This window comes from Mustelus asterias, chromosome 5, assembly GCF_964213995.1.
Source record: "Mustelus asterias chromosome 5, sMusAst1.hap1.1, whole genome shotgun sequence".
NCBI lineage: Eukaryota > Metazoa > Chordata > Chondrichthyes > Carcharhiniformes > Triakidae > Mustelus > Mustelus asterias.
Window position 1 is genome coordinate 126,899,225 of NC_135805.1, and position 576,716 is coordinate 127,475,940.

A 576,716-nucleotide genomic window follows, 5' to 3' on the forward strand; every position below is an offset into this window, starting at 1 on the left:
CTACTCTTGCAACTCGGCCAACGTTGTCTACCTGATACGCTGCAGGAAAGGATGTCCCGAGGCATGGTACATTGGGGAAACCATGCAGACGCTATGACAACGGATGAATGAACACCGCTCGACAATCACCAGGCAAGACTGTTCTCTTCCTGTGGGGGAGCACTTCAGCAGTCACGGGCATTCAGCCTTGGATCTTCAGGTAAGCGTTCTCCAAGGCGGCCTTCACGACACACGACAACGCAGAGTCGCTGAGCAGAAACTGATAGCCAAGTTCCGCACACGAGGACGGCCTAAACCGGGATGTTGGATTTATGTCACATTATCAGTAACCCCCACAGCTTTCCCCCTGATCTTGCAGAATCACACTAGCTGTTCTGTCTGGAGACAATACACATCTCTTTGACCTGTGTTGAATGCTCCCTCCACCCACATTGTCTGTACCTTTAAGACCTGGCTGGCTGTAGAGATTTGCATTCTAATTAGTATTCTGTAACCTGATTTCTGTGTCTGTGCACTGTTGGAGAACAGATATCCACTCCATCTGACGAAGGAGCTGTGCTCCGAAAGCTTATGGTATTTGCTCCCAAATAAACCTGTTGGACTTTAACCTGGTGTTATGAGACTTCTTACTGTGCTTACCCCAGTCCAACGCCGGCATCTCCACATCATGACTACCATCCCCATGGACAGTGAGGACCCAAAGATCAAAGCCAAAGGCTCTGCAATCTCATCCCTTGCCTCCCAAAGAATCCTAGGATACATTTCATCAGGCCCAGGGGACTTATCGACCTTCAGTTTATCCAAAACTGCCAGTACATCCTCCCTCCGAACATCTATTTCCTCCAGCCTATTAGCCTGTAACACCTTCTCTTCCTCAAAAACATGGCCCCTCTCCTTGGTGAACACTGAAGAAAAGTATTCATTCATCACCTCGCCTATCTCTACTGACTCCATACACAAGTTCCCACTACTGTCCTTGACCGGCCCTAACCTCACCCTGGTCATTCTTTTATTCCTCACATAAGAGTAAAAAGCCTTGGGGTTTTCCTTGATCCGACCCGCCAAGGACTTCTCATGTCCCCTCCTAGCTCTCCTAAGCCCCTTTTTCAGCTCATTCCTTGCTAACTTGTAACCCTCAATCGAGCCATCTGAACCTTGTTTCCTCATCCCTACATAAGCTTCCCTCTTCCTTTTCACAAGACATTCCACCTCTTTCGTGAACCATGGTTCCCTCACTCGGCCATTTCCTCCCTGCCTGACAGGGACATACCTATCAAGGACACCCAGTATTTGTTCCTTGAAAAAGTTCCACTTTTCATTAGTGCCTTTCCCTGACAGTTTCTGTTCCCATCTTATGCCCCCTAATTCTTGCATGATGAGTAGGCATGATGTAGTGTGCCGAATTTGGATCCAGTGCCGAAAACAGTTCAATGATCTTCTGCAAGGGTAAGTAATAACCAGGCATAGAACCGAGTATAGATATCTTAGTGGATGGGCATAAGTCATGGCATTCAGAGGTGAGAGATGCAAGGGGAACATATCCCTCTGCATGAAAAGGCTAGATGATTTGGCCGTTCACTTTCTGTATATGGAAAGGTGAGGAGACCCAGTCTGATGGGTACTTGAAGCCGGTTCTTCCAGGGGTAGGTTTGCGAGGCTGGAATGGTGCAGAGTAAAGGCCAGAGTAACAAATGCATTCGTTCACATTCAGAAGACGAGAAGACACAACACGCTGGAGTGCACATTATCAAGTGACGGGGTGCCCAACATCCTGATCCTGCCCATGCTTGAGATGGATGCCCTAGACTAGGAAGGCAAGTGAAGAGCAAGGTGAGGTATTGGTGAGGCAGGGTTGTTGGAGGACGGCAAAAATCCAGTAGGCAGATGAGAGACAGGGGGAATGTGAAAGTGGGGCTGGGTTGTGGCATCTCTTTGTGATCGGACAAATCCAGAGTTCCCATAAACTGGCCACTGACAGTGCCTCTTGAGGCACGTGTCTGTTTAAACAAACTACCATCTTGTTTACACAGTCAATTAGTCAGAATGTTCTTATCTGTTTCTCCCTCAGAAGCACCATCCTCAAGATACGCCAATGCACTTGTGTCACAAATGCTCTCTGCACAGACACAGAGACTTCGGTGGGCTATAGTGCGTCACTCTGATGAGGGCATCACACTCACTGGAGCACCTGCCAGAGGCAGAGATTGCCCATGGTGCCAGCAGTTGGAACACTGCAGGAGACTAGGACCATGCTGAGTCTGAGGCAGATGGCGAGCCTTTGGAGTTGTCTGTCAGGTGGAAGATGCTGGATGTCCAGTGGGATGCACGGGATGATCTGGCGGAGATCTCTGAGGGTCTATATGCTATGCTATCTGTTATGAGAAGTGCCGACAAAGCTTGAGCACTGCACTGACCCCGAGTACTGCGCACACAGCATTCTCCACTGAGAGAGTGGCGACTCTCATGGAGAGAAAATTCTTGGCGTAGCATCAGACATTCTTAGGGTTGCACTTCGACCGACAAGCTCACACACATGGTCGTTGCCTCCTATGAGGGGTGGATGAGGTGGCTAGTCTCTCTGCTCGGTGCCCATCCATTATTGGTGAGCAGGGAGGTTCAAACGTATCTCGGACCGGCGGATAGGAGGGGTGGGCATGTGCAAGTTCAAAGCAACATGACCACAGGATGCGTTTTCAGGGGTGACTTTTGTTCATTTCATCAAAATAATGTTTTGTTTCTTTGTAATTGTGCCGACATTTTACATTCTGTTCTGTTATCAAGTTCGCTAAAGATACAAATAAGTATTGTGTTGCAATGAACTGAATGAGCTTCATGTTTTTCATAGGTACTGGCCTTAAAGTGCCTCATGAGAGACAGCAGGAGCAGCAAACTTTATTACAGAGATAGTGAGATGACAGTGGGATCACAGCATTTTATTGTCTGAAATGTATGTGAAGGAGGCAGTGCCCTCGCACTGAGATGGAAGACAAGCCTTGGCAGCCTAGCTGAAGATGCATTGAATCAAGGTCGCGTGGCCTCCTCTCCCTTCCAGCCCTCTCTCCCTCCTCAGAGGAGGTTCTCCCAGCGGCATGAACAATTCCCATCTGCTGTAATGCAGTGCCCTGTGCCCTGAAGGCTGCAATGGGTAGAAATGCTCCAATAGAGTTAGCAAAAAAGAGTCCTCGCAACAAGGTTACCAATGCAAATACCTCAGGAGAAACCAGATGAAAAGGTTTGAAATCTCAACGGTAACATTACAGCAAACTTTCACCTGAACTCCTTACAAATGACATAGCAAGAGCTCCTGCCCACTTTCGTCCTGCCCTTGGATGAGAAAACTGAAAACAAACAACAGGCTAGCCAATCTGGTGGTGTTGTCTGTGCGCCAACCTAAAGATTGCACTGCAGGCAACATAAAATTCCAGTCAACTGGACTTTTAATTTCCTTAACTGGCTGCTTAATTGTTGGCGGGCGCAAAGCTGACACTCACTCATGCCCGCTGTCCCGAATAGCGCGTAAATGCTCAGTGATATCAGGATGCATGCTCAACGTCTTTATACATAATGTCACATGTTTCTGGGTCAGGTGTACGCCTGCACAATCGAAGTATAATTCTAGCTCAGCAGTCATACTTTAAGACACAAGGTTGGCCTTTTATAACTGAGATGAGGAGAAATTACTTCAGTCAGAGGTTTATGAATTTTTGGAATTCTCTCTCTCAAAGTGCTGTGGATAATAAGTCGATAAATAGTCAAAACTGGGTTTTTAATCACAAAGGGAATCAAAGGATATGGAATAGGAATATGGAAATAATTTCAAGGTTCTGCCATGATCTTACTGAATGGTAGGATACGGCCTACTCCTCGCTGCTCCTATTTCTAATTGGCATCTTGCTGACTATCTTGTGCTCGTGTCCTTGAGTTTTGAACCATTCACAGGTGGAAATGTCATTTCCATGAGCACCCTATAAAACTCCTTCAAGAATTCTCAAGACCTCGACCAGTCACATTCCATTTACACCTGAATCAATGCATCTCTAACTCAATTGAATTTTCTGATCAGAAGACAGCAGCCGAACTCGATGGGACGACTGGAAAGTGTTCCTTTTTACACTTTTGCTTAACAACTTTGTGATCAAGCATTTACATGTCCTTTTTCCTCTTCAAAGAGACTCTGTGGCCCTCAGATATTGTCTTTGTACACAGAAGCTGAATTCTTTTAAAGTCCCAGTGAAGGTGCAACTTGCATTTTGAGTCCAGTGCGCAATACCATTATTTTAAAAACAAGAGCGCTTTCAATACAAATATTTTTTTTGCCATGTCCATCAAGAGAAAAGTCCAGACAACAAAAAAAGGTGCCATTCCCAGGGGGCATCGGGAGAGGGCAGGCAAGGTACTAGAAAAGCAAAAAGTATACTTCTGCGGATCTAATAAACTCTGTAGTTTTAAGAATCAAATAACACAGATTATTAAAGCTCCACGCAAATTTATTGGTCCACTGTTGCTTTGAAAGTTTGAAAATCCTTCAAACTCTAAATGTAGCATTTTACTTCACCACTGAATCGACTGCTTAATTCTAACTGGTCACAAAAGCATTCCTTGAAATTAAGTCCCTATGTAACATGTCAAGGGTCAAATTTAATCACATAAGCATTGAAATACTTCATCAGTTGAGCCAAATGAACACAGAAAGTCCTATTTACAGCAAGTAGTCTTTCATTAGAAATGCTGCCCAACCCATGTGGTTAATAATTAAAGAAGATACTACATTAGGAACCATTGGGTACTTGTACCTGCTTCACAATTTTCTCCTCTTTGCGATGATGAGCAGTGACATGTCACTTTCCCAATATTCAAATCCTCACAGGTCGCCCCATTTGGGCAGGGATCATCTGCACAAGACACCATCATTGCTGTGGAGACAGTTGTCAGGGAGATGGCAGGGGCATGTAGAGAGGAGGGAGTAATTGATGACCAGACATCTGGAACAAAAGAAAAAGTGAGTTAGGTGTCAAACATGACAGCACAAAAAAATGGGACCTGCCATCAAACAATGTCGCATTGTAAGATCACTAAACGGAAACATATTTTAGGATGATATATCTGTGAGAAAATATAATAAAAATGAATAGCCTCTTGTAAGTTCCTCTATTAATCATTATGTCCTGTCTCTGACTTACAGTCATCTTCATTTGAGTGATTTATCACAAGGTGGAAAGAATATTGCAGCAAAATGAGAACAGATTAGATTAAATTAGCTTTCTTGCTGCTTCTGGTTTTGGATATCTTCCTTCACAAAGCAATTATAAGTAAATATTAGAAATCCAGATATAAATGTTCTCTTCTATTTATACATAATTGCTGCAAATGTGCACCAGTAAAAAGTCAGACAAGATTGAAAGCAACTTCCGAGAACAGCTGGCAGGAATGAGGGAAGAGATTTGTTTTTGCAAGGACAGTGAGCGAAGCAGATAAACTCAATTATTATAAAACAAAATCAGTTCCACGTTTTGTGAATCCTTCATCCATGAAACATAAAACAGCTTGATTGATCAGACCCAGTCATCCCATTTCTATTAACCTTATGATTGATAATTCAGAAGAATACATAAATATTACATGAAGAAATTACGAGTGTCAGGTAGGTAAGTGCATTGGAATGGGGTGAGGCAGGGGTAGAACGATCCAAAAAGGACGGCAATGCGGAAAGGATGAGTGGGAAAGGAGAGGAGATACCCATGACATGGAAAGCACAATGCTGCCAGGTGTGAGGAGATGCGCTCATCCTGCTCCATGCGGGAAAATGGAAAGCAGCTTCGCTGGTACACCTTCTGCAGATGTTCCGCTCATGGCTGGCATTGCATGTCAAACACTGGGTTGTTTATTAAAATCTCATCATGGCCAGATTCACTTTATCCTCACTAACTTCTGAATATTCTCCATGCCCTTTGACAAGCTGCTGTTGTTTTATTTTGTGTGAAAATTGATAATTGAGTTTACCAACATGTCTGCTTCAAGAATTAATTCAATGAATGTGAATCATAGAATCCCCACAGTGCAGAAGGAGGCCATTCGGCCCATTGAATCTGCACCTACCACAATCCCACCCGGACCCTATTCCTGTGACCCTGCATATTTACCCTGCTAATTCCCCTTACACTAGGGTCAGTTTAGCATAGCCAATCAACCTAGCCCGCACATCTTTGGACTGTGGGAGGAAACCCACGCAGACACGGGCAGACTCCACACAGTCACCCGAGGCCATAATTGAACTCGGATCCCTGGCGCTGTGAGGCAGCAGTGTAAACCACTGTGCCACCTTCTTATATTGATTCTTATAGTGAACCACTATATGACGGGATGGTTGTGCTATCAGCTACCTGGACCTGCCTAGAATGCTCTGGCATTCACTCCCTAAACCTCTCGACATCTCTCCCTTCCCTTTGTACATTCTTTGGGTGTGGGCTTCTCTCGCTAGGCCAGCATTTGTTCCCCATCCTCCGTTGCCCTGAAAAGATAGGAGTGAGGCACATTCTTGAACCATGGCTGCCCATGTGGTGTTGGTACACTCAAAGTGTTATTAGCAAGGGAGCTCCAGGATCTTTCCCCAGTGACAGTGAAGGAAAGATGATATATTTCCAAGTCAGGATGGTGTGTGGCTTGGTGGGAAGCTTTCAGGTGGTGATGTTCCCATGTGTCTGCTGCCCTTGTCCTTCTAGATGGTAGAGGTCATTGGTTTCTAAGGTGCTGTCAAAGGAGCCTTGGTGAGTGGCTACAGTGTGTTTTGTAGATGGTACACATTGCTGCCACTGTGCATGGGTGATATGGGAGTGAATGTTTAAGGTGGTGGATGGAGTGCCAATCAAGAGGCTGCTTTGACACAAAAACAGAAAATGCTGGAAAATCTCAGCAGGTCTGACAGCATCTGTGGGGAGATTCTATTCTCTCCCCGCAAATGCTGTTAATTCTGCTGAGATTTTCCAGCATTTTCTATTTTTGTTTCAGATTCCACAATCTGCAGTATTTTGCTTTTATGTAAGCGGCTGCTTTGTCCTGGATGGTTTTGAGCTTTTTGAGTGTTGTTGGCCTCATCCAAGCAAGTGAAGAATATTCAATCATACTGCTGACTTATGGTTGACAGGCTTTGCGGAATCAGGAGGTGAGTTATTTGCCACAGGATTCCGGTCTTGGTCCTGGAGCTACAGTATTTATGTGGCTCCTTTACTCTCTCTCTTCCTCTTAGGTTGTTCCTTAAAATCTGCCACTTTGACCATGCTTTCAGCCAATTGACCTAATATCTCCTTATGGCACTCAATGGGCAGGATTTCCCGGCCGTGCTCGCCGCAAGATTCCCGTGGTGGGCAGGATGGGAAAATTCCACTCAATATCTCAGAATAGAAACGTAAGAAACAGGAACAATTGTAGGCCGTAGAGCACCTCGGGTCTGCTTCACCTTTCAACAAGAATATGACTGATCTTCCATCTCAACTTTACTTTCCAGCATTATCCCCAAATCCCTTAATTTCATTAATATCCAAAATAACGCATCAGTGAAGAACCTTGAAGTTTTTGCCACATGAAAGATGCAATATTAATGCAAGTTACTGTTGTTTCATCTCAAAAGAGATGTCAGCTGCCACCAGCACAAGTAGCAATTTTCAGTGCATGCTCCCCATCACAGAAACAAAATAAATGGATTCCTCAGGTACACCAGCCTCAGGCAGGCAGAAACAATACAAGTCTTAACTTGCCTTCAACTGTCACAACAGTATCATTGTTTTCAAATTTATTAACAGTAAATTGTCACAAAGAAAATACAGCTGACAAAAATAAATCGAATTTTGTATTCAGAACATCACCAACATAATTTACTGGAGATTACAGTGTATAAATTTACTGGGCCTATATTATTACACCTCCAAATATTGTGTTTTTGCAATACTTGGTGACCCTCCTTTTCAGTAACAGGATACTATACTTGCATTAGTAGTCATCCTCAATTTTTCACACTACAAATGCATGTTTGACTTCACTTATAACTGGGTGCAAGGGATCAAACAGATAAAAGAGGCTGTGTTGCGAAATTGTACCAGAGTTTCAGGTGCACCCAAACACCTCTGCAGTGAACACATTCCTTGTAGAGTCAAGGGCAAGGCTGGTAGAAGTCGGGAATCCTCGATGACTCGGGCATTGAGGCCCTGGTAAAGAAGAAGAAGGAGGCACATGACATAGGCAGCTGGGATCAAGTGGATCCCTTGAAGAGTATAGAGGGTGTCAGAGTAGAGTTAAGAAATCAGGAGGGCAAAAAGGGGACACAAGATTGCTTCGGCAGATAAGGCAAGGGAGAATAAAAAGAGCATCTACAAATATATAAGGGGCAAAAGAGTAACTAGAGAGAGAGTAGGGCCTCTTAAGGATCAACAAGGTCATCTATGGGTGGATCCACAAGAGATGGGTGAGATCCTAAATGAATATTTCTCATCAGTATTTACTGTTGAGAAAGGCATGGATGTTAGGGAACTTGGGGAAATAAATAGTGATGTCCTGAGGAGTGGTGCTGGAAGTCTTAAAGTGCATCAAGGTAAATAAATCCCCAGGACCTGATGAAGTCTACTCCAGGGCGTTGTGGGAGGCTAGGGAGGAAATTGCGGGTCCCAAGCAGAGATATTTGAATGGATAGCCACAGGTGAGGTGCCTGAAGATTGGCAGGTAGCAAATGTTATCTAGGATTGCAATGGGATCTTGATCAATTGGGCCAGTGGGCTGATGAATGGAAGATGGAGTTTAATTTAGATAATTGCGAGGTGATGCATTTTGGTAGATCAAACCAGGACAGGACTTACTCAGTTAATGGTAGGGTGTCAGAGAGAGTTATAGAACAAAGAGATCGAGGGGTTAAAAGTTCATAGCTCAAAGCGGAGTCACAGGTGGACAGGGTGGTGAAGAAGGCATTCGGCATGCTTGGTTTCATTTCTCAGAATATTGAATACAGGATGAAGGAGGAAAAATATACAGATGGGTACGCATAAGATGGTGGCCTGGCACACAAACAGTCACCTGGGAAAGAGACATTAAACGGACACTGACTCTTAGCCCAGACAATTACTTAGGATTAAAGACACCCAGACAACTACTTGTAAATTAAAATATGCAGGAATTAGATACTGCAGGAAGCCGGTGGAAATAGGGACAAAAGGGTCTGGTAAAGAGATTAGCTACAGGTGGGATCGGGAATACAAAATGCAGGAAAACCAATTACTGTAAACTACTGTATGAATAGACCGAAACTCAAGTCATTGACAGTCACTGACGTAGGAAATGTATCCATTCATAGAACAATGCGATGTTAACATGCTTATATCTGTATCTGTCTGTATTTGTCTATAATGATGTGTTTAACGATCGATCCACCTACTTGATTACAACGATGTAAGAATGGCTTGATGTCCGGTCCATCTATTGTGTAAGGGGTATAAAGATGGACCACTCCTATTGTCTCATTGAGAGAAGGTTTTGCTGCTTGTTAGTGCCTTTTCTCCACGAAGCTTCGTTTAATAAAACTGTATTGTTGAAACCTTCAAGTCTGACTCACAAGTGGTATTTGTCCCACAACACAGGAGTTGAGATGTCTTATTGAAGTTGTCTAAGACATTGGTAAGGCCACACTTAGAAGATTGTGTACAGTTCTGGTCACTATTATAGAAAGGATATTATTAAACTAGAAACAATGCAGAAAAGATTTACTCGGATGCTACCGGGACTTGATGGTTTGAGTTATAAGGAGAGGCTGGATTGACTGGGACATTTTTTCCTGGAGCATAGGAGGCTGAAGGGTGATCTTATAGAGGTCAATAAAATAATGAGGGGTATATATAAGGCTTACCAAGAATTTATTTACCTCTGTCTTTATGTTATTCAGAGACTCTGCCTCAGCCATTTTTGGAGGAACAGAGTTCCAAAGTCTCACAAATCCCTGAAAGAAGAAGTCCTCATCTCTGTCTTAAATGGGTGCTTTAAAGTTTATTAGTGTCACAAGTAGGCTTACATTAACACTGCAATGAAGTTACTGTGAAAATCCCCTAGTCGCCACACTCTGGCACCTGTTCGGGTACACCGAGGGAGAATTTAACATGGCCAAAGCACCTAACCAGCACGTCTTTTGGACTGTGGGAAGAAACCAAAAGAGCCGGAGGAAACCTCCGCAGGCACGAGGAAAACGTGCAGAATCCGCACAGACAGTGATCCAAGCCAGGAATCGAACCCAGGTCCCTGGTGCTGAGAGGCAGCAGTGCTAGCCACTGCGCCACCATGCTGCCCCAAGAGTGACTGCTGATTCTAGATTCCCCCAAAACAGGAAATGTCCTCTCCGCATCCACCCTGCCAAGACTCCTCAGGACTTTATATTTCGATCAAATTACCTCTTATTCTTCCAACTCCAATGGATATTAGTCCTGCCTGTCCAGCCTTTCTTCATGAGGCAACCACCCATTCTAGGCATTAATCTAGTAAACCTTCTCAGAACTGTTTCCAACATATTTGCATCCTTCTTTAAATAAGGAGACCAATACTGTACACAATGCTCCAGAGGTGGTCTCACTAATGCCCTGTATAACTGAAGTATATCCTCCCTACTTGTGCAATCAGTTCCTCTTTTAATAAACAATGACTTTTTATTAGTTTTCCAGATTACTTACTGTACCTGCTTATGAACCTTTTGTGATTCATGCACGAGGACATCGAGGTCCCTCTGCATCTCAGAGTTCTATAGTGTCTCAACATTGAGATAATATGCTTTTTTTCATTCATCCTGCCAAAATGGACAGGCTCTCAGTTTCAAATACTATACTCCATATGCCAGATCTTTGCCCAGTCACTGAACCGATCTGGAGCTTTTTGTAGCCTCGTTTTGTCTTCTTCACAACTTATTTTCTGACCTATCTTTGTGCCATCAACAAATTTAGCATTCATACCTTCAGTCCCTCCATCCAAATCATAGAATCCTTACAGTGCAGAATGAGATTATTTGGCCCATCAAGTCTCCACTAACTCTCCGACTGAGCATCTTGCCCAAGCACACCCCCTGCCCTATCTCCATAACGCCATACATTTATCCCACTAATTCCCCTAACCTACACATCTTTAGATTGTAAGGGCCAATTTAGCATGGCTAATCCAACTAAGCTGCACATCTTTGGAAATGTAAGTACAGAACATCCACCGGTTCCCCTTTATCCATAGCACCTGTCACTTCTTCAAATAACTCTAATAAATTGGTTAAACATGATTTCCCGTTCACAAAATCATGTTGACTCTGCTTGATTGACTAGAATTTTTCCAAATGTCCTGCTATAACATTTTTAATAATAGCTTCTAGCATTTTCTTTATGACAGATATTGAGCTAACTGGCCTGTTGTTTCCTTTCTCCTTCCATGTTTGAATAAAGGAATTACATTTGCTATTTTCCAATCGAATGGAAGCTTCTCTGATTCAGAATGAATTCAATGAACTCTGACAACGGACCAACCAGACTGGAAACGTTAGCTTTGTTTTCTCTCCACAATATTGTCAGACCTGCTAAGATTTTCCAGCATTTCCAGGATGCTGAAAACAATGAATTTGATGGGCTTCAAAACACTTTCATCATGGTTCAAGGTAGCCTTCTAGAATTAATTAATTCAAAATATAATGTTGCATTAATTTATTATGAATTACTGGCGTTAAGTTTTTTTTCCCCCACATTTCAAAATGGTGACCACCCACCCCAGTGGTTCGCATTTTGTACTGTGTATCGGTGGAATGATTTTTGGAAGCTTCAAGCATTGACTTCTACACCTTCATCTATCATCCACATGAGCAATGCCATGATGCTGGGTAGTACAGAATACTTGAAATTTTAATATTTTTAATGGCAGAACAGGGATGAGGGGAGCTGAAGTGGTTCAGCGAGCAGCTTTCCTATCTCTGAGCCATACGGCCTGGGTTCAATTCCCACCCCAGGACTTGTTGGCCATAAAAGAATGCAGTCTCTGGTGTGAACAAGCCAGTGTGTATCAGTGCTGGTCCCAAATGGAGAGGTTTAGTGGCAGGAAGGACATCCGGCTGTAAAAACACCCATCAAATCCATGAAAGACGGTTAATATGAAAGAGTGATCAACACAGCATTGTGATGACCCCATTTAAAATGGAGAAAAGCCAATCAATTGGAATGGTGGGCGATATCAAATATGATCAGAAAACAATTGTGAACATATAAAGAACAAAGAAAATTACAGCACAGGAACAGGCCCTTCAGCCCTCCAAGCCTGCACTGACCATGCTGCCCGACTTAACTAAAACCCCCTACGCTGTATAATATATAGTGAAGTTTAACCAAAAATGTTGAAACTGTTTGAGAATTTGCCTTTTAAACTAAAGGATGCCAAGGATGTGGAATATATTCCAAGAAGAAAGAGCAGGCCATCTGGATAAGAATGGTTCAATCAAGCAGATGCAGCATGGATTCATGAGAGGAAAGTCGTGTTTGACAAACTTACTGGAGTTTTATGAAGATGTGACTAGTGCGTTTGACGGAGGGGAACCGGTAGATGTGGTGTTTTTGGATTTCCAAAAGGCATTCGATAAGGTGCCTCACAAAAGGTTGCTGCAGAAGATTGGGGCACACGGAGTTGGGGGTAGGGTGTTAGCGTGGATTGGAGATTGGTTATCCAACAGGAAGCAGAGAGTTGGAATAAATGGGTGCTTTTCTGGTTGGCAGATGGTGACTCGTGGCGTGCCGCAGGGATCGGTACTGGGGCCTCAACTGTTTACTATTTACATAGATGATCTGGAGGAGGGGACGGATAGGGTATCAAAGTTTGCTGACGACACGAAGATAAGTGGGAAAGTGAATTGCGTGGAGGAAGCGGAAGGTCTGCAGAGAGATTTGGATAGGCTGAGTGAGTGGGCGAGGATCTGGCAGATGGAGTATAACGTTGGCAAATGCGAGGTTATTCACTTTGGAAGAAGGAGGGGACGGATAGGGTATCAAAGTTTGCTGACGACACGAAGATAAGTGGGAAAGTGAATTGCGTGGAGGAAGCGGAAGGTCTGCAGAGAGATTTGGATAGGCTGAGTAAGTGGGCGAGGATCTGGCAGATGGAGTATAACGTTGGCAAATGCGAGGTTATTCACAACAGGTGATCAAGAAGGCAAATGGGATGTTGGCATTTATCGCGAGGGGGATAGCATATAAAAACAGAGAAGTCTTGCTGCATCTGTACAAGGCATTGGTGAGGCCGCAGCTGGAATACTGTGTGCAGTTTTGGGCCCCCTACTTGCGAAAGGATATATTGGCTTTGGAGGGAGTGCAGAGAAGGTTCACCAGGTTGATACTGGAGATGAGGGGTGTAGATTATGAGGAGGGATTGAGCAGATTAGGTTTGTACTCGTTGGAGTTTAGAAGGCTGAGGGGTGATCCTATAGCGGCACGGTAGCACAGTGGTTAGCACTGCTGCTTCACAGCTCCAGGGTCCCGGGTTCGATTCCCGGCTCGGGTCACTGTCTGTGTGGAGTTTGCACATTCTCCTCGTGTCTGCATGGGTTTCCTCCGGGTGCTCCGGTTTCCTCCCACAGTCCAAAGATGTGCGGGTTAGGTTGATTGGCCAGGTTAAAAAAAATTGCCCCTTAGAGTCCTGAGATGCGTAGGTTAGTGGGATTAGTGGGTAAATATGTGGGGGTAGGGCCTGGGTGGGATTGTGGTCGGTGCAGACTCGATGGGCCGAATGGCCTCCTTCTGCACTGTAGGGTTTCTATGGTTTTTCTATGGAAGGGGCTGGATAGGGTAGAAGTGGAGAGATTCTTTCCACTTAGAAAGGAAACCAGAACTAGAGGGCACAGCCTCAAACTAAAGGGGGGTCAGTTTAGGACAGAGTTGAGGAGGAACTTCTTCTCTCAGAGGGTGGTGAATCTCTGGAATTCTCTGCCCACTGAAGTGGTGGAGGCTACCTTGTTGAATATGTTTAAGTCACGGATAGATGGATTTCTGATCGGTAAGGGAATTAAGGATTATGGGGAGCAGGCGGGTAAGTGGAACTAATTCACTTCAGATCAGCCATGATCTTATTGAATGGCGGGGCAGGCTCGAGGGGCTAGATGGCCTACTCCTGCTCCTATTTCTTATGTTCTTATGTTAATATACTGGAATAAGAAACTTTGAGTTTCAAGGGACTAGATGGTTACTTGCCAAGAAGTTGGACTTGGGGTTATTTTGAATTATACTATTGGAACATAGGCCCCGATTTTACCATTGCGTCGTGCCATTTTTCGGGCACGAAAAAGTGGTAAAGTCGGGCGTGAGGCCATTAATGCGATCTGTGCCCGCGTCCGCGCAGATGGCCACTTTACCGAGGCTGCAATCCGATTCACACCCGAAACGGGCGCAACGGTGATTTAAATGCATTTGTATGCATTTGAATTGAATTAATGAACTGCCCGCCCAACGTCATCAGCATTTCCCCCTTTACCACCGCGTTCGCCAATCTGGAATCGGGCCGAAATGGACATGCCAAATTAAAGTCTGTTTCAGGTGCACCAGCTGCTCAAGAGGTAAGTTCAGAGCTTCCTATGGCTCTCTGACTCAGATCGGTGGTGGGGGGTGGGTGATCATTCTCTGGTGAGGGGGCTGAGGGAGGAGAGAGGCCCGATCATTGTCTTTGGGGCGGGGGGGGGAATGAGTAGGGGGGGGGGGGGGGGGGGAAGATCTGCGGGCTATCAGTGGGGGGGGGAAGGGGGCAGGGGTTTCGCGATCGGTCTGGGTAGTGGGGGGGTTGGATAAGGGGGACAGTGATGTCTTTGGGGGCCATCACTCCCGCTTTTCGCTCCCAGGCCGCTTTCTCCGCTGTTTGAGGCCCAGGAGCGATCTGACATGGGTGCACTTTTTCAAATTTTTTTCTAACTGTGCATGTGCAGTTCAGAGCTCCGATCGTTTCAGGCGCACGAAGCCCCGCCCACAGCGCGATTCAGACTCGCAATTTTTTTTTCAAGCTAAGTGCTAATGGGGGTGCCTGAAAGCAGATTTCCAAGTCGGATCTGAATTATGCCCATATTCAGCACTTAGAAATGGTAAAACCGGGCCCACAGTGGACTGAATAGCCATATGGACTGAAAGATTTCCCCCCCCCCCCCCCCCACTACTTCAATGTGTTTGTTACTGAGAAAACCTGTATAATAATAGTGAAGAAAGTAAGAACGAAGTGAAAATTGCACTAAAAGTCTTTTGTATCTCACTCTAATCATGAGAAGATAACAAAGCAATTAGTTGAAAAGAAAATTCCTCATCCTAGAATCATAGAAACCCTACAGTGCAGAAAGAGGCCATTTGGCCCATCGAGTCTGCACCGACCACAATCCCACCCAGGCCCTACCCCCATATCCCTACATATTTACCTGCTAATCCCTCTAACCTACGCATCTCAGGACACTAAGGGGCAATTTTAGCATGGCCAATCAACCTAACCCACACATCTTTGGACTGTGGGAGAAAACTGGAGCACCCGGAGGAAATCCACGCAGACACGAGGAGAATGTGCAAACTCCACACAGACAGTGACCCAAGCTGGGAATCGAACCCAGGTCCCTGGAGCTGTGAAACAGCAGTGCTAACCACTGTGCTACCGTGCCGCCATGGTTAAAAGTATTCCAGACTTGCTTGTGGAAGTGCAGGCGAGTGTTGACCTCTCTCACAGATCTTCCATTGTCACACAAAGGGAAAGATCTTGAACATCTGGACAGCACTGACACCTCCATTGCTACGTGGTAGCAAAGTCAAAGAGGCTGCCAGACCCAAAAAGGGAATTCAATGAATACTTCCAGCGAAAAAAACACAAACATGGCTTTCATTATTATACCAGTTTTACTACAGGAAACATTTCCAGGTCAAACTAGCACATCCTTCCCAGAGTACAAACTATTACTTCCTTCCAGTTACCAGAGTACAATATCCAGCTATCGTTAGCTATGAGGAGAGATTGAATGAACTGGAATTTTTCTCCCTGCGAAGATGGAGGCTGAGGGAAGACCTGTTGGAAGCTTTTCCCCAGGACAGAAATGACAATTACAAGGGGGCACAAGTTCACGGTAAGCGGGGAAAGGTTCAGTAGAGATGTGCAGGGGAAGTTTTTTTATACAGATGGGGGCCTGGAATGCACTGGCAAGTGAGGTTGTTGAGGCAGACAGGTTAGTGACATTTAAGACTTATCTGGATAGACGCATGAACAGGCGGGGAATAGAAGGATATGGGTGGTTGGTTCAGTTGGACAACGCAGGCCAATGGGGAAGCGATGGCCGAGTGGTATTATTGCTAGACTATGAATCCAGAAACTCAGCTAATGCTCTGGGGACCCGGGTTCGAATCCCACCATAGCAGATGGTGAAATTTGAATTCAATAAAAAAAATAACTGGAATTAACAACCTACTGATGACCATGAAACCATTGACGAAAGTCAGAAAAATCCATCTGGTTCACTAATGTCCTTGAGGGAAGGAAATCTGCCATCCTTACCCGGTCTGGCCTACATGTGACCCCAAAGCCACAGCAATGTGGTTGACTCTCAACTGCCCTCAGGCAACTAGGGATGGGCAATAAATGTTGGCCAGTCAGCGATACCCACATCCCACAAATGAATTTTTTAAAAAGGCTTGGTGGGCCGAAGGGCCTGTTCCTGTGCTGTACTTTTCTTTGTCCTGCATCCAGCTTGACCTAATTATAGCCTGGATCCTCCATAAATAGCAATTATTTTCACCACCAAATTTATAAATTCAGTCCTTGCAGAAGGAAAACCAGTTCAAACTAGCTTAAAATTGCCAAAAGCCAATATTGCTGGCACCAGTATTATTTTCAGGTACTCAAGACCAACTATGTGATCATGTCCTGATGGTTAGGATCAAATCATCCATGTGCAGATGACCCAAAAATGTCAACTCAGTTATTACCATGCAATGAATCCTTTCCTTCACTCCAATGTTTTTCTGCTTTACATGTACCAGTTTGCCGACCACGAGTGGTCTCAGGTTCACTAGTCCTGGCTCACGCTGAGTCAAATGCACTGGCCAAATTCAGCTTGTAAGCTGAAGTAGGTCCGCAGCCAGTGCTTTCAAAACAATTAGAGAAAGAACATCCCACAGACGATGTTGTGATGTATCAATAGAAATGTTACTACCCAGCTCGAATGTTTTGATGGATGATAAAGTGCGTCTGCTACTGCATGAGGCAGAAATTGAGCTGAATAACTCACCACATATAATTGGATGTGGCTTGAAAGGATGTAGTGACTTAAACATTTAATGTAACCTGAAGTCATTCCGGAGTGTGAGGTCTCTACTCGATCGACCTCTCGTTGTCAGCTGTGGCTCAGTTGGTAGTTTGAGAGTCAGAGGTTTGTGGAATCTAGTCCCACTCCACAGACTGGAACACCAAACCAGGTCTGAGACACCGACTGAAGGGGTGCTGCACTGTCAGAGATTTCTGGTTGAGCTGAGACCCTGTCTCCTCTTCCTAGGTGGATGTAAAAAAAACAAACCTCAGGGTATTATTTCATAGAAGAGCAGGGGAGTTCCCTGATGTTGTGGCCAACTAACATCACAAAAATAGATGATCACATTGTAGTTTGTGGGAGCTTGCTATTGGTTGTCATGTTATTTACACTACAATACACTTTGAAAAATTGCATTGGCTGTTTAGTATTTTAGGACATCCTGAGGTCACGAAACATGTTATATAAAAGCATGTCTTTCTTTAAGATGTAACACTTTGTGTGAAGTAAAAACAGATCTCAATACGTGCTCTGGAAGGGCTGGACAGATAGGTACAAGTCATTGGGTAACACTGGATACTCAAGGGACGGTTTAGACTTGCCTTTCTTGTTCCCTCACGGGAGGCGAGCAGCACGTTTGCAGCTAGTTGGGAAAGGACTTCTCAAGCTATCCACAAAAAAAACAAGACGATTACTGGAAAATACAACTTGAAATTCAGATCCCCAAATTAGTGGCTTACAAGCAAACTGCTGATGGAACAATAAAGTCAGCAAAGAAACATTTTCCGATTTAAAAACAGGGTCTGGAAGCTTTGAAAAGCCTGTCTGATGATTCTCCATGTTGAGAGATCAGTTTCAAATGGGGGAAACAATACTGCTTCTCTGGAGGGCTAAAAAGGTGCAAGGCCCAGGAACAAACAACTGAAATAACCTTTGGGGACACTGGATGAGCAATGCACTGGCTGTTAGGTACAACCTGAATAATGGCAGCATGTTTGCCTGGGCTTGGTGAATATTCATAATGCCAAACCTCTCACCCTATTTCCTGCTCTGCCTTACATAGGGCTACACAACACCGAGATCAATTCTATCTCGAGTACTGAGTTCAGCTCTGTGTACCTGGATGGATATATTGGATTTGGAATGGCACAGTGCAGATTTACCAGAGAGGTACCAGGCCTCAAAGTCAAATCACAAGGACTGGCTGCATACATTAGGCTCGTAACCCCTTGACTTTGGAACACTAAGGGGTGATCTAAATTAGGTGTTTAGGATAACTAAACAATTTGATAGGAAGAATTTTGTTTTCTTTTTATTCTTTCATGGGATGTGGATGTCGCTGGCAAGGCCAGCATTTGTTGCCTATCCCGAACTGCCCTTGAACTGAGTGGCCTCCCAGGCCATTTCAGAGTGCAGTTAAGATTCAACCACATTGCTGTGGGTCTGGAGTCACATGCAGGCCCAGACTGGGTAAGGAGGGCAGATTTCTTTCCCGAAAGGACATTAGTGAATCACATCGGTATTTATCATAATTGATGATAGTAAATGGTGACCACAAAACTGAGACTGCTTTATATTCCGGATTTTATTAATTGAATTTAAATTCCACAAGCTGCCAAGGTGGGATTTGAACCCGTGTCCCCTGAGCATGAGCCTGGGTCGCTAGGTTACTGGAACTAGCCCAGTGACATTAACACTTTGCAACCCAATTTTTCCTCCAGTGGGAGGAATGCAAAACAAGGGGGTTAATTTTTAAAATAGGGCCATGCTGTTTGGGGGTAACGTGTGGAAACACTTTGTTGCATAAAGTTTGGAAAAATCTGGAACCCTCTTGTCCAAAAGTGGAGATGTCGATTAAAATTTTCAAAACTGAGACTGAGGACATTTTGTTGAATAAAGGTGGTTACGGAGCAAGAGCAGGTAGATGGAGTTAAGATACAGAGCAGCCATGATCTAATTTAATGGCCAAAACAGGTCTCTGGAGCTGAATGACCTCCTCCCATTCCTAAATTCCTACTAATAGAGGTTCCTGAATTAGGCTTTTGTGTTTGATTTGTTTCTTCATGTGGTATCTCACATCATTAAATTTTCATCATCTAAAGTACCCTTTCCAAAAAAAAATCTTAATGGAGATTGTATCTGAGGATGCTTCTCAACCAACACTCCACTTTGAAGGGGCAATTTATTTTCTTCTGACTAACGGTCAGTAAACTTGGGATTTGCTGACAGTTACTTGTTGATATTTGACATTTCCACAGCTTGCGCAATTTCGCAAGCAAAAATCAAATGTCTCCCTGACGGGTAGCTGCTTCTGAGGGGATTTAGCTCTCGGCCTGCAAAGAAAAACTAATTCAACAGCATCATTTATGAAAATTCCAAACTCGCAATAAGTTGGCTCTGTTAAAGCTCTTTCTCTGTCTAGGCCCAGGTCAGGCAAAAGTGCCAATCTAAGCATTCCCTGCAAGGCCTCAATTATTTGGTCTATATATATATATATATATATGTGTAACCCCCTGCTGATCACTATATGGGGCTACTATTTAACTGTTCGAGTTACAGGATCCTGAATTCCTAGCAGTTGATGGTGAGCTGGCTAAATTTCCTCTTTACCCATAAATGCCAGTCCAGGCTTGCATGAAAAGGATTTGAGTATGTTTAGCACGGTGCCTCCAAAAATGTTATTGAGATAAACCTTATAATGAGAAAAGGTTCGGAACAACAAGGTAAACGGAATAACAAAAAAGATTAATGACAAATATAATTAGCAGATATAAACAAGTAAAGAATCCCAACTGAAGATTTTCCAATTAACAGTTTCAACCTGAGAAATGTTCAGAATATCACCAAGCACTTTGAATTTTAAACGTTGGGGTCCATCCGTTGGTGCACATCTGAAGAAAACCACATTCTGTTACCGTTCCTGTCTGATAGTACTCACTTAACCCCGACACACACACAGTCCAGGCGGGTCTACGAGAGGGAAGATGATGGAGCAAGCACACGAGGCAGAGGTGCCGCAAGCTATCTGTGTAGTAACGCAGATCCAGTGCGCTGAAGGCTGTCCTCCTCGGCAGTCATGAAAAACCAAGCAGTTCTACCTGAGAAAGATTCACTTTGAACTGAGTTTTTACTGCCTCTGAAAAGCTTCTCTCCAAAAACGTGGCTGTCCCTCTTCTGCACACTCCCTCCTCAGCTCTGCAGCTGCTTCACTTCCTGGCGCCTTTTTTTCCTCCCACCCCCAGAGCAATCCCATTGGCCCAGCCCACATCACTCAACCAACAGCATCCTGTTCACAGCACCCGCCCGGCAAACAGGACACTGAAACCCACAAAGGACAAAGAACACTGGTAAATATCTTCCCCACAAATTTTCCTCAGTCCCTTACATATAAATATATATATATTATATATATATATATATATATATATATATCACACAATAGCTGATTGCCCAATTTGGCATGTGTGTTTTCTGGTGGATTGGAAGGATTAGAAGACAGAAATAGTGAACCCACTGGAAAAGCCAACCCAGTGGTATGAGGACCTTAACCATTCTGTGCTTACAAATCAGCTGTACTGTTGGCACCAATATTCCATGAAGTTGCCAACAGTGGTTTTGTGAAGAAATGTTTTAATCCCAGTTCTGTTTCAGATGAAAAAGAAAGGACTTGGATTCTGGCTTGTTCGTAGAGGTTGCACATTTGATCAGAAAGTTTGAGTAGGCTGGCTGCAAGGAGTGAAGTCTACTCTCAGTGATAACCCTGGATGCAAAGTAGGTTGAAATCAGCTTCCTGCAGTGGGAACAGTCTCCTCTTAATTTTGATTACATTTGCAATCTGAACCATTCCCCAATCACAAGATGCTCCAGTTGAAAAACACTGTCCCTCCTTCCTTAACTGATATCATGGAGACCTGTCCAGTGTTAGCATGAAAAAGCAGAATCCCTACAGTGCACAAGGAGGCCATTTGGCCCATTGAGTCTGCACCAACTCTTCAAAGGAGCATTTTACCCAGGCCCTCTACCTTCTCACCTCGCACCATCCCCTGTGCATTTACTATGGCTAATCTAACTAACACATCTTTGGACATTAAGGGGCAATCTAGCATGGCCAATCCATCTAACCTGCACATCTTTGGACTTTGGGAGGAAATCGGAGCACACGGAGGAAACCCATGCAAACACAGGGAGAGCGTGCAAACTCCACACAGTTACCGAGGGCCAGAATTGAACCCAGGTCCCTGGCATTGTGAGGCAGCAGTGCGAACCACTGTGCCACCTTCTTGCCCTTTCAAGTTCAAAACCTTCTTTAGCTGCATCACACTTAACCCAATGTGTAACATTTTCTTGAAGACCAATTTTCCGCACACGAGAGATTCTATAGTATGTTTATTCTATCCCCATTCATATCTTTGATTCTTACATGGACACTTACATCAGAATACACATTACCTTGCTTCTGAATGTTGAATCATCCCATAAACTTTGCTACCCTATTTTTTCTACTCCATAATGTTTCCAGCCCAAAGCAGCACTGTAACCCAGATTACAAAGGGCATTTTACCTCCGGCCACTCGGTGGCAATAACTATGACCCAGCATTACTTTTCAGGAGGTAGAGTAACAGAAATAGATGCTTTGGATTTTTTCTGTGCCTTATCTCTCATCCCTGGTTGGCCAATGATTGTGCAGACCGTCCAGCTTCGGCGCAAAACAGACATGCTCAGCAAAGGTCTGTTTCGGGCATTCCAGCTTCTGAAGAGGTAAGTTCAGAGCTTCCAGTGGCTCTCTAACTCAGATTGGTGGTGGTGGAGGAGCGTGAGGGGTGGGGGGGGAGGTGGGCCAGATCATTCTCTGGTGAGGGGCGGGGGAAGGAGGGAGGCCAGATGGGTCTCTGGTGGGGAGCGGTGGGGGGGGGACAGGAGGGAGGCCCAATCGTTCTCTGGTTGGGAGGGGGCCCGATCATTCTCTGGTGGGGGGGCCGAGGGGGACCGCTGCCACTCTGCGGGTGATCGGTGGGGGGGGGGGGGAAGGGGGGCAGAGGGTTGTGATCGGTCTGCGTAGCGGGAGAGGTGGTGGATAAGGGGGACAGTCATGCTGTGGGGTGGGGGGATGTCTGTGGGGGCCATCGCTCCTGCTTTTCGCTCCCGGGCCGTTTTATCCACTTTTTGCAGCCCGGGAGCGATGTGACAGTGGCGCTTTTTAAAAAAAGAATTCTCATTGCGTATGTGCAGTTCAAAGCTCCGATCAGACCAGCAGCGTTTTGGGCGCAATAAGCCCCACCCACAGCGCAATTCAGACTCACAATTTTTTTTAGTCTAAGTGAGTACGGGGGCGCCTGAAAACAGGTTTCCAAGTCGGATCTGAATTGCGCAGATTCAGCACTTAGAATCAAAATGGTAAAATCAGGCCCATCATCTCCCAGCAATCAGCTTCCTGATCTTTGCACTAGATCTATATTTACTGCCTAACTCATCTTCTGAAAGCCCTTGTGTGGCTGGTGACTAAGGCTGTGAAAGCTGGACCATCAAGAAGCGTGACAAGGCTCGAATAAAAATATTTTAAATGAAAGGATCCAGATGGATATTCCCTGTGTCATAGGCGGTCAAGTGGATAACTGAGTGAGTGCTGGAGAAAGCTGGTGTTAGGTGGAACTTATTTGAGGCAGTAATATCAAGGAAATTCACATATATTCGACATAGAATCATTGAATCCCTACAGTGCAGAAGGAGGACATTTAGCCCATCGATTCACTGACAGACCATCTCACTGAGGCCCACCCCCTGCCCTATCCCCATAACCCCACGCCAATCCATAACCACCTTGCTAATCCCACGAATATACACATCTTGGGGCACCAAGGGGCAAACCTAACCCAACTTTGGACTGGAGTAGGAAACCAAAGCACCCAGAGGAAACATACACTGACACAGGGAGAACGTGCAAACTCCACACAGTCACCCAAAGCTGAATTGAATGTGAGTCCCTGGTGCTGTGAGGCAGCAGTGCTAACCACTGTGCCACCCATGTGATATGAACAGGAGGAGAGTATTTGGAAAAAAAGGTAATGCGAGGCAAAACATCCAAAAACCATGCACATTAAAAACAATATTGAGGAAAGATATTAGCATAGAAGATATGGAATCTGTCTGGGTCAAGTTAGGAAACAACAAGGGGCAAAAAACAGACCACGAAACTGTAGCGGTAATGTTGGGAAAAGCATTAGACATAAAATCAGAAAAGGAATATCTGTGATAATGGGCAACTTTAATCTGCATACAGATTGGGAGAGTCAAATTAGTCACAATACAATAAGGAGGAATTTCTGGAGTGCATACGGGGGTGGTTTTCTGGAGCAATACGTTGAGGAATCAACAAATGCAATGTTAGCATTCATGTCCAGAGGGCTAGAATACAAGAGCAGGAATGTGCTTCTGTATAAGGCTCTGGTCAGATCCCATTTGGACTATTGTGAGCAGTATTGTGAGGGGCGGCACGGTAGCACAGTGGTTTCACAGCTCCAGGATGTTCTCAAGTCATGACTGGGATTATATAAATTCAGGCTTCAATAGAAACTGTAGCCTTACTCTTGAAAGATTTTTCTTAAATGCTGAGAAATTACAGGCGGTACGGTAGCACAGTGGTTAGCACTGCTGCTTCACAGCTCCAGGGACCTGGGTTCGATTCCCGGCTTGGGTCACTGTCTGTGTAGAGTTTGCACATTCTCCTCGTGTCTGCGTGGGTTTCCTCCGGGTGCTCCGGTTTCCTCCCACAGTCCAAAGATGTGCGGGTTAGGTTGATTGGCCATGCTAAAATTGCCCCTTAGTGTCCTGAGATGCGTAGGTTAGAGGGATTAGTGGGTAAATGTGTAGGGATATGGGAGTAGGGCCTGGGTGGGATTGTGATCGGTGCAGACTTGATGGCCCGAATGGCCTGTTTCTGCACTGGAGAGTTTCTATGATTTTGGGCCCCATATCTAAGGAATGATGTGCTGGCCTTAGAAAGGGTCCAGAGGAGGTTTACAAGAATGATCTCTGGAATGAAGAGCTTGTCGTATGAGAAACGGTTGAGGAATCTGGGTCTGTCTTTGTTGGAGTTTAGAAGGATGAGGGGGGATCTCATTGAAACTTGCTGGATATTGCAAGGCCCGGATAGAGTGGATGTGGAGAGCATGTTTCCACTAGTAGGAAAAACTAGAACCAGAGGGCACAAGGGATGATCCTTTAAAACAGAGATGAGGAGGAATTTCTTCAGCCAGAGTGTGGTGAATCTGTGGAAATGTTTGCCACAGAAGGCTGTGGAGGCCAGGTTATTGAGTGTCTTTAAGACAGAGATAGATAGGTTCTTGATTAATAAGGGGATCAGGGGTTATGGGGAGAAGGCAAGAGAATAGGGATGAGAAAAGTATCAGCCATGATTGAATGGCGGAGCAGACTCGATGGGCTGAGTGGCCTAATTCTGCTCCTCATAGAATCATAGAAACCCTACAGTGCAGAAGGAGGCCATTCGGCCCATCGAGTCTGCACCGACCACAATCCCACCCCACATATTTTACCCGCTAATCCCTCTAACCTACGCATCCCAGGACTCTAAGGGGCAATTTTTAACCTGGCCAATCAACCTAACCCGCACATCTTTGGACTGTGGGAGGAAACCGGAGCACCCGGAGGAAACCCACGCAGACACGAGGAGAATGTGCAAACTCCACACAGACAGTGACCCGAGCCGGGAATCGAACCCGGGACCCTGGAGCTGTGAAGCAGCAGTGCTAACCACTGTGCTACCGTGCCGCCATAAAAAAACAGTATTTACTCCTATGTCTTATGGTCTAAGGGAGCAGGTCATCTTGGACTGGGTGTTGTGCAATGACAAAGGAATAGTTTGCAATCTAATTGTGAGAGAACCCTTGGGGACAAGCAACCATAATATAGTAGAATTCTTTGTCAAGGTGGATAGTGCTGCAGTTCATTCTGAGGCGAGGGTCCTGAATCTCAATAAAGGTAACTATGATGGTTTCAGGCATGAATTGGCCAGGATGGACTGGAAAACATTACTGAAAAGAAAGACAGTAGGTAGGCAATGGCAGGCATTTAAAGCACAAATAGGTGAACTCCAGAAGTTGTTTAATCCTGTTTGGCGCAAGAATGGCAAGGGAATTGTGGCCAAACCATGGCTTACAAGGGAAATTAGAGATAGTATCAGATTCAAGGAAGAAGGGTACAAATTGGCAAGAAAAAGCAATTGGCCTGAGGATTGGGAGCAGTTTAAAATTCAGGAAAGGTGGACCAAGGGATTGATTAAGAAGAGAAAAAAGCGTATGAAAGTGAACTAGTGGGGAACATAAAAACTGACTGTAAAGTTTCTATAGATATGTAAAGAGAAAAAGATTGACAAAAACGAATGTAGGCCCCTCACAGTCAGAAACGGGAGAATTCATAAAGGGGAATAAAGAAATGGCTGAGGAATCAAATTTGCACTTTGCTTCGGTCTTCACAAAAGAAGACATGAATGATGTACCAGAAGTTCTGAGAGAAACAAGTTTTAGTGAGGAGCTGAAGGAAATTGGCATTAGTAGAGGAATTGCTTTGGGGAAATTGATGGGATTGAAGGTGTGATGCGCTATTCAAACACGAGGCTTGAAGCTCAGTAAATTAAAGGCTTTTATTTACTGTAACGAAGCTACCAGAACTTATATACACTATCCCAGACTGAAGGGGTCCTGGCCAGAGCAGGGACTCTTATACCTCTCCCAGGAGGCGGAGCCCGACTGGGATGTGCCACAACACTACAGTACAAAGGTGTAACAACCCCACCCTAACCCCAACAGCAACAATAGCACAACCCAACAGTAACATATGTACATCCTTGTAGTACTGGCCAGCCCCTGGCTCAGACCTATCCAGTGGGAACCAACGATGGTTCACCACTCGGTGGAGGACGTCAGGTCAGTAACAAGGAGCTGTCGGGTTTGCGCGGAATGCAAACCACACTTTTACCGACCTGACCGGGCACATTTAGTCAAGGCCACTCGTCCCTTCGAGAGACTGAGTGTCGATTTTAAGGGCCCCCTTCCCTCAACAGATCGGAATGTGTACTTCCTCAATATCATTGACGAGTACTCTCGGTTCCCTTTTGTTGTTCCCTGCTCTGATACATCCGCTGCCACGGTTATCAAGGCATTCCGTGATCTCTTTACCCTGTTCGGGTACCCCGGCTACATCCATAGCGACAGGGGCTCGTCGTTCATGAGCGATGACTTGAGGCAATTCCTGCTCTCCTACGGGATTGCCTCTAGTAGGACCACGAGCTACAACCCTAGGGGTAATGGACAGGTGGAACGTGAGAATGCTACAGTCTGGAAGGCTGTCTTACTGGCGTTGAAGTCAAAAGGTCTTCCAGTCTCCCGTTGGCAAGAGGTGCTCCCTGATGCGCTCCATTCTATTCGCTCCCTCCTGTGTACGGCAACCAATGCTACTCCCCACGAGAGGATGTTCTCATTCCCTCGGAAGTCTTCCTCGGGGACCTCATTACCGTCTTGGTTGACGTACTCACCCCTCCTTTGAGAACAAAGGCCGGCGGGGTACAAAAAACAGAATAAAGTGTCAGCAGTCTATAAGTTCAGACGGTCAGGGGGACCGCACCATCGTTGTGACCTCCTCAATACCGGCGGTGACACCGGAGTAGGCACTTGCGGTGGCGTTCTCCCCAAGGCGGCGTCCAGTTGTTCTTCCACGGACTCACAGGCCGGTTGACCCTGAGGTGACGGTAGTCCATGGGATCCTGACACGCCCTGCGGTGGCGACCATCTTCTGGGCTCAGGCAAGCTGTACATGGGAGTAAAATGGTTAAGCAATGGTCCCGATGCTGCCCGCGCCGTGTCCGGGGAAGAAACAAGAGATAAAGGGTTCGTTACAGGGGGTATGGGAGTGACAGGGGTTGCTACGTCCCCTGCTGGCGCCAGGTCTCGGATCGAGACCGTGTCCTCTCGCCCGTCAGGGTATGCCACATAGGCATACTGAGGGTTGGCGTGGAGGAGATGGACCTGTTCGACCAACGGGTCGGACTTGCGGGCCCTTACATGTCGCCGCAGGAGGACGGGTCCTGAGTACGTCAACCAAGATGGTAATGAGGTCCCCGAGGAAGACTTCCGAGGGAATGAGAACATCCTCTCGTGGGGAGTAGCATTGGTTGCCGTACACAGGAGGGAGCGAATAGAATGGAGTGCATCAGGGAGCACCTCTTGCCAATGGGAGACGGGATGACCTTTTGACTTCAACGCCAGTAAGACAGCCTTCCAGACTGTAGCATTCTCGCGTTCCACCTAGGGTTGTAGCTCGTGGTCCTACTAGAGGCAATCCCGTAGGAGAGCAGGAATTGCCTCAAGTCATCGCTCATGAACGACGAGCCCCTGTCGCTATGGATGTAGCCGGGGTACCCGAACAGGGTAAAGAGATCACGGAATGCCTTGATAACCGTGGCAGCGGATGTATCAGAGCAGGGAACAACAAAAGGGAACCGAGAGTACTCGTCAATGATATTGAGGAAGTACACGTTCCGATCTGTTGAGGGAAGGGGGCCCTTAAAATCGACACTCAGTCTCTCAAAGGGACGAGTGGCCTTGACTAAATGTGCCCGGTCAGGTCGGTAAAAGTGCGGTTTGCATTCCGCGGAAACCCGACAGCTCCTTGTTACTGACCTGAGGTCCTCCACCGAGTAAGGCAGGTTGCGGGCTTTTATAAAGTGGTAGAGCCGAGTGACCCCAGGATGGCACAGGTCATTATGGAGGGCGTGCAAACGGTCCTCCTGTATACTAGCGCATGTTCCACGCAAGAGGGCATCCGAGGGCTCATTGAGTTTCCCTGGACGGTACATGATGTCGTAGTTCTAGGTGGAGAGTTCAATTCTCCACCGCAAGATCTTGTCATTCTTGATCTTGCCCCTCTGCGTGTTGTTAAACATGAACGCCACGGACCGCTGGTCCGTGATCAGGGTGAACCGTTTTCCCGCCAAGTAATGGCGCCAGTGCCTGACGGCCTCCACAATGGCCTGGGCCTCCTTTTCCACCGCGGAATGACGAATTTCGGGGCCTTGGAGGGTGCGGGAAAAAAATGCGACGGGCCTGCCCGCCTGGTTAAGTGTGGCGGCCAGGGCGAAATCAGATGCATCACTCTCCACCTGAAAGGGGATGGACTCGTCTACAGCGTGCATCGTAGCTTTCGCGATGTCGGCTTTCAATTTATCGAAGGCCAATCGGGCCTCTGGCGTTAAGGGAAAAGTCGTGGACTTAATGAGCGGACGGGCTTTATCCGCGTAGTTGGGAACCCACTGCGCATAATAAGAGAAGAAGCCTAAGCATCTTCTCAGTGCTTTTGCACTAGCAGGTAAAGGAAGTTCAGAAAGGGGGCGCATACGGTCTGGATCAGGGCCAATGACCCCGTTTTCCACCACGTATCCTAGGATGGCTAAACGGCGCATACGAAACACACACTTCTCCCTGTTGTAGGTCAAGTTCAGGCGAGATGCAGTGCGTAGGAAGTTCAGGAGATTCGTGTCGTGGTCCTGCTGGTCATGGCCGCAGATGGTGACATTATCCAGGTACGGGAAGGTAGCCCGCAGCCCGTTCTGGTCCACCATTCGGTCCATAGCACGCTGGAAGACCGAGACCCCATTGGTGACACCAAAGGGAACCCTGAGAAAGTGATACAAGCGACCATCCGCCTCAAAAGCCGTGTATTGTCGGTCCTCTGGGCGAATGGGGAGTTGGTGGTCGGCAGACTTGAGGTCTATGGTGGAGAACACCCGGTACTGCGCAATCTGATTGACCATATCAGATATGCACGGGAGGGGATACGCATCCAGCTGCGTATATCGGTTAATGGTCTGACTGTAGTCAATGACCATCCGGGGTTTGTTCCCGCTCTTGACCACCACGACCTGCGCTCTCCACGGACGAGCACTGGGTTGTATGATCCTTTCTTTGAGGAGCCGCTGAACCTCAGATCTAATGAAGATCCGATCCTCAGTGCTGTAACGCCTACTTTTAGTCGTGATGGGCTTGCAGCCTGGCACAAGATTCTGGAACAAGGAGGGTGTGGTGATCTTGTGTCGAGAGGCTGCAGGCGGGGCGCGTTGGGCAATTTAGAGGCTGCTGCTGTTTTCCCACTGCCAGTGAAGGGAGTGGCCCACCGTACTGTAGGATTACGTTCCTCAAGTGGACCATGAAGTTTAGTCCGAGAAGTGTTGGCGCGCAAAGATACGGCAACACAAGGAGCTTGAAATGCTAGTAAACTGTGCCTTGCACCTTCAAGGTTACCACGCAACTCCCTAGCACGGCAACAGACCGGAACCTTGATGCCGTAGAGATTGTCTGTTTGGCAGGTTGAATCTGGAGTCCACACCGCTTCACAGTGTCTGGGTGGATAAAGCTCTCAGTGCTCCCGCTGTCAAACAGACAATAAATCACGTGGTCATTTACCTGGATATTCATCATAGATTTGTCAAGTCTATGAGGCTTGGCCTGGTCCAGGATGATCGACGCCACCGTTGGTTCATGAGCGCCACTGCAGGCAGCTGAAGTCGATGAGGAGGACCCCTGCTGGTCGTTCGTGGTCAGTGTCGACCAACATGGCTGCCCCCATGAGTCGCACGTGGGGGAGGGCGCCAAACTCAGCGACTCCTGGTGGTCATACTCCTCCGACTCCGTCGACCGTAATGGCGTCGTCCTGGTCTCACACGTGGACGAACCCCGTGATGACTTCGACGACAAAGACCCGAGCTCTGAAGAATCGCAGGCCGCACTGCCGTTCCTGGGTTTAGATCGGCACACTTTTGAATAATGCCCTTTTTTACCGCATGCGGTGCACAACACAGCTTTAGCGGGACACTTTTGCCGAGTATGCTTCGCTCCTCCACAGAAATAGCACCGCGGGCCGCCCGGGGCTGCTGCCGTCGTCTGGCCCGAATGGGAGCACGCCATTACGCAGCATTTCGAACCCGAGGGACGAGGAGGGATTAGCGACTGCTCCTGCCACGTTGTCTCCACATGGTCCTCCGGATATAATACTAAGCTTTTGGAGGCCGTCTCAAGCATCTCTGCCAACTCGATGGCCTGGGTAAGATTAAGGTTACCCTTCTCCAACAGTTTAAGTCGAATGTACGACGATCCGACCCCAGCCACAAACGCATCTCGGGCGAGGCCATACATGCTCTGCTCAGCCGACACAGCTTTGCAGTCACAGCCCCTGGCTAGCTGTAGGAGCTCGTTCGCATATTCCTCCATCGTTTCGCCAGACTGCCGTCGTCGAGTGGCTAGGAGGTAACGAGCGTGTATCTCATTAGGTGGTTTGGTATAGCGCTTCTTTAGAAGCTCGAGGGCCTTAGTATAATCGGTGGCCGCACGGATCGCGAGGTAGACAGTGTCGCTTACCCTCGCATGGAGGACCCGGAGTCTGTCATCATCTGTGGTGACCGCTGCGGAGGCTGCCAGGTAGTCTTCGAAACACTTCAGCCAGTGGTTGAAGGTGTTAGAAGCGCCCACCGCACGTGGATCTAGCGTAAGGCGTTCCGGCTTCAGAATTTGCTCCATACTCTCTCTCTTTTTTTTTCTCGACGAGAGTTTAACGACAGTAAATAAAATTGATGCGCTATTCAAACACGAGGCTTGAAGCTCAGTAAATGAAAGGCTTTTATTTACTGTAATGAAGCTACCAGAACTTATATACACTATCCCAGACTGAAGGGGTCCCGGCCAGAGCAGGGACTCTTATACCTCTCCCAGGAGGCGGAGCCCGACTGGGATGTGCCACAACACTACAGTACAAAGGTGTAACAACCCCACCCTAACCCCAACAGCAACAATAGCACAACCCAACAGTAACATATGTACATCCTTGTAGTACTGGCCAGCCCCTGGCTCAGTACTATCCAGTGGGAACCAACGATGGTTCACCACAAGGTGGAAAAATCTCCAGGTCCTGATAATCTTCATCCCAGAGTTTTAAAGGAAGTGGCCCTGGAAATAGTAGATCCATTGTAGTTATTTTCCAAAATTCTTTGGACTCTGGAATAGTTCCTACAAATTGAAGGGTCGCTAATGGAAGCCTGCTATTCAAAAAGGGAGGGACTGGGAAAAAAACAGGAACCATAGAGCCTAACATCGGTACTGGGAACTTGCTGGAGTCTATTATCAAGGATTTCATAACTTGGCATTTGGAGGGCAGTGGTATAATCAGAAAAAGTCAGCATGGATTTACAAAAGGGAAATCATGCTTGGCAAATCTATTGGAATTCATTGAGGATTCATAGTCCAAAAATGTGCTGGCTAGATTAATTGGCCATGCGAAATTGTCTCTTAGCGTCCCAAGATAGGAGAATCAGTGTGGGTAAATATGTAGGGTTACGGGGATAGGGCCTGGGTAAGATGCACTGTTGGGGAGTCGGTACAGACTGTAAGGATTCTATGAATTCTATTCTGTGGATTCTATGTAACCAGTAGAGTTGACTGAGGAGAATTAGTGGATGTGGTTTACTTAGATTTTCAGAAAGCTTTCGACAAGGCCTCACATAACAGACCATTGTGTAAAGTTAAAGCACATGAGATTACGGGTAATGTCTTGAGATGGATAGGAAGCTGATTAGCAGATAGGAAAGCAAAGAATTGGCATAAACGGGTCTTTTTCTGATTGGCAGACAGTGACGATGGGATTTCCCAGGGATCTGTGCTAGGACCCTAACTGTTCACATTATATATTAATGATTTAGAAGAGGCACAGTGGCGAGCACTGCTGCCTCACAGCACCAGGGACCCGGGTTCAATTCCAGCCTTGGGTCACTATCTGTGTGGAGTTGCAACTCGGCCAACATTGTCTATCTGATACACTGCAGGAAAGGATGTCCCGAGGCATGGTACTTTGGGGAAACCATGCAGACGCTATGACAACGGATGAATGAACACCGCTCGACAATCACCAGGCAAAACTGTTCTCTTCCTGTTGGGGAGCACTTCAGCGGTCACGGGCATTTGGCCTCTGATATTCGGGTAAGCATTCTCCAAGGCGGCCTTCACAACACACGACAGCGCAGAGTCACTGAGCAGAGACTGATAGTCAGGTTCCGCACACATGAGGACGGCCTCAACCGGGATCTTGGGTTCATGTCACACTATCTGTAACTCCCACAAGTTGCCTGGACTTGCAAAGTCTCACTGGCTGTCCTGTCTGGAGACAATACACATCTCTTTAACCTGTGCTAATGCTCTCTCCACTCACATTGTCTGTACCTTTAAGACTTGATTAGCTGTAAAGACTCGCATTCCAATCATTATTCATTATTCTGTTAATTGAGTTTGTGTCTTTATATGCCCTGTTTGCTGTTTATGAGCAGGTCTGATGAAGGAGCAGCACTCCGAAAGCTAGTGGCGTTTGCTACCAAATAAACCTGTTAGACTTTAACCTGGTGTTAGAACCATAGAACATTACAGCTCAGAAACAGGCCTTTTGGCCCTTCTTGTCTGTGCCGAACCATTTTTTGCCTCGTCCCACTGACCTGCACTTGGACCATATCCCTCCACACCCCTCTCATCCATGAACCCGTCCAAGATTTTCTTACATGTTAAAAATGTCCCCGCATTTACCAGTTTATCTGGCAGCTCATTCCACACTCCCACCACTCTCTGCGTGAAGAAGCCCCCCCTAATATTCCCTTTAAACTTTTCTCCTTTCACCCTTAACCCATGCCCTCTGGTTTTTTCCTCCCCTCGCCTCAGTGGAAAAAGCCTGCTTGCATTTACTCTATCTATACCCATCAAAATCTTATACACCTCTATCAAATCTCCCCTCATTCTTCTACGCTCCAGGGAATAAAGTCCTAACCTATTCAATCTCTCTCTGTAACTCAGCTTCTCCAGTCCCGGCAACATCCTTGTGAACCTTCTCTGCACTCTTTCAACCTTATTTACATCCTTCCTGTAACTAGGTGACCAAAACTGTACACAATACTCTAAATTCAGCCTCACCAATGCCTTATATAACCTTACCATAACACTCCAACTTTTATACTCAATACTCCGATTTATCAAGGCCAATGTACCAAAGGCACTCTTTACGGCCCTATCCACATGTGACGTCACTTTTAGGGAATTCTGTACCTGTATTCCCAGATCTCTCTGTTCAACTGCACTCTTCAGAATCCTACCATTTACCCTGTACGTTCTACTTTGGTTTGTCCTTCCTGTTGTTAGACTCTTTACTGTGTGGAGTTTACACATTCTCCCCGTGTCTGCATGGGTTTCCTCCGTGTGCTCCGGTTTCCTCCCACAGACCAAAGATTTGCGGGTTAGGTTGATTGGCCATGCTAAATTGACCCTAGTGTCAGGGAGATTAGCAGGGTACACATGTAGACTTAAGGGAATAGGGCCTGGGTGGGATTGTGGTCGGTGCAAATTCGATGGGCCGAATTGCCTCCTTCTGCATTGTAGTGATTCTAAAAGGGAACTGAATGTATTAACTCCAATTTGCAGATGATACAAAGATGGGTGGGTGGGTGAGCTGTGAGAAGAATGCAGGGATGTTTCAGTGTGATTTGGACAAGCTGAGTGTCTGGACACGTGCATGGTAAATGGAGTATAATGTGGATGAATGTGAGGTTATCCACTTTGGTAGCAATAAAAGGAAAATTAAGAGAGAGGTGGATACTCAATGAGACCTTGGAATCCTTGTGCATCAGTTGCTGAAAGTAAGCACGCAGGTATAGCGGGCAGTAAAGAAGGCAAATGGTATGTTGGCCTTCATCGCAAGAGGATTTGAGTGTAGGGATAGGGATGTTTTGCTGCAATTGTATAGGGTGTTGGTGAGGCTACACCTGGAGTATTGTGTGCAGTTTTGGTGTCTTTACCTGAGGAAGGATGTCCTTGCTATAGAGGGAGTACAACAAAGGTTTACCAGGCTGATTCCTTAGGATGGCAGGTCTGTCATGTGAGGAGAGACTAAGTTCTCTCTGGTGTGTAGAAGAGCGAGAGGGGATCTCATAGAAACTTATAAAATTCAAACAGGGTTAGACAGGGTAGATTCAGAAAGAATGTTCCCAATGGTGGGGTAGTCCAGAACTAGGGGTCATAGTTTGAGGATAAGGGGTAAACCTTTTAAAACTGAGGTGAGGAGAAATTTCTTCACCCAGAGGGTGGTGTATGTGTGGAATTCACTACCCAGAATGTAGTTGAGGCCAAAACGTCGTGTGATTTCAAAAATAAATTAGATGTAGCTCTTCGGGCTAAAGGGATCAAGGGGGATATAGGGGAAAGGAGGGTCAGGATATTAAATTCGATGATCAGCCATGATAAAAATGAGTAACTTCAGAGTGTGGACTGGCCTCTCGATGGGACAGGTAGTGAGGGCAGTGAAGAAGAGAAATCAGTGAAGGATTGTTCACAGTGTGGCCAACTCTCAAAATGAGGACGGACAAAAGAAAAGACTGCTGAACTGATCACAATGACTTTCCCACAATTTACTTCTTTCTCTTTGTGTCCATACTACCACATTTCCCTGAGCATATTTAGTACGTTATGATTGAAGAGCTACCACTCTATTCATCCATCCAACGCACCTCTCATGAAATTCTGTTTTTTTATATATATAAAAATAAGAAATGTAAATTGCAGTTCAAGCTTGAATGGGAATATAATTACGTCTCTTAGTTATTTAACAGGAAACCATATTAATATTTCAGTAAATTGATTGAATAAAGACCAATGCTTTAAATAAGCAAACAAACGCTGTGGTTTTAAAGCTAATTATCGTACTGCAGTCATTATTTTTCTGCTTCAGCCGCCTTTTCTCAAAACTTGTATATACTAATCATGTTTCTGTAGAATTTACTGTCTTTGATAATTACTGTGGCAAGATATATTCAGTTTTAAGTGACATATCGGAAATATTTATGAACTACCTTGAAGTATAAACATTCTCTGCCATATATTTTAAAGATAAATGCATTTTATTACTCCAAAATTGCTAACACTTGTAATTTCATTACCGATTTATTGATTATGCATCATTGTTTTAAGGAATAAGCTTCATGAGGTGTAAGATTTTTTTTCTCTCTCCAGCTTTTTTCCCAGTGAATTTTACACATTAAAATTATCATTGTAAAATCACTAAATCATAAAGTTAATTGTAAGTACTGGCAGTGCTTGGAATATTTTTTTCCGCCTCACTTACTGTGAATCTGAGAAAAAAATATCTAGTTTAGTAGAGATCAGGCGTTTCAAATGATGTGAAATAATGTGGTTTACTAACCTCGTAGACATTTACGATATGTGATTAAAATGTATATAAATACACACCTTCCCAAAATAAACACATGAAATTGTTTGCATGCTTTCTTGTGTTAGCATTGTGCAGAACCTCAAAATGGCTAAGAAATTCAGCTTGTAAAAATAAATTGGGCAGTCAGGTGATTAAAGCTTCAATCGACTTTCATTGCAACTTTCCTCTAATTATAAATTTAGTTTTACAATATTAATATTCAATTTAAAATCTTTTGGATGAGAAGTTAAAGCAAGGCCTTATCTTCCCCCGAGGTTGGATGTGAAAGGCCCCATGGCACTATTTCAGACTTTTACCAGTTTATGGGCCAATATTTATCACTCAAATACTTAAAAAGAGATTTACCCAGTCAATATCTCATTGCTGTTTCCGCGCGGGACCTTGCTGTATGCTGATTGGCTGCCATATTTCCTGAAGACCCTCGGCCATATTGGATGACTGGCAACCCTAATGGCATGCAAGTGTTGATGGCTAGGCCAGCATTTATTGCTTATCCCTAATTGCCCTTTCGGAGGCTGTTGTGAGATACTTTCTTGCACCACTAGTGTTCGTCCAGCATAAGTACACCCATGGTGCTGTTAGGAAGGGTGTCAATCATGCCCAGTGATTGCAACTTCATCCAACATCGGCATTCACGGCATTCCCAGCAAAGGGTAGTAAATTGCCCTTTAAAAAAGTCAATGTTTTGGCATGTTGGTACTCATCTGAGAGCGATTCACAGACACTGACTTTCCTGATCAGTGCGCGCGCACACGCACAGAATCTCATAGTGAAGAGGAGACCCTTTGGTCAATTGAGTCTGCAATGACACGAGAAACATCTGACCTCCCTACCTAATCCCATTTACCAAGGCCATAGCCTTGAATGTTATGACCTGCCAAATGCTCTTCCAGGTATTTTTTAAATGATGTGAGGCAACCCACCTCTGCCACCCTCCCAGGTAGTGCATTCCAGACCGTCACCACCCTCTGGGTAAAAAAAGTGAAAATATTTTCCTCACATCCCACCAAACCTCCTGCCCTTCACCTTGAACCCATGTCCTCTCGTGACTGACCCATCAACAAAGGGGAACAGATGCTCCTTATCCACTCAATCTTATAAACCTCAGTTAGGTAGCCCCTCAGTCTTCTCTGCTCCAACGAAAACAGCTCAAGTCTATCCAAACTCTCTTCATAACTTAAATTCTCTATCCCAGGCAACATCCTGATGTGAATGTCTTCTGCAGTTCAACCTATGATGCAGCTCAGCACTTGGCATGACATAAAAGCCAAGTGCTGGTACATGGAATTAGGTGGGAGGTCAGGTGTTTCTCGCATGTCAGTGCAGACCCAATGGGCTGAAGGGTCTCTTCTGCATTGTATGATTCAATGATACTGCACTGCATTTTGTTAAATGACATCCCTCGTTAAAAGAAGCTTATTGGAAGTTGTAATAGTTCTGCTAAAGCCTGTCTTCTATCACCAAGAAACCCTTTATTCTTGACAAAAAGGAAAAGCCACACCTACTGCTTACAACCTACAGTCTGTACCAGGGGACCTACTGTAACAGTCCAGGTTGAAGGAACGAGCTTTAACCTCTCCGCTGCTTGCTCAATAAGGGAGTTCATACTCCACGGAGAAATCTATTGCCAATCCCAGTGTCCTTCGTGGCCATTGTAACAGATGTCAAGATATTCTTTAATGAATCATGTTTCACCTGCGAAATGTGGTTTTAGTTCCACTGTTCTTCTTCTGTAAGTAATTTGTTGAGAACGCTGCCCTCATGTAACTACAAGCCACTGAAACAGAGATAATGCTAGAAAGAATTTCATCATAGAAATCATAGAAACCCTACAGTACAGAAAGAGGCCGGCCCATTGAGTCTGCACCACCCACAATCCCACCCAGGCCCTACCCCCATATCCCTACAGATTTACCCACTAATCCCTCTAACCTATGCATCTCAGGACACTAAGGGCAATTTTTAGCATGGCCAATCAACCTAACCCGCATATCTTTGGACTGTGGGAAGAAACCGGAGCACCCGGAAGAAACCCACGGAGACACGAGGAGAATGTGCAAACTCCACACAGACAGTGACCCAAGCCGGGAATCGAACCCAGGTCCCTGGAGCTGTGAAGCAGCAGTGCTAACCACTGTGCTATCGTGCCGCCTGTAATTTCTCAGCATTTAAGAAAAATCTTTCAAGAGTAAGGCTACAGTTTCTATTGAAGCCTGAATTTATCTAATCCCAGTCATGACTTGAGAACATCCAAAAGCATTTCCCACCAATGTAACCGCTGCCCTAATATAATAAGCATAATACTCAATTTGCACAAAATCCAGGCTCAATACCTGGTGGGAAAGATTGAGGGATAAACATTGGCAGGGTATCGGGTGAGCTTTCTTGCTCCTTTCCATAAAGTACCACGGAGTGGAAATGGTCAGAAGCTTTAAATTTCTAGGCGTCTAGATCACCAACAACCTGTCCTGGTCCCTCCACACCAACGTTATAGGTAAGAAAGCCCACCAACACCTCTGCTTTCTCAGAAGGCGAAGGAAATTTGGCATGTCTGCTACGATGCACTCTATGCACATGAATATTTATTTAGCCTCTTTCCTAACTTCAGGACATAATGCATTTTACAGCTGTCAGGAAAACAGATACTTTTAAGGGATTTATATTTGTATTATTAAATATTAAAAATAAGGTGTAGATTTAAATGGGTTTAATTTAGTGGTTCTGTGCAAGAGGAGTAAAACTCTAGTTAGATTCATGCTCGTAAAGGTGTCTGCATATGTGAGGGTTTTGTCAGTTCAAACTGTGCTTAGAGAGGGTTCTGGCATGACAAGTAAACAAACTTGGAGAAATCAAAGGTTACCAGCAACTAAGTACACCTTTACGGTAGGAAGGCTTTTTGCATTTAGTGTTTGCTGAATTATTAGCAGCTTGTGACAGGCAACTAAAGAGGGAAAATCTTTCTCAGCTCCGCTCGAAGAAAAGTTATACAATGGAGAAATGTTTAAGAAATCCAGTGCCAGGAAACTTAAAGAATAGCTAGTTAAGGAAACTAGAGAAGTAAAGATAAGTTTTCAAGAAGTGTGAAGTAAAGGAACAGAGGAAACTAGAACAAGAACATGATACAGTTTAAAAGCTGAAAAGAAGTTGACTCGTGAGAGGCCAAGAAGATATTTGGAGTGGCTCTAAAGTTTGTAAGATTTTACTAGCTTGTGAGACATTATTTGAAATAATTGTAGAAATTGGTGGGCTGGATGTCAGAGTTTGTGGAAAAGCAGTTAAGATGAAGGAAGCCTGGAAGAAGAGGTGGAAAACCTGGAGCTGGTTTCTTTATCAAAACAGTTGAGTGGAAGCTTTGTTTGAAAGGATAGTTAGAAAACCTGGAGCTGGATGCTTAATGAAAACAGCTGATGTAAAGCATTGGTTGGAAGAAGATTTTAAAGCCTGACTTTTAGAAAGTGGAATTTGAAAACACTCATGTGGCAATGATCTGGAGGGATTTTGAGAAGAAATCCATGAAAGATCAGTGGAATGGCATCGCCATTTAGTTTCAGAATGGGGTGTTATTTTTGAAAACTGCATCCACTTGTGAAGCTAAGGAGAAGTAAAGGAGTAACGTATTAGAATCAAACTTTTCATGTTTAATAAATGTTGTTTTTTTCTTGGTTCAGAACTAATTAGCTGTCCTTTGAATCTGTTCCCCTACCTTTTCTTTAAAGCCTAAAACATCTCCTGAGCCAGGATTCCATTCTGGGACCTCTTGTCCAGCAGTAACACCAACTGGGACCTTAACACATTAAAGTTCAATGACGGGATGTGGGCATTGCTGGCTGGGGAAGCATTTAAGTATCCCTAACTGCCCTCCGTTTCAGAGATTTCAGAGTCAACCATATTCCTGTGATCTGGAGTCACATGTGGGCCAGACCAAGTAAGGGTGGCAGATTTCCTTCCAGAAAGGATATCAATGAACCAGATGTCATGGTTTCATGGTCATCATTAGATTTTTAATTCCAGATTTTTTTTCTTGAATTCAAATTTCACCAATTCCCGTGGTGGAATTTGATTGTGTGTCCCCAGATCTTGCTCTGGGTCTCTGGATTACTAGTCCAGGATCAATACCACTCACCCACTCTCTCCCCTTGTGTCATGCAAGAAACACAGCAGCCAATTTGCACACAGCAAGCTTCCACAAATAACAATGTGATAATGAGCAGATAATCTATTTTAGTGATGTTGGCTAAACAATAAGTACTGATCAGGCCACTGGCGAGAGCTTCCCTGCTCTGCTACCAAATCTTTTACCGCTGGGATCTTTTACCTCTCCTTGAGCTGGCAGATGCAGCTTCGGTTTAAATGCCTCATCCATGGGACAAATTCTTTGACAGCGCAACACTCCCTGAGTCAGCCTAGATTTTCAAACCTCAGCAGTTGGACTTGAATCCACAAATTTCTGAATCAGGGACGGAAGTTTTACCCTCTTAGTTGTGGCTACTACCTCCAGATGGTGCATTTAAAATCAAAACTCCCTAATATTTGGTAAATTACTTTTGAAATGTCTTTTCATGAAAAACAGCTAGTTTTTTGAAAGTTTACTGGCGCTTCAGTGCATCATCCCAACTTTTAAACTCAATCACATTTCCAGGCTGCAGACATTCCAAAAAAGCAAAGCAATCACAGGAAAGATAGATAAAGTTTAACAGCTGTAAATCCACAGCTCTGGTCTAATCAGTGCTGAATTGTGTAATAATGACAGGTACAGCTCAGTCCCCAAAGGAGATGCCAGTAGAAGACAGCTAAATTATAATTATGAGACCCCGGACACCACCAATTTACTTATCTTCTGATGCACCTGAAGACATATCTGGGAATGCATGAGCAACCCTTTGAGAAACCCACAGTCAGAGTAAGGAAACGATTCCATGACTGGCAAAATTGAAGAGGAAAATGAACCATAAAAACAACGTCTTGTGATGGTAGCTGATGAAGCACAGAATTGAGAATGCTGCATGACGTTAACATGGTTAAAAAACAGATGATAAGAACAGACTGATTCTACAAAGAAGCAGCCTGTACTGGTGGACTTGCCGAATCATAGAATCCTACAATGCAGAAAGAGGCCATTCGGCCCATCGAGTCTGCACCAACCACAATCCCACCCAGGCCCTATCCACATATCCCTACATATTTACCCACTAACCCCTCTAACCTATGCATCCCGGGACTCTAAGGGGCAATTTAGAATGGCAAATCAACCTAGCCCACACATCTTTGGACTGTGGGAGGAAACCGGAGCACCCGGAGGAAACCCACGCAGACACAGGGAGAATGTGCAAACTCCACACAGACAGCGACCCGAGTCGGGATTTGAACCCAGGTCCCTGGAGCTGTGAAGCAGCAGTGCTAACCACTGTGCTACCGTGCCGCCCCAAGGTCATGAAGGATCAGGTCTGAGGTGACAGTGCAGGGCTATGAGCAGATGGGGAGGGAAACGTGCTGATAATTATAGTAGAGATGGCAGGTAACCACGGGAACTCTTCCAGCCCCAGCGAGAAAGATGGCTGTTTCGAAAGAGAGCTGTTAAAGGGTGTTAAAGCTGTCAAATCAACTATCAAAGGTTACAAATAGAGTTAAGCAGCATCTGTGGGACAAGGAGGCCACCTCTGCATCATGGTAATGCATGAAAGACGCGCATTTGCTCCAATATTGGCACAAAAATATCTTGAATCAGACTTGGAAAATGGTAGAAATGGATTCTTGAGATAGTGGTGCCGTTTCTCAAATGTGACAAATGATCAGTTCTTATTCAGGCTAATATGGAGCAAGCAGGTCCAACCTATACTAGTTCCTATATTCCTCTACTCAGGAACAATGTAACACTATCCATGCTGCACTGAACTCTGTGTGCACATTACCTCTACACATATACAACAACCATATGTGCTTGTCATGATGTGGAGATACCAGCGTTGGACTGGAGTAGGCACAGTAAGAAGTCTCACAACACCAGGTTAAATAAAGTCCAACAGGTTTATTTGGTAGCATGAGCTTTCACAGCGCTGCCCCTTCATCACCTGATGAAGGGGCAGCGGTCCGAAAGCTTGTGCTACCAAATAAACCTGTTGGACTTTAACCTGGTGTTGTGAGACTTCTTAATACGTGCTTGCAGCAGACCTCTGCAACATGTATAGTTTTACACATATGGGAAATTTGAACGTTAATGAACTATAAAAGTGAACTGTAAATACTGAATACCAGAAAAGAGGGATTTGGACTGATGCGGTGCTGAAGTAGGCACGAGGAAAGGTGCCATGGTCCTGCAGGGGAAGGCAGGGGGTGGTAGGAGAACCTCAGGAACCTTCCCCAGAAGAGTCTGAGCAAATGACTGTTAAGGTCAACCTCTGGAATGTAGTCCTAAGACATCAGTGCCATGCCAACCTGATTAGCATTGCAAATTTTACCTAAGAAATAGATTATGCCCTGACACTTCATTGGATAAGCCAGCGCCATATAAATGTTGTACACCTTCCAGAGCAGCAAGTTACTAAAGTGCCAGCTGTGACTCCATGGATAGCAGTCTCACTTCTGAGTGCCAGAGGTTGTACTTTAAAGTTCCATTTTCGAGCACATAATCCTCCCAATGCATTGCTGAGGGAGTGCTACACTGGCAGAGAGTGCCATCCTGGGGGCATTTGGATAGGTTGGGCAGGCTTGACTTCTTTCCCCCCTGGAATTCAGAAGAATGAGAGAGGTGACTTGATTAGGACTCTTATAATGCTGGTTTGAAGGGAAGTAGGGGAGATATCAATCTTCATCCCTCAAAAATCTAACTGGCTATCTAACAGAAGACAGAGGGTGGTGGTGGGTGGAAAATTTTCGGACTGGAAACCGGTTACCAGCGGAGTGCCACAGGGATCAGTGCTTGGTCCTCTGCTATTTGTCATTTTTATTAATGACTTAGAGGAGGGGGCTGAAGGGTGGATCAGTAAATTTGCTGATGACACCAAGATTGGTGGAGTAGTGGATGAGGTGGAGGGCTGTTGTAGGCTGCAAAGAGATATAGATAGGATGCAGAGCTGGGCTGAAAAATGGCAAATGGAGTTTAACCCTGACAAATGCGAGGTGATTCATTTTGGTAGGACAAATTTAAATGTGGATTACAGGGTCAAAGGTAGGGTTCTGAAGAATGTGGAGGAACAGAGAGATCTTGGGGTTCATGTCCATAAATCTCTGAAGGTTGCCACTCAAGTGGATAGAGCCGTGAAGAAGGCCTATAGTGTGTTGGCGTTCATTAACAGGGGCTTTGAGTTTAAGAGCCGTGGGGTTATGCTGCAACTGTACAGGACCTTGGTGAGACCACATTTGGAATATTGTGTGCAGTTCTGGTCACCTCACTACAAGAAGGATGTGGAGACACTGGAAAGAGTGCAAAGGAGATTTACCAGGATGCTGCCTGGTTTGGAGGGTAGGTCTTATGAGGAAAGGTTGAGGGAACTTGGGCTTTCCTCTTTGGAGCGGAGGAGGTTGAGGGGAGACTTGATAGAGGTTTATAAGATGATGAGAGGGATAGATAGAGTGAACGTTCAAAGACTATTTCCTCGGGTGAATGGAGCGGTAACTAGGGGGCATAACTATGGGGTTCATGGTGGGAGATATAGGAAGAATGTCCGAGGTAGGTTTTTTACTCAGCGAGTGGTTGGGGTGTGGAATGGACTGCCTGCAGGGATAGTGGAGTCAGAAACTTTAGGAACATTTAAGAAGCTATTGGATAGGCACATGGAGTACTTCGGGATGATAGGGAGGAAATAGCTTGATCTGGGTTTCAGACAAAGCTCGGCACAACATCGTGGGCCGAAGGGCCTGTTCTGTGCTGTACTGTTCTATGTTCTATAAATAAAGATTATCTGATTGGTTTATTGCATTGTGATCAATGCGACTTTGGCCAGAATTTTTGCTCCTGATGCCAGCTGCACAGATTTATGAAGTTTTCTCAACAATGCATATGCCTCAGGAAAACGTACTCCAGATTACAGGGGAAGGGGGTGTGGGAGGGCAGAAGGGGAAAGTACGTGATGGAATGAGGCCTGTCACCCCAAAACAGGCTGAGTGAGTGGGCATATGCATGGGAGATGCAGTATAATGTGGATAAATGTGACGTTATCCAGTTTGGTCACAAAAATAGGAAGGTAGATGGTTATTTGAATGGGTATAAATTGAAAGAAATGGATACTCAACAAGACCTTGGTGACCTCGTGCATCAGTCGCTGAAAGTAAGTGTGCAGGTACAGCAGACAAATAGAAAGCAAATGGAATATTGACCTTCACAGCAAGAGGATTTAAGTTTAGGAATTGAGATGTTTTACTGCAATTGTACAGGGCATTGGTGAGGCCACACCCCTGGAGTATTGTGTGCAGTTTTGGTGTTAATATTTGAGGAAGGATGTCATTGCAATAGAGAGTGCAGCAAAGGTTTACCAGGTTGATTCGTGGGATGGCAGGTCTGTCATATGAGGAGAGACTAAGTTGGTTAGGATTGTCGTCATTGTAGTTGAAAAGAGTGTGAGGGGATAGAAACGTATAAAATTCTAACAGGATTAGAGGGGTTAGATTTCGAAAGAATGTTTCCAATGGTGGGGGAGTCCAGAACGAGGGGTCATAGTGCAAGGATAAGGACAGAGGTGAGGAAAAATTTCTTCACCCAAGGAGTGGTGAATCTGTGGAACTCACTATCACAGAAAGTAGTTGAGGCCAAAACAGTGTAAGAGGGAGGTCGTGGCTTACAAATTTGGTGGAGTTTTTTGAGGAAGTGACAAAAACGGTTGACGAAGGAAGGGCCGTGGATGTCGTCTATATGGATTTCAGTAAGGCATTTGACAAAGTCCCTCATGGCAGGTTGGTTAAGAAGGTTAAGGCTCATGGGATACAAGGAGAGGTGGTTAGATGGGTAGAAAACTGTCTTGGCCACAGGAGACAGAGGGTAGCAGTCAAAGGGTCTTTTTCCGGATGGAGGTCTGTGACCAGTGGTGTTCCGCAGGGCTCTGTACTGGGACCTCTGCTATTTGTGATATATATAAAAATGATTTGGAAGAAGGTGTAACTGGTGTTACCAACAAGTTTGCAGATGACACGAAGATGGCTGGACTTGCGGATAGCGATGAACATTGTCGGACAATACAGCAGGATATCGATAGGCTGGAAAATTGGGCAGAGAAATGGCAGATGGTATTTAATCCAGAAAAATGCGAAGTGATGCATTTTGGAAGAACTGATGTAGGGGGGAGTTATACAATAAATGGCAGAGCCATCAAGAGTATAGAAACACAGAGGGACCTAGGTGTGCAAGTCCACAAATCCTTGAAGGTGGCAGCACAGGTGGAGAAGGTGGTGAAGAAGGCATATGGTTTGCTTGCCTTTATAGGACGGGGTATCGAGTATAAAAGCTGGAGTCTGATGTTGCAGCTGTATAGAACGCTGGTTAGGCCACATTTGGAGTACTGCGTCCAGTTCTGGTCGCCGCACTATCAGAAGGACATGGAGGCTTTAGAGAGAGTGCAGAGAAGGTTTACCAGGATGTTGCCTGGTATGGAGGGTCTTAGCTATGAGGAGAGATTGGGTGAACTGGGCTTGTTCTCCCTGGAAAGACGGAGAATGAAGGGAGACCTAATAGAGGTGTACAAAATTATGAAGGGTATAGATAGGGTGAACAGTGGGAAGCTTTTTCCCAGGTCGGAGGTGACGATCACGAGGGGTCACGGGCTCAAGGTGAGAGGGGCGAGGTATAACTCAGATATCAGATGGACGTTTTATACACAGAGAGTGGTGGGGGCCTGGAATGCGCTGCCAAGTAGGGTGGTGGAGGCAGACACGCTGACATCGTTTAAGACTTACCTGGATAGTCACATGAGCAGTCTGGGAATGGAGGGATACAAACGAATGGTCTAGTTGGGCCAATGAGCGGCACAGGCTTGGAGGGCCGAAGGGCCTGTTTCCTGTGCTGTACTGTTCTTTGTTCTTTGTTCAGTGTGTGATTTCAAGAATAAATTAGATATAGGTCATAGGGCTAAAGGGATTGAAGGATATGGGGAGAAGGCAGGATCAAGATATTGATTTTGATGATCAACCATGATCAAAAAGAATGGCAGACCAGGCTCAAAAGGCCAAATGGCCTACTCCTGCTTCTATTTTCTTTGTTTCTATGTTAAAAGCATATCAGAGGTACCATGAGGGCTACCAATTGACAAGGTGGGAGAGATTAAAAGGCTTGTCTCAGTTCTTTGGAACTTTGACCGAGTTGTATTATTCAATATTAGGCCTTCTTGCCCTTGACGCTCCCTTACCCACTCTCCATTCCCCATCCATTCCACTTCATATCAACCCATGGCCCTCAACCCATACCAATGACCCCTTACAGTCCCTGTGCCCACTCATGACCAACCTTTACACCCTCAGTGCCAACACATCCAGTATCCAGCATCCAGTTCTCAGGAGCCAAGCTGAGAAGAACTAAAATAACAGTCTAACATTCTCATTCAATACACTTAAATCCCCTCAAGTAATTAATACATTAAAAAATAAATATTTGTATTCATAATTCCAGATCAAAGGCTCTAAAAATATACCCGCTCCCCCCGCCCCCCCACTCACCCACCCACTGTGGCAGTGATAGGTTGTGAAAGCAGTCAAGCAGTAACACTGCAATAATATCCCTTGCGGTTATGTCAGTAAATCACTATTGAAACTGAAAGCACCATTTTTTTTCAACTTGGAGACACGGGTAGGTTTTTTTAAAAATCAAACTTTAATGAGCAGAGGAATTAAATAACCTTGCCATTTGACAGTTCCACAGACCTGATCTGCCATTCTTTTATGAGCATTTATATCTGCTTTAAAGAATCGTAATGCACTCACTATGGGATTAGGCCCTCCCTCTAGTGAAATTGGAGTTTGTTTGAACTCGAGCACTGACTTTTCCTTTTGCCCTTGTGTAAGTCATGATGCACTCCCGTTCCCTTGCTGGCGAAAATCGATTTGTCGGAAATGGGGTGGAGCTTCTGGATCTGTGATCCTGGCGCCATTTTGGATAAGGTACGGAATCTCCATGCCGCTGTGAAAATATCAGACCTTTGTGTACAAATTGGTTGAGATGTTATCCTACATTAAATGTGCTGCCAAGTCGGGTGGTGGAGGCAGGCACGCTGACATCGTTTAAGACTTACCTGGATAGTCACATGAGCAGCCTGGGAATGGAGGGATACAAACGATTGGTCTAGTTGGACCAAGGAGCGGCACAGGCTTGGAGGGCCGAAGGGCCTGTTTCCTGTGCTGTACTGTTCTTTGTTCTTTGTTCTTATGACAATGACTACCCTTTAAAAGTACTTCATTGGATGTGAAGTGCCTTGCAGTCATTAAAGCACACTATGTAGAAAAATAGAAACTCGGAGCAGGAGTAAGCCATTTGATCCTTTGAGCCCACTCCACCATTCAATAGGATCATAGCTGATCCTCAGTCTCAATGCCATATTCCTGCTTTCTCCCCATACGCCATAAAAATCTAAAATATTATCTCTCTCTTTCTTGGATACATTCAATGACTTGCCCTCCACGGCCTGCTGTGGTACAGAATTCCACAGATTCACCACTCTTTGAGTGAAGAAATGTTTCCTCATCTCAGTCCTAAATGGTCTACCCCGTATCCTGAGACTGTGTCTCCTGGTTCTAGATTTGCCAACCAGGAAAAAAAACATCCTCCCTGCATCTAATCCATCCAGGCCTGTTAGAATTTTATACATTTCAATCAGATCATCATAGAAATCATAGAAACCCTACAGTGCGGAAGGAGGCCATTCGGCCCATCGAGTCTGCACCGACCACAATCCCACCCAGGCCATATCACCACATATTTACTTGCTAATCCCTCTAACCTACGCATCTCAGGACTCTAAGGGGCAATTTTGAACCTGGCCAATCAACCTAACCCGCACATCTTTGGACAGATCTCCTACCATCCTCCTAAACTCCAGTGAATACAGGCCCAGTGGTACTAATGTCTTCTCAATGGACCGTCCCGCCAACCCCGGTATCAGAGGAATGAACCTCCACTGCACTCCCTTGATGGCAAGTATATCCTTTCTTAGGTAGGGAGACCAAAATTGCACTCCAGGTGTGGTCTCACCAAGGCCCTGTAGAGCTGCAGTAGGACATCTCTACTTCTGAACTAAAATCCTCTTGCAATGAAGGCCAACATACCATTTGCCCTCCTAATTGCATGCTGCAACTGCCTCATCACTTTCATTGACTGGTGTACAAGGACACCCAGATTCCTTTGTACATCCACACTTTCCATGATATATATCACCACTTAATTAACACTTTTCCATTCTGTTTTTCACACCAATGTGTATAACTTCACATTTATCTATGCTGTACTGTATATGCCATGTGTTTGTCCACTCACTCAAATTGTCTAAATTAACTTGGATAAATCCATGCTGGCTTTGTCCAATCCTGCTAATGCTTTGTTATCTTGTCTTTTATAATAAATTTTAGCATCTTCCCCACTCCTTATGTCAGGCTAACTGGTTTGTATTTCTCCATTTTTTTTCTCTCCTCCCCTTTTAAAAATTGTGGTTACATTTGCCACCCTCCAATCTGTAGGAACTACTCCAGAGTCGACAGAATTTTGGAAGAGGACCCACCAATGCATCCAATATTTCCAGGACCACTTCCTCTAATAGTCTGGGATGCAGATTATCAGGCCCTGGTGATTGGTCCGCCTTTAACCCTGTTAATTTCCCTAGCATCATTTTGTCACTAATACTGATTTCTTTCAATTCTGCTCTTTCACTGGACCCTTGGTTCCCTAACATTTCTGGAAGGTATGTGCATTTAGAACGGAACAATCTCATTAGTGACAGACAGCATGGTTTTGTAAGAGGGAGGTCGTGCCTTACAAATATGGAGGAGTTTTTTGAGGAAGTGACAAAAACGGTTGATGAAGGAAGGGCCGTGGATGTCGTTTATATGGATTTCAGTAAGGCATTTGACAAAGTCCCACATGGCAGGTTGGTTAAGAAGGTTAAGGCTCATGGGATACAAGGAGAAGTGGCTAGATGGGTGGAGAACTGGCTTGGCCATAGGAGACAGAGGGTAGTGGTCGAAGGGTCTTTTTCCGGCTGGAGGTCTGTGACCAGTGGTGTTCCGCAGGGCTCTGCTATTTGTGATATATATAAATGATTTGGAAGAAGGTGTAACTGGTGTAATCAGCAAGTTTGCGGATGACACGAAGATGGCTGGACTTGCGGATAGCGAAGAGCATTGTCGGGCAATAGAGCAGGATATAGATAGGCTGGAAAATTGGGCGGAGAGGTGGCAGATGGAGTTTAATCCAGATAAATGCGAAGTGATGCATTTTGGAAGAAATAATGTAGGGAGGAGTTATACAATAAATGGCAGAGTCATCAGGAGTATAGAAACACAGAGGGACCTAGGTGTGCAAGTCCACAAATCCTTGAAGGTGACAACACAGGTGGAGAAGGTGGTGAAGAAGGCATATGGTATGCTTGCCTTTATAGGACGGGGTATAGAGTATAAAAGCTGGAGTCTGATGATGCAGCTGTATAGAACGCTGGTTAGGCCACATTTGGAGTACTGCGTCCAGTTCTGGTCGCCGCACTACCAGAAGGACGTGGAGGCATTAGAGAGAGTGCAGAGAAGGTTTACCAGGATGTTGCCTGGTATGGAGGGTCTTAGCTATGAGGAGAGATTGGGTAGACTGGGGTTGTTCTCCTTGGAAAGACGGAGAATGAGGGGAGATCTAATAGAGGTATACAAGATTATGAAGGGTATAGATAGGGTGAACAGTGGGAAGCTTTTTCCCAGGTCGGAGGTGACGATCACGAGGGGTCACGGGCTCAAGCTGAGAGGGGCGAAGTATAACTCAGATATCAGAGGGACGTTTTTACACAGAGGGTGGTGGGGGCCTGGAATGCGCTGCCAAGTAGGGTGGTGGAGGCAGGCACGCTGACATCGTTTAAGACTTACCTGGATAGTCACATGAGCAGCCTGGGAATGGAGGGATACAAACGATTGGTCTAGTTGGGCCAAGGAGCGGCACAGGCTTGGAGGGCCGAAGGGCCTGTTTCCTGAGCTGTACTGTTCTTTGTTTTTGTACCTTCTTTTGTGAAGAAGAACTAAAGTATGTGTTCAATTCTTCTGCCATTTCTCTGTTCCCCATGATAATTTCCCTGGCTCCTGACCTATATTTGTCTTTGCTTATCTTTTTGTCTTTACATATTTATAAAAGCTTTTACGGTGAGTTTCTATGTTCCCTGTAATTTTACTCTCATTCTCTATTTTCCCCCTCTTGATCAAATTTTTTGTCCTTTTTTGCTGAATTCTAAAATGCTCCTGATATGAATGCAAGTTTTTCCTTTTCTTTGACTGGTATCTCAGTGTCCTTAAATGCTGATTATTCTTTACTATTCAATGAAGTGAGAACACTAGTTTAAGCACAGATTTGAATAAAATGATCGTCAATTTGAAATTCGACTGCATAAAACAGAAGTAGGAGTCGGCCATTTGGCACCTCAAGCCTGCTTTGCCATTCAAAACGATCATGGCTGATCAGTTTGTATTTCTAATTCCACGTTCCTGTCTACTCCTGTTAACCTTTGATCTTGTTGCCTAACGAGAATCCATCAGATATGAGATCTGAAATACCATGTACACTTTCTAGAGACAATTAACCTTGAAATGAATACAGTGCAGATTCACCAGAATGGTACTAAAGTTAGATTATGAGAAGCACTTACATAAACTAGGCTTGTATTGCCTGGAATATAGAAGGTTAAGGGGTGATTTGATTGAGCTTTCAGGATTTTGAATGAATTGCCAGGGTAGATCAAGAAAAATGCTGGTGAGACATAACCTTAAAATCAGAACCAATCTCTTCAGGATTGATATTAGGACTAGGATTTTTCAGCTTTTCTTAATGGTGGGATCTTCCTGTCCCCACCAAAGATGACCCTGTGGTGGGCTCCCTGGTGGCAGGATGGACGAACCAGGTGAAATGCCATATATATCAACGGGACCGGATCCTTCCAACAACCAATGGTGAGCCGTAAAACCCATTGCGTGGGAAGTGGAAAATCCTGCCGTCAGAAACACTTGCAAAGTATTTTGGAACTCTCTCCCACATGAATAAACAGCAAACGTTATCTCAATTAAGGATTAAGGCAGAGGTTGATGGATTCTTGTTAGGCAACAGGATCAAAGGTTATCAGAAGTAGACAGGAACGTGGAATTAGAAACACAAACTGATCAGCCATGATCGTATTGAATGGCAGAACAGGCTCAAGGTGCCAAATGGCCGACTCCTACTCCTGTTTTGTACAGTTGTATTTCAAATTGACGATCATTAGACTATCATTTACTCTTATGTGAGGAAGAAAAGAATGACCAGGGTGAGGTTAGGGCTGGTCAAGGACAGTAGTGGGAACTTGTGTATGGAGTCAGTGGAGATAGGCGAGGTGATGAATGAATACTTTTCTTCAGTGTTCACCAAGGAGAGGGGCCATGTTTTTGAGGAAGAGAAGGTGTTACAGGCTAATAGGCTGGAGGAAATAGATGTTCGGAGGGAGGATGTCCTGACAGTTTTGAATAAACTGAAGGTCGATAAGTCCCCTGGGCCTGATGAAATATATCCTAGGATTCTTTGGGAGGCAAGGGATGAGATTGCAGAGCCTTTGGCTTTGATCTTTGGGTCCTCGCTGTCCACGGGGATGGTGCCAGAGGACTGGAGAATGGTGAATGTTGTTCCTCTGTTTAAGAAAGGGAATAGAAATGACCCTGGTAATTATAGACCGGTTAGTCTTACTTCGGTGGTTGGTAAATTGATGGAAAAGGTCCTTAGGGATGGGATTTACGACCATTTAGAAAGATGCGGATTAATCCGGGATAGTCAGCACGGATTCGTGAAGGGCAAGTCGTGCCTCACAAATTTGATTGAATTTTTTGAGGAAGTGTGTTGATGAAGGTAGGGCAGTTGATGTCATATACATGGATTTTAGTAAGGCGTTTGATAAGGTCCCCCATGGTTGGCTTATGATGAAAGCGAGGAGGTGTGGGATAGAGGGAAAGTTGGCCGATTGGATAGGTAACTGGCTATCTGATCGAAGACAGAGGGTGGTGGTGGATGGAAAATTTTCAGATTGGAGGCAGGTTGCTAGCGGAGTGCCGCAGGGATCAGTCCTTGGTCCTCTGCTCTTTGTGATTTTTATTAATGACTTAGAGGAGGGGGCTGAAGGGTGGATCAGTAAATTTGCTGATGACACCAAGATTGGTGGAGTAGTGGATGAGGTGGAGGGCTGTTGTAGGCTGCAAAGAGACATAGATAGGATGCAAAGCTGGGCTGAAAAATGGCAAATGGAGTTTAATCCTGATAAATATGAGGTGATTCATTTTGGTAGGACTAATTTAAATGTGGATTACAGGGTCAAAGGTAGGGTTCTGAAGACTGTGGAGAAACAGAGAAATCTTGGGGTCCATATCCACAGACCTCTAAAGGTTGCCACTCAAGTGGATAGAGCTGTGAAGAAGGCCTATGGTGTGTTAGCTTTTATTAACAGGGGGTTGGAGTTTAAGAGCCGTGGGGCTATGCTGCAACTGTACAGGACCTTGGTGAGACCACATTTGGAATATTGTGTGCAGTTCTGGTCACCTCACTGTAAGAAGGATGTGGAAGCGCTGGAAAGAGTGCAGAGGAGATTTACCAGGATGCTGCGTGGTTTGGAGGGTAGGTCTTATGAGGAAAGGTTGAGGGAGCTAGGGCTGTTCTCTCTGGAGCGGAGGAGGCTGAGGGGAGACTTAATAGAGGTTTATAAAATGATGAAGGGGATAGATAGAGTGAACGTTCAAAGACTATTTCCTCGGGTGGATGGAGCTATTACAAGGGGGCATAACTATAGGGTTCGTGGTGGGAGATATAGGAAGGATATCAGAGGTAGCTTCTTTACACAGAGAGTGGTTGGGGTGCGGAATGGACTGCCTGCAGTGATAGTGGAGTCAGACACTTTAGGAACATTTAAGCGGTTATTGGATAGGCACATGGAGCACACCAGGATGATAGGGAGTGGGATAGCTTGATCTTGGTTTCAGATAAAGCTCGGCACAACATCGTGGGCCGAAGGGCCTGTCCTGTGCTGTACTGTTCTATCTATGTTCTATCACTAGCCAAGGAAATTGAGGGATATGGATGGAGTTAGGATGCAGATCAGCCACAACCTCACTGAGTGGTGAAGGAGGCCCAAGTGCCTGATTGGCCTTCTCCAGTTCCTGTGCACCTTCAATTCTGGAAGCTGGGGTTTGAAACTTCCGAAACTGTGTCTGACTTTTTAATGTTTATCGGCTATCTCCATGGATGACATCTGACTCCCCGCTGCAAAGGTTACCCTGGCATAAAGAAAAGCTGAGGGGCAGAGAAATCCATGATTGTGTTCTCGTGCAAGCATGGACATTTCATTCGTTCGCCAACCTCCGCTTGCGTGAAGGAGAGAAATCCAGGATGAACTCGATAAACAGTGGCCAGCTCCTGCTGAATGAGGAAGGCCGAAAAGATGGTGGATGTTCTTCAGTGTCATCATGGGACATACCTGTAGGAGATAAAGGGGCAGTGGCACAGTGGTTAGCACTGCTGCCTCACAGCTCCAGGGACCTGGGTTCGATTCCCGGCTTGGGTCACTGTCTGTGCAGAGTTTGCACGTTCTCCCCGTGTCTGCATTGGTTTCCTCCGGGTGCTCCAGTTTCCTCCCATAGTCCAAAAGACGTGCTGGTCAGGTAGATTGGTCAGACTAAATTCTCCCTCAGTGTACCCAAACAGGTGCTGGAGTGTGGCAACTAGGGGATTTTCACAGTAACTTCATTGCAGTATTAATCTAAGTCTACATGTGACACTAAAAAAATAAAGGGGAATCAGCAGGAGTGAGCAAGCTGCTCATTAGCAGAATCAAGTACAGAATTAAGAGAAAAAGGAGTTGTGAAGAAGAGTCACGTAGACTCGAAACTTTAACTCCATTTCTCTCTCTGCCAGACCTGTTGAGATTTTCCAGCATTTTCTTGTTTTTATTTCAGATCTCCAGTATCCGCAGTGTTTTGCTTTTAAGATAAAGTTGAAGTCTAATTGAGCTGAAGCAATTTATCCTGTGCATCGGAGACATGGGCATTATTAGAAATAGGAATAAAAGATTAGGTTAGGTGCATTGACCCAAACAGGCGCCGGTCTGTGGCGACAAGGGGATTTTCACAGTAACTTCATTGCAGTATTAATGTAAGCCTTACTTGTGACGAATAAATAAACTTTAACTTTAAAAAAGATGTCAGACTGCTCTGTAACCGAAAGGAGCGACAGTGAGGCAGATTCATCGAAGGCGCAGTTACACTGTGGTAACATTGATATTTAATAAATGCTTTTCAAGGTGAATCCTGATCCTGGCAGAGTCACTGGGAAACAATACAAGGACTGATGGAGACATGCTAGCCCTGACAATGAAGAGCGACTGATAACCATGCACTATACCAACAGACGTGTCCTGGGGAAGGTGGTCTCTGCGTTCTGCTTCTGGATGATGCACTGCTGGCTATTTCACTGCGCATGGAGGTTGTCAGAAAGTGCTGGTTGGATAATTCTGTTATTTCTGGAGCATTTTTAAAAAAATAAAGGAATTGGGGTGCTGGTGGAGCGGGTCTATTTTTCAGTTACAGATGAACAATTCTTTGCTCTGGGCTGGTTTTTAAGATTACAGCAAATCGTACTGCCAACAGAAAGCATTAGTCCTCTCATTGGTAAAAAGGGACTGCAGAACAGACAAATCCTACTCAGTAAATCATATTCTTAATAAAAGTGCAATTTTCGCAACCTCAAGAGCTTAGCAAATGTAAACCCTGCAATTATTCATAGTCTGCGTGAGGCCATTACTTAGAACAAAGGGCACTGATCAAGTAAAGAGTATTACATTTTCTAAATCAAATGCACTTCTCCAAATCAATATAAAATACATGAATTACAAGTCTGTATCCCTGAATTCTTTTGAGAGCATTTTACATTCAGAATTAGAAGTTACCACCGTAATTAAATTTCCTAATTAAATCTCATACAATTTGCTTATCTCTGTCAGGAAGGAATAGAACCCCAACAGGAACTTATGACAAATACCACAAAGTGTATCCATTACTTTAAAATAGTCTATTTTAATGCCACTGATTGACTTTAAAAGAAAGAATTTATGCTCCCTGCATCTAATGAATATCGTTCTATAGTCAATCACTTCTATTGAATTGGGAGGAAGTTATCTTTAAAGCTGAGAATCGGAAATAAGCAATTTATTATGCCACAGAGTACAAAAGCAAAGAAGTTCTGTTAAACATATATTGAACACTGATTTGACCCCAGCTACAGTATTCTGTTCAATGTTTGGGATACATTTCAGCAAGGATGTCAGGGCCTTTGAGTGAATACAGATGAGGTTCTCTCAAATAGTGCCAGGGATATGGAACATCAGTAAAATGAAGGGATCGGAGAAGCTGGCAATGTTCTGCTGAGAGGAGATCAAGAGATTTGATTGTTCAGAATCTTGAATGTTTCTGTTTGAGTAAAGAATGAAAAGCTGTTTCTAATGGCATAAAAGTCAGTAACCAGAGAAAACAGAGTGAAGCCTCAAGTGTACAACCATTGTTCCTGTGCCGAAGCAATCGAATGTGATGAGCCTGAATGACTACTGCTCTATTGCATTCATCCCCATTATAATGAAGTGCTTCGAGAAATTGGCCCTGACTCACCTAAAAGCCCATGTCCCTGCCAACCTTGATCAGCACCAGTTTGCCTATCGCACAAACAGGTCAATGAAGATGCAATTTCTACTATTCTTCACTCCGCTCTGACCCATTTGGAAGGCAAGGACACTGCTGTTTGTTGACTACAGCTCAGTATTTAACACCATCATCCCCACCAAGCTTGTCCATAAACTCCATACCCTAAGAGTCAACACCTCCCTCTGTAACTGGACCCTGGACTTCCTAACCAACAGGCTCCAGTCTGTTAGATTAGGTAACCTCACATCCACACTCTAACCCTGAGCACTGGGGCTCCACAAGGATGCGCATTGAGCCCCGTTCTCTACTCGCTCTTCAGCTATGACTGTGTGCCTGTCCGTGACACCAATACCATCATCAAGTTCATGGACGACACTACGGTGGTGGGCCTGATCACTAATAACAACGAGTCAGCCGACAGGGAAGAGGTCCAACATCTGGTGATGTGGAGTGCTGGAAACAACCTGGCCCTCAACACTAAGAAGACCAAAGAACTCATTGTGGACTTCACGAAGTCCAGAGGCAGCACACACACCCCCGGTTACATCAATAGGGTAAAGGTGGAAAGGCTCTGCAGCTTCAAATTCCTGGGCGTCCACATCATGGAGGACTTGTCATGGTCCCTCAACTCCTCCCCCGAGTGAAAAAAGGCTCAGCAGTGCCTATACTCCCCGAGGAGGCTAAAGAGAGTAAGAGTTTTAACAACACCAGGTTAAAGTCCAATTTGGTAGCAAATGCCATTCGCTTTCGGAGCGCTGCTCCTTCGTCAGATGGAGTGGATATCTGCAGACCTGGTGTTGTTAAAACTCTTACTGTGTTTACCCCAGTCCAACGCCGGCATCTCCACATCGAGGCTAAAGTGAGCCAAGCTGTCCCCCAGCTTCTCTCAAACTTCTACTGGTGCACAACACAGAACAGTTTGTCGAGCTGCATTACGGTGTGGTACGGCAGTTGCTCCACTTCTGACCGGAAAGCTCTGCAGCGGGTGTTAAAACTACCCAATACATCATCGGCACACAGCTACCAGCCATCCAGGACATTTCTCACAAACGCTGTCTCTGGAGATCTTTCAGCATTACTAGAGATCCCACCCATAGACTGTTTGCCCCCCTGCCATCTGGGAGGCGCTACAGATGCATTCAAGTCCGCACGACCAGGCTCAGGAACAGCTTCTTCCCTAGAGCTGTTACCCAGCTGAACTTCAGCCTTTAACATATGTACAGGTGATGGGTATTGTGCAATATGCATGTATACACTTAATGACTATTGGCATGACTACTTGCATTTGCTTTTTCTTTGCATCTTGGGAGCCTCCAAGTTCACTTTTTGTTGTATTTGTATTTGTGCACTATACAATGACAATAAAGTTGAATTGAATTGAATTGAAGGTAATTGGCAAAAGAGAAAATAATGAGAACTATTTTACACAGCAAATTGATGTGATCTGGAATGCATTACCTATAGTGGAGAAGCAGATTTGTCACCATGCTGTGACGGGTGCATGGATGATATGGATCTTTTAATTTCATCAAATAGAATACTGAATTGCCTTAAAGAGACTTTTAAAAAGCGAGCAATGGACATTAACTTAAGACTACTGTCAAAGGTCACCTGATGTCTGGTATTCCAAGTTGGCCAGGAGGTTCCAATGTTTATTACAATTAAGACATATCAAGGTCACCTCCTATAGAATTTCACATGTGCTGATGTTAACATAGAACATAGAACAGTACAGCACAGAACAGGCCCTTCGGCCCACGATGTTGTGCCGAGCTTTATCTGAAACCAAGATCAAGCTATCCCACTCCCTATCATCCTGGTGTGCTCCATGTGCCTATCCAATAACCGCTTAAATGTTCCTAAAGTGTCTGACTCCACTATCACTGCAGGCAGTCCATTCCACACCCCAACCACTCTCTGCATAAAGAACCTACATCTGATATCCTTCCTATGTCTCCCACCATGAACGTTATAGTTATGCCCCCTTGTAATAGCTCCATCCACCCGAGGAAATAGTCTTTGAACGTTCACTCTATCTATCCCCTTCATCATTTTATAAATCTCTATTAAGTCTCCCCTCAGCCTCCTCCGCTCCAGAGAGAACAGCCCTCGCTCCCAATTTACTGAAACTCTACTGGTCTTCGTTATTTGCATTTCTACAAAGCCACTTTTCAAATGACTAATCTTTCATAAATTTTGCTTTTTATCAGTGAATTTTAAATTGCTCTTACTGGAGAACTGGTAATTTTGCACATGTATGTATGTGTTGCAAAGATCAGGATGTTGGTGTTAGTTTACATCTTTACCCGAGTGGGTTTTTAGTTCAATAAAAACTGAACCCTTTTGTTTAAACTCAAGAAAGCCTATGAAGCTGGTTTCTTTGCAATCAGCATATCATTGGTTATGCATGGGTATTGAATTAATACCTTCATCCTTACAAATGATAGTGAACCATGTTGCAATCAATCAAGGAGTGGGAAAGCAAGAGCAAGTCCTGACACGTGTCCTCGCTGGTCCATAGAACCATAGAAAATTACAGCTCAGAAACAGGCCTTTTGGCCCTTCTTGTCTGTGCCGAACCATTTTTTGCCGAGTCCCACTGACCTGCACTTGGACCATATCCCTCCACACCCCTCTCATCCATGAACCCGTCCAAGTTTTTCTTAAATGTTATTGACCACTTTATCCGGCAGCTCATTCCACACTCCCACCACTCTCTGCGTGAAGAAGCCCCCCCCATATATTCCCTTTAAACTTTTCTCCTTTCACCTTTAACCCATGCCCTCTGGTTTTTTCCTCCCCTAGCCTCAGCGGAAAAAGCCTGCTTGCATTCACTCTATCTATACCCATCAAAATCTTATACACCTCTATCAAATCTCCCCTCAATCTTCTACGCTCCAGGAAATAAAGTCCCAACCTATTCAATCTCTCTCTCTAACTCAGCTTCTCAAGTCCCGGCAACATCCTTGCGAACCTTCTCTGCACTCTTTCAACCTTATTTACATCCTTCCTGTAACTAGGTGACCAAAACTGTACACAATACTCCAAATTCGGCCTCACCAATGCCTTATATAACCTTACCATAACACTCCAACTTTTATACTCGATACTCCGATTTATAAAGGCCAATGTACCATAAAAGGCCAATGGTCATAAAAGATTCAATAGTAACTTTCAAAAGTGGATAAATAATGAAAAATGGAAACATGGCAGAGCAATGGGGAAAGAAGAGGGACATTAAGTTGCCCTAGTCGGGTAACTCTGACAGACAGCTGGCACTGGCTTACTGTGCTGCTTCATTCTATTACAAAAGTGAAGTGATTGGTCACTATTAGCACTGCACTGTGCCAATCATATGGTCGGACCTTACCATTAGGAAAACCAATCGGAGCTCTGTCCCACTTGATAATTTAAATGTTTCTATGTTGGGAGAAATAAACGCCAGTCAAATGGCAATTTGAACAAATGCCTATAGTCAAACCGATACAGAGTTTGAGACAAAATCTTGTTGAGGAAAAGGGTAATACAGATGTGCTACATAAAAGGTTGGGGAGGTTCACACAGTTCCCGAGGGGTAACAGGAAACCTCCCACATGACTGACTAAACACACTGAGTTAAGATGGAAGAGGCTCGGACGTCATTGCTCACTGTTTAGTCAGCGTTATGTGGGACGTTTCCTTTTGCTCCTTGGGAACTGTATGAACCCACCACACTTTTGGCAGAGCTGCTTCCAAAGGAGCTACACATGGCAGAACAAATTGCTCAGGTCGACAGAGCAAAATAAATTGTGGAAAGGCATTCTTTTTGTGTCGTTGCGGTTCTCTGCTGGGAAGGAACTTCTGCTTCCAGCACAATCCAACAAGACCCTTCATTCTCAGAAGTGACACATCCTAAGTCCTTTCCCAAGGTAATAGCTGAACCAAAGAGGCTGAAATCCTCCAAACAGGGTTGGCCTGCGGTCGCTAGAAATTGAAGATTACTCTGCAGAACAACCTTCTGCAAGGAAACAAGGTAAAAAATCATAGGGGCCATCAAGAAAACTGTTTTTCCCCTCCTATTTTACTCAATAAACACTGATTTATTTTTTCTGAAAATGGGGGGCTGTTGCCGAAGCAGCCAAGTTGAATCCAGTTGGACAGCAAAGATTGCATTCCCTTTCCAATTGACCTTGAGGTGGTGGTGGTATGTCTGGAGGATAGACCAATGGCAGGAGTATGAGGATGGAGCAGAGCGGGGCAGGTCACATGTTGAAAACGCTAGGGATAGACACGACGAACATTGGCAACCCTGAGCCCAAGATGGCTGGCAAATGCTTCAAATTTGTCCCATGGTCATATTGGAAAATTGATCACGCAAGAAGAACAAAAACAGATGGAAATAAATTTAGGAATAACAAACAAAAAAGTCATTAACCATTGGATATAAATGATCTGTTATACTGTAACTGAAGCTTGAATTACAGCTTTGGGTCCTCTAAATATAAAAAAGGTATGGAATTCAGCAAAGGGTATCTTCATTCTCTGAAAATTATTGCAGAATAAAGCATTCGGGCTGTAATTCATAACACCAAAGCTTTGTGCACAGCAAGGACTGCTTGGTCACAGTGCACTGGGTTCAGATCCACAAGATTAAATGCTCTCTCTTCCCAACTCTTATTTATTCTTTTCTTCTCTCTTTGAAGGGAGACTTTAAATTATAGGAAGTAAACATGCTCTTAGGCACATTATAAAGTCTAAATAATATAGAGATACACCTAGCTTATCTATCTAAGGTCCACACCAGAATATCTCAATGATAGAAAAATTACATTGACCTTGCAAAAGCCGTGGAATGGAATAAAAATGTGTTATGCACACAGAGTATAAAAAGGAGACCACTCATCTCATCAAATCTGTGCCACCCTTACTTAGAACAATCCAAAACAAATGCTGTGGCCCTCCTCTCTCCCTGCTCCCTGCCTGCATCCCTTGGCACTGCCTGAGGGGCAAGGTGCCAGTGCCCTGGGGGCCCCTTGGCACTGCCCATCGGGCAAGGGGCAAGGCTAGGGGGCCAATCAGTGGGGATGGGGGGTCTGCTGGCACTCTGCAGTCAGGATTAGTGGGGGAAGGAGGGAGGACAGCAAACGGTGGGAGGAGGGGGGGATGCTGGAGATCACAATGGATGGGGCAGGGGGGTTGGAGCTTAGCCCAGGAATGGTCAGGGTGGGCTGTGATTGGGCAGTGGGGGGGCACTGAGCCGACACTGCATGGTTCACGGGGCTGGCCAGCGATCAGGAGGCCGGCAGTGCGGGGCCACTGCGCATGTGCCGATCTTGGCACTGACAGTGCATGCGCAGTAGCCCACTCAGCACACTGATTTCAGCCTCTCCATTGGGAATAGGCCCGCCCCCTGAAATTTAATGATATTCACGCTGGTGGCCTCTGCAGTGCATAGAGTGAGAGAGATTCTTCTGTGAAGTCCCACTGAAAAAAGCTAGCGTGAATTACTCCAGTTTTCATGCGAATTCGACACTTAGAATTTTTTTGGGAGAATTCCACCCATCAGGTTTGACAAACCGACTGGAGTTTTTTTGGGAGAATAAGTGATAGATAAGTGAGAACCAGTGAAGTGGTGCATTTAGATTTTCAGAAACCTTTTGGTAAAAATCCTACGTAAAAGGTTAATGTGCAAAATTAAAGTACATGGGATTGGTGATAACGTATTGACTTCAGAATTGGTTAGCAGACAGGAAACAGAATAGGAATAAATGGGTTTTTTAGAAGTGACAGATAGTGACTAGTGGGATTCCCCCAGGGATCAGTGCTTGGTCCCCAGCTATTCACAACACAAATAAATTATTTGGATGAGGGAACAAAATGTAGTACTTCTAAGTTCGCTAATGACACAAAATTCGGAGGGAATGTAAATGATGAGGAATTAAGAGTTTCAAGGTGATTTAACATAATTAAGGACCACACACACCCCGGACATTCTCTCTTCCACCTTTTTCCGTCAGGAAAAAGAAACAAAAGTCTGAGGTCATGCACCAACTGACTCAAGAACAGCTTCTTCCCTGCTGCTGTCAGACTTTTGAATGGACCGACCCAATATTAATTTGATCTTTCTCCATATCCTAGCTATGACTATAACACTACATTCTGCACTCTCTCCTTTCCTTCTCTATGAACGGTATGCTTTGTCTGTATAGCGCGCAAGAAACAATGCTTTTCACTGTATACTAACACGTGACAATAATAAATCAAATCAAACAAGTAGATTACTTGAATGGGTGTAAATTGAGAGAGGTGGATACTCAATGAGAACTTGGAGTCCTCGTGCATCAGTTGCTGAAAGTAAGCATGCAGGTACAGCAGGCAGTAAGGACGACAAATGGTATGTTGTCCTTCATTTGAAAGTAGGAATAGGGATATTTTGCTACAATTGTATAGAACATTGGCGAGGCCACATCTGGTATCGTGTGTGCAGTTTTGGTGTCCTTATCTGAGGAGGAATGTCCTTGCTATAGAGGGAATACAGCGAAGGTTTACCAGGCTGATTCCTGAGATGATAGGTCTGTCATAGGAGGAGAGGTTATGATTATATTCACTGGAGTTTAGAAAAGTGAGAGGGGATCTCATACAAACTTATAAAATTCTAAAGGGTTACACAGGGTAGATTCAGAAAGAACGTTCCCAATGGTGGGGGAGTCCAGAACTCAGGGTCATAGTTTGAGGATAAGGGGTAAACCTTTTAGGACTGAGGTGAGTAGAAGCTTCTTCACCCAGAGGGTGGTGAATGTGTGGAATTCAGTACCACAGAATGTAGTTGAGGCCAAAATGTTGTCTGATTTCAAAAAGAAATTAGATATAGCTCTTGGGGCTAAAGAGATCAAGGGATATGGGAGGAAGGGGAGGATCAGGATATTGCATTCGATGACCGGCTATAATCAAAATGAATGGCAGAGCAGGCTCAAAGGGCCGAATGGCATACTCTTGCTTCTAGTTTCTATCAGTTGAGTAACTGGACAAATACATGGCAAGCGCAATATAATATGAATAATTGTGGAATCAAGGACTTTGGACGGAGAAACAGAATAGTGGATAGATCAAATGGTGATAAATTCGGAATTGTTGATGTACAAACGGACCTGATGTCCTAGTACACCAGTCACTGAAAGTACTCAGGTACAGTAAGCATTTAGAAAGGCAAAGGGTATGCTGGCCTTCATTGTGGGAGACTTGAGGTCAGGAGCAAGGATGCCTTACTACAGCTGTACAGGGCCTTGGTGAGATCACACCTGGAGTACTGTGTACAGTTTTAGACATCTTATCTAAATGAGGAAGTTGTCACAGAGGTAGTACAGTGGAGGTTCACCGGACTGATTCCTGGGATGGCAGGATTGTTGTATATGAGGAGAGATTGGGTCAACTGAGCCTGTATTCACTAGAATTTAGAAGAATGAGAGGGCATTTCTTTGAAATGTATAAAATTCTGATAAGGTTGGACAGACTGGTTGCAGGGATGTTGTTTCCTCTGGTTGAGGGTCTAGAACAAGGGATCCCAGGCTCAGGATATGGGGTAGAGATGAGGAGAAATGAGGATAGTGAACCTGTTGAATTCGCTATTTCAGAAACCTGCAGAGACTAAGTCACTGAATATGCTTAAGAAAGAAATAGATTTCTAGACACTAAAGGTGTCAAGGGGTGAGATATTAAGGGGTTAATATCTCATGCAACTACGAGCTTTTGCAAAAAACCTGCTAAAACAGAAGTTGGATATCGAAGGCATAAATAATTTTAGCTGTCCAGAGTGCGGTTAAGTGCAGTTAACCACACTCATTTCTGCTGTGAGCTGATTTCGAAATGACAAGCTTAAGACATATGTGACTAACGAACTTCTCCAGAAACAGTTCTCTTACTTTCAACATAACCATATTAGGACTTTAGATAAGTTTGACCTGACTGGAACAAAGGGTGACTTGTAATTAGCTATATTGCATCAGACCGCATATGACCATGAGAATTGTAAAGCAACATAAAGGGGGACTGTCCCATTGTTCAGCGCGCTTTTGCTAACCGACTCCCAGCACTGAGTGGAAGTTACGTAGCAAAGGTTTGCCAGCTTGCATATATGTAAGACAAATAAAGAACTTTTGAATCGGGCGACAGTTGGTGTTTGCCTTTGTATCAAGGACGGAAGAGTCTCCCGATAACGAACTTAACAGGGGTATGGGGAGAGGTTTGGGGTATGATGCTGATATAGAGGAACAATCATGAACATATCGAGTGGAGGAGCAGTCTTGAAGAACTGAATGGTCGACTCCTGCTCCGAGTTTCTATGTTTCTAACTTTAACGTTACATTCCTTGTTCTGGGTTTCCCCCAAGAGGAAAAAGTTTCTCTCTACCTGCTCAGATTCTTTAATCATCTTGGACACCTCAGTTAGATAATCCCTTAATCTTTTAAAGTCAAGTGAATACAAACATTGGACTGAATTCTCCCATCTGGGACTAAGTCAGGGGGCGTGATGTTTCCCTTTGTGGAGCCACAATGTGAAACCACACAATAATTTCTGTCCCTGGTGTAATTAATTATGCATCGGGGTGCTTTACGCCGTCTTACGTGGCAGGGTGGACTTGATGGTGCCACGATCTTTGGATGCCATATTTAAAAGGCGCCCAACACCACTGACCCTGCTTTGAAGAAAGAATATGGATCTCCAGAAAGACTCTGAGGCTGGAAGATGATCCTCCTCGAAGACACTGAAGCTGGATGATCCACCTGATGGATGCTACACCCACCCACTGCTGTGATGTTCCAGGGTCACTGGCAGCCTCCATCCTAAATTCCAGAGGCAGCTCCAGGCCTTCTTCAGGTAGGTCCTGACTTTCGCATACCACGTTGGTCCAGGCGTGTTTTTGAATGGCATGTTTTCCTGTTGGTATCATGGAGAATGGGTGTTGTGGAGGAGGGAGGGGTGGAAGGTTCTGGTCAGGCCTTCATCTGCATCCCATTAGTGGGACTCAAATCATTCTCACACTGGCCTCCTCCAATCCTGGCCCCTTGCATATCTACAACTTTATTCACTCCACCTTTGCTGTCCATGCAATTGTTTAGGCCCTAAGCTCTGAAATTCCTTCCCTAAATCATTCCCTCTCCCATTAAAAATAACCTACTTGACTAAGCTTTTGGTTACATGGCCTAACTCCTTTGATTCACTAACAATTTTTGGCTCATCATGTTCCCAGAAAAAAAGGCAATTCAGCATTCTTATTTCCCCATTTTACTGGTGTTTCATTTTAAAGTATAAAAGTATACAAAACCAGTTCAGACCAGTATTCTTATTTCCCTGGTATACTGGTGTTCCATTTTAAAGTGTACAAAACCAGTTCAGACCAGTAGTCTTATTTCCCTGGTTTACTGTTTTTTTCCTTCGGGGCTGCTATGAAACACAGAGGTTTTACCACGTTAAAGGTGCTACATAAATCCAAATAGCTGTTCTTTACTGGCAATCATGTGACAATTTAGTTGACAATGAGTTCAAAGCTCCAATTGTATGAACAAAGCCCAGAGGTTCATGCTGTCATGATCAGCATTGCAAGACAGGAGGAGTGCAGAAACTGTAAATGATCATTAGGTTTTGGTATAAAATCCAAAATTATCATGAAGTGAACTCCATCAAACAACTCAAAATGTGATCATGGTGGCAATGGCGAGGAATAAGGGATTTTAAAAACAAAAAATTCTCCGATGGATTTGCAGAGGTTTTTGGCAACTTTCACTCACCTGCAAGGTCCAATGAATCACTTTGAGATTCTTTGTCCTCTTCACTGACGACACTCCATGAATAAGCGGGCACCACAGTAGGTGTGGGATGGAAAATTCCAGCAGCTGTTGCTGTAACAGAGCTTTTTCTGCTGGTGGTGAGTTCAGCAGGTAGACAAGCGACATTGTTTAAGCCGTCAACACATTCCGAGCCCGCTGGACAAGCATAGATAAAGCAATCATTGTAATTCTGCTCGCAGTTTGCTCCCTGAAAAGGAAAAACAGAGAAAAAAATTCTCAATTGCAGATTCACGGATATGTTACAACACAGAGGATTTTGAAAGCAAGGACAGCAATTTTAAAAGGGATGGGTGGCTTTACTGTGAACCATGTAGGTCAACAAGCACAGGGATGGTGGGTGAGCAGGGATTTCAGCAGCAGAATTTTGGACGGCCAAATAAATGGAAGGTAGAAGGTGGGAAGGCAGCCAAGAATAATCAAGACTAGAGGTCACAAAAGATTCCAGAGTCCACATTCTTGGACCACACTTCAAAATCCTTCATTGGTTGGAAAGCACTGTGGGATGTCCTGCTATGTGTTCTTCCAACACAAAAGGGTTTCAAGTAACACAATTTATTATATTTATCAGAGTCACAAGTAGGCTTACATTAACACTGCATTGATGTTACTGTGAAAATTCCTGAGTTGCCATACTCTGGCACCGATCTGAGTACACTGAAGGAGAATTTAGCATGGCCAATGCACCAAACCAGCACTTCTTTCAGACTGTGGGAGGAAACCGGAGCACCTGGAGGAAACCGGAGCACCCGGAGGAAACCCATGCAGACATGAGGGGTTGTGCAGCTGAAGAGCTGTGGCTGGGACAGAATTGGGGGATGGAGCTGAGGTAGAAAGAAAGTAGATGGTCAAGTTGTAGCACAGATCTGTGGTCAGAAGCTCAGGATCAATTATGACACCAAGATTGTGTGTGTTCTGATCAGCCTCAGACATCTGTCAGCAAGAGAAATTCTGAGATTCAGGGTTTGTGACAGGGTCCAAAGAGAGGTCATCCAGGACTGGATATTGGGTAAATAGTTTAGCAATTTAGAAATAGTGGGTTCAAGGGTGAGGTAGCGGTGAACTGTGATTGTAAATGTAATGAGCATCATGCAGGATTGGAAGAAACAGATGAGGTTCAATGTGAACATTGAACCTGATGCTGTGATTACATCTCTGATCAAGTAGTTGTGAGTCGCACTCCAGAAACTTGAACACAAAATCCAGGCTGACTGTAAGGGGAAAATACAAGGGGGCACACTTTAAAATGGCAGCACAAGAAAGCACACTCTGAAATGGCTGCCTGGCACACACAGGGTTAACTGGGAAAGAAGCCAGAAAAACAGCCACAGGCTCCCGCTGTTCAGAAATAACGTCAAGCCAGAATCCTGACAGACAAACCACTTACAAAGTACAGACAGTGACTCATAGCAAACAAACACCTCAGGAAGCCAAAGCCAAGGGTCGAAACATCTTTAAGATAAGGAAACCCCTAAACAAAGAGCTTAGATTAATGTTAGAGGAAGGCGGGAAATATGAATGCGAGGGAACCGATTAGCACCCGCACAAGACGAAACTAGCCATTGATAGACCCATTCATAAAATGTTAAATGTCTATACCTGTTTGTATTCTTGTAAACATGGGGAAATGTACCCATTCATGAAATGTTAAATACTTGTACTCACTCAAACAATGTGATAATCTTCGAATCACCGGTCTACCCATTGTGTAAAGGGTATAAAATTGAACCGCTCCCGGCATACAATTGAGAGAAGGTTTGCTACAGACCAATGTGCCTTGTCTCCATGGAGCTCCATTTAATAAATCGTATTTTCTGAATCTCGAAATCTGACTACTAGTGGATTTTTCCCACAACAATGGCGTAGTCGGCTAGGATCCTATTACTGGTGAGACCGATTGGCCACGGTCGCAACCGGGGTAGAGATCACGGAATCTGTGACAGTCGGACTGGATCAGAAAATACGGTTTATAAGGGGGAAATATTTGTACTGTGTATTTGTGATAGTATTTGTTATAGTGATAAGTACTAACTGCTGATAGGAATAAATAACTGTGATTTGTGCTGATCGACAAAAAGGACAAGGTAGTGCCTGTCTCAAAAGCTCTGCCTTAGACTGGCTATTAAGAGCAGAAATCTGCCACGTGAAGGTCAGGAATTGAAGTGAGTGAGAGACACCAAGGGCACTAAAGGATTGTGAAGCACAAAAGGGCAGAAGTCGGTTTAACATCACCCTCTGTAGTGACGAACAGACGCAGAGGTGCCAGCTGATTGCATGAAAGTTATTGAAAAGTTGGAAACTGTACTGTCAATGTGGTGAAAAGCGGGGCGGAACAGGAGTTTGATCAACTCTGACCTAAACCGAAATCTGGTGGAGAAGCACATTGCCGAAGTGGTAATCGTGGAAGCCGTGAGTATAACTTAAAACCCTGTAACGGCAGTAAAACACGGTGTGAGAATAGCAATAGTGGCCGGGGGTAGTGAAGTCCCTACGGTAGTTAGCACACTTTACTAAAGAATAATCGTGGCCGGGGTTAGTGAAATCTGCGAAATGGCAGATAGTGAAGTTAAAAGGGGATCTGCAGGTTCCCTGATTGAAATCTACATGACAGACAGGAAGGAGTTAATAAAGAGAATGCAAAAGGATGGCTGGGATACTTCTCAAACCTTAGAGCAGCAGAGAAAGTGGATAAAGTAAAAAGAAACAGAACGAAGAAAATAGGAATAATATTAACACATCAGTTAGCAGGTCTAATTGAACAAACAATTGCCTCTACAAGGAAATGGAGAGAGGACAAAGAAAGAATTAGAGAACTAGAATCCCAAGTGAGGGAATTGGAAAAATGAAATCAGGTTTTAGAAAGGCAAGGGGGAGGAGAAACTGATCCTCTACCTTCTTATGAGTCTACCCAGCAAGGACCAACCGCACCCTCAGGAGAGTGGGAACAGCTGGAACATAACTTAGCGCCCATAACTAGAGGGGGGACAGCAGCGCGACCCAAGGCAAATTATAAACCCTTTACCCCAGGGGAAAGACAGCAGATAATGGCTTCCCTGGGCAAATTACAAACCAGAAGCGCGAACACCACATTCTGGGAGGAATTAGACACAATCTGGGTAGGACATCAATTACACCTAAGAGACATACACCAACTGGTCAGGGCAGCCTGTCCAGCGGATAAATGGAGACAGGTAGTAGGTGGACCCGCTTCCCCTATAGCGCAGGATTATAGTGGGGGACGGTGGACACATGTAATCCCCCTAACAGCAGAAATAGATACCCAACAACCACCCTTCTTACGGTTTAAGGAAGAAATTCAGAGGGTCTTAGGGAATGCCCCCACTAATTGGAGCAGAATCACCACCACAAAGCAGCTTAAAGGGGAAGGAGCCTCTGAGTACGGGGAACGATTGTTCCGAATATACCAAGAGTGCTCAGGACAAGTGGACCCGGGGCGAGGAGATCGAGCATTCATCCAAGCTTTTAAGGATGGACTCTCTAGTGCCCACCAGATCATCCTAAAAATGGGAGTGATCATGTCCCAAAATTACGATGAGCTGGTGGAGTGGGCTGGCGGCGTCCCAGCGGAAGAGAAACCACAGGCAAGAGCAAGGTTAGAAAGGGTAGCAGCCTACAGTCATGAGAGTGAAACAAAACCCAGATTGATCTGCCACAATTGTGGACGACAGGGGCACTTTGCGAGGGATTGCGGGACTCCACGGAGAAAGAGCAAAACTAGGAACAGTGGTAAGCATTGCAGCCACTGTAAAAGACACGGACATACGGAAGCCGTATGTTGGCATAAGCATGGGAGACCCCCAGCCCAATCCACGTCCCCAGCTGAACCCCAGGAACAAAAGGACACCCAGGGTCAGCAAGATTGACGGTCTGCAGCCCCCGTCCACAAGGGTAAAAAGGAGGGAAGGATTTATGTGTCAGCACTGGTAGGGGGCAGACAATGCGAGATGCTAGTGGACACAGGGGCATCCATATCCGTTACCGACCTACCCTTACCCACTACGAATAAAATGATTTATCTGACCGGGATAGGAGGGAACAAAACTCCCGCCTACCTTAGCGAGACCACGTTAGTAGAAATAAACAATCTATATATCCCAATGAAGTTCTATGTGTGCAGAAATAACGAGGGAACCATAATGGGGAATGATTTAATGAAAGAATATGAGATCCTGATAGATTGTGGGAAGGGAGAATTGATTTGGCCAAGACAGGACGGTCGAAAAATTAAAATAGGGAAACTCACAAGCCACCTCGAGACCATTAAGGTGGCCACAGTCACCACCAGAAAATGGGAGTTAGAGACAGGAGGGTTCGGAGCCATTTGTGCTTCCGTTCCCGGAGTATGGGCTGAGACAAAGTTAGATACCGGGTTAACCAAAACAGACCCAATAAAGGTACCGGGACCAGAGCATAAGCCACACAGGCAGTACCCAATTAAACCAGAAGCAGAGAAAGCTGTAGTAGAGATTGTGAAAGGGTTAGTGAAAAAGGGGATCCTGAGAGAAGCCACGAGCACCACTAACTCCCCAACATGGCCAGTGAGTAAACCTGACGGGAGTTATAGGCTCACGATAGATTACACTGGACTTAATAAAGTCACGTCCAAACTGCACCCCATTGTAGCAAGCCCTTCGACAATCCTGAATGGACTGTCACAGGAGCATAAAATATTTACAGTACTGGACATAGCTAATGGATTCTGGTCCTTACCCTTGGATCCTGAATCCCAAGACAAATTTGCATTTACAGTAGGGGACAAGCAGTACACCTGGACCCGTTTACCACAGGGATTCCACAACAGCCCCGCTATATTCCATCGAGTGATGAGTGACATCCTAAATAGGGTAGAACTGCCAGAGGGTAACACGACCTTACAATATGTAGACGACATCCTAATAGCTTCAGAGTCCAAGTCAGGACATCAAGAAGCCCTATACCTAGTACTGAGCGAATTAAAAGCCGCAGGGTTAAAAGTCAGCCCCAAAAAGGCGCAGATCGGGAAGTCACAGGTCCTATACCTAGGGCACCTTATATCCCAAGGACTTAAAGAAATGCCGGCGGACAGGAAAGAGGCAATACAACAGATGCCGCGGCCGGTTAATATAAGAGGGGTTAGAAAGGTGCTAGGACTATTCAACTACAGTCGGAGTTTCATCCCAGGGTTCACAAAACTCGCAGAACCCATACAAAGACTCGTCAAAGGGGGGAAGCCAGCTTTAGACCCCGTAGAGTGGGGACCCGAGCAAGAAGAAGCTTACACTAAATTAAAAACAGAACTAATATCAGCCCCTGGACAAGGCTTACCCGATCTTAACAGAGACTTCCACATTTATTGTAATAATGAGGAAGGGTTCTACTCCGCAATAGTGACACAGGACCATGGCGACAGAAGGAGACCCATAGGGTATTATTCCACCGCAGAGGGGCTGGTAGTCACTGGACTGCCAAGGTGCATAGCCGCCTTGGATTGCGCCGCATGGGCTGTAAAGGTGAGCGAACCAGTAATCATGACAGGGAACATAATCCTCCACACCAAACACACCTTGGTGGAAATGTTAAACACAGGAAAACTAAAGTCAGTCTCCAACATGAGAAGGGCTAAATGGGAAGCTGTCCTCTTACCTCCCAGTAAGTCCGTAACAATAATAAGGGATACGGGAAATAACCCAGCAGAAGGAATCTTAGATGGAGGAGAACCCCACAATTGTGGGGATGTGGATGCAGGAGAAGGAGAAGGAAGGATAAAGGACATGCCCCTGGTAACAGCGGAAGAGACCCTCTTTGTGGATGGGTCACGTAAATATGTGGAGGGATCACCCCGAACAGGATGGGCAGTCGTAAATAGTAAGCTAGAAACAGTGAGGTCAGGAAGAATTGACGGAGGCTTATCCGCACAAGTGGCAGAACTGGTGGCACTCACCCAGGCACTTGAGTTGCCCGAAGGTAAAGCGGTAAACATTTATTCAGATAGCCGCTATGCCTTCGGAGTCATACATGATTATATGACAGCTTGGGGAAGGAGGGGGTTCATAACGAGAGGGGGAACCCCTATCAAGCACCAACAGAGAATTGAGGCGTTATTAAGAGCTAGCGAGAGACCTAGAGAAGCCGCAGTAATAAAAATTAAAGCGCACCAGAAGGAACCCGGAAGAGATAGCCCCGACTGGCTAAATTTCAAAGGAAACCAAACCGCAGATAGGGCAGCACAGATAGCCCGAGAGCAGGAAACGATTGATGAATTACCCATAGCAACAATAGAACCAACAGAAGCCGAAGTAGACATTCAGGGTTTACATGAGGATACCCCAAAGGAAGAAAAAGAGAAGTGGGAAGCGCAGGGAGCAGTCAAGGGGACAGATAACATTTGGAGACGAGAAGATAAGGTAATAGCACCAGAGTGCATACAAAACACCCTATTGGGATTACATCATGGACTCTCACATGTGGGTAGAGAGGCCATGATCACTAATATCAGAAAGGAGTGGTGGTGGAAGGGAATGGGAAAGGATATTGCCCGACACTGTCACCGATGCGTGACGTGCGCGCAACACAACCCTGGCAGACCCATAAAAATTAAAATGGGACACCAGCCGAGACCCAAGGGACCCTGGGAACATCTACAACTGGATTTTACAGGACCACTGCCACAGTCCCATGGCAAAACTTACTGTCTGGTCATCATAGACCAATTCACCCGGTGGGTGGAAGCATTCCCAACTTCAAACTGCACGGCCACCACATTGGCCAGAATATTGGCAGAAGAGGTAATCCCAAGATGGGGGGTACCCCTACAAATTGATTCGGACCAGGGAACGCACTTCACTGGAAAGGTAATAAAAACAGTGTGCCAATTAATGGGGATAAAACAAAAATTTCACATCCCCTACCACCCGCAGAGCTCTGGAATGGTAGAACGTATGAACAGAACACTAAAAAATGCACTTGCTAAGGCCATGCAGACATCAGGAAGAAGGTGGACAGAGGTATTGCCCACCATACTAATGAAATTAAGGGCGACCACGAACCGGACCACCGGATTAGCCCCTTATGAACTAATGACAGGACGGGCGATGCAGTTACCAGAAAGCATCATAACAGGTGGGACCGATGTCGGTCCACTAAAAGATAAAATCAAGAGATACGTTCTGGACCTGAGCACCCAGCTAAAAGGGATGCGCAAATTGGTAAAAGACAATCAGGAAATAAGAGACGCAGAGAGCTGGAAATGCTCCCTGACGTCCCAACAGTGGGAAGTCGCGTCCTAGTGAAAACACTACCCGACAAACCAGGGTTTGCACCAAAGTGGAATGGGCCACATGAAATTATAATTAGTGGGGACACCTGTGCCTGTATAGACATAAGAGGGAAAGGTGTCTGGAAGCACTGGACGCAGCTGAAATTATACAAAGGAGATAAGTAGCTAAATTGATGAACTAACAGAACTGCTTTCCTCAACACAGGCAAAGACTGCAAGCAAGAGCTGGCGTGCGCGGGTTAATAAATGAAATAACTGTAAAAAATTGAATTGTAGTGTTAAGTTTTATAACTGTTGCGAATATGTATGTAATCGCGTATGTAATTGCATTATTTTGTGTTGTGGTAACCGTAAATCTGACTGGGCTAGAAGACAACTTGTTTTACAAAGCCCACATACATTTACATGGGAATCGAACTGTATGTTACCCATTAACACAATCTGTAGAAGCCCTATTTCTAGCCACCCCTGGGTGGACCCCTCATGACTTATATACTGTAGATACATCAGAGACACCCTGTAAGGGACAAATTGGCAAATATAAAAGAGGTTTACAGGGGAGATGTGTGGGACTTGTAAACCCCACAAATCCTACATGCAAGGGGTCCCAACAGGAGGGAGGAAAAGCTTGCCTAGACACTGCAAGCTATCCGCTTTGTTTCACGGGGCAGGGATGGGGATGTGCCTATGCCTTAGTCCCTAAGAATGATTCTTGTGTACAGACACAGTGTGTCCGTCAACATTGTCGGATCAACAAGGGACGGATTATTTGTATTTGTGACGAACGAAAAAGTTTAAATATAACCGCGGGAAGACAGCTTATTTGCGGGCAATGTAATGGGACTCACGTAAGCTCAGCCAAATGGACATACCCCTTTGATACTTACCAGGTGGTGGGATCAAACGGGAAGCTAAGTGAACTGAACAATTGGCAGTATGAGCAAACTCACAATCGGGACACTAAATGTTACCGGGCTAAGAAGGGGTATGTATTCCTCTTCAATGGTACCTACATGACAGAAACTCCAAACCTCCCAAACCGTTTTGCGGTCGGAACAATCGGGCCACTGACTGTTCCATGCCCTCAGAAGGGGTACATTTGGAGGAGAATAGTAACCCGGGCTATTAGCAGGGAATTCTGCGCTGACTGGGAAGCCCCGGGTACACTAGGATCCTCACTGGGGTATGGGTTCCTCGGAGCTTTATCTCTCGGAGGGTCAGCCGGGGTAATTGGAGCAAAGAATAGAAACCATATTGTTTGTGGGCTAACAATCCTGGGAAACAGCACTTCAAAAGCATTGGAGGCTGTCAACCAAGAAATGGCTGAGTTAAGATTGTATGCTCAGCAGACACGATACGCAGTGGACTACCAGTTAGCACAACAAGGGGGAGTATGTGTAATCATAGGCAACAAATGCATAACCCATGTCACAGATGAGTCTTACAATATTACACAGGTCATCAATGACATCAGGACGCAACTTGATAACTTTAGACAGGGACCCAGGAGAGGAAGTAGTTGGCTGGCATGGCTGGTGGGAGAATCCTGGGAATCGTACCTGTTACATGGGTTGATTATACTCATTGTCATTATACTTGTCTGTTGTCTGACTGTGGGATGCCTTAAAGCCTGTTTTAAAATAATGTTGACAAGAATTGTGCCAGGAGCCAGTGTGTACATCGAAGAAGAACCCCTAATGAAGATCCCCGAAGACGTCAGAAGAAATGAAGATACTGGAAGAAATAAAGACATCAAAAGAAGCAAAGAAGGAGAGAAGAAAGAGAACCTGTATATGTGAATGTATGATTGGTGGTCTGAGGATTGTCCAAGCTATAATCCGACCAACAGGAGGGACTGTAAGGGGAAAATACAAGGGGGGCACACTTTAAAATGGCAGCACAAGAAAGCACACTCTGAAATGGCTGCCTGGCACACACAGGGTTAACTGGGAAAGAAGCCAGAAAAACAGCCACAGGCTCCCGCTGTTCAGAAATAACGTCAAGCCAGAATCCTGACAGACAAACCACTTACAAAGTACAGACAGTGACTCATAGCAAACAAACACCTCAGGAAGCCAAAGCCAAGGGTCGAAACATCTTTAAGATAAGGAAACCCCTAAACAAAGAGCTTAGATTAATGTTAGAGGAAGGCGGGAAATATGAATGCGAGGGAACCGATTAGCACCCGCACAAGACGAAACTAGCCATTGATAGACCCATTCATAAAATGTTAAATGTCTATACCTGTTTGTATTCTTGTAAACATGGGGAAATGTACCCATTCATGAAATGTTAAATACTTGTACTCACTCAAACAATGTGATAATCTTCGAATCACCGGTCTACCCATTGTGTAAAGGGTATAAAATTGAACCGCTCCCGGCATACAATTGAGAGAAGGTTTGCTACAGACCAATGTGCCTTGTCTCCATGGAGCTCCATTTAATAAATCGTATTTTCTGAATCTCGAAATCTGACTACTAGTGGATTTTTCCCACAACACTGACACTTCAGTGCAATACTGAGGGAGTGCTGCACTGTCAGAGGTGCCGTCTTTCAAAGGCGTTGTTAAATCATACCCCTTCTGCCATTTCACATGGATGGATCAGAGCCTATGGTACTACAAAAGAAGAGCTCCAAGGTCTTCACGAATATCTATCCTGCAACCAACACCTAAAACAGATTTGTAACCCTTTGGGTTTGTTTTAATGGCCTTATTCGTCTGCATCACAACTTTTAGTATATTTGTACCTCCAGATCCCTTTAATCTCCTACCTCATTTATATACTTATTATCCAAGCTTTGTGACCTTCTTATTTTTCCTCAATTACAGAAATAGTGATTCATTATTGCCAGCTGTACACCCATTCTCCAATCTTTGTTCATGTCTTCTTGAATTTTCTTTGCAGTCTTAAATGTACCACACATTTTGGTGTCATCCACAAATTTTGGAATTGTGCTTCTGATTCCAGAGTCCACATTCTTGGATGACACTTCAAAGCTCTTCCTTAGTTGGAAAGCACTGTAGGATGTCCTGTCCTTGGTGTCTTTTGGATGGCAGGTGTTGGTAATAATTACACTTCATATTTAACACTGGCCATGTTGTCTTGTAAAATAGAAGGATTTGTTTGAACTGCTTCTGTTACACACCTTGTGACTCTCTAGTGCAACCATGAAAAGTAACCCTCCTGCTCCTGCAAAACAGTTGCACATAGGAATTAGTTCCCAGCTAATTAGTTCCTAGCTCTTTGCAGATAATGCAACATGTCCTCAGGTAGTTAAATAAATGAAATTTCTTTCTTTCCAGTGTTCAATTTTTTCACCCATTCAATGAGGACAGGTAGACTTTAAATGAATCCTGAGATAATAATGCTGTTATTGAGGTACATGAGGTTATGTTTGTCGGAACAGTGGAGATGTGAATTTGAAAGAAGGGTTTAAACTAGAATAGGTCGGAATAGATAATTTTTAGCATCCAGATTGCAGGGAGAATGCTTAATTTATTTTTACACAAATGGCTTATGAGGCTGTCAAATACATAACCAGAGTTAGGGATTGAAGCAGAGATTAGGTCAATATTTAAGAAGAGCTTAGATAGGCAGGTGAATAATTAAGGTTCATGAGAATTAAGTACAAGAGGTATATGTGATCAAGTCTACTGCTTGTGGGAGTACAAACATCAACATATATACATGTAGATTGTTGCGAGTTAGCATGGTTAGTTAAGGTTACATCACAGAATTAGAGCATCACACAGTGTAGGAGAGGCCATTCAGCCCATTCTGTATATGTTGCCTTTTAAAGTGAACTATTTAGTTGCATTACCTTACTCTTACTCCATCATCCTCCAAATTCTCTCCCGAGTGTAATTCAATTCCTTTCTGAAGTAACTATGGAATCTGCCGACACCGTCCTTTCAGGCAGCACGTTGCAAATCACAATTACTCTTGGAATAAAAATAATTCTCATTATCTCAGTTTTGTTCTTTTGCCAATTATCTTAAATCTGTATCTCTGGTTACTGACCCTTCTGCAAGTGGAAATGGTTTTGCCTTATTTATTCTGTCAAAACCAACATGTGTTTGTGTTTTTAACAGATGGAGATTTTCCACTAGCTTTTGAAGAGCAAGGATAGCAGAAACCATAATAGTTCGAGTTAAGTAAGGAGGAAGACGATGTTTAAAAATTTATATTAATGACTTGGATACAAGGATAGTTAGTACCACAGCCAGATTTTCAGATGTCACTAACATAGGTCGGATAGGGAGTTGCGATGATGAAAGAAGAAATTTAGATATGGATAGGTAAAGTAAACAGGTCAAAATTTGGCAGATGGAGTTTAATGAGGATAAGTGTGTGGTTACCTATTTTGGTAGGAAAAATACAAAAGGTAAATGTAATAACCCCAAGACTTAGATGGGGAATCCCTGATTGATCTCTAAGTGGGACTCATAGATACAAGTTTCCGTGGTGATAGATAATTAACGAAACAGGAACTCTTATCCCGAGGCCATTATAAAGTGGGCCCCTCAGCAAGTCCATTGATTCTATTCGACCATCCAGGACTGGATATTGTGTACATGCACGACAAGCTTGTGGTTTAACTTTTGCTTTGAAAATAAAACAGTTCTTTTCCAGTTGGCTTCCAGTAAATTATCTAAATGGTGAGAAATGGTGCTTCAGTGCAGAGGGATCTGCCTGTTCTCATGCATGAATAGTAGAAAGTTAGTATGCAGGTACAGCAGGTGATAAGGAAGGCAAATTGAATCTTGGCATTTATTGCTAATGAAATAAAATATAAAAGTAGTGAATTGTTGCTGCATTAGTGAGACTATACTTAGAATATTGTGCACAGTTTTGTTCCCCTTACTTGATGAGAGATGTAGTTGCATTGCAGGCAGCTCAGAAGAAGTTCACTAGATCGATTCCAGAGATGAGGGGTTTGATTTATGAAGAGTGATTGGGCAGTTTAGGCATATAATCCCTGGAGTTTAGAAGAATGAAAAGAGGTCTAAATGAAAAGAAGAATGAAAAGAGGTGTACAAGATGAGAAGAGGGGCTGACAAAGTAGACGTGGAGAGGATGTTTCCTCTTGTAGAGCAAACTAGAACAAGAGGTCATTTAGGATAAGATGTATCAGATTTAAAATAGAGATGACGAGAAATTACTTCTCTCAAAGGGTTGTAAGTCTGTGGAATTCACTACCCGAGAGTATGGTGGATACTGGGACTTTGAGTAAATTTAAGGAGATAGACAAGATTTTGAATTAGTAAGGGCTGTGGTAAATGGGCAGGTAAGTGAAGTTGAGCCCGAGATTAGATGAATAATGATCATACTGAATAGCGGAGCAGGCTTGAGGGGGTGAATTGTTTACTCCTGCTCCTAGATGTTATGTTCTTATGATTTAATGAAGCTGCTTGAGAAAGTGGAAACAGAGGAAGAGAGACCTCACTCACATAATGGTCTAATAAAAGCCTTGAGAGACAAAAGAGATTGTGACCTCAGGAGGAGCCAAAAAGGAGACAGAAAAAAATGTAGGTAAGAACAGAATTAAAAATACTGATTGAAGGTGCAAACGAACTATTCTGGATTTAGCAATGCTCTGTGAACCTCTTGCAAAATGAGATCACAACCTTATAGATTTATTAAGTATACAAAACATGCAACAGTACTCAAACATACACTTCAGCAGCGACTGCCTCCAGGTGCTGCCTCACTAATGCTTTATGCAGTAGCAGCAACACTTTCTTTTTATACTTGATTCCTTCAGCAATAAATACCAAAATTCTATTTTCCTTTCTTATTACCCGCTGTACCTGCATACTAGTTTTCTGCAATTCATGCATGAGGACACCCAGATCCCTCTGCACTGAAACACTCTGAGGTTTCTTTTGATTTAGATAATAAATTGGCTTTGAATAATCTCATTCATTTCAAAGATCTCACTGTCATTTGTACATTGGCCATCATGTAGAGTGCATGTCACACTGAGTCGGCCAAAAAAGAACACATTGTGTGGAGATTCCACGCTCTCCTCATGACTGCCTGGGTTTCCTCCGGTGATCCAGTTTCCTCCCAGATTGTAAAGGTGTGTATGTTAGATGGATTGGCCGTGCTAAATTGCCCCTTAGTGTCCAAAGATTAGGTGAATTAGCTGTGGTGGTTGTGCAGGATTACGGAGATGGGAGAGGAGGGTGCTCGTTTTCTGAGAGGTGGTGCTGACTCGGTGTCCCAAAATAGCCTCCTTTTGCACTTAGTTATTCTATGAATATTTTGATGGACTTAAGCAATTGAAGTTAAATCAACAAATGAAATGTAATGGAATTGGATTCATCGTGTTCAATTTGAATAGCACACTCAGAACTAAAAGTTATTTGCATTCCTTCATTATCATGTGTGATTGTGTACTTTCTCCGATGAAGTATATGTTTGAGTACTGTTGCTTTTTTTGGAAACTTAATAAATCTATAGGGTTGTGGTTCATTTTGCAAGAGGTTCGCAGAGCATTGCTAAATCCACCTTCTACCAGTATTATTAAAAATTGTTATTGGGATATGTGCATCACTGACTCGACCAGCATTTATTGCCCATCCTTGATTGCCCTTGAGAAGGTGGCGGAAAGCTGCCTTCTTGAACTGCTGCGGTCCATGTAGTGTAGGTACACCCACAGTGCTGTTAGGCAGGAGTTCCAAGATTTTAACCCAGTCACAATGAAGGAATGGTGATATATTTCCAAGTCAGGATAGTGAGTGAATTCGAGGGGAACTTGCAGGTGGTGGTATTCCCATGTCTCTACTGCTCTTGTCCTTCTGGTTGGTAGAAGTCATGTGTTTGGAAGATGCTGTTGAAGGAGCCCCTGTGAATTGCTACACTGCATCTTGTAGATGGTGTACACAGCTGCCACTGCTCATTGGTGGTGGAGGGATTGAATATTTGTAGATGGGTTGCCAATCAACTGAACTGCTTTGTCCTGGATGGTGTCGAGCTTCTTGAATGTTGTTGGAGCTGCACTCATCCAAGCAAGTGGAGAGTATTATCACATTACTGATTTGTGCCTTGTCAATGGTGGACAGGCTTTGAGGAGGTGACTTATTCTCCACGAGATTCCTAGCCTCTGACCTTCTCTGGTCATTCACAGTATTTATATGGCGAGTCCAGTTCAGTTTCTGGTCAATGGTAACCCCAGGATTTTGATCAAAGAACAAAGAACAAAGAACAGTACAGCACAGGAAACAGGCCCTTCGGCCCTCCAAGCCTGTGCCGCTCATTGGCACAACTAGACCATTCGTTTGTATCCCTCCATTCCCAGACTGCTCATGTGACTATCCAGGTAAGTCTTAAACAATGCCAGCGTGTCTGCCTCCACCACCCTACTTGGCAGCGCATTCCAGGCCCCCACCACTCTCTGTGTAAAAAACGTCCCTCTGATATCTGAGTTATACCTCGCCCCTCTCACCTTGAGCCCGTGACCCCTCGTGATCGTCACCTCCGACCTGGGAAAAAGCTTCCCACTGTTTACCCTATCTATACCCTTCATAATTTTGTACACCTCTGTTAGGTCTCCCCTCATTCTCCATTTTTCCAGGGAGAACAAGCCCAGTTTACCCAATCTCTCCTCATAGCTAAGACCCTCCATACCAGGCAACATCCTGGTAAACCTTCTCTGCACTCTCTCTAAAGCCTCCACGTCCTTCTGGTAGTGCGGCAACCAGAACTGGACGCAGTACTCCAAATGTGGCCTAACCAGCGTTCTATACAGCTGCAACATCAGACTCCAGCTTTTATACTCTTTACCCCGTCCTATAAAGGCAAGCATAACATATGCCTTCTTCACCACCTTCTCCACCTGTGCTGCCACCTTCAAGGATTTGTGGACTTGCACACCAAGGTCCCTCTGTGTTTCTATACTCTTGATGGCTCTGCCATTTATTGTATAACTCCCCCCTACATTAGTTCTTCCAAAATGCATCACTTCGCATTTATCTGGATTAAATTCCATCTGCCATTTCTCCGCCCAATTTTCCAGCCTATCTATATCCTGCTGTATTGTCTGACAATGTTCATCGCTATCCGCAAGTCCAGCCATCTTCGTGTCATCCGCAAACTTGCTGATAACACCAGTTACACTTTCTTCCAAATCATTTATATATATCACAAATAGCAGAGGTCCCAGTTCAGAGCCCTGCGGAACACCACTGGTCACAGACCTCCATCCGGAAAAAGACCCTTCGATTGCTACCCTCTGTCTCCAAGCCAGTTTTCTACCCATTGAGCCACCTCTCCTTGTATCCCATGAGCCTTAACCTTCTTAACCAACCTGCCATGAGGGACTTTGTCAAATGCCTTACTGAAATCCATATAGACGACATCCACGGCCCTTCCTTCGTCAACCGTTTTTGTCACTTCCTCAAAAAACTCCACCAAATTTGTAAGGCATGACCTCCCTCTTACAAAACCATGCTGTCTGTCACTAATGAGATTGTTCCATCCTAAATACGCATACATCCTGTCTCTAAGAATCCTCTCCAACAACTTCCCGACCACGGACGTCAAGCTCACTGACCTATAATTACCCGGGTTATCCCTGCTACCCTTCTTAAATAACGGTACCACATTTGCTATCCTCCAATCCTCAGGGACCTCACCTGTGTCCAATGAAGAGACAAAGATTTCCGTCAGAGGCCCAGCAATTACATCGCTTGTCTCCCTGAGCAGTCTAGGATAGATGCCATCAGGCCCTGGGGATTTGTCAGTTTTAATGTTACCTAACAAAACTAACACTTCCTCCCTTGTAATGGAGATTCTCTCTAACGGGTCAACACCTCCCTCTGAGACACTCCCAGTCAACATGTCCCTCTCCTTTGTGAATACCGATGCAAAGTATTCATTTAGGATCTCCCCTATTCCCTTGGGTTCTAAGCATAATTCCCCTCTATCCCTGAGAGGTCTGACTTTTTCCCTGACAACTCTTTTGTTCCTAACATATGAATGAAATGCCTTAGGATTCTCCTTAATCCTGTCTGCCAAGAACATTTCGTAACCTCTTTTTGCCCTTCTAACTCCCCGTTTGAGTTCTTTCCTACTCTCTCTGTATTCCTCCAGAGCTCCATCTGTTTTCAGTTGCCTGGACCTAACGTACGCCTCTCTTTTCTTTTTGATCAGATCCTCAATTTCCCTGGTTATCCACGGCTCTCGAATCCTACCTTTCCTATCCTTCCTTTTTACAGGCACATGCCTGTCCTGCAGCCTTATCAATAGTTCCTTAAAAGACTCCCACATGCCAGACGTGGACTTACCCCCGAACAGCCTCTCCCAATCAACGGCCACCAATTCCTGCCTAATCCAGCTATAGTTAGCCTTCCCCCAATTTAGCACCCTACCCTTAGGACAACACTCGTCCTTGTCCATTACTATCCTAAAGTTAACAGAGTTGTGGTCACTATTTGCCACATGTTCCCCTACTGAGACTTTGACAACCTGACCGGGCTCATTTCCCAGAACTAGATCCAGTATAGCCCCCTCTCTAGTTGGGCTATCTACATACTGTTCCAAAGAACCTTCCAGTACGCATTTTACAAATTCCTCCCCGGCCAGACCCCCAGCCCTAAGCACTTTCCAGTCTATACCAGGGAAATTGAAGTCTCCCACTACAACAACCCTATTTTTTCTGCACATATCCAGAATCTCCTGACATATCCGTTCCCCCACTTCCCGTGGGCTGTTGGGTGGCCTGTTGTATACTCCCAGCATAGTGATTGCACCTTTCCTGTTTCTGAGCTCCACCCACAGCGACTCATTACATGACCCCTCTAAATTGTCCACCCTCTGCACCGCTGTAATATGCTCCCTAACTAATACCACTACTCCCCCACCTTTTTTAGCCCCTCTTCTGTCTCGCCTCAAACACTTATACCCCGGAATATTCAGCTGCCAGTCCTGTCCTTCTTTTAACCATGTCTCCATCACCGCAACCACATCCAAATTCCGCGTAAGCATTAAGGCACTAAGTTCGTCTGTCTTACTCATTACACTCCTCGCATTGAAGCAGATGCACTCCAGACCTCCAGGCCCACTCAGGTCATCCTGCTCCAGAATCGTGGGGGATTCAGTGATGGTAATGCCATTGAATGTCAAGGGACAAAGGTTAAATGCTCTCTTGTTGGAGATGGTCATTACCTGACACTTCTGTGGCACGAATATAACTTACCACTTGTCAGCCCAAGCTTGGATATTTTCCAGGTCTTGCTGTGTTTGGACCTGGACTGCTTCAGTATCTGGGGAGTCTCAAACGGTGCTGAATAATGTGCAATTAAGTTCTGGGCAGCAAGACCACCGTGCTGCCAATACAGACCCTTGAATGGTTCTTCAGTGACCATTAAAGGGCCTCATCCTACCACTGGGATTAACCCTGTTATAAGTGGACCAGTCACCATGTGGCATGCACAGCAGACAAAACTCTGCTGGCAGCTTGTCACCTCAGACCAGTAGGCAGGCGAGCATCTCAATCAAAGGTGCTCCATGCCTGATCAAGGTGACCACACATCCCTTAATTCTGATCTTGCACCACCACCTGACTCTTCCCATGACCATCATCTACGAGAACCACCCCCCCCCACCAACCTGTGGCATGAGTGGATCCATGATCCTGCGATTTCAGGGCACAGTGGGGTATTCTTCCAGCAGCAGCCACATCCCCACTCTCTGATGCTGCTGAGCAAAAGAGCTACTAACCTCTGATTTGCTCGGCTGTTTTGCTCGGCCAGACTTCTGGCTCCGGGATCTTGATTCCAGGGGAAAGGCCTATCTGTGGTCTCACCAGAGCTTGGCTGTCTTGTAGCTCTCAGGGTCTTTCCCAGCAGAAGGCAACACAGGTCTCCTGGCAACTCCCCAACTGACATACGTCTCTGCTGCTCTCGTCCTTCTAGGTGGGAGAGGTCATACGTTTGGAAGGTGCTGTTGAAGGAGCCTTGGTGAGTTGTTGCACTTCATCTTGTAGATGTTAACCCCCATATCTTACCAAGATTCTACCCAAGATGTATGGGGTGGACAAGCAAATTTCTAGCGATTAATGCAGATTATTATCTTCAGTAAATCAGTCCATTCTGGTTTGAACATAGAACATAGAAAAAATACAGCACAAACAGGCCCTTTGGCCCACAAGTTGCGCCGGTTATGTCCCTACCTACCTAGGCGTATATATAGGCTTACCTATAACCCTCAATCCTATTAAATTCCATGTACTCATCCAGAAGTCTCTTAAAAAACCCAATCGAGTTTGCCTCCACCACGACTGACGGCAGCCGATTCCACTCACCCACCACCCTCTGAGTGAAAAACTTACCCCTGACATCTCCTCTGTACCTACTCCCCAGCACCTTAAACCTGTGTCCTCTCATAGCAGCCATTTCAGCCCTGGGAAAAAGCCACCGAGAATCCACCCGATCTATACCTCTCAACATCTTGTACACCTCTATCAGGTCACCTCTCATCCCTCGTCTCTCCAAGCAGAAAAGACCGAGCTCCCTCAACCTATCCTCATAATGCATGCCAACTAATCCAGGCAACATCCTTGTAAATCTTCTCTGCACCCTTTCAATAATTTCCACATCCCTCCTGTAATGAGGCGACCAGAACTGAGCACAGTACTCTAAGTGGGGTCTGACGAGGGTCTTATAAAGCTGCATCATTATCTCCCGACTCCTAAACTCAATCCCTCGATTGATGAAGGCCAGCACACCATACGCCTTCTTAACCACCTCCTCTACCTGCGAGGCCGATTTAAGAGTCCTATGGACCCGGACCCCAAGGTCCTTCTGATCCTCGACACTGCTAAGAGTCTTACCCTTGATATTATACTCCTTCATCCCATTTGACCTGCCAAAATGGACCACTACACATTTATCCGGGGTGAAGTCCATCTGCCACTTCTCCGCCCAGTCTTGCATCCTATCTATGTCACGCTGCAGCTTCTGACATCCCTCCAAACTATCCACAACACCACCAACCTTCGTGTCGTCGGCAAACTTACCAACCCATCCCTCCACTTCCTCATCCAGGTCATTTATGAAAATGACAAACAGCAAGGGTCCCAGAACAGATCCCTGGGGCATTCCTCTGGTGACCGACCTCCGTTCAAAAAAAGACCCATCTACAACCACTCTCTGCCTTCTGCAGGCAAGCCAGTTCTGGATCCACAAGGCAGCAGCCCCTTGGATCCCATGCCCTCTCACTTTCTCGAGAAGTCTTGCATGGGGGACCTTATCGAACGCCTTGCTAAAGTCCATGTAAACCACATCTATCGCTTTTCCTTCGTCAATGTGTTTAGTCACATTTTCAAAGAACTCCACCAGGCTCGTAAGGCACGATTTGCCTTTGACAAAGCCGTGATGACTACGTTTGAGCATACTAAACTTCTCTAAATATTCATAAATCCTGTCCCTCAGGATCTTCTCCATCAACTTACCAACCACTGAGGTTAGACTCACCGGTCGGTAATTTCTTGGGCTATCCCTATTCCCTTTCTTGAATAGAGGAACCACATCCGCAATCCTCCAATCCTCCGGAACCTCTCCCGTCTCCATCGACGACGCAAAGATCATCGCCAGAGGCTCTGCAATCTCTTCCCTCGCCTCCCACAATAACCTGGGGTACATCCCATCCGGTCCCGGTGACTTATCTATCTTGATGCCAACACATCCTCTTTCTTGATGTCCACATACTCAATCTTTTCAGTCCACCTCAATCCTGTAGTACAACCACCCGGGTCTTTTTCCACCGTGAATACTGAGGTAAAATATTCATTAAGCACCTCTGCTATTTCTTCCGGTTCTGTACAGACTTTCTCACCTTCACATTTTATAGGTCCTATTCCTTCACATCTCATCCTTTTACTCTTCATATATTTATAGAACGCCTTAGGGTTCTCCTTAATCTTACCTGCCAAGGCCTTCTCGTGACCCCTTCTGGCTCTTCTAATTTCTTTGTTAAGTCTCTTTCTACAAGCCTGGGTGGCACAGTGGTTAGCACTGCTCCTTCACAGCTCCAGGGACCTGGGTTCGATTCCCAGCTTGGGTCACTGTCTGTGTGGAGTTTGCATGTTCTCCCCGTGTCTGCGTGGGTTTCCTCCGGGTGCTCCGCTTTCCTCCCACCATCCAAAGATGTGCGGGTTAGGTTGATTGGCCGTGCTAAAATTGCCCATTAGTGTCCTGAGATGCGTAGGTTAGAGGGATTCGTGTGTAAATATGTAGGGATATGGGGGTAGGGCCTGGGTGGGATTGTGGTCGGTGCAGACTCGATGGGCCGAATGGCCTCTTTCTGCACTGTAGGGTTTCTATGATTCCGTATACTCATCTAGATCCCTATCATCGCCTAGCTCTCTGAACCTTTTGTACGCTTTCCTTTCCTTTTTGACTGGGTTCAGCGCAGCTTTCGTGCACCACGGTTCCCGGTAACCTACCAAAACCTCCCTGTCTCATCGGAACGTTGTCATGCAGAACTCCAGACAAACATTCCTTGAAAATCTGCCACCTTACTTCGGTACTTTTCCTCGAGAATACCTCCTTCCAATTTACGCCTCTAATCTCCTGCTTGATGGCTTCATATTTCCCCTTACTCCAGATAAACACTTTCCTAGCTTGCCTGATTTTATCTCTTTCCAATGCTAGCGTAAAGGAGATAGAGTTATGATCACTATCCCCAAGATGCTCCTCCACTGAGAGATCCGACACCTGTCCAGGCTCATTAGTCAGTACCAGATCGAGTACAGCCTCTCCTCTTGTAGGCTTATCCACATGCTGTGTCAGGAAACCCTCCTGAACACACCTAACAAACTGGGATGGCAAATGCCAGTTATTTTATTTTGAGCACCTCTGTTTATTACAAAGAAAATCAAACTCCAGTCTTCCTCTCCACTCATCAGAAAATAAGATACCCTTGTATTTCTCTTGAACCTTCAAGACCTTAGGATATCCTGAAGCACTTTAAAACCAATTAAGTACTTTTGAATTTTAGTCATTGTTGTAATGAGGGAATCACAGCAACAAATTTACACACAGCAAGCTCCCAAAAACATCAATGTGGTAATGACCAGCTAATCTGTTTTAGTGGTGTTGACTGAGGCATGAGTATAGGCTAGCCTGCTTTACGTCACTTCTTATTCAGAGAATCACTATGGGCTGAATGGCCTCCTTCTGCACTGTAGAGTCTGCATCGACCACAATCCACCCAGGCCCTAACCCCATGTATTTACCCTGCTCGTCTCCCTGACATTATGGGCAATTTACCGTGTCCTAACACACACATCTTTGGGCGGTGGGAGGGAACCGGACCACTCGGAGGAAATTCACGCAGACAAGGGGAGAACATGCAAACTCCACAGAGACAGTGACCCGAGGTCGGAATTGAACCGGGTCTCTGGCGCTGTGAGGCAGCAGTGCTAACCACTGTGCCATTGTGCTGCCCCTAGAACTCTATTATTATTTTCAAAGGGATTTTGCTGGAAGCCATGGTCTTTTGATCAAAACACTTATTTACCTATTAACAAAGGTTAAATAAGACTGTGACATAGCTGGAGGTACTCTCTGCGACACTTCACATTCATATCCTCTCAGTGAGTGGCATCACTGTGGCACAGATCCTTAAGCACATGCTCAGTAGCAATCATTCGAGTTAACCTTCTACAACTCAGACACAGGGCAGAAATCTCCTGCTCTTTGAAATACTGCTTTGGTTAGCGCTGTTGCCTCACAGGGACCTGGGTTCGATTCCGGCCTTGGGTGACTGTCAGTGTGGAGTTTGCCCATTCTCCGCATGTCTGCGTGGGTTTCCTCCAGGTGCTCTAGTTTCCTCCCACAGCCCGAAGATGTGCAGATTAGGTGTATTGGTCATGATAAATTGCCCCTTAGTATCCAAGATGTGCAGGTTAGGTGGATTGGCCATGTTCAATTGCGCCTTAGTGTCCCAAGATGTATAGGTTAGATAGATTAGCCACGGTAATTGGGGTTACACAAATAGGGCAGGAGACAGGGCCTCGGTAAGATACTCAGTCAGAGAGTCAATGCAGACTCGATGGGCTGAATGGCCTCAATCTGTGGGGATTCTATGATTCTATAATGGCGTCACGGTAGCACAGTGGTTAGCACTGCTGCTTCACAGCTCCAGGGACCTGGGTTCGATTCCCGGCTTGGGTCACTGTCTGTGGGGAGTTTGCACATTCTCCTCGTGTCTGCGTGGGTTTCCTCCGGGTGCTCCGGTTTCCTCCCACAGTCCAAAGATGTGCGGGTTAGGTTGATTGGTCATGCTAAAATTGCCCCTTAGTGTCCTGGGATGCGTAGATTAGAGGGATTAGTGGGTAAAATATGTAGGGACATGGGGGGAGGGCCTGGGTGGGATTGTGGTCGGTGCAGACTCGATGGGCCGAATGGCCTCTTTCTGTAGTGGAGGGTTTCTATGTTCTATGTTTCTATGTTCTAACTGAGAGAGGCAGACAATAGGCCTCAATTAAATGCCTAAGCTCAAAGATTGCTCCACCAACAGTGCAACACACCTTCAGTACTGATGCGCTGAGATGTCAACCTAGATGACATGCTAAAGTTTTTGGCATGGAATTTGAACCAACAACCTTTGGACTCAGTGGCAAGAGTGGCACGGACTGAGCCAAAGTGACACTGTGGGCGATGATCCGGTAACAAAGTTCAAAAAGGCAGGGGAGGGCATTAAGTATTGTTCGAAAAAGCCAGGTTCAAGAGAATGATTATGTTAATGAAATTGTAGGAATGTGGAACTCATTCAGTATTTATAAAGAAATTGCACAGTACACTATGTTCTAGCTTGCCTCATGCTGCTCCCTTACTAGAACTATTTGCAAACGTGACTTCCATTACTTGGTGTGTTAAGATGCAGATATTTCCCCAGGGTAAATACCCAGCGGCCAATAATTCTTTTTATCTTTCAACCTCCCTGAGCAAATCTTCCAAAGCAGGTTAAAATCTCATAACAGATTGCTTTGTGGTTGTGTTGCATCTCCCCAAGCTCACCATTTTGAAAATTAACCTACATTGGTTTATTCCCCAGGCTCCTAAGGAGTAAATTAATATCCCACAGCTCGCCATGCTGATTATACATCCCAAATCCTGGAGGAAAGTTTCCACATATTGGCTGACTTCACTCCTCTGTCAAACCTCAGCAGATTTCACAGCTGCCCTGCCTGAATCGCAACGTTTTTGTGTAGTCCTGACTTTCGAGCCTTCACCACATGTGGACACTACAGTACAGGCACTCTAATGACTTGTAAAACAAAGCTGCATTATACGCAAGTTATCAAAATCCTTTCCATTTATTACGGGGCACAAGATCAAATTTCACAGATGTCACCCAATGTGCGAGTGCAATAAACAGTGAAGCAAATAGTAATCAAAAAAATAAGAACATTGACAGGCTGGGATTTGTTCCCTGTTCAACCTGGTAACACAGAACTTCCCGGTAAAATTGACGAGCCACACATGGACATGCACAAGAACATAGAAAACTAATCTGCACAGAATATAGGGTGCTATATAGAGAATAACAATGTTAGACTTCAGCCAGCCCATTCCCAGTTTTTAAAAAATTCATTCATGGGACATGGGTGTTGCTGGCTGGGCCAGCATTTATTGTCCATTCCTAGTTGCCCTTGAAACTGAATGGCTTGCTGGGCCATTACAGAGGGCAGTTGAGACTGGAGTCACTTGTAGGCCAGACCAGGTAAGGATGGCAGATTTCCTGCCCTAAAGAACATTAGTGAACCAGATGGTGAACCAGTTAAATCACAAGTGGACACAACAATGTTGACTGACAGAATGGGCATCAACTGGGTTCCAGTTGGATTTTCCAGTTGTTCCAATTCACATGTTGCGTACTAGTTATTCCAGTTAGCAGCTGGTCACATAGTTGCAATTTTCACCTGGTTTTTCCGACTGGGATGGATGGACACATGGCAGATGAGATTTAACACAACAAAATGTGAAGTAGGAAGAATGAGGAAAGATGAGACAAACTAAACTAAAAGGGGGGAGACCTGCAGTAGTTACGTCCAAATCTTTAAAAGGGGCAGAATAGGTTAACAAAGCAATTAATAAAACATCTGTGATAGGTGGCCTTATAAATGTGGGCATTGAATCCAAAAGTCCAGAATGTCACACTAAACCGACATGAAATATGAGTTTGGTCCAAGTTGGAATACTGTCCAACTTATGGATGACACGGTGGCACAATGGTTAGCACTGTTGCCTCACAGTGCCAGGGACCCAGGTTCGATTCCGGCCTTGAGTCACTGTCTGTGCGGAGTCTGCATGTTCTCCTCATGTCTGTGTGGGTTTCCTCCGGGTGCTCCGGTTTCCATCCACAGTCTGAAAGACATGATGGATAGGGGCGCTAACCATGCTAAATTACCCCTTTATTAACCCGAACAGGTGCAGGAGTATGGCGACGAGGAGATTTTCACAGTAACTTCATTGCAATGTTAATGTAAACCTACTTGTTGACACTGATAAATAAACTTTAAATGTTTAAACTTTTTCTATACAGGGTGGCACGGTAGCATAGTGGTTAGCACTAGTGCTTCACAGCACCAGGGACCCAGGTTCAATTCTGGCCTTGGGTCTGTGAGGAGTTTGTACATTCTTCCCACGTCTGCGTGGGTTTCCTCTGGGTGCTCCGGTTTCCTCCCACAGTAAAAGAAGTGCTGGTTAGGTGCAGTGGCCATACTAAATTGAACCTGGTGTTAGGGGAATTAGCAGGGTAAATAGGTGGGGTGACGGGAATAGGGCCTGGGTGGGATTGTGGTTGATGGGCTGAATGGCCTCCTTCTGCACTGTAGGGATTTTATGATTCTATCCACCAGCCTTTTGTTCCATGTACCTTGATAACCTGACCCAAATTCCAGAAAACCTGAATCAATAAGATTCTGGCTGACAGAGTCCCAGATTTCTATTATCCTTTGTGTGAAGTGTTTCTTGATTGTGCTCCTCAAGAGGCCAGTTCTAATTTTAAGATCATGTTCCTTTGTTTGAGATTCCTCAACCACAGGTAGTTTCTCAATATCTACCCCACCAAATCATTTTATACACCTCCAGCAGAGTGCCCTTCAAATTCCTACGCCCAAGCGAATATACAGCCCACTTAGATAACTTAATTTATTGGATACTGTGCAATGATGAACCTTGTGGACCTTAGTACCTTGCCCTCAGGGGAATAAAAATGAATCACTCTGATTCCTGTTCACACTTGCCTGAGATGTTTGAATGTGGTGTCAGAACTCCACTCCATTGTCATCGGGTGGAATTTTCCAACCGTTCATGCCCTGCCGCCATTGCCAGCGAGAATGGAGAATTTGGCACTCAGCCAAATCTTCATTCACTGCAGAGCGGGACTGGAGAGTCCCAGTTGAGGGCATGGTTGGAGAATTGGGCTCATCATCTCACTGTTATTACACTGCAACTGATAGCTGCTTGCCTCAAGACCCAGATCTCCTCTTTGGATCGAGTGACTGTCTATAGTTGTGGATGGATGGAACTAATCCACGCATTGCAAATGCTGTCATTATGGAAAGAAAAGAAAGTTAAGGAATGATCTCGGACAGAGGTCTTTAAGATTCTAACAGGGTTTGATCGAATTGATGTAGAGGAGGTGGCAAGGTAACCACCTTCCAAACCCCTGACCTCCACCATCCCAAAGACAAGGGCAGCAGACACATGGGAATGACACCACCTGCAAGCTCCCCGCCAAGTCACACACCATCCTGATTTGGAAAGATATCGCCTTTCCTTCACTGTTGCTGGGTTAAAATCCTGGAACTCCCTTCCTAACAGCACTGTGAGTGTACTTACACTGCATGGACTCAAGAAGATAGCTCACCAGCACCTTCTCAAGGGAATTATAGATGGGAAATAAATGCTGGCCTACACAGTGATGCACACATCTCATTAATTTAAAATTCATTTAAGTGCAGGACTTATTCATGTGACCCTAGCCACGCAACAATATTGACCCTCCCTTGGGTGGCACGGTGGCACAGTGGTTAGCACAGCTGCCTCACTGCGCCAGTGACCCGGGTTCAATTCCGGCCTCGGGTCACTGTCTCTGTGGAGTTTGCATGTTCTCCCTGTGTCTGCGTGGGTTTACTCCGGGTGCTCAGGTTTCCTCCCACAGTCCAAAGATGTGCAGGTTAGGTGGATTGGCCATGCTAAATTGCCCCTTAGTGTCGGGGACGAGCTGGGGTAAATGCATGGGGTTATGGGGATAGGGCCTGGGTGAGATTGTGATCGATGTGAACTCGATGGGCCAAATGGCCTCCTTCTGCACTGTAGGGTTCTATGATTCTACTGATGAACAGCATGGTGAGCACTGTTTAAACACAGAGCAAAATTAAGTATGCAGGTAACATGGAGATAGTGTGCTACCTGCATTGCAGTGGATTGGCACAGGTTAATTGCACATTGTGATCCCTGTGTCAGTTTTTGGAAGCTAGCCAATTTAGCCTCCATTTTTACTTGTGAAGCCCAAAAACTAATGGCCTTAAATATATGATGGGCATTAATAAATGTCTTACAGTGCAGAAGGAGGCCATTCGGCTCATCGAGTCTGCGTCAACCACAATCCTACCCAGGTCCTATTCCCGTCACCCCACATATTTACCCTGCTAATTCCTCTAACGTTCGGGTCAATTTAACCTGGCCAATGCACCTAACCTGCACATCTTTGGACAGTGGGAAGAAACTGGAGCACCCGGATGAAACCCAGAACATGCAAACTCCAAAAAGACAGTGACCTGAGGCCAGAATTGAACCCGGTCCGTGGTGCTGTGAGGCAGCAGTGCTAACCACTGTGTCAATTCTATTAATAAATGTCACAGGGAATTCAGTATAAACCTCTTTGTCCAGCGTGTGTATCTCGCTACCATAGGGAAATTGTTGAGGTGAATAGTTCAGGTGAATACCGCAGATTACTTTTAGAAGTAGTTCACGAGGGAACAAGGTATAGAAAGCTCTGCTTTGTTATTTCCAATTGCTAGTTCTTAGTGGCATCAATCCACTGAAAAATATTTTGGAGGGATTAATATATTTTAACTGGCATTGCCAGAGTTGATGTCTTTTACTTGTGGCCAAACGGGCCATCTAAAACGGCGATGTGTAAAGCACTCTGGGACCATTGGGCAAGAACTAAAACGACAGGCTGCAGCCTAAAAGACAGAGATAAACAGGCTGCAACCCAGACAAGTGAATACACAGGATATGGGCTATCTCCAGGACAAAAGAGACTTTCTGGTCAAACTGGGTTGTTTACCAGACATAAGGGCGCCGTAACACCTTATTTGGGAGGGAGGTGTGAACCCTACGTGTCCCCAGCACCTGCAGACATGGCCGTTGGGGACACACCCAGAGACTGGTGTGGCAGCACCCGATTGGACTTTATCGATCAGGTTGATCAAGTCCTGATCGATTGATTGGCAATGGCCAAAAGGAGCGCGAAACCCAATGGGGTGTAAAGGGTGCTGCGCAACCAAGAATCTCTCTCTCTCTCTCTGACCCCACGAACGAGCTACAACGGTAACCGTCGCCAGCGACGACCAGCACGAGGAGAGCCACCACACCCGAGAAGGAAGGAAGACCAGAGCCAAAGTGCCAGACCAGACCAAAGGACCAGACTAGGCAGAGGATGACCGAGACCAGCGCACAGATAAAGGCCAATATTTGCTTGGGTACTTGCCAGTCACGGAAAGTTAAGTCAAGGTCTTGTCAAGGACTTGAACTCTAATATTTTCTGTAAGATAACTTATTGTTGGTTGGGTGGGTGATTATTGATTGTGTGTCTTAAATAAATATTGGTTGTACTAACACGACGTCTACTCGCAGTTATTTGTCCACCGTATAAGGGTTAAAACAGACTGTGCGGCAGGCACAACATACTGAAAGATCAAACTGTGGTCCTATTTGCTTGCTTGGTGCATAGTTAAGATCCCATTGGTATGACTCTATGGGTCACACTCTCATCTCTGAATCAGAGGGTCACAGGGTCAAGCTCCACTCCTTTCAGTTGAGCACACATAATCAAGGTTGACATTTCACCATAGTTGCATTGTTGAATATGTCGTTATTAGGTGAAGTATTAAACTGAAAGTCTGTTCTCTAAGTTGGAAGTAAAATATCCCCATGGAAATGTTAGAAGAAGAACAAAGGATTTCTCAATGATGTCCAAACCAATATTTATCCATCAAACAACACTGAAGCAGGTTACCTGATCATTATCACATTGCTGACTGTGGCAGCTTGTGTGCTAATTGGCTGCTGCGTTACAAGCATGACTTCAAAGAACAAAGAACAGTACAGCACAGGAAACAGGCCGTTTGGCCCTCCAAGCCTGTGCCGCTCATTGGTCCAACTAGACCATTCGTTTGCAACACACCATTCCCAGACTGCTCATGTAACTATCCAGGTAAGTCTTAAACGATGTCAGCGTGTCTGCCTCCACCACCCTACTTGGCAGCGCATTCCAGGCCCCACCACTCTCTGTGTAAAAAACGTCCCTCTGATATCTGAGTTATACCTCGCCCGTCTCACCTTGAGCCCGTGACCCCTCATAATCGTCACCTCCGACCTGGGAAAAAGCTTCCCACTGTTCATCCTATCTATACCCTTCATAATTTTGTACACCTCTATTAGGTCTCCCCTCATTCTCCATCTTTCCAGGGAGAACAAGCCCAGTTTACCCAATCTCTCCTCATAGCTAAGACCCTCCATACCAGGCAACATCCTGGTAAACCTTCTCTGCACTCTCTCTAAAGCCTCCACGTCCTTCTGGTAGTGCGGCGACCAGAACTGGACGCAGTGCTCCAAATGTGGCCTAACCAGCGTTCTATACAGCTGCATCAGACTCCAGCTTTTATACTCTATACCCCGTCCTATAAAGGCAAGCATACCATATGCCTTCTTCACCACCTTCTCCACCTGTGCTGCCACCTTCAAGGATTTGTGGACTTGAGCACCGAGGCCCCTCTGTGTTTCTATACTCTTGATGGCTCTGCCATTTATTGTATAACTCCCCCCTACATTAGTTCTTCCAAAATGCATCACTTCGCATTTATCTGGATTAAATTCCATCTGCCATTTCTCCACCCAATTTTCTAGCCTATCTATATCCTGCTGTATTGTCCGACAATGTTCATCGCTATCCGCAAGTCCAGCCATCTTCGTGTCATCCGCAAACTTGCTGATAACACCAGTTGCACTTTCTTCCAAATCATTTATATATATCACAAATAGCAGAGGTCCCAGTACAGAGCCCTGCGGAACACCACTGGTCACAGACCTCCATCCGGAAAAAGACCCTTCGACTGCTACCCTCTGTCTCCTGTGGTCAAGCCAGTTTTCTACCCATCGAGCCACCTCTCCTTGTATCCCATGAGCCTTAACCTTCTTAACCAACCTGCCATGAGGGACTTTGTCAAATGCCTTACTGAAATCCATATAGACGACATCCACGGCCCTTCCTTCGTCAACCGTTTTTGTCACTTCCTCAAAAAACTCCACCAAATTTGTAAGGCACGACCTCCCTCTTACAAAACCATGCTGTCTGTCACTAATGAGATTGTTCCGTTCTAAATGCGCATACATCCTGTCTCTAAGAATCCTCTCCAACAACTTCCCTACCACGGACGTCAAGCTCACTGGCCTATAATTATCCGGGTTATCCCTGCTACCCTTCTTAAATAACGGTACCATATTTGCTATCCTCCAATCCTCAGGGACCTCATCTGTGTCCAATGAAGAGACAAAGATTTCTGTCAGAGGCCCAGCAATTTCATCTCTTGTCTCCCTGAGCAGTCGAGGATAGATGCCATCAGGCCCTGGGGATTTGTCAGTTTTAATGTTACCTAACAAAACTAACACTTCCTCCCTTGTAATAGAGATTCTCTCTAACGGGTCAACACCTCCCTCTGAGACACTCCCAGTCAACATGTCCCTCTCCTTTGTGAATACCAATGCAAAGTATTCATTTAGGATCTCCCCTATTCCCTTGGGTTCTAAGCATAATTCCCCTCCTTTGTCCCTGAGAGGTCCGACTTTTTCCCTGACAAGTCTTTTGCTCCTAACATATGAATAAAATGCCTTAGGATTCTCCTTAATCCTGTCTGCCAAGAACATTTCGTAACCTCTTTTTGCCCTTCTAACTCCCCGTTTGAGTTCTTTCCTATTCTCTCTGTATTCCTCCAGAGCCCCATCTGTTTTCAGTTGCCTGGACCTAACGTACACCTCTCTTTTCTTTTTGATCAGATCCTCAATTGTACTAAGTGGCTGTAAAGGACTTTGGGATGTTCTGAGATTGCAAGAGATGCGAGTAGAAATGCAAGTCTTGCTTTCTTTCTTACTGCACTATTTCAAGTAGACTGCAAGGTTTTCTGAGAGTTCTGGAAAACATTTTCCCTGAATCAAGAATATTTTAATAGGCCATTCATCTAATTTCTTGCCTGTGGAATCTAAGTGTGCAAAATTGGCTGCCTGCCATCTCTGCCTATGCAAGAACAGTGGCGACACTTCATCAGAAGTGTTGATCCATTGAATGTTTGATGGGGAGTGTTCGGATCTGTTAGGCATTAATTGTCGCACAAATCAAAATCCAAAGGGAACTTAGCCGACATATCACAGCTACTTTCTTTTTGTATTTTGATGACGTGAAGATACGTTTACTGAATTCAGAAGCCACAAATCCCAGTAACACTTTTAGGATTATAAACATTAACCAAACAAAATAAATCCTAAAAACACAAAGTTTTACACAGCTAAAATTAGTCTTACAGAACATTTCTCTCAAAAGACTTGCTCCTTGGTTAGACTCACAAATTAAAACCTCATTAGGCAACAGTCCCTTACGTTTAACTATAAACATCCAGTCATATTACTACCAGGCAACCCAGCTGCTGCAGTAGGACATGTATATTTCAGGATTTCTCTCTCTCACTTCTACTCTTCATCATAGAATCAGCACAGTGCAGAAGGAGGCCATTCGGCCCATCGAGTCTGCAGTGACCACAATCTCACCCAGGTCCTATTCCCGCAACCCCACATATTTACCCTGGTAATCCCCTGACACTCGCGTCAATTTCGCATGGCCAATCAATCTAACCTGCATATCTTTGAACTGTGTGAGAAAACCGGAACACCCGGAGGAAACCCACACAAACAGTGACCCAAGGCCGGAATTGAACCCGGGTCTCTGGTGCTGTGAGGCAGCAGTGCTAACCACTGTGCCACCTTGCCGCCCCGTCTTGTGGAAATTCAAGGAACTTCAAACTCCTGACTAACTTTATGCGGCCTCATGACTTTTCTGTCTTAACTGGGTGACTGATTTCACTTTGCCTTTTCCTTATCCATATCTTTAAATTACTGACCGATGAGTCTAACCTCAGTGGTTGGTAAGTAGATGGAGAAGATCCTGAGGGACAAGATTTATGAGCATTTAGAGAGGTTTAGTATACTCAAGAATACTCAGCATGGCTTTGTCAAAGGCAGATCGTGCCTTACGAGCCTGGTGGAGTTCTTCGAAAATGTGACTAAACACATTGATGAAGGGAAAGCGGTAGATGTGGTTTATATGGATTTTAGCAAGGCGTTCGATAAGGTCCCCCATGCAAGGCTTCTAGAAAAAGTGAGAGGGCATGGGATCCAAGGGGCTGCTGCCCTGTGGATCCAGAACTGGCTTGCCCAAAGGAGGCAGAGAGTGGGTATAGATGGGTCTTTTTCAAATGGAGGTCGGTCACCAGTGGTGTGCCCCAGGGATCTGTTCTGGGACCCTTGCTGTTTGTCATTTTCATAACTGACCTGGATGAGGAAGTGGAGGGATGGGTTGGTAAGTTTGCCGACGACACGAAGGTTGGTGGTGTTGTGGATAGTCTGGAGGGATGTCAGAAGTTACAGAGGGACATAGATAGGATGCAAGACTGGGCGGAGAAATGGCAGATGGACTTCAACCCAGATAAATGCGTAGTGGTCCATTTTGGCAGGTCAAATGGGATGAAGGAGTACAATATAAAGGGAAAGACTCTTAGTACTGTAGAGGATCAGAAGGACCTTGGGGTCCGGGTCCATAGGACTCTGAAATCGGCCCCGCAGGTGGAGGAGGTGGTTAAGAAGGCGTATGGTGTGCGCATTTATCAATCGAGGGATTGAGTTTAGGAGTCCGGGGATAATGATGCAGCTATATAAGACCCTCGTCAGACCCCACTTGGAGTACTGTGCTCAGTTCTGGTCACCTCATTACAGGAAGGATGTGGAAAAGATTGAAAGGGTGCAGAGGAGATTTGCAAGGATGTTGCCTGGATTGAGTGGCATGCCTTATGAGGATAGGCTGAGGGAGCTCGGTCTATTCTCCTTGGAGAGACGTAGGATGAGAGGAGACCTAATAGAGGTATATCAGATGTTGAGAGGCATAGATCGGGTGGACTCTCAGAGACTTTTTCCCAGGGTGGAAATGGCTGCTACGAGAGGACACAGGTTTAAGGTGCTGGGGGGTAGGTACAGGGGAAATGTTGGGGGGAAGTTTTTCACACAGAGGGTGGTGGGCGAGTGGAATCGGCTGCCGTCAGTGGTGGTGGAGGCAAACTCAATAGGGTCTTTTAAGAGACTCCTGGATGAGTACATGGGACTTAATAGGATGGAGGGTTATAGGTAGGCCTAAAAGGTAGGGATATGTTCGGCACAACTTGTGGGGCTGAAGGGCGTGTTTTGTGCTGTAGTTTTTTCTATGTTTCTATGTTTATCCTTCTTTGAAACTTAATTTACCCCAAAATGTAAAAATCTTTCATGTTCACTCCTCTGCCCCTAATTCCTGGTCAAAGAAAATAAATAAGGTAAAGTTATTAATGCCTTCTTCCATCTTGCTAACCCGTGTTACTCCCTTTGAAATTTAACAACTAAAAATCCAAATCTTCCCTTATCTACTGATGCAACTTTCTATCAATGGTTTATTTACTTATAGAAAATTCAACTTGGCCGTATTTATTTCAGGTGTGCCTTTCACAGCTACATTTCTTTGATGTCCTCAATCTTCTGGTCAATCAATCCCCAGCATGCATACACACGCATGCACACAGTCTGCTTCAAATAAATATCACAGTAGACAGCAAAATATTAAAAATATCTTTCTTCACACAAAAAATGGCGTAGTGGTAATTTCATTAGATTAATAATCCAGAGGCATAGATTAATGCTCTGTGGACATGGGTTCAAATCTCACCAGCTGGTAGAATTTAAATGAATGAATAAATCTGGAATTGAAAGCTGGGCTCTGTAATGGTCAGCTTAAAATAGTCAGCAATTGAAGTAAAAACCCATCTGGTTCACGAATGTCCTTCAGGAAAGTAAACCTGCTGACCTTACTTGGTTTGGTCTAAATATAACTCCAAAGTCATCTTATCTGCTCTCTGAAATGCCTAAGAAGCCATTCATTGTATTGAATCAGCACCTTTGATGAAATTTGAAGACAGTTCACCACCACCTTCTCAAGAATTAAGGATGGGTAACAAATGTAGACCTTGCCAGTGATGCCCACATCCCATGAAAGAATAAATAAAAAGACCAAGACTCACCTAACTCCTCTTCTACCATCTTGTTAATCAAATGATACAATGATAGCAGAATTATTGATTGATGAATCAATCTTTACAAGTTAGTCTATAACAGACCCAGCCATGAAGTAAGGACACTCTCAGTGATGGAGAGTATGAGATCCACAGGACCAAAGTCACTTTTTCCTCCCAAGCACACTGCATTTAACAATTACCCACATACTCTATCCCAAAATGGTACTTTCTAAAAGGAATCAGAAGTGTGAAATGTTTTGAGATGTTCAGATGCTTTATAAATGGAAGCTCTTTCTCTTGAGAATCTCCAATGTGTCAAGTCCAAAGAGGGACATAAGAACATAAGAAATAGGAGCAGGAGTAGGCCATCTAGCCCCTCGAGCCTGCCCCGCCATTCAATAAGATCATGGCTGATCTGACGTGGATCAGTACCACTTACCCGCCTGATCCCCATAACCCTTAATTCCCTTACCGATCAGGAATCCATCCATCCGCGCTTTAAACATATTCAGCGAGGTAGCCTCCACCACCTCAGTGGGCAGAGAATTCCAGAGATTCACCACCCTCTGGGAGAAGAAGTTCCTCCTCAACTCTGTCTTAAACCGACCCCCCTTTATTTTGAGGCTGTGTCCTCTAGTTTTAACTTCCTTACTAAGTGGAAAGAATCTCTCCGCCTCCACCCTATCCAGCCCCCGCATTATCTTATAAGTCTCCATAAGATCCCCCCTCATCCTTCTAAACTCCAACGAGTACAAACCCAATCTCCTCAGCCTCTCCTCATAATCCAAACCCCTCATCTCCGGTATCAACCTGGTGAACCTTCTCTGCACTCCCTCCAATGCCAATATATCCTTCCTCATATAAGGGGACCAATACTGCACACAGTATTCCAGCTGCGGCCTCACCAATGCCCTGTACAGGTGCATCAAGACATCCCTGCTTTTATATTCTATCCCCTTCGCAATATAGGCCAACATCCCATTTGCCTTCTTGATCACCTGTTGTACCTGCAGACTGGGCTTTTGCGTCTCATGCACAAGGACCCCCAGGTCCCTTTGCACGGTAGCATGTTTTAATTTGTTTCCATTGAGATAGTAATCCCATTTGTTATTATTTCCTCCAAAGTGTATAACCTCGCATTTATCAACGTTATACTCCATTTGCCATATCCTCGCCCACTCACTCAGCCTGTCCAAATCTCTCTGCAGATCTTCTCCGTCCTCCACACGATTCACTTTTCCACTTATCTTTGTGTCGTCTGCAAACTTCGTTACCCTACACTCCGTCCCCTCCTCCAGATCATCTATATAAATGGTAAACAGTTGCGGCCCGAGTACCGATCCCTGCGGCACGCCACTAGTTACCTTCCTCCAACCGGAAAAACACCCATTTATTCCGACTCTTTGCTTCCTGTCGGATAGCCAGTCCCCAATCCACTTTAACACACTACCCCCAACTCCGTGTGCCCTAATCTTCTTCAGCAGCCTTTTATGGGGCACCTTATCAAACGCCTTTTGGAAATCCAAAAACACCGCATCCACCGGTTCTCCTCCATCAACCGCCCTAGTCACATCTTCATAAAAATCCAACATGTTCGTCAAGCACGACTTTCCCCTCATGAATCCATGCTGCGTCTGATTGATCGAACCATTTCTATCCAGATGCCCTGCTATCTCCTCTTTAATAATGGATTCCAGCATTTTCCCTACTACAGACGTTAAGCTGACCGGCCTATAGTTACCCGCCTTTTGTCTCCTTCCTTTTTTAAACAGCGGCGTAACATTAGCCGTTTTCCAATCAACCGGCACTACCCCAGAATGCAACGGGTTTTGATAAATAATCACTAACGCATCCACTATTACCTCTGACATTTCTTTCAATACCCTGGGATGCATTCCATCCGGACCCGGGGACTTGTCCACCTTCAGTCCCATTAGTCTACCCAGCACTGCCTCTCTGGTAACATTAATTGTATTAAGTATTTCTCCTGCTGCCAACCCTCTATCGTTAATATTTGGCAAACTATTTGTGTCCTCCACCGTGAAGACCGACACAAAAAACTTATTTAAAGACTCAGCCATATCCTCATTTCCCACTATTAACTCCCCCCTCTTGTCCTCCAAGGGTCCAACATTCACTCTAGCCACTCTATTCCTTTTTATATATTTATAAAAACTTTTACTATCATTTTTTATATTAATTGCTAGCCTAGCTTCATAGTCTATCCTTCCTTTCTTTATCGCTTTCTTAGTCTCTCTTTGTTGTTTCTTAAATTTTTCCCAATCTCTTGGGACAGAATGCAATGAACCTTTGGCAATGTGTGTCACCACCTACAGTGCCTCATTGGACAAACAACTCCTTGCTGGTCGTTCTTCCTTCTTTGACTGCTTGTTACTTCCTCCTTGAACTTACTTTGATGGTGGGAATAATTTAGTTTTGGGCAAGTGCTTCAGCATTTTGGGAAAAAGACAACAAAAATCAAATTTTGAGATTATTATTACTGCTTTTCCCACAATAAAGACAATTCCCCCCAAATACAACCACAACTTGCACTTAATACAGTACATTATCAGAGAACACCTGACACCAAGGTCAACCCCAGAGAGCTTCAGGAACCATTTTAAGTATAAGTTGGTTGAATATAGCATTGTGAGTTACATTATTTTGTTTCTCATTAAAGCAGGCAAGGTTAAGCGGAGATGTAATAGAAATGTTCAAAATCATGGAGAGTTTTGAGAGATTAAATAAGGAGAAATTGTTTTCAGTGACAGAAGAATTGGCAACCAGAAGACACAGATTTAAGGTGATTGGCAAAAGGAACCAGAGGGGAGATAATAAAGATTTTTTGAAGCAGTGAGTTGACATGACTGGAATGTGTTGCCTGAAAGAGTCGTGGAAGAGATTCAATTCTAACTTTCAAAAGGAAACTGGAGAAATATTTAAAGGGGAGGAACTTTGCAGAGCCTGAAGGAAAGTGCAGGATAGTTGGATTAATTGGGTAGCTCTTCCAAAGAGCCAGCCCAGACACAAAAGGCCAAATTTCTTCCGTGTTCTAGAGCTCGACAAAGTTTTAGTGAGCTTCTCTGATTGATTCTGGTTATCTCTCTCCCTCACCTTCTCATCTGAAGGCCCCATCCCCACTCGTACCATTGCTAAGTGGTCATTCTTCAAATAAAATGTGTCCTCAGTCTTTTCATTTGTAAGGTCCATCATAATGGATCCAACCTGACATCAACACATGGGCATGGACCAGTAGGGGAATGTGATTGGTAGAGTGAAATTTGATAGGTGTTTCTTATCACTGGTCATTGACACCATAAATCTGGATGAGATCAAAGAGAAGCTCCAAAGGCCGGGACCATTATTGCTTAAATCACACATTCCAGTCTTACATTCACATAATAAATATATATAATATGTATTGTATGGACGCTTAGAGTGCAGTACCATTCGACAAAAATAAGATAAGTTTTTGCTTTTCTGATGCTGACGGGTCTGTGGTGTTATTTCATAGTTTTTGTATTGAAGGACCAGTTTGAGCTGGTTCCATTACGCATTACACCAGGCTCCAGTGCAGCCGTGAAATGCAGTCCCTGGAACACTGTCACACAACTGTCGCTTTACAGATATTTAGAGATATTACAGCAATACATAACAAATATTCCATGATGACCCAAAAACAACTACAACAGACTTAAGTAGTTCTGTAAAACTGTAAAGGTTCATTTGGTAATTTTTTGATTGGACTGTCCTAATTTGCACCTATTGGCTGAAACTATTTTAAACAATTAAATTCAGCAAGATAATTTCAGTGGAAATATCAAACTAGCACAGATTCAATAATATAGTACGAGAGCTTTGAAGCACAGCACAACAAAGGCTATGAACCTGAGCACATTGTCCTTCTCATTACGTTCACTTACATTCCCTGCTTAACACTTTTTTGGGGGGATTAAACATCGAAACCAGGAGGAGGCCATTTGGTGCATTGAGCCTGCCCCACCATTCATTATAATTATGGCTGACCATCCAACTCAATCGCCTGATCCCACATTCCCCCATATATTTTGATTCCCTTCACCTCAAGTGTTGTATCTAACTGCTTCTTGAAAACATTCAATGTTTTGGCCTCAAGTATTTTCTGTGGTAGTGAATTCTATAGGCTGACCACTTTCTGGGTGAAGAAATATCTCCTCATCTCTGTCCTAAATGATCTACTCTGTATTCTCAGACTGTAACCCCTGGTTTTTGATTTGATTTATTATCACATATATTTGGATACAGTGAAGAGCATGGTTTCTTGTCCGGTACACAGATAATATATACCGTCATAGAGTATGATCATAATATAGTTGAATTTCTGATACAGATGGAGGGTGAGAAAGTAGGGTCCCAAACCAGTGTCCTCTGCTTGAAAAGAGGGGAGTATGATAGGATGAGGGTGGAATTGGCTAATGTAGACTGGGCGAGCAGACTGGTAGGTAGGACAGCTGAGGAACAGTGGAGGATTTTTAAGGAGATTTTTTTAAGTACTCAGCAAAAATATATTCCGGTGATAAAGAAGGACTGTAAGAAAAAGGATAACTGGACGTGGATAACGAAGGAAATAAAGGAGAGTATTAAAATAAAATCAGATGCGTACAGAGTGGCCAAAAATAGTGGAGAATTAGTGGATTGGGAAAGCTTTAAAGAAAAACAAAGAACGACTAAGAAAGCGATTAAGAAAGGAAAGATAGATTATAAGAACATAAGAACATAAGAAATAGGAGCAGGAGTAGGCCATCTAGCCCCTCGAGCCTGCCCCGCCATTCAATAAGATCATGGCTGATCTGACGTGGATCAGTACCACTTACCCGCCTGATCCCCATAACCCTTAATTCCCTTACCGATCAGGAATCCATCCATCCGCGCTTTAAACATATTCAGCGAGGTAGCCTCTTGATTATGAAACTAAATCTCTTGATTATGAAACTAAACTAGCTCAAAATATAAAAAATGATAGTAAAAGTTTTTACAAGTATATAAAAAGGAATAGAGTGGCTAGAGTGAATGTTGGACCCATGGAAGATGAGAGGGGGGATTTAATAGTGGAAAACGAGGAAATGGCTGAGACTTTAAATAAGTTCTTTGTGTCGGTCTTCACGGTGGAAGACACAAATAGTTTGCCGAATATTAGAGATCGAGAGTTGGTGGGAGGGGAGGTCCTTAATACAATTACTGTTACTAAGGAGGTTGTGCTTGGTAGACTAATAGGACTGAAGGTAGACAAGTCCCCGGGCCCGGATGGAATGCATCCCAGGGTACTGAAAGAAATGGCTGAGGTAATAGCAGATGCGTTAGTAGTAATTTATCAAAATTCGCTGGACTCTGGGGTAGTGCCGGCTGACTGGAAAACAGCTACTGTTACGCCACTGTTTAAAAAAGGAAGTTATCAAAAGGCGGGTAACTACAGGCCGGTTAGCTTAACGTCCGTAGTTGGGAAGATGCTAGAGTCCATTATTAAAGAGGAAATAACAGAGCACCTGAATAAGAATGGTTCGATCAAGCAGACGCAGCATGGATTCATGAAGGGAAAGTCGTGTTTGACGAATCTACTGGACTTTTATGAAGATGTCACTAGTGAGGTTGACAGAGGGGAACCGGTGGATGTGGTGTTTTTAGACTTCCAGAAGGCGTTCGATAAGGTGCCTCACAAAAGGTTGCTGCAGAAGATTGGGGTACACGGAGTTAGGGGTAAGGTGTTGGCGTGGATTGGGGATTGGCTATCTAACAGGAAGCAGAGAGTTGGGATAAATGGGTGCTTTTCTGGTTGGCAGTTGGTGACTAGTGGCGTGCCGCAGGGATCGGTGCTGGGGCCTCAATTGTTTACCATTTACATAGATGATCTGGAGGAGGGGACTGAATCTAGGGTATTCAAGTTTGCTGATGACACGAAGGTGAGTGGGAAAGCAAATTGCGTGGAGGACGCGGAAAGTCTGCAGAGTGATTTGGATAGGCTGAGCGAGTGGGCGAGGATCTGGCAGATGGAATATAACGTTAGCAAATGTGAGGTTATCCACTTTGGAAGAAATAATAGTAAATTGGAGTATTATTTAAATGGAGAAAAATTACATCGTGCGACTGTGCAGAGGGACCTGGGGGTCCTTGTGCACGAATCGCAAAAACTCAGTCTGCAGGTGCAGCAGGTGATCAAGAAGGCGAATGGAATGTTGGCCTTTATCGCGAGGAGGATAGAATATAAAAGCAGGGAGGTCTTGCTGCAACTGTACAAGGCACTGGTGAGGCCGCAACTGGAGTACTGTGTGCAGTTTTGGTCCCCTTATTTGCGAAAGGATATACTGGCCTTGGAGGGAGTGCAGAGAAGGTTCACCAGGTTGATACCGGAGATGAGGGGTGTAGCTTATGAGGAGAGATTAAACAGATTGGGTCTGTACTCGTTGGAGTTTAGAAGGATGAGGGGTGATCTTATAGAGACATATAAAATAATGAAGGGGCTGGATAGGGTAGAGGTGGAGAGATTCTTTCCACTTAGAAGGGAAACCAGAACTAGAGGGCACAGCCTCAAAATAAGGGGGGGGTGGTTCAGAACAGAGTTGAGGGGGAACTTCTTCTCTCAGAGGGTAGTGAATCTCTGGAATTCTCTGCCCATTGAAGTGGTGGAGGCTTCCTCGTTGAATATGTTTAAATCACGGGTAGATAGTTTTCTGATCGATAAGGGAATTAGGGGATATGGGGAGCAGGCGGGCAAGTGGAACTGATTCGCTTCAGATCAGCCATGATCTTGTTGAATGGCGGGCAGGCTCGAAGGGCCAGATGGCCTACTCCTGCTCCTATTTCTTATGTTCTTATGTCATAGAGTATATAAGGGAGAAGGAAAGGAGAGGGTGCAGAGTATAATGCTACTGTTACAGATAGGGTGAAAAGAAAGATCAGCTCAATATATGATAGGTCCATTCAAAAGTCTGACGGCAGCAGGGAAGAAGCTGTTCTCGAGTTGGTTGGTACATGTTCTCAGACTTTTGTACCTTTCTCCTGATGGAAGAAGATGGAAGAGGGTATGTTCGGGTGCATGGGATCCTTGATTATGCTGGCTGCTTTTCCAAGTAGAGCTCCTTCTACTTTCCAAGTAGTGGGAGGCTAATTTGCGTGATGGACTGGGCTACATTCATAAACCTTTGTCGTTTCTTGCAGTCATGGTCAAAGCAGGAGCCATACCAAGCTGTGATACATCTGGAAAAGATGCTTTCTATCATGCATCTGTAAAAATTGATGAGAGTCGTGGTGGACTTTTCAAATTTAGTGAAATTCTGAGAAAGTAGAGACATTGGTAGGCTTTCTTAACTATAGCATCAGCGTGGGCAGATTGTTGGCGATCTGAACACCTAGAAACCTGAAGCTCTTGACTATTTCCATTTCATCACCGTTGATGTAGACAGGGGCATGTCCTCCACCATGTTTCCTGAAGTCGATGACTATCTCCTTTGTTTTACTGACATTGAGGATTTTTGCTATCACACCAGTTCACCAGATTCTCCATCTCTTTCCTGTACTCTGTCTCATCATTATTTGAGATCTGACCCACCATGGTGGTGTCATCAGAAAACTTGAAAATGGAGTTGGAGTGGAATTTGACCATGCAGTCATAAGTGTATAAGGAGTATAGTAAGGGCCTGAGGACACAGCCTTGCAGATCACCGGTATTGAGGATAATCGTAGAGGTGGTGTCATTACCTCTCCTTTTTGATTGCAGTTCTGCACACCCCAGCATTGGGAACATCCTTCTTGCATCTTGTCTGTCAAGTCCTGTTAGAATTTTAGAGATTTCTCGGAGATCCCCCTCATTCTTCTGAACTCCAGTGAATACAAGCCTAACCGACTCAATCTCTCCTCATATGTCAGTCCCGCCATCCTTGGTAAACCTTCTCTGCATTCCCTTTAGAACAAGAACATCTTTCCTCAGATAAGGAGACGAAATTGCACACAGTGGGGGTGAATCTCCCATCCCAGCCTGCAACTTTTCTGACAGGTCGGAGTGGGAGATGTGTGTTGTCGGCCTTGTTCCGGGATTTGCGCATGCGCATCTCCCAGATCTGGTGAACAGTCGGACCCAAGACCATGCTTGAAACCGGCGGGAAGACAGGCAAGTCATTTGAATCTTTTTTTAATGTATTCTAAATGTATTTTACATTTCATTATCGGGAACCTACCGGTCCCGATTCGATCTCCCACCCAGCCAGGCGTACTTCATTCCGGTGGGGTTTAGTGTAGCTCCCCACATTCGGGGAACTAGCGGGAGGCCCCGCCAGAATGAAGGGGGACAATCGGGGCCCCCCCAGCGGGTCAGGGGATGGGTGGTAGTGCCCCCTAGGCATGGGCACCCTGGCAGTGCCAGCCTGTGGCCCCGGCACTTCCCAAGAGGCAAAGTGCCCATGCCAGGGGGCACCTTAGCACTGCACACCAGGCATCGGGCAGTGCCAAGGGGGTGGGGCCTATTGTGAGCAGGGCCTAAGGGCAATTGGTGGGGGCTGACATTCTTCATGGCGATCAGTCTGGGGTGGAGGGAGGGCAGCAATTGGGGCAGGCCGGGGGGGCTGCTTGCCGTGGGAGGGGCCTGACCCCCACGTGGGGGTGGGTGGGGAGGGGTCTGCCGGGGTGAGGGGTGTGGGGGGATCGTCACTGCTAGGTGCGAGGGGCTGGACATTATTCCCGCTCCAGGCCGGGGTGGGGAGTCAGAGCTGGCCCGGCAATTGTTGTGGGGGCCATGATCCGGCCGTGGGGGGAGGGGGTGGCTGGAGAGGCAGCACTGCGGGGGTCCCGGGTCAATCGAGCGATTGAGCTGCCCAGCAAACGGGAGACTGACAGATCGGGACCACTGCGCATGTGCAGAGTTCCAGAACTGTCAAACTCCGGCGTGAATAGGCCCCGCCCCCCTGAGTTTTTAATGATATTCATGATTGGGCCTCTGCAGTGCACAGAGTGGGGAGATTCGAGTGGAATGTTGAACTGACAAAACAATCGTGATCTAGAACAGTTTTTTGCCAATTCAGTGCTTTTGGGAAAATCACCCCCCAATATTCCAGGTGTGGCCTTTATAATTGCATCAAGACATCCCTGCTCCTGTACTCAAATCGTTTCATGATGAAGGCCAAAATACAATTTGCCTTCTTTACTGCCTGCTGCACTTGCATGCTTACCTTCAGTGACTGGTGCATGAAGACATCCAAGTCTTGGTGCGCGTTCCCCTCTCCTAATTTATGGCCATTCACATAGAAACCTGCCTTCCTGTGTTTGGTACCAAAGTGTATAACCTCACATTTCACCAAATTATACTGCACCTGCCAATCTTTTACCTACTCACTCAACTTGTCCAAATCACACTGAAGGATCTCTGCATTCTCCTCACAGCTCAACTCCCACTCAGCAACGTGTCATCTGCAAATTTGGAGATATTACATTTAATTCCCTTATCCAAATCATTTATATATGTAGTGAATAGCTGGGATCCCAGCACTGATCCATGTGGTACCCGACTAGTCACTGCCTGCTACTTGGAAAAGAAACCATTTATTCTGACACTGTTTCCTGTCTGCAACCAGTTTTCTGTCTGTCTCAATGCATTACCTCCTTTGCCCAAGGATATTTTAATTTCAGATGATATTCTCGTCTCGAAGCTATTGGAATATGATGTGCACAAATATAAATGCATAATCTATGAAATCAAATCTTATAGTTCTCAGAGGAGGATTATATATATACATACTATACTGGTGTTTATATATCATCATCATCAGAATATAAGAAATAGGAGCTGGAGTAGGCCATTCAGTCCATTGGACCGCTCCACCATTCAGAAAGATTATGGTCAATCTGCAGTATCTTAACTCCACTTTCCTGCCCGTCCCTCCATAACCTTTGACTCCCTTGTCAATCGAAAATCTAACTCAGCCTTAAACATATTCAGTGACCCAGCTCGCTGCAAGAGAGAATTCCAAACACTAACGACCTACTGAGTAAAATAAATTCCCTCTCGTCTCCCATCTTAAATGGGAGACCCCTTATTTTGAAACTATGCCCGTTTATTCTAGATAGCCCCATGAGGGGAAACATCCTCTCAGCATTTAGCCTGTCAATCCTCCTCAGAATCATATCAATTTCAATAAGATCACTTCTAATTTTTCTAAACACTAATGGGTGACATTACATCCTCGTTCGTTTCCCAAACCATAAAATCCCCCCCAGCTCAACTGACCTTTCCATGGTCTAGCCCTCGTCCTCTCCGATTCCCGTGGCAGGCGGGACGGTAAAATATCGGCCACTAAGTATACTCCGAGCGATTATTCATCTCAGGAATCCATTTTGATATTGAGTGCTTTTGATTAGGAGCTTTGCTGGGAGGAGGGGTCAGGATATCAGGCCACAACAGACAGCAAATTGCAGGGAGCCACATGGCACCAAGTTACTAATGGTCCAGAAGATGCTGGAGATGCATATTTTGTGTCATGCCCTGTTAGTCAGACCTCTTCCATCAAATTTCAGCTGAAACGTTTTTTTACCTGAAGTGTGAACTGAAAATGGTGAGGGCGGCACGGTAGCACAGTGGTTAGCACTGCTGCTTCACAGTTCCAGGGACCTGGGTTCGATTCCCGGCTTGGGTCACTGTCTGTGTGGAGTTTGCACATTCTCCTCGTGTCTGCATGGGTTTCCTCCGGGTGCTCCGGTTTCCTCCCACAGTCCAAAGATGTGCGGGTTAGGTTGATTGGCCATGCTAAAAATTGCCCTTAGTGTCCTGAGATGCGTAGGTTAGAGGGATTAGTGGGTAAATCTGTAGGGATATGGGGGTAGGGCCTGGGTGGGATTGTGGTCGGTGCAGACTCGATGGGCCGAATGGCCTCTTTCTGTACTGTTGGGTTTCTATGATTTCTATGATTCTATGAAATGAGCTATTTGGGACCTTGTGAACAACAAGATCAGGGTCTAGTATCTTAACCAGTGAAGTTAAGAATTACACAGAAATTGAGGGATAATTGTGAAGAAAATAAGGTGAATTTGAGTCAAATCAGATATAGAAAGAGAAATAAAGAAAAGGGAAGGAAGAATGAGTCAGGGGAGAAAAGAGAGCAAAGAGATGAAAAACATTAAAAAAATTAAATGTAAAATATTTTAAATGTCCAGTAACAATTTACTACCTGTAGAAATGAGATATCACAGTTTATGTTGCTCCCGTTCTGGTGCGAAATGTTAATAAATGTTGCACTCATCATTACTTAATCTTTACAACTTTCTGTTGGATAACTAATATGCAAATATAGAAACTTAATCAAACAGCTGGAGAGGGTGAGCTACTGTTTTCGGGAGGCTAATGTTGAAGCAGCGCAACCCATCCAGCAATCTGTGGCGTGTGGCAATTCAACTTCCTCACTGTGGGCTGTTGGATGATTTACATTTTAATAACAATGACCGTGATACACTCATCATTATTTTCCCAGCAAGTTCTGGGTCACTATACTCTGCCAGCAGCTATAGATCAAAAGTGGTCCTCAAGTGTCAAGACTAAGCCCCAAGTGTTGGGTTATCTGGCTGTAGAAAGTACCAAAGGCAAATCAGAAGTTGGCCATAGCAACTTCACATTGGTGAACATGCCAATAAACAGAAACAAAAAGCCTGGAATATATTTCATTGCATTCTCTTCTACCGTACAGCTTTTATTCCTTTTGTGTCTCAGAGCACAACATATATCATATTGAGCCGTGTGTATGGTTCAGACCATGATGCGCTCATTAGTCATTCCCAAAGACACCTCCATTAATGGAAAGAGAGTGTGATAGCTGGCAAGGGAAAAGGTAAAGAAAGTGCAAAGTCACATCACCTTGAGCGTGGCTAAACTCACAGACATCAAATAGGTTTTAATCATCTCAGTCTAATTGCCTTGTGAAAGTGCAGTTGACAATGTTTGACAAGCAGTTCAGGCATCTAATGCAAATCTGAGTCCAATGCTTACCTCTGCTATTCAGTCTGACCTTCTCAAATTAAGCTGTTTGAAAGTAAAAGCCCGCAACCATCCAGGTCACAAAATCCAGGTCTCTGTTATTTTTACTCAACACCAATGTACATTTAGCATTGCAAAGCCTGTTCTCTAAAACAGGAAGCTCCATAGAAAGTTAGCAAAATTAATCTTGATTTACTAAATCACGAGATAAATTAGTGGTGTTCCTCACAATCAGTTCAACAATTAACCATTTCGGTATTGAACGAGCACTGCACTTTTAGAGGTGCTGTTAAAACTCGCTCAGGTCGATGTGAAGGATTCCAAGGCCCTACTTTAAGGAAAGATTCCTCAGTGCCTTGGTGAACCATTATCTCATCTCGCTGAAACAGATGATCGGTTCATTATCATATTGCTGTTTGTGGGAGCTTGCTGTGTACAAATTGGCCACTGTGACTCCTAAATTACAGTAAGAATTTTAACAACACCAGGTTAAAGTCCAACAGGTTTATTTGGTAGCAAATGCCATTAGCTTTCGGAGCGCTGCTCCTTCGTCAGTGAGCAGATTTCCACTCCATCTGGCGAAGGAGCAGCGCTCCGAAAGCTAATGGCATTTGCTACCAAATAAACCTGTTGGACTTTAACCTGGTGTTGTTAAAACTCTTACTGTGTTTACCCCAGTCCAATGCCGGCATCTCCACATCCTAAATTACAACAGTGACTACATTTCAACTATACTTCATTGATAGGCTTTTGGGAAGTCCCTGAGATTATGAAAGGTGCAGGCTCCTGTGCAGCATAAAATTTGGCAGGGATCAGATGGCTGAACAGTCTGATTCTGTGCCGTTTCTCCAGTGTAAAGCCTTGAAGAGAATACAGAGAAGTTTTGTTGGGATGATAACAGCCATGAGGTTATTAAGGAGAGGGACTGGGATTGTTCTCCGAAGGGCAGAGAGGGTTAAGGAGGAGATTGAATAAGAACATTCAAAAATCATGAAGAGTTTTGACAGTAGAGAGGGAAACTGTACACAGAGGCAGCAGAGCTGACAACCAGTGGAATACAGAATTAAGATAACTGGCAAAAGAACCAGAGGAGGTGATGAAGGGAATTGTTTCCGTACAGTGGGTTGAGGCCCAGAATGTACTGCCAGAGAGAGTGATGGAAGCAGATTTAATCATGGCTTTCAGGAGGGAATTGAGGGGGCTAAGCAGTGTTGTGGATAGTCTGGAGGGATGTCAGAAGTTACAGAGGGACATAGATAGGATGCAAGACTGGGCGGAGAAGTGGCAGATGGACTTCAACCCAGATAAATGCGTAGTGGTCCATTTTGGCAGGTCAAATGGGATGAAGAAGTACAATATAAAGGGAAAGACTCTCAGTACTGTGGAGGATCAGAAGGACCTTGGGGTCCGGGTCCATAGGACTCTAAAATCGGCCCTGCAGGTGGAGGAGGTGGTTAAGAAGGCGTATGGTGTGCTGGCCTTTATCAATCGAGGGATTGAGTTTAGGAGTCCGGGAATAATGATGCAGCTATATAAGACCCTCGTCAGACCCCACTTGGAGTACTGTGCCCAGTTCTGGTCACCTCATTACAGGAAGGATGTGGAAAAGATTGAAAGGGTGCAGAGGAGATTTACAAGGATGTTGCCTGGATTGAGTGGCATGCCTTATGAGGATAGGCTGAGGGAGCTCGGTCTATTCTCCTTGGAGAGACGTAGGATGAGAGGAGACCTAATAGAGGTATATAAGATGTTGAGAGGCATAGATTGGGTGGACTCTCAGAGGCTTTTTCCCAGGGTGGAAATGGCTGCTACGAGAGGACACAGGTTTAAGGTGCTGGGGGGTAGGTACAGGGGAAATGTTAGGGGGAAGTTTTTCACACAGAGGGTGGTGGGCGAGTGGAATCGGCTGCCGTCAGTGGTGGTGGAGGCAAACTCAATAGGGTCTTTTAAGAGACTCCTGGATGAGTACATGGGACTTAATAGGATGGAGGGTTATAGGTAGGCCTAAAAGGTCGGGATATGTTCGGCACAACTTATGGGGCCGAAGGGCCAGTTTTGTGCTGTTCTTTGCAGAGAGCGAGCAGTGACATGACAAGTGAATGGCCTCTGAAGTAGGCAATTTTCCAAAAGCCATATTGGCACCATTCATAACGTGCCTACAATGCAGAGGGGAACACCCGGATGGATATTCGTTCAAACCCCCTCTGCACAGCTGAGAGACCTTTAAATTTCAAAGCCAACGAAAGATCCTTATTCTGCCCAGCAACAGCGCAAAGCTGCATTTTAAACTGGCCTTTGGCCAAGGAAGATCGGGATATCTGCGAGTCAAGACCGAGAGTGGGCTATATGGCATAACCAGACTATCAATAAAATATTACAGGAATAAAATGGCCAAGGCAGGCAAAGAAACTTAACAAACTAGGGTAAAAGGAATAAAAGATTAGATTAAATCTCCCTACACACAGCAGGACAAAATGACATTAACACCTAATCTCGCAAGCAGGGAACACAGACACAAAACAATGAGGTCAATTCAGATACGGGGACACATAGAGGGGATAATGGGAAACACATTAAAACACCGGGGCAAGAACAGGTGGTCCCATTAACACAAACACACACCATACAAATGCAAATTGACAAGCCTCCCAGAGAACTTCCTGACCCGACAGACCACTTTATACATATTGTAAAAATGCATAATCAAATGTTCCCGCTCGAATTTGGATCCCTATAAAGATCCAGAGCTGATGTGAAAGGATTGAGATCAACGTGGCCAAGCCACTGTTTCGGAGCTGGTTACGTTGGTTCTCCCTGGGTTCCCAGTAATTGTACAATAAAGAAAAACACTTTGAACGTTGCCTTGCGACTCGACCTCTTTGAATGCACTGGTACAAGGGATTTTTCCCTACAACAGCCTCCTTCTGTGCAGTAATCATTCTAAGAATCTTTGCTATATAAATGCAAATTTTGTCCTTCTTTCTAATTGGCTGGGTTGCACAAACCACAGGGTTCTGTCGATAAAAGCAAGTTACTGCCGATGCTGGAACCTAAAACAAAAACAGAAAATGCTGGAAAATCTTAGCAGGTCTGACAGCATCTGTGGAGAGAGAACAGAGCCAATGTTTAGAGTCTGGATGACCCTTTGTTAGAGCTTTGACATCCAAACTTAAAACTTTAGCTCTATTCTCTCTCCACAGATGCTGTCAGACCTGCTGACATTTCCCAGAATTTTCCATTTCATTCTGTTTGCTGATTTTATATTTGCTTTTAAAGCGTAAGCAAAAAAGGTTGACAACCAGAGCTGTCGCATAGCTAGGGAATTGTTAGGGCTCACCACAAATCCTGGGACGCAGAAGCAGCTGTGACCAGGGGGTGGAGTATTCTGGACACAAATGCCATGGACACAAGGATTTGGTTGGCACTCATCAATGTCCACTTGGCAAGATGTTCCTGTCCAACCTACCAAAAACAAAAGAGAGCACGGATTCAAAACGGTTGCATGTATCAAGCTTTCAAAGCAACAACACAGACAGAGAAAGGAAGCAAGTTCTGGAGGGTTGCAGGCAATTGTCTGAGAGTAGGTAGCTGGTAGAGGTTGAAACTAGCTTGCAGAGAGCCACAGCTAACTTGAGCTGTCCAGACGCTGCTACAGGGATCCTAACTCATGCCAGGTCCCATTCACCCATCAGCAATGCTGATCAACATTGGATCCTGCTCTGGCAATGCCTCAATTTTAAAACTCTTCTCATTTTCAAATCTACCCATGGCCTCGCCGTTCCCCATCTCTGTGATCACCTCCAGCCCTACCCTGTCCAGCTCCAAATCCTCAAGGATCTCTGAGCTCTTCCAGTTCTGGCCCAGGCCCTAACACATCCAAAATTTTCATGGCTCCACTACTCCTGGCCTTGCCTTCAGCCGCCAAGACTTCAATTTATAGAACATTACAGCGCAGTACAGGCCCTTCGGCCCTCAATGTTGCACTGACCTGTGAAACCAATATAAAGCCCATCTAACCTACACTATTCCAATATCATCCATATGTTTATCCAATGACCATTTGAATGCCCTTAATGTTGGCGAGTCCACTGCTGCTATAATTCTTCCCCGAAATCCCTTTCTCTATCTCTCTCCTTCTTTAACCTACCTCTGACCAAGTCACTGGTCCTTATATCTCTTTTTGTAACTTGATGTCAAATTTGTTTGGTAATGTTCCTGTGAAGCACCATTGTGGAGTTTTGCTGCGTTAAAGGTACGAATTGTTGCTGTGTAGGGGATCAGTCTTTTAGATGAGAATTGCAGGTAGTATTTATTAACAATATATAAGATCAGTGAAAAGATACAAGACTGCAGTTAAAAAATAAATAAAACAAAGCTGCTGAAATGATGGTTCCATCATGTGGAAGAAATGATAAAAATGCTTTGAAACCAAGACATAAATATAAAAGGCCTATGAAAAATAAAATGCATTATTAAAGCGGCTTTCATAGAAAAGATGGCAGAACTTAGAAAGCTGCCTGATATATTAGGAAATGCACTTTGAATCTCTAAGAGATTGAACAAGATTGTACTTTGTAGGAAACTGATTTTTAATGAGCTAGTGGAATCCGGTTATGCAGAAAGGTCACAATGGATAACAAATTCAAATCACACTTGAGCTACATTTTTATGTTCTTTCCACGTTTCCAATATTGTCCCCAATTCAATAGTAAACTGTTTCCTGTGTCATTTTGGAGAGACCACATCCCTCAGGTGTAACCCTGACAATGTATTTTCTTTCCTGTATATATTTGGTTTATGAAAAGAACACATGGTAAATTTTAAGTCATGACCCTCACTTCAAACTATTGGAGTCTGGTTCAGTCAGAGGTTACGGGTTCAAGTCTCTCTCCAGAGAGCACAAATTCTCAGCTGACACCCGCAGTGCAATGAGTGCAGCTTTATGTAACATGCCTTTCTGAGCTCAGAATATCCCAATGCACTTCACTGAAGTACTGTGAAAGGTAGTCACTGCTGCAGTATAGGAAATGCATCAGCAAGCTTTGAATCATAGATCATAGAATCCTGACAGTACAGAAAGAGGCCATTCGGCCCATCGAGTCTGCACCGACCACAATCCCACCCAGGCCCTACCCCCATATCCCTACATATTTACCCACTAATCCCTCTAGCCTACGCATCTCAGGGCACTAAGGGCAATTTTAGCATGGCCAATCAACCTAACCCACACATCTTTGGACTGTGGGAGGAAACCGGAGCACCCGGAGGAAACCCACGCAGACACGAGGAGAATGTGCAAACTCCACACGGACAGTGACCCAAGCTGGGAATCGAACCCAGGTCCTTGGAGCTGTGAAGCAGCAGTGCTAACCACTGTGCTACCGTGCCACCCAGATTTTTTGAATCTGCTCAAGGGATGTAGGCATCATTGGTTGGGCCTGCATTTTGTTGCCCATTCCTAACTGCCCTTAAACTGAGTGGTTTGCTAGGTCATTTAAGAGTCAACTGGAGCAGCATGGTGGCACAGTCATTAACAGTGCTGCCTCACAGCGCCAGGGACCCATGTTCGATTCTGGCCTTGGGTGACTATCTGTGTGGAGTTTGCACCGGTTGCTCTGGTTTCCTCCCACAGTCCAAAGATTTAGTTTAAAGTTTTAGTTTAAAGTTTATTTATTACTGTCACAAGTAGGCTTACATTAACATTGCAATGAAGTTACTGTGAAAAGTCCTTAAGTCATTACACTCCGGCACCTGTTCGGTGAGGGAGAATTTAGCATGGCAAATGTACCTAAGCAGCACGTCTTTCAGACTGTGGGAAGAAACCAGAGCACCCGGTGCAGACACGGGGAGAACGTGCAGACTCCGTATGGACAGCGACCCAAGCAGGGAATCGAACCCAGGTCCTTGGCGCTGTGAGGCAGTAGTGCTAACCACTGTGCCGGTTAGGTGGATTAGCCATGGTTAATGTGTGGGGCTAAGGAGATGGAACATTGGGGAGGTCCTGGCTGGAATGAACTTTCAGAGAGTCAGCAGAGAATGGATGGGCTGAATGCTCTCTTTCTGCACATAGGGATTTAATGGTTTTATTGATGTGGGTCTGGAGTCACTTGTAAACCAGACCAGCTAAGGGCAGCAGATTTCCTTCCCTAAAGGGCATTAGTGAAGCAGATAGTTTTTATGACAATTCATTAGACTTTTAATTCCAGATTTGTATTGAATTCAAATTTCACCATCTGCCATTGAAGGATTCAACCTCCGGCCCCCAGATTATTACCCTGGTTATCTGGATTACTAGTCTATGATGCCACTGCCTCTCCTTTGAAAAACAGCAGTATGAAAATGACCAGATAGTAGTCAGTTTTTAATCTGATTGATGGATAAATATTGACCAGGACACCAAGGAGAACTCCCCTGCTTTTCTTCAAAATAGTGACATAGGGTCTCTTACCTGACAGGACAGAGAGCGCTGAATTTTACAGTCCTGCCCGCCACCAGAATCATAGCATGCAAGACTAGTAGGCTACTGAAAAAGGTTGGATCTCATGGGATAAAGGGGGAGGTGGCTAGATGGGTGGAGAACTGGCTTGGTCATAGAAGACAGAGGGTGGTAGTGGAAGGGTCTTTTTCCGGCTGGATGCCTGTGACTAGTGGTGTTCCGCAGGGCTCTGTATTGGGACCTTTGCTGTTTGTGATTTATATAAATGATCTGGAAGAAGGAGTAACTGGGGTGATCAGTAAGTTTGCGGACGACACAAAACTGGCAGGACTTGCAGATAGTGAGGAACATTGTCAGAGGCTACAGAAGGATATAGATAGGCTGGAAATTTGGGCAAAGAAATGGCAGATGGAGTTGAATCCTGATAAATGCGAAGTGATGCATTTTGGTGGGAATAATGTAGGGAGGAGCTACACGATAAATGGAAGAACCATAAAGGGTGTAGAGACGCAGAGGGACCTGGGTGTGCAAGTCCACAGATCTTTGAAGGTGACGTCACAGGTGGAGAAGGTGGTGAAGAAGGCATATGGCATGCTTGCCTTTATAGGACGGGGCATAGAGTATAAAAGTTGGGGTCTGATGTTGCAGATGTATAGAACGTTGGTTCGGCTGCATTTGGAATACTGCGTCCAGTTCTGGTCGCCACACTACCAGAAGGACGTGGAGGCTTTGGAGAGAGTACAGAGGAGGTTTACCAGGATGTTGCCTGGTATGGAGGGGCTTGGTTATGAGGAGAGATTGGGGAAACTGGGGTTGTTCTCCTTGGAAAGACGGAGGATGAGGGGAGACTTAATAGAGGTGTATAAAATTATGAAAGGCATAGATAGGGTGAACGGTGGGAAGCTTTTCCCCGGGTCGGTGGTGACGTTCACGAGGGGTCATAGGTTCAAGGTGAAGGGGGGGAGGTTTAACACAGATATCAGACGGACATATTTTACACAGACGGTCGTGGGGGCCTGGAATGTGTTGCTGGGCAAGGTGGTGGAGGCGGACACACTGGGAACGTTTAAGACTTATCTAGACAGCTATATGAACGGAGTGGGAAGGGAGGGATACAAAAGAGTGGTCTAGTTTGGACCAGGGAGCGGCGCGGGCTAATTGTTCTTTGTTTCTCGTTTCAAGGCTTCATTCTATGATCATCTTGCTGGTGCCAGTACAGAGCGAGACTGCGGATAGTTGGGAACCTGTCTCGGGGGCAGGGAATTCAGATGGTGTTCGTAAAGCAGAAGTGGAAATGAATAGGGTTGGGAAGCATTTTGTGATCAGGGCCAGTGTGATCTCCTGGACTCGTTTCGATCGCCTCAGGGGGTCGGAGAGGAATTTCCCAGATTTTTTTCCCCCATATTGGCCCTGGGGTTTTCACTCTGGGTTTTCGCCTCTCCCTGGAGATCACATGGTCTGGAATGGGGGGGTGGGGGTGAGTTAATAGGTTGTGATGAACAAAGCATCGTAGCTGTGAGGGACAGCTCGGTGGATAGGATATTAGGATGTAGATAGGCTGGAAAATTGGGCGGGGATCCTGGATTCAGGATTCAATCCTGGACCGGGGAGCGGCGCGGGCTTGGAGGGCCGAAGGGCCTGTTCCTGTGCTGTATTGTTCTTTGTTCTTTAAGACACGGACCATGCAAAGGTCCACTGACCTTGGGCAGGATCTACCAGCTTTGGGACAAGCATGGCCAAAAAGTCCCAGTAAGAAGTTTAACAACACCAGGTTAAAGTCCAACAGGTTTATTTGGTAGCAAAAGCCACAAGCTTTTGGAGCCTTAAGCTCCTTCTTCAGGTGAGTGGGAATTCTGTTTGTGCCGCCCCATATGCCTGCTGTTCCATGTCTGCTCATCCATGCCTTCATTACTTCTGGATTCTACTTTTCCAATATACTCCTGCATGGCCTCCCATATTCTATCATCCATTAGAAACATAGAAAAACTACAGCACAAAACAGGCCCTTCGGCCCCACAAGTTGTGCCGAATATATCCCTACCTTCTAGGCCTACATTAGCTTGCAGCCATCCAAACTCTGCTGCCTTAACATGTCTCAACTCACACCAAGCTCCATCCAGCCATCACCCCTGTACTTGCTGACTTACCTTGACTCCCAGTTAAGCAAAATTCCCAACCTTGTTTTCAAATACCTTCTGAGTCTTGATCCTCTCTATCTATCTCTCTATCACTTGACCATCCCTCCTCCCCCCCACCTATTTATTCTACAAATACTGGCTGAGCTGGCAACATGGTAGCACAGTGGTTAGCACAGTGAGGGCGGCATGGTAGCACAGTGGTTAGCACTGCTGCTTCACAGCTCCAGGGTCCCGGGTTCGATTCCCGGCTCGGGTCACTGTCTGTGTGGAGTTTGCACATTCTCCTCGTGTCTGCGTGGGTTTCCTCCGGGTGCTCCGGTTTCCTCCCACAGTCCAAAGATGTGCGGGTTAGGTTGATTGGCCAGGTTAAAAATTGCCCCTTAGAGTCCTGAGATGCTTAGGTTAGTGGGATTAGCGGGTAAATATGTGGGGGTAGGGCCTGGGTGGGATTGTGGTCGGTGCAGACTCGATGGGCCGAATGGCCTCCTTCTGCACTGTAGGGTTTCTATGATTTCTATGATCCCATGAAAGAGTTTTTAAAAAATCTGTCTGCCTCTAGCCCCACAATCCACTGAGATGTCTGTGCTTATCTGATGATGGCCTCTTGAACATCCCAATTTTAAATGCTTCTCCCCTCCCTCCCCCACAGCTGCCTAGGCCCCAAGCTCTGGCATTCCTCCTCTTTCATCTCACATGGAATTCCTTAAAGTCAACCTCTTTGGCCCACCACTGGGATTATCCAGACACACTTAAAGTCAATGAACTTTGCTGGGCCAAGTTCATTGACTTGGATTTGGCTGGGCTGCCAAATCTCCCGCAGTGGGTCCCACCACGACGGGACTGGAAAATCCTGGCCCACGTCTGCTCTAATATCATCCCATGTGGCTCAGCATCTAATTGTGTTTTATATTGCTCCTGCGAATTGCTTTGGGGTGTTTTATTATATTAAGATGCTATGGAAAAGCAAGTTATTGCTGTTGACTGATGCTCATTGATTGGTTGCAGAAGGCCCTGTTATGTCAAAATCCAGATGTTCAGATTTTCAGAAGAAAAAGCTGAAAATCTTTTATTTTGCATCTTACATGACGTGAAGATTCTGGAGTGGAATTTGAACTCAACCCTGCTCAGACATTTGAAGCTTGACACCATATGTTGGGGGGTATCACGGTGGCATGGGAGGAAATAAATGTAATCACTGGAGAAAAAGTACAAGGTGGCATCGTGGCACAGTGGTTAGAACTGTTAAACATAGAAACATAGAAAACTACAGTACAAAACTGGCCCTTCGGCCCCACAAGCTGTGCCGAACATATTCCTGTTGTTTCATGATGCCAGGGACTTGGGTTCGTTTCCAGCTTTGGGTGACTGTCTGTGTGGAGTTTGCATGTTCTTTCCACGTACGCATGGATTTCCTTCAGGTGCTCTGGTTCCCTTTCATAGCCCAAAGATGTGCAGGTTGGGTGGATTGGCCATGCTAAATTGCCCCTTGGTGTCCAAAGACGTACAGGTTAGATTGATTAGTCATGATGAATGTACAGGGTTATGGGGAAAGGACAGGGATGAGCCTGGGTAAGGTGCTCTTTCAGCAAGTTGGGCTGACAAGTGGCAAGTAACATTTGTCCCACACAGTTGCCAGGCAATAACTATCTCCAATAAGAGAGAATGTAACCATTCTTCCCTTGAATTTCAACATCATTATTTTCACTGAATTCTCGATTTTCAATATCCTGGGCATTACCATTAACCAGAAACTGAACTGGATCAGCCATATAAATACTGTGGCTACAGCAGCTGGTCAGAGGTTATGAATCCTGCGAAAAATAACTTACTTCCCACTTGCGTGGATGAGTGCAGTTCCAACAACACTCAAGAAACTCAACACTATCCAGGACAAAGCAGCCCGCTTGATTGGCACCCCATCAACAAACATTCACTCCTTCCACCACTGATACACAGTGGCAGCAGTTTTGTACCATCTGCAAGATGCACTGCAGCAACTCACCAAGGCTCCTTAGACAGCATCTTCCAAATCTGCAACCACTACCATCTAGAAGGACAAGAGCAGCAGATACCTGAGAACACCACCACCTCCAAGTTCCTTGGAGTTCCCTCCAAGCCACCCATCATCCTGACTTGGAAGAATATTACCATTCCTTGACTGTCCCTGGGTCAAACTCCTGAATCTACCTTCCTAACAGCACTGTGGTTACACGTACACCACACAGACTGCAGCTGTTCAAGAAGGCAGCACACTACCACCTTCTCACGGGCAATGGGGGATGGACAATAATTTCTGGCCGAGCCAGGAACACCCACATCCCATGAGAATATTAAAACATATTTTGTGAGAAGAATAGAGAGGTAATTTATTCCTGGGAAAGTGCATGTCTAGGTTGGGTAGATGAACCAAGGAATCTCAGAGTACAATGTATGAATTGCTACATGTTGTGCCATAGGTTAGCAAGGCCACAAAGAAAGCAAACCAATCGTCAGACCCTATTTTAAGAGGGTTAGAGTTGAAAAGCAGGGAAGTCATGCTAAACATTCATCAAATCTCTGTTGGACCACACTTAGAATATTCTGCACATTTCTGGTCATCATATTATAAAAAGGATGCAGAGGCACTGGGGACAGTGCAGAGAAGATTTACAAGGGTAATATCAGAATTGTGTGGGTAAACATAACAGGAATTGATTGAGAGGCTGGGTCTCTTTCTCTTGAAAAAAAAGAGGGTGATCTGTGGCCAAACAGGCCACCTAAAATGGCGATCTATAAAGCACTCTGGGACAATTGGGCAAGGACTAAACAGCAGGCTGCAGCCTAAAATACAGAGATAAACAGGCTGCAGCTCAGATGACTGAATACACAGGATACGGGCCATCACCAGACAAAGGGGACTTTCTGGTCAAACTGGGTTGTTTACCATAGGGGCGCGTTAACACCTTATTTGGGAGGGAGGTGTGTATCCTACGTGCCTCCAGCACCTACAGACATAGCCGTTGGGGACACACCCAGAGATTGGTGTGGCAGCACTCGATTGGACTTTATCAATCAGGCTGATCAAGTCCTGATCGATTGATTGGCAATGGCCAAAAGGGGCACAAAAACCAACGGGGTATGAAGGGTGCTGCACAACTAAGAATCGCTCTCTCTCTCTGACCCCACGAATGAGCTACAACAACGCTGACCATCGCCAGCAACGACCAGCACGAGGAGAGCCACCACACCCGAGAAGGAAGGAAGACCAGAGCCGGAGTGTCAGACCAGAACAAAGGACCAGACTACGCAGAGGACAACCGAGACCAGCGCACAGATAAAGGCCAATATCTGCTTGGGTACTTGCCAGTCACGGAAAGTTAAGTCAAGATCTAGTATTGGACTTGAACTTTAGTATTTCTGTAAGATAACTTATTGTTGATTGGGTGGGTGATTATTGATTGTGTGTTTAAATAAATATTGTTGTACTAACAAGAAGTCGACTCACAATTCTTTGTCTACTGTATAAGGGTTAAAACAGACTTTATGGCAGACACAACAGGCCAAATCAAGAACTTTAAAATGATGACATGATGGGGTGGATAGGGAGAAAATATTTCCTTCATGGGGAAGACATCATCAATATTAGATAGTCCCCAAGAAATCATAGAAATCATAGAAACCCTACAGTACAGAAAGAGGCCATTCGGCCCATCGAGTCTGCACCGACCACGATCCCACCCAGGCCCTACCCCCATATCCCTACATATTTTACCCGCTAATCCCTCTAATCTACGCATCCCAGGACACTAAGGGGCAATTTTAGCATGGCCAATCAACCTAACCCGCACATCTTTGGATCCAACAGGGAATTCAGAAAAAAACATCTTCACCCAGAGAGTGGGGGGAATGTGGAACTCACTACAACAGGGAGTGGTTGAAGCACGTAGTATTTACATTTAAAAGGAAACCAGTTGAGTATATGAAGGAGCCAAAAGAGAAAATGCTGGAAAATCTCAGCAGGTCTGGCATCATCTGTAAGGAGAGAAAAGAGCTGACGTTTCGAGTCCAGATGACCCTTTGCCAAAGCTAAAAGGCATAGAAAGTGGGAGATATTTATACTGTAGGGTGAAGGAATGAAAGACGAGCCCTCGCCACAAAAACAAGGGGAAAGGCTGCTAGTGGCAGTCCATGTAGAGGATAGAAGATTTGAAAGGCCAAACAGCAAAGAAGCTGAAATCAGAGGGTAAATTGTGACAGATGAAGATGTGGGGGAGGGGAGGGAGGTGCGTGGGAGAGAGAGGTAATTTGAAAAAAGGGGGAAAAGGGAAGCAAAGGGGGAGAAAAGATAAGAAAAGGGAGGATAAAAGAGTGGGGGCGGAGAAAGAAAAATGAAAAAAAAAAGAAACAAAAAGGTAGAGAACAGTTAAAAATTAAGTAAAATGAAAACAAAGGGTTGAGGTGGGGTAGAGCTGATCATCTGAAGTTGTTGAATTCAATGTTGAGACCAGAAGGCTGTAATGTGCCGAGCCGGAAGATGAGATATGCTGTTCATCTCATTGAGCTTCACTGGAACATTGCAGCAGGGCATGGGGCATGGGGCATGGGGCATGTGGGCATGGGAGCAGGACCGTGTGCTAAAATTGCAAGCAACCGGAAGGTCAGGGTCCTGATTGCACAAAGACCAAAGGTGCTCAGCAAAGCGATCACCCAGTCAACGTTTGGTCTTTCCGACATAGAGAAGACCACATTGGGAGCAGCGAATGCAATAGACCAAATTGAAAGAGGTGCAAGTGAAATACTACTTAACCGGGAATGAGTGTTTTACACCTAGGATGGTAAGCATGGAAGAAGAAAAGGGGCAGGTGTTATACCTTCTGCGATTGTATGGGAAGGTGCCATGGGTGATGGGAGAAGTGTTGGTAGAGTGGAGGAGTGGACTAGGTTATCCCGGAGGGAACGAGAACTGAAGCATACGAAGGAGAAAGGAATAGTTGGTTACAACAGTAGATTTAGATGCAGAAATATGGGAGAACCTCAAGTGGACCATAAACACGAGAATAAAGAATTGTGACTGGTTAGGCTGAATGGCCTGTTTTTGTGCCATATATCCTGTTAATGCTCAAAAGGACAAGGGCATGTTAGTCGGGTGGTGAAAAAGGCATTTGGGCAAGTGCCTTTATCAATCAAGGCATAGATTATAAAAGCAGGAAAGTCATATTGGAGTTGTGTAGAACTTTGGTGAGGCTACGGCTGGAGTAGTGTGTGCAGTTCTGGTCACCATATTACAGGAAGGATGTGACTGCACTGGGGGGGGGGGATGCAGATGAAATTCACCAGGATGCTGCCTGGGACTGAACATTTCAGTTATGAAGTGAGGTTGAATAGGCTTGGTTTGTTTTTGTTGGAGGAGAGAAGACTGAGGGGCGATCTGATTGAGGTAATAGAACATAGAACATAGAACAGTACATCACAGAACAGGCCCTTCGGCCCACGATGTTGTGCCGAGCTTTATCTGAAACCAAGATCAAGCTATCCCACTCCCTATCATCCTGGTGTGCTCCATGTGCCTATCCAATAACCGCTTAAATGTTCCTAAAGTGTCTGACTCCACTATCACTGCAGGCAGTCCATTCCACACCCCAACCACTCTCTGCGTAAAGAACCTACCTCTGATATCCTTCCTATATCTCCCACCATGAACCCTATAGTTATGCCCCCTTGTAATAGCTCCATCCACCCGAGGAAATAGTCTTTGAACGTTCACTCTATCTATCCCCTTCATCATTTTATAAACCTCTATTAAGTCTCCCCTCAGCCTCCTCCGTTCCAGAGAGAACAGCCCTAGCTCCCTCAACCTTTCCTCATAAGACTTACCCTCCAAACCAGGCAGCATCCTGGTAAATCTCCTCTGCACTCTTTCCAGCGCTTCCACATCCTTCTTATAGTGTGGTGACCAGAACTGCACACAATATTCCAAATGTGGTCTCACCAAGGTCCTGTACAGTTGCAGCATAGCCCCACGGCTCTTAAACTCCAACCCCCTGTTAATAAAAGCTAACACACTATAGGCCTTCTTCACAGCTCTATCCACTTGAGTGGCAACCTTTAGAGATCTGTGGATATGGACCCCAAGATCTCTCTGTTCCTCCACAGTCTTCAGAACCCTACCTTTGACCCTGTAATCCACATTTAAATTAGTCCTACCAAAATGAATCACCTCACATTTATCAGGGTTAAACTCCATCTGCCATTTTTCAGCCCAGCTTTGAATCCTATCTATGTCTCTTTGCAGCCTACAACAGCCCTCCACCTCATCCACTATTCCACCAATCTTGGTGTCATCAGCAAATTTACTGATCCACCCTTCAGCCCCCTCCTCTAAGTCATTAATAAAAATCACAAAGAGCAGAGGACCAAGCACTGATCCCTGCGGCACTCCGCTAGCAACCTGCCTCCAGTCCGAAAATTTTCCATCCACCACCACCCTCTGTCTTCGATCAGATAGCCAGTTACCTATCCAATCGGCCAACTTTCCCTCTATCCCACACCTCCTTACTTTCATCATAAGCTGACCATGGGGACCTTATCAAACGCCTTACTAAAATCCATGTATATGACATCAACTGCCCTACCTTCATCAACACACTTAGTTACCTCCTCAAAAAATTCAATCAAATTTGTGAGGCACGACTTGCCCTTCACGAATCCGTGCTGACTATCCCGGATTAATCCGCATCTTTCTAAATGGTCGTAAATCCCATCCCTAAGGACCTTTTCCATCAATTTACCAACCACCGAAGTAAGACTGGTTAGTCTATAATTACCAGGGTCATTTCTATTCCTTTTCTTAAACAGAGGAACAACATTCGCCACTCCCCAGTCCTCTGGCACCATCCCCGTGGACAGTGAGGACCCAAAGATCAAAGCCAAAGGCTCTGCAATCTCATCCCTTGCCCCCCAAAGAATCCTGAGATACATTTCATCATGAGGGGATTCATGAGGGGAAAGTCGTGCTTGACGAACATGTTGGATTTTTATGAAGATGTGACTAGGGCGGTTGATGGAGGAGAACCGGTGGATGCGGTGTTTTTGGATTTCCAAAAGGCGTTTGATAAGGTGCCCCATAAAAGGCTGCTGAAGAAGATTAGGGCACACGGAGTTGGGGGTAGTGTGTTAAAGTGGATTGGGGACTGGCTATCCGACAGGAAGCAAAGAGTCGGAATAAATGGGTGTTTTTCCGGTTGGAGGAAGGTAACTAGTGGCGTGCCGCAGGGATCGGTACTCGGGCCGCAACTATTTACCATTTATATAGATGATCTGGAGGAGGGGACGGAGTGTAGGGTAACGAAATTTGCAGACGACACAAAGATAAGTGGAAAAGTGAATCGTGTGGAGGACGGAGAAGATCTGCAGAGAGATTTGGACAGGCTGAGTGAGTGGGCGAGGATATGGCAAATGGAGTATAACGTTGATAAATGCGAGGTTATACACTTTGGAGGAAATAATAACAAATGGGATTACTATCTCAATGGAAACAAATTAAAACATGCTACCGTGCAAAGGGACCTGGGGGTCCTTGTGCATGAGACGCAAAAGCCCAGTCTGCAGGTACAACAGGTGATCAAGAAGGCAAATGGGATGTTGGCCTATATCGCGAGGGGGATAGAATATAAAAGCAGGGATGTCTTGATGCACCTGTACAGGGCATTGGTGAGGCCGCAGCTGGAATACTGTGTGCAGTATTGGTCCCCTTATATGAGGAAGGATATATTGGCATTGGAGGGAGTGCAGAGAAGGTTCACCAGGTTGATACCGGAGATGAGGGGTTTGGATTATGAGGCGAGGCTGAGGAGATTGGGTTTGTACTCGTTGGAGTTTAGAAGGATGAGGGGGGATCTTATGGAGACTTATAAGATAATGCGGGGGCTGGATAGGGTGGAGGCGGAGAGATTCTTTCCACTTAGTAAGGAAGTTAAAACTAGAGGACACAGCCTCAAAATAAAGGGGGGTCGGTTTAAGACAGAGTTGAGGAGGAACCTCTTCTCCCAGAGGGTGGTGAATCTCTGGAATTCTCTGCCCACTGAGGTGGTGGAGGCTACCTCGCTGAATATGTTTAAAGCGCGGATGGATGGATTCCTGATCGGTAAGGGAATTAAGGGTTATGGGGATCAGGCGGGTAAGTGGTACTGATCCACGTCAGATCAGCCATGATCTTATTGAATGGTGGGGCAGGCTCGAGGGGCTAGATGGCCTACTCCTGCTCCTATTTCTTATGTTCTTATGTTATCAGGCCCAGGGGACTTATCGACCTTCAGTTTATTCAAATCTGCCAGTACATCCTCCCTCCGAACAACTATTTCCTCCAGCCTATTAGCCTGTAACACCTTCTCTTCCTCAAAAACATGACCCCTCTCCTTGGTGAACACCGAAGAAAAGTATTCATTCATCACCTCGCCTATCTCTACTGACTCCATACACAAGTTCCCACTACTGTCCTTGACCGGCCCTAACCTCACCCTGGTCATTCTTTTATTCCTCACATAAGAGTAAAAAGGCTTGGGGTTTTCCTTGATCCGACCCGCCAAGGACTTCTCATGTCCCCTCCTAGCTCTCCTAAGCCCCTTTTTCAGCTCATTCCTTGCTAACTTGTAACCCTCAATCGAGCCATCTGAACCTTGTTTCCTCATCTCTACATAAGCTTCCCTCTTCCTTTTCACAAGACATTCCACCTCTTTCGTGAACCATGGTTCCCTCACTCAGGTGTGCAAGATTATGAGGAACATGGACAGAGTGGATAAAGAGCAGCTGTTGCCCTTAGTTGAAGGATCAGTCATGACAGACATAGGTTCAAGGTGAGGAGCAGGAGATTTAGGGGGATGTGAAGAAAAAACATTTTTACCCAGAGGTGGTAATGGTCTGGAATGCACTGCCTGGAAGAGTGGTAGAGGCAGGTTGCATCACATCCTCTAAAAATCATAGAAATCATAGAAACCCTACAGTACAGAAAGAGGCCATTCGGCCCATCGAGTCTGCACCGACCACAATCCCACCCAGGCTCTACCCCCATATCCCTACATATTTTACCCACTAATCCCTCTAATCTATGCATCCCAGGACACTAAGGGGCAATTTTAACATGGCCAATCAACTTAACCCGCACATCTTTGGACTGTGGGAGGAAACCGGAGCACCCGGAGGAAACCCACGCAGACACGAGGAGAATGTGCAAACTCCACACAGACAGTGACCCAAGCCGGGAATCGAACCCAGGTCCCTGGAGCTGTGAAGCAGCAGTGCTAACCACTGTGCTACCGTGCCTGGATGAGCACTTGGCACATCATAACATTCAAGGCTATGGGCCAAGTGCTGGTAAATGAGATTAGGAGGGTGCTTCTCATGTGTCGGTGCAGACTCAATGGGCCGAAGGGCCTCTTCTGCACTGTATGATTCTAAATTGTTGGAGATTAGCAAAAGGCCAATTAGCTGGAGGAGCAGTTGGCAGAGAGTTCATATGATGAAAACTCCAGGAATAAGGGCAATCATTTCAATGGACAGAAACTATTGGGAAGTGTGTCTGAGATTTCCCAATGTGTGCTGGTTGTACATAAGGCACAGTAAGAAGTCTCACAACACCAGGTTAAAGTCCAACAGGTTTATTTGGCAGCACTAGCTTTCGGAGCCCCAAGCCCCTTCTTCAGGTGAGTAAGCTAGTGCTGCCAAGTAAACCTGTCCAACGCCAGCATCTCCACATCATGTACATAAGGCAACATTATTATAAGGGCAACATATTACAATTATCTTTAACGCTGAAACAAGCACATAACAGTGAATAAAATGACAGGGAATACAATTGAGTAGGGGGATGGGGAAAAGGAACATACAGTGAATTTGGAATATCTGAGCTCCAGCTTTTGTAAAAGATTCACATCACATTACGGGAAATATAGAACAGCAGTATAATTGTTTTGAAAGGGGCTATATTGGGAGTCTTGTCTTTACCAATTTCCATGACTGCAACTGTTCTTTTCTTGGAAGTATTTTTCACGGTACTAAAGGAAACTTTGAAGCTTCAATGACATAAACTGATATAGAACAACACTCTCCTTATTTAATTGTAATGAACGTTGAGTGTACATTTGTTCAAAAATGTCGACATTACATTGATGGAGTCAAATTGATAAGTCACACACGGAACAGCATTGTGTCACTGAAACAATTAGAAAATTCATGCACGGTACTTACCTTGTGCACATGTGCAGGAATACCCATTAACATAGTCCTGGCAGAGTCCATAATTGAGGCAAGGTCCAGATCTACACTCATCAATGTCTTCCTCACAAAACTGCCCAGAGAAACCTGGAAGGCACCTGTGGGGAAAGAGCAAAACTTCCTGAAAGTCACATCATGAAGTTAATGTTTAAACATTGCCCTGTGTTGAGCACTAATAGTAGAATATAAGGGATATAAACTATCTTTAACATAGACTGGCTATGTAGGCTACTTTTGTATTTCCTTTGCTAAGGAAGATTAATTTAGAATCTAATTAAGATGATTGAAGTATTTGAGAGGGTGGATCGAGAGAACATGTTTCTTCTGGTGGGATAATCCAGAACCGGAGAACATAACCTTAAAATTGAAGCTAGGTAGTTCAAAGGTAATGTCAGGAAGCACACAAATAGGAGAGCAGAAATATTGAACCTTCTCCCCAATAACACTAGGAACCAATACAAAATTTCAAAACTGAGATTTAGAGATTTTTGTTCGGCAAAGTTACTAATCATTACAGGGCCAATGGTGTTGGGATACAGAACAACTAAGATTCAACTGAATTGCAAGGGGCTAAATGGTCTCATTCTGTTTCTATGTATCATGCATGTGACAATCCCTAAGGGACAGTGACCATTTAATGGAGCTCTGAGATTTTTCACATATTTTCCTCAAAGGTTTCATCTTGTTTCTCAAGAAGGATCTGACTATAATTGTTGGCGTGTGCCCTATTTCATGCTTCCCTGATCAGCTGCTCGATCATCTGTTGGATAGATTGAGATTGGTCTCATCAGACCAACTGGGATTTGTAAAGGGCTGAGGGAGAGGGTGGTGAGAGCACTCTAGGAAGAATTGCTTATTTGATTCAGTGCACTGAAAGGAATCCTGTTCAAGCTTGTATTATCTCATTTGGCTTTGGGAAAAGCTTTCAGTGGCTTTGAATTACTTTTCGTCTTTGAAGTTGTACCTGAGAGTGAATTTGAGGTTTAGTTTCTGAAGTAGCTTAGAGTTCTCTGGATGGATTTTGAAGCTTGCATTGTTGACAAAACTGATTTATCCAGTAGCTGTTACACCTGCTGCAGATAGACACAAGGATATCTTTCTCTTCCCTTCTTATTGTGCTGTCTTTGTTAATTTGAATGAAGGACTTAAAGGGTTTCAGATGACTGGTCCTGAATTAAACTTAATCTCACAATGCCTATGTTCCTTATTTTGCCCAGAGATCCTCAGAAGCTTCATGAGCCTTCCTTTGGTTCGAAGCTGGCGAATAGGAGATGGGTCTGGATAGGAGAAGTGCTTTCAAAGCAATCTGCCCCAACTCTGTTGACGTAAAAGTCTAAATCTTTATACCTATGAACAGCAGTGACAACAGAAGCTTCGGTCACCACCATAATTCAAAATGCCAAAACTGCTCGGCAAAGTGGATGAAGAAGTAGGAGACTTTATGGGGATTTGGCACCACTTGTTGTCCTCAAAGCTTCCAAAGCAGTCAACTCTAGCCTTGGAATGAAATGGCATACCCTGTTTCGAAATGATACTCCCTGTTTCTCGCTGAGAATCCATTGTGTGCTCTTGGTCTCAGTCAAAGGCCATTTAAGAAAGGATTATATTACACTGAGTCACACCATATATTCTCTAAATATTATCAAGAGAAATTTCTTGAGTGTCAGTCATGATGCAGTGGTCGACACTCGCCTCTGAGGCAAAAGATTTTAGGTTCAAGCCCTCCTCTGGTGACTGTAACTGGACTAACACTTCAGTGCTGTGTTGAGGGAGTGCTGTGCTGTCGGAGGTGTCATCTTTTGACACCAGATGTTAACCACCCACCCTCTCAGGTGGATGTAAAATATTCCATCGCACTCTTTCAAAGAACAACCAAGGAGTTCTCCTCAGCACCTGGCCAATGTTTATCTCTCAGCCAACATGAAGTGGAAAAAACCCCAGATTATTTAAGCATTTATTTCATTGCTGTTTGTGGGAACTTGCTGTGCAAAAATTGACTGCTGTGTTCTCAACAATGACTATACTTCAAAAGTATTTCTGTTGTTGTAAGAACTGAGGTTGTGAGCGGAGCCAAGTACAAAGAACAAAGAACAATACAGCACAGGAACAGGCCCTTCGGCCCTCCAAGCCTGCGCCGCTCCCTGGTCCAAACTAGACCATTCTTTTGTATCCCTCCATTCCCACTCTGTTCATGTGGCTATCTAGATAAGTCTTTAACGTTCCCAGTACGTCCGCCTCCACCACCTTGCCTGGCAGCGCATTCCAGGCCCCCACCACCCTCTGTGTAAAATACGTCCTTCTGATATCCGTGTTAAACCTCCCCCCCCTCACCTTGATCCTATGACCCCTCGTGAACGTCACCACCGACCTGGGAAAAAGCTTCCCACCGTTCACCCTATCTATGCCTTTCATAATTTTATACACCTCTATCAGATCTCCCCTCATTCTTCTACGCTCCAGGGAATAAAGTCCCAACCTATTCAATCTCTCTCTGTAACTCAGCTTCTCAAGTCCCGGCAACATCCTTGTGAACCTTCTCTGCACTCTTTCAACCTTATTTACATCCTTCCTGTAACTAGGTGACCAAAACTGTACACAATACTCTAAATTCGGCCTCACCAATGCCTTATATAACCTTACCATAACACTCCAACTTTCATACTCAATACTCCGATTTATAAAGGCCAATGTACCAAAGGCACTCTTTACGACCCATTCACTGTAAAGCACTACAGGAAATTCAGAAGTCATGAAAATCATAGAATCCCGACAGTGCAGAAAAAGGCCTCTGGGGTATTGTGGGGGAGGCAGATGAGCTGAAGGCATGGATAGACACATGGAAATATGACATTATAGCCATTAGTGAAACTTGGCTACAGGAGGGGCAGGACTGGCAGCTCAATGTTCCAGGGTGCCAATGGGATAGAGGCAGAGGGATAAAAGGTGGGGGGTGGCATTGTTGATCAGGGAAAATGTTACAGCGGTACTCAGGCAGGATAGATTAGGGAGCTTGTCTACAGAGGCCCTATGGGTTAAGCTGAGAAACAGGAAAGGTATGACCACATCAATGGGGTTGTATTATCGACCACTCAATAGTCAGCGAGAATTGGAGGAGCAAATCAGCAGAGAGATAGCTGACAACTGCAAGAAACACAAAGTTGTGATAGTAGGGGATTTTAATTTTCCACATATAGATTGGGACTCGCATACTGTTAAAGGTTTAGACGGGGTAGAGTTTGTAAAATGTGTTCAGGAGAATTTTCTACATCAGTGTATAGAGGTGCCAACTAGAGAGGATGCAATATTGGATCTCCTATTGGGAAATGAGTTAGGGCAGGTGATGGATGTGAGTGTGAGGGAACACTTTGGATCCAGTGATCATAATGCCATTAGTTTCAACCTGATCATGGATAAGGAGAGATCTGGTCCTCGGGTTGAAGTTCTGAACTGGAAAAAGGCCAATTTGATGAAATGAGAAGGGATCTGGGAAGTGTGGATTGGCACAGGCTGTTCTCTGGTAAGGATGTAAATGGAAAGTGGGAGGCCTTCAAAGGAGAAATTTTGAGAGTGCAGAGTTTGTATGTTCCTGTCAGAATTAAAGGCAAAGTAAATAGGAATAAGGAACCTTGGTTCTCAAGGGAGATTGTAACACTGATTAAGAGGAAGAGAGAGTTGTATGAAATGTACAGGCAGCAAGGAACACATCAGATGCTCAAGGAGTATAAAAAGTGCAAGAAGCTACTTAAGAGGGAAATCAGGAGGGCTAAAAGAAGACATGAGGTTGCTTTGGCAGACAGAGTGAAGGAAAATCCAAAGAGCTTCTATAGGTATGTTAGGAGCAAAAAGATAGTGAGGGATAAAATTGGTCCTCTTGAAGACCAGAGTGGTAGACTGTGTATGGAACCAAAAGAGATGGGGGAGATACTAAATGGTTTTTTTGCATCCGTATTTACTGAGGAAACGGGCATGGAGTCTACGGAAATAGGGCAAACAGGTAGGGAGGTCTTGGAACCTTTACAGATTAAAGGGGAGGAGGTGCTCGCTGTCTTGAGGCAAATCAGAGTGGATAAATCCCCAGGACCAGACAGGGTATTTCCACGGACCTTGAGGGAAGCTAGTGTTGAACTTGCAGGGGCCCTGGCAGACATATTTAAAATGTCAGTATTCACGGAGGAGGTGCCGGATGGTTGGAGGGTGGCTCATGTTGTTCCGTTGCTTAAAAAAGGTTCCAAAAGAAATCCGGGAAATTATAGGCCAGTAAGTTTGACGTCGGTGGTGGGCAAGTTATTCAGGGAGTCAGGGTGGAAACTGAGGGCTCGAACAAACAGAGTTGTTATCTCTGGTTTGTTACCCGTGCCACGTGATAGTGAGGAGAGGAATAGGGAGAGAAAGCAATTGAACACGTGGCTACAGGGATGGTGCAGGAGGGAGGGATTCAGATACCTGGACAATTGGGGCTCATTCTGGGGTAGGTGGGACCTCTACAAACGGGATGGTCTGCACCTGAACCAGAGGGGTACCAATATCCTGGGGGTAAATTTGTTAATGCTCTTTGGGAGGGTTTAAACTAATTCAGCAGGGGGATGGGAACCTGAGTTGTAGCTCCAGTGTACAGGAGGTTGAGAGTAGTGAGGTCATGGATAAGGTTTCAACATCGCAGGAGTGTACTGGCAAGCAGGAAAGTGGTTTGAAGTGTGTATATTTCAATGCCAGGAGCATCCGGAATAAGGTGGGTGAACTTGCAGCATGGGTTGGTACCTGGGACTTCGATGTTGTGGCCATCTCAGAGACATGGATAGAGGAGGGACAGGAATGGTTGTTGCAGGTTCCGGGGTTTAGATGTTTCAGTAAGAGCAGGGAAGGTGGTAAAAGAGGTGGAGGTGTGGCATTGTTAGTCAAGGACAGTATTACGGTGGCAGAAAGGATGTTTGATGAGGACTCGTCTACTGAGGGAGTATGGGCTGAGGTTAGAAACAGGAAAGGAGAGGTCACCCTGTAGGGAGTTTTCTATAGGCCTCCGAAAAGTTCCAGAGATGTCGAGGAAAGGATTGCAAAGATGATTCTGGATAGGAGCGAAAGTAACAGGGTAGTTGTTATGGGGGACTTTAACTTTACAAATATTGACTGGAAAAGCTATAGTTCGAGTACTTCAGAGGGGTCAGTTTTTGTCCAATGTGATAGGCCAACAAGAGGCGAGGCCACATTGGATTTGGTACTGGGTAATGAACCAGACCAGGTGTTAGATTTGGAGGTAGGTGAGCACTTTGGTGATAGTGACCACAATTCGGTTACGTTTACTTTCGCGATGGAAAGGGATAGGTATATACCGCAGGGCAAGAGTTATAGCTGGGGGAAAGGAAATTATGATGCGATTAGGCGAGATTTAGGATGCATAGTTTGGGAAAAGAAACTGCAGGGGATGGGCACAATTGAAATGTGGAGCTTGTTCAAGGAACAGCTACTGACTGTCCTTGATAAGAATGTACCTGTCAGGCAGGGAGGAAGTGGTCGAGCGAGGGAACTGTGGTTTACTAAAGAAGTTGAATCTCTTGTGAAGAGGAAGAAGGAGACTTTTGTAAAGATGAGACGTGAAGGCTCAGTTAGGGCGCTTGAGAGTTACAAGTTAGCCAGGTAGGACCTAAAGAGAGAGTTAAGAAGAGCCAGGAGGGGACATGAGAAGTCCTTGGCAGGTAGGATCAAGGAAAACCCTAAAGCTTTCTATAGGTATGTCAGGAATAAAAGAATGACGAGGGTAAGATTAGGGCCAGTCAAGGACAGTAGTGGGAAGTTGTGTGTGGAGTCTGAAGAGATAGGAGAGACGCTAAATGAATATTTTTCGTCAGTGTTCACGCAGGAAAAAGACAATGTTGTCGAGGAGAATACTGAGATACAGGCTATTGGACTAGACGGGATTGAGGTTAATAAGGAGTTATAATAATTAGCAATTCTGGAAAGGGTAAAAATAGATAAGTCCCCTGGGCCGGATGGGATTTATCCTAGGATTCTCTGGGAGGCTAGGGAGGAGATTGCAGAGCCTTTGGCTTTGATCTTTATGTCGTCATTGTCTACAGGAATAGTGCCAGAAGACTGGAGGATAGCAAATGTTATCCCCTTGTTCAAGGAGGGGAGTAGAGACAATCCTGGTAATTATAGACCAGTGAGCCTTACTTCTGTTGTGGGCAAAGTTTTGGAAAGGATTATAAGAGATAGGATTTATAATCATCGAGAAAGGAATAATTTGATTAGGGACAGTCAACACGGTTTTGTGAAGGGTAGGTCGTGCCTCACAAACCTCATTGAGTTCTTTGAGAAGGTGACCAAAGAGGTGGATGAGGGTAAAGCAGTTGATGTAGTGTATATGGATTTCAGTAAAGCGTTTGATAAGGTTCCCCATGGTAAGCTATTGCAGAAAATACGGATGCATGGGATTGAGGGTGATTTAGTGGTTTGGATCAGGAATTGGCTAGCTGTAAGAAGACAGAGGGTGGTGGTTGATCTGAAATGTTCATCCTGGAGTTTAGTTACTAGTGGTGTACGGCAAGGATCTGTTTTGGGGCCACTGCTGTTTGTCATTTCTATAAATGACCTGGATGATGGCGTAGAAGGATGGTTTAGTAAATTTGCGGATGACACTAAAGTCGGTGGCGTTGTGGATAGTGCGGAAGGTTTTGCAGGTTACAAAGGGACATAGATAAGCGGCAGAGCTGGGCTGAGAGATGACAAATGGAGTTCAATGTGGAAAAGTGTGAGGTGATTCACTTTGGAAGGAGTAACAGGATTACAGAGTACTGGGCTAATGGTAAGATACTTGGTAGTGTGGATGAGCAGAGAGATCTCGGTGTCCATGTGCATAGATCCCTGAAAGTTGGCACCCAGGTTGATAGGGTTGTTAAGAAGGCATACGGTGTGTGAGCTTTTATTGGTAGAGGGTTTCGGAGCCAGGAGGTCATGTTGCAGCTGTACAAAACTCTGGTGTGGCCGCACTTGGAGTATTGCATACAGTTCTGGTCGCTGCATTATAGGAAGGATGTGGAAGCATTGGAAAGGGTGCAGAGGAGATTTACTAGGGTGTTGCCTGGTATGGTGGGAAGGTCTTATGAGGAAAGGCTGAGGGACTTGAGGTTGTTTTCGTTAGAGAGAAGAAGGTTAAGAGGTGACCTAATAGAGATGCCTCAAGATGATCAGAGGATTAGATAGGGTGGATAGTGAGAGCCTTTTTCCTCGGATCGTGATAGCTAGTATGAGGGGACATAGCTTTAAATTGAGGGGTGATAGATATAGGACAGATGTCAGAGGTAGATTCTTCACTCAGAGAGTAGTAAGGGCCTGGAATGCCCTGCCTGCAGCAGTAGTGGACTCGCCAACATTAAGGGCATTTAAATGGTCATTGGATAAACATATGGATGATATCGGTTAGATGGGCTTTAGATTGGTTTCACTGGTCGGCGCAACATAGAGAGTCGAAGGGCCTTTACTGCGCTGTAATGATCTATGTTCCAAGTTGTAACGCTTACCCGAAGATCAGAGGCCAAATGCTCGTGCCCGCTGAAGTGTTCCCCAACAGGAAGAGAACATTCTTGCCTGATGATTGTCGAGCGGTGTTCATTCATCCATTGCTGTAGCATCTGCATGGTCTCCCCAATGTACCGGGCCTCGGGACATCCTTTCCTGCAGCGTATCAGGTAGACAACTTTGGCCGAGTTGCAAGTGTATGTACTGTATACCTGGTGGATGATGTTCTCATGTGAGATGATGGCATCCGTGTTGATGATCCGGCACGTCTTGCAGAGGTTGCTGTGGCAGGGTTGTGTGGTGTCGTGGTCACTATTCTCCTGAAGGCTGGCTGGTTTGCTGTGGACAATGGTCTGTGTGAGGTTGTGTGGTTGTTTGAAGGCAAGAAGTGGGGGTGTGGGGATGGCCTTGGTGAAATGTTCGTCTTCATTAATGACATGTTGAAGGCTCCGGAGAAGATGTTGTAGCTTCTCCGCTCCAGGGAAGTACTGGACGACGAAGGGTACTCGTCCGCCGTGTCCTGTGTTTGTCTTCTGAGGAGGTCGGTGCGGTTTTTCGCTGTGGTGCGTCGGAACTGTCGATCGATGAGTTGAGCACCAAATCCTGTTGTTATGAGGGCATCTTTCAGCGTCTGGAGGTGTCTGTTACGATCCTCCTCATCTGAGCAGATCCTGTGTATACAGAGGGCTTGACCATAGGGGATGGCTTCTTGAACGTGTTTCGGGTGGAAGCTGGAGAAGTGGAGCATCGTGAGGTTATCCGTGAGCTTGCGGTACAGTGAAGTGCTGGGGTGACCGTCCTTGATGGAGATGTGCGTGTCCAAGAATGCAACCGATTCCGGAGAGTAGTCCATGGTGAGTCTGATGGTGGGATAGAACTTGTTGATGTCATCATATAGTTGTTTCAGTGATTGTTCGCCATGAGTCCAAATGAAGAAAATGTCATCGATGTATCTAGTGTATTGGTCCTGTGCGGTCAAGAGGTCTTGTTCGAACCTGTGCATAAAGATGTTGGCATATTGAGATGCGAATTTGGTCCCCATGGCTGTTCCGTGTGTCTGGATGAAGAACTGGTTGTTGAAGGTGAAGACATTGTGGTCCAGGATGAAGCAGATGAGTTGTAAAATTGCATCTGGAGATTGGCAGTTGCGGCGTTGAGTACTGAGGCAGTTGCAGCAATGCCATCGTCGTGGGGGATGTTGGTGTAGACATCCATTGTGACAAGGAGTGTTTCTGGTTCAACTGCTCCATGTGTGCTGAGTTTCTGTAGGAAGTCCGTAGTGTGGTGACAAAAGCTGGGGGTTCTTTGTACAATGGGTTTCAGGATGCCGTTGTTGTAGCCGGACAGGGTCCCATTGCCTGATATGATGGGACGGCAACACACATCTCTTTAGCCTGTGCTTAACCCTCTCTCCACTCACATTGTCTGTACCTTCAAGACTTGATTACGTGGAAAGACTCACATTCCAACCATTATCTTGTAAATTTAATTTGTATCTATATATGCCCTGTTTGCGAACAGAACTCCCACTCACCTGATGAAGGGGCAGCGCTGCAAAAGCTAGTGGCTTGTGCTACCAAATAAACCTGTTGGGCTTTAACCTGGTGTTGTGAGACTTCTTACTATGTTCGAATGTAACCAGTGAAAAATTTGTGTTGTATGTAATGTGACCAATGGGAACAAGATGTAATAGTCAGCTGACCAACTGATCCACTTTAAATAAGAAACTATGTAGAATTGTGGGAAGCTTGGAGTGGCCCAGGGTGAGGCCCAAGTTTGGAGTAATGATGTTTCTTTATTCAACCTTTCTTTGATTTATAAGTTGGAGTAAGTTTTGTTGTTGTTTCATTTGCTGCATTTTGAAGAGTTCCTTCTGAAGAAACATGGCACTCCCTCAGTACTACACCGACAAACCTGTAAAACACATGAGCTTTCATGTCGGAAAAGGTAAGTTAATCTGAGTGTTGCAGTTTATAAAATCTGGTTAATGCAATATAGCCTTTCTACAAATAAACATGATCCACTGAGAGAATTTTCTTTCAAATTAACTATAATCATATTTAAAACATTTGAATTTGTTTTAGGTCTTGAGTTGCTTCGGGAAATGATTTCAATGGCAGTTTCTGATATTCATTTTATGACCCAAAAGTTACATTTCTGATACCCCAAATGTAGTTTACATCTTTCACCTCCTGATTAATTGAGGCTCTGTATCAGTTATAAATCAAAGTGAAAATCCTTTATTTGTGCAGCCATCATCAATTACTGAAAGAACAATTTGAATATTCTTGGATTGAAAGACAGTTTCTATTTAGCTTAATCACATTTCTTGGCCAAATATGCATTTTATTTTTCTGCTCTCGAATATTAATCTAGTTTACTGCCTGGTTTTCACTGCAAGAGTTTTAACAACACCAGGTTGAAGTCCAACAGGTTAATTTGGTAGCAAATGCCATTAGCTTTCGGAGCGCTGCTCCTTCATCAGATGGAGTGGAAATCTGCTCTTAAACAGGGCACAGAGACACAAAGTCAAGTGACAGAATATTGATTAGAATGCGAATCTCTACAGCCAACCAGATTCGCATTCTAATCAGTATTCTGTAACTTGATTTTGTGTCTCTGTGCCCTGTTGAGAGCAGATTTCCACTCCATCTGACGAAGGAACAGCGCTCCGAAAGCTAATGGCATTTGCTACCAAATAAACCTGCTGGACTTCAACCTGGTGTTGTTAAAACTCTCACTGTGTTTACCCCAGTCCAACGCCGGCATCTCCACATCATGGTTTTCACTGTGTCAGGGTCATTTTCTTCAGTTTATATTTTGGACAGCTATACATTATTGAAGAGACACAAAAGAAGTCAGAGGGGATGTGTCACTGAAGGGGTGAAGTATGGCTGATGTATTTGCATACAGTTTTGCTTTAATCATCAACAGTAGAAGGTGTCCTGACATTAGGAATGAACATTTTAACATTTAACCCCTCTTCTGATCGCCCCTCCATTACCACACTGCCGTTCTTCAGCTAAGTTGTCTTTCAATTATTAAATTAAAAAAAGACTGATGTATCAATCACCTTGATTTTTATCCAACATTTAGAGAATTCAGAGGCAGTTTTTCATATGCCTCACAGCTCACAATCACATCGTTAGAACTGTAATTTTTTCGATTGCATCATTAATGTAGCTGCTTGATTTTTTAATGATTTCTTTTTTCATACAGAGGGTGGTGAGTGTCTGGAACAAGCTGCCAGAGGTAGTAGTAGAGGCGGGTATAATTTGATCTTTTAAAAAGCATTTAGATAGTTACATGGGTACGATGGGTATAGAGGGATATGGGCCAATTGGGATTAGCTTAGGGGTTTTAAAAAAAAATAAGGATGGCATGGACAAGTTGGGCCGAAGGGCCTGTTTCCATGCTGTAAACCTCGATGACTCTAAGATTCTAAGACAAACATATATTTTTACAGAGCGACAGAGGGAAGAGATGCAAGGCATAAGCTTTGCAGTGCTCTGCATTCATTGCAGGGGTATGGTTTTAAGATGTTGGAATTTCTCAGATGAAGACGTGTTGCTTTATTCAAGATTTAAAGGTAGTTTAATTGATCAGGAATGACTCCCAGACTGGAAAGAGAAAAAGGAAATAGTTCAATTATGAGGTGGTTTGAGAGGCAAGAGCTGAGAGCGAGAAAAGTTTTACTGTTGTTTTTCTCCCTGCACTTTTAGACACAACTATAGTGGGGTTCTCTTAAATATTAAAGCTTTTGTCCAATTGACTGGATCCTGGACATACTTCTCTGTGTCACAGTACACACAGGGATAGCCTTTCCATTACCCATAGGTTGAATTTCATAGAATCATAAAACAGAATCCCTACACTGCAGAAGAAATATATTTGGCCCTGCACTGACTCCCCGACAGAACATCTTACGCAGGCCCTATCCCCATAACCCCATGCATTTACCCGCTAATTTCTCCTGCGCATCTTGGGACACTGAGGGCCAATGGCTAATCCACCTAACTTGCACACCTTTGGACTGTGGGAGGAAACTGGAGCACCCGGAGGAAATCCATGTAGACACAGGGAGAACATGCAAACTCCACACAGACAGACAGGCAAGGCCAGAATCGAACCTGGGTTCCTGGTGCTGAGACAGCAGTGCTAACTACTGTGCCACCGCCCTAAATTTCTTGACACAATGAGCCTGAAATCAGCATAACACCAGCAAAAAAATTGCAGAACTTTATTGCACAGTGTAAATTTGGCACAGCTCAAGCTTTTGAGACATCTTCCATTTTAAAAATGGAATTTTCCAAAAAAAGTGCCAGTGTCTTTTCTGGCTTGAAAATCCCATTGGCCCTGGCAATGTGATCTGAATCGGAATATTTAGATACTTAGAAATATCTTTCTTTCCCCACGTGAAAAATGCTACACCTGAAGCGCAAAGCATCTGGTTCGCTTCCTCGGGGTTCATCCAAGCACATCAATGAAGGGGTGCCATGTTTAAACGCCTCAAAAGCACTCACTCTCATTCAAGCCAGGAGAATGGCAACAGAAAAAAACAGCTGCCAGATTCTCATAGGGAGTCCTCACTCGATTGCTGGACGCTATGGAGGAGAGGCGGGCCACAATTCACTCTCCGGTTGTAGGAGCACAATGTTCGCATGGGTGAAGTTAGGCTCAGATAGTTGTGGGATCTTTATCAAATGTCACAATAGCACTTGTCACTATATTAAAATTTCTTGTTGGTCACAACCTTAAGGCCTCACTCTGACACTCCTCTCACTGGCATAGTTGGACACAGCTTGTATTACAGCCCCTCAATGTAAGGGTAATGGTGAGGCCCACTCAAACTGTGAGTAAATACATCCTAGAAGGACTCCAGCATTGATCAGTGAACCCTAGATGCCCACCCCTAATCCCCCTCTCGAGCCAAAGGGATGTGGACCCGACCTTCACTCACACAGGGAGTCAGCAGGCAGACAAACATAAGCAGTAGCTGAGGAACACCAGTGCTTTCCTCATTGCGAGTGATCATCACCCTCCTACATTGAAAGTTAAAGTTTATTTATTAGTCACAAGTAAGGCTTACATTAACACTGCAATGAAGTTACTGCGAAATTCCCCTAGTCACCACACTCTGGCGCCTGTTTGGGTCAATGCCTCTAACCAGCACGTATTTCAGACTGTCGGAGGAAACCAGAGCACCCGAAGGAAACCCACGCAGATACGGGGAGAACGTGCAAACTCCACACAGACAGTGACCCAAGCCGGGAATTGAAGCCGGGTCCCTGGCGCTGTGAGGCAGCAGTGCTAACCACCGTGCTGTCCCTGACTGGCTAAGCAAGCAGAAGGACTCCCTAGGCATCGTACCCTGAGGACTTGTTTTTCATGAAGACCTCATTTCCTTGATCACGGGGGGGCCACAACATTTTTGGGGGAAGGAGGAAGGTTTAGAGCTGTTGGACAATATGATGGTCTTACTGTGTAAAGCAGGAAGCAATGAAGGCATCCCTCAACTTTCTGCCCATGCAAATCCTCCCCCCGCCCCCAACCTGGCCTCCATCCTGTCTCCTCCAGCCTCTCCCTCCATTCCCTTCTAGACAGTCTCCTCATCAGACATTCGGTTCATCCTGGTCTTCATCATCAAGGGTATCGCCCTGTTATTATGCTGTTTTGGAGGGCACAGCAGACGATGCAGGAGACCCTGTGGGGATGGTACTGCAGGGCCCCGTCGGACTAACCAGGCAGTGGAAGCCTAATGAACCACTTTGTCACAGACCAGGTGACACTGTGACCTTGTTGTAAAGCGCCCCTGCTTCAGTCTCAGCTCTTGCACAGGCAACAGCCAAGATCTCAGCTGGTATCCTTTGACCCCTTCAAACCATCTCTGCAGCCTGGGGTGACCCTTGAATATCCCAGTGATTTGAGACTGCCCAAGGATGAAGCTATCATGCGCAGTCTCTGGAAAACGTGCACGCGTGTGCATGATCTTTACACACCAGCTGGACATTAGGGAGTGGAATCCCTTCCTGTTAATATGCAGGACTCCCTGATGTCACAGAGCGTGTGGAGTCACATGATTGCCATGTTGTCCAACAGCTCAAAGGAGGACTTCTGGGTCCTGTAAACCCTCGGTCCCCTTCCTCTTCTCCCTCAAATACCCTGTCCAGCCTGTGCTGTGGTGAGCTCTTGAGCCTGTCCTGCGGCCCCATTGACTCCTGGTGCTGGGTACTCCCTGGGTGCGGCCTCTCATTGCTGCTGAATTCTGTGCTCTTCCAGTGCAGTTGCCAGCTTCACTGGCTCCGTCCCAAGATCTCTCAGAACCCGGAGAGGGATGACGGAGAGAGATACTGAGACAGTCAGGTTCGTGTTTCAATGCCTTCAGACTCTCCCAACACCCTTTGTCCTCCTGGTCCTGGAATCTGTCATTTGTACCTTATCATGTGGCTTGCACTCACTCTCACATCTGGTACCCATTCAACTTCATTCACCTCTGACCTCCTGTCTGGATGTTCCCTCCCTTAATCTCTCAATAACAGGGGGTTCTGACAGAATGTTTCAATGGTCAACCATCCCACATGGGCAGGGTCAACTGGACAGCTATGTATACATTGAGGGCTACTGTTTCCTTTATGGCTGGCGCTGGAGTCTGGCAATTATGCTCACATATTTCATTTTGTGGCGATGCCAGCATTGAATGGGGTGGGCACAGCAAGAAGTCTCACAACACCAGGTTAAAGTCCAACAGTTTTATTTGAAATCACCGAGCTTTTGGAGCGTGCTCCGAAAGCTCGTGATTCCAAATAAACCTGTTGGCCTTCAACCTGGTGTTGTGAGACTTTTTGCATTTAATTTTGATCCCCTGTGCCTACTCTTCAATCCTTGCCTATTCATGTATCTGTCAAGATGTCTCTTAAATGTTGCAATTGTTTCTGCTTCTACTGCCTCCTCTGGCAGTGCATTCCAGGCACTTATCACCCTCTGTGTAAAAAAAAACTTGTCTCTCACATCTCCTTTAAACTTTCCCCCTTTTACCTTAAACCCATGTCCCCTAGTAATTGACATTTCTATCCTGGGAAAAAGGCTTCAACTATCCATTCTAGCCATGCCTCTCATAATTGTGTAAACTTCTATGAGAGAATAAATTTGCAGCTATGATAATTCCTGTTTAAGACTGTTCATTGTGTGCATGTGTGAATAAGTTAATGAACTGACTGACTGACTGCATGGAGGTAGAAAAGTGGCCATACTTTGGCTTCCGAGCTTACTGACAGGTTGACAAAGAGTGAGCATTTCCCCTTTTCGACTGAGTCATTTATTGGCACCACTTGAAGCAAAATAATGTGTTCCTGACTATCCTTGCTCCTGATCAACAAGAAATGTTTTTTTTCATTCAATTACCGCTTTTCTTTCTCCCCGGGAATGAATAACTCTATATTTCTAATCTAGGACACTTTATCTCTCTCCTGCCAATGCAATGCATCATTTGTATGTTGTGATATTTGTTCACTATGAATTATCTTTTAATTGTATCAGCAATATATCAGTTACTGAACTGCAGTGCAGCTCAGAGGGAAATGCTAAAAAATCATGACATTTTAGGCAACTCTTTGCTTCTAATGTTGACCTCATTGAGCTAATGGTTGTTTGCAGTAATTACATCCTGGATTTCTGTCCAACTTAAGCCAACTAAATAGCTGAAGGCCACCCAGGGACTATTTACAAGCCCACTTAAATCATATAAAGATTGCCGCATGCACAAGGAGGAGAAAATAATGAGCAGTCTCACAACCGCAAAAAATGTCAACTCCACTGGCAAGGCAAAGCTTGAATAATGCAAAGGGGCTGAATCAGCACTAAATATACTCCATGATTTACACACCATCATTACAGAATCAGTGAAATATATGATTGCAAGGCAATTAGCGTGATAAGAAGGAGGCAGAGCGACCAACATGGACTTGCTGACATAAGATACTGATCATAAACTCTGGGTGGATATTGTTTAATTAGTACGTCCAGAGCCACATTAAAAAGCATGGATCAATAGGAAATAAATTGCAAAGTGTGCTATTTTAGAGGGAGAGGTGCATACCCTTCTCTTAGTGTCAGATATGAGTTATCTGGCAGCATTTGTGCCTCTGAATCAGAAGTTTGTGGGTTCAAAACCGAGTGAGTGCTGCACTGTCAAGAGTGCCATGTTTTTGAATGAGATAGTAAGTGGTGGTCTTTCTTGCCCTCTCGCAAGGATTGTTAAAGATGCCACAGCAATATTTTTGAAGAGCAAGGGAGTTTGCCCCAGTGAGTAGAATAGCAAGCCCCTTTTTCTCGCTCTCCGTAAATAGTTATAATAATTAATAAATAATTTTGTTGTTACTCCTCTTGGTGGTCACCACTCCTTCTACTATTTTAGTGTCCTTACCTACATTTTATTCCGAGGGTTTTTGATGTTGAATAATGACATTTATGGAAATGGATTTATTGAGTTTTACAATTAATGGAGAAGGTAAATACAGGAAAATTATTTCAAACTAAGGTACAAGAGTGAGATAATAGATTACAGTTGCAAGCTAGTAAAAGGCAATGTTAGAGCTGATAGCAGGAGGTTAATTTTCACAAAAAGAATGATTGGTGTGTGCAATGGACATACAGAAAGAGCATTATTGAAGGAGAAAGCCCTGGAAGCTGATAGTTTAATTTTTTGTTCACACTACATTCCCATTATAATTCATTTTCTTGGTGCCAAAGGAATAGTGGGAGTACACTATAGCCTCATTGGAGGATTTTCCACTATCCTCCTGGGACATGACCACCTTGAAGAAATTAGGTAGGTTAGTCAGGCATGAAATTCCCATTCTGATGTAACAGTGATGTTGTTTACCAGTATATTATTGTTGATGAAGGTAGGGCAGTTGATGTACATGGATTTTAGTAAGGCGTTTGATAAGGTCCCCCATGGTCGGCTTATGATGAAAGTGAGGAGGTGTGGGATAGAGGGAAAGTTGGCCGATTGGATAGGTAACTGGCTGTCTGATCGAAGACAGAGGGTGGTGGTGGATGGAAAATTTTCAGATTGGAGGCATGTTGCTAGCGGAGTGCCACAGGGATCAGTGCTTGGTCCTCTGCTCTTTGTGATTTTTATTAATGACTTAGAGGAGTAGGCTGAAGGGTGGATCAGTAAATTTGCTGATGACACCAAGATTGGTGGAGTAGTGGATGAGGTGGAGGGCTGTTGTAGGCTGCAAAGAGACATAGATAGGATGCAAAGCTGGGCTGAAAAATGGCAAATGGAGTTTAACCCTGATAAATGTGAGGTGATTCATTTTGGTAGGACTAATTTAAATGTGGATTACAGGGTCAAAGGTAGGGTTCTGAAGACTGTGGAGGAACAGAGAGATCTTGGGGTCCATATCCACAGATCTCTAAAGGTTGTCACTCAAGTGGATAGAACTGTGAAGAAGGCCTATAGTGTGTTAGCTTTTATTAACAGGGGGTTGGAGTTTAAGAGCCGTGGGGTTATGCTGCAACTGTACAGGACCTTGGTGAGACCACATTTGGAATATTGTGTGCAGTTCTGGTCACCTCACTATAAGAAGGATGTGGAAGCGCTGGAAAGAGTACAGAGGAGATTTACCAGGATGCTGCCTGGTTTGGAGGGTAGGTCTTATGAGGAAAGGTTGAGGGAGCTAGGGCTGTTCGCTCTGGAGCGGAGGAGGCTGAGGGGAGACGTAATAGAGGTTTATAAAATGATGAAGGGGATAGATAGAGTGAATGTTCAAAGACTATTTCCTCGGGTGGATGGAGCTATTACAAGGGGGCATAACTATAGGGTTTGTGGTGGGAGATATAGGAAGGATATCAGAGGTAGGTTCTTTACGCAGAGAGTGGTTGGGGTGTGGAATGGACTGCCTGCAGTGATAGTGGAGTCAGACACTTTAGGAACATTTAAGCGATTATTGGATAGGCACATGGAGCACACCAGGATGATAGGGAGTGGGATAGCTTGATCTTGATTTCAGATAAAGCTCGGCACAACATCGTGGGCCGAAGGGCCTGTTCTGTGCTGTACTGTTCTATTACTGTAACAGGCATCCCTCAATTTTCTTCCTCATCATCATCCATGTGCTCACTGACCTAGATTGCCTCCAACTTCAACAATGCCCAGACTAGAAAATTCTCAACCTTATTTTCAACTCTCTCCATGACTTTCCCTGCCTTATCTCTGTACCCTCCTCCAGATCTATGTAACTATCTCCGTAACCTCCTGCAGCCCTACAAAACTCAATGTTCTCTGCACTCATCCAATTCTGATCTCTTGGCTATCTTTGGTTTTCTTTGCTCCATCGTTGGTGGTCCTCGCCACATTCAACCCATTGAGTCTGCACCGACTCTCAGATTGACCATGCTAAATTGCCCTTTAGTTTCCATAGATGTGTAGTTTAGGTAGATTGGCCATGGTAAATGTGCGGAGTTATGGGAATAGGATAAGCTGTTCCTTCAGAGAGATGATGCAGAATCGATGGGCCAAATGGTCTCCTTCACTGTAAGGATTCTCTGGTTCTATGGGTCAAATAAACAGATACATACACATCCACAAGAAAATTTAAACGAGCTTCTGCTTGGTTATGTTGGCATAACCTGATATATGTGCAATAGGCAGCAGAGGTGACTGGAGGTCAATGATCATGAGTATATTTGTGGGACCTAGAGGACCATTGCTCCTGACTCCACAAAGGAAGGCTTTCCTTGGACAAGTTTCCTCTGTCTGTCTGCTTCAGCCCTGAAGGAAGAATCATGAAGATTCACTCAGGTCTCATTTTCATTCATTTCAGGGCTCTTTTGACATAACTTTACCCTGATTTCTATCAATTTACAATGGGACAAATGGAATTAGAATGGATAGGTGCTTGATGGTTTGATGGTTGATGCAGACACGATGGGCCGAAGGTGATGTGCTGTAAAACATTATGACTCTTTGACCTACCCCCCCTCCCACCTATCCTAGTTAAGCAGATGTCTCATCTACTTACAAAACCTGACAAGGTTAGAGTGGGAGAATTGGCAGAAAAGGGATCGAAGTGGAAAGATAACCCACTCCCCACTCCATCTTAACTGGTCAGCCACCCAATTCTGGCCAGGCAGCTAAGGTTAAACTTCAACCTCATGGGGTCAGACTACAGAAAATGCATCCACACTTCTGTTACCTTTACAGCGTATAAACTGATTGCACTGACTGAGGAACAAGATCACTACCATGTGTTTAATGTTTTTTAAAAAATGTATTGTCTTCATCATTTTGCATTGCTTTTAAATACCTGGCATGGTACCTTCATGATGTGGAAATGCCGGCGTTGGACTGGGGTAAACACAGTAAGGAGTCTAACAACACCAGGTTAAAGTCCAACAGGTTTATTTGGTAGCAAATGCCACTCGCTTTCGGAGCGCTGCTCCTTCAAGGAGCAGCGCTCCGAAAGGAGCTCCTTCAAGGAGCAGCGCTCCGAAAGCTAGTGTCGTTTGCTACCAAATAAACCAGTTGGACTTTAACCTGGTGTTGTTAGACTCCTGACTATGGTACCTTCAGCCAGCAGAACATTCATCCAACATGAAACGTGCATATAGATTGGGCAAGTCAAATTAGTCACAATACAGTCGAGGAGAAATTTCTGGAGTGCAAATGGGATGGTTTTCTCGAGCAATACGCTGAGGAACTAACAAGAGAACAGGCCACCTTGGATTGGGTGTTGTGCAATGAGAAAGGATTAGTTGGCAATCTCGTTGTGAGAGAACTCTTGCGGACAAGTGACCATAATATGGTAGAATTCTTTGTCAAGGTGGATGGTGACGTAGTTGATTCTGAGACCAGGGTCCTGAATTTCAATAAAGGTAGCTTTGATGATATGAGGTATGAATTTGCCATGATGGACTGGGAAACATTACTGAAAGGAAAGACAGTGGACAGGCAATGGTAGGCATTTAAAGAACAAATAAGTGAACTCCAGAAGTTATTTGTTCCTGTTTGGTGCAAGAGTGGTACGGGAATTGTGGCCAAACCATGGCTTACAACGGAAATTATGATAGAATCAGATTAAAGGAAGAAGCATACAAATTGGCAACAAAAAGCAATAAGCCTGAGGATAGGGAGCAGCTTAAAATTCAGCAAAGGTGGACCAAAGGATTGGTTAAGAAGGGAAAAATAAAGTAGCGGGGAACATAAAAATTGACTGTAAATTTTCCATAGGTATGTAAAGAGAAAAAGATTGACAAAAACAAGAAATGGGAGATTTCATAATGGGGAATAAATTCGTACTTTGCTTTGCTTCAGTATTCACAAAGGAAGACATGAATAATGTATCAGATGTTCTGAGAGAAACGAGGTTTAGTGAGGAGCTGAAGGAAATCAGCATTAGTAGAGAAATGGTTTTGGGGAAATTGATGGGATTGAAGTTGGATAAATCTCCAGGTCCTTGTTCCCTTCCACCTTCTTCCTTTGGGAAAAAGATACAAAAGTCTGAGGTCACGTACCAACCGATTCAAGAACAGCTTCTTCCCTGCTGCCATCAGGCTTTTGAATGGACCTACCCAATATTAAGATGATCTTTCTCTACACCCTTGCTATGATTGCAGCACTACATTCTGCAGGATTAGAAGAGTAGATTCTGAAAGAATGTTCTTAATGGTGGGGCTATCCAGAGCTAGGGGTCATAGTTTGAGGATAAGGGGTAAACCTTTTAGAACTGAGGTGAGGAGAAATTCTTTCATCCAGAGGGTGGTGAATGTGTGGAATTCAGTACCACAGGATGTAGTTGAGTCCAAAAGGTTGTGTGATTTCAAGAAGAAATTAGATACAGTTCTTAGGGATAAAGGGATCAAGGGATATGAGGGGAAGGGGGGCCAGGACATTGAATTTAATGATCAGCCATGATCAAAATGAATGGTGGAGCAGGCTCAAAGGGCTGAATGGCCTACTCCTGATTCTAGTTTCTATGACCATTTGGAAAGATGCAGCTTTATCCGGGATAGTCAACACGGATTCGTGAAGGGTAAGTCTTGCCTCACAAATTTGATTGAATTCTTTGAGGAGGTAACTAAGTGTGTAGATGAAGGTAGAGCAGTTGATGTCGTATGCATGGATTTTAGTAAGGTGTTTGATAAGGTTCCCCATGGTCGGCTCATGAAGAAAGTAAGGAGGTGTGGGATAGAGGGAAATTTGGCCGATTGGATAAGTAACTGGGTATCTCATAGAAGTGGAGATGCCGGCGTTGGACTGGGGTAAGCACAGTAAGAAGTCTCACAACACCAGGTTAAAGTCCAACAGGTTTATTTGGTAGCAAATACCATTTGGACTGGGGTAAGCACAGTAAGAAGTCTCACAACACCAGGTTAAAGTCCAACAGGTTTATTTGGTAGCAAATACCATCAATCAAATTTGCTACCAAATAAACCTGTTGGACTTTAACCTGGTGTTGTGAGACTTCTTACTGTATCTCATAGAAGACAGAGGGTGGTGGTGGATGGAAAATTTTCAGACTGGAGACCAGTTACCAGCGGTGTACCTCAGGGATCAGTGCTGGGTCCTCTGCTATTTGTGATTTTTATCAATGACTTGGAGGGGGGGGCTGGAGGGTGGGTCAGTAAATTTGCTGACGACACCAAGATTGGTGGAGTAGTGGATGAGGTGGAGGTCTGTTGTAGGCTGCAAAGAGACATGGATAGGATGCAGAGCTGGGCCACAAAATGGCAGATGGAGTTTAACCCTGATAAGTGCGAGGTGATTCATTTTGGTAGGACAAATTTGAATGCGGATTACAGGGTCAACGGCAGGGTTCTGAGGAATGTGGAGGAACAGAGAGATCTTGGGGTTCATATCCACAGATCTCTGAAGGTTGCCACTCAAGTGGATAGAGCCGTGAAGAAGGCCTATAGTGTGTTAGCGTTTATTGACAGGGGGTTGGAGTTTAAGAGCTGTGGGGTTATGCTGCAACTGTACAGGACCTTGGTGAGACCACATTTGGAATATTGTGTGCAGTTCTGGTCACCTCACTATCAGAAGGATGTGGAAGCATTGGAGAGAGTGCAGAGGAGATTTACCAGGATGCTGCCTGGTTTGGAGGGTAGGTCTTATGAGGAAAGGTTGAGGGAGCTAGGGCTGTTCTCTTTAGAGCGGAGGAGGATGAGAGGCGACTTAATAGAGGTTTATTAGATGATAAGGAGGATAGATAGAGTGGACGTTCAGGGACTATTTCCTTGGGTGGATGTAGCTGTTACTGGGGGGCATAACATAGAAACATAGAAACCCTACAGTACAGAAAGAGGCCATTCGGCCCATCGAGTCTGCACCGACCACAAACCCACCCTGACCCTACCCCCATATCCCTCCATACTTTACCCACTAATCCCTCTAACCTACGCATCTCAGGACACTAAGGGCAATTTTTTTAGCATGGCCAATCAACCTAACCCGCACATCTTTGGACTGTGGGAGGAAACCGGAGCACCCGGAGGAAACCCACGCAGACACGAGGAGAATGTGCAAACTCCACACAGACAGTGACGCAAGCCGGGAATCGAACCAAGGTCCCTGGAGCTGTGAAGCAGCAGTGCTAACCCTGTGCTACCCTAACTATAACTATAAGGTTCATGGTGGGAGATATTGGAGGGATGTCCAAGGTAGGTTCTTTACTCAGAGAGTGGTTGGGGTGTGGAATGGACTGCCTGCTGTGATAGTGGAGTCGGACACTTTAGGAACTTTCAAGCGGTTATTGGATAGGCACTTGGAGCACACCAGAATGATAGGGATTGGGATAGCTTGATCTTGGTTTCGGACAAAGCTCGGCACAACATCGAGGGCTGAAGGGCCTGTATTGTGCTGTACTGTTCTATGTTTGGTGCTGCCTCCAACTCCCTCTATCAGCAGAAACCAGGAGGTGCCACCAACAATCAGTCCCCAATCAGTTTTCCCTGACACCCATCAATTCATGTCTTCCCATTCCACACAAATCAAGCTAAAATGCAAGTTTGCACCCATAGCAGTGGGCAACACAGGAAAGTAGTGTAAAGTATTGTTTTAATAATGTGATTCTGTTAAAGGGTGGAAACTTAACAATGTATCATTTCCGCACTCACTCATGTGCATTCCCTTGGTGCTTGTCGAAGTATTTCTATTTCCCTTAACCACCATTCCTGCCTGATAGAACACTCTGGCTTTGTGGACTGCCCAGACCTCTGCCCGGACTGCCCAGACCTCTGCCCAAACAGCCCAGACCTCTGCCCGGACTGCCCAGACCTCTGCCCGGACTGCCCAGACCTCTGCCCAAACAGCCCAGACCTCTGCCCGGACCTCTGCCCAGACTGCCCAGACCTCTGCCCAAACAGCCCAGACCTCTGCCCAAACAGCCCAGACCTCTGCCCGGACTGCTCAGACCTCTGCCCGGACTGCTCAGACCTCTGTCCGGACTGCTCAGACCTCTGCCCGGACTGCTCAGACCTCTGCCCGGACTGCTCAGACCTCTGCCCGGACTGCTCAGACCTCTGTCCGGACTGCTCAGATCTCTGCCTGGACTATTCAGACCTCTGCCCGGACTGCTCAGACCTCTGTCCGGACTGCTCAGATCTCTGCCTGGACTATTCAGATACTTTTGATTGACATCCTCTGGGTTTTGGAGCCTGTGAATGCCCCAGAGAAGACTGCCCCACCTACACCACAGTGACAGGGGGGAGCATGTTAGATACGAAGTGAAATAAATGGGATAAGTGCTTTAAGTTGTCTCCATTATTCTCATAGCCCAGCCACATTTCAATGTGGATTTCAATTTCAATTGCGAGAGTTCTTCCACTCTTGCTTTGAACTCCCAACTTTTCCAAATTTAAACTAATACTAGAGTTTATTATTGCCTTAAGTCTACTGATGATCAAGCAACCCAGAACCAGAAGTCAAATGATAATGGGTGGCTACATTAAAACAAATCTGAGTGAATAAAAGGATAATTGTATTTCTTCATTCTCTTGTGGGATGTGAGCATTGCTGGCAAGGCCGGCATTCATTTCCCATCCCTATTTGCCTTTGAACTGATCTCGCTCAGCTATTGCAGGAAGCAATTATGAGTCAGCCATATTGCTGTGGGTCTGGAGTCAAATGTAGGTCAGAGCGGGTAAGGATGGCAGATTTCCATCAGTGAGCCAGATGGGTTTTTACAATCAATGATAGTTTCATGGTCACCATTACTGAGACTAACTTTATGTTCCAGATCAAATTCCACCAGCTGCTTTGTTGAGATTTGAACCCATGTCGCCAGAGCATGAACCTGTGTGCCGAAATTACAAGAACCGTAACATGATCACTACACCACCAGATAATCTCTGAGAAGAAAAGGCAGCATGGTGGCACAGTGGTTAGCACTGCTGCCTCACAGCTCCAGGGATCTGAGTTCATAGAAATCATAGAATCATAGAAACCCTACAGTACAGAAAGAGGCCATTCGGCCCATCGAGTCTGCACCGACCACAATCCCACCCAGGCCTTACCCCCATATCCCTACATATTTTACCCACTAATCCCTCTAATCTACGCAAGCCAGGACATTAAGGGGCAATTTTAGCATGGCCAATCAACCTAACCCACACATCTTTGGACTGTGGGAGGAAACCAGAGCACCCGGAGGAAACCCACGCAGACACGAGGAGAATGTGCAAACTCCACACAGACAGTGACCCAAGCCGGGAATCGAACCCAGGTCCCTGGAGCTGTGAAACAGCAGTGCTAACCACTGTGCTACCGTGCCGCCCCTATAGTTCGATTCCCGGCTTGGGTCACTGTCTGTGTGGAGTTTGCACGTTCTCCCCATGCCTGCGTGGATTTCCTCTGGGTGCTCTGGTTTCCATCCACAGTCCAGAGATGTGTGGGTTAGGTTGATTGGCCATGCTAAATTGCCCCTTAGTGTCCCGGGATGCATAGGTTAGAGGATTAACGGGGTAAATATGTGGGGGTACAGGGACAGGGCTTGGGTGGGATTGTGGTCGGTGCAGACACAATGGCTGAATGGCCTTCTTCTGCACTGTAGGGATTGTATGATTCTATGAAAGCAGAACAGTTGGCTCCTGATCGAGTGACAAAGAACTTTATTTACAGGCGTCTTCTGACCAATGTGCTTGACTACATATAAGGCAGAAATTAGATGTTGGGTGTGTCTTGAAGCAGAATTAGACATACCCGAGGCAAGGTCTCTTTGAGACAGTAATATGGCCATTGTGAGCCAACAGCTCATTCAGTCTTTCACCAGATTCTTCATCTTGTATGTCACAGACCATATCTGATACAAAAACTTTCATTATAGCTTTGTTTACTGTTAACAACAACTGACATTAATATAGCACCTGTAACATCGTAAAATGTCCCAAGGTGCTTCACACGGGCAATATCAAACAAAATTTGACATTAAATACCAGGGTGATATGAGGTCAGATGACCTTGGTCAAAGAGGCAGATTTTCAGTAGTATATTAAAACAGACAGAAAGAGAGGCAGAGAGATGGTGAGGTTTAAAAAATGCTAAAACACTGGAGTCAGCAGCTATTTATAATAACGGAACAACTAATCCTCTGGAGCATGTCGACTGTCAGGAAATAGCAGTCTCAATAAACAAAAGCAGAACAAAGCAACACAATAGTTGAATATTTATGTAACATCAGCAGAACTTATAGATACGTAGAAAGAGAGAGAAGCATACCCTTTTAAATTAGTAAGAAGATAGAGATAGTGAACCTCTCCTCATGCAATGTCTTAAAGGGGAAGAGTTAAACTGCTGAGAGTATCTCAGTGGAGTTGAGGTCTGGACTCAGGACAAAGATGAGGATGGATTATTTGTTTCCTCTGTTCTGGGCCCTATTTCACAGTTGTATAATGTTAAAGAGTTGCTTCTTTTCCAATCAAATGAAGTGTTCAGCAATCTTGACACACATTGTCAGACATCGGGCTGAGAAAAAGGTGGCCCAAAATGCAAAAATCTTGGGATTCAATTCTCAGAGTTCTGTTGGTGCCATGTACAGCCCAGAATATCTCCTGATAAACAATACAATTTTAAAAAAAGGTTTCCTATACCTGCATTTTTCTTTTTTCTTTCTAAATGAAGAACAAAGAAAAGTACAGCACAGGAACAGGCCCTTACGGCCCTCCAAACCTGTGCTGATCATGATACCCTAACTAAAAAAAAACCTTCTCCCCTCACTCGGTCTGTATTTCTCTATTTCATCCCTATTCATGTACCCATTCAGATGCCTCTTAAACCTTGCAAATGTACCTGCTTCCACCACCTTCTCTGACAGTGCGTTCCAGGCACCTACATCTCTCTGCGTGAAAAACTTGCCCCGCACATCTCCCTTAAACTTTTCCCCTCTCACTTTGAACCTCTGCCTCCTTGTAATTGACACTTCCACCTTGGAAAAAGCTTCTGACTATCCAACCTGTCTACGTCTCTTGTAATTTTGTGGACCTCTATCAGGTCTCCCCTCAGCCTCCGTCTTTCCAGTGAAAACAATTCTAGTTTATTCAACCTCTCCTCATAGCCAACACCCTCGAGACCAGGCAACATCCTGGTGAACATTCTTTGCACTCTCTCTAAAGCTTTCACGTCTTTCTGATAATGTGGTGACCTGAACTTCATGCAATACTCCAAATGTGGCCTAACCAAGGTTTTATATAGCTGCAACATGATTTCCCAACTCCTGAACTCAATGCCCTGGCTGATAAAGGCAAGTACGCCTATGTTGCCACTTTCAGGGAACTGTGGACCTGCACACCCAGATCCCTCTGTATGTTAATGTTCCTAAGGTTCTGTCATTTACAGTATAATTTATACCTAAATTTGATCCTCCAAAATGCATCACTTCGCATTTGTCCAGATTAAACTCCATCTCCATTTCTGTGCCCAAGTCTCCAATCTATCTATATCCTGTTGTATCCTCTGACAATCCTTGGCACTATCAACAATTCTGCCAATCCTCGTGTCATCCGCAAATTTACTAATCAGGCAACCCACATTTTCCTCCAGATCATTTATATATACGACAAACAGAGGTCCCAGCACTGGCTAGAAATAGGAGGATAGTGCAGCTTAACACATGGCTAAACAGCTAGTGTAAGAGGGAGGGTTTCAGATATCTGGACCATTGGGATCTCTTCTGGGGCAGGTGGGACCTGTATAAGAAGGGCAGGTTGCATCTAAACTGGAGGGACATAAATATTTTGGCCGGGAGCTTAGCTCATGCCACATGGCAGGATTTAAACTAGTTTGGCAGGAGGTTGGGAATCAAAGCAAAGGTGAATTAACTGAAGGGGAACGAGAGAGTCGGGCCAGTAAGACTCAGAGAAAGAGCAGGCAGGGTGTGGTTGCTAATCAAAGAGGGTCTGGTGGACTGAAGTGCATTTGTTTCAATGCAAGAAGTGTAACAGGTAAGGCAGATGAACTTAGAACTTGGATTAGTACTTGGAATTATGATTTTTTGCCATTACAGAGACTTGGTTCAGGGAAGGCCATGATTGGCAGCTTAACGTTCCAGGATACAGATATTTTAAACGGGATGGGGGGGATGTAAAAGGGTTGGGGGAGTTGCACTACTGGTTAAGGAGAATACGGGAGGACACCTTGGAGGGCTCATATAGCGAGACAATATGGATAGAGCTCAGGAATAGGAGGGTGAAGTCACAATGTTGGGGGTTTACTATAGGCCTCCCAACAGCCAGCAGGAGATGGAGGAACAGGTCTGAAGGTAGATTTTGGCAAGGTGTAGAAGTAACAGGGTTTTAGTGGTGAGAGATTTTAACTTCCCCTATATTGACTGGGACTCAATTAGTGCTAGGGGTGTGGATGGGGCAGAGTTTGTAAGGAGCATCGAGGAGGGCTTCTTGAAACAGTATGTAAATAGTCCAACGAGGGAAGGAGCCGTACTGGACCTGATATTGGGGAATGAGCCCGGCCAGGTGGTTGACGTTTCAGTAGGGGAACAGCTCAGGAACAGTGACCACAATTCAGCAAGCTTTGAGGTACTGATGGATAAAGATAAGTGTAGTCCTCAAGTGAAGGTGCTAAATTGGGGGGAGGCTAATTACTGAAGAATGTAGACTAGGGGCCGATGTTTGAGGGCTAATCAACATCTGGCATGTGGGAGGCTTTCAAGTGTAAGTTGATAGGAATTCAGGACTAGCACATTCCTGAAAGGATGAAGGATAAGTATGGCAAGTTTGGGAACCTTGGATAACGAGAGATATTGTGAGCCGAGTCAAAGAGAAAAAGGAAGCATTTGTCAAAGCTAGGAGGCTGGGAACACACGAAGCAAGTGTGGAATACAAGGAAAGTAGAAAGAAACTTAAGCAAGGAGTCAGGAGGGCTAAAAGGGGTCACAAAATATCATTGGTCAGCAGGATTAAGGAAAATCCCAAAGCTTTTTCTACATATATGAAGAGCAAGAGGGTAGCCAGGGAGAGGGTTCGCCCATTCAAGGACAGGGGAGGGAATCTATGCGTGGAGCCAGAGGAAATGGGCGAGGTATTAAATGAGTACTTTGCGTCAGTATTCACCAAAGGGAAGGACTTGGTGGATGATGAGTCTTGGGAATGGTGCGTAGATAGTTTGAGTCACATTGAGATCAAAAAGGAGGAGGTATTGGGGTTCTTGAGAAACATTAAGGTAAACATGTCCCCAGGGCCTGATGGGATATACCCCAGAATACTGAGAGAGGCAAGGGAGGAAATTGCTGGGGCCTTGAGAGAAATCTTTGTATCCTCACTGGCTACAGATCCCAGAGGATTGGAGGATAGCCAATGTTGTTCTGTTGGTTAAGAAGGTTAGCAAGGATAATCCAGATAATTACAGGCCGGTGAGCCTTACGTCAGTGGTAGGGAAATTATTGGAGAGAATTCTTCGAGACAGGATTTACTCCCACTTGGAAATAAGTGGGTATATCAGCGCGAGGCAACATGGTTTTGTGAAGGGGAAGTCGTGTCTCACTAACTTGATCGGGTTTTTCAAGGAAGTGATGAAAATGATTGATGAGGGTAGGGCAGTGGGTGTTATCTACATGGACTTCAGTAAAGCCTTGACAAGGTCCCTCATGGCAGACTGGTACAGAAAGCGAAGTACCAGAGGTGAGCTGGCAAGATGGATACAGAACTGGTTCGGTCATAGAAGACAGAGGGTAGCAGTGGAAGGGTGTGTTTCTGAATGGAGAGCTGTGACAAGTGGCATTCCTCAGGGATCAGTGCTGGGACCTTTGCTGTTTGTAACATATATAAATGATTTGGAGGAAAATGTAACTGGTTTGATCAGTAAGTTTGCGAACGACACAAAGGTTGGTGTAATTGCGGTTAGCAATGAGAACCGTCAGATACAGCAGGATGTAGATCAGTTGGAGACTTGGGCAGAGAATTAGCAGATGGAGTTTAATCGGGACAAATGTGAGATAATGCATTTTGGAAGGGCTCATACAGATGGGACTTATACAGTAAATGGCAGAACCCTTAAGAGTATTGATAGACAGAGGGATCTGGGTGTACATGTATACAGATCACTGAAAGTGTCAATGCAGGTGGAGAAGGTAGCCAAGAAACCATACGGCATGCTTGTCTTCATTGGCAGGGGCACTGAGTTTAAAATTGGCAAATCATGTTGCAGCTTAATAGAACCTTAGTTAGGCCGCACTTGGAATATAGTGTTCAATTCTGGTCGCCACACTACCAGAAGGATGTGGAAGCTTTGGAGAGGGCACAGAAAAGATTTACCAGGATGTTGCCTGGTATGGAGGGCATTAGCTATGAGGAGATTGGAAAACAGCTAATGTGACGCCACTGTTTAAAAAAGGAGGTAGACAAAAGGCAGGTAACTACAGGCCGGTTAGCTTAACGTCCGTCGTTGGGAAATTGCTGGAATCCATCATTAAAGAAGAAATAGCAGGACACCTGGAAAAAAATGGTTCGATCAAGCAGACGCAGCATGGATTCATGAAGGGAAAGTCGTGTTTGACAAATTTACTGGATTTTTATGAAGATGTAACGAGTGCAGTTGACAGAGGGGAACCGGTGGATGTGGGGTTTTTCCAGAAGGCGTTCGATAAGGTGCCTCACAAAAGGTTGCTGCAGAAGATTAGGGTACACGGAGTTGGGGGTAAAGTGTTAGCGTGGATTGAGGATTGGCTATCTAACAGGAAGCAGAGAGTTGGAATAAATGGGTGCTTTTCTGGTTGGCAGTTGGTGACTAGTGGCGTGCCGCAGGGATCGGTGCTGGGGCCTCAACTGTTTACCATGTACATAGACGATCCAGAGGAGGGGACCGAGTGCAGGGTAACAAAGTTTGCGGATGACACAAAGATGAGTGGGAAAGTGAATTGCGTGGAGGATGAGGAAAGTCTGCAGAGAGATTTGGATAGGCTAAGTGAGTGGGCGAGGATCTGGCAGATGGAGTATAACGTTGACAAGTGTGAGGTTATCCACTTTGGAAGGAATAATAGTAAAATGGACTATTATTTAAATGGTGAAAAATTACAACATGCTACTGTGCAGAGGGACCTGGGGGTCCTTGTGCATGAATTGCAAAAACTCAGTTTGCAGGTGCAGTAGGTGATCAAGAAGGCAAATGGAATGTTGGCCTTTATCGCGAAGGGGATGGAGTATAAAAGCAGGGAGGTCTTGCTGCAATTGTACAAGGTACTGGTGAGGCCGCAACTAGAGTACTGTGTGCAATTTTGGTCCCCTTATTTGCGGAAGGATAGGCCTTGGAGGGAGTACAGAGAAGGTTCACCAGGTTGATACCGGAGATGAGGGGGTTAGCTTATGAGGAGAGATTGAGTAGATTGGGCCTATACTCGTTGGAGTTTAGAAGGCTGAGGGGACATCTTATAGAGACATATAAGATAATGAAGGGGCTCGACAGGGTAGAGGCAGAGAGATTCTTTCCACTTAGAAAGGAAACAAGAACTAGAGGACACAGCCTCAAAATAAGGGGGAGTCAGTTTAACATAGAGTTGAGGAGGAACTTCTTCTCTCAGAGGGTAGTGAATCTCTGGAATTCTCTGCCCATTGAAGCAGTGGAGGCTACCCCATTAAATATGTTTAAGTCACAGGTAGATAGATTTCTGATCAATAAGGGAATTAAGGGTTATGAGGAGCGGGCGGGTAAGTGGAACCTGGGGATGTACCCCAGGTTACTGTGGGAGGCGAGGGAGGAGATTGCGGAGCCTTTGGCGATGATCTTTGCATCGTCGATGGAGACGGGAGAGGTTCCGGAGGATTGGAGGATTGCAGATGTGGTCCCTATATTCAAGAAAGGGAACAGGGACAGCCCGGGAAATTACCGACCGGTGAGTCTAACCTCAGTGGTTGGTAAGTTGATGGAGAGGATCCTGAGAGACAGGATTTATGATCATCTAGAGAAGTTTAGTATGATCAAAAGTAGTCAGCACGGCTTTGTCAAGGGCAGGTCGTGCCTTACGAGCCTGGTTGAGTTCTTTGAAAATGTGACCAAACACATTGACGAAGGAAGAGCGGTGGATGTGGTCTATATGGACTTCAGCAAGGCGTTCGATAAGGTCCCCCATGCAAGACTTCTTGAGAAAGTGAGAGGGCATGGGATCCAAGGGGCTGTTGCCTTGTGGATCCAGAACTGGCTTGCCTGCAGAAGGCAGAGAGTGGCTGTGGAGGGGTCTTTCTCTGAATGGAGGTCAGTGACCAGTGGAGTGCCCCAGGGATCTGTTCTGGGACCCTTGCTGTTTGTCATTTTCATAAATGACCTGGATGAGGAAGTGGAGGGATGGGTTGGTAAGTTTGCTGACGACACCAAGGTAGGTGGTGTTGTGGATAGTTTGGAGGGATGTCAGAAGTTGCAGCGAGACATAGATAGAATGCAAGACTGGGCGGAGAAGTGGCAGATGGACTTCAACCCGGATAAGTGTGTAGTGATCCATTTTGGCAGATCCAATGGGATGAAGCAGCAGTATAATATGAAGGGTACCATTCTTAGCAGTGTAGAGGATCAGAAGGACCTTGGGGTCCGGGTCCATAGGACTCTTAAATCGGCCTCGCAGGTGGAGGATGCGGTCAAGAAGGCGTACGGCGTACTAGCCTTCATTAATCGAGGGATTGAGTTTAGGAGTCGGGAGATAATGCTGCAGCTTTATAGGACCCTGGTTAGACCCCACTTGGAGTACTGCGCGCAGTTCTGGTCACCTCATTACAGGAAAGATGTTGAAGCCATTGAAAGGGTGCAGAGGAGATTTACAAGGATGTTGCCTGGATTGGAGGGCATGCCTTATGAGGATAGGTTGAGGGAGCTTGGTCTCTTCTCCCTGGAGAGACGAAGGATGAGAGGTGACCTGATAGAGGTTTACAAGATGTTGAGAGGTCTGGATAGGGTGGACTCTCAGAGGCTATTTCCAAGGGCTGAAATGGTTGCTACGAGAGGACACAGGTTTAAGGTGCTGGGGGGTAGGTACAGAGGAGATGTCAGGGGTAAGTTTTTCACTCAGAGGGTGGTGGGTGAGTGGAATCGGCTGACGTCGGTGGTGGTGGAGGCAAACTCGTTGGGGTCTTTTAAGAGACTTCTGGATGAGTACATGGGATTTAATGGGATTGAGGGCTATAGATAGGCCTAGAGGTAGGGATATGATCAGCGCAACTTGTGGGCCGAAGGGCCTGTTTGTGCTGTGGCTTTCTATGTTCTATGTTCTAAACCACTATCAGATCAGCCATGATCTTATTGAATGGCGGGGCAGGCTCGAGGGGCTAGATGGCCTACTCCTGCTCCTATTTCTTATGTTCTTATGTTCTTATGAGAGGTTGGAGAAACTTGGTTTGTTCTCACTGGAAAGACGGAGGTTGAGGGGAGACATGATAGAGGGCTACAAGATTATGAGGGGTATGGACAGAGTGGATAGTTAGAAGCTTTTTCCCAGGGTGGAAGAGTCAATTACTTGGGGGCATGGGTTTAAGGTGCAAGGTTAAAAGGAGATGTACGAGGCAAGTGTTTTACCCAGAGGGTGGTGGGTGCCTGGAATCTACTGCCGGGGGAGGTAGTGGGAGCAGGTACAATAATGACTTATAAGGGTCGTCTTGACAAAGACATGAATAGGATGGGAATAGAGGGAAATGGTCCCTGGAAGAGTAGGGGGTTTTAATTCAGTCGGTGCAATTTAGGATACTTAACACTTCCTCCTTTGATATATTGATATTTTTTCGAGCGTTCACACACCTATCCCTGACCTCAACATCCGTCATGTCCTTCTACAAAGTAATCGTTCAGGATTTCACCCACTTCCTGTGGTTCCATGCATAATTTCCCTCCATTGTCCCTGAGTGGGCCTACTCCTTCTCTTGCTATCCTCTTGCTCCTAATATGTGCATAAAAAGATTTGGGATTCCCCTTGACCCTGTTTGCTAAAGGATGACCGGTAACAACCTGGTAAACCTTCGCTGCACGCCCTCGAGAGCAAGAATATCCTTCCTCATAAAAGGAGACCAAAACTGCACACAATACTCTAGATGTGGCCTCACCAAGGCTCTGTACAATTGCAACAACACATCTCTGCTCCTGTACTCAAAACCTCTCGCAATGAAGGCCAACATGCCATTTGCCTTCTTTACCGCCTGCTGCACCTGCATGCTTACCTTCAGTGACTGGTGCACAAGGACACCCAGGTCCCTCTTCACACTCCATTCTCCCAATTTACAGCCATTCAGGTAGTAATCTGCCTTCTTGTCTTTGCTTTCAAAGTGAATAACCTCACATTTATCCAAATTATACTGCATCTGCCAGTGATTTGACACTCACACAACCTGTCCAGAACATACTGAAGGATCTCTGCATCCTCGACACAGTTCACCCTCCCACCCAACTTGGTATCATCTGCAAACTTAGAGATGTTACATTTTGTTCCCTAATCCAAATCATTAATCTATATTTTGATTAGTTGGGGTCCCAGCACTGATCCCTGTGGCACCCCACTCGTTACTGTCTGCCAATTTGAAAAGCACCCATTCATTCCTACTTTTTATTTCCTCTCTACCAACCAGTTTTCTATCCATCTCAATACACTTCCCACAATCCCATGCGCTTTAATTTTGCACGATAAGATCTTATGCAGGACTTTGTCAAACGCTTTCTGAAAGTCCAAATATACCATATCGACTTGTCAACTCTACCAGTTGCATCTTCAAAGAATTCCAACAGATTTGTCAAGCATGATTTTCCCCTTCATAAATCCATGCTCAGTCTGATCCTGCCACTGCTTTCTAAATGCTTGCTATAAAGTCCTTGATAATGGATTTGAGAATTTTCCCCACTACCGATGTTAAGCTTACCGGTCTATAATTCCCTGTTTCCTCTCTCCCTCCCTTTTGAATTTTGGAGTGACATTAGCTACTCTCCAATCTGCAGGGACTGTTCCAGAGTCAATAGAATCCTGGAAGATGACCACCAATGCATTCACTATTTCAAGAGCCACTTCCTTAAGTACTCTGGGGTGCAGATTATCAGGCCCTGGGGATTTATCCACCTGTAATGCCATCAATTTTCCAAGCACAATTTCTCTACTAATATTGATCTCCCTCAGTTCTTCCCTCTTACTAAATCTTGCATTCTCCAACATTTCTGACATCTGATTTGTGTCCTACTTCAATCAACTGACCTTTAAAAGCCTCCCACATGTCAGACATGGATTTGCCCTCAAATAGCCACTGCCAAATCACATTCCCCAGTTCCTGTCTAATTTGGATGTAATTGCCCTCACCCAATTAAACACCCGAGGGCCACTCTTGTCCTTATCCAGGACTACCCAAAGTCTTACGGAATAATGGTCGCTAAGGTCCAAATGCTCCCCCAACTGAAACATCCATCACCTGGCCTGGCTCATTCCCCAACACCAAGCCTATTATGGCCCCTTCCCAGGTTGGATTGTCAACATACTATATCAAAAAGCCCTCCTAGACACATCTAACAAATTGCTCTCCATGGGGGAAGTTAAAGTCACCCATCACAATTACCCTGCTTTTTTCTGTTTCTGACTACACAACTGCTCCTCTGTCTCCTGAAGGCAGTTGGGAGAACAAAGAACAAAGAAAATTACAGCACAGGAAAAGGCCCTTCGGCCCTCCAAGCCTGCACCGAAATTGCTGCCCGACTGAACTAAAACCCCCTACCCTTCCAGGGACCAGGTCCCTTTATTCCCATCCTATTCATGTATTTGTCAAGATGCCCCTTAAAAGTCATAATCGTATCTGCTTCCACTACATCCCCCAGCAGCGAGTTCCAGGCACCCAACACCTGTGTAAAAAAAACTTGCCTCGTTCATCTCCTTTAAACCTTGCACCTCGCACCTTAAACCTGTGCCCCCTCGTAATTGACTCTTCCACCCTGGCAAAAAGTTATGAGGAGAGATTGGGTAAACTGGGGTTGTTCTCACTGGAAAGACGGAGGATGAGGGGTGACCTAATAGAGGTGTATAAAATTATGAAAGGCATAGATAGGGTGAACGGTGGGAAGCTTTTTCCCAGGTCGGTGGTAACATTCACAAGGGGTCATAGGTTCAAGGTGAGGGGGGGGAGGTTTAACACGGATATCAGAAGGACGTATTTTACACAGAGGGTGGTGGGGGCCTGGAATGCGCTGCCGGGCAAGGTGGTGGAGGCAGACACACTGGGAACGTTTAAGACTTATCTAGATAGCCACATGAACAGAGTGGGAATGGAGGGATACAAAAGAATGGTCGAGTTGGGACCAGGGAGCGGCGCAGGCTTGGAGGGTCGAAGGGCCTGTTCCTGTGCTGTATTGTTCTTTGTTCTTTGAAAAAGCTTCTGACTATCCACTCATAATCTTGTAGACTTCTATCAGGTCGCTCCTCAGCCTCTGTCGTTCCAGTGAGAACAAACCAAGTTTCTCCTACCTCTCCTCATAGCTAATGCCTTCCATACCATGCAACATCCTGGTAAATCTTTTCTGTACCCTCACCAAAGCCTCCACATCCTTCTGGTAGTGTGGCGACCAGAATTGAACACTATATTCCAAGTGGGGTCTAACTAAGGTTCTATAAAGCTGCAACATGATTTGCCAATTTTTAAACTCAATTCCCCGGCCAATGAAGGTCATAGAGTCATAGAGGTTTACAGCATGGAAACAGGCCCTTCGGCCCAACTTGTCCATGCCGCCCTTTGTTTTGAAACCCCTAAGCTAATCCCAATTGCCCACATTTGGCCCATATCCCTCGATACCCATCGTACCCATGTAACTATCTAAATGCTTTTTAAAAGATAAAATTGTACCTTCCTCTACTACTACCTCTGGCAGCTTGTTCCAGACACTCACCGCCCTGTGTGTGAAAAAATTGCCCCTCTGGACACTTTTGTATCTCTCCCCTCTCACCTTAAACCTATGCCCTCTAGTTTTAGACTCCCCTACATTGGGAAAAGATATTGACTATCTACCTTGTCTATACCCCTCATTATTTTATAGACCTCTATAAGGTCACCCCTCAGCCTCCTAGGCTCCAGAGAAAAAAGTCCCAGTCTATTCAGCCTCTCCTTATAACTCAATCCATCAAGTCCCGGTAGCATCCTAGGAAATCTTTTCTGCGCTCTTTCTAGTTTAATAATATCCTTTATATAAGAGAGTGCAACCAGAGTTGCACACAGTATTCCAAGTGTGGCCTTACCAATGTCTTGTACAACTTCAACAAGACGTCCCAACTCCTGTATTCAATGTTCTGACTGATGAAATCAAGCATGCCGAATGCCTTCTTCACCACTCTGTCCACCTGTGACTCCACTTTCAAGGAGCTATGAACACGTACCCCTAGATCTCTTTGTTCTGTAACTCTCCCCAACGCCCTACCATTAACTGAGTAAGTCCTGCCCTGGTTCAATCTACCAAAATGCATCACCTCGCATTTGTCGAAATTAAACTCCATCTGCCATTCATCAGCCCACTGGCCCAATTGATCAAGATCCCGTTGCAATTGGAGATAACTTTCTTCACTGTCCACTATGCCACCAATCTTGGTGTCATCTGCAAACTTACTAACTATGCCCCCTATATTCTCATCCAAATCATTAATATAAATGACAAATAACAGTGGGCCCAGCACTGATCCCTGAGGCACACCGCTGGTCACAGGCCTCCAGTTTGAAAAATAACTCTCTCCAACCACCCTCTGGCTTCTGTCAAGAAGTCAATTTTGTATCCATTTAGATACCTCACCCTGATCACGTGAGATTTAACTTTATGCAACAACCTACCATGTGGTACCTTATCAAAGGCCTTGTTAAAGTCCATGTAGACAACATGGACTAGAGAAGGTACGCCTTGTTGAATACCTTCTCCACCTGCGTTGCCACTTTCAGTGACCTGTGTACATGTACACCCAGATCCCTCTGCCTATCAATACACTTAAGGGTTCTGCCATTTACTGTATATTTCCTATCTTTATTAGACCTTCCAAAATGCATTACCTCACATTTGTCAGGATTAAACTCCATGTCCGATCTCTCCGCCCAAGCCTCCAACCGATCTATATCCTGCTGTCTCCTCTGATGGTCCTCATCGCTATCTGCAAATCCACCAACCTTTGTGTCATCTGCAACTTACTAATCAAACCAGTTACATTTTCTTCCAAATCATTTATATATATATTACGAACAGCAATGGTCCCAGCACTGATCCCTGAGGAACGTCACTTGTCACAGCCCTCCATTCAGAAACACACCCTTCCACTGCTACCTTCTGTCTTCTATGACCGAGCCAGTTCTGTATCCACCTTGCCAGCTCACCTCTGATCCCATGCAACTTCAGCTTCTGCACCAGTCTGCCATGAGGGAGCTTGTCAAAGACTTTACTGAAGTCCATGTTGACGACATCTACTGCCCTACCCTCATCAATCATCTTCGTCACTTCCTCAACAAACTCGATCAAGTTAATGAGACATGACCTCCCCTTAACAAAACCATGTTGCCTCTCGCTAATATGTCCACTTATTTCCAAATGGGAGTAAACACTGTCTCAAAGAATTCTCTCCAATAATTTCCTGACCACTGATGTAAGGCTCACCAGCCTGTAATTACCTGGATTATTCTTGCGACACTTCTTAAACAACAGAACAACATTGGCTATTCTCCAATCCTCTGGGATCTCCCCTGTGCAGTAAGAGTTTGAACAACACCAGGTTGAAGTCCAACAGGTTTATTTGGTAGCAAATGCCATTTGCTACCAAATAAACCTGTTGGACTTTAACCTGGTGTTGTTAAAAGTCTTACTGTGTTTACCCCAGTCCAACGCCGGCATCTCCACATCATGACCTCCCCTGTAGCCAGTGAGGATACAAAGATTTCTCAAGGCCCCAGCAATTTCCCCCCTTGCCTCTCTCAGTATTTTGGGTATATCCCATGAGGCCCTGGGGACTTGACTACCTTAATGTTTCTCAATAGCCCCAATACCTCCTACTTTTTGATCTCAACATGACTCAAACTCTTTCCCAAACTCATCATCCACCAAGTCCTTCTCTTTGGTGAATACTGATGCAAAGTACTCATTTAATACCTCGCCCATTTCCTCTGGCTCCAAGCATAGATTCCCTCCCCTGTCCTTGAGTGGGCCAACCCTCTCCCTGGCTATCCTCTTGCTCTTTATATATGTATAAAAAGCCTTGGGATTTTCCTTAATCCTGCTGGCCAATGATTTTTCATGACCCCTTTTCGTTCTCCTTACTCCTTGCTTAAGTTTATTTCTAATTTCCTTGTATTCCACACTTGCTTCGTGTGTTCCCAGTCTCCTAGCCTTGACAAATGCTTTCTTTTTCTCTTTGACTGGGATCACAATATCTCTCATTCTCCACGGTTCCGAAACTTGCCATACTTATCCTTCATCCTTACAGGAATGTGCCAGTCCTGAATCCCTATCAACTTGTGCTTGAAAGCCTCCCACATGCCAGATGTTGATTTGCCCTCGAACATCTGCCCCCAATCTGCATTCTTCAGTTCCTGCCTAGTGTTGTTGTAATTAGCCTTACCCATCAGTACCTTAAAGCTTACTGAATTGTGGTCACTGTTCCCGAGCTGCTCCCCTCCTGAAACATTGGCACCTGGCCAGGCTCATTCCCCAATACCAGGTCCAGTATGGCCCCTTCCCTAGTTGGACTATCTACATACTGTTTCAAGAAGCCCTCCTGGATGCTCCTTGCAAACTCTGCCCCATTCATGCCCCTAGCACTAAGTGAGTCCCAGTCAATATAGGGGAAGTTAAAATCTCCCACCACAACAACCCTGTTACTTTTACACCTTGCCAAAATCTGCCTACATATCTGTTCCTCTATCTGTTGCTGGCCGTTGGGCGGCCTAAAGTAAACCCCCAATATTGTGACTACACCCTTCCTATTCTTGAGCTCTACCCATATTGCCTCACTGTATGTGCACTCCAAGGTATCCTCCCGCAGTACAGCTGTGATATTCTCCTTAACCGGTAGTGCAACTCCCTCACTCCTTTTACATCCCCCTCTATCCTGCCTGAAACATTTGTATCCTATATTAGGAGGTCTATAGTACATTCCCAACATTGTGATTTCACACTTCCCATTCCTGAGCTCCACTCATAATGCCTCATGACAAATTCATTGCAATGTGTTCTCCCTCAACACAGTTGTGATATGCTCCCGAATCAGCAGTGCAACTCCCCCACCTCTTTTTTTTTTCTCCTTCTGCCCCGTCTAAAACAACAATATCCCAGAATGTTAAGCTGCCAGTCCTATCCCTCCATTACTGGAAAATTGTTACTGGAAAAATATAATGTCAGTAATTTGTCACTAAAATTCAGAATGTGATCGACGTAGTGGCTACAACACGGATACAGGCCACTCGGCCCAACTGGTCCATGCTGTGGTTTAATGGTCTACATAAACCACTTCCCACTCCTCGTCTTTTCACCCTATCAGCAAAACCTTCTATTCCTTGCTCCTTCATATGTTTGTTTCGCTTCCCCATGAATGCATCCATGTTGTTCACATCAACTACTCCATGCAGTGCCAATCCCACATTCTCATCACTGTCTGGATAAAAAGGTCGCACCTGAATTCACGTTTGGATGTATTAGTTACCATGGACGGGATCTTCCAAATTCTTTTTTGCTGGTCCATCAAATTTTCCATCCTATGTGACGATTTCCACGGCACGCAGGATTGGAATATTCAGGCCTATGGCCGGAAGTCTCCCAACACATGCCTGCCACGGGAATTGTAGCTAGCGCGTAAGGGGGGGGGGGGAGGGGGGGGGGGAGAGAGAGAGAGATGGTGGCATGCAAAGGTCCATTGTTCTCGGTGAGATTCTCCAGGTTTGAGGCGAGCGCGACCAGAGAATCCCGCCCTATATCTTATATTAATGATTCCTGGTTTTAGTCTACCCCTCAAGCAAATCTTCCCTATGACAATGCTATTAAATCCTTTCATACTTATTAAGTTTCCTCTCTCATGGGTAAAAGAACCTCAAACTATTCAGTTGTTCCCCTAACCCCTCAGTCTTGCCTTCATCTTTGGAATAAAAAAATATTAGTGCAATAAATACTCTTTTAAAATCTGTTGGAAGAATTTGAATAAACCATTGATGCAATAGCTTGACAGTCCGACAATAAAGTTAAGACAGATTAATCACTGAATCATTTGATTGTATCAGTGACCTTCATTTTTATTAATACATACTTAGCACCAGGTAAAATATGTAAAAATCAGAAAATTAGCAAGAAGTTTTTGTGTGGGATAACGATTAACAGGCTTTTATTAGCCATATCATAGAAATCATAGAAACCCTACAGTGCTGAAGGAGGCCATTCGGCCCATCGAGTCTGTGGTACCATGCCGCCATAGATTTATAATAATAGCCCATCGAGTCTGTGCTACCGTGCCGCCATAGATTTATAATAATTTGTTTTACAGGAAAGAACTTTCATTAAAATCATTTTTTGCTAAATGGGACATCATTGCCTTTTCTTACTTCCTCTCGATCACAGTTTTCTCTGTTATTTCTTCTCCCTCCCTTTTCACTGAACTGCATTCACTCCATGTCCATTCGCAGGAGCGCCACTGAATCGCAGGATCAAGGCTCAATTAGCCATTCATAGAATCATAGAATCCTACAGTGCAAAAGGAGGCCATTTGGCCCATCGAGCCTGCACCGACCACAATCCCACCCAGGCCCTATCCCCATAACCCCACATATTTGCCCCGCTAATCCCTCTAACTGATGCTAAGGGGCAATTAGAAGTATTTGATAAGGTTTGCATGCTTGTTTGTCCAACACATCGGCAACTTAAGGAGATTTGAATTTTTGAATAGGTTTCATGAATGAGATTTTTTTCAGTATCAAGTGTGTTTGATGAGACCTCTATTATATTGTAAGCAGTTGGTTTTTTCATCTCCACTTGGCACTTGGGTATGCCTATTGTGGATACTAGGTAAATAGAACAAAGAACAAAGAACAGTACAGCACAGGAAACAGGCCCTTCGGCCCTCCAAGCCTGTGCCACTCCTTGGTCCAACTAGACCAATCGTTTGTATTCCTCCATTCCCAGGCTGCTCATGTGACTATCCAGGTAAGTCTTAAACGATGTCAGTGTGCCTGCCTCCACCACCCTACTTGGCAGCGCATTCCAGGCCCCCACCACCCTCTGTGTAAAAAACATCCCTCTGATATCTGAGTTATACTTCGCCCCTCTCACCTTGAGCCCATGACCCCTCGTGATCGTCACCTCCGACCTGGGAAAAAGCTTCCCACTGTTCACCCTATCTATCCCCTTCATAATCTTGTACACCTCTATTAGATCTCCCCTCATTCTCCGTCTTTCCAGGGAGAACAACCCCAGTTTACCCAATCTCTCCTCATAGCTAAGACCCTCCATACCAGGCAACATCCTGGTAAACCTTCTCTGCACTCTCTCTAACACCTCCATGTCCTTCTGGTAGTGCGGCGACCAGAACTGGACGCAGTACTCCAAATGTGGCCTAACCAGCGTTCTATACAGCTGCATCATCAGACTCCAGCTTTTATACTCGATACCCCATCCTATAAAGGCAAGCATACCATATGCCTTCTTCACCGCCTTCTCCACCTGTGTTGCCACCTTCAAGGATTTGTGGACTTGCACACCTAGGTCCCTCTGTGTTTCTATACTCCTGATGACTCTGCCATTTATTGTATAACTCCTCCCTACATTATTTCTTCCAAAATGCATCACTTCACATTTATCCGGATTAAACTCCATCTGCCACCTCTCCGCCCAATTTTCCAGCCTATCTATATCCTGCTGTATTGCCCGACAATGCTCTTCGCTATCCGCAAGTCCAGCCATCTTCGTGTCATCCGCAAACTTGCTGATTACACCAGTTACACCTTCTTCCAAATCGTTTATATATATCACAAATAGCAGAGGCCCCAGTACAGAGCCCTGCGGAACACCGCTGGTCACAGACCTCCAGCCGGAAAAAGACCCTTCGACCACTACCCTCTGTCTCCTATGGCCAAGCCAGTTCTCCACCCATCTAGCCACTTCTCCTTGTATCCCATGAGCCTTAACCTTCTTAACCAACCTGCCATGTGGGACTTTGTCAAATGCCTTACTGAAATCCATATAGACGACATCCACGGCCCTTCCTTCATCAACCGTTTTTGTCACTTCCTCAAAAAACTCCACCAAATTTGTAAGGCACGACCTCAAATAGGTGGATACATGGAAGGCATGGTGGCATTTTGGAGATACTGGAGGCAGGGGGGATATATGGAGTCATGGAGTGGTGTTGGGCAGTGAGGAGTGTGTGCAAGTTGAAGGTTTGAAGGCCTAACAGCCTTTCATGCAATTGTGCCAATGTCCCAGACGTACCTCCGTTGCTGCTTCCAAACAACTTCAAAATCTATAATGATGTACAAACTGATTGTGCCTGGAACCAATTGTGCAGGGGACTCTAGGCACCCATTAAGCTACACTCAGTCAGCATGAGTGAGATTGTGCCCAACATTTACCTGCGCTATTTATTGATTGCACACCTATCTGGGAATGCAGGAGGAAGGCAAGCTATAGAGCATCTGATGTCGCTGAATGACAGCAAAAACTAATTAAAGGGCAGGTGCATGCTGGCTGCAGAAGTAAAATGGATGCGACAGTGCTGAGGGGACAGCAAGGTTTTCTGAAACTGCCCTGGTTCAGCCAGCAGGCAGGAATGTAAGCATCTTTCCAACCCTCATCCCCTACCAACCCCACACACAGATGTTAAGTCAGGAGACAGAGGATAGAGAACATGGAATATGTCAATGCCAGGAGCTTAATTCCCAGAATGTATCGTTGTAGCCTGTACAGGACATCTCCCTCAAATGCAAAACAGGGAGTGTGAGGCTTAAAAAATGAATACAAGGTTTTAGAGCTGAACGAATGCATCAGTAAATTCAGATAACAAGGGCAGAAATAAGCACTGAACGTTTCAGCAATTTATCGCTGTTCATTCAGGCAGGAACTGGTCTTGTGATGGAATATTATTGGTCCTGAATGTTTTAAACATCACAATTGAAAAACATGCTCGGTCAGCTAGAATAATGACAAACAGAAATAAATGGACCCGAGGGACTGCAGGAAAAGCCTCATAATTCTCTGTAAACATTATAGCGCTCAATATTTACTAATGCATCGTAATCATAACAATTTGATGGCAACAAGATCATTGTATGATCAAAACTGCTGCATGCTGAAAATTAAACCTGTGCAAAAGGAATTGAGCATTTGCAATTATTCCTGCCTCCAACTCATTAATGCAAGATTACATTTGCAGAAAATATTCAATGTGTGCAGAACTGAGGGGATAGAAAGTACTGAAGATCCCATTCAATAGTAATGAATCTCACAGAGGAGGTTTTCACGTAGATTCTATTCTTGCCATTGAACTTTCAGTGGGCATGTTGATAAACTTGCAAAATCGGAGTTTAATTGACATGTGAATTTCAATATGGATAGGTGTGGGGAGTGCATTTTTCTCGGGAGTACATACTGATTGGAGTTTCACAATACAAACCTGACCCAGGAAAGAACTTCTGATCCAGAGTGGTGGGACGTTCTGGGAATATGAAAGGGTAATGAGAATGAGTGTGCAATCTGTCAGATGCGGAGGCAGGTTGGGCAGAAGGTCTACCTCTGTGCACCAACACTTCAATGTGGAGATGCCGGTGTTGGACTGGGGTAAGCACAGGAAGAAGTCTCACAATACCAGGTTAAAGTCCAACAAGTTTATTTGGTAGCACAAGCCACACGTTTTCAGAGCACTGCCCCTTCATCAGGTGAGTGGGAGTTCTGTTCACAAACAGGGCATATATAGATACAAACTCAATTTACAAGATAATGGTTGGAATGTGAGTCTTTACAGGTAATCAAGTCTTCAAGGTACAGGCAATGTGAGTGGAGAGAGGGTTAAGCACAGGTTAAAGAGATGTGTGTTGTCTCCAGCCAGGACAGTTAGTGAGATTTTGCAAGCCCAGGCAAGTCGTGGGGGTTACAGATAGTGTGACATGAACCCAAGATCCCGGTTGAGGCCATCCTCATGTGTGCGGAACTTGGCGATCAGTTTTTGCTCAGCGATTCTGCGTTGTCGTGTGTCATGAAGGCCGCCTTGGAGAATGCTTACCCGAAGATCAGAGGCTGAATGTCCATGACTGCTGAGGTGTTCCCCAACAGGAAGAGAACACTCCTGCCTGCTGATTGTTGAGCGGTGTTCATTCATCCATTGTCATAGCGTCTGCATGGTCTCCCCAATGTACCATGCCTCGGGACATCCTTTCCTGCAATGTATCAGGTAGACAATGTTGGCCGAGTTGCAAGAGTATGTACCATGTACCTGGTGGATGGTGTTTTCATGTGAGATGATGGCATCCGTGTCGATGATCTGGCATGTGTTGCAGAGGTTGCTGTGGCAGGGTTGTGTGGTATCGTGGTCACTGTTCTTCTGAAGGCTGGGTAGTTTGCTGCGGACAATGGTCTGTTTGAGGTTGTGCGGTTGTTTGAAGGCAAGAAGTGGGGGTGTGGGGATGGCCTTGGCGAGATGCTCGTCTTCATCGATGACACATTGAAGGCTCCGGAGAAGATGTCGTAGCTCCTCCGCTCTGGGGAAGTACTGGACGATGAAGAGTACTCTGTCCACCGTGTCCCGTGTTTGTCTTCTGAGGAGGTCGGTGCGGTTTTTCGCTGTGGCGCGTCGGAACTGTTGATCGATGAGTCGAGCGCCATATCCTGTTTTTATGAAGGCATCTTTCAGCGTCCAGAGGTGTCTGTTATGATCCTCCTCATCTGAGCAGATCCTGTGTATTCGGAGGGCTTGTCCGTAGAGGATGGCTTCTTTAACGTGTTTAGGTGGAAGCTGGATAAGTGGAGCATCGTGAGGTTATCCGTGGACTTGCGGTACAGTGAAGTGCTGAGGTGACCATCCGTGATGGAGATGCATGTGTCCAAGAATGCAAACGATTCTGGACGATAGTCCATGGTGAGTCTGATGGTGGGATGGAACTTGTTGATGTCATCATATAGTTGTTCCAGTGATTGTTCGCCATGAGTCCAAAGGAAGAAAATGTCATTGATGTATTTAGTGTATAGCATCGGTTGAAGGTCCTGTGCGGTGAAGAGGTCTTGTTCAAACCTGTGCATCAAGATGTTGGCATATTGAGGTGCGAATTTGGTCCCCATGGCTGTTCCGTGTGTCTGGATGAAGAACTGGTTGTTGAAGGTGAAGACATTGTGGTCCAAGATGAAGCGGATGCGTTGTAAAATTGCATCTGGAGATTGGCAGTTGTCGGCGTTGAGTACTGAGGCAGTTGCAGCAATGCCATCATCGGGGATGTTGGTGTCGAGTGCCGAGACATCCATTGTGATGAGGAGTGCTCCTGATTCAACTACTCCATGTGTGCTGAGGTTCTGTAGGAAGTGTGGCGACAAAAGCTGGGGGTTCTTTGTACAATGGGTCTCAGAATGCCCTCGACAGAGCCAGAGAGGTTCTCACACAGGGTCCCATTGCCTGATACGATGGGATGGCAACACACATCTCTTTAACCTGTGCTTAACCCTCTCTCCACTCACATTGTCTGTACCTTTAAGACTTGATTACCTGTAAAGACTCACATTCCAACCGTTATCTTGTAAATTGAGTTTGTATCTATCTATGCCCTGGTTGTGAACAGAACTTCCATTCACCTGATGAAGGGGCAGTGCTCTGAAAGCTTGTGGCTTGTGCTACCAAATAAACCTGTTGGACTTTAACCTGATGTTGTGAGACTTCTTAATGCACCAACACTTCAACATAGATTAAAAGAAAACAACAAAATCAAAGAAATCCCTCACTTCTTACACCCTCATACATTCCTCACGCCCTACCCATCCCAACCCAAGCTACCTAATAATGTGTAATGTGGAGACACCAGTGTTGGACTGGGGTGGGCACAGTAAGAAGTCTCACAACACCAGGTTAAAGTCCAACAGGTTTATTTGGAATCATGGGCTTTCAGAGCGCTGCTCCTTCATCATGATATGGTTGGTTTTGAAGTAAGTCAAGCTGCAGTAATTTGGGAATGAAAGCCCTCAGGCACATGCCAACAGACAGAGTGAAATAGCAAGCAAGTATTAAAAAAACACTCAAAATGTTTATTTTTCTGATATTTAAAAGCATTGCGCTTGACAGTTCATTGTGATGTTTTGATAGTTGCCTTTGTCAATTTATTTTAACACTTCTGACAGTTTCCATGAGCTGAACCGTTAAATGAGTTCATGCCTGCTTTATGCATATTCATGCCAAAATGTAACAATCCAAAAGAGCACTTTTCGACCACAAAAAGAGCACCTTCCTTCTTCAAATGAGTCCTGGTACCATATCCAAAGAGGTACACTAACACTCCAAAGGACTCCACAAAGTTCAGGAGGCATCCTACCATGTCGAACCTATATATCTCCTGTCTCACACAACTGGGTAACCAAAATTAGCCTTTTTTTCTCCTTTGTCCTATCATGGGATGTGGGCATCACTGGAAAGGCCAGCATTTATTGCCCATCCCTAATTGCCCTTGAACTGAGTGGCTTGCTAGGCCATTTCAGAGAGCAATTAAGAGTCAAACACATAGCTGAAAGTCTGAAGTCACATGTCGACCAGACCAGGTAAGGATGGCAGGTTTCCTTCCTAAAAGGAATATAATTGAACCAGATGGGTTTTTATGATATTAAACAATGGTTTCATGGTCAACATTAGACTTTTAGTTCCAGATTTTTATTGAAATCAAATTTCACTATCTACTGTGATGGGATACGAACCCGGGTCCCCCAGAGTAATACTCTGGGTCTCTGGATTACTCGTCAAGCGATAATCCACACACTAAGGCGCGTTAGTAGGATGGTGAAAAAGGCATATGGGACACTTGTCTTTATCAGTCAAGATCAACCATTCCAACCATTATTCATGTAAATTGAGTCTGTGTCTTTATAAGTTCTGTTTGTGAACAGAATTCCCACTCACCTGAAGAAGGGGCTTAGAGCTTCGAAAGCTTGTGTGGCTTTTGCTACCAAATAAACCTGTTGGACTTTAACCTGGTGTTGTTAAACTTCTTACTGTATTTACCCCAGTCCAACGCCGGCATCTCCACATCATGTTTATCAGTCAAGGCATAGATTACAAAAGCAGGCAAGTCATGCTGAAGTTATAAATAACTGGTGAGGCCACAGCTAGCGTACTGTGTGCAATTCTGGTCACCACAGTATAGGAAGGATGTGATTGCACTGGAAGAGGTGCAGAGGAGATTTACTGGGATGCTGCCTGGGATAGACTATTTAAGTTATGAAGAGAGGTTGGATAGGCTTGGATTGTTTTCGTGGAGCAAAGAGTGGGGGGTGACCTGATTGAGGTGTACAAGATTATGAAGGGCATGGACAGAGTGGATAAGGAGCAGTTGTTCCCCTTAATTGAATGGTCAGTTACGATGGGATAGGTTCAAGGTGAGGGGCAGGATGTTTGGGGGGATGTGAGGAGAAACCTTTTTACCCAGAGGGTGGAATGCGCTGCCTGGGAGGGTGGTAGAGGCAGGTTGCAGGTTTGAAAAGTACCTGGATGAGCAGTTGGCACATCATCACATTCAAGACTGTGGACCAAGGGCTGGTAAATGGGATGAGGTGGGTGTTCAGGTTTTTCTTGTATGCTGGTGTAGTTGGAAGGGCCTCTTCTACACTGTATGAGTCTATGATAATCCAACTGTGCTATCACCTTTCATCACCGGAGAATGGTTGCAGCAGTGAAGGGCTCAGCACGTAGATAGATTGCTGAAACTGGGGCTGTTTTCCTTGGAGAAGAAGGTCAAGAGGAGATTTGATGGAGGTTCTCAAAATCATACTGGGTCACGACAGAGTAGATAGCGAGAAACTGTTCACATTGGTGGAAGAGTCAATAGCCAGAGGGCACAGATACGCAGTGACTGGTAAAAGAATCAAGGGCAACATGAGGAAAATCAGTTTGATGTAGTAAATAGTTAGCAACTGCTATGCACTTGTTGAGAATATGAAGGAGGCAAATTCAATCTCGGTTTTTCTAAGGGAATTAGATCAAATTCTCAGGGGAATATGTTTGCAGGGTATGGGGAACCGACAAGGGAGTGGGGCTAGCTGAGTTTCTCTTGCAGAGAGAAAACACTGTATGGTTGGCTGAATGGCTTCCATATGACTGTCGTCATATGATTCTATGAACAGAGCTGATCAAATAAGCCGAAAGCACAAAGCATTACTGTCCAACTTGCTGACGTTAACCGAGATTGCAATGTATCTTTCAAACAAAGCATGCTGGAAAGGTCTGAGAAAGGTCTCACTGCCAATTCAGTGAAGCACACTTCAAGGACTCAACCCAATTAATTTTCACTGATTAGGACAATCATTTAAGGTGACCAAAGAGGTGGATGAGGGTAAAGCAGTTGATGTGGTGTATATGGATTTCAGTAAAGCATTTGATAAGGTTCCCCATGGTAGGCTATTGCAGAAAATACTGAGGCATGGGACTGAGGGTGATTTTGCGGTTTGGATCAGAAATTGGCTAGCTGTAAGAATGATGTGGAGATGCCGGCGTTGGACTGGGGTAAACACAGTAAGAAGTTTAACAACACCAGGTTAAAGTCCAACAGGTTTATTTGGTAGCAAAAGCCACTGCGCTTTGCTACCAAATAAACCTGTTGGACTTTAACCTGGTGTTGTTAAACTTCTTACTAGCTGTAAGAAGACAGAGGGTGGTGGTTGATGGGAAATGTTCATCCTGGAGTTCAGTTACTGGTGGTGTACCACAAGGATCTGTTTTGGGGCCACTGCTGTTTGTCATTTTTATAAATGACCTGGATGAGGGCGTAGAAGGATGGGTTAGTAAATTTGCGGATGACACGAAAGTCGGTGGAGTTGTGGACAGTGCGGAAGGATGTTGCAGGATACAGAGGGACATAGATAAGCTGCAGAGCTGGGCTGAGAGGTGGCAAATGGAGTTCAATGCGGAAAAGTGTGAGGTGATTCACTTTGGAAGGAGTAACAAGAATACAGAGTACTGGGCTAATGGTAAGATACTTGGTAGTGTGGATGAGCAGAGAGATCTCGGTGTCCATGTGCATAGATCCCTGAAAGTTGGCACCCAGGTTGATAGGGTTGTTAAGAAGGCGTACAGTGTGTTAGCTTTTATTGGTAGAGGGATTGAGTTTCGGAGCCAGGAGGTCATGTTGCAGCTGTACAAAACTCTGGTGCGGCCGCACTTGGAGTATTGCGTACAGTTCTGGTCGCCGCATTATAGGAAGGATGTGGATGCATTGGAAAGGGTGCAGAGGAGATTTACCAGGATGTTGCCTGGTATGGTGGGAAGGTCTTATGAGGAAAGGCTGAATGACTTGAGGCTGTTTTCGTTAGAGAGAAGAAGGTTAAGAGGTGACTTAATAGAGCCATACAAGATGATCACAGGATTAGATAGGGTGGACAGTGAGAGCCTTTTTCCTCGGATGGTGATGGCTAGCACGAGGGGACATAGCCTTAAATTGAGGGGTGATAGATATAGGACAGATGTCAGAGGTAGGTTCTTTACTCAGAGAGTAGTAAGGGCGTGGAATGCCCTGCCTGCAACAGTAGTGAACTCGTCAACATTAAGGGCATTTAAAGGGTCATTGGATAAACATATGGAAGATATTGGAATAGTATAGGTTAGATGGGCTTTAGATTGGTTTCACAGGTCGGCGCAACATTGAGGGCCAAAGGGCCTGGACTGTGCTGTAATGTTATATGTTCTATGTTCTATTGTCACTGAAAGTTAAAACTCAAGGCCATCCTCGCGTAATATATTAAAATATCCAATTAAATCCACCCATTTAATGCATCGCAACTCGACGAATCAAACTATGAACAAATGGAGTTATTAATTACATTCCCATACTAGAATTGGAATAGGAATATAATTGAAAAGTAAAATTCAATAAAAAAAACAAAGGACTTCATATGAGCAACCATATTATGAAGGGACAGATGAATAAGTTTTCATGGTTTTGACACTGATATGTGCCACGTCATGTTATGCATCCTCATATTAGTCAGCTGAACAGATTAAAGTAAATCTTTTACATCAAATTAGTAATGGGTCCTGGGAACCAAGGAAAACCTCAGTAATTGCACCTTCAGTGACAGATTTGCAGACCACACAAAGCTTTTTGAGAATTTAGTTTGTTCTAAGTATGGTGATATTCTTCACAGGGTCCGAGGGTTAGATATGGAAAGGATTTAAATTTCAGTGTCATGGTCTCCTGTAGCCTCACAGCCTTTATCTGAGTTTTCATCTTCAGGAACCTTCTAAAGCTCCACTAATTGTGCCTCCCTGCCTGATCCTGCTTACAAATGTCTCAGGAGTCTGAGTGGAGGGAGAGGGTCTAGTTGACTAATGAATGTCTCCTCTCCTTCAGACTTCCTCACTATGATATCTTATTGGCTGAGACCTGTTTTCCTGTTTTTCTGCCTTGGCCTCTTTGATTTTTCTTGCAGCCTCTCCACTGTGAATATGTGTTAACTCCCCACCTGGGAAATGGGCCTGAGGTCTTCGCAGGATTGATTGAGATAGTGGGTAAAATCTTCACCTTGCCCACGTGGGGATAAGATAAAGAAAAACTGGGCCCTACATTGAGTTGGAGGTTGAACAGCAGGCAGCAATGGACCTCAAGAACTGGATAACAACTAGTATTGGCTGCAAAATAAATAGCAAAGAGAACTGCAAAATGAAGGGGTAATTAATCCTTGAAGCAAAGCTGTAAAAAATGTCCATGTGCCAGTTTCCTGTACGCGAAGAGTGTTTAAGCTATGAGTCACAGAATGTAAATATATGTTGGCAAATGTTAATTCTCCAGATAACAGTGGGAGGCCATACTTGATCTCGTGGGGAAATACACATTATCTTTTTTATTCATCCTGTCCTAAGGGACTAATTTTAGTGCTAATTACAATACTTTCCCTGTGGTTATAATGATGGTGGAATGGATTTACTATTAAATTATTTAAATTCATGTTAATAATTTAAGGATACCTTTAGGAGAGGTTTGGCTGACTCCTTCCATATTTATTCTTCTGACTTTTCAGCAATTTTTTTCTCTCAGTAATTGTATATTTTTATAAGGTGCGTATTTCTGCAGTTACTGTGATCTGCTTCAGAGTCAGATCAGAATTTAATGCCTCCTGCCCCCACGGCAGTGGTGGTGGGTGGGCATTTATTCAGGTGGGAGGGTGGCAGGTGGTCACCCTGCTGCTTTCCCTCTTCCACTTCAGTTAATTCTGTGGCACGCTGGCCCAAATATGATCTTCTCGCCCACTGGCAAGTCTTCTCGCCCACTGGCAATTGAGGCCTTGAAGTGCGCGACTGCTGCCCATTTAAATACAGGAGAAGGCATGCCACTGTCCAGTTGAGTGCCAGAGTGGCACTATATTCAGTGGCCCTTCTCTAAAGGAGGCAATGCAGGGCTCTCGCTAGCTCTCCAGCTGGCAGATGAGAGCCCATCACCTCCACTAAATCCTGTCCTGAAATTCTTCATGGTTAAATATTTTTCACTAAAATCTAAGTGTCTGCATTTGTAACTAAGCATGTTTTCTTAAACCATAGAAACCCGACAGTGCAGAAGGAGGCCATTCAGCCCGTCAAGTCTGCACTGACAACAATCCCACCCAAGCCCTATTCCCATAACCCCTCTATATTAACCCTGCTAATCCCCCTGACACTGGGGTCAATTTAGCGTGGCCAATCAACCTAACCCACACATCTTAAAGACATTAAAGATTTCCTCCCAGAGATCTCAGGATAAGGAGGCAATCATTTAAGATTCAAAATGAGAACAAATTTCTTCACTCGACTGGATGTCTGGATTTCTCTAACCCAGAGGATTGTGGAAGTTCTTCAGTCGACTATATTTCGATAGGGTTAGAATATAACATCCCTTCTTTTCAATTTTATCCCTCTCGAAATAAAATCTACTGCTTTGCTTGCTTGCTTATGAACTTGCTAAATGATGATGCAACTTTTAGTGATTACAGAAGAGCACAATAAATCAGAGCAGGAGCAGACAACACACCGCATGGAGCCTGCTCCACCATTCAATACGATCATGGCAGATTTTGGGCTTCAACTCCACTTTCCTGCTTGCTCCACATATCCTCTAATTTCCTGAGAGGTCAAAAATCTGACTATCCCAGCCTTAAATATATTCAATGATGGAGCATTCACAACCCTCTGGGGTAGAGAATTCCAAAGATTTGCAACACTTTGCGCGAAGAAATTTTCCTGCATTCCCTGTAGTCCGAAATGATGGGCCCCTTATCCTGAGACTGTGGGCCCCATGTTCTAGATAGTGCACTGTTTGAGAGCAGATATCCACTCCATCTGACGAAGGAGCAGTGCTCCGAAAGCTTATGGTATTTGCTACCAAATAAACCTGTTGGACTTTAACCTGGTGTTGTGAGACTTCTTACTAGATTCCCCAGCCATGGGAAGCAATCTCAGTGTCCATCCTGGCTAGTCCCTTCTTAGCCTTGAATGTTTCAATGAGATTCTGCTAAACGCAAGAGAATATAGATCCAGTTCACTGAGCATCTCATCACACGACAACCCTCCCCACGTGTGTCTCACCAAAACCCTGTACAATTCTAGGAGGACTACTTTATCCTTGCACTCCAATCCACTTACAATTAAGTCTAATACTCTGGTTGCTTTTCTAATTGCTTGCTCTACCTTTGGGTTCTTTGTATGAGGACACCCATGTCTGTCTGAACATCAACATTTACAAGCTTCATGCCTTTTAAACAATATTATGCTTTTTTATTCTTTAAGAGTGATTAACCTCACACTTACTCACATTATGCTCCATGAACCACCCTTCTTGCCCACTCACTTAATCTGTTCATGTCTCTCTACAGCCTCTTTGTCCTCCTCACAATTTACCTTCCCACCTAGCTTTGCATCATCGTTAAACCGAGATACATTACTCTCTGTCTCTTTGTCTAAGTCATTGTGCATGTAAAGTAGCTGAGGGGCCAACACTGATGCTAGTAGCACTCGATTAGTCGCAGCCTGCCAACTTGAAAATACTCCACTTATCCCTATTAATTGCTTCCTGTCCATCAACTAATTCTCGATCCATGCTAATAAAACAGCACCACATATATGAGAGCTTTTATCAAGCACCTTTTGGAAATTCAAGGATGCAACTTTTCTTGGTTTCCCCTTTACCCAACCTACTAGTTACGTCCTCAAAAAACTGTGTCAAACAGAATTTCCCTATTGTAAAACCATGTTGACTTGTTCTCAAATTATTATGCTTTTCTAAGTAAATGTTAAAACTCACTTAACTATAATTGCTGAAAAAATATTTTTTTTGAAGTTTTTCATCTTGCACTCATCAGGACAGTTTGCAGGAATACCAAAGGCAAAGGGAACAACAATTTATAATGTACAAGGAGAGAGTTCTGATTGCTTAGCAAGTGGACTTTGATTGGTACAGGCATTGCCATGCAGACTGTACCCAGTTGATGGTGATTGACAGCTGCCAAGCTTGAAATTTAAACCAGACAGCTTGGCTCTAATTGGCTAAGACATTGCCCTGAGAAATAAGTAAATGGTTGCCATTTATTTTGTTAAGCTGAAACAGGTGCAATGTGCTTACATGTTCTTTCTGTCTGGGTTATGAATCTTTGGAATTCCCTGCCCAGTGAAGCAGTTGAGGCTATCTCGCTGAATGTTTTTAAGGCAAGGATAGATACATTTTTGAACAGTAAAGGAATTAAGGGCTATGGTGAGTGGGCGGGTAAGTGGAAGTAAGTCCACGAAAAGATCAGCCATGACCTTATTGAATGGCGGAGCAGGCTCAAAGGGCCAGATGGCCTCCTCCTACTCCATGTTCTTGTGTTCGAAAGAACAGGGCTTGTATATTCATTTACGGAGCTCGCAGTACATGCAAATACACAGCACTGCAAGTCCAACTAACAATCTTAAATTAGTTGTCAGTGTAATTCTTAGCACACAAAGGATTATTTCACAAATGTTGCCCAATCACGGATCACATCTATTCAATTAGCACCTCAAGCACTTGTTTAAATACTCACATTCTCTGTCATCAATGCACCTTGGCTGAAGCGTGTATATCCACAGGATGGAAGTCACCATGGCTTTTGGCAGAATCTCTTACACCGGTGACCTCTACCAGCTAGAAAGGCACATGGCAACACAATCACCTCCAAAAGCCACCACAAGTCTCACAGTATCCTAACTTGAACTTCTGTATCTGTGGGGTGATAGTCCTCGCACAATAGAAACTTCAAAGCTTGATGAAGGAATGGAGATATATGTTTAAGAACCAATCCCACCTCCCAAAGGACAATTCGGGTCACTGGAACAGGCAATAAATGCTTGATCATATCCCAGAAATGAGTTTCAGAATGCACATCTCCAGGTGTGGTCACACCCTAGAAAGTGCCTTCATTATTGCATTGGATTTATGCACCAGGGAACAGCCTGTACAACTTAAAATTCAATTTGGCAATTCTGTGGTGTTAACAAATGGTTTCAATGATCCATTGCCACGCAAATTAATTTTCCCTTTTGTTTTATTCATATACTTTGCTGAGAGTGCTTATTTAAAATGTTAGCACATTCCTGGAGCACGTAAATTCAACAACTTTGAAAAATGTTGAATGCTCATTCGCACAATAACTTATATTTTATATTGCACTTTAGTGTTGCAAAACTAGCATTCAACACTTCGCAGGAGTGGATTTGATACCGAGCCATGTAAAGGAGATATCAGGCCAGTTGACCAGACGCTTGATCAATGAGTTAGGTTCGAAGGAACATCTTAAAGGAGGTGAGAGAGAGGGAGGGAGAAGTTTCGGGAGGGGATTTCTGAGCTTAAGGCCCAGGCAGCTGAAGGCATAGCCACCAATGGTAGACCATTGAAGTGGGAAAAATATACAGATGGGTACACATAAAATGGTTGCCTGGCACATAAACAGTCACCTGGGAAAGAGACATTAAACAGGCACTGACTTTCAGTACAGACAGCCACCTGAGATTAAAACATAAAGGGCAGACAGCTATTCAAAGTTAAACATGCAGGAATCAAATCCTACAGGAAGCCAGCCAGGGCTTGAGGCACTCCTTAGGATAAGGACAATAGGGGTGGATAATGAGATTAGCTACAGGTGAGATCGGGAATACATAACTGCAGGAAAACCGATTCCTGTAAATTACTATATGAATAGACCGAAACTAAAACCATTGATGGTCACTGATGAAGGAAATGTATCCATTCATAGAACAATGCGATGTTAACATGCTTATGTCTGTATCTGTCTGTATTTGTGTATAAGATTTTGATGGGTATAGATAGAGTGAATGCAAGCAGGCTTTTTCCGCTGAGGCTAGGGGAGAAAAAAACCAGAGGGCATGGGTTTAGGGTGAAAGGAGAAAAGGGAATATTAGGGGGGGCTTCTTCACGCAGAGAGTGGTGGGAGTGTGGAATGAGCTGCCGGATAAAGTGGTCACTTTTAACATTTAAGAAAAACTTGGACGGGTTCATGGATGAGAGGGGTGTGGAGGGATATGGTCCAAGTGCAGGTCAGTGGGACTAGGCAAAAAATGGTTCGGTACAGACAAGAAGGGCCAAAAGGCCTGTTTCTGAGCAGTAATTTTCCATGTTTCTATGGTTCTATAACGACGTGTTAACAATCAATCACCTACTTGATTACAATGATGTGATGATGGCCAGATGTCTGGTCCATCTATTGTGTAAAGGGTGCAAAGATGGACTGCTCCTATTGTCTCATTGAGAGAAGGTTTGCTGCTTGTTAGTGCCTTTTCTCCACGAAGTTTCATTAAAATAAAACTGTATTCTTGAAACCTTCAAGCCTGGCGTAGTCGGCACGGATCCTATTACTGGTGAGATCGATTGGCCACGATCGGACCCGAGAGGAGAGATCACTGAATCTGTGAGAGTCAGACAAGGTCAAGAATACAGTTTGCAAGGGGTTAAACCGAAGGGGTTAAATTTAAGGGGTATTTGTAGTAATAAGTGTTGTTGTATATGATATAGTGATAAGTACTAACTGCTGATAGTGATAAGTAACTGTTGCTTGTGCTGACCAACAAGAGGACAAGGTAGTGCCTGTCTGAAAACCCTGCCCTAGACCGGCTGTTAAGAGGAGGAACCTCCCACACGAAGGCCAGGAGATTGAAGTGGGTAAAGAGACACCAAGGGCACTTAGGATTGTGAAGCACAAGTGGCAGAGGTCGGTTAACATCAAACTCTGCAGTGGTGAACAAACGCAGAGTTGCCATCTGATTGCATGACAGTTTGAAAAGTTGGGAACTGTACTGTCAATGTTGTGAAAAGCGGGGCGGAAAAGGAGCTTGATCAACTCTAACCTAAACCGGAGTCCGGTGGAGAAGCACATTGCTGAGGTGGTAATAGTGGAAACCATGTGTATAACTTGAAACCCTGTAACGGTCGTGAAACATGGTGCCAGAGTAGTAATAGTGGCCGGGGGTAATGAAGTCCCGACGGTACAGAGCACACTTTACTCGGGAGTAATCGTGGCCAGGGTTAGTGAAGTCTGCAAAATGGCAGATAATGAAGTGAAAAGGGGACCTGCAGGATCCCTCATTGAACATAGAACATAACAGCGCAGTACAGGCCCTTCAGCCCTCGATGTTGCGCCGACCGGTGGAACCAATCTAAAGCCCCTCTAATCTACACTATTCCAATATCATCCATATGTTTATCCAATAACCATTTGAATGCTCTTAATGTTAACGAGTCCACTACTGCTGCAGGCAGGGCATTCCACGCCCTTACTACTCTGAGGAAAGAACCTACCTTTAGCATCTGTCCTATATCTCTCACCCCTCAATTTAAAGCTATGTCCCCTCGTGCTAGCCATCACCATCCGAGGAAAAAGTCTCTCACTGCCCACCCTATCTAATCCTCTGATCATCTTGTATGCCTCTATTAGGTCACCTCTTAACCTTCTTCTCTCTAACGAAAACAACCTTAAACCCCTCAGCCTTTCCTCATATGATTTTCCCACCATACCAGGCAACATCCTGGTAAATCTCCTCTGCACCCTTTCCAACACTTCCACATCTTTCCTATAATGCGGCGACCAGAACTGTACGCAATACTCCAAGTGCGGCCGCACCAGAGTTTTGTACAGTTGCAGCATGACCTCCTGGCTCCGAAACTCAATCCCTCTACCAATAAAAGCTAACACACCGTACACCTTCTTAACAACCCTATCAACCTGGGTGCCAACTTTCAGGGATCTATCCACATGGACACCGAGATCTCTCTGCTCATCCACACTACCAAGTGTCTTACCATTAGCCCAGTACTCTGTATTCCTGTTACTCCTTCCAAAGTGAATCACCTCACACTTTTCTGCATTAAACTCCATTTGCCACCTCTCAGCCCAGCTCTGCAGCTTATCTATGTCCCTCTGTAACCTGCCACTTCTGCAGCTTATCTATGTCCCTCTGTAACCTGCCACTTCTGCAGCTTATCTATGTCCCTCTGTAACCTGCCACTTCTGCAGCTTATCTATGTCCCTCTGTAACCTGCCACTTCCCTCCGCACTGTCTACAACTCCACCGACTTTCGTGTCATCCGCAAATTTACTAATCCATCCTTCCACGCCCTCATCCAAGTCATTAATAAAAATGACAAACGTCAGTGGCCCCAAAACAGAAGTTTACATGACAGACTGGAAAGAGTTAACAAAGAGAATGCAAAAGGATGGCTGGGATACTTCTCACATCTTAGAGCAGCAGAGAAAGTGGATAGATAAGGAAAAGAGAAACAAGACAAAGAAGATAGGAGTAATGTTAATACATCAGTTAGCTGGTCTAATTGAGCAAGTAGTCGCCTCCACTAAGAAGTGGAGTGAAGATAAAGAAAGGATTAGAGAATTAGAATCCCGAGTGAGGGAACTGGAGAAGCAAAATCAGGTTTTAGAAGAAAAGCAATGGAGAGGGGAAACTGTTCCTTTACCTCCTTATGAGTCCACACAGCAGGGACCAAGCGCTCCTTCAGAGGAGTGGGAAGCACGAGAACACAACTTAGTGCCAGTAACCCGAGGGGGAACAAATGCGCGACCAAAGGCAACTTATCAACCTTTCACCCCAGGTGAGAGACAGCAGATAATGGCTTCCCTGGGTAAATTACAACCTAGGAGCGCAAACACTAAATTCTGGGAAGAATTAGACACAATCTGGGGAGGACACCAATTACACCTGAGAAACATACACCAGCTGGTCAGGGCAGCCTGTCCAGCGGATAAGTGGAGGCAGGTAGCAGGTGGACCCGCCGCTCCTCCAGCACAGGATTATAATGGGGGACGGTGGACACATGCAGTCGCCCTAACATCAGAGATAGAAGCCCAACAGGCACCTTTCACCCAGTTTAAAGCAGAGATTCAGAGGGTATTAGGGAATGTTCCCACTAACTGGAGCAGAATTACCACAACAAAACAGTTAAAAGGGGAAGGAGCCTCTGAATACGGGGAACAATTGTTCCAGGTATATCAAGGGAACCCAAGTCAAGGGGATCGAGCGTTCATCCAGGCTTTTAAGGATGGACTCTCTAGCGCTCACCAGGTCATCCTAAAAATGGGAGTGATTATGTCCCAAGATTACGATGAATTGGTAGAGTGGGCTAGCGGAGTACCGGGAGAAGAGAAATCCCAGGCAAGAACAAGGCTAGAAAGAGTAGCAGCCTACAGTAATGGGAATGGAACAAAGTCTAAACTGACTTGCCACAATTGTGGCCGTCAAGGACACTGTGCGAGGGATTGCGGGACTCTACGGAAAGGGAACAGATTTGGGAACAGTGGGAAACATTGCAGCCACTGTAATAAATATGGACACACAGAAGTTGTGTGTTGGAATAAGCATGGGAAATCCCCGACCCGATCCATGACCACAGCAGAACCGGAGGAACCACAGGATTTCCGGGGTCAGCAAGATTGACGGTCTGCAGCCCCCTTTCACAAGGGTAAGAAGGAGGGAAGGATTTACGTGTCAGCACTAGTAGGGGGCAGGCAATGTGAGATGCTAGTGGACACAGGAGCGTCCATATCTGTCACCGACCTACCCTTATCCACTACAAATAAAATGATTTACCTGACCGGGATAGGAGGGAACAAAACACCCGCCTACCTGAGCGAGACCACGTTAGTAGAGATAAATATTCTGTATATACCAATGAGGTTTTATGTGTGAAATAATAACGAGGGTACAATAATGGGGAATGATCTGATGAAAGAATATGAGATTCTGATAGACTGTGGAAAGGGAGAATTAATCTGGCCAAGACAGGACGGTTGGAAAACGAGAATAGGGAAACTTACAAGTCACCTCGAAACTATTAAGGTGGCCACAGTCACCACCAGAAATTGGGAATTAGAAACAGGACGGTTCGGAGCCATCTGTGTCTCCGTCCCCGGAGTTTGGGCTAAAACGAAGTTAGATACCAGTTTGGACCCAATAAAGGTACTGGGAAGCCGCACCGACAATACCCAATCAAACCAGAGGCAGAGAAAGCTGTAGTGGAGATAGTTAAAGGGTTAGTGGAAAGGGGGATTCTGAGAGAAACCACAAGCACCACTAACTCCCCAACATGGCCAGTGAGCAAGCCTGACGGAAGCTATAGATTACACGATAGATTACACCGGACTCAATAAAGTCATGTCCAAATTGCACCCCATTGTAGCAAGCCCTTCGACAATCCTGAATGGACTGTCACAGGAGCATAAAATATTCACAGTATTGGACAGAGCCAACGGATTCTGATCCTTACCATTGGATCCTGAATCCCAAGACAAATTCGCCTTTACAGTGGGAGACAAACAGTACACTTGGACTCGTTTACCACAGGGATTCCACAACAGCCCCGCTATATTCCATCGAGCAATGAGTGACATCCTGAACAGGGTAGAACTGCCAGAGGGTAGTACGGTCCTACAATATGTAGACGATATCCTGATAGCTTCAGAGTCCAAGTCAGGACATCAAGAAGCCTAGTATTTAGTACTGAATGAGTTAAAGGCCGCAGAGTTAAAGGTGAGCCCCAAAAAGGCACAAATCGGGAAAACACAGGTCCTATACCTAGGACACCTTATATCCCAAGTACTTAAAGAAATGCCATTGGACCGAAAGGAGGCAATACAACAAATGCCGCGACCCGTCACCGTAAGAGGGGTCAGAAAGGTGCAAGGACTATTCAACTATAGCCGGAGTTTCATCCCAGGGTACACAAAATTAGCACAACCCATACAAAGACTAGTCAAAGGGGGAAAACCAGCTTTAGATCCCGTAGAATGGGGACCCGAGCAGGAAGAGGCTTACACTAAACTAAAAACAGAACTGATATCAGCCCCCGGACTAGGATTACCCAATTCTAATAAGGACTTCCATATCCATTGTAGTAATGAGGGAGGGTTCTATTCCGCCGTGGTAACACAAGACCATGGCAACAGAAAGAGACCCATGGGATATTTTTCCACAGCAGAAGGGCCGGTAGTCACCGGACTGCCCAGGTGCATCGCCGCCTTGGATTGTGCCACCTGGGCTGTAAAGGTTAGCGAGCCAGTAATCATGGCAGGGAATATAATCCTTTACACCAAACACACCTTGGTAGAAATGTTGAACACGGGAAAACTAAGGTCAGTCTCAAACATGAGAAGGGCTAAGTGGGAAGCTGTCCTCCAACCTCCAAGCAAGTCCGTGATAATAATAAGGGATACAGGGAATAATCCAGCAGAAGGGATTTTAGACGAAGGAGAGCCACACAATTGTGAAGATATAGATAGGGACGAAGAAGAGGGTAAGATAAAGGATATACCCTTAATAACAGCTGAGGAGACCCTTTTTGTGGATGGGTCACGCAAATATGTGGAAGGACCACCCCGAACAGGGTGGGCAGTAGTGAATGACAAATTAGAGACAGTAAGGTCAGGAAGGATTGACGGAGGTCTATCCGCGCAAGTGGCAGAACTAGTGGCACTCACACAGGCACTAGAGTTATCTGAAGGTAAAACGGTGAACATCTATATACAGACAGTCGCTATGCATTCGGAGTCATACATGACTACATGACAGCATGGGGAAGAAGAGGGTTCATAACCACAGGAGGGACCCCTATTAAGCACCAGCAAAGAATTGAGGCATTATTGAGAGCTAGCAAGAAACCTAGAGAAACCGCAGTAATCAAAATTAAAATCAAAATTAAAGAGCCAGGAAGAGATAACCCGGACTGGTTAGATTTCAAAGGGAACCAAGCCGCAGACAGGGCGGCACAGGCCTTAGGACAGGAGACAATTGGCCAGCTGCCAATAGCAGCAACAGAACAGACAGGAGACGAAATAGATATTCGGGACTTACATTGAGGATACCCCAAAGGAGGAAAAGGAGAAATGGAAAGCACAGGGAGCAGTCAAAGGGACTGATAACATTTGGAAATGGGAAGATAAGGTAATAGCACCATAGTGCATACAAAACACCCTATTGGAACTACACCATGGACTCTCACATGTGGGTAGAGAGGCCATGATAACTAGTCTAGGAAAGGAATGGTGGTGGAAAGGAATGGGAAGAGATATAGCCCGACACTGTCACCGATGCGTGACGTGCGCACAACACAACCCTGGTAGACCCATAAAAATTAAAATGGGACACCAGCCGAGACCAAAGGGACCCTGGGAACATCTGCAAATAGATTTCACAGGGCCACTACCACAATCCCATGGCAAAACATATTGTCTGGTTATTATAGACCAGTTCACCAGGTGGGTAGAAGCGTTCCCTACTACAAATTGTACTGCTACGACGGTGGCTAGGATATTGGCAGAAGAGGTAATCCCTAGATGGGGTGTACCCCTAGAAATCGATTCGGACCAAGGGACGCACTTCACCGGAAAGGTGGTAAAAACAGTATGCCAATTAATGGGGATAAAACAAAAATTTCACATCCCTTACCACCCGCAGAGTTTTGGAATGGTAGAACATATGAATAGAACACTGAAAAATGCATTAGCTAAAGCCATACAAACATCGGGGAAAATGTGGACAGAGGTATCGCCCACTATACTAATGAGATTAAGGGCTACCACAAACCGGACAACCGGATTAACCCCTTATGAGCTAATGACAGGACGGGCGATGCAATTACCCGAAAGCATCATAACAGGTGGGACCGATGTAGGTCCACTAAAAGATAAAATCAGGAGATATGTTCTGAAACTAAGCACCCAACTAAAAGGGATGCGCAAATTGGTAAAGGACAATCAGGAAATAAAAGACGCAGAGAGAGAGCTTGAAATGCTCCCTGACGCCCCAACAGCGGGAAGTCGAGTCCGAGTAAAAACATTACCTGACAAACCCGGGTTTGCACCAAAATGGAATGGGCCGTATGAAGTTATAATTAGTGGAGACACCTGTGCCTGTATAGACATAAGAGGGAAAGGTGTCTGGAAACACTGGACACAGCTAAAATTACACAAGAGAACAAATAAGTAATTAACTTGATGAACTAACAAAAATGCTTTCCTCAACACAGGCAAAGAATGCAAGCAAGAACGACTGACGTGCGCGGGTTGATTGATAATATAACTTGTAAAGATTATATGAATTATAGTGTTAGGTTTGATATTCGATCGTTGCGAATATGTATGTAATCGCGTATGTAACTGTACTATTTTGCGTTGTCGCGACTGTAAATTTAACTGGATTGGAGGATAACTTGTTTTACAAAGCTCACATACATTTACACGGGAATCGAACTGTATGTTACCCGTTAGCACAATCGGTAGAAGCCCTATTTGTAGCCACCCCTGGGTAGACCCCTCATGACTTATATACTGCAGATACATCAGATACACCCTGTAAGGGACAAATTGGCAAATATAAAAGAGGTATACAGGGAAGATGTGTGGGACTTGTAAACCCCACAGATCCTGTGTGCAGGGGGTTCCAACAGGTGGGAGGAAAAGCTTGTTCAGATACTGCAAGCTATCCGCTTTGTTTTATGGGGCAGGGATGGGGATGTGCCTATGCCTTGGTCCCTAAGAATCATTCCTGCGTACAGACGCAGTGTGTCCGTCAACATTGTCGGGTTAATAATGTAAGTTTTTCGGGCAACACCAACGCATATAAGGACTGTAAAACGCACATTGGCCATTTAAATAGTAGAAGTGGCCACGTTTGGCTGCAGAAACTGGCTGTTTTCTCCCAGCAGGCTCAGCCCTGCCTGTGTGCAGAAAGGGTGCCTCCAGTCGAACTCACAAACGGTCAGGGTCCAGACAGGCTGCTGATTAGATTAACTGAATCACAAAGGGAGCAGATGATGTCACCAGACCAGACCCGCATCGAGATTGGAAGATCGATACCAACCACAATGTACCTGGATAAGATACAATAGATACGATAATGGGGCTATCCAGCAGTAAGGAGAAACCCATCTCCATGATGGGAAAGCAATCTGTAAGCCCCGGTAAAGTGATTAGGAACATCGATGGGCCATTCATACTGGACAAGGCAGTCTCAGCCGTTTGTGATTTCAATAGACTGTGCTATCACTGAAGCTGATAGCGATCTAGGACCATTGTTCTTGCAATTGCTGGTGGGGGCGGAGCTCACGGGACTTTTGAAATCTGAACCTTAAAAAGTGTGGCTTCGCAGCCATTCTCTCTTTTTTTCTCTTCGGACCCGCATGGAAACTCTCTCACCCTCCTGAACCGCGTTGCAGACAGCAGTTTTCCAGCACACAGCCAGCCCAGAAGGTCAAGGTCGGCTCAACTGAGTATTTCCTTGTAATTCGTGAAGTTCCCGAGGGTAACATAGCAGTGGAGGCTTTTGGGGGAATGGTGGGTGCATGAACCTTTTCATAGTATAAGATATTGCTAACACTGTTTAAAGTTAGAATTTACGTTGTGCCTGTTCAGTTTTGTTCCCATAGTTATAGAGTATAAGATACCTATATGTTGTTTTCTGGTGTTGATGAGGTTTAATTTTGGTGTTTAATAAAAGATATATGATTTGAACTCGATTGGAGCCCATCTTGCTCTTTCATTTTCTCATCAGCTATCTCTAGTCGGGTCACGTTTTAATATCCCTTACCATAATTCCGGAGTCGAGAACCGAGGGTACTCTGGGCGATTCGAACCTGCCCACTCAGGAAAGGCTGCCAGGTAGTGGATAGGCAGCAGTTTCCTTTTCTCTCTCTTGGGGGCGCTACTCTAGTGAAGTTGGCGCAAGGTGGCCGTTGTTCCATCGGCGAGAGAGAGAATCACTCGAGCATTGGTGGGGTTTGGGTAAAGGAGAACCAAACCTAAAATAAGCCATGAGTGGAGTTAAAAAGAGGGAGCCCGCTACAATAAGGGACAGCACTTGTGGTGAACAAAAATGTCTGAATATAACCGTGGGAAAACAGCTTATTTGTGGACAATGCAATGGAACTCACGTAAGCTCAGCCAAATGGACATACCCATTTGATACTTACCAGGTGGTGGGATCAAACGGGGAGTCAAGTAAACCGAACAATTGGCAATATGAACAAACTCATAATCAAGACACTAAATGTTACCGGGCTAAGAAGGGATATGTGTTCCTCTTCAATGGTACTTACATGACAGAAACACCAAACCTCCCAAACCATTTTGCAGTAGGAACAATAGGACCACTGACTGTTCCATGCCCTCAGAAGGGGCATATTCAGAGGAGAATAGTAACTTGGGCTATCAGCAAAGAATTCTGCGCTGACTGGGAAGCCCCGGGGCACAATGGGATCCTCACTGGGATATGGGTTCCTTGGAGCCTTATCTCTGCGGGCGGGTGGGGGGGGGGGGGGCTGGTGCAGCAGGAATGATTCGTGCAAAGAATAGGAATCATATCGTTTGTGGACTAACAGTCCTGGGAAACAGCACATCAAAAGAACTGGAGGCTGATAACCAAGAAATGGCTGAACTGAGGTTATGTGCACAGCAGACACGATACGCAGTGGACTATCAGTTAGCACAACAAGGGAGAGCATGTACAATTATAGGCAATAAATGCATAACCCATGTCACAGACGAGTCCTATAACATTACACAGGTCATCAATAGCATCAGAGAACAACTTGATAGCTTCAGGCAGGGACCCAACTGGCTGGAATGGCTAGTCCTGGGAATCTTACTTATTACATGGATTGGTCATACTCATTTCAATTGTAATTGTCTGTTGTCTAATTGTTGGATGCCTAAAAGTCTGTTCATAGAAATCATAGAAACCCTGTAGGGTGCAGAAGGAGGCCATTCGGCCCATCGAGTCTGCACCGACCACAATCCCACCCAGGCCCTACCCCCACATATTTACCCGCTAATCCCTCTAAATACGCATCTCGGGGACAATTTTTAACCTGGCCAATCAACCTAACCCGCACATCTTTGGACTGTGGGAGGAAACCCACGCAGACACGAGGAGAATGTGCAAACTTCACACAGACAGTGACCCGAGCCAGGAATCGAACCCGGGACCCTGGAGCTGTGAAGCAGCAGTGCTAACCACTGTGCTACCGTGCCGCCCCGTGTTGCAAGGTGATGGTGACTAGAATTGTGCCAGGAGCCAGTGTATACATTGAAGAAGAAACCCTGATGAAGATCCCCGAAGACATCAGAAGAAACGAAGAAGGAAAGAAGAAGAACAAAGAATTATACATATAAAAATTATTGGTCTAGGGATTAGTGAAACTCATAATCCGACCAAAAGTGGGGACTGAAGTAGGAAACATATACAGATGGGTACACATAAAATGGTTGCCTGGCACATAAACAGTCACCTGGGAAAGAGACATTAAACAGGCACTGACTTTCAGTACAGACAGCCACCTGAGATTGAAACATAAAGGGCAGACAGCTATTTAAAGTTAAACATGCAGGAATCAAATCCTACGGGAAGCCAGCCAGGGCTTGAGGCACTCCTTAGGATAAGGACAATAGGGATGGATAATGAGATTAGCTACAGGTGGGATCGGGAATACATAACTGCAGGAAAACCAATTATTGTAAATTACTATATGAATAGACCGAAACTAAAACCATTGATGGTTACCGATGAAGGAAATGTATCCATTCATAGAACAATGTGATGTTAACATGCTTATGTCTGTATCTGTCTGTATTTGTCTATAATGGTGTGTTAACAATCGATCACCTACACCTACCATTATTACAATGATGTGATAATGGCTAGATGTCCGGTCCATCTATTGTGTAAAGGGTATAAAGATGGACCGCTCCCATTGTCTCATTGAGAGAAGGTTTGCTGCTTGTTAGTGCCTTTTCTCCACGAAGCTTCGTTAAAATAAAACAGTATTCTTGAAACCTTCAAGCCTGACTCAGTGGTACATTTCCCACAACGCCATTAACAGAGGTGACATGAAGGTTCCTGAGGGAACGTTGCATGATGGAGGGTCCTGAGGAGATTACACAAGGAGGGCTGAGGCCAGGGATGGTTTTTAGAATTCATGCATTCCTGAAACCGGAGCCAATGTATGTCAATGAGCATGAGCTAATGGGTTTTCTGTCAAACTGGTGCCTTGATATCCAATGGCATTACTGAATTCACCATTATCAACTCTGGGGGTTACTATTGATCAGTAACTGAACTAGACTCGTTAAAAAAAAACCCTGTGGCTGGAAGAGCAATTCAGAGGCTGGGAATTTTCCGAAGGAGAGAATCTATCTCCATTTGGAGAGGCAAGGTTTGGTCAGGAATAGTCAGCATGGTTTTGTCAGAAGGAGGTCATGCCTAACAAATGTGATTGAATCTTTTGAGCATTTAACCAAGTGTGCACACAAGGTAGGGTCATGCGATTGATGTAGTTTACATGGATTTCAGCAAAGCCTTTGACAACGTCTCACATGGGAGATTTGATTAAGAAGGCAAATGCACATGGGATACAGGACAATCTGATAATGTGGATTCATAATTGGCTTAGCGGTAGGAGACAGAGGGTGATGACAGACGGCTGCTTTTGTGACTGGAGGCCAGTAGGGCCCCCTATTGTTCATCATATATATATAAATGACATAGATTGCTATGTAGGGGGGTAGGATCAGTAAGTTTACCGATGACACAAAAATTGGCTGGGTGGTTAACAGTGAGCTTGAGTGTCTTGGGTTACAGGAAGATATAGACGCGATGGTCAAATGGGCGGAAAAGTGGCAAAGAGATGATACACTTTGGAAGGAGTAATTTGATAAGGAGGTATAACATGAAAGGTCTGACACTGGGAAGTTCCGAAGAACAAAGGGACCTTGGCGTGTTTGTCCATGGATCTCTGAAGGTTGAAAGACAGGATAATAGGGTGGTGAAAAAGGCATACGGCCTTTTATCAATTGGGGTATAGATTACAAAAGCAGAGAGGTCGTGATGGAGTTGTATAGAACTTTGGTGAGGCTACAGCTGTGCAGTTCTGGTTGCCACATTATAGGAACGATGTGATCGCACTGGAAGGGGTGCAGAGGATATTCACAAAGATGTTGCCTGGGGTGGAACATTTAAATTATAAAGAGAGGTTGATAGGCTTGGGTTGTTTTTTCTGGAGTAGAGAAGACTGAGGGGTCACTTGATTGAGGTGTTCAAGATTATGAGGACATGGACAGGGTGGCTAGGGAGCAGCTGTTCCCCTTAGTTGGAGGGTGAGTTATGAAGGAACACAAGTTAAAAGTGAGGGGTGGGAGGTTTAGGGGGATTTGAGGAAAAACTTTTTTACCCAGAGAGTGGTGACAGTCTGGAGTGCACTGCCTGGGAGAGTGGTAGAGGCGAGGTGCTTTAAAAAGTACCTGAATGAGTACTTGGCACCCCATAACATTCAAGGCTATGGGCAAAGTGCTGGCAAACGGGATTAAGTGGGCAGGTCAGGGTCTTTCATATGTCAGTGCGGACTTGATGGGCCAAAGGGATTCTTTTGCACTGCAGTATTCTGTGATTCTGTGAATTTTGTAGCGAGTAACTCACCTCGTAACTGCCTGAAACCCGTCCACCATCTACAAGGCACAAGTCAAGAGTGTGATAGAATACTCACCACTTACCTGGATGAGTGCAGCTCCAACAACACTCAAGAAGGTCTCACCATTCAAGACAAAGCAGTCTGCTTGATGGGCACCCAATCCACAAACATTCACTCCCACCACTATCGACGAACAGCAAGTGCATTGTGTCTCAACTATAAGATGCTCTGCAGGAATTCACCTCCTTAGACAGCACCTCCCATACCCATGACCACTACCATCTAGAATTACAAGGTCACTTGACACATGGAAAGATCACCATCACCTGGAAGCTTCTCTCCAAGCCATCCTGACTTGGCAATATCCGTTCCTTCACGGTCACTGTGTCAAAATCCCGGAACTCCGTCTTTAACACCACTGTGGGTGCACCAACACCACATGGTTTGCAGTGGTTTAAGAAGGCAGCTCCCATCACCTTCTCAAGGGCAACAGAGGATGAGTAATAAATGTTGGCCTAGCCAACGACACCCACATCCCACGAATGAATTTTAAAAATTAATATAAGCAAAATTTAAATTAATAGTAGCTGCAGTTGACATTGTTTCTTCTCGGGTGTCAATATTACGACCCACATGAAATCTGATAGAATACAACGTTCCTGAAGTATGTTCTTTAGATTTGGTATGCAGGTGTGGGTTACCCTATTCAGGGTAGAGGCTTCCATCTCCTTATCTACCAGCTTCCCAACCCATTTTCCTGAAGCTTTGCTCATTGCATGTATACACAGTGTACTCCGAGCTTGGAAAGCAGTATGTCCTTAACCAATAATTGAGTGTTGAGGAAGCCTCCACACATGGCTGATGTTGCTGAGTCATTTAGAAGAAAATGAAATGATCAAGGGCCCATTGGTCAGTTTTAAACACCACGGTCACCAAACCTATTCATCGCCATGTATCCTTGGTTAAAAATAACATAAGCATCCCATTAACACCCACCTGACTGAACAGAAAATGGGAATTTATAACACATTGTGAATTACCAACATTATAAATGGGCCAAGCAAGGTGGAGAAATCATAGCACCATCTTGAGATGTGGGCAAGGAGTTGTCAAGGGGAAGAAATATCCCAAAGTTCAGAGAAAGGCCTCCCACTGAAGGCTTTGAGCCAGGCCAAGGACCCTTGGCAGGTTGGTTGACTGGAGACAAGGTTGTTGTCATCTTTCTCACTACTTCCAGGACCAAGTCAAAAGGGAGAGTAGACCATGGGATGCAGTGGGAATCAAAATGAGGAGCCCTCACACTCTCCTTGCTGCCTGCCCACCTCTCCTGATCGGATATCGAGCCTTTGAAAGCTGCTGGCCATCTTACTGGGCTTGCAACCACAGAAAATCATCCTCCATTCTTAATGGGTTGGCCGACCTACAGGCAACCAATGAGGAGGCCACCTCCCAGAGCATCATGCAGGTGGGTGGGACTTGTAGCCCATCAGAGTTGGAACGTTCATTTGTCCCTGACAGACAAATATTTTTAAAGAGGTTAAGAAACGGTTCACGTTCCTGTGGATTTATGCTCAGCACCAATCTCATAAAATTCCACCACAAGGTTAAGACTTACAGTGTAAAACGACAGCCGCAGTGAACAATAAACCTGTAAATGTTAACACATGTATCACATTGATCTGAGCTTTGTCCATCTTATCTCCTTTGTGCGTTTTGTCTCCATTGTCCTTTGACAGCCAATTGTAATCAGCTTTCTGGAGTGGAATTAGATTTCCACATGTGGGAAAAGAGTGAAAATGAGTGTGACTAATTGGCAGCTCTCTCAAAGAGCTGGCAAAGGCTGATGAGCCTTCTTTTGTGGTTTTAGGAAATAAGTAAATAACATCATCATTTTCATGGCATCAAGTTATCAACAAACATCCACAAAGGAGAACACCTTCTGCCTCAGCAGCATTCAACAAATGAGGTGCGATGGAATTGTCACGAATGGATGAATGAAATTTGTTTGTCCACACTGCCAAATATTCAGTTTGCCTGCTTTGCTGGGCTGTATAAACTGAAAGCCAATGTGAACATTCTGTTCTTTTGTGCACAGTGGATGTACAGTAGCCACACAGTGTAAGATTACTTTGGCTTGAAAATGCATTGCAGAAACTACAATCTCTCAGCTGCGGGTGAGGGAGGCTCTGCAAATCAATGATCGCAAAGCCAGAAAATAGAGTTTCTTCCTGTCAAGCACAACAATTGCCAACTTTGACCAGTTAACAATTATGACAAAAAAATAAGGCCCCAGTAAGAATTTCCAGAACCTGTCGGATTAATGTGAAGGTGACTGTCACCAATGCAAGATAAAATGAAAATGATTTAAGTGAGCGTGGAAAGCAGTATGGCCTTAACCAATAACTGAGTGTCAAGTAAGCCATCAACGCATGGCTGATGTTATTATAGAAAGAAGCAGGCCATTCGGCCCATCAAGTCTGCATCAATTCTCCAGCAAAGCATCTGACCCAGGCCTACTCTCTGCCCGATCCCCGTAACCCCATGCATTTACCATGGCTAATCCACCAAACCTACGTATCTGAGGACAGTAAGGGGCAATTTATCATGGCCAATCCACCTATCTTGTACATCTTTGGACTTTGGGAGGAAATTGAAGGAAACCATAGAAATCATAGAATCATAGAAACCCTACAGTGCAGAAGGAGGCCATTCGGCCCATCGAGTCTGCACCGACCACAGTCCCACCCAGGCCCTACCCCCACATATTTTACCCGCTAATCCCTCTAACCTACACATCCCAGGACTCTAAGGGGCAATTTTTTAACCTGGCCAATCAACCTAACCCGCACATCTTTGGACTGTGGGAGGAAACCGGAGCACCCGGAGGAAACCCACGCAGACACGAGGAGAATGTGCAAACTCCACACAGACAGTGACCCGAGCCGGGAATCGAACCCGGGACCCTGGAGCTGTGAAGCAGCAGTGCTAACCACTGTGCTACCGTGCCGCCAATGTGAAGGTTCACATCTCAATGTGAAACCACTCGGACATTCGGAGAACTTACAAATTCCACACAGACAATCAATCACCCATGGCTGGAATTGAACCCGGGTCTTTGGTGCTATGAGTCTGCAGTGCTAACCACTGTGCTGCCCAATCCTGAGTCATTGGTAGGAGAAAATTAAGGAAATGATCGGGGGCCACATGGTCAGTTTTAAAGTCCACAATCACTGAAAGCTATTCGTCGCCTTGTACCCTTGGTTAAGAAGAACATTAGGATCCAATCAATACTCTGCTGACTGAACAGAAAATGGGAATTAACACATTGTGAATTGCAAGATCAATTTATAACCTACTGTAATCTACTATAATCTAATGCCCATCAGATGCAGTCTTGTATGTGCTGAGTGTTGCATCATGGGCAGCATGCTAAATAAAAAGATCTGGAAAAGCATGCTTATGGGGAATTTTGGGCAGGATCTTGAGCCCACTCTCGCTGAATGTTGGAATGGTGGTGGGGTCTGAAGATCCCGCGAAACCCAGAAATCGCAAATCTCACCAGTGAGATCATGATTTCTGATTTTCGCCGCCTTCGCTGGTGATGTATTCAGGTTATGGGCATGAACTTGATTTCAAAATATTTTAATATATTTGCGTATAATTAAACTAAGCCCCTGCCATATATGGACCCCTTGCCATATGTTCGTACATTGCCATCATTACATCACATTGGCATGTTTTACAACAGGGTCACCCAGATGTGGACCTGTCGTGGGGATGAGGGTGAGTATCGCCTCTAGGGGGAGGGGCATGGCCACGCAGTGGCCTGACACAGGTCAGAACCATGCCCTTACCAAGCTGGCAATGCCACCTGTGCCAGGGGGGCAGTGCCAGGTGTAGACCCTAGTGGGAGCCTCATGGGGGTGGGATTCATTTATTTGTTGGGGGGGGGGGGGGTGGTGGTGAGTGGGTATGGGAGCTAGGGATGCTGGCAATGACTTGTGCGGCAGGGGAGGGAGGTGGGTGAGAGCGCTGGCTATGATTGTGGCGGGGTAGGGGGGAGAATGTCAGCTCTAACTGTGAGGGGGGAGGGCCCTTTAAAAATGGCACCCTGATCTCAGTACAGGCAGGCTTTGTGTTTCGGCCTCACCCTTCTACATGACATTGTGAAATACACCCACCAGAACATCTGGAGAGAAACACACTGGTTTTCAATCAGACTCTGAAAGCAAAGAGTGGGGGTAAATGGGTGTTTTTCTGGTTGGCGATCAGTGACTAGTGGTGTGCCTCAGGGGTCAGTGTTGGGACCGCAATTGTTTACGATTTACATCGATGATTTGGAGTTGGGGACCAAGTGTAGTGTGTCAAAATTCACAGATGACACTAAGATGAGTGGCAGAGCAAAGTGTGCAGAGGACGCTGAAAGTCTGCAAAGGGATATAGATAGTCTAAGTGAACGGGCAAGGGTCTGGCAGATGGAGCACAATGTTGGTAAATGCAAGGTCATACATTTTGGAGGAATAACAGCAAAATGGATTATTATTTAAATGGTAAAATTGCAGCATGCTGCTGTGCAGAGGGACCTGGGTATCCTTGTGCAGGAATCTCAAGGAGTTGGTTTGCAGGTGCAGCAGGTAATTAAGAAGGCAAATGGAATTTTGTCCTTCATTGCGAGAGGGATGGAGTTTAAAAACAGCGAGGTTATGTTGCAGCTGTATAAGGTGCTGGTGAGGCCACACCTGGAATACTGTGTACAGTTTTGGTCTCCTTACTTGGGAAAGGATATACTGGCACTGGAGGGGGTGCAGAGAAGGTTCACTAGGTTGATTCCGGAGTTGAGAGGGTTGGCTTATGAGGAGAGACTGAGTAGACTAGGGCTATACTCATTGGAGTTCAGAAGAATGAGGGGAAATCTTATAGAAAATGTAAGATTATGAAGGGAATAGATAAGATAGAAGCAGGGAAGTTGTTTCCACTGGCGGGTGAAACTAGAACGAGGGGGCATAGCCTCAAAATAAGCAGATTTAGGACTGAGTTGAGGAGGAACTTCTTCACACAAAGGGTTGTGAAGCTGTGGAATTCCCTGCCCACTGAAGCAGTTGAGGCTACTTCATTGAATATTTTTAAGGCAAGGATAGATAAATTTTTGAACAGTAAAGGAATTAAGGGTTATGGTGAGCAGGTGAGTAAGTGGAGCTGAGTCCACGAAAAGATCAGCCATGATCTTATTGAATGGCGGAGCAGGCTCGAGGGGACAGATGGCCTACTCCTGCTCCTAGTTCTTATGTTTTGACACTCCACTAAATTCTGGGAAGGTCGCGCTCCACCCCCCCCTCCCCATCACCGCCCCCCCCCCACCAATATTTTACAGAAAAAGCCTACCCAGAGAAAGAAATTCCACCCGATTGCAAAATTAGTCGGGATAGGAAAAGCAGCAGCAAATGTTACCAGTCAGAAATAAACGCAAAAACTGATGACAGGGGGTCAGTCAGTATCTGAAAACAGAAAAGGTTTAATATGTATGTGCCAACAAGTGCTGTGCCAAATATTAGCCATGATGTAGAGATGCCGGTGTTGGACTGGGGTAAGCACAGGAAGAAGTCTCACAACACCAGGTTAACCAGTCCGACAGGTTTATTTGGTAGCACAAGCTTTTTGAGTGTCACTCCTTCTTCAGGTGAGTTCAAATATCGGCACCAGGTGAGAAATTAAAAGCTCAAATGCAGCCTTCTGACATGTGAAGACAGAAAGTTGCATTGAAAGTGCAGCAGAACATGGGCAGGCCATAACAGAAAGGATAGTTACACCCAGCAATTTAATGTTTCATTGCAGGAGGAGTATACTGCAGCAGAATGGAACATGTACTTTGGAACAGTTTAAGGGTTGAGTGCCTTGAGGTAGCTTGAGAAACAGTTTCGCTCAGCTGGCCCCTTCAGGCCCTAACTGCCTTGCCCTCCTCTACTTCAGGGTCCTGCATCTCCAAGGTTTTACTACCTCTGTCAGGTGGGTACTCCTGTAGTCTTGCTACACATTGCACTCCACTGGGAACAAAACAGCCTTGAGGCAATTGCATGTTGTGTAGCCAGCCAGCCTCTGCTCCTAAAGGCATTCTGTCCTGCTTAAAGTGAAGCTGCACTGAACAATATTGCTGCAATTTAAAACAGAGTTTTATAGTACCACCCTGCCTAATTAAATGCCCTTCCTGCCTCGAAGCTTGTCACCTCTTAGAGCAGTAGATTCTGCCCATAACGTGATGTAACACAGTAGCTTAACAGTTTAATGATTGAGAGAGCTACTTATCTCATCTTTTGTGAGAGAAAAATAAGGACTTGGAAAAGAGAAAGAAAGCTACAGAGTAAAATGAAGATAATGATGCTTCTCCCTTGGTTAACTACCAGGTGCACCACCCCCCCCCCCCCCCCCCCCCCAACAGCCTCACCCCCCCAACTTATACATCTTGGCACACTACGGGGCAATTTAGCATGGCCAATCCACCTGACATGAACATCTTCGGAGAGTACGAGGAAACTAGAGCACCCAGAGGAAACCCACGCAGACATGGGGAGAATGTGCAAACACCATACAGACAGTCACCCGAGGTCGGAATTGAACCCAGGTCCCTGGAACTGTGAGGAAAAAACGTCATTACCAGCATGCATAACCACAAACATTGTTAACTGGAATAAATTATGAAGCAAAGGGGCGAGACTCCCAGAGGTATCTGGTACTCAGCTAATGATATCACTCGTACAAAACCTTTCTCACATTATGTTGAATTATTGTTTCATTTCAATAGAACGTCTCTTGATAATCAAACTTAGAATAGCTGATAAATCTATACCAATGCCATCAATCATGTCTTAAAACAGGATCTTTCCTTGTGCAATTTTGGAACAACCTGAACATCTATCGCATTTATAATGTGGCAAAATGTTCCAAGTTGTTTAACGGTCATGTTGTTAGCAAAATGTGCCATCCAGACACAGGGAATATCAGGACAGATCACCATAGGTTGGCCGACTAAGCTAACCGATCACCAGCCATTGCCTCTAGAATCATAGAATCCAACAGTGCAGACGGAGGCCATTCGGCCCATCGAGTCTGCATCGATCACAATCCCATCCAGGCCCTATCCCCATAACCCCATGCATTTACCCTAGCTAGCCCCCCTGACACTAAGGGGCAATTTAGCATGGGCAATCCACCGAACCTGCACATCTTTTGGACTGTGGGAGGAAACTGGAGCACCCAGAGGAAACCCACGCAGACACGGGGAGAATGTGCAAACTCCACACAGACAGTGACCCAAGCCAAGATTTGAACCTGGGACCCTGGCACTGGGAGTCAGCAGTGTTAACCACTGTGTCACCGTGCCGCTGTGTTTTATTGATTCAAATAACTATTTCACTGTCAAGTTAATCATGCTGATTCTCTCAGGTAAGAGTGAGAAAAGTTAAAGTTAAAATGCTGCAGCTGCTGTAAATCTGCACCATGAAGTTCCGGAAACACTCAGCAAATCCTTCAGCCTTTTTGGACAGGGAAGAGTGTTAACATTTCAGGCTGATGACCCTTTGTCAGAATGGGAAGAGGTGAGGGAAGTGACAGGATTTAAACATATACAGGGGAAGGGAAAGGGGTGAGGGAGCTTCAGCGGATGGGGTCAAAAGAGGTGTTTCCAGCTGCAATTTCATCGCCTGTTTGCATGATGTCTCAAAAACATGTTGGCCCAGATGTTCCAATCAGTGTTGGCGCTGTGAGCAAAGATTTGTGTCCTAACACTTATGCAATTTTTCATCTGGGACTTTTGATTGGTCGGTGCAGGCATCTACAGGATAGAACATTGAGTGCAAGAAAAGAGGGACAAAGAAAGGACATGTTAATCTTCCTGACATTAGCTGCTGAATTCAAGGAAGCTTTTAAATGTCTGAAGTCTTTCAATGCATTAGTGAGTGGGTGAGTGAGTGAGTAACTGGCTAGATGAGAGAGTTGGTGGGTGAGTGAATGTGCAAACGGATGAGTGTGTGGTCAGATGGGGTGTAGTCAGGACAGGGCAGGGTGGAGATGTCAGGTTGCGTACGTATTCAGTTTGAGTCATGGGGGTAATGGGGTGGGGTGCGTAAGCTTTAGGGCAAATCCTCCATGATTAAAGAACCCAGGGATGAGGAAAATGGCCGGCTGGCTGTCAGGCCACATGAATATGCAAGAGGCTGGGAATAACGAGAAGGTCGAGACAGGGATGATCGAATCAACAGGAAACAAAGGAGAAACCATGGCCAGCAGACGAGGAGTAAATAGGCCAGCAGCAAGACAATGAGAACAGAGATCATTCTATCCACGGACAACATCAAAACTCAGCTCGTTGATGGGATTCCAATCAGGCTGACTCAGAGAACATTTAAAAGACATTAAAATATCAATTAAGGGCGGTCCCGACAGTTCCGGCCCTTTTGTTCCAGTCAATCAAAACTACCAATGATCAGAAACTGCTATGTGTGAGAGAATCACTGGTTCAAGTTTTAAAAAGGGACAAGCAAGCTCTGGTCTCTCTCTCTCCTCTCTCTTCTCCTGTTCTTGCCTGCCCCTCGTTCGTCTCCAGCACGCAGCCCGAAGCCCACTGAGCAATTTAAACTAGGATTGTGAGTATCCTCCGGTAATTCGTGAAGTTCCCGAGATCATCATAGTGGATGAGGCTTTGGGGAAAGGGGAGGGGGGGCTTTTGCATGCACCTTTCATAGTTTAAGACACTGGTAAACTTGTGTAAAGTAAGCATTCCCGTTGTGCCCGTTTTAGTATTCCTTCCATAGCTATAGTTTTATAGAGCATAAGGCATTGTGTGTTGTTTTCCTGGTGTTTGGTGATATTGACCTTGATGTTTTAATAAATATATATATATATCTTTGACTTCCATTGGAGTCCGTTTTGATCTTTTCAATTTCTCACCAACGATCTCTGACCAAGTCACAATATTAAATATCCCTTACCATAATTCCGGAGTCTCGAACTGAGGGTACTCTGGGCGCTTCGAAACCGCCCACTCAGGAAAGGCTGCCAGGTAGTGGATAGGCAGCAGTTTCCTTTTCTTTCTCTTGGGAGCGCTACTCTAGTGATGTAGGCGCAAGGTGGCCGTTGTTCCATCGGCGAGAGAGAGAATCACTCGGGCATTGGTGGGGTTTGGGTAACGCACAACCAAACCTGAGATAAGCCCACGAGTGGAGTTAAAAAGGGGATCCCGCTACAGGGGGTAGTCAAGTTGTGACGATGAGTGTGTGTGTGTGTGTGTGAAAGAGTGGATGAGAGTGTTTGAGAGAGGTGTGTGTGTGTATGTATGTGTGTGTGTGTGTGTGTGTGTCTGTGAGAGAGAGAGGATGAGTGTGTGTGTGGGAGAGAGGATGAGTGTGTGAGCATGTGAGAGGGGATGTGTGTGTGTGTGCATGTGACAGAGGATGCGTGTGAGAGAGAATGAGTGTGTGCATGAGAGAGGGTGTGCGTGTGAGAGAGAGGATGTTTGGTTTTTCAACACAATAAGAATGTTTCTCAGTAGTCTTGGGAGGTCAAAAGAGTTCTGTGGCTGGAAAATTTTGGAAACCCTGCATTTGTTAACATTTATACTGCCCACCTCACACCTGCAAGCTTCCTGCAAGTACTCCATCCCATTCGACCCAGTTTCTCCATTTCTGTCATCTGTTCTGATGATGCTACCTTCTTCAATACTTTTTCTGACATGTTCTCCTTTTCCCTCAGCCAGAGGTTCCCCTCCCCCACTGCAGTTGACATGCCTGAACTGTGAACCTATATCTGAACTTCAAACATGCCTGACACATTTGCTGCACTTCTGCCCTCACCCCTTCCCTTCCAGAACCACGATAGGGTTCCTCTTTCCTGCCCTCCAGCCTCCATTTTTTGAAAAAAGGAGAGAAGGATATGCTAATAGGATTAGATTTGGGAAGGAGCCTGGCTTGTGTGGGGCATAAACACTGACATGGAGCAGTTGGACCAAATGGCCTGTGTCTGCGCTGTGCATTTTATGTAAATTATTAAGGAAACCCATTTGTTTTAAATGTCACCACACTGAGATCCAGAGAATGCTGCTAAATCACAGACATGGGTTTAAAAATTCTGCACTTAGTCTTTTTTTTGTATAAACATTAATTTACTGCTCTATGTGAGGAAGCCAGCTTGGTCCCTTTAGTATAATAACAGCACTGGAGATATTAAAATAATTTGATTTTTTTGCTTTCAGAAGAATTGAACTTCAGACCCCATAACATGACACAGTTACATTAAAATGACAGTGGCTGTGTTGCAAATTAATTGACTTGGGCAAGCCCAGCTTCTTCATGCATGTATAAAACTTAAACATAATGAATATTCAGAAGGCAAGGGAGCAAACCATGAATCGGGTCACTCCGAACAGTGAAGCAATATTTTAATTTACTTTGAAGATTTCCGCCCCATTTTATTATTCAACCTCCTCTTGCTATGGGTACTGATTAATGCGGCAACACTGTTTCATGGGACTTTTCCCGAAGGTGACAAGTTAATCAGTCAGGTGGGGACCCTGCCACCTTCCTACCTCATCCCCAATTAGGTCAATGGTGGGAAAGTTCATAGAAAGACCCCCACCCCCCCCACGTCCCCCAAACGCCCTGCCAATTGAGGCCCTTAAATGGGCAATGAACGCCCACTGGTAGGCGAGGGCTCGCCATGTGGGGAGAGTGCAAAAAGCAAATTCTGTCAGTGGCTGCTCGAAGGACCTGGCATGTCAAAAAGGGCAGTGGGGGGCACTGAAGACCACCCCCACTCTTGATGCGCCTTCTCTCGAGCCCCGACAGTGCAGTCCGCTTTCCCTCGGCAATCCTGGCCCTTGAATAGATGCATTACCGACAGCAGCTATAGCCTCCCCAATGGAGCTGTGGAGCAATGAAGAGCTGTAGGCCATCAAATCTCAGCATCAGGGCTTCCAACCCCAGTCCTTGATCCTGGGATAAGCACCCCACTGCCAAGTTAATTGCATGATTGGTAGGGAATGCCTTCCTGTACGGAGGCAACAACAGACTTTCTCCTGCTGTCCAGCTGTCAGGTGAGATTTCATCGCTTACACTAAATTCCATCATGTGTGAGGCTAAGTGTAAAGTAATAGAATGCATAATAGGGCGAAGGACAGAAACTATGACATACTTGCATTGGAGGTGGTATTGTGAAAGCTCAGTCAATCGGTTCCTTGGATGGAGAGGGTTGTCCTATGATGAAAGGCTGAGTAAATTGGATCTATATACTCTGGATTTTAGAGGAGTGAGAGGTGATTTCATTGAAACCTGCAAAGTTCTGAAGAGGCTTGACCCTCATCCCTACATGCCTCTGTGAGTTCCACCCAAGCGCTTCCCATTCACTGAGTTAATATCTGCTTTCCCTCCCAACATCCTCTTTGAAACAACAGCCAATCCCCTCATTAGCTCCTCTGTAAACCACCAGAGTGAATCGCACTGAGCCTCCATATACTCTTAGCATCTGACCCACCCATTCCCACTCCCACATCCTCTCCTACCCCAAGCCCCGACCTGTAAATATCTGTGTCCCAGCGTTCTCCCTGGTGCCCCTTGAATGTTGGACAGCTGAGGAGAAATGGCAGAATGAACACACAGCTCCAATATCCTCCTCGGAGGTGAAGGTGCCAGGCTCACTCTTATGTTGAGCTGTTGTAAATGCTGCCAGCATGACAGTCATGCCAGCACCTGCTGAATATTGAGTGCAGGCTAAAAATCTGGAGTGAGTGCTCTATAATGAGATCCAAATGTATTAAAATGAAGTTTCTAATGTTCAGTAGCATGCTCCACATCACTCTGTCAGTGGGCTTGGTTCAAAATTGCAAAACACCATCTCACCGGTGCGAATCACATTTTTCAAAACTCCCCGGATCTTGAGTGCATGCCACCATTCCTGTGCATGGAGAGTCTGGGCTCAAGATTCCACCCAGTGTATCAACAATCTTTCTTCCCAATCCCGCAGTGGAATAAGCTGACAAAAGAAATAGTCACAGCCACATCACTCTTCAAAACCCATCTCTAGGTTAGTTCCATTTAAAAGTTTTCATTATCAGGACGACCCCTATCTCAGCAGGTCACGCCTTGTTTAACTGGCAATACCCACAGAAATGGTGGCGGAATGCAGATATTTGTCTGTGATGCTGACTCAACTAAAGCAGAATCAGAAGTAGTTAAGGTTCTTATGACTCAAGCAGGAGTTCTGGGCCTATGGGGGAATGGTGGAAATGGGGGGTTTATGCGTTGTGGGGATCAGATATTACTTTTGCAGAAATGTCTCTCATGCAGTTAAACAGCTGAAAGTAGATCAGCTTTGATAGGTCTGATGGCCATTTTCTGTTCCCATTCTTTTCAACTCAATGCTCTTAAAAGCCCAAAGAACAAAAAAAATTACAGCACAGGAACAGGCCCTCCAAGCCTGCACCGACCATGCTGCCCGACTGAACTAAAACCCCCTACCCTTCCGGGGACTATATCCCTCTATTCCCATCCTATTCATCTATTTGTCAAGACGTCCCTTAAAAGTCACCACCATATCCGCTTCCACTACCTCCCCCGGCAACGAGTTCCAGGCACCCACTACTCTGTGTAAAATATCTGCCTCGTACATCTCCTTTAAACCTTGCCCCTCGCACCTTAAACCTATGCCCCCCCAGTAATTGACTCTTCCACCCTGGGAAAAAGCTTCTGACTATCCCCTCTGTCCATTCCTCTCATAATCTTGTAAACTTCTGTAAGGGACTGAGGAAAATTTGTGGGGAAGACAGTTACCAGTGTTCTTTATCCCTGGTGGGCTTCAGTGTCCTGTTTGCAGGGTGGGTGCTGTGAACAGGATGCTGTTGGTTGAGTGATGTGGGCTGGGCCAATGGGATTGCACTGGGGGCGGGAGAAAAAATAAGGCGCCAGGAAGTGAAGAGGCAGAGAGCTGGAGAGGAAGAGAGCTGGAGGGAGAGGCAGAGCTGGAGAGGAAGAGTGCAGAGAGAGAGAGAGAGAGGCAGAGCTGGAGAGGCAGAGAGCTGGAGAGAGAGGCAGAGCTGGAGAGGTAGAGAGCTGGAGAGAGAGGCAGAGCTGGAGAGGAAGAGTGCAGAGAGAGAGAGAGAGGCAGAGCTGGAGAGGCAGAGAGCTGGAGAGAGAGGCAGAGCTGGAGAGGTAGAGTGCAGAGAGAGAGAGCTTTTTCCAGGCAGAGAGAGAGAGAGGCAGAGCTCACTGTTTCATGTCTGTTAATGATATGTGTTATTAAATTTATTTTTGATATTCCGACTTACAGTACTGACATTTATGGGTAAACAGCCAAATCAACATCAACCGCTAGGAATTCGGGATCCTGTTGATTGAATATTTAAATAGTAGCCCCCATATAGTGGTCAGCAGGGTGTTACATTTTTGGAGGCACCGCTGGGATCATTCCTGTTTACCCATAAGGTCAAATATAATTTTTTTTCTGTCAGTCAGTAACAGTTAACCCAGTAATTACAACAGGAAAAGTTTTACAGTGTTAGCAGCTCACTTAAGACAATGGATTTTTCTCAGGCCGCTGACTGGAGCCGCCAAAAGAATATCAGTCTTTCTCGTGGCATATTACTGAGCAATGTGCCAATAGATACTAGTGAGGAGACCATTGCTGGGGTCTTAAACACAGTGAAAGTCTTTGGTCGCACCAAGATTTGTGGTCGCCGTGGGGATTCTACTGGCACACAGTTGTTCATACTAGTGGAGACTAGCATTGATTTAGCCCCTGACACTGTACCTCCAGATGTAGGTATTGAAGGAGAAGCTGGGCCATGGGCTGTGCATACGCTAGAAAGCCTTGTTACACAGGATGCTGTTCCTGAAGAGGATGCTTTCCATACAAAGCTGTTGTTACTACTACAACAGGAAGGCAAGTCGATGGAGGATTTTCAGGCCATAGTATCAGAAAATCAAGCTCCCAAAGTGGATGTGAACATGGATTTAGTGACTGCTATTGGCAAACTGGTGGACAAGTGCAACCAAGTGTCTACCGATGGGCCTAGCTACAGAAAGCTGAGACTGTTTTCAGGACTGAAACCTGTACCCCCAGGTGAGGAAGAATACGATGCCTGGATGGAGCAGGCTACCCAGATGATCAGCGAGTGGCAATGCACTGACGCCGCCAAGAGACAGCGTATAGTGGAGAGTTTAAAAGGGCCTGCTGCTGACATCGTTCAATTTTTGAAAGTTAGCACTCCCACTGCTACGGCCACCAATTATTTATCTGCTCTGGACACAACTTATGGCACTACAGAGAGTGGAGCCGACATCTTGGCCAAGTTCAGACACACATACCAGGATGAAGGAGAAAACCTCTCTGCTTTTCTATATCGCCTTGACAAACTTCTCCATCGTGCTCTTCTTAAGGGAGGAATTACGGCTGCAGACATGAATCGAGCTCGGATGGAACAGCTAGTCAAGGGTGCACTCACTCGAGACATGATTGCTCTGCGTGTAAGGATGAGCCACACCCTGGACAAACCCCCTTCCTTCTTCCAGCTGATGCGGGAGGTGAGAGAGGAAGAAAATTGGATTAGCGCCAGAGAAGGGGTGAAAGCTACTGCCACCGCAGCCACCGCCAGTGTACCGCAGTCCTCAGCTACGTCCGAGTTGAACAGCCTACGAAATGAGGTAAGGGAACTGACTTCTCAGGTGGCCAGACTGTTGAGCGCCGTTCCAGTTACCCCCACATCTGAAAGTACGACAGCAAGGACTGGGTCCGTACAGCAGGCGCCAGAAGCTGCTGTTCGGGACGCGTCGCCCCGAGTGAAAATGTCCAAACCACTGCCGGCAGGAATCTTTTGCTACAGGTGTGGGCAAGATGGGCATACAAGGAGAGAGTGCAAAGAACTCGAGGATCTGAGGAAAGTGAATCAAAAGCTGATCAAAGCAAGCAGAAAGCAGGGAAACTTCAGGAGCCATGTGAAGGAACGGTGCTTGGTTCCGTGTGAAATACGTTCCACCCACTGTCCACCCCCAGCGAAGGAGGGCTCAAAACAGTTACCTGCAGGATTAGTGGGGCCCATCTCTGGTGTACCTGTGCAAATAGAAGGAGTTTATGCAAGAGCTTTGCTTGACAGTGGCTCCCAAGTAACCATTTTGTATCGCAACTTCTACGACACCTACCTGAAACACTTACCTCTCCAGCCACTTGAAGACCTGGAAATATGGGGTTTAAGCTCTCACCAATACCCATATGATGGCTACCTGTCCATACAACTCGAGTTCACTGCCGCTGTAACCGGAGTGGCGCAGACAGTTGACACTTTGGCCTTAGAATGTCCTGACCCTGTGAAAGATAACAACATTGCCGTGCTGGTGGGGACAAATACCCGGCTAGTGAGAGAGTTGGTTGAGTCCTGTAAAGAACAGGCGGGAGAACGCTTCTTGGGTACTTTGACCATACACCCCGTCCTCCGAGAAGCCTATGAGACACTCACCCAGTCTGAAACAACAGAAGAGGTAGACAAGCATGGTACTGTGTGGTTTACCCAGCACAAGCCAATCACCTTGCAACCAGGACAAGTGTTTAAAGTCACTGGCCTCCCAAAGTTTCCTGGTGATTTCACAGACCAGCTAGCACTAACAGATCAGCCTATTGACACTTTTTCCCCTGAAGAGTTGTGGGTGAGGCCTGAGGTTCATCCTGCATCAGTTGTTTCCAGCAGACGCATTACTGTGACTGTGAAGAACCTGTCATCCAGAGAAATCTCCTTGAAACGTGGGACTCCAGTAGCCCATATTTTTCCAGTAGCCCCTGTTTCTCTGCCGAGGGCACAGTGTGCGGATAAAGCTGCAATTGAACTGACCCCTTCCTCTTTTGATTTTGGAGCCTCTCCTATGCCAGAGGAGGCAAGGAGGCGTCTCTGTGAGAAAATGATGGAGAGGAAAGAGGTTTTCTCTCAGCACGAGTGGGATGTAGGTTGTTCTAAAAGCACCAGACATGAAATAAGACTGAAGGATGCAAGGCCCTTCCGAGAGAGGTCACGTCGTTTGTCGCCTGCTGACTTTGAGGATGTGCGTCAGCACCTACAGGGACTACAAAGCCATGGCATCATCTCTGAATCGCGTAGTCCCTACGCATCGCCAATAGTAGTCGTACGCAAGAAGTCAGGGAAGGTACGAATGTGCGTGGACTACCGAACCCTTAACCTTCGAACAATACCGGACCAGTACACTGTCCCAAGGATAGAAGACGCTCTTCACTGCTTGTCTGGGAGTAAATGGTTCACAGTCCTCGACCTGAGGAGCGGGTACTATCAAATACCCATGAGTGAGGCTGACAAGGAGAAGACTGCTTTTATCTGCCCGTTGGGTTTTTATCAGTTCGAACGCATGCCTCAGGGAATTTCCGGAGCACTGGCCACTTTTCAGAGAGTCATGGAACATACTGTCGGCGACATGAACTTTCTGGAGGTGTTGGTGTACCTGGATGATCTCATTGTGTTTGGACGAACCCTCGAAGAACACGAGGAGCGGTTGCTCAAAGTGCTTGACCGGCTCCAAGAAGAAGGTCTGAAGCTGTCGCTTGACAAGTGCCAGTTTGGCAGGACTTCTGTCACCTACGTTGGACATGTAGTGTCGCAGGACGGAATAGCGATGGACCCATCCAAGGTAGAGGCTGTTGTCTCCTGGCCAAGACCCCAAACGGTGACAGAGCTCAGATCCTTCCTTGGATTTTGTGGCTACTATCGCCGCTTTGTCAAGGACTTCTCCAAACTCTGCCGTCCCCTCAACGGACTCCTTCAAGGATATCCTCCCCGTCCCCGCTCCAAGGGGAGTCAGACTGCAAACTCACCTGACAAGACTTACTTCAAGCCTTCTGAACCCTTTGGCTCTCGGTGGAGTGAGCAATGCGAACATGCTTTCCAAGGACTCAAGACCCGGCTCACCAAAGCCCCTGTATTGGCGTTCGCGGATCCACAGAAGCCTTACATTCTGCACGTGGATGCTAGCCTAGACGGACTAGGTGGTGTCTTATACCAAGAGCATGATGATGGTCTACGCCCAGTTGCATTCATCAGCAGAAGTCTCTCGCCATCTGAGAAAAACTATCCAGCACACAAACTGGAGTTTTTGGCTCTCAAGTGGGCTATTGTGGATAAGCTACATGACTATCTTTACGGAGCTACTGTACAAGTCAGAACGGACAACAATCCCCTGACCTACGTCACAACGTCAGCTAAACTGGATGCCACTGGTCATCGTTGGCTCTCAGCACTGTCCACCTACAACTTTAGCCTTAAGTATAGACCAGGCTGGCATAACCTTGACGCAGACTCGTTGTCTCGACGTCCACATGACAGCATGACACCAGATGATGAATGGCAAGAAATCCCAGTTCCAGGAGTGCGGGCTCTCTGTCAGACGGTGTCGAGTAGCACACGAGCAGGACACTCCTATCCATGTGTGATCGAACAAATAGGGGCTCATGTGTCTGCAGTTCCCAAGGCTTTCTGTCATACCGTTGCAGTAGTAGCTGATCAGCTGCCCACTTTCAGTCCAGCAGAGCTTCAAGCTGCTCAAAAAAACGACCCGTGTATCGGAGAAATATGGCTAGCTGTCAATCAGAAGGCACCAGCAAGTCAAATACAGACAAACCATCCTGATCTTACACTTCTGAAACGAGAGTGGGGGAAGTGGTCAATCGAGCAGGGTCTGCTTTACAGGACAGTCAAACAGTCTGACCTACGCTTACGGCGACAGCTTGTGCTCCCCAAGCAGTTCCACCATATGATTCTGAAGTCACTGCATGACAACAATGGACATCTGGGATTTGACAAGACCTATGCACTCGTCTGTGACAGATTCTTCTGGCCCCGCATGAAGCTAGACGTAGAGACATACTGCAAGACATGTGAACGCTGCATTAAGAGAAAGACTCTGCCACAGAGAGCAGCACCACTTTCCTACATCCAAAGTTCAGGCCCTATGGATCTTGTATGCATTGACTTTCTCTCCATAGAACCTGATTCCCGCAATGTGTGCAATGTGTTGGTAGTCACTGACCACTTCACTCGTTATGCACAAGCATTCCCAACCAAGGATCAGAGAGCCATAACGGTTGCCAGAACTCTATGGGAGAAATACTTCATTCACTACGGCCTACCAGCTCGCATACATTCAGACCAGGGTCGGGATTTTGAAAGCCAGTTGGTGAGAGAGATGTTGACCATGTTGGGTGTGAGGAAATCAAGAACTTCACCATACCACCCACAAGGTGACCCTCAACCAGAGAGGTTCAATAGAACCCTGTTGAACATGCTAGGAACTCTTGAGCCCAGTCAAAAGTCCAAATGGAGTCAGCACATTGCACATCTGGTCCACGCGTACAACTGTACCCCAAATGAAGCTACCGGGTATTCGCCCTACTTTTTAACGTTCGGGAGGGAAGCCAGACTTCCTGTGGACATTTGCTTTGGCATGTCAGCGGATGGGACCTCAACAACTTCCCACTTGCAGTATGTGTCTAAGATGAAGAAAGAGCTGCAAGCAGCCTATCAGTTGGCCCAAGCCACTTCCGCTAAAATGAACCAAAGTAACAAGGAGAGGTATGACCAGAGAGTGCGCTACCATTGCTTGAAGCCTGGGGATAGAGTCCTCATTCGAAACCTTGGCCTGAAAGGGAAACAGAAGCTTGCTGATCGGTGGAGTGCAAATCCTTATGTTGTTGAGAGTCAAATGTCTGATCTACCTGTTTATCGTCTAAAGCCTGCAGATGGTTCGGGACCCATTAAGGTCATGCACCGAAATCATATTTTGCCCCTGGGACAAGAGGTCCAATTGAGCACTGAGGTTGACTCAAAGCCTACTCCCTCTCCAAGAGCCCTCAGGCGCAGAAAAGCAAAAGAAAGGAATCAAACTCCTGAGGTTCACAAAGATGACTCCGCAGCTGATGTGCCCCTGGGAGATCAAAACTCTTCAGACTCAGAGTCAGAGTATGGACATTACCCAGAGGACTTGATCATTGACAATCTGGAGGGAATCTGTGAACAACCGGAACAGGATGTCATGCCTACAGAGTCCAATCCCCCCACAAATGCTACAGAGGTGACAGAAGTCGCAGCGAGCTCAGAATCTTCAGAAGGGCTACCTGTTGTGATAGAAGAGATAGTAACTGAGCAAAGGGAAGTAGAATCAGACAATTCTGTTGAGGGCACTTACACTACAGACACATCTAACATAGCCAATCCAGAACCAGAGATAAGGAGATCACAGAGAGAGAGAAAGCCAGCAGACCGTTTCCATTATACAAAGCTGGGAGAGCCGTGTGCAAAGTCTGTAGTAGTAGGACATACAAGTGTTCACTCAGCTACGCCACCCACTAGGCATTTTCCTGAACACTGCAATAGTTGTCATACATGGTGGTGTAACTCCTTTGCTCAGTGCTCGTCATGTATAAATAAGGTACCACTCTTTTCACCCACTATTATACCAGTCATCACACTATAAGGTACATGGTGTAATTGGTTAACTGGGTCCTATGTCATGTACTTCAGCATGGGGGCATGCTGTATTTTTGGTAGGGGGAGAATGTAAGGGACTGAGGAAAATTTGTGGGGAAGACAGTTGCCAGTGTTCTTTATCCCTGGTGGGCTTCAGTGTCCTGTTTGCAGGGTGGGTGCTGTGAACAGGATGCTGTTGGTTGAGTGATGTGGGCTGGGCCAATGGGATTGCACTGGGGGCGGGAGAAAAAATAAGGCGCCAGGAAGTGAAGAGGCAGAGAGCTGGAGAGGACGAGAGCTGGAGGGAGAGGCAGAGCTGGAGAGACAGAGAGCTGGAAGTGAAGAGGCAGAGAGCTGGAGAGGACGAGAGCTGGAAGTGAAGAGGCAGAGAGCTGGAGAGGACGAGAGCTGGAAGTGAAGAGGCAGAGAGCTGGAGAGGAAGAGAGCTGGAGGGAGAGGCAGAGCTGGAGAGGAAGAGTGCAGAGAGAGAGAGAGAGAGGCAGAGCTGGAGAGGCAGAGAGCTGGAGAGAGAGGCAGAGCTGGAGAGGTAGAGTGCAGAGAGAGAGAGAGCTTTTTCCAGGCAGAGAGAGAGAGAGGCAGAGCTCACTGTTTCATGTCTGTTAATGATATGTGTTATTAAATTTATTTTTGATATTCCGACTTACAGTACTGACATTTATGGGTAAACAGGGAATTAGCCAAATCAACATCAACCGCTAGGAATTCGGGATCCTGTTGATTGAATATTTAAATAGTAGCCCCCATATAGTGGTCAGCAGGGGGTTACGCTTCTATTAGGTCGCCCCTCAGCCTCCATTGTTCCAGTGAGAACAAACCAAGTTTCTCCAATCTCTCCTCATAGCTAATGCCCTCCATACAAGGCAACATCCTGGTAAATCTCCAAAGCCTCCATATCCTTCTGGTCGTGTGGCGACCAGAACTGAACACTATAGTCCAAGTGCTAAGGTTCTCTAAAGCGTCAACATGACTTGCCAATTTTTAAACTCAACACCCCGGCCGATGAAGGCAAGCATACCGTATGCCTTCTTGACTACCTTCTCCACCTGCATTGCCACTTTCAGTGACCTGTGTACCTGTACACCCAGATCCCTTTGCCTATCAATACTCCTAAGGGTTCTGCCATTTACTGTATATTTCCTATCTCTATTAGACCTTCCAAAATTCCAAAATGCTCCTTGGCTTCTTGCCCACTGAATGCAGTTGGTTTAAATATGGCTGACCTCTGTAGCCTGTAAACAGCCTCTGGTATGTGTGAGTGCCCATGTAAGCTGAAGACTAGACTTAATTACACTGTAGCACCAAGCTAACCTGCCTGCACTTGTGCATTATTAATAAGGATTAATTGCAGCGTTGAATGTATACACTTGGATAACGACGTAACTAGTTTGCCAAAGGAGAAATGTGATGCTTAGATCAGGATTATGCTGGATCAGGGTTTCAATGGAGCGCTTTATAAAATGTGATCAATTTGTAACATTTGTACCTCAGTCCATTTAATCGACTACACACTGCAGTGGAATCTAAATTAGAGCACTTTATTGCAGGAAATATAATTTACAAGAAGTTGTTAAGACCTGAAGGATGACTGACAGGCCCAACTGATAACATTCAGTGCGCTAAGCAATGAATAACCTGCAAACATTTATTCCAGGACTGACATTACAAATCTGAATTGTCTGCCAAGCTGACAAATTCTTTATAACATGAGTGAATGGAAAGTGATTAAGGTACAATTGAATTTGATGCTTGGATCAAGCGTGTATTTATCTGCAGAATGCAGCAGTTCTGAGTTAATTTAAATGAGCTTTCCAGAATCATTTGAAATTCAGCAGTTGTTACAGCGGGCACATACTTCTGATCCTGACACCAAAACAAAAGGTATCAATCAACTGATCAATACAACAAGATAAATGTGCTTTTCTTCTGATTCTGCAGCTTCACTGTTCATGTTAGAAGGCTCACTTTACCCCAGTCCAATGCCGGCATCTCCACATCATGTTAGAAGGAACAGAAAATGATTTTTGTTGTTTCAGATATTTGATTTAATTCAGTCATGATCACCATTGGTGCTTTGGGATAGCATTAGGAGGATTCAGTCCACTGAGTCTGTATGGAATTCAGTTGCCATTGTTTATCTCAGTCTTAACTCTATCACTTTGACCAAGCTTTTGGTAATTTGTCCTGGTCTCGCATGTGCCTCAATGACAGACTTTATTTGATAACGCTCCTGTGAATTTCCTTGGGACATTTTATTCTGTTACAGGTGCAATATAAATGCAAACTGCTATCCACAGCCAACAAAATTACTTGGAGGATCACCACTGTTGCAATGGGTGGACATTAATGAGGCAAATTTCTCAGAGACAGGGGACGGGGATTTTCTGCACAAATCGCTGTGTGTTTGGCAACAGTGGCAGGCAGAACACCATTGGCTGGCAGCGAGATAGAATCATAGAATTCTATAGTGCAAAAGGAGGCCATTCGGCCTGTCGGCCTGCACCGACCACAAGCCCACCCAGGCCCTATCCCCATAACCCCATGCATTTGCCCTGCTAATCCCCCTGACATGAAGGGGCAGTTTAGCACGGCCAATCCACCTAACCGGCACATCTTTTGATTGTGGGTAGGTACAGAGGAGATGTCAGGGGTAAGTTTTTCACTCAGAGGGTGGTGGGTGAGTGGAATCGGCTGACGTCGGTGGTGTTGGAGGCAAACTCGTTGGGGTCTTTTAAGAGACTTCTGGATGAGTACATGGGATTTAATGGGATTGAGGGCTATAGATAGGCCTAGAGGTAGGGATATGATCAGCGCAACTTGTGGGCCGAAGGGCCTGTTTGTGCTGTGGCTTTCTATGTTCTATGTTCTATGAAACTGGAGCATCTGGAGGAAACCCACACAGGCACGGGGAGAATGTGCAAACTCCACACAGACAGTCATCCGAGGCCGGAATTGAACCTGGGTCCCTGGCGTTGTGAGGCATCAGTGCTAACCACTGTGCCACCATGCTGTCCCCAATCATCTATGGCAAAGGAGAAAAGGTAACTGCATTAACTTCATAGAAATCATAGAAACCCTACAGTGCAGAAAGAGGCCATCTGGTCCATCGAGTCTGCACCGACCACAATCCCACCCAGGCCCGACCCCCATATCCCTACATATTTACCCGCTAATCCCTCTAACCTACACATCTCAGGCCACTAAGGGGCAACTTTAGCATGGCCAATCAACCTAACCCGCACATCTTTGGACTGTGGTAGGAAACCGGAGCACCCGGAGGAAACCCACGCAGACACGAGGAGAATGTGCAAACTCCACACAGACAGTGACCCAAGCCGGGAATCGCTGTGTGTTTGGCAACAGTGGCAGGCAGAACACCATTGGCTGGCAACTTACAGATGATAGAATAAAAACTTTGTGGACATTAATGTCTCAAATACTTTACTTCACTAATGTAAAATAAGCCTGGGGCTCCACAGGCGTTTATTTATCATATCCAAATTTTTCAGCAGATTGGTCGAAAACAACAATTTGTAATTAATATCGCACCTTTAAGGTAATGACATTTCCCAAGGTTCTTCACAGGAGTGTTATAAAGCAAGGTTTGACACTGACCCATGGAAGCTGACATTAGGACAAATATGATGTGGAGTTGCTGGCATTGGACTGGGGTAAACACAGTAAGAAGTCTCACAACACCAGGTTAAAGTCCAACAGGTTTATTTGGTAGCAAAAGCCACTAGCTTTAGGAGTGCTGCCCCTTCGTCAGGTGAGTCACCTGACGAAGGGGCAGCACTCCTAAAGCTAGTGGCTTTTGCTACCAAATAAACCTGTTGGACTTTAACCTGGTGTTGTGAGACCTCTTACTGTGATTAGGACAAATAGCCAGAGTTTGGCCGAAGAGAATGGATGAACCTTAGAAAGAATTTAGGAAGAGAATTTAGAACCTTAGTTTGGCCACACTTGGAATATAGTGTTCAATTCTGGTCGCCACACTACCAGAAGGATGTGAAGGCTTTGGAGAGGGTACAGAAAAGATTTACCAGGATGTTGCCTGGTAGGGAGGGCATTAGCTATGAGGAGAGGTTGGAGAAACTTGGTTTGTTCTCGCTGGAACGACGGAGGTTACAAGATTATGAGAGGCATGGACAGAGTGGATAGTCAGAAGCTTTTTCCCAGGGTGGAAGAATCAATTACTAGGGAGCACAGGTTTAAGGTGCAAGAGGCAATGTTTAAAGGAGATGTACGAGGCAGATTTTTTATAGAGAGTAGTGGGTGCCTGGAACTCGTTGCCGGGGGAGTAGTGGAAGCAGATACGGTAGTGACTTTTAAAGGGGCGTCTTGACAAGTACATGAATAGGATGGGAATAGAGGGATATGGTCCCCGGAAGGGTAGGGGTTTTAGTTAAGTCGGGCAGCGTGGTCGGTGCAGGCTTGGAGGGCCGAAGGGCCTGTTCCTGTGCTGTAATTTTCTTTGTTCTTTTAAATCTTACCAAAAAATGGCAGAGTTGGTTCCAGTGTGAAAAACAGTCTGTTTCCCACCAATGGTGCTGGCGTGTTTTTGGGCTGAATCTTATGCCACATTAATGATAATCTTTATGCCCAGGAGTTTCACATCGCTCTAGCGGTGTGCTCCCTTAGGTCCTCCAGCCCCCCAACAACTTAACTGCTGGAGGCTCTGGGGAGCTTCATATAAACAACTCCCCAGCACTTTTTCCACAATGACTACAGGGGATGGCAGGCAAGAAGGCAGTACCGGAGGGGGCCCTCACTAGGATGGAGTGGATAGAGGCGGGACACACTCAACCCCTGCTCCAGGAGATGGCCTTCCAGCAGGGTCACCACCCCCCACCTAAGATGCAGTGGCAACGTTGTTCAGTACAAGCGCACTCCAGACGAGGATGGGGCAGCAGTGTGGGAAGAAGATGAATGATCTTCAGCCAGGGTAAGTGAATCACCGCCAGTCTCCCACTGGACGCCCTTACACACCCCTCATGTAGACTGGTTTCTGGGTCACTCACTGGTGAGCACCTCACAACTGAAGGTCCACAGTAGGCAGAGGCAGGTATATCCCAGTGAACCAGCACTCAGTGGGATGCCGAAGCCCTGGACTCTAGGGCCCTTATTTGCAGCTCTTTTGGAGCTGCAAAAGCAGAGTCACAAGTATCAGGAAGGGATGACATCAGCCCTCCTCAGAGTGCAAAGCCAATCGGAGGAGACCCATTATCTTCTATCCGAGAAGATGGTGCTATGACTCCAGCACAATGAGGCCAACAATGTGATGGTGGGGTCTGCAGTGGACACCATGGCGCAGGATGTGCACTCCATGGCAGTAGATGTCCATTCCATGGCTCAGCTCATGGCTTCCAGGTTTGAGGCGTGAACTCAATGGAGCAGGGCTTCGACTGCATGGTGCAGGCACTGGTGGGAATCCATGAGTGTCAATGCCAGAGGATGGTGGGGCTCTGGATCTCACTCCAGTTGCCCCTCTATCCCATGGAGGAGCACAGGGGCCCCTCGGAACCTAAAGGGAAAAGGATTGGCAGAACTATAGCCTGTGCTCCTCCAGCCAGGGGATCCTGGTTGTCTCCAGCCCTTCTGACACCCTGCCTCCCTGTGAGCGCCACATCTCCAGCCTCTAACACCGAGGAAGGCAGCAGTCAAAAATCTGTGCTACCCGAAAGCAGGTCTTGACCCTTAAGGTCTTGGCTGCCTAGGTGACACAAACCAATGTTATCTCAGGCAAAAAGGGCATGGAGTCAGCAGGGACCTCAATCTCAGCTGTGGATCCTGGGTATACAACTGGACATAGCATGAGGATGAGGAAGATTAAGAAACAACAGGCATTTAGTGGACACAGGTGAAGACAGGCACTGGAGTAGACAGGTCACAATTTTGTATTGAACTGTTGGAATTAAGTTTCACTTTGTTCACCCACAGAGCCTCCACCCTATTTGTTCATGCCATCAAGCTTGGGGGAACCACCACGCTCACCCAGCACCTCATCCCTGTGGAGTGTGAGAATGGCAGTACTATGTCCCTCCCACACCAGTGACATAGTAAGGCTGACGTGTTGCTGACATGCGCTCTCCACTCCCTACCGGAGCCCATCACAGATGGGTGAACTGTCTCATCACCCTCCATCAAAGCGTAACCCTCTTTTCTAACAGTGTTTTCTCGTGATCATGAGGCCAAGAGCTGTTGCGGTGCTGACTGGCTGCCCACCTTGGCTGGAAGATGGATGTAAACACCAGGACCCCTGATGTGGGTGAGGCTTTGAGCAGCTGATGCTGCACATCCCGTGTTTCTGAGCCCAATGATAAGCCCATTTGATGGCAAGATGCATTAAGCTCTCTGTCTTCGCTCCCAAGATGTAACTGTCATGGACACTCCCCAGGAAACATGCACACATTGTTGAAGTACATCATGTGGTCACAGATGAGCTGCACATGTTTTTTATTCATTCGTGGGACATGAGCGTGGCCAGCATTTATTGTTAATCCCTAGTTGCCCTTGAGAAGGTGGTGGTAAGCTGCCTTCTTGAATCGCTGCAGTCCATGTTCTGTGGATGGAACCATAATGCCGATAGGGAGGGAATTCCACGATTTTGACCCAGCGACTGCGAAGGAACGGCAATATATTTCCAAGTCAGGATGGTGAGTGGCTTGGAGGGTGGTAGTGCTGCCCTTGCCGTTCCAGATGGAAATGGTCATGGGTTTGGATGGTGCTGTCTAAGGATCTTTGTTGAATTGCTGCAGTGCATCTTGTAGATAGTACACACTGCTGCTACTGAGTGTCGGTGGGGGAGGGATTGAATGTTTGTAGATGTAGTGCAAATCATGGGTCCGCTTTGTCCTGGATGGTGTCAAGCTTGTTGAGTGTTGGTGGAGCTGCACTCATCCAGGCAAGTGGGGAGTATTCCATCACTGTCCTGCCTTGTGCCTTGTAGATGGTGGATAGGTTTTGAGGAATCAGGAGGTGAGTTACTCGATGCAGTATTCCTAGCCTCTGACCTGCTCGTGTAGCCACTATGTTTATGTGGTGATGATGTGGAGATGGAGTTCTGAACTCCCACTTACCTGATGAAGGAGCAGCGCTCCGAAAGCTAGTGGCTTTTGCTACCAAATAAACCTGTTGGAGTTTAATCTGATGTTGTGAGACTTCTTTCTTTATGTGGTGAGTCCAGTTGAATTTCTGGTCAATGGTAACCCCAAGCATGTTGACAGTGGGGGATTCCGTGATCAGCATTGAATGTCAAGGGATGGTGGTTAGAGTGTCTCTTATTGATGATGGTCGTTGTCTGGCATTTGTGTGGCGCGAATGTTACTTGCCAATTGCCAGCCCAAGCCTGGATATTGTCCAGATCTTGGTGCATTTGAACATGAACTGTTTCAGTGTCTGAGGAGTCACAAATGGTGCTGAACATTGTGCAATCATAAAAATCATAGAATCATAGAAACCCTACAGTGCAGAAGGAGGCCATTCGGCCCATCGAGTCTGCACCGACCACAATCCCACCCAGGCCCTACCCCCATATATTTACCCGCTAATCCCTCTAACCTACACATCTCAGGACACTAAGGGGCAATTTTAGCATGGCCAATCAACCTAACCCGCACATCTTTGGACTGTGGGAGGAAACCGGAGCACCTGGAGGAAACCCATGCAGACACGAGGAGAATGTGCAAACTCCACACCGACAGTGACCCAAGCCGGGAATCGAACCAGGTCCCTGGAGCTGTGAAGCAGCAGTGCTAACCACTGTGCTACCGTGCCGCCCAATCATCAGCAAACATCTTCACTTCTGACCTTATGATGGAGGAAAGGTCATTGATGTTGCAGCTGTAGATTGTTGGGCCTAGAACACTACCCTGAGGGACACCTGGAGAGATGTCCGGGAACTGAGATGACTGACCCTCCACAACCACAACCATCTTCCGATGTACCAGGTATGACTCCAACCAGTGACGAGTTTGCCCCCTGATACCCATTGATTCCAGTTTTGTCAGGGCTCCTTGATGCCACACTTGGTCGAATGCGGCCTTGATGTCAAGGGCTGTCACTCTCACCTCATCTCTGGAATTCCGCTCTTTTGTCCATGTTTGAATCAAGGCTGTAATGAGGTCAGGAGTTGAGTGATCCTGGCGAAACCCAAACTGGGCGTCACTGAGCAGGTTATTGCTGAGCAGGCGCTGCTTGATAGCACTGTTGATGACCGCGAGTGGACTGGGCGGTAATTGGTCGGGTTGGATTTGTCCTGCTTTTTGTGTACAGGACATACCTGGGCAATTTTCCACATTGTTGGGTAGATGCCAGTGTTGTAACTGAAAAGGAAGAGGTTGGCGAGGGGAGCAGCAAGTTCTGGTGTACACGTCTTCAGTACTGTTGCCGGAATATTATCAGGACCCATTGCCTTTACAGTATCCAGTGCCTCCAACTGTTTCTTGATATCATGTGGAATGAATCGAATTGTCTGGAGACTGGCATCTGAGATGCTGGGGACCACTGGAGGAGGGCGAGATGGATCATCCACTCGGCACTTCTGGCTGAAGATTGCTGCGAGTACTTCAGCCTTATCTTTTGCACTGATGTGCTGGGCTCCTCCATCATTGAGGATGGGGATACTTGTGCAGCCTCCTCCTCCACTGAGTTGTATAATTGTCCACAACCATTCTCAACTGGATATGGAAGGAGCTTAGATCTGATCTGTTGGTTGTGGGATCGCTTAGTTCTGTCTATCACTTGCTGTTTTTGCCATTTAGCAAGCAAGCAGTCTTGTTTGGTAGCTTCACCAGGTTGACACCTCATTTTTAGTTATATTGAGGGGAGGAGTATCCCTTGCTATTCATGAATGGCACCACATGTCTTCCCAGAGCCACATGGGTGCAGTCAATCAAACCTTGCAACTGGAGCAAGCCTACAAAGATGGCAAAGCCCATGGCTTGGCTTGCCTGGTCCAGGTCCAAGTTGATGTATATGCGAGCCCTTGCAAAAAGGGCATCTGTAACCTCCCAGATGCATTTGTGTGTGGCTGACTGGGAGGTGACACAAAGGTCGCCCATGCTGTCCTGGAATGAGCCACTCACATAGAAATTCAGAGCAGCTGTGGGTATCCTCCCATTCTATGTGGTGCCAGCTCCTGCAGGGTCTGGTAGAGGTAGTCCATCATCTCCCTGGATAGACGCAGCCTTCTACAGCACTGCATCTCTGACATCGGCAGGTATGATGAGCAACATTGGAACACCCCTGGCCAGTACCTACCCATCGGTGTTGCTGTTCCTGGAACAACGACAGGCCCAGCATCTCCCTCCTCCATAGGGCGCTCGTCCTGACCAAGTGCCATGGCATGTCGGTGTCTCTGTCGCTGTTCTATGCCAATAAGTAGGATAGCCAACTCGACAGGCTCCACTATCCCCCAGACCATGCACAGGAAAGAAGAGAAAACCACTGAGCTATAAGGATTTATGAGAGTTCTTGCACTCCCTCAGTTCGCCTGGCACTCCCACCCATAGAAATCATAGAAATCATAGAAACCCTACAGCGCAGGAGGCCATTCGGCCCATCGAGTCTGCACCGAACACAATCCCACCCAGGCCCCACCCCCACATATTTACCCACTAATCCCACTAACCTACGCATCACAGGACTCTAAGGGGCAATTTTTAACCTGGCCAATCAACCTAACCCGCACATCTTTGGACTGTGGGAGGAAACCGGAGCACCTGGAGGAAACCCACGCAGACACGAGGAGAATGTGCAAACTCCACACAGACAGTGACCCGAGCCGGGAATCGAACCCAGGACCCTGGAGCTGTGAAGCAGCAGTGCTAACCACTGTGCTACCGTGCCGTACCGTGCCAATGGCAGCACACTCAGTAAGTGCCTCAATGCCATCCCTCACACCCTCCATTCAGAAACCATAGCCACATCTCCACATTGGAACTTAACTCCAGCAGGATGCAGTGCATGGACCCATCAGGGTCCAGTCGCGCTAAATGCCCGCATTCTTCCAGCCCCCAAGACCCCCAAAAAACATTAGCATACGTTAGCAGGCAGTCAAGTGGCTGCATGTGATCAGTGTTTGCATCCTAACGGGGTCTGGTCAGTGCATCCCATCACAACCTCAATTGGGTTACTTGATGATAAACATCACCATGACAAAGAACAACAAAGAACAAAACAGCACAGGAACAGGCCCTTCGGCCCTCCAAGCCCGCGCCGCTCCCTGGTCCAAACTAGACCATTCTTTTGTATCCCTCCATTCCCACTCCGTTCATATGGCTGTCTAGATAAGTCTTAAACGTTCCCAGTGTGTCCGCCTCCACCACCTTGCCTGGCAGCGCATTCCAGGCCCCCACCACCCTCTGTGTAAAATATGTCCGTCTGATATCTGTGTTAAACCTCCCCCCCTTCACCTTGAACCTATGACCCCTCGTGAACGTCACCACCGACCTGGGGAAAAGCTTCCCACCGTTCACCCTATCTATGCCTTTCATAATTTTATACACCTCTATTAAGTCTCCCCTCATCCTCCGTCTTTCCAGGGAGAACAACCCCAGTTTACCCAATCTCTCCTCATAACTAAGCCCCTCCATACCAAGTAACATCCTGGTAAACCTCCTCTGAACTCTCTCCAAAGCCTCCACGTCCTTCTGGTAGTGTGGTGACCAGAACTGGACGCAGTATTCCAGATGCGGCCGAACCAACGTTCCATACATCTGCAACATCAGACCCCAACTTTTATACTCTATGCCCCGTCCTATAAAGGCAAGCATGCCATATGCCTTCTTCACCACCTTCTCCACCTGTGACGTCACTTTCAAGGATCTGTGGACTTGCACACCCAGGTCCCTCTGCGTATCTACACCCTTTATGGTTCTGCCATTTATCATATAGCTCCTCTCTACATTATTTCTACCAAAATGCATCACTTCGCATTGATCAGGATTGAACTCCATCTGCCATTTCTTTGCCCAAATTTCCAGCCTATCTATATCCTTCTGTAGCCTCTGACAATGCTCCTCACTATCTGCAAGTCCTGCCAACTTTGTGTCGTCCGCAAACTTACTGATCACCCCAGTTACACCTTCTTCCAGATCATTTATATAAATCACAAACAGCAGAGGTCCCAATACAGAACCCTGCGGAACACCACTAGTCACAGGCCTCCAGCCGGAAAAAGACCCTTCCACTACCACCCTCTGTCTTCTGTGACCAAGCCAGTTCTCCACCCATCTAGCCACCTCCCCCTTTATCCCATGAGATCCAACCTTTTTCACCAGCCTACCATGAGGGACTTTGTCAAACGCTTTACTAAAGTCCATATAGACGACATCCACGGCCCTTCCCTCGTCAACCATTTTGGTCACTTCTTCAAAAAACTCCACCAGGTTAGTGAGGCATGACCTCCCTCTCACAAAACCATGCTGACTATCGTTAATGAGTTTATTCCTTTCTAAATGCGCATACATCCTATCTCTAAGAATCTTCTCCAACAACTTCCCCACCACGGATGTCAAGCTCACCGGCCTATAATTACCCGGGTTATCCTTCCTACCCTTCTTCAATAACGGGACCACATTAGCTATCCTCCAATCCTCTGGGACCTCACCTGCGTCCAGTGACGAGACAAAGATTTGTGTCAGAGGCCCAGCGATTTCATCTCTCGTCTCCCTGAGCAGCCTTGGATAGATTCCATCAGGCCCTGGGGATTTGTCAGTCTTTAAATTCTCTAACAAACCTAACACTTCCTCCTTTGTAATGGAGATTTTCTCCAACGGTTCAACACTCCCCTCCGAGACACTCCCAGTCAACACATCCCTCCTTTGTGAATACCGACGCAAAGGAGGATGACGTATTGCATATGGGTGTCATCTGGAAATGCCAGCTCAATACTTGGGACATTGGCTTGCATTGGCCATCAGTAAATGTCTGTGCTACGTGACTGCATAATCATTAGTAAGGGGAGACCGGGGTTGCTGTTCAGCCTCTGTGTCTGCCTCTTGTGGCAGATGAGGCACAGCTGAATCGTGAGGCCAGCAATTAGCATGTCTGGCTCATTCCGAGACGGCACGGTCACAAGAGCTGCTGAGTTGACCAGCCTTCCATGACCCATTGAGATCTACCGTTACACACAAGCACCCCTGACAATTGGCTTTGGGCTGCCGGGTAGCCTCTCCCCTTTGTACTCACACTGCTGCTGTGTGATTGGATGTGGGTTCCAATCACACTGCAGTCACCCTCCGCTGAGTGTGAGGCCCTTCAAGCCACATGAGGGGACACACAGTCCAATACTGAATCCCACAATCTGCCTTTACAACCTGGTCTCTCATGGGACCGCACTCAGGTAACTTACAGTTGACCTCAGTGCTGAACCTCTTGTTTTCAAGCCCTCCGACTCTCTTGTCAGCCCCCACTAAGGAAGAGCACTCCTTTAGCTGCAATATGGACAGGAACCCAGGACGGAGGAGATGGGAAACACTGTCTGCACACCAGCCTTCACAACCCCTTTAAAGCAAGGGGTGCCCGACATGAAGCGAAGGTAAGGCCTTCTGGGTAAGTGAGCCCTGTGGTCTCTTCCTTTCCAATGTGGCGATTGTGGCACCGCACCCCCCGTCTCATGTTGCACTTATCTGTGTCCCCTGAGCCCTCTCAGGTGCTCCCTGAGCTGTGCACACTGTGGGGGGTGCTGGCAGCCTGAGCACTCACTTCAACTCCCCCTCAGAGTGAAGGCGCCAGGGTCATGCTAATGTAGAGCTGTTGTAAATGGAGTCGGTGTGACGTCACACTGGTGCCCGCTGAATATCCGGTGAGGGGTGAGGCCCAGGAGAGAATGCTCACTAATGACATGCTAATGTATTAAAATGAGCTTTCTGTGGACATGTTTCACACCACTCCACGGGTGAGGGGCCGGGAAGATTGGAACTCAGAGACTGGCTGGTGCGAATCACGCTTTCTGGATTTTGATTTCGCTCCATCACTCCTACAGATGGAGAATGTGGAATCAAAATCACCCCACGCTTTTTTAAGAGACATTCTAAAGGAGGTTAAGAAGGTTAGGGAAGGAATTTCAACACTTTGAGCCTTAACAATCAATGGCACGGCAGCGATATATGAACGTTTAGTAGCAAAAGTCTATGACTCTAAGTGGGCTTTTTGACCCCTTGAGCCTTGTCTACCATTCAATAAGATCATGACTAATCTGTTGGTGTTTCAAATTCCACATCCCCATCTATCCCCATAACCTTTGATCCCCTCACCTAACAAGAATCTGCCTACCTCCACCTTAAACATATTCAGTGACCCCGCCTCCACTGCTTTCTGAGACAGGGAGTTCCAAAGTTGCACACTCCTCTGAGAGAAAAGAAATTCTCCTCATCTGTATCCTAATGGGCGAACCCTAATTTCAAATCTGTGGATTCAAGAGGAAACATCCTTTCAACGTCCAGCTTGTCAGGATTTTATTCACTTCAACCAAGTCACCCCTCACTCTTCTAAACTCCAGTGGAAACAAGCCCAGCCTGTCTGATCTTTCCTCCTAAGACAATGCTTTAATTCCAGATATTAATCACGTGAACTTCCTCTGAATCGCCTCCAACACATTTCCATCCTTCCTTGAGAAAGGAGACCAAAACAGCATTCAATGAAGGGGGCGGGGGTATTTCCTGCCAGCCTTCGCTACAGGTGACAATGGCGATGCCAGCGAAAAGTCTCACGAGACTGGTTAAACGAGAATTTGGGCGGCGAGATCTCATTGTGATTTTCCTCACCCCCCCTCATCGGTGATGTAATGTGGTTCCTGGCCAGAAAGGAAAGGAACTTCATTTAAATCCATTTTAATAAATTTACATGTATTTAAAGGACTAAGGACTTAAAGGAAGCCATATGCTTTCCCCACATAAAGAATTGTCCCCTTACTGACATCATGGTTTACAGCAGGTATTTAAAAAATGTGAAGTAATTGAAGAGAACCAGCCACGGGCGCTTAGGTCGGTATAGCCTCCAGGGGAGAGGGACAAGCCAGGGCAGTGCTCTGGCACTGGCTCCTGGAACCCTGGCATTGTCAGGGATGGGTGGGCCTTCTGGGAAGCTCCATTTGGGGGGTGGGGGCAGGGGGTGGGGGGGGGGGGGGGGTGGGGGAGGGTTCCTCTTATGTGTGTGGGCGGGGAGGTTGTCCCAGCCTTGTGGGGGGTACCCTGATGTTTGTGGGGGGAGATTTGATCTCTGGAGGCCCTCCCCATCAGCATGATGGTAAAAACCACTCCCAGATTTTCTATGTACAAAGTGCCAGGAAATCTGGAGAGAAAACTCGGCTGTGGAACTGGAGAGCGACACACTGATTTTCTTGCCTCAGCCAGCACTCTGTGTATGGAGTGGAAAATTCCTACCAGTTTTTGAGGTGGCAGACAATTTTCCATTCCACCCGCTGCGGGAAAAGTAGTGGGCGAGACAGAAAATTTGGCGGACTATTTTAAGGTCCATTGAGCTTGGGCGGGAATTTCTGGTCTTGCGGGTGCGTGTGGCCAGAAAATCCCGCCGATGCTCTGTATCATGGAAGCATAACATCATTACATTTATATTTAATTCCTCTCGTAATGAAGGATAGCATTCTGTTCACCTTAATGACTTGCTGTACCTGTGCGCTAACATTTTCTGATGCCTGCACGAGAACACCTAGATCCCTCTGCGTTCAGGAATCTGTAGTCATTCTCCATTAATGTAATACTCTGCTTTTTAATTCTTCCTGCGAAAGAGAACAACTAAAATCTTGATTTCTCATGAGATCAGAATTAGCTGAGCACAAATATTTCAAAAGGTTGTGGGCTGAAGGAGATTAGAAAGAAAGATAGGGGTGAAGCCAGGGAGGCATTTGAAAACAAAGCTGCAAATTTTAAAATGGAGGCACTGCTTGCCCCGGAGCCTATGTAAATCAGCAACGATGGGTGAAAGGGTCTTGGTCTGAGTAAGGATGCAGGCAGCAGAGTTTTGGAATGACATCAGGTTTACGGAGGTATATGCAGTCAGAAGTGCGTTAGAATAGTCACACCGAGAGGTAACAAAGGCTAAACAAGGATCTCAGCAGCAAATGAGCTGAGGCAAAAGGTCGTGTTGGGCAATGATATCGGGGGTGATTCTCTGACCTCGCTGTGACTGGTGCAGATCGCACCAATCCGAGAAAATAGCGTGCGGGCCTAAAAATCGGTTTGGTTACCGGCACCAAATGGTTTGCGATTCTCCTGCTCCTTTCTAATGGCAAGAGGCTGATTAACATATTTAAAGTAACATTTAAGCACGCTTAACCTGTTCAAATTCCAGCACACAGAATGCACCACCTTTCAGGAACTGGTCTCTACTCGCGCAGACCTGGTGCGATGGCCACACCGGGGGTTCGGAGGCCATTGAAGCCTCAGGTGGTTGGGGATATAGCTAGACTGTTGTCGGGGGCATGGCTGGGTGGTGCCTATCGGGCAGTGCCCACCTGATGGTGTCCACTGGACACCCAGACAGTGGCCACCAGGCATCCAAGTGGCGCCAGTTGGGCACAGCCAGTGTGCTGGGGCAGTGCCAAACGGTTGGGGCCTGAGTGGGGGTCATGCCTGGGAGGGGTGGGAGTGTTATGCAGGGGTGTCTGATGGAAGGAGTGGATCATGATTGCGGGGGGGGGGGCATGTCGCAGAGGGGGCACTTGATGCTGGCAACACATGTAAGGGAGAGGATAGGGGAACATGACACCTCCCATCGGGGTGGGGTGCCCCAATGTCCATGGGGGGAGGGAGGGGGTCTACCAGCACACTGTGAGATTGGGGCACCCTTGTGAAATGGCGCTCTGAAGCTGGACTCACCTGCGTGATTAGGCCTCGCTCTCCCCCCCCCCCCCCACCCCACCCCACCCCACCCCACCCAGTAGTGGCGCAGAACTCCCAACTCTCCAAAAGGTGAGTGAGTGTGGGAAGATTGCAATGCAGAGTGCACCTGACAGACCAGTGCGGATCATAGAAATCATAGAAACCCTACAGTGCAGAAGGAGGCCATTCGGCCCATCGAGTCTGCACCGACCACAATCCCACCCAGGCCCTACCCCCACATATTTTACCCGCTAATGTACGCATCTCAGGGGCAATTTTTAACCTGGCCAATCAACCTAACCCGCACATCTTTGGACTGTGGGAGGAAACCGGAGCACCCGGAGGAAACCCACGCAGACACGAGGAGAATGTGCAAACTCCACACAGACAATGACCCGAGCCGGGAATCGAACCCAGGACCCTGGAGCTGTGAAGCAGCAGTGCTAACCACTGTGCTACCGTGCCGCCCCAGGAGATCACTCCTGTTTTCTGGCCATTATGACACTTAGAAATTTTTTGGGAGAATTCCATCCATGGAGTTCAAATAGGTGACTTTTGTGATTACAAAAAATACCACTTCACGAGTTTTTGATCACAAATTCAATGACTTATAGGTCTCTCCTCATTCACACCCAGACACATCCGCAGCCTGGACACAAATTAATCACCTGCATTATCACATTGCAGATTCTTTTGGCATATGTGAGTTACATGTATAACTACAAATGTCCTTGATCTTTTACATTGATCCACTAACCCTCTGTCCCAACAAAGCTCCAGGTCTCAAATACAGGTATCCCTCAGTTGCACCCATTTAGAGGTGTGGGTGGGTGAGTGTGTGCCTCACAACATTGTAAACAGCTTTTCAGATGAAACTGGGAAGATTATCATTGTTCTGTTCTTCCAAATGTAACTCCGAATGTTATTTTAAACATAGATATCCTCACCGAGAGCTATTTTGTGCTACACCGAGAGAGTATTTTGTGTTTCTTTGATAGATGTTTTATGGTCGAAAAATAATCCATATGAATGACTGAAATGATTCTCCATTGCAACTTCTTAAATGTCCTCTGCCTGAATGATGATTAATGGTCTGTAACATAAATGTTAAAATTTGAAGGAGATATATATGTAATATTAAGAAATGGCTAAAGCCACTGGATACCGCAAAGTTTATGGGCCCTGACAACATTCCAGAAATAGTGCTGAAGGCTTGTGCTCCAGAATTAGCCATGCCTCTAGCTAAGCTGTTCCAGTACAACACTGGCATCTACCTGGCATTGTGGAAAATTGCTCAGCTCTGTCCTGTAAACAAGATGTGGAGATGCCGGCGTTGGACTGGGGTAAACACAGTAAGAAGTTTAACAACACCAGGTTAAAGTCCAACAGGTTTATTTGGTAGCAAAAGCCACACAAGCTTTCGGAGCTCTAAGCCCCTTCTTCAGGTGAGTGGGAATTCTGTTCACAAACAGAGCTTATAAAGACACAGACTCAGCTGAGGGCTTAATTTTTGCCCCACCACCAAAATAGACCCCATCAGTCTCGCAGCAGACACAGAGGAATTCATCAGGCGAATGAGGCTGAGGGAGTTCTTCCACAAACCCCAAGAGCCCAACAACGAACATAATGAGACAGCCAATGAACCGGAACAGCCGACAGAGAGATTCGCAGTGCATCTGAAGAGGAAAGAGTCGAATTGGACTCCTCCGGAAGGCCGCTGCCCTCGACTTGACATGTATGCCCAAGCCGTCAGGAGGTGCGTCAACACCAAATTCATCAGCCGCACTCACAAGACAGCCCCGAACATCACCCAAGCACAACGTAACGCCATCCACGCTCTCAAGACCAACCGCAACATTGTCATCAAACCAGCAGACAAAGGAGGGGCCATCGTCATACTGAACAGAACGGATTACTGCAAAGAAGTGTACCGACAACTCAACAACGAGGAACACTACAGACAGTTACCTGCAGATCCGACCAAAGAACACACCCATCAACTCAACACTCTGATCAAGACCCTTGATCCGGACCTTCAGAACACCCTCCGTGCTCTCATCCCACGTACTCCCCGCGTTGGAGATCTCTACTGCCTTCCGAAGATACACAAGGCAAACACACCCGGCCGTCCCATCGTATCGGGCAATGGGACCCTGTGCGAGAACCTCTCCGGCTATGTCGAGGGCATCCTGAAACCCATTGTACAAAGAACCCCCAGCTTTTGTCGCGACACGACGGACTTCCTACAGAAACTCGGCACACATGGAGCAGTTGAACCAGGAGCGCTCCTCGTCACAATGGATGTCTCGGCACTCTACACCACCATCCCCCATGACGATGGCATTGCTGCAACGGCCTCAGTGCTCAGCGCCAACAACTGCCAGTTTCCAGATGCAATTTTACATCTCATCCGCTTCATCCTGGACCACAATATCTTCACCTTCAACAACCAGTTCTTCATCCAGACACACGGAACAGCCATGGGGACCAAATTCGCACCTCAATATGCCAACATCTTCATGCACAGGTTCGAACAAGACTTCTTCACCGCACGGGACCTTCAACCGATGCTATACACTAGATACATCGATGACATTTTCTTCCTTTGGACTCATGGTGAACAATCACTGAAACAACTATATGATGACATCAACAAGTTCCATCCCACCATCAGGCTCACCATAGACTACTCTCCGGAATCGGTTGCATTCTTGGACACACGCATCTCCATTAAGGACGGTCACCTCAGCACCTCACTGTACCGCAAGCCCACGGATAACCTCACGATGCTCCACTTCTCCAGCTTCCACCCTAAACACGTTAAAGAAGCCATCCCCTACGGACAAGCCCTCCGTATACACAGGATCTGCTCGGATGAGGAGGATCGCAACAGACACCTCCAGACGCTGAAAGATGCCCTCATAAGAACAGGATATGGCGCTCGACTCATTGATCAACAGTTCCAATGCGCCACAGCGAAAAACCGTACCGACCTCCTCAGAAGACAAACACGGGACACAGTGGACAGAGTACCCTTCGTTGTCCAGTACTTCCCCGGAGCGGAGAAGCTACGGCATCTCCTCCGGAGCCTTCAACATGTCATTGATGAAGACGAACATCTCGCCAAGGCCATCCCCACACCCCCACTTCTTGCCTTCAAACAACCGCACAACCTCAAACAGACCATTGTCCGCAGCAAACTACCCAGCCTTCAGGAGAACAGTGACCATGACACCACACAACCCTGCCACAGCAACCTCTGCAAGACGTGCCGGATCATCTCACGTGAGAACACCATCTACCAGGTACATGGTACATACTCTTGCAATTCGGCCAACGTTGTCTACCTGATACGCTGCAAGAAAGGATGTCCCGAGGCATGGTACATTGGGGAAACTATGCATACGCTGCGACAACGGATGAATGAACACCGCTCGACAATCACCAGGCAAGACTGTTCTCTTCCTGTTGGGGAGCACTTCAGCGGTCACGAGCATTCGGCCTCTGATATTCGGGTAAGCGTTCTCCAAGGCGGCCTTCGCGACACACGACAGCGCAGAGTCGCTGAGCAGAAACTGATAGCCAAGTTCCGCACAAACGAGGACGGCCTCAACCGGGATATTGGGTTCATGTCACACTATTTGTAACTCCCACAGTTGCGTGGACCTGCAGAGTTTCACTGGCTGTCTTGTCTGGAGACAATACACATCTTTTTAGCCTGTCTTGATGCTCTCTCCACTCACATTGTTTCGTTTCTTAAAGACTTGATTAGTTGTAAGTATTCGCATTCCAACCATTATTCATGTAAATTGAGTCTGTGTCTTTATAAGCCCTGTTTGTGAACAGAATTCCCACTCACCTGAAGAAGGGGCTTAGAGCTCCGAAAGCTTGTGTGGCTTTTGCTACCAAATAAACCTGTTGGACTTTAACCTGGTGTTGTTAAACATCTTACTCTGTAAACAAGAAACAGGACAAATCCAACTGGCCAATTACCGCCCCATCAACCTCCCCCTAATCATCAGTAAAATTATGGAAAGTGTCATTGACAGTGCTATCAAGCAGCAATTAGACAGCAACAACCTTCTCACTGATGCTCAGTTTGGGTTCTGCCAGGGTCATTTAGGTCCTGACTCCAATACATCCCTGGTCTAATTAACTAAACTCTAAAGATGAGGTGAGAGTGACTGCTTTTGACCTCAAAGCAGAACTTTATCAAGTGCGACATGAATAAGCTTATCTACAAGTCAGGGGTGTGATGGAGGGTTGGTGGATCAATGTAAAAGATCAAGGACATTTCGAGTTACACATGTAACTCACATATGCCCAAAGAATCTGCAATGTGATAAGCCCACTGAAGAGGTCCACAAATTATAGGAAATAGTCCATGCTCCAACTGTCTGGATGAGTGTAGCTCCAACAACACTCAAGTATCTCAACACGATCGAGGACAAGGCAGCTTGATTGGCCACCAAACCAAACAACCAGTCCCACCACCAATGACACACAGTGGCAGCAATACGTGCTGTATACAAGGTCCACTGCAGGAACTCACCAAGTCTCATTCAATAACACCTTCTGAACCCACAATCTATACCACCAAGAAGGGCGAGGGCAGCAGAATCATGGAAACACCATCACCTGAAAGTTCCCCTCCAAGCCATAAACAATCCCGACTTGAAACTATATCAGTGTTCCTTCACTGAGGCTGGGTCAAAATCCTGGAACTCCCTCCCTAACAGCAATGTGGATGCATCTCTATCACATGGACTACAGCCTTTCAAGAAGCTGACTCACCACCAACTTCTCAAGAGGAATGCGGGAAAGGCCATAAATAATACCTGGCACAGCACATAGGTCCCATGAAAGAAGAATGTGGTGTGGATTGGCATTTTCTGAAAGAATCTAGGCAGCATGGTGGCACAGTGGTTAGCACCGCTGCCTCATAGCGCCAGGGACCTGGGTTCAATTCCCAGCTTGGGCGACTGTCTGTGTGGAGTTTGCATGTTCTCCCCGTGTCTGCATGGGTTTCCTTCGGGTGCTCCGGTTTTCTCCCACAGTCCAAAATGTGCGGGTTAGGTGGTTTGGCCATGCTAAATTGCACCTTAGTGTCAGGGGGACTAGCTAGCATAAATGCGTGGGGTTATAAGGATAGGACCTGGGTGGGATTGTGGTTGGCAGACTCGATGGGCCGAATGGCCTCCTTCTACATTGTAGGATTCAATGATTCTATGATAAGCAATGTGAGTGTTTGAAAATGAAAGTGAGCATTGTCATTCCACTCTGATTCAGTTCCTTACACTGGAAAATAGTGCTGGGAAATACTTTCGTCAGCTGCGCTGCGACATCTGCCAAAGGAGATGCTTTATTTTCTTGTCGAGTTAGCGGTTGGAAGCAAAGGAAGAATTGAACACTGCAAAGTCTGAAGAAAATCAATAAAGTAACAAATGGCAAAAAGGCTGCAGCTGAAAGAACAATCGGGGGATTGAGGCCAATATAAAGGGCTGTGATGGAAAAGACAAATAATCTGATTCACTGAAAGAGAGGAATCCCTAAATGGAAAAGAAAAGGAAATATTGCTATCAATACAAATGCAGTACAGCTGGCACAGCTAATGGACCTTGTGTTAATGGGAGCACAAAGGTGGATCAGTGGCTGAGTGGCTTCTCTCTGATTTTAAGACCTGGTTTTGAATTAAACTGAGATTGATTAGATTTAGGTGCTCTGTCTCTCCCACCCGTCTGATTCAAAATCGTTATAACATTGTTTAGAAATGTAACGAGATGTTTAAGCACACAGAGTGCATATAGGTTAAAAAAATAAGGTTCCCTTATTCCACCGCCATCAAAACTGTATAAACTCTCAAGGGAAAATGTAACTCCAGAAAACAACTATTTACAGAAAATATCCTTGGCCGATGCTCCAGATCTCTAGTTAGGGCCTCAGTTCCGTAGCACAGCAGTGTTCAGGCTTGTCCTGCAGACCAGATCCTAGCTGCAGCCCTGTTTCCTCGCTCTTCAAGAGGCTTCTTAAGACTCAGGGGTGCTGCCAGTCAGTCTGATTGGGTCCCAATTCCCCTTCCTGGCTCTTCAACAACCGTAAGAAGTTTAACAACACCAGGTTAAAGTCCAACAGGTTTATTTGGCTACCAAATAAACCTGTTGGACTTTAACCTGGTGTTGTTAAACTTCTTACTGTGTTTACCCCAGTCCAATGCCGGCATCTCCACATCTTCAACAACCTTCAGCAGTTTCAAGCTTGCCCTAGGTTCCTGCCACGCACCACTCATGAGCCCTGGAATTGTGCTGGATGCTTTCTCCCAATCCTCTCACAGCATCTGGTTCTGCCCATCAGTTGGTCAAAGATAAGTGTCCCTCAGGGGTCAAGCAGTACCCCTGCTTGTTGCTTTCCCCCACCATCACCATCAGCTGTTGAAGGCCCCACTGCTTGAAAGAAAGCAGTTGCATTTATACCGTGCTTTTTGCTACTCTCACCAAGTGCTTTAGAACTAATTAGGTACTTTTTGAAACACTAACACGGTTGTGAGGAGGAAAAGGGGCAGTTGAACTGCGCACAATGAGCTCCTACAAGCAGGAGTGAACAACTAAATGACAAAATTATCCAACCTCATGTCAAAGTTGGCACCCTCCCTCAAGATAACTACGAGGATTTATAATAACAGAAACATAAAGGCTACTCGTATGGAGGAATAGAACAATTCAGCCCACCCTGTCTCAACCAACCATACAATAGTTGTAGCACAGCTAACTGCAGAGTAAAGCTCCCTCTAACCCTTCTCACCAATGTGTCTCAGCTTCAGCCTCACTTCTGCTGTGTACATGTGATGGTTCTGTTCGCTTTGTGATCTCTCAAATTCAGTGCAACAAGACACTAAGAAAGGAGTCCTTGCTAATTAGGAACATGACATGTGCTGGAGGTAGCACACTATGTACTGATTCCCTGCTATATCCTCCAGTCTATTGGGGCTTTCAGCAAAGCAACATCACTGAATTTTCTGATTCATGGAATAGCCCCTTTCGTGCAAAGTTCAGGGCCATTTTGTGTGGTGTGAATCTCCCATCCAGCATTCATTACATCACACACTTCACATATTAGTTGGAGACTGATTATGCTGCTGGAATGGTTGGTACTCGTGGGGAAAGCCTGCCTTTATGTATTATAGGTAACAGAATCATCAATCTGTTCATAAGCAACAAGTTTATCACTTGCTTGCATGTCATACAGAAGTGCAACTTTTCACTCCATTTTTCAATTGGAATTCAAAAACTCCCCTGGATCAATTCTCTGAATGCCCAGTGTGAGTAAATCACACAGAGAATCCCTACATTTCCATCTTGGACAGTCCCTTGGGACTGAGGATTACTTGATCCTGTTCTGGTTCAATGGGTTCTGAGATGGGGGTAGGTACAGGGGAGATGTTAGGGGTAAGTTTTTCACACAGAGGGTGGTGGGCGAGTGGAATCGGCTGCCGTCAGTGGTGGTGGAGGCGAACTCAATAGGGTCTTTTAAGAGACTCCTGGATGAGTACATGGAGCTTAATAGGATGGAGAGTTATAGGGAGGTCTAGAAGGTAGGGATGTGTTCGGCACAACTTGTGGGGCCGAAGGGCCTGTTTTGTGCTGTAGTTTTCTATGTTTCTATGGTTGGTAAGTCCAATGCATGACCTGCAGACCCCTGTCACACATGGGAAAGATGATGCTTGGAGGGCGGAGGAGGTGAGCTGTTTGGGGTGTTTTTGGACTCTCTCCAATATCTCAACATCAGCTGTGTGTGTTCAAGATTTTAGTGCTGCCCTGAATGCACGTCCTCCGTTTTGGTCAATCACAAGCCTGGGTTTGTGGCAAATCAATGGATATATTTCACCTCTGCTGTGGGCGCTTTGAGGAAATCCCTAAAGCATGTCCATTGTTCTGCTGGGTTCCTCCGGCTGCAACTGAGTTCTGAGTAGAACAGTTGCTTTCAGGAGTTTGGTATTAGGCATGCACAAACAACACATCCCACCCAGCAGAGCTGGTTTTGAGTGGGGATGCTGTGTGCTGTCTGCATACATTTAGCAATTTGCCTGGAGTTTTATACTCAGATGACCACTTTCACACACAAGCAAGACAATGGTTTATGTGACTTTAGTTTTGAAAACTAAATGGTTTTGAAAACAGTGGCACAGTGGTTAGCACTGCTGTCTCACAGCACCAGGGACCCGGATTCAAATCCGGCCTCGGGTGACTGTGTGGAGTTGGCACATTCTCCCCGTGTCTGCGTGAGTTTCCTCCAGATGCTCCAGTTTCCTCCCACAATCGAAAGATTTGCAGGTTAGGTGCATTGGCCATGATAAATTGCCCCTTGGTGTCGGGGGATTAACAGGGTAAATATGTGGGGTTACGGGGATATAGCCTGGCTGTTGTCGGTGCAGGCTCGATGGGCCGAATGGCCTCCTTCTGCACTGTGGAGTTTTTATGATTTCTACGAACATATTGGTGGTTAGATCTAAACTGATATTTCAGCACAGGAGGGAGTGTAGCACAATAGTTTGTGCTGTTTTTCAAGTGTGAGATTAAACCGAAGCCTTGGATGCTCTCTTAACTGGACAGAAAAGATCCCATGGGCACTGATTTCGAAGAAGAGTTTGGGAGTTCTCCCTGGTGTCCTGTACAATATTTATCCCCCAATCAACTTCATGTAAAGCATGTTGTCATTTTCATATTGCTCTTTGTGGAGCTCTGTGTGCAAATTGGCCCCTGCGTTTCCTACATTGCAAGTGACAAGACTTCAAAAAGCACTTCATTGGCTGAAAGGGCTTCGGGATGTCTCTTTCATTTACTTCAGGAACCGTCATTCTGGGTTTCCTTGTCTTGTCTTATTTACCCATCAATGGTGAAGTTTGAGAAACCCTGAATATTTGTCCTTTATCAGAATGAGGACAGTACTGTGGAAAAGGCAGGCTGAATTAATATTGGTCAGGACATGGGGGATAATGTGCCTGCTCTTCATTGAAATAGTGCCATTGGCCCTGTTTTCACATCTCAGCACCCTGACAGTGCTGCACTCTCTCAGTATCACCTTGTAGTTTCAGCTTCGAATTTGAATTGAAGATTCTAGTGAAAGATTTAAATCCACCCATTGATGGCTTCTCTCTGTCCCTTGTCTGAAGCCATTACACGCTTGCAGATAGAGCACAGCAATAGATTCGATCTTTCAATATCATTCTCTAACTCTTTCATCAGGAGAGTGAGAATGTGAGAAACAGAACAAGACTTTGTGAAAATATGCTTTTGGGGTATTGGAGCAAATTTCTGATGGCTATTAGACAGGCTAGAAGGGAGCATTTACAATGAGCACCTGCTGCCCAGGACAGGCATTTATAACACAAGCTCTGCTAAACTGGATAGCATAACTTATTGCAATGTGAAAGGATAATAAACAGTTCAATCTAGGAAGATGCTACATAACAAAATATAATTAATTTCAGTCTCTGAGTCAGAGTAGTGAAGATTAAGTGGAGAAATAATTGAGGTGTTCAAAATCATGACAGGATTTAAGAGTAAAGTCAGCACCAACATCACACAGGTTTCATAGACTTGTGCTCATGACATCTTTGTCAATCTCTCCATAGCTCTGATCTATCCCTGACCTTCCATTCTGCTCCAGTTCCTCCAACTCCTCTCCAACTATATAATCCTTTAGAATCACCTATGTAAATCTGTAAAGGAGCCAGTGGCACAAAAATTAAGCACCGCAGTCACTTCCAGTGATGCTAGCAGTGGATGCCCGCCAAGTCCTCGTGGCACCAAATCCTTCTGCAGGTGACAGATGTGACCAATCAGTTCCCTGAACATGTGTAGTCTTCAGCTACACTGGTTCTCGACATCAACAGGTATGCGCTGTCTGTAAAACCAGAGTTCAGCGAGGTGCCAACGAGTGAAAGCCCTCTGTGTGTGGAGCAGGCCCTACCACCTCTTCCTCTTGATGGTTTTGCTGCTGCCTTTTGCAAGCCTGGTGCCCCTTAGATGTTTTTTCTCTCCTACCTACGAGCAAGAAAAATAACAGTGAGATCACCAGGCACTATGCTCCTAATGGTCTCTTCGCTGCTGTACCCAAAAGTGAGGCTTGATGGTTAGCATTTGTCTCCTAAGGACCACTCTTTGTTCATTCATCATCTGCAGTTGCCACTCAAAGTCCACTGACTCATGTCGTGGTCACAACTTTGATGCCCTGTCCCACACCACATGACTGAGTGGCAACAGCTTTGGCCACTCAATCCTGAGCTCACATCTCAGGAGCAGGCATTGTCCCTTGCACTCAACTTAGCCCATGGGGCGGCAGGGTGCAGTTGTCAATAAGCACTTTAGCCCAGAGCTAAGGATTAAGAGCATTATCCTCAGGCAGAGTGACGTGGAGATATAGTTGCTTGCCTAGTTGGGCAATGTATAGCCACACCAGGGCAGTCATTGAATTTGGAAGTCTGTGTGCCAAGTGTTCAACACCGAACCGTAATCATTGGCACTCTCGCATCAAAGTGCTGCTTGAGTGGGTACAATTGCGTGACGAGTCTGACTCCAAGCATGTCAACTGAGCTCAAGCTGACCGGCCTCAGCTGCAGTGGAGTACAGGTCATTGACATGTTCTTTCATTCGCCTTGCTCTTCTCCCCACCTCCATAAGATGGTAGGACACGAGGAAGTTCTGTGGAACAAAGGGACCTTGGCGTGTTTGTCCAAAGATCTCTGAAAGCAGAAGGGCATGTTGGCAGGGTGGTGATAAAGGCATATGGGACACTTGCCTTTATCAATCGAGGCATAGATTACAAAAGCAGGAAAGTCATGTTGGAGTTGTATTGAACTTTGGTGAGGCCACAGCTAAGTATTGTGTGCAGTTCTGGCACCACATTATCGGAAGGATGTGATTGCACTGGAGGGAGTGCAGAGGAGATTTACCAGGATGCTGCCTCGGATGGAACATTTAAGTTATGAAGAGAAGTTGGATGGGCTTGGGTTGTTTTCGCTGGAGCAGAGAAGACTGAGGGGCGCCCTGATCGAGGTGTACAAGATTATGAGAGGCATGGACAGAGTGGAAAAGGAGCAACTATTCCCCTTAGTTGAAGGGTTAGTCACGAGGGGACATAGGTTCAAGGTGAGTGGCAGGAGGCTTAGGGGGGATGTGAGAAAAAACATTTTTACCCAGAGGGAGGTGACAGTCTGGAATGCGCTGCCTGGGAGGGTTTTGGAGGCGGGCTGTCTCACATCCTTTAAAAAGTATCTGGATGAGCACTTAGCACATCATAACATTCAGGGCTATGGGTCAACTGCTTGCAGATGGGATTTGATGGGAGTTCAGGTGTTTCTAATGTGTCGGTGCGGACTCGATGGGCTGAAGGGCTTCTTCAGCGCTGTATGATTCTATGCCCCCTCCGACCCATCCCTTATGATTGTGTAAAATCTTAGTCGATGCTGACTCCCCACCCCTCCGCCACCACATTGAAGCCCATGATCCAGATTGCCCTTCGCCTGTTCAGTCCTTCCAAGAAGCCCGTGGCCAGCACACAAAGGTGGTGTTGAATACACTGCTGTTTAGACTTACTTGAGAATCCCTGTGCTCTCCCCCACAAAGTCATCTTCCCCACTCACACCTGCTCCACCCCTGTTCCACATCAGTCTCCCCCCACCCCTCCAATCTGAAGACACAGAGCTGCTCTATGAGCGCTGTGCCAACTGGAGTGCATTCCTCTCCGAGCTCCTCTTTGAGCTCTACCTGCTAGGTGTATGCCAGTCATACATCGCACTATTCTGACATCATGGATGGTTTATTTGACATGGGGGTATGATTCCAGCAAAAGAACCCGTTAATGAGATGTTAATGTATAATAATGAGGTACCCAACATTGAATAGAAAAAGTGGCTGTCATTAACAGGGGCAAGGGAACATAGAACATAACAGTGCACTACAGGCCCTTCGGCCCTCGATGTTGCGTCGACCAGTGAAACCAATGTAAAGCCCATCTAACCTACACTATTCCAATATCATCCATATGATTATCCAATGACCATTTAAATGCCCTTAATATTGGTGAGTCCACTACTGCTGCAGGCAGGGCATTCCACGCCCTTACCACTCTGAGTAAAGAACCTACCTCTGACATCTGTCCTATATCTATCACCCCTCAATTTAAAGCTATGTCCCCTCGTGCTAGCTATCACCATCTGAGGAAAAAGGCTCTCACTATCCACCCTATCTAATCCTCTGATCATCTTGTATGCCTCTATTAAGTCACCTCTTAACCTTCTTCTCTCTAACGAAAACAACCTCAAGTTCCTCAGCCTTTCCTCATAAGACCTTCCCACCATACCAGGCAACATCCTAGTAAATCTCCTCTGCATCCTTTCCAATGCATCCACATCCTTCCTATAATGCGGTAACCAGAACTGTACGCAATACTCCAAGTGCGGCCGCACCAGAGTTTTGTACAGCTGCAACATGACCTCCTGGCTCCGAAACTCAATCCATCTACCAATAAAAGCTAACACACCGTACGCCTTCTTAACAACCCTAACAACCTGGGTGCCAACTTTCAGGGATCTATGCACATGCACACCGAGATCTCTCTGCTCATCCACACTACCAAGTATCTTACCATTAGCCCAGTACTCTGTAATGCTGTTACTCCTTCCAAAGTGAATCACCTCACACTTTTCCGCATTGAACTCCATTGGCCACCTCTCAGCCCAGCACTGCCGCTTATCTATGTCCCTCTGTAGCCTGCAACAACCTTCCACACTGTCCACAACTCCACCGACTTTAGTGTCATCCGCAAATTTACTAACCCATCCTTCTACGCCCTCATCCAGGTCATTTATAAAAATGACAAACAGCAGTGGCCCCAAAACAGATCCTTGCGGTACACCACTAGTAACAGAACTCCAGGATGAACATTTCCCATCTACCACCACCCTCTGTCTTCTTACAGCTAGCCAATTCCTGATCCAAACCGCTAACTCACCCTCAATCCCATGACTCCGTATCTTCTGCAATAGCTTACCGTGGGGAACCTTATCAAACGCTTTACTGAAATCCATATACACCACATCAACTGCTTTACCCTCATCCACTTCTTTGGTCACCTTCTCAAAGAACTCAATAAGGTTTGTGAGGCACGACCTACCCTTCACAAAACCATGTTGACTGTCCCTAATCAAATTATTCCTTTCGCGATGATTACAAATCCAATCTCTTATAATCCTTTCCAAAACTTTGCCCACAACAGAAGTAAGGCTCACTGGTCTATAATTACGGTTTCTTCCCACAGTCCAAAGATGTGCGGGTTAGGTTGATTGGCCGTGCTAAAATTGCCCCTTAGTGTCCTGGGATGCGTAGATTAGAGGGATTAGTGGGTAAAATATGTAGGGGTATGAGGGCAGGGCCTGGGTGGGATTGTGGTCGGTGCAGACTCGATGGGCCAAATGGCCTCTTTCTGTACTGTAGGGTTTCTATGATTTCTATGATTTCATTACCAGGGTTGCCTCTACTTCCCTTCTTGAACAAGGGGACAACATTTGCTGTCCTCCAGTCTTCTGGCACTATTCCTGTAGACAACGACGACATAAAGATCAAAGCCAAAGACTCTGCAATCTCCTCCCTAGCCTCCCACAGAATCCTGGGATAAATCCCATCCGGCCCAGGGGACTTATCTATTTTCACACTTTTCAGAATTGCTAACACCTCCTCCTTATTAACCTCAATCCCGTCTAGTCCAATAGCCTGTATCTCAGTATTCTCCTCGACAACATTGTCCTTTTTCCTGTGTGAACACTGACAAAAAATATTCATTTAGCGCTTTTCCTATCTCTTCAGACTCCACCCACAACTTCCCACTACTGTCCTTGACTGGCCCTCATCTTACCCGAGTCATTTTTTTATTCCTGACATACCTATAGAAAGCTTTAGGGTTTTCCTTGATCCTACCTGCCAAAAACTTCTCATGTCCCCTCCTGGCTCTTCTTAACTCTCTCTTTAGGTCCTTTCTGGCTAACTTGTAACTCTCAAGCGCCCTAACTGAGCCTTCACGTCTCATCTTTACATAAGTCTCCTTCTTCCTCTTCATAAGAGATTCAACTTCTTTAGTAAACCACGGTTCCCTCACTCGACCATTTCCTCCCTGCCTGACAGGTACATACTTATCAAGGACACCCAGTAGCTGTTCCTTGAACAAGCTCCACATTTCAATTGTTGGCCTATCTACATACTGTGTCAGGAAACCCTCCTGCACACATTGGACAAAAACTGACCCATCTAAAGGGATGGACATGTTCTACATTTACATCGATGGGGAACAGGTCTAAGGCCTTCTCGAGATATCTTCTACTCACGTCGTAATAGCCTGCCTGATGCAAATGGGAACAGAAAACCCTGACCTATATTATTTATGATCTGAAATATGTTTCCTTAGAGAAGATTAAAAAATATCTTTCAAAAGGGTACTTTGTAAGTACCTGAATAGGAATCATTTGTAGAGGGGTGGAATTAATTGGATGGTTCTTGCAGAGAACCAGCAGACATGATGAATTGAATGGCCTCATCATATACTATATGATTCTACGAATATCCTCAAAGGAAGAAGTGGCTCCATGTTAAGCTTAAATAAAACTTACCTGAATGTTTTTTCCATAATTCCCACATCTTTCCCGGACTTCCCTGTGCCCCTTGATTGGTGTCCAGGCTGGGCAACATCAGTCAGGTCCCAACAAGTTGAGCTGCCTCACTGAGCTGCCCTTATGAGAACACAACTGAAGGGGACTAGGCCACATCACCTCTTAGGCCAGCTCTGCCAGTTAACCTGATTCCATTTCCCTGCAGAACCCTTGCATCTCGTCATTCCATTAGTGCCCTAAAATCTATTAATCACACCTTGAATATATTGTAGGTGATGTCATTGGACTAGTAATTCAAATTTAATGCTCTGGGAACATGGGTTCAAATCTCATCATGGCTGTTGGGAGACTGCAAATTCAATTAATAAATATGGAATTGAAAACGAGTCTCAGTAATGCTGACCAGGAAACTATCAAATGTTGTAAAAACCCATGTGGTTCCCTAATGTCTTTTAGGGAAGGAAATCTACTGTCTTTACCTGGTCCAGCCTCCATGTGACTTATAGAAATCCTACAGTGCAGAAGGAGGCCATTCGGCCCATCATGTCTGCTCCGACAACAACCCCCACTTCGGCCCTATCCCCATAACACCACATATTTACTCCACTAATCCCGCTAACCTACACATCCCGAGAACTAAGGGGTATTTTAGCATGGCCAATGCACCTAACCCATACATCTTTGGACTGTGGGAGGAAACCAGAGCACCCAGACGCAACCAACGCAGACATGGGGAGAACGTGCAAACTCCATACAGACAGTGGCTCAAGCCAGGAATCGAACCCAGGTCCCTGAAGCTGTGAGACAGCAGTGCTAACCACTGTGCCACCGTGCCGCCCTAAATGCTGTTGACTCTTAACTACTGCTCAATTCAGGGACAATTAGGGATGGCAACAAATGCTGGCCTTGCCAGCGACGCTCACATCTCATGAAAGAATGAAAAAGAAATCAGATTAGAGCTCGAAGCCTCGAGGGGGTTGGGGGTAATGTACAGTATGATGAGTGTTAATTCCATCCCTTGAGCTCACCCCCATATCACATATGTTGGTTAGGTATCAAAATTGGCTGTCAATCCACCATATTTAAATAATCAAGGATCGATTGAGCCTCTTAACGAGCCAATTGACTCTGTTAATACACTGTCATCACCATTCAATGGTTGGCATGGGTAGTCAGGCCTTTTTTAAAAAGCTTTTAAAGGCAGGAAGGGGAATATAATCTTCGGGGGTGAGGGTTGGGGAGCGCTCTTTGTGCATAGGGGGCAGCCCCCTAAGATATTATCCTCCCTTTCTTCCTGCTCGCCAAATCCCACCCCAACCCCCCCTTCATCCCTAAGCTGCGTAAACCCTCCTCGCCCAATACCCTGCGCTTACCTGGCTCTGGTATCCATGGGGCTTTCTTCTTGGTACTGCCTGCAGTGCCCACTGATGTGCTCTCGGTGCTGCCAGAACTGCTGGTGCTGCTAGCAGCTCATGAGGGTGGGAAAGAAGTCCAACCGGCTCACTATTTAGCCAGCACATTATGGCTGCAGGGAAGGCTTGTCTGGAGTGAATCAGTTTACTTTGTTTCCAGGAGCGGGCCAAAATATGCAACCTAATATTTCAAGTCAGGGAGCTTTGTTTTGATGAAAGATCATTGACTAGAAACATTAACTCTGTTTTTCTCCCCACAGATGTTGCCTGACCTGCTGAGTATTCCCAGTCTTTTCAGTGTTTATGCCTAAATACAACCTCTGCTTCTCTTGCAAGTCCCACCAACCCACTGTCCCAAAATAATAAGGGTACAATGTTTTCGAACAAACTTAAGCACACACAAGAAGAAATCACTTGAATGGAGTCTCACCGACCTGCAACTGAAGTCTGTGCCTGGCCCATCCACACATAGTCCTTCATTGAGGCAACGGTCGAAATTCAGTGTACCGTCTTTACAAGCATCAAGGTTCACTTGGCAGTTTTCACCACCATATCCATTTGGACAAAGGCAGATGTATGCATCAACTAACTCCTGACAAACCCCACCATTTAAACAAGGATTGGAACGGCATTCCTAGAAACAGAAAACAACAAAAACGTGACTTTCAAGTTTTATGTTAGACTTGAACGCATTTTCCCAATGCAGGACTCAACTTCCAGAAGCACCCACAAAAAAGATGTACAAAATCAAGGCATAAAGCTTTGGTGTACAATCACCTCTCCACTTTCCCCAATTTCCTCTGCCTCTCTATTTGCTGAAGAACTGTTTAATCAATAACTTTGTCCAGTTCTAATGAAAAGTTATTTACCTGAATTAACATTTTTTTCTCACTCCACTGACATTGCCAGATTTGCTCAGCATTCTTCGCACATTCTGTTCATTTTGTTTCTGATTTGCAGCATCGTATGTTGTTGTTGTTTATCATGAATGTATTGGATATCAAAATCAAATTAAGTACAGTCTTCCTGTGGAAGCGGTCCAGAAAGTCTTGTCGAGCCTATCCCCAAGCAAAGTGTTTCTCACTGTGACTGAATTAAAATCAATGGGCTAAATGGCAAAGAATTTGTGGTAAAAATGATGGTGAAACTGTGAGTGTTTATCATCATTACGCTAGTGAAACTGACAGCTACGTTTGGAACCTGCATATGTGCAGAATAATGTGAAGAACAGGAAGTTGCCTTTTAGTGCTTCTCGATTCCTCCTGAGGGTGAACTGTGTTTTCAGCCCTGAGATTTACAAAAAAAACTTTCACTTTTTCAATGTAAAACACCCTAGAAAGGTTATATCTTGCTGAATGAGGTATAATTAAGCATTTAACAGCATACAAACTTCATAATCATTGCTAACTACCCTCACTGTATCTGAGAAGCTATTTTTATAACTATGGACTGTCAAATTTCACCATTATGATTAGATATTCCATCAATTTTATTGTTTTTAAATTTGTTTAAATGGATATTTTAGCTATCTAAATACAATTATGATCATTCATTTTGCCAGCTGGTCATTTCAATTAAAAGTGGAAGAGATTATCATCCTGGTTTTCTGTCTGTGAGAATTCTTCAAAGTGATTGGTGTTTGCTGACATCACTGCTACTGAACATCCAGAGATCCCATTGGCTTGATGTCAGCTTTAAATTGTCATCAAGAAAGAGAAAACCCACACCACAGAGATCACCAGATCTTTTCTGGGCAGCTTTCTTCAAGATCAGCCTGATGTAATAGGTTGTCCAGCCAACGCAATAGGGATTTGGTACTTAGGTTAGTGATATTGATGAGTGTATTAACATCCATCATACTTGTTTACTCCAAAAAGCAACTTTTGCAAATGTCACTTGGTTTGCAATAATATGACACACTGCAACATTCAGGTATTACTTGGGCTGCGGCTAAAAAGGAATATACTGCCATTCAGAACCTCGGGATCTCCCAAAGAATTTTATAATGAAGTGCCTTTGAAGTGTCATCACTGTTGTACTGTAGGAAACAGAGTAGACAATTCAAAACAGCAGTAAGATAATACAGTTGGATCTGCTATACTGTCGTGATGCTGAAAGATAAATCTTGCCCGGACACCAGGGAGCGAGGCCGACAGAGTTGCTAACAATCATTTTATATTACCCAAAGTCAAAATTGGTGGAAATCTGGATCTCTCTCCCCAAAACAGTACTGAGGCTGGAAGTCAGTTGAAATATCCAAAATTGAGAGCAATAGATTTTAAGTAGACAAACTTGACATCAACGCCGCATTTGACCAAGTGTGGCATCAAAGAACCCTAGCAAAACTAGAATCAATGGTTTCAGGGGGGCAAACTCCCCACTGGTTGGAGTCATATGTGGCACAAAGGAAAATGGTCGTGGTTGTGGAGGGTCAGTCATCTCAGCTCCAGGACGTCTCTGCAGGAGTCCATCAGACTAGTGTCCTAGGCCCAACCATCTTCAGCTGCTTCATCAATGATCTTTCCTGAGTCGTAAGGTCAGAAGTGGGGATATTCGCCGATGATTGCACCATGTTCAGCACCATTCGCGACTCCTCAGATACTGAAGCAGTCCATTTTCAAAAGCAACAAGATCTGGCCAATATCCAGGCTTGGGCTGACAAGTGGCAAGTAACATTTACGCCACACAAATGCCAGGCAATGACCATCACCAAAAGAGACACTCTAACCACTGCCCTTTGATATTCAATGGTGTTACCATCACTGAATTCCCCACTGTCAACACCCTTGGAGATACCATTGACCAGAAACTGAACTGGACTCGCCACATAAACACAGTGACTGCAAGAGCAGGTCAGAGGCTAGGAATACTGTGGCGAAGTGACTCCCCAAAGCTGTCCACCATCTACAAGGCACAAGGCAGGAGTGTGAAGGAATACTCCCCACTTGCCTGGATGGGTGCAGCTCCAACAACACTCAAGAAGCCAGACAGCATCCAGAACAAAGCAGCCCGCTTGATTGACACCACATCCACAAACATCTACTCCCTCCACCACAGATGTTCAGTAGCAGCAGTGTGTCCTATCTATAAGATGCACTGCAACAATTCACCAAAGATCCTTATACAGCACCATCCAAACCCACGACCACTTCCATCGAGAAGGACAAGGGCAGCAGATATGTGGGAACATCACCACCAGCAAGTTGCCCTCCAAACCATTCACCATCCTGACTTGGAAATATATCGCCGTTCCTTCGCAGTCACTCGGTCAAAATTCTGGAATTCCCTCCATAATGGCATTGTGGGTCAATCCAAAGCACATGGACTGCAGCGATTCAAGGCAACTCACCATAACCTTCTCAAGGGCAACTACGGGTGGGCAATAAATCTGGCCAGCCAGCAATGCCCATATCTCACGAATGAATAAAACAAAACTGGATTAAGATACAGATCAACCATGATCTAATTGAATGGAGGAACAGACTTGAGGAGCAGAGTAGGCCCTCAGCCCTCATGGTGGCATGTTTGGTTTTCCTAATACTTTAATCCGATTAAAAAACTGGGATTCTGCCAGTGTTCCACTGGAGATACAGAAGGAGGGAGTCCGAGGAAATTTCCAGTGAGTGATCCACTTGTGCTTTTTGTATAGAAAAATGCAGAATGTTTAGTTCCATGAGCAAAATCCAACTTCAACAACTTGACACAAAACCGTATATTTTTTTCACATCCATTTCACAAGGAAGGATGGACAAGATTTATTCAAGTGCAGCAGTCTTTTTCCGCAGGAAAAGCAAATACACATTTTTTATTGGAAATTTTGTCAGAATGTCATATTAAAAATATATGATACGTATCTCAGAATTATTATAATCTGAACCACAAACTGATTGAAATATGAATCCCACGCAAAATATTTTTTTAAAAGTTGACTTTGGAGGCTGCCACATGTTTTATCTCAGTAGATGCATAATAACAGCTTCTGAAAGGTCAATATTTAAAGAGGAGAGATAGTTTTTAATGATAATCAACTCATCATTTTTAATTGGTCCTGTGTTCCCCCATTCCTGGGAGTCTCTGATATTTACAATAAAACAGCTGTAAAAAATGAAACCTTCAGTCAAAGCAGAATGTCAATGCTTCTGCTGCAAACTTAGAGATAGAGGGAGGGAGAGAGAGAAATAGATACAGAGGGAAAGGTATAGAAAGACAGGAGGGTGGAGGGGGGGGAGAAAGAGAGAGAAAGCTGTTACGGGAAAATGTATCAGCTTAGTGAAAATCAGCCCTGACTTAGAGTAGGGGCACATGCTAGTCAAATGCCAGTGAACCTTGTGCACCCTCAAGGCACTATGCCAACAGAGTTTTCCAGCAAGCCTTTGGTTGTTTACTGTTAAAAGGCCAGACATTGAGTCAGAGCAAATTAAATGCAACCTCTGGGAAGATAGGGAAAGACAGATAGTCTATCTAGCTCGGAGGAGATAACGTGCCCTGCTCTAGGTGAAAGGTTTAATGTAAACTTATGTTCATAGAATCCCTGCAGTGCAGAAGGAGGCCCATTGAGTCCACACTGACTCTTCAATAGAGCAGCCTACCCAGTCCCTATCCCCATAATCCCATGCATTTAGCTCGCTAATCCCTCTAACCTACGCATCTTGGGATATCAAGGGGCAAAGTAGCATGGCCAAATAACCTAACCTGCACATCTTTGGACTGTGGGAAGAAACTGGAGCATCTGGAGGAAACCCACGCAGACATGGGGAGAATGTGTGAACTCCACACAAACAGTCACCCAACGCCAGAATAAAACCCAGGTTCCTGGTGCTGTGAGGCAGTAGTGCTAACCACTGTGCACCATGCCGCCCCAGTGTTTAGACAAGATTGGATTTGTTCAATATTCTGTGTATGTGACTAATAGTGAATAAATATGGTGGAAACCTGTGACTTCGCAGAGTGCAGTATCAGGGGAGAGTGCTGTTTTAGGATTCCTGCATGCCTGAATACAAGACCATAATCTGTATCAGAGTCTCCTGTGGTTGTTCTTAGAAGTCCACCCCAAGACAGTGATAGTAGGATAAAGGGTGAGAGAGAGCGAGAGAGATAAACAAGGAGGCACGCAGAGGGGAGAGAAAGAGGAGACAGGTGGAATAGAGAGAGATGTAAGTTCGAAAAGACAAAGAATAAGGAAGAGGGGCTATAAGAGAGAGAGAGAGTGAGAGATAGCGGAGTGAGAAGGAGAGATAAAGGCCAAGATTTTTATACACAAGTCAGGTGTGCAGAGCTAGGAGAATTCCCGACTCCCAACTTTCAAAATCTCAGACTTTCTGCAGACCAAAGAACATCTTACTTTAGGTCAAACAGTCCAGAATGCAAGGCAGATGGAGAGGGGAAGCAGAGAGAGATAAAAGATACAAAAAAGATGGGAAATCATTATTTCGGAAATCATTGAGAAATTCGGGGAAATTATTTACTTTACACTAAGTAATACCTATCTTTATATAGATATCTTCAGATTTGTGCATGTGAAACTGTTTCTGTTTTTAACATTCAATTCAGGAGTTATTTTTTCTGATGCTGCTGAATTTTCCTGAGGGATTTATTCATCATTGAAGCTTGAAGAGCTGATTGTCTCTATTTCATTCTGGTTACAACTGAGGACAGTAAGAACCGTATTATTAAAAGGAAAATCTCAGTGCATGGATTCGCTTTTAAAGCTGCCTCTAACAATTTTTTTTAATCAAGAGTGATTAAATTGACCAGCACAGATTTTTTACAAAGCTTGTAGAAGCATGTAAAACAGTGCTTCTACAAGTTTTACTGTGAGTTTTATTGGGAAAAAACTTGGTGCTCGCTGCACCTAACGTGAGAATTCAAGAGAGAACAGTCCATGTGATGTTGTATCACTTCCTATGATGATTTACACAGTGTCTGATAGAATGAACGTCTTATAACTCCCCATCAACAAGTCTCTGACTTCCATTTCAATAGTGTGAAGATCAAAGAAACCTTGACATTAAGTTGAATATGTATGCAGTCCTTAATTTTGAGAATCACAGAATTTTGGCACAGAAGGAGGCCAGTTCGCACATCATCTCTCCAAATTTCTCCCAATAAGCAATTTACTATACACCAGTCCCCACCTTCTAACTTTTCACATTCTTTCTCTTCAGATAACAGTCTAATTTCCCTCTGACTGCTTCATTTGAATCTGCCTCCACTTCACTCTCAGCCAATGGCTTTCCAGACATTGACCACTTGCTGTGTGAAAAAGTTTCCCCTTATATCACTTCTGCTTCTTTGGCCAATTACTTTAAAAATGTGCCCTCTCATTCTCACTCCTTTCTCAATTGAGAACAGTTTTTCCCCGACCCCTCATGATTTTGCCCAAAGATGTACGGGTTAGGTTGATTGGCCATGCTAAATTGCTCTTAGTGTCAGGGCGATTAGCTGGGTAAATACTGGGGTTTGGGGATAGTCCCTGGGTTGGATTGTTGTTCGTGCAGGCTTGATGGGCTGAACGTCCTCTTTCTGCACTGTACGGATTCTACGATTCTGGTATCTCTATCAACTCTCCTCTCAGCCTTCTCTTCGCCAATCTGTCTTCATTACTGAAGTTCTTCATCCCTGGAACCATTCTCATGAATCTTTTCTACGCTCTCTCCAGGACCATCACATTCTTCTTAAAGTACAGTGTCCAGAATCAGACACAATGCTCCAGCTGAGGCCAAACTAGTGACTTTTCCAAATTCAACATAACTTCCTTGCTCTTGAACTTTATGCCCCTATTAATAAAGCCCAAGATACTGTACACTTTATTGAACACTCTCTCAACTTGTCCTGTCACCTCCAAGATCTATGCACATATTCACCCAGGTCCCTGTGCTCCTGCAACTCCTAGAGAGTTATATCCTTTATTTTATATTATTTCTCCATGTTCTATCTACTAAAATGAATCACTTCACGTTTATTCACATTGAACTTCATCTGCCACCTGTCTGCCCATTCCATCAACTTGTTTATTTTCCTTTGAAGTTGGACACCATCCTCCTTACAGTACCCAATGTATCACCACAAAATTTGAAATTGTGTCGTCTACACCAAAGTCTTGATCATTAATACAAATGATATGAAGAACAAGAGTCCCAACATTGACATCTGGGGAATTATATTACAAACATTCCTCCCGCCTGAAAAATATCCATTGACCATTATGCTCTGTTTCCTGTTGCTCAGCCAATTTTGTATCCATGCAGCTACTGTTGCTTTTATTCCATGTGCTATAACTTTGGTCACATGTCAGCTGTGTGGAACTGTATCAAAAGCCTTTTGGAAGTCCATGTACACCGCATCAATCAATCCTCTCTGTCATCTTCAGAGAGCTAGTGAAGCATAATCTTCCCTTTTTATGTGTTTTCTTCTTAGATCCTCATCTTTTCTCCCTTCATTCTTAGAAGGATGACCACTGTGACAGTTTCATTGCTGTCCATCCTATGACACAGTACTCTCTGACCTGAGCATATTCTTCATCAGACTTCTGTCCAGATCTGATTTCATTCAGTCGCTGAAATTTTGCTGACAGAGTTGGGGTTGTTGTTGATGTAAAGGTTTCTACTTTTTCAACAAAGGTTCCATCACCGTGTACAGGTCTTGCCACTGGGATACGGGACAAAGCATCTGCTATACTCTGCTGTTTTTTGAGATCATCTAGCTTTGCATCAAACCTCATCATCCTCAGTCTGAATCACTGTACTCATGGAGACATTTTTGCTAACTCCTTAGAATTTAAGAGTCTCACTAAGAGTTTGTGGTCTGTCTCTGTCGTGAAATGGAGACCAAGAACATAATCTGCAAACTTTTCAAAGGACCATGTCGCAGCTAATGCTTCTTTCTCTACCACTATATATCTCTGTTCAGTCTCTGTTAGTTTTTTTAATGCGTATCTTCACACCACGTTATGAGCGCTCCTTCCATGGCCAAAGATGCTACCCAAAAACTGACAAAATTCAGCGCAGAATAGTGTTAACTCATAGTTGACTGCAAAACACTGTGCTCAAAAACGTTCTGAAGTCATATGAATTAATTAATGAGCTGAAAATCACATCAATTGCAAACATTTATTTGCCCGGAACTGTAAAAACCATACCAATTGTGAACAGCAACCATCCAACTGACATCAGTAGTGGTAAAATCCTTATAGACAGCGCTTGCCTATCTTCAAAGTATGTTTACAACAGCAGCAGCTGCATAGAGTTTCAACACTCATTTGCCAAAATAACAAGTTGCAGCTCAAGCTGCCGTACTTGGAAATTTTAATTATGCCTGCAGAAATATATATATAAGGAATAATTCCTTTTTAATGTTAATGTAAGCCTACTTGTCACACAAATAAATAAACTTTAAAAACTTGTTGTTGTTGAAGGAAGACACCAAGATTCTTTGGATACAAATGGTTAAGTTACAGAACTTGATAGTCAATTGATGTGTTTGGCTAAAGGGCTTTTAGCATGTATGTGAGTTAGTTTGTTCATAGAAATCCCAGATGAATAACTGTCATAAAGACTCCACTTGAAACTGCTATCAATTTGCAGGGAACCAGAGAAATAATGCAAGTTGCCAAATGTAATCTTTATCTGTTGTATGTAATAGTCCACCCTGTTTTTTTTAAAGAAAAGTTGCTTGTGCATCCAACAGGCAATTCTCCCTTTACCACTCTCATACAGCATTACAGCACTGAAATTGGTGAAAATTATCAACGACATCCCTTAAAGCTCCCATCCCTTTAAAGATGAGTAATAAACACTGCCCTTGCCAATGTCACTGCATCCCAAGAATGAAGGAAAAATGCATCGTTGATTTTTAACCCGTTGTCTCATTTTAACTCAGTATTGCAGAATCATTATGGTGCAGAAGGAGGCCATCTGGCCAATCGTGTCTGCACCGGCTCTCCAAACATTCATCTTGACTAAGTTTCATTCCACAATCTATTCCCCTGTAGCTCTGCACATTGTTTCTATATAATTCCCTGGTCCCCCTTCATGAGAAATTTCAAAAGGCATTTGAATCTCCTCCATGTGACCAAGCTGAGAATTACCAAAGCCAGCCCACCCATTCAATGAGGATGGTGTACACAGGAGCTGCTGTCACTATCCACTGCATTGCTGGTCACGGCATGCTCTCTGACTCATTTTCACTCTCTCTGATGTAGGTTCGTAATCACAAACCCAGGACTTTTCTTCAACCAACATTACTTATTCTGAGTTTGAAGAGATTCTGGTTGATTAGGTGGCTTCACCAAAGTACAAAGGGGGTTTTCCTTTTCTGAATCAGAGTTACATCTGCCGAGCAACAGGGTGATTCGGGATCCTGACTTTGGTGTAAGCAGCTCCAGAGCCCCCACTTTCCAGCATTCGGGCCTACTCAGCAGTTTTACCAAATGGCCGCCTGTGGGGCCCACTGTCCACCACCCAATTAAGGATGGCAGGCAAGTTCCTGACACGAGCCTAATCACAGGACCATCAGCTCTGAAGCCTCAGCAACCCCACCCCAGCAATTAGGCCAGTAAGTAAAATAAAAGCTGTAAAAATCATTGCATCAGGGTCACCCCTCAAGGGAGCTTTTTGGAATGTTGGGTGCTGATCCTGCTCCTTCTTTACCCCATTGAGTTTGTCCCTGGCGTGCTGCAAGGAGCCAGCTTCCATATGAACTTACAAATTAGGAGCAGGAATAGGCCATTTGGCCCTTCAAGCCAACTCTGCCTTAAGATTATGACTGATCTATTTGTGGCCTAAGCCCTCCTCTCCTGTCTGTCCTCCTACATTAAGAATCTATCAAATTCAGTCTTAATAATATTCAATGATCACGGTCGCAATCTTACAAAAAAAATTCCATGCACTGAACGAGTGAGAAAATGGGAGAGTTTCAGACTTGTTTTTTGGGCGAATTTAAAAATGTCTATGATACTGTCACTTTTCTGGACAGAAGTGAGATTTTCACCTGTTTGGGGTGCTCACCGGTGAAGCTGGCTGAAGGCCCCCATTGCGCAGGTGCCCCAATCTCCCAGTGAACTGGGAAAACATCTGTCACCACCCCCGCAGACATCAAAGTCAATCCTCCCATCATCGACAGCATTGTCAGCCCCAACCGCCACTCGCTAAGCCCCCCCCCCCCCCCCCCCGCCCCCCGCCCCCCACCGTGCCCGGCATTGCAGCATCAGGTTCCCTCCACGATGAGTCCCCGTCACAACTCCCTCCGTGGCTTATCTTCGCCAGTCTCCCCCTGCTGGGGTGCTACATTCTGCCGATCACCCCACCGCAGAGCTTTCGCTGCCGAACATCCTGCCTGTCTGCAGAAATCACCTCTTCCGAGAACCCACCAAAGAACAAAGAACAGTACAGCACAGGAAACAGGCCCTTCGGCCCTCCAAGCCTGTGCCGCTCCTTGGTCCAACCAGACCAATCGTTTGTATCCCTCCATTCCCAGGCTGCTCATGTGACTATCCAGGTAAGTCTTAAACGATGTCAGCGTGCCTGCCTCCACCACCCTACTTGGCAGCGCATTCCAGGCCCCCAACACCCTCTGTGTAAAAAACGTCCCTCTGATATCTGAGTTATACTTCGCCCCTCTCACCTTGAGCCCGTGACCCCTCGTGATCGTCACCTCCGACCTGGGAAAAAGCTTCCCACTGTTCACCCTATCTATACCCTTCATAATCTTGTACACCTCTATTAGATCTCCCCTCATTCTCCGTCTTTCCAAGGAGAACAACCCCAGTCTACCCAATCTCTCCTCATAGCTAAGACCCTCCATACCAGGCAACATCCTGGTAAACCTTTTCTGCACTCTCTCTAACGCCTCCACGTCCTTCTGGTAGTGCGGCGACCAGAACTGGACGCAGTACTCCAAATGTGGCCTAACCAGCGTTCTATACAGCTGCATCATCAGACTCCAGCTTTTATACTCTATACCCCGTCCTATAAAGGCAAGCATACCATATGCCTTCTTCACCACCTTCTCCACCTGTGTTGCCACCTTCAAGGATTTGTGGACTTGCACACCTAGGTCCCTCTGTGTTTCTATACTCCTGATGACTCTGCCATTTATTGTATAACTCCTCCCTACATTATTTCTTCCAAAATGCATCACTTCGCATTTATCCGGATTAAACTCCATCTGCCACCTCTCCGCCCAATTTTCCAGCCTATTTATATCCTGCTGTATTGCCCGACAATGCTCTTCGCTATCCGCAAGTCCAGCCATCTTCGTGTCATCCGCAAACTTGCTGATTACACCAGTTACACCTTCTTCCAAATCATTTATATATATCACAAATAGCAGAGGTCCCAGCACAGAGCCCTGCGGAACACCACTGGTCACAGACCTCCAGCCGGAAAAAGACCCTTCGACCGCTACCCTCTGTCTCCTATGGCCAAGCCAGTTCTCCACCCATCTAGCCACTTCTCCTTGTATCCCATGAGCCTTAACCTTCTTAACCAACCTGCCATGTGGGAATTCGTCAAATGCCTTACTGAAATCCATATAGACGACATCCACGGCCCTTCCTTCATCAACCGTTTGTGTAACTTCCTCAAAAAACTCCACCAAATTTGTAAGGCACGACCTCCCTCTTACAAAACCATGCTGTCTGTCACTAATGAGATTGTTCCGTTCTAAATGCACATACATCCTGTCTCTAAGAATCCTCTCCAACAACTTCCCTACCACGGACGTCAAGCTCATTGGCCTATAATTTCCTGGGTTATCCCTGCTACCCTTCTTAAACAACGGGACCACATTCGCTATCCTCCAATCCTCAGGGACCTCACCCGTGTCCAAAGAAGCGACAAAGATTTCCGTCAGAGGCCTAGCAATTTCATCTCTCGTCTCCCTGAGCAGTCGAGGATAGATGCCATCAGACCCACCAATCACCCACTTTCGCAGAGCTCCCCTCGACACTCATCCCCGCATGCAGAGCTCCCTTCCATCGATCACACTCCTGCAGACCCCTCCCCCAATCACCCCTCTGCCGACCACCCCTCCCACAGAGCTCCACCCTGCTGATCCCCACAGCGCTAACCCTTTGCAGAGTTTCCCCCTCGTCTCCCCCACTGCAGAGATCCCCTCTTTGCCACTCCCACTGCAGAGCTCCCCCCAAAAACTGCCCATCACAGCTGAGCCCCCACTCAAGCTCCACCCCCTTGGCACTGCCCCGGCACTGTCATGGTGCCCAGTGAGCAGTGCTAGGGTGGCCATTGGGCAGTGCCAGGGTGACCAGTGGACAGTGCCAGGCTAGCACCGCCCCATGGGCACTGTCCAGCCCTGCCTCTGACCACCCGGGAGCATCAATGGCCTCCGATTCCCCCTGCCGAGGCCATCACACCCGGTCTCTTCTAGTGGAGACCAGCTGTGATTCTCGCTGGCGTGAGGACCAACCAGTGAAGAGATAAGTGTAAGTGAGGCCAGACGCAAACAATAGCATTCGGGACTCACTAACGACTGGTAAAACATGTCACTCATATCTAAATCCCTTTCTTGGGCGCGAAGCCCATGTCGCCAGCAATATGGAGCAGGTACGATTGTGAGCGACGAATCTCCCACTAACAATTCAAGCCTGATAGGGAGAAGCAAGCAGCAAATCAGGCATATGTTTCTTAAAATGTTCTTTTTTTATTGTCAAGAGCTTCCCTATTGATTCAAAGATTTTGATTTCTGTTTTGAAATTATCTTGTTAAAATATTCCATTTTCCTATCTTTTCATCCACCCAACACACTATTGCCTGCTATTTATCTTCCTTTCATAATGTGTCTGAACGTCTATCTGCAATCTATACATTCATCAGCCTACTGTCTGTCTTTCTGTCAATCTGTTCACCCTTTTCCTAACCACTGAACGGACTTCTCTGTTTCTATTTATTTTCTATCAACTATTTAAATACCAAATTTATTTTACCTATTTACCCACATATTTTTCTCCCTCTGTTGAATCTATTTATCAATAAATCTATCCATCACTTTTAATCTCTCCAATCTATCTATGTCTCCTTCTAAGTATCCATGGTCTGTTCATTTACCGGTCTCTCAACCTAATTGGCCTCTTATATTTTACCTTGTGATCCAATTATTTACTGACAATGCCAATCATTTGTGATCTGCCTATATATGCATTAATCATCTACTTATTCATTTCCTGTCTATCTTACCATTCATTCAAGCAGCCTTTCCCTATACAAACCGATACTTTCTGTCAACCGAGGTACTTACTCACCTATTTACTTTCCAGTTACAATAAACAATAATGTTTGGAATTGAAATCTTTTGCAAGGTGTATTAGATTGCGGAGGCACGTTTAGTTCTGTACAATCCCTTTACACTTTAGTGATTTATTTTAGCTTCACGCTGGCCTCTGGTGTGTTGAAACTCAAGAGGCGCTTTTACAGTGTCCCCAGATCCACAACTTCAAGCTACAGTTTCTGCATTGACCTCAAAAAAGTTTGGTGTATTGGACAATTCATGTGAGGAATCTAGTGTTTGTATATATTGATCCCTGTATCCGAGCTCTCACCAAGTCCAGCACTGACTTGCTCGCTGATCTACATTGTTTCCTGGTTCATCCTCATTTTCAAAATTCTCATCCTCCTGTTCAAACCTCATTTCTGCTTTTTCCCAATGTTTTGAGCCGACCCTACTTCAGAGTTGAAGAGTGGTAGAAATGTGTCGTATTTCATACTGTTGAAAAGAGGAAGTGGAGCAGATGGATAGATGGGAGCTCATGAGAGATCTGACTAAATTGACAAAAGTGCAAGAGCTGCTTGACCTCGAAGGAGTGTTTGAGGCCTTAAACAGTGAGGAGGGAGGAGTAACAGAGCAGGTGTTATAACCCCTGTGATTGCATGGGAAGGTGTTGTGGGAAGTGGATGAGGTGTTGGGGATGATAGAGAGGTGGATTAGGGTTTTACGGAAGTAATGGTCCCCTCAGAATGCTGATGGGGAGGAGTAGGGGTGGGGCGTGAGGGGAAGATGTATTTGGTTGTGGCATCATGCTGGAGCTGGAGCAAATAAAGAATGATCCTTTGCATGCAGAGGCTGATGGGATGAAAAGGGAGGACAAAGGGGGACCCCATCATTGTTCTGGAAGGGAAGAAATAGAAGGGGTGAGGGCAGAAGTGTGGGAGATGGGTCAGACATGGTCCTGTCAACCACAGTGGGAGAGTGGGGAGGAGCTTTTGGTTCAGGAAACAGGAAGACATGTCCAAAGATGTATGGGTTAGGTTGACTGGCCATGCTAAATTGACCCTAGCATCAGGGGGGTTAGTAGGGTAAATATTTGGGGTTACAGAGCCTGGGTGGGATTGCGGTCGGTGCAAACTCGATGGGCCGAATGGCCTCCTTGTGCACAGTAGGGATTCTGTGATTCTATGTCAGAAATACCTTTGTGGAAGGCAGCATCATCAGAATAGATGCAACAGAGGTAGTGAAACTGGGAGAATGGGATGAGGTCCTTACAGGGAGCAGGATGTGAGCAGCTGCAGTCGAGGTAGCTGTGAAAGTTGGTGGGTTTATAATGAATATTGGAGGTCAGTCTATCACCAGAAATGGAGACTGCGGGGTCAAGGAAGGGAAGTGAAGTGTTAGAGACGGACCATATGAAAGTGAGAGAAGGGTGGAAATTGAAAGCAAAACTGATTAATTTTTCCAGGCCCAGACGAGAACATGAAGTGACACTGACCCAGTCATTGATGTAACGTGGGTCTGGGCCAGAGTAGACCTGGAACAAGGAATGTTCCACACAATCCACAAAAAGACAGTCATAACAGGGGCCCAGAACAGTTCCCATAGCCACACCGTTTATTTGCAGGAAGTGAGACAAGTTAAAGGAGAAATTGTTGAGTGACAGAATGAATACAGTCAGGCAGAGAAGAGTGGTGGTGGATGGGGATTATTCAAACTTCCACCAAAGGAAGAAGCAGGGAGCCCTCACACCCTGAGGGCGATGGAGGTGAAGAGGGATTGGGCATCCATAATGAAGAGAAGGTAGTTCGGGCCAGGGAACTGGAAAGTGTTGATATGACACAGGGCATGAGAAGAATCACAAATGTAGGTGGGAAGAGACTGGGCAGGGGAGTCAGAATGGAGTCAAGATACGAAAAACAGTTTTCAGTGGGGCTGAACAATGTGAACACCAGGAAAGTCCTGTTTGTGGATTTTGGGAAGGAAATTGAAGCGGGCTGTGCAGTGTTGGAGGACTTGTTCGCGGAGGTCTAACCCTGACTTTGTTATCAAACCTGCTGGTGAGGGTGTGGCCTTTGTTGTTTGGCGTACTGACCTCTACCTTGCAGAGGTAACTCTCAGACACTTTCTCCTTCCTCATGACCATGACCTCACTACCGAACATCAAGCCACTGTCTTCAAGACTATTACTGACATCCTGGCCTCTGGAGATCTTCCCTTTATACTTCCAACCTTGTAGTCATGGAATTTCCAGCTCCTTGGCCCTAAGCGCTTCCTCTTCACTATGGATGTCCAATCCCATTACACCTCCACCCGCCACCAGGATAGTCTGGGAGTTCTCCACTTATTCCTCAAAAAAAAATCCCCATCCATGACCACCCTCCTCCAGTTGTGTGTTATGTGGAACATTCCTCATTCCAGTTCTATGTGGGCCGCCTCCCATAACTCTTTGTCTGTTACTTCAATGACAGTACTGGTGCCACTTCACGCTCTCATCTGGACCTGGAAAATGTATCAACTTTGGTGACAATTTCCACTCCTCTCTCACCTTCACATGATGCATCTCAGACCACTTCCCTTCCTTGACCTCTCTGTCTTCATTACTCGTGATAGACTGTCAACCAATATCAATTATAAGCCCACCAGCTCCCACAGCTACCGCAACTACAGCTCCTTCTGCCCCATTCCCTTTAAAGGCTCCATCCTATTGTCCCAGTTTCTCCACCTCCACTCCTGTCTTGATGAAGCCACCTTCCAAAATGGTGCTTCTGACACGTCCATCTTGTCCTTGAGCTGAGGTTTTCACCGCTGTGGTGAACAGGGCTTTCCATCATGTGCAACTCATCTCTAGCACTCCTGCCCTCATCCCTTCCTCTCCCTTCCAGGACCATGATAGGTTCCCCTTGTCTTCATTTTTCACCCCACCAGCCTTCTTATCAAAGGATCATCCTCCGCCACTTCCAACAACTTTAGCATAATGCTAGCACCAAACACATCTTTCCCTCCCCCCCCTCCCCCGCCACCCCCGCCCTGACTCCTGTCAGCATTCTGAGGGGGCCATTCCCTTGGTGACGGCCTGGTCCACTCCTCTAGTGCCCGCATCACGTCATCCCCTTCCCATGACACCATCCCATGCAGTTGCAGAGGGTGCAACCCCTGTTCCTTTACCTCCTCCGTCCTCACTGTCCAAGGCCCCAAACACTCTTTCCAGGTGAAGCAGTCTTTCACTTGCATTTCATAGAATCCCGACTGTACAGAAAGAGGCCATTCGGCCCAACAAATCTGTACCAACCACAATCCCATCCAGGCCCGATACCCATAATTCCTCACATTTACCCTGCTAACCCCCGTGACACTAGGGTCAATTTTAGCATGGCCATTCAAACATAACCTGCACATCTTTGGACTGTGGGAGGAAACCACAGCATCCGAAGGAAACCTATGCAGACACGGGGAGAAAGTGCAAACTCCACACAGACAGTTAACAAGGCCGGAATTGAACCTGGATTCCTGGCGCTGTGAGGCAGCAGTGCTCACCACTGTGTCGTCTTCTTTTAGTTTGATTCACTGTATTCACTGGTCACAATGCAGTCTCCTCTACACTGGTGAGACTAAACGCAGACTGGGTAACCGCTTTACAGAGCACCTTCACTCAGTCCACAGGCATGATTCCAACCTTCCTGTTGCTTGTGATTGTAACTAAGCACCTTGCTGTCATTTCTGCCCTTGGCCTGTTAAAATGCTCCAGTGAAACCCAACACAAAATGGAAGAACAACACCTTATCTTCCCATGAGGAGAATTATAGCCTTCTGGATTTAATATTGATTTTTCCTCCATATTGATATATTGTTTTCCCAAATATCCCACCTATTCCCCACCCGACACACACACACCTCAGCCACAGGGCCATCCGTCATTTGTTCTTATGTTTTGCTTTCAGTGAGTGCTGACCTTCGTTCAGCCTTTAACACATTCTGCTCTCTGAGCTTTATGTCACTATTAGCACCGAGTGTCTTTGACACTAACATTACCATTCATAGTCATAGAGGCTTACAGCATGGAAACAGGCCCTTTTTTTTAAAACCCCGAAGCTAGTCCCAACTGCCCGCATTTGGCCCATATCTCTCTATACCCACTGTCTAAATGCTTTTTAAAAGACAAAATTGTACCCGCCTCCACTACTGCCTCTGGCAGCTTGTTCCAGACACTCACCACCCTCTGTGTGAAAAAATTGCACCACTGGACACTTTTGTATCTCTCCCCTCTCACCTTAAACCTATGCCCTCTAGTTTTAGACTCCCCTACCTTTGGGAAAATATATTGACTATCTAGCTGATCTATGCCCCTCATTATTTGATAGACCTCTATAAGATCATCCCTCAGCCTTCTATGCTACAGAGAAAAAAGTATCAGTCTATCCAGCCTCTCCTTATAACTCAAACCATCAAGTCCCGGTAGCATCCGAGTAAATCTTGTCTGTACTCTTTCTAGTTTAATAATATCCTTTCTATAATAGGGTGACCAGAACTGTACACAGTATTCCAAGTGTGGCCTTACCAATGTCTTGTACAACTTCAACAAGACGTCCCAACTCCTGTATTTAATGTTCTGACCAATGAAACCAAGCATGCTGAATGCCTTCTTCACCACTCTGTCCACCTGTGATTCCACTTTCAAGGAGCTATGAACCTGTACCCCATGATCTCTTTGTTCTGTAACTCTCCCCAATGCCCTACAATTAACTGAGTAAGCCCTGCCCTGGTTCAATCTACCAAAATGCATTACCTCACATTTATCCAAATTAAACACCATTCGTCAGTCCACTGGACCAATTGATCAAGAACTCGTTGCAATCTGAGATAACTTTCTTCACTATCCACTATGCCACCAATCTTGGTGTCATCTGCAAACTTACTAACCATACCTCCTAGATTCTCATCTAAATCATTAATATAAATGACAAATAACAGTGGACCCAGCACTGATCCCTGAGGCACACCACTGGTCACAGGCCTCCAGTTTGAAAAACAACCCTCCACAACCACCCTCTGGTTTCTGTCATCAAGCCAATTTTGTATCCATTTAGCTACCTCACCCTGGATCATTTGAGATTTAACCTTATGCCCACCATGCGGTACCTTGTCAAAGGCCTTGCTAAAGTCCATGTAGACAACATCAACTGCACTGCCCTCATCTGCTTTCTTGGTTACCCCTTCAAAAAACTCAATCAAATTTGTGAGACATGATTTTCCACTCACAAAGCCATGCTGACTGTCCCTAATCAGTCTTTGTGTTCTTTGTTCAGTCCTTTATTTTGTGTCTGTGAGATCTTTATCAAATCTTTCCTTCCTCCCATCTACCCCGAACCTTTTAATTTGCTCCACTGCTCCACCTCCTTCTGCAACAGTATAAAATCCATCACATTTCCCCTTCTCTTTAACTCTGAAGAATCGCATGGACATGAAACATGAATTGTTTCTCTCTCCACAGATGCTGCTAGACCTGCTGAGTTTTTCCAGGAACTTTTGTTTTTAGAAACATAGAAACATAGAAACCCTACAGTGCAGAAGGAGGCCATTCGGCCCATCGAGTCTGCACCGACCACAATCCCACCCAGGCCCTACCCCCATATCCCTACATATTTTACCCGCTAATCCCTCTAACCTACGCATCCCAGGACTCTAAGGGACAATTTTTAACCTGGCCAATCAACCTAACCCGCACATCTTTGGACTGTGGGAGGAAACCGGAGCACCCGGAGGAAACCCACGCAGACACGAGGAGAATGTGCAAACTCCACACAGACAGTGGCCCGAGCCGGGAATCGAACCCGGGACCCTGGAGCTGTGAAGCAGCAGTGCTAACCACTGTGCTACCGTGCCGCCAGTTTCAGGTTGCCAGCGTGTGTGGCATTTTGATGTTATCCTAAGCTCCGAAAGTTACTCAGCTCTCTATTGTAAAGGGAAAAATACAAGGAGAACACACTTTAAAATGGCTGCTTGGCACATAAAGAGTTAACTGGGAAAGGAGCCAAAAAGCAGACACCGGCTCCCACTTATCAGAAATCACTTTAAATCAAAACCTAACAGACAAGCCATTTCCAAATCACAGACGGTGACTCATAGCAAACAAACACCTCAGGAAGCCAAGCCAAGGGTCAAGACATCTTTTAAGATAAGGAAAACCCGAAACAAAGGGGATAGATTAGCCTTGGGGAGAGCGGGAAAATATGAATGCGAGGAAACCAATTAACACCTGAATGAGCCGAAACTAACCATTGATAGATACAGACATGAGGAAATGTACCCATTCATAAGAACAATACTATGTTAAATGTCTATATCTGTTTGTACCTGCTTAAACGATGTGATAATGTTTGAATCACCGGTTTACCCATTGTGTAAAGGGTATAAAAATGGACCGCTCCTGACATTCTAGTGAGAAAAGGTATTCTACGAACTTGTGCCTTATCTCCCGGAGCTCCGTTTAATAAATCGTATTTTCTGAATCTCGAAGTCTGACTACGAGTGGATTTTTCCCACAACACTATCCTCTGTGAAGAAGACCTCTTGTGGTTAGCACTGCTGCTTCACAGCTCCAGGTTCCTGGGTTCGATTCCCGGCTCGGGTCACTGTCTGTGTGGAGTTTGCACATTCTCCTCGTGTCTGCGTGGGTTTCCTCCGGGTGCTCCGGTTTCCTCCCACAGTCCAAAGATGTGCGGGTTAGGTTGATTGGCCAGGTTAAAAATTGCTCCTTAGAGTCCTGGGATGTGTAGGTTAGAGGGATTAGCGGGTAAAATATGTGGGGGTAGGGCCTGGGTGGGATTGTGGTCGGTGCAGACTCGATGGGCCGAATGGCCTCCTTCTGCACTGTAGGGTTTCTATGATTTCTATGATTTCTAGTGTTTGGCTAACTATCCTCATGTCTCTTTCTTTCGCTTGCTTTCAATTTTTATCTGAATACGCTCTTGAGAAAAGCCTCGAGATGTTGCATTAAAGTTACAATATGAATACAAGTGGTTGTTGTTACATCTTGTAAAGTGAAAACTGCTGATCACTGATGATGTGGGAATGACTGGGTCATGGCAGGACATAGTTATTAACCTTGATAGGCAATTCAGTTTGCCTTTTTGTTGAGTCTGCTATACAATCTCTAAAATACATTTAATTTGGATATAATAGTGAAGGTTTTGTTGCGAATTTAAGTGAAAGGTCCTTAATGACTTATTCAGCCAGCAGTCATCAACCTTTATTATGTTTGTAAATTGCTGGAGTTCTTTATTTTTGGCGACAATGATCTCTGCTTAATGTGCAACACAATTAGTGGCTCCAGCTCAAAATCTTCCACTTGTGCTTAATTGCACATTAAGTGTTGTTGGAGATTTACTGGGTATTTAACCATGTGCTGTCATACAAAGGCTATTCTGTTCTGTAACTTTTATTTTGAAGATGTGAACCTCTAGTCAGGATTATGAAAAACTTGCAGGGTGCGTTGAAGGATACACTGTTGTACAAGAATAAGGAAGTTTATTACGATCAATGATTTACAGTGGAAGGGCAAGTCAAGTTCCAGTTTTATTGGGATAAAAATCTGGGATTTTTATCATTGCTGCTTTGGGGATCACCTTTCATGATTCCATCTATAAAACTGGAAGTGGCCTCCCTTTAGATTACTTTAACGAAGCATTTAATTTTTATCCTTTTGTAGTTTTAAAATACTGGCAGTAATCCTGACAGAGAGGTGAAAATGTGGATCTCTCTACCACATAGAGTGATTGAGGTGACGAGCATAGATTTAAAGGGAGATTTGAGGTGCAAGGAAGAGACAAATATGAGGGCATGATGGGAACATGAGGCTCGGGAGAAGTGTTAACACACATGAAGTACAAATCAGATGGCTCTGGTCTTTTGATATGTTAAAGATTGTGTCGGTAGTAATTTGAGCTTATTTTAACAATCAATTTTAAAACAAAATCAAATTAGGATGAGGAATGTCTGTGGTTGAAATTTATCTTGGAAAGTGAAGAATTGACAGCCCATTTTGTTCCCTGCCCTGGTTCCATCGAACTGAATTGAACTCTGCCTTGCTCAGAAAGGACTTACATTTATATAGCAACTTTCATAACCTTGGTACATCCCAAAGCACATTACAGCCATCATCTGATTTTTCTTTTAGTGAAAATCTTTGTGGCATAAATATTGGTCAAGAGAGTGCCATGGCATCTTTAACGTACATCAGGGAGAGTGGATGGGATTTTGTTTTAATATCTGTTATGAAACACACTGCCAACAGCATAGTACTCTCTGAAAACTGTTCTGAAGTGTTCGCCCAGATTATATGCTCAAGACTCCAGAGGGGATCTTGAACTCCTGACAGTCTGAGTCAAAGCATTTATTGCCCATCCTCAGTTGCCCTTGAGAAGGTTGTGGTGAGCTGCCTTCTTGAAATATTACAGTTGAGGTGTAGGTGCACCAACAGGGAGGGAATTCCAGGATTTTAACCAAGAGATAGTGAAGGAATGGTGATATATTTCCAAGTCAGGATGGTGAATGACTTGGAGGGGAACTTCCAGCTGGTAGTGTTCCCAGGCATCGACTGCTCTTATCTTTCTAGGTGATAACAATTGTGGATTTGGAAGGTGCTGCCAAAGGAGCCTTGGTGAGTTGCTGCAATGCATCTTGTAGATGACATATGCTGTTTCCACTGTGCATCGGTAGTGAAGGGAGTGAATTTTTGTGGGCTGCTTTGTCCTGGATGGTGTTGAGCTTCTTGAATTTTGTTGGAGCTGCACACATCCAGGCAAGTGGAGAGTATTTCATCTTTCTCCTGACTCCACACTCTAATTGCACCTAAAGTGGAAACTCCATTGTCTAAAGCACCATCTTTGTTCTGCATAACTCAATGACTGGTTAAAACTTGGTGCAATCTATCAGGAAATATTGAAAATAACATACTTCAACATCAGTGTCGCATTTGGAGCCCATCCATCCTGGTTCACAATGGCATTCAAATCCATCCACTAATTCGGTGCAACTACAAAATAAAGGGAAAGATTTCATTTGAATTAGCAGAACATGCATGGATTATGAACAAATGTAATCTAGAATGAAGGTCTCTATTTTAATTGGGCTGAGGTTCAGGAATGGGGTGGTGGGGTGCTATTCATGTTCAGAACAGATCACATCAGAGTCTGATCCACATGGAAAGCTTCACTGAGTCCACAGTCCAATGTCTGGCCCCTTTTAACACCCAGGTCTCATTTTAAACAATGCAGGACGATCATCCTCCCAAAACCAACATGTCCAATGGGCGGAAGCAAGGAAATACAGTCAGGACCTTTGGCATCTGAGAGAATGGTCCTTGAATTTATTTCGGCACTGTGTGGACTTTGACAGCTGATGCAAGGGAGAAGGGAAGACAAGTCTGCAGCTGGGGCTCACCAGCACCGTGCAGGGTCTGTGGGGTGGGCTGGAACGGGAACTGCTGTTCCTTCAAGCACATATGGACTCCCAAAGCAAAAATGTATTTTTCTAAACATAATTTGTTCCCTTCTGGCCAGTCATTGCCTCCCTGCAGATTTCATCTGATGCATTTGATACCAGGGGGGCCTCCCCATAAGTCAGTATGAGAATCACATCACGCCCTGATAACATTATCGGCCTGGCCTGCAGTGAGAGCCTCAGTCAACATCAAAACCAGTGGGAATTCTGTACATCCTGGATGGGAAAGGTACAGCCCAGCTGGACACGGTCTGCTGAAAAATTGATTTTTTTCTTTGCCTATTGGACAGACCTCCTGTTGGGAAAATGACTCCAGATTAAGGTAACCTATAATAGCGCAAAAGTACACAATAATAACCAAGTACAAAATATTGAGAGAAACAGGGGAAACGGTTCTGAGTCTCATTTGCAAGAGAAAGTGTATCAACAGGTCTGTCAGCATCAAGCAGAAACAGGGACATGAACAGTTTCCTTAGGATACAACTCATTTAGGAAGCTAACTCATTTCTTTTCTATTATATTGACCAATTATATACATAGCCAGCATTTTCAGGCTATTAATTCAGTTGAAAAATAGAATTTCTAATGAGAGAAAAATAGGAAGTTCAATACCTGTTTCTGCATGTACATTGGTATATATGGTACTTAACCTTCAACTTACCTCCATCAATCCAAACGTTTTTCTTGTACTCATATCAACTTGCTTTGCAGGCAAGGTGGTTGTGAACAGAAGCATCTGTCTTTCATGTGAGAGATTTTCTTAAAGTGCTTTTTTAGAATAGAAATTCTGCAATGAATGATAGGGAAACTTTGCAGGAGTGACTGAAAGTTTATCAGAGTTTTGGGCTTTGAACAACTTCTTATAAGGCAAGAGAGCTAGGTGGAGAGATGGATGGAGTGTTAGGGGATAGTTAGGGTGAGGCATTCAAAAGCTCTGCCACCAGTGGTGGGATAAAAGCACAGGGAGGCTCAGAATGACCACGACGAGATGATTAAAGCCTTTGGCAGTTTATGCAGGGCAGGGAGGGAAGTTGCTGAGATACGGCAGGCCAAGGCCACAGAGGGATTAGAGGTCAGCATTGGAGATTTATCTTTCAGGTGTTGGGAGGCAGAGATCCACAACAGGTTATCGAAGACAGAGGTGATCAGAACTTAGGGCAGCACAGCTGTAGGTGGCAGAGCATTGAATAAGTTGAATGGCAGACGATGTAAGACCAGCATTGAAATAATAGAATCTGTCAGTGGGCAAGTGGGGTAGGTGAGGAGAAGCTGCAGGGAAGGCCGTCGTGAACAGAACCATCTGAAAGAGTTTGGTGAAAGAGCCAGGTTAGGAGAATAGACAAACAATGCTGTCAACACAGTGTAGGATATGGACTGGTGAAGCTCAAATGCCATAAATGAAGGCTGTGGGTGATCCTTGAGCTAACATCATGGATGAAATAGTCATGTAGAGATGGATATTAAAAGTATTCATGTGGAACCAGTCACCATGTTAACTCTTGATCTTGTTATAGATAAAGAAGAGGTTATCGAAGATCTTGGCAGATTCTTGACATGACAAAGGAAAGTTGGGAAGAGAGTCACTTTCATAGATCATAGATAGAAACCCTACTGTCCTGAGGAGGCCATTCGGCCCATCGAGTCTGCACCGACCACAATCCCACCCAGGCCCTACCCCCACATATTTACCCGCTAATCCCTCTAACCTACGCATCTCAGGACTCTAAGGGGCAATTTTTTTTTTCACCTGGCCAATCAACGTAACCCGCACATCTTTGGACTGTGGGAGGAAACCGGAGCACCCGGAGGAAACCCACGCAGACACGAGGAGAATGTGCAAACTCCACACAGACAGTGACCCAAGCCGGGAATTGAACCCAGGTCCCTGGAGCTGTGAAGCAGCAGTGCTAACCACTGTGCTACCGTGCCGCCCCACGGTAGCACCATTTCTGCTGTTGCTTTGGCTATGAAGCAGTAATTCAGTATAAGTAAGTCTTATGGAGTTGGTCAATGGAATACTAGATGTGGAGAAAAATGGCGTTGGCATGATATCAAAAGAAGGGACTTGCAATTATACAGTGGAGTAAGGAGCAACCTAGGCTAGTGAGTGGCTGCATGATTGTCCCTCCTTCATCTCAGTAGGCTGCTAGATTGAAATCAGGCTTGTTTACTAACCATGACCCCTTGAGTAAAATTGAATACATTTAATACATGCCAAATATTTCATAACAAGTGATAGAAAATGTTTAATCATTTCTATAGTAATAAAACTGAAATCGACTTCAAATGGAAAAACAAACAAATTATTTACACTTTGGACGCAGCTGGAGTGCATCAACACGCACCTCAGTTCACTTGCCCTTGCTTTATGTGCACATCGCTTCAGTCACACCGATAGGAAAAAAAATGGATGCGAATCAGGAAAATGTGGCAATACTCGTGGATAATGCTCAATAAAATGTCTTGTGGGTCACACTCAGAACCCAGATGCGGGCATGTGGCCCCCAGGCTATGGGTTGCCTGCTACTAATATCGTGCCTTTATCAATTTCAGGACATCCAAAAGTGATATGCAGCCATCATTGTTGACGTGTAGTCACTGTTGTAACGTACAAACAGAAATGTGAAAATGACTAGAACATCAGCTTTCACTGATGTTGGATGAAGGAAAATGTTCACCTGGGTGAACTCTGGTCATCAAAATAGTACAATCCCCCAATCAAAGTCTAAAAATAAATTATCTGGTCAGCACGACATTGCTGCTTACGTGATCTCACTGCAAAATTGGTTATTGTACTTCCCCATACTACAAGAGTAACTACACTTCAAAAAGGGCGTAAGTGACTATTAATTGGCTGCCACCACTTCCCCAGACCCTCCTATAAAATTTCACACAGATTGGGATCTGGTGGTTAGGCAGCGGGAAGGCAACCGGGTGAATATTAGGAAATAAGAGTACTCATCCAAACTGTTTTTTCCTACTGGGCATCACGGTAGGGCTGTACAAATCCGCCCAAAGACTCTACCTTTTGAGGAAGAAAGGTCCAGATACTCACTACCCTCTGAGAGAAAATAATTCTCCTCGTCTTTTGCTTAAATTGGCAGCCCCTTATTTTTAAACAGTGACCCTTGGTTCTAGACTCCTGCACAAGAAGAAACATCCTCTCCACATCCACCCTGTCAATACCTCTCAGGATCGTACATTTCAATACAGTCGACCAAATTGGGAGCCAGAAAGGGAAGTCAAATGTATTGTGAAGGGGGAATTATAGGATCAAAAGATGGATTCCTTGAAAGCCAAGGCCCCACCTACCCTCTCGGACAGACGTAAAAGATCCCTGGCACTACTTGAAGGAGAGATGGGGGACTCACTCTGCTGTCGGGACCAATACATACCTCTCAGGAAGTCTGAAAAATATATTATCCAGTCATTATAACTGATGCGCGATTAAATCACTCAGGAGACTAGATTGTACCCGGGAAATAAAGGCTTTTATTACTGACAAGAATGGAGCACACTATATACAATACAATCCCAGATACTTCCCCTGGTAGGCGGAGCCAACTGGAGTGTACCACAGAACAATATCAACAGGTAGAACAGCCCAACCCTAACACCAACAGTAACTACAGTAACATATCTACAAACACCCATAGTGCTGACCATCCATGGCTCAGCACTCATAGTGGTAACCAACTATGGTTCACCACATTCACCCCTCCTTTAAAACAAAGGCCGGCGGGGCAAAAAAAACCAGAACAACTGTTCATATATTCACAAGTTCAGTCGTATTGGAGGACCGCACCGTCTCTGCGACCTCCTCAACACTGGCGGTAACGCCGGTTCTGGTAACCGTGGTGACCTCCTCTCCAAGGCGGTGTCCAGTGACTCCTCCAGTTCCTCACGGACAGGTGGACCACAAGGTGGTGACAATCTCCTGGACTCAGGCAAGCTGTACACGGGAGTAAGAGGATTAAGTGGTGGTCCCGATACTGCCCGCGCCGTGTCAGGAGGGGAGATAAGGGTGGGGGGTCCCTAACTAGGGGTGTGGAAGCGACTGGGGTTTCCAAGTCCCCTGCAGGCGCCAGATCTCTATTAGAGACCGTGTCCTCTCGCCCGTCAGGATATGCCACATAGGCATATTGAGGGTTGGCATGGAGGAGATGGACCTGTTCAACCAAAGGGTCGGACTTGCGGGTCCTAACATGCCGCCGCAGGAGGACAGGTCCTGAGTGCGTCAACCAAGACGGTAATGAGGTCCCAGAGGAAGACTTCCTAGGGAAGGAAAACATCCTCTCATGTGGAGTAGCGTTGGTTGCCGTACACAGGAGTGAGCGGATAGAATGGAGTGCATCAGAGTGTACCTCTTGCCAACGGGAGACTGGAAGACCTTTAGACCTCAACGCCAGTAAGACAGCCTTCCAGACTGGAGCATTTTCTTGTTCAACCTGTCCGTTACCCCTCGGGTTGTAACTCGTAGTTCTACTTGAGGCAATCCCTTTTGAGAGCAGGTATTGCCTCAAGTCGTCACTCATGAATGACGAGCCCCTATCACTATGGATATAGCTGGGGTAACCGAACAGGGTGAAAAGATCCCGTAATGCTTTGATAACCGTGGCAGTGGTCGTATCAGAACAGGGAATGACAAAAGGGAATCGTGAGTACTCGTCAATCACATTGAGGAAGTACACGTTCCGATCTGTCGAAGGCCCACACTCAGTCTTTCAAAAGGGCGAGTGGCTTTAATGAGGTGTGCCCTGTCAGGTCGGTAGAAGTGCGGTTTGCATTCAGCACATACCTGGCAGCTTCGGGTTATGGACCTGACATCCTCCACTGAGGAGGGTAGATTCCGGGCCTTGACGAAATGGAAGAGCCGAGTGACCCCCGGATGGCAGAGATCATTGTGGAGGGCCTGTAATCGATTCTCCTGCACACTTGCACATGTTCCACGCGACAGGGCGTCTGAGGGCTCATTGAGCTTCCCTGGACGGTACATGATATCATAATTGTAGGTGGAGAGTTCGATTCTCCACCTCAAGATTTTATCATTTTTGATCTTACCCCGTAACGTGTTGTTGAACATGAACGCCACGGACCGCTGGTCCGTGAGCAGGGTGAATCGTTTTCCCGCCAAGTAATGACGCCAATACCGAACGGCCTCCACAATGGCCTGGGCCTCCTTTTCCACCGCACAGTGCCGAATTTCGGGGCCTTGGAGGGTGCGAGAGAAAAAGGCGACGGGCCTGCCCGCCTGGTTAAGTGTGGCGGCCAGGGCGAAATCAGATGCATCACTCTCCACCTGAAAGGGGATGGACTCATCAACAGCGTGCATCGTGGCTTTTGCGATGTCGGCCTTTATCCCTTCAAAGGCTAAGCGATCCTCTGTTGCTAGGGGAAAGGAGGTAGACTTGATGAGTGGACGGGCTTTGTCCGCATAATTGGGAACCCACTGTGCATAGTATGAGAAGAAGCCGAAGCATCTTCTCAGTGCTTTGATGCTAGTGGGCAGGGGAAGTTCAAGGAGGGGACGCATATGGTCTGGATCAGGGCCAAGGACCCCGTTTTCCACCACGTATCCGAGAATTGCTAGGCTGCGCTTGCGAAATACGCACTTCTCCCTGTTGTAGGTCAGATTCAGGCGAGACGCAGTGTGTAAAAATCTAAGGAGGTTGGCATCGTGGTCCTGCTGGTCATGGCCGCAGATAGTGACGTTATCCAGTTACGGGAAGGTAGCCCGCAGCCCGTTCTGGTCCACCATTCGGTCCATTGCACGCTGGAAGACCGAGACCCCATTCGTGACGCCAAAGGGAACCCTTAAAAAGTGATAAAGACGACCATCCGCCTCAAAGGCCGTGTATTTTCGCTCCTCTGGGCGAATGGGGAGCTGGTGGTAAGCTGACTTCAAGTCAATGGTGGAGAACACCTGGTACTGCGCAATCTGGTTGACCATGTCAGATATGCGCGGGAGAGGATACGCATCCAGCTGCGTATATCTATTAATGGTCTGACAGTAGTCTATGACCATCCGGGGTTTGTTTCCAGTTTTAACCACCACTACTTGCGCTCTCCATGGACTAGAGCTAGGTTGGATGATCCCTTCCCTGAGGAGCCGCTGAACTTCAGATCGAATAAAGATCCGATCCTCAGCGCTGTAACGCCTGCTCTTGGTTGCGACAGGCTTGCAGCCTGGCACGAGATTCTCGAATAAAGATGGTGGGGTGATTCTGAGTGTCGAGAGGCTACACGTGGAGCGCGCTGGGCAATTTGGAGGCTGCTGTGCTCCCACTGAAAGTGGAGGGAGTGGCCCATCGTACTGCAGGGTTACACTCCTCAGGTGGACCATAAAGTCTAGTCCCAGGAGCATCGGAGCGCAAAGGTGCGGTAACACAAGGAGCCTGAAGTTCTCGTAAACTGTGCCCCGCACCGTCAGGTTGACCACGCAGCTCCCTAGCATGGTAACAGACTGGGACCTCGACGCCATCGAAATTGTCTGTCTGACAGTCCGTACTCGGAGACTACACCGTTTCACAGTGTCAGGGTGAATGAAGCTCTCCGTGCTCCCGCTGTCAAACAAACAATGAATTTGGCGTCCATTTACCTCTATGCCCATCATGGACTTGTCGAGTCTGTGAGGCTTGGCCTGGTCCAGGATGATTGACGCCACCGTTGGGTCTTGGGTGCCACTGCAGGCAGCTGAGATGGTTGATGATGATGACCCCTGCTGGTCGTCCGCGGTCGGTGCCGACCAAAATGGCTGCGCCCATGGATCGCACGTGGACGGTGGCGCTAAAAGTGGCGGCGCCTGCAGGTCGCACGTGTCTTGCGTCTCCGTCGTCAGGGATGGCGGTGCTCTGGAATCGCACATGGTGGAAGACCTCGAAGACGCTGGAGACAAGGAGACAGGCTCAGGAGAATCACACGCCGCACTGCTATGTTTGGAGAGTGGTTTGGTCCTGCAGACTTTGGCATAATGCCCTTTCTTCCCACACGCGGAGCACAATACCGTTCTAGCTGGACATCGCTGCCGAGGGTGTTTCGCCAATCTGAAGTAACACCGCAGGCCTCCTGAAGCTGCTGCCGTCGTCAGGTCCGAGGTTGGAAACACAATCGCGCAGTTTTTTGGAGCCGCTGAATAAAGTAGAGTTGGTGGCTGTACTTGCCACGATGTTCCCACGTGGTCGGTGGGGTACGTTTCTAGACTTCTGGAGGCCGTCTCCATAGCGTCGGCCAATTCTACTGTCTTAGCGAGGTCTAGATTACCTTGCTCTAGCAGCCGAAGGCGAATGTACGATGAGCCGATTCCCGCCACGAACGCATCGCGAATCAAGTCATTCGTGTACTGGGCCGCCGACACTGGTTTGCAGTTTGCAGGCTCTGGCTAGCTGCTGAAGTTCACACAGGTACTGTTCTGTCGTTTCGCCGGGCTGCCACTGCCACTGGCTAGAAGGTGTCGAGCATGGATCTCGTTTGGCGGTTTGTTGTACCGTCTCTTAAGTAGTTCGATGGCCCCTTTGTAGTCTTGGGCATCGCGGATTGATAAGTATACGGTGTCGCTTACCCTCGCGTGGAGGACCCGCAGTCTATCGGCGTCATTTTGAATGGCTGTTGAGGCATCGATGTAGTCTTGAAAACACTTTAACCAATGGTCGAAAGTGTTCGACGCTCCTGCCGCACGTGGATCTAAAGTAAGCCGATTGGGTTTCAACATTTGCTCCATGGTTTTTAAAAAAAATTTTGTCAGTAATAAAATTGATGCGCGATTAAATCACTCGGGAGACTAGATTGTACCCGGGAAATAAAGGCTTTTATTACTGACAAGAATGGAGCACACTATATACAATACAATCCCAGACTAAAGGGTCACCAGGCAGTGCAGTGACCTTTATATTTCCCCTGGTAGGCGGAGCCAACTGGAGTGTACCACAGAACAATATCAACAGGTAGAACAGCCCAACCCTAACACCAACAGTAACTACAGTAACATATCTACAAACACCCATAGTGCTGACCATCCATGGCTCAGCACTCATAGTGGTAACTAACTATGGTTCACCACAATAACATTACTGCTTATGTGATCTTATGGTGCACAAATTGGTCATTGCACTTCCCAACATTACCACAGTGACTACACTTTAAAAAGTATTGAGAGTGTGAAGGGTGCTATAAAAATTCAAGTAATCTTTTCATGAAGCAGTTGTAATGACAGCCTCGACAAAATTGCTGCCCACTGAGCTTTGGTAACATAAAATTGTTGAGAGTCTGGTTTAAAATATTAATTGAGATTGGGAATGAAGACTGCTTGAATTTGTCAGCTAATTTCTTCCTGTCAATTATATTGGCAGCCTAAGTACTGCTTTCAGCTGTATTAAAAGGTAATTAATCCCCATTTATTGAAAGCATCCTCATGCTAATGAACGCAAAAGAAAGAACAGCTTGTATCAATATAGTGTATCTGCCATACTTTAAATCATTGCCTTTAATAAAAAAAGAAAGTATCTTTATGATGATTATCCACCAGAGAATTAACACAAGAGAATTGCACATTTATCATGAAACAAAAGCAAAATGCTGAAAGGCATAACAAAGTTTCATGAACACAGCTGAGGGAAAATGGCTTTTGATGCAGGCAGACTCTGAAATTCCTTACCACATTTTAAAACTTCATTTGAGTAACCTTAACCATAAAGGTCTGGAATCTCACCAACCTTGAGCTGACTGTTTTCAGTACAATTTGCCTGAAATCTGCCAAGCCAGAGTGAAAGGTTCTGGAAATCTAAGAAGAAAGTGATGTCCAGTTCAATGATGTCCACAATCATTTGATCTAGTTTCAAAAAACACCATACTGCAAATTTTCCCTGCCCCCGCCCCCCGCCCCCCCCCCAAACCCCACCCAACAATTGGCCACAGCCCAGATCGAATTATTCACTGAAGCAAGTTCCATTAATTCCATCCATTTCAAAACTACATGGAAGACATGAGGTTGCTTTGGCAGACAGAGTGAAGGAAAATCCAAAGAGCTTCTATAGGTATGTTAGGAGCAAAAGGATAGTGAGGGATAAAATTGGTCCTCTTGAAGACCAGAGTGGTAGACTGTGTATGGAACCAAAAGAGATGGGGGAGATACTAAATGGTTTTTTTGCATCCTTATTTACTGAGGATACGGGCATGGAGTCTACGGAAATAGGGCAAACTGGTAGGGAGGCCATGGAACCTTTACAGATTAAAGGGGAGGAGGTGCTCGCTGTCTTGAGGCAAATCAGAGTGGATAAATCCCCAGGACCGGACAGGGTATTCCCACGGACCTTGAGGGAAGCTAGTGTTGAACTTGCAGGGGCCCTGGCAGACATATTTAAAATGTCAGTATTCACGGGGGAGGTGCCGGATGATTGGAGGGTGGCTCATGTTGTTCCGTTGTTTAAAAAAGGTTCCAAAAGAAATCCGGGAAATTATAGGCCAGTAAGTTTGACGTCGGTGGTGGGCAAGTTATTGGAAGGTGTGATAAGGGATAGGATCTACAAATATTTGGATAGACAGGGACTTATTAGGGAGAGTCAACATGGCTTTGTGCGTGGTAGGTCATGTTTGACCAATCTATTAGAGTTTTTCGAGGAGGTTACCAGGAAAGTGGATGAAGGGAAGGCGGTGGATGTTGTCTACCTGGATTTCAGCAAGGCCTTTGACAAGGTCCCTCATGGGAGGTTAGTTAGGAAGGTTCAGTCGCTAGGTATACATGGGGAGGTATTAAATTGGATAAGACACTGGCTCAATGGAAGAAGCCAGAGAGTGGTTGTGGAGGATTGCTTCTCTGAGTGGAGGCCTGTGACTAGTGGTGTGTAATTGAGTCTGTGTCTTATAAGTTCTGTTTGTGAACAGAATTCCCACTCACCTGAAGAAGGGGCTCAGAGCCTCGAAAGCTTGTGTGGCTTTTGCTACCAAATAAACCTGTTGGACTTTAACCTGGTGTTGTTAAACTTCTTACTGTGTTTACCCCAGTCCAACGCCGGCATCTCCACATCATGACTAGTGGTGTGCCGCAGGGATCGGTGTTGGGTCCATTGTTGTTTGTCATCTATATCAATGATCTGGATGATAATGTGGTCAATTGGATCAGCAAGTTTGCTGATGATACAAAGATTGGAGGTGTAGTGGACAGTGAGGAAGGTTTTCAAAGCTTGCAGAGGGATTTGGACCAACTAGAAAAATGGGCTGAAAAATGGCAAATGGAATTTAACACAGACAAGTGTGAGATATTGCACTTTGGAAGGACAAACCAAAGAAGAACGTACAGGGTAAATGGTAGGACTCTGAAGAGTGCAGTTGAACAGAGGGATCTGGGAATACAGGTACAGAATTCCCTAAAAGTGACGTCACAGGTGGATAGGGTCGTAAAGAGTGCCTTTGGTACATTGGCCTTTATAAATCGGAGTATCGAGTATAAAAGTTGGAGTGTTATGGTAAGGTTATATAAGGCATTGGTGAGGCCGAATTTGGAGTATTGTGTACAGTTTTGGTCACCTAGTTACAGGAAGGATGTAAATAAGATTGAAAGAGTGCAGAGAAGGTTCACAAGGATGTTGCTGGGACTTGAGAAGCTGAGTTACAGAGAGAGATTGAATAGGTTGGGACTTTATTCCCTGGAGCGTAGAAGATTGAGGGGAGATTTGATAGAGGTGTATAAGATTTTGATGGGTATAGATAGAGTGAATGCAAGCAGGCTTTTTCCGCTGAGGCTAGGGGAGAAAAAAACCAGAGGGCATGGGTTAAGGGTGAAAGGAGAAAAGTTTAAAGGGAATATTAGGGGGGGCTTCTTCACGCAGAGAGTGGTGGGAGTGTGGAATGAGCTGCCAGATAAAGTGGTAAATGCGGGGTCACTTTTAACATTTAAGAAAAACTTGGACGGGTTCATGGATGAGAGGGGTGTGGAGGGATATGGTCCAAGTGCAGGTCAGTGGGACTAGGCATAAAATGGTTCGGCACAGACAAGAAGGGCCAAAAGGCCTGTTTCTGAGCTGTAATTTTCTATGGTTCTATGGTTCTATGGATGCACCAAAAATTGTGTGCCAGAAATTAAGTCAAGACACGAAAATACTTTTTTTAAAAAGCTTTTAAAAGCGTTTTTTAATTTATGAAGTACTGTAGCGAGCAAATATAGCTTTGAAAAGCCATTTTCAGTCATTTAAAATCTGGTTACTCACAAGTGGATTGAAACTATTGATTAAATATGCTTACATTTGGTGATAAATCAATTTTCTGCTGCATTATTAAAATTGTACCAGATTGCTAATATTAAATATAATCAAGGAATATGTTTTAATGCAAGAGTTATTGTTAATTCCTTCTGAAATGTTGCCCAACACTGCAGGTTCACAGAAGAATTTATGTTCTGTGATTATGCAAATATATTTTGGTGGAAAATAATTTTGAGCAGTGAGCACTCAAATAACTGACTGTGTCCAAAGCGGAAACATTTTGCCATAGGTATCAAGCTTCCTTGGAATAGCAATCGGCAGCAGATTGTTACAACTCCATACCAACTTACCTGTGATTAAATTGTAAAGTGCCTGACTTTCCTGACTCAGTCCGCGTGAGGCTCAGGAATTGAAGAGTGTCTACAGCTCCAGTGGCGAAGTGCAAAAGGAGCAAAGTGAAGGTGGACATGTCTCCTTTTTACGGCACTTGCTGTGGATATCGGTGGGGTTGGAAGGGGAGGGGGTGGGGGAATTCAGACCTGAGGGTGGGGTGTGGACCCCAAATCTGTTGCTGCGGAGGAGAAAGTTACAAGCAATAAATTAATGGGTGTTCATTAGGCCTGGCTCTGAGCATTCCCAATTCTATGCGGGTTAGGTGGATTGTCCCCTTAGTGTTAGGAGGACTAGCCAGGGTAAATGCATGGGGTTATGGGGATAGGGCCTGGGTGGGATTGTGGCTGGTGCAGACTCGATGGGCTGAATGGTTTCCTTCTGTACTGTAGGATTCTACGGCTCTATATGTTAACTGTATGAAGCAGAGCCTGTGGGTAGTTGGGGGGGGGGGTGCAAAGATGAGAAATGATCAACTTCTATCCAAACCAGGCATGAAGTTTGCAGAATAGCTCTCACAGCATTGGGATGTTCAAACTATTTTCAGGTTCAAACCTTGTCTGAATTCAGCCAATATACTAAAATAAGGTGCGCTGGGAGCGGGGTGGGCAGGGAGGTGGTGTGTGATCAGTAAGTTTGCGGACGACACAAAATTGGCAGGACTTGCAGACAGTGAGGAGCATTGTCAGAAGCTACAGAAGGATATAGATAGGCTGGAAATTTGGGCAAAGAAATGGCAGATGGAGTTCAATCCTGATAAATGCGAAGTGATGCATTTTGGTAGAAATAATGTAGGGAGGAGCTATATGATAAATGGCAGAACCATAAAGGGTGTAGATACGCAGAGGGACCTGGGTGTGCAAGTCCACAGATCCTTGAAAGTGACGTCACAGGTGGAGAAGGCGGTGAAGAAGGCATATGGCATGCTTGCCTTTATAGGATGGGGCATCGAGTATAAAAGTTGGGGTCTGATGTTGCAGATGTATAGAACGTTGGTTCGGCCGCATCTGGAATACTGCGTCCAGTTCTGGTCGCCACACTACCAGAAGGACGTGGAGGCTTTGGAGAGAGTGCAGAGGAGGTTTACCAGGATGTTACCTGGTATGGAGGGGCTTAGTTATGAGGAGAGATTGGGTAAACTGGGGTTATTCTCCCTGGAAAGATGGAGGATCAGGGGAGACTTAATAGAGGTGTATAAAATTATGAAAGGCATAGATAGGGTGAACGGTGGGAAGCTTTTCCCCAGGTCGGTGGTGACGTTCACGAGGGGTCATAGGTTCAAGGTGAAGGGGGGGAGGTTTAACACAGATATCAGACGGACATATTTTACACAGAGGGTGGTGGGGGCCTGGAATGCGCTGCCAGGCAAGGTGGTGGAGGCGGACACACTGGGAACGTTTAAGACTTATCTAGACAGCCATATGAACGGAGTGGGAATGGAGGGATACAAAAGAATGGTCTAGTTTGGACCAGGGAGCGGCGCGGGCTTGGAGGGCCGAACGGCCTGTTCCTGTGCTGTATTGTTCTTTGTTGTCTTTGTTCTTTGTTATATATTTAAGTGGTTGCATGATTGTTTTAAGAGCCAGTTACATTATTTGATGGTGATGCCATTGGAGTGTTTCAGAGGCCTTGTTTTAGTTTCATTTCGTACTCTGTAAGGCAACAACTCCTACAATAAATCTGTTGTTATTATTTTGAATCGATGAGTGCAAACCACATCGTTTTCTTTAGAACAGTACAGTGTCTGAAGAAAAAACTACTTGTCAATATAGGCATAATTTTGGATGCAATTAGGACTAGAGCTGGCAACCGCACCCAAAGTGGAAACTCTACTCCAGGATAGTTGTTAAGGAATTCCAAATCGCAATGACTAACACGCTGTCCTGACAGTCAATGAAATCATTTTGAGGTCTGGGTTAAAAAAAAAATTCCCATCACATAACTACCGCAACAATGAATTTCTGAGTTGAAGTAATGGTGCAGTACAGGAATGGTCCTCCCATTCAATTAAGTAACAGTTTCTTGATTGAAAATCAAACTATTGTAAATGCTGAAAGCCTTATTAGCTGACTTACATGCCATGGAGACACGGGTTGGACGTACACTCATCTACATGATGTTCACAGTTCATTCCAATAAATCCTTTCAAACAGATACAGCTATAGCTGTTGATAGTGAGAATGCAGGTTCCTCTATTGTAGCATGGAGTGGACGCACAGTCATTGATATTAACCTCACATCTGAGACCTGAGAAAGAGAATACACAAGCATTTTAGCTCTGTGTCACATTGGCCCACCAACAAATTAAGTTCAACCAGCTTTTGCAAATGTTGAGAAGCAAAATTATTCCTCAAGTGAGTGAGAATGAACTTTACCCAATCAAAAATGGCCCCCCTTATAGACAATGTTGAAAAAAAGTTTGAAATAAAATAATACAAAAAAATATATAAAACTATCATATAACATAAGCAAAACCTCAAAGGTAATAATAATCTCTGGTAATATCCTGAGCCACGAGCAAATTGGAGTAGGGTGAATAAGATTAGAAAATTGAAGGTGTGGAAAAAAATGGTTCACAATCATGGAGGGCTGCACCAGGACTGGGAAACGTGGAAGCTGTATTGTTTGGACTGTCTTCTCCTAAACCATGCTGGGATCAGTGTTCCGGTGAGTTGTATAATGAGGGAATAGAAAGGGTTTTATCCTAAATAGTGGAGGTGAGGGATCAATTGAGAGAAGACGTGATAAATTAGAGGGAGAAGACACAGTAAGAGAGCAAGGTAGCAAGAAGAATAATGATAATTAGAGCACGGCAGGAAGGGGCAGAGTGTGTGCATACTTCAGAATGCATTCGCAGATAAGGCTAGATGTTGCAAAAATAGTAAAAGATATAACCAAAGTTCTTTATATGCATGTAGAATTTAAAATAAAATGGATTAATTGTCAGCTCGTACAGATATAAATATATGTGCTCTGATGGCGAATACAGAGATGGCTGCATGGCAATCCAGGCTGGGACCTGAATATTCAAGGATACTTGACATTCTGGAAAAAAAGGGAGACAGGAAAAGGTGGAGGGGCAGCTCTGTTAATTAAGGATGACATTGGCACAATAGTGAGAGATGACTTTAGTTCTAAAGGTTAGGTTTTAGTAGATATAAGAAATAGCAAACATAAGAAGTCAATTGTGGGAGTAATTTCTCGATCCCTTAAAAGTAACATAGGACAAGGTATAGAGGAAGATATACTGGGGGCCTGTGGGACTGGTACAGCAATAGCCACTGGTGATTTTAATTGACATACAGATTGGGTGAATCAGATTGACACAGATAGCCTGGAAAATGACTTCATTGAGTGTTTCTTTGAACAGCATATTCGAGGACCAACCAGAGATCTGGCTATTCTAGACCTGGTAATGTGCAATGAAAGGTTTAACAACACCAGCTTAAAGTCCAACAGGTTTATTTAGTAGCAAAAGCCACACAAGCTTTCGGAGCCTTAAGCCCCTTCTTGAAGAAGTTAAACTTCTTGCTGTGTTTACCCCAGTCCAACGCCGGCATCCCCACATAATGTGCATGAGACAGGATTAAATAATAACATCCATGAAGAAGCCCCTAGGTAGCTCCACATTCAATTTGAGGGAGAGAAGAATGGGTCCAAAACTAGTGTTTTTAAAATTAAATAAACACAATTACAAGGGTTTGAGGTCAGAGTTGGCTGCAGTGAACTGGAAAACTAGGTTAAGGGGTAGGTCAGTAAAGATGCAGTGGGAGGTATTTAAGGACATAGTTCATAAAACACAGCAAAGATATATTCTGGTTAGAAAGACTGTCCAGAGAACAATGCACCATTTGCGTCAAACTAATGAAGTTGAGGATGGTATCAAATTGAAAAAAAAAGCATACATTTCATGAAGATTAGTGGCAGGTCAGAATATTGGACAGAAAATAAAAACTAACAAAGAATGACGATAAAAATGAAGAGGAGATAATAGAATGAGAGAATGATAACTAGAAAAATAAAAACAGACAGTAAGAGTTTGTACATGGGAAAATGACTAACTAGAGTGACTGTTGGTTCTCTAAAATGTCTGGGAAATTAATAAATGTTTTGAATGTGTGTGTAAACGAATCTTCTGATTTCACCTTGCGAGTTCCCTACAAGTTTCTTTTAAATTGACTTCATAAAAAGGTGTTTTTATTGATTACCTGAATTCAAATTCCACCAGCTTTGATTTGAATTTGATTTGAACCCATCAGTCCAAAAACACCTTACAGCGGCCACACAAGTAAGAGAAGTTGTGCATGAGTTTCAGTGTGATGCAAGGTTGTCAGGCCATAGTCACAACAATTGACTGATCGTTTCAAATAACATGTTCCTTCAGTTGTTCATAATTGGAATATTACAGACTGTACTTAACAAGGCCATGCTTGCAAAACCCTAAAACAGGGCATCCACTGGTAGATGTGCTTCTGTCATTGGACAGCATTTGTTGAGCAATAGCCACACTAACAACCAATTTATGATAATCAGTTTATCATATTTGCTGGAAGCACCATCCAGTCTTATGCAGGGACCCTGTTCTCTGTGGACAGAAGAAATTTGCTTAAGACTTGCACCACTTTTGTATTACCGAGGAACTTGGGGAGCCAATAACCTATAGTTCCCCATTACTTTCTTGTCCAAGCACTATCAACTTGACATCCAATGCCTTTCCTTCCTGCTGTATAAATTGTTGTGATTGTTTGAAATGTGTTTGTCCTGAGTGCAAGATGAAAAACTTGAACAACATGTTCAACAATATTTAATATGCTCTTAAATTGTGTTGTATTCTTCTCACTGTTAGCTATACTCCCCAGTTTGGCATCATAGAATTATAGAATCATAGAAACCCTACAGTGCAGAAGGAGGCCATTCGGCCCATCGAGTCTGCACCGACCACAATCCCACCCAGGCCCTACCCCTACATATTTTACCCGCGAATCCCTCTAACCTATGCATCCCAGGACACGAAGGGGCAATTTAACATGGCCAATCAACCTAACCCGCACATCTTTGGACTGTGGGAGGAAACCGGAGCACCCGGAGGAAACCCACGCAGACACGGGGAGAATGTGCAAACTCCACACAGACAGTGATCCGAGCCGGGAATCGAACCCGGGACCCTGGAGCTGTGAAGCAGCAGCGCTAACCACTGTGCTACCGTGCCGCCTATCTTCAAATTTTGATTCTGATTACCAATTACAAGGTACAACCCATTAATGTAAATCATGAATCAGTGGGGCACTCGTTATTATTGACACTTCTTTCCATCTTCATTCAACTCTTTTTAAGTTCATTTTCCAGTGATATTTTCCATTTCATTATCTTCCTGAGGACACACTGAGGTAAAAAGACCAATCCATACATTTCTCAGTCAATAGCTGTCAACACAGAATTGTTACAGTGCAGATGGAGGCCATTGAGCCCATTGAGCCTGCACTGACAACAATCCCACCCAGGCCCTATCCCCGTAACCCCATGTATTTATCCTGCAAATCCCCTTGACACTAAGGGGCAATTTAGCCTGCCAAACAACCTAACCTGCAGGAAACTGGAGCACCTGGAGGAAATCCATGCAGACATGGGGAAAACGTGCAGACTCCACACAGACAGTGACCCAAGGCAGAAAATGAACCCAGATGACTGGTGCTGTGAGGCAGCAGCGCTGCCCTGTGTCCTTTTATTTTGGTTGCCCTTTAGTGGTCCTTTCTCTACTTTAGAACAAAGAAAATTACAGCAGAGGAACAGGCCCTTTGGCCCTTCAAGCCTGCACCGACTATGCTGCCTGTCTGAACTAAAAACCCCTACCATTCTGGGGACCATATCCCTCTATTCCCATCCTATTCATGTATTTGTCAAGATGCCCCTGAAAAGTCACTATTGTATCTGCTTCCACTACATCCCCCGGCAGCAAATTCCACCCACTGTGTAAAGAACTTGCCTCCTACATCCCTTTAAACCTTGCCCCTCGCACCTTAAACCTATGCCCCCTAGTAATGACGCTTCCAACCTGGGAAAAAGCTTCTGACTATCCACTCTGTCCATGCCCTTCATAGTCTTGTAGACCTCTATTACGTCACCCCTCAATCTCCACCGTTCCAGTGAGAACAAGCAAAGTTTCTCCAAACTCTCCTCATAGCTAATGCCCTCCAAACCAGCCAACATCCTGGTAAATCTTTTCTATACCCTCTCCAAAGCTTCCATGTCCTTCTGGTAGTGTGGCGACCAGAATTGAACACTTTATACATATACAAAGAGCAAGAGGGTAGTCTCTGGCTATCCTCTTGCTCTTTATATATGTATAAAAAGCCTTGGGATTTTCCTTAATCCTGCTGGCCAATGAATTTTTGTGACCCATTTTAGCCCTCCTGACTTCTTGCTTAAGTTTCTTTCTACTTGCCTTGTATTCCACACTTTCTTCGTGTGTTACCAGCTTCCCAGCCTTGACAACTGCTTTCTTTTTCTTTTTAACTAGGCTCATAATATCTCTCATTATTCAAGGTTCCTGAAACTTGCCATACTTATCCTTCATCCTTCCAGGAACATGCCTGTCCTGAACTCCGATCAACTTATACTTGAAAGCCTCCCACGTCAGATGTTGATTTGCCCTCAAACATCTGCCCCCCAATCTACATTCTTCAGTCCTGCCTAATAATGTTGTAATTAGCCTTCTCCCAATAGGCACTTTCGCCTGAGGACTATACTTATCTTTATCCATCAGTACCTTAAAGCTTACTGAATTGTGGTCACTGTTCCCGAACTGCTCCCCTACAGAAATGTCAACCACCTGGCCAGGCTCATTCCCCGATACCAGGTCTAGTACAGCTCCTTCTCCAGTTGGACTATCTATATACTGTTTTAAGAAGCCCTCCTGGATGCTCCTAACAAACTCTGCCCCATCCATGCCCCTAACAGTAAGTGAGTCCCAGTCAATATAGGGGAAGTTAAAATCTCCCACCACAACAACCCTGTTACTTTTACACCTTGCCAAAATCTGCCAACATATCTATTCCTTTATCTCCCACTGGCTGTTGGGAGGCCGATGTAAACTCCCAACATTGTGACGACACCCTTCCTATTCCTGAGCTCTACCCACATTGCCTCACTGTAGTTCTCCTTTTTCATTCATTCAGTGTAGAACAATTTCTGACTTTTATACTTCTTGATAATTTGATTTCATAATGTATTTATTCCTTTATGATGCTGATAGTTAACTTCCCTCCTTTTTATCTCTTCTCCACTCGTATCTAAGTACTTTCCATATATCTTTTTTTAGATTAATTTTCTCTTTCGATCTTTATTCATCCACATGACTTCATTAGTAGTTGACCTAATTTTGCCTTTTAGTGTAATACATTTCTCTTGAACTCCATTGATCTCCCTTTTAAATATTCCCAGTTTTAGTGTCTCTTTGCTTTTCAATATTTTCTCTCAGTTTATCTTCTGATGTCCCACCTACATTGCCTCATAGTTTATTATCTGAATCTAGACATGGGCCTTGCGGCTAAAGGGGAGAAAGCAGAGTGGGATACTGAAAGTGCATGATCAGCCATGATCATATTGAATGGCGGTGCACGCTCCTGCTCCTGCCCTATTTTCTATGGTCCTAATATTTATCCTGATTGTTAGATCATAGTTAACAGCACAAAACAAGGGTTTAGTAACTAGTTGAAGTGCTTGGAACGGGAGGAGCATCACTTGCTTCTTCACCATTTTGTCAGTAAAATGGCCAAATAGATTGCCCACCCTTGAAAGACTGTGCTTGATTTTCATATCTCCTGGGCATACCAATAACAAAGGGTTGATAATAACTCTTCACCACTGTGAGGGTTACAAAATTACAATCAAGGAATACATTCTCCAAGTATCCCTGACATTGGCCTGCTCCTTCAGTAAGAGCTTCATGTTCTGGGATTTCGTCCCCACTTTCCCCATTCCTGAGCTACTTCACTCCCTCTCCACTTTCCTGGACCAGAGTTCCTGGGACTGTGATCATGCATCAGGTGGCTAGGATAACAACTCTGCAATAATAAGTCCTCTGAAGCTGAAAATTCAGAGGTTTGATTTTGGCCTGTGTCACTTCAACTGGGGAAACTGTGCAAAAACTACAGAGGTGGGCAGGGGGAATAGATTCCAAGCGAGGAAAAGGAGACTCGCCTCTTCCGGATGGAATGGGAAGGCATTTCAGTGGCTGGAACTGATATGTTCTGCCCTGTTAATGCTCTTACCAATATTCTGCCACGAGGCCCACATTTTGAACATGCCTATGAAGCCTGCCAGGCAACCTGACAATTATGGCCTTCTAAACCCGGTGGAACTTTCACCAGCCTGGTAAATGTCCCTAAAAAAGTCAAAACACAATGATACCCACGGGAAAATAGATTACTTTTTCTGAAAATATCTTTCTAATCCATTTGGGAAGAAGATACATCTCTCTTTTGACCTCCCCCAGGGGAAGCTTTGTGCTCCAGCAAAATGCTATTGTGTCCTTTTGATCTTCTTGACTGAATCACAGAATCATAGAATCCCTATAATGCAGAAGGAGGCCATTCAGCCCATCAAGTCTGCACTGACCACAATCCCACCAAGGCCCTATTCCTGTAACCCAACATATCTACCCTGCTAATCCCCAGACACTAAGGGTCAATTTAGCATGGCCAATCGACCTAACCCGCACACCTTTGGACTGTGGGAGGAAACCAGAGCACCAGGAGGAAACCCACGCAGACACGGGGAGAACATGCAAAGTCCACACAGACAGGGTCCCAAGAACAGAATTGAACCTAGGTCCCTGGTGCTGTGAGGCAGCAGTGCTAACCACTGTGCCACCCCTACTTCTGGAACCTTCTGACATGCCTGTTCAGGAATGGGAACTAGGAAGAAGGAAGACATATCGGCAGCACTATACAAAGAGAACAAAGAACAATGCAGCACAGGAACAGGCCATTCGGTCCTCCAAGCCCGTGCCGCTCCCTGGTCCAAACTAGACCATTCTTTTGTATCCCTCCATTCCCAATCCGTTCATGTGGCTCTCTAGATACGTCTTAAACGTTCCCAGTGTGTCCGCCTCCACCACCTTGCCCGGCAGCGCATTCCAGGCCCCCACCACCTTCTGTGTAAAATATGTCCTTCTGATATCCGTGTTAAACCTCCCCCCACCCCTCACCTTGAATCTATGACCCCTCGTGAACATCACCACCGACCTGGGAAAAAGCTTCCCACCGTTCACCCTATCTATGCCTTTCATAATTTTATACACCTCTATTAGGTCACCCCTCATCCTCCGTCTTTCCAGTGAGAACAACCCCAGTTTACCCAATCTCTCCTCATAACTAAGCCCTTCCATACCAGGCAACACCCTGGTAAACCTCCTCTGCACTCTCTCTAAAGCCTCCACATCCTTCTGGTAGTGTGGTGACCAGAACTGGGCGCAATATTCCAAATGCGGCCGAACCAACGTTCTATACAACTGCAACATCAGACCCCAACTTTTATACTCTATGCCCCGTCCTATAAAGGCCAGCATGCCATATGCCTTCTTCACTACCTTCTCCACCTGTGACGTCACCTTCAAGGATCTGTGGACTTGCACACCCAGGTCCCTCTGCGTATCTACACCCTTTATGGTTCTGCCATAAAGATGTTATATTGAAAAATCTTCCAAAAAGCCTTCTTCCATCTTCCTAAATTGTGGTTTTAACAGGGTTCTCAACCGTGTCTGATCCATCACCCGAGCCACTCGCTCACCCTCCCACTCCCTCCCAGAACGAGGATAGGGTCCCTCTTGTCCTCAGTTTTCATCCCACCAACCTCCATATTCAAAGTATCATCCTCCACCATTTCCACCAACACCAGCATGATGCCACCATTCAACACATCTTCCCCTCACCACCCCTCAGTAATCTGCAGGGACCATTCTCTCAGGGACACCCTGGTCCACTCCCAACACTTCACCCCCTGCCCATGGCATCCTTCCATGCAATCATAGAAGGTGCAACACCTGTCCCTTTACCTCCTCCCTGCTCACCATCCCAGGGTCCAAACATTCTTGCACGTGCATCTCCTTCAATCTGGTCTATTGTATTTGCTGCTCCCAATGCTGTTTGCTCTACATCGGGGAGACCAAATGCAGTCTGGGTGACCGCTTTGTAATCATAGAAATCATAGAAACCCTACAGTGCAGAAGGAGGCCATTCGGCCCATCGAGTCTGCACCGACCACAATCCCACCCAGGCCCTACCCCCACATATTTTACCCGCTAATCCCTCTAACCTACACATCCCAGGACTCTAAAGGGCAATTTTTTAACCTGGCCAATCAACCTAACCCGCACATCTTTGGACTGTGGGAGGAAACCGGAGCACCCGGAGGAAACCCACGCAGACACGAGGAGAATGTGCAAACTCCACACAGACAGTGACCCGAGCCAGGAATCGAACCCGGGACCCTGGAGCTGTGAAGCAGCAGTGCTAACCACTGTGCTACCGTGCCGCCCCTACTTCAGTGTTTTTCAAGTAGATCACCTACTTCAGTGTTTTTCTCCCTACCTCCTCCTCTAACCAAAAAAAAGTCACTGGGAGGACCACAAGCAGGGGAAAGGTGAGTTAAGATTCTTTTATCCTTTTACCTGTATAAGGGCAGTATGGTAACTAGGGCAGTGGTATGCTCCTCTGGCCAGATGTGGAAAATTAGGGAGCAATCTAATCTTCCTGACAACTTTGTCTGCAGGAAGTGTGTCCAGCTGCAGCTCCTCACAGACTGCATTGTTCGGTTGGAGGACACACTGTGGAGCAATCAAAGGGCAAAGTGTATGATAGACATCAGTTGCAGTGAAGTTGTCACACCACAGGCTCAGTCAGGTAGATGGGTGACCGCCAGGAGAGGCAGGCGGCTAGTGCAGGAGTCTCCTGTGGCTATTCCCCTTTCAAACAGGATCCATTTTGGATACTGTTGAGGGGGGGATAGCCTGTCAGGGGGAGATACCAGCAGCAGCCAGGCCTGTGGCACCACACCTGGTTCTGCTGTAGAGCAGGGTCGGGCAAAGAGCAACCGAGCAGTAGTAATAGGAGACTCGCTAGTTAGAGGCACAGACAGGCATTTCTGTGGGCGCAATCAAGACTCCAGGATGGTGTGTGACCTCCCTGGTGCCAGGGTCAAGGATGTCTCTGAGCGGTTGCAGGATATTCTGAAAGGGGAGGGTGAGCAGCCAGAAGTCATTGTACATCTTGGTACCAACGACATAGGTAGAAAAAGGGATGAGGTCCTTAACTGTGAATATAGAGAGTTGGGCAGAAGGCTAAAGTGCAGGACCTCGAAGGTAGTAATTTCTGGACTACTATCGGTGCCACATGCCAGTGAGAGCAGGAATAGGAAGATTAGGCAGATAAATGCGTGGCTTGAGAGCTAGTGCAGGAGCAGGGATTTAGATTTTTGGATCACTGGGATCTCTTCTGGGGAAAGGCTGCCTGTTCAAGGGGGATGGGTTACAGCTGAACTGGAGGGGGTTAATATCCTGGCAGGAAGATTTGCTAGAGCCACTCGGGAGGGTTTAAACTACTTTGGCAGGGGGGGGCGGGGGGGAACCCAAAGCAGCAGGGAGACAGAAGAGAAGGTTGAGGACAGCACAGAAATTAATGAGAGCACATTAAATAGTAAAGGCAGTGTCAGTAATCCTAGTACTAGACAGATCAGGCGAAAGCAAGACAGAGAGCAAGGGAAGTCCAGATTAAACTGCATTTATTTCAATGCAAGAGGCCTGGCGGGCAAGGCAGATGAACTCAGGGCGTGGATGGGTACATTGGACTGGGATATTGTAGCTATTACTGAAACATGGCTAAGGGAAGGACAGGACTGGCAGCTCAATGTTCCAGGGTACAGATGCTATCGGAAAGATAGAACAGGAGGTAAGAGAGGAGGGAGGGGCAGTTGCACTTTTGCTTAAGGAAAACATTACAGTGGTACTGAGAGGGGATATATCCGAGGGTTCGCCCACTGAGTCTATATGGGTTGAACTGAGAAATAAGAAGGGGGAAATCACTTTGATAGGGTTGTACTACAGGCTCCCAAATAGTCAGCGGGAAAGTAAGGAGCAAATATGTAAGGAGATTGCAGAAAGCTCCAAGAAAAATAGGATGGTAATAGTAGGCGACTTTAACTTTCCTAACATTGACTGGGACAGCCATAGTATTAGGGGTTTGGATGGAGAGAAATTTATTGACTGTATTCATGAGGAATTTCTCATTCAGTATGTGGATCGCACAACTAGAGAGATGGCAAAATTTGACCTGCTCTTGGGAAATAAGTAAGGGCAGGTGACAGAAGTATTACTGAGGGATCCCTCTGGGACCAGTGACCATAATTCTATTAGTTTTAAGATAGCTATGGCCCAAAAGTTAAAATTCTAAATTGGGGAAAAGCCAATTTTGATGGTATCAGGCAGGAACCTTCAACAGTTAATTGGGGGAGTCTGTGGGAAGGCAAAGGGATGTGTGGTAAGTGGGAAGTTTTCAAAAGTGTGTTACCCAGGGCTCAGGGGAAGCACATTCCTCTTAGAGTGAAGGGTGACGCTGGTAGAAGTAGGGAACCCTGGATGACTTGGGATACTGAGGCCCTGGTCAAGAAGTAGAAGGAGGCACATGGCATGCTGGGATCAAGAGGATCCCTTGAAGAGTATAGAGGGTGTAGGAGTAGAGTTAAGAGAGAAATCAGGAGGGCAAAAAGGGGACACAAGATTGTTTTGGTAGATAAGGCAAAGGAGAATCCAAAGAGCTTCTAGAAATACATAAAGGCCAAAAGAGTAACAAGGGAGAGAGTAGGGCCTCTTAAGGATCAACAAGGTCATCTATGTGCGGATCCACAAGAGATGGGTGAGATCCTAAATGAATATTTCTCATCAGTATTCACTGTTGAGAAAAGCATGGATGTTAGGAAACTTGAGGAAATAAATAGTGATGTCTTGAGGAGCACACATATAACAGAGATGGAGGTGCTGGAAGTCTTAAAGCGCATCAAGATAGATAAATCCCCGGGACCTGATGAAGTGTATCCCAGGACACTGTGGAAGGCGAGGGAGGAAATTGCAGGTCCCCTAGCAGAGATATTTGAATCATCAATAGTCACAGGTGAGGTGCCTGAAGATTGGAGGGTGGCAAATGTTGTGCCTTTGTTTAAAAAGCCTGGGAACTACAGGCCAGTGAACCTCACATCTGTATTGGGTAAGTTGTTGGAAGGTATTTTGAGAGACAGGATCTACAGGCATTTAGAGTCGGAAGGACTGATTTGGGACAGTTAGCATGGCTTTGAGAGTGAAAAATCACGTCTCACAAATTTGATTGAGGTTTTTGAAGGGATAACCAAGAAATCTGAGCAGTTGATATTGTCTCCATAGACTTTAGCAAGGCCTTTGACAAGGTACCACATGGTAGGTTGTTGCATAAGGTTAAATCTCACTGGATACAGGGTGAGGTAGCCAAATGGATACAAAATTGGCTTGATGACAGAAGACAGAGGGTTGGTCGTGGAGGGTTGTTTTTCAAACTGGAGGCCTGTGACCAGTGGTGTGCCTCAGGGATCAGTGCTGGGTCCACTGTTATTTGTCATTAAATTAATGATTTGGATGAGAATTTAGTAGGCATGGTTAGTAAGGTTACAGATGATACCAAGATTTGTGGCTTAGTGGACAGTGAAGAAGGTTATCCAGGATTGCAACAGGATCTTGATCAATTGGGCCAGTGGGCTGACGAATGGCAGATGGAGTTTAATTTAGATAAATGCGAGGTGATGCATTTTGGTCGATCGAACCAGGGCAGGACTTACTCAGTTAATGGTAGGGCGTTGGGGAGAGTTATAGAACAAAGAGATCTAGGGGTACAGGTTCAGAGCTCCTTGTTCTTTTAGGATGGGAATAGAGGGATATGGCCCCCAGAAGGGGGGTTTTAGTTCAGTAGGGCAGCATGGTCAGTGCAGGCTTGGAGGACCAAAGGGCCTGTTCCTGTGCTTGAATTTTCTTTGTTCTTTGAAAGTGGAGTCACAGGTGGACAGAGTGGTTAAGAAGGCAATGTGCATGTTTGGTTTCATTGGTCAGAACACTGAATACAAGAGTTGGGACGTCTTGTTGAAGTTATACAAGACATTGGTAAGGCCACACTTGGAATACTGTGTCCAGTTCTGGTCACCCTATTATAGAAAGTATATTATTAAACTAGAAAGTGTGCAGAAAAGATTTATTAGGATGCTACCAGGACTTGATGGTTTGAGTTATAAGGAGAGGTTGGATAGACTGGGACTTTTTTCTCTGGAGCATAGAAGGCTTTAGGGTGATCTTATAGAGGTCTATAAAATAATGAAGGCATAGATCAGTTAGATACTCAACATCTTTTCCCAAAGGTATGGGAGTCTAAAACCAGAAGGCATAGGTTTAAGGTGAGAGGAGAGAGATACAAAAGGGCAATTTTTTTACACAGAGGGTGGTGAGTGTCTGGAACAAGCTGCCAGAGGTAGTAGTCGAGGCGGGTACAATTCTGTTTTTTAAAAAGCGTTAGTTAAATGGGTAAGATGGGTACAGAGGGATATGGGCCAAACACGGGCAATTGGGACTCGCTTACGGGTTAAAAAAAGGGGCAGCATGGACAAGTTGGGCCGAAGGGCCTGTTTCCATGCTGTAAACCTCGAGGACTCTATGACCTTCGTTCCATCCGCAAGCAGACTCAGACCTTCCTGTCGTTTGCCATTTCAACATACCACCCTGCTCTCCTGTCCATATGTCCGTCCTCGACCTTTTGCAATATTCAAGTGCAGCTCAACGAAAACAGCACCTCATCATTCAATTGGGCACTTTACAGCTTTCCAGACTGAACATTTTTAAAATTCACTTTTTATTCTTATTTCTATTTTTCCACTTCTGAAACCTCTCCATCCTGTCTCCAAACCAAACCAACCACCCCCCCCTCCCCCCCACCCACCCCACATTTCAGGGCCAACTGCCACATTCCTCAGGTAGTCCCCTAACAATCTGTACCATTGTTCTGCCATTCTCACATTCCGATCACCTCATGGACATTTTTCGCACCTTTCTCAGCTTTTATCATCACCATTTATATTCCCTTTGTCCAATTACAGCATCCCCCACCCCCAACCTTACAGTGTAAACCTTGTTTGATTTTTGCCTTCAGTTCTGATGAAGGGTCATCCGAGCTCAAACCGTTGCCTCTCTCTATTCTCTCTCCATGGATGGTGTCAAACATGCTGAGCTTCCCCGGCATTTTCTGTTTTTGTTTCAGATACCAGCATCCACAGTACTTTGCCTTTATCTCTAATAACAGACACATTTCACTTAGCATTATTGACAGATTATGAATAGATTTCTGAGCTAATGAGAGCAGAGTTCAAAATAAAGATTTTGTGCAGGATCAACATGATACAATTTTCGCAAAAAATACATTGCAAGAAATATTAAAGCTTAAAATCTATCAAACGGAAATGATTTCATGAGGAGGTTACGGACTAGTAATCTCAAGGGCCAGGCTAATACGCTGGGGACACGGGATCAAATTCCACAATAAAAGCTGGAGGGATTTAAATTCAATTAATAAATGTGGAATGTAAAGGTAGTCTTGAGGAAAAAAGAGGAATGTAAAGGAGAACATGCCCCTGTCTACATCAATGGGGACGAAGTAGAAAGGGTCAAGAGCTTCAAGTTTTTAGGTGTCCATATCACCAACAACCTGTCCTGGTCCCCCAATGCCAACACTATAGCAAAGAAAGCTCACCAATGCCTCTACTTTCTCAGGAAATTTGGCATGTCAGAGACAACTCTCACCTTTTACAGATGTACCATAGAAAGCATTCCTTCTGGTTGTATCACAGCTTGGTATGTCTCCTGCTCTGCCCAAGACTGCAAGGATCTACAAAAGTTTGTGAATGTAGCCCAATCCATCACGCAAATCAGCCTCCCACCCATTGACTCTGTCTATACTTCCCACTGCCTCGGCAAAGCAGCCAGCATAATTAAGGACCCACGCATCCTGGACATTCTCTCTTCTACCTTCTTCCATCGGGAAAAAGATACAAAAGTCTGAGGTCACGTACCAACCAACTCAAGAACAGCTTCTTCCCTGCTGCTGTCAGACTTTTGAATGGACTTACCTTGCATTAAGTTGATCTTTCTCTATACCCTAGCTATGACTGTAACACTACATTCTGAACTCTCTCGTTTTCTTCTCTATGAACGGTATGTTTTGTCTGTATAGCACGCAAGAAACAATACTTTTCACTGTATGTTAATACATGTGACAATAATAAATCAAATCAAATCTTAACAATGATGACCATGAAACTATCATTCAATGCTGTAAAAACCCTCTGGTTCCATCCTTTAGGGATGGAAATCTGCCATCCTTACCTGGTCTGGTCTATATGGGACTCCAGACCCACAGCAATGTGGTTGACTCTTAACTACCCCTCTGCAACTTCCTAGCAAGCCACTCAGTTCAACGGCAATTAAGTATGGTCATTGAATGCTGGTCTTATCAACGATGCCCACATTCCATAAAAGAATAAAAAAACAATCAAATCACAGATGTCAACAATCTTCTAATGAAACAAGTTGTTGTTTAAGAAGGTATTTTGAAATTTGATGAACCCTTACGGGTTTTAGAGAGGGATTTCCAGAGCTCGGGGTTTAGATGGTTGAAAGCACAGCTGAGACATCACATTCAGGTGGAGATGCTTAAGATGATACAATAGGAGACACGTGGCGGTCACAAGATTTGTAGGGCTGGAGGAGATGGCAGAGATAGGAAGGCATGGAGACCAGGAAGAGATCTGAAGATGAGGTTGAGAGTTGGTGAACTTTGAGCAAATCTACTCTCTGGATAAAGTTGACAGTCACAGGCTTTATTACTGTAAAATTAGTAATAATTTCTGCAGCAAAAGTGCATGCCAGTTATGTTCCTCTGCATTTCATTGACTGCTAAACTTTAGTGTCTTTTTCATGCTAATTGAACACCAGTGGGCCATGCAGTTGTATTGTTCCTGATAAGTTAGATGACATTCTGTTTTAAAATAATAGAATATCCAAGGGTGTTACCCAGCCACAGATTGGGTTCCCAAGAAGTTATTGAGCTGGGTGAGACCCCTCGATTTGTCACTGTTGGGATACGCCCGAATTGTCACAAACCCGGGTGAGGAGAGATGACTGGTTCCGTGTATTTATTCAACCCACCGAGCTGTGAGTGGTAAATTGAGATGTGTTGAGGCTATTGATGAATGGATTTTGGTTTTATTGGCTTCTGCCAACAAATAGTTGATTCCTTGGTTCAAAACAGGTCGACCGAGAGAAAGAAAGGCCAAGTCACAGAAGAATGCCCTTGGCAGGCAGTCTAACCTTTAACTCCCAGATGGGTATTCAAGGGGGGCACAAGTATTTACTTGTCTGTCTAGGCCATTATAGCCAAGGATGTTGAGATGAGATCATTGTTATGTACCTTTGTCTTCCAGAGATGGCAATCAGGTCTTGGAATGTCCTTACAAGGACATGGAAATGTCTGGAAGCACAGTATGTCTGGTGGCCCATTTTTCTGCAGGGACAGCCATTCTTGTCAGTGGCTAATGGAGCTTTCATTAGCCATCTTCAGTGTCTCTTGTCCATTTCAAAAATACACAATGCAGGTCCTTTGAAATTCCAATATTTCCATGCACATCTCCATCTCTCCATCGAACAACAGGACACCAGAAGCAAGAAATCAGCTATTCTTCAGCAACTGTATCAAAATCCACTCATTATGGCCACAAAGATCTTCATTTACCCCTCACAATTCAAGGACTTCCATATAACTTTGATTTTATATTTATTTCCAATACCTATGTCTCCATCATCATAAAAGGTGTGATAGAAAATGCTGCAAATTGTTCCTTTAAGACAAGGGATACAGCCTGAAGTCAATCAAAGCATTGGAAGTGCTGATTAGGTGGATTAGCCATGTTAAATTGCTCCTTCGTGTCCAAACTCTGGTTTTCCAAACTCCGTTCTCAAAGATCATGCTTTCGAATCTTTAAAGCCTGTAATTTTTAAAGCCTGTAACTGCTTTTATGTTGCAAACTCTTAGTTACAATGCATGCAAAGTTTAATGTGAAACTAAACTATAGACTTGTAGGCAGCTTTAGAACATAGAACATAGAACATAGAACATTACAGCGCAGAACAGGCCCTTCGGCCCACGATGTTGCACCGACCAGTTAAAAAAAAACTGTGACCCTCCAACCTAAACCAATTTCTTTTCGTCCATGAACCTATCTACGGATCTCTTAAACGCCCCCAAACTAGGCGCATTTACTACTGATGCTGGCAGGGCATTCCAATCCCTCACCACCCTCTGGGTAAAGAACCTACCCCTGACATCGGTTCTATAACTACCCCCCCTCAATTTAAAGCCATGCCCCCTCGTGCTGGATTTCTCCATCAGAGGAAAAAGGCTATCACTATCCACCCTATCTAAACCTCTAATCATCTTATATGTTTCAATAAGATCCCCTCTTAGCCGCCGCCTTTCCAGCGAAAACAATCCCAAATCCCTCAGCCTCTCCTCATAGGATCTCCCCTTCATACCAGGCAACATCCTGGTAAACCTCCTCTGCACCCTCTCCAAAGCCTCCACATCCTTCCTGTAATGTGGGGACCAGAACTGCACACAGTACTCCAAGTGCGGCCGCACCAGAGTTGTGTACAGTTGCAACATAACGCTACGACTCCTAAATTCAATCCCCCTACCAATAAACGCCAAGACACCATATGCCTTCTTAACAACCTTATCTACTTGATTCCCAACTTTCAGGGATCTATGCACACATATACCTAGATCCCTCTGCTCCTCCACACTATTCAAAGTCCTCCCGTTAGCCCTATACTCAACACATCTGTTATTCCTACCAAAGTGAATTACCTCACACTTCTCCGCATTAAACTCCATCCGCCACCTCTCGGCCCAACTTTGCAACCTGTCTAAGTCTTCCTGCAAACTACGACACCCTTCCTCACTGTCTACCACACCACCGACTTTGGTGTCATCAGCAAATTTGCTAATCCACCCAACTATACCCTCATCCAGATCATTAATAAATATTACAAACAGCAGTGGCCCCAAAACAGATCCCTGAGGTACACCACTTGTAACCGCACTCCATGATGAATATTTACTATCAACCACCACCCTCTGTTTCCTATCCGCTAGCCAATTCCTGATCCAATTTCCTAGATCACCCCCAATCCCATACATCTGCATTTTCTGCAGAAGCCTACCATGGTGAACCTTATCAAACGCCTTACTAAAATCCATATATACCACGTCCACTGCCCTGCCCCCATCCACCACCTTGGTCACTTTCTCAAAAAACTCAATAAGGTTAGTAAGGCACGACCTACCTGCCACAAAACCATGCTGACTATCACCTATCAATTCATTACTCTCCAAATAACTATAAATCCTATCCCTTATAATTTTTTCCAACATCTTGCCGACAACAGAAGTGAGACTCACCGGTCTATAATTCCCGGGGAAGTCTCTGTTCCCCTTCTTAAACAATGGGACAACATTCGCTAACCTCCAATCTTCTGGTACTATACCAGAGGCCAACGACGACCTGAAGATCAGAGCCAGAGGCTCTGCAATCACTTCTCTTGCCTCCCAGAGAATCCTTGGATAAATCCCATCCGGACCAGGGGATTTATCTATTTTCAGACCCTCCAGAATATCCTGCACATCCTCCTTATCAACTGTAATACTGTCTATTCTACTCCCTTGCAACCCAGTGTCCTCCTCAGCTATATTCATGTCCCCTTGCGTGAACACCGAAGAGAAATATTGGTTCAATGCTTCACCAATCTCCTCCGGTTCCACACATAACTTCCCTCTGCCATCTATAACTGGCCCTAAACTTGCCCTAACCAACCTTCTGTTCTTGACATACCTATAGAACGCCTTAGGATTCTCTTTAACCCTATCCGCCAAAGTCTTCTCATGTCCCCTTTTAGCCCTTCTAAGCTCGCTCTTCAACTCCCTCTTAGCCAATCTAAAGCTTTCTAGTGCACTACCCGAGTGCTCACGTCTCATCCGAACATAAGCCTCCTTTTTCTTTTTAACCAACAAAGAAACTTTTTTGGTGCACCACGGTTCCCTAGCCCTACCAATTCCTCCTTGCCTGACAGGGACATACCTATCACAGACTCGCAGTAGCTGCTCCTTGAAAAAACTCCACATGTCGGACGTTCCCAGTCCCTGTAATCTCCTAGTCCAACCTATGTTTCCTAATTCTCTCCTAATAGCCTCATAATTACCCTTCCCCCAGCTAAAACCACTGGCCCGAGGTTCATGCCTATCCCTTTCCATCACTAAGGTGAACGTAACCGAATTGTGGTCACTATCACCAAAATGCACACCAACTTCCAAGTCTAGCACCTGGTCTGGCTCATTTCCCAGCACCAGATCCAATATAGCCTCACCTCTAGTTGGCCTGTCTACATACTGAGTCAAAAAACCTTCCTGCACGCTTTGAACAAAAACTGACCCCTCTAACGAGCTAGAGCTATAACAATTCCAGTCAATATTAGTCAAGTTAAAATCCCCCATAACAATTGCCCTATTACTATCACTCCTAAGCAGGATTGACTCCGCAATCCTTTCCTCAACCTCTCTAGAACTTTTAGGAGGTCTATAAAAGACTCCCAACAGGGTGACCTCTCCTCTCCTATTTCTAATCTCCGCCCATACTACCTCAACAGATAAGTCCTCATCAAACCTCCTCTCTGACACTGTGATACAATCTCTGACCAATAATGCTACCCCTCCCCCTCTTCTACCTCCTTCCCTACTTCGACTAAAACATTTGAACCCCGGGACCTGCAGCATCCATTCCTGCCCCTGCTCTATCCATGTCTCTGAAATAGCCACAACATCGAAGTCCCAGGTACTGATCCACGCTGCAAGTTCACCCACTTTATTGCGAATACTCCTGGCATTGAAGTATACACATTTCAAACCCTGCTCCACCCCACCTCTGCAATGCCGTGCATTGCAGTCCCCATCCATGCATCCCTCACTTTCAGCCCCACTACTCAGGATCCCTCCCCCCCCCCGAATCAGTTTAAACCTCCCTGCATGGCCTTAGCAAATTTACCCCCCAGGATATTGGTCCCCTTCTGATTAAGGTGTAGACCATCCTTCTCATAGAGGTCACACCTTCCCCAGTACGAGCCCCAATTGCTTAAGTACCTGAACCCCTCCCTCCTGCACCATCCCCTCAGCCATGAATTCAAACCTTCCCTCTCCCTATTCCTCTCTAAACTATCCCGTGGTACAGGCAAGAGTCCAGAGATAACCACTCTGTCAGTCTTGGCCTTTAGTTTCCACCCCAACTCCATAAATCCCTGCCTAATATCCCCTTCCCCTATCCTCCCTATGTCGTGTGTCCCCACATGTACAATAACTTGTGGTTTATCTCCCTCCCCCCTAAGAGTCCTGAATACCCTGTCAGACACATCCCGGACCCCAGCCCCTGGTAGGCAACACACCAACCCTGAGTCCCTACCTTTAGTTCCGACCCTCCTATCTGTCCCCTTAATTGTGGAGTCCCCAATCACAAGGCCCAGTCTTTTACAGCCCCTAACCACCTGAGCTTTCTCACTCGGCTCACCCCCAGAGATCTGCTCTCTATGCTCAGTTGATTCCTCCTCAACTGTAGCCTCCAGCACCGAAAACCTATTATGGAGGGGAACCGCCCCAGGGGATTGTCTTCCCGATTGCTTCTTACCCCTCCTCCTGGCATTGACCCAAGCCTCATTTCTAGGAGTTACTATTTCTCTATAACTCCTATCAACTTCCACCTCCGCCTCCCGAATTATGCGGAGTTCCTCTACCTCCCCCTCCAGCTCCTTTACACGCTCCTCCAGAAGCTGCAATCTAATGCACTTCTTACAACTAAAATCTCCTGAAACACTACTGGATTTCCTCACCACATACATCCCACAGGAGATGCAGCATACTGCCTGAACTGCCATCCCTGAAGCCATTACCAGCAAGAAAAAAAGAAAACAAAAAACTTCCCCACACTTATAATTAGGTTAGAGGAGGATGGAAGGGTGGGATCCTCTACCAGTGTAGAGGATCGGGTATCTCCTCTGCACCAATTTATAGGGCTAGGGGCCCGAGAGAAAAAAAAAACTACTACTGAGGGGGAACCTCCCAGGTAACTGACTTTTAAAGTTAAAATAAAAACCCTTCCCAGACTCCTTTGCTGCCCACTTCTAGTTTTCACTTTAAACTTGAAAAACTGCTGTTAAAGTAAAGGCCAAAAAAATACACACACTAGCTGACTAATTAAATAAATAAACAATTCAATTAATCCAATTAATCTCTTACCAGCACTGCTGCTTTTCAATCACCCCTCTCAGCTGGCTCCAGTGGATCAATGAGGGGGAACCTCCCAGGTAACTGACTTTTAAAGTTAAAATAAAAACCCTTCCCAGACTCCTTTGCTGCCCACTTCTAGTTTTCACTTTAAACTTGAAAAACTGCTGTTAAAGTAAAGGCCAAAAAAATACACACACTAGCTGACTAATTAAATAAATAAACAATTCAATTAATCCAATTAATCTCTTACCAGCACTGCTGCTTTTCAATCACCCCTCTCAGCTTGCTCCAGTGGATCAATGAGGGGGAACCTCCCAGGTAACTGACTTTTAAAGTTAAAATAAAAACCCTTCCCAGACTCCTTTGCTGCCCACTTCTAGTTTTCACTTTAAACTTGAAAAACTGCTGTTAAAGTAAAGGCCAAAAAAATACACACACTAGCTGACTAATTAAATAAATAAACAATTCAATTAATCCAATTAATCTCTTACCAGCACTGCTGCTTTTCAATCACCCCTCTCAGCTGGCTCCAGTGGATCAATGAGGGGGAACCTCCCAGGTAACTGACTTTTAAAGTTAAAATAAAAACCCTTCCCAGACTCCTTTGCTGCCCACTTCTAGTTTTCACTTTAAACTTGAAAAACTGCTGTTAAAGTAAAGGCCAAAAAAATACACACACTAGCTGACTAATTAAATAAATAAACAATTCAATTAATCCAATTAATCTCTTACCAGCACTGCTGCTTTTCAATCACCCCTCTCAGCTTGCTCCAGTGGATCAATGAGGGGGAACCTCCCAGGTAACTGACTTTTAAAGTTAAAATAAAAACCCTTCCCAGACTCCTTTGCTGCCCACTTCTAGTTTTCACTTTAAACTTGAAAAACTGCTGTTAAAGTAAAGGCCAAAAAAATACACACACTAGCTGACTAATTAAATAAATAAACAATTCAATTAATCCAATTAATCTCTTACCAGCACTGCTGCTTTTCAATCACCCCTCTCAGCTGGCTCCAGTGGATCAATGAGGGGGAACCTCCCAGGTAACTGACTTTTAAAGTTAAAATAAAAACCCTTCCCAGACTCCTTTGCTGCCCACTTCTAGTTTTCACTTTAAACTTGAAAAACTGCTGTTAAAGTAAAGGCCAAAAAAATACACACACTAGCTGACTAATTAAATAAATAAACAATTCAATTAATCCAATTAATCTCTTACCAGCACTGCTGCTTTTCAATCACCCCTCTCAGCTTGCTCCAGTGGATCAATGAGGGGGAACCTCCCAGGTAACTGACTTGTAAAGTTAAAATAAAAACCCTTCCCAGACTCCTTTGCTGCCCACTTCTAGTTTTCACTTTAAACTTGAAAAACTGCTGTTAAAGTAAAGGCCAAAAAAATACACACACTAGCTGACTAATTAAATAAATAAACAATTCAATTAATCCAATTAATCTCTTACCAGCACTGCTGCTTTTCAATCACCCCTCTCAGCTTGCTCCAGTGGATCAATGAGGGGGAACCTCCCAGGTAACTGACTTTTAAAGTTAAAATAAAAACCCTTCCCAGACTCCTTTGCTGCCCACTTCTAGTTTTCACTTTAAACTTGAAAAACTGCTGTTAAAGTAAAGGCCAAAAAAATACACACACTAGCTGACTAATTAAATAAATAAACAATTCAATTAATCCAATTAATCTCTTACCAGCACTGCTGCTTTTCAATCACCCCTCTCAGCTTGCTCCAGTGGATCAATGAGGGGGAACCTCCCAGGTAACTGACTTGTAAAGTTAAAATAAAAACCCTTCCCAGACTCCTTTGCTGCCCACTTCTAGTTTTCACTTTAAACTTGAAAAACTGCTGTTAAAGTAAAGGCCAAAAAAATACACACACTAGCTGACTAATTAAATAAATAAACAATTCAATTAATCCAATTAATCTCTTACCAGCACTGCTGCTTTTCAATCACCCCTCTCAGCTTGCTCCAGTGGATCAATGAGGGGGAACCTCCCAGGTAACTGACTTTTAAAGTTAAAATAAAAACCCTTCCCAGACTCCTTTGCTGCCCACTTCTAGTTTTCACTTTAAACTTGAAAAACTGCTGTTAAAGTAAAGGCCAAAAAAATACACACACTAGCTGACTAATTAAATAAATAAACAATTCAATTAATCCAATTAATCTCTTACCAGCACTGCTGCTTTTCAATCACCCCTCTCAGCTTGCTCCAGTGGATCAATGAGGGGGAACCTCCCAGGTAACTGACTTGTAAAGTTAAAATAAAAACCCTTCCCAGACTCCTTTGCTGCCCACTTCTAGTTTTCACTTTAAACTTGAAAAACTGCTGTTAAAGTAAAGGCCAAAAAAATACACACACTAGCTGACTAATTAAATAAATAAACAATTCAATTAATCCAATTAATCTCTTACCAGCACTGCTGCTTTTCAATCACCCCTCTCAGCTTGCTCCAGTGGATCAATGAGGGGGAACCTCCCAGGTAACTGACTTTTAAAGTTAAAATAAAAACCCTTCCCAGACTCCTTTGCTGCCCACTTCTAGTTTTCACTTTAAACTTGAAACTTTGTTTAACATGAAGCTAAACTGAAGTTATAACACTAAGAATGCAAATACAACAACATAAATTAAGAGCTTATATCTTATTCCCAGCACAATGCACACACATAAATATAAATCACTTAAACTATCTTTATTTCCTTACAAGTCCAATTGCCCTGCTCTTTCTCTATAATCTTGCATTTCCTTCCCCTTTGAGTATTTATCTAATTTCCTTTTGAAAGTTATGACTGAATCTGTTTCTGCTGCCCTTCCAGGCACCAGACCACAATCACTGCATAAACAAAAATATCTCCTCTTCTCTGATCCAATTGCCAGTTATTTTAAATCTATGCCCCGTTGTCAGTGAAAACAGCTCCTCCTCTATCTACCCTACAAAATCCTGCATAATTTTGAACATCTCATGTAGATCTTCTTTTAACCTTCTCTGCTCTAAAGAGAACATTCCCAGCTTCTCCACCCTCTCCATATTAACTGAAGTTCCTCATCCCTAGAATTTCTTCTGCACCCTCTCCAAGGTCCAAATGTCCTTTCTAAAGTGGTGCTCCCAGAGTTGAATACAAAGCTCGAGGAGCCCATGAGTGATAAAAATTTAGTGCACCCACTTGAATTTGGTAGCAGTTCACCCAGACGAGTGGGGCTCATCTCTCTGCTGGCTCAAGGAGTTGCTGGCCTGAAATGATATTGTCACTTGCAGCACACTAAGAGAGGGTAGGTTCACACACCGTGGTGTGGTAATTGTTTCAGATCTCTCACACTAAAGCAGTAGAGGGAGCTCCAAGGCTGATTTTTAAGGAACATTGCTTGAATTGAGCAAAATATATCTACTACCGATATCTATTTTGAATAAGCAGACATGTGGCTGAAAAAATAACTTACAAATTATTGTGTATTTAATTTTAAACATTAAAAAGTGCAGGCGAGTCTAGTCTTACAATGTGTTGGCCACTATGAAGGATTCAAGTATCGGGGAAACAAGATTTTTAAAAGAATTCAAGGGGTGGGTTGGATGCAGGAAGGTGGGACTAGAAAGGGCACATTGGTGTTCATGGGTTGACATGGACAAGATGAGCCAAACGGTCTCCTTCTGTGCTGTAACTGTTCTCTGGTTTTATCAGTAAAAAGGGGTTATTGCATTCCTTGAAATGGCCCAGGAATTTGATGGTGTTGCTTTTGTTTCGCCAGCACAGATTGGAAGCCAAAGAATTCGACATGGTGGGAGGCTGCACAATGCACATTAGCCACCACTGATACAAGTGAAGGATGACAAGGAGGCACCCTGGGCTTGCACCTGAAATAGATCTTTGTCTATTTGCTTATGCTTGGCTGAGGCCCTCTTTGTAAATTTGTGATGCCTGAATGCATTCTGCAGCTGGGTTGGCTGTAGTCAGGAATAACCAAACAAATGTTCGAGAGGCACCATAAACCCTATTTTAGTGTTTAAAATAAACTTTCCTGACAGGGCTGTTTCGATGTGGAGATGCCGGCATTGGACTGGGGTAAGCACAGTAAGAAGTCTCACAACACCAGGTTAAAGTCCAACAGGTTTATTTGGCAGCACTAGCTTTTGGAGCCCCAAGCCCTTCTTCAGGTGAGTGAGGACTCGTGTTCAAAAACAGGGCATATAAAGACACAAACTCAATTTACAAGATAATGGGTGGATTGCGCGTCTTTACAGGCAATCAAGTCTTAAAGGTACAGACAATGTGAGTGGAGAGAGGGTTAAGCACAGGTTAAAGAGATCCCGGTTCGGGATCTTGGGTTCATGTCACACTATCTGTAACCCCCACGACTTGCCTAGGCTTGCAAAATCTCACTAACTGTCCTGGCTGGAGACAATACACATCTCTTTAACCTGTGCTTAACCCTCTCTCCACTCACATTGTCTGTACCTTTAAGACTTGATTGCCTGTAAAGACGCGCAATCCACCCACTATCTTGTAAATTGAGTTTGTGTCTTTATATGCCCTGTTTGTGAACACGAGTCCTCACTCACCTGAAGAAGGGCTTGGGGCTCCGAAAGCTAGTGCTGCCAAATAAACCTGTTGGACTTTAACCTGGTGTTGTGAGACTTCTTACAGGGCTGTTTCTCCCAGCCGATTGATATTTTCAACTTTGATTGCTGTCAGATTCCAATCCAGCTGTGGTGCGGATCTATGCCTCCTACTCACAGCCAACATCCCCTCCCCATGCTGATTTAATCCGAATCGCTCCTCACCCCATCACTGAACCCTCCTTCCACCAAACAGGACTCCCTCCCATTCCGCATCACGATTATTCACACCTTCTCTCACACAGTCACTCCCTCTCCCCATCATGAGCAGCACCCCCTCCAAATCAGGAGCCCCAGGTTGTTCCACCCTCTTTTTCGATTACTGCCCCAATCTCTCAACCCTACCTCATCTCCGCTTGTGCTGATCACTTTTCCCTCTCTCTTGCTTATTCCCCCCTCTCCTTCGATTGTCTCTGCTGGGCACTCCCTCTTTCACTCCTGCGAATCATCGAACCATAGAATCCCTAAGTGCAGAAGGAGGCCATCTGGCCCATCGAGTTTGCACTGACTCTTCTGAAAGACTATCTTACCCAGGTCCATCACCACATCCCCCACCACCCCCCGCCCGGCCGGCCCCGTAACCCGTAACATTGATATGGCTAATTCACCTAACCTCCACGTCTTTGGACACTAAGGGGCAATTTAGCATGGCCAGTCAACCTAACCTGCACATCTTTGGACTGTGGGAGGAAACCAGAGCACCCAGTGGAAACCCATGCAGACATGGGGAGAATCTGCAAACTCCACACAGACAGTCATGCAAGGTCAGAATTGAATCTGGCTCCTTAGTGCTGTGAGGCAGCAGTGCTAACCACCGTGCCTTCTCTTTCAATCACCCCCCACTGTTTCCCAATCATTCCCCCTTTTTTGTAGATAATTAGCCCTTGCTCCTCTCAAACACTGCCCCTCTCCCTCTCATGATCACATCTTTTTCCACATCGTGGGAGAAGTATGAAGGGTTGATCGAACCCAAGTAACTCCCTATGAATAGCTGTTTGAATGATTTCCAGCATTATGCTGAACTGGTCTCAATTTGCTACATTGTGTGTCATTATTTACTGCAGGAGAAGGTTAAATGCTACGTTTTCTGCAGAAACAGTAATATTCTTGCAAATTAAAGTTCCTGAGAAGCCTGACCAAATTGATTCTCCACTGTCTGATTGACAAACACCCAGAATAGAGAGAATCTGATAATAAGTAGGTAGAGATTGCGATTATTTTTTTTAAAAAACAAAGTCGGGGGGCGGGCGGGCGAGAATACGATTCTCCCAGCCCACTGCACTGCTCCAGTAGCGCAGCAGGCCAGGAGACATTAGTGGTGGTGGTTTCGCGGGCTTCCCGCTGGGCATCACGGCCTCCGCGAATCTCCGAGATCAAGATTGCCAGCATAATCAGTTCTGCGCTGGAAATCGGTGCAGAGCTGATTTCAATATGGAACCCGTTATTTGCATTTCAGTCAGAGAAGCAGCCTGGAAGTGCCCAAGGCGCATCATGGCACCGGGCAGTGCCAAGGGGGCAGGGCAACTTGCTGCCACTCTGCACTTGGGATGACTGGGAGAGGGAAGGAGGAGGTGATCGGGGCTGGCCATCCAGGTGATGGTCGGACCTGCTGGGGAAGCAGGGGGTGGTGGGTTTGGACGGCCAGCAATGGTGGGTTGCGGGGCTGGACAGTGATTGGGATAGTCAGCAATTGGGAGGCTAGTGATATCTGCGCTGACAAATTGGCGCATGCGCAGTGGCTCGCTCAGCACGATGCTGCCGACCTCTCAGGCAGCAATAGACCTCGCCACCTGATTTTCAGACGGTATCCCGCTAGGGCACTCTGTGATGCACACTGTGTTGGAGGTTCGCTCTGGAAATCATGCTGCAAAGCTTCTCGGCCTTTTGGCTAAGATCAAGTGTAGTATGGATCGGCTGCACTTGGTTGAGGCCATTCGGTTACACTGAAGCTTCATATGTTTCATATGAAGCAATTTTTAAAAGCGGCATCTCGGCCTTTTGGCTAAGATGCAAATGAGCTCAAGTCTTGGAGGAGGAACCTCCCCCTTCTCCAATCAGCTTGGCTTATGTAGATCAGGCCCAGGACAGGGTGGTTTGGTCGCTCGCCCTGTCTTGTCAGCCTGGATCTGAAATGCCTCAACTTGTTGAGACTTTGAATTGGATTTGATTTGATTCAATTGGAAAAGTATTAAAAAAAAACTAGTGGGATTCACTCCCATTTTCCCACACATTGGGAACTTAGTATTTTTTTAGGAGAATCCTGGCCAAGCTTTGTAAAGCCAATGGGGATCTTCGCAAATAAAAGTATCTTCAATATTATTTGTTAGTTGGGTTTGACTATACAATGTCCCTAATAGTTACAACGTTCATCTCATTAAACTGTCAGGCCAGTTATAATATAATTAACTGCAGGATAATGTTCTCGCTTGTTACAATAAAACAATTGTTCTGTGTTTCCAAGGCTGACATTCTGTGGGTTCTTTTGCTAACCTGCCATGCTGGTTACCCAACATTCAGAGTTGAGTGAACTCTCACCTCCTCCATTTGAACATTGGGAAGGTTGGAACCATTGTCTTCAGTCCCATACTCTAAATGCCAAGTTGCCAAGTTCCTCTCCAAGCCATCCTGAATTGGAAATATATTGCCATTCCTTCAATATCGCTGAGTTAAAATAGAACATAGAACATAGAACAGTACAGCACAGAACAGGCCCTTCGGCCCACGATGTTGTGCCGAGCTTTGTCTGAAACCCAGATCAAGCTATTTCCTCCCTATCATCCCGAAGTACTCCATGTGCCATTCGAAAAGCTTCTTAAATGTTCCTAAAGTTTCTGACTCCACTATCCCTGCAGGCAGTCCATTCCACACCCCAACCACTCTCTGAGTAAAAAACCTACCTCGGACATCCTTCCTATATCTCCCACCATGAACCCTATAGGTATGCCCCGTAGTTACCGCTCCATTCACCCAAGGAAATAGTCTTTGAACGTTCACTCTATCTATCCCCCTCATCATCTTATAAACCTCTATCAAGTCTCCTCTCAACCTCCTCCGCTCCAAAGAGAAAAGCCCAAGTTCCCTCAACCTTTCCTCATAAGACCTGCCCTCCAAACCAGGCAGCATCCTGGTAAATCTCCTTTGCACTCTTTCCAGTGTCTCCACATCCTTCTTGTAGTGAGGTGACCAGAACTGCACACAATATTCCAAATGTGGTCTCACCAACGTCCTGTGCAGTTGCAGCATTACCCCACGGCTCTTAAACTCAAACCCCCTGTTAATGAACGCCAACATATATAGGCCTTCTTCACTGCTCTATCCACTTGAGTGGCAACCTTCAGAGGTCTATGGATATGAACCCCAAGATCTCTCTGTTCCTCCACATTCTTCAGAACCCTACCTTTGACCCTGTAATCCACATTTAAATTTGTCCTACCAAAATGAATCACCTCGCATTTGTCAGGGTTAAACTCCATTTGCCATTTTTCAGCCCAGCTCTGCATCCTATCTAAATCTCTTTGCAGCCTACAACAGCCCTCCACCTCATCCACTACTCCACCAATCTTGGTGTCATCAGCAAATTTACTGATCCACCCTTCAGCCCCCTCCTTCAAGTCATTTATAAAAATTACAAATAGCAGAGGACCAAGCACTGATCCCTGTGGCACTCCGCTGGTAACCGGTTTCCAGTCCGAAAATTTTCCATCCACCACCACCCTCTGTCTTCTGTTAGATAGCCAGTTACCTATCCAATCGGCCAAACTTCCCTCTATCCCACACATCCTTACTTTCTTCATAAGCCGACCGTGGGGGACTTTATCAAACGCCTTACTAAAATCCATGTATATGACATCAGCTGCACTACCTTCATCTACACACTTAGTTAGCTCCTCAAAAAATTCTATCAAATTTGTGAGGCAAGACTTGCCCTTCACAAATCCGTGTTGACTATCCCGGATTAAGCTGCATCTTTTTAAATGGTCGTAAATCCTATCCCTAAGGACCTTTTCCATCAACTTACCGACCACCGAAGTAAGACTAACCGGCCTATAATTACCAGGGTCATTTCTATTCCCTTTCTTAAACAGAGGAACAACATTCGCCACTCTCCAGTCCTCTGGCACCACCCCCGTGGACAGTGAGGACGCAAAGATCAATGCCAAAGGCTCTGCTATCTCATCCCTCGCCTCCCAAAGAATCCTAGGATATATTTCATCAGGCCCAGGGGACTTATCAACTTTCAGTTTATTCAAAATTGCTAGTACATCTTCCCTCCGAACATCTACTGCCTCCAGCCTATCAGCCTGTGACACCCTCTCTTCCTCAAAAACAAGGTCCCTCTCCTTGGTGAACACCGAAGAAAAGTATTCATTCATCACCTCTCCTATCTCTTCTGACTCTATGCACAAATTCCCACTGCCGTCCTTGACCGGCCCCAGCCTCACCTTGGTCATTCTTTTATTCCTCACATAAGAGTAAAAAGCCTTGGGGTTTTCCTTGATCCGACCCGCCAAGGACTTCTCATGCCCCCTCCTAGCTCTCCTAAGCCTCTTTTTCAGCTCATTTCTTGCTAACTTGTAACCCTCCATCGAGCCAACTGAACCTTGTTTTCTCAACCTAACATACGCTTCCTTCTTCCTCTTGACAAGACATTCCACCTCTTTTGTGAACCATGGTTCCCTCACTCGGCCATTTCCTCTCTGCCTGGCAGGGTCATACCTATCAAGGACACGCAGTATTTGTTCCTTGAAAAAGTTCCACTTATCATTAGTGCCTTTGCCTGACAATTTTTGTTCCCATCCTATGCTTCCTAATTCCCGCCTGATTGCATCATAATTACCTCTCCCCCAATTGTAAACTATGCCCTGCCGTATGGCCCTCTCCCTCTCCAAAATCCTGGAACTCCTTTCCTCACACCCCTGTGGGTGCGCCTACACCATTTGTGTTGTGATATACCTTAAAGTGATGGCATGCTGTAACCATTAAAACATGTTACAATTGTTGTAATTCGCCTATAATGGATTGCAGCATGCCATCACTTTAAGGGAAGTGTGACCTTGCCTCAGTTTCACTTTGACCTGGAGCAGAGCAGACACACAGCTCTGCAGCTCTGATGTCTTCAAACTTTCTGTCCATGTACACATGTGCCTGTTCCTTAGTAAATGAACCCATAGAATGTTTGCACAATCCCTTCTGAGTGATTGGTGCCCTGAGAGAACATAGAACATAGAAAGCCACAGCACAAACAGGCCCTTCGGCCCACAAGTTGCGCTGATCATATCCCTACCTCTAGGCCTATCCATAGCCCTCAATCCCATTAAATCCCATGTACTCATCCAGAAGTCTCTTAAAAGACCCCAATGAGTTTGCCTCCACCACCACCGACGTCAGCCGATTCCACTCACCCACCACCCTCTGAGTGAAAAACTTACCCCTGACATCTCCTCTGTACCTACCCCCCAGCACCTTAAACCTGTGTCCTCTCGTAGCAACCATTTCAGCCCTTGGAAATAGCCTCTGAGAGTCTACCCTATCCAGACCTCTCATTATATCATTATTCACACACATAACATGCTTTGTAACAATGGTTCCTTCTAAATCATATGGTGGTCGGCCTGGCAGCAGGATTCAGTACAGTGGGGCATGGTGAATAGCCTTAGATCATGCTACATGGCATGAGGTTATTTGATGTTCTGGTTGGACTGCAATGGTGTCGCAGCCTTGGAGAGTGTTGAAATTGCAGCAGGGTGACTACACAGAAAAGAAACATTGCTGGGATAGTGCTCAGATAAGGAGTTGTAAGCAGAAGGGTCCCTCATGGTTAGATAGCCTGTTAGTACCACGAGTGGGCTAGTGCACTGAAGGGACCAGCACTGGGTTAGCTCAGCTGGGAAAGGCAAGTGACCAGGTCACATGACACACTTCCCTCAAAGTGATGTCATGCTTCTATCCCTTGAAAACATATTAAAACAACATGGACTGCAGCAGTTTAGGAAGGTGGCTCTCACCACCATCTTCTCGAGGGCAATTAGAGATGGACAACAAATGTTGGCCTAGCCAATGATAACCACGTCCCATGAAAGAATTTTAAAAAACGATCCTGTCCCTAGCTAGTTTCAGGCTCAGCTAGGCTACTCTCATCCTCCATGTGCTCATCACTTTTGAGTTGAACTTTTCATCCTATATCTTCTCTGTCAGAAACATTGATTACTTCCACCGTATAACACTGCATACCCTGCACCTACCCCAACCCATCGACAAGCAACACCATCATTCATGCTTGTGTCACCTCCAGACTGGATCCCATTCTCAATTATCTAGAACTTGCAACTGATCCATAACCCATCATTTCCTTGCCTTTCACCAATCACCTCTGTTAGGGCCTTGTACCAGAATCCCACATTACATTAGGAAGACAGACTAGACCCCAACAATCTTTCTATTTTGGCATAAATGTGAGGATCGGATGATTCGCTCCAGGAATAATTCCGTTGACATATTAGGGATCTTTGAAAGTAAAACAAACTTTATTTAGTAACACAGGTTAACTGTAGCTCTAACAAATGAAGCAAATTAACTATTACCCATTCAAAAAATTAAACATGAAAGGAAGCGATTCGACAAGAATTAGGGGGCATAAGATGGGAACAGAAACTGTCAGGGAAAGGCACTAATGAAAAGTGGAACTTTTTCAAGGAACAAATACTGTGTGTCCTTGACAGGTATGTCCCTGTCAGGCAGGGAGGAAATGGCCGAGTGAGGGAACCATGGTTCACAAAAGAGGTGGAATGTCTTGTAAACAGGAAGAGGGAAGCTTATGTAGGGATGAGGAAACAAGGTTCAGATGGCTCGATTGAGGGTTACAAGTTAACAAGGAATGAGCTGAAAAAGGGGCTTAGGAGAGCTAGGAGGGGGCATGAGAAGTCCTTGGCGGGTCGGATCAAGGAAAACCCCAAGACTTTTTACTCTTGTGAGGAATAAAAGAATGACCAGGGTGAGGTTAGGGCCAGTCAAGGACAGTAGTGGGAACTTGTGTATGGAGTCAGTAGAGATAGGTGAGGTGATGAATGAATACTTTCCTTCAGTGTTCACCAAGAAGAGGGGCCATATCTTTGAGGAAGAGAAGGGGTGTCACAGGCTAATAGGCTGGAGGAAGTCGATGTTCGGAGGGAGGATGTACTGGCAGTTTTGAATAAACTGAAGGTCGATAAGTCCCCTGGGCCTGATGAAATATATCCTAGGATTCTTTGGGAGGCAAGGGATGAGATTGCAGAGCCTTTGGCTTTGACCTTTGGATCCTCACTGTCCACGGGGATTGTGCCAGAGGACTGGAGAATGGCGAATGTTGTTCCTCTGTTTAAGAAAGGGAATAGAAATGACCCTGGTAATTATAGGCCGGTGAGTCTTACTTCGGTGGTTGGTAAGTTGATGGAAAAGGTCCTTAGGGATGTGATTTACGACCATTTAGAAAGATGCGGATTAATCCGGGATAGTTAGCACGGATTCGTGAAGGGCAAGTCGTGCCTCACAAATTTGATAGAATTTTTTGAGGAGGTAACTAAGTGTGTTGATGAAGGTAGGGCAGTTGATGTCATATACATGGATTTTAGTAAGGCGTTTGATAAGGTCCCCCATGGTCGGCTTATGATGAAAGTAAGGAGGTGTGGGATAGAGGGAAAGTTGGCTGATTGGATAGGTAACTGGCTATCTGATCGAAGACAGAGGGTGGTGGTGGATGGAAAATTTTCGGATTGGAGGCAGGTTGCTAGCGGAGTGCCACAGGGATCAGTGCTTGGTCCTCTACTCTTTGTGATTTTTATTAATGACTTAGAGGAGGGGGCTGAAGGGTGGATCAGTAAATTTGCTGATGACACCAGGATTGGTGGAGTAGTGGATGAGGTGGAGGGCTGTTGTAGGCTGCAAAGAGACATAGATAGGATGCAAAGCTGGGCTGAAAAATGGCAGACGGAGTTTAACCCTGATAAATGTGAGGTGATTCATTTTGGTAGGACTAATTTAAATGTGGATTACAGGGTCAAAGGTAGGGTTCTGAAGACTGTGGAGGAACAGAGAGATCTTGGGGTCCATATCCACAGATCTCTGAAAGTTGCCACTCAAGTGGATAGAGCTGTGAAGAACGCCTATAGTGTGTTAGCTTTTATTAACAGGGGGTTGGAGTTTAAGAGCAGTGGGGTTATGCTGCAACTGCACAGGACCTTGGTGAGACCACATTTGGAATATTGTGTGCAGTTCTGGTCACCTCACTATAAGAAGGATGTGGAAGCGCTGGAGAGAGTGCAGAGGAGATTTACCAGGATGCTGCCTGGTTTGGAGGGCAGGTCTTATGAGGAAAGGTTGCGGGAGCTAGGGCTGTTCTCTCTGGAGCGGAGGAGGCTGAAGGGAGACTTAATAGAGGTTTATAAAATGATGAAGGGGATAGATAGGGTGAACGTTCAAAGACTATTTCCTCGGGTGGATGGAGCTATTACAAGAGGACATAACTATAAGGTTCGTGGTGGGAGATATAGGAAGGATATCAGAGGTAGGTTCCTTCCACAGAGAGTGGTTGGTGTGTGGAATGGACTGCCTGCAGTGATAGTGGAGTCAGACACTTTAGGAACATTTAAGCGGTTATTGGATAGGCACATGGAGCACACCAGGATGATAGGGAGTGGGATAGCTTGATCTTGGTTTCAGATAAAGCTCGGCACAACATCGTGGGCCGAAGGGCCTGTTCTGTGCTGTACTGTTCTATGTTCTATGAATCACCTCTAATTTCTAACTTAAAGCTGTTTCAGTTCCAAATAAACATTCTCCATAGAGACTTTAACGACAGTTAACAACCATAAATACACTTACTATAAGGGGTGTAGTCAGTCTTGAAGCTTTGAGAGAGATTTTGTGGAGAGAATCTTTAAACAAACATCATCCAGAACTCAAATGCTGTTTTCTCTGCTCCAAACCTAGCTCCTCCCATTAACCACATTATCACATGACCCTGTTAATCTAAACTCATCTTCCAGGGGATTTTTAATTTTTGTAAACTAAAGTCCATTCGCTCTCTCCTAATTAAACACTAAATAGCTAAAATTAGTAATTATCCGGCTTTCCCAGCATCTAAGCTGTATTCCTCCCAGACCTACCAATTACCTGTAGAAAAAAACTGAACTTTAAAACAATCCACTTAAATATAAATATATACATCCATAGCAATATCACAGTAACATCACACCTCCCATTCCTAGTTGATCTGTCTTGTACTCTTTAACACTTCAAATTCCCAAGCTAATGTTTAATGCCATCATTTTCTTCCTGTCTCTATAAACTCCTCCAGCCCCTTCAACGTACTAATTTTCTAAATCCAACCTCTTATGCAAAGTTTCCCTTCTTTTACCCCTTTCGTGTTAGTTGTGCCTTCAGCTATGCCTCATGCTCACTCTCCCTAAATTCCTCTGTTTCTCACCTCCCACTCCTCCTCAGAAATCCTTCTCAAGACAGATCTCATTCATCAAATTCATCCTGAGTAATAACACAGAATGGTCGACATGCCACTTTACTCGACTGAAGTCAATGGGAATGAAAATTGAGTAAGAGGCAATGCCCAAGAGGAATCTAACTGTGCAAAAAATATTATGGGCATTCAACTCTAATTTCGGCCATGGCTGAGTGAGGCTGAAGAATTAACCATATCTCCTATTTTGCTTTCATCTGCAAGTTTGGACATGACTCCCTATGTCCAAATGAATGCATGCCCATGCCTGCATCAGAAAGTCATGGGTTCAAGTCCCATTCCAGAGATTTACACATATAGGGCAAAACCTTAACAAAAAATGGCAAATTTCCAGTGAGAAAACTGGTGTGTTTCTCGCCAGAGAAACCGGTTGACTTTCTCTCCAGATCTTACAACACTTTGTCTAAAAAAATCAAGGGGGTGTGATTCACGTCATCATACAAGGGACCGGGGCATCAAATTGCTGGCAAAACCTGCTGCACAAATTTCGGGGTGCCAACTTTAAAGGCGCACCCCGATCGTAACCTGAGTTATCCTCCCCCCATCCAACCATGGGCCCCCTTCCCCACCTCCGATCGGAGTTGGCACTTCTGCCTCCTCTACTCCAAATTATTGGCCCCTCCGCCCCCCCCCCCCCTCACCTGCCAGAGCCAGCATAGGCATAGCCAGCAACCTGGCAATGCCAATTTCTGCCGGGGCAGTGCTGGGCCACTGCCTGATCATGTCCCTCTTCCCCGGGGGCTATACTTACCGTTGCACCCCTGGGAGACCCCCATGACAGGTGTGAAGTTGCGTTGACTGGGTGTTAATATCTGGCAAAGGGGCAAGTTAATGATATTGACATCTATTGAAATTCATGTAAAGCAGGTTCATGCCGGTTATGACTGTAAACCTGATGATATTGCTGGCAAGGGGCGGGGAAGATCCGAGCTTGTGATCTAGCCGGCGAGAACTGCAACTTCTTGAGCCCCCACTGACATTTGCATGTATGGCAGAAACATGCTCAATATCACCCCCTGCTGGCTTTTGGATAATCATAAGAAATCATAGAAACCCCACAGTACAGAAAGAGGCCATTTGGCCCATCGAGTCTGCACCGACCACAATCCCACCCAGGCCCTACCCCATATCGACCACTAATCCCTCTAACCTACGCATCTCAGGACACGAAGGGGCAATTTTAGCATGGCCGATCAACCTAACCCACACATCTTTGGACTGTGGGAGGAAACCGGAGCACCCGGAGGAAACCCACGCAGACACGAGGAGAATGTGCAAACTCCACACAGACCGTGACCCAAGCCAGGAATCGAACCCAGGTCCCTGGAGCTGTGAAGCAGCAGTGCTAACCACTGTGCTACCGTGCCGCCCCAGATCCAGTCACGGCAGATAAGATCCAGTCTGTCCTGTCAGGTGGCTGTAAAAGAATCCATGACAATATTTCTCAGAGGAGAAGGGGCCTACTCTCCAATGTATTGACCAGGATTTATCCATTAACAAACATAACTAAAAGTGGCTAATTTGGTAATCATCACAGGGCTGCTTGTGGAAGCTTGCTGTGTACAAATTGACTACTACATTTCCTATTGTACCAAAGTGACTGCACAATTGGTTGTAAAGCACTGTGAATGTTCTGAGGCCATGAAAGGTGAGATATAAAGACAATAAAAAGAAAGTAATCTGTGCAATTTATTTGTGGATCTGACCATTGGATGTAGAAACATTTGCTGATGTTTGCTGTCTGAATTTTGGAATTGCTCATTTTCTAAATTTGGTTTTAATATGTTTCCCAGCAAGTTGCAGTATCTGTTCAGCAGATTCCCTCTGCCCCATGGGAACAGAAATGCCACACTTCCAGACAAGCAGCAGAAAATTAACATCGTGCAATTAAGCTGGGCTGTCGCTGCTTTGCTGAAATGTCCCATTTCAACCGTTTTGACTGAGCCATACCCAGTTAATTAATAATTAATTTCTGCTTTCATGGTTCTGCGCAAACATTGCGAATTCATCTGCAAAAATGTACTTAATGATTAAATAACTGTCTGGGACCACATTTGATGTTGTACTGGCTATCCCATAGAATCATAGAATTCCTACAGTGCAAAAGTAGGTCATTTAGCCCATTGAGCCTGCACCAACAATATTCCCACCCAGGCTCTCTCCCCGTTATTACTCTACGAATCCCTCTGACACTGACAGACAATTTAGCATGGCCAATCCACCTAATCTACACACCTTTGGAATTTGGAAGGAAATCAGAGCACCTTGAAGAAACCCATGCAGACATGGGGAGAATGTACAAATTCCACATAGACAGTCAACTGAGGCTGGAATGGAACCCGGGTCTCTGGCACTGTGAGGCAGCAGTGCTAACCACTGTGCTACCGTGCCGAAACTGTATTTGGAAATACAATTTATTGATCTTTTTGACGTTCCTGGGCAGAACTGGAGGGATTTGCTCAGGGAAGCTTTTTTTTCTGATCTGGATTGCAATGCAGTTAAGACTGAGAGACAGATTTCAGCTTTGTTGCTCAACTACAGGTAGATAGCCACTCCCTCCATCACTGGCATGCAATGGCTGCAGCATATGTCATCTACAAAATGTAATTTAGCAAATCATCAGTATCTCTCAAATCAATGAGCTCTATCACCTGTAAAGGCAAAGGCAGCAGGTGGATGGGAACCCCATGACCTGCACTCTTCCCCTCCAATCACAAACCATCTTGATTTGGAACATATATTGCCATTCCTTCACTGTTGCTGGGTCAAAATCCTGGAACTCCTTCTCTAACAGCACTGTGGATGTATTGAAACCAGAAGGATTGCAATGGTTGAAGAAGTTGGCTTACCATCACTTTCTCCAGGGCAATTAGGCATAGGCATACTGGCCTGGCCACTGTTGCTCACTCCTAATTTGATTTGGAAAGCTAATTTCAAAATTCACTTCAAGGAATAGTAACTCGCGAGACTAGTGCAGTAAACAGAAAACTATTCTTCAGTCTCTTGAATCCTGAGATCAATGTGTTGAGAAAACATCTGAACTCTCTGATAGCTGCAAAGTAATTCAAAAATGACCCTTGACAGCTGCAGTCTGTTTGCTTAAGGTTGCAACTTGGCAACACAGAAAATACCCATGTTTAGTAACAAATGGATGTTGAATTAGCAACCACATTCAGAAGCCCCAAGGCCGGCTGGAAGGAGAAATGAAAATGTCACAGTAGTGCAGAGGACAAAGTATTGATGTTGTTGTAATCTGAAAGATGGTACCTTTGATGGTGCATTGGGGCTTCATCTTAGACCTCTTGTTAAAGTCGCTTAACTGGGACTTGAACCCAGAACCAACTGAGACAGAATTGACATGTGTGTGTGTTTATATGTGTGTGTGTGTGTGTGTATGTAAATGCATGTGCATGTGTGCACATGTGTGTGTGTGTACATGGGTGTGTGTACATGTGAGTGTGTGTGTGTGCGTACACTTGTGTGAGTGCATGTGTGCATACGTGTGTGTGTGTGTGTGTATATGTGGGTGTGTGCACACATGTGGATGTGTGTGTACATGAGTGTTTACATGCAGATGTGTAACGGGTGGGGCTTCAACACACGATTCCATCAAGGCCAATGACCCACATGATGGGTTTCCATTATTTTTGGGGAATACAGGAGTTATCACAGGTGAGAGGGGTGATCCCACCAATAATGACAGAGTGAAGGCAGCATGAAATGGATTTAACTTCAACTGAGCTGAACTGAACCTGGCAGCTATATTGTGACGCAAGTTAATTTTGCATTCCAGTCACTGTCACTTTGTGGATGTTCTTTGGAACTAACAGCTTGACTGACCAGGCTGTTCCAGAAGGGAGGCCACTTTAATTCAGCAAATCAGGATCTTGACACATGTTAACTGAGAGTGAAAGGAAGTGCTTTGGAATTGGGAATCTTGAGGGGTTCGAAAAGATGAATGAATGCGAGACATATTTTCCACAGGTTGTCATGGTGTTAAAACAAGGTCCCAAGGTATGATCATCAGCAATCAGAAAAAACAGAGGGAAAGTTAAGTGAAGAAATCATTTTTATTAGTACATAGAATTACTGGCCAGAAATAGCAAGGAGCAGGGATTAAATATTAGATTAAGAATCATCTTATGACGCAAAAGCAAAGGGATGGGAATATATGGATAAGTTTAAAGTTTTATTTATTAGTGTCACAAGTAGGCTTACATTAACACTGCAATGAAATTACTGTGAAAATCCCCTAGTCACCACACTCCAGTGCCTGCTCGGATACACTGAAGAGAATTTTTGCATGGCCAATCACCGAACTAGCAGGTCTTTCGGACTGTGGGAAGAAACCGGACCATCCGGAGGAACCCACACAAACACAGAGCGAACCCGCACATACAGTGACCCAAGCCGGGAATCAAACCCAGGACACTTTCATTGTGAGGCAGCAGTGCTAACTACTGTGCCACTGCAATGCCCCACCACCAAGAACTCTGTCAAAAGAAATCTTGTGCTGAATGGCATCCTTCTGTACAGTATGATTCTACTGGGGTGCTCGGAAAAGACTGGAAGAAACATTTAGCTTTTAAGTTTTAGTCGGGATCAGGGCAGCAGGAGGAGCTGTCAGCCCAGCCATGTCCCTATCTCCAGGGATGATCTCCTGCAAATAAATTTGGCCAACATTCTGCCATCCTAAACTGGTGAGTGTGACTCCTTCACACTTTATGCAGAGTGTACATTCTCCCGCAATGAACAAATATGAATGGAAAGTTCAATGGTTATACTATGGTATGCCCAGAATACAGAATCTCACTTAAAACAATTAACAAATAGAATCCCATATCCACTGTCTCACAAGGACTAGTGCTTCAGCACTTCAGCTGAGTGAGTGGGCGAGGATCTGGCAGATGGACTATAACGTTGACAAATGCGAGGTTTGGAGGAAATAATAGCAAATTGGATTATTATCTAAATGGAAAAAAATTACAACACGCTACTGTGCCAAGGGACCTGGGGGTCCTTGTGAATGAGACGCAAAAACCCAGTCTGCAGGTGCAACCGGTGATCAAGAAGGCAAATGGGATGTTGGCCTATATCGCAAGGGGGATAGAATATAAAAGCAGAGATGTCTTGCTGCATCTGTACAGGGCATTGGTGAGGCCGCAGCTGGAATACTGTGTGCAGTATTGGTCCCCTTATTTGTGGAAGGATATATTGGCCTTGGAGGGAGTGCACAGAAGATTCACCAGGTTGATACCAGAGATGAGGGGTGTTGATTATGAGGAGAGACTGAGCAGATTGGGTTTAGAAGGCTGAGGGGGGATCTTATAGAGACCTATAAGATAATGAAGGGGCTGGATAGGGTAGAGGTGGAGAGATTCTTTCCACTTAGAAAGGAAGCTAGAACTAGAGGGCACAGCCTCAAAATAAATGGGGGTCAGTTTAGGACAGAGTTGAGGAGGAACTTCTCTCAGAGAGTGGTGAATCTCTGGAATTCTCTGCTCACTGAAGTGGTGGAGGCTACCTCGTTGAATATGTTTAAATCACGGATAGATGGATTCCTGATCGGTAAGGGAATTAGGGGTTATAGGGATCAGGCGGGTAAGTGGAACTGATCCACTTCAGATCAGCCATGATCTTATTGAATGGCGGGGCAGGCTCGAGGGGCTAGATGGCCTACTCCTGCTCCTATTTCTTATGTTCTTAAGGATGGAAACTTAAGTACCCATTTCTCCAGATTTAATTTTTCAATGGTTTATTTGCTCACCAAAAACATTCTTGACTTTAAGATATTTCATCACAGCACTTAACTCCCACGCTTCAAAACTGGCACATAGTTTAGACTGAGGGTTAGATTTTTGTGGTGGAGGCAGGAAGGTCCAATCAAGAGACCTCCTGACTTTGCAGATACACTTCCTTTCAAAAGAACAAAGAACAGTACAGCACTGGAACAAGCCCTTCGGCCCTCCAAGCCTGCGCCAATCAAATTGCCTGCCTGAACTAAAACCATATGCACTTACAGAGTCCGTATCCTTCCATTTCCATCCTATTTATGTATTTGTCTAGATGCTCCTTAAATGCCGCTATCATACCTGCTCCCATCACCTCCCTGGGCAACGCGTTCTAGACATTCATCACCCTCTGTGCCTAACTTGCCTCGCACATCTCTAAACTTTTCCCCACGCATTTTAAACCTATGTCCCCTAGTACTTGACTTTTCTACCCTAGGAAAGAGCATCTGACTATCCACTCTGTCCATGCCACTCATCATCTTGTAAACCTCTATCAGGTCACCCCTCAACCTCTGTCGTTCCAGTGAGAACAAACCGAATTTATCCAACCTCTCCTCATAGCTAATACCCTCCAGACCCAGGCAAAATCTTGGTAAACCTCTTCTGTACCCTCTCCAAAGCAACCACATCCTTCTGGTAGTATGACGACCCAAATTGTACACAATATTCCAAATGACGCCTAACTAAGATTCTGTACAGCATGACTTGCGAGTTGTTATACTCAGTGCCCCGACCGATGAAGGCAAGCATGTCGTATGCCTTCTTGACTACCTTATCCACCTATGTTGCCACTTTTAGTGATCAGTGGACATGTACGCCCAGATCTCTCTGCCTATCCATACTCCTATCATACTCCATCATCCATGCCTATCCATACTCCATCATCTCACGTGAGAACACCATCTACCAGGTACACGGTACCTACTCTTGCAACTTGGCCAACGTTGTCTACCTGATACGCTGCAGGAAAGGATGTCCCGAGGCATGGTACATTGGGGAAACCATGCAGACGCTACGACAACGGATGAATGAACACCGCTCGACAATCACCAGGCAAGACTGTTCTTTTCCTGTGGGGGAGCACTTCAGCGGTCACGGGCATTCAGCCTCTGATCTTCGGGTAAGCGATCTCCAAGGCGGCCTTCACGACACACGACAGCGCAGAGTCGCTGAGCAGAAACTGATAGCCAAGTTCCGCACACATGAGGATGGCCTAAACCGGGATGTTGGGTTTATGTCACACTTTCATTAACCCTCACAGCTTGCCTCCTGGACTTGCAGAATCTCACTGGCTGTCCTGTCTGGAGACAATACACATCTCTTTAACCTGTGCTTAATGCTCCCTCCACTCACATTGTCTGTATCTTTAAGACCTGGTTGGTTGTAGAGATTCGCATTCTAATCAGTATTCTGTAACTTGATTTTGTGTCTCTGTGCCCTGTTTGAGAGCAGATTTCCACTCCATCTGACGAAGGAGCAGCACTCCGAAAGCGAATGGCATTTGCTACCAACTAAACCAGTTGGACTTCAACCTGGTGTTGTTAAAACTCTTACTGTGTTTACCCCAGTCCAACGCCGGCATCTCCACTTCTATGGTCAAGCCAGTTCTGTATCCATCCTGCCAGCTCTCATCTGATCCCGTTGACTTCACCTTTCGTACCAGTCTACCATGAGGTACCTTGTCAAAGGCTTTACTGAAGTCCATGTATACAACTTCCACTGCCTTTCCCTCATCTATCATCTTCGTCATTTCCTCGAAACATTTGATCAAGTTAGTGAGGTACGACCGCCCCTTCACAAAACCATGCTATCTATCACTAATAAGTCCATTTGTTTCCATCCACTATGTCTTCACTTGAGTCCAGGTAATGGGTTTGGAGGATGACAAAGTGTATGCAAGTCAACAGTCAACAGGGTCGATTTTAAATTCTCAGTAGATTTAATTCTGCGAGTGTCAGTTGTACGTCTATGTAAGATTTAGTGTATTTTTACAGGTTATTTCGATGAATAATTCTGTAAGGTTACTTTCTTAAGAAAATGTCACGGATTACAGAGCATAATGGTCAGCTTTGCTCAAAATGTCAATGTTGGGATATATATGTATGTGGAGTTGCACATAACTTCCCCTTTCCAGTATGGGCTAAGTAAATGGAAGGGGGGGGGGGGGGGGGGGCACATACTGACTTAACGCGGTTCATTGTACATGCTACAGACTAGAACATATTTTAAGCTTGTGAAAGTTAGAATCGTCAAACGAGTAGAGCTAATGATATATCATATGCACCAGTATGTTGAAGTCTGTTTGAGTTGATGTTGACTTTATTATGAAATCGTTTTTTAAAGAGTAAAAAACCTGTTAAAACCTTTTTGTAAGAACAATCAGAGCAAAAAGGCTTAGAACTGGACAATTGGAGATGAGATTTAGGAGTCTTAGATTTGCGAAAAGGAAGAATAAGATAAATGGGATAACGTTGCAGAAGTTGAGCTATTAACAGAAATGTGAACCTTAGCACCTTTAGAAAAAAAACAGATGACCTGTAAGTGTCCATGTGTTGGGGCACAACGGGCTTTCGAAGCGGTGCCCCTTCATCAGGTGAGTGGAGGATTTGGTTCACAAACAGAGCATATATAGACACAAACTCAATTACAAGATAATGGTTGAAATGTGAGTCTTAACAGTGAATCAAGTCTTTACAGGTACAGACCTCTTTAACCTGGGCTTAACCTTCCCTCCACTCGCATTGTCTGTACCTGTAAAGACTTGATTACCTGTTAAGACCTGTATTCCAACCATTATCTTGTAATTGAGTTTATGTCTATATATGCCCTGCTTGTGAACCAACTCCTCCACTCACCTGATGAAGGGGCAGCGCTCCGAAAGCTGGTGGTATCAAATAAACCTTTTGGACTTTAACCTGGTGTTGTGAGACTTCTTAGAGTGCCTACCCCAGTCCAACGCCGGCATCTCCATATCTTGGGGTACAATTATCTCAAATTGATCCAATCACATTGGGCAGGACAAAATATGGCCTAATATGGCTTGGTCCCTAAACGAGGGCAACAGAAAATATTGATAGCTCACATCGAGAAGAAGACAGCTCAGCAGAACACAGCAAGCAGAGAAGCCTGTGTCCGAGAGAGCTTGGAGTGAGGAACCCTCAGAGCCAAGTATCACTGTATGTCTATTGCCATGTGAAATATCAGATTCTTGCAGGTCAGAATGGGTCAAGCATCCTCAGTGAAGGGGGTTGAGGTATCCCCTCTGTCTCACATAGATTATCATATCTCTGTGATATCTTACATGTGGCCAGCCCAGTGGCACAATATGGTGCTGGTACTTTTAGCTGGCAGACATTCTTGCTAAGCTGCTGCTTCTCTTCACAAGTGGAATAGGCACAGAATATTGGTTGGTCTTGCCCATGGCCACCTGGTAGCAGACAGATGGATGTGCGAGATCGTGGGCTCCAGGAGAGACTCATGAGAAGGAATAGTTGGTGTGGGAGTAGGGACTGGAGGAGAAAAAATGGCACAGGAGAGATCTTAATGTCCCTTGTACAGCCTGGAAAACACTCCTGCCACTCCCTGTCTCATAAAACAGAACAGGAAACTTACCCGCATTGCTGATAAGAGAGACATGCTGCCTCTTTTCTCCTGGCAAGCGCAAGAATGCCAAATTTCAAACGATCTCAACAATTTATACTACAGGAGGAACATGTGCTGATTGGCTTGCAAGTTGACCCTGATTGGCCAAGGCATTGTCGGGGGAAAGCAATGGGGAACTATAGGTGTCCCAAACTCCTTTGCAGTTCAAAAAAGGTCCAAGGCTTGTACTTATTCCTTTTGTTTGCCAGGAACATGTCCCTATGTATGAATTTAATTTGCTTCTACTGAGCATAAATGAGTTTACAAACATGAGTTCGACTGATTATCTTAAATTGTTACTCGTATAGATATTAGCGTACTTAGGTTTGTTCAGCAAGTTTTGCCTAATTGCAGAAACACATTGAATATTAGATATGTTATTTTGTGCTTTGTAAGTGCAGGCAGGGCTTATATTTCATAGAATCCCTATAGTACAGAAGGAGGCCATTCGGCCCATCGAGTCTGCACCAACCACAATCCCACCAAGGACCTATTCCCGTAACCCTCATTTACCCTGCTAATCCCCCTGACATTAGGGTCAATTCAGCATGGCCAATCAAACTAACCCGCACATCTTTGGACTGTGGGAGGAAACCAAAGCACCCAGAGGAAAACCACAAAGACACGGAGAGAACGTGTAAACTCCACACAGGCACTGTCCCGAGGCTGGAATTGAACCTGGGACTCTGGCGCTGTGAGGCAGCAGTGCAAACCACTATGCCACCGTGCCATCCCACGGTGGTGTAGTGGTTAGCACTGCTACCTCATCAGAGCCTCATCACATTTCAAACCTCTTCAGGCTTCCTTCAGCCAGGTGAGAATGTCACAGTGGCTGCTGGGAAATATCTAGGTTCTGAAGATCTCCTGCTGTCCCTCAAAATAAAGATTTTGGTGTAAACTACTTTTGGTTGCCTTTTTGGGCCATGAAGCACTCTCTTGCATGTCTCCAGCTATGAAGCACTAAGTACACCCATCGAAGTCAATGGGGAGTAAAACTGGGCAGGGTGTTAAACTGGCAGTCAATATGATCCCGTGTCGCTCATTGGATAGAACAGGTCAAAATGGCACCTCTTTGCCTGTACTTTCCTCAACAGAGTGACATGTTATTATTGCTTTCATTTATCAAAATCCTTCCACAAGTTGTTAGTACTCAGTGATGTGACCTTTGCTTGTGTGGCACTGCCAGCAGGCCAGGGGTTTTGCACGAGAGTGCTGAATATATATTTAAAGTAAAGAGCTCACATCATAGAACCCCTACAGTGCAAAAGGAGGCCATCAAGTCTGCACTGACTCTCCGATAGAGCATCTGATCCAGACCCACCCCCACTATCCCCATAAGCCTATGCATTTACCGTGGCTGATCCCCTTAAGCTTGACACCAAGGGGCAATTTAGTATGGCCAATCCACCCAACCTGTACATCTTTGGACTGTGGGAGGAAACCGGAGCACCCGGACGAAACCCACGCAGGCACGGGGGGAGGTCCAAACTTCACACAGACAGCCACCCGAGGCCAGAATTGAACCTGGGCCCCTGGTGCTATGAGGCATCAGTACTGAAGGGTGTTCATTCAGATATCATGTCTCACAGATATGTGTAGGGCCCAGAGCATGCCATGACACAAGAAAAAAAATGCTTACATTGACATAGCACCTTTCATGACTTCAGGTATCCCATAGCATTTTTAAGCCAATGAAGGACTATTTGAAGTGCAGTCGTGGTTGTAAAGTAGTGAAATGCAGCAGTCAGCTTATACCCAATGACCTCCCACAGACACCTGTGTGATCAGCCTCCATCAGTTAAATATACTGCTTTTACCTCAAGACCAAATCAGAATATAAAACAGTGACCATAAAAAAAACATTAATAACCCTTTCTTCAAACAGAGAATAAAATAATATTCCTTCAAATTACAATTTCAGTAGACAGTCTTGTTTTTGTGTGGAAATACAATGCCTCAACATGTGCAACCGATATGACCATGGGTTTTACAGGGTGGGCAGTAAAATCAAAACGCAAAATAACCAACACATGTTTTTAAAAAACTCAAGGAAATATCTCACTCAGCATCTGCCTTTGTTGGCAGTCACATGCAGAATCTCATCACTGTAGTGCACTCCCACAAAGTATAAACAGCTGACTGAAACTGATCAAAAGACCCAACTTTGGCTGAAATCAGTGGAAGCTTTTAAGTGGGAAAGTGCCTGAAATGAGGATGAAATGCCTGGAATGGTCAGTGAGCCCAATACCTTGTAAGTGGTGCTTTTGTAATTGACTCCCATGGCAACAGCAAATGGCTCGCACCATAGATAGGCAGCAGAATGTGATGAGTGCAGACGGTCTAAGTACGACATATACAACATCTGAACCAGCTTTCTCTAATTATACAATATGTAACATGTATTTAGAAAGTGAAAGGCTCTTCCTGTTCACATTACCCTCTGAAAATATTTACATATGCATTTATAACAGTGGCAGCAATCACCTGTCTCCATGTTATGAATCCGTTCCATCAACTCTCCTGTGGCTGACCATTCTCTGATGCTAGGGGGAGCTAAGAGAACACACTACTGCTGTGTTCCAGTAATGCTCTATTAATGATCGAACAAGATTGTTGCGAACACATTTCATGCTTTAACAGAAATATTCTGAAGGTTACTTATTGAAGTTTTAGTTTTTAAAAGATCTCTCCTGCTGTTGGCAGGGGTTCCTGTTAAAGTTTCGAATGGACTGAGTCTAAAAACGGAAAAGGTTAGGTGAAAGAAAAGAAACAAGATGCCATCAACATGTACAATAGGTTTGATCAATTTCTGCAGAAACAAGGGTTGGAGGATGTTGTCAGAAGACGGGTGTACAGCCATGTCTTAACTTGTAATCTTTTCACCCCTATGTGGGTTGAAGCTCCTGGTCCGGTAACATCTGAATTGTAAAATTTGAATTCAAATCCTGGCAAAAACTGTGCCTGGGTCCTTAAACCTCTTTCCCTCTCTGGCTCTCTCTCCTCCTTTCAGACAACGCCTTAAAACATACCTCCTAACCTAAGACCTCCCGATGCAGCTGAGTATCAAATTTTGTTGAACGTTCCTTTGAAGTATCTGGATATGTTTCACTGCACTGTAATACACGGTACCAATGCAAATTATTGTTATTATAAGTTAAGGGTTTCTTGGGACTAATAAATTTCCCCACTCCTCAGTGACTCCATTATCTGAAGGAGGATTCTGGAAGGGTCAGGCAGAGATCAGCAACATTTCATTCTCCCAGTAATACCTTACTTTCCTCAGATTACTCATTAGAACATAGAACATAGAACATTACAGCGCAGAACAGGCCCTTCGGCCCACGATGTTGCACCGACCAGTTAAAAAAAAAAACTGTGACCCTCCAACCTAAACCAATTTCTTTTCGTCCATGAACCTATCTACGGATCTCTTAAACGCCCCCAAACTAGGCGCATTTACAACTGATGCTGGCAGGGCATTCCAATCCCTCACCACCCTCTGGGTAAAGAACCTACCCCTGACATCGGTTCTATAACTACCCCCCCTCAATTTAAAGCCATGCCCCCTCGTGCTGGATTTCTCCATCAGAGGAAAAAGGCTATCACTATCCACCCTATCTAAACCTCTAATCATCTTATATGTTTCAATAAGATCCCCTCTTAGCCGCCGCCTTTCCAGCGAAAACAATCCCAAATCCCTCAGCCTCTCCTCAAGGGATCTCCCCTCCATACCAGGCAACATCCTGGTAAACCTCCTCTGCACCCTCTCCAAAGCCTCCACATCCTTCCTGTAATGTGGGGACCAGAACTGCACACAGTACTCCAAGTGCGGCCGCACCAGAGTTGTGTACAGTTGCAACATAACGCTACGACTCCTAAATTCAATCCCCCTACCAATAAACGCCAAGACACCATATGCCTTCTTAACAACCTTATCTACTTGATTCCCAACTTTCAGGGATCTATGCACACATACACCTAGATCCCTCTGCTCCTCCACACTATTCAAAGTCCTCCCGTTAGCCCTATACTCAACACATCTGTTATTCCTACCAAAGTGAATTACCTCACACTTCTCCGCATTAAACTCCATCCGCCACCTCTCGGCCCAACTTTGCAACCTGTCTAAGTCTTCCTGCAAACTACGACACCCTTCCTCACTGTCTACCACACCACCGACTTTGGTGTCATCAGCAAATTTGCTAATCCACCCAACTATACCCTCATCCAGATCATTAATAAATATTACAAACAGCAGTGGCCCCAAAACAGATCCCTGAGGTACACCACTTGTAACCGCACTCCATGATGAATATTTACTATCAACCACCACCCTCTGTTTCCTATCCGCTAGCCAATTCCTGATCCAATTTCCTAGATCACCCCCAATCCCATACATCTGCATTTTCTGCAGAAGCCTACCATGGTGAACCTTATCAAACGCCTTACTAAAATCCATATATACCACGTCCACTGCCTTGCCCCCATCCACCTCCTTGGTCACTTTCTCAAAAAACTCAATAAGGTTAGTAAGGCACGACCTACCTGCCACAAAACCATGCTGACTATCACCTATCAATTCATTACTCTCCAAATAACTATAAATCCTATCCCTTATAATTTTTTCCAACATCTTGCCGACAACAGAAGTGAGACTCACCGGTCTATAATTCCCGGGGAAGTCTCTGTTCCCCTTCTTAAACAATGGGACAACATTCGCTAACCTCCAATCTTCTGGTACTATACCAGAGGCCAACGACGACCTGAAGATAAGAGCCAGAGGCTCTGCAATCACTTCTCTTGCCTCCCAGAGAATCCTTGGATAAATCCCATCCGGACCAGGGGATTTATCTATTTTCAGACCCTCCAGAATATCCTGCACATCCTCCTTATCAACTGTAATACTGTCTATTCTACTCCCCTGCAACCCAGTGTCCTCCTCAGCTATATTCATGTCCCCTTGCGTGAACACCGAAGAGAAATATTGGTTCAATGCTTCACCAATCTCCTCCGGTTCCACACATAACTTCCCTCTGCCATCTATAACTGGCCCTAAACTTGCCCTAACCAACCTTCTGTTCTTGACATACCTATAGAACGCCTTAGGATTCTCTTTAACCCTATCCGCCAAAGTCTTCTCATGTCCCCTTTTAGCCCTTCTAAGCTCGCTCTTCAACTCCCTCTTAGCCAATCTAAAGCTTTCTAGTGCACTACCCGAGTGCTCACGTCTCATCCGAACATAAGCCTCCTTTTTCTTTTTAACCAACAAAGAAACTTTTTTGGTGCACCACGGTTCCCTAGCCCTACCAATTCCTCCTTGCCTGACAGGGACATACCTATCACAGACTCGCAGTAGCTGCTCCTTGAAAAAACTCCACATGTCGGACGTTCCCAGTCCCTGTAATCTCCTAGTCCAACCTATGTTTCCTAATTCTCTCCTAATAGCCTCATAATTACCCTTCCCCCAGCTAAAACCACTGGCCCGAGGTTCATGCCTATCCCTTTCCATCACTAAGGTGAACGTAACCGAATTGTGGTCACTATCACCAAAATGCACACCAACTTCCAAGTCTAGCACCTGGTCTGGCTCATTTCCCAGCACCAGATCCAATATAGCCTCACCTCTAGTTGGCCTGTCTACATACTGAGTCAAAAAACCTTCCTGCACGCTTTGAACAAAAACTGACCCCTCTAACGAGCTAGAGCTATAACAATTCCAGTCAATATTAGTCAAGTTAAAATCCCCCATAACAATTGCCCTATTACTTTCACTCCTAAGCAGGATTGACTCCGCAATCCTTTCCTCAACCTCTCTAGAACTTTTAGGAGGTCTATAAAAGACTCCCAACAGGGTGACCTCTCCTCTCCTATTTCTAATCTCCGCCCATACTACCTCAACAGATAAGTCCTCATCAAACCTCCTCTCTGACACTGTGATACAATCTCTGACCAATAATGCTACCCCTCCCCCTCTTCTACCTCCTTCCCTACTTCGACTAAAACATTTGAACCCCGGGACCTGCAGCATCCATTCCTGCCCCTGCTCTATCCATGTCTCTGAAATAGCCACAACATCGAAGTCCCAGGTACTGATCCACGCTGCAAGTTCACCCACTTTATTGCGAATACTCCTGGCATTGAAGTATACACATTTCAAACCCTGCTCCACCCCACCTCTGCAATGCCGTGCATTGCAGTCCCCATCCATGCATCCCTCACTTTCAGCCCCACTACTCAGGATCCCTCCCCCCCCCCGAATCAGTTTAAACCTCCCTGCATGGCCTTAGCAAATTTACCCCCCAGGATATTGGTCCCCTTCTGATTAAGGTGTAGACCATCCTTCTCATAGAGGTCACACCTTCCCCAGTACGAGCCCCAATTGCTTAAGTACCTGAACCCCTCCCTCCTGCACCATCCCCTCAGCCATGAATTCAAACCTTCCCTCTCCCTATTCCTCTCTAAACTATCCCGTGGTACAGGCAAGAGTCCAGAGATAACCACTCTGTCAGTCTTGGCCTTTAGTTTCCACCCCAACTCCATAAATCCCTGCCTAATATCCCCTTCCCCTATCCTCCCTATGTCGTGTGTCCCCACATGTACAATAACTTGTGGTTTATCTCCCTCCCCCCTAAGAGTCCTGAATACCCTGTCAGACACATCCCGGACCCCAGCCCCTGGTAGGCAACACACCAACCCTGAGTCCCTACCTTTAGTTCCGACCCTCCTATCTGTCCCCTTAATTGTGGAGTCCCCAATCACAAGGCCCAGTCTTTTACAGCCCCTAACCACCTGAGCTTTCTCACTCGGCTCACCCCCAGAGATCTGCTCTCTATGCTCAGTTGATTCCTCCTCAACTGTAGCCTCCAGCACCGAAAACCTATTATGGAGGGGAACCGCCCCAGGGGATTGTCTTCCCGATTGCTTCTTACCCCTCCTCCTGGCATTGACCCAAGCCTCATTTCTAGGAGTTACTATTTCTCTATAACTCCTATCAACTTCCACCTCCGCCTCCCGAATTATGCGGAGTTCCTCTAACTCCCCCTCCATCTCCTTTACACGCTCCTCCAGAAGCTGCAATCTAATGCACTTCTTACAACTAAAATCTCCTGAAACACTACTGGATTTCCTCACCACATACATCCCACAGGAGATGCAGCATACTGCCTGAACTGCCATCCCTGAAGCCATTACCAGCAAGAATTTACTTCCTGTCAAGCTCAGGCTACACACCACTTCTCTAAATTCAGACAGAGGGAGTGATGGCTGGACAGGCTCTTCATATAGATAGAGAATTGATAGGTAAAGAGATTGAAATATGAAGACAGATACTACAGGAATAGTTGCAAAAATAATTAGACAGAAGGTACGGAGATAGACAGATAAAGAGTTGGATAGACAGAAAGCAATAAAAAATAAAGAGATAAACAGATTCTGATGGATAATCAGAGATCAGAGAAAGACAGAAGTAGACATATAGGTTGCTGGTGAGGCAGATAAAAGGGATGATTTTAACCCAGCTCTCACAGGGCGGGAACAGGACAGGCAGTGAAGTTAAAATTAAGTTGGGAAGAGCTCTTTTCATTCTTCCAGCCAACCCTCCCTCCACAATCATTTCAATTCAGTACTCTCCATCTAATTTGATCCTAATTAAAAATTCATAGTCATTCATAATCATTCATAGACATCATTGGCGACACAAGCACTGAAAGTGGGGATGTCTAACACAGTCTTCTACCAGCCAGTGACCGACTAGAATTAATGTCTCAGAGCTCCCGAAGCTCTGAGCTTCATTTCCATGGGATCAGAGAATCCTTTGCTTTCTGGTTTTCCATGATTGTGTCAGCTTGCAGATCATTACTTCTGCACTATTAATTGCCTAACCACCCTGGAGTCAGGCTTCCCTCTTGATATGTCAGCCACTTTTGCGCCTGAGTCCTAGGCTGGAGCAAAACAGGGGAGAGGAGGATCAGGAGAAGCAACAAGAGCAAGCACCATACCCTCAGCAACCACACTACCAGCTCTGGGCCTCCTTGGGGTTCAGGCCTGTGTGCAGCTTATTTGGCCCATCTGAGGAGCTGTGCAGGTGGAGGCTATGCTTCTCTCACATCCCTACAATTTTAGGTAGAGCACCCTCCGATTACCTGGGTCATGGGAACATGACATGGCCATGGCACAGATCTCAAACTCACCACTGCCCTGAATTTCTTTGCCACTGGATATTTCAGGCTACATTAGTGGACATTGTTCACACCTCGCAGTTAGCAGCTGCATTTAGCAGATGCTTTGACTCTACTCTTAGCCTGAGCTGAGCAATACAATACCTTCCTCCCCCCCTGCCCCGACCTCAACAGACATCAAGCGAGAGTCTGGAGCAGTGAAATGTCTTCCCTCACATGTAGAACATGAGTAACTGCACAATTATCGAGATACTGGAATACCAGTCAGCAACACTGGTCAATATAGAGACTGTCTCAGTCTGTAACTGATCACGGCGACAACATTGTACATAACTCAGCAAGGTACCTGGGGAACTCCCATAGCACTTTTAAAAAACAGATCATCATTTTCTCCCTGTTTTCCACCCAGTGAGGAACATGGCAGGATGGTTGCTGGGATAAGGAATACTCACTGTAACCCTGGCTGTTGACAACCTTGAGCAGCACAGATGAAGTGGAAGCCAGGGTACAATCATAATCTTTACAGACCATGTGCCAGAAATATTCAAGCCCACCATTTAGATCCATAGACCACCCTTCAATATGCTCTGGATAGAGTTCTGTGCATTGCTGTGTGCTGTATATTGCGCAACACTGAATTGCAGAGGGGACTGTACTCGGGGGAGAAGGGGCAGCAGGAAATTATTTTCATCAAAAGAGGAAGATAGGGAGAAGGAGAGGAACGAGGAACAACCTCATATCCAGAGACGGAAGGGAGCAGCTGATCATTCAACGGTCTTCACACACCCATGTGCTGAGGACTTTGACAAAAGCCCCTCTGCCTTGTTCCATCCTTCAGCACATCCCTGCATTAGGCACCGAAGCACATTCAAACCATTCAGAATAGCTTCTGAATCAATAACTTCTTGACAATGGAAAAAGAGAAGGGCAAAATGAGATGAAGGAAATGAAGGTTGTCTATTGATCAATATGCACCTCATTTTGATTTAAAGTGAACCTTTGGGGCAAATTGGTGACAACAATAATAATAGAACAACACAGTTCTTATTAACTGGTACATGCGTTACAGCAAACAGTAATAAGTGACATATTGATTTAAATGTCTGTCTCTTCTTCATTATTCAAACTTGTGATTGCTGAAGCCACAGTGAATGAGTGTATTTTCCATTCCTATAAAGAGCTGACACAAACCCAATATAAATGACTGCACTGGGCATAGATCACTCCACACACCTTCTAATTGTCTCATCAAGATATTTTTGTGCAAAAGACCTTCTCGAGATGTGTTGCCAATGAATTGCTTTTAACTGGGGGAACTATTAGTGCAAGAGCAGCAACATATTTCAGTGAATTGAAAATGGATGGCGCCACTAATATCGACCCTTCTGTTAGTAAATAAATTAGGGCATTCTGCATCCAATTGCTTTGACATTTACCGCAGTAAGTGACACGTGAAGTACAAAGACAAAAAAAAAACATAGAATCACACAAGTGATAGCACTTTCCAGTGGAGAGCAGTGTGCACCCAGCAATGAGAACTCCATAGTAAAAGTAGCAGAGGCTGACAAAGCACATCCCTTCACAAACCTGCCAGTGTCATTGTATCTGGAAAGTATTCATAGGCTTCAGGCCTGATACACACAGGCCTGAAGCCTATAAAAGCATCATTACATGCATTCTCTTTTCAACTAAAATTTCAATAAAAGGAATGCAAAATTTCTATCCCAAATACAGATTATTCTTTGCATGCTTTGGTCTAGTACTTCAGAAGGAGCTGCTGGAAGGAGATTTGCAGTTGCGCATTCCCCGAGTAGGTGCTCTGAGGAGGAGTTACTATTCTCAGCCACAACTTCAGGGAACAGAATGTAATGATTCACAATGTTCTGAGCGTGTGTCTGATACGGAAGTTGAGAGGCTGGGATTTGGGGGTGTCCATGTCACACTTTACTTGCTAAAGGGCTTTATCCTGTTGAGGTTTGTTCTCATTGTACTCTATTAAGGCTGAATTTGTAATGGAGAGTGTAGGTGGAAAGAAAATCATTTTGATGAGGACCCAAATGAATAATGTAGCAAGGAACCACAATTCTTCTATTAATAATAATCTCTTACTTGACTCTTTTTTAATCAGTAGCAACTTACACTTATACCGCACCTTTAACATGGTTACAAATCCCAAGGTGCCTCACAGGAACATTATCAAACCAAATTTGATACTGAGTTACATAAAGAAATAATAGGAGAATTGCCCAAAAGCTTGTCAAAGAGGTCGGTTTCAAGGAGCATATTAAAGGAGACAGAGGGAGGGAAAGAGAGAGATTTAGAGAGGGAATTTCTAGCTGAAGGCAGGGTTGTCAATGGTGGAATGATGCAAATTAGGGATGTGGAAGAGGTTAGAATTGTAGGTGCTCAGGGATTTTGGAGAGAAACAAGGAGGGGTGAGGCAATTTTAAAAAGAGGAAACCAGTTGGGTCACACTTTGTGCATTTGTGCGGTTCCTGAATTAAGTGCTAGTGTTTCAGTTGCATCATCCTGCAATAGAAAAGACAAGCTACCAAGTGGTAATCAGTGAGCATGTCTATACCTGTGAATCCATGGAGACAGAGACACTGGTAGCCTCCAGGTACATTGTAGCAGCTGCCATTATGTTGACATGGTTGGAGCTCACACTCGTTCACATCCAGCTCGCACAAAACCCCGTAATATCCCATTTCACAATTGCACTGGAATCTGAGGAAGAGAGACACACGTGCACACAAAATAAATTAACAATCAAGCGATAAAACACTTTGTATGTTATCCATCTGCCTCACTATTGATTCTGCTTTTGCTTTTATTCAGGATTTGTTGAGGCAGTGTGATTGGCTAGTGCTGCTCATCCTAATTTCGGCCAATACCAGAGTTGATTTGGCTCACACACGTCTATTTTGTTTCACTCAGGTTGCGGTAGACTCCAAGTGAAAATCAGTTTAAAAAGGGCACAGTTTAGACAGGAATAGTGAAGATGGAGATTGGCCCCCGAGTCCAAAATGTTGCCCCGAAACTGGAAAATCCTGCCCGAGGTCAATGACCTTTGCACGGTCTGTGTCACACCTGCTACGATTCCCGTGGTGGGAGAGACAGGAAAATTCCGGTGTGTCTCTTAACTGTAAGAAGTCTCACAACACCAGGTTAAAGTCCAACAGGTTTATTTGGTAGCACGAGCTTTCGGAGCACTGCTCCTTCATCAGGTGAGTCACTTGATGAAGAAGCAGCGCTCCGAAACTCGTGTTACCAAATAAACCTGTTGCACTTTAACCTGGGGTTGTGACTTCTTACTGTGCCCACCACTGTCCAACGCCGGCATCTCCACATCATGTCTTAACGGAAGTCTTGTTCCAACTCAAACTTCTCCTTCATTGCTAAGCCTTTGTTAATTTGATAGACACTGAGCATGTGCCACATCTATTATGTGGAGATGCTGGCGTTGGACTGGGGTGAACACAGTAAGAAGTCTCACAACACCAGGTTAAAGTCCAACAGGTTTATTTGGTAGCAAATACCATGAGCTTTCGGAGCACTGCTCCTTCATCAGATGGAGTGGAAATGTGCTCTCAAACAGTGCAAACAGACAAAATCAAGTTGCAGAATACTGATTAGAATGCGAATCCTACAGCCAGCCAGGTCTTAAAGGTACAGACAATGTGGGTGGAGGGAACTTTAAACACAGGTTAAAGAGATGTGTATTGTCTCCAGACAGAACAGCTAGTGAGATTCTGCAAGCCCAGGAGGCAAGCTGTGGGGGTTACTGATAATGTGACATAATCCAACATCCCGGTTTAGGCCGTCGTCATGTGTGCGGAACTTGGCTATCAGTTTCTGTTCAGCAACTCTGCGCTGTCGTGTGTCGTGAAGGCCGCCTTGGAGAACGCTTACCTGAAGATCAGAGGCTGAATGCCCGTGACTGCTGAAGTGCTCCCCCACAGGAAGAGAACAGTCTTGCCTGGTGATTGTCGAGCGGTGTTCATTCATCCATTGTCGTAGCGTCTGCATGGTTTCCCCAATGTACCAGGCCTCGGGACATCCTTTCCTGCAGCGTATCACGTAGACAATGTTGGCCGAGTTGCAAGAGTAGGTATCGTGTACCTGGTAGATGGTGTTCTCACGTGAGATGATGGCATCCGTGTCGATGATCCGGCACGTCTTGCAGAGGTTGCTGTGGCAGGGTTGTGTGGTGTCGTGGTCACTGTTCTCCTGAAGGCTGGGTCGTTTGCTGCGGACAATGGTCTGTTTGAGGTTGCGTGGTTGTTTGAAGGCAAGAAGTGGGGGTGTGGGGATGGCCTTGGTGAGATGTTCGTCTTCATCAATGACATGTTGAAGGCTCCGGAGGAGATGCCGTAGCTTCTCTGCTCTGGGGGAGTACTGGATGACGAAGGGTACTCTGTTCACCGTGTCCCGTGTTTGTCTTCTAAGGAGGTCGGTGCGGTTTTTCGCTGTGGCGCATCGGAACTGTTGATCGATGAGTCGAGCGCCATATCCTGTTCTTATGAGAGCATCTTTCAGCGTCTGGAGGTGTCTGTTGCGATCCTCCTCATCCGAGCAGATCCTGTGTATTCGGAGGGCTTGTCCGTAGGGGATGGCTTCTTTAACGTGTTTAGGGTGGAAGCTGGAGAAGTGGAGCATCATGAGGTTATCCGTGGGCTTGCGGTACAGTGAGGTGCTGAGGTGACCGTCCTTAATGGAGATACGTGTGTCCAAGAATGCAACCGATTCTGGAGAGTAGTCCATGGTGAGTCTGATGGTGGGATGGAACTTGTTGATGTCATCATATAGTTGTTTCAGTGATTGCTCACCATGACTCCAAAGGAAGAAAATATCATCGATGTATCTAGTGTATAGCATCGGTTGAAGGTCCTGTGCGGTGAAGAAGTCTTGTTCGAACCTGTGCATGAAGATGTTGGCATATTGAGGTGTGAATTTGGTCCCCATGGCTGTTCCGTGTGTCTGGATGAAGAACTGGTTGTTGAAGGTGAAGACATTGTGGTCCAGGATGAAGCGGATGAGTTGTAAAATTGCATCTGGAAACTGGCAGTTGACGGCATTGAGTACTGAGGCCGTTGCAGCAATGCCATCATCGTGGGGGATGCTGGTGTAGAGTGCTGAGACATCCATTGTGACGAGGAGTGCTCCTGGTTCAACTGCTCCATGTGTGCTGAGTTTCTGGAGGAAGTCTGTAGTGTTGCGACAAAAGCTGGGGGTTCTTTGTACAATGGGTTTCAAGATGCCCTCGACATAGCCGGAGAGGTTCTCGCACAGGGTTCCATTGCCTGAAACGATGGGACGGCCGGGTGTGTTTGCCTTGTGTATCTTTGGGAGGCAGTAAAGATCTCCAACGCGTGCAGTACGTGGGATGAGAGCATGGAGGGTGTTTTGAAGGTCCGGATCAAAGGTTTTGATCAGAGTGTTGGGTTGACGGGTGTGTTCTTTGGTCGGATCTGTGGGTAACTGTCTGTAGTGTTCCTCATTGTTCAGTTGTCGGTACACTTCTTTGCAGTAATCCATTCTGTTCAGTATGACGATGGCCCCTCCTTTGTCTGCTGGTTTGATGACAATGTTGCGGTTGGTCTTGAGAGCGTGGATAGCGTTGCATTGTGCTTGGGTGATGTTCGGAGCTGTCTTGTGAGTGCGGCTGATGAATTTGGTGTTGACGCACCTCCTGATGGCTTGGGCATACATGTCAAGTCGAGGGCAGCGGCCTTCCGGAGGAGTCCAATTCGACTCTTTCCTCTTCGGATGCACTGTGGATCTCTCTGTCTGCTGTTCCGGTTCATTGGCTGTCTCATTGTGTTCACTGTTGGCCTCTTGGGGTTTGTGGAAGAACTCCCGCAGCCTCATTCGCCTGATGAATTCCTCTGTGTCCGCTGCGAGACTGATGGGGTCTATTTTGGTAGTGGGACAAAAGTTGAGCCCTCGGCTGAGAACTTCGATTTCATCTGGCTGAAGTGTGTAGTCCGATAAGTTGACAATGGACTTTCCTGCAGTGGTACTGTTTTCTAATGTGGTACCGGGGGAGGCTTGGTTGCTGCTGGTGGTGATGCCGAGTTTCTCGAGTTTCCTGTTCTTGGTGTGCATGTAGATGGTGTAGTTCCTTTGTCTCGTCCTGTTCTCTTCCAGTGGGGGAGCACTTCAGCAGTCACGGGCATTCAGCCTTGGATCTTCAGGTAAGCGTTCTCCAAGGCGGCCTTCACGACACACGACAGCGCAGAGTCGCTGAACAGAAACTGATAGCCAAGTTCCGCACACATGACGACGGCCTAAACCGGGATGTTGGATTTATGTCACATTATCAGTAACCCCCACAGCCTGCCTCCTGGGCTGCAGAATCTCACTAGCTGTTCTGTCTGGAGACAATACACATCTCTTTAACCTGTGTTTAAAGTTCCCTCCACCCACATTGTCTGTACCTTTAAGACCTGGCTGACTGTAGGATTCGCATTCTAATCAGTATTCTGCAACTTGATTTTGTCTGTGTGCACTGTTTGAGAGCACATTTCCACTCCATCTGACGAAGGAGCAGTGCTCTGAAAGCTCATGGTATTTGCTACCAAATAAACCTGTTGGACTTTAACCTGGTGTTGTGAGACTTCTTACTGTCTACATCTGTTACACAGTGATCTCAAAGGAATTATTGTTTTTCCATGAAAATTGTTTGCATTATTTATTGGGGGTTTTCTCTGTTTCTAATTTACGTGTATGGAAGTCTTTAAAGATGGTAAATCGGGAGATTAGACCGATATATTGGGGTTGTTGATGGATGAAACAAACTGGGAAGCAGGATAGTACGGTGACAATTGCTGAGCGTAGTTGTGTCTTCTCACCTGAGTTGCAAAGTTGTGGGTTCAGTGACAGGTAGTGCTGCGTTATCAGAGGGGTCCGCTTTCGGGGGAGACCTGAAACTGGGACTCTTTCTGCCTTCCAGGGTGAATGTAAAGGATCCCTTAGTACAATTTTGAGGAAGAATTCTTCCCGTTGTCCTGGCCAATATTTATCCCTCTATCAACATCACAAATACAGATCATCTGATCACTATCACATTTGTGGAGTCTTGCTCTGCATACATCAGCCTTCACGCTTCCTACATTCCAACAAGAGTACCTCATTGGCTGTGAAGTATTTTGGGACATCCTTAGATTGTGAAATACGTTATATAAATGCAAATATTTCCCCATTTCTTTTTTGGGTGTTAATGGGCTAAATGACTATGAAAGGTCCTCTGTTCATGGAAAGGAGTCTCACAGAGGCCTACCTTCTAGGAGGGAAAGGTTGTTATATTTTACGGTGCTCATAGAAATCATAGAACCCTACAGTACAGAAAGAGGCCATTCGGCCCATCGAGTCTGCACCGACCACAATCTCACCCAGGCCCTACCCCCATATTCCTACATATTTTACCCACTAATCCCTCTAACCTATGCATCTCAGGACACTAAGGGGCAATTTTAGCACGGCCAGTCAACCTAACCCGCACATCTTTGGACTGTGGGAGGAAACCGGAGCACCCGGAGGAAACCCACGCTGATACGAGGAGAATGTGCAAACACCACACAGCTGTTCAGGATTCATCTGTTTCTACATTTTGGAGATAGAGAAGAGCTTCTCAACAACCCCCATCCCCCACCCCTCTCATCATCAATAGGAAATGGTTTCAGGCTGTTTCATACATGCACAGCAGCAGATGGAGTGAACACATTCCCTCATAGAGTGTTTTCCTTTTTGCAAAGAAGAATTAGGTAAATGTGAATCTTAAAGTTGTGTAATGAATTGTAACACTGTTTTTGTTAAATAAGACCAGAGTGACTTTCTGCACATTAGGAATATTGAATAATAATAATTCACAATCCATTAGGTGGAAGCACAGTGAAAATATCTTGTCATTAAGACCTCTCTCAGAATAAACAAAGGCAATTTTTTAAAAAAAAATGCCTTTTAATCCATTGCAGCCTTCAGGCAGTGAAGTTGAGTCAACTGGTGCAAATGAGGCAGCGGGCGGAGGGAAAAAGAGAGCAGCCAGCATTTTTTGCTCAAGATCATGATTTGACTGGAAAATGTTGACTTTAAGAGCTCAAAGTGAACCCTGGAATCATGAGAGAGCCAGGCTTGGACCCCAAGTTATCAAGTCAGCTGTGGATCAGCCCCCGAGTTAACCCCAGTTGAACTCAGAATTCCAACCTCACAATTCCATTGCTGCACTAAGGAAGTGCTGCTCTGTCGAAGTGCTATCTTTCAGGTGTAATGTTACAGGTGGATTTGCAGGAATCTTAAGGCATCATTTTCATAGAACAATAGAAACATAAGGTAGGATTTTCCGGCCGCGCTCGCTTTAAGGTTGGAAAATCCCGCCCGAGGTCAACAGACCTTTGCATGGTCCGTGTCCTTGCCCGCTACAATTCCCATGGCAGGTGGGACAGGAAAATTCAGCTCATAGAATCCCTACAGTGCAGAAAGAGGCCGTTCAGCCCATCAAGCCTGCATCAACAATAACAATCCCACCCACACATCTTTGGAGTGTGGGAGGAAACCGGAGCACCCGGAGGAAATCCATTCAGGCACGGGGAGAATGTGCAAACTCCACACAGTCACCCAAGGCTGGACTTGAAAGAGTCTTGAGGAAGAGTGGCCAAGTTCACCCCAATGTGCTGACCAACATTCATCCTCAACTCAAATTAAATAAGGGCTGATCATCCAATAATTATTGTGCGCAATTGGCTGTTGTAGTTCATCGCATTACAACAATAACTACAATTCATATCAAATACCAAAGCAAAATACGGTGGAGCCTGTTAAAGAGTCAGTATTGAAAATACTCAGCAGCTCAGGCAGAATCTGTGGAAATAGAGACAGAGTTAATGTTTCAGGCTGATGACCTTCCATAAGATCTGGGGCATCCCGAGGTTGTGATAAGCCTGATATAAATGTGAGGCTTTCTTTTTAACATGAAATTTCTAATCTTCATTAGAAGATTCCTTCTGCACTGCAGGGTTTTTATGATTCATAGAATCATAGAAACCCTACAGTACAGAAAGAGGCCATTCGGCCCATCGGGTCTGCACCGACCACAATCCCACCGAGGCCCTACCCCCATATCCCCACATATTTACCTGCTAATCCCTTTAACCTACACATCTCAGGACACTAAGGGCAATTTTAGCATGGCCAATCAACCTAACCCGCACATCTTTGGACTGTGGGAGGAAACCAGACCACCCGGAGGAAACCCACACAGACACGAGGAGAATGTGCAAACTCCACACAGACAGTGACCCAAGCCGGGAATCGAACCCAGGTCCCTGGAGCTGTGAAACAACAGTGCTAACCACTGTGCTACCGTGCCGCCCTTAGATTAGAAGAGTGCATGTGAGGAGTCATATCCCAACCTGCCTTAGCACTACTCCTGATCAGTGAAGGAACAGAAGAGAAGAGAAAATAAAAGACTACAATATGTAATGTTTTAAAAACCATAATTTGTCTCCAGTGGTACAAAGAAATGGCAGAAAATTACCAGCAATTTTATTGTAGAGATAAGTTCCGGAACACTGTTGAGTGAAAGGGATAACCAAATAATTTGAACAAGGGTTTGCTGATATTTCTTCTAACAAAAAATGTAGAAGTTGAAAGTGCAGATAGATCTAATTTGGTTCCATTTCATTCTTCAGGCTATTTCTGTTCTAACCAAGAGTACTGATGATGGCAACTAGGAGGAGCTGTTGGGTTTAATGACATAGAATAGTGGGATTAATGTCCAGAGCTGGTAATGCAGCAATAATTCTGTTTCTCTTGCTCTCTCTCTCTCCGCTCCCCCCCGCCGCCCCCCACCGCGCACGCACACACACACACAAACACAAAACTGTGGATCAGAGCATGGCTCCAATTTGCTCACCCTCAAGACTCTGACCCACACTCTCCAAAAGCTCCACTGCCCCATGAGGAAGTACAAACATCACAAAATCACTACCAGCAGGTTTGCTTCAACCAAACAGATTAGTAGCTCTGACCTGAACATTCCCACTGGTTTTCAGGGCCGAGCAGGTTTAGGGCTCCCAGTGGAGCTGCGAATCTGCCGCACAATCTGATCTTGGCAATCTTCACTGGAAAGCTATTTTTATTCTGCCTTCCCAACCTCACACGATTTTCATGTGGGTTGGGAAGGCCCAGGGTGAAAAATATAAAGGAGAAGCTATGGTTTTGAAGAAGGCCATTCAGCCTGTCATTTCCATGTTAGGTCTTTGTAAGAGCAAACTCAACTATTCCTGTTCCAGTAGCCTTTCCATACAGCCCTGGAGTTTTTTGCTCTTCAGTTAATTATTCAATCCCATTTTGAAGGAATTTATGGTCTTCTCCAAAAGTGGAAATATTCTCTCTGTACCCACTCTGTCAAAATGTTTAATCATTTTAAGGATCTCTATGAGGTCACCCTTCAGCCTTTTGTTTCCAATGGAAAAGAAAGCCAGCTTGCTAATCCTTTGCTGAAATATATATACCACACATTTCAAAACGCACCAAAACCTGTCCATTGTAAGGACACAATCTTCATGTTGTTGGTGTCGATTTAACCCTAAAGAGGAGCCTCATGGGGAAGCCATAGAACCATAGAAATGATACAGCATAGTTCCTCCTGTCTTCTCTATCTTTACCCCCTCACAATTTTGTATACCTCAATCATGTCACCCCTCAGCCTTCTCTGTTCCAAGGAAAACAACCCCAGACTCTTCAATCTCTCCTCGCAGATACAATTCTTCAGCCCTGGTAATATTCTAGTAAACCGCCTTTGCACTCTCTCCAGAGCAATTACATCCTTCCTGTAATATGGTGACCAGAACTGCACACAATACTACAGATGTGGCCTCACCAGTGTCTTACACAATTCGATCATTATATCCCTACTTCCGTATTCTATACTTCTGCATTGAAGGAGAGCATTCTAAATGCCTTCTTTACAACCTTATCTACTCAGATTGCTATCTTCAGGGACCTGTGCATTTGCATGCTCAGATCTCTCACTTTATCTTGCCTCTCAGTATATTTCTGTTTATTTTGTCTTCCCTTTTACTGTTTGACCTCCCTAAATTCACTTACCACAATTGAACTCCATCTGTCACTTTCCTGCTCACTCCAGCAACCTATTTCACTTTGGAGCTTACAGTTATCCTCTACAGGACCCACTACAGAGCCAATTTTTCTGTTGTCCACAAATTTATCAATTGTGCTCCCCACATGCAAGTCCAAATCGTTAATATACAAAAGAAACAGCAGGGATCCCAATATTGAGCCCTGTGGAACAACACTTGAATCAGCTTTCCATTCACAAGGGCAGCCATCGGCCATTGCCCGTTGTTTCCTGTTACTAAGCCAATTTTGGATCCAATTTGCCACATTACCCTGTACCCCATGGGGTTTTACTTTTTTGACCAGTCTGCCATGTGGACTTAAGTTATTCTTGTGACTATCATAAGCTTTCTTTTTCTGTTTTCAGTTTATCCAGTGAGAAGTCTGGAATATCACAAAAGGTAAGTGTGAAATGTTGTTAGGTGCTGTTCTGTAATGTAGATGTCTTTTTAACACAGTAACTCATTGACTGGAACTTTCCAGTCATTCATGCCTGTGGAATCTTTCGGCCTCTTCAGCTGCGCACCCCTGCCACAGATTTCACGGTGATGAAGGGTGCATTCAATGGGGAACTCCATTGACAACAGCGGAACCAGAAGATTCCGTTGCCAGCCAATGGTGGGTTGCGAGGTAAATCCCGCCCATTGTCCTGCAGAGGTAACTTGACCCTTACGTTTACCAGCATTGTGTTCTCACACATTATAAAAAAACACATCACAAACCTGACCCCTGTGTAAAAAGACAAAAGTTAAAGTTTATTTATTAGTCACAAGTAAGACTTACATTAACAGTACAATGAAGTTACTATGAAATTCCCCTAGTCGCCACACTCTAGTGCTTGTTCGGGTCAATGCACCTAACCAGCACGTCTTTCAGACTGTGGGAGGAAACCGGAGCACCCAGAGGAAACCCACGCAGACACGGGGAGAACGTGCAAACTCCACACAGATAGTGACCCAAACTGGGAATCAAACTTGGGTCCCTGGTGCTGTGAGGCAGTGAACCACTCTGCCATCATGCCACCCCTCTCAAGCAAAGACACACATGGATCGGGTGTGCATTTTGGAAAGTGCAAAAATGCAGCAGGTGCAGCTCCCAAAGGAAGCTCCTCTTCCTGATTAAACCATGATAAGAACAACTCGGACAATCTTTTCTTCCGGCCCAGCTTCACCTTCACAGAAAAGGAGGTGTAGGTGGGTTCCTTTCCGAAGCCAACAGAGTCACATTTAATTCTAGTCCCCTCATGATTCTTAACTTTTCAAACAAAGTACACTTGGTCCCATTAACAGGAAGGGGTTTTCTGTTTGCCTCAGAGCTTTCTGGAATCAATCGCCCCGTATTTCCTTGGGCTTCTTGCTGCTATATTGCTGTAATTTTGCCAAGCATGTTCTGGAAACTCCACTTTTGTGCAAATGGCAGTTAAAACATGAATTTTCTATAAATATGTGTTCACCATTGAGTCTGCATCAGTGATCAATTCCGTGATGAGCTAATTCTGTCCCGCTTATTGTTTGGGGCTGAGTCAGATAATAGGCCTGTGCCAGTGTTTAGAACATAGAACATAACAGCGCAGTTCAGGCCCTTCGGCCCTCGATGTTACGCCGACCAATGGTACCAATTTAAAGCCCCTCTAATCTACACTATTCCAATCTATTTATGCTTTATTTTATTTGTTCAATGGATGTGGATGTTGCTGGCTGGGTCAGCATTTACTGCTCATCCCAATTGTCCTTGAATTGAATGACTTGCTAGGCCATTTCAGAGGGCATTGAGTCAACCATATTTTTGTGGGTCTGGAGTCACATGTAGACCAGACCAGGTAAGGATGGCAGCTTTCCTTCCCTGAAGAACATTAATGAAGCAGATGGGTTTTTATGGCAATCGTTTATTGGTCATCCATGAAACTTTTAATTCCAGATTTTTATTGAATTCACATTTCACCATCTGTCATGGTGGGATTCGAACCCTGGTCCCCAGACCATTACCTTCGGTCTCCGGATCAGTAGTTCAGTGACAATACCATTGTGCCACCGCGTCGTCATGCATCTCATCCCACCCTACTTCACCTCACCCAGTCAATACAGTTCCTTGCTTGCTCATGTATTTATCAAGCTTCCTCTCATATTTCTGTATGCTGCTCAGCTCACCCACTTTATGGCTGTGAGTTTCACATTCTCAACACTCGCCAGATAAGCAGTGCAAGGGTAATCTTCACAACAGTGTATCGAACAACCCTATTGTTTGGATCTGGTTAGAAAAAGAAAACCAGAAATATTATGCACCTTTTCATTACAAGGGGCCCAATTTTACCATTGCGTTGCGCCTGTTTTCAGGCACGAAAACTTGGTAAAGTTGGGTGTGAGTAGAAGATCCGTACCCGCCTCTGCGCCGGTTCCCCCTTTACTAAGTCCTGAAAATGGCCATGATTGGGACTGCAGGATTTGCATGCATTTAAATTGACTTAATGGGCTGCACACCCAACCTTACTGGCACTTAGAGTCAGAGAGTCATAAAGGTTTACAGCATGGAAACAGGCCCTTCGGCCCAACTTGTCCATGCCACCCTTTTTTTTAAACCACTAAGCTAATCCCAATTGCCCGCATTTGGTCCATATCCCTCTATACCCATCTTACCCATGTAACTGTCTAAATACTTTTTAAAAGACAAAATTGTACCCGTCTCTGCTACTACCTCTGGCAGCTTGTTCCAGACACTCACCACCCTCTGTGTGAAAAGAATTGCCCCTCTGAAAACTTTTGTATCTCTCCCCTCTCACCTTAAATGTATGCTCTCTAGTTTTAGACTCCCCTACCTTTGGGGAAAGATATTGACAATCTAGCTGATTTGTGGCTCTCATTAATTTATAGACCTCTATAAGATCACCCCTCAGCCTTCTACACTCCAGAGAAAAAAGTCCCAGTCTATCCAGCCTCTCCTTACAACTCAAACCATCAAGTAGCATCCCAGTAAATCATTTCTGCACTCTTTCTAGTTTAATAATATCCTTTCTATAATAGAGTGACCAGAACTGTGCACAGTATTCAAGTTCTTACCAATGTCTTGTACAACTTCAACAAGATATCTCAACTCCTGTATTCAATATTTTGACCAATGAAACCAAGCATGCTGAATGCCTTCTTCACCACTCTGTCCACCTGTGACTCCACTTTCAAGAAGCTATGAACATGTACCCCTAGATCTCTTTGTTCTGTAACTCTTCCCAACGCCCAACCATTGACTGAGTAAGTTCTGCCCTGGTTCAATCGACCAAAATGCATCACCTCATGCATCATTGTAGGCTGCAAAGAGACATAGATAGGATGCAAAGCTGGGCTGAAAAATGGCAAATGGAGTTTAACCCTGATAAATGTGAGGTGATTCATTTTGGTAGGACTAATTTAAATGTGGATTACAGGGTCAAAGGTAGGGTTCTGAAGACTGTGGAGGAACAGAGAGATCTTGGGGTCCATATCCACAGATCTCTAAAGGTTGCCACTCAAGTGGATAGAGCTGTGAAGAAGGCCTATAGTGTGTTAGCTTTTATTAACAGGGGGTTGGAGTTTAAGAGCCATGGGTTTATGCTGCAACTGCACAGGACCTTGGTGAGACCACATTTGGAATATTGTGTGCAGTTCTGGTCACCTCACCATAAGAAGGATGTGGAAGCGCTGGAAAGAGTGCAGAGGAGATTTACCAGGATGCTGCCTGGTTTGGAGGGTAGGTCTTATGAGGAAAGGTTGAGGGAGCTAGGGCTGTTCTCTCTGGAGCGGAGGAGGCTGAGGGGAGACTTAATAGAGGTTTATAAAATGATGAAGGGGATAGATAGAGTGAACGTTCAAAGACTATTTCCTCGGGTGGATGGAGCTATTACAAGGGGGCATAACTATAGGGTTCGTGGTGGGAGATATAGGAAGGATATCAGAGGTAGGTTCTTTACGCAGAGAGTGGTTGGGGTGTGGAATGGACTGCCTGCAGTGATAGTGGAGTCAGACACTTTAGGAACATTTAAGCGGTTATTGGATAGGCACATGGAGCACACCAGGATGATAGGGAGTGGGATAGCTTGATCTTGGTTTCAGATAAAGCTCGGCACAACATCGTGGGCCGAAGGGCCTGTTCTGTGCTGTACTGTTCTATGTTCTAAACCAGGGAGAGGGCAGAATGGAGTGATGAATTGGGAGAGAGGTAGTTGGGTGACTCGGGTTGATTGGTGGAGGAAGATGAGCGATAGGCGGCAATGACTTGTACTTTGAATGTAGAGTAAGAAGAGACCCCCTGCACTTGCCTGCTCCAGATTCAGGTTAAATACTTACCTCTTTGGTGGCGGCTCACAGCAATCATTGCAAGAAGTATCAGTTAGACCACATGTAAGCCTAGTTTTCCTGAAGGCAGCTGGCCTTGAGCCGGTGAGATTGTAGCAACTCAACATTGCATTGGGGCCTCAAACATGCATTAGATCCTTCATTTGCATCTGCAAAGGCCCTAATGCCCATTCTGGACATAGGCAATGCACACCTCTTGTTTTGTCTACATTAATACGCCGTGGAGCACTTAGGAACAATTGATTCAGGGGAAATAAAGTCGGTATGCCGCCGAATTGTTTTGTCTCATTGAAGTGTGCCATGTTACTGTAAAGGTTGGGAACCACAGGTCTATACCAATATGGTGGGTGGCAAACATTCAGCTCATAATAAGTGTGAACTTCCTACCCATCATACTGGAAACTCAGTCACCCATTTAGGACCTAAAAAACAGGTTTGAGTTTCTAAACCAGTGACCCAAATGCATGCGAAAGAGATGTTAGAACAACAATGAGAAGAGGAAATAGGAGAAAAGACACATTTTTAATTGTTATCTTTTATATCAATAGCCTGAACATTCCTCCTCCCTGGAGCCTTCCAATAAGAGGCTACATTTGTCCTTATTCAATCCCATAAGTGGATCATTTGATTTTCCTGCTTGCTTGTGCTTATCTGTTCGCTCACGCTCCTCCCTGCTCCCACACCACTGCACAAAACATGTATTTTAAGAGCTCAGTTTGCTACCGGGCATTTTAAGAGCTCAGTTTGCTACCGGGCATTTAATGTTGTCTCAATAACTGCTTACATCAATGCAGAAGAGATCAGTCACGAGACTGCCTCGAGACTTTGTAAGGTTTCTCACTTGGATATCAGCATTTGCTTAAATCAAACAAGCAAAGGGAAATACTAGCTTTCATACCTAAACTATATGGAATTAACAGCATTGGTGCATTCCACTGTTCATGTCCCACACTAGTCTTCTCTCATTCCTACGTCTTCTCACCATGTCAACTGTGCTGAATTAGTTTGTCTCAATGTCAGGGGCGTTAGATTTGGTCAGGGGCACTATTTGCAATTCTTGCTTGAAAGGGTCTAGGTGAGGAATGCACTGAAACTGGCCATGCTTTCCCTCTGCAGTCAAGCAAACAGATGGCATTTAAAGGCAAGGTTCAGGCCACCCCACACGTTTAGAATCAGGGTAGTACATTTAAAACAGCCATCCCAAAAACTGTCCCATCCCCACTCCATAATGCTCTCCTTCCAGTGCTTTAACTGTACCAGTGAATATGGCCTTAGGTCTTTGCATTTCTATTATAACTGGGCTCATGTTCTGCTGTTGACTGTTGGGATGTACTAAACCTCCCCCGTGATAATCAGCACGCTGTTGGGGCCTAAAAAGGAAGATAAAAGGTCTCTGTTGTCCTGGATGCCACCTGCTCATTTCCCTATTTGAAATGATGCCATTCCACCCCTCCCACTCTTGTCCCCGACCCACAACTTGCATTGGTTTCTGAAGATGGTCTTTGGACCTTGTGACTTTGAACCTTGGTTGACAGAGGGACCTCATGGATAAAGGGGGAGGTGGCTAGATAGGTGGAGAACTGGCTTGGTCACAGAAGACAGAGGGTGGTAGTGGAAGGGTCTTTTTCCGGCTGGATGCCTGTGACTAGTGGTGTTCTGCAGGGCTCTGTATTGGGACCTCTGCTGTTTGTAATTTATATAAATGATCTGGAAGAAGGTGCGACTGGGGTGATCAGTAAGTTTGCGGACGACACAAAAATGGTTGGACTTGCAGATAGTGAGGAACATTGTCAGAGGCTACAGAAGGATATAGATAGGCTGGAAATTTGGACTAAGAAATGGCAGATGGAGTTCAATCCAGATAAATGCGAAGTGATGCATTTTGGTAGAACTAACGTACGGGGGAGCTATACGATAAATGGCAGAACCATAAAGGGTGTAGATACGCAGAGGGACCTGGGTGTGCAAGTCCACAGATCCTTGAAGGTGACGTCACAGGTGGAGAAAGTAGTGAATAAGGCATGCTTGCCTTTATAGGACGGGGCATAGAGTATAAAAGTTGGGGTCTGATGTTGCGGTTGTATAGAACGTTGGTTCAGCCGCATTTGGAATACTGCGCCCAGTTCTGGTCACCACACTACCGGAAGGACGTGGAGGCTTCAGAGAGAGTACAGAGGAGGTTTACCAGGATGTTGCCTGGTATGGAAGGGTTTAGTTATGAGGAGAGATTGGGTAAACTGGGGTTGTTCTCACTGGAAAGACGGAGGATGAGGGGTGACCTAATAGAGGTGTATAAAATTATGAAAGGCATAGATAGGGTGAATGGTGGGAAGCTTTTTCCCAGGTCGGGACTTGCCGGGACTTGAGAAGCTGAGTTACAGAGAGAGATTGAATAGGTTGGGACTTTATTCCCTGGAGCGTAGAAGATTGAGGGGAGATTTGATAGAGGTGTATAAGATTTTGATGGGTATAGATAGAGTGAATGCAAGCAGGCTTTTTCCGCTGAGGCTAGGGGAGAAAAAAACCAGAGGGCATGGGTTAAGGGTGAAAGGAGAAAAGTTTAAAGGGAATATTAGGGGGGGGGCTCCTTCACGCAGAGAGTGGTGGGAGTGTGGAATGAGCTGCCGGATAAAGTGGTAAATGCGGGGTCACTTTTAACATTTAAGAAAAACTTGGACGGGTTCATGGATGAGAGGGGTGTGGATGGATATGGTCCAAGTGCAGGTCAGTGGGACTAGGCATAAAATAGTTCGGCACAGACAAGAAGGGCCAAAAGGCCTGTTTCTGAGCTGTAAATTTCTATGGTTCTATGGTTCTCGGTCGGTGGTGACGTTCACAACGGGTCATAGGTTCAAGGTGAGGTTGGGGGGGGGGGAGGTTTAACACGGATATCAGAAGGACGTATTTTACGCAGAGGGTGGTGAGGGCCTGGAATGCGCTGCCGGGCAAGGTGGTGGAGGCGGACACACTGGGAACGTTTAAGACTTATCTAGATAGCCACATGAACGGAGTGGGAATGGAGGGATACAAAAGAATGGTCTAGTTTGGACCAGGGAGCGGCGCGGGCTTGGAGGGCCGATGGGCCTGTTCCTGTGCTGTATTGTTCTTTGTTGTTCTTTTTGTCAATGAGGCTTAACTGTCAGGATTAGTTGAGGACTCCCAAAGAGATACATGAGTGAGAAAGCTGACAGTTCACTGCCTCATCCACACCAAACATTCAGATATTCAAATCCATTCCACATTGTTTATACACATATATAAATGTTGGAGTTGCTGCAATCGGGAAACATGTTCTGGGCATGCACAATCCATAACTTCAGGTGATCCATAGATCACACTCTGAGGAAGGCCTGGGAATCAACTTGCTATTTTTCGTAGAGAACAAGCCCCACCACAGTATTCCCAAACAGTTCCATATTTTCATTCCTCCTTGTGTGAGGAAGTGCTTCCCAACTTCCCTCTTAAATGTTCTTGTTCTATCAGCAATTTTGGGCCCGATTTTACCATCGTGTTGCGCCCATTTTCGGACGCGAAAACTTGGTAAAGTCGGGCGTGAGGCGAGTAGCGTGATCCGCGCCGGTTCCCCTTTTACCAAGGCCCAAAAATGGATGCGATCAGGACCGCACCCGAAACGGGTGCGACGGCAATTTAAATGCATTTAAATTGATTTAATGGGCTGCATGCCCCACTTTATCAGCACTTCCCCCTTTACCACTGCATTCACCAATCCAAAACTTTGCAAGGAGCTGTGATTGTGGGAAGCATGTGGCTGGGGAAATTGGGGGGGCTGTGATTATGGGGAGCATATGGCAGGGGGATTTGGGGGGGCTGTGATTGTAGGGAGCATGTGGCTGGGGGAATTGGGGGGGGGCTGTGATTGTGGGGAGCATGTGGCTGGGGAAATTGGGGGTGGGGTGGGCTGTGACCTTTGATGTGCTTGGGGCAAGCGGCGTTCCTTAACCTTGACGTGTTCCTCTTTATCACCTCCCCCTCCCCTTCAGAGTGACAGGATGGCTTTTGCGATGCACCCAATCGATCTTGCTGTTCTTTTGGTTGCTGCTGGAGCTGAGGAGGAGGAACTGGAGGAAGAATTGTGGGCACAGGAGGCCCGGGATTTACCACCCACTTGGAGGAGTAGAGGGAAATGACCACTAGAGGCAGGTGGCTGCCATTCACCCAGAGGGAGGGGGGCGGGGCGCAAGAAAAGGAGGGAGCAGAAACTCAGGCAGTTCAGTGCACGAGTGTCATTTGAACAGATGTCGGACACCATGTGCCACCGACGTTTCCACCTCCGAAAGGAGACAGTGCAACACCTGTGCAACCTGTTGCAGGACCTGGGACCCAGAGGCGGAGGGAGAGGGGGGCACCCACTCTCAGTGGCTGTCAAATTGATGGCTGCTCTGAACTTTTATGTGACTGGCTCCTTCCAGACCCTAGCGGAGATGTCTGTGGCATCTCCCAATCAGCCGTGCACACCTGTGTCAAGCACGTCACAGAAACCCTGGATGGCGGGCCAATGGGTTCGCAGCCATTGCGGGGATGCCTAATGTACAGGGGGCCATTGACTGCACACACGTCGCCCTCAAGGCCCTCCTACACAATCTGCGGAGATTCATCAACAGAAAGGGTTCTACTCCCTGAATGTTCAACTCGTGTGCAACCATAAAATGAATATTATGCATGTCTGCGCAAGCCATCCAGATAGTGTGCACAATAGTTTCATTGTCAGGAGCTCGGACATCCCGGAGGCATTTGAGGAGGAGCCCAGGTTGCGGGGGTGACTCGTGGGTGATATGGGTTACCCGCTTTGGATATGACTAATGATGTTTGTGTCCGAGGCGGAGACCCACTATAATGAGGCCCATGTAGCCACCTGCGCGATAGTGGAGAGGTGCATTGGGATCCTCAAAACGCAATTCCGGTGCATGGATCGATCTGATGGGGCCCTCCAATGCAACCCAGTGATCTCTTCCCGTGTGGTGATCATGTGCTGTGCCTTGCATAATCTGGCTCTACGGAGAGGTTACCTATTTGAGAAGGAGGAGGACATGGAGGCTGACCAGCCAGGCGTCGCTGGGGAAGATAACCAGCAGGAGGAGGAGGAGGAGGAGGAAGAGGAGGAATAGGAGGAAGAAGAGGAAGAGCGTGCTGAGGAACACCAACCAGACGCTGGAGGGTTGTCAGTCCAAATGAGGCATGTGAGGGCAGTAAGGGTGGCCCTGCTAACCAGGCGGTTCACTCACTAGGAGTTTGTGTCATAGAATCATAGACTCCCCACAGTGCAGAAGGAGGTCATTGACCCATCGAGTCTGCACCGACCGCAATCTCACCCAGACCCTATTCCCGTAACCTCTCATATTTACCCTGCTAATCCCCCTCACACTCGGGTTAATTTATCATGGCCAATCAACCTAACCCGCATATCTTTGGATTGTGGGAGGAAACCGGAGCACCCAGAGGACACCCATGCAGACACGGGGAGAATGTGCAAACTCCACACAGCCAGTGACCCGAGGCCGGAATTGAATCGGGTCCCTGGCGCTGAGAGGCAGCAGTGTGCCACCATGCCTGTGGGTTCCACACCTACCTGCCCCCCCCCCCCCCCGCCCCCCCCCCCCCCCCCCCCCCCCCCCGCCCCGGTCAACAAAACTCCTTCTATCTTGCAACATTGTCACACCAGAGTGGTGGGCCTGAGTACTCTGTGTTAGCGAGTTTTTTGGCAGGCAGGAGAGAGATGACGACTCGCTAAGCACCATTATGATGATGCCCTAGTGCAAACTAGTCTGACTCCTAGCTGAGCTCCACATGCTGCTGGCACCTGGGCTCACATCAGTGTAGTGGGTAAGGGATCTGAAACCCCACACAGGGCCCCAGGGTAAGTGGGGTGGGGGACGTGAGGGAATCGCTCATGGGATCCAGGGAGCCAATGGCTTCCTTTTCTCAGTGACACAGCATTGAGGGGGTCTCCCCAACTGACATCCACATGAAGCATCCCTCCAGCAATCATCAACAGAAGAGAATTCTCCTCGTGTCTGCGTGGGTTTCCTCCGGGTGCTCTGGTTTCCTCCCACAGTCCAAAGATGTGTGGGGTGGGTTGATTGGCCATACTAAAAATTGCCCCTTAGAGTCCTGAGATGTGTAGGTTGGAGGGATTAGCGGGTAAAATATGTAGGGATATGGGGGTGGGGCCTGGGTGGGATTGTGGTCGGTGCAGACTCGATGGGCCGAATGGCCTCTTTCTGCACTGTAGGGTTTCTATGATTTCTAATTCCTATTTGAGACAAATCTGAGACAAATTAGTCACAGGTGGGTGGCGAAAAAACATTTAATTGCAATAAAGGTGTTTAAATAAGTTGTTGTAACATAAAAACTTGTGAACAGAAAACGTTAAGGTGCTTAAATATCTTTCTAACTAGTGCAGCCCTTCACCCGTGCCATCTCAGTGCACCTACAACTTCCTAACCTTTTGTGGCCTACCACTATGTCTCAGTGACTCCCCAGAATGTAAATAAGAGGTGGAGGGGCCAGCTGCCTACCATGCGCGTGGCCTGTGATGCACGTGACGGGTGTCCTCTGGAGACTCTGGACCTTGAGGGCCCTGGCCTGCTCTAGGTGTCTGGGATGTTTCCATGACACCCTCTTCATCCCGCTGCCCCTGAGATGCCCTGGCATCAGGAAAGGGGGGGGGGGGGGGAGTTAGAAGGTGTAGCCACAGCCACAGTCTCCGTGCTGGAAGGCCCCGGCATGGGCTCGAGCCCTTCCACCTCCTTTGGGGTTCCTGTGGGCCCCTGGGTCATTCCATGAGACGGCGGTGCTTCTGGCAGTCCTGGAGGACCACCTGCGTCCTACTGATGGTGGTCGAGCCCTCTGCGATGGCCACTTGAGCCGGGGGCCACCTCTCAATGGCTGCAGCAAGTGCCCTCTGAGACTGGGTCACGCTCTGCAACCCCTCAGCCGTGGCCCACTGAGACTGGGTCACGCTCTGCAAGCCCTCAGCTATGACCCTCCGCAACTGGGCCACATTCTCAAGGGCTGCTGCAATAGCCCACTGTGTCTCAGCACTGTCCCACTGGTCTCCTACAAGCCCTCGAGCCTCTCAGCCATGGGCCTCAGAATCTCGAGAAGACTGTTCAGTCCCTCAGCTGTGGCCCGGCGTGACTCAGCTGCGACCCGCTGGGACTCTGTTGTGGCCTGCTGTGACTCGGCCATCGCTTGGAGCCTGCCACGCACGGTGAGGATCCTCTGCCCCAGGCTTTCCACTGCAGGCTGCCCATCTGATTTGTTACCCCCAACCCTTCTGGGGACCATATGCCTCTATTCCCATCACATTCACATGGCTGTAGAGATGCCCCTTAGTGTTGGCCTGGAAAGCACGCAAGACAGGCAATAGCTGCTCTGTCTGAAAGCTTTGGGACTCCTCCCAACAGTCTCGCAGTTGGTCCAGTGTGGCCGTCAGCCCCTCCTGCATTCCTTGGCTCTGTTGCAGCTGAGGGAGAAGTGATCTGAGAGGCTCAGCATGTAGTCTAGGCCAGCTGAGTCCTTGCCTCTGCACGCCTTTGCATGCCAGAGGTCTCGGACGTTCCCTCCTCCACCCGATGTACATTATTAGATGTGTCATGCACACCAGAGAGTGACCCATAAACTTCAACACTGACTGAACCCACCAACGTGTCAATATCTGGGATGGTGAGCTGTGAGGTGAAAGCTGACGCCAAAACTGTGCCACCCTTGGAGGTCCCTTCACCCATTTCCTCCGAGGACTCATCTGAGCTGTCTGGACCAGGATGGGCGGGAGCTGCAGTATGGGCCTGGAGTCCAGAAGGCAGTCATGATGCGGAGATGCCTGCGTTGGACTGGGGTAAACACAGTAAGAAGTCTCACAACCTGGAAGTAACCTGGTGTTGTGAGACTTCTTACTGTGTCCAGAAGGCCACAGGGCATCCGGATCTGTCCCTGCAACATAGGACATCAGGTTAAGTGCAAGGGAGGGAGAGGAATCCGGGATGCCAAAGACGTCATTCACATTTCTCCATTGAAGCACAAAAAAAATTATATCACAGGAACATGTCCTTCGGCCCTTCTAGCCTGTAGCGACCAGGCTGCCCATCTGATTTGTTACCCCCTACCCTTCTGGGGACCATATGCCTCTATTCCCACCACATTCACATGGCTGTAGAGATGCCCCTTAAAGGTCACTATTGTATCTGCATCTGTGAACTCCCCCGGCAGCGAGTTCCAGGCACCCACTACCCTCTTACATCTCCTTTAAACTTTGCCCCTCGCACCTGAAACTCGTGCCCCCAAGAAGTTGCCTCAAAGTGAGTGGAGGAATGACAGATGCTCACATCTTGACGGCATCCCGGCCACGCTGTCACGGACAGTCTGCATCTCCCCTTCCCTTGACAGCTCCAGCACCCGCTCCTCAAAAGGGCTGAGGACCTGGAGGTCTGGCTCACCACCCCCTGTCTTCGCCCTCTCACTGGTGTTATGGTTGGTCTTCTCCTGTGGAGACAGGAGCCATGAAAGAAATGATGGCATGACTCCTGTAGAGTATCAGGTAGTGGCCCTTAAAGGGCAAGCACAGTGGGGCTCTTGGGGGGATAAGGAGGAGGTGCTTGGGGGTCAGGAGCTGGAAGCATGCAGGGTGCTGTGGATGGGGGGATCTGGGGGAAATTTGGGGGAAGATGCAAGATGCGGTTCGGCACTCACCCTTGCTGCACGAATGAAGTCATTGCCTTTTTTCCGGCACTGCTTTGCGGTTCGGGGGGCCAGTGCTCTGGCACTGACCGAGGCGGCGACTTCCTCCCAGGTCGCATTTCCTTCAGCACCCCCCTCGCCCGGGTCTGCGTCCTCCTGGGGGAAAGAGGATGTCCCGCCTCGCTTCTGCTGCATCCAGTAGCCTCCCCATGTCGCCCTCAGAAAATCGGGGCACTGTTCGTGTGCACATTTTGTGCAGTAATGCCGGCCTGCCTACCCATTCTTGAGTTTTTAATGGAGCTGCCCCTTGTTCGGGCAGAACAGCTGCAGGCAGGTTGGCAGAGCATTCCAGCAAGTTCCATGCAGTTTGCTTGTTAGCATTGAGGGGAAGGCAAGTGAGCACTTGCAGGTGTTCTGATGGGGAGGGGGGCGCGGGTGGTGGATCAGTGCCTCAATTATTTGGTAAACACAGTAAGAAGTTTAACAACACCAGGTTAAAGTCCAACAGGTTTATGTGGTAGCAAAAGCCACAAGCTTTCGGAGCCTTAAGCCCCTTCTTCAGGTGAGTGGGAATTCTGTTCACAAACAGGGCATATAAGACACAAACTCAATTTACAGAATAATGGTTGGAATGCGAATACTTACAGCAAATCAAGTCTTTAAGACACAAACAATGTGAGTGGAGAGAGCATTAAGACAGGTTAAAGAGATGTGTATTGTCTCCAGACAATAATGCTCTCTCCACTCACATTGTTTGTTCAGTGTTCACCAAGGAGAGGGGCCATGTTTTTGAGAAAGAGGTGTTACAGGCTAATAGGCTGGAGGAAGTAGATGTTTGGAGGGAGGATGTACTGGCAGTTTTGAATAAACTGAAGGTCAATAAGTCCCCTGGGCCTGATGAAATATATCCTAGGATTCTTTGGGAGGCAAGGGATGAGATTGCAGAGCCTTTGGCTTTGATCTTTGGGTCCTCACTGTCCACGGGGATGGTACCAGAGGACTGGAGAGTGGTGAATGTTGTTCCTCTGTTTAAGAAAGGGAATAGAAATGACCGTGCTAATTATAGGCCGGTTAGTCTTATTTCGGTGGTTGGTAAGTTGATGTAAAAGGTCCTTGAGGATGGGATTTACGACCATTTAGAAAGATGCGGATTAATCAGGGATAGTCAGCATGGATTCGTGAAGGGCAAGTCGTGCTTCACAAATTTGATAGAATTTTTTGAGGAGGTAACTAAGTGTGTTGATGAAGGTAGGGCAGTTGATGTCGTATACATGGATTTTAGTAAGCCGTTTGGTCGGCTTATGATGAAAGTAAGGAGGTGTGGGATAGAGGGAAAGTTGGCCGATTGGATAGGTAACTGGCTATCTGATCGAAGACAGAGGGTGGTGGTGGATGGAAAATTTTCGGACTGGAGGCAGGTTGCTAGTGGAGTGCCACAGGGATCAGTGCTTGGTCCTCTGCTATTTGTGATTTTTATTAATGACCTAGAGGAGGGGGCTAAAGGGTGGATCAGTAAATTTGCTGATGACACTGATGCGCGATTAAATCACTCGGGAGGCTGGATCGTACCCGGGAAATAAAGGCTTTTATTAGTAACAAGAATGGAGCATACTATATAACAATACAATCCCAGACTAAAGGGTCACCAGGCAGTGCAGTGACCTTTATACTCCTACAGGTAGGCGGAGCCAACCGGAGTGTACCACAGAACAATACCAACAGGTAGAATACCCCAACCCTAACCCCAACAGTGACAACAGTAACATATGTACAAATACCCATAGTGCTAACCATCTATGGTTCAGTACCCATAGTGGTAACCATCTATGGTTCACCACAGACACCAAGATTGGAATACAAAAGCAGGGATGTACTTCTGAGGCTTTATAAAGCACTGGTTAGGCCCCATTTGGAGTACTGTGAGCAATTTTGGGCCCCACACCTCAGGAAGGACATACTGGCACTGGAGCGGGTCCAGCGGAGATTCACACGGATGATCCCAGGAATGGTAGGCCTGACATACGATGAACGTCTGAGGATCGTGGGATTATATTCATTGGAGTTTAGGAGGTTGAGGGGAGATCTGATAGAAACTTACAAGATAATGAACGGCTTAGATAGGATGGACGTAGGGAAGTTGTTTCCATTAACAGGGGAGACTAGGACGCGGGGGCACAGCCTTAGAATAAAAGGGAGTCACTTTAGAACAGAGATGAGGAGAAATTTCTTCAGCCAGAGAGTGGTGGGTCTGTGGAATTCATTGCCACAGAGGGCTGTGGAGGCCGAGACGTTGAGCGTCTTCAAGACAGAAATTGATAAATTCTTGATTTCTCGAGGAATTAAGGGCTATGGGGAGAGAGCGGGTAAATGGAGTTGAAATCAACCATGATTGAATGGTGGAGTGGACTCGATGGGCCGAATGGCCTTACTTCCGCTCCTATGTCTTATGGTCTTATGGTCTTATAGTAGTGGATGAGGTGGAGGGCTGTTGTAGACTGCAAAGAGACATAGATAGGATGCAAAGCTGGGCTGCAAAATGGCAGATGGAGTTTAACCCTGATAAATGTGAGGTGATTCATTTTGGTAGGACTAATTTAAATGTGGATTACAGGGTCAAAGGTAGGGTTCTGAAGACTGTGGAGGAACAGAGAGATCTTGGGGTCCATATCCACAGATCTCTACAGGTTGCCACTCAAGTGGATAGAGCTGTGAAGAACGTCTATAGTGTGTTAGCTTTTAGTAACAGGGGGTTGGAGTTTAAGAGCCGTGGGGTTATGTTGCAACTGTACAGGACCTTGGTGAGACCACATTTGGAATATTGTGTGCAGTTCTGGTCACCTCACTATAAGAAGGATGTGGAAGTGCTGGAAAGAGTGCAGAGGAGATTTACTCGGATGCTGCCTGGTTTGGAGGGTAGGTCTTATGAGGAAAGGTTGAGGGAGCTAGGGCTGTTCTCTCTGGAGCGGAGGAGGCTGAGGGGAGACTTAATAGAGGTTTATAAAATGATGAAAGGGATAGATAGAGTGAACGTTCAAAGACTATTTCCTCAGGTGGATGGAGCTATTACAAGGGGGCATAACTATAGGGTTCATGGTGGGAGATATAGGAAGGATGTCCGAGGTAGGTTCTTTACTCAGAGAGTGGTTGGGGTGTGGAATGGGCTGCCTGCAGTGATAGTGGAGTCAGACACTTTAGGAACATTGAAGTGGTTATTGGATAGGCGCATGGAGCACACCAGGATGATAGGGAGCGGGATAGCTTGATCTTGGTTTCAGATAAAGCTCGGCACAACATCGTGAGCCGAAGGGCCTGTTCTGTGCTGTACTGTTCTATGTTCTATGTATCTTAAAGACTTGATTAGCTGTAAGTATTCGCATTCCAACCATTATTCTGTAAATTGAGTTTGTGTCTTTATATGCCCTGTTTGTGAACAGAATTCCCACTCACCTGAAGAAGGGGCTTAAGGCTCCGAAAGCTTGTGGCTTTTGCTGCCACATAAACCTATTGGACTTTAACCTGGTGTTGTTAAACTACTTACTGTGTTTACCCCAGTCCAATGCCGGCATCTCCACATCAATTATTGGGGACAGGGGAAAGAGAGGAAGGTGTCACACAGCCGTAGAAGTCCGCCTTGTGCGGGAGGCTCCAGGATGGGGGTGAGGGGGATCAACCTGCCTGATATCTGCAGGGTGGAGGGTGGAACTCTTTGCCTAAGAATCGGTGTGGGTGGAAGGGCGGTCCGCTGCCACCCTGCCTGAGATCACTGGGGGGAAAGAGGGGTCCGCTGCCACTCTGCCTGAGAACATTGTGGAGGGGAAGTGGGTGTCTGCTGTCACTCTGCCTGAGATCACTGCGGAAGTGCAGGGGGAGGGGGGGGGTCCGCTGCCACTCTGCCTGAGATCATTGTGGGGGGGGGAAGTGGGGTCCACTGCCACTGCCTGAGATCGGTGGGGGGAAGGGGCCCGGGATCCTTCTGGGTGGCAGGTAGGTGGGGGGATAAGGGGGTCAGTAATGTTGTGGGGGCCACGGGGAGACATTATCCGGCCTGGGAGTGATGTGGTACGGGAACCGCATTCTATCATTTTCTTTTCTGTGCATGTGCAGTTGGAGGTGCCGATCAGAGCTGCAGGGTTTCGGGTGCGTTCGGCCCCGCCCACAGGCTTGTGCAGTGCGATTCGGACACGCTGATATTTTTTCAGGCAGAGTGCGTATGGGAGCGCCAGAGAACGGGTCTAAAAGTCGGATCTGAAACACTCCCAGATTCACGTGCGCCCAGCACTTAGAATCAAAATGGTAAAATAGGGCCCTTCATCTTGAATTTCCCTCTGTCATGAAAGACAATAATTCATCTGTATCGTTCCTCTTAAACTTTTTAACATGGTAAGCACGTTGATTAGATCATCATTCCATATTGGGCAGTTCCGAGAAAGGGCGAACAACCTGATTACCCAATCAGGTGGGGAAATGTATAAGTCCATCCCAGGGCCTCTTGAGATCAGAATCATTGAATGAAATGGCACAGAAGAGAGTCCATCGTGCCTGTGTAAGTTCTTTGAAAAAGCTAGTGCAATTCCCCTACTTTTTCCCAGTTGTCCAGCAAATATTTTGTTCCTTCAAACATTTATCCAATTTTATTTTGAAAGTTGCTATTTAATCTGCTTCCACTGTTCTTTCAGGCAGTGCATTCCAGATCACAACAACTCGTTCCATATAAACATATTGCCTCATGCCTCCTCCGGTTTTCTTGCCAATCATCTTAAATTACCCCCATCTATCAGAACTAATCTTTCTACCTGTCTTTGTACCCAGTGTAGTGGATTCAATAGATGACAAATTTTAAGATTGAAAGAAATGTGTTCAGAATGCAGAGTCTATGATTATCTCCCGTGAAGGCGTTTGATGCAACAATCTTTTTACAGGATTGGCAATTGCATGTTGCAAAACGGGTGCTTTCAAAATGGAGAAAGAAGTTATAGATAGCAATTAAGAGGCAAAGAGAGGGAAGATAAGTTGATCTGCCTCTTCTGGAGCAAAGTATAATCCTGCAGGCAACCATGGTGACGGATTTTTAAAAAGCAAGGGAATAGAAATTGCAAGGTTTGATTTATGAACATTTGAGATTTAGATTCTGGGATTTGTATAACATTTGTCAACAGGAGATTTAAACATTCAGTCATTTAATTACGCAGTGATGTTCTATTGGCACCTGACTGCCGCAGTTGGTACTGCTCTTGCCTGTAAGCCTGAAGGTCTGGGGTTTGAGTTTCACTTCCGGTCGTGTTGGCAACAGAAGAAACAAGTCATAGTTGCAGATGAGCCAGCCTGTATTCAGGCCCACACGTACGTAGCCTATATAAATGGGGAGGGGTAACAGCAGGAAAAGGGTCTGGCTCTAAAATCACCTGCCAAATCCAAAAACAGACAGCTGAAGTGAAGTATGATCAGCCAGCATTTAGGCAAACCCATATGACATGGACATTGGTCGTTGCAATTAAACAAAGAGTGAATGGTAAAAGTAGATATAGCTGAGAGAGAAGGCAAAGCGATGTTCCCATGCATGTGGCTTAGTTGGCAGTGATCTTGCCTCAGTGTTAGAAAGTCGTGGGTTCAAGTTCTCACTGCAGAGATTGAACACAAGCTTTGAATTGATGTTCCACGGCACGGTGGAGGGAGTGCTGCACTGTTATGGTGTAACCTTTCTATCCCTCTCAGTCATCTGAATAAGAGCAACAAAGTTCTCCCCAGTGTTCAGGCCAACTTTTCTTACTGAACCAACACCTGAATCAGATGATGTTGTCAGTTATTTCACTGTTTTTCTGTGGGAGCTTGCTGTGCACAAAATGGTTGCCAGGTTTCCTGCACTAACAGTGACTACAATTCAGAAGTATTTAATTGACTGTAGAGTACTTTGTAATGTGCTGAGGATATGAAAGGCCCTCTGGAAGTGAAAGCTTTTATTTCTTCTGAATCCTGGGGTTGGATTTTCCCATAGCAGGCAGGCAAGCAGGAATCGTGAATGCAGAGATTTCTCAATGCCGCTTCCTGCTCAGCAGTGGCCACTGGCTCTATTCTCATAGTGGGTGGTGGGGTTTGGAGCTTCCAGCTCCTGAAGCAGACTCAGTGAGGGAATGGGGGTGAGCAGATGCTGAGGCAGGCAAGTTAGAAAGCCTGCCTTTGTTTGTCAAGACATTAGTTGAATTGTGTAGATGAATGGTAGGTAACGAACTCTCATCCCTTACCCTCTCAATCTCACCTGACCTTCATATCCACTTGCCTGTCACTCCCTCAGTGGCCCTGCCTCTCACCGTCTGTTTGGAGTTTCACATTCTCCCCATGTCTGCGTGGGTTTCCTCCAGCTGCTCCAGTTTCATCCCACAGTCCAAAGATGTGCGGGTCAGGTTGATTGGCCACGCTAAATTGACCCGAGTGTCAGGGGGATTAGCAGGGCAAATGTGTGAGTTTTGGGGATAGGGCCTGGGTGGGATTGTGGTCGGTGCAGACTCGATGGGCCGAATGTAGTGATTCTATGATTCTCCATAGCCCTCATGTTGCCCCCTTGCTCACTTACCCAGTATGTATTATGCACATAACTCAAGAGCCCTTTAGCAAAATTTGAAATTCTTTCGGGTGCTCATGTAACTGTCAAAATGCAGTCAATCAAACTCCAAACAAACTTGATTCTCTTAGGTGCTCATAAAACTGACAATTACATGTGGCCATTGAAACTCCACTGGGAAAAAATACTGTTTAAGTGGTCATGAAACTGTCAAAACAAACAAACCCATTCAAGAACCAATTCAAAAAATATAATCCTCTTAAACTGTCAATCAGAACAAAGCTCACAATCCTCTCAACAGCTTTATTAGCAACCCCTGCTAAGCTGAATCCATGAGTGGGGTTTTGAACAAAGACAAGCCTTCATAATGAGACTCTATTGCATCCCTCAAGCAAACAGTGTGCTGCACTGTTGTAGGTGGCAAAAAATACTGGAAAATCTCAGAAGGTCTGACAGCAACTGCGGAGAGAGAACTAACATTTTGAATCTGGATGACACTTCATTGGAGCTCTGACATCCAGACTCGGAACGTTAGCTCTGTTCTCTCTCGGCACGGTGGCACAGTGGTTAGCACTGCTATCTCACAGCACCAGGGGTCTGGGTTCAATTCTGGCCTCGAGTCACTGTCGGTGTGGAGTTTGCACATTCTCCCCGACTCTGTGTTTCCTCCAGGTGGTCTGGTTTCATCCCACACTCCGAAGGTGTGCGGGTTAGGTTGATTGGCCATGCTAAATTGACCCGAGTGTCAGGGGTATTAGCAGGGTAAATATGTGAGTTATGGGAATAGAGCCTGGGTGGGATTGTGGTCGGCGCAGGCTCAATGGGCCGAATGTTCTCCTTCTGCACGATAGGGATTCTATGATTTTGAAAGGGTTTTATTGACTGCATTGTGTGCAATATCACTTGTGATCACCGTTGATCCTGACATTTATTTCCCAAAATCTAACATTACTCAGTGTCACATCTGCATTATGAATACTCCTGCCTCAAAGGAAATCTATTTGTGTTTTGATCTACTTAGTCATTTTTTTTACTGGTACATACTCATTTTCAAGATCCAGGCAAGAGGCATTATTTCTGCATGGTCCAGATAAACACTCATTGATGTTCACTTCACAATGTGTTCCAGAGAATCCCGGCAAACAGAAACATCTGGCAAAGCATGAGGAGAGTTAAATACCAAACATCAGTACAGGGGCTGACAACCATATCAACATCACAGTAGAAGCGATCAACAGCAAACAAGAATGAATAATTATGCAGTCAATTAATATCCACGTCAAAACATCAATGAATGAAGTTTCTATTGTTAAAACTGAGTCAAATTTAAGATTGTAAAATGTCGTCATGTGACAAATAAGCTGTCAGCCTTGGCTCATTAAGTTGGTGTTGTTGTGAGTTTAAGTCATATTCCAGCGACCTTTGAGTCATCAGAATAGATAACCTATAACTTTTCCTTTCCACACATCTTTGTTAACTTGCACTTTCTCTCCTTTTTCCTCTCTTCCCCTTTCTTGCTTTGCCTGTCCTGCCAATGTATCCCCTTTTCCTCCTCATTCCCTTTTGCTCCTTCTCTTACTTTGTCTTCCTCCTAATATTGTTTGTTACAGAGTTGTAGAGGTATACAGCATAGGAAAAGGCCGTTCGGCCCATCGTGCTGGTGCCAGTCAAAGACAAATGTTGAAAGTGTTCCCTGTACATAGGAGCAGTATATGACTTCCTGGCAGCTGTAATTGGAAATGTGGCTTGTTCGGTGACACAAACAACAAGTCCCCTGGGAACACGTGGCCTCCATGCTCTCAAATCCAAAAAACACAGGGGGCCATGGCAAGATTTACTTGTGGGATTTTTCTTAGTTCAGTACCATGGTGCAGAAAGTGCTGGAATGGGGCTCTTTACAGCCTACCCTGTTAACTCGGAGTTTCTAACCTACTCTAGTTTGAACTACTTTGATGCTTTATCCTGCTGGAACTGCAAGGTGAAATCAGGTATGGAAAGAGAAATAAAGAGAAGGAAATAAAGATTGAATAAAAGGTGAGAGAAAAAAGATACCAGAAGGAAAAGTAAGAAGAAAATGTAAACTTTAAAAAGGTTGTAATTTCTTAAATCTCTAAAGAAAACCAACAACATGCAACAATGAGATTAATCAGTGTAAATTGTTCACTTTCTGAGCCAGAAAGGTTAATGGTATTGGATAAACAATGGGCACATCACTAACTGTGTACTAACACTGTTAAGTTCCAGTCCTCCCTTTCTGCAGTGAGTTTAATGGGAAATGAATGTGTAAATCCAAAAGTCTCTTCAAAATAACAAGGAGGTTATGGACGAGATGCTGTTTGTACGAAACAAACTGTGAAGATCAGTAAATCAACCAGCTGCTTCTGGAGATTCACAATTCCGACATACTCATAATGTATCTATCATTAATACAGCAATATTCTGGCAACAAGATCAGGCCCAATCTGTTTACAGTTCATTGTGCAGCTCAGCAGAGGCTTACGGGTTGCTTAATATTTTCATCATAATGAGACCATAGTTGGTAATGTGAGGACTCAGTTAAATTGATATTTAAATACAATCATAATGTATCCATGAGCGAATCCTAATTTAATAGAATCATAGAAACCCTACAGTGCAGAAAGAGGCCATTTGGCCCATCAAGTCTGCACTGACCACAATCCCACCCAGGCCCTACCCCCATATCCCTACATATTTACCCGCTAATCCCTCCAACCTACACATCTCAGGACGCTAAGGGGCAATTTAAGCATGGCCAATCAACCTAACCCGCACATCTTTGGACTAATTTGTAATCACAAATCCTATTGGCTTTCCTATTAGGATCACAGTGGAAGGGTCTGTTTCTGAATGGAGGGCTGTGACAAGTGGCGTTCCTCAGCGATCAGTTCTGGGACCTTGGCTGTTTGTCATATACGTAAATGATTTGGAGGAAAATGTAACTAATTTGATTCGTAAGTTAGATCGGTTGGAGACTTGGGCAGAGAGATGGCAGATTGAATTTAATCCGGACAAACATGAGGTAATGCATTTTGGAAGGTCCAGTGCAGATTAATACAGTAAATGGCAGAACCCTTAAGAGTATTGATAGGCAGAGGGATCTGGGTGTACAGGTACACAGTTCACTGAAAGTGGCAACGCAGGTGGAGAAGGTAGTCAAGAAGGCATACGGCATGCTTGTCTACATCAGCCGGGGCATTGAGTTTAAAAATTTTCAAGTTACGTTGCAGTTTTATAGAACCTTAGTTTGGCCGCACTTGGAATATAGTGTTCAATTCTGGTTGCCACACTACCAGAAAGATGTGGAGGCTTTGGAGAGGGTACAGAAAAGATACCTATGAAGAAAGTTGGAGAAACTTGGTTTGTTCTCAGTGGAACGATGAAGGTTGAGGGGCAACCTGATAGACGTCTATAAGATTATGAGAAGCACGGACAGACTGGATAGTCAGAAGCTTTTTCCCAGGGTGGAAGAGTCAATTACGAGGGGGCATAGGTTTAAGGGCGAGGGGCAAGGTTTAGAGGAGATGTACAAGGCAAGTTTTTTACACAGAGGGTGGAGGGCACCTGGAATTCACTGCTGGGGGAGGTAGTGGAAGCAGATAGTGACTTTTAAGGGACATCTTGATAAATACATGAATAGGATGGGAATAGAGGGATATGGTCCCTGAAAGAGTGGGGGTTTTAGTTCAGTTGGGCAGCATGGTCGGTGCAGGCTGGAAGGCCGAAGGACCTGTTCCTGTGCAGTAATTTTCTTTGTTCTTTGTTCTAATTTTGTGTGGTTTTGTCGTGATCCTATTTTCCTATGTTTCAAGCATCTTGATGCCATCTGGGCTTTGTTTCCCCATACAGAGGGGCGATATATTTATATGGAGGTCAGGTTCCCTCTAAACTGCTTTCTGTTTCCGTTTACCTGTAGCTGTTGACCTCATCCTGGCATTGGCCCCTGTTCTGGCATGGATTGGAGAGGCACTCGTTGGTCTTAATCTCACAGTGAGCTCCTTCAAATCCTGAAACGATAGAAGAGATAGAAGAACGCATCAGAGAACTGAAGTCCCCAGTGTGAGCAGCTTAAACCATAACAATGTCCCCAATGGGCAGAATCTCAATCAAACGAGTAACCCCAGTCACCTCTCTTATCATTCAGACTTCATACACCTTCCCACTTAGCCCACATAAAAAACTCCAATCACTCTCAGAGCAGGCGATTGATTTGAAATGAGGAAATATTTTGCTCACTGTATCTACGCAAGAGAGGCAGAGAGGCGGGGGGGGGGGGGGGGGGGAATAAAGAACCTCTTTGAAAAAATGTTTTGCAACCATGGAGGAGATTCTGCTATATTTACAGTAACAACATTCCTGAATTTAAAAATTCTGATTCTTGTTTTCAAACCGCTCCCTGGAATTTGAAATTAACTCCAGTCCTATAGCACTGTGAGATATAAGCATTCCTAAATTCTGTACTCTTACACCATACCAATTTGAATTGCTCTATCACACATGTCCGTGCCATAAATTGTCAATGACCTAAGCTCTGAAATTTTCTCCTTAAACCTCTCTGCCCAATCAACTCTCTCTCCTCCTTTAAGCCACTCCTTAAAACATGCCTCTTTGACCAAGCTTTATATCACTTGCTCCTAATAGCTCCTTATGTAGCTTATTGTCAAGTTAATTTCAATATATTTCTAGTCATACAATCATAGTTATCAAGTCATTCTGGCACAAAAGGAGGCCATTGGCCTGTGGAGTCTATGCTGGCTCTCAGTGGGGCAATCCAGTCAGTCCCAATGCTTTGCTTTATCCCTGCAAGATCATTTCCTTCAAATACCCATCCAATTTCCTTTTGAATTCATTCACTAATTCTGCTTCCACCACTCCTGTTGCCAGCAAGTTCCTGGTCATTTCACTCATGGGATAATAAAGCTATTCCTTGCATACACCTGTATCTCTTGCCCAAGACTGTAAATTTGTTTCCTCCTATTCTTGGAACATCAGTGAACAGGTTTTGCTTATCTAAGTAATCTAAACCTGTTGTAATCTTGTGAAGCTCTGTCAGTCTTGCCTCGATCTCCTTTTCTATGAGGAGAATAACTCATCTTCTCAATCTAACTTTGTAACTAAAATTCCTCATTCTGATGGAGAACTAAAACGCCTTCGGACATTCAACTACAATGAAGGTGCTATATAAATGCATGTTGTTGATTTTTTACAAATGTAGTTCAAAGTCAAACTTGTTCAGTCTCGACTGTTACAAATATGAAATTGATAAGGTTGTTGTGGTTTGGGACTAATTGGGATGAAATGGAGGAATTAACAGTTTTATGTGACTTGCTCTGAATTCAGCCCAACAACAAGCCTGGGTAGATTAAGTATTATATGTTAAAGGGAGGCATGCACTGTCTTACTGGGAAGAAAACATCCACATAATGCCAAAAGCATTTGTGTTAACTGTGGGTAGACTGTTAGTCTCTCAATCTCACAGAGAAGTGGGAGGAAATTGAAGTTTTACTAATGGTTATGCTTTAAACAGTCTATTTAATTTCAAGATAGAATGGAGTTGACCATAAGACCCCCTAAAACTAACGGTGATGCATAAGACCATAAGACATAGGAGCAGAATTAGGACATTCAGCCCATCGAATCTACTCTGCCATTCAACCATGGCTGATATTTTTCTCATCCCCATTCTCCTGCTTTTTCCCCGTAACCCCGATCCGCTTATTAATCAAGAACCTATCTATCTCTGTCTTAAAGACACTCAATGACCTGGCCTCCATAGCCTGTTGCGGCAAAGAGGTCCACAGATTCACCACTCTTGGCAGTGGTGGAAATGGCAGATGGAGTTCAATCCAGATAAATGCAAGGTGATGCATTTTGGTAGAACTAACGTAGGGGGAAGCTATACGATACATGGCAGAACCATAAAGGGTGTAGATACGCAGAGGGACCTGGGAGTGCAAGTCCACAGATCCTTGAAGCTGACGTCACAGGTGGAGAAAGTAGTGAATAAGGCATATGGCATGCTTGCCTTTATAGAGTATAAAAGTTGGGGTCTGATGTTGCAGTTGTATAGAACGTTGGTTCGGCCGCATTTGGAATACTGCGCCCAGTTCTGGTCGCCACACTACCAGAAGGATGTGGAGGCTTTAGAGAGAGTGCAGAGGAGATTTACCAGGATGTTGCCTGGTATGGAAGGGCTTAGTTATGAGGAGAGATTGGGTAAACTGGGATTGTTATCACTGGAAAGACGGAGGATGAGGGGTGACCTAATAGAGGTGTATAAAATTATGAAAGGCATAGAAAGGGTGAACAGTGGGAAGCTTTTTCCCAGGTCGGTGGTGATGTTCACGAGGGGTCATAGGTTCAAGGTGAGGGGGGGGGACGTATTTTACACAGAGGGTGGTGGGGGCCTGGAATGCGCTGCCGGGCAAGGTGGTGGAGGCGGACACACTGGGAACGTTTAAGACTTATCTAGATAGCCACATGAACGGAGTGGGAATGGAGGGATACAAAAGAATGGTCTAGTTTGGACCAGGGTGCGGCGCGGGCTTGAAGGGCCGAAGGGCCTGTCCCTGTGCTGTATTGTTCTTTGTTCTTTGGCTGAAGAAATTCCTCCTCATCTCTGTTTTAAAGGATCGTCCCTTTCGCCTGAAGTTGTGCCCTCTGGTTCTACTTTTTCTTACTAATGGAAACATCCTCTCCACATCCACTCTATCCAGGCCTCGCAGTATCCTGCAAATTTCAAATACCCCCCCCCCCCATCCTTCTAAACTCCAACGAGTACAGACCCAGAGTCCTCAACCATTCTTCATATGGCAAGTTCTTCATTCCAGGGATCATTCTTGTGAACCTCCTCTGAATCCTTTCCAAGGCCAGCACATCCTTCCTTAGATACAGGGCCCAAAACTGCTCACAATACTCCAAATAGGGTCTGACCAGAGCTTTATACAGCCTCAGAAGTACATCCCTGCTCTTGTATTCTAGCTCTCTCGACATGAATGTTAACATTGCATTTGTCTTCCTAACTGCCAACTGAATCTGCACGTTAACCCTAAGAGAATCTTGAACAAGGACACTCAAGTCCCTTTGTGTTTCTGATTTCCTTAGCATTTTCCAATTTAGAAAATAGTCTATGCCTCCATTCCTCTTTCCAAAGTGCATAACCTCACACTTTTCCTCATTGTATTCCATCTGCCACTTCTTTGCCAACTCTCCTAACCTGTCCAAGTTCTTCTGCAGCTCCCCTGCTTCCTCACTACTACCTGTCCCTTTACATATCTTTGTATCATTTGCAAACTTAGCAACAGTGTCTTCAGTTCCTTCTTCCAAATCGTTAACGTATATTGTGAAAAGTTGTGGTCCCAGCACAGACCCCTGAGGCACACCACTAGTCACCTGTTGCCATCTTGAAAAATACCCTTTTATCCCCACTCTCTGCCTTCTGCTAGTCAGCCAATCCTCTGTCCATGTCAGGATCTTACCCTTCACACCATGAGCTCTTAACTTACTTAACAGTCTCCTATGCAGCACCTTATTAAAGGCCTTCTGGAAATCTACATAAATCACATCCACTGGTTCTCCTTCATCTAATTTCCTTGTTACCTCCACAAAGAACTCTAACAGATTTGTCAGACATGATCTCCCCTTGACAAAGCCGTGCTGACTCAGTCCTATTTTATCATGCACTTCTAAGTACTCCGCCATCTCATCTTCGATAATGAACTCCAAAATCTTGCCAATGACCGAAGTCAGGCTAACCGGCCTATAATTTCCCGTCTGTTGCCTCCATCCCTTTTCAAACAGCGGTGTTACATTCGCTATGGGCATCAGGCAGTACCAAGGGGGTGGGTCCTATGGGACGGGGCCAAGGCCTACTGTGGGCGGAGCCTAGGGGGCAATCGGTGGAGGTCCCGCTACCATTCTGCAGATAGGATCGGTCAGGAATGAGGGCTGGGGGGACAGGGGTGTGGTCTGATGGGGGGGAACTGCCTCACAGGTGGGAGTGGGGGGAGAACATCACTGCTGGGTGGGGGAACTGGAGATTGCGGTGCTCCTGGATGGGATGGGAGAGTCAGGACTGGCCCAGGAATGCTTGTGCGAGCCATGATCGGGCCATGGGGGTGTCGGGAGGGGCAGCAGTGTGAGGGTCTCAGGCAGTGTGAGGGTCTCAGGCTGGCCAGTGATCGAGCTGGTCAGCAAACTGCAGGCTGAGAAATCGGGGCCAGTGCACATGTGCAGAGTTCCGGAACTGTCAGACCTTGGCATGAATAGGCCCCGCCCCCCTGAGGTTTTAATGATATTGACAACTGTGACCTCTGCAGTGCACAGAGTGTGGGAGATTCGACGCTGGGCTCCTACAGAAAAAAAACAATCGTGAATTACACAATTTTTCCCACTAATTCAGCACTTAGAGTTTTTTTGGGGGGAGAATCGGGCCCCATGTTTCTGAGCATTTAAATGCGGCTGGAAGATTCACCTAGCTTTGGCTACAGGCAGGAATCTCCAGGGTAACTTTCACTATGAAAGTCAGTCCTGGGATGAAAAGTTACCTAGCTGGGAAAGAACACTGGGAGCAGAGAATAACTTTGGTTCCAGGAGAATAAAGTGTCCACTTAAAGGACAAAGTCATAGAAATCATAGAAACCCTACAGTGCAGAAAGAGGCCATTCGGCCCATCGAGTCTGCACCGACCACAATCCCACCCAGGCCCTATCTCCATATCCCTACATATATACCCACTAACCCCTCTAACCTACGCATCTCAGGACACGAAGGGGCAATTTTAGCATGGCCAATCAACCTAACCCGCAAATCTTTGGACTGTGGGAGGAAACCGGAGCCCCGGAGAAAACCCATGCAGACACGAGGAGAATGTGCAAACTCCACACAGGCAGTGACCCAAGCCGGGAATTGAACCCAGGTCCCTGGAGCTGCGAAGCAGCAGTGCTAACCACTGTGCTACCGTGGTGTAGGATCACCAGTTGAGTTTAAAGCCACGGTGGAGATCTTTTCTGTAATTTTACATGCAGGTTTCCGACCAAAATAGTGTTCGTCAATGTTGCATTTAGCTTATTTATTTTCGTAGAGGTTTTAGCACTTGAGATTTCCTGTGCTATCTTTTTGTTCGGTCACTGAAATCCAAATATCGGCTGTGATTCCTTGACCTCATTCACCCACCTTCACTTCCAATGAGAAGGAAGAATTTGGCACTCAGCTAAAACTCCATTCACTGCTGCAGGATCAGAGAATCGGAGAATTCCTGCCATTGTTTTTAAAATTATTGATTCTATCTGTAACACTGCATGAGGAGAGTATATATTAAATGTCTGCATTTCCGATGCATAAATAATTGTGATTTGATTTCCCAATTACTGCCAGAAACACTAATTACATTGTTGGTTTTGCAGGTTTACGAAAGGAAATAGCCTTAATTTTAAAATAATTCCTTAAGGCCAATTTATTAAGCTTTCTCAATATTTGGCACCTGGATATAAATGTGTAATGAAGTATGCACAATGGAAAAAAAGCAACAAAAATTCTAACTATGCAATGCTTCTTTGGAAATTTGTTTGCCTCATAACTTGATGGGAGCAATGTTTGCTTATAACTTAGCTTATTTATTTGTGTCACAAGTAGGCTTACATTAACACTGCAATGAAATTACTTCCTAGTGTGATCCCCTAGTCATCACACTCCGGCGCCTGTTTAGGCTCCCTCATTTGTGGAAATTTTGACATTACACTTTGCTTCCACACACTCGGTCAAGGGAGGGACCGAAAAATTAAAATTTGTTAAGATAGGAATTGGCTCAACCTGTGACTTCCTTCAATCCGTGGGTAAACAGCTGGTTGACACTCACTGTTTAGGCTCAGGCGTGAAACTAAGTCTTGACTGGCAACCACCACAGTGGATCTTCACCCCAAGGAGTCAATGCCTTAATGGGTGAAAAGAAAGATGGCTGGGGAGGTGGAGAAGGGTTGGGTTGAAGAAGAGATCTAGGAGGGTGAAGCTGAACAGAATATTAAGGGACTGAATGCATTTTAGAACAATAATTAGCACACCCAATTAAATACATATTTAATAAACATTTTAAAAGAGGCGATGAGGAGAAATGATTTTACGGTCTGAAAGGGCAGTGGAAGCAGATTCAAGAATAACTTTGAAAAGGGAATTGAAAAATGTAGGGGAGAAAGTTTGCAAAGAAAGCAGATGTAGTGCATTTGAAGAGGTATGATATGATGTGGTAAACAGGAATCGATGCACAGGTAACGGAAAATTTGATAGACCATTTAAAGGTCTGCTGGCCTCGGGATGGGAATTTCTGGTCTTGGAGCGGGCACAACCAGAAAATCCTGCCTGATGGGCTGAATGGCCTCTGGTCCTGTAGGATTTCATATCTCTCTGTTCTCAGTGTAAAACTTGCCTCTCTCAAGGGCGTGACAATTTCTAATGTGTTCTCAGTTTTCTGGTTTTAAAATCTTCAACCCTCAGAAAATGAAATCCGAACCTCATCCAACACAGGCGTTTTGATGTAGAGCCGCAATGATTAAAGATTTTAAAAAATATTTATGCAAAAGGCTTAGGCAGGAGTTCGACAATCTAATTTCTTGAGGAAATGAAATTGTATTAGACCAGCATCTCTAACAGCATGCCAGCAGCTCTATTATTCAGAAAGAAATAATTATATCATGCGAATTCGAAAGGAATACGCATTGCTTGTGTCTGTTTCCAATCATCTCCTCGATCCCAATCTACTCCAAGAAACAAATGAATGACAGAATAAATTAGGGACAATGTCCTTATCACCGGCTTCTGTGCCAACCATTAATTCCCAGCTACATGTTTGTGCATAGTCAGAGGCAGAGTGATGCTAATAGCTATGTCTTGACATTGCTAAAGCAAGGGAGAATATAAAATTTATAAGCTTGTAAACAAATCACATCCTAACTGCAATGTGATTCATGGTACCAAACGACAAAAACTCCAAAGTGAAACAGCTATTGAGCAATAAGTACTTGCTGGTAGAAATTATCTAGGTTGAACATGAGCAAAGTTTTCTCCTGACAGTCACCAAACTTTGAGCTTACTACTTTCCAGTAAGGGTAGGTTCTCTGAAAGTATTCAAGAGGACGTTGATAGTGCGACATGCAAAATGTAATCGGGCCTTTGGGTGGTGTAACTTATAAATATTTCCCTGGAATTCAATTTTGGTTGACGATTGAGGTGAATTTGCACCATTTTCTTCCCTGAGAGATTTTTTTTCATCCATCTGTTTTATTTTTAGCCTTTCATGGGGAGTGTCGGTGGGTGATGTACCTGCAGGATTGTGATGCTTTTGTAAAATATTGCAGTATTATCTATAAGTATTTGTGAAGAGTTATTGTTGTGTGCAAGTCTTCCAAAGAGCCACATTTCATGGCTGCACTAGAGGCTGATGTGACTTGTACAGAATCAGTTCAGTCGGATCCTGCTTTTTAAACAGACAGCATTGTAAAATTAAAAATGAAGTTTTTCTGACCTTTCCAAGCTTGAAGGCCATCTGGGAACCAAAAGACGACAAGAACACACAATAAGGGTTGTCAATGCACTATTAATCATCATGTGTGGCAATTATCTTGTTAAGGGAATTGCTAGTTAAAGATGTGACATTAACTGTCCTGTAAATAAAGATGGCTGGAACACTTCAGGTGGAGAGCTTCTTGTAGGTTAGTCGCACTGAGCAAGTGTCTTACAATAAACTGGCCCAAAACTAAAAGACCAGTCTGGATTGATTCTTCCACCAAAGCCACTTGTTGTGAGTAACAAGAGAAGATGCAACATTACTGAATCGGTCAGGCTCAATGAACATGCTTTTTTCTGGAATTGTGGAAAGATTCTGCAAAGTAGTAAACCTGTCCTCACTCTTTGAAAGAGCTCTCTAATTTATGCCATTCTTCTGCACTTTGCACAAAGCAACCACCTCCCCCATCGCAGTCAAATATTATCCAATTCCATTTTGGAAGTTATTATTGAAATTGATTCCATCACCCTTCCAGGCATTCCAAATCACAACTGCTTGATGAGTCAAGTAGATTCCTCGTCATCTCTCCCTATCTTGTTTGCCACTGACCTTAAATCGCACCCATCAGTGAAAATGGTTTCTCCCTATTTACCCCTAAAAGATGTTTCATTATTTTGAATATGTTTATTAAATCTTCCCTTACCCTCTCTGCTCTGAGGACAACAACCCCAATTTCTCCAATCTTTTCATGTAATTGCAGTTGCTCAAGTTCAACCTTGGTGCCATTCTAGTGAAATAAAAACAGAAAGTGCTGGAAATATTCAGATCCGCGACGCCTACGTTGCGGGCATTGAGTCTACATACATCCAGCAGCGCCTGCTGGAACAAGATGACCTAGATCACCGAAGAACAGCCACGATGGCTGAAACGCTAGAAGCAGCCTCCCATAATCTCGGGTCTTACCTTGCATCCCGTTCTACCGACGGCTCCACCGCGACGGCTGTTCCGGCGGGGCCCAAATGTTACTTTTGTGGCCTACCTAAGCACCCTCGGCGTCGCTGCCCGGCAAAGTATGCGATTTGCTCCGGATGCGGTAAGCTAGGCCACTTTGTTAAAGTCTGCCGAGCAAAGCCGCTTCCGAAGCCTCGTGGAGCCATGTGTGCTCCGAGGGCGCAGCCATCTTTAATGCAGGCGGCGGCTGCACGCGAATCGCCATCTTTGATGCGGTCACCGGAAGTGCGGGAATCGCCATCTTTGATGCGGTCACCGGAAGCGCAGGAATCACCATCTTTGATGCGTTCACCGGAAGTGCGGGAGTCGCCATCTTTGAGACTGGCATCAAGGCGAGCTGAGCAGGAAGCTTCATCCGTGATGTCATCAGACGGCGACGAAGATGGATTCTTCTTTAATTCAACAGTGGCATCGATTTGCCTGGACCAGTCGCAGCCTCATCAACTCTCCAAGTCCATAATGGAGATCAAGGTAAATGGTCATGCAGAAAACTGCCCGTTTTAGACTGTAGGAGCACGGAAAGTTTTATACACCCTCGCATCGTGCGTCAATATGCCTTTCCCGTGTGACCCTGGAGCCAGACCATCTCCATGGCCTCGAATTCCCACTCAGTGGAGGTCCTCGGGTGCTGCTTGGTGACGCTGACGGTACGGGGCACAGTCTACGAGCGTTTTCGGCTCCTCGTGCTGCCGCGACTCTGCGCAGCTGTACTGCTGGGGTTAGATTTCCTCAGCCATCATAGGAGCGTCACCCTGCAGTATGATGGCCCTTATCCCCCGCTCTCCGTCTGCCAGGCGCCGTCACGGCAGCGCCCCTCGCGCACCACCTGCAGTCTCTCGACCCTCAAGATCACCCCCCCCCCCCTTATTTGATAACCTCACCCCGGATTGTAGGCCTTTAGCCACCAAGAGTAGGCGCTATAGTGCGGATGACCGGGCCTTCATTCGGTCCGAGGTACAACGGTTGCTCCGGGAAGGGATTATTCAGGCCAGCACCAGCCCCTGGAGGGCACAAGTGGTCGTAGTTAAATCGGGGGAGAAACACCACATGGTGATTGACTACAGCCAGACCATAAATAGGTATACTCAACTAGATGCGTATCCTCTTCCCCGTATCGCGGACATAGTCAACCGCATCGCGCACTATAGGGTTTTCTCGACGATCGATTTGAAATCGGCTTACCACCAGCTCCCTATCCGCTCGGAGGATCGCCCATATACTGCCTTTGAGGCGGATGGCCGCCTCTACCAGTTCCTCCGAGTCCCCTTTGATGTCACCAATTGGGTCTCAGTTTTCCAGCGGGCCATGGATCAAATGGTAGACCAGCACGGGCTACGGGCCATTTTCCCGTATCTGGATAACGTCACCATCTGCGGCCATGACCTGCAGGACCATGATGCCAACCTACAAAAATTCCTTCGTACGGCCACTCTCCTGAACCTCACATATAATGAGGCGAAGTGTGTTTTTCGGACACGCCGCCTCGCCATCCTTGGGTACGTGATAGAAAATGGTGTCCTTGGCCCCGACCCATCCCCTCCCTACTACCCTCAAAGCACTGAGGAGATGCCTGGGCTTCTTCTCCTATTATGCCCAGTGGGTTCCCCGTTACGCAGATAAAGCCCGTCTGCTCCTAAAATCGACCTCTTTTCCCCTGGCGGAGGAGGTCCGTCGGGCCTTCGACGACATCAAAGCGGACATCGTGAAGGCCGCGATGCACGCTGTGGACGAATCCCTTAACCAGAGTGGCCGTCCGGTGGCCTTCTTTTCCCGGACCTTACAAGGCCCTGAGATTCGACACTCCTCGGTCGAGAAGGAGGCCCAGGCCATCGTGGAAGCCATCCGGTACTGGCGCCATTATCTCGCGGGCCAACGATTCACCTTAATTCTGGACCAGCGGTCAGTTGCCTTCCTGTTTAACACCAGGCAAAAGGGCAAGATTAAGAATGACAAGATCTTGCGGTGGAGGATTGAGCTCTCCACCTACAGATATGACATCATGTACCGGCCCGGGAAGCTCAATGAGCCCCCAGATGCCCTGTCCCGTGGATCATGCGCCAGCGCCCAACTAGACCAGCTACAGTCCCTCCATAACGACCTCTGTCATCCGGGTGTCACCAGATTTTTCCATTTTGTTAAGTCCCGTAGCCTGCCCTACTCCCTCGAGGAAGTCCGGACGATTACCAGGCAATGCATGGTCTGCGCTGAGTGCAAACCGCAGTTCTACCGGCCAGGTAGGGTGCACCTTGTAAAGGCCACTCGCGCGTTCGAGCGCCTAAGCATTGATTTTAAAGGCCCCCTCCCCTCCTCTAACCGCAATGTTTATTTCCTGAATATCATTGATGAATACTCACGTTTCCCTTTTGCCTTCCCCTGCTCAGACATGACCACGGCTACAGTGATTCGGACCCTGAACAAGCTCTTTACCCTGTTCGGCTTCCCAGCCTATACTCATAGCGATCGTGGGTCCTCTTTCATGAGTGACGAGCTGAGGCAGTACCTGCTCGCCAAAGGCGTTGCCTCCAGCCGCACCACTAGCTATAACCCCAGGGGAAATGGTCAAGTATAGCGGGAGAACGCAACCGTCTGGAAGGCCGTTCTATTAGCGTTACGGTCTAGGGGCCTTCCAGTCAGCCGTTGGCAAGACGTCCTTCCGGACGCATTACATTCCATTAGGTCACTCCTGTGCACAGCGACCAATACGACCCCTCATGAGCGGATGTTTTCGTTTCCCAGGAAGTCCTCCTCGGGTACTTCGCTCCCGGATTGGCTGATGTCCCCGGGGCCCGTCCTAATTCGGAAGCATGTCCGGACCCATAAGGCAGATCCCTTGGTCGAGGAGGTCCAATTGCTCCACGCTAATCCTCAATATGCTTACCCTGATGGGCGGGAGGACACGGTTTCTGTCCGTGACTTGGCACCCGCGGGTGTCCCTGAGGTCACCACGTCCTTCCGCCCCACGGTCCCTGGTGTCGTCCACTCGGAGACTGCTGCGCCTCTTCCTCCCTCAGTCCCTGTCCCCAATGTAGTGTGCCCTGAGCCTGTTGCGGCCCCCCACCCCCCAGCTCCGGTTTCCACTGTTCCCCATACGCCACCAGGGCCACTGCTCACTCCTCTCGCCCCTGTGTACAGCTCGCTTGAGTCGCCGGAGCCACGCAGTACCCGACGACTGGACGGGACGACGGATCGGTCCGCTTCACACCACCTAGCGCCTTCTCTCGACGCTCACTGTACGGAGCCTGGGCCGACATCGCTCCCTGCTCGGACGACTCTGCGACCTGCACTACGACGATCGCGACGGCGGATCAAGCCACCGGTTCGTCTGGACTTGTAGTATTGTTTCCCCGTCACCCCCATGTTGTTTTTTAAAGGAAGGGGAGAATGTGGTGGACCTCAGTTGTGCCTTTGTCCTATATGGACCACCGTTGTGTGTGCTTGTCATACCTGGACACATCCCCTTCCAGTTTGGGTCCTCCCCTCAGCACCTAATATAAAGGTGGCTGTCTCCTCCCCCTTGTTCAGTCCAGGTCGGTTACTTGTTGGGATCTGCTCCTGATTCTGTTGTGAATAAAAGCCTACACTTATATTGGCATATCGGTAGTCTTTCGCCTTCTTGATAGCGCATCAATCGCCAAGGCATACTCGGCTGATGCTGGTAAATGGGATTCGTATAATTTGGTATTTCATGAACAGCAGACATGGTGGGCTGAAGGGCCCATTTCTGTGCTGTATGACTCAATATCATTCTTCATAAGCAAAACGCAATTAAAAAGTTGTTTCTTGGAAAATCTAAAGCCAATGATGTGAGCACCACACCTAGATTTTTTTCTGACAAGCTTTCACAGATTTTATTTGAAAGCGTAGTAGTTTTTTTTCCATAAGACCCTGCTGCAGTTTTCAATCAAGCAAAAGCTCAGAAAACGGGAATGTAATTTCCTTGATTATATCCAATGGTACAGGTGACAGGTTAATAAGCACATTTAAATACAACCATTTGGAGCTACTGTTTCTGCAAATCATTCAAGCTTAGGCCTCAAGTTGTTAATCAATGGTGATCTCATCCTGGCAATTTTTTCAAAGAAGATATTGGGCTTGTGTTTCTTATTGCCTGCTCAAATGATTTACCATCAAATGTCATTCCTTGACCTTGTATTCTTGACAGAAAGTATTAGTTCCACATTCTGAATATGGTAACTTTTCCTTCTAAAGCCTCCATCATTGGATCAATACAGAAGTACAGAACGCTTATAGAGTTGCATTGATAACCACCGTCATGTTGGCTGGAAGTTTTACAGGATCTTTCACCATTTATGACAAACACCAAAATAAATTTTCAGATCTTTCATGTCAAGCCAAAACAATAAATGAATTTAGCTACAAGCAGCGCTGTCATTCTCAAGGAACCCCTGTAGTCCAATCAGATGAAATGTATAGCAATGTTGGAACAGCCAAAGTGACATTCAGGCATCCTTCAGCCTCCTGCTGGTCTCCTGAAGCAGTTATGAATTTGTTGAATTCAAATTCCAAGAAAAATGCAATTACTATTGGCTGCATGATAATAAAATACTCTCTCTTCTGTGTGTCCTTTAAATACCTGCTTGGAATGATTGGTCTCGGACAATAGTCTGATTGATTGAATCTTTCTTTCTTGCACAAGTTTCTGAACTGAAGATGCCCTATTCATTAAATGGAGGCATTTATTGCAGGAACCGCTGGACACGTTCACTTTCAAAACTTTTGCCCCTCAACGGATCTTTCTGGTGGGACCCAATTAACAAAGTGGAGAAAGATCAGGCAGCAAGTGAAGAAAAGGGTCAGAGCAGGCATGGAGAATCTGTTTTGAAATATATGGCATCCAAAGCTAAGGGGGAGGCTCGTATGGAACCCAAACACACGCACGGAGCAGGAGCACTTGTTCTGCACAGTGTCAAACAAAATATTTTCCTGAAGTTTCCATCAAGTCACACAGTTGAACTTTATATTTACTTGGGCATTGAGAGCTGTCTCACAAGCAATGCCACTTGAAGTGCTCCTGTTACAGAATCACCCTATTATTAACTGCAAACTGCTGAGTTTTAGTTAGAACTTCCTTTGACAGTAAAGGAAAAGAAAAACACTTTTCTAAGACATTAATTGAAATCATGCTGCCGTTCACGCTAGTGGGATCTTATGGTCCCGCCGAGAGCGTACCCCTGCCACGGGTTTTCCGGAGGTGAGGGGTGCCTTCAATGGGAAACCCTGTTGACACCAGAGGGGAAGGAAAGTCCTGCCCATTATTAAACAAATAACATTTGCATGTAGGAACATGGAAGAGGTGGAGGCCATTCAGAGCTTTGAACTTGTCTACCATTTCATGAGATCATATATTAATTCCATCAGTCACGTTTGTTTCATATCCTTGAACATTCTTATCTGCCAATAATCTATCTAGTTCAGTTCTGAAATGTTATTTCTCAATAGCTTTGCTATTATGAAATGAGTGGGGTGAAGAAGAATGATCTAAACACTGAACAACCCAGCTCTAACTTTAAGGGCTCCATCATAACAGCCCTTTAATCATCTGTAGCACCTCAATCGGACGCAAGCAGAAAACCTGAGAATGACTACTCAAAAGGATATTGTTGATGGTCCAAGCCATTGCCTTGTCGGATTCTCCTCAATGTTATGGAAGTGGATTGAGACAGGGGGAATTCTTAAAACAAAGGTAGAACTGAGGTGATCTGGCATGCTCACTGGTTCTCCTCATTACTGAATTTTCACTTGAACTGAAGTGACTTCCAGCCAAACATCATCCCAGAACTTCCCAAAGAAAAAGGTAGTTTGTGTACATGGTGATAATCAGCTTTCAAATCAGTCTTCAAATGCACTGCCTTTTAATCGCAAGAAGAATTGAAGTCGGATTGGATGAACACCAACCATTCATGGTATCGCCAAATGGGGATTTGATGGCATAAGTTCTGCTTAGGTTCTTTAAAACTATCACAATGTCCATTCAAACTAAACCTCTTCTCCTTTCACTTGAAGAGTGAAGTGATTCAGTCTGAGGGAAGGCACCTTGAACCTCAGCAGCTGATTAACCAATATAATTCAAATCGAGCCAGGGATCTCAGAGGAATAGGCTGCTCACAATGCAACACTCATTCACTAACACTCATCAAAGTTAGCAGTAGCTTTTCTCTATCTTGTGATGTCTCTGGAGAGAAACTTCTTGACCAGTTCTGACTACCTGTTCCCATCCTGCACTTAAGCTCTTTCCTGCACTTAATCCCTTCTGGATTCTCAATTTGTCTATGGGATCCAACTCTGCTTCAGCTCGCTCACTAATTCACATTTAACCCTACGGTTCTCTGACACCATATGCACCATGACACTAAGTTGCCATTGACCTGCTGAGTTACACTCTTGCCCTTGCCTTCAATACCCTCACACAATCTTTCATCAACTCCCACTTCTTGAGTCCATGTCTTCACTCGCTTGAGTTTAGAAGGTTGCAAATTCGAGTGTTTCTTGTGCACAACTGGTCATTCATTGCCAAACCCTGCTCATCGGTGCATGAGGCAGCTTTTCCCTCAGGAAAAGCTGCCTAATGCACTGGAACCATCCTAAATTCCAAGGACAACCAAAGACTTCTCTTTTCCAGTACAAACCATTCTGTTACGGGACTTCCACCCTCACTTCCAATACTAAGTGTGAAGAACGAATGGATTTCGTCATCTCCAACATGAAGTTAATGATGTCTTCACTGACCCTTCCTCATCCAACTCATTCCTTCCATCTCTCACATATTTAAACCACAAACCCCATGTGCTGCTCCTCTGATCCATTCCTCACTCAATATTCATGTCGGAAGCTGCAAGAGATGAGACCGTTCATGGATTCATCTGTCGTTATCCCTGGCCCTTTCAAGATGCCCTCATCTTGCCTTTCCTCATAATAAACGAAGCTTTGATTGAGTTTTTCTCTCCAATATCAAAGAAAGAAAGTACATCACAGGGACAGGCCCTTTGGCTCTACAAGCCCACGCCTGCCTAAACTAAAACCGTATGCACTTACGGAGACCGTATCCTTCCATTCCCATCCTATTCATGTTTTTGTCAAGATGCCCTTAAATGCCACTACCGTACCTGCTCCCACCACCCTCCCCGGCAGCATGTTCCAGACATTCACCACCCTCTGTGTAAAAAAAACCTGCCTCGCATATCTCCTCTAAAATTTTCCCCAGCACCTTAAACCTATGTCTCCTCATACTTGACTTTTCTAACCAAGGAAAGAGCATCTGACGATCCACTCTGTCCATGCCACTCACAATCTTGTAAACCTCCAACAGATCACCCTTCGACCTCCGTTTTTCCAGTGAGAACAAACCGAGTTTATTCAACCTCTCCTCATAGCAAATACCCTCCAGACCAGGCAACATCCTGGTAAACCTCCGCTGTATCCTCTTCAAAGCATCTGCATCCTTCTGGTAGTGTGGCAACTAGAATTATACACAATATTCTAAATGAGGCCTAACTAAGGTTCTGTACAGCTGCAGCATGACCTGCCAATTTTTATACTCAATGCCCCAACCGATGAAGGCAAGCATGCCGTATGCCTTTTTGACTACCTTATCCACCTGTGTTGCCGCTTTCAGTAATCGGTGGACATGTACACCCAGATATCTCTGCCTGTCAATATTCCTAAGGGTTCTACCATTTACTGTATAATTCCTACATGCATTGGACCTTCCAAAATACATTATCTCCCACTTGTCTAGATTAAACTCCATTTGCCATTTCTCCACCCAAGTCTCCAACCGGTCTATATCTTGCTGTATCCTCTGACAATCCTCTTCACTGTCCACAACTCCACCAATTTTTGTGTCATCTGCGAACTTACTAATCAGACCAGCTACATTATCCTCCAAATCTTTCTATATACTACGAACAACAAAGGTCCCAGAACTGATCCCTGTGGAACATCGCTAGTCACAGCCTTCCATTTAGAAAAGTACCCCTCTACTGCTCCCCTCTGTCTTCTATGGCCAAGATGTGGAGATGCCGGCGTTGGACTGGGGTCTTTCTATGGACTCTTTCTATGGCCAAGCCAGTTCTATATCCATCTTGCCAGCTCTCCTCTGATCCCGTGTGACTTCATCTTTTGTACCAGTCTACCATGAGGTACCTTGTCAAAGGCTTTACTGAAGTCCATGTATACACCAACCACTGCCTTTCCCTCATCTATCATCTTTGTCACTTCCTTGAAAAACTCGATCAGTCCAAAGATGTGCGGGTTAGGTTGATTGGCCATATTAAATTGCCCCTTACTGTCCCGGGATGCGTAGGTTAGAGGGATGAGCAGGGTTACGGGGTTAGAGCCTGGGTGGGATTGTTGTCGGTGCAGACTCGATGGGCCGAATGGCTTCCTTCTGCACTGTAGGGTTTCTATGATTCTACGAAACATCTAAATCCTGGAATGTTTAGCTACCAACATTGTCGCTCTTTCAACCAAGTGTCCTGTAATGGCAACAACATCATAGTTCCAAGCTCTCAGTTCATCTGTCTTACCTCGCATTATACTCCTCGCATTGAAACAAATGCACTTCAGACCACCAGTCCCACAGTGTTCCAACAACTATTCCCTGCCTGCTCTTCCTATTAATCTTACCAGCCTTATTCTGTAGCTCTCAGTTACTTCTGCTGACCTACTGCTTTGGTTCCCACCCCCCTGCCATACTAGTTTAAACCGTCCCGAGTGACTCTAGCAAATCTACCTGCCAGGATATCGATGGCCCTCCAGTTTAGGTGTAACCCGTCCTTCTTCGACAGGTCCCACCTGTCCCATCATATCTACTGCCCCTAGATATGTCAGCTTAATTCAAATTCCTCCTCTTTAGGTTCTGATCTGCACCAAGATTGCTCTGCTTAAGCCATCAATAACGCACTCTGTGATTGTGATCATTGTGCATTATTATTTCTTTTGCTTCTTAACCATTCCACAGCCTTTTCCATGGTTTGATTTGACTTAATTTATTATTGTCACATGTATTAGTATACAGTGAAAAGTCTTGTTTCTTGCATGCTATACAGACAACACATACCGTACATAGAGAAGGAAAGGAGAGAGTGCAGAATGTAGTGTTACAGTCCGAGCCAGGGTGTAGAGTAAGATCCACTTAATGCGATGTAGGTCCATTCAAAGATCTGAAGGCAACAGGAAAGAAGCTGTTCTTGAGTCAGTTGGTACGTGTCCTCAGACTTTTCTCTCTTTTTCCCAACGGGAAGAAGGTGGAAGAGAGCATGGAGTCCTTAATTATGCTGGCTGCATTTCCGAGGCAGTGGGAAGTGTACACAGTGTCAATGGATGGAAAGCTGGTTTGAGTGATGGACTGGGCTTCATTCATGACCCTTTGAAGTTTCTTGCAGTCTTGGACAGAGCAGGAAACATACCAAGCTGTGATACAACCAGAAAGAATGCTTTCTACGGTGCATCTGTAAAAGTTGGTGAGAGTTGTAGCAGACATGGCAAATATCCTGAGAAAGTAGAGGTGTTGGTGGGCTTTCTTAATTATAGTGTCGGCATGGAGGGACCAGGACAGGTTGTTGGTATCTGGACACATAACAACTTGAAGCTCTCGACCATTTCTACTTAGTCTCCATTGATGTACACAGGGGCACGCTCTCCATTATGCTTCCTGAAGTCAATGACAATCTCCCTCGCTTGGTTGACATTGAGGGAGAGATTATTGTCGTTGCACCAGTTCACCAGATTCTCTATCTCATTCTTGTACTCTGTCTCATCATTGTTTGAAATCCGCCCCACTACGGTGGTGTCATCAGCAAACTTGAAAATCGAGTTGGAGGGGAATTTGGCCATGCAGTCATAGATGTATAAGGATTATAGTAGGGGGCTGATGACACAGCCTTGTGGGGCACTGGTGTTGAGGATGATCGTGGAGGTGGTATTGTTGCCTATCCTTACTGATTGACGTCTGTGGATTCGAAAGTTCAGGATCCAGTTGCAGAGTGAGGAGCTGAGCCTCAGGCCACAGAGAGATGAGTTTTGTAGGAATAGTGGTGTTGAAGGCTGAGCTGTAGTCTGACATAGGTGTCTTGTTACTTAGGTGTTCCAGGGTTAAGTGCAGGGCCAGGGAGATGGCATCTGCTGTGGACCTGTTGCGGTGGTAGGTGAACCGTAGTGGATTCAGACAATCTGGGAGGCTGAAATTGATTTGTGCCATGACGAACCTTTTGAAGTACTTCATAATGATGGATGTCAGAGCCACCAGACTCTTTCTTTGCTTTCGTCGGCTGACTCACCTCTGCAGTCTGACTCTTTGGGATTGCCCTTGTCCAAAGATCCAAAGATGTGCGGGTTAGGTTGATTGGCCATACTAAAAATTGCCCTTAGTGTCCTGAGATGCATAGGTTAGAGGGATTAGTTGGGTAAATATGTAGGGATATGGGAGTAGGGCCTGGGTGGGATTGTGGTCGGTGCAGACTCGATGGGCTGAATGGCCTCTTTCTGTACTGTAGGGTTTCTATGATGGTTGTGTGCTTCCCTTCCTGGCTTTCCAATCAGAATCCCAATGCATCACTCGCAATGGCTACCCATGTTGCTCCTACTCTGTGCCACCTATTGATTGCTCAGAGGCTTTAGACCCTCCCCATGTTTAATGTCACCATTCCCAGTCTTGCGAGTGGTGGGAATGTTGGTCAGCTTCCATATATATCTTGGTGACAATCGTGTCTGTATCTCCACCCCTCCCTATCAAAATCACATCTGAGTTGTCAGATTGCCAGTCCCACTTCAAGTCATGGGTAAGTCATAAGTTCTTGCAATGGAAAATCTGGAAGAGTGAGCTTCCAGTCTTCAGCCCTGCCATAAAGTCTGCTCCAATGTTCACTGATTCTAGCTGCCAATTGCAGGCTAAATAAGATCATGCAGAACTTTGGCAACCTGAAGCCTGAACTGAGGTTCAAAATGCAAATTCTATCCATTACTAATGCTGCCAAATTCATTATGACCCTTAAAGACTTTGAGATATCCCGAGGCTATCGAATGTATTATATAAGAAAAGTCTAGCATTTATCGAGCAGCCTTTCATGATTAAAAAGCAGTACGAGTGAAGTATTTTCAAATTAAAGTTTATTTATTAGTCACAAGTAAGGCTTACATTCACACTGCAATGAAGTTACTGTGAAATTCCCCTAGTCGCCACACTGCAGTGCCTACTCGGGTCAATGCACCTAACCAGCCCCTTCGCCTCTGTCGTATTTGTTCCGATGATGCCACTTTCCATAGTGGTGCTTCTAATATGTGCTCCTTTTTCCTCATTTGTGGATTCCCATCTACAGTTGACGACAGGGCTCTCAACGGCATGCAGTCCATCTCCCGCGCCACAACCCTTACCCCCTCCCCTCTCTCCCAGAACAAGGATAGAGTCTTCCTTGTTCTCACATTTCATCCCGCCAGCCTCCGCATACAAAGCATAATCCTCCGTCATTTTTGCCAACTCCTGCATGATGCCACCACCAAACACATCTTCCCTTCATTCCCTCTGTCAGCATTCCGCAGAGACCGTTCCCTCCGGGATAACCTAGTCCACTCCTCCATTATACCCAACACCTCTCCCGTCACTCATGGCACCTTCCCATGCAATCGCAGAAGGTGTAACACCTGTCCCTTTACCTCTTCTATGCTCACCATCCAAGGTCCAAAACATTCATTCCAGGTTAAGCAGCGTTTCACTTGCACCTCTTTCAATTTGGTGTATTGCATTCGCTGTTTCCAATGTGGTCTCCTCTATGTAGGAGAGACGAAACGTAGACTGGGTGATCACTTTGCTGAGCACCTTCGGTCTGTGCGCAATCAGGACCCTGACCTTCCGGTTGCTCGCCATTTTAACACACGATCCTGCTCCCATGCCCACATGTCTGTCTTTGGCTTGCTGCAATGTTCCAGTGAAACTCAACGCAAACTGGAGGAACAGCATCTCATCTTCTGACTAGGCACTTTACAGCCTTCCTGTCTCAACATCAAATTCAACAAGTTCAGATGATTTGGTCCACCTCACGTCGACCACTTTGTTTTCATTCTATTTTTTTTTCTCTATTCTCTACCTTTTACTTCTTTATTGTCTTTCTTCATTTTACTCCCCCCCCCCCACTCTTTCCCTCCACTCCATCCCTCTTCCCTTACTTTTTCTCCCCCCGCTTCCCCTTTTCTACATTCTACCTCTGTCCCATCTTTCCAACAACCCCACCCCCGCCCCCCAACATCTTCATCTGTCACAGCTTACAGCTTCTTTGCCATTTGGCCATTCACACCCTTTATTCTCTCTGTGGACAGCTATTAACTGGTTTTCCTGGTTTCTGTGGCTATGACTCATCTTTCATTCCCTCACCCTGCAGTATAAATATCTCCCACTTTCTATGCCTTTTAGCTTTGGCAAAGGGTCATCTGGACTCGAAACATCAGCTCTTTTCTCTCCTTACAGATGTTGCCAGACCTGTTGAGATTTTCCAGCATTTTCTCTTTTGGTTTCAGATTCCAACATCCACAGTAATTTGCTTTTATCCAAGGTAAATAGAATGTTAGTCTTTATCGCAAGGTCATTCGCCTTAACTTGACTTTCCTGTCTTACTATAACTGTAAAGGCATGGATGAGGTCGCACTTGGAGTACGGCTGTGTACTGTTAGGTCTCCTTATTTAAAGATAGCTATAATTGTATTGGAGACAGGTCAGAGAAGACTCCATCAGCTGACTCCTGGAATGAAGGGGATTGTCTTGTTGGGAAAGATTGAGCAGATTGGAGCCTAAAATCATTGGAGTTTCGAAGAATGAGAGGTGATCTTATTGAAAAATCTCAGTTTCTGTGGGAGTTTAACAGGGTAAGTGCTGAGAGGATGTTTCCCACTTTGGAAGAATGAATTGGAGTTGTGCTTATGAATGATTTGGTGCCAAGATTGTGAATGATTTAGTGTTGTGGTTACGATTGATTTGGTATTGTGGGTACGAGTGATTTGGTGTTGTGGTTATGAGGGATTTGGTGTTGTGGCTACGAGTGATTTGGCATTGTGGTTACGAGTGATTTGGCGTTGTAGTTACGAATTATTTGGTGTTCATAGAATCTTCGGCCCAAACTGGACCATGCCGACCAAAATGTCCATCTAAGCTAACCCCATTTGCTTGCATTTGGCCCATATCCCTCTAAACCTTTCCTATCCATGTATCTGTCCAAATGCCTTTCAGATGTTGTCAATGTCCCTGCCTCAACCACTTCCTCTGGCAGCTCATTCCACACACATACCACCCTCTGTGTAAAAAAGTTGCTCCTCAGGTTCCCATTCATTCTTCCCCCCCTTAACTTAAACCCTTAACTGCCCTCTAGTTCTCGATTCCCCAACCCTGGGAAAAAGACTGAGTGCATTCACCCTATCCATATCTCTCATGATCTTATACACCTCTATAAAATCACCCGTCAGTCTCCTACACTCCAAAAAAAAAGTCCTAACCTGTCCCACTCCAAAAAAAAAGTCCTAACCTGTCCCAATCTCTCCCTATAACTCAGTCCCTTGAGCTCTGGCAACATCCTTGTAAATCTCTTCTGCACTCTCTCCAGTTTAATAACACCTTTCCTATAGCAAGGCAACCAAAACTGAACACAATACAGGTGCGGCCTCACCAACGTCCTGTACAACTGCAACATAACTTCCCAACTTCTATACTCAATGTCCTGATTGATGAAGGCCAGCATGCCAAAAGCTTTCTTCACTGCCCTATCTACCTGTGACTCTACATTTAGAGAACTGCGCACCTGAACTCCAAGGTCTGTTCCACAATATTTCCCAAAATCCTACCATTCACCGTGAAAGTCCGACCTTGATTTGACTTTCCAAAGTGCAACATCTCACACTTATCTGTATTGAACTCCAATTGCCATTTCTCGGCCCACCCTCAAGATCCTGCTGCAATTTTTGATAACCTTCCTCACTGTCTACAATACCACTTATTTTAGTGTTATCTGCAAACTTACTGATCATGCCTTGTACATTCTCATCCAAATCGTTGATGTAGATAGCAGCAAGGGGCCCAGTTCTGACCCCTGAGGTACACCACTAGTCACAGACCTCCAGTTCGACAAACATCCTTCCACCATTACCCTCTGCTTCCTACTATCAAGTAAGAAGTTTAACAACACCAGGTTAAAGTCCAACAGGTTTATTTGGTAGCAAAAGCCACACAAGCTTTCGGAGCTGCAAGCCCCTTCTTCAGGTGAGTGGGAATTCTGTTCACAAACAGAGCATATAAAGACACAAACTCAATTTACATGAATAATGGTTGGAATGCGAATATTTACAACTAATCAAGTCTTTAAGAAACAAAACAATGTGAGTGGAGAGAGCATCAAGACAGGCTAAAAAGATGTGTATTGTCTCCAGACAAGACAGCCAGTGAAACTCTGTGGGGGTTACAAATAGTGTGCCATGAACCCAATATCCCGGTTGAGGCCGTCCTCGTGTGTGCGGAACTTGGCTATCAGTTTCTGCTCAGCGACTCTGCGCCGTCGTGTGTCGCGAAGGCCGCCTTGGAGAACGCTTACCCGAATATCAGAGGCCGAATGCCCGTGACCGCTGAAGTGCTCCCCAACAGGAAGAGAACAGTCTTGCCTGGTGATTGTCGAGCGGTGTTCATTCATCCGTTGTCGCAGCGTCTGCATAGTTTCCCCAATGTACCATGCCTCGGGACATCCTTTCTTGCAGCGTATCAGGTCGACAACGTTGGCCGAGTTGCAAGAATTCAATTGCAAGTTCCACATCACGTCCTACTATCAAACCCCAACTGTACATCTAATTTGCCAGATCTCCCTGGATTCCATGTGATCTAACATTTCAGAGCAGCCTACCATGTGGAATTTTATCAAAGGCCTTACTGAAGTCCATATAGACTATGTCTACCACCCTGCCCTCATCAACGTCATCAAAGAACTATAACAAATTTGTAAGACATGATCGCCCACGCATGGGAGTTGTGGTTACGAATGATTTGGTGTTGTGGTTATGAATGATTTGGTGCCGTGACATTGATTGATTTGGTATTGTGTAATGACTGATCTGGTGTCACCTACCTGAGTAACTACAAGAGTAATGAAGCATTGGCAATAGAACTGACATTGTGGCATGTCTATAAATATTATGTTCAATGTTCAACTGATAGGAGTTATCAATCACCCATGACTTGTTAAAAGGCAGAACTGGGTAATCTTTAACTTGTGCAAATCAGCCAAAGAAGAGACAAATGTTCTGAACCAAATTTTTCACTAAATTGATCAATGTACAGGTTTGCACCAAGGGAAGGTGAATCACTCACAATTCTGACAGTGAATACTCTCGAATAGTTGATACATTGGTTTGAGGATGATCACTCACCATCGACATTAGGTTTTAGGTGGCTCCAGCACAGAGCCATCACAGATGGGATGAGTCACTTGGCCTCGCTCCGGGCTACAATGTGCTATGTTTATAATACACTGAAGGGAATAAAAGTGGTCCCATTCCAGCATAACCCACAGCCTTGAGCAAGGGACTGAGATATCAAGCTTCTCTTCCATTTAGTAAAGGACACCTTTCAGAGATGACTACAATGTTCATTCCGAGTGCTATTATATCCTTGTCAATGCACCTCAGCTTTAATATTTAATGCATCTTTCCTCAGATACTGTAACTATAGTAGATGAGGGAACAAAGAGGAAATACATTACATTTTGTGTGGCAACACTGGTTTCCACTGGTTTCATTTGATGCTCTTCTTTATTTGGCCAGGAATATTTGAAGGCCAGATGGTCAAAATACCCTCTCTCTAAAGCTTCACTGGGACAAATTTAAGAAAAATAAAGGTCTTTGTTTCAAACTGAACATGAACAACAAACCAGCAAAGAAAAATGAAAGGGTCTTAGCTATGAGGAGAGATTGGGTAGACTGGGGTTGTTCTCCTTGGAAAGACGGAGAATGAGGGGAGATCTAATAGAGGTATACAAGATTATGAAGGGTATCGATAGGGTGAACAGTGGGAAGCTTTTTCCCAGGTCGGAGGTGACGATCACAAGGGGTCACGGGTTCAAGCTGAGAGGGGCGAAGTATAACTCAGACATCAGAGGGACGTTTTTTACACAGAGGGTGGTGGGGGCCTGGAATGCGCTGCCAAGTAGGGTGGTGGAGGCAGGCACGCTGACATCGTTTAAGACTTACCTGGATAGTCACATGAGCAGCCTGGGAATGGAGGGATACAAACGATTGGTCTATTTGGACCAAGGAGCGGCACAGGCTTGGAGGGCCGAAGGGCCTGTTTCCTGTGCTGTACTGTTCTTTGTTCTTTGAAAGACCCCAAAATATTTTCATCTTCAAGTAGAAGAATTCAATAAGTTAGCAGGTTTCAATACCAAATTGTATGAAATTCGAAGGCACTTTTTCTGCATAAATTTACATATTTGCTGTGTGGAAAAATTATGACTGTTAAGAATGGATGTTATGCCAAAACTACTTTCAATAGATGCAAAATTGTTGCTCTACAAGTCATATAGAAATTTGCATTATGAAATGCAATGGTCCCGAAGCTTGCAGAATGCCTGCAGAATAATTTATTTCCAGTCATAGCCAAATAGCATTGTTTTCTTGGTAAACTCTTTTTGAAACATTATTATCTGAGCAATGCTCTTCGGCATCACTGATGAGATAACTAACTTAACTGAAAATGGGAAGCTATAAAAGCATTGCCCTGACTAACTCAAGTATAAACATGCCTCATTATAGTACAAGCATACACAATACATTAGTTACTGACCTCTCCTTCATGGCAGGTTGTAATATGATTCAAATTTTGAGGAAAATTAAGTTGTATTCATGCAACACATGATTTACTCCATTTAAGATTATGTGAATTTTACAATTTAATAAATGTTTTTGACCATTTAAAATTATTCAATTGGTTCACTGGAATAGCAACAGGGCTCCATTATGTGTTGTGGACAGCACGCACTTAACATTCCTCTCTCCTGCCAGCTCTGTTTTGGTCTGTTGCAATTCTACTATGCCACAGCAATTAATAAGTAATCTTTTGCAAAGAGACTCTGTGGGGTTCTACTTTCATTCTAACATCACGTGCCAATGAGTGTCGACAGTGAGAAATTGCCCCATTTGGGCTTTATGTTTTGGTGTATATAATTGGGCAACCAACAAAGAAGAGTGGTTGATAAATGTGAAAAACCCATTTGGAAATGAAGTGAAGTTGGAGGGGTCATTTGGGGGATGGAATTGGGGGTGATTGGGTGATAGGGAGGGGGTGATCAGGGAACGGGGGTAGGGTTAGAGATGGGCAACAAATGCTGGCCAAGGCACCTCTCATGAATGCATTAAAAAATCATCCTTGTCTGTAAATTGTCCATATGAACCTTCACCTCTGCCATCTCTGTGGTCTCCATACTGCAGTCTCCAATGCCTCTGCACTACTCCAGTTCTGGCCCATTAGGCAGCCCATTAGGCCTTCAGCAATCCATGACCTAAACTCTGGAATTCCCTCCCAAAACATCACTGCATATCCACCCCTCTCTCTTCCTTCAAGAAGTTCCTTAAAATTTACCTCTGACCAGGCTTTTAGTCACTTGTCCTCATGTCACTTTACATGTCTTGATGCCACATTTTGTTTTGATAATGTTGCTGAGAAGTGCCTTGGAATACATTACATTAAAGACATGGTAGAAATGCCAGCTATTGTTATTTTTGGCATTGTTTATGACTGGTAGCTTCATATACCTGCCCATATTGTGATTGGGACTGTTTCTTACCTGTCCATATTTGAACCAATCTGTTTGTTAAACTTAACAGATGATGGGCCAATTGCATAGCATGGCAAAAACTTTGAAACAGTTTGTATCTGAATCACTCAAAACAGGACATCCACTTTTTCATTTGCAGCAGAGTTATTTTACATATAAAAAGATTAATTGAATCTTTATCAATTGGGTACAGTTCTGCAGATTGGGGCTAATCTTCACAAGAGTTCCAGAATCTTAGAATTGTATGCCACAGGAGGATGATATTCAGTCCTTCTGATCTATTCTTTATAAAATCAAAGCAACTCACCTTCAGTGCTATCTCTGCGCAGTACTACATTATTTGCCTTAATAATTAGGAATGAACTTTGAAGTAAGCCAAATTGATCAGATTTAGATCTAATAGCCTTATCGTTGTAAGTTATATACGTGGTGAAATCTCCCCAATTGGAAGGCGCCCTCCACCCTTGGCATTGCTCCCTTGCAGTGCCCCTTAACAGTGACTAAATAGTGCTGGGGCAATGCTGGGGCAATGCTGGGGCAATGCTGGGGCAATGCTGGGGCAATGCTGTCACAGTATTGTCCTGGCAAGACTCTCTCCCCTGTGGGGCTTATATCCCCCGGCAGGTTCTGTTTGGCAGTTTCCCGTTGTACAAAATCCGTTGGAAACCTCACCAACATGACATCATGCCAGGGGTGGAATTCTCTATGGCAGGTTGGGCGGGGTGGGGGGAATCGTCCTCAGTTCTGGAAGAAGTAAAAAGCAGAATTTGTATTTATCAACAACTCTAGTGAGTTGAGAGAGCAGTCCACTTTTGCATGTGTAAGCAAAGGGGGCAGACAGGCAGTGCACAACAAGATCCCATAGTTAGCAACAAATCTGATGACCAGGTAATGTTTTGGTCTTGCTGTTGGCTGAGGAATCATGTGTTGGTACCACTCTGATCTCTGAGTCACAAGGTTATAGGTTCAAGCCTTATCCCAATGGATGGAATCCTCCAGTCCCACCAGCAATGGGTAGTGTGGCGGCTGGGTGAACTTAATTTGGTGTGAGGACAAGAATCAGTTTCCTGACGTCAGGGTGAACTGTCTAAATTCTGTTTTGGGGACTTTAAAGGCAGCTTAAAGTGGGGATCGTTCTTCCTGACAAACAATGTTGGGGCATCCTTTCTCATGCAAACTAATCAAAAGGCCATCTTGCCAGCCGTCCTAAGATTAATGCTAAATGATGAATAAAATCTAGGTGATTCAGTAAGGGCCCCGAGACCTCGGATTTATATTTTTAAAAATATATGGAAGAAATAAAACAGAGGGCAAGAAGCTAGCTGATAGTGGGAGCAGAGCAGGCTGCCAGAGTCAGAACAGGTAGGCCCGAAGCATGCCTCAACAGGTTCTCACTTCATGTGAGTCACCATGTCACTAAAATTAGTCGTCAGGTAGTTTCTGGGTGAAGTGAAGATTAAGTAATCAAGGAGGTAGGAAATAGAGGGAAATCAGCAAATGGGGCCAATCAGGAGTCCAAATACACGGCCAAAATCTCCATGCCTTTGTTGCCCCTATTTCTGACAGAACACTTGAACATTAGCAGTTCTTTTTCTCACCTAGTTGGCAGCTGCAAAGAGCAGTCCCGTTGCTTTGTGTGATGCAAGTGGAATTGCTTCTGCACGGGTTGTAGGGGAAGTCACAGGGGTCGTATGGCTGTTCACACAGGTCACCAGTGAAGAACGGAGGGCAGAGACATTCAACCTTTCCGGGGACAGCAGGTTCAAAACAGGTAGCACCACCCCGACAGGGATTGGAATCACATTCATTCATATCCTCTGTGCAGGCTGACCCTCGCCAGCCTGGAGTACAAACACAGCTGCCAAAAGATATTGAAAATAAAGGTCATTAGTCCAATGAATCACTTGGCAATGGGCAGCTATACTACGTCCTGACAATGATGAAAGAAGTTCAAACATTCCAACAGTGTTTCAGGCACCCTGACTAAAATGGAGCTGAGATGAAATATCGAAGATACCAAAACGTGCATATGAAGGTTCTCCAATATTTAATTTCAGCAGTTCAGGAAGACAAAACATTTCAATCAAAAGAAATGTAAAAACATAAAAATGTTGATTATAACATTGGGTTTTTTTTGACTCCATTAAGCACCAAAAGGATACATTGCTCAATTGCTCAAACACTCTCCAATTCTAAGCAAAGTGCGAAACACAAGTTTCCTTTTCTCGATTGAAAACTTCAACTGGAACAGGACACCAATTCTATTTCGCATATTTCCAAGATATTCTCTTCAAATATTCCTATTGGTGGCTTTGCACTATTTATTGGGCTGATCTGCCTAAGGGGTGTAAGAATTGCTTCTCTGATCTGTATCAAGAGCAGGCTGCAGGGATTCTGATTGCATATGGCAACTTTCACATCAACCTAGTTTCAGTGGTTAATGGAGTAATAAATTGATAACAATTCACAATAAAATAAACTGATTTAAAATATTTTGCACCACAGAAGGAGGCCATTTAGCTGCTGTGTGTGCCAGTTGTTTGAAAGAGCTGTCCAATTAGTCCCACTTCCTGGCTCTTTCCCCATAGTCAAAGGGCAATATATATATTTCCCCTTTTTCAAGTAAATTTATTTCATTCTCTTTTGAATCTGTTTGCAGCACTCTGTCATTCCAGATCATAACAACTTGCGTAAAAAGTTCTCCTCAGTTCCTCACTTGCCAATTGCCTTAAATCTGTGTCGACTGGTTACTGACTCTTGTCGTTGGAAACCATTTTGCTTTACTTACTTCATTAAAACCGTTTATCATTTTGAACAGATCTATTAAAAATCTCCTCAGCTGTAAGGAAAGAAACTCATAGATTCTTCAGTCTACCCAACCCCCTGCATCCCCCTACCCCGTATAACAAACATCTTTCATCCCTGGGCCTGATTTTTACAGATGGCAGGGGCTTGAGCCCCTACCATGCAGAGAGTCAACAGGGAATGCATCCCCACCCACTCCCACAGGCCCACTCTGACAGGCCTGCTGCCAAGTCCCACCTTGGAAGCTGCCAGTCAATTAGATTGGCATGGGCATCTGGATTTCACGCCCACTGACCCACCCACCACGCAACAATATCCCTCTGAAACAAAAGCAGCAAGTTTCCATTTCAGGGTAAATGATGGATGAAAGTTTGAAAGTGATATCGGCACCAGCAGAGGGTCAATTGATAGCATTCTCACTATTGAGACGCAAAGTTGTGGGTTCAAATCTTACTCCTGAGATTTGAATTCGTAACCAAGGCAGACACTCCAGTGCAGCACTGTGGGAGTGCTGCACTATTAGAGGTGCCACCTTTTGGATCAGACCTTAAACCTTACATGTCCTCTCAGGTGGTAATAGAAGATTCCATGGTGCTATTTCGAAAAAAGCAGGGGGGTTGCAAACAGAGACTTGGGCTTTTCTTTAACGCTCAGTTCATACAAAATAGTAATTATCTGGCCATTATCGCATTGCTGTTTGTGGGAGCTTGCTGTGCACAAATTAGCTGCTGAATTTCCTACATTCTAACAGTGACAACACTTCATTGATTGTAAAGCAGTTTGGAACATGAAAGTATGCCATGCAAATGCAAGTCTTTCTATTCTCTCCAAAGGAGAAAAGCGGACTTCAAGAAAGAACATTTGCAGTGGAGGGAATCTGCAAATTTCAGCTGAGCTCAGAGAAATGAGGCCACCAATGCCAAACAGGGAAGGATTACTGAGGTTATCAAAGGTAACAGGTCACAACTACTGTCTACAGTTTAATGAGATTTGACATCATAGAATTGGAAGAAACAAAATCTTTGTAGACCCACAGAATGGGTCAAGAAGCAATGATTAAACCATTATATTGTGAGTGGAGAGGAGTTGTTAACACTAAGAGTTTTAAGGTCTGAAGAATATTAATACCACCCTTACTGCTGATATTCATGAAGCTAAAACTGTTTACCTACATTTAAGGTGAACAGTGAAATAGAACAAAGAACAAAGAACAATACAGCACAGGAACAGGCCCTTCGGCCCTCCAAGCCTGCGCCACTCATGTGCCCACTCGACCATTCTTTTGCATCCCTCTATTCCCAGTCTGTTCATGTGGTTATCTAGATAAGTCTTAAACGATCCCAGCGTGTCCGCCTCAATCACTTTGCTTGGCAGTGCATTCCAGGCCCCCACCACCCTCTGTGTAAAATACATCCTCCTGACATCTGTGTTGAACCTTGCCCCCCTCACCTTGAACCTGTGACCCCTTGTGTTCGTCACCTCCGACCTGGGAAAAAGCTTCCCAGGTTGTGCTTCTCAAACATTAACCTAGAAATATGCAGAATAGGGTGGCACGCTGGCACAATGGTTAGCACTGCTACCTCAGCGCCAGGGACCTTGGTTCAATTCCAGCCTTGAGTAACTGTCTGTGTGGAGTTTTCACATTCTCCCCGTGTCTGCAATGATTGCCTCTGGGTGCTCCGGTTTCCTCCCACAGTCCAAAGATATGTAGGTTGGGGGATTGGCGGGGTAGATATGTGGGGTTTCGGAGATCGGGTCTGGGTAAGATGATCTGTCAGAGTTAGTGCAGGTTCAATGGACTGAATGGTCTTCTTCTGCACTGTGGAGATTCTATGATTTACAGCACAGGGCATTTGATGAAACCAATCCCTGCAGGTTCTTATGCTCCGTACGTCCCTTCTCATGTAACTCTTCATCTAAACCCATCATTATAGCCCTCTAGAATCATAAAATTGTAGAATTTGTACAATGCAGAAGAGGCCATTCGGCCCATCAAGTTTGCATTGACTCTCTTACCAAGTATCTTATACAACACCTGCCCTATCCCTGAAAATCCACACATTTTCCATGGCTAATGCACCTAACCTGCACATGGGAGAAAACCGGAACAGCAGGGGGAAACCCATGCAGACACGGGGAGAACTTACAAACTCCACACAGTCACTGAAGGCTGCACTTGAACTTGGGTTCCTGGGGCTGTGAGGCAGCAGTACTAACCACTGTGCTGCCTGTGATTCTTTTATCCTTTTACTTGTATAAGGGCAATATGGCAGCTAGGGCAGTGGCATGCTCCTCCTGTCAGATGTGGGCAATTAGGGAGCAATCTAGCCTCCCTGACAACTTTGTCTGCAGGAAGTGTGTCCAGTTGCAGCTCCTCAGAGACCGCATTGTTCAGTTGGAGCGGCAGGTGGATGTACTGCGGAGCATACAGGAGGCAGAAAGTGTGATAGACGCTAGTTACAGGGAGGTTGTCACACCACAGGTTCAGACAGGTAGATGGGTGACTGCCAGGAGAGGCAGGCAGGTTGTGCAGGAGTCTCCTGTGCCTATTCCCCTTTCAAGTAGGTATATCATTTTGGATACTGTTGAGGGGGATAGCCTGTCAGGGAGAGATACCAGCAGCAGCCAGGCCTGTGACACCACAGCTGGTTCTGCTGTGGGACAGGGTCGGGCAAAGAGCAAGCTAGCAGTAGTAATAGGGCACTCGCTAGTTAGAGGCACAGACAGGCGTTTCTGTGTCCGCAATCGAGACTCCAGGATGGTGTGTTGCCTCCCTGGTGCCAGGGTCAAGGACATCTCTGAGCGATTGCAGGACATTCTTAAGGGGAAGGGTGAGCACCCAGAGGTCGTTGTACATATTGGTTCCAACGACATAGGTAGGAAAAGGGATGAGGTCCTGAAGTGTGAAGAGAGAGTTAGGCAGAAGGCTAAAGTGCAGGACCTCGAAGGTAGTAATTTCAGGACTACTACCACTGCCACATGCTAGTGAGAGTATGAATAGGAGGATTAGGCAGATGTATGCGTGGCTCGAGAGCTGCTGCAGGGGGCAGGGATTTAGATTTTTGGATCATTGGGATATTTTCTGGGGTAGGACTGACCTGTTCAAGAGGGACAGGTTACACCTGAACTGGAGGGGGACTAACATCCTGGCGGGAAGATTTGCTAGAGTCACTCAGGAGGGTTTAAACTAGTTTGGCAGGGGGGTGGGATCCAAAGCAGTAGGGAGAGAGAAGAGAAGTTTGAGGACAGCACAGAAGTTAAAGAGAGCACATTAAGTAGTAAAGGCAGTGTCAGTAATCCTAGTACCAGACAGATCAGGCAAAAGCAGGAGAGAGAGCAAGGGAAGTCCAGATTAAACTGCATTTATTTCAATGCAAGAGGCCTGACGGGCAAGGCAGATGAACTCAGGACATGGATGGGTACATGGGACTGGGATATTATAGCAATTACTGAAACATGGCTAAGGGAGGGGCAGGACTGGCAGCTCAATGTTCCAGGGTACAGATGCTAAAGGAAAGACAGAACAGGAGGTAAGAGAGGAGGAGGAGTTGCACTTTTGATTAGGGAAAGCACCACGGCCGTACTGAGAGGGGATATATCTGCGGGTTCAGCCACTGAGTCTATATGGGTAGAACTGAGAAATAAGAAGGGGGAAATCACTTTGACAGGGTTGTACTATAGGCCCCCAAATAGTCGGTGGGAAATATGTAAGGAGATTACAGATAGCTCCAAGAAAAATAGGGTGGTAATAGTAGGGGATTTTAACTTTCCCAGCATTGACTGGGACAGCCATAGTAGTAGAGGGTTGGATGGAGAGAAATTTGTTGAGGGTATTCATGAGGAATTTCTCATTCAGTATGTGGATGGCCCGACTAGAGAGGGGGCAAAACTTGACCTCCTCTTGGGAAATAAGGAAGGGCAGGTGACAGAAGTGTGAGTGAGGGATCACTTTGGGACCAGTGACCATAATTCTATTGGTTTTAAGATAGCTATAGAGAATGATAGGTCTGGCCCAAAAGTTAAAATTCTAAATTGGGGCAAGGCCAATTTTGATGGTATCAGGCAGGAACTTTCAAAAGTTAATTGGGGGAGACTGTGGGAAGGCAAAGTGGCACGCTTTCAAAAGTGTGTTAACCAGGGTTCAGGGTAAACACATTCCTCTTAGAGTGAAGGGCAAGGCTGGCAGAAGTAGGGAACCCTGATGACTCGGGATATTGAGGCCCTGGTCAAGAAGAAGAAAGAGGCACATGACATGGACAGACAGCTGGGATCAAGTGAATCCCTTGAAGAGTATTGGGGGGTGTAGGAGTAGAGTTAAGAGAGAAATCAGGAGGGCAAAAAGGGGACACGAGGTTGTTTTGGCAGATAAAGCAAAGGATAATCCAAAGAGCTTCTACAAATACATAAAGGGCAAAAGAGTAACAAGGGAGAGAGTAGGGCCTCTTATGGATCAACAAGGTCATCTATGTGCAGATCCACAAGAGATGGGTGAGATCCTAAATGAATATTTCTCATCAGTATTTACTATTGAGAAAAGCATGGATGTTAGGGAACTTGGGGAAATAAATAGTGATGTCTTGAGAACTGTACATATTACAGAGAAGGAGGTGCTGGAAGTCTTAAAGCACATCAAGGTAGATAAAGCCTCGGGACCTGATGAAGTGTATCCCAGGACATTGTGGGAGGATAGAGAGGAAATTGCGGATCCCCGAGTCGAGATATTTGAATCATCGATTGTCACGGGTGAGGTGCCTGAAGATTGGAGAGTGGCAAATGTTGTGCCTTTGTTTAAAAAAGGCTGCAGGGAAAAGCCTGGGAACTACAGGCCAGTGGGCCTCACATCTGTGGTGGGTAAATTGTTGGAAAGTATTTTGAGAGACAGGCATTTAGAGATGCAAGGACTGATTAGGGACAGTCAGCATGGCTTTGTGAGTGGAAAATCATGTCTCACAAATTTGAAGGGGTAACCAAGAAGGTAGATGAGGGCAGTGCAGTTGATGTTGTTTACATGGACTTTAGCAAGGCCTTTGAAAAGGTACCGCATGGTAGGATGTTGCATAAGGTTAAATCTCACGGAATCCAGGGTGAGGTATCTAAATGGATACAAAATTGGCTTCTTGACAGAAGCCACAAGGTGGTTGTAGAGAATTGTTTTTCAAACTGGAGACCTGTGACCAGCGGTGTGCCTCAGGGATGAGTGCTGGGTCCACTGTTATTTGTCATTTATATTAATGATTTGGATGAAAATATAGGAGGCATGGTTAGTAAGTTTGCAGATGACATCAAGATTGGTGGCATAGTGTACAGTGCAGAAAGTTATCTCCAATTGCAACAGGATCTTGATTAATTGGGCCAGTGGGCTGGTGGAGTTTAATTTAGACAAATGCGAGGTGATGCATTTTGGTAGATTGAACCAGGACAGGACTTACTCAGTTAATGGTAGGGCGTTGGGGAGAGTTACAGAACAAAGAGATCTAGGGGTACATGTTCATAGCTCCTTAAAAGTGGAGTCACAGGTGGACAGAGTGGTGAAGCAGGCATTCGGCATGCTTGGTTTCATCGGTCAGAACATTGAATACAGGAGTTGGAATGTCGCACGGTAGCATAGTGGTTAGCACTGCTGCTTCACAGCTCCAGGACCTGGGTTCGATTCCCGGCTCGGGTCACTGTCTGTGCGGAGTTTGCACATTCTCCCCGTTTCTGCGTGTGTTTCCTCCGGGTGCTCCGGTTTCCTTCCACAGTCCAAAAATGTGCGGGTTAGGTTGATTGGCCAAGCTAAATTGCCCTTAGTGTCCCGGGATGCGTAGGTTAGAGGGATTCGCGGGTAAATATGTGGGGATACTGGGATAGGGCCTGGGTGGGATTGTTGTCGGTGCTGACTCGATGGGCTGAATGGCCTCTTTCTGCACTGTAGGGTTTCTATGGTGTACAAGACATTGGTAAGACCACATTTGGAATACTGTGTGCAATTCTGGTCACCCTATTATAGAAAGGAAAGTATTAAACTAGAAAGAGCGCAGAAAAGATTTACTAGGATGCTACTGGAACTTGATGGATTGAGTTATAAGGAGAGGCTGGATAGACTGGGACTTTTTTCTCTGGAGCGTAGGAGGCTAAGGGGTGATCTTATAGAGGTCTATAAAATAATGAGGGGCACAGATCAGCTAGATAGTCAATATCTTTTCCCAAAGGTAGGGGGAGTTTAAACCTAGAGGGCATAGGTTTAAGGTGAGAGGGGAGAGATACAAAAGTGTCCAGAGGGGCAATTTTTTTACACAGAGGGTGGTGAGTGTTTGGAACAAGCTGCCAGAGGTAGTAGTAGAGGCGGGTACAATTTTGTCTTTTAAAAAGCATTTAGATAGTTACATGGGTACGATGGGTATAGAGGGATATGGGCCAAATGCGGGCAATTGGAATTAGCTTAGGGGTTTTAAAAAAGGGCGGCATGGACAAGTTGAGCCGAAGGACCCGTTTCCATGCTGTAAACCTCTATGAATCTATATTACATTCTTCCTCATATTCTTATCCAGCAATTTCTGAAATGAATCTATGCTAGAGGCCTCAACCATTCCTAAGGGTAGTGAACTCCATATTGTTGTAATCCCCAAAGAGACCAACAACATTGAGAAAGATATTCAAATTTCCAGTGGCTGACTGGAAGGATCACACAACAAATTTCACATTTTAGGTCTTTTTTGTAAAAAAAAAGCAACTCTGTCTTAACACAATTCAGTAATCCAAACTGTGGAAAAGAACCTCCATTTAATTTTTTAAATGACATCAAATCCCCCTCCATGTAATACTTTCCCCTGTCCTTTAAGTGGACACTTCATTCTCCAGGAATCAGTCCAAAGCTATTCTCAGTTCCTGATGACTGGCTCCCTTTATCCTTTTTTAGCTGGGTCAATTCTAATCCCCAAACTGAGCTTCATGGCGAGAGAGGAATTGGAGATTCCTCTCCAGCAAAGCACAAACTCAATTTCTTCAATCCCAGCATGATCTCCCACATGCATTTTTGGATAGTGACTGTCAGGGATAGCATTTTCTCTGATTAAGGATCCCAACTCTCATCTCGCACCCAGGGACGCACTAAGGCAGACTTTTGACTGTTTCCATTGATTGGCATTGCTGGAACAGGTCACTAGTCTGTCACCATAGAACATAGAACATCACAGCGCAGTACAGGCCCTTCGGCCCTCGATGTTGCGCCGACCAGTGGTACCAATCTAAAGCCCCTCTAATCTACACTATTCCAATATCATCCATATGTTTATCCAATAACCATTTGAATGCTCTTAATGTTGACGAGTCTACTCCTGCTGCAGGCAGGGCATTCCACGCCCTTACTACTCTCTGAGTAAAGAACCTACCTCTAACATCTGTCCTATATCTCTCACCCCGCAATTTAAAGCTATGTCTCCTCATGCTAGCCAACACCATCCGAGGAAAAAGGCTCTCACTATCCACCCTATCTAATCCTCTGATCATCTTGTATGCCTCTATTAAGTCACCTCTTAACCTTCTTCTCTCTATTGAAAACAACCTCAAGCCCCTCAGCCTTTCCTCATACGAGTTTCCCACCATACCAGGCAACATTCTGGTAAATCTCCTCTGCATCCTTTCCAACACTTCCACATCTTTCCTATAATACGGCGACCAGAACTGTACGCAATACTCCAAATGCGGCCGCACCAGAGTTTTGTACAGTTGCAGCATGACCTCCTGGCTCCGAAACTCAATCCCTCTACCAATAAAAGCTAACACACCGTACGCCTTCTTAACAACCCTATCAACCTGGGTGCCAGCTTTCAGGGATCTATGCACATGGACACCCAGATCCCTCTGTTCATCCACACTACCAAGTATCTTACCATTAGCCCAGTACTCTGTATTCCTGTTACTCCTTCCAAAGTGAATCACCTCACACTTTTCCGCATTAAACTCCATTTGCCACCTCTCAGCCCAGCTCTGCAGCTTATCTATGTCCCTCTGTAACCTGCCACTTCCCTCCGCACTGTCTACAACTCCACCGACTTTAGTGTCATCCGCAAATTTACTAATCCATCCTTCCACACCCTCATCCAGGTCATTAATAAAAATGACAAACAGCAGTGGCCCCAAAACAGATCCTTGCGGTACACCACTAGTAACTGAACTCCAGGATGAATATTTCCCATTAACCACCACCCTTTGTTTTCTTACAGCTAGCCAATTCCTGATCCAAACCACTAAATCACCCTCAATCCCATGCGTCCGTATTTTCTGCAAAAGCTTACCATGGGGAACATTATCAAACGCTTTGCTGAAATCCATATACACCACATCAACCGCTTTACCCTCAACCACCTCTTTGGTCACCTTCTCAAAGAACTCAATAAGGTTTGTGAGGCACGACCTACCCTTCACAAAACCGTGCTGACTATCCCTAATCAAATTATTCCTTTCTAGGTGATTATAAATCCTATCTCTTATAATCCTTTCCAATACTTTGCCCACAACAGAAGTAAGGCTCACCAGCCTATAATTACCAGGGTTGTCCCTACTCCCTTTCTTGAACAAGGGGACAACATTTGCTATCCTCCAGTCTTCTGGCACTGTTCCTGTAGGCAATGACAACACAAAGATCAAAGCCAAAGGCTCTGCAATCTCCTCTCTGGCCTCCCAGAGAATCCTAGGATAAATCCCATCCGCCCAGGGGACTTATCTATTTTTACCCTTTCCAGAATTGCTATCACCTCCTCCTTATGAACATCAATCCCATCCAGTCCAACAGCCTGCATCTCAGTACTCCCCTCAACAACACTGTCCCTCTCCAGTGTGAATACCGACGAAAAATATTCATTTAGTGCCTCTCCTATCTCTTCAGACTCCACGCACAACTTCCCACTCCTGTCCTTGACTGGCCCTAATCTTACCCTCATCATTCTTTTACTCCTGACATACCTATAGAAAGCTTTAGGGTTTTCCTTGATCCTACCCGCCAAAGACTTCTCATGTCCCCTCCTGGCTCTTCTTAACTCTTTCTTTAGGTCCTTCCTGGCTAACTTGTAATTCTCAAGCGCCCTAACTGAGCCTTCACATCTCATCTTAACATAAGTCTCCTTCTTCCTCTTCACAAGAGATTCAACCTCCTTAGTAAACCACGGTTTACAAGAGGCTTATAGCTTGAGGGTGCCACTCCGCATCAAGCATGGCTGACCAGGAGCCTTTCCTGCTCTTACCGCCAGCTCTTGGCATGTTGGGAAGGATTTACAGGTTGACACTCAACCTGTTTGGCTGCATTATGAATGCACTTTCCTTGGTCATCAAGTATTGGGGTGGGACCTGAACTCGGTGCTTCTGGCTCAGGGGCAGAGACACTACCCACAACACCACAAGACCTTGTTGGTGTAGGATTGCTATCTCAATCTTTCTGCCCTCTCCCTCTTTCCCTCTCTCTCTGTTAGACTCTTGCAGGTTGACCTGTTTGTGAGGTTCAGGGATATCTTAAGAAAATGGTTTCCCCATGGATTTCTCCCAATCCAAAACACATCTCAATAGCGTTGTGAATCACATGGGCTATGTGCCCAGGTCGAAGTGCTAATTAGCTATCCTTTCAACCCGACACTATTCCATCTTAAAATTAAAAAGACAGTTTAAACAATAGCCTTTCAAAAAACCATGGGATTCCTAACTCCTCCCTGTGAGACTTAGAGGCTAACAGTATACTCATATACCATTGATGTACTTGCCATTGTCTAAAGGATATGATCATCTTGTACCATTTTCACAGTAATCAATTTGGGCTTCACTGTCCCCTGCAACAAAGCCACTTAGAATTGATGTGAAACAAGATTTGGAAAAATCACATGACACTCTTCCTTCCTTCGTTTAACCTAAATTAAAGATAGCATTCCAAAACATAATGGGCGTGATTTTCCGAGTGCTCAACGGGTAGGAAAATGGGAGGTTTTTTGGCGAGCTGAATTTTGATAATTTACGGCACTTTGTGCATGACAGAGGCCATCAGTAAGTTCATGCTGGGGGGAGGGAGGGGAGCAGGGACCCGCTGGAGAGGCCAGCAGCAGAGTGCTCAAGGGGACATTGGGAATGCACCTGATCTCCCAGTATACTGGGTTGACATGCCCCCTTCAGAGATCACCGGCCCTGGCCCCTCCTCCTACCACCCCCTCCAATCTTCGGCCTCCTGATGGCCAGCCCCAGCCCCTGATGTCTGGCCCTGACCTGACCTTCCGATGGCTGGCCCCGACTTCTCATGGCTGGCCGCGGTCCCCGATTGCTAGCCCTATCTCCTGATGTTGAGTCCCCCCCTTCCCTTCCCTTCTACCTCTTGTAACCTCGGAGGAGTCGAGGCAACACAACTTCTCGCCACTGTTCTGCAGCCATAGCAGTTGGGTTGAGTCTAATTCCATGTGCAGGGAGGAACCAGATGTTATGGTGACACTTTCATCTCTGGGGCTGGCATCAAGTTGCCAACTGCTTGGATCTTTGTGGCTGGAACAAATGATCACACTGTCCTTGTGTAAGTTGGCATCAGTAGATGGCCGTTTAAAATTTTTTTTCTTTAATGTGATGTGGGCATCACAGGCAAGGCCACCATTTGTTACCTATCCCTAATTTCCCTTAGAATTGTGTGCCTTATTATGCCATTTCAGAGGGTTAACCATATTGTCATATGCCTAGAGTCACACGTAGGCCATACAGAATAAGAATGGCAGATAACTGGACACTTGGAAAAATTATTAGTTTTCACGATGCGTTTTTCATGCGCATTATTATTGAGATTAGCTTTCAATTCCAGATTTATTAATTGTATTTAAATTCCACCAGCTGCTGTGATGGGATTTGAACTCAAAACTCAGAACGTTAGCCTCGGCCACTGGATTAATAGTCTAAGAATATCACTACTATGCACCATCTCTCTCTTTTTTGATGGGCGGGAATGGCAGTGGGGGCCGAGCATCGAGGGGACTCCCAAAACGGCTTTCACACTGGCGGGATTTCCCTAATTGATTGTCCCTGCTCCCCACCATTGACAAAATGGGTTCCGCAGAACTCTATCCAGTTGAAATCTTTCGTGATTACATGATTAAATGATTACATTTGTGCCATGAAAGATCATACATTGCAATATCATTAGAAGTCTTTCCCCATTCCCCACACATAATCTTTTATGATGTCACATCAGTGGGGTTTACAACAGCTTTTAACAAACAGGAACCTGGCGAAGAGAATCCATAGATCATTACAACCCCTGGGAAAGGCAGGTGGGGTTGGAGATGGTCATGGTCGGGCAGTATCCTGGCCTTGCCCCCTGTGAGGTAATGCTGGGGAGAGGAACTTCAGACAGGGAGGTCCATAGTGAGGGTAGATTTCGTGGGGTGGGGGCCATGTGTGTGGCAGGGGAACATTTTTCTTATTTTTTTATTGTTTATTATTAAAAAGGGTTTCTTGAAGGCCGATGTTGTTGGCGAGGTGGACTCATTCAGAGCCCCCTACGTGACATCGTTGGACCTGCCTCCAGGATTTCTTTCAGCCAATTGTCAAAAAATATGGCAGGAAAAGCCAGCAATAGAGCCAATGGGCGACACCTTGCTTTTCCCACCTGAGTTAACACCGAGTCAAAAAATTAGAGCTCAGGGATTGGGTGCAATATGCCTGGCATGGATTGAGAATTGGTTATGGACAGAAAACAGAGAGATCCAAATCTTTAAATGGACTGATGTAGAATCAAGTACTGATCCTTGCGGTACCCCACTAGGCACCATCTGCCAACCTGAGAATGACCCGTTTATTTCTACTCTGTTTACAAGGGGTTCTGTATTTTACATCTATCACTACAATAGCACAATAATGCAAAATAAAGAATCTTTTTCATTATTTGAAACACAGCTTTGAGACTGATCCTGAAAAGTAACTTTGACTTTTCTCTAACTGAATTCCATTTGCAACACATTCTCCAGTTCTTCCTCTTTAGTAAAAACTCTTGGTTTGAGATTCATAGTTCTGTCTATCTCTCTGAAGTCTGGATTCATTTGCTGAAGACTTGCACAGCTTCCTAAAAAGGGAGATTGTTTTATCGAAAAGTCAAAGGCAGTTTCAATTCAAAATGTTTTACCCTTAATCTGACAGGTAAAGAGATGTTTAAATATTCAGGACTTCTCGAAATAACTGTGCTGTTTTGAATAATTACTCCCTCAGTTTTGAACTATGGGCTGATTATTAGTTCAATGGCCAAATAGATGAAACAGTGTTTAGGTTGGTGCAGTTTATCAGCTTTTGTAAGGAAGCACTCTCTTCTGTGCACAGTTCAATTATATAACACTAAATGATCTTAAAACCTATTATTAAACAACGGTGAATACATGGTTTTGGTTTCCATGTTAGAGCAAAGATATAGAGGCACTAGAGGGGGTACAAAAAAAGATTTATCAGGATGACACCAGAACTAAAAGGTTATAATCATCATGGGAAATTTAACAAATTCAAGCTAGTTTCTCCAGAAAAGAGAAAGCTGAGGGCTTTAGGATAAGATAGGATAGGATAGACATGTGTGTCCATGTATGAGGGCATCCCAAAATCAGAAAAACACCAATTTTAGACAGCTACTCTAAATCCAATAGGAAATTTAGGAGAAAAATCAGAGAGTGGTTCAAATGTGGAATGTGCTACCTCCAGAATAGTTTCTTGAATAGCATGGATGCCTTTAAGGGGTCAAATTTCCTTTTTGGGCTCTGGTAGCTTACTGGCATTGAAGGGTGAGATTTAAATAACCCTGCTCATCAGAAATAGACTGGGAACATAGTTAAAATAACTAGGCCAAAATGTACTGCAAGGATCTGTGTTGCGCCTTAATTATTCACTATATTCATTAACTACCCCGAAAGTAGGATAGAAAGCAACTTTCCCAAATTTGCCAAAGGTATTGAAAAGCAGTATAGGTTGGAAACGTGACATAAAGATAATAAAGATTAGGCAAGGCAATGGAAAATGGATTTCAATGTAGACAAATGTGAGGTTATCCACTTGAGGCCCACACAGGGGACTTTCTAATGGTGTAAAGCTGGAAACAGTGGAGCCAAAGAGTCTTGAGGCATCAGGAACACAAATTCAATGGTCATGAACAGGCACAGAAAATAATTGAAATAGCTAATGGAATGTGAGCTTTAGTAATTCGGAGAATTAGAATAAAGGCAGATTGACGTTCTGCTTCAGTGAGATGAAAACCTGGTTGGACCACAACTGGGGTACTGTGAACAATTCTGGGCACCACACTCTGGGAAAGAGTGCAATACAGATTTATCAGAATGGTACCCGGATTCATCAACTTGGTTGTTTTCCTGGGATTTGATTAAAGTTTTCAGGATATTAAGGAGAGCGGAACTGGTAGATAGAGAGAAGTTAGTTCTGCGATTTAGAGACTCTAGGACTTGATACAGGAGTCTAAAAATTGCAGACAGACATTGCAGGACTGAAATTGGGAAGCTTAAAGAATGGTAGGATTTGGGAACATTTTCTTCAAGTGGCAATTGATGCTCGATCAACTGTAAATGTTAAATGTGAGATTGGTAGATTTTTGATAGCCAATGGTATGAAGGGATTGACAGTAAAGGCCCATGTGTAATTGGGGATGGAGATATGGGCCCCTTGGCCAAATAAAGAAGATAGGTGATGGAGACAGAATTTACCAAACATAGGGCCTTTGAGCAGAGTCCAGTCTCTACTTCTATCTCCAGCCATTTTAAGTGGAGCAGGAAAAGAGGGAGGGCCAGGAACCTCTCAAACTGTTGCTTCAACACATCAGCACCATTGTAGAAGTGGGCATTTCAGAACTTCGGGATTTTTATCAGAACAGTTGCATTTTGGAAGCCCTCATAAATCAAACCTGTAGAGGAGATGCACTCACAATGCATTGGAGGCAGAAAGAGTCTAAAAGGTGAGGCAAAAATGATTTTACTTCCTTTCAAGTTAATGCTATAGCTTGAGTAGTATATGTGCTTATCTTAAATCGGGTGATGACAATGATGTGATCGAAAAAGTAAGTGACCATTAAATAGTATGGTTGCCATGTTGTTACTTCCGCAAACAGTAAAAATGGAAAAGTCTTCAGATACCTTAAGTTAGGTTATCCACTGGATAAAGTACTATTCTGCATTGTACAATGGGTTGGATGAGGAGTTTGGTATGAGCAGTGGAGTGTGAGAGGAGGGTACAAGGAGTGAAGCGGTTAAGGGGTAGGAGTGTTAAGGTGTGAGGGTGAGGGGGTTTTATGAATGGGGACAGTTTCTCCTTATCTACTCTGCCTAGACCCCTCATGATTTTGAACATTCTATCAAATCGCCTCTTAGCCTTCTTCTCTCCAAGGAGAATAGTCCCAACCGCTCTAATCTATCCTCATAATTGAAGTTTTTCATCACTTAATTATTGTAAACATCTTCTGCACCCTCTCCTATGTGTTCACATCTTGAGCGGCACGGTAGCACAGTGGTTAGCACTGCTGCTTCACAGCTCCAGGGACCTGGGTTCGATTCCCGGCTTGGGTCACTGTCTGTGTGGAGTTTGCACATTCTCCTCGTGTCTGCGTGGGTTTTCTCCGGGTGCTCCAGTTTCCTCCCACAGTCCAAAGATGTGCGGGTTAGGTTGATTGGCCATGTTAAAATTGCCCTTAGTGTCCTGAGATGCGTAGGTTAGAGGGATTAGTGGGTAAAATATGTACGGGTATGGGGGTAGGGCCTGGGTGGGATTGTGGTTGGTGCAGACTCGATGGGCCGAATGGCCTCTTTCTGTGCTGTAAGGTTTCTATGATTTCTATGATCCTTCCAATTCCTGGCACACAGAACTGCACACAATATTCCAGCTGAAGCCTAACTAGTGCCTTGTTTAAGTTCAGCATAATCTCTTTTCTCTTTTACACTGTGCCCCTATCAATAAAGCTCAGAATACTGTACGCTTTATTAACTGCTCTCTCTACCTGTCCTGCCACCTTCAATGATCTGTGCACATATCCACCCAGGTCCCCCTGCTCCTGCAACCCGTATAAGATATTTTACCCCTCATTTTATATTTATCTCTCTGAATTCTTCCTACCAAAATGCATCATCTTATCTCCACATTGAATTTAATCTGCCAGCCATCTGCCCATTCCACCAAATTGTCTATGTAAATAGGCGGCACGGTAGCACAGTGGTTAGCACTGCTGCTTCACAGCTCCAGGGTCCCGGGTTCGATTCCCGGCTCGGGTCACTGTCTGTGTGGAGTAGGGCGGCACGGTAGCACAGTGGTTAGCACTGCTGCTTCACAGCTCCAGGGTCCCGGGTTCGATTCCCGGCTCGGGTCACTGTCTGTGTGGAGTTTGCACATTCTCCTCGTGTCTGCGTGGGTTTCCTCCGGGTGCTCCGGTTTCCTCCCACAGTCCAAAGATGTGCGGGTCAGGTTGATTGGCCAGGTTAAAAAATTGCCCCTTCGAGTCCTGGGATGTGTAGATTAGCGGGTAAAATATGTGGGGGTAGGGCCTGGGTGGGATTGTGGTCGGTGCAGACTCGATGGGCCGAATGGCCTCCTTCTGCACTGTAGGGTTTCTATGATTTCTATGATAAATGGCCGATTCCTGTTCCTATGTCCCTATACCCCATTTCTATTCCTTTCCTACATTCCAATGTCTTAAATGGGCCCTTTCTTCAGGTGTCCAGCACCTGCCTGATTAGGTCGGAGTCTATTAGCGTACACCAAGTCCAACAACAAATCCCAGCTTGTTTCACCCTCAACCACTCATCAACTCATTCCATCTTCTTTTCAAAGTGCTCTTTGAGTTAGTACTTACCGGTAGCCATTCACAAGATCTTCACAGGTTGCATTGTTCTCACAAGGTTCAGAAGCGCACTCATTGACTGCTTGTTCACAGAAATCCCCTTCCCATCCCAGGAGACAGTTACACTGGTAACTCTGGAAAAGAAAATACACAAGATGCCTGGATTAAAATGAAAACAACCGTCACCCTCTCTAGGATAAACCAAATTATGGACTGCCGTTTCCAAACACAACATGATGTGTTACGCATGAGAGAACAGACTGAGGTGTATTCTGTGAAGGGCCGATATGTGAAGTTAGTCAATCAAAAAGAAACAAGAGTTATTGGTCCTTATTGCCTTTCCCTATTTCTAAGTGTTCTCATCTTCCATGTTCTGAAAAGTGAACATTCACAGCGTATATTGTCTGACTCCTGGTAAATTTAGTAGAAAGCTGACAAAGACTTTTTCCCACTCAAATCCCCGATTCCTCCAGTGATATGAAATCTCTTCTTGGAAAGCAGTTTCTTAATTTCTGTGTCTCAAGTAGAGTATTTTTATTGGTGTGTTCCACTTAGTTTCCTCTGTCCCATATCTCCTTGTTGTTTCATCATGTCCAATTTCCTTTTCTGTTCCATGTCTCTCTGTGTTTCATCCTTCATCTACTTGTGCTTCTATATGCCACTTGCTATATATTGTTTCTCACACCGTAGTTAACACATTTATTAAAACTGACAGCGGCTTTCTTGCCTTGGTTGTTGCTGCAAGGTACAGCCCGGCAGGATGAATCATGCTTTAATCAGCTCTGCCGAGAGCAGATGTGAATAATGAAGGGTGTCTGAAACATCCCAGAGCTCACTGCTTTAAAACACATTGTGAATCATCCAGATATTTACCATAGAAATGTAATGCTGGTATAACTCAGTGATTAACAGTGTAACTCAACCCACCACCACAACCTGGCTGCTCCCTCGCCCCCACCTGCTACTGCCAGTCACATGTCCTGACCCGACTCAATGACTCTCCTCAGTTCAGCATCGACACTGATCAGAAAATCGGGGCCAATATATTACAGATCAGCCTGGATTTTAAAAAAAAATTCTGTTCTTGAAAATTTAATTGCCGGGTGAAACAATCAGCAACCTGCCCATCATTTTGAGAACCTGATCAATAAGTGGTTAAGGTAGTTTAGAGTTCAATTGGCTGGGACAAAACATTGTCTATAACATAATGCAGTGGGTGGACAAGAAACACAGCTGGAGGGAGTCAGGTTTCTTTTACAGGGACTGCTGTGACAATGCATGACTTGAGCAGATTATACTTCTGAGACTTAGAGAATGTTGGAAATTGTGGCTTGCATAACATTTTCATCTGATTTAGAGCAGTTCCTCAGGGAAGGAGCCAAAAAAGAAATACTCTGGTCATCATTGGGCACTGCACCATGTGTTGTGTGAAATGTTGTACCTTTCTGGAATTGTACATTCTGTTGGAGGCACATCTTCCAGTGAGGAGGAGAGGAGAAGAAGAAAGTGAAGAGAGAGGCCAGATAGCCAGGGGTAGGTCCACCATGAGGTGCAGGATGGTGGGCTACCTGCTGAGGAGTGAGAGGTTGTGGAGGCAGCAGCTGGCAGACAGAGGTAAGTGAAAGCCTTAACTTACCAATTGAGTGGACAGTGTCAGAATGTTCTACCTCCAGATGGTGGAGCGAGTGTGCTTCCGAAGACTCCGCCATATTCCTCTGTGACATGTTCCAGCTCAGATAACCCCAGATTATAAAATTCTAACAGGGTTAGACAGGGTAGATTCAAAAAGAACGCTCCCAATAGGGGGGTGTCAAGAACGAGGGGTTTGAGGATAATGAGTAAACCTTTAGGACTGAGGCGAGAAATTTCTTCGCCCAGAGTGTGGTGAATTTGTGGAATTCACTATTTCAAGAAAAAAAGATAGCTGTTCGGGCGAAAGGGATCAAAGCATATGAAGGGAAGGCAGGATCAAGGGATATGAAGAGAAAGCAGGATCAGAATATTGAATTTGAAGATCGGCCATGATCAAAATGAATGGCAGTGCAGGCTCTAAGGGCCAAATGGCATACTCCTGCTTCTAGTTTTTATGTTTGTAAATTGCTTGGATGGCCATCCAATGCCTGTGAGCTTGAAAGTAACAGTGGCTTTGATCTTCTTCACCTCTGGGTCATTCTCAGTCACATGTGGCAATCTCAATGTGATCACCAAGCCTGAAGCACGTAACTAAATTAAGGTTTTCATTGATGCCATGTCTTGGCCTCCACTCCAATGTATTTCTTTTACACCTGACCACACCAGTCAAGTGGGAAAGAGCCAAAGGCTCGATTTCCACGGCACAAAGGGTCATTGATTGCACCCATATAATCAACAAAGCAGCAGCTGGATAGCCAGGGGCATTTATAAACAGAAAAGGACACCATTCCATCAATACTGAGATTATGTGCAATCACAATGCAGCTGTGTGCACATTACCCAGGAAACAGCCATCTCCAGACACTCCCAGGTGCTAGGGATGTTTACTGATCCGGCAGCACAGTGGCACACGGGTCACTGTGTGTGTGGAGTTTGCATGTTCACCCCGTGTCTGCATGGGTTTCCTTCAGGTGCTCCGGTTTCCTCCTATAGTCCAAAGATGTGCATGTTAGGTTGATTGACCATGCTAAATTGACTCTAGTGTCAGGGAGATTAGCAGGGTAAATATGTGGAGTTACGGGAATAGGGCCTGGGTGGGATTGTGGTCGGTACAGACTCAATGGGCCGAATGGCCTCCTTCTGCACTTTAGGCATTCTATCCAGAGGTTTTTGATGGTTGTCTGCTCAGGACACCCCTAACAAAGATGGCCAATGACTCCAGAAGTCCATAGATGGAAGCAGAGTGTCTTTGATACAATGACAGCCATGCTACAACCAGGGCCACCAGTGGACAGATCACTGGTCTGTTCAAAACAAGATGCAGATGACTAGACCAATCAGATGGCAATCTCCAATATGCACTACCAGAGTGTCCCTTACAATAGTCGTTTGCTGTGCTGCACAACCTGGCTGTCCAGCGAAGTGGAGCCCTGTCAGAGGAATTGAAGACGACCCATTCCTCTGATAAGGAGTCTGATGAAGAGGAGGGTGAGGCGTAGTAGGCAGTTGTGCAACACAGTCTGCGGGGGAGTTTGACTGCCCATGAGGCAAGGGAAGCTGGGATACTTAGAAAATTCCAGGCACTGACTGTCTCTAGCTACACAGCACCTTCCTAGTCCTTGGCATCTTCTCGACATAGCTCCCTGGCTTGAACGTCAGCAACGTGCAAGGGAAATGTGAGTCAACCAAATAAGATTCATGTAATATCTTGGAAGGAGTGGCGACCACCAAAGAGGGTAACGATAGAATTATTTATTAACAGAATAACAATGTAAACAGAGTGATACTGATTCCTTCGACTTCAGCTTCAAGACAGCCTGAGAGAGCCTGGGCCCCAAGATTTGCAGGGCTTTGGCCTGATTGGCTGAATGGGTCGCATATCCTCCAAAGCCCCACCCCTTTAAGGTGGTCACGACGACAATTAAGCAGGTCGACCCACATAATCACAAACTCACATAACAGCATCAAAGAAATCCATATCCAAACCATCACACAGAGATAATGCACAAATGTCGTCAAACAAATCTTTAGTTATTTATGTACAAAATAACTCAGACCAATGGTAAAATTTCACAAATAGATCGGGATCCATATGTGATGAATGTGTGTTTTCTTGAATCTGGTGCTGCGTTGTGGTGCTTCCTCCCCTCACTGTCAGCTGTGCTGGGTCAGGCTGCCAACTGTTACACTCCTTTCCCATATCCTCTGGTCACCTGAGGCCATGGGGTCCAGGCATGATGGGAATGTCTTGCAAAGTGACAGGGTGGGTCATCTGTTGCTGTGGCACTCAGTGTCAATGACAGAGGGCTGGAGGAGATACACCATGACAGGCAGCTGCTGATCCATCACCTTGAGCTCTGTTTGACCCTCCTTGCTTTTCCAACAGGAATCAAGATCTGGATGGGACGATAGAATCCTCGGGCGGAATGTTTTGAACTTGGTGCACCCATTTTGCGGCGGGAAAATGTCTTAAAATCAGGCATAAAGCAGCTAGCGGGAATGACACCTGAGTTTGCGCCTCTCGCGATTTTACGAGGCCCGATTTCCGGCGCGGTCAGCCTCTCACCGGAAATGGGCGAGAGGATGATTAATTTATTTAAATTTAAACAGATGCTGTTTTGCATCCACATAGCGAGCCCAGCGCTCAATCATCTGGGCTCGCTTGCCTTTATGGCCTCGCCAGGACAGGTTCTCTCCGGCGAGGAAAACATTTGCTCCCCATGAACGGGAACAGTCATGTTAGCTTCGACAGTGGAACCGGAGTTCACTGAGGCCCCCTGGGAAGGCCAAGTGCATGGCGGGGGTGCCCCTTGCGCAATGCCACCGGGCAGTGCCAGGGGTGTGGGCTTGTGGGGGCAGTGCCAGGGGGCAGGGGCTGTTGTGGCAGTGCCAAGGGGCAAGGCATGTGATTGGTTGGGGAGGGAACAGGGGCCGTGATCGGTCTGGGCAGCGGGAGGGTGGTGGGGGCTGCATCTCGGGCCGCAGGCCCCCGCGATTGCGGGAGGGGAATTGCTGGTTGAGACTGACAGCTCGCTTTCTGCCTGTTAGACCCCTCCTACTGCTAATGCGCATGTACAGCATCAAAGGTCTGCACATGCGCAATACCTCTCTCTGCAGGCTGGCTGGCGAATTAAGCCCAGCTCACAGCCTCTCTGGCTAAAAACTAACCAGCCCACCTTTTCAGAGACAGAGTGCATAAGATTGGGTGTAAAAACTCACCCAAAAAACATCAGGAACTCTCCCATTTTCACAATAACTGGACACTTCGAATCAATCTCATAAAATTCAGCCCCTTGTTTTCCTCTCAGCCAGCCTCTGGACCCTGGAGCTCAGAGCCAAGGGGATGGAATGCAGCAATCAGTATTGCTGGGTCTGCCCCTCCATGCCCTCAACAAACTATCAATGGAGGAAGCCATGCATTGTGTAGAGAGGGTGATTGCAGCACTCATAGCCTGCATGGACTCCTCCACTGTCCATGCCTGTGCTCACAATCCCTCTGGAACCTCAGTCAGTTCTCCGTGTATCTTGCACTGGACTTCCAGCATCTGCCGTTTCATATCAACTCCAGAAGCTCATCATTGGACCTGGGCTCAGCATCAATGTCAGCTCGAGCACTCCTCCGACTGCTCCATCTTATTATCTAACAGTTGTTCACATGACTGTGATGTGCTCTCACCAGTGTGTGGATCTGTTACTGCAAAACCATTTGTAGCCACCAAGGTGCCAATGTCTGTGTTGATGCTTGTTGTGGAACAAGGATGTGACATTGTACCCCTGACATATCCTCAGTCCCTCGGAGCTCCCGCATGCAGCTGCCTATGCTGCACCTGTGCAGAAACCAAAAGGAAGGAGAGTTAGGAGCATTGTAAGTTTTTCGGGCAACACCAACGCATATAAGGACTGTAAAATGCAGATTGGCCATTTAAATGGTAGAAGTGTCCACGTTTGGCTGCAGAAACTGGCTGTTTTCTCCCAGCAGGAAGGGTGTGTAGAATGGGTGCCTCCAGTCGAACTCACAAACGGTCAGGGTCCAGACAGGCTGCTGATTAGATTAACTGAATCACAAAGGGAGCAGATGATGTCACCAGACCAGACCCGCATCGAGATTGGAAGATCGATACCAACCACAATGTACCTGGATAAGATACAATAGGTACGATAATGGGGCTATCCAGCAGTAAGGAGAAACCCATCTCCATGATGGGAAAGCAATCTGTAAGCCCCGGTAAAGTGATTAGGAACATCGATGGGCCATTCATACTGGACAAGGCAGTCTCAGCCGTTTGTGATTTCAATAGACTGTGCTGTCACTGAGGCTGATAGCGATCCAGGACCATTGTTCTTGCAATTGCCGGTGGGGGCGGAGCTCACGGGACTTTTGAAATCTGAACTTTAACAAGTGTGGCTTCGCAGCCATTCTCTTTTTTTTTCTCTTCGGACCCGCATGGAAACTCTCTCACCCTCCTGAACCGTGTTGCAGACAGCAGTTTTCCAGCACACAGCCAGCCCAGAAGGTCAAGGTCGGCTCAACTGAGTATTTCCTAGTAATTCGTGAAGTTCCTGAGGGTAACATAGCAGTGGAGGCTTTTGGGGGAATGGTGGGTGCATGAACCTTTTCATAGTATAAGATATTGCTAACACTGTTTAAAGTTAGAATTTACGTTGTGTCCGTTCAGTTTTGTTCCCATAGTTATAGAGTATAAGATACCTATATGTTGTTTTCTGGTGTTGATGAGGTTTAATTTTGGTGTTCAATAAAAGATATATGATTTGAACTCGATTGGAGCCCATCTTGCTCTTTCGTTTTCTCATCAGCTATCTCTGGTCAGGTCACATTTTAATATCCCTTCCCATAATTCCGGAGTCGAGAACCGAGGGTACTCTGGGCGATTCGAACCTGCCCACTCACGAAAGGCTGCCATGTAGTGGATAGGCAGCAGTTTCATTTTCTCTCTCTTGAGGGCGCTACTCTAGTGAAGTCGGCGCAAGGTGGCCGTTGTTCCATCGGCGATAGAGAGAATCACTCGGGCACTGGTGGGGTTTGGGTAACGGAGAACCAAACCTAAAATAAGCCCGCGAGTGGAGTTAAAAAGAGGGAGCCCGCTACAGCATCTTCCACTGTCCAGACAAGCTTTCTCATTGCAAACACTGGAATGATTAGAAGTTGTTAAACAGTGCTTAAACATTAGACCCTTCAACATAGAGGCACAGCATCTGCCCTGATGTTTGTAAGCCTTCAAACTCATAGACTCCTGCAGCTCAAGCCCTTCCCCAGCCCATTTACAACTGTTTGCCGGAATTATAAAATTGTATCCTTTAAAACATCATCGTCTTCTAAATTGCCTCAACCTGCAGCCGGGCTCCATTCATCGGCAACCAACTCCAGGACCACCTCCTCTATGGGTGTCAGTTTGAGACACCACCTCTGGCCCGGCTTCTTTCTTGCATGATCTGCAATTAAAGAGCAAAATTGTAATGATGATGCCATTCTGCAACCAGGTCTTCAAATATGTGGCCATTATGTGCCATGTCAGCAACACACTTTTCTCAATGTTCTTTGTCAACCAACAGTTCCACCACCTCTCACCTTCATAAGCCCCGTTGCTATGTAGAGTGATGTGGAGATGCTGGCGTTGGACTGGGGTAGGCACAGTAAGTAGTCTCACAACACCAGGTTAAAGTCCAACAGGTTTATTTGGTAGCACGAGCTTTCGGAGCGCTCCTCCTTCATCAGGTGAGTGAAGAGCTCAATTCACAAACTGGGCATATATAGACACAAACTCAATGACAGGAGAACGGTTGGAATGCAAGTCTTTATAGGTAATCAAGTCTTGACAGGTAATCAAGTCTTTACAGATGCAGACAATGCGAGTGGAGAGAGGGTTAAGCACAGGTTAAAGAGGTGTGAATTGTCTCCAAGACAGTTCGTGAGATTTTGCAAACCCAGGCAAGTTGTGGGGATTACAGACAGTGTGACATGAATCCAAGATCCTAGTTGAGGCCATCATCACGTGTGAAGAACTTGGCTATCAGTTTTTGCTCGGCGATTCTGCGTTGTCGTGTGCGTGAAGGCCGCCTTGGAGAACGCTGACCCGAAGATCAGAAGCTGAATGCCCGTGACTGCTGAAGTGTTCCCCAACAGGAAGAGAACACTCCTGCCTGGTGATTGTCAAGTGGTGTCCATTCATCCGTTGTCATAGTGTCTGCACGGTCTCACCAATGTACCATGCCTCGGAACATCCTTTCCTGCAGCATATCAGGTAGACAACGTTGGCTGAGTCGCAAGAGTATGTACCTGGTGGATGGTGTTCTCACGTGAGCGGATGGCATCCGTGTCAATGATCCGGCACGTCTTGCAGAGGTTGCTGTGACTGTCATGGTCAGTGTTCTCCTGAAGGCTGGGTAGTTTGCTGCGAACAATGGTTGAGGTTGCGCAGTTGTTTGAAGGCAAGAAGTGGGGGTGTGGGGATGGCCTTGGCAAGATGTTCGTCCTCATCGCTAACATATTGAAGGCACCGGAGAAGATGTCGTAGCTTCTCCGCTCCGGGGAAGTACTGAACAACAAAAGTTACTCTGTCCGCCGTGTCCCGTGTTTGTCTTCAGAGGAGTGCAGTTTTTCGCTGTGTCACGTCAGAACTGTCGATCGATGAGTCAAGCACCATATCCTGTTCTTACGAGGGTGTCTTTCAGCGTCTGCAGGTGTCTGTTGCGATCCTCCTCATCTGAGCAGATCCTGTGCATATGGAGGGCTTGTCCGTAGGGGATGGCTTCTTTAATGTGTTTAGGGTAGAAGCTGGAGAAGTGGAGCATCGTGAGGTTATCTGTGGGCTTGTGGTACAGTGAAGTGCTGAGGTGACCGTCCTTGATGGAGATCCGTGTGTCCAAGAATGCAACCGATTCTGGACAGTAGTCCATAGTGAGTCTGATGGTGGGATGGAACTTGTTGGTGTCATCATGTAGTTGTTTCAGTGGTTGTCCGCTGTGAGTCCAAAAGGAAGAAAGTGTAATCGATGTATCTCGTGTATAGCATCGGTTGAAGGTCCTGTGCGGTGAAGAGGTCTTGTGGGCCTGGGTAAGTTGCTTTTTCGAAGAGTCGAAGCAGACTCAAAGAACCGAATGGCCTCCTTCTGCACTCTCAGGATTCTATAAAGCATTGGGGGAAGTACAGATGAGAATTAGAATGGAATGGCCAGGCTGGACTGCTCTCAGGAACAGAGACACAGAGTCCAGCATCTTCTGTTTTCATTTCAGATTTCCAGCATCTGCATTATTTTATTTTTATTCGGGTCCTGATAAAGGTCTCCAAAATTACAAAGAGGCCTGGTGGATAAATCATTTCCACTTGGGGGTGAGTTCACAATAAGGGAGAATAAATATAAGCAAGCCATTAACTGATTGAGCAAAACATTTAGTCGAGAATATTAACAGTGGGATTCTGAAATACTGCTCATTATCCCTCAATATTTTTGACTGGGCAAAAAGTGACACCATTATATCTACATATAGGCTGGAATTCCCCAGTCTTGAAAGCCTGTCTACCACTGCCAGCAAGAATGGAGAATTTGGCGCTGAGCCAAATCTCCGTTCACAGCAGTAGAAATAGATAATTTCAGCCATGAGTGAGGTCGGAGAATTCTGACCATAATATTCTATAAATAACATAACAATGAAACTTTGAAATACAGTTGATGTGACATTAGCATTGGCCACGACGACATGCAGTTTGAGATGAATGTGAAGATTTGGTTGTGGGGGAGCACTTTGGAGATAGTGACCATAATTTGGTGTCTTTCATTATTGCAATGGAGAGGGATAGGGCCAAACGGCAGGGCAAGGTTTATAACTGGGGGAGGGGTAATTATGACGCGATTAGGCAAGAATTAGGGAGCATAAGGAGCATAAGAAACTATCAGGGAAAGGCACAAATGAAAAGTGGAGCTTGTTCAAGGAACAAATACTGAGGGTCCTTGATAGGTATGTCCCTGTCAGGCAGGGAGGAAATGGCCGAGTGAGGGAACCATGGTTCACAAAAGAGGTTGAATGTCTTGTCAAAAGGAAAAAGGAAGCGTATGTTAGGGTGAGAAAACAAGGTTCAGTTGTGTCGCTTGAGGGTTACAAGGTAGCAAGGAATGAGCTAAAAAAAGGGCTTAGGAGAGTTAGGAGGGGGCATGAGAAGTCCTTGGCGGGTCGGATCAAGGAAAACCCCAAGGCTTTTTACTCTTATGTGAGAAATAAAAGAATGACCAGGGTGAGGTTAGGGCCGGTCAAGGACAGTAGTGAGAACTTGTGCATGGAGTCAGAAGAGATAGGAGAGGCAATGAATGAATACTTTTCTTCAGTGTTCACCAAGGAGAGGGACCATGTTTTTGAGGATGAGAATGGGATACAGGCTGATAGGTTGAAGGAGGTAGATGTTCTGAGGGAAGGTGTATTAGCAATTTTGAAAAGCTTGAGGGTCGATAAGTCCCCTGGGCCAGATGGGATATATCCTAGGATTCTTTGGGAGGCAAGGGATGAGATTGCAGAGCCTTTGGCTTTAATCTTTGGGTCCTCATTGTCCACAGGGATAGTGCCAGAGGACTGGAGAGTGGCGAATGTTGTTCCTCTGTTCAAGAAAGGAAATTGGAATGACCCTGGTAATTATAGGCCGGTTAGTCTTACTTCGGTGGTCGGGAAGTTAATGGAAAAAGTCCTGAGGGATAGGATTTATGACCATTTGGAAAGATGCAGCTTAATCTGGGATAGTCAGCATGGATTTGTGAAGGGTAAGTCTTGCCTCACAAACTTGATTGAATTATTTGAGGAGGTAACTCAGTATACAGATGAAGGTAGAGCAGTTGATGTCGTATACATGGATTTTAGTAAGGCGTTTGATAAGGTTCCCCATGGTAGGCTCATGAAGAAAGTAAGGAGGTGTGGGATAGAGGGAAATTTGGCCGATTGGATAAGTAACTGGCAATCTCATAGAAGACAGAGGCTGGTGGTGGATGGAAAATTTTCAGATTGGAGACCAGTACCAGCAGTGTACCACAGGGATCAGTGCTGGGTCCTCTGCTATTTGTGATTTTTATCAATGACTTGGAGGAGGGGGCTGGAGGGTGGGTCAGTAAATTTGCTGATGACACCAAGATTGGTGGAGTAGTGGATGAGATGGAGGACTGTTGTAGGCTGCAAAGAGACATAGATAGGATGCAGAGCTGGGCCACAAAATGGCAGATGGAGTTTAACCCTGATAAATGTGAGGTGATTCATTTTGGTAGGACAAATTTGAATGCGGATTACAGGGTCAACGGCAGGGTTCTGAGGAATGTGGAGGAACAGAGAGATCTTGGGGTTCATATCCACAGATCTCTGAAGGTTGCCACTCAAGTGGATAGAGCTGTGAAGAAGGCCTATAGTGTGTTAGCTTTTATTAACAGGGGGTTTGAGTTTAAGAGCCGTGGGTTATGCTGCAACTGTACAGGACCTTGGTGAGACCACATTTGGAATAGTGTGTGCAGTTCTGGTCACCTCACTATAAGAAATCATAGAAACCCTACAGTGCAGAAACAGGCCATTCGGCCGATCAAGTCTGCACCGACCACAATCCCACCCAGGCTCTACTCCCATACCCCTACATATTTTACCCGCTAATCCCTCTAACCTACGCATCCCAGGACACTAAGGGGCAATTTTAGCATGGCCAATTAACCTAACCCGCACATCTTTGGACTGTGGGAGGAAACCGGAGCACCCGGAGGAAACCCACGCAGACACGAGGAGAATGTGCAAACTCCACACAGACAGTGACCCAAGCCGGGAATCGAACCCAGGACCCTGGAGCTGTGAAGCAGCAGTGCTAACCGCTGTGCTACCGTGCCGCCCTGAAGGATGTGGAAGCATTGGAGAGAGTGCAGAGGAGATTTACCAGGATGCTGCCTGGTTTGGAGCATAGGGCTTATGAGGAAAGGTTGAGGGAGCTAGAGCTTATCTCTTTAGAGCAGAGGAGGATGAGAGGCGACTTAATAGAGGTTTATAAGATGATAAGGGGGATAGATAGAGTGGACGTTCAGAGACTATTTCCTCGGGTGGATGTAGCTGTTACTAGGGGGCATAACTATAAGGTTCATGGTGGGAGTTATAGGAGGGATGTCCAAGGTAGGTTCTTTACTCAGAGAGTGGTTGAGGTGTGGAATGGACTGCCTGCTGTGATAGTGGAGTCAGACACTTTAGGAAATTTCAAGCGGTTATTGGATAGGCATATGGAGCACACCAGAATGATAGGGAGTGGGATAGCTTGATCTTGGTTTCGGACAAAGCTCAGCACAACATTGAGGGCCGAAGGGCCTGTACTGTGCTGTACTCTTCTATGTTCTATGAAGATCTCAGTTGTCTTGTCAGTTATTCTCCACAGAGATCATTGGTGCCTGGAGTGACTGTCTCAACTGAAAGATCTTGGTTATCCTTGGAACCTTGATAAGGGGCATGGGTTCACGGAGGAAAGCTGAATCTATGCACTTCATCAAAATTCAGGGGATCACGGGACAGGGGAAAAGTGGAAATCTTTCCCCTGTTCCCCTTAGGTCTTCCCAGCTCCTAATCAGTTTAAATCAAATCCACGCATTGAACACTACGCAAGGCATTCATCCTCTGTCTCATGGTCTCTCCATGTACATCGAGACACAGATTCTCTAAACACTCCAGCTGCGAGGTGGCTGTTACATAAACACTGACAGATGGCATTTGAGGTTGCCTACTGCCTTACTAATCCCTACCGATGGAAAGGGGAATTTTGGCCATTTCTAATCAGACTAAGGATTTCGCATCTAATAATACAATATCCACAAAGGTCATCGTTCACTTCCAGCAGCCTTTAAAAATGAGACAATCTTAATTCTTAAATGTCAAAGACAGTCCCCGTAGACCATGAAACAAAGATTTCTCCTGCTCTTTGCATTTTAAAAGTGTCCTGATAGGAAATTGTTCTCTTTCAGAAAGAGGAAAAAATGCTGCGTAGACTCATTACAGGTCCCTTAAGTAGTTGTAAAAAAGTCAGTGATATTCTCCCCGTCAACAAAATCCCAGTCTAATTCAGGCATTGGTCCTTATCAAAATCAGCTCTTCACCTGTCATAGCATTTACAGGAACAATTTGCTCGGAGCTCAGAGGCAGGAAGAAGACAGTTTGTTAGAAAATATCAAATCGTAATTTTATTTTTAAATGGCTAATAGATCTCTCTATATTCCCAGTTTCGAATGAGAGATGATCTTATTGAAGAAAAGAAGATCCCGCAGAGATTTGACAGAGTAGATACTGAGAGGATATTTCCACTTGCAGGGGAGGCTGGAAAGAGGGGGCGCAGTTTTAGAATAAGGAGGTGAGACTTATTTTCTTTCAGTAGGATGTTAGTCTGTGGAATACTTTTCCCCAGAGAGCAGTCATTGAATTTATTTCAAGACAGAATTTTGATAGATATGGATTGTTGGGAAAACAGACAGAAGGAGACGGGGGAAACTATATGTCAGTGAATGGGTAGGAAAACAGTGGGCAGAATTTTCCCGTCCCACCTGGCACAGGAATCGTCGCGGTTCGTTGACCTTGGGCTGGATTTTCCGGTCTTGGGGCAAGCACAGCTGGAAACTCCAACCCAGCGTAGGGTGGGGATGGGGAAACAGTGGGCCGATCCTTGGCCCCCCCGACCATTCCCGGGCCCAGCCCTGACCCCCCCATCCCTGACCCCCCCATCCCAACCTGCCACGATCTTCAGGCCATCAAGCTGTAAATTAATTGAAAAATGATTACATTTATATGTATAAAAAACCCAAATACACCAAATGAGCTAAAAAAACCCAAAATAAAATATCCAAAATTGTCTTCTTTTCCAGACTGGATGTATTCAGGAAAAACATGTTCTTGTCCTTAAAGACATTCCAAAACTAACAAGCATGTAAAATAAATCAAGGTGTAACCAAGATAAGCCTCCGACTGACTCCATCTTCAAAGAATGTGGGTCACTGCTGGTCACCGCTCAAATTATCACCTTTACTCTCCCGCCGACACCCCTCCACCCACCACCAACCCACCCATCTCCAATTTGTCCTCTGCCCTCCCTGGTCAATATGTACCATTCCCAATCACCGTCAGCATTTCCCTTCCAACCTCCTTCCCATCCATAGTACCCTTCAATGTTGCTACTGTCCGCGTCTCTGTCACTCAATCTTTAAGTCCTCTTCATCAGTTGAGCTCTCTAAGAGGGCCTGTTAGGTGTCCACAGCCCATGGGAATGTGACCCGAGGCCCAAACTTGAACGTCTTGGAATCATCAAATCAAGCATATGTATGAGTATGCTCAAATGTCTCAGTTAATATGTGTAATCAGCTTGGATTAATTCAGGAAATACCATTCATGCCACAAAGTGCAAGACAATGACCATCTACAACAAGAGAGGATTCTAACCATCACCCCTTGATTTCAATGGCATTACCATCGCAAAATCCCCCACTATCAACATTCTTGAGGTTAGAAACTGAACTGGGCTAACCATATAAATACTGTGGCAACCACAGCAGGTCAGAGGCTCGGTATCCTGTGGTAACTCACCTCCTTATTCCCCAAACATGTCCACCATCTACAAGGCACAAGTCAGGAGTATGATGGAATACTCTCTGCTTGCCTGGTTGAGTGCAGCTCCAACAACAGTGAAGAAGCTCAACATCATCCAGGACAAAGCAGTTCTCTTGATGACTACCATCACTCACCTCCCACGCGCAGTGCCAGCCATGTGTACCATCTACAAGAATTCACCAAGTCCCTTTCAACAGCAACTTCCAAATCTCGACCTCTACCACCTAGGACAAGGGCAGCAGACACATGGGAACATCATGAACCAGAACTTCCCTTCCAAGACACGTACCAGCCTGATTTGGAAATATATTGTCATCCTTTCACCGTCACTGGGTCAAAATTTCAGAACTCCCTTCTTAACTGCACTCTGGGTGTACCTGCACCACATGGATTGCAGTGAACAAAGAAGAAAGAAAATTACAGCATACCAACAGGCACTTCGGCCCTCCAAGCCTGCACCGACCATGCTGCCCGACTGAACTAAAACCCCTACACTTCCGGGGACCATATCTCTCTATTCCCATCCTATTCATGTATTTGTCAAGACGCTCCTTAAAAGTCACTACTGTATCCGCTTCCACTACCTCCCCCGGCAACGAGTTCCAAGCACCCACCACCTTCTGTGTAAAAGATCTGCCTCGTACATCTCCTTCAAACCTTGCCCCTCGCACCTTAAACCTGTGCCCCCTAGTAATTGACTCTTCCACTCTGGGAAAAAGCTTCTGACTATCCACTCTGTCCATGCCCCTCATAATCTTGTAGACTTCTATCAGGTCACCCCTCAACCTCCGTCGTTCCATTGAGAACAACCCAAGTTTCTCCAACCTCTCCTCATAACTGATGTCCTCCATACTAGGCAACATCCTGGTAAATCTTTTCTGTATCCTCTCCAAAGCCTCAACATCCTTCTGGTAGTGTGGCGACCAGAATTGAACACTATATTCCAAGTGCGGCCTAACTAAGGTTCTATAAAGCTGCAACATGATTTGCCAATTTTTAAACTCAATGCCCCAGCCGATGAAGGCAAGCATTCCGCATGCCTTCTTGACTACCTTCTCCAGCTGCGTTGCCACTTTCAGTGACCTATGTACCTGTACATCCAGATCCCTTTGCCTATCAATACTCTTAAGGGTTCTGCCATTTACTGTAGATTTCCTATCTGTATTAGACCTTCCAAAATACATTACCTCACATTTGTCCAGATTAAACTCCATCTGCCATCTCTCCGCCCAAGTTTCCAACTGATCTATATCCTGCTGTATCCTTTGATGGTCCTCATCGCTATCCGCAAATCCTCCAACCTTTGTGTCGTCCGCAAATTTACTAACCAAACCAGTTACATTTTCCTCCAAATCATCGATATATATTACAAACAGCAAAGATCCCAGTCCACTGATCCCTGAGGAACGCCACTTGTCACAGCCCTACATTCAGAAACGTACCCTTCCACTGCTACCCTTGGTCTTCTTTGACCCAGCCAGTTCTGTATCCACCTTGCCAGCTCACCTCTGATCCCATGTGACTTCACCTTCTGCACCAGTTTGCCATGAGGGACCTTGTCAAAGGCCTTACTGAAGCCCATGTAGACAACATCCACTGCCCTACCCTCATCAATCATCTTCGTCACTTCCTCGAAAAACTCGATCAAGTTCATGAGACACGACCTCCCCTTCACAAAACCATGTTGCCTCTCACTAATACGTCCACTTATTTCCAAGTGGGAATAAATCCTGTCTCAAAGAATCCTCTCCAATAATTTCCCTACCACTGATGTAAGGCTCACCGGCCTGTAATTACCTGGATTATTCTTGCTACCCTTCTTAAACAAAGGAACAACATTGGCTATTCTCCAATCCTGCGGTTCAAGGCAGCAGCTCACCACCAACTTCTCAAGGACAATTAGGAATGGGCAATAAATGCTGGTCTGGCCAGCAACACCCACATCCCATGAAAGATTTAAAAAATGGTTAAATTATTCAATAGCTCCTTACAGAGAGAAGATTATGAAGAAAGTGGAGATGAAGAAGGAGGAAAAGAAGGAAAAGCAGCCTACTTGCAAACAAGTGCAATTATTGATTAAGTGCCTTGAATGTGAAAAGTTGTGCCAATGTGCGTCACAATGGAATTCTTAAAAAATATCCACCGAACATAAAATTAAGATATTGGGCCGAATTTTAACTTTTAAAAAATGGGTTTTGGGCTGGGCGAAGCTTTGAGGGTTAAAGATTGAGGAGGCTTAGGTCACCTCCAATCCACCCATTTCCTGTTTTATCTGAGGCAGGAAGGTGGGTGCGGGATTAAACCCCTCCCTTGGAACTTGAATTATGACAACAAGGTTGCGAGATTCATTGTCATGCAGCTTTCCAACTTTAATGGCTGTCGAATGAGTTTCCCAACCATCAGGAAACTGGGTGGCACGATGGCACAGTGGTTAGCACTGCTGCCTCACAGCTCCAGGGACCTGGGTTTGATTCCCAGCTTGGGTCACTTATCTGTGTGGAGTTTGCACATTCCCCCTGTGTCTGAATGGGTTTCCTCCAGTTGCTTTGGTTTCCTCCCACAGTCCAAAGATGTGCGGGTTAGGTTGATTGGCCATGCTCACTTGCGCCTTAGTGTCCCGGGATGCATAGGTGAGAGGGATTAGTGGGGTAAATATGTGGGTTACGGGGATAGGGCCTGGGTGGGATTGTTGTCGGTGCAGACCCAATCGGCCAAATAGCCTCCTTCTGCACTGTAGGGTTTCTATGATTCTAACTTGCCTGAGATAAGCACTTGGTGGGTTCATAACATACTTCTTTCAAACCTACCTCCTGGTATCTGCCTCGAAGCCTCAGTGATTCGCTACAACATTGCCTCCCCAACTCCCTAATGATCTTCTTGAGCCTTTTGATCTTGTCCACCCCTCCTGACCCTACCAACCATCATTTACCATGGATCCACCAACCACAATCTAATTGATTCCTTTCTCTCCTTCCTCTGATCGAACCCACCCCAATTACTGCCCCAGGCCATTTGCTGCCTTCTCAATTCAACCTGCTCACCTCCCACTCCAGGATTGACCCCCTCCCCCTTCCCCCCACCCCCACAGAAGAGATTTACCGGATGCTGCCTCATCTGGATAGTATTAGCTATGAGGAGAAGTTGGATAAACTCGGTTTGTTCTCACTGGAACGATGGAGGTTGAGGGGTGACCTGATAGAGGTTGACAAGATGATGAGCGGCATGGACAGAGTGGATAGTCAGATGCTCTTTCCTAGGGTAGAAACGTCAAGTACTAGGGGACATCGGTTTAAAGTGTGTGGGGAAACGGTCAGAGGTGGTGTGTGAGGCAAGGTTTTTTTTACACAGAGCGTGGTGAATGTCTGGAACACGCTGCTCGGGGAAGTGGTGGGAGCAGGAATGATAGTGACATTTAAGGGGCAACTAAGTGAATACAGGAATAGGATGGGAATGGAAGGATATGGACTCCATGGGTGCATAGTTTTAGTTTAGGGAGGCATCATGATTGGCGCAGTCTTGGAGAGGCTGAAGGGTCTGTTCCTGTGCTGTACTTTTCTTTGTTCTTTGTTGTTAGGTGGGCTTGCCAAAGAGTTCAGCTTCTGGGCCCAGGAATGGAGGGTGTTGAGCTGGAATGGGTTACAGTGTTCAGGAGCTATGAATGTGTCATATATTGTTGTCTTATCTGTAAATTTCTGCAAAGACCTAGGAACAAAATAGCTGGGAACTAATTGCTATATGGGGTGATCAGTAAGTTTGCGGATGACACGAAAATGGCTGGACTTGCAGATAGTGAGGAACATTGTTTGAGGCTACAGAAGGATATAGATAGGCTGGAAATTTGGGCTAAGAAATGGCAGATGGAGTTCAATCCAGATGAATATAAAGTGATGCATTTTGGGAGAACTAACGTAGGGGGGAGCTATACGATAAATGGCAGAACCATAAAGGGTGTCGATACGCAGAGGGACCTGGGTGTGCAAGTCCACAGATCCTTGAAGGTGACGTCACAGGTGGGGAAGGTAGTGAATAAGGCATATGGCATGCTTGCCTTTATAGGACAGGGCATAGAGTATAAAAGTTGGGGTCTGATGTTGCAGTTGTATAGAACGTTGGTTCGGCTGCATTTGGAATACTGCATCCAGTTCTGGTCGCCACACTACCAGAAGGACGTGGAGGCTTTAGAGAGAGTGCAGGGGAGGTTTACCAGGATGTTGCCTGGTGTGGAAGGGCTCAGTTATGAGGAGAGATTGGGTAAACTGGGGTTGTTCTCACTGGAAAGACGGAGGATGAGGGGTGACCTAATAGAGGTGTATAAAATTATGAAAGGCATAGATAGGGTGAACGGTGGGAAGCTTTTTCCCAGATCGGTGGTGACGTTCACGAGGGATCATAGGTTCAAGGTGAGGGGGGGGAGGTTTAACATGGATATCAGAAGGACGTATTTTACACAGAGGGTGGTGGGGGCCTGGAATGCGTTGCCAGGCAAGGTGGTGGAGGCGGACACACTGGGAACGTTTAAGACTTATCTAGATAGCCACATGAACGGAGTGGGAATGGAGGGATACAAAAGAATGGTCTAGTTTGGACCAGGGAGCGGCGTGGGCCTGGAGGGCTGAAGGGCCTGTTCATGTGCTGTATTGTTCTTTGTTCTTATATGTAAGTGTTCCAGGAGGGCCACAATCGTATGACGCTTTGGAAAAAAAAGAGTCCAAATGTGATTGTCACCAGCAAGTGGAGGAGGCAGAGTCCATTCCCCCCATGGAGCTCCCCACCTCTGCCACTCCCATCATGGCTCCACAACCCATCATGGGCCTGCCCCTTCAGGCCCCTCCTCCCTCAGAGCCCACCCCCTTGGCACTGCCCGGTGCTCAGTGGGCAGGTTTCCAGTGTTGGATCCATTCATCGTTTGAATAGACAAGGGGACAGCACTGATACGAGTTTCAAAATGGTTTTCTTTCATTGAACAGAATTTAAAATTAACATAACAAAAGCAAAAAGAAAAAGAAAATTTGGAGACTGGCTTCTTTTGCTAGCTCCTGTACTGAATTTGAACACATTGAACTGAGCTTGAAACAAACTGAAACAACACACACTAAAATCCAAATGATATTTCAACCGTTATCTCGTTATTGGAAATGTTTTCCACAGACTGTCTCCATCTTAGAAAAACAATCCTTGCAGCTGTTGTTATGCAGTTGTTTGCCTGCATTGTGTATCCTTCAGGAATGCAGTCAATTTTTAGCTAACCTTTAGCCTTCTGATTCTACATGCAGTCAAGTTAGCAGACTTCGTTGCATTGGCAGAAATATCTTAAAATGAAGTCTTTGCATTGACTGAAGCAAACAGGGCTAAACAGACACAGGATCACTCACCAGTGATCAGAACGTGAATGTTGGAAGAGAAGTTTGTGAGGGGGTTGCTCTGGCTGCACTTAGATAGGTAACAGCAGAATAAAAAGATGGTCCTACCTAGCTGGACAACAGAGAAGATAGAGTCGAGAAAAATGGCATCAATGGGCGTCATGAAGCCTCCAGAGAGATCAAAAAGGACAAGGAGTGTCAATCACAGTCAAAGAAGTAATCGGGATGTTCAGACACAGTAGGGGCAGATACCTGATTCGAGCAGTGGAAAAACAGAACAGCAGAACCTAAACTATCACCTTGGAGTTCAATTGAATAATATATTCTGTGCGTCACTACCTCAGGATTACGAATTAGAGCTCTGACAAAGAGTGACTCAGACTTGAAACATTAGCTCTGTTCTCTCTCCACAGATGCTGAGAGACCTGTTGAGATTTTCCAACATTTTCTGCTTGTGTTTCAAATTCCAGCACTTGCAGTGATTTGCTTTTATATTACGAATTTAATATTCTTTTTAATTCTTTGTCTCTGCTACACTGCAGAATTGGTACTTGGCTTTGCTCTTTCATTTGTCAAATAGTGGCCCTTTGTAAATGTAACAGAAACAGCAGACTTCAGCAGATAATTATTCTTTTACAAATGTTTATTCTAATGAATAAAAAGGTTACACAGAACCTTTAACAAAAATATAAGTTCCTGAATCTAATTTCAAGGATTCACTGTCCAAACAATGCATAAAATCTCAGAGTGTAGATAGCACAGTGTCGATAGCACAGTGTAGATAGCACAGTGTAGGTAGCACAGTGAGCCTTCGATGTTTGTGCAGCTGCTGAGGGAGCACATTTGCAATGGAATAGAATAGAACGAACTTCCATTTATCTCACATCTTTCACAATCCCAGGACATCTCAAGGCATCTTACAGTGAAGGGAGTACTTTGTTGTTGGAAAGTAGGAAACGCGGAAGATGTTTCCACATGTGGAGAAAAAATATCATAAATATAAGATACAAGAACGCAAGGAATAGAAGCAGGTGTCGGTCCCGAGGCCCTTCAAGCCTGCCCCACCTTTTAATATGATCACGACTGAACTATACCGGCCTCAACTCCTTTTCTATGCCATTTCCCCACAGCCCTCTATTCATTGATCTTAGAAACATAGAAAAACTACAGCACAAAACAGGCCCTTCAGCCCCACAAGTTGTGCCGAACATATCCCTACCTTTTAGGCCTACCTATAACCCTCCATCCTATTAAGTTCCATGTACTCATCCAGGAGTCTCTTAAAAGACCCTATTGAGTTTGCCTCCACCACCACTGATGGCAGCCGTTTCCACTCGCCCACCACCCTGTGTGTGAAAAACTTTCCCCTAACATTTCCCCTGTACCTACCCCTCAGCACCTTAAACCTGTGTCCCCTCATAGCAGCCATTTCCACCCTGGGAAAAAGCCTCATAGTCCACTCGATCTATGCCTCTCAACATCTTATATACCTCTATTAGGTCTCCTCTCATCCTACGTCTCTCTCTAAGGAGAAAAGACCGAGCTCCCTCAGCCTATCCTCATAAGGCATGCCACTCAATCCAGGCAACATCCTTGTAAATCTCCTCTGCACCCTTTCAATCTTTTCCACATCCTTCCTGTAATGAGGCGACCAGAACTGAGCACAGTACTCCAAGTGGGGTCTGATGAGGGTCTTATATAGCTGCATCATTATTTCCGGACTCCTAAACTCAATCCCTCAAATATTTATCCACCTCCATTTAAATACTTCTAACAATCCAGTCTCCACTAACCTTTGGGGCAGAGAATTCCAGAGACTCACCAACTGCTGCAAGAAGAAATTTCTATGCACCTCAGTTTTAAATGACTGGCCATTTATCTGGTAGCTATGTCTCCTTGCTTGACACTCTCCCACGAGTGAAAACATCGCACCATCTATCCTGTCAATCCCCCCTCAGGATTGTATATGTTTGAATCGGGTCACCCCTCACTCTTCTAAACTCCAAGGAATACAGACACAGATTATTTTGCATCACTTGATAGGTCAACCCTCTCATCCCAGGAATTAGCTTGGTGAACCTCTTTTGGACTGCTTCCAATGTTACTATATCTTTTTTAAGGTAAGGGAACCAAAACTGTATGCCGTGTTCCAGGTAAGGCCTCACCAACACCCTGTACAATTGCAACAAAACCTCCCTATTTTTAAACTCCAAACCGTTTGAAATGAAGACCAAAATATCTTGTTAACTACTTATCATAGAATCCTACAGTGCAGAAAGAGGCCATTCAGCCCATCGACTCTGCACCAACCACAATCCCACCCAGGCCCTATCCACATATCCCTACATATTTACCCACTAACCCCTCTAACCTATGCATCCCGGGACACTAAGGGGCAATTTAGAATGGCCAATCAACCTAGCCCGCACACCTTTGGACGGTGGGAGGAAACCGGAGCACCCGGAGGAAACCCACGCAGACACAGGGAGAATGTGCAAACTCCACACAGACAGCAACCCGAGCCGGGATTCGAACCCAGGTCCCTGGAGCTGTGAAGCAGCAGTGCTAACCACTGTGCTACCGTGCCGCCCACTTGTTACCGTACTTGTTGGACTTGCCTGCTAGCTTTTTGTGATTCATGCACAAGAAAACCCTGATCCCTCTGTAATTCACTCACTTGCAGTCTCTCTCCATTTAGATAATAATCCGCCTTTTAATTCCTCCTATTGAAGTACATGACCCCACACTTCCCCACATTAAACTCCATTTGCTCGGTTTTCGTCCAGTCACCCTATCTACTTGTACCTCATTGTAGAATGACAATATCCTCATTACGACATGCACCTATCTTCGTATCATTGGCAAATTTGGAGATTTGCAAATTTGAAAAGAAGGGGACACAATGTTAAAAATAGAGCAAGACTGTTTGGCAGTGCTGTCAGAAAGCATGACATTCTGTGTTGAGTCTTTCCTGAATATTCAGGTTTTTATTTCAGAGTTCCAGCATCCGCAGTATTTTTTTCTCTGTGCCTCTGTGGTCATCGTGTCATTCTTTAGTAGTACAGTATCTCTGTATCACTACAGTGTAGAAGAGACTGTTTGGCCCATCGAGTCTACACTGACTCTCTGACAGAGTATCTTATCCAGGCCCTCTCCCTATCCCTGCAACCTCACACACTTACCATGGCCAATTCATCTAACCTACACATCTTTGGACTGTGGAAGGAAACTGGAGCACCCGAAGGATGCAGATGCAGAGAGAATGTGCAAACTCCATAAGATCGTCACCCAAGGCCAGAATCGAACCTGGGTGCCTTGCACTGAGGCAGCAGTGCTAACCATTGTGCCACCTTGCCACCCAAGCTTGGACTTCTTTTTATATTGATTCAAACATCCCAGTTATCAACCTTCGCTGCAGCTAAGTAATAGCTCATGCAGCTCTAGTATGGATCTCCCGATAAGGAACAAGAAGAAGAGCACCAACTATCAGGAGTAGGATTTGCCTTCTGCTCCCACAACAGAGGATCAGCATCCTCATTGTAATCTGAAACAGCTTCTCCAGGAGGTTTAGGGCTTTGCAACAGGTCCTTGCTGACAGCTGCAGCCTCCTGGAGTAAGACCACTTTCCCCATGGATCAGGTGGGCACACGCTACCAGTGGCTGTCGAGACCACCACAGCTCTGAATTTCAGGTCCTTCCAGGGACCTGCTGGTGATGTTGACAGGATTTTGCAATCCTGCTCTTAAGCACATCATCTCAGATGATCAATGTCATGCTTGCTAGGACATCACTTACATCCACTTGGCTACTGATGACAGCAGTCAGAACCAGAGCATTTTCACATTGACTGTCGTGGCAAGTTTAGCCTTGCTATTATTGCTACCGAAGTGAATAACCTCACATTTATCCACAATTCACTACATCTGCCATTTGATTTGATTTGATTTATTATTTTCATATGTATTAACATATAGTGAAAAGTATTGTTTCTTGTGGGCTATACAGACAAAACATACCGTTCATAGAGAAGGAAACAAGAGAGTGCAGAATGTAGTGTTACAGTCATAGCTAGGGTGTACAGAAAGATCAACTTAATGCAAGGTAAGTCCATTCAAAAGTATGACAGCAGCAGGGAAGAAGCTGTTCTTGAGTCGGTTGGTATGTGACCTCAGACTTTTGTATCTTTTTCCCGAAGGAAGAAGGTGAAAGAGAGAATGTCCGGGGTGCATGGGGTCCTTAATTATGCTGGCTGCTTTGCCGAGGCACCAGGAAGTGTAGACAGAATCAATGGATGGGAGGCTGGTTTGCGCGATGGATTGGGCTACATTCACGACCTTTTGTAGTTCCTTGCGGTCCTGGGTAGAGCAGGAGCCATGCCAAGCTGAGATACAACTAGAAAGAATGCTTTCTATGGTGCATCTGGAAAAGTTGGTGAGAGTCATAGCTGACATGCCAAATTTCCTTAATCTTCTGAGAAAGTAGAGGCGTTGGTGGGCTTTCTTAACTATAGTGTCAGCATGTGGGGACCACGACAGGTTGTTGGTGATCTGGACACCGAAAAACTTGAAGCTCTCGACCCTTTCTACTTCGTCCCCATTGATGTAGAAAGGGGCATGACTGATGATGCCTTGCAGAAAGGACACCATGACATTAAAATAAACAGTATGATGCAGCTCCACAAAATGTTAATGGATTTTACAGAGTTAGTGCTGTTTGCTGGAGTTACTTTTGCTTTTTAGTTTCAGTTTAATAACGCTTGCGCCTGTGTTTCTTCACAGATTAAATTCTTAGCTTCAATTGCTTTCCCCTGTAAGAAATTGCTCCTTTTTAAAAATATTTTCTCTGTTTACTACGGCTGTACTTATATTACAAATAATACCACTGCATTCCCCAAGGATGTTTGTTACTGAAAATACCACTGTTGAAATGAGATTATCAATCCCTTGTGTGTTGTGTCAACTTAAGAGACTTCTGGATGAGTACATGGGATTTAATGGGATTGAGGGCTATAGATAGGCCTAGAGGTGGGGATGTGATCGGCGCAACTTGTGGGCCGAAGGGCCTGTTTGTGCTGTGGCTTTCTATGTTCTATGTTCTATGTTCTCTTTGGAGCACAGGAACATGAGGAGGCCATTCAGCCCCTCAGGTCTGCTCCACCATTCAACCTGATTGTGGCTGATCTGAATCATAACTCTGTGTACCTACCACAGTTCCCAAACTCATAGTACTGTTTTGAAAAAAATCTATTCACCTTGGTGTAACGATGCACACTCAAATTGAGTGCCTTCTTCTGATTTCAAACACAATGTTAATAATCAGGAGAGTAAAGTGGTAAGTGAGGGGTGGGGTGGGGTGGGGTGGGAGGCGGGGAGGCATTGCAGCTGTCCAAGCATTCACTCTATGAATAGTTCACGAACAACAGCAAATGAATTATCATTCCAATAAAGCACAAACACTAAAAACATGAATGAATCTAGTAGGGAATTGAGGAGAAACGTCTTCACCCAAAGAATCAGAGAATGATGGGAATGTGGAATTCACGACTACATGGGCGAGCTGGTGGTCCATAAATACCATGGGCACATTTCCTGACCCTGCCACAATTTTACGAGCGGCGAGGAAATTTGGCTCATTCAGACCCTGAAGTGGCCATTTAATGGCAATTTCATGGCCACTTCTCTTCTTTGCCACTATTCCGCGAGTGGCTGACTGAGGCTGATGAATCAGAAACCCAACTGGTAAGACTGTGCAAAGAAGGCGTTGCCTCCTTTAGGGGCCTCCTTTAGCTGTCAGATGATCCACCCAAACTTCAGCCACTCCCACATTTCCCCTCCACTCGTGTCCTGTCCACCCTGGCTTCCCCCGACCCTGCCCCGGGCTCCAACAACCAATGTTGTCGGGAAGTGGATGCAGTCCCAGCAGTGGTCACCACCCTCAGTGGTCACCACCCTCAGTGGTGAGACCACAAAGCTGCCTGCCATCCAATTGAGCGGCAGGTGGCGAGACCTCCTGCCAGATGGGGCGAATAGCTCGCTTCAAGCGAATTAACGTTCCAATACACACCATTCAGGCATAGGCAGGAACAGAGGATACACCTGCTTCCACATCCACCCAAGGCACACACATGCTGGACTCAAGATCCAGCTCCCTGTGTAGTTAACAAGTCATAGATCATAGAAATCATAGAAACCCTACAGTACAGAAAGAGGCCATTCGGCCCATCGAGTCTGCACCGACCACAATCCCACCCAGGCCCTACCCCCATATCCCTACATGTTTTACCCGCTAATCCCTCTAATCTACGCATCCCACGACACTAAGGGGCAATTTTAGCATGGCCAATCAACCTAACCCGCACATCTTTGGACTGTGGGAGGAAACCGGAGCACCCGGAGGAAACCCACGCAGACACGAGGAGAATGTGCAAACTCCACACAGACAGTGACCCAAGCCGGGAATCGAACCCAGGCCCAAGTATCATAGTTAAGTTGAAATATCGTGAAATGTCATAATTGGAACAGCATGGAGCAGTTGGGCCGAATGGCCTCTTTCTGTGCTGCACATGCTCTATAATACATGAAGCAGAATTTTCTTTAGACACTTGTTATTATAATCTGCTCATAAAATAAGTAGTCTGGCCTGCACATGTTATGAAAAATAAAATGGACTGGCTGGGGAATAGCTCTCTAATTGAGTTGAGACGGAAATTCACTCTCTAAGCAAGGAGTTACTTGCCAAAACTAACCAGATGGAGGTCCATGCAAGTGGAATTGTTTTCACATGAGTTATTGATGCAGTCATCAACGTTCTGGTCACATCGCACTCCAGCAAATCCGGGGCTACAGAGGCAGTAAAAGCCATTCACCACTGTAAAAAAAAGACAAATGGAGGAGAGAGGGAGAATGAGAAACATTGCAACTCAATGCAGCCCACTGATTCATATCCTTTCCGTCTTTTCAGGACACTGTAGTGTTTGATTTCAATCACAGAAATGTGCGAATTTAAGATTCTTCATCATAATCTTCCAGAGTTAATTATCAGGGCCTTTTCTCAATTTTATCATCAATGATGGGCCAAGAAAAAGGAAATGCTACACATTTGGAACATTCCAGCTGTATGTGGAACTGGTAACACCAATAATTGCATTCCTTAATGCTGCAGATTTATTACAATCCCACATGCCTTTCTGGATTCTTCATTATCCCTAAGATTTACCACATAATCTGCTCTGTCATTCGGCCTCTCCACAGGCTGTCCTGCTTATTCTCATTAAATGCTCTAAATCCTTCGTGAAAGGGAAACAGATCCTGGAGAGATGTAGTAATAACAGGGTTGTCGTTGTGGGAGACTTTAATTTCCCAAACATCAATTGGAATATCCCAAGGGTAAGGGGTTTGGATGGGGAGGACTTTGTTAGGTGTGTTCAGGAGGGTTTCCTGACACAGCATGTGGATAAGCCTACAAGAGGAGAGGCTGTACCCGATCTGGTACCGGCTAATTAGCCTCGACAGGTGTCGGATCTCTCAGGGGGGAGCATCTTGGGGATAGTGATCATGACTCTATCTCCTTTACGCTAGCATTGGAAAGAGATAGGATCAGGCAAGCGAGGAAAGTGTTTATCTGGAGTAAGGGGAAATATGAAGCCATCAGGCAGGAGATTAGAGACGTAAATTGGAAGAAGGCATTCTCGAGGAAAAGTACCGAAGTAAGGTGGCAGATTTTCAAGGAATGTTTGTCTGGAGTTCTGCATGACAACGTTCCGATGAGACAGGGAGGTTTTGGTAGGTTACGGGAACCGTGGTGCACGAAAGCTGCGCTGAACTTAGTCAAAAAGAAAAGGAAAGCGTACAAAAGGTTCAGAGAGCTAGGCGACGATCGGGATCTAGATGAGTATACGGCTTGTAGGAAGGGACTTAAGAAAGAAATTAGGAGAGCCAGAAGGGGTCACGAGAAGGCCTTGGCAGGTAAGATTAAGGAGAACCCTAAGGCGTTCTATAAATATGTGAAGAGTAAAAGGATGAGATGTGAAGGAATAGGACCTATAAAATGTGAAGGTGAGAAAGTCTGTACAGAACCGGAAGAAAAAGCAGAGGTGCTTAATGAATATTTTTCCTCGGTATTCACGGTGGAAAAAGACCTGGGTGGTTGTACTACAGGATTGAGGTGGACTGAAAAGATTGAGTATGTGGACATTAAGAAAGAGGATGTGTTGGAAATTTTGAATAGCATCAAGATAGATAAGTCGCCGGGACCTGATGGGATGTACCCCAGGTTACTGTGGGAGGCGAGGGAAGAGATTGCAGAGCCTCTGGCGATGATCTTTGCGTCGTCGATGGAGACGGGAGAGGTTCCGGAGGATTGTGGATGTGGTTCCTATATTCAAGAAAGGGAATAGGGATAGCCCAGGAAATTACCGACCGGTGAGTCTAAACTCAGTGGTTGGTAAGTTGATGGAGAAGATCCTGAGGGACAGGATTTATGAACATTTAGAGAAGTTTAGTATGCTCAAAAGTAGTCAGCACGGCTTTGTCAAAGGCAAATTGTGCCTTACGAGCCTGGTGGAGTTCTTTGAAAATGTGACGAAACACATTGACGAAGGAAAAGCGGTAGATGTGGTTTACATGGACTTCAGCAAGGCGTTCGATAAGGTCCCCCATGCAAGACTTCTCGAGAAAGTGAGAGGGCATGGGATCCAAGGGGCTGTTGCCTTGTGGATCCAGAACTGGCTTGCCTGCAGAAGGCAGAGAGTGGTTGTAGATGGATCTTTTTTTGAATGGAGGTCGGTCACCAGTGGAGTGCCCCAGGGATCTGTTCTGGGACCCTTGCTGTTTGTCATTTTCATAAATGACCTGGATGAGGAAGTAGAGGGATGGGTTGGTAAGTTTGCCGACGACATGAAGGTTGGTGGTGTTGTGGATAGGTTGGAGGGATGTCAGAAGCTGCAGCGTGACATAGATAGGATGCAAGACTGGGCAGAGAAGTGGCAAATGGACTTCAACCCGGATAAATGTGTAGTGGCAGGTCAAATGGGATGAAGGAGTATAATATCAGGGGTAAGACTCTTAGCAGTGTAGAGGATCGGAAGGACCTTGGGGTCCGGGTCCATAGGACTCTTGAATCGGCCTCGCAGGTAGAGGAGGTGGTTAAGAAGGCGTAAATGTGCTGGCCTTCATCAATCGAGGGATTGAGTTTAGGAGTTGGGAGATAATGATACAGCTTAAAAATACCCTTGTCAGACCCCACTTGGAGTACTGTGCTCAGTTCTGGTCGCCTCATTACAGGAGGGATGTGGAAATGATTGAAAGGGTGCAGAGAAGATTTACAAGGATGTTGCCTGGATTGGTTGGCATGCCTTATGAGGATAGGTTGAGGGAGCTCTGTCTTTTCTCCTTGGAGAGACGAAGGATGAGAGGAGACCTGATAGAGGTGTACAAGATGTTGAAAGGTATAGATCGGATGGATTCTCGGAGGCTTTTTCCCAGGGCTGAAATGGCTGCTACGAGAGGACACAGGTTTAAGGTGCTGGGGAGTAGGTACAGAGGAGATGTCAGGGGTAAGTTTTTCACTCAGAGGTGGTGGGTGAGTGGAATCGGCTGCCGTCAGTGGTGGCGGAGGCAAACTCGATAGGGTCTTTTAAGAGACTTCTGGATGAGTACATGGAACTTAATAGGATTGAGGGTTAGGGTAAACCTATATATAAGCCTAGATAGGTAGGGACATGACCGGCGCAACTTGTGGGCTGAAGGGCCTGTGTGTGCTGTATTTTTTCTATGTTCTATGTTCTAAAAGGGCTTTTATTTTTCAACTTGTAAAGATGGGCTCTGTTTTTTTGAACTTGATAACTTTTGTGTGGTGCTGGTTCGATTGCAGACAAACAGAAGCTGAGGCACCCCTGAAGAGCATACCTAATAGCTGCTAGCAAATGTCTCCTGTGCCTCCTGACAAGAAATGACCCAGGCTGACACTGTTCTTTCAGGCACAAAGACTCAATGCAGAAACACGGCTCTGCAATGGTTAAAACATTTCATCTGAGCCCCTCCAGAGTGTCTACCTTTGCAGTTTTGATTTGGCAGATTAAGTCTGCTATTTATCAAACATTATTTAGAATTATTACACATTCTGCTTGATTGTTGCCCTTCTGCATTGCTAAAATAAAACTCATCAGAAGGCACTGTGCTGGTCAGATTCCACTCGTTTGTGTATCCGAATTAGACAACTGAAATCTCATCAAGGATTTTCTCATTAGCTGTGGTACTGACCCAAAGAAACATAAACTGCACTGCCAGAACTCATGACAGTTTTGGTAACAACGCTGGATAAGACATTTTGGATTACGCTAAATTTGCATTAAATTATCCACCGTTCATCTGCCACAGCCACTTGATTGTGATGCTGGCTGGCATCAGCACTAACTAGAATTGCCAAGCTTCCAGTCTTGATCTGGACTCTGTAGGGAATGGAGATTGATCTCCAGGTCACAGTGGCACAGCATTTTCCTCAGGTCCACACCCTCTCCCTATCCCCATCATTTACCATTTACCATGGCTAATCCCCATAACCTAAACATTTTGGGACACTAAGGGTCAATTTAACATGGCTAATCCACCTAACCTGCACATCTTTGGACTGTGGGAGGAAACCAGGGCACCCGGAGGAAACTAACGCAGGGACGGGGAGAAGGTGCAAACTCCACACAGACAGTGACCCGAGGCTGGAATGGAACCCAAGTCCGTGGTGCTGTGAGGCAGCCACCAAAATGAACGATTTTACCATATGAGACGACAGTAAAGATTGGTTGGCAAGTAAGCTCTGATTAGTAGAGGTGCTGTAACAAAATCCTTGGAGGCATGGGTTGATGCTGCACCGGTTAATGGTGACTGGCAGAAAAAAAAGCTGCTTGACCAACAATCAAGAATCATTGAATCAGGAAATAAAGAGCCTTTCCATTCTCTCATTGGCATTTGAAAGACAGCATCATGACAAGGGTGTGTCAAGTGACTAATGACAAGAGTGTTGGGGTGGGGTGGGGTGGGCAGGTTGTGCAGTTGGAGGCAGCAACCCATGTGATGAAACTTACCGAAATACAAACACGACCAGAGTTGCCAGCCGTGGCATACGAGCAAAGAATTGACTAACCAGCCCCAAACTTACCATCGTAACAAAACCCTTGGAGACATGGGTTGGTGCTGCAGTCGTTGATGTTACTCTCACAGCGTGGACCGTTGTAGCCTCTTGTGCAGGCACAGCGGAATCCAAGGGGGTATGTGTCAAGATCCCCCTCTTCCACACACACGCCACTATTCTCACAGGGATTGGAGGCTTCGCAAGGTCTGGACTCACAGTTGAAGCCTTAAGGCAAACAGACAAAGCCGTCACAACCAGTTTCCCAACACCTGAAACCAGCACAACACAACAGCGGAACCAATGTCAAATAAATCTTTCCACTGACCATATTAATCCAGCTCCTTTTGCATGCCTGTAAAAATGATCAAAAATGCATCTCCTCATTCATTCTGAAACATATCCACTCTAAATCTAGGAATATTCAGTGCTGGATTTACCCAGAAGTTGTGTTGTATTTTCCACCAATAATTCAGATATTTTTAAGATCAAAAATTAACAATAATTGGAATTAAACAATGACGATAATACAACAAAGTGGGAGTTGAGTACTGGATAAAATTTTAAAGTGTCTTTGAATTATGAGCAGACTATATAACTGAGAAATTGATTGAAAAATAATTTTACAGAGTGATGAAAGTAGTTTTATGTTGGTCACATTTAAAACATTCTTGCTCTTGGTGGAAGAAAATGAAATAACATTCATCATAGCTTGAAGCCTTGTGAATATTGAGAGATTATTTTTCTTAACCTGTCACAGAATGCAATCATAGGTATGTGGGTAACATTGGTGAGCAACAACATTTAATTTGTCGAAAAATACAATAATTCACATCATTAGTCACTTCTCGAGGAATTAAGGGCTATGGGGAGAGAGCGGGTAAATGGAGTTGAAATCAACCATGATTGAATGGTGGAGTGGACTCGATGGGCCGAATGGCCTTACTTCCGCTCCTATGTCTTATGGTCTTATGGTCTTATTGATCCTGGAAGGATGTAAGAGTGAAAGAGTTTAGGAATGAAGCCAACCTGAAATACAAAGCTGGTACTTGACAGTGAACAACAGTTGCCGATCATTTGCCTTACTTTTAGAGATTTGCATTTATTTAGCACTTTTCACGACCTCAGGATGACCCAACACACTTGAAAACCAATTATTTACTTTGGAACTAAAAACAGTAAATGTTGGACTTATTTAATGAGCCAAGCACCATCTCTGGAGAGAGAAACAGAGTTACAATGATAAAATTTATTGGCATCATTTTAGGCATCAGACCAGCGACCTTTCTGTGCAGTTCAGCTGGAAGGAGGCAACATACAGATTTTGTGCTACCCCCTCATTTCACTGATGCAACCTTAGCATCGCTGCTTGCTGAATACACATACATGGCAAGGGGCCCAATAGCATGCAAGGCTCTTGCTCTTAAAGGCAGTCTGTCCCTCTGAAAGGGAAGCAGTCCTAGGTAATTGAAAAGTCTGCAACTGATTGATATTACTTCCAACTAAATCAAAGGAATATCGAGTGCTAGCATACAGAAAGGGCTCCACAGTTCATACATGCTGCCCTGAAGGCATTAGTAGTGGACATGGATTCAAGGAGAGAGGCCAAGGTGAGATATCTACACTTTCATCCCTAAGGTGCCCCCAACCCATCCTTCTGGTTGGTTCTGAGGCAGAGGGGTGGAGGGTGAAATTGCATGCACGAGATTCCCACTGGGATCACAAACTGGCAATAATTTTACACTGGGCAGGACATCAGACATGAAACTCACCCTTGCCCCATTTAAGGCCACATGAAGACCACTTAATGGTCATTTCATGCATTTTTCTGCTCAGCCTCAACCTTTAGGTAGGTGGGTGTGTGACATTTAGGGTGGAAGAAAATCTGGAAATGAAGAATGGTCGGTCTCAGGTGGGAAGGGAACTGACAGAGGGCACTCTTTGGACTGGGAAATTTAAGGTTTGGTGACCGCCAGACCTTAGAACATAGAACATAGAACAGTACAGCACAGTACAGGCCCTTCGGCCTTCGATGTTGTGCCAAGCTTTGTCCGAAACCAAGATCAAGCTATCCCACTCCCTATCATTCTGGTGTGCTCCATGTGCCTATCCAATAACCGCTTGAAAGTTCCGAAAGTGTCCGACTCCACTATCACAGCAGGCAGTCCATTCCCCACCCCAACCACTCGCTGAGTAAAGAACCTACCTCGGACATCCCACCTATATCTCCCACCATGAACCTTATAGTTATGCCCCCTAGTAAGAGCTACATCCACCCGAGGAAATAGTCTCTGAACGTCCACTCTATCTATCCCCCATCATCATCTTATAAACCTCTATTAAGTCGCCTCTCATCTTCCTCCGCTCTAAAGAGAAAAGCCCTAGCTCCCTCAACCTTTCCTCATAAGACCTACCCTCCAAACCAGGCAGCATCCTGGTAAATCTCCTTTGCACTCTTTCCAATGCTTCCACGTCCTTCTTATAGTGGGATGACCAGAACTGCACACAATATTCCAAATGTGGTCTCACCAAGGTCCTGTACAGTTGCAGCATAACCCCATGGCTCTTAAACTCAAACTCCCTGTTCATAAACGCTGACACACAATAGGTCTTCTTCACGGCTCTATCCACTTGAGTGGCAACCTTCAGAGATCAGTGGATATGGACCCCAAGATCTCTCTGTTCCTCCATATTCCTCAGAACCCTGTCATTGACCCTGTAATCTGCACTCAAATTTGTCCCACCAAAATGAATCACCTCGCACTTATCAGTGTTAAACTCCATCTGCCATTTTTCGGCCCAGCTCTGCATCCTATCAATGTCTCTTTGCAGCCTACAACAGCCCTCCACCTCATCCACTACTCCACCAATCTTGGTGTCATCAGCAAATTTAATGACCCACCTTCAGCCCCCTCCTTCAAGTCATTGATAAAAATCACAAATAGCAGAGGACCCAGCACCTGTGGGGATCACCCTGTGGTACACCGCTGGTAACTAGAACATAGAACATCACAGCCCTTCGGCCCTCGATGTTGCGCCGACCAGTGAAACCAATCTAAAGCCCATCTAACCTACACTATTCCAATATCATCCATATGTTTATCCAATGACCATTTAAATGCCCTCAATGTTGGCGAGTCCACTACTGCTCCAGGCAGGGCATTCCACGCCCTTACTACTCTCTGAGTAAAGAACCTACCTCTAACGTCTGTCCTATATCTATCACCCCTCAATTTAAAGCTACGTCCCTTCGTGCTAGCCATCACCATCCGAGGAAAAAGGCTCTCACTATCCACCCTATCTAATCCTCTGATCATCTTGTATGCCTCTATTAAGTCACCTCTTCACCTTCTTCTCTCTAATGAAAACAACCTCAAGTCCCTCAGCCTTTTCTCATAAGACCTTCCCACCATACCGGCAACATCCTGATAAATCTCCTCTGCAACCTTTCCCTTGCTTCCACATCCTTCCTATAATGCGGCGACCAGAACTGTACGCAATACTCCAAGTGCGGTCGCACCAGAGTTTTGAAACGCTGCAACATGACCTCCTGGCTCCGAAACTCAATCCCTCTACCAATAAAAGCTAACACTCCATACGCCTTCTTAACAACCCTATCAACCTGGGTGCCAACTTTCAGGGATCTATGCACATGCACACCGAGATCTCTCTGTTCGTCCACACTACCAAGTATCTTACCATTAGCCCAGTACTCTGTAATCCTGTTACTCCTTCCAAAGTGAATCACCTCACACTTTTCCGCATTGAACTCCATTTGCCACCTCTCAGCCAGCTCTGCAGCTTATCTATGTCCCTCTGTAACCTGCAATAACCTTCCACACTGTCCACATCTCCACCGACTTTAGTGTCATCCGCAAATTTACCAACCTATCCTTCTACGCCCTCATCCAGGTCATTTATAAAAATGACAAACAGCAGTGGCCCCAAAACAGATTCTTGCGGTACACCACGAGTAACTGAAGTCCAGGATGAACATTTCCCATCAACCACCACCCTCTGTCTTCTTACAGCTAGCCAATTCCTCATCCAAACAGCTAAATCACCCTCAATCCCATGCCTCCGTATCTTCTGCAATAGCTGACTATGGGGAACCTTATCAAACGCTTTGCTGAAATCCATATACACCACATCAACTGCTTTACCCTCATCCACCTCTTTGGTCACCTTCTCAAAGAACTCAATGAGGTTTGTGAGGCACGACCTACCCTTCACAAAACCGTGCTGACTATCCCTAATCAAATTATTCCTTTCTAGATGATTATAAATCCTATCTCTTATAATCCCTTCCAAAACTTTGCCCACAACAGAAGTAAGGCTCACTGGTCGATAATTACCAGATTTGTCTCTACTCCCCTTCTTGAACACGGGGACAACATTTACTATCCTCCAGTTTTCTGGCACTATTCCTGTAGACAATGACGACATAAAGATCAAAGCCAAAGGCTCTGCAATCTCCTCCCTAGCCTCCCAGAGAATCCTAGGATAAATTCCATCCGGCCAAGGGGACTTATCTATTTTCACACTTTCCAGAATTGCAAACACCTCCTTATTAACCTCAATCCCGTCCAGTCCAACAGCCTGTATTTCAGTCTTCTCCTCGACAACATTGTCTTTTTCCTGCGTGTATACTGACGAAAAATATTCATTTAGCACCTCTCCTATCTCTTCAGGCTCCACGTCCTTGACTGGCCCTCATCTTACCCTAGTCATTCTTTTATTCCTGACATACCTATGGAAAGCTTTAGGGTTTTCCTTGATTCTACCTGCCAAAGACTTCTCATGTCCCCTCCTGGCTCTTCTTAACTCTCTGTTTAGGTCCTTCCTGGCTAACTTGTAACTCTCAAGCGCTCGAACTGAGCCTGCATGTCTCATCTTTACATAAGTCTCCTTCCGCCTCTTCACAAGAAATTCAACATCTTTAGTAAACCACGGTTCCCTCGCTCGACCACTTCCTCCCTGCCTGACAGGTACATACTTATCAAGGACACCCAGTAGCTGTTCCTTGAACAAGCTCCACATTTCAATTGTGCCCATCCCCTGCAGTTTCCTTCCCCAACCTATGCATCCTAAATCTCGCCTAATCGCATCATAATTTCCTCTCCCCCAGCTATAACTCTTGCCCTTCGGTATCTCTCTATCCCTTTCCATCGCTGAAGTAAACGTAACCGAATTGTGGTCACTATCACCAAAGTGCCCACCTACCTCCAAATCTAACACCTGGTCTGGTTCATTACCCAGTACCAAATCCAATGTGGCCTCGCCTCTTGTTGGCCTATCTACATACTGTGTCAGGAAACCCTCCTGCACACATTGGACAAAAACTGACCCCTCTAAAGGACTCGAACTATCGCTTTTCCAGTCAATATTTGCAAAGTTAAAGTCCCCCATAACAACTACCCTGTTACTTTCGCTCCTTTCCAGAATCATCTCTGCAATCCTTTCCTCGACATCTCTGGAACTTTTCGGAGGCCTATAAAAAACTCCCAACAGGGTGACCTCTCCTTTCCTGTTTCTAACCTCAGCCCATACTACCTCAGTTGACGAGTCCTCATCAAACGTCCTTTCTGCCACCGTAATACTGTCCTTGACTAACAATGCCACACCCCCCCCTCTTTTACCACCTTCCCTGCTCTTACTGAAACATCTAAACCCTGGAACCTGCAAAAACCATTCCTGTCCCTGCTCTATCCATGTCTCTGAGATGGCCACAACATCGAAGTCCCAGGTACCAACCCATGTTGCAAGTTGACCCACCTTATTCCGGATGCTCCTGGCGTTGAAGTATTTACACTTCAAACCACCTTCCTGCCTGCCAGTACACTCCCGCGACGTTGAAACCTTATCCATGACCTCACTACTCTCAACCTCCTGTACACTGGAGCTACAATTCAGGTTCCCATCCCCCTGCTGAATTAGTTTAAACCCTCCCGAGGAGCATTAGCAAATTTCCCCCCCAGGATATGATTACCCCTCTGGTTCAGGTGTAGACCATTCCCTTTGTAGAGGTCCCACCTACCCCAGAATGAGCCCCAATTGTCCAGGTATCTGAATCCCTCCCTTCTGCACCATCCCTGTAGCCACGTGTTCAATTGCTCTCTCTCCCTATTCCTCTCCTCACTATCATGTGGCACGGGTAACAAACCAGAGATAACAACTTTGTTCTAGCCCTAAGCTTCCACCTAACTCCCTGAATTTCTGCCTCACATCCCCATCCCTTTTCCTACATATGCCTTGGGTGCCTATGTGAACCACGACTTGGGGTTGGTCCCCCTCCCCCTTAATGATCCCGAAAATACGATCTGAAACATTACAGACCCTGGCACCTGGGAGGCAACACACCAGCCGTGAGTCCCTCTCGTTCCCACAGAATCTCCTAGCTATCCCCCTAACTATGGAGTCCCCAATGACTAATGTTCTACTCCTCTCCCCCGTTCCCTTCTGAGCAACAAGGACAGACTCTGTCCCAGAGACCTGTACCCAATGGCTTACCCCTGTTAAGTCACCCCCCCAACAGTATCCAAAATGGAATACTTGTGATACAGAGGAACAGGGAACTTGTTTTACAGAGACCAGAGAACTGGTCTCCAGTCTGAAAATTTTCCATCCACCATCACCCTCTGTCTTCTATGAGATAGCCAGTTACTTATCCAATCGGCCAAATTTCCCTCTATCCCACACCTCCTTACTTTCTTCATGAGCCGACCATGGGGAACCTTATCAAACACCTTACTAAAATCCATGTATACGACATCAACTGCTCTACCTTCATCTGCACACTTAGTTACCTCCTCAAAGAATTCAATCAAATTTGTGAGGCAAGACTTACCCTTCACGAATCCGTGTTGACTATCCCGGATTAAGCTGCATCTTTCTAAATGGTCATAAATCCTATCCCTCAGGACCTTTCCCATTAACTTACCAACCACCGAAGTAAGACTAACCAGCCTATAATTGCCAGGGTCATTCCTATTTCCTTTCTTGAACAGAGAAACAACATTCGTCACTCTCCAGTTCTCTGGCACTATCCCCGTGGACAGTGAGGACCCGAAGATCAAAGCCAAAGGCTCTGCAATCTCATCCCTTGCCTCCCAAAAAATCCTAGGATATATCCCATCTGGCCCAGGGGACTTATTAACCTTCAGGTTTTTCAAAATTGCTAGTACATCTTCCCTCAGAACCTCTACCTCCTCCAGCCTATCAGCCTGTATCTCACACTCATCCTCAAAAACATGGCCCCTCTCCTTGGTGAACACTGAAGAAAAGTATTCATTCATTGCCTCTCCTATCTCTTCTGACTCCATGCACAAGTTCCCACTACTGTCCTTGACCGGCCCTAACCTCACCCTGGTCATTCTTTTATTTCTCACATAAGAGTAAAAAGCCTTGGTGTTTTCCTTGATCCGACCCGCCAAGAACTTCTCATGCCCCCGCCTCGCTCTCCTAAGCCCTTTTTTTTAGCTCATTCCTTGCTACCTTGTAACCCTCAAGCGACCCAACTGAACCTTGTTTTCTCATCCTTACATACGCTTCCTTTTTCCTTTTGACAAGACATTCAACCTCTTTTGTGAACCATGGTTCCCTCACTCGGCCATTTCCTCCCTGCCTGACAGCGACATACCTATCAAGGACCCTCAGTATTTGTTCATTGAACAGGCTCCACTTTTCATTAGTGCCTTTCCCTGACAGTTTCTGTTCCCATCTTATGCTCCCTAATTCCCGCCTAATCGCGTCATAATTACCCCTCCCCCAAATATAAACCTTGCCCTGCCATTTGGCCCTATCCCTCTCCATTGCAATAGTGAAAGACACCGAATTGTGGTCACTATCTCCAAAGTGCTCTCCCACAAACAAATCTAACACTTGGCCCGGTTCATTACCCAGTACCAAGTCCAATGTGGCCCCACTTCTTGTCGGCCTATCCACATATTGTGTCAGGAAACCCTCCTGCACACACTGTACAAAAACTGCCCCATCCGAACTATTCGACCTATAAAGGTTCCAATCAATATTTGGAAAGTTAAAGTCACCCATGGCAACTACCCTGTGACCTCCACACCTATCCATAATCTGCTTTGCAATTTCTTCCTCCACATCTCTATTACTATTTGGGGGCCTATAGAAAACTCCTAACAACGTGACCACTCCTTTCCTATTTCTAACTTCAGCCCATATTACCTCAGTAGGCAGATCCCCCTCGAACTGCCTTTCTGCAGCTGTTAAACTATCCTTGATTAACAATGCTACTCCTCCACCTCTTTTACCACCTTCTCCACTCTTACTAAAACATCTACACCCCGGAACTTCCAACAACCATTCCTGTCCCTGTTCTAATCATGTCTCCGTAATGGCCACATCGTAGTCCCAAGTACCTTATTCCGGATGCTCCTTGCATTGAAGTCGACACACTTCAACCCACCTTCCTGTCTGCCAGTACACTCCTGCGACCTTGATACCCTCCTCAGTACCTCACTGTACTCAACACTGGCTTCTGGGCTACAGATCCTTTTCCCATCCCCCTGACAAATTAGTTTAAAACCCCCGCGAAGAGCCGTAGCAAATTTCCCTCCCAGGATATTGGTGCCCCTCTGGTTCAGGTGCAACCCGTCCTGTTTGTACAGGTCCCACCTTCCCCAGAATGTGCTCCAATTATCCATGTAACTGAAACCCTCCCTCCTACACCATCCCTGCAGCCACGTGTTTATCTGCACTCTCTCCCTGTTCCTCAACTCGCTATCACGTGGCACCGGCAACAAACCAGAGATGACAACATGGTTTGTCTTGGCTCTCAGCTCCCACCCTAGCTCCCTAAATTCCTGTTTTAAATCCCCATCCCTTCTCTTACCTATGTCGTTGGTACCAATGTGTACCACGACCTGTGACTGTTCCCCCTTCCCCTTAAGGATCCTGAAAACACAGTCCGAGACGTCACGGACCCTGGCACCTGGGAGGCAACACACCATCCGTACCTTCCTCATCCCACTGCCCTGGCTAAACCCCGGAGACCCCAGTTGCCCTCCTCATAACCCCACAGGCATTATCTACCCTCTCAGCCCTGGGACCCCTATCACTTAACCTGCTCCGATGATTCCTGAGAGTTTGTGCCAAGCAGCTCTCTGCTGTGCCTCTTCTGGCCACTGCAGCACTGTGCCTGTAGGGTCTGATGACTCTAGACAATCAAATTTGCCGGCAGCTCTCCAAGGAGGGATTTCCTCCTTCGTGAGAAGCAGAAGTCCTGCCTTGTGCCAATCAATACTCATTAGAATGTTATATGGTACTGAGGATGCTGGAGACGGCGAGAATGTGTTCCCCATCAACTATTTGGATGGCCAGCGCCAAGCTCCACCATTCTGAAAATTCAGATCCATTTTTCCAAAGAGGGCAAGGAGCTCCTGAAGGCACATCCTCCAATGAAGTGGGAGCAGGTGGCAAGGAGGTCAACACTCGAAGTGAGGCCCCAAAGACCATGTCTTCGAAAGACATTTTATGATCTAACACAAATCGTCAAGACCAGTGATTGCATCTTCACAGGACATCTGATACCCCTACATCAATGAAGCCACACCCTCATCATTCACCCTCACCTACACCCTCATTAATAACCCTCACCCACACTCTCATCACTCACCCACACACTCACCACTACCCACACCTCATTATTTACCCACATTCTCACTCATCCACACTCTCATCACTAGCACTCACCCACACCCTCATCACTAACACGCACCCACACTCTCATCACTCACCCTCAACTACACCCTCTCCACTCCCCACGCTCTCATCATTCACCCACACCCTCATCACTAACCCTCACCCACACCCTCATCACTCATCCACACCCTCAGCATTCAAAGCTACATGACAGTCCAGCAATCTCTGTATCAAAATATTACTGGGATCACAGAGGCACTTGCCCAGGGAGTGGCACTGACTCTTTGAAACATAAACCCACTGTTCTCCCTCAAGTTGGTAACATTCATGGGAGTGAGTGATGAAAGTGTGGGTGAGGGTTAGTAATGAGGGTATGGGTGAGGGTGAGTGATGACGGTTAGGGGGTGTGAGTATGGGTGAATGGTGAGGGTGAGTGGTGAGGGTGTGGGTGAGTGATGAGCGTGTGGGTGAGGATTAGTAATGAGGGTGTAGGTGAGGGTGAATGATGAAGGTGAGGCCTCCATTCCAGTATTCTTGCTGCTGCCTCTCAGCCAGCCATCCCAGACTGCTGCTGCCCATGCTGGGTGATGCAGCCTCAAGCCTCGTTCCCAAGGCACAGAGCTACTTGTGGTCACCCTGCAAAGCCCTCTACCCCAGTGAAAGTCTCAGTCTTCCAGGAGCCAATCTGCAGAAATTGAGAATGACACTGTGTCGGAGCACTGAGATGAGATGCACATGCCTGGAGCAGTGTCAGCAGCGAGATGTTGAAAGAGTTTCTACCCTACTCCAATCCTTACCACTCTACATGTAGAGTCAGTGAGGTATACAGCACGGAATCAGGCCCTTCGGCCCAACTCATCCATGCCAACCAGGTTTCCTAAACTGAACTCGTCTCATTTACCTGCGTTTGGCCCATTTCCCTCTAAACCTTTCCCTATCCACCTTCCTGTCCAAATGTCTTCCAAATGTAATTGTACCCGCCTCTGCCACCTCCTCTGGCAGCTCATTCCATACACGCACCACCCTCTGTGCGAAAAAGTTGCCTCTCAGGTCCCTTTTAAATCTTTCCCCTCTCACCTTAAACCTACGCTCTCTAGTTTTAGGCTCCCCTACCCTGGGGAAAAGACCTCGGCTAATCACCTTATCTGTGCCCCTCATGATTTTATAAACATCTGTAAAATCACCCCTCATCCTCTTACACTCCACCGGAAAAAGTCCCAGGCTATCCAGCCTCTCCTTATAATTCAAACCTTCCAGTCCCGGTAACATCCTTATAAATTTATTTTGCATCCTTTGCTGTTTAACAACCCTATTATTCTTGCAGCTATCTGCGGTCTGTCACACTGATGTGAACAGCTCCCACACAACCCCCATACCAGCGGTTTCTGAATTCATTAAACTCTTTCGCTGCTGCTCAGCCACTATCGCTCTGCCACAAAGTGCCTTGGGGCATGCCAGGTCAAAGGAGCAACGGACAGCAGTGACTGTGACATCAGTATCCATTAAACGGGATTACAGAATCAGATTGTCTATACACACACACATTAGCACAAAGAGACAGAGGAATGGAGACCACCACGTGTCGATGCCCTCACTCACTGGCATAGGCACTCAGGTGATGCACAAGGGTAAATAATCAATTGTTGCTGTTTACTCGGATATGTGGTTGGATAAAGCAGCTATATAAAAGGTTTTGATTATTGGATGGTAGCCAAGGGGATGGCGGTGCATCTCAGAAATGTGGGAAAGTTGTATCGCTAAAAAAAGAGTTTGATCATTCTCCCTTTGCCAGGTGTAAGGTGTCCAGAATGTCTCCTCTCTGCCTCCCTCATTTCTCTTCCCTGCTCCTTCAGGTGGCTTCAGCATTCTTGGAGGCAAGGGCTGCCTCCATGTGATGATGAGGATATGGAGGACATGGTATTTCACTATGATTTTTGAGACCCAATGCACCATGTCTGCAGTGCTCCCCGAGTGGTTCAGACAGTGAAATGGTTGTTTCAGCAGCTCGAGTTTGATCCTCTCTGATGATGCTCTGTGTAGTTCTGTGGCTCTTGTTGTTGGTTTGCTCTGTCTGTGTGCTGGGATGGTGAAAGGGGGTCAGCAGTCATGTATAGAGGGGGTTAATTTGGTCCTTGAACAGGCAGCCTTTGGTTCCTCTGGGACACCCGAAGCTGTTGCATAGAGCTGACTGGGCCAAGCATGAACACATGGTGACAGCTGCCAAGATAGCAGGATTCAACAAATTGATTAGTTACACCACAGTTACATACTAACTGCACACTTACAAAATGAGCACTGTCGTAGTTCCTGTACCTCTTCCAGTGACATGCAGAGCAGATGATGGTACCCTGCATCATCATTAATCCTGCTACCCTTTCAAATCCACAGGCCCTCTCTTCCTGTTTGTTCCTCCTCAGCAAAAATACAATGAAGTTCCTCACCTGGAGTAATGCTCTTTCTGACTTTTGGAACTGTCCAATGGGTAGAACACTGGGAAACACAGGGATGTACTGCTGAGGCTTTAGAAGGCTCTGTTGAGACCACATTTAAAAGGGTTTAGAGGAGGTTCACAAGAATGATCCTGGGAATGGAAGCTTGGCATATGAGGAGTGTCTGAGGACTCTGGGACTGCACTCGATGGAGTTTCGAAGGATGAGGAGGCTTCTCATTGATACTTACAGAATAATGAATAGAGTGGACATGGATAGAGTGGACATGGGCAGATGTTTCCATTACTAGTAGATACTAGGACCAAGGGCACAGCCTCAGAGTAAAGGGACGACCCTTTCTTGTTGGCAGCACGGTGGCACAGTGGTGAGCACTGCTGCCTCACAGCGCCGGGACCCAGTTTCGATTCCCGGCTTGTGTCACCGTCTGTGCGGATCTGCACGTTCTCTCCGTGTCTGCGTAGGTTTCCTCCAGGTGTTACAGTTTCTTCCCACAGTCTGAAAGACATGCTGGTTAGGTGCATTAGCCATGCTAAATTTTCCCTCAGTGTACCCGAACAGGCACTAGAATGTGGCGACGAAGGGATTTTCACAGTAACTTGATTGCAGTGTTAATGTAAGCCTACTTGTGACACTAATAAATAAACTTTAAACGTAGAACTTAGATGAGGAAGAATTTCTTCAGCCAGAGGGTGGTGAATCTATAGAATTCATTGCCACAGATGGCTGTCGAGGCCAGGTCATTGAGTGTATTTAAGAGAGAGATAGGTTATTGATTGGTAAACATAAGAACATAAGAAATAGGAGCAGGAGTTGGCCATCTAGCCCCTCGAGCCTGCCCCGCCATTCAATAAGATCATGGCTGATCTGAAGTGGATCAGTTCCACTTACCCGCCTGATCCTCATAACCCCTAATTCCCTTACCGATCAGGAATCCATCGATCCGTGATTTAAACATCTTTAACGAGGTAGCCTCCACCGCTTCAATGGGCAGAGAATTCCAGAGATTCACCACCCCCTGAGAGAAGAAGATCCTCCTCAACTCTGTCCTAAACCAACCCCCCTTTATTTTGAGGCTGTGCCCTCTAGTTCTAGTTTCCTTTCTAAGTGGAAAGAATCTCTCCACCTCTACCCTATCCAGCCCCTTCATTATCTTATAGGTCTCTATAAGATCCCCCCTCAGCCTTCTAAATTCCAACAAGTACAAACCCAATCTGCTCAGTCTCTCCTCATAGTCAACACCCCTCATCTCTGGTATCAACCTGGTGAACCTTCTCTGCACTCCCTCCAAGGCCAATATATCGGATCAAAGTTTACGGGGGAAAAGCCGGGAGAATGGGGTTGAGAAACTTATCAGCGATGATTGAATGGCGGAGGAGACTCAATGGGCCAAGTAGCCTGGTTCTGCTCCTGCCTCTTACCGTCAAAATGTATTTATCTCTTGCTCCCAACCGGAAGGATCCGGGGGTGTAAAGATTGAGAATGGCAGTGACCTTCACAGGCAGTGCTATCCTTGTCCTGGCTGTGTTGAAGGAGGCAGCACAGTTCAGTCATGTTAATGAATTCAAATCACCTCAGGCATCGTCCCTGAGTCAGTTGTAGGGTGGAGAATAGTTCCTGATACATCCTGTTTTCTCCTATCCTTCATTGATGAAGTCAATGGGAATCAGGGGAAATCACTCCGCTGGTTTGAATCATACCTGCCACAAAGGAAGATGGTTGTGGTGATTGGAGGTCAATTATCTCAGATCCAGGAATTCCTCCGGATAGTGTCCTTGGCCCAACCATCTTCAGCTGCTTCGTCAATGACTTTCCTTCCATCACAAGTATAGAAGTAGGATGTTCACTGATGACTGCACAATGTTCAGCACCATTTGTGAATCCTCAGATACTGAAGCAGTCCATGTCCAAATGCAACTAGACCTGGACAATACCCAGGCTTGGGCCGACAATTGGTAAGTAATGTGCTACACAAGTGCCACACAAGTGTCAGGCAACAACCATCTTAAACAAGAGAGAGGATCTAACCATCGTCCCTTGACATTTAGAACAAAGAACAAAGAACAATACAGCACAGGAACAGGCCCTTCGGCCCTCCAAGCCCGTGCCGCTCCCTGGTCCAAACCAGACCATTCTTTTGTATCCCTCCATTCCCACTCCGTTCATATGGCTGTCTAGATAAGTCTTAAACGTTCCCAGTGTGTCCGCCTCCACCACCTTGCCTGGCAGCGCATTCCAGGCCCCCACCACCTTCTGTGTAAAATATGTCCTTCTGATATCCGTGTTAAACCTCCCCCACTTCACCTTGAACCTATGACCCCTCGTGAACGTCACCACCGACCTGGGGAAAAGCTTCCCACCGTTCACCCTATCTATGCCTTTCATAATTTTATACACCTGTTTTAAGTCTCCCCTCATCCTCCGTCTTTCCAGGGAGAACAACCCCAGTTTACCCAATCTCTCCTCATAACTAAGCCCCTCCATACCAAGCAACATCCTGGTAAACCTCCTCTGCACTCTCTCCAAAGCCTCCACGTCCTTCTGGTAGTGTGGCGACCAGAACTGGACGCAGTATTCCAAATGCGGCCGAACCAACGTTCTATACATCTGCAACATCAGACCCCAATTTTTATACTCTATGCCCCGTCCTATAAAGGCAAGCATGCCATATGCCTTCTTCACCACCTTCTCCACCTGTGACGTCACCTTCAAGGATCTGTGGACTTGCACACCCAGGTCCCTCTGCGTATCTACACCCTTTATGGTTCTGCCATTTATCGTATAGCTCCTCCCTACATTATTTCTACCAAAATGTATCACTTCGCATTTATCAGGATTGAACTCCATCTGCCATTTCTTTGCCCACATTTCCAGCCTATCTATATCCTTCTGTAGCCTCTGACAATGCTCCTCACTATCTGCAAGTCCAGCCATTTTGTGTCGTCCGCAAACTTACTGATCACCCGTTACACCTTCTTCCAGATCGTTTATATAAATCACAAACAGCAGAGGTCCCAATACAGAGCCCTGCGGAACACCACTAGTCACAGGCCTCCAGCCGGAAAAAGACCCTTCCACTACCACCCTCTGTCTTCTGTGACCAAGTAAGAAGCCTCACAACACCAGGTTAAAGTCCAACAGGTTTATTTGGTAGCAAATACCATAAGCTTTTGGAGCACTGCTCCTTCGTCAGGTGGAGTGGAAATGTGTTCTCAAACAGTGCACAGACACAGAAATCAAGTTACAGAATACTAATTAGAATGCAAATCTCTACAGCCAGCCAGGTCTTAAAGGTACAGACAATGTGGGTGGAGGGAGCATTCAACACAGGTTGAAGAGATGTATATTGTCTCCAGACAGAACAGCTAGTGAGATTCTGCAAGACCAGGGGGAAAGCTGTGGGGGTTACTGATAATGTGACATAAATCCAACGTCCCGGTTTAGGCCGTCCTCATGTGTGCGGAACTTGGCTATCAGTTTCTGCTCAGCGACTCTGCGCTGTCGTGTGTCGTGAAGGCCGCCTTGGAGAACGCTTACCTGAAGATCCAAGGCTGAATGCCCGTGACTGCTGAAGTGCTCCCCCACAGGAAGAGAACAGTCTTGCCTGGTGATTGTCGAGCGGTGTTCATTCATCTGTTGTCGTAGCGTCTGCATGGTTTCCACAATGTACCATGCCTCGGGACATCCTTTCCTGCAGCGTATCAGGTCGACAACGTTGGCCGAGTTGCAAGAGTCGGTACCGTGTACCTGGTAGATGGTGTTCTCATGTGAGATGATGGCATCTGTGTCGATGATCCGGCACGTCTTGCAGAGGTTGCTGTGGCAGGGTTGTGTGGTGTCGTGGTCACTGTTCCCCTGAAGGCTGGGTAGTTTGCTGCGGACAATGGTCTGTTTGAGGTTGCGTGGTTGTTTGAAGGCAAGAAGTGGGGATGGCCTTGGTGAGATGTTCGTCTTCATCAATGACATGTTGAAGGCTCCGGAGGAGATGCCGTAGCTTCTCCGCTCCGGGGAAGTACTGGACGACGAAGGGTACTCTGTCCACCGTGTCCCTGAGGAGGCCGGTGCGGTTTTTCGCTGTGACGCGTCGGAACTGTTGATCGATGAATCGAGCGCCATATCCTGTTCTTATGAGGGCATCTTTCAGCGTCTGGAGGTGTCTGTTGCGATCCTCCTCATCCGAGCAGATCCTGTGTATTCGGAGGGCTTGTCCGTAGGGGATGGCTTCTTTAACGTGTTTAGGGTGGAAGCTGGAGAAGTGGAGCATCATGAGGTTATCTGTGGGCATGTACAGTGAGGTGTACAGTGAGGTGCTGAGGTGACTGTCCTTAATGGAGATGCGTGTGTCCAAGAATGCAACCGATTCCGGAGAGTAGTCCATGGTGAGTCTGATGGTGGGATGGAACTTGTTGATGTCATCATATAGTTGTTTCAGTGATTGCTCACCATGACTCCAAAGGAAGAAAATATCATCGATGTATCTAGTGTATAGCATCGGTTGAAGGTCCTGTGCGGTGAAGAAGTCTTGTTCAAACCTGCGCATGAAGATGTTGGCATATTGAGGTGCGAATTTTGTCCCCATGGCTGTTCCGCGTGTCTGGATGAAGAACTGGTTGTTGAAGGTGAAGATATTGTGGTCCAGGATGAAGCGGATGAGTTGTAAAATTGCATCTGGAAACTGGCAGTTGATGGCATTGAGTACTGAGGCCGTTGCAGCAATGCCATCATCGTGGGGGATGCTGGTGTAGAGTGCCAAGACATCCATTGTGACGAGGAGTGCTCCTGGTTCAACTGCTCCATGTGTGTTGAGTTTCTGTAGGAAGTCCGTAGTGTCGCGACAAAAGCTGGGGGTTCTTTGTACAATGGGTTTCAAGATGCCCTCGACATAGCCGGAGAGGTTCTCGCACAGGGTTCCATTTCCTGAAACGATGGGACGGCCGGGTGTGTTTGCCTTGTGTATTTTTGGGAGGCAGTAGAGATCTCCAACGCGTGGAGTATGTGGGATGAGAGCACGGAGGGTGTTTTGAAGGTCCGGATCAAAGGTTTTGATCAGAGTGTTGAGTTGACGGGTGTGTTCTGTGTGGTCTGTGACCAAGCCAGTTCTCCACCCATCGAGCCACCTCCCCCTTTATCCCATGAGATCCAACCTTTTTCACCAGCCTACCATGAGGGACTTTGTCAAACGCTTTACTAAAGTCCATATAGACGACATCCACGGCCCTTCCCTCGTCAACCATTCTGGTCACTTCTTCAAAAAACTCCACCAGGTTAGTGAGACATGACCTCCCTCTCACAAAACCACACTGACTATCGTTAATGAGTTTATTCCTTTCTAAATGCGCATACATCCTATCTCTAAGAATCTTCTCCAACAACTTCCCCACCACGGACGTCAAGCTCACCGGCCTATAATTACCCGGGTTATCCTTCCTACCCTTCTTCAATAACGGGACCACATTAGCTATCCTCCAATCCTCTGGGACCTCACCTGCGTCCAGTGACGAGACAAAGATTTGCGTCAGAGGCCCAGCGATTTCGTCTCTCGTCTCCCTGAGCAGCCTTGGATAGATTCCATCAGGCCCTGGGGATTTGTCAGTCTTTATATTCTCTAACAAACCTAGCACTTCCTCCCTTGTAATGGAGATTTTCTCCAACGGTTCAACACTCCCCTCCGAGACACTCCCAGTTAACACATCCCTCTCCTTTGTGAATACCAACGCAAAGTATTCATTTAGGATCTCCCCTATTTGTTTGGGCTCCAAGCATAATTCCCCACTTTTGTCCCTGAGAGGTCCGATTTTTTCCCTGACAACCCTTTTGTTCCTAACGTATGAATAAAATGCGTTTAATGGCATTAACATTACTGAATTCCCCATGATCAACATCCTGAGTGTTACCATCGACTCGAAACTGAACTGGACGAGCCATATAAATACTGTGGCTGCCAGAGCAGAGTAATTCACCTCCTAACTTCCAATGTCTGCCTACCATCTACAAGACACAAGTCAGGAATGGAATATCCTCCACTTGCCTCGATGGGTGCAGCTCAAGAAGCTTGACACCATCCAGGACAAAGCAGCCCACTTGATTACGACCGCTTCTAAAAACATTCAATCCCTCCACCACCGGTACAATTTTATCTTTTAAAAAGCATTTAGATAGTTACATGGGTATGATGGGGAAAGAGGGATATGGGCCAAATGTGAGCAACTGGGATTAGCTTAGGGGTTTAAAAAAAAATAAGGGCGGCATGGACAAGTTGGGCCGAAGGGCCTGTTTCCATGCTGTAAACCTCTATGACTCTATGACACCGACAAACTGTGGCAGCCGTGTGTACCACCTATAAGATGCACTGCAGGAACTCATCAACGCTCCTGAAGCAGCACTTTTCAAACATATGACCATTACCAGCTAGAAGGACAAGGACAGCAGGTACCTGGGAACACCACCATGTGGAGGCTCCCTTCCAAGTCACTGACTTGGAAGTATATTGCCATTTCTTCACTGTCACTGGGTCAAAATCCTGGAATTCCTTCCCTAACAGCACTGTGGGTGCACCTACATCTCAGGGTCTGTAGTGGTTCAAGAAGGCAGCTCAGCACCATCTTCTCAAGAGCAACCAGGAATGGACAATAAATGCTGATCTAGCCAGTGACTCCTACATCCCATAAATAAAGTTAAAAAAACATAAACACACTTGAGCAGGCCGAGTAAACTATTTTGCAAGTTTTTATTCAAAGATTACCAAAGTTTACGGATGTTAGAACAGAGAACATAGAAAAAATACAGCACAAACAGGAACTTCGGCCCACAAGTTGTGCCGGTCATGTCCCTACCTACCTCAGCTTATATATAGGGTTACCTATAACCCTCAATCCTATTAAGGCCCATGTACTCATCCAGAAGTCTCTTAAAAGACCCTAACGAGTTTGCCTCCACCACCACTGACGGCAGCCGATTCCACTCACCCACCACCCTGGAATACTCTAACTTATATATCTTGTTTGGTCAACAGGCACATTCCAACCATGGCATGTGAGAAATAGCATCATATCTTGTTTGATGATGCATGCAGATTATTAACACACTCGCTTAAAGGCTGACTAGGGACATTCCTCCTCCCCATTTGATTTGATTATTGTCACATGTATTGGTATACAGCGTAAAGTATTGTTTCTTGTGCACTATACAAAGTATATCGTTCAAAGAGTACATGGGGAGAAGGAAAGGAGAAGGTGCAGAATGTGATGTTACAGTCATAGCTAGGTTGCAGGGAAAGATCAACTTAATATAAAGTAGGTCCATTCAAAAGTTTGATGGCAGCAGGGAAGAATTTGTTTTGGTGCGTGATCTCAGACTTTTGCATCTTTTTCCTGATGGAAGATGGAAAGAGTATGTCTGGGGTAGGTGAGGTCCTTGATTATGCTGGCTGCTTTACCAAAGCAGCAGAAAGTATAGACAGAGTCAATGGATGAGGCGTTAGTTTGCATGATGGACTGGGCTTCGTTCACAACCCTTTCTAGTTTCTTGTGGTCAGAGCAGGAGCCACATCAGGTTGTGGTACATCCAGAAAGAATGCTTTCTATGGGGCATCTGTAAAAATTGATGAGAGCGGACATGCCGAATTTCTTTAGCTTTCTGAGAAAGTAGAGGCATCGGTAGACTTTCTTACCAAAGCATCGGCATGGGGGGGGCCATGGTGATCTGGACACCCCGACCATTTCAACTTCATCCCTGTTTATGTAGACAGGGGCATGTCCTCCTCTATGCTTCAATGACTATCTCCTTCATTTTACTGACATTGAGGAAAAGATTACTGTCACCGACCATTTCACCAGATTCACTTAGTCTCATCATTGTTTGAGATCTGACCGACTACAGTGGTGTCATCAGCAAATTTGAAAATGGAATTGGAGTGGAATTTGGCCACACAGTCATAGGTGTATAAGGAGTATAGTAAGGGGCTGAAGACATAGCCTTGCGGGGCACTGGATTTGAGGATAATCGTGAAGGAGGTATCATTGCCTTATCCTTATTGATTGCAGTCTGTGCGTTAAGAAGTCTAGGATCCAGATGCAGAGGGAGAAGCTGAGACCTAGACCACAGAGCTTGGAGATGAGTTTTGTAGGAATAATGGTGTTGAAGGCTGAGTGTGGTCAATAAATAGAAGTCTGACATAAGTCTTTGTAATCCAGATGTTCCAGGTGTCTGCTGTGGACCTGTTGCAACAATAGGCGAACTGTTATAGATCCAGGCAATCTGGAAGACCGAAGTTGATTCGTGCCATGACTAACCTTTTGAAGCATTTCATAATGATAGATGTCAGAGCCTTTGGGTGACAGTCATTAAGTCACTCTGCCTGGCTTTTCTTTGGTACAGAGATGATGGTTATCTTCTTGAAGCAGGTAGGGACCTCAGATTGGTATAAGGAGGCTAAAGATGTCTCTCCTCAAAGATCTTCCCCGACATTCTCTGCTCCATTTTCCAATCAGATTGTTGACCTGGAGACACTGCAAATACAGTCTCGACACTGGGCCAGATATTCCTCTGTCCTTCCTAACTGTTTGTACCAATTATCAAAGGCCAACTTCAAACACTACGGTACCTCCACAAACATTTTTGAACTAGATGTTGAAAGAGGTCAAGGACGAGATAGTAGATGCTCTGAGGATGATTTTCCAATCCTCACAAGATACAGAGGAGGTGCCGAAGTATGGCAGAAATACAAACGTAGTTCCATTGTTTGAAAAGGGATTGAAGAAAATGCCAAATACCTATAGGCCTGTTCGTCTTATATTGGTGGTGGGCAAATTTGTAGCATCAATCCTGAAAGATAAGATGAACTGTCACAGAGGAAGACAGGAATGGTCAGCATGGATTTGTGAAAGGAAGGTCTTGCCTCACAAACTTGATTGAATTCTTTGAGGAAGTAACAAGAAGGGTTGAAGAAGGTGTGCAGTAGATGTTGTGTACATAGATTTTAGCAAGACGTTTGGCAAGGTTCCACATGGCAAAATAGTTAATAAAGTAAAAGCCCATGAGATACCAGGGTGATGTGGCAAACTGGATCAAAAGTTGGCTTAGTAACAGGAAACAAAGTGTAATGGTTGATGGATGTCCTTGCGAATGGAAAGTTGTTTCAAGTGGTGTTCTACAGGGTTCGGTGTTGGAACCCTTGCTGTATCCGTTATATATTAATGATTTGGATATGAACGTAGGGGGCACAATGGATAATTTGCAGACGACACAAAAATTGTCAGAGTAGTGGATGGTGTAGAGGATAACCATAATCTATATAAATATATCGATGAGTTGGTGGAATGAGTGGTAAAGTGGCAGATGGATTTTAACGTATCCTCCTCGTGTCTGCGTGGGTTTCCTCCAGGTGCTCCGGTTTCCTCCCACAGTCCAAAGATGTGCGGGTTAGGTTGATTGGCCAGGTTAAAAATTGCCCCTTAGAGTCCTGAGATGCATAGGTTAGAGGGATTAAGCAGGTAAATATGTGGGGGTAGGGCCTGGGTGGGATTGTGGTCGGTGCAGATTCGATGGGCCGAATGGCCTCCTTCTGCACTGCAGGGTTTCTATGATTCTATGAACGTAGAGAAATGTGAGGTAATATATTTCGGGAGGTCAATCAGTTATAGGGAATTCACAATGAATGGGAATAAATTAAGCGGAGTAGATGAAGTGAGAGATCTTGGCATACAAGTACACTGGTCCCTATAGGTAGCAGTTCAAGTAGACAAGATTGTAAAGAAGTCATATAGAATGCTCTGCTTCATTGGCAGAATTATAGAATATAAAAGTAAGGATATAATGTTGGAATTGCATAAAACGCTGGTGAGACCACAACTGGAGTATTGTATGCAGTTCTGGTCATTATATTACAGGAAGGATGAAATTGCTCTGGAGAGAGCCCAGAGGAGGTTTACATGAATGTTGCCAGAGCTAGAATAGTGCAGCTATGAGGAGAGTTTAGATAGGTTGGGGTTATTTTCCTTGAAACAAAGAAGGCTGAGGGGTGATTTGACAGAGGCACAAAAAATTATGACGGGGAAGAGATAGAGTGCATAGGATAAAATTGTTTCCCTTGGTGGAGAATTCTAGAAACAGGGGACATAGATTTAAGTTATGTGGTAGTAGGTGCAGAGGGGATATGGGAAGAACTGTTTTTTTACACAGAAGGTAGTGGGTGTCTGGTATTTGCTTACTGAACTGGCCTTGGAGGCAGAGACCCTGAACTCTTTTAAAAAGTACCTGGATCTGCACCTTGGGTGCTGTAAGCCATGGGCCAGGTGCAGAAAGGTAGGATTAAAAAGGGTGCCAACCGACTGGCATGGTCAAGATGGCCTCTTTTTGTGCTATAACTTTTCTATGGTTCCATGGTATCTTCTGGAAGCAAGGGTCAAGCCTACTTAACATGCTACACAGGCAACACCAGAGGCGCTATGCATTTCGCACCCAATAATATTTCAGATCGATGACCTTTCAACAGGATTACAATGAAAGGACACTGACCTACGATATTAAATCTGTTCCTTTCTCTATGATTGCTACCTGACCTTCTGTATTGAGTCTTTCCTGTATATTCAGTTTTTTATTTCAGAGTTCCAGCATCTGCAGTGTGTTTTTCTCTGTGCTTCTGTGGTCCTCTACTATAGTAGTCTAATATCATAGTATCACTATAGTGCAGAAGAGGCCATTCAGCCCATCAAGTCTGCACTGACTCTCTGACAGGGTGTTGGTGGGTTTACCAAGGTAGCCGGCACTGCCTTAACTTTAGACAGTACAAGATTCACGAAACCAATGTCCCAGTTTAAAAACATAACTTTATTGAGACCAGAGGCTGCTAGAAGACCATCAAAAGGGTCAGGACTCTGAGATGGAGCAGCTAGACCTCTTCAATGAAATCTGACGCACAAATTCAAAATAGATCAATTATAGATTTTTCTTATCAATTAATCGCACCTTTCATTAGCTTTAAATAAATAACCTTTAGTATACCAACTTTAGGATATATATCAACAATAATACCTGTCATGTAACTTAGCCAATCATATCTTACCCTCTGGCATAATGGCATTTTATTAGTCCGTAAAATCCAGAAGCTAACTCCTGTTTTGGCTGACTCCACTTCCCGTGCTGCCTAGTAACCTCAGACACGAGCCCAAAGTTCAAAAGAATATTCCCATGGGTTCGCTCAAAGGTCACTGCCAAACCAGATTAACATATGCCCACGTCTGGGCATTTTGTCTGCAGAAGAAGTCTCAGAACAACAGGTTAAAGTCCAACAGGTTTATTTGGAATCACGAGCTTTCGGAATGCTGCTCCTTCATCAGGTGAGTCGAGTGCCCACTCACCTGATGAAGGAGCAGCGCTCCGAACTCGTGATGCCAAATAAACCTGTTGGACTTGAACCTGATGTTGTGAGATTTCTTACTGTGCCCACCCCAGTCCAACATCGGCACTTCCACACCATCTTGTCTGGGCAGTGAATAAACCCTATTCATGAAATGTGATTAAATGTTCTGAATGTTCTCTCTGTCTGAAACTTTACTGATAAATCTTGCATATTCTCAACATCTAAACATTCTCTGAGAATATGGTTTTGCCCTCATGCCTTTCAACATGCTGCTTCACAGCAAATTGCTCCTGGCTAAAATGAACAATATACCTTGAAAAATACCTAAAACATTCAAAATATCAGCATGTGTTTTAAAATAATAATCACTTGTCTAAATCTCGTACTGCATCTCACATGTATAAACTGCTTTCTTTTTAGCTCATAAGCTTGTTTTAAAAGTCATTTAACTCAATGCTAGTAATTATGTCAGTGCCTTAATGTCTAATGGTTTAAAAATCTTACTAAACTATTAAGGTTCTCCCACTTACATAGGGTATCTTACCAAAGCCCTCTCCCCAACATTATCTCTGTAACTCCGCACATTTACCATGGCGAATCCATCTAATTTACACATTTTAGAACACTGAGCATTTCCTCCGGGCGCTCTGGTTTCCTCCCACAGTCCAAAGATGTATGGGTTAGGTTGATTGGCCATAGTAAATTGCCGCTTAGTGTCAGGGGGGCTAGCAGGGTATATGGGTGGAGTTATCGGGATGGGGCCAGGGTGGGATTGTGGTCGGTGCAGACTTGATGGGCCAGGTGGCCTCCTTCTGCACTCTCGGGATTCTATGATTCTAAGGGGCAAGTTACCATGGCCAATCTACCTAACCTGCACATCTTTGTAGTGTGGGAGGAAACCAGAGCACCCAGAGGAAACCCATGCAGATACGGGGAGAATGTGCAAACCCCACATAGACAGTGACTCAAGGCCAGAATTGAACCTGGGTCCCTGGAACTATGAGCCAGCAATGCTAACCATTGTGCCACTATGGAAATGGAACAGCCAATTAGCACAAAGTAAGCTTCTACTAACAGGAACTTGATATGTAACCATTATAACCATTTATAATGTTGGTTGTGGGATAAATATTGTAAGAAATCTCACAACAGCAGGCTAAAGTCCAACAGGTTTATTTGGCAGCACAAGCTTTCAGAGTCTCGCTCCTTCATCAGGTGAGTGAGGAGTTGTGTTCACAAACAGGGCAGACACAGACACAAACTCAATTTACAAGATAATGGTTGGAATGTGAGTCTTTACAGATAATCAAGGTATGCAGATGCTACGACAACGGATGAATGAACACCGCTTGACAATCACCAGGCACGAGTGTTCTCTTCCAGTCGGGGAACGCTTCAGCAGTCACGGGCATTCAGCCTCTGATCTTCGGGTAAGCGTTCTCCAAGGCAGCCTTCACAACACACGACAACGCAGAATCGCTGAGCAGAAACTGAGAGCCAAGTTCCGCACACATGAGGACGGCCTCAACCGGGATCTTGGGTTCATGTCACACTATCTGTAACCCCCACAACTTGCCTGGGCTTGCAAAATCTCACTAACTGTCCTGGCTGGAGACAATACACATCTCTTTAACCTGTGTTGAATGCTCCCTCCACTCACATTGTCTGTACCTTTAAGACTTGATTACCTGTAAAGACTCGCATTCCAACTAGTATCTTGTAAATTGAGTTTGTGTCTGTATATGCCTGGTTTGTGAACAACTCCTCACTCACCTGATGAAGGAGCGAGACTCCAAAAGCTTGTGCTGCCAAATAAACTTGTTGGACTTTAACCTGGTGTTGTGAGACTTCTTACTGTGCTTATCCCAGTCCAATGTCGGAATCTCCACTTCATGGATAAATATCGGCCAGGGCACCAGGGGGAGCTCCTCTCCTCTTCTTCTAAATAGCACCATGTGACCTTTCACAACCAACTCAGAGATATTTCCATAAGTAGGGGAGACTAGAATCCAAGGGCACAGCCTCAGAGTAAAGGGACTGAGAGGAGGAGGAATTTCTTCAGCCAGAGGGTGTGCTCATTGCCACAGAAGGCTGTGGAGGTCAGGCCATTTATCAGGCCATATATTTAAGACAGAGATAGATAGTTTCTTGATTGGTAAGAGAATCAATGATTATGAGGAAAAAAGCCAGGAGAATGGGATTGATAATTAGCAATGATTGAATGGTGGAGCAGACTTGATGGGCCGAATGGCCAAATTCTTCTCCTTTATTCTATGGTCTTATGGAGGGCAAATGGACCCTTGGTTTCGTGGTTCATCAAAAGACAGCACCTCTGACTGTACAGCTCTCCCTCAGTCATACACCGGAGTGTCAACTTTGATAATATTGAACTTCAGGAAGGAGAAATTAGGCTTGGAGGGATGGCAGTACTGCGCTCCCAGAATGATACTGGCACTAAAAGGGTTCATATATGAGGGCAGTATGCATAAAATAAGATTGTATTGCTTTCAATGTAGAAGATTAGTGGGTGATTGAATTGAGGTATTTGAGATGATTAAAGGATTTGATCACATATTTAAAGAGAAACTATTTCCTCTGATGGGAGAACAAGGGGGCATAACATTAAACTTAGAGCTCGGCTGTTCAAAGTTGATGTCAGGATCATTCCCTGGGGGCCAGCATCCTCCAATCTGATAAAGAATCACTCATCTAGATACATCTTCACACAAAGGGTCTTGGAAATCTCAAACATTCTCTCCCCCCCCCACCCCCCCCACACACACACACAAAAATCTGTTGAAACAAGAGGCGAATTAAAAATTTCATAAACAAAATTGAGTAGTGCACTACATGATGCTACACAGATCTAATAAGCCTCTGTTACTCTTTCAGTTTCTGCCTCTGCCATAGTGAGAATTCATCATTTTGCTGCATTTTGGGACAAAAATGCATGTGAGGTAATGCATTTTGGAAGGTCTAATACAGATAGGAAATATATAGTAAATAGCAGAACCCTTAAGAGTATTGATAGGCAAAGGGATCTGGGTGTACAGGTACACAGGTCACTGAAAGTGGCAATGCAGGTGGAGAAGGTAGTCAAGAAGGCATACGGCATGCTTGCCTTCATTGGCCGGGACATTGGGTTTACAAGTTGGCAAGTCATGTTGCAGCTTTATAGAACCTTAGTTAGGCCGCACTTGGAATATGGTGTTCAATTCTGGTCACCACACTACCAGAAGGATGTGGAGGCTTTGGAGAGGGTACAGAAAAGATTTACCAGGATGTTGCCTGGTATGGAGGGCATTAGCTATGAGGAGAGGTTGGAGAAACTTGGTTTGTTCTCACTGGAGCAACGGAGGTTGAGGGGCGACCTGATAGAAGTCTACAAGATTATGAAAGGCATGGACAGACTGGATAGTCAGAAGCTTTTTCCCAGGGTGGAAGAGTCAATTACTGGGGGGGGCATCGGTTTAAGGTGAGAGGGGCAAGGTTTAAATGAGACGTACAAGGCAGATTTTTTACACAGAGTAGTGGGTGCCTGGAACTCGTTGCCGGGGGAGGTAGTGGAAGCGGATACGGTAGTGACTTTTAAGGGGCGTCTTGACAAGTTCATGAATAGGATGGGAATAGAGGGATATGGTCCCCGGAAGGGTAGGGGGTTTTCGTTAAGTCGGGCAGCATGGTCGGTGCAGGCTTGGAGGGCTGAAGGGCCTGTTCCTGTGCTGCAATTTTCTTTTTTCTTTGTTTCTTTGTTTAGGTTCCGTACCAATGCACTGGGTTGCATTATTTAATTCCATTACCATGATACTGTCTGTTAAATGTTGATGTCTAGGGATGTATGTTGTGTGTGTGCTGTACATGTGTTTTATTGAGTTGTTTTGTGTGAAGAAATCCTCTCAATGCATTCTTCATTAAACTGGTTATTCTGTTCAAATTGAAAAGTTTACAGTGCTTTTGTTTAGCAGATAGAATGATTGCCTTGTGTGCTTGGCATTTTGTATCTTATTTTATCCCTTAGCACCCCACTCCACCCTCCCCCTTTCTTCACTGGTGATGATAAAAGAATGTCCCGTTGTTGATGTTAGGAGCAATGCCAAGGGCAGTGTTGGTGCCATCTGAGGAGATCCCACTGCCACTCATAAATTGCCAAAGACTGGATTCCATGATTGTGGAGATGTCGAAAAGGCACGTTGGGTTTTGAAATGTAACCAGTCTGATTGACACCTCTGGAGTTCCGTTGTCGCTATGTCATGAGGCTACCGCTGGAGGCAGACATCTTAAGGTCAGTTCGTGGTTGGCACTTCTGCCTCACAGCACCAGGGACCCGGGTTCAATTCCTAGCTTGGGTCACTGTCTGCGGAGTTTGCATGTTCTCCCTGTGTCTGCGTGGGTTTCCTCCGGGTGCTCTGGTTTCCTCCCACAGTCTGAAAGACATGCTGGTTAGGTGCAATGGCCACGCTAAATTCTCCCTCAATGTACCCGAACAGGCGCTGGAGTGTGGCAACTAGGTGATTTTCATTGCAGTGTTAATGTAAGCCTATTTGTGACACTAATACTTAAACAAAAGCTTCTGACAGAAACAGATACTACAGAAGACTGCTATACATGAAACATGGTGCATAGAAGGAGATAGAAATATTTTTTGAATCTGTCAAAAGGAGCAGAGAAGAGACAGAGAACCCAAGAAAATACAAAGGTTCAAATCTGCAAAATAGCTGCTAAAACTAACAAAGGAAACCAGGCAAAGGCTGCAAGCAAGACAGCTCAGAATGGCACAAATCTGCAAAGAGAAGCTGCAGAGAAAAGTACAAAGGAAAAGTACACACAACCTGCAGAGGGAGAAAAAAGAATAAAGGAAACACATACTGAAACTGTAAATAAATTACTTAAATGAGTAAAAGTTGCTGCAGTAAATTTTCCAGTCCCATTTCCAATCCAATTTAAAAGAGATGCATGGCAAAACTGGCAGCTTTTCAACTTACAATGGAAAAACTATGAAAATGCAATGGACTTGGTTAACAAGCCTGAACCGAGAAGAGTAGCCACAGTGTTAAAACTGCTGGGGAAACATTGCTATAAAGCATATGCCACCCTAATCTAACTAGAGTTCAGAGAAAAATGAGACCAATGAATGGTATGGCATGGCAATAAGGAAGCTCACAGAATGATGTGAATTTGGGCAGCGAAAAGATGATCTGATTAAAGATAGAGTAGGATGGCGCATAACAGAACCCCCCGATACCACCCCCCCCCCCCCCCCGATTCCCCCACCCCCCAGTGAGACCAATTCTACTGAAAGGTGAGAAACTGATGATGAAAAAAGCAATGGGTTTGTGTCGAAATACAAAGTTGTGAAATGTCAGCTGGAGCGCACCTGTGACAGAGCAGATGTTGAGAGATAGTCCAAGTTGAAAGAGCGGATCAATCGCAGACAAACAGCAGGATGTAAATACTGCGGAGGACAGCATGCACAGGAAAAGAAGGACTGCCCAGCAAAGGGAAAGCAGTGTTTTAACTGCAAGAAGCAAAATCATTTTGCATACAAGTGCTTGACTAGAAAAAAACAAAATAAGCCTATACAGATGGCCACCGAGGAAATATCAGCAGGCAAGTCCGATGAAGATCTATACATCAAATAATAGGCTGGTTCAGTCAACAAATGGTTTGTGACTGCTATCATAATGATCGCGGAGGGTAAGTATCAAGCAAACAAGAAATGCCAAATAGACATGGATGTGTCATGCAACATAATGACTGTCACAAATCTGTGCAAAGCGACCGTGATCCAAAAGTCAAACCCTCAAAAGTAAGACTGAGATGATACGATGCATAATAATCATCCTGGAGAACAAATGAGTCTGACAAACCAATGAAATGGCACGAAGGAAGATCTGGAGTTCCGGATCATGGATCGAATACAATAGCCACGTATTTCAGCTGAAACAAGACTAAAGCTTGGACTGGTAGCTCTGAATGTGCCAAAAGCCATTAGCAATGTGTCACAGTACACAGTACCATTGGCAGCAAAACAGATCTGAGAGGAGTACAACAATATGCTTGCAGGTTTTGCGATATCTACAAGGAGAATAACATCTAAAAGTCGAGGAAAGCAGAAGACCAAGTTGGCATCTGCCAAGAAGAGTTCCACCTGCTCTCAAGTCAAGCCTAAAAGGCAAGATTGAAAAATTGGAAAAGAGGAGAGCAACCAAAATAGTGACAACTTCAACAGACATGAAGTGAGGAACTCTGAAGGAGGTGTAGGAACAAAAGGATCTTGGTGTACATGTGCACCAAAGGTGGCAGGGCATGCTGAGAGAGCAATTAATAAAACACATCATATAGTTTTATTAAGAGGGGCATTGAAAAACAAGTGTAAGGACATCATGTTGAACATGTACAAGACATTGTGGGTGGAATTTTACCGGCACGTCCATCCGTGTTTCGTATGATCCCGCCCGAGGCCTTGCCCTCCCCCGAATCAGTGTGCCGGTAAAATTCCGTCCGGTGTCCAGCTCTGCACTACATACTTGAGGAAGCATATGAAGACAATGGAAAGAATACAGAGATGATTAACAAGATGATCCTTGGGCAAAAGAACTGTAGCGATGGGGATAGATTGGAGAAATTGGGTCTGTTTTCTTTGGAGAACAAAGGGCTGAGAGGAGATTTGATAGAGGCATTCAAGATCCAAAGTAAATAATGAAAAACTGTTCTCTTTCAAGAGTCCATAAAGAACTACTGGGGAATACATTCAAAATGAAGGGCAAAGCGAGTAAAAGTGGCAAGGAAAATATTTTTCATCCAGAGCATGGTTGGAAAAGACTTCCTGAGAGGGTGGTAGAGGCAGGTTTGATCGAGATTTTTAAAAGGTAATTGGATTGCGATCTGAAAAGAAAGAATATGCAAATTTACAGGGTTAAGGCAGAGAAGTGGGATTAGGCAGAATGTTCTTTCAGAAAGTCAGCGTAGACTCCTTCTGCTCTGTAAAGATTCTGTGACTGGATTAGTAACATGGTGACAGTGAAAAAATCTAAAAGCTGAGAGTATGCTTTGACCCAGAAAATCTAAATAAAGCACTGAAGAGATCTCACTGCCTTGTCTCAGCCATCCGAGGAATTTTGCCGCAACTTACCAAGGTTAAGATATTCACTGCTGTCAATGTGAAATTGGATGAAAGATTTCTCATAATGTTCTGTACATTATTCAGGAGATACGGATGGCTGTGCATGTTGTTTGGCATTTTCATTGCTCCAGAAGAGTGTCGGCACAGACAACATGAGGTAGTCCATGATCTTCCCAGATTGGAAGCCAGAGTGGATGATCTCCCAATCTATGAATGTGGAGATTCAATGGAAGAAGACATAACTGACCATGATCAGCATTTAATACGATAGCTTGAATGAGCTCACCAGATGAATCTGAAGCTGAACAAGAAAATATTGGAACTGAATAAGCCCAAAATCAAGTACAGAAGTCATGTATTGACAGCAAAAGGTTATTCCCTGAACCCAGACAAGGTGAGTAGCAGCAGCAATGATTCAGCGACTAACAGACATGAAAACAATTTGTTGGATGAATCAATTATCGAGCAAAGTTATTTCCTAATTTCTCAGCGGAGTGTGAACCATTATCATAGAATCCCTACTGTGCAGAAGAAGGCTATTTGGCCCTAGTGTGCACTGACAACAATCCCACCCATACCCTATCTCCATAGCCCCACATATTTACCCTGCTAATACCCCTGACACCAAGCAGCATTCACCAAAATCAAAGAACTGGTGACGACAGTGCTGAAATACTATGAAGTCAATGATGAAAACGCCTTGCAGTGTTACACCAGTGAGATTGGTCTGGGAGCAACTCTAATGAGGCAAGGACAACTAGTCAGACTTGCATCCAGTTCACTAATACAAACAGAACAATGCTATGCACAGATCGAGAAAGTAAACCACGCTATTGTTTTTTCTTCTGAGCATTTTCATCAGTACTTGAATAGGAGAGACAAAGTGACATTGGAGTCAGACCACAAGGCGTTTCAAAATACCTTTCTCAAACCATTACTATCTGCTCCAAAGTGATTGAAAAGGATGCTACATTTCTTCCAAAGATATCATCGGGATGTGACATGGAAGCAAGGGAAACAGATGTGCATCGTTGAAATCCAGTCGAGAGTGATGGTTCCCATGAAGAAAATCAAGAACGCTACAACAGAATGTGAAATCTTCCAGATTAAATATGAAGCAGCAGTGAGACATAACATGGAAGCCATCAACCCAGCACAGACAATGAATGTGACAAACATGCTCCTTGCTCAGATCAAGCTAACGACCCAACGGAATGCAACTCTACAAGCACTACAATAGTGATGAAAAGATGGCCTGATAGCATCAAGGACACATCTGTGATCACAAGAGCATATTGGGCACACTTAGATGTATTGACAGCCCAAGGTGGCATTTTGACCAAAGGAAATAGAGTCAACATCCTGAAGGAGATGAGAGGAGAGACGCTGAAGAACATCCATGCATGGCATCAAAGAATTAAATCAAAACTGAGAAAGGCATGAGGTGTGCTCCAGTGACCAAACATGACCAATGAGATTGAAGTCCATATTGGCCAGTGCGGTATGTGTAACAAGTACCAAACAAAACAAGCTAGAGAGCTGTTGATAACGCATGAAGTCCCAGACAGGCCATGGATAAAACTGGGAATAGATATTTTCACTTTGGCAGGAACTGATTATGTTGTCAGTCTGGACTAATATGCTGACTACTAGGAGTTAAACCAGCTGACTTCAGTGACGATGGGAGAAATAGTAGAATATCTGAAAGCACACTTCAGTCAGTATGGTATTCTAGATATTATGATGAATGACAATAACCCTCAGTTCTCAAGTGAAAAATTTAGTCAATTCATAAATGATTAGGAAATTCAGCACTACAAGTCATCTCTGCACTATCCCCAGTTGAATGGAAAGGCTGCAATGGCGGAAAGAAATCAGCAAAGGAATTGTCAATAAATTGAGAAAATCTAGCACCCATTTATGCAAGGCAATCCTTGAGTGGAGGAACACATCAACTCAGACATGGAATATTGTCCTGTCCAGAGACTAATATTATGCCACACACAAACTGCTCTTCTAATAGCAAAACAGCCACTAAAACCATAGAATCCCAACAGTGCAGAAGAAGGCCATTCGGCCCATCGAGTCTGCACTAACCACAAACCCACCCAGGCCCTATTCCCGTAACTCCACATATTTACTCCCCATTTAACATGGCCAATCAACCTAACCCGCACATTTTTGGACTGTGGGAGGAAACCCACGCATACATGGGGAAAATGTGCAACAGGTGTGTGGGAAAAGATTAAGATAAAACTACAAAATGTCAAATTTCAGTTTGACAGGACTGCAAACCAGAGAGTTGTTAACAGGCATGGACAACAGAATGAGAAGAAATAGGAAGAGAAGTAGGCCATTTGGCCCAGAATGCCTTCTCTGCCATTCAACAAAGATCATTGCTAATTTGATTGTGATCTTAACGCTACTTTCCTGCCTGTCTCCGATATCCCTAGAATCCCTTGTGAATCAAAAATCGTCATTATGATGGCGGAAAAGTGTGCGAGCCTCATGTCATTCTCACAATGATCCTTATAGTTGTGAAGAATACAGCAACATTTTTACAATGTAAATTTGATCCAGAAATTATACACAGGGATACTACCACATTATCAAGTTAATTTCTTTCTCAAACTCTCAGCTATTTCAGTGATGTCCGTGGGCTATTAGGACATGTTAATAGCATTTGACAAAGTAAGATTTTAGAAGGAACATGTGGAGCACAAATGCTGACATCGACGAAATACACTGAATGGTTTCTGTGCTTAAATCAGATGTAATTTATTTTACACACATTAATGCCTCAATTTAGTGACCAATATAGGAATTTTTAGACAATCGCATTAATTGTTGATTTGTCTGTGTAAAGTTTCAAGTTCCGTGTTTCATTGTGATTTGTGCTTTTATGTCACAAATGCTTTCAAGCACAGAATATAGAATCATAGAATCCCTCCAGTGCAGAAAGAGGCCATTCAGTCCATCGAGTCTGCACCGACTTTCTGACAGTGTCTTACCCAGGATCTCTCCCCCACCCTATCCCTGTAACCCTGCACATTTATCATGGCTAATCTATCTAACCCATATGTCTTTGAACACTAAGGGGCAATTTAGTATCGCCAATCCACATAACCTACACATCCATGGACTGTGGGAGAAAACTAGAGCACCCAGAGGAAACCCACAAAGACATGGGGAGAACATGCTAACTCCACACAGACAGTCACCCAAGGCTGGAATCAAACCTGGGTCTCGGGCACTGTGAGTGCCAACCACTGTGCCACCATGTTGCCCTTAAATGTTTGCCACTTTTGTATTTTTTAAAGATTAGTCCTCTTTCAGCAATTGCCTTGTGCGAAATACATGAGGAATTAAAGGGAGGATTTTGAATTTCACAAAGCACGACTGATTCCACCTTTCACATTGTTTATAATTGGTGCCTTCCAGTCTCTAGTCATGGTAATCAGCACATCAATTAGTTGGCGACATCTCAAATCATTTCTTAAATCACTATTGCTTTCTTGAGGAGAGCTCAATTTGTACATTAGCTTTCTAATAGCCACTGTGAGAGGCTTCCACTCACTCACTTGGAGGTGTTTCCTTTTGAGGTGAGGCTGAACACAGCAGTGGGATCACATCCAGATTCAGGCGTGATCCAGATTCTGGGCTAGTGCATTTGCAGGAACAATATAGAAGCCCAACACACTTAACATAAAGGGGATTATGACAGTGGAAATACTGTCACAGAAGTGAGTGAGAGAAAAGTTTGCAGAATTGAACTGGATGATGAGATAATTTGATTAGTTTCTGTGAGAGGGAAGACTATCAAAGAAGTAATGGGCTTGATAGATTGCCTGTATTTCTTTTAAGTTCCATGATTCACTGAAGAGGAAATTACGTAAGTACATGATGGAAAAAGGGATAGCAGTTAGATGAACAAGAAGCAGTTCAGGTATAATCACTGGCACAGGTTGCTGGGCCACTTGACTTGTTTCTTGCATAATTGTCCGTAATAGTGGCCAGATTCTCCGTCCTTACCCACAGCTGGGATTCTCCAGTCCCGCTGCAGTGAATGGAGATTTGGCTGAGTGCCAATTTCTCTGTTTTCGCTGGCAGCAGTGGTGGGGCTGGAGAGCTCCACTCAGTGTTTTCTGTTCTTATTGGCATGTTTGCATGCTGTCCATTATAACAGGGTGCTGGATATACAAGTGCATGTGGCTACGTGCCTATTTATATGTGTGTGTGTGTGTGTGAACTCACTCATTATACAGTATATATTTGCAAACTCTACATTATATTATGAAAGGGTGTTGAATATATATTTGCATAATCTCATTTTGCTGAGGGCACAATACTATTTTGAAAAGTAAGGTGAACCACAGAGAAAATGAGAATTTGATCCAAGTATATTACTGTTCATTTTTAAGTAGAACAAAGAACTGTGCACTTTTCTAAACAAGTTCCAGAATTCCACAAACTGATATATTTGTCTAAAAACAATGTTGACTTTGCACCAGTTGCAAATTTTGCATGGATGTTCTTTTAACTAATCCAGAATAAGGTTGCCAAAAAAAAGATTTTTCACAATTATTTTAGTCATAGAAACTGCAGCAATATTAAAACAGGTAACCACTTTTACAATCATGTTACTGATTCAGGTTATTTTTGACGTCGAAGGGTAGTCAATCTCCTGCAAACTAAACAAACTCTCCACTTCTATAGCCTCTTTCACGAGCTGTTTGGAAATAGCAACAATATCAGAGAGTGTATTAAGCCAAGTATGGTCAGTCATAGAAATAATAGAATTCCTACAGTGCAGAAGGAGTGCATTTGGCTCATCGAGTCTGTACCGACCATAATCCCAGGCCCCATTCCCATCACCCCACATATTTACACTGCTAATCTCCCTGACACTAGGATCAATTTAGCATGGCCAATCAACCTTACCCACACATCTTTGGACTGTGGGAGGAAAGCAGAGGAAACCCACGCAGACATGGGGAGAATGTGCAAACTCCACACAGACAGTGACCCGAGGCCGGAATTGAACCCGGGTCCCTGGCGCTGAGAGGCAGCAGTGCTAACCATCGTGCCGCCCCTAATGTTGAGCAATGAGCTTAAATCATGCAGACTTTGCTCATGCTTAATGAGAAAGATGCAACAGTGTTTCTGCCCGGTTGCTGATCTTGTGACGAATGTAGATAACTTCACACTTCCCTATGCTAAACTGCAACTGTCCAGTGTAGTGAAAACATTTCCTGAGCGCAGAAGAAAAGGAGATATTGGAGGAATAGACCATACAGCCCCTTCACCTGCTCCGATATTCAATATGATTGCGTTTGATCTTCTGCCTCAACTCCACTTTCACGCCCAATATAACTTGATTCCCTTGCCAATCAAAACTTTATTGATCTCAGTCTCGAATATACTCAATGATGGAACATGCACAACACTTTGCAGTAAAGAATTCCAGAGATAAAAAAAACCTCTGAATGAAAATGGTTCCCCTTATCAAAGTCCTAAATAATTAACCCCTTATCCTGGGACTGTGCCCTCATATTCGAGGTTCACCAGCCCATGGAAACAACCTTTCCCTTGTCAAGACCCCTTCAGAATCTTGTGAGACATAATGACCTTTCATTCTTGTAATATTCAGAGAATATGAAGACCTAATTTACTCACCTTTTTACCATAGCACAACTCTCTCATCCCAGCGACGAATCTTGTTAACTCTTTCTGTACCACTTCCATTGCAGGCATATCTTTCCTTAAATATGGAGACGAAGATGGCAAACAAAGTTCCAAATAGGGTATGAGCGATATCCTGCATTATTGTAGTAAGGCATCTTTATTCTTGTATTCCAAGCCGTTGCTTCCAGCCACGTTAAATGCTCCCTTGCTGGTGTGATGAATCACGACTGGTTTTTGAAAATGGAAACCACACCAAGGGCATGGAGGTGAGTATCGCTCTGGGTGGTGAGAAACATAGCACCTGGCACCCTGGCAGTGCCAAATGCTAGAGGTGGGCCCTTTGGGTAACCTCTTGGGGCTACTCTGAGGAGTGGTGAACTTGAGCCATGGATAAACTGGTCTAACTACAAAAATTGCAGTGCTAGGAAATGCCTATCCCTGTAATAGAGCCAGCCAGGTGGGGAAAGCTGGAACAGGGCTCACTACCATGCACACTGATTGCATAACAGGGAAATTGCCTGAGCCAAAAATCCAAACATTCGGTCAAAACCATGTTACAATTCAGTGGTTGCTACAAAAGAATAAATGGTTTCACTTTGTCGTTTGCAGACCACGTATTCCTGTTGAAGAAACCACAGCTGGTAATCAGATTTAGAGTCTATGTAAACATGAGAAGACTTTGGCGGATAGGGTTAAAGAGAATCCTAAGGCGTTCTATAGGTATGTCAAGAACAGAAGGTTGGTTAGGGCAAGTTTAGGGCCAGTTATAGATGGCAGAGGGAAGTTATGTGTGGAACCGGAGGAGATTGGTGAAGCATTGAACCAATATTTCTCTTCGGTGTTCACGCAAGGGGACATGAATATAGCTGAGGAGGACACTGGGTTGCAAGGGAGTAGAATAGACAGTATTACAGTTGATAAGGAGGATGTGCAGGATATTCTGGAGGGTCTGAAAATAGATAAATCCCCTGGTCCGGATGGGATTTATCCAAGGATTCTCTGGGAGGCAAGAGAAGTGATTGCAGAGCCTCTGGCTCTGATCTTCAGGTCGTCGTTGGCCTCTGGTATAGTACCAGAAGATTGGAGGTTAGCGAATGTTGTCCCATTGTTTAAGAAGGGGAACAGAGACTTCCCCGGGAATTATAGACCGGTGAGTCTCACTTCTGTTGTCGGCAAGATGTTGGAAAAAATTATAAGGGATAGGATTTATAGTTATTTGGAGAGTAATGAATTGATAGGTGATAGTCAGCATGGTTTTGTGGCAGGTAGGTCGTGCCTTACTAACCTTATTGAGTTTTTTGAGAAAGTGACCAAGGAGGTGGATGGGGGCAGGGCAGTGGACGTGGTATATATGGATTTTAGTAAGGCGTTTGATAAGGTTCACCATGGTAGGCTTCTGCAGAAAATGCAGATGTATGGGATTGGGGGTGATCTAGGAAATTGGATCAGGAATTGGCTAGCGGATAGGAAACAGAGGGTGGTGGTTGATAGTAAATATTCATCATGGAGTGCGGTTACAAGTGGTGTACCTCAGGGATCTGTTTTGGGGCCACTGCTGTTTGTAATATTTATTAATGATCTGGATGAGGGTATAGTTGGGTGGATTAGCAAATTTGCTGATGACACCAAAGTCGGTGGTGTGGTAGACAGTGAGGAAGGGTGTCGTAGTTTGCAGGAAGACTTAGACAGGTTGCAAAGTTGGGCCGAGAGGTGGCGGATGGAGTTTAATGCGGAGAAGTGTGAGGTAATTCACTTTGGTAGGAATAACAGATGTGTTGAGTATAGGGCTAACGGGAGGACTTTGAATAGTGTGGAGGAGCAGAGGGATCTAGGTGTATGTGTGCATAGATCCCTGAAAGTTGGGAATCAAGTAGATAAGGTTGTTAAGAAGGCATATGGTGTCTTGGCGTTTATTGGTAGGGGGATTGAATTTAGGAGTCGTAGCGTTATGTTGCAACTGTACACAACTCTGGTGCGGCCGCACTTGGAGTACTGTGTGCAGTTCTGGTCCCCACATTACAGGAAGGATGTGGAGGCTTTGGAGAGGGTGCAGAGGAGGTTTACCAGGATGTTGCCTGGTATGGAGGGGAGATCCTATGAGGAGAGGCTGAGGGATTTGGGATTGTTTTCGCTGGAAAGGCGGCGGCTAAGAGGGGATCTTATTGAAACATATAAGATGATTAGAGGTTTAGATAGGGTGGATAGTGATAGCCTTTTTCCTCTGATGGAGAAATCCAGCACGAGGGGGCATGGCTTTAAATTGAGGGGGGGTAGTTATAGAACCGATGTCAGGGGTAGGTTCTTTACCCAGAGGGTGGTGAGGGATTGGAATGCCCTGCCAGCATCAGTAGTAAATGCGCCTAGTTTGGGGGCGTTTAAGAGATCCGTAGATAGGTTCATGGGCGAAAAGAAATTGGTTTAGGTTGGAGGGTCACAGTTTTTTTTTAACTGGTCGGTGCAACATCGTGGGCCGAAGGGCCTGTTCTGCGCTGTAATGTTCTATTGAGGTTAGAAACAATGTAGGTACTTGAGATGCATTTAAGCGTGAAGGGAAATGTAAATAATACAGCTGACTGGAGACCAAGTAGAAATCCATTAAGCTGTCAGTGGAAGCCTTTTTCAAAAGCACTATACTTTGAAAATGACAGAAATCAAAGTTTCCAATGAAATAGAGAGGGTTTCAAAAGACGTATCTTGCTAGAAAGGCTCAAAGACTTCAAATTAAAGCTGTGTGCATACAGTGGACAGCTGTGCAGAATGGGAACCCCGCAGATCCCTCCCCCACCCCAGTGAAATTGATATCTCCCTCTGTAAGAGGACTTCAAAGGGGTCTGCTCACACTTGCAGCTTCTGATAGAGAGAAAGGGAAATCCCCTCTGCAGAATGGAGTGCTGCAATGATTTAAAATTCTGCAAGGTGACCAAGGGCATCGAGATTAAAGTGACCTGGCCACTTCAGAATTTTCACAGGTGACAAGCAGGAATGAAGGTGTTGATCACAGGACTACCTGAAATTATCACACCAGGCATGAACTTCAGTTCTGCTAAGGCTAGAAGGGGCAGTCCAGCTATGAGGCCCCCTTACCAGGGGGACAGAAACAAAGTCAACTCCTTGCCCACGGCCTGCGTCCATTCAACCCCCAGGACCCTTGAGGGTCTCTTCATCTGCAACCTGGCCATGGCAGAGGGATATATGGCCACTGGACCTACCTCCTTGAGCCCGCTTGGGGCCCAAGGTACCAGACCAGGATGTCGGGGCAAAGGTGCCGGGGGCAGTGAACTGTAGCCTGAAGTGGTGGTCTGAGAGGGGAGGGTGTTGAGGGGGGTGCCTGAAGAGGAACGGAGGCTGAGGGGGATCAGGGAGGAGGGGTTACAAAGGGATGGGGTCACCCTCATCCCTGTGTTGTTTGGAGGTATGACCCATTACTTGCGGTGGCGGGAGGAAGTCCCACTTTGCTGAGGGATTAGTGGTGTTTCCTTGGACCCTCGGGGCCAGACATGCCAGGTCCGTGTTGCTGATGGCCAACACCAAAGCCTGGCTGGTGCATTTCCTGCTGGTGACGCAGGTGAGTGGCGAGGGGTTGACTGTATTATAATTAGCGGGTTTGCATATTAATCAGGTTGTCACCTGCTCTGGTGGGAACCCAATCAGAACCACTGGGGTGAGTCAGTGAATTCCAATAGCCCTCATGCCTGGTGGGAATCCCGATTTTAGCCTCAACACTTGATTCAGCCAGCAATCAGGCTTCCTACCATTGGCAAATGGGGCCGGTGAATCCCCCTCAATGTCTGCTGCTATTTCAGTAAAAGAGTCAAATCATACTACTCACACACCCCCCCACCCCTCAACCACCACAAGAGTTCCCTTCAGTGTTTTTCAAAGTGGAGTCATGACTCGTGGGTGAGCCATGGGATGTTGAAAAATGGGTCACCAAAAATGATCCCTAAAGATCACCTGATGTTTTTTCCATTTTCTCTGTGGGTAAATTCTCACTGCAGTACAGAGTATGACCACATGGGGCAAGAATAAACAGGTCAGTGCTCCCTGTACACGCACTTGGCACAAATTGGCATGTACATGCACTTGGCACAAAGCCGATTGTAGACATGGATCATGGGTCAGAGACATCAATAGCCAATAAACCTTCTGGCCAGGATCTTGCTTCTCAATCTGACAGATAGAGAACTAGCTGCACTGCCACTTCCACGACAGAACAGAGCAGTACTAATGTTAGCTATGGACAGAGCACCGGTGAACTGCCTGCAAGAAAAAAACTAAAACAAGGAACAAAGCGATGTAAAGATTTTTTTGAGGTGTGCTTTGGAGAAGCGGGGCACAGAACTTGCAGTAAACACAAGAGATATTTTGATTGGAAATGCCAACAGTCAAGGCAATGGGTAAATTCTACCTGTCCTCAACAAAAATACGTTTGTGTCTGCACCATACTCACTGGCAAAAAAAATGATTGCTAATTGGATTTAGGTCACTTTCTGAATATGCCATTTGTGAGATAAGATTTTATTGAAATAATTTACATTGGGGCAATTTCTTTTTTTTTCTATGGCTCTCATTGCAAATAACAATCTTCAGGTTTCAATGTTGAAAAATGACTGCATTCGTCGGAGGACCATTGTTGACATAATGAAGCAATGTCCCTCTTGTTCTCGCTCATGGCATCTAAAATCTGCTTCCTTTGGGATGACTGAGGTACCTGACCACCCGAGTATTTCCATATTCTGCCTGTCTGTTTTTTCAGGCAGTTATGAAGTGTCCGGCAGCTGAAAATTGCTTTCTTCTTTTTACTCAAGAAGAGATGAGAATGTATGCTTCTGACAGATCTTCAGAAAAAGGTTCAAGTTAGCAAGTGGTTTCACAGAGAATGGATCAGAGGGCGTGCATAGAAAATGCACAAGCCAGGAGCAAGATCAGAAGCTTTCTTTCTCTCTCTGCATCCCAAAGGATAGCAGATGTGTGCAACACAAAGAAAGAACAAAAAATGATGCCGAGGCCTCCTCCCGAGGTCCCTGCAGTCACAGATATCAATCTTCACAAATTCAATTCACTCCATGTTATATCAAGAACTGGCTGAAGACACTGGATACTGCAAAGGCTACGTGTCCTGACAATATTCCAACAATAGTACTGAAGACTTGTGTACCAGAACTAGCAGTGCCTCTAGCTGAGCCAAGCTATTTCAGGACAGGACAAACACTGACATCTATCCGGTATGTCTCCTGTCCACAAAAAGCAGGACAAATCCAACTCGACCAATTATACTACCCCATCAGTTTACTCTCGATCATCAGCAAAGTGATGTAGGGGGCCATCACTAGGGGGCTATCGAGTGACACACACTCAATAATAATCTGTTACGGATGCTCAGTTTGTGTTCCACCAGGGTCACTCAGCTCCTGATCTCATTACAGCCTTGGTCTAAATATGCATAAAAGAACTGACCTCGAGAGGTAAGGTGAGATGAGAGTGTCAGTAATGGACTGAGTATGGCATCAAGTCGATGGGAATTGGGGGAAAACTTTCCACTAGTTGGAGTCACATCTGGCACAAAGGAAGATGGCTGTGGCTGTTGGAGGTCATCACTGTAGGAGTTCCTCAGGGTAGTGTCCTAGTCCCAACCATCTTCTGCTGCTTCATCAATGACCTTCCCGCCATCATAAATTCAGAAGTGGGGATGTTTGCCGATGATTGCATGTTGTTCAGAACTGTTTACAATTCCTCAGATACTGAAGTAGTCTGTGCACATATGCAGCATGATGAGGAGAATTCCAAAATTGGTTGAGAGGCAGGAAGCAGAGAGTGATGGTAGAGGAATGTTTCTGTGACCGGGCCGAATAGCCTCCTCCTGCTTCTATTTTCTATGTTTCTATGTGACTGGAAGTCTGTTTCCAGTGGAGTTATGGTGTGGAGATGCCGGCGTTGGGCTGGGGTAAACACAGTAAGAAGTTTAACAACACCAGGTTAAAGTCCAACAGGTTTATTTGGTAGCAAAAGCCACAAGCTTTCGGAGCTTCTTATTGTGTTAAACTTCTTACTGTGTTTACCCCAGTCCAACGCCGGCATCTCCACATCATGACTACCATCGACACCGCAAACTGCTGGCTCCAAGTGGAGAGGATCTCCAAGTGTGAACAGAATTCCCACTCACCTGAAGAAGGAGCTTAAGGCTCCGAAAGCTTGTGGCTTTTGCTACCAAATAAACCTGTTGGACTTTAACCTGGTGTTGTTAAACTTCTTCCAGTGGAGTTACACAGGGCTCAGTGCTAGGGCCCATGCTATTTGAAGTGTACATTAATGATTTGGATTTAAATGTAGGGGTTATGATCAAGAAGTTCATGGATAATATGAAAATTGGTAGGTTGTTAAATAGTGAGGAGGATAGACATAGATTATAGGAGGATATCAATGAACTGGTCAGGTGGGCAGGGGAGTGGCAAATAGAATTCAACCCAGAAAACTGAGGTAATGCACTTGGGGAGGGTTAACAAAGCAAAGGATTACACCATGAACGGTAGACTTTGGAAAGTACTGAAGATCAGAGGGATCTTGGAGAGCATATCCGCAGATCACTGAAGGTGGCAGGGTAGGTAGGTAAGGTGGTTAAGAAGGCATATGGGATTATTGCCTTTATTATCCAAGGCATAGAATAAAAGAGCAGGGAGGTCACGCTGGAACTGAATAGGACACAACAGGACCACTGCATGCAGTTCTGATCATCACATTATAGGAAGGATGTGACTGCACTGGAGAGGATGCAGAGGAGATTTACCAGGATGCTGCCTGGGCTGGAGGTTCTGAGCTATGAGGAAAGATTGAAGAGAACAAAGAACAAAGAATAGTACAGCACAGGAACATGCCTTTTGGCCCTTCAAACCCGTGCCAATCTTGATGCCCTAACTAAACTGCAAAAAAATCCCCTTCTGCCCTTACTTGGTCTGTATTCCTCTATTCCCCTCCTATTCATGTACCCATCCAGATGCCTCTTAAATGTTGCCAATGTGCCTGCTTCCACTACCTCCTCTGGCAGCACATTCCAGGCTCCCACATCTCTCTGTATGAAAAACTTCCCCCGCACATCTGCTTTAAACTTCCCCCTCTCACCTTGAACCTGTGCCCCCTTGTAATTGGCACTTCCACCCTGGGAAAAAGACTCTGACTATCCAACCTGTCTATGCCTCTCATAATTTTGTAGACCTCTATCAAGTCTCCCCTCAGCCTCCGTCTTTCCAGCGAAAACAATCCGAGTTAATTCTACCTCTCCTCATAGTCAAAGCCCTTGAGACCAGGCAACATCCTGGTGAATCTCCTTTGCACTCTTGCGAAAACTTCCACATCCTTCTGGTAGTGTGGTGACCAGAACTGCATGCAATACTCCAAATGCGGCTTAACCAAGGTTTTACATAGCTGCAACATGATTTGCCAACTCTTGTTCTCAATGCCCTGGCCGATGAAGGCAAGCATGCCATATGCTTTCTTAATTATCTTGGCCACCTGTGTTACCACTTTTAGGGAACTGCATGCTCAGACCCCTGTGTATGTTAATGTTCCGAAGGGTTCTGCCACTTACAGTATAATTCACACCTAAATTCGATGCTCCAAAATGCATCACCTTGCATTTTGTCCGAATTAAACGCCAAATTAGACTGGAATTAAACTGGATTGGGGGAAGGCTAACTTTAGTGGGATTAGGCAGAAATTGGTAGCTGTTGATTGGGAGAGGCTTTTTGAGGGTAAATCCACATCTGGCATGTGGGAGTCTTTTAAGGAACAGTTGTTAGGGCTGCAGGATAGGCATGTGCCTGTAAAAAAGAAGGATAGGAAGGGTAGGATTCGAGAACCGTGGATAACCAGGGAAATTGAGGGATTGATCAAAAAGAAAAGAGAGGCGTACGTTAGGTCCAGGCAGCTAAAAACGGAGGGAGCTCTGGAGGAATACAAAGAAAGTAGGAAAGAACTCAAACGAGGAATTAGAAGGGCAAAAAGGGATCACGAAATGTCCTTGGCAGACAGGATTAAGGAGAATCCCAAGGCATTGCATTCATACGTTAGGAACAAAAGGGTTGTCAGGGAAAAAATCGGACCTCTCAGGGGCAAAAGTGGGGAATTATGCTTAGAGCCCAAAGAAGTAGGGGAGATCCTAAATGAATACATTGCGTCGGTATTCACAAAGGAGAGGGATGTGTTGACATGGGAGTGTCTCGGAGGGGAGTGTTGACCCGTTAGAGAAAATCTCCATTACAAGGGAGGAAGTGTTAGGTTTTTTAGGGAATATAAAGACTGACAAATCCCCAGGGCCTGATGGAATCTATCCAAGGCTGCTCAGGGAGACGAGAGATAAAATCGCTGGGCCTCTGACGCAAATCTTTGTCTCATCACTGGACACAGGTGAGGTCAGTAAGAAGTCTCACAACACCAGGTTAAAGTCTAACAGGTTTATTTGGTAGCAAATACCATGAGCTTTCGGAGCACAGCTCCTTCGTCAGATGCAGTGGATATCTGTTCTCCAACAGTGCACAGACACAGAAATCAAGTTACAGAATACTAATTAGAATGCAAATCTCTACAGCCAGCCAGGTCTTAAAGGTACAGACAATGTGGGTGGAGGGAGCATTCAACACAGGTTAAAGAGATGTGTATTGTCTCCAGACAGAACAGCTAGTGAGATTCTGCAAGATCAGGGGGAAAGCTGTGGGGGTTACTGATAATGTGACATAAATCCAACATCCCGGTTTAGGCCGTCCTCATGTGTGCGGAACGTGGCTATCAGGTTCTGCTCAGTGACTCTGCGCTGTCGTGTGTCGTGAAGGCCGCCTTGGAGAACGCTTAACTGAAGAGCCAAGGCTGAATGCCCGTGACTGCTGAAGTGCTCCCCCACAGGAAGAGAACAGTCTTGCCTGGTGATTGTCGAGCGGTGTTCATTCATCCGTTGTCGTAGCGTCTGCATGGTTTCCCCGGCACGTCTTGCAGAGGTTGCTGTGGCAGGCTCACCATGGACTACTCTCCGGACTACTCACCATGGACTACTCTCCGGAATCGGTTGCATTCTTGGACACACGCATCTCCATTAAGGACGGTAACCTCAGCACCTCACTGTACCGCAAGCCCACGGATAACCTCATGATGCTCCACTTCTCCAGCTTCCACCCTAAACACGTAAAAGAAGCCATCCCCTACGGACAAGCCCTCTGAATACACAGGATCTGCTCGGATGAGGAGGATCACAACAGACACCTCCAGACGCTGAAAGATGCCCTCATAAGAACAGGATATGGCGCTCGACTCATCGATCAACGTGCCGGGATCATCGACACGGATGCCATCATCTCACGTGAGAACACCATCTACCAGGTACACGGTACCTACTCTTGCAACTCGGCCAACATTGTCTACCTGATACGCTGCAGGAAAGGATGTCCCGAGGCATGGTACATTGGGGAAACCATGCAGACGCTACGACAACGGATGAATGAACACCGCTCGACAATCACCAGGCAAGACTGTTCTCTTCCTGTGGGGGAGCATTTCAGCAGTCACGGGCATTCAGCCTTGGATCTTCAGGTAAGCGTTCTCCAAGGCGGCCTTCACGACACACGACAGCGCAGTGTCACTGAGCAGAAACTGATAGCCAAGTTCCGCACACATGAGGACGGCCTAAACCGGGATGTTGGATTTATGTCACATTATCAGTAACCCCCACAGCTTTCCCCCTGATCTTGCAGAATCTCACTAGCTGTTCTGTCTGGAGACAATACACATCTCTTTAACCTGTGTTGAATGCTCCCTCCACCCACATTGTCTGTACCTTTAAGACCTGGCTGGCTGTAGAGATTTGCATTCTAATTAGTATTCTGTAACTTGATTTCTGTGTCTGTGCACTGTTGGAGAACAGATATCCACTGCATCTGACGAAGGAGCTCTGCTCCGAAAGCTTATGGTATTTGCTACCAAATAAACCTGTTCGACTTTAACCTGGTGTTGGGAGACTTCTTACTGTGCTTACTCCAGTCCAACGCCAGCATCTCCACATCACAGGTGAGGTCCCAGAGGATTAGAGGATAGCTAATGTGGTCCCGTTATTTAAGAAGGGTAGGAAGGATAACCTGGGAAATTATAGGCCTGTGAGCTTGACGTCCATGGTAGGGAAGTTGTTGGAGAGGATTCTTAGAGATAGGATGTATGCGCATTTAGAAAGGAATAAACTCATTAACGATAGTCAGCATGGTTTTGTGAGAGGGAGGTCATGCCTCACTAACCTGGTGGAGTTTTTTGAAGTGGTGACTAGAACGGTTGATGAGGGAATGGCCGTGGATGTCATCTATATGGACTTTAGTAAAGCGTTTGACAAAGTCCCTCATGGTAGGTTGGTGCAAAAGGTTGGATCTCATGGGATAAAGGGGGAGGTGGCTAAATGGGTGGAGAACTGGCTTGGTCATAAACCTGTTGGACTTTAACCTGGTGTTGTTAAACTTCTTACTTGGTCACAGAAGACAGAGAGAGGGTGGTAGTGGAAGGGTCTTTTTCCGGCTGGATGCCTGTGACTCGTGGTGTTCCGCAGGGCTCTGTATTGGGACCTCTGCTGTTTGTGATTTATATAAACGATCTGGAAGAAGGTGTAACTGGGGTGATCAGTAAGTTTGCGGACGACACGAAAATGGCTGGACTTACACATAGTGAGGAACATTGTCAGAGGCTACAGAAGAATATAGGTAGGCTGGAAATTTGGGCAAAGAAATGGCAGATGGAGTTCAATCCAGATAAATGCGAAGTGATGCATTTTGGTAGAACTAACGTAGGGGGGAGCTATACGATAAATGGCAGAACCATAAAGGGTGTAGATACGCAGAGGGACCTGGGTGTGCAAGTCCACAGATCCTTGAAGGTGACATCACAGGTGGAGAAGGTAGTGAATAAGGCATATGGCATGCTTGCCTTTATAGGACGGGGCATAGAGTATAAAAGTTGGGGTCTGATGTTGCAGTTGTATAGAACGTTGGTTCGGCCGCATTTGGAATACTGCGCCCAGTTCTGGTCGCCACACTACCAGAAGGACGTGGAGGCTTTAGAGAGAGTGCAGAGGAGGTTTACCAGGATGTTGCCTGGTATGGAAGGGCTTAGTTATGAGGAGAGATTGGGTAAACTGGGGTTGATCTCACTGGAAAGATGGAGGATGAGGGATGACCTAATAGAGTTGTATAAAATTATGAAAGGCATAGATGGGGTGAATGGTGGGAAGCTTTTTCCCAGGTCGGTGGTGATGTTCACGAGGGGTCATAGGTTCAAGGTGAGGGGGGGAGGTTTAACACGGATATCAGAAGGACGTATTTTACACAGAGGGTGGTGGGGGCCTGGAATGCGCTGCCAGGCAAGATGGTGGAGGCGGACACACTGGGAACATTTAAGACTTATCTAGATAGCCACATGAACGGAGTGGGAATGGAGGGATACAAAAGAATGGTCTAGTTTGGACCAGGGAGCGGCACGGGCGCGGAGGGCCGAAGGGCCTGTTCCTGTGCTGTATTGTTCCTTGTATCTGCCATTTCTGTGTCCAAGTCTCCAATCTTTCTATATCCTGTTGTATCCTCTGACAATCTCTGGCACTATCAGCAACTTTACCAATCTTCATGTCATCCACAAACTTACTGATCAAGACTACTCACATTTTCTTCCAGATCGCTTATGTATACTACAAACAACAGAGGTCCCAGCACTGATCCCGAAGAACACCACTAGCTACAGATCTCGGTTCTGAAAAACACCCTTCCACCACTACTCTCTGTCTTTGAACAAAGTTGAATGTCTTGTCTTCAACAAGACATCCCAACTCCTGTATTCAATGTTGAGATCAATGAAACCAAGCATGCCAAATGCCTTCTTCACCACCCTGTCCACCTGTGGCTCCATTTTCAAGGAACTATGAACCTGTAGCCATTGATCTCTTTGTTCTATAACTCTCTGCAATACCATACCATTAACTAAGTCCTGCGCTGTTTGATTTACCAAAATGCATCATCTCACATTTATCTAAATTAAACTCCATCTGCCTTCATCAGCCCATTGGCCCAATTGATCAAGATCCCATTGCAATCCTAGATAACCTTCTTCACTATCCATTATGTCACCAATTTTGGCGTCATCTGCAAACATTCTAACCATGCCTCCTAAATTCTCATCCAAATCATTAATATAAATGACAAATAACAGTGGACCAGCACTGGTCACAGGCCTACGGTTTGAAAAACAACCCTTTACAACCACCCTCTGGTTTCTGTCGTCAAGCCAATTTTGTATCCAATTGGCTACCTCACCCTGAATCCTGTGACATTTGACCTCATGCAACAACCTACCATGCGGTTGGTATCTTGTCAAAGGCCTTGCTAAAGTCCATGTAAACACATTGACTGCACAGCCCTCATTTACCATCTTGGTTACCCTTTCAAAAAACTCAAACTAAATTCATGAGACATGATTTTCCACTCACAAAGCCATGCTGACTGTCCCGAATCAGTCTTTGCCTCCCTAAATGCCTGTAGATCCTGTCTCTCAGAATATCTTCTAACAATTTACCCACTACAGACATTAGGCCTGTAATTCCCAAGCTTTTCCCTGCAGCCCTTCTTAAACTGTTGTCAGATCTTGGTTAACTGGTGTGGACACAATGGGACGAATGAGCTGTAAACATCTGTGAAACTATGAATTTTCAGGTTTGGCATGATAAATGGCATGTAACATTCATGCCACACATGTGCCAGACAATGACCACCTCCAACAAGAGTGAATCTAACCATCGTTCTTTGACATTCAATGGCATTGTAAGAAGTCTCACAACACCAGGTTAAAGTCCAACAGGTTTATTTGGTAGCAAAAGCCACTAGCTTTCGGAGCGCTGCTCCTTCGTCAGGTAAGTGGGAGTTCTGTTCACAAACAGGGCACATAAAGACACAAACTCAATTTACAAAATAATGGTTGGAATGCGAGTCTTTACAGGTAATCAAGTCTTAAAGGTACAGACAATGTGAGTGGAGAGAGGGTAAAGAGATGTGTATTGTCTCCAGACAGGACAGTTAGTGAAATTTTGCAAGCCCAGGCAAGTCATGGGGGTTACAGATAGTGTGACATGAACCCAAGATCCCGGTTGAGGCCATCCTCATGTGTGCGGAACTTGGCTATCAGTCTCTGCTCAGCGACTCTGCGTTGTCGTGTGTCGTGAAGGCCGCCTTAGAGAACGCTTACCCGAAGATCAGGTCCCCAATGTACCATGGGGAGACCATGCAGATGCTACGACAACGGATAAATGAACACCGTTCAACAATCACCAGGCAAGAGTGTTCTCTTCCTGTTGGGGAACACTTCAGCGGTCACAGGCATTCGGCCTCTGATCTTCGGGTAAGCGTTCTCCAAGACTTCTTGCTGTGAATAATGGGTGTCAGTGAATAACCCATGTAAACGGCAAGGTGTGAATCCCCTCGATCTTGTCCAGCTGTCAATCCACAAAACTGACCACATCCCCTCTGCTGTTATCTTTCTTCCCAAGACCTACCTTCAGCTTCTGCAGGCAAGGTATGATCATAGTCCGTTGCAAACACGAAGGCCAGAATTTTACTGGCATGCCCGCCCAAGGCTCGTACGATCGCGCCCGAGGCCAACGGAGAATGCCGTTCGGCGAGCCTCGTCCACTCCGATTTCATTAATTAGACCCAATGTTAGGCTGGCGCTTGGCCTTCTGGTTGGATGCAAGCTGCTTTCTCAGAACCTATTCTTTATTTATTTATTCTTTCATGGGGTGTGACAAGCCTCGCTTTTGTTGCCCATCCCTAATTGCCCTTGAACAGACTGGCTTGCTTGGCCATTTCAGAGGGCAATTCAGAGTCAACCATATTGCTGAGGGTCTGGAATCATGTGTCAGCCAGACCGGGTAAGGACAGCAGATTTCATAGAATTATAGAATCCCTATAGTGCAGAAAGAGGCCATTTGGCCCTTTGAGCCTGCACCGACAACAATCCCACCCAGGCCCTATGCCCATAACCCCATGTATTTATTCTGCTAATCTCCCTGACACTAAGGGGCAATTTAGCATTGCCAATCAACCTATGAACCAGATGGGTTTTTCCAGCAATTGGTGATAGTTTCATGGTCACCATTACTGAGACTAGCTTGACATTACCATTACCATTGGGCGACACGGTAGCACAGTGTTTAGCACTGCTGCTTCACAGCTCCAGGGACCTGGGTTTGATTCCCAGCTTGGGTCACTGTGTGGAGTTTGCACATTCTTCCCTTGTCTTCGGGGGTTTCCTCCGGGTGCTCCGGTTTCCTCCCACAGTCCAAAGATGTGTGGGTTAGGTTGATTGGCCATGCCAAATTGCCTCTTAGTGTCCCCAGGTTAGAGGGATTAGTGGGTAAATATGTAGGGATAGGGCCTGGGTGAGATTGTTGATTGCAGACTTGATGGGCCGAATGGCCTCTTTCTGCATTGTAGGGTTTCTATGATTCCATGATTCTATGACATCCAGAAATGGGCCTGGATGAACATTGATCCCTTCAACAGCAGACTGTAGTGCAGATTCTCATGCTCTCCACTGCCTGTGAAAAACATTTTCATTATTCTGTCATTTAATACTTAATGATTGTCTTTAATTTGCGCCCTTACATTACATAGAATCATACAGAATTGTAGAAGGGGTGATTGGTTGGAGGGAGAGAGACTATCAGGAATGATACAGCTAATTCATTCAGATTCATGTCAGCTACCACAGGACTCAATGTACTGTGGAAAAAATGGCATTCTATAAATATAGGCTGGTTGATGCTATAAACCATGTGATCTGTGCCGTCCCAACAAATCAAGCACAATCCTATACAAATGTACAAATTTAATTATGCCTTGATAACAAATAAACCACCAGGAATTTATATGCTATGTCTTGCAATATGATGAGAAGGAATATAATTGCTGGGGGCTTCAATACCTGCATATATTTCCCTGCTGTGAGAGGAGATTCCAGATAAATAAAGACAAAACCAAATAATTACTGGGCTTAACTCAGATCTATCTCCTGTGTACAAAGCAATAAAGTGAAAGAGAGCTGCTAACTCATTGTGGAAACAGGATAAATGATCAATTGCTGAAACAGACATTTGCAGGTATGCTGATTAACTTTGTAACGGAATGAAACATTACCACAAACAATTGAGAATAGATTGAAAATTAAAATATCAGATGCTACTTTGGTTAAATGTGTAGTTTGAACAGCAGAATGTTCACTGTAATTAAATGATAATCCCTATTAGATGAGCCAGTAAGGTAACTATTTCCATAACACAGTTCTCAATTGAAGGGCTGAAATATTGGCAATACAGGCTAAGAACATTCAGTTTTAACAACCATTTCCCCTGCCAATATTTCAGAAAAAACAGAAACTACTGTTGACCTAACAACCGTGGCAGCCCTTACAAAAATAATTCACTGAACCGTTCTGGGTCATCCCAAGGACATGATAAGGCACTCCATAAATAAAAATATACATTTTATCTTTCTACTAACTCCATTACCAGGTTTGCAATTCTTTAACAATATGTTATGAAGTCCAGTGATGTTACAGTTCAAATCATGGTCCTCAACAGCAGTTCAATTGAAACAACGGCAGTTGATCAGCTGTCCTGATCTGCTCCTATCTGTTGCAACCTCAGCTGCTAATGGGAATAAATCCTCTCACAAAATATAATAACCCACTTCATTATTTGTATTTGGGTTTGTGTGTGTGAGTGGATTTGTGTTTGTGGCTGGGTTTAAGTAGATGTGCGGGTTAGGTTGATTGGCCAGGTTAAAAATTGCCCCTTAGAGTCCTGAGATGCGTAGGTTAGTGGGATTAGCGGGTAAATATGTGGGGGTAGGGCCTGGGTGGGATTGTGGTCGGTGCAGACTCGATGGGCCGAATGGCCTCCTTCTGCACTGTAGGGTTTCTATGATTCTATGATGTGGGAGGGGTTTGTGTATGGTTGTATTGTGTATTGTGTATGGGGCGGCACGGTAGCACAGTGGTTAGCACTGCTGCTCCAGGGTCCCGGGTTCGATTCCCGACTCGGGTCACTGTCTGTGTGGAGTTTGCACATTCTCCTCGTGTCTGCGTGGGTTTCCTCCGGGTGCTCCGGTTTCCTCCCACAGTCCAAAGATGTGCAGGTAAGGTTGATTGGCCAGGTTAAAAATTGCCCCTTAGAGTCCTGAGATGCGTAGGTTAGAGGGATTAGCGGGTAAATATGTGGGGGTAGGGCCTGGGTGGGATCGTGGTCGGTGCAGACTCGATGGGCCGAATGGCCTCCTTCTGCACTGTAGGGTTTCTATGTTTCATTCAGAATAGAACAAAACAGATTGGGATCTGCTTTGAAAGTCCAGGAAATTTCTGCGTTCAGACATTATTGGCCAATGACAAGATTGTGATCTACCATTTTTGATCTGTAATACTCCTGGTTTTGTGTTACCCAATGTACCTCACTGGGATTATTGATTCAATAAAAGCAAAATTAAAATATTGAATAAGTTTTACTGGAAACTCACAGACACAAACACACACGACACAAACACACATTCAAATCAATATACAAACCCACACACAAACATAAAGCCACTCACAAACGCAAACCTAAACATAAACCCCTACATACAAACACATGTCCATGCACACACACAAACACAAATCCAAATACAAATCCACAAACAAACCCACACACAAGCGAATACACAAACCCACATACCCAAAACCATACACAAACCCCTCCCACATGTAAACTTAAACCCAGCCACAAACACAAATCCACTCACACACACAAACCCAAATACAAATAAAATAAACAGACAAACACAAACCCCCACATACAAACACATGCACACACAAAATACAAACACAACCCCACACATAAACACACACCCACACACAAACATAAACCTCCCCCACACACAAACCCTCACAAACATAAATACAATCCCACACATACAAACACAGAAACACAAACCTCCGCGCACACACATGCATTATTACTCTTGAAGAGAAAGTTGAGAACTACATTTGATGTTTTATTACCTCCAGAAACTTCAGAGATAATCGGGCATCAACGACAATCTCAAACTGCTAGATGAGAAGTGAGGACAAAAGAATTCTCATTTCAACAAGGAGATGTAGTGTTAACACGTGATGGTGATGCCATGAGTGAGCAATGGACACCAGACATAGTTTTAGCATAAGAACATAAGAACATAAGAAATAGGAGCAGGAGTAGGCCATCTAGCCCCTTGAGCCTGCCCCGCCATTCAATAAGATCATGGCTGATCTGAAGTGGATCAGTTCCACTCACCCGCCTGATCCCCATAACCCCTAATTCCCTTACCGATCAGGAATCCATCTATCCGTGATTTAAACATATTCAACGAGGTAGCCTCCACTACTTCAGTGGGCAGAGAATTCCAGAGATTCACCACCCTCTGAGAGAAGAAGTTCCTCCTCAACTCTGTCCTAAACTGACCCCCCTTTATTTTGAGGCTGTGCCCTCTAGTTCTAGTTTCCTTTCTAAGTGGAAAGAATCTCTCCATCTCTACCCTATCCAGCCCCTTCATTATCTTATAGGTCTCTATAAGATCCCCCCCTCAGCCTTCTAAATTCCAACGAATACAAACCCAATCTGCTCAGTCTCTCCTCATAGTCAACACCCCTCATCTCTGGTATCAACCTGGTGAACCTTCTCTGCACTCAAATACAGGTCCAGATTTGGTTCAAACCAAAGATGAACTAATTTGTTGACATTATGCTGACCAATTGCTATCATCGCAAAATGATTTCTCAGAATCATCTCCAGAAGTACCAACTTCTTTTGTCCCCAGTGTTGCGAATACTACTACGGAAGACGTAGTTAGAACATAGAACATAGAACATAGAACATTACAGCGCAGAACAGGCCCTTCGGCCCACGATGTTGCACCGACCAGTTAAAAAAAAAACTGTGACCCTCCAACCTAAACCAATTTCTTTTCGTCCATGAACCTATCTACGGATCTCTTAAACGCCCCCAAACTAGGCGCATTTACTACTGATGCTGGCAGGGCATTCCAATCCCTCACCACCCTCTGGGTAAAGAACCTACCCCTGACATCGGTTCTATAACTACCCCCCCTCAATTTAAAGCCATGCCCCCTCGTGCTGGATTTCTCCATCAGAGGAAAAAGGCTATCACTATCCACCCTATCTAAACCTCTAATCATCTTATATGTTTCAATAAGATCCCCTCTTAGCCGCCGCCTTTCCAGCGAAAACAATCCCAAATCCCTCAGCCTCTCCTCATAGGATCTCCCCTCCATACCAGGCAACATCCTGGTAAACCTCCTCTGCACCCTCTCCAAAGCCTCCACATCCTTCCTGTAATGTGGGGACCAGAACTGCACACAGTACTCCAAGTGCGGCCGCACCAGAGTTGTGTACAGTTGCAACATAACGCTACGACTCCTAAATTCAATCCCCCTACCAATAAACGCCAAGACACCATATGCCTTCTTAACAACCTTATCTACTTGATTCCCAACTTTCAGGGATCTATGCACACATACACCTAGATCCCTCTGCTCCTCCACACTATTCAAAGTCCTCCCGTTAGCCCTATACTCAACACATCTGTTATTCCTACCAAAGTGAATTACCTCACACTTCTCCGCATTAAACTCCATCCGCCACCTCTCGGCCCAACTTTGCAACCTGTCTAAGTCTTCCTGCAAACTACGACACCCTTCCTCACTGTCTACCACACCACCGACTTTGGTGTCATCAGCAAATTTGCTAATCCACCCAACTATACCCTCATCCAGATCATTAATAAATATTACAAACAGCAGTGGCCCCAAAACAGATCCCTGAGGTACACCACTTGTAACCGCACTCCATGATGAATATTTACTATCAACCACCACCCTCTGTTTCCTATCCGCTAGCCAATTCCTGATCCAATTTCCTAGATCACCCCCAATCCCATACATCTGCATTTTCTGCAGAAGCCTACCATGGTGAACCTTATCAAACGCCTTACTAAAATCCATATATACCACGTCCACTGCCTTGCCCCCATCCACCTCCTTGGTCACTTTCTCAAAAAACTCAATAAGGTTAGTAAGGCACGACCTACCTGCCACAAAACCATGCTGACTATCACCTATCAATTCATTACTCTCCAAATAACTATAAATCCTATCCCTTATAATTTTTTCCAACATCTTGCCGACAACAGAAGTGAGACTCACCGGTCTATAGTTCCCGGGGAAGTCTCTGTTCCCCTTCTTAAACAGTTGAATCTGAGTTGCCTGATAGTTGCCTTTCATTAGTCTCTATGCTACTATACCCCACAAAAATGATGTAGAATTAGTTCCAAGAGAAGAAGTGTCGACTGAAGTTTCAAATCGTACTTCTCGGGTCAAGGACAGCCAAATTCCAGAACGTCATTCACAGCCAAATAGGAATAGATGTCGTCCTGATCGATATTTTATTGACTGTGTATTATGACTAATGATTATATGTATAACATCGTAGTAATTTGTTGTCATGAGCACAGAAGTAAAGGGCGAGGAATGTTAGATTTTGAAATAGTTGCATGATTGCTTTAAGAGCTGGTCACATGATTTGATAGTGATGTCATTAGGGTGTTTCTCTGCTGTTTAATTACATTTTCTGTTCTGTGCAGACCAATCTCTTTGAATAAACTTGCAGTGTGTCAGTTTGAATCTATGTGTGCAAATGTCGGGCACAATTTTTCTTTTTGTTTAAAACCCACAACCCTTAATATAATTAGGACATTACAAACTGCCCCTTGGTTTAGCCTAATAGTACAATTGCAAAACATTCTTTTAGTGGTTCAAGAAATGATGTTGGGCACAGACCTTACTCCATTTTCAATGTGCTGCACACATTGCCACCTATTCCACATCACTCTCCTGGGCCTCCAAACTGTGAATCCTTCTCCCTTCACTTTACTTCATCCTAAAAACCCAAGCTCGCTTTGATCCATTTGACAAATTCTGAGCAATCAATTTTTACTTACTTGTAGGGCCTGTAAGTCTTTGGCCTTTCATTATATCTCTAACAGTCATAATACAACAATATCAAGTGTGAATACCAAACATCAACTCTTCAACTGAGAAATCTGTTGTGGACTTAGTTAGCTGCTCTCCCACTCTGCGTTTGTGTGTGTGGCCTCCTTCTGCACTGGGATTCTATGAAGTACTTTTGGAAGTTAGACACTGATTTAAGTCGTGGCTCAGTGGGAAGCACTCTCACCTTGGAGTCAAAAGGTTATGAGTTTAAGTTCCACTGCAGGATTCAACAGAAAAGTCTAGGGTGATACTTCAGGCAGAACCTAGGAGAAGGTGGGGTGCACAAAGTGCAACACACTGGGGCCTGGTCTCTGAGCCAATGGTACAACAGAGCAACAGCTGTGCTCAGCCTCTCTTAAGGACTTATCGGTACATACTGAATTTAATTCTGGAGCTTCCAAAAGTACGACTGGTTGTCCTGGATAATAGTTTTGATTTTAAAGGTTGCATGGCAACACAGTAGTTTCCAATTATTTGAAGTGAAATGTTAATTTGGAAACATAACAATATTTATATAATTTGATATATGCAAACCATTTGCTCATGTGCAAAATCAGAAATAGAAAATGCTCAGAATCAAGATAAGAAAATGAGTGAAATTCTCCCATATTGTCGTGGCGGGTCGGCGAGAGGTTGGATTGTTTCCTGCTGCAGCGACCAGCAGGAAAACATTCCAAATCCTCAGGCTCTCACCTCATTAACTTTGGTCCGGTGTTTCACGCTGTATTCAGTGGTATGTAGTCCATCATTGTGTCCTGGTGTCATATTGAAAAGACATCCAAATCACTGACCCTTTATTGAAGAAATAAGATGAACCTCCTGAAAATGAAGATGGATCTTTGGAAACAAATCTGAGGCTGGAAGATGGACGCTCTCCAGGACACCTAGTCTGGAAGATCCACTGCTGTGGTTATGGGCGGCCTCCATCCTGAACACGGATGGCAGCACCAGGCATTGCTCATGAGTCCCAACATCTGCACACCACATTATTCCAAATGTGTTTCCCACCGGTGTGTTTCCAGTGAGCATCGCGGTGAATCTGATGTTGGGGGTGGGGGTTGAGCCTTCATCTGCAAGTCAGAAAACTCGCCAGAGGTCGGCGTGAACCTAATTTGCACCCCTGGAGAGTTTTCTGACTCTCCACAGCAGGCACCAGTGGATGATTCCGCTGTAAACTTTGCTCAGTGTGCGCAGTGGTACACACATGGGCTCTGCAGACCCTGGGAAACAGCTTCACTGAGGTGCATCTTGCAATTTGGGTCGGGGTGATTTTACTTTTGTCTCCAATACAGAAGCAGCACCGCAAATATACCTTAAAGTCAAGGTAATAGTTAATTATACTGTGTACTGTGCATTATTTACCTGGAGTTTTGAAAATAAAAGGAACAACATTTAACAAAGTGGATCATTAATATTACACACATTTAGACATTAATTTGTGGTCATGTTTCACATGTTAAATCAGCATTTATCTTGTTTTAGCCAAACAAGCTAATTTGGGCATTTTTTTTCACTTCAACCTAATTGCTGATTCTGGGTTAATTACATGAATTAATTAGGTGGATCTCATTGAAACTTACAGAATACTGAAAGGCCTGGATAGAGTGGGCGTGGAGAAGATGTTTCCATTAGCAGGAGAGACTAGGATCCGAGGACACAGCCTCAGATTAAAGGATGACTCTTTAGAAATTTAGGAGTAATTTCCTCAGCCAGAGCAAATATGTTACATCTAACATTCCCTGGTCGATATAACATATCGCATGGTGCTATTCTGAAGAGCATAAGACTTCTTCCTGGTGTACTGTTAAATACTTATCCCTCTCAGAACAGATTATCTGTTCATTATCATTGCTGTTTGAGGGAACTTACTGTGCACAGTTGGCTGTTGTACTTGCTTCATTGTAACAGTGAGAGTACTTCATTCACTCTAAAGCACTTTGTGATGTCCTGAGATTATGAATGTTTGAATGTATGGAAGATAGGAGGTTGGTGGTGAACCATGAGTGCATGAGAATGGTTAGGTCAAGAGGTAACAAAGGCAAGGCTGAGTATCACCAATCAGGTGAGCTGAAGCAGATAGGCAATTGGAATCTCAACTTGGGGCCAAACCCATTAACTGGGGCATGGAATTAAGGTAATTGGAATAAGGATTTGATGGAGTTGAGGAGAAATTTGTTCATCCAGAAGGTGGTGGCAAACTCGTATCAATGGTTAGGAAAGGCAGAAATTCATATTGCATTAGTAAAAACACTCAAATATGCACTTGTAGAGTTGTAACCGACAGGGCTACAGTCCAGAAGCTAGAAAATGGGACTAGGCTGGATAGCACTGCTTCAGACTGCAAAGACAGAGTCATACAGTGCAGATAAGGCCCTTCAACTCATCGAGTGTGTACCGACAATAACTATCACCAAAGGTGCGCTCATCCCATTTTCCTGCACTTGTCCCACATCCATGAATGTTGTGATACTTCAAGAGCTCATCCAAATATTTTTTAAAGGTTGTACAGTGTCCGGCCTGCATAACCTTCCCAGGAACTGCATTCCAGATTCCCGCCATCTTCATAGAACATAGAACAGTACAGCACAGAACAGGCACTTCGGCCCACAATGTTGTGCCGAGCTTTATCTGAAACCAAGATCAAGCTATCCCACTCCCTATCATCCTGGTGTGCTCCATGTGCCTATCCAATAACCGCTTAAATGTTCCTAAAGTGTCTGACTCCACTATCACTGCATGCCTGCATTCCACACCCCAACCACTCTCTGCGTAAAAAACCTACCTCTGATATCCTTCCTGTATCTCCCACGACGAACCATATAGTTATGCCTCCTTGTAATAGCTCCATCCACCTTCAAGTGATTTAGCTCTTGTAATAGCTCCATCTTCAAGTGATTTTTTTTCCCCCAAATCCCCCCTGAATCTCCCACCTTATCCTGGAACGATGTGTCCTCGTGATTGCCCCCTCAACCAAGGAGACCAACTACTCCCTCCTCACCATGTCCTCATAATCTTGTACACCTCAAAAATGATTCCCCTCAGCCCTCTCTGCTCTGAAGAAAACAAACCAAGCCTATCTAGTCTCTACTTATAACTCAAATGCTCCATCAAATTATTCCTCTCGGGCTGCTGCTCACTTTGGACATGAAGGGCCTGTATTGTGCCTTTCTCTTCTTGCTTATCCAGTCCTGAATTGTCCTTGACATCCAGGGTTCCCTGAACTAATTGCAATCTTAAACATTTCCCCCTAAAGGGTACGTGTTGGACCTGTACTCTTCTCCAGTTCCTTTTTGAATGCTCCCCACTACTCCCTTGTAGACATACCTGCAATGAGCTGTTCCCAGTCAACTTTGGCCAGATCCTGTCTTATTTCAATAAATTCTGTCCACCCGCAATCCAACATTGTCTTTTGCAGGCTATCTTTCTCCTTGTCCAAAACAAACTTGAACTGTACCATGTTGTGCTATCGCTAAAATGCTCTCCTACTGCCATATTGAACATTTGGCCGGCTTTGTTCCACAGAACAAAGTGTGGAAGGATGTCAGAAGTTGCAGCGAGACATTGATAGGATGCAAGACTGGGCGGAGAAGTGGCAGATGGAGTTCAACCCAGATAAGTGTGAGGTGGTTCATTTTGGCAGGTCAAATAGGATGGCGGAATATAATATTAATGGTAGGATTCTTGGTAGAGTGAAAGATCAGAAGGATCTTGGGGTCCGAGTTCATAGGACGCTCAAAGCAGCTGTGCAGGTTGAGGCTGTGGTTAAGAAGGCGTATGGTGTACTGGCCTTCATCAATCGAGGAATTGAGTTTAGGAGTCGTGAGATAATGTTGCAGCTATATAAGACCCTGGTCAGACCACATTTGGAGTACTGTGCTCAGTTCTGGTCGCCTCATTACAGGAAGGATGTGGAAGCCATAGAAAGGGTGCAGAGGAGATTTACAAGGATGTTGCCTGGGTTGGGGAGCATGCCTTATGAGGATAGGTTGAGTGATCTCGGCCTTTTCTCCTTGGAGAGACGAAGGATGAGGGGTGACCTGATAGAGGTGTATAAGATGTTGAGAGGTATTGATCGAGTGGATAGTCAGAGGCTTTTTCCTCGGGCTGAAATGGTTGCCACAAGAGGACACAGGTTTAAGGTGCTGGGGAGTAGGTAGAGAGGAGATGTCAGGGGTAAGTTCTTCACTCAGAGGATGGTGGGTGCTTGGAATGGGCTGCCAGCAACGGTGGTGGAGGCGGATTCAATAGGGTCTTTTAAGAGACTTTTAGATAAGTACATGGAACTTAGTAAGATAGAGGGTTATAGGTAAGCCTCGTAATCGCTAAGGTAGGGACATGTTCGGCACAACTTTGTGGGCTGAAGGGCCTGTATTGTGCTGTAGTTTTTCTGTTTCTACGTTTCTAGAACCAGATCCAGCACTGCTCCATCCCTTGTTGGGCCTTCTACATATTAATACAAAAAAACTCCCGAGTACATTTCAAATGCTTTGCTAAAATCCATGTGCACAACACACACCTCTGTGAACTGTCGACATATTTGCTCCTCTATTTCTCGCTGACTCTTTGGGGGGGTTATAATACACCCACAGTAATGTGGCTGCCCCCTTTATGTAGCTAAGTGTTACCCATAACAGCCTTCCAAGATATCACGTCTTATTGCAGTAATTAACTTCTTAAATAATAATGATACATCAACTCCCTTTTTGCATCCTCTGCTTTGCCTAAAGATTCTATACCCCTGCCTAAAGATCCTGTACATAATGCGCTGAATGGCCTCCCTTTGTGTTATGTTTTAAAATAAATGCAGGTCTTTCTTTAATATTGCCATCACAGCAGCAAATTTACACACAGCAAGGTTCCAACAAAGAAATGGAATAACAACCAGCAAATCTGCTTTTAATTGTTGGGTGAGGGATAAATATTGGCCAGGGTACTGGGAAGAATGATTCTCCTTGTCTTCCAAATGGTGCCATGGATCGTCCTCCTGAACAGTCAAAATGGGGTGTTGCTTTAACTCTCCATCTGAAAGATTGCACCTCTGACAGAGTAGCACTCTCTCTCATAGAATCATAGAAATCATAGAAACCCTACAGTGCAGAAGGAGGCCATTCGGCCCATCGAGTCTACACCGACCACAATCCCACCCAGGCCCTACCCCCATATCCCTACATATTTACCCGCTAATCCCTCTAACCTACGCATCTCAAGACACTAAGGGACAATTTTAGCAGAGCCAATCAACCTAACCCGCACATCTTTGGACTGTGGGAGGAAACCGGAGCACCCGGAGGAAACCCACGCAGACACGAGGAGAATGTGCAAACTCCACACAGACAGTGACCCAAGCCGGGAATCGAACCCAGGTCCCTGGAGCTGTGAAGCAGCAGTGCTAACCACTGTGCTACCGTGCCGCCCTCTCGAGTGTCAACCTCGATTTTGTGTTCAGGTCAGAACCGGCTCATCAGGTGGACCAAAACTCACGTTAAAAGAATCTTGATAGGCTCAATCCAACTCCCAGCATACCTTATTCCACAACAGCAACAACACCCACAGCACACCAACTTAGACATTATTGGTATTCATACTGAATGGTAATGAGGGTGAGCAGTTTTTTATAATGGACTTGTCAAGATGCTGCAATGGAAGAATTCTTCAGCTTCTTCTGGTAAAGGCTCATTGGCAGGTTAAGGAAACAAGGCCCTTGCCTTCCGTCGACCTTGAGCCTCGAAAATTCCACACAACCTGCCTCTTTGCAGCACCAAAAGAGTGCCAGAAAATTATATTTGGTCCATCGTGCAGAGAACAGTCGATAAGTTTATCTGTGAAGAATGAGTTAATGTTGAACTCTGAGGTATGATGTGAAATACATTCCATACAAGAAACTATCGAAGGAGTCAACACAGCGACAGTACCGTGGCACAGTGCCTCACAGTTCCAGTGATCTGAATTCAATTCCAGCCTTGGGTGAGTGTGTGGAGTTTGCACGTTCTGCCTGTGTCCGTGTGGGTTTCCTCTGGCCCTTTTTGGAGGGCCGAAGGGCCTGTTTCCTGTGCTGTACTGTACTCCGCTTTCCTCCCAGATTCCAAAGATGTGAAGATTAGGTGGATTGGCCATGGTAAATGTGCGGGGTTACAGGGATAGGACGGGCGAGGTGGGCCTGGGTAAGATGTACTTTTGGAGAGTCGGTGCAGACTCAATCGGCCGAATGGCTCCTCCTGCACTGTTGGAATTCTATGGTTCAGATTCAGATTCTATGGTTGCCAAAATTGTTTGGTTAGCAATCACATTTGTGTAACTTAGCTTTTTCCATGGTTAAACGTAACATCTTTTTGCTAAATGCGCATAATGAAAAATACAAATAAAAGATGCCAGATGGAGATATGAATCGTGTGTTGATCTGTGCACGGTCTAGTGAGTGTTAAACTAGCATCAACACAGCTGTTGCTGCAGTGCTATTGAGCAGTAGTTTAACAACTGTCACTTCTCATTAGAGGCAAGGGAGAGTAAAGTGTTTCTCAGGTGGCCCAGCGGCCAGCATTTGAGCTCTGAAATACTGGGAAATTTAAAATAACTCACAAGGGAGGATTGCTTTCTCAATGCGCTGGCACCTCTTTCCGCATTAAACGTGACAGAATCGGTGACTGTGAAAGGTCTCTCTGATGAGATCTGTCAGAACTGTCGCTGGACCAAAAATATACTTAAGCAGGGATAGTCAGCTGTATGAAGCATTTCCTGGTTCACACACTATTTGAATAGGAGGAATATAAAAGATCTGGAGTGGGGACAATGATGCTGAAGATGCCATACCAGCACCAAGGGATTGAATGAAAAGCTGTATGCTATAATTAAGGTATGAAGGAAAAAAATGTTTGAGATTTGTTTGAGTGCCACACCTTCTTTTAAAATATATTCATTGATTGGATCTGAGTGTTGCTGACAAGGCCAGCATTTATTGTCCACCCTTAATTTCCCTTGAGAAAATGCTTGTGAGTGTCTTTTAGAACAGCTGCAGTCCATATGGTGAAAGTACTCATACCATCCTGTTAGGCAGCGGTGATATAGTTCCAAGTTATGACGGGTGTGTGAATATTGATGATATCATCAAATGTCAACAGGCAATAGTCGATAATTACTTGTTGGAGCTGGTCATTACAGAACGCTTGTCTGATGCATGTCATTTGTCACTTATCAGCCCAAGTTTCTATATTGTCCATGTCTTGTTGTGCTCAGGCACGGACCACTTCACTATCAGAAATTTCAAATGGACCTTACACAATGCAGTCATCAGTGAACATCCCTACTGCCAGGAAATTGCTGGGGCCTTGGCAGAAATCTTTGTATCCTCATTGGTTAGAGATGAAGTTCCAGAGGACTGGAGGATAGCCAATGTTGTTCCATTGTTTAAGAAGGGCACCAGGAATAATCCAGAAAATTATAGACCGGTGAGTTTACGTCAGTGGTCGGGAAATTATTGGAGAATATTCTTAGGGACAGGATTTACTCACATTTGGAAACAAATGGACTTATTAGTGATAGACAGCATGGTTTTGTGAAGGGGAGGTCATGCCTCACTAACTTGATCAATTTTTTTCAAGGAATTGGCAAAGACGATAGATGAGGGAAAGGCAGTGGTTGGTGTATACATGGACTTCATAAAGCCTTTGACAAGGTACCTCATGGTAGACTGGTACAAAAGGTGAAGTCACACGGGATCAGAGGAGAGCTGGCAAGATGGATACAGAACTGGCTTGGCCATAGAAGAGAGAGGGGAGCAATCGAGGGGTGCTTTTCTGACTGGAAGGCTAAGACTAGCCATGTTCCACAAGGATCAGTTCTGGGACCTTTGTTGTTCGTAGTATATATAAATGATTTGGAGGAAAATGTGGCTGGTCTGATTAGTAAGTTGACACAAAAATTGGTGGAGTTGCAAATAGTGAAGAGGATTGTCAGAGGATACAGCAAAATGTTGACCGGTTGGAGACTTGGGCGGAGAAACGGCAGATGGAGATTAATCCGGACAAGTGTGAGATAACGCATTTTGGAAGGTCCAATGCATGTAGGAATTATACAGTAAATGGACCCTTAGGAGTATTGACAGGCAGAGAGATCTGATTTGATTTGTTATTGTCACATGTATTAGTACACAGTGAAAAGTATTGTTTCTTGCACGCTATACAAAGCATACTGTTCATAGAGAAGGAAACAAGAGAGTGAAGAATGTAGTGTTACAGTCATAGCTAGGGTGTCGAGAAAGATCAATTTAATGCAAGGTAGGTCCAGTCAAAAGTTTGATGGCAGCAGGGAAGAAGTTGTTCTTGAGTTGGTTGGCACATGACCTCAGACTTTTGTATCTTTTTCCTGACGGAAGGTGGAAGAGAGAATGTCCGGGGTGCGTGGGGTCCTTAATTATGCTGGCTGCTTTGCCGAGGTAGCTGGAAGTTTAGATGGAGTCAATGGATGGGAGGCTGGTTTGTATGATGGATTGGGCTAGATTCACAACCTTTTGTAGTTTCTTGCGGTCTTGAGCAGAACAGGAGCCATACCAAGCATACCAAGATCTGGGCATACATATGAAAGTGGCAACGCAGGTGGAGAAGGTAGTCAAGAAGGCATACGGCATGCTTGCCTTTATTGGTCAGGGCATTGAGTATAAAAATTTGCAGGTCATGCTGCAGCTGTACAGAACCTTAGTTAGGCCTCATTTAGAATATTGTGTACAATTCTGGTCGCCACACTACCAAATGAATGTGTATGCTTTGGAGAGGGTACAGAAGAGGTTTACCAGGATGTTGCCTGGACTGGAGGGTATTAGCTGTGAGGAGAGGTTGGATAACCTTGATTTGTTCTCACTGGAACGACGGACATTGAGGGGTGACCTGATAGAGGTTTACAAGATTATGAGTGACATGGACAGACTGGATACTCAGATGCTCTTTCCGAGGGTAGAAAAGTCAAGTACTAGGAGACATAGGTTTAAGGTGCGTGGGGAAAAGTTTAAAGGAAATGTGCGAGGCAAGTTTTTTTTTGCAGAGGGTGATGAATGTCTGGAACGTGCTGCCCAGGGAGGCGGTAGGAGCAGGTACGATAGCGGCATTTAAGTGGCAACTCGATGAATACATGAATAGCATGGGAATGGATGGATACGGACTCCATAAGTGCACACAGTTTTAGTTTAGGCAGGCACAGGTTTGGAAGGCTGAAGGGCCTGTTCCTGTGCTGTACTTTTCTTTGTTCTTTGTTCAATCCGCCTCTACCACCATCCCAAGTAGCTTATTCCAGACCATCATCACCCACTGGATAAAAACGTTTTTTCTCAGATCACCAAGATTGGTGGCCTGGTGGACAATGAAGAAAGTTATGTCCGATTGCAACAGGATCTTGATCAATTGGGCCAGTGGGCTGATGAATGGCAGATGGAGTTTAATTTAAATAAATGCGAGGTGATGCGTTTTGGTAGATTGAACCAGGGCAGGACTTACTCAGTTAATGGTAGGGCATTGGGGAGAGTTACAGAACAAAGGGATCTAGGGGTACAGGTTCAAAGCACCTTGAAAGTGGAGTCACAGGTGGACAGAGTGGTGAAGAAGGCATTCAGCATGCTTGGTTTCATTGGTCAGCACATTGAATGCAGGAGTTAGAACGTCTTGTTGAAGTTATACAAGGCATTGGTAAGGCCACACTTGGAATACTGTGTACAGTTCTGGTCACCCTATTATAAAAAGGATATTATTAAACTAGAAAGAGTGCAGAAAAAATTTACGAGGATGCTACCGGTACTTGATGGTTTGTGTTATAAGGAGAGGCTGGATAGACTGGGACTTTTTTCTCTGGAGCATAGAAGGCTGAGGGGTGATCTTATAGAGGTCTATAAAATAATGAGGGGCACAGGTCAGCCAGAAAGTCAATATCTTTTCCCAAAGGTAGGAGAGTTTAAAACGAGAGGGCATAGGTTTAAGATGAACAAAGAACAATACAGCACAGGAACAGGCCCTTCGGCCCTCCAAGCCCGCGCCGCTCCCTGGTCCAAACTAGACCATTCTTTTGTATCCCTCCATTCCCACTCCGTTCATATGGCTGTCTAGATAAGTCTTAAACGTTCCCAGTGTGTCCGCCTCCACCACCTTGCCTGGCAGCGCATTCCAGGCCCCCACCACCCTCTGTGTAAAATATGTCCGTCTGATATCTGTGTTAAACCTCCCCCCTTCACCTTGAACCTATGACCCCTCGTGAACGTCACCACCGACCTGGGGAAAAGCTTCCCACCGTTCACCCTATCTATGCCTTTCATAATTTTATACACCTCTATTAAGTCTCCCCTCATCCTCCGTCTTTCCAGGTAGAACAACCCCAGTTTACCCAATCTCTCCTCATAACTAAGCCCCTCCATACCAGGTAACATCCTGGTAAACCTCCTCTGTACTCTCTCCAAAGCCTCCACGTCCTTCTGGTAGTGTGGCGACCAGAACTGGACGCAGTATTCCAGATGCGGCCGAACCAGCGTTCTATACATCTAGAACATAGAACATAGAACAGTACAGCACAGAACAGGCCCTTCGGCCCACGATGTTGTGCCGAGCTTTATCTGAAACCAAGATCAAGCTATCCCACTCCCTATCATCCTGGTGTGCTCCATGTGCCTATCCAATAACCGCTTAAATGTTTCTAAAGTGTCTGACTCCACTATCACTGCAGGCAGTCCATTCCACTCCCCAACCACTCTCTGCGTAAAGAACCTACCTCTGATATCCTTCCTGTATCTCCCACCACGAACCCTATAGTTATGCCCCCTTGTAATAGCTCCATCCACCCGAGGAAATAGTCTTTGAACGTTCACTCTATCTATCCCCTTCATCATTTTATACACCTCTATTAAGTCTCCCCTCAGCCCCTCCGCTCCAGAGAGAACAGCCCTAGCTCCCTCAACCTTTCCTCATATGACCTACCCTCCAAACCAGGCAGCATCCTGGTAAATCTCCTCTGCACTCTTTCCAGCGCTTCCACATCCTTCTTATAGTGAGGTGACCAGAACTGCACACAATATTCCAAATGTGGTCTCACCAAGGTCCTGTACAGTTGCAGCATAACCCCACGGCTCTTAAACTCCAACCCCCTGTTAATAAAAGCTAACACGCTATAGGCCTTCTTCACGGCTCTATCCACTTGAGTGGCAACCTTTAGAGATCTGCAACATCAGACCCCAACTTTTATACTCTATGCCCGTCCTATAAAGGCAAGCATGCCATATGCCTTCTTCACCACCTTCTCTACCTGTGACGTCACTTTCAAGGATCTGTGGACTTGCACACCCAGGTCCCTCTGCGTATCTACACCCTTTATGGTTCTGCCATTTATCATATAGCTCCTCCCTACATTATTTCTACCAAAATGCATCACTTCGCATTTATCAGGATTGAACTCCATCTGCCATTTCTTTGCCCAAATTTCCAGCCTATCTATATCCTTCTGTAGCTTCTGACAATGTTCCTCACTATCTGCAAGTCCTGCCAATTTTGTGTCGTCCCCAAACTTACTGATCACCCCAGTTACACCTTCTTCCAGATCATTTATATAAATCACAAACAGCAGAGGTCCCAATACAGAGCCCTGCGGAACACCACTAGTCACAGGCCTCCAGCCGGAAAAAGACCCTTCCACTACCACCCTCTGTCTTCTGTGACCAAGCAAGTTCTCCACCCATCTAGCCACCTCCCCCTTTATCCCATGAGATCCAACCTTTTTCACCAGCCTACCATGAGGGACTTTGTCAAACGCTTTACTAAAGTCCATATAGACGACATCCATGGCCCTTCCCTCGTCAACCATTTTGGTCACTTCTTCAAAAAACTCCACCAGGTTAGTGAGACATGACCTCCCTCTCACAAAACCATGCTGACTATCGTTAATGAGTTTATTCCTTTCTAAATGAGAGGGGAGAGATCCAAAAGTGTCCAGAGGGGCAATTTGTTCACAGAGGGTGGTGAGCGTCTGGAACAAGCTGCCAGAGGTAGTAGTAGAGGAAGGTACAATTTTGTCTTTTAAAAAGCATTCAGACAGTTACATGGGTAAGATGGGTATAGAGGGACATGGGCCAAATGCGGGCAATTGAGATTAGCTTAGGGGTTTTAAAAAAAGGCGGCATGGACATGTTGGGCCGAAAGGCCTCTTTCCATGCTGTAAACCTCGATGACTCTACGATCCATAAACCTCCTGCCCCTCACCTTGAACCTACGTCCCCTCATGATGTCATAAGGGGAACAACTGCTCCCTAGCCACTCTGTTCATTCCTCTCATAATCTTGCACACCTCAATCAGGTCACTTTTCCATTCTTTGCTCCAACAAAAACAACCCAAGCCTATCCAACTTCTCTTCATAACTTAAATATTCCATCCCACACAGCTTCCTAGTAAATCATAGAAATCATAGAAACCCTACAGTGCAGAAGGAGGCCATTCGGCCCATCAAGTCTGCACCGACCACAATCCCACCCAGGCCCTACCCCCACATATTTACCCGCTAATCCCTCTAACGTACACATCCCAGGACACTAAGGGGCAATTTTTAACCTGGCCAATCAACCTAACCCGCACATCTTTGGACTGTGGGAGGAAACCGGAGCACCCGGAGAAAACCCACGCAGACACGAGGAGAATGTGCAAACTCCACACAGACAGTGACCCGAGCCGGGAATCGAACCCAGGACCCTGGAGCTGTGAAGCAGCAGTGCTAACCACTGTGCTACCGTGCCGCCCCTCCTCTGCACCCCCTCCACACCCTTCCTGTAATATGGTGACCAGAACTGCACACAATACTCGAGTTGTGGCCTCACCAAAGTTCTATACAACTTCAACATGAGTTCCCTGCTTTTGTAATCAATGCCTCGATTGATAAAGGCAAGTTTCCACCACCCTAACTTAAATGTTCCATCCCACACAGCATTCTGGTGAATCTCCTTTGCCCTTCAGTCTTCAGAGATCTTTGGACAAAACACACCAAGGCCCCTTTGTTCCACAGAAACATAGAAACCCTACAGTGCAGAAGGAGGCCATTCGGCCCATCGAGTCTGCACCGACCACAATCCCACCCAGGCCCTACCCCCACATATTTTACCCGCTAATCCCTCTAACCTACGCATCTCAGGATTCTAAGGGGCAATTTTTTTTAACCTAGCCAATCAACCTAACCCGCACATCTTTGGACTGTGGGAGGAAACCGGAGCACCCAGAGGAAACCCACGCAGACACGAGGAGAATGTGCAAACTCCACACAGACAGTGACCCGAGCCAGGAATCGAACCTGGGACCCTGGAGCTGTGGAGCAGCAGTGCTAACCACTGTGCTACCGTGCCGCCCCATGAGAATAGGGCCTGGATGGGAATGTTGTTGGTGCAGACTCGATGGGCCAAATGGCCTCCTTCTGCACTGTTGGGATTCTATGAAAAGGGGGTTCGAGATTAATTTAAAATGAGATGGACATCTTGAATTGAATGGTGTTTTTCTGGACCCAAAATTCTGTCTGTTCCTGTTCACTTGGTAAACTTAAAATTCCTGTTTTTTGATCCGATAGTCCCATGAGAACTTCCTCATGTCATGCCATTCATTGAATACTTCCTTGTCAAATTATTCCTTCCAAAGAGTATCACCTCACACTTTTCAAGGTTAAATTCCATCTGCCACTTACCTGCCCATTTAACCATTCCGTCTATATCTTCTTGTAACCCAAGACACTCTGCCTCACTATTAACCACCTGGCCATTCTTTGTGTCATCCACAAACTTACTAATCCTGTCGCCCACATAGTCATAGTCACAGTTTAGAAGAATGAGAGGTGATCTTAATAAAACATACACATTTCTGAGGGGTCTTGACAGGGTGGAAGTGGAGAGGATGTTTCCCCTTGTTGGAGAAAAAAGAGCGAACGAACCCAGTTTAAAAACAAGGGGTCCCCCATTTAAGATGGAAATGAGGATATTTTTCTCATTCAAAGGACCGAGTAAAATCTCTTCCCCAGAGAGCAGTGCAGGCTGGTAGAATAAATATTCTTAAGGCTGAGTTAGACAGATCCTTGATCGACAAGGGAGTCATCGATTATTGGGACTGGCAGGAAAGTGGAGTTGAGGCCACAGTCAAGTCAGCCATGATCGTATTAAATGGCAGAACAGGCTCAAGAGGTCGAATGGCCTGTTCTTGATTCTAATTCGTAGTTCTGTATTTTCATTATTATGTCTAATTTTTTGAATTGGGGAAACTATGACATCACATGCGTGGTCTCAAGCAAAGAAATATCCAGATTGTTGAACTCCAAGAAACAAACTAGATCCTTTGATTTTTCATTGCTTTCTGTCATTCAGACTTTGCTTCTGTCTGGTGTTGTGAAGTAGAGGCTTTGAAAAGTTTATAAAATAAAGCTTTTAAGTTTCAAATATTAGCCTGAAGTGAGATTTCCTGACAAATTTCCCTACTGCACACCCTTTTGATTAAAGATTACAGTGTGTCAGTCTGATTGAACGGGTTCTGCATTTTATAATTAAAATAGACAAGACTGCAGTACATTAAACTCCCAATGCAAAGTACAGGTTTTCTATTCCACATTAGCAATATTCACAATGTGTTGACAGTAAGTGAGTGAGTTTCAATTTTCATTTTACATTTACATAATACACAATGGTGTGAACAGATTATGCACATACTTAAAAGATATTATCATGGGGCAAAATACTACCCTAAATTTATGGAGAGATTAATCTATATTCTTCAGTATCACCGGGACTATCGGATCAAAAAACAGGAATTTTAAGTTTACCAAGTGAACAGGAACAGACAGAATTTTGGGTCCAGAAAAACACCATTCAATTCAAGATGTCCATCTCATTTTAAATTAATCTCGAACCCCCTTTTCATAGAATCCCAACAGTGCAGAAGGAGGCCATTTGGCCCATCGAGTCTGCACCAACAACATTCCCATCCAGGCCCTATTCTCATAAAATATTTACCCTGCTTATCCTCCTGACACGAAGGACCAATTTAGCATGGCCAATCCACTTAACCTACACATCTTTGGACTGTGGGAGGAAACCAGAGCACCGGAGGAAACCCAGGCAGACATGGGGAGAATGTGCAAACTCCACACCCTGGTGCCGTGAGGCAGCAATTCTAACCACTGTGCTGCCCATGCTCTCATTTTCTCCATGCAGCTCCCTCTTTCTCCAGAATATTTCAGGCTCAGATTTTTACCATAGCAGACAACCCCCTCCACCATGGTAAGAATCACAGCAATATCTGAAAATCAGGTGTCCTACCATCTCTGAACATGGCCTTTCCTTTTGTCGCAGGGATGGGATTGGTGTGTTTTGTGCACGCACAGTGTATGGAGGCAGCTGGACATTTAAACCATCAGCTGCTTCAAGTGGAGTGGGATTTCATTGGTCAGAAGTGTGAAGAGTGCAGGTAAGAACAGCTATGAACTTTGTGGATACACCCAGATGGCCAGGATGCCCCTTTGGAGAGGTAAGGCACCCCTTTGGATCTGATCCCAGGACACCTTTGGAGGAGGTCCGTGCACTTTGGGGTAGGCCGGGTGCCGTATGGAAGGGTCAAAAGTAGGTATAAATGTATGTTTAAAAAAATGCATAAACTCAGTACTGTCATGCTCATTGGCGCCATCAAGAAAGCTTCAAAATCAAGCAAGGATACTGCAGGAAGTGAGAGTGGAAATTGCAGAGACACTGGCCATCATTTTTACATCTTCCTTCGATTCAGGGCTGGTGTTAGAGGACTAGAGATCTGAGGAATTGCAAATGTTCAAAAAGGGGCTATAGATTACCCTAGCCTCCAGTTTGTTTAACTTTAATGGTGGGAAAACAGCCAGAAACAATAAGATAAGACAAAATTAATAGTCTGCATGGACAACTGTGGGCTAATTAAGGAAAGGCATCAAGCATTTCTTAAGGGAAAATGATGCTTGCTGGGGTTTTGTGAAGAGGCATCAGAGAGGGTTAATGTGGGTAATGCTGTTGATGTGGTGTGCATGGCGTTCCAAAAGTCGTTTGATCCAGTGCCACACATCAGACTTGTGAGCCAAGTTATAACTCGTGGAAAAAAAGGGACAGGCGCAATATGGATATGGAATTGCCGGAGTTACAGGAAACAGAGAGCAATAATAAATAGTTGTTTTTCAGGCTGGAGGAAGGTTTGTAGTGGAGTTCCCCAGGGGTCAGTGTTGGGACTCTTGCTTCCCTGATCTATGTTAATGATCCAAACCTTGGTGTACATGACACAATTTTGAAATTTGCGGATGATGCAAAACTTGGAAGCATTGGGAGCCATGAGAAGGACAATGTAGAACTACAAAGGAGCATAAACAAGTTGGTGGAATGGGCAGACAGGTGGCAGATGAAATTCAGTGCTGAGAAATGTGAAATGATTCATTTTGGTAAGAAGAACAGAGAGCGGTAATATAAAATAAAGGGTGCAACTCTAAAGGTGGTGCAGGAGCAAAGTGGCCTGGGTGTTTAAGTGCACACGTTATTTAAGATCCAGGCCAGGTTGAGAGACTGGTTAATAAAGCATACAGTATCCAAAGGCTTTATTGGCAGGAACATAGAGGGCAAGTGCAAGCAATTCTCTTCCCGCACTCCAATGTTGCACCAAGGCAGACTTCCGTCTGTTCCCATTGCTAGGTTTTTCCTAGGTTGCTAGTCTGTCGCCAAATGGCTTATAACTTGAGGGATTCTGCTCTGCATCAAGCGTGTCTGACCAGGAGTCTCTCCTACTCTTTCCACCAGCCATTGGTGTGTTTGGAATGATTTGCAGCTTGACACACAGCCTGTTTGGCTGTGTTATAAACGCACTTTCCTTGGCCATCAAGCCCTGGGGTGGGACTCGAACCTGGAGCTTCTGGCTCAGAGGCAGGGACACTACCCACTGAGCCACAAGAGTGCAAGCAGGTTATGTTGAAGTGTATGAGTCATTATTTCGACCTCAGCTGGAGTATCGCATCGAGGTGCATTCTGGGAGCCGCACGTTTGGAAGGATGTGAAAGCATTGGAGCAGGTGCAGAAAAGATCCTCAAGAACAGTTATGAAGTGAAATTGGAGAAGTTAAGACTGTTTTTTCTTGGAGCAACAAAGGCTGAGACTGATCTGATAGACATCTTCAAAACCATAAGGAGTCTGGACAAGGAAAGGGAGAAACTGTTCCCACTCAAAAAAGGATCAAGAATGAGAGGCACAGATTTCTTGCTATTTCACACTTTCTGTTGACATAAGCCTGAGTGCTTTCATTACTGGATTAGAATGGGATGACTGATTTCACAACCATCCATTATCACAGTCGGGTGCCTCCCATTTTACAGTTTGATTGAAAGCTACAAGTGCAGAGGTTCTTTGATGTAGGATGATAAATTTTAATTCTTGTTATATGGCACCATGTATTTAATTCAATGTTTGTTGTTATAAGGTTTTAGGTAGTTGAAGGAATGTTAATGTAAGAGATGAGGTTTCAGGAATGAGAGTGTAGAATTAAAGAATAGTTTTAGCACAGAAGGAGGCCATTAAACTCATTGAGTCCTTGCTGGCTCTCTGAAATTTAGCTGGTTCCACTCAAAATTCCTTTCCTGCTGTCCCTGTATTTTTTTTCTCTTCAGGTGTTATAACATAAATACAAACATATAGGCCAGAACTCTCCTATCAAGCCCGCCACTGGAATTTTAGCAGGCAGTTTGCGGATAATGTGAAGCCCATTGACAGTCAGGCGGGAATTTCTGGCTTTTAGACCAGTGTGACTGGAGAATTCCGCCCATGAATTAGGAACAGGAGTAGACCACTAGGCCGCTCAAACCTGCTCCACCATTTAATAAGATCATGGCTAATCTGATTGTAGCCTCAAATCCACATTATGCCTATCCTGAATTACTTTTGACTCCCTCAGAGAGGCATCTATCTGACTTGAAAATATTTAATGATCTTGCCTCCCAAGCTCCCTGGAGAAGAGAGTCCCAAAGGTGCATCATCCTCGGAGTGGAGAAAAAATGTCCTTATCTCTGTCTTAAATGTCTCCTGTTCTAGTCTCTCCCACAAGGCAAAATATCCTTTCAGCATTGACCATGTCAAGATCGCACAGGGCCTGAGGTGTTTCAGTAATATATTTCAATCTTCTAAATTCCAATGGATACAGGCTCAACCTGTCCAACCTTTTCTTATAAAATAATCCCATTCACCACCCCCTCCCCCCGGTCTCCACCATCCCACCCTCATCACTTGAATGAACCTTCTCTGAACTGCTTCTAATGCATGCATATCGTTTTTCAAAGAAGGAGATTAAAACTATACACAGTAGTCTAGATCTGGTCTCACTAACACCCTTTACAAGTACAGCAAAACAGTCTTAGTTTTATATTCTATCTCACTTGCAATAAACACCAACCCAGGAGTGAAATTGTGGGCCTTAACCTTTGTAAACTCGTAGAAGAATAAACTTAGATCCATTGGGTGGCATTAACAGTTCCAAATGTTATCTGCTGTCCACTGGTGTCTTGGTCGACAACAATCCCATCCAGGCTCTATTCCCCTAACCTCGGCCTGATGATTGCCTCCTAAAAGTGAGTATACAAAGCTTCAACCTGGTTTACCTCTGAGTTCAGGCCCTAAACACAATTGGCGCAAAAGCATTACCAAATCCTGTAGATATTAAGTTTGATGATTAACTCTGCTGTGAAGAGGTGTGAAAAGTTTTTGAGAACATGATGTCTTCTTCAATGACAGTGTTCTATCGAAACAGTTGATTGAATTGACATGACGCTGGACAGGAGGAAAAACTCTTTTTGTACAGTGATCGTTGTTCCTACTAAAGTTCAGGTAACAGCAGGCTTGGCAAAATGTCACCACGAAAATACATCCGAAAGAAGAGATAATGTCTTCAAGGAACCACTGGAACCCACTGAGGAAGTGACAGTGAAAGGTAAAGTTAAGGGATGAATTGTGATCACATGTATTACAAACTCATGGTTGTGTCGTCAATCAGATGCCATCAGAGGGCAGCACGGTGGCAAAGTAGTTAGCACTGCTGCCTGACTGCACCAGGGACTGGGGTTCAATTCCGGCCTTGGGTGAATGTGTAGAGTTTGCACATTCTCCCTGTGTCTGCGTGGGTTTCCTCTGGGTGCTCCAGTTTCCTCCCACTGTCCAAGATGTGTGGGTTAGGTTGATAGGTCATGCTAAATTGCTCCTTAGTGTCAGGGGGATTTGTAGGGTAAATATATGGGGTTACGGGGAATAGAGCCTGGATGGGATTGTTGTTGATGCAGGCTCCTTCCTGGCCTCCTCCTGCTCTGTAAGGATTCTATTCTATTGTCTTCGCCCACCAATTATCTATCTAATTAAATTAAATAGAGCAATCTTAATATGAAGAAACAGTCACTCATCATGTCTTGACATTTGGTTACGTTATTCATCATTAAGTAGGTTATGTCCAAAGATGTGTAGGTTAGGTGGAATGACCATGCTAAATTGCCCTTAGAGCCCGAGGAAGTGTAGATTAGGGGGATTAGTGGGGTAAATATGTGGGGTCAGGGGGACAGGGCTTGGGTAAGATATTCTTTCGGAGAGTCGGTGCAGACTCGATAGGTCAAATGGCCTCTTTCCTCACTGTGGGGATTCTATGATTCTATGTTCATTCAAGGAGGAGTTAAACATAGCTCTTGGGGCTAAAGAGATCAAAAGATATGGGGAGAAAGTGGGAACAGCCATGGTTAGAATGAATGGGACAGCAGGTTCAGAGGGCCAAAAGGCCCCCACCTGCTCCTATTTTCTGTTTTCATCCCAGTGCCTCACCTCAAGAGTTCATATTTGCCTGAACAAGGTTCTGCCGTGTTCCTTGACTACGCAATTGCTGTCACTGTTATGTCAACCAAATTAATTTGGTCATCATTTTTTTTCCTAATATATTCTTCCTTACAAACAATTTATTTTTAAAATTTATTCTTTCATGGGATATGGGCATCGCTGGCAAAGCCAGCTTTTGTTACCCATTCCTAATTGCCCTTGAACTGAGTGGCTTCAAAGGGCAGTTAAGAGTCAACCACATTGCTATGTGTCTGGAGTCACATGTTGATTTCCTCCTCTAAATTGATTTAATTTGATTTAATGTATTATTGTAACATGTATTAGCATACAGTGAAAAGTATTGTTTCTTGTGCGCTATACAGACAAAGCATACCGTTCCTAGAGAAGGAAATGAAAGAGTGGAGAATATACTGTTACAGTCATAGCTAGGGTGTAGAGAAAGATCAACTTAATGCAAGGTAAGTCCATTCAAAAGTCTGACAGCAGCAGGGAAGAAGCTGTTCTTGAGTTGGTTGGTACGTGACTTTTGTATCTTTTTCCTGATGGAAGAAGGTGGAAGAGAAAATGTCCGGGGTGCGTGGGGTCCTTAATTATGCTGACTGCTTTGTCGAGCCAGCGGGAAGTGTACACAGAGTCAATGGATGGGAGGCTGGTTTGCGTGATGGATTGGGCTACATTCACAACCTTCTGTAGTTCGTTGCAGTCTTGGGCAGAGCAGGAGCCATACCAAGCCGTGATACAACCCGAAAGCAAGCTTTCTATGGTGCATCTGTAAAAGTTGGTGTGAGTCGTAGCTGACATGCCAAATTTCCTTAGTCTTCTGAGAAAGGCTTTCTTAACTATAGTGTTGGCATGGGGGGACCAGGACAGGTTGTTGGTGATCTGGACACCTAAAAACTTGAAGCTTTCGACCCTTTCTACTTCATCCCCGTTGATGTAGACAGGGCCATGTTCTCCTTTTCGCTTCCTGAAGTCAATGACAATCTCTTTTGTTTTGTTGACATTGAGGGAGAGATTATTGTTGCTGCACCAGTTCACCAGATTTTCTATCTCATTCCTCTGTCTCGTCATTGTTTGAGATCTGACCCACTACATGTCGTCAGCAAACCTGAAAATCGATTTGGAGGGGAATTTGTCCACACAGTCATGGGTGTATAAGGAGTATAGTAGGGGGCTGAGAACACAGCCTTGTGGGGCACCGGTCTTGAGAATGATCGTGGAGGCGGTGTTGTTGCCTATTTATCCTGATTGTGGTCTGCGTGTTAGGAAGTTCAGGATCCAGTCGCAGAGGGAGGTGCCGAGGCCCAGGCCACGGAGTTTGGAGATGAGTTTTGTGGGAATAATGGTGTTGAAGACTGAGCTGTAGTCAATAAATAGGAGTCTGACATAGGTGTCCTTGCTATCTAGGTGTTCCAGGGTTGAGTGCAGGGCCAGGGGGATGGCGTCTGCTGTGAACCTGTTGCAGCGGTAGGCAAATTGTAGTGGATCCAGGTAGTCCAGGAGGCTGGAATTGATTCGTGCCATGACTAACCTTTCGAAGCACTTCAAAATGATGGATGTCAGAGCCACCGGCCGATAGTCATTAAGGCACACTGCTTGGTTTCCCTTTGGGACCAGAATGATGGTTGTCTTCTTGAATCAGATAGAGACCTCAGATTGTTGGAAAGAGAGTTCAAAGATGTCTGTGAATACCACCGCCAGCTGATCCACGCAGGATCTGAGTGCTCATCCGGGTACCCCATCCGGGCCAGTGGCTTTCTATGGGTTGGCCTTCGAGAAAGCTGCTCTGACATCTGCAATGGTGACCCCAGATACAGGTTCATCCAGGGCTTCCAGGATGGCGGGCATGCTCTCGCTGACCTCTTGCTCAAAACTGGCGAAGAATGAGCTCATCAGGGAGGGGTGCGATTGGAGCCGGCGACTTTACATGCCTTCATCTTGTAGCCTGTTATGTCTTGCAAACCTTGCCATAGTCGGCGGGGGACGGTGTGGCGAGCCTGAGATTCTAGCTTGGTCCGGTACTGTCTTTTGGCATCTTTGATGGATCTCCTTAGTTAGTGAACCAGATTCATCTTTCACAACAATTAATGATAGTTTCAATCATTAATTGAGGCTAGCTTTATATTCTAGATGTTATGAATTAAATTGAAACTCCACCAGCTGCCATGGTGAGATTTGAACCCATGCCCCTCTGGATTACAACTCTCGTGATATTATCACGACATCACCATCTCAGCTACAAGCCTTACCTTTCCATTGTCATATAATATTGTCTATCCCACTCTATTCAGCATTTTGCCCTCCATCTGACCATGAACTGTTTCTCTTTATGAAACCAAAATCAATACATTTGCAAACTGCAAATATTTCCACTTCTAGTTATTCCTATGCTTTGTCATTTTATAGTACAATGGACAGCCTATCATTTTTTTTCAGCCCAGTCTTGACAGCAATCTAGTACCCTGAAACCTATCAGATTATATCTGTAACACAGTGAAATGAAAATGTTTAATTCAAAGATTTTTCCCCAAAGTCAGCAGTATGTTCTGCTAGTTCTTAGATATAGCTGATATATTAATCAGGCTAATATAGAAGATAATGCAGAGACTGCTTTCACACTGGTGGAGGTGAGCTAATATGAACAGTGAGAACAAAGCTTAAATGATTTATAAATGTCAACCTAAGATGTATTACATTTTTGAAAGCGTTTTCCACAGTTCTTCCGACTCCAGGTAATATTTTCAGGTTTTATTCATTCATGGGACAAGGGCGTTGCTGGCTGGCCAGCATTTATTGCCCATCCCTCGTTGCCCTTGAGGAGGTGGTGATGAGCTGCCTTCTTGAATAGCTGCAGTCCATGTTCTGTGGGCTGACCCACAATGCCATAAAAGAGGGAATTCCAGGATTTTGACCCAGACACTGCGAAAGAAAGGCAATATATTCCCAAGTACCAGACAGATCAGGCAAAAGCAAGGCAGAGAGCAAGGGAAGTCCAGATTGAACTGCATTTATTTCAATGCAAGAGGCCTGACGGGCAAGGCAGATGAACTCAGGGCATTGATCGGTACGTGGAACTGGGACATTATAGCAATTACTGAAACATGGCTAAGGGAGAGACAGGAGTGGCAGCTTAATGTTCCAGGGTACAGATGCTATAGGAAAGATAGAACAGGAGGTTAGAGAGGAGGGGGAGTTGCACTTTTGATTAGGGAAAGCATCATGGCCGTACTGAGAGGGGATATATCCGAGGGTTCGGCCAGTGAGTCTATATGGGTAGAACTGAGAAATAAGAAGGAGGAAATCACTTTGATAAGGTTGTACTATAGGCCCCCAAATAGTCAGCGAGAAATTGAGGAGTAAATATGTAAGGAGATTACAGATAGCTCCAAGAAAAATAGGGTGGTAATAGTTGGAGATTTTAATTTTCCCAACATTGACTGGGACAGCCATAGTATTGGAGGGTTGGGTGGAGAGATATTTGTTGCGTGTATTCAGGAGGAATTTCTCATTCAGTATGTGGATGGCCCAACGAGAGGGGGGTCAAAACCTGACCTCCTCTTGGTAAATAAGGAAGGGTAGGTGACAGAAGTGTTAGTGAGGGATCACTTTGGGACCAGTGACCATAATTCTATTAGTTTTAAGATAGCTATGGAGAATGATAGGTTTGGCCCAAAAGTTAAAATTCGAAATTGGGGCAAGGCCAATTTTGATGGTATCAGGCAGGAACTTTCAAAAGTTAATTGGGGGAGTCTGTGGGAAGGCAAAGGGACGTCTGGTAAGTGGCATGCTTTCAAAACTGTGTTAACCATGGTTCAGGGTAAGCACATTCCTCTTAGAGTGAAGGGCAAGGCTGGAAGAAGTCGGGAACCCTGGATGACTCGGGATATTGAGGCCCTAGTCAAGAAGAAGAAAGAGGCACACGACATGCATAGGCAGCTGGGATCAAGTGAATCTCTTGAAGAGTATGGGGGGGGAAGGAATAGAGTTAAGAGAGAAATCAGGAGGGCAAAAAGGGGACAAGAAATTGTTCTGACAGATAAGGTAAAGGAAAATCCAAAGAGCTTGTACAAATACACAGAAGGCAAAAGAGTAATAAGGGAGCGAGTAGGGCCTCTTAAGGATCAACGAGGTCATCTATGTGCGGATCCACAAGAGATGGCTGAGATCCTAAATGAATATTTCTCATCAGTATTTACTGTTGAGAAAAGCATGGATGTTTGGGAACTTGGGGAAATAAATAGTGGTTGTTTGAAGGCAAGAAGGCTGGGTAGTTTGCTGCGGACAATGGTCTGTTTGAGGTTGCGTGGTTGTTTGAAGGCAAGAAGCGGAGAAGCTACGGCATCTCCTCCGGAGCCTTCAACATGTCATTGATGAAGACGAACATCTCGCCAAGGCCATCCCCACACCCCCACTTCTTGCCTTCAAACAACCACGCAACCTCAAACAGACCATTGTCCGCAGCAAACTACCCAGCCTTCAGGAGAACAGTGACCACGACACCACACAACCCTGCCACAGCAACCTCTGCAAGACGTGCCGGATCATCGACACGGATGCCATCATCTCACGTGAGAACACCATCTACCAGGTACACGGTACCTACTCTTGCAACTCGGCCAACATTGTCTACCTGATACGCTGCAGGAAAGGATGTCCCGAGGCATGGTACATTGGGGAAACCATGCAGACGCTACGACAATGGATGAATGAACACCGCTCGACAATCACCAGGCAAGACTGTTCTCTTCCTGTGGGGGAGCACTTCAGCAGTCACGGGCATTTAGCCTTGGATCTCCAGATAAGCGTTCTCCAAGGCGGCCTTCACGACACACGACAGCGCAGAGTCGCTGAGCAGAAACTGATAGCCAAGTTCCGCACACATGAGGACGGCCTAAACCGGGATGTTGGAATTATGTCACATTATCAGTAACCCCCACAGCTTGCCTCCTGGGCTTGCAGAATCTCACGAGCTGTTCTGTCTGGAGACAATACACATTTCTTTAACCTGTGTTTAGTGTTCCCTCCACCCACATTGTCTGTACCTTTAAGACCTGGCTGGCTGTAGGATTCGCATTCTAATCAGTATTCTGCAACTTGATTTTGTCTGTTTGCACTGTTTGAGAGCACATTTCCACTCCATCTGACGAAGGAGCAGTGCTCCGAAAGCTTATGGTATTTGCTACCAAATAAACCTGTTGGACTTTAACCTGGTGTTGTGAGACTTCTTACTGTGTTCTTGACAGAAGCCAGAGGGTGGTTGTAGAGAGTTGTTTTTCAAACTGGAGGCCTGTGACCAGCGGTGTGCCACAGGGATCAGTGCTGGGCCCACTGTTATTTGTCATTTATATTAATGATTTGGATGAGAATATAGGGGGCATGGTTCGTAAGTTTGCAGATGACACTAAGATTGGTGGCATAGTAGACAGTGAAGAAAGTTATCTCTAATTGCAACGGGATCTTGATCAATTGGGCCAGTGGGCTGACGAATGGCAGATAGAGTTTAATTTAGACAAATGCGAGGTGATGCATTTTGGTAGATTGAACCAGGGCAGGACTGACTCAGTTAATGGTAGGGCGTTGGGGAGACTTACAGAACACAGAGATGTAGGGGTACATGTTCATAGCTCTTTGAAAGTGGAGTCACAGGTGGACAGAGTGGTGAAGAAGGCATTCGGCATGCTTGGTTTCATCGGTCAGAACATTGAATACATTGTTCTTCTGCAGCGAGGCAAGGAGGAGCGATTTGTTGCAGGAGTGCACGGGTGAGAAATTGACCTTTAACTTACATTTTCGCGGGCTTTATTTATTTATTTTTTAAAGTTTCAAACTGCAAAACAGGAAGGAGGCCACGGGGTGTTCTGGGAAGGGTTTTTTGAAGTGTTTTTTTAGCGCGCGGGAGGTTTAAAAGCAGGCCGCACTATTCAGCGGGCAGCGTTGTAGCGGGCAGCGGAGTGAGCAGGGCACAGACTGAGAGCTGAAGGGCTTTGGCTCAACGGGCTTCGGTGAGAACAGGCAAAATCGAGAGTCGGGGTTTTTTCCCCAGAAAGTTTATTTTTGTTTTTCCCCAGAGTAAAAAAAAATGCCAGGCAAGATGTTGGAATGCTCCTCTTGCAGGATGTGGGAGATCAGGGAGACCTCCGGTATCCCTGACGACAACACCTGCAAAAGATGCATCCAGCTGCAGCTGCTAGCAAAGCGTGTTAGGGAACTGGAGAAGGAGCTTGATGACCTCCATCTAATTCGGGAGAATGAGGAGTTTATAGACAATAGTTTTAGGTAGGTAGTTACACCTAAGCAGCAGAGCACAGGAAATTGGGTTACTGTAAGGGGAGGAAATGGAAATGTGAAAGGACAGGCAGAGCAGGGCTCCCCTGTGGCCTTACCCCTCCACAACAGGTATACTGAATTGGATACTGTTGTGGGAGATGCTTTACCTGGGACAAGCTGCGACAGCCGGAACTCTGATACTGAGTCTGGTTCTACAGCGCAAAAGGGTCGGAGGAAGAAGAGGAGAGCAATAGTGATAGGGGGCTCAATGGTCAGAGGTACGGACAGGAGGTTCTGTGGTCGGGACAGAGACTCCCGCATGGTTTGTTGCCTCCCGGGTGCCAAGGTCAGGGATGTCTCTGATCACGTGCACAGCGTTCTAAAGTGGGAAGGTGATCAGCCAGATGTCGTGGTACACATCAGTACAAATGAAGTAAGGAGGAAGAGTGAGGAGGTCCTAAAGAGTGAGTACAAAGAGCTTGGAAGGAAGTTAAAAAGCAGGACCCCGAGGGTGGTAATCTCAGGATTGCTACCTGTACCATGTGCCAGTGAGGGTAGGAGTAGGATGCTTGGGCGGATGAACACGTGGCTGAGGAACTGGTGTAGGGGGCAGGGTTTCCGATTCTTGGATCATTGGGACTTCTTCTGGGGCAGGTGGGACCTGTACAAGAGAGACGGGTTACACTTAAACTACAAGGGGACCAATATACTTGTAGGGAGATTTGCTAGTGTTATTGGGGAGCGTTTAAACTGGATTTGCAGGGGGATGGGAACCAGAGTGCCAGAGCAGATAGTAGAGCAGGGGTAAAAAGACAGGTTAGTTCAAGTAAAATCACAAATGGAAGGGTTGAGTGTGGTGGAAATAACCTTTTGAGGTGTGTCTATTTCAATGCCAGGAGTATTGTGGGGAAGGCAGATGAGCTGAAGGCGTGGATAGACACATGGAAATATGACATTCTAGCCATTAGTGAAAGTTGACTACAGGAGGGGCAGGACTGGCAGCTCAATGTTCCAGGGTGCCAATGTTTCAGGCGGGTTAGAGGCAGAGGGAAAAAAGGTGGGGGTGGGTGGCATTGTTGGTCAGGGAAAATGTTACAGCGGTACTCAGGCAGGATAGATTAGGGAGCTTGTCTACAGAGGCCCTATGGGTGGAGCTGAGAAACAGGAAAGGTATGACCACATTAATGGGGTTGTATTATAGATCACCCAATAGTCAGCGAGAATTGGAGGAGCAAATCAGCAGAGAGATAGCTGACAACTGCAAGAAACACAAAGTTGTGATAGTAGGGGATTTTAATTTTCCACATATAGATTGGGACTTGCACACTGTTAAAGGTTTAGATGGGGTCGAGTTTGTAAAATGTGTTCAGGAGAATTTTCTACATCAGTATATAGAGGTGCCAACTAGAGAGGATGCGATATTGGATCTCCTATTGGGAAATGAGTTAGGGCAGGTGATGGATGTGAGTGTGAGGGAACACTTTGGATCCAGTGATCATAATGCCATTAGTTTCAACCTGATCATGGATAAGGATAAATCTGGTCGTCGGGTTGAAGTTCTGAACTGGAAAAAGGCCAAATTTGATTAAATGAGAAGGGATCTGGGAAGTGTGGATTGGCACAGGCTGTTCTCTGGTAAGGATGTAAATGGAAAGTGGGAGGCCATCAAAGGAGAAATTTTGAGAGTGCAGAGTTTGCATGTTCCTGTCAGGATTAAAGGCAAAGTAAATAGGAATAAGGAATCTTGGTTCTTGAGGGAGATTGTAACACTGATTAAGAGGAAGAGAAAGTTGTATGAAATGTACAGGCAGCAAGAAGCAGATCAGATGCTCGAGGAGTATAAAAAGTGCAAGAAGCTACTTAAGAGGGAAATCAGGAGGGCTAAAAGAAGACATGAGGTTGCTTTGGCAGACAGAGTGAAGGAAAATCCAAAGAGCTTCTATGGGTATGTTTGGAGCAAAAGGACAGAATCAAAGAATCCCTACAGTACAGAAAGAGGCCATTCGGCCCATCGAGTCTGCACCGACCACAATCCCACCCAGGCCCTACCTCCATATCCCTACATATTTACCCACTAATCCCTCTAGCCTACGCATCTCAGGACACTAAGGGCAATTTTAGCATGGCCAATCAACCTAACCTGCACATCTTTGGACTGTGGGAGGAAAGCGGAGCACCCGGAGGAAACCCACGCAGACATGAGGAGAATGTGCAAACTCCACACAGACAGTGACCCAAGCCGGGAATCGAACCCAGGTCCCTGGAGCTGTGAAGCAGCAGTGCTAACCACTGTGTTACCGTGCCACCCAAGTGAGAGATAAAATTGGTCCTCTTGAAGACCAGAGTGGTAGACAGTGTATGGAACCAAAAGAGATGGGGGAGATACTAAATGGTTTTTGTGCATCCGTATTTACTGAGGAAACGGGCATGGAGTCTACGGAAATAGGGCAAACAGGTAGGGAGGTCATGGAACCTTTACAGATTAAAGGGGAGGAGGTGCTTGCTCTCTTGAGGCAAATCAGAGTGGATAAATCCCCAGGACTGGACAGGGTATTCCCACGGACCTTGAGGGAAGCTAGTGTTGAACTTGCAGAGGCCCTGGCAGACATATTTAAAATGTCAGTATTCACGGGGGAGGTGCCGGATGGTTGGAGGGTGGCTCACGTTGTTCCGTTGCTTAAAAAAGGTTCCAAAAGAAATCCGGGAAATTATAGGCCGGTAAGTTTGATGTCGGTGGTGTGCAAGTTATTGGAAGGTGTGATAAGGGATAGGATCTACAAATATTTGGATAGACAGGGACTTATTAGGGAGAGTCAACATGGTTTTGTGCGTGGTGGGTCATGTTTGACCAATCTATTAGAGTTTTTCGAGGAGGTTACCAGGAAAGTGGATGAAGGGAAGGCGGTGGATGTGGTCTCCCTGGATTTCAGCAAGGCCTTTGACAAGGTCCCTCATGGGACGTTAGTTAGGAAGGTTCAGTCGCTGGGGATACATGGGGAGGGAGTAAATTGAATTAGACACTGGCTCAATGGAAGAAGCCAGAGAGTGGTTGTGGAGGATTGCTTCTCTGAGTGGAGGCCTGTGACTAGTGGTGTGCCGCAGGGATCGGTGTTGGGTCCATTGTTGTTTGTCATCTATATCAATGATCTGGATGATAATGTGGTAAATTGGATCAGCAAATTTGCTGATGATACAAAGATTGGAGGTGTAGTGGACAGTGAGGAAGGTTTTCAAAGCTTGCAGAGGGATTTGGACCAACTAGGAAAGTGGGCTGAAAAATGGCAAATTGAATTTAACGCAGACAAGTGTGAGATATTGCACATTGGAAGGACAAACCAAAGTAGAACGTACAGGGTAAATGGTAGGACTCTGAAGAGTGCAGTTGAAAAGAGGCATCTGGGAATACAGGTACAGAATTCCCTAAAGGTGACAGGTGGATAGGGCCTTTATAAATCAGAGTATCGAGTATAAAAGTTGGAGTGTTATGGTAAGGTTATATAAGGCAGTGGTGAGGCCGAATTTAGAGTACTGTGTACAGTTTTGGTCACCTAGTTACAGAGAGGATGTAAATAAGGTTGAAAGAGTGCAGAGAAGGTTCACAAGGATGTTGCCGGGACTTGAGAAGCTGAGTTAGAGAGAGAGATTGAATAGGTTGGGACTTTATTCCCTGGAGCGTAGAAGAATGAAGGGAGATTTGATAGAGGTGTATAAGATTTTGATGGGTATAGATAGAGTGAATGCAAGCAGGCTTTTTCCACTGATGCTCGGGGAGAAAAAAACCAGAGGGCACGGGTTAAGGGTGAAAGGAGAAAATTTTAAAGGGAATATTAGGGGGGGCTTCTTCACGCAGAGAGTGGTGGGAGTGTGGAATGAGCTGCCGGATAAAGTGGTAAATGCATTTTAACATTTAAGAAAAACTTGGATGGGTTCATGGATGAGAGGCGTGTGGAGGGATGTGGTCCAAGTGCAGGTCAGTGGGACTAGGCAAAATATGGTTCGGCACAGACAAGAAGGGCCAAAAGGCCTGTTTCTGAGCTGTAATTTTCTATGGTTGTATGGTTCTAGGAGCTGGGACATTTTGTTGAAGTTGTACAAGACATTGGTAAGGCCACACTTGGAATACTGTGTGCAATTCTGGTCACCCTATTGTAGAAATGATATTATTAAACTAGAAAGCGTGCAGAAAATATTTCCTCGGATGCTACCGGGACTTGATGGATTGAGTCATAAGGAGAGGCTGAATAGACTGGGACTTCTTTCTCTGGAGCGTAGGAGGCTGAGGGGTGACCTGATCGAGGTCTATAAAATAATGAGGGGCACAGACAAGGTAGATAGTCAATATCTTTTCCCAAAGGTAGGGGAGTCTAAAACTAGAGGGCATAGGTTTAAGGTGAGAGGGAAGAGATACAAAAGTGTCCAGAGGGGCAATTCTTTCACACAGAGGGTGGTGAGTGTCTGGAACAAGCTGCCAGAGGTAGTAGTAGAGGCGGGTACAATTTTATCTTTTAAAAAGCATTTAGATAGTTACATGGGTATGATGGGTATAGAGGGATATGGGCCAAATGGGGGCAATTGGGATTAACTTCGGGTTTTTAAAAAAAAGGGCATCATGGACAGGTTGGGCCAAAGGGCCTGTTTCCATGCTGTAAACCTCTATGACTCTAAGTCAGGATGGTGAGTGGCGTGGAGGGGAACTTGCAGGTGTTGGTGTTCCCATTTATCTGCTCCCCTTGTCCTTCTAGATGGATATTTTCAGGTATGCTTCATGCACAGGAAATTTCACTTGGACAGATATTCTCCCACTAGTAACCCTCCTGCTGGGTGATAATAAAGATTAGACTTCAAGTCACTGACTCAAGTCACTTGGACTGAAGCCTTATAGGGTCAGAGTCATGATAACACAGGAGGCGGCTATTTGGCCCATTGTGCACAAATCAACTCTCTATCCAGTCAATCCCATTCCCCTCCCATTATCTCTCTCCCTGTTGCTCCCCACATTGCGACTGAATTTCTTCCTGAAATCATTCATTGTCTCGGTTTTTACCACCCTTGTGGACAGCAAATTCCTTGTCATTACCTCCCCATGTATCTCTTGTCCAAAACATTCAGCTCTGACAAAGGGTCATCCTGACTCGAAAAATTGGATCGATTCTCTCTCCTCAGATACTGTCAGACTTGCTGAGATTTTCCAGCATTTTCTGTTTTTGTTTCAGTTGCCACCATCTGCAGTGTTTTGCTTTTACATTAAGTCTGTATCCCCAGTACTTGCATCATTCGCTCATAAGAATTAGGGCGGCACGATGGCACAGTGTTTAGCACTGCTATCCCATAGTGCCAGGGACCCAGGTTCAATTCCGGCCTTGGTCATTGTCTGTGTGGAGTTTGCACGTTCTCCCTGTCGCTGCGTGGGTTTCTTCTGGGTGCTCCGGTTTCCTCCCTCACTCCAAAGATGTGCAGGTTAAGTTGATTGGCCATGCTAAAATTGACCCGAGTGTCAGGGGGATGCAGGTTAAATGTGTGGCGTTACAGGAATAGGACCTGGGTGGGATTGTGGTCAGTACAGACTCGATGGGCTGAATGGCCTCCTTCTGTACTGCAGGGATAGAACATAGATAGAACATAGAACAGTACAGCACAGAACAGGCCCTTCGGCCCACGATGTAGTGCCGAGCTTTGTCTGAAACCCAGATCAAACTATTTCCTCCCTATCATCCCGAAGTTCTCCATGCGCCTATCCAATAGCTTCTTAAATGTTCCTAAAGTTTCTGACTCCACTATCCCTGCAGGCAGTCCATTCCACACCCCAACCACTCTCTGAGTAAAAAATCTACCTCGGACATCCTTCCTATATCTCCCACCATGAACCCTATAGTTATGCCCCCTAGTTACCGCTCCATTAACCCGAGGAAATAGTCTTTGAATGTCCACTCTATCTATCCTCCTCATCATCTTATAAACCTCTATCAAGTCTCCTCTCAACCTCCTCCGCTCCAAAGAGAAAAGCCCAAGTTCCCTCAACCTTTCCTCATAAGACCTACCCTCCAAACCAGGCAGCATCCTGGTAAATCTCCTTTGCACTCTTCCCAGTGTCTCCACATCCTTCTTGTAGTGAGGTGACCAGAACTGCACACAATATTTCAAATGTGGTCTCACCAAGGTCCTGTACAGTTGCAGCATAACCCCACGGCTCTTAAACTCAAACCCCCTGTTAATGAACGCCAACACACTATAGGCCTTCTTTACGGCTCTATCCACTTGAGTGGCAACCTTCAGAGATCTATGGATATGAACCCCAAGATCTCTCTGTTCCTCCACATTCTTCAGAACCCTACCTTTGACCCTGTAATCCACATGTAAATTTGTCCTACCAAAATGAATCACCTCGCATTTGTCAGGGTTAAACTCCATTTGCCATTTTTCAGCCCAGCTCTGCATCCTATCTATATCTCTTTGCAGCCTACAACAGCCCTCCACCTCATCCACTACTCCACCAATCTTGGTGTCATCAGCAAATTTACTGATCCACCCTTCAGCCCCCTCCTCCAAGTCATTAATAAAAATGACAAATAGCAGAGGACCAAGCACTGATCCCTGTGGCACTCCGCTGGTAACCGGTTTCCAGTCCGAAAATTTTCCATCCACCACCACCCTCTGTCTTCTGTTAGATAGCCAGTTACCTATCCAATCGGCCAAACTTCCCTCTATCCCACACATCCTTACTTTCTTCATAAGCCGACCGTGGGGGACTTTATCAAACGCCTTACTAAAATCCATGTATATGACATCAACTGCACTACCTTCATCTACACACTTAGTTCCTCCTCAAAAAATTCGATCAAATTTGTAAGGCAAGACTTGCCCTTCACAAATCCGTGTTGACTATCCCGGATTAAGCTGCATCTTTCTAAATGGTCGTAAATCCCATCCCTAAGGACCTTTTCCATCAACTTACCGACCACCGAAGTAAGACTAACCGGCCTATAATTACCAGGGTCATTTCTATTCCCTTTCTTAAACAGAGGAACCACATTCGCCACTCTCCAGTCCTCTGGCACCACCCCCGTGGACGGTGAGGACACAAAGATCAATGCCAAAGGCTCTGCTATCTCATCCCTTGCCTCCCAAAGAATCCTAGGAGATATTTCATCAGGCCCAGGGGACTAATCAACTTTCAGTTTATTCAAAATTGCTGGTACATCTTCCCTCCGAACATCTACTTCCTCCAGCCTATCAGCCTGTGACACCATCTCTTCCTCAAAAACATGGCCCCTCTCCTTGGTGAACACCGAAGAAAAGTATTCATTCATCACCTCTCCTATCTCTTCTGACTCCATGCACAAATTCCCACTGCCGTCCTTGACCGGCCCCAGCCTCACCCTGGTCATTCTTTTATTCCTCACATAAGAGTAAAAAGCCTTGGGGTTTTCCTTGATCCGACTCGCCAAGGACTTCTCATGCCCCCTCCTAGATCTCCTAAGCCCCTTTTTCAGCTCATTTCTTGCTAACTTGTAACCCTCCATCGAGCCAACTGAACTTTGTTTTCTCAACCTTACATACGCTTCCTTCTTCCTCTTGACAAAACATTCCACCTCTTTTGTGAACCATGGTTCCCTCACTCAGCCATTTCCTCTCTGCCTGGCAGGGACATACCTATCAAGGACACGCAGTATTTGTTCCTTGAAAAAGTTCCACTTATCATTAGTGCCTTTGCCTGACAATTTTTGTTCCCATCCTATGCTTCCTAATTCCCGCCTGATTGCATCATAATTACCTCTCCCCCAATTGTAAACTATGCCCTGCCGTATGGCCCTCTCCCTCTCCATTGCAATAACAAAAGACACCGAATTGTGGTCACTATCTCCAAAGTGCTCTCCCACAACCAAATCCAACACTTGGCCCGGCTCATTTCCCATTACCAAATCCAATGTGGCCCCATCTCTTGTCGGCTTATCCACATATTGTGTCAGGAACCCCTCCTGCACACACTGCACAAAAAACTGCCCCATCTGAACTATTCGAACTATAAAGGTTCCAATCAATATTTGGATGTTAAAAAAAAGAACTTTTCCATGTCTACCTGTCGTATTCTCATACGCCCCCGATCAAAATCTTCCCCCAACCTCCTTTGCTCCAAGGAAAATAAGTCCAGCTTCTCCGATCTAACCTTGTAATTAAAACCCCTCATCCTCAGATATTGTATCAGTTTCTAAAAACACACATTACTCTGAGGTTTTGTCCTCCTTGAAGCGAGGAATGTTAATATTTGGCAATGAAATGCTTTGCAATTTCAAGAACTCCATGTCAACATCAAATACTTCCAGAAGATGTACAGCAGATGAGTAACATTTCCTCTACTTTGCTTCAACACTATAAAGGGATATGTTCCTTCATGACAGAATTATCTGTTATTTCCCATTCCAGTGTTTTCATCCCTCTCTATTTTGTTGGTAGCATTGAAGCTCACCTTTTCTTTTCTACCCAATACATCCATTCACCGAGGAATTTCCTCAGGAGGTCCCCCAGACAATGCATTGGGAGATTGGGGGATCCCACAAGTTCAAACTTCCAATGGGCGATTACCCCGCAATGGGAATCATCTGATCCTTCAATTTAAATCAGAGACTTCGGATGGTCCTAGTTCAAGCAGTATAATAGTTACACAGGAAAGGTTGGAAGGATTAAAACCACTTCTAAAACCTGTTAACTATGGTACTGACCATCCTAGATCACCAAACTAACTGGACGCTCCCAAATACCTCCCCACCCCTGACTACCCCATGACGAACCCCCAATTCACTTACTGACCACCTGAATCCATTTCCCATTCTTGTCCCCTGACCCATCCTTCCTCCACCATTCTACCTCCTACCATGCTACACCCACCTTCCCCCATCCTGCCCACTTACTTGACACACTTATCTTCTCCCCGGCTTTCCAAAGTGACTGGGACCTTTAAAGATATCTGCTTTACGGCAGCTAGTGCATAAAAAATAGGGCTTTGGTTCCCTCGACCCTGCTGCCCCTGCACAGCAGAATCCCAGGAGCCACTGAGTTGCACATTCCTCACCATGCCTGTGTTGGAATGTCAGGTGAGAAATGCAGTCTCTGACTAGACTCAGCAAAATTGAGGAGAATGGGAACATTGGAATTATTGGACAGAAAGAAACCATAGCCCATCCCACTCACCTTCTCCCCTCCTAAACTGCTTGTCCTACATTTCATTATACGTTTACACAGGCATTAAACTATTTAAACTAAATGAGTGATATAAATGGCTTTCCAAAGAAATATCACCCAGAGGTAGTTGGTACGAGCATTTACACATGAATATCGGCAAATGAAAATTCAATCCCACAGAGCATTTTATCAATAAACTACATTATCTGATTTAAAGTATTATTGCAACACAAAATTTTAAATATGCTGATATTAATTTTATGATGTTGCACTCTATGGGTAACAGAATATAGAAACTATAATGAGACCATCCTGCTTTATGGTAAAAATTGGGACCGATTTTTTACATTCTGGCCAACACAAGGCACAACTGAATAAAGAACAAAGGACAATACAGCACAGGAACGGGCCCTTTGGCCCATCAAGTCTGTGCCGACACAGATGCCTCTCTAATCTCATATTTTCTTGATCCATATCCCTCAATTTCCTGCCTATTCATGTATCTACCCAGATGCCCCTTGAACATTGTTACAGAATCTGCTTAGATCCAGGCATTCACCACCCTCTGTATGATAAACTTGCCTTACAGTTTTTTTAACTTACTTTCAACCTTTGACCCCGAGTAATTGATCCTTTGACCCTGGGAAAAAGTCTTTGACGATCCACTCTATCCAAGTCAGTCATAATCTTGTAAACCTCTATCAGATCCCCCCTCATCCTCCGACGCTCCAATGAAAACAATCCAAGTTTGTTCAAGCTTCCTTCATTGTCTATATCCTCCAAACCAGGCAACATCCTGGTAAATCTCTCCTGCACCCTTTCCAATATATCAACATCCTTCCGGTAGTGTGGCAACCAGAATTGTACACTACACTCCAAATGCAGCCTAACCAAAGTCTTATACAGCTGCAACATGATTTTCCAATTCCTATACTCAATGCCCCGACTGATGAAGACCAGCAAGCCATATGCCTCCTTAACCACCTTGACCACCTGAGTTGCCACTTTTTGGGAACTGTGGATCTACACACCTAGATCCCTCTGTATGCTAATATTTCTAAGGCCTCTACCATTTACTGCATACTTTCTTTCTGCAGTAGATCTTCCGATTCGCATCACCTCACATTTGTCTGGGTTAAATTCCAACTGCCATCTTTCAGCCCAGGTCTCCAGCCGCTTTATATACTGCTTATCCTCTGACAATCCTCCTCACTAGCCGCTATTTCCCCAATTTTTGTATCATCTCCAAATTTATTCATCAGACCATCGCCGTTTTCCTCCAAATCATTTGTATATATTACAACCAACAGAGGCCCCAGCACTGATCCTTGTGGAATACCGCTTGTCACAGACTTCCAGTTAGAAAAGTACCCTTCCACTGCTACTCTCTTGCTTTCTATGCCCAAGCCAGTTTTGTATCCATCTTACCAACTCACCTTGGATCCAATATGACTTCACCTTCTGTATCAGCCTGCCATGAGGAACCTTATCGAAGACTTTAATAAAGTCCATGATACAACATCCACTGCCCTACCCTGGTCAATTTTTTTTGTCACTTCCTCAAAGAACTCAATCAAATTTGTGAGATACGACCTCCCCTTCACAAAACCATGCTGCCTATTGCTAATAACCCTATTCTCTTCCAGATTTGAGTATATCCTGTTCCCTAAGAATCTTCTCCAATAACTTCCTCACCACTGATGTAAGGCTCACAGGCCTGTAATTTCTCAAATTGTCTCTTCTGCCCTTCTTGAACAGAGGAACAATATTAGCTACTTTCCAATCTTCTGGTTCCTTGCCTGTGGCTAAAGAGGATACAAAGATTTTGGCCAAAGCCTCAGCAATTTCTTCCCGAGCCTCTCTCAGTATTCTGAGATAGACCCTATCTGGCCCTGGGGACTTGTCCACCTTAATGTTTTTCGAAACCTCCAATATCTACTCAGTTTTTATCTCAACATGTAATGGATGTACATCCAACACTGGATGAACCATTTCCATGCCCGGACCCCATCAGCGTAGTTCAGACAAGCTGTCTAAAGCTTCATCAGCAAGGTTAGTAACCCAGTGGCTCCATGAGCAAAACAAGCCACAAACAATGAGGGGGAGACACACAGGTCAGAATTGGAATACCTACCTAGCAGCTGGCTGCAATATTTGAATTCCTGTACACAAAAAAAAAGTTCCTGGTGCATTTTGGAGCAATTACCAGTGCACCCTTTAATGACTAGTCAGGCTACCAGATGCCTGATATAAATGCAGTGCGTGCACATTATATATGCTCTGCCCGTTCCCATAGATCTTGATTTGGATAAGAAGAGTCCAGCCTGTTTTGGCAGGTTTTCTGTAACCCCATTTATCAGTCTGCCTGAAAATTGCATCAGCTGGCATTCAAGAGGCTGGTTGTGTTGTCCATGGAGTAAAATATGGTGTCATCTTCCAATATAGAAATTAAGAAAATAGGAGCAGGAATAGGTCATTCGGTCCTTTGAGCCTGCTCCACCATTCAATCTGATCATGGCTGACCCTCTATCTCAAGAAACAGGAATAAACCATTCAGCCCCTCGAATCATTCAATGACATTAAACTTAACTCCACCGCCCTGCTTTGAAATAAAAACTTGCACATTTTATGACCATGAGATGTTTCAAAGCACTTTTCCGCCAATCAAGTATTTCAGAAGTGTGGTCATTGTTTTAATGTAGAAACATGGCAGCCAGTATGCTAACAGCAAATTCTCATACATCAATGTGTTAACAAATAGATAATTTGTTTTTTGACATGAATTGAAATATAAATATTGGCCAAGACAACAGGGATAACTCCCCTGCTCTTCTTCAAAATAGTGCAACGGGGTCTTTCTTTACATTTCCCTGAGGAGGCAGCTGGGGCCTTGGTTTTAACCTCTCCTCTGATGGCATTGATATTAGTATGTCAGTCTCGATTTTTATACCCAAGCCCTAGTGTGAAACTAGAAGCCAAACCTTGTGACTTAGAGAAGGGTGCTATCCACTGAGCCATGCTTAAAACCTGGCTTTTCAACCCTGAGCATTTTTGTCGAATAACTATCCATCTTGGTTTTGAAATTTTCAATTAACCTCCAGCCTCAGCAACTGTTTGGGAGAGAGAGTTCCAGATTTCCATTACCTTTTGTGTGTAGAAGTGTTCCCTGACGTGACCCCTGAAGCGCCCAGCTTCAATTTTAAGGTTATGTACCCTTGTTCTAGACTCCCTCATCAGTGGAAATAATTGCTCTCTTGCATCAAATCCTTCAATCATCTTAAATAACTCAACTGGATCAGCCCTCAACCTCTTCCACAAAACCTGTCCTCACAATTTAACCCTTTCAACCCATATCATTCTGATGATGTATCTCCAAGCTTAATGCATCCTTCCTGATATACTGTGGTAAGAATTGAACACAGTTCGCCAATAGGATCTAACTAATGTCCTGCAGGGCTGTAACATAATATCCTCCTCCTCATTCTGGTACCATGTCCTAGGAGAATATTGGCAACCACGGACATCACAGGATTGGTCCATGATTATGCTTGATGAAGTACTGCAGTAGTTTGCCCTTGCCTTCTTAGGTATGTCTGATCAGGAAGCTCTCCTGCTCTTAGCACCTGCCATCAGGAATATTGGAAGGATTATTGAACTCAGAACTTCTGACCTAGAAAGATGGACGCTGCCTCACACGACCGCTCAACATAACACCCGCCCCTTTCTAATCCAGCCCTCTTGAGATCGAAGCAAACGTATCCTTCCTTTAAATTATATTTTGGATCTGACCACTCACTGTTAATGACTTCAGTACTACGATCCCTAAATCTCTTTGTTCATTTACACTTTCTCATTATTTAGGGAAAATTCAGATCTCTCTTTCTAAGGCCTAAAGCGGGTGACCACACATGTTTGCATATTGAACTCCAGCTGCTGCAGTTTCATGCAGTCTATCAATGTCCTTTTGCAACTTTCTGCTACCATCTACCTGATAGTGGGAAAAAATGGGGGGAAAGAATAGCAGGCTTCCAGAGCTCCTAACAACTAACACCAATAGTTGATCCCTGTCAGCTGTAGAGCTTCTCTAGACTATCTGGGATCTAACAAGGTTGGTGCAATGGTCCACTGATGACATCTTTTCAGAATGGATTCATAGAATCATGGAATGGTTCCAGCACAGAAGGAGGCCATTCAGTCCATACCATCCATCTGCAAGGTCAATTCACCTGGTGCCCCACCTTTTCCCCCATACCCCTCCAAATCTATTCACGCAGATTGTTATCCAATTCTCTTTTGAATGCCTCACTTGAACCTGCTTCCCCCATACTCTCAGCAATGCATCCCAGATCCTAACCATTCGCTGTGTGAAAAGGCTTCTCCCTGTGTCACCATTGCTTTTGTCAATCATCTTAAATTTGGGTCCAACTTGGTTCTCAATCCTTCAACCAATGGGAATGTTTTCCCCCTATCCACCCTGTATAGACCTTCATGATTTTGGAAAATCTCTATCAAATGTCCTCTTAACCTTCTTTCCCCGAGGAGAACAGCCCAGCTTTTCCAATCTAAATGTGTGATTGAAGGTTCTAAACCCTGGAACCATTTTCATGAATTATTCATGTATCTTCTCTCATGGTTCACATCCTTCCTGAAGTGTGGTGTCCAGAACTCGATGCAATGCTCTAGCTGAGTCCAAACTAGTGATTGACATAATTTCCTTGCTTTTGCACTCAATGGCCCAGTTATTAAAACCCAGGATTTCATATGCTTTTTTAACTGCTCTCTCAATTTGCCCTGATACCTTTAATGATTAGCACACACATACCCATGCCTGAGTCACTCTTCTCTTGCATCCATTTGAGAATTATTTTATCTTGCCATTGTTCATTCTTCCTACCAAAATTAAACACTTCCCACCGTTATTCTATTTACAGGACATATTTAGAGGAGGCTTGTGCATTATAATGGGAGAGCCATGAAGGTGTGACTAAGCATTGGGAAGGTGGTGGATGGAGAATGGAGCATGATTGTGGGAGTTGGGCATCAGGACTTCTAACCTATTTCCCTTGCAAAAGAAAATGTTGCTAATACTAAAGTCAATGTCACTAACATGTGGAAGTCAACAAGGAACTTCACCCTGATAGTAATGGTAATTTGCTTTGTTTCTATGCATGTGCAAAAGAGTCAAATTCATGACCGTCTGAAGACTGTATCAGTTGTGATTCATAATGCTATTTCTTAAGTCCTCAATCTCCCAGCAGTTTATCGATAGGTTTTTGAAATAGCATTCTGAAATGTGTCACACTATGATGACTCATCAAAGTGCCTTAAACAATTGGCTTTTAATTTCACCGCAATGAATAATATGCCAGCAACTAATGCCAAAAGGATAACTCAAGGATAATAAGTGAATGTTTTCTCCACTAATCTTCACTAAAGCTTCTTTAAACTCTCATTGGGAAATCTATTTTTAAAGAAAGCAAAGAGACCAATGATGTCCAAAGGGTAAATTGCCAACAGGAAAGTCTTGGGCTATGATGCAGTAGTGATAATTCTTCGTATATCAAACTCTTTCAATGTGGTCTCGCCTCTAAGTCAGGAGGTTGGAGGTTTGAATCCCACAGCTGAGACTTGAGCTAATGTCACTGAGGGAGCACTGCACTATTGGAGGTGTTGTCTTTGGGATGAGATGTCAAACTAAGGTCACATCTGTGATGTATATGTAGTATGTTGGATTTTGGGATGCAAACTGCCCCTTGAAGAGTGTGGGTCAGGTGACCCCTGGCCAATTAGCTCCTCCTAGTGTGGGATCTTGTTGGGCAGTCTTAGACCTGACTGTGAATGAGCACCCACCTTAAATAAACAGCTCCCAGTGTTCATGTTAGGAAGCTTACCCATGATGCTAAATGCACCCTTCGTCCATTGGGCATATTTAACAACATCAGCCTTCTCAGCTGGAAGATCCCACCCACTGTTTCAAAGAAGAGTTCTCCCCAGTGTCCTGACCAAGATATATCCCTCAACCAACTCCAAATAAATAGATGAGGTAGGCATGTCTCATTGCTCTTTGTGCAATCTGGCTGCTGAACGTCATACATTACAACAGGGAGAAGATTTCAGAAGTACATCACTGGCTGCAAAACATTGCGGCATGTCCTGAGGTCATAAAAGACAAGGTACAAATGCAGATCTTTTTCTTAGTCATGACACTGCATGCTAAAACTTGGTAACCTTGTTCTCAATCAAGAACTGCAAGGTCACAATATCAGAATTTCTAGCCTTCACTCTGCTTCGAGTTTTCCTTGGATGCAGTTCCCTTTGGGCACATACATAGAATCATAGAAACCCTACAGCACAGAAAGTGGCCATTCGGCCCATCGAGTCTGCACTGACCACAATCCCACCCAGGCCCTACCCCCATATCCCTACAGATTTACTCACTAATCCCTCTAACCTATGCATCTCAGGACACTAAGGGCAATTTTAGCATGGCCAATCAACCTAACCCGCACATCTTTGGACTGTGGGGAGGAAACCGGAGCACCCGGAGGAAACCCACGCAGACACGAGGAGAATGTGCAAACTCCACACAGACAGGGACCGAAGCCGGGAATCGAACCCAGGTCCCTGGAGCTGTGAAGCAGCAGTGCTAACCACTGTGCTACCGACTTCACACTAGAATTTCCAACAGAATACTAAACCAGTCGATAAAGGCTTAATTTAGGAGCATGTGTGTGAAGTAGAATTATATATTGTGGAGTCAGGAGACAAAAAGTCGTGAATTCTTAAAAATATACAGGCTTTGTTACATGAACATGGAGAACAGTGATGAACACTCACACAGCGAAGTTTGATCCATTGACAGGCTTGTCACAGTCTACGGTCCGTCCTTGGCCTTTTGCAATGTTCCAGTGAAGTCCAACGCAAATCATAGAATCCCTAAAGTGCAGGAGGCCGCCATTCAGCCTGCACTGACAATAGTCCCACCCAGGCCCTATCCCTGCAACCCCACATATTTACCCTGCTAATCCTCTGAAACTAAGGGGCAATTTAGCATGGCCAATCAACCGAACTGGCACACCTTGGATTGTGGGAGGAAACCAGAGCACCCAGAGGAAACCCACGCAGACACGGGGAGAACGTGCAAACTCTGCACAGACAGTGAGCCAAGCTGGGAATCAAACCTGGGTCCCTGGCGCTGTGAAGCAGCAGTGCTAACCACTGTGTCACCATGCTGCCCCAAACTGGAGGAACAGCACCTCTTCTTCCGATTGGGCACTTTACAGCCTTCCAGACTGAACATTGAGATTAACAACTTCAGAGCACGAACTCTCCCCTTCACGTTCACCCCATTTCCATGCATTTTATTTCATTTCTTCTTTTATCTCATTCATCCATTTTTCTCACTTTATATTATTCTACTATTTGGCCACTTCTCCCCATTCGCTCTCCAGCTTGTCTCCAAATAAGGTAGACACCAAGGTAGGTGGGGTTGTGGATAGTTTGGAGGGATGTCAGAAGTTGCAGCGAGACATAGATAGAATGCAAGACTGGGCGGAGAAGTGGCAGATGGACTTCAACCCGGATAAGTGTGTAGTGATCCATTTTGGCAGATCCAATGGGATGGAGCAGCAGTATAAAATGAAGGGTACCATTCTTAGCAGTGTAGAGGATCAGAAGGACCTTGGGGTCCGGGTCCATAGGACTCTTAAATCGTCCTCGCAGGTGGAGGATGCGGTCAAGAAGGCGTATGGCGTACTAGCCTTCATTAATCGAGGGATTGAGTTTAGGAGTCGGGAGATAATGCTGCAGCTTTATAGGACCCTGGTTAGACCCCACTTGGAGTACTGCGCGCAGTTCTGGTCACCTCATTACAGGAAAGATGTTGAAGCCATTGAAAGGGTGCAGAGGAGATTTACAAGGATGTTGCCTGGATTGGGGGGCATGCCTTATGAGGATAGGTTGAGGGAGCTTGGTCTCTTCTCCCTGGAGAGACGAAGGATGAGAGGTGACCTGATAGAGGTTTACAAGATGTTGAGGGGTCTGGATAGGGTGGACTCTCAGAGGCTATTTCCAAGGGCTGAAATGGTTGCTACGAGAGGACACAGGTTTAAGGTGCTGGGGGGTAGGTACAGGGGGGATGTCAGGGGTAAGTTTTTCACTCAGAGGGTGGTGGGTGAGTGGAATCGGCTGACGTCGGTGGTGGTGGAGGCAAACTCGTTGGGGTCTTTTAAGAGACTTCTGGATGAGTACATGGGATTTAATGGGATTGAGGGCTATAGATAGGCCGAGAGGTGGGGATGTGATCGGCGCAACTTGTGGGCCGAAGGGCCTGTTGTGCTGTGGCTTTCTATGTTCTATGTTCTATAACCCCCGCCTTCCCCACTTGAGGGCGACTGCCACATTCCTCAGGTAGTCCCTTAACAATCCGTACCTCTGTTCAGCCACTCACACATTCCGATCTCCTAATGGACATTTTTAGCACCTTTCTCAGTCTTCATCGTCAAAATTTACATTTCTTTTGTCCAATTTGGGCAGCACAGTGGTGAGCACTGCTGCCTCACAGTGCCAGGGACCTGGGTTCAATTCCGGCCTCGGGTCACTGTCTGTGTGGAGTTTGCATATTCTCCCCGTGTCTGCATGGGTTTGCTCTGGTTTCCTCCCAAGCTCAAACATGTGCGGGTTAGGTTGATTTGCCATGCCAAATTGCCCCTAGTGTCAGGGGGATTAGTAGGGTAAATATATGAGGTTACGGGAATAGGGCCTGGGTGGGATTGTGGTTGGTGCAGACTTGATGGGTCAAATGGCCTCCTTCTGCATTGTAGGGATTCTATAATTACAGCACACCCCCACCGTCACAGTATGAATCTTGTCTGATATTCTTTGCTCTCCGCTCTGATGAAGGGTCATCCAGACTCGAAGTATTGTCTCTATTCTCTTTCTACAGATGCTGTTAGACATAGAGTCATAGAGGTTTACAGCATGGAAACAGGCCCTTCGGCCCAACTTGTCCAGGTCTCCCAGTTTTTACCACTAAGCTAGTCCCAATTGCCCACATTTGGCCCATATCCCTCTATACCCATCTTTCCCATGTAACTATTTAAATCATAGAAACCCTACAGTGCAGAAAGAGGCCATTTGGCCCATCATGTCTGCACCAACCACAATCCCACCCAGGCCCTACCCCCATATCCCTCCATATTTACCCGCTAATCCCTCTAACCTACACATCTCAGGACACTAAGGGGCAATTTTAGCATGGCCAATCAACCTAACCTGCACATCTTTGGACTGTGGGAGGAAACCGGAGCACCATGCAGATACGATGAGAATGTGCAAACTCCACACAGACAGTAACCCAAGCCGGGAATCGAACCCAGGTCCCTGGAGCTGTGAAGCAGCAGTGCTAACCACTGTGCTCCCGTGCCGCCGGCTTTAAATGCTTTTTAAAAGACAAAATTGTACCCATCTCTATTACTACCTCTGGCAGCTTGTTCCAGACACTCACCACCCTCTCTGTGAAAAAATTGCCCCTCTGGACCCTTTTGTATCTCTCCCCTCTCACCTTAAACCTATGTCCTCTAGTTTTAGGCTCCCCTTCCTTTAGGAAAAGATATTGACTATCGAGCTGATCTATGCCCCTCATTATTTTATAGACCTCTGTAAGATGACCCCTCAGCCTCCTACGCTCCAGAGAAAAAAGTCCCAGTCTATTCAGCCTCTCCTTATAACTGAATCCATCAAGTACCTCAAGACCTGCTGAGGTATTCCAGCATTTTCTGATTTTGTTTCAGATTCCAGCATCCACAGTATTTTGCCTTTGTTTTTGTCACAGTCTATTGTTAATATTAAGGAATGTGGAGGAGTCTTCTACGACTTGGCACAAGGCATGCAATGCTTGATTCCATCCTTTCAAGCAAGAGCAGAAACCATCTAATGTCTCCGTGATGCAGTAGAAGCTCAGACTGCATTAATCCTGCTGTATCATTCTTTATCCTACCACATGCTATAACAAAGAACAAAGAACAGTACAGCACAGGAAACAGGCCCTTCGGCCCTCCAAGCCTGTGCCGCTCCTTGGTCCAACGAGACCAATCATTTGTATCCCTCCATTCCCAGGCTGCTCATGTGACTATCCAGGTAAGTCTTAAATGATGTCAGCGTGCCTGCCTCCACCACCCTACTTGGCAGCGCATTCCAGGCCCCCACCACTCTCTGTGTAAAAAACGTCCCTCTGATGTCTGAGTTATACTTCGCCCCTCTCAGCTTGAGCCCGTGACCCCTCGTGATCGTCACCTCCGACCTGGGAAAAAGCTTCCCACTGTTCACCCTATCTATACCCTTCATAATCTTGTACACCTCTATTAGATCTCCCCTCATTCTCCATCTTTCCAAGGAGAATAACCCCAGTCTACCCAATCTCTCCTCATAGCCAAGACCCTCCATACCAGGCAACATCCTGGTAAACCTTCTCTGCACTCTCTCCAATGCCTCCACGTCCTTCTGGTAGTGCGGCGACCAGAACTGGACGCAGTACTCCAAATGTGGCCTAACCAGCGTTCTATACAGCTGCATCATCAGACTCCAGCTTTTATACTCTATACCCCGTCCTATAAAGGCAAGCATACCACATGCCTGCTTCACCACCTTCGTTGCCACCTTCAAGGATTTGTGGACTTGCACACCTAGGTCCCTCTGTGTTTCTATACTCCTGATAACTCTGCCATTTATTGTATAACTCCTCCCTACATTATTTCTTCCAAAATGCATCACTTCGCATTTATCCGGATTAAACTCCATCTGCCACCTCTCCGCCCAATTTTCCAGCCTATCTATATCCTGCTGTATTGCCCGACAATGCTCTTCGCTATCCGCAATTCCAGCCATCTTCGTGTCATCCGCAAACTTGCTGATTACACCAGTTACACCTTCTTCCAAATCATTTATATATATCACAAATTGCAGAGGTCCCAGTACAGAGCCCTGCGGAACACCACTGGTCACAGACCTCCAGCCGGAAAAAGACCCTTCGACCACTACCCTCTGTCTCCTATGGCCAAGCCAGTTCTCCACCCATCTAGCCACTTCTCCTTGTATCCCATGAGCCTTAACCTTCTTAACCAACCTGCCATGTGGGACTTTGTCAAATGCCTTACTGAAATCCATATGCAATCATGAGATCCATGGTTACTGGTCTGCAATCTCAGACTGCTGCCAGCATGGTTGGGATCTCAGAGCCCAATGAGACTAGCAGGCTTTCACAGCAGTCTGTCTTCCAACTGATTGCTGTGATTGCTGAGGCATTTCCCCATGGGGAGTATCAGCGATGCTGTGGAGCATAATGTCCTCACTCAGGATGACAGCATTTCTGTTCCCACCACTGCCAGTCCACCTGTCAGCCTGCCCTGCCTGCTGCTACTCATGCTGAAATGGTATGGTCTGTAGCCAGGTTCCCAGAGCTACACAGTATCCCTTTTAGTCCACAGAGGCACCTAAAACTCACGCCCATGTTTTCTGCCCAAGTATGACAAGGTAATATTGGATAGGCACATGGAGCACACCAGGATGATAGGGAGTGGGATAGCTTGATCTTGGTTTCAGATAAAGCTCGGCACAACATCGTGGGACGAAGGGCCTGTTCTGTGCTGTACTGTTCTATGCTCTATGTTCTAATATATACAAACAAAAGCTACGATAATGATTGAAGTGCTGAATGGAAGAAAAATGTTTCTTCGATATAAACAAAAATGAATCAAATTTATTTTCTAATGTGTCTCATAGAGTCACAGAAGTTTACAGCATGGAAACAGGCCCTTTGGCCCAACTTGTCCATAGAACATTACAGCGCAGTACAGGCCCTTCGGCCCTCGATGTTGCGCCGACCAGTGGTACCAATCTAAAGCCCCTCTAATCTACACTATTCCAATATCATCCATATGTTTATCCAATAACCACTTGAACGCTCTCAATGTTGACAAGTCCACCACTGCTGCAGGCAGGGCATTCCACGCCCTTACTACTCTCTGAGTAAAGAACCTACCTCCAACATCTGTCCTATATCTCTCACCCCTCAATTTAAAGCTATGTCTCCTCGTGCTAGCCAACACCATCCGAGGAAAAAGGCTCTCACTATCCACCCTATTTAATCCTCTGATCATCTTGTATGCCTCTATTAAGTCACCTCTTAACCTTCTCCTCTCTAACGAAAACAACCTCAAGCCGCTCAGCCTTTCCTCATACGATTTTCCCACCATACCAGGCAGCATCCTGGTAAATCTCCTCTGCACCCTTTCCAACACTTCCACATCTTTCCTATAATACGGCGACCAGAACTGTACGCAATACTCCAAATGCGGCTGCACCAGAGTTTTGTACAGTTGCAGCATGACCTCCTGGCTCCGAAACTCAATCCCTCTACCAATAAAAGCTAACACACCGTATGCCTTCTTAACAACCCTATCAACCTGGGTGCCAACTTTCAGGAATCTATGCACATGGACACCCAGATCCCTCTGTTCATCCACACTACCAAGTATCTTACCATTAGCCCAGTACTCCGTATTCCTGTAACTCCTTCCAAAGTGAATCACCTCACACTTTTCCGCATTAAACTCCATTTGCCACCTCTCAGCCCAGCTCTGCAGCTTATCTATGTCCCTCTGTAACCTGCCACTTCCCTCCGCATTGTCTACAAATCCACCGACTTTAGTGTCATCCGCAAATTTACTAATCCATCCTTCCACGCCCTCATCCAAGTCATTAATAAAAATGACAAACAGCAGTGGCCCCAAAACAGATCCTTGCGGTACACCACTAGTAACTGAACTCCAGGATGAATATTCCCCATCAACCACCACCCTTTGTTTTCTTACAGCAGGCCAATTCCTGATCCAAACCACTAAATCACCCTCAATCCCATGTGTCCGTATTTTCTGCAAAAGCTTACCATGGGGAACATTATCAAACGCTTTGCTGAAATCCATATACACCACACCAACCGCTTTACCCTCATCCACCTCTTTGGTCACCTTCTCAAAGAACTCAATAAGGTTTGTGAGGCACGACCTACCCTTCACAAAACCGTGCTGACTATCCCTAATCAAATTATTCCTTTCTAGGTGATTATAAATCCTATCTCTTATAATCCTTTCCAATACTTTGCCCACAACAGAAGTAAGGCTCACCGGTATATAATTACCAGGGTTGTCCCTACTCCCCTTCTTGAACAAGGGGACAACATTTGCTATCCTCCAGTCTTCTGGCACTGTTCCTGTAGACAATGACGACACAAAGATCAAAGCCAAAGGCTCTGCAATCTCCTCTCTGGCCTCCCAGAGAATTCTAGGATAAATCCCATCCGGCCCAGGGGACTTATCTATTTTTACCCTTTCCAGAATTGCTAACACCTCCTCCTTATGAACATCAATCCCATCCAGTCCAACAGCCTGCATCTCAGTACTCCCCTCAACAACACTGTCCCTCTCCAATGTGAATACCGACGAAAAATATTCATTTAGTGCCTCTCCTATCTCTTCAGATCTCTCCTCCGATCCATGCCGCCCTTTTTTTTTAAAACCCCTAAACTAATCCCAATTGCCCGCATTTATCTCATCAAATAACTCTAATTTATTCATTCTTTAATGGGATGTGAGCATCGCTGGCAAGGCCAGCATTTGTTGCCCATTTCTAATTGCCCTTGAACTGAATTTCGCATGCTTGGCCATTTCAGAGGACAGAAAAGAGTCAACCACATTGCTGTGGGTCTGGAGTCACATGTACGCTAGGTCAGGTAAGGACAGCAGATTTCCTTCTCTCAAGGGTATTAATGAACCAGGTGGATATCAGTCGTAATTTCATGGTCATCATTATTGAGACCAGCTTTCCATTCTAGATTTTTGTTAATTGAATTGAAATTCCGTCATCTGCTGTGGTGGGATTTGAACATGTGTCCCCAGAGCATCAGCCATTACCACTATACCGCCATCTCCCATGCACTATGTGCTTCGGGAGTCAGATTTGAAAGAGATTTTTCAAGGGGCAAAGTGAAGTAGAGAACCAGGGAGGTAAAGTGAGGGAATTCTAAAATTTAGGGCTCAGGCAGCTGAAGACATGTCTTCCAACAATGGAGCAATGGAATAAGAGATGCAACAGAATGGAGAATTGGAAGAATGCAGAGAGTTCCGAGGGCTGTGGGGCTGAAGGAATGAACTCTTGGAGATCTGAAAGATATTCCCATAGTAATTTGGAGCCTTGAGGGACATTTTGTAATGGGTTGCAGTCTATTTGTTGCTTGTTGAAAGGGGATGGGCATTGAGGGTAATTCGGCCCACTCCTTTTATGTTTAAGCCCTCCAAATAAATTTTCAGGCTGGCATGTGTTATCACATGCCTCTAAGGGATTGCAGCTTGACATCACGAGAAGAAAATGTGTCATGCAATCGAGTTTTAGTTTTGCTTTTGATTTTGAGCAGACAACCACAGACACAACTCTGCTGCTACTGTGTCTTCCAAGATTTATATCTTTTTAAATGTGTTCCTATGAGTCTAGTCTTAATAAATGAATCCACACTGTGTTACCACTTCCTGAAGATTGGTATCTTTACATCATCGTAACAACATGACATGGTATGTAGCAGTGATCCCTTCGAAACAACATGGTGTACAACCTGGCAGCAAGATTCAGTACAGGTACAATCTGGTGAACGGTCTTAGAAGCCAGAAAAATTCTCCTGGCAATTGAGAATGAAAGCCTACACAGGCTGAACATGTTAGTATTAATTGCAGAATAATTAAAGAATTCCCAAAAGATGGGCCGGAATTCTCCGGCCTCCCAGTCATGTGTTCCCCACCGGAAGGATGTGACACTTTGCAGGACGTGGCAACTTGTTGACTCGCAGCAGGATTCTCTGGTCCCGCCGCTGTCAATGGGAATTCCCCGCGGGCGAGGGTCTGCTGCCAGCGGGACCGGGAAATCCCACTGTCGTGATCAGCTGGAGAATTCTGACCATGGATTACATTGGAAGACCAGTTCAGAATCAGGTTAAACTTCCATATTCATCCAATGGAGTTCATGTCATTTCGACAACCATGATGTGGAGATGCCAGCATTGGACTGGGGTGGGCACAGTAAGAAGTCTCGCAACACCAATTCAAAGTCCAACAGGTTTATTTGGAATCACGGGCTTTTGGAGCACTGCAACATCCCCACCTGAGGAAGGAGCAGCGCTTCCAAAGCTCGTGATTCCAAATAAACCTGTTGGACTTGAACCTGGTGTTGTGAGACTTCTTACTGTTTTAACAACAGCCTTCAGAATCCATAGATCACTTTGTCAGCAGATGCAGAGAAATGACTACGTACTGTGATCTTTCAAATGCAGAGATAACAGACAGAATTGTTTAGTTCATGATTGCATCCACCCCGTAGAAGCATTCCAGACAAATCTACCAGCCAAGCCCAAATTGGATAGCATTGAAAAACTAATCAAGAATACAAGGAAGTATGAAGTGATACTTGCAGGTTGACAAAGCTTACAGATCCTAAGCACATTCCTGACTGTTGATGCACCCAGCAGAACATCTAAATCTCGCAAGACACGTTGAAGATGTGGTCTTCTGCATGCTCCAAGACAGTGCACAGCTTTTCAGCAGTTCTACAAGGCATGCAGAAGAAAGGGCCATTGGCAGCGGCAGTGCAAAAGGACAAAGGCTAATTAGCTACAAATTGCTGTGCATTGGTCCAAACACCATATATAAAAACTACCTCAAGCATTAAGAATCACCATCTGTATCCCATCAGAAATGATGTGGAGATGCCAGCGTTGGACTGGGGTAAGCACAGTAAGAAGTCTCACAACACCAGATTAAAGTCCAACAGGTTTATTTGGTAGCAAATACCATCAGCTTTCGGAGCAATGCTCCTTCGTCAGATGGAGTGGTCTCTGTTCTCAAACAGGGCACAGACACAGAAATCAAATTACAGAATACTGATTAGAATGCAAATCTCTACAGCCAGCCAGGTCTTAAATGTACAGACAATGTGGGTGGAGGGAGCATTCAACACAGGTTAAAGAGATGTGTATCGTCTCCAGACAGTACAGCTTGTGAAATTGTGCAAGTCCAGGAGGAAAGCTGTGGGGGTTACTGATAATGTGACATAAATCCAACATCCCGGTTTAGACCGTCCTCATGTGTGCGGAACTTGGCTATCAATTTCTGCTCAGTGACTGCGCTGTCGTGTGTCGTGAAGGCCGCCTTGGAGAACGCTTACCTGAAGATCCAAGGCTGAATGCTCGTGACTGCTGAAGTGCTCCCCCACAGTAAGAGAACAGTCTTGTCTGGTGATTGTCGAGCGGTGTTCATTCATCCGTTGTCGTAGCGTCTGCATGGTTTCCCCAATGTACCATGCCTCGGGACATCCTTTCTTGCAGCGTATCAGGTAGACAACGTTGGCCGAGTTGCAAGAGTAGGTACCGTGTACCTGGTAGATGGTGTTCTCACGTGAGATGATGGCATCCATGTTGATGATCCGGCACGTCTTGCAGAGGTTGCTGTGGCAGGGTTGTGTGGTGTCGTGGTTACTGTTCTCCTGAAGGCTGGGTAGTTTGCTGCGGACAATGGTCTGTTTGAGGTTGCGTGGTTGTTTGAAGGCAAGAAGTGGGGGTGTGGGGATGGCCTTGGCGAGATGTTCGTCTTCATCAATGACATGTTGAAGGCTCCGGAGGAGATGCCGTAGCTTCTCCGCTCCGGGGAAGTACTGGACGACGAAGGAGACTTGGGCGGAGAGAAAGCAGGTGGAGTTTAATCCGGACAAATGTGAGGTAACGCATTTTGGAAAGTCGAATACAGATAAGAAATATACAGTAAATGGCAGAACCCTTCAGAGTATTGATGGGTAGAGGGATCTGGTGTACAGGTACACAGGTCACTGTAAGTGGCAACCCAGGTGGAGAAGGTAGTCAAGAAGGCATACGGCTTGCTTGCCTTCATTGGCCGGGGCATTGAGTTTAAAAACTGACAAGTCATGTTGCAGCCTTAGTTAGGCTGCACTCAGAATATAGTGTTCAATTCTGGTCGCCACACCACCACAAGGATGTAGAGGCTTTGGAGAGGATACAGAAAAGATTTACCAGGATGTTGCCCGGTATGGAGGGCATTAGCTATGAGGAGAGGTTGGAGAAATTTGGTTTGTTCTCACTGGAATACCGGAGGTTGAGAGGCGACCTGATAGAAGTCTACAAGATTATGAGGAGCATGGACAGAGTGGATAGTCAGGAACTTTTTTGCAGGGTGGAAGAGTCAATTACTAGGGGGCATAGGTTTAAGGTGCAAGCGGCAACATTTAAAGGAGATGTACAAGGCAAGTTTTTTTCACAGAGGCTGGTGGGTGCCTGGAACTCACTGCCGGGGGAGGTAGTGGAAGCAGATATGACAGTGACTTCGAAGGGGCGTCTTGACAAATACACGAATAGGATGGTAATAGAGGGATATGGTCTTCGGAAGAGTAGGGGGTTTTAGTTCAGTCGGGCAGCGTGGTCGGTGCAGGCTTGGAGGGCTGAAGGGCCTGTCCATGTGCTGTAATTTCCTTTGTTCTCGTTGAAATCATTACACATAAACAGTGAGGCATAACCGAGGAAAAATCAGATACATTCCACCTACTATTGCATAGAGGACAAGATTCCAAATGCAGCCAAGAACAACATCCAAAACTAGAATCCTCACAGATCACAGTGAGCAATTAAAGAAACCTCCAGACAAGGTTACCATTAAAAGATGTGGGCATACACTTTAGGGACTCATAGATTCACCACTTATGTAATGGTAATTAGACATGAACATATATTGTAAATAGTTATACTTCTTTGGAAAGGGGGAAAGTATCTTTAAAAAGAAAGTGAAAGGAAACACCATTAGAAGGTAGCTTGTAATGCGATTCTGTCTTAATTTCCTTTTGCTTTCCAATCTGCTTTTAAGCAGATCTACACAAACACAGTTATGCTGCTCTGGGTCTTCAAGCTTGATACTGTTGTAAATATGTTCGTATGTGTCTAATCTCAATAGATTAATCCACAATGTGTTTACCAAATCCTTTATTTATTGATTTACATAAGAACATAAGAACTAGGACCAGGAGTAGGCCATCTGGCCCCTCGAGCTTGCTCCGCCATTCAATAAGATCATGGCTGATCTTTTTGTGGACTCAGCTCCACTTACCTGCCTGCTCACCATAACCCTTAATTCCTTTATTGTTCAAAAATTTATCTATCCTTGCCTTAAAAACATTCAATGAGGTAGCCTCAAAATTCCTCCTCAACTCAGTCCTAAATTTGCTTCTCCTTATTTTGAGGCTATGCCCCCTAGTTCTAGTTTCACCCGCCAGTGGAAACAACTTCCCTGCTTCTATCTCATCTATTCCCTTTATAATCTTATATGTTTCGAAAAGATCTCCTCTCATTCTTCTGAATTCCAAAGAGTATAGCCCCAGTCTACTCAGTCTCTCCTCATAAGCCAACCCTCTCAACTCCGGAATCAACCTCGTGAATCTCCTCTGCACCCCCTCCAGTGCCAGTATATCCTTTCTCAAGTAAGGAGACCAAAACTGTACAGTATTCCAGGTGTGGCCTCACCAGCACCTTATACAGCTGCAACATAACCTTGCTGTTTTTAAACTCCATCCCTCTCGTAATGAAGGACAAAATTCCATTTGCCTTCTTAATTACCTGCTGCACCTGCAAACCAACTCCTTGAGATTCCTGGTCCCTTTGCACAGCAGCATGCTGCAATTTTTTACCATTTAATTAATAGTCCATTTTGCTGTTATTCCTACCAAAATGGATGACCTCACATTTACCAACGTTGTACTCCATCTGCCAGACCCTCGCCCACTCACTTAGACTATCTATATCCCTTTGCAAACTTTCAGTGTCCTCTGCACATTTTGTTCTGCCACCCATCTTAGTGTCATCTGCGAATTATGACACACTACACTTGGTCCCCAACTCCAAATCATCTATGTAAATCGCAAACAATTGCGGTCCCAACACTGATCCCTGAGGCACACCACGAGTCACTGATTGCCAACCAGAAAAATAGCCATTTACCCCCACTCTTTGCTTTCTGTTAGTTAACCAATCCTCTATCTATGCTAATACATTACCTGTAACACCATGCACCTTTATCTTATGTCGCAGTCTTTGGTGTGGCTCTTTGTCAAATGCCTTCTGGAAATCCAGATACACCACATCCACAGGTTCCCCATTGTCCACTGCACATGTAATGTTCTCAAAGAATTCCACCAAATTAGTCAAACATGACCTTCCCTTCATGAACCCATGCTGCGTCTTACCAATGGGACAATTTATATCCAGATGTCTCGCTATTTCTTCCTTGATGATAGATTCAAGCATTTTCCCTACTACAGAAGTTAAGCTAACCGGCCTATAGTTACCTGCCTTTTGTCTACCTCCTTTTTAAACAATAAATTTATTGGATGTGGATTTCCTGGCTAGGCCGGCATTTATTGCTCATCCATAATTGCTCTTTAGTGGTGGTGAGCTTCCTTCTTGAACCGTGGGAGTCTATGAGGAGTAGGTACACCCTCAGCGTGGGTAGGGAGGAAGTTCCAGGATTTTGACCCAGCGACAGTGAAGTAATGTTGATATAATTTCAAGTCAGGATGGTGAGTGGCTGTTTCCGGGTATCTGCTGCTCTTGGCCTTCTGGATGGTGGTGGCCGTGGGTTTGGAAGGGGTTGACTAAGGAACTTTGCTGCGTTGCTGCAGTGCACCTTGTAGACTACTGATTTACTACCAGGCAGACTACTGTCACTATTTGTTGGTAGTGGAGGGAATAAATGTTTGTGGAAGGGGCAGCAATCAAGTTATGAATAATTGGTGCCATTATATCATTATGTATTCGGAACACGTATTTCAGGCAGGAAGATATAAATATATCAAAAGGATACCAAACATTAGATGACCCACCAATATATGTGCAACACGCACTCTGCCCATTTATAGAAGACATTCAGTGGCCTAACCAGGGGCCATCAAAAGGCAACTCTATGAAAGCACCACTACTCCTTTTATTTATGTGTGTCTAGTCCTCCCGGCTCCCACAAGATACTGTGGCTGACTGCTGGCCTAAACTTGCCAGCCACCCCCTTCATGATCACCTCCACTTTCCATCCTCATAACTGGGTTACAAATCTGAAGCAGGTGACACGGATAGCTTGGAGTGAGGCCATAAATGCAAGGTGGGATTGTCTTTAAATTTGATAAGCTAGATGAGTGGCTGCCCATGGAGGTCAGCAGGCACAGGGATGGTGGGTGAATTGGACCTGAAGTGGGCTGTATTAATTTTAGTAGTTCAGATGGTTAAGAAAGACCTGTACTGCAGGTTTCACCTTGTTCGGTCACCCTGACATAGTCACTGTTGTAATGTAGCTTGATGCAATAGGCAAGCTGTATACAAGTAGCAAACAGTAATGAGATAAGAACCAGATAATCTGTTTTCCAGAAGTTTTATTAACCAGGAGACTGGCGAGTACTGCTCTGCTCTCAGAGTCATAGAGGTTAGGTTTACAGCATGGAATCAGGCCCTTCGGCCAAACTTGTCCATGCCGCTCTTCTTTTTTAAACCCCTAAGCTAATCCCAATTGCCCGCATTTGGCCCATATCCCTCTCTCCCCATCTTATCTATGTAACTATCTAAATGCTTTTTAAAAGTCAAAATTGTACCCACCTCTACTACCACCTCTGGCAGCTTGTTCCAGACACTCACCACCCTCTGTGTGAAAAAAGTGCCCCTCTGGACACTTTTGTATCTCTCCCCTCTCACCTTAAACCTATGCCCTCTAGTTTTAGACTCCCCTACCTTTGGGAAAAGATATTGACTATCTAGCTGATCTGTGCCCCTCATTATTTTATAGACCTCCATAAGATCATCTCTCAGCCTTCTATGCTCCAGAGAAAAAAGTCCCAGTCTATCCAGCCTCTCCTTATAACTCAAACCATCAACTCAATATAATTCTTCTTCAAAGAGAGCCATCATCAACATACAGCTATCGGGGGCAGATCGGGTCTCATTGGGAAGATAGGGAATCTGGTGAACTGGTGCAGTGACAATACTCTCTCCCTGAATGTCAACAAAACAAAGGAGATTGTCATCGACTTCAGGAAGCGTAGTGGAGAACATGCCCCTGTCTACATCAATGGAGATGATGTAGAAAGAGTTGAGAGCTTCAAGTTTTTAGGTGTCCAGATCACCAACAACCTGTCCTGGTCCCCCCATGCCAACACTATAATTACGAAAGCCCACCAACACCTCTACTTTCTCAGAAGACGAAGGAAATTTGGCATGTCAGCTATGACTCTCACCAACTTTTACCATAGAAAGCATTCTTTCTGGTTGTATCACCGCTTGATATGGCTCCTGCTCTGCCGAAGACCGCAAGAAACTCCAAAAGGTCATGAATGTAACCCAATCTATCATGCAAATCAGCCTCCCATCCATTGACTCTGTCTACAGTTCCCACTGCCGTGGAAAAGCAGCCAGCGTCATTAAGGATGCCAAGTACCCCAGACATTCTCTCTTCCACCTTCTTCCATCAAGAAAAAGATACAAAAGTCTGAGGTCACGTCCCAACCAATTCAAGGACAGTTTCTTCCTGCTGCCATCGGACTTCTGAATGGACCGACCTTGCATTAAGTTGATCTTTCTCTGCACGCTAGCTATGACTGTGACACTACATTCTGCACTCTCTCGTTTCTTTCTCTATGAACAGTATGCTTTGTCTGTATCGCGCACAAGATACAATACTTTTCACTGTATGCTAATACATGTGACAATAATAAATCAAATCAAATCTTGTCTGAAAAATGGTAGCTAGAATTCTCCGATGTCCACCACTGCCAGTAAGAACGGAAACTTTTGCGCTCAGCCAAATCTCCATTCACAGCAGTGGGACCAGAGAATCCCAGTCATGTACGTGGTCTCAGAATACCAGCTGGTGTCTCCAACATTGCCGCACTCCCTTAGTACTGCACTGGATTGTCAGCTTGGATTCTGAGTACAAGTTCTGGAGCAGAACATGAACTCAGAACCTTTGAAGAGTGTTACCACGCAACCAAGATGACACTTAGTGCAGTGTTGAGCTATCTCCATATTACTTTATTTAAAAAAATATTAGATAAGAATGTATTTCGCCACTTCCTATTACTGTAAATCAGAATTTCTAGCTCACCTTTGTGATCTTCATCCAAAAAGTCAGAGAGCGGTTAATACTGTCACATGAGCTATGTTAACAAAATTAAGTTCACAATGTACGTATAAAATTAAGCAGCATTTTTGTTTCAACAACCATCTCAGAATTCAAATTAATTCAACCAGTTTAATTTCCCCTTTCTGATTTCGTTATGCAAACAGCTGCTTAATAATGATGTTGGAAGAGAAAAATCAGCTGAGACAACTGACAGGAATGCTTTCTGAAGTTAATTATGTTTGCATTTCCTTCTCCCTCAGTGTTCATTACCTTTAAATGGAGGCACGCAGTGGCAGAAGTAATTATCAGGTAGGTCGATGCACATGCCCCTGTTTTCACAGGGGTTTGAGACGCACTCGTCTACGTCCACTTCACATTGTGTTCCTAAAGAACAGGGAGAAGGGGTGGGAGAGACAAAGAGGAATTGTCAGTCAGAATGAGAGGAACAAATTATCAAGTTGTATGTACTGTTGTGCTTGCAGCAAGTGTTTGTGATTGGAAGCAGGACTGGATCAGTCAAAACTGGAACCAACATGAATTACTGCCAAGATGAATTTATTTCACCATCCCATACACAACCACAACTACTCTCTGAATGGCTAAACATGCTTCAGTCTTCCGGAGGGGTGACTGTGTCTCTGAGATTTATTTTAATGCTCCAGAACTTGGCTTCAAGGTTTGGCTGACAGGTAGAAAGCACAGTGTTCAATTCAAGCCATAATCTGAAATGATAAGGAAGGATGGAGGGCTGGGAGTAAATCATCGGCAGGTGAGGGCTGACAACTCAGGCAGAAAATATCGTTGACTCGAAAAAATAACTCACCAGTGAAACCAGCCAGGCAGATGCATACATAACTATTAATGAGGTCGATGCATGTTGAGTCGTGGAGACAGGGAGATGAGTGACATTCATTTGTGTTGATTTCACAGTGGATACCTGTAGTGCATGGTAGGAAAGAGATATTTCATTAATTCCCATGCCATCTAATTATAAACAAACATGTCTATAGCAATTGCACTGAGGACGCCTCAGCCACTATCCCTCCTGTTAGCTTCCTGTTTGAAGAATCATACATTTGTTGTTTACTCTTTGTAACGTATGTGCAACGTTGAAAGTCATTTGTTGCAGGCTGCAGAAGTTTGCCAATGTACATAATGTTCACTGGCCCAATCCACTACTTTTTTGATTCACATGGCTTGAGGCAGCCAATTTCCTAATCAATTTATATCAATAAAGTGAAGCAAAAAGGAAATGATATTAAGATGCTATAGAATGCATTTGGGGTGACATGGAGGAAGGTCTCTCTGTGTTGCTGAGAACAGAACAGATAAATCCATTCAAAATGGAAAATTAAATTTCACATGGTTGCAAAGATGGATTTCTCAGAAAGAGAAAACTCAATGACAGCCATATGTTGGTTGAGGAATTAAAATTGAATCCAGTATGCTAATATTATTTTAAATCTAAAACTCATTCATCAAATTACAGTTAAGTAATATGACACCATTGTAACAACAATTATCAATTGAAAGAATCTGTGTGAGAAAAGGTCATTACACAGATGCTGTTAGAATCACAATTCTCAAAGGCATTGCACCTCAAAATGGGGCCTGAGCAAGGTCAGATCTTAAAAAATATTGTGCATCAGTTGGGTGAATTGGGTGCACCAGTTGGGCATTTTCTCTCGCCTCCATTATTGCAATCCTCTCCAAGCCAGCCTCTGCAATCTCTGTAAATTTTATTACATCCAAAACTCTGTTGCCAGTACATTAACATGCACCTAATGATGTTTGTCCAGCACCACTACTCTTGTGGATCAATGGTTCCCCAGCGAGCAATGCCTCAATTTTAAAATATTCAACCTTGCTTTCAAATCCTTCCAAGGCCACACCCTGTCCTATCTCAGAATTCCTAGGTCAAAGGCTAGGAATCCGATGGCAAGTAACTCAACTCCTGACTCCCGAAAACCTGCTCAACATTTACAAGACACAAGTCAGGAGTGGAACTTCACAGAACCCGCAGATATCTTGAAGAGGAAACTACATTGGTACATGGAAGCTACCCAGGAAGTACCACTTACATGGACCTTTCGGTGGCTCATGCTCTGTTTCTGTGTTAGATGCTTTTGAAGATTAAAAAAACACATGGAATTTCTGTAAAATTAGCTAGCTAGATTGAAAACAGAGCTTAATTTTTATATCTAGTTCCATAATTCACAGCTTACAGTCCAACAAATTATTCTGGCACAATTATTAATAATCAGAACACTCAGTAGATGCTCAAGCAGAGTTGGCAAAATGTTTTCTCACAATAACACAAGTAAAATTGGCAAGAACATCACCCAGAGAATGATCACAGTGGAGGTTATTGCTGTACAGACACAGTTATGATTAAACACAGAGATAGCAGGTGCAGCAATGCTATTAAATACAAACATACGAGAATGATGGTCTGTCAAGCCTGCCCCATGATTATTGAACGTTCTTCATGAGCATGCTTAGACATGCATTGCTGGAGGAGTGTTTCGCCATCACAGAAACTCCAGAGAGCTTACTCCTGCCTCACTCCTTGACAGACTTGCTGGAGGCAGGAAGCCAGTCTGCTCTGCTTTCCAAGGGACCATGACTAACTGTGGTACCCCTACTGAAACCCCGGATGCATCAGAACAAGCTTGTCGTTACCAGCGCTCATCAAAATTGCATCGAGAAAAAAGCTGTTTGAAAAAAATGAGGAACATTTGGGAGGGCTTGCATCTAATTAAGGCTTAATTCGTTCACAATTTCTTAAAGATTGTGTTAATGTCGTCAGACATACTTCAACATTTTCACAGGAACTGGAGACAAATTCATCGCTTGGGACATTGCAACTTTTCTTCAAAGTCAAGCACATTCACAGCAGCGCACAAGCTGATCGAGAACAATAACCAGGAAAAGCAAAATACATCACAGCTTTAGTTACTAGATTTACTAGATATAAGGGGCATAGCCTCAAAATAAGGGGGAGCGGATTTAGGACTGAGTTGAGGAGGAACTTCTTCACCCAAAGGGTTCTGAATTTGTGGAAATCTCTGCCCGTGAAGCAGTTGGGGCCACCTCATTGAATGTTTTTAAGGCAAAGATAGATAGATTTTTGAACAGTAAAGGAATTAAGCATTATGGTGAGCGGGTAAGTGGAGCTGAGTCCACAAAAAGGTCAGCCATGATCTTATTTAATGGCGGAGCAGGTTCGAGAGGCCAGATGGCTCCTCCTGCTCCGAGTTCTCATGTTCTTATTATTTTTTGATCTTGCCAAAGAGAAACATCTCATGGTGGACCCTGTTGGATGTTTTTCCTTGTCCTCCAAAGGGAAAATTTTTTACCCTGCAATTTGCTGGGAGTGTGAGCTGATAACAATCTGATGAGAGCTACGGAACATCTGGGACTTCAGGGAACAATGGGACCGACAATCTATGTCCTGAACAAATAAGCTTCAAAGATTGAGGAAGAAACCAAGGAAGGATGGAGATAGAGGGCGAATTTGAGTCAAATCAGCTGCAGAAAATGAGGGTGGGAGACAGAGAGGCTAGATTGTTAGAGACAGAGAGGTGAGACAAAAGGACAAAAATCTTTTTAAAATCTCGAACAATTTACTACACGCAAGAATGAAACCACATTTTAAACTGCTCACTTTCCAAGCCAGAAAGATTGATTGGCATTACATGAGCAATCATCACTTTGTTAAAAAGGTACTTATATGATTAGTTATGAGCCTGAACTTCCTGTAGTGAGTTTAATAGGCAACTAATGTGCAGATCCAACAAGTTCTTAGTTTTAAGTTCTTAACACATGGCGGAACAGTGTAAATCGACCAGCAAATTCAGAAGACTCACAACTCACAGAGCAGCTCTTCATCCCTGAACCTGCTGGTCAATTTGCACATTAATAAAGCTGTAGATCATTTGCACAGGTTATTTTTCCAGGAGGACTTGCTGCATTGGTATTTAAAATGCAACAACTTATTATAAGGCTCTGGTGGTTGCTCAAGTACTCTGCAAAACATACCCATCACCGATATAATTACTTTAATATAATCTATTTTTTGTTTCAAATGTGACTGATTGACTCATCCACCTGCTGGTACAAGATCAGTCAGTGAAGTGAAGGACGAATGGTACATCACATTCCACTGTCTAAAATAATAAAGAGGCTAATGGTGCTCATCATTATGTCTGCAAAAACAGCGTGGGAACTTCAGGAGTCGGGCAGATGCATTATAAAATGACAACTTTCAAATGTTGTTCGAGTTGCTTTGCTCTTCCACTAGCTTCGTGAAAATAACATTTTGCTGGCCGCCTCACCACTGAAATGCATTGAATGTCATGATGTTGAGATATTTGAACAATAAAGAACCAAACTTGACTGTTTGGTTTCTATGACATACCACTGTATAATTTTTTAAAAAGTTATCCTTATTGCTGTTTATTTTTAAAAACTGGCCTTTTTCTGCAGAACAAAGAAAATTAAGATGGTGGTGACAAGTCACCCAATCATGGAGTTGGCCCTCTATTTGGGGGCGATCCTCAAGAGTTTCAAGGACAAAATAATTATTTTCCCTACTTCTGGAATGTCACTCCTCATTCTGCCCAGAGAACTACTTGTAGACTCATGTCGAGATTATTCAGATCAATTTCAAAGGGAACTATGGGGATGTTATTTGCATCTGATAATCCAACCTTGCTAGCGGAGTCAGTGATCAAAGATGGCACCTCTTTCAACAACTGGTACTAAGGACATGATTTTGCACATTCTTCCCATGTCTGCATGGGTTTCCTCCGGGTACTCCGGTTTGCTCCCACATTCCAGATTGCAGGTTAGGTTGATTGACCATGCAAAGTTGCCCCTTAGTGTCAGGGGGACGAGCAGGGTAAATATGTGGGGTTATGGAGATCGGGCCTGGTTGCCGGTGCATGCTCGATGGCTGAATGGCACACTTCTGCCCTGTATGGATTCTATGATTATCAGTCTTGAAACCAAAGCCAATTTCACACACTGGATAAACATCCTTTTCGATGCATGATATTTTTTGGACAATTTAATATTACATCTCTGGTTTATTTTTTAATATTCATTCATGGGCCAGCATTTATTGCCCATTTAAAAAATATACACAAGGTTACAAGGGAAAGACAGGAGAAGGGCATCCATCTTGAGAGCTGGTGCAGACACAATGGGCTGAATATCCTCCTTCTGCACTATAACAATTCTGTGATTCTTTCCTTTATTTATTCGAGGAATGCGGTTATCGCTGGCTGGTCCAGCATTTATTGCCCATCCCTAATTGCGCTTGAGAAGGTGGTGGTGAGCTGCCTTCTTGAACTACTGCAGGACATCCACAGTGCTGTTGGGGAGGGAGTTCCAGGATTTTAACCCAGCGACAGCGAAGGAACAGCAATATATTTCCAAGTCAGGATGGTGCATGATTTGGAGGGTAACTTCCAGGTGGTGGTGCACATCTATCTGCTGCTCCTGTCCTTCTAGATGGTAGTGGTCGAGGCTGGTTGCCGGTGCATGCTCAATGGCTGAATGGCACACTTCTGCCCTGTATGGATTCTATGATTATCAGTCCTGAAACCAAAGCCAATTTCACACACTGGATAAACATCCTTTTCGATGCATGATATCCATACAGTTTTTCCTGAAAGGTGCTGTCTAAAGAGATTTGGTGAGTTACTGCAGTGCATCTTGTAGATAGCAAACAATGCTGCCACTGTGCATCAGTGGTGGAGAGAGTGAATGTTTGTGGAAAGGGTATCAATTAAATGGGCTGCTATGTCTGAGATAGTGTCAAGTTTTTTAAGTGTTGTTGGAGCTGCACTCATCCAGGCAAGTGAAAAGTATTCCATTACACTTCTGACTTGTAGATGGTGGACAGGCTTTGGGGATTCAGAAGGTGAATTACTCTGAGATGGATACCCAGCCCCACTCCTCCTTTTGCGACCATTTTACTATTTATATGACTGTAAAAGACCTTTAGATATCGGTTTATGTTAGCTGCCAGTCTCTTCTCATGCTCTCTTATTTGTTTTTTTTTCTTCATTTCATATGACATCCATCATTGGCACTTCTTTCCTGCTTCTCTTACTCTTAATCACTTTTGTCAACAAGGGAGCTTTGGATTGTTTGTGCTACCCCTTCCCCTGGTAGGAATGAACCTTGACTGCACTCAAGCTATTACTCCTTTAAAGGTAGCACATTGTTCTATTACAGTTTTTCCTGCCAATTGTTGATTCCAATTTACTTGGGCCAGACCTGTTCTCATCCTATTGCCCTACCCTAATGAATTATTTTTGCTCCAGATTGCACCGTGTCCTTTTCCATTTGATCATATTCACTGTGAACACTGTCCCGTCAATATTTCCTTGTCCTTCATTCCCTGGTGCTAAGTCCAGCAGTGCCTCCTTCCTCATTAGACTGGAAACACACTGAATTACGATGCAGAGGTTGTTCCCCTTTTCAGAAGCCACGCCGAATTCTCCAAAGAGGACTACCTCGCTTCGTAATCCATTAAATGTGTTCGGGAAGGTGTTAACCATGATCATAATGAATGGTGGAACAGGCTCAAAGGGCCAGATGGCCTACCTCTGCTTCTATTTTTCATGTTACTTTGTTTCTAACTGCTGGTCATCAACAAATGTGTTTTTTGCAGTAATTTAAGTAACTGTTGGAGAGTGCTTACCTATTGATATATGATCCTAGATAAAGCATGACAATTAATGACTGAAAAACTGACATTCAAAAGGGGTAAGCTTTCTGTTTTACGAACCATCAGTGAATATGTCACATCTTCATCCATCACAGCTTACCCTCTGATTTCAGCTTCTCAGCCATTTGGCCATTCACACCTTCGATTCTCTCCATAGACTGTCATTAGCACCTCTTAGCTTTTCCCCTTGTTTTTGTGGCTATGACTCATCTTCCATTCCCTCACCATACAGTATAAATATCTCCCATTTTCAATGCCTTTTAGCTTTGACTTGAAACGACTTGGACTTGAAACGTCAACTCTTTTCTCTCCTTACAGATGCTGCCACACCTGCTGAGATTTTCCAGCATTTTCTCTTTTGGTTTCAGACTCCAGCATCCGCAGTAATTTGCTTTTACCCTCTAGTTTTAGACTCCCCAACCTTTGGGAAAAGATGTTGACTATCTACCTTATCTTTGCTCCTCATTATTTTATAGACCTCTATAAGATCACCCTAAGACTCCAACGCTCCAGGGAAAAAAGTCCCAGTCTATCCTGCATCTCCCAAAGCTCAAACCATCAAGTCCCAGTAGCAACCTAATAAATCTTTTCTGCACTCTTTCTAGTTTAATAATATCCTTTCTATAATAGAGTGACCAGAACTGCACACAGTATTCCAAGGATGGCCTTACTAATGTCTCGTACAACTTCAACAATACGTCCCAACTCCTGTATTCAATGTTCTGACCAATGAAACCAAAGATGCCGAATGCCTTCTTCACCACCCTGTCCACCTGTGACTCCACTTTCATGGAGCTATGAACCTGTACCCCAAGATCTCTTTGTTCTATAACTCTTCCCAATGCCCTACCATTAACTGAGTGGGTCCTGCCCTGATTCGATCTACCAAAATGTATCACCTCATATTTATCTAAATTAAACTCCATCTGCCATTTGTCAGCCCACTGGCCCATGCAGAATAAATCAACTGCACTGCCCTCATCTACCTTCTTGGTTACGCCTTCAAAAAACTCAATCCAATTGGATTGAGGCATGATTTTCCACTCACAAAGCCATGCTGACTGTCCTTAATCAGTCCTTGCCTCTCTAAATGTTTGCAGATCCTGTCTCTCAGAATACCTTCTCAAAACTTACCCACGACAGATGTTAGGCTCACCTACCTGTAGTTCCTAGGTTTTTCCCTGCAGCCCTTTTTAAACAAAGGCACAACATTTGCTACCCTCCAATCTTCAGGCACGTCACCTGTGCCTGTTGATGATTCAAATATCTCTGCTAAGGGACCCAGAATTCCCTCCCTAGCCTCTCACAACATCCAAGGATACATTTCATCAGGTCATGGGGATTCATCTACCTTGATGCGCTTTAAGATTTCTACAACCTTCTTTTCTGCAATATGTACACTCCTCAAGACATCACTATTTATTTCCCCAAGTTCGCTAACATCCATACCTCTCTCAACTGTAAATATTGATGAGAAATATTCATTTAGGATCTCACCCATCTCTTGTGGATCCGCACATAGATGACCTTGTCGATCCTCAAGAGGCCCTACTCTCTCCCGAGTTACCCTTTTGCCCTTCATGTATTTATAGAAGCTCTTTGGATTCTCCTTTCTCTTATCTGCCAAAGCAATCCCATATCCCCTTTTTTCCCTCCTGATTTCTCTTCTATTAATCCATTACTCTACAAAATAGAGAGGGGCTGGGAGGAAGCAGTCAGTGCAGGGATCCCCTGTGGTCGTTCCCCTTAGCAACAAGTATTCCGCTTTGGATATGGTTGAGGGGGACGACATACCAGTGGTGAGCCGCAGTGAGAGGATCTCCAGCACTGTGTCCGTCTCTGTGGCTCGGGAGGGTAAGGGGGAGAGCGGGAGGGTAATAGTTATTGGGGACTCGTTAGTTAGAGGGATAGATAGGAGGTTCTGTGGCAGCAAAAGAGACTCGAGGATGGTATGTTGCCTACCGGATGCCAGGGTCCGTGACGTCTTGGACCGTGTTTTCCGGATTCATAGAATAGAATCATAGAAACCCTACAGTGCAGAAGGAGGCCATTCGGCCCATCGAGTCTGCACCGACCACAATCCCACCCAGGCCCTACCCCCACATATTTACTCACTAATCCCTCTAACCTACACATCCCAGGACTCTAAGGGGCAATTTGTAACCTGGCCAATCAACCTAACCCGCACATCTTTGGACTGTGGGAGGAAACCGGAGCACCCGGAGGAAACCCACGCAGACACGAGGAGAATGTGCAAACTCCACACAGACAGTGACCCGAGCCGGGAATCGAACCCGGGACCCTGGAGCTGTGAAGCAGCAGTGCTAACCACTGTGCTACCGTGCCGATTCTTAAGGGGGAGGGGAAACAGTCACAAGTCGTGGTACACATTCGTACCAACGACATAGGTAAGGGAAGGGACGGGGATTTAAAACAGGAATTTCGGGAGCTGGGCTGGAAGCTGAGAGCTAAGACAAAACATGTGGTCATCTCTGGTACGCTACAGGTGCCAGGTGATTGAGGAACAGGGAGAGAGTGCAGTTAAACATGTGGTTGCAGGGATGGTGTAGGAGGGAGGGTTTCAGATACGTGGATAATTGGAACACATTCTGGGGAAGGTGGGACCTGTACAAACAGGACGGGGTGCACCTGAACCAGAGGGGCACCAATATCCTGGGAGGGTAATTTGATACGGCTCTTCAGGGGGGGTTAAACTAATTTGTCAGGGGAGTGGGAAAAGGAGTTGTAGTCCAGAAGTCAGTGTTGAGGGTGGTGAGGTATTGGGGAAGGTATCAGGGTCAAGGGTGGGTACCGGTAGACAGGAAGGTGGGTTGAAGTGTGTCTACTTCAATGCAAGGAGCATCCGGAACAAGATAGATGAAATTGGGGTGTGGATTGGTACTGGGGACTACGATGTTGTGGCCATTACGGAGACGTGGGTAGAACAAGGACAGGAATGGTTGTTGGACGTTCCAGGGTATAGATGTTTCAGTAAGTGTAGGGTAGCTGGTAAAAGAGGTGGAGGAGCATTGTTAATCAAGGATATTTAACGGCTGCGGAAAGGCACTTCGAGGGGGATCTGCCTACTGAGGTAATATGGGCTGAAGTTAGAAATAGGAAAGGAGCGGTCACGTTGTTAGGAGTTTTCTATAGGCCCCCAAATAGTAATAGAGATGTGGAGGAAGAAATTGCTAAGCAGATTATGGATATGTGTGGGGGTCACAGGGTAGTTGTCATGGGGGACTTTAACTTTCCAAGTATTGATTGGAACCTTTGTAGGTCAAATAGTTCGGATGAGGCAGTTTTTGTGCAGTGTGTGCAGGAGGGTTTCCTGACACAATATGTGGATAGGCCGACAAGAGGTGAGGCCACATTGGATTTGGTACTGGGAAATGAACTGGGCCAAGTGTTAGATTTGGTTGTGGGAGAGCACTTTGGAGATAGTGACCACAATTCAGTGTCTTTTGTTATTGCAATGGAGAGGGATAGGGCCGTACGGCAGGGCAAGGTTTACAATTGGGGGAGGGGTAATTATGATGCGATTAGGCAAGAATTAGGGGGCATGAGATGGGAACAGAAACTGTCAGGGAAAGGCACTAATGAAAAGTGGAGCTTTTTCAAGGAACAAATACTGGGTGTCCTTGATAGGTATGTCCCTGTCAGGCAGGGAGGAAATGGCCAAGTGAGGGAACCATGGTTCACAAAAGAGGTGGAATGTCTTGTGAAAAGGAAGAGGGAAGCTTATGTAGGGATGAGGAAACAAGGTTCAGATGGCTCGATTGAGGGTTCCAAGTTAGCAAGGAATGAGCTGAAAAAGGGGCTTCGGAGAGCTAGAAGGGGACATGAGAAGTCCTTGGCGGGTCGGATCAAGGAAAACTCCAAGGCTTTTTACTCTTATGTGAGGAATAAAAGAATGACCAGGGTGAGGTTAGGGCCGGTCAAGGACAGTAGTGGGAACTTGTGTATGGAGTCAGTAGAGATAGGCGAGGTGATGAATGAATACTTTTCTTCAGTGTTCACCAAGGAGAGGGGCCATGTTTTTCAGGAAGAGAAGGTGTTACAGGCTAATAGGCTGGAGGAAATAGATGTTCGGAGGGAGGATGTACTGGCAGTTTTGAATAAACTGAAGGTCGATAAGTCCCCTGGGCCTGATGAAATATATCCTAGGATTCTTTGGGAGGCAAGGGATGAGATTGCAGAGCCTTTGGCTTTGATCTTTGGGTCCTCACTGTCCACGGGGATGGTGCCAGAGGACTGGAGAGTGGTGAATGTTGTTCCTCTGTTTAAGAAAGGGAATAGAAATGACCCTGGTATTTATAGACCGGTTAGTCTTACTTCAGTGGTTGGTAAATTGATGGAAAAGGTCCTTCGAGATGGGATTTACGACCATTTAGAAAGATGCGGATTAATCCGGGATAGTCAGCACGGATTTGTGAAGGGCAAGTCGTGCCTCACAAATTTGACTGAATTTTTTGAGGAGGTAACTAAGTGTGTTGATGGAGGTAGGGCAGTTGATGTCATATACATGGATTTTAGTAAGGCGCTTGATAAGGTCCCCCATGGTCGGCTTATGATGAAAGTGAGGAGGTGTGGGATAGAGGGAAAGTTGGCCGATTGGATAGGTAACTGGCTGTCTGATCGAAGACAGAGGGTGGTGGTGGATGGAAAATTTTCGGATTGGAGGCAGGTTGCTAGCGGAGTGCCACAGGGATCAGTGCTTGGTCCTCTGCTCTTTGTGATTTTTATTAATGACTTAGAGGAGGGGGCTGAAGGGTGGATCAGTAAATTTGCTGATGACACCAAGATTGGTGGAGTAGCGGATGAGGTGGAGGGCTGTTGTTGGCTGCAAAGAGACATAGATAGGATGCAAAGCTGGGCTGAAAAATGGCAAATGGAGTTTAACCCTGATAAATGTGAGGTGATTCATTTTGGTAGGACTAATTTAAATGTGGATTACAGGGTCAAAGGTAGGGTTCTGAAGACTGTGGAGGAACAGAGAGATCTTGGGGTCCATATCCACAGATCTCTAAAGGTTGCCACTCAAGTGGATAGAGCTGTGAAGAAGGCCTATAGTGGGTTAGCTTTTATTAACAGGGGGTTGGAGTTTCAGAGCCGTGGGGTTATGCTGCAACTGTACAGGACCTTGGTGAGACCACATTTGGAATATTGTGTGCAGTTCTGGTCACCTCACTATAAGAAGGATGTGGAAGCGCTGGAAAGCGTGCAGAGGAGATTTACCAGGATGCTGCCTGGTTTGGAGGGTAGGTCTTATGAGGAAAGGTTGAGGGAGCTAGGGCTGTTCTCTCTGGAGCGGAGGAGGCTGAGGGGGAGACTTAATAGAGGTTTATAAAATGATGAAGGGGATAGATAGAGTGAACGTTCAAAGACTATTTCCTTGGGTGGATGGAGCTATTACAAGGGGGCATAACTATAGGGTTCGTGGTGGGAGATATAGGAAGGATATCAGAGGTAGGTTCTTTACGCAGAGAGTGGTTGGGGTGTGGAATGGACTGCCTGCAGTGATAGGAACATTTAAGCGGTTATTGGATAGGCACATGGAGCACACCAGGATGATAGGGAGTGGGATAACTTGATCTTGGTTTCAGATAAAGCTCGGCACAACATCGTGGGCCGGAGGGCCTGTTCTGTGCTGTACTGTTCTATGTTCTAAAATGCAGTCTGCCTTGAATCAATGCAATTGGGCAGCATTTTCCATTATAATTTTCTGAAAAACTTTAGTTTTAAAAATATTCTGTTTGATATTTAAGAGTAATAACTTGGTGCAGTTTGATTAATGCGGCCAAAATGTGTTTATCACAAGGTTAAACAAAGCAGCTTTGACAAAGGGTCATCTGTATCTCTCCTTCCAGATACTGCTAGACCTGCTGAGATTTTCTATCATTTTCTCTTTTGGTCAGGGAAAGAAGGACCTTCTTCACCCAAAAAGTGCTGAAAATGTGGACTCGTTACCCCAGTGAGCAGTTGATGTGAATAGATGTATTTAAGGGGAAGCTGGACAAATATTTGAGGGAGATTAGAGCAGTGTTTCCCAACCCTTCATACGTCATGGCACACCTCTATACAACAAACAAATTTTGAGACACGCCTCCTATTTTCTCTGTCTTCTTCTCCTACTGGGAACTTCATTTTTAACTTCTCTCTGTCCTCTTGCCTTTTTTTTAAACCTCTGTCTCTCCCACGTCTAGAAGTCTCACAACACCAGGTTAAAGTCCAACAGGTTTATTTGGTAGCAAATACAATCTGCTACTGGTATTTGCTACCAAATAAACCTGTTGGACTTTAACCTGGTGTTGTGAGACTTCTTACTGTGCTTACCCCAGTCCAACGCCGGCATCTCCACATCATGTCTCCCACGTCTCCCAGGGTTTTTGTGCCCTTTTTGAGTTTTCGCATTTTGTGCAAGTGCATGGGACCATTGTCTTCACCTCCAAGTCCCATTGGGCATGCGCATAGGCCTGACCAAATATAAAAAGTCTAAACCGTGTATGTGCAGCTCTTTCCCAGCCGGTGCATGCATGGGAGGCCCAAGGTTCATCGGGTCTTGGAGATGCCAACCACAGAGCTGAAGGGAAAGGTTAGTTTTCGATCAAATACATGTATTTTGATTCAGTTTGAATCTTTTTCTCGTGGTACTCTTGGGGAGGCCTTTAGAACACACCAGTATGCTGCGGCACTGGCTAGGAACCACTGGAGTAGAGCGTTATGTGGTAGATTTATATGAGGAGGCTCACATACAAAGAACAAAGAACAGTACAGCACAGGAAACAGGCCCTCCGGCCTCCAAGCCTGTGCCGCTCCTTGGTCCAACTCGACCATTCGTTTGTATCCCTCCATTCCCAGACTGCTAATGTGACTATCCAGGTTAGTCTTAAACGATGCCAGCGTGTCTGCCTCCACCACCCTACTTGGCAGCTCATTCCAGGCCCCCACCACTCTCTGTGCAAAAGATGTCCCTCTGATATCTGAGTTATACCTCGCCCCTCTCACCTTGAGCCCGTGACCCCTCGTGATCGTCACCTCCGACCTGGGAAAAAGCTTCCCACTGTTCACCCTATCTATACCCTTCATAATTTTGTACACCTCTATTAGGTCTCCCCTCATTCTCCGTCTTTCCAGGGAGAACAACCCCAGTTTACCCAATCTCTCCTCATAGCTAAGCAACATCCTGGTAAACCTTCTCTGCACTCTCTCTAAAGCCTCCACGTCGTTCTGGTAGTGCGGCGACCAGAACTGGACGCAGTACTCCAAATGTGGCCTAACCAGCGTTCTATACAGCTGCAACATCAGACTCCAGCTTTTATACTCTATACCCCGTCCTATAAAGGCAAGCATACCATATGCCTTCTTCACCACCTTCTCCACCTGTGCTGCCACCTTCAAGGATTTGTGGACTTGCACACCTAGGTCCCTCTGTGTTTCTATACTCTCGATGGCTCTGCCATTTATTGTATAACTCCCCCCTACATTAGTTCTTCCAAAATGCATCACTTCGCATTTATCTGGATTAAATTCCATCTGCCATTTCTCCGCCCAATTTTCCAGCCTATCTATATCCTGCTGTATTGTCCGACAATGTTCATCGCTATCCGCAAGTCCAGCCATCTTCGTGTCATCCGCAAACTTGCTGATAACACC

General features: G+C 45.3%; 2 protein-coding genes across 6 annotated transcripts; one reads left to right on the forward strand and one right to left on the reverse strand.

The window, feature by feature from the left end:
- Positions 1 to 54,958: 54,958 nt before the first annotated feature.
- On the reverse strand, positions 54,959 to 348,103 carry LOC144493796 (uncharacterized). 5 transcript variants are annotated; one of them, XM_078213294.1, is made up of 10 exons: positions 348,009 to 348,086; positions 340,562 to 340,707; positions 285,878 to 286,049; positions 271,675 to 271,753; positions 249,936 to 250,135; positions 129,952 to 130,076; positions 114,494 to 114,618; positions 65,228 to 65,474; positions 56,747 to 56,811; positions 54,959 to 55,235 (listed from the first exon to the last, which is right to left on the reverse strand). In XM_078213294.1, exons 1-9 carry the CDS (start codon positions 348,014 to 348,016, stop codon positions 56,783 to 56,785), a joined length of 1,131 nt encoding a protein of 376 aa, XP_078069420.1. In that variant the 5' UTR covers positions 348,017 to 348,086; the 3' UTR covers positions 54,959 to 55,235; positions 56,747 to 56,782. The 5 variants fall into 5 exon arrangements, with proteins under 5 accessions (XP_078069420.1, XP_078069422.1, XP_078069419.1 ...); XM_078213296.1 differs by having other exon boundaries at positions 347,894 to 348,079; XM_078213293.1 differs by lacking the exon at positions 56,747 to 56,811 and having other exon boundaries at positions 348,009 to 348,103.
- LOC144493795 (uncharacterized) lies at positions 65,373 to 75,029 on the forward strand. Its single transcript, XM_078213292.1, has 2 exons — positions 65,373 to 71,688; positions 72,766 to 75,029. The coding sequence occupies exons 1-2, from the start codon at positions 69,250 to 69,252 to the stop codon at positions 72,808 to 72,810; spliced, it is 2,484 nt and encodes an 827-aa protein (XP_078069418.1). The 5' UTR covers positions 65,373 to 69,249; the 3' UTR covers positions 72,811 to 75,029.
- Positions 348,104 to 576,716: the final 228,613 nt, after the last annotated feature.

Bases quoted from the DNA above. Each gene is read 5' to 3' on its own strand.
- LOC144493795 (XM_078213292.1), top strand. From the start codon at position 69,250: ATGCTAGTGGACACAGGGGCATCCATATCCGTTACCGACCTACCCTTA. The intron at 71,689-72,765 runs GTAATAGCACCA...TCCTCAACACAG, and splicing joins TTTGGAGACGAGAAGATAAG to GCAAAGACTGCAAGCAAGAG.
- LOC144493796 (XM_078213293.1), bottom strand. The intron at 286,050-340,561 runs GTATAGACATGC...TCTCTTTCTCAG, and splicing joins CTGTCTCCATGGATTCACAG to GTCTCAGATGTGAGGTTAAT. The intron at 65,475-114,493 runs GTGAGCCCTAAC...TTTCCTTTTCAG, and splicing joins TCTGCGTCCCAGGATTTGTG to GGAGCAAACTGCGAGCAGAA.